This window comes from Balaenoptera ricei, chromosome 13, assembly GCF_028023285.1.
Source record: "Balaenoptera ricei isolate mBalRic1 chromosome 13, mBalRic1.hap2, whole genome shotgun sequence".
Lineage (NCBI taxonomy): Eukaryota > Metazoa > Chordata > Mammalia > Artiodactyla > Balaenopteridae > Balaenoptera > Balaenoptera ricei.
Genome location: NC_082651.1, coordinates 66,995,535 through 67,504,452, shown reverse-complemented (window position 1 = coordinate 67,504,452; position 508,918 = coordinate 66,995,535). Strand labels below are relative to the sequence as shown.

At 44.1% G+C, this 508,918-nt stretch overlaps 2 protein-coding genes, 1 long non-coding RNA gene and 2 pseudogenes across 6 annotated transcripts; 2 read left to right on the top strand and 3 right to left on the bottom strand.

Moving 5' to 3' along the window:
- Nucleotides 1-11,639: 11,639 nt before the first annotated feature.
- LOC132377306 (uncharacterized) lies at nt 11,640-15,875 on the top strand. Its single transcript, XR_009506600.1, has 3 exons — nt 11,640-11,770; nt 12,702-12,923; nt 15,380-15,875. It is a non-coding gene; the product is annotated as an uncharacterized LOC132377306 (long non-coding RNA).
- A 137,475-nt stretch (nt 15,876-153,350) lies between these two features.
- On the bottom strand, nt 153,351-157,638 carry ZFP36L2 (ZFP36 ring finger protein like 2). The gene is made up of 2 exons (XM_059943476.1): nt 157,266-157,638; nt 153,351-156,735 (listed from the first exon to the last, which is right to left on the bottom strand). Exons 1-2 carry the CDS (start codon nt 157,314-157,316, stop codon nt 155,311-155,313), a joined length of 1,476 nt encoding a protein of 491 aa, XP_059799459.1. The 5' UTR covers nt 157,317-157,638; the 3' UTR covers nt 153,351-155,310.
- A 2,397-nt stretch (nt 157,639-160,035) lies between these two features.
- THADA (THADA armadillo repeat containing) lies at nt 160,036-478,168 on the bottom strand. Of its 4 annotated transcripts, XM_059943471.1 has the most exons (39): nt 478,029-478,168; nt 474,821-474,920; nt 474,427-474,521; nt 470,221-470,351; nt 469,539-469,577; nt 465,609-465,760; nt 465,459-465,491; nt 465,159-465,207; nt 461,175-461,356; nt 457,907-458,001; nt 456,250-456,470; nt 454,518-455,215; nt 452,936-453,087; nt 451,846-452,001; nt 451,002-451,124; nt 445,359-445,482; nt 434,843-434,994; nt 431,825-432,035; nt 429,031-429,166; nt 428,254-428,387; nt 424,521-424,679; nt 422,959-423,116; nt 414,887-414,996; nt 399,264-399,396; nt 396,645-396,758; nt 391,700-391,822; nt 379,910-380,001; nt 339,294-339,383; nt 338,039-338,170; nt 306,321-306,489; nt 256,086-256,201; nt 237,301-237,395; nt 217,573-217,952; nt 216,902-217,020; nt 216,420-216,492; nt 212,141-212,294; nt 208,428-208,559; nt 163,215-163,384; nt 160,036-162,137 (listed from the first exon to the last, which is right to left on the bottom strand). In XM_059943471.1, exons 2-39 carry the CDS (start codon nt 474,894-474,896, stop codon nt 161,781-161,783), a joined length of 5,835 nt encoding a protein of 1,944 aa, XP_059799454.1. In that variant the 5' UTR covers nt 474,897-474,920; nt 478,029-478,168; the 3' UTR covers nt 160,036-161,780. The 4 variants fall into 4 exon arrangements, with proteins under 4 accessions (XP_059799454.1, XP_059799456.1, XP_059799457.1 ...); XM_059943473.1 differs by lacking the exon at nt 469,539-469,577 and having other exon boundaries at nt 428,254-428,390; XM_059943474.1 differs by lacking the exon at nt 469,539-469,577.
- Nucleotides 478,169-482,276: 4,108 nt separating this feature from the next.
- On the top strand, nt 482,277-482,508 carry LOC132377226 (SS18-like protein 2; annotated as a pseudogene).
- A 7,212-nt stretch (nt 482,509-489,720) lies between these two features.
- LOC132376754 (dynein light chain 1, cytoplasmic-like) lies at nt 489,721-490,422 on the bottom strand (annotated as a pseudogene).
- Nucleotides 490,423-508,918: the final 18,496 nt, after the last annotated feature.

The following is a 508,918-nucleotide window of genomic DNA, read 5'->3' as shown; positions in this document are numbered from 1 at the left end:
TGTGAATAGTGCTGCTATGAACATAGGGGTGCATGTATCTTCTTAAATTATAGTTTCGTCCGAGTACATGCCCAGGAGTTGTATTGCTGGTTCATATGGTAATTCTATTTTTAGTTTTCTGAGGAACCTCCATACTGTTTTCCATAGTGGCTGCACCAACTTACATTCCCACTAACAGTGTAGGTGGGTCCCCTTTTCTCCACACCCTCTCCAGCTAAATACTATTAGTTTTTTTGATGGAGAAAAATAATTCACTGATTACCTATCACGGCTTCACTGGGGCAGAATGTGGATGGAGTGGTGTTAACAAAGGCTTGGGGATATCAAGCATGCATTTACCCTTTGGGTCTGGAAGTTTCTCGAGTCCCAAGAGTCTTTTGATGCTTGTAAGGTGTATGTCCTCTGCAATGAGTACTGTGGTTTAGTGGTGCCCTGGGATATTTTTATCAGGAGGCTGGACTGAAGTCTAGTGCCCTCTCCCAATATATCATGATGGGTCCCTCCTGAGAAGGGAGGTCATTCTCAAGAGCCAGTACCTGAGGAAGAATGGGTTTTTCAAAGTGGAAAGTGAACCTGGGAAGAAGATGCTAAAGATTAAGATGAGACAGAGGACTGGGTGTGCAGCCTGTCCCCTCATGGATCTTCACAGAGGATGGGCAGGACCTGGGTGCCTCTGGAGGGAGCCTGAACCCTCACTGAAGGAAGCCTGATTAGTTTTATAGTTCTTCTGGGTGCTGTGTTTCTGTTCCTATTGTCTCCCTGTAGGGCTTATTAACTCTACCTAGTATAATCACCACAGGTTTCTTAGCTGTGTTCTGCTTAAAGAAGCCAAAGACTGGGTTTCTAGCTATGCTTGGTTCCGAGAATGGAAAGGACAGTGGCATCCTGAGGGGCAAGCAGGGAGAGGCAGTGGGAATGAAGAAAGTGACCCAAAAGGGAGAGTGAGCAGAGGGAGATAGAGTTAGGGCTATTTGATCCAGCTGGCCCTCCTGCCTGGAAATTCTCCTTCCTGAGCCAAACCTTAGAAGTTCTGGTTTGTAAAATAATAACACTGATAATAATTTTTAAATCATTTTTGTACTCTGTGTATAAATAAATGCATGGCAATTCTAGAAAAAGATGCAAATTCAGATAATCAAAATCAAAACAAGGGAAAAAGAAGAAATCTAAAATTACTCCTTATCTTACAACCTGTCAATGTTTTAGTGTATATCCTTCCAACATTCTTAATGAATTGACAAGTTTTATAAATCAGATTATTTTCTATATTTATCAGCTTTTTATTTTCCTGCTTACTATGCTTTAGGCTTATTTCTATGTTCTTCTACAGCATCATCTTTTAAAGGCTGCATTGTGTTTTATGTTCTGGATGGTTCATAATTTATTAAACAATCCCCTCTTATTGGATATTTAGGTTGTTTTCAATTTTTCAGGCTTACAAATAACAGTAAAGAGCAACCCTATAGCTAAGTCTTTACACATATGTGTACCCCCCAGAACAAATCTCAGGAATAAACTCCCTCAATTAAAGGGTGCTACGTTTTGTCTCCGTCCCTGAGCAGGCCCCAGGGAGGGCTGGGCGTTTCTGAGGTCTTGGCACCGAGCCTTGCGCCAAGCTCCAGGGCCCACCCAGCCCCCAAGTCTGCATGATCCATGTGGTCCAAACCATCCTCCTCCCTTCTCCCAAACTCACCCCCAGGCTGTGGGCTCACCTGAGAGAATGAAGTACACCTCCCAGCCAGACATGGGGCCGTTTGTCTTATGCTCTGGGATCCTGATGAGGTAAAATCTGGGCAGAGCACATTTCTTTATTTAATGTATTTCTGGGTGGGCAAGCCCCCGCCCTTGGAGATCGCCTTTCTCCAGATCGGGGTTAAGAGTTTACGGGGAGGAGGGGCAGGTCATGGCAGCCAGCTCACCCCATGAAGGCCAAAGGGGGTCCCACTTCCCCCTGTCCCAGGCCGACCCTAGCCCCAGTTCCAGCCTCCCAAGTCCTCCCTCCCAACCTGGGGCACAGGAAACATCAAGAGCCACTCATATAGCTGAGCTGGCAGCAAGGATTCTGCTCTTCAGAGACGGAGCTGGGTTCCGAGCGATGTGCCTCAGTCTCTCATGCCGTGAGGAGCAGAGTCTCCCTGACCCCTATTTCGGGCGCTGGATGCTTCTGCGAGGCCTCTCTGGCACTGGCTTCTGGAGCCCTGCTCAGGTTTCTGGCTTGTCTGAGCCCGTACGGCGATCCCCTCTCTGGGGCTTTATCCTTGTTTTAGGCTCAAACTCTGCCAGTTCCCCCTTGAGACCTCTCAAAGATCCAGGGTTCTCTTGTGCTCAGACAACCAGGACACCCCTCCTAATGCCACCTGCCACCTGTCCTGAAGGTCACAGCTTTGACTCTCTGAGTTTGGTGTCTCTCCATGTAGTATGGGGAGCGTGCGGCTCCCGACCCCCATCAGATCACCCGGGGAACTCTGTAAATACGCAGGGTTCAAGGCGTCTCCCCCAGAGACACAGACCTTGCAGGTCTGGAGAGGTGCCCTGGAACCCGTATCTTCACCAAGTGTGGTCCTCCTGGCTCTTTGCACAGAACTGGCTTCCCGTCCCTCATCTCGGCAGATATGGGGGGACAGGGAATTTGGCCCCCAGGTCAAGCAGGCCCAAGGCAGGGGAAGCAATGACAAACAGATGGGCTACAAGTCTGCTTCCTCAGGTAACCTAATTCAGGAGCTTTGGCAGCCAAAAGGGCTTCTGCTGGCCGGGGGACTTGGCCACGGGCAACCGGAGAGCCGCACAAAGCCATCCTCACAGGCTCTCTGGCCGTGAGTCCCCAGGCGCTTGCTTGCCCTGGACGCACAGGCACGCCTCTGTCAGCCGGGCCTGCAGGGGTTTGTGGCCGGGAGAACCAAAGCAGCCATCCTCATCTCCTGTGGACACCTCCTCCAGAAGGCTCTGGAAACAGCACACCGGGTTTGAGGAGAAAGGGCCTCTGTGAGCCAGAGGTGAGTCTCTGCAGACAGAGGCCCGCACACCTCCCTTCCTGTTCTAATACCACCCCCTGCCTGGGCACCGGGTCTCCTGTGTCACCCCGGGGGGACTCAGGGAGGCCAAGCCCCTTCAGGCTGCTGCCCCTCCCCCACCCCGAGGCAGGAAGGTGAACCTCCTTCTTTCTCTACCAGGGCCCCTTGGGACCCCCTAGGGCTGCGGTGGGTGGTTTGATGAGCCAGAGGTCCCTGCGGGCAGTGGGGACCCCACAGATGGCCTGCTTGGCTCCAGCCATTCCTGATTTCTGGATTTTTGACAATTAAAGAAATTGATTAAACGTTCAACAAAACTCATTCTCTATTTGAGTTCATGGCAACTCCATGCCTTCAGTTGCTCGGGCCAAAACCTTGGAATTGTCCTTGAATCTTTTCTCTTAGACTCCATGTTCAGTCCATCAAGAATCCTGTCAGCTGGATTCCAACATATTCCAGACCCCGGCCACCTCTCACCATTTCTGTTCTGGCATTTCTTGCCCAGATAATTTCAACACCCTTCTACGTGGTACCCCTGCTCCACAGAGCAGCCAGGGAACAAAGCTGGGTGGTGATGGGGGCTCTGCCACTGACCCCCATGTGTGTTCAGGACCCTCCTGTCCAGATTTGATTGCATCTTGGCTGGTCTTACCAAGAAAAACTGTTCATTAGTCATGGACAAATGAGATTCCTTTTATATCTTTACAAAATATCACAATGCCCCAAATTTTTCTTCAGATTTTACGTCCTAATTCAGGGTTTATGAAATCTACCATCCTCATCGGGACTTCTCTCTGGCTTGAGGACTTTGAGCCATGAGCCAAAGCAAGAAACTCAGCAATCCAGGGGCCTCTCCAAGATGCTGAGACCAGGGCCGTGGAGCCCCAAGACTGCAGGGCTTGGAATCTGCCGTGGGATGATTCCGCAACAGATGTGATGATGCAACAGCTGTGCATGAATGACATGGGAAAGCTGGGCCCCTTCGCCCTAAGGGACGCTTCCACCACACTGTCAGCAGGAGGGAGCGCCTCCTAGGAGCTTAAATCAGGACTCATCTTTCTGTGGGACCCAAGCCTCCATGTTGGGTGACGTGGGCGGAAACGGGTTTTTCCTGGGACTCTGGGGGGTGTGGCTGTGTTACCTGCACGTGATGACACACCTTGCCCTGCGTACCCTGCGGCTCCTCCAATCTGGAGGTGACAGTGACCAGGCTCAGCCTCTCCCCGCTGTCCTTCCTACCCCCAGCCCCACCTCTCTTCAAGGCCGAGCCCTGCAGCGGGCCTCAGAGGGCAGCTCTCCCAGGCTTGCTTTTGCTCAGCCTTGTTTTCCAAGCCACCGCCATCGGACTGGACTCCCTGGCTGTAGCTGAGTAGCCCCATATCAGGGGGCTCGGAGGAGCCCGGCCATCCTGCCCAAGTGAGGACTTGAGGCTCAGAGACGAGGAGGCCCCCGAGCCCGCGTGGCCCAGCAGGTCCACGGTAGAAGGGGGATCAGAAGCCAGAACCGCTTTTCAGCACAAGCCAGGCCTGCTGGGAAAGGGGTCGGGCAAGGAAGGAAGGAAGAATGGGCAGCTCTCAGGCTGGGGTGCTGGAAGCAGCAGCTCTCCTCACCTCCAACTTAGCCCTGAGGCCTGCTCAGGTCCGCTCCCTGCCAGCCGTGCCCCCTCTGTCTTCGTGAGCCCCCAGGGCCTGCCAGAGGCTTCCTGTTTCTGCTGCCTCGCGTCCATCCCCCTGCAGTTCCCTCCCTCTCTTGGCCGTGGCCTCTCTAGTCTCCAGGCAGGAGAGCGAGCGCTGGAGGGGAGGGGAGGGTCTGTGCTGGACTCGGCCAGCCTCACTTCCAGCCAGTCAGGCTGCTCTCCCCTTGACAGACTTCCTAGAAGGCACCCCCCCTGACCCTCCCCACCTCCACCCCGGCCCTGACTCAGCCCATAAATTACCTGGGGATGGTCGCTGACTCAGCCAGGAAGCCCGGAGCGCCCTCCTCCCCATCCCCAGGCCTCAACCCCACAGCTGGCTCTCATTCCAGAATGCTTGGTCTCCTCCCCTCAGGAAATTCCTGGAAAATATCAGGCTTCTTCGAGGGGAGATCTCCTGACCACAGCCGCAGCAGGGACGGGAGCCACTGCAGCCTCATCCATCATCCTGTGGCCCCGGCCCTCCTCCCCCAGCTCCCCCAGCTTGTGTGTTTGTGTGGGGCTGAGCGTGGAGGTGTCGGTCTCCGTAAAGTGACAGGCACCTGGCCGTGGAGGGACCGCAGAGTGGGGAGGAGAGGCCAGCGTGGGGTGGGGCACTCAGGGCAGGCTGCTGGGAGGTGGGACCAGTCCTGGGCCAGGAAGGATGGTGAAACTGAGAAGTGGAGAGATGGGAAGGGAGCTCCAGGCCCAGGGAATGGCCCGAGCAAAGGCACGGAGGTGGGAAGCAGCCCAGTCTGTACGTGGGATGGGGAGGGGGCTGGAGAGCAAGCAGGCTGAAGGCGTGGCTGGGCAGGGGAGCCTGGGCTGATGAGGCCGGAGGGCCAGGGCCAGGGCCAGGCTGAGGGATTCTCAGTGGCTCTCCAAAGCCAAGGCCTGAGAGTCTCCGGGGCTCCGGAGAGTAGGAAAGGGGATGGGGTAGCCCAGCAATGGGTGAAGAGATGAGTCTGGGAAGAGGTGGATCTTCACCAGCAAGCCCCAAGGAACACTGGTTTCTGCAACATCCAGGGGCCTCCTTGGGCTCCCAGTGCTTGCTCAGACCTGGGGGGTGGGGCAGGGCCTCTGCATCGTCACACATCCAGTCAGATGGCAGAGGCAGGGCTCCTGCCCTCAAGGAACCCAGACGGAGGGACATGGCTGTGGCATCAGAGAGCTGTCAGTCTAAGGGAGGGACAGACATCCCAGGCCCTTGCTCACTCCTCTGGACCCAAGTACACCCTTGAATCCCTTCCTTGGAAATCCCATTAGTTTGTGAGGAAAAGCCAAGTCCAGTCTGTAGGTAAAACACCTCCTAGGGACCTCCCAGGTGGCACAGTGGTTAAGAAGCCGCCTGCCAACGCAGGGGACACGGGTTCGTTGCCTGGTCCGGGAAGATCCCACATGCCGCGGAGCAACTAAGCCTGTGCGCCACAACTACTGAGCCTGCACTCTAGAGCCCGCGAGCCACAACTACTGAAGCCTGTGCTCCACAACTACTGAAGCCTGCGCGCCTAGAGCCCATGCTCTGCAACAAGAGAAGCCACTGCAATGAGAAGCCCATGCACCATAACGAAGAGTAGCCAATGCAGCCAAAAATAAATTTATAAACAAACAAACAAACAAAAAAAACACCTTTTTTTTTTTGGCTACTTCCCCTCAGACAATAACAACTTTTTTTTTTTTTTTTTTTTTTTTTTTTGCTGCGTTAGGTCTTCATTGCTGCGTACGGGCTTTCTCTAGTTACGGAGAGCGGGGGCTACTCTTCGTTGTGGCACACGGGCTTCTCATTGCGGTGGCCTCTCTTGTTGCAAAGCACGGGCTCTAGGCGCGTGGGCTTCAGTAGTTGTGGCTCACGGGCTCTAGAGCGCAGGCTCAGTAGCTGTGGCGCACGGGCTTAGTTGCTCCGCGGTATGTGGAATCTTCCTGGACCAGGACTCGAAAACGTGTCTGCTGCATTGGCAGGCGGATTCTTAACCCCTGCGCCACCAGGGAAGCCCCAATAACAACTTTTTAAAGTACAGAAATTCCTGCCCAGCTTCCCCCCACAGGAAGGATGGCTGGCTGATGTGGGTGTAGCCAGAGTAACAGAGTCACCGAGGAGCGAAACAAAGTAAGCTAGGGGACCCAAGGGGTGCATCAATGGGGAAGATTTTCTGAGCCCCCCAGACCCCGGGGATGGGACGCTAAGCCAGGGAGCTGTGGGAAGGGGGGCTGCTGAATTTCTAGTATTTATTTACCTTTCCTGGGAATACAAGTCCTAGGGCATGGTGGGGAGTCAGGAAGATGTGGGGTTAAAGACAAAGAGAAAGACGGGACAGAGCCAGCCAGGGGAACCAGAAAAAAAAGAGGAAAAGACAGGGAGAGGCAGAGTGACCCAGAGAGGAAATTCCTTGAAAGCAAGGACTGGTTCTCACTCAGTTCGTGTATCCTTAGCCATGAAGCCGGGGAAGCTGTTTAATAGACTGTGCCCCCGCAAAGCCCCACCAGCCCCGGCAGACATTCTTCATCCAGCCTGGACTAAATGCTTCTGCCGTGCGCATGTCTGTCAAAGCCCTAAAACATTATATTAACGTGCTCGAGTTGCCTGTCGGACCACCCCACTCTACTCCGGACCCCCAGCCTTGTTCACTGTTGCATCTCAGCACCTGGGGTAGGAGCAACCACTCCCCTCAGTGTCTGTTCAACGTATGAAGGAAAGAGGGAAAGACTGTGGGTAGGAGGCCCTGCAGACCCACCATGGGGTGTGGCCTCTTGGGAGAGGCTCCAGGACACCTGCCTCTCTTTTCCGGCCTTGCTGCGAGGGCCTGTCCTGTTCTCGGAGCCTGAGTTGGGGAAGGGCAGCCAGGGAGGGGTTGGGCTCAGCTGGCCCTCCCCTGCCTCTGCAGAGGCACCGACAGGCTGCAGAGGGTTACCTCTGTGGGCCCCAGCCCCCGAGAGGCGCTGGGTTCTGCTGGCGGGGTTGGCCTGGTCAAGGCAGGAAGGGGGGGGCATCCTGCCTCATTGTCACTGGCCCAGCCGCATTTCCAGAAATTCTTTCCTCCAGTTAGAAGAGGAAAGAGAAGCCGGGATAGCCTCTTGGGCTGCCGGGAAAGGGATGGGCAAGTGGGAACCAGGGTTCCCAGAGCTCTCACGGGCCAGGCTGGAGCACTGGGGCCTCTTGCCTGGGCCAAAGGGCCGTTTCAGCCCTGAGACAGAGGCTGGGTCCCAGCCAGAGGTGTCAGAAGAACTGACCAATGGAACCTCAGCTCTCCATGGGCATGCCTGCTGGGCTGTGTTTGTGGCTGCAGAACAGAGGCAGGAAAAAAGAAAGCCTGGAAATCACTGGGCTTCCCACAGGCCTTTTTAGATTCTGGGGTTGGGGGAGATCAAAGCTTATATTCAATCCAGAGTAGTTATTGCCTCCCCTCCCATTTCAGTGTCTAGCCCTATACTAGATCTTGATGGGTAGACAAAGGAAAAATTATTATTATTGTTGTTCTTGTTATTATTCTCCAGCATAGCATTTCCCTAGTGTGTTCTGCTTATAGGAGTAATCCTTAGTAAAGCAGGTAGGTTTATAGAACTCGGCACATCAGCTACCCTCTCAAAGACTCCTACTGCACAATGTGAATACTGAAGTCTCAAAAAAATCCTGAAGAGATCCAATTAACTTTGGTTAATTCAGTGTTTCTCCAGCTTATTTGACCATGGAACACTTTTTTTCATGAAACACCATGAAGCAGAGTTCCCAGAAGCACATTCTGGGGAAAGCTTCATTAAAGCTTCTGATGGGGATGGTTTTCGAACTTTGTTCCAGCCAAGGTGCCCCAAGGGTGATCTAAGGCAAAAGGGGGAAATGAGCCAGCAGGACTCTGGGTCTCCATCCAAACCCAATTCAACCAGCAGGTCCTGTATTCTGCTTGAATTGGTTTTCCAACAATACACTTTTATTTGATGAATGGGCTCTGCTGCTAAAACTAAGTTCGAAACCTACTGTTTTACGGTTCTTCATGAATATAAGAAGAAAGAGAAAGAAATAGGCAAAATTGGTCCGGGGGAGAGGGGAGGGAATCTAGAAATAAAAGTAGTCAGTGAAATTTAAAAAGCAATGGATTAAACAGAACTGGAACAGGGTGTCTAGTGTATAATCTCAGAGTGCCCTGACCAGGTATTTCTAATTCCATTTTAGAAGTGGAGAAAATGGGACATGAGGCATTGAGCTACCTGCCCAGGACTCTAGCCAGATCTCTGACCAGGTATCTTGTCATCCTTCCCAGTACCAGGGGCTGGGAGAAGGGCTCCTATCCTCAGGAAGCTCCCAGTTTCACGAAGGAGGCAAAATTTGCTTACCAAAGAATGGCGAATGGAAGCAGTCTAAAGTCCAGGGCACAAGCCAAGGTCCTGTGGTTAGCACTGAGGTGGTCAGAAGAGAAAGATTTTAGGAGCAAGGGGATCCAGAAGCCTTCTCATTGAGGTCTGGAATTGCACCATGATGGCCCAGAACCTGGCATGATTCTGCTATGTGAAAACTTACGTGTCTTCAATTCTAGAGATTTCTTAGCCATTGTCTCTCTGAAGACTGCCTCTCGTTCTTTCCAACCTCTCTTTCTGAAATTCTGCGTGACATAGGTTGGACCATCTCATTCTATTCTTCACACCTCTCACTCTTCCCTATTTTCCACTTATTTACTTCTTTGTGCTGTATTTTGGGTGAATTCTCAGATCTCCTTTTCCAGCTCTGTTTCTCCCACCGAGTTTGAAATTTCAATGATTATTCTTTTTATTTTAGAAGTTCTACAGTCTGGCTTTTGACACTCAAAATCCAAGAATTCTAGCCTATTCTCTGAGCCAACAAATGCTGGAGCAGTCAAGCTCCCGCTTCCCACCTAGCATCCTGGGACTGACGCTTCCAGCCCCCAGCTGCCTCCCTAGGTCCCCTCCAGTTATCCCAGGGGCCACGCGAGCACTCACATTCTCTACGCGTACCTCAAAACAAACTAACTACAGGAAGTGGGCGAAGCTAGGGAGTACAAGAAAATATTGGGGGAAAAGACTGGCTAATATTTTTAAAAATATTATCTCACCATGTATCCCATCCTATGTGGTAGATACTACTATTGCCATAATTACAATGATCATTATTAGTCTACCCCCTTTCCACCTAACCTTGGGAATGTTTCCCTATTCCTCGCTAAACCTTGGTTTCCTCACCTGAGGCTGCGCTAATCAGCTGCATTTGACACTTGATTCCTTTCTTCATCGGTCCCTGAAGCTCCCATTCCCCATAATCTTTCTCCCTCTCCTTTTCCTGGTCCAGTGAAGGGTCTAGGCTGGCAGAGGCCTGGGTCCTGATAACAGTGGAACAATGACAGCAGAAGCCCCTGAGCGAGGGCGTGGGAACCAGCCGAGGTTATGGGGAGAGGGACAGGAAAAGGGGAGGGGAAACCCAACAGCTGGACAGGCAGACACGTCCGCCCCAGCCTTGCCCTGGAAGCTCTGCTTGGCGGTGGGTGGAAACCAGCCTGTTTCTCTTGGATGGTCCCTCCTGGGCTACTCATTCATTCAACGGCTATTTACTGGACACCTACTAAGTGGCAGGCCCCGTGCCAGGAACAATTTTGCCCCTCGGGACTGTCCCTTCGACTTGGCAAAAATATTCACGACTGTGGCTTCTGGGCTCACACCACAGTCCTGAGTAGCAGGAAGGGCTCCGATGGACAACGCTTTTTGACAAGTCAGAGGCCCAAGAAGGTGCCATGAGTTCTGCAAGTGTGCACAGCAGAGCAGCCTTCACTCCACCTTCTGCCCCCTGGCCTGGGAGAATGAAATCCTCTGGACATCTTGCCTGAGGGCAGCTAAAAGAGATTGATTTACCACATTTTGTGGCCTCCTCTATGCTGGGGGAAACAATTCTTACTGTGAACACTTGTGCTGGGAGCTCCAGCTGTCTGGCAACCTTCTTCCCTACCACATGGTCACTTTCTAAAAACATGTGCCCCAAATCCATCATGGAAATTGCTCGACTTTCCAGTAGAAAGCCATCAGGAACCTTTTCCACCTTTGCCAAAGTGGGGAAACGTTCTGAAAAGTTTGATGAACAATTTTTCTTGGAAATGCCAAGCTGCAAGCTTTTTAATCAGCCTTCACGAGCTGGCAGCCGGATTTCCACTGGATCCAGTCTCTTTCTGCTTGCCTGAACTTCACAGGGTGTGGAAAGCAGACCCCAGAAATTCCTGATTTCTTCTTGGAAGAGCAAGCCCCGTAAAAGACTCAGGGCTTTTTGTTCTCAAGCTCTGATGATACTTCACGTCATCTCCAGGCCCTGCTCAAGGCCAGTGAGTCACAGGGCAAGGACGCCACGGGTCTACCCAGAATGAACACGTCGTGGGTCACACAAACATACGTGATGCACACACGTCCTGCACACTCACCACACCTACTTATTCTGATGTCCACTATATACAACAGGCACGCTGCACACACCCCACACACCACTGACAAAGAACACAAACTACTGCTATGCTCTACAGACACACCTGCTGCATAGAACACACTAAATACACACACACGTTCATGCCACACCTACACTACACGAACATGCCTCGTGCATTAACATGCATTATACACATACAACATATTCACATACATACACAACATTCACAAACACCCACAGATACACATGCATTTCCCAAACACATCCTATTTTCTGATTAAAGTTCTCAAGATTCTAGTTTCCATTTAAACCCAATTATATGACTCATCAACTTCCTTTGGCCTGTCCTTTTCTTTCTTGACAATTTTTATGGATTTTTTTCTGTTTCAGCAAAAAACAAACAAAGCAACAACAACAAGAAAATTTTCCTTCTTATTAGCTATAAATAAATGCAGCTGGGCATACATTTTTCAAAATGCCAGGAAAACAAATAGACCAAGAACTCAGATGTGGGAGCGTTCACCCTCCCTTTTCTTCCGTGTGAAACTGTGCCTATGCCTTTGTTTAGACAAGGCCAAGTGGTGGGTGCTTGGAGACACCTGCTTTCCACCTAGATGTTTGGCCCTGGGGAATACACAGAAGATTTGTCACAAGGACTGGGAGAACCTCTCTTCATAGAAGGTTGGTCCACCCCCTGCCCCTCTGCCCACTGTTAGAACGTAGGGTGTTATGAAGACTGGAGGAAGAAGGCATGTGTACCACCGCCCTCTCAGGAGGCCACAGCAGACATCACTAATGGATCACAGCATCTGTCCCTCCCAGCCTGGACTTGGCATCACAATCCTCCACCTAGCCTTACCAGTTAGTCAGGGCTGGCAGGTGACATGGGAACTATTTGAGATCCCACAGAGCCCAACGCCCTGGGTTTAGGGGTGAGGAAACTGAGGCCCAAAGAGGCGGAGTGCCTTGTGTGAGGTCACACAGCACCATTCAATCTGCTCAGCTCTGTGCTCCACAGGTGTGGCCGGTGCGGGGCAGGGACCTTGCTGGGGGCTGAAGGAGAGGGGCCAGAGGGAGGTGAGGCCAGGCTGGGTCTCCTTAGACACACTGAGCCCCTGTTTCCCTGCTCTAAGCCCTGCCCACCCCTCACTGGGACAAGCTGAGGGCCCCTGCTCTTGGATACAGTGCCCCTGGCCCTCCATCCCTGGGCCTCTGACCTTTAAGGTCAAGGCAGGGAGTAGGGAGCCTTTCAGGTGTTCGTGGATGTCATCCCCCCGCAGTGCTCTTCCCTCCTCCCCGAAGCCTTTCTGACCCCACCAGTTCTCACCAAGTGTCTCTCCCCAGAATCGCCGCCCTTCACAAAGAGATGTTTGTCCATACACTGGCGCCTATTGGCCTCTTAGCTGGGCACCAGGTTTGGTCCCTCTGCTAAGCCGGAAGTGCCCCTTCTGAGTGCCACAGCTTTGCCACTGCGGTGCCTCTGCCCTTTCCACCTTCCCCTGCTTCCCACCCACCCTTTAACACCCGTCACAGATGTCACCCTGCCTTCCCCAAAGCACATACGGGCCTCGCTCAAAATCACCAAAACTGTGTTCCTGGGCTTTTCTCACAGCCCTGATCAGGTTGCCTGCTGTTGTCACGAGAGTGAATGAATGGTGTCTGGGTTCCGTCCCCTCGATGCAGTGATTTTGGACCTGCAGTAGCTACAGTACTCCTCTCCAAGGGGCAATCCCCTCCCTCCAGAGACGACTGCCAGGCAACTCAGGACTAGTGTGGGAACTTCTGCTCGTCCTCACTGAAAGCTCCCTGGCCAGGCCCCTGCTCCTGGCGCATGGTAGGTGCTGGGGCGTATCTGCGGACGCGGCGCCATGGGATGCATATGTTACAGGGCCCTGCCCTCCAGGGGTCCCTGGCCAGCCGCACTGCCCCGGACTAGGCTCCAGGCTGGACACAGGAGGGCTCCTGTCGACTGGTTGCCCGGCCTCCAGGCACTTCCTCTCAGGGCAGTCGGTCGCTCTGGGCAACAGCTGCATCGGGCAGCACTAATGGGGGACACTGGAGGGGCAGCTTCTCCTCCTGGGCGGCCCTGTCACAGGGCCAGCTGGACACGGTGCCCCACCTGTGCTGCCATTCCAGCCTGGGGTGGGCCTTGCGGCTGCCAGGGACATTCTTTCCCTGGGGGCAAGATACAGCTGCTTCGAGAGTGGCAGGGGGAGAGTGTGAGCCTCAGCATTTGAGTCACGTCACACCCAGACAGACAGATGCTGACAGAGGCAGATGTGCCATCACATGTGCTCATCACACACCCACACGGATACCCTCACCCAATTACAAACCGCACAGGGCACAGTCACCTCCCCCAGGAGTTTGGGCAAAACCAACACTGAGAGAGGCTAAAATGGTTTCAGACAATGAAGGAAGAAAATAGAGCAACCAAAGGCAGAAGAGGAAAAACTCTGCCTTTACCAGTGGGAAAAGCCTCAGATCCTATTGCATCCAGCCCAGCTCAAAGCCGGGACTTTAAGGACTGTCTCTATTGTCTCTACCCCAGAGCCCAAAGCCCGGAGCTTGGCCTAGCTAGCCTCACCAGCAGCCCTACGAAGCACATGGCGGAAAAATGTTGGAGTGGGACCCAGGAGGTCTGGGTCTCCAGGCTCAGCCTGGACCAGCTGGGCGACCTCGGATGAGTCCCTTGACGTTTCCGCTTCCTGGTCTCTGTGCAAAGGGCAGCTCCGATGTCCTTTCAGCTTGGAAATTTTGTAAAAGGCGGAGGGGGCAGGGTGAGACGAGGGGGCAGTGCGGGGTGAGAACTTAGAAAGGGAAACCCTCTGTCAAGTCTGGGAATATGGAGCACATCCTAGGTTGCCCCTGGAAATCTTCTTAGAGAAAGAAGAGAGCAGGCCCTCCCGCCACTGGGTTGAGAGGCCACTTCCTATGGCAAGCCTTCTCCACCTCCACACTCACAAGCCCATCCTGGGTGAGCCGCCCCATCAGTGCCCTCAGCAGGCATGCCCCCGTCTGAGAACCAGACTCTGTGACAATGATTCGGTGAGATAATATGGAAAAGGGCTTAGGTGTGCACCCGGCACAGTAACGTTGGCACCCTCATAGGTGATTCCTTACACCTATTAGTGAACGGCTCTCTTGTATTTCCAGGGACTTGTCTGTCCCATCCAAGGCTATTTCCTGAGGTGAGGACAGCAGCTGTTTTGTCCATTGCTCTACCTTAAATGCCGCAGTGCTGGGCACACAGTAGGTAGTAGACTGAACTTCCTGTTGGGGGCTGGCCTGGAGACGTGCTTTGGGGGAGGGGTCCTGAGGGAGGCTTCCAGGCTGCTGGGCCTCTTCCTTTGCAAGCCCCTTCTGTGCATGGCTTCTTATCTGGGGTGCCCCCTTCTCACCACTCACCACTCCCTGTTGCATTCCTTGTGGACAAGTCACGGATGATGGGACCACTGCAGATCCCCCCTCTCCTAGACCAGTCTTCCCATGAGCAAGTCAGGGGTGGTGGGACCACTCCAGGCCCCGTCTCCTGGACCAGTCTCCCTGGGGCCCTGAGTATGGTTTAGGCTCGTGCTTAGGTTCCAGAGACCCTTCTGGTATGCTTGGCCCTACAGGGGCCTCGACCTGAGTGAATTACTTGATGGGCACTGTCCTCTCTGTCAGGACCCAACCACATCTGGATGAGGCTCGGCTACACAGGCGGAATCATTGCAGAGCCAGGACCAGTGTGGAGGCAGCAGAGTGGCACCGGTGGCCACCATTCCCACACCAGAGGGGGGAGATGAGCTCCCACCCTCAGGGAGGGTCCAGTTGGCTCCATGTTTCTACCCTGGGGGACTCGATGCTGTAGTGCGGGAAATGATAACAGGATAACGATGATCTAGGAGCAGCTTGTGAACATCTGTTTGCTGTTGCTTTGTTTTCTGAATATTTCCTCTATCCAGGCTCTCCCTATACTACTTATTTTACAAACATGATCTCCTGTATCATCAGAACAACTCTGTGTTAGAGACACTGTCTTCCTCAGTGTTTCAAAGACCAATTCACCAAGGCTCATAAAGCTTAAACCCCATGCCTGAGGCCACACAGTAAGTGATGTACTTGGGACATGAACCCAGGACCACCTGACATGAAAGTCTGTTCTGTGCCTCCTCCACCCCAGCAATGACAATCCTACTTTAGAGGTGTCGGGATTCTTTGGCAATTTATTAACACGTCTTCAATCGTTTGCTCCCTTGATTCTGCCAGCCACCCAGCATGATGTGCATTATTATTCCCATTTTACAGGTGATGTAACTGAGACTCAGAGAGGACAAGTGATCATCCCAAGGTCACCCTTCCAGGAAGTGGCAGCATCAGGACCAGGGCCCCAGCCTGAGTTTAAGTCACACACTTCTTCCTGCTGCCAAGATTCTCATCCACAGAAGAGAGAACAAGAGGTTTCCCTGCTGGGGGCTTCCCCAGTGGCGCCGTGGTTAAGAATCTGCCTGCCAATGCAGGGGACACGGGTTTGAGCCCTGGCCCGGAAGATTCCACATGCCACGGAGCAACTAAGCTCGTGCGCCACAACTACTGAGCCTGCACTCTAGAGCTTGCGAGCCACAACTACTGAAGCCCGTGCGCCCTAGAGCCTGTGTGCTGCAACTACTGAGTCCACGTGCTGCAACTACTGAAGCCCGTGTGCTGCAACTACTGAAGCCCGTGTGTCTAGAGCCTTTGCTCTGCAACAAGAGAAGCCACCGCATTGAGAAGCCCGAGCACTGCAATGAAGAGTGCCTTGTGACCGCCTGGGGGGGTGGGATGGGGAGGGTGGGAGGGAGGGAGATGCGGGAGGGAGGAGATATGGGGACGTGTGTATATGTGTAGCTGATTCACTTTGTTATAAAGCAGAAACTAACATGCCATTGTGAAGCAATTATACTTCAATAAAGATGTTAAAAAAAAAAAAAAAAAAAGAGTATCCCCTGCTCGCCGCAACTAGAGAAAGCCCGCGCACAGACATGGAGACCCAATGCAGCCAAAAAAAAAAAAAAAAAAAGAGGTTTCCCTGCTAGAACTGGCAGGAGGAGGATGAGGAAGAGAAGGAGGAGGAAGAAAGAGAAGGAAAAAAATACTCCAAATTTCTTCATCTGTTTCCATTTTATATAATTTACAGATACTCCTTCTTTATCATGGCCCACTAGACACAGGATATATTTTCAGTCCTTCAAAATGTGGTACTGAGAGCTATAAAATTTGGTTTCCTCATCAATGTAAAATTGAGATGGGCTTCCCTGATGGTCCAGTGGTTAAGACTCTGCTCTTCCACTGCAGGGGGCGCGGGTTCGATCCCTGATCTGGTTGGGGAACTTCCACATGCCACAAGGTGCGGCCAAAAAAAAAAAAAAAATTGAGTTATTTCTTATGTCTATACCATGCTTCCTATGCACTTTGAATCCTTTTCAAAAACTATTATTCAGTAGAACCCCCACGTTTTATGTTCGCTTAAAATGAGATCCACTAGTCTTTCACCAAGGAAGAGTTTATGAGTGAAGCCCCAAAGGTCCACAGAATTTTACAACCTGCTTTTTATATTTAATATATTTTAAACATAATTCCAGATTAATCAACATAGATTTACATTATTTTCTTTCTTTTTTGGTAAAATATTTTTTTAAATTTCAATATAAGTGTACATTAGCTACAGTGAAATGCAAAGTTATTCGGTTTGATAAGATTTTACATATGTATCACTCATTTAACCATGACCCAGATGAAGGTATAGAACATTTCTAACACTCCAGAAGGTTCCCTCAACTCTTTCCTAGTCAATACCTCCCCAGCCCCATAGGCAACTATTCTGACCTCTAACATTTTAGATAGTTTTGCCTGTTTGGGATTTGCATCTAAATGGATTCACACAATATATATATACTCTTCTGTGTTTGGCTTCTTTCACTCAATGTCCTGTTTTTTGAGGTTCATCCATGTAGTTACACGAATAAGTAGTTCATTCTTTTTCATCGCTGTGTAAATTCTCAGCTTATAAATATACCACAATATGTTTATCCATTTTTCTGTTGACATATGTTTAGAAATGAAGATGGAAACCACAAGGCAACACCTTTACACATTTCCTAGAAAAGCCAACATGAAACAGGCTGATGATACTGAGTGTTGGTGAAGATGGGGGCCAAGTGGAGCGCCACCAAGTGGTGGGGGAGGGTTGGTTGGAACAGTCACTGTTTAGCAGCATCAAGTTTCACATACATCTATCCTTTGACCCAGAATTTCCATCTTGGGTACATACCCAAGAGAAGGGCGTGCTTATGCCTGCCAAAAGACATGTACCAGAATGTTCATGGCAGCTTCATTGATAATTCCATCACTGTGTAAATGGCTGCCAAGTTCTCCATAGTGTACATGTACCAATCTCCCATTGCCCAATATCAGTTCTAAACCAGGCTGAGATAAGCGTCCTTATACACACACCTTGTATGAACTTACAACTGTTTCCTTAGGATGGACTCCCAGAAATGGATTGCTGAGTCAGAAGGTATGTACATCTTTAGGGCTGGAGACTCACACGGCTAAGCTGTCCCCAGGGAGGCTGCATCACTTCCCCCTCGCATTGATCACCCGTGCCCATGGCTGTGAGGCTTTCACAAACCCCACAGTCACTCCCTGTTTAAACGTACCCAGCCCCCTCCCTGGAGCTCACAGAGCTGAGGCTTTCCTGGCTCCTGGCAGTGAAAGGAAGGAAGGTTTAGGGTAAACACGCTAGAAGCACAATGGCCACAGCCCTCAGGGCCAGGCGCTGGGGCCACAGGGCCACCACCTTCCTTCCACCTGCTGCGGCCAGAGTGTCCGCTGGTGCCGGTGGCCTCCCACAGGCTGAGCACGGGAAGCGGCGTCTGCAGCACGTAAGGGACCAGCTGCGCTGTCCCAGGAGTGCTGATGCAGGCCTCTCCAACGTGGGAGCGTCAGTGGGTGAGCAAAACACCCGGCACTTCCTCCTCAGCCCTTCATCTGGGCACTGGTCTCCCTCGGAACCTCTTCCAGATTTCCCTTCTCCAAATGCCCGGAGGGTGTCCTGATGTTCAGGCAGGCAGCCGTGTGTACAGGGGCTGGAGGAGGAGGTCAGAATGGCCCGAGTGTCAAAGGCCTTTCCTCTTCTTTGAGATCAGGGCCCGGTCTACCGATGTGATGTGAAGAGCCCCGAGAAGTCCCCAACTTGGCCAATGACAAGACAGTGCCCGAAACGCCCGCATTGTCCTCCTGCCTTTGTGTTCGAAGCTGCCCCACCTGCCCATCCACCCAGGTAGCAGCAGAGTCAGCAGGACGGAGGGAAGTTATGAGACCCCTTCCTCCTAGGGGGAAAGGGGAAGGAAGGTTGCAGGAAGGCTGCTTCCCTGAATTCACAATTCAGCTGCCAGCTGTGTGGGTCAGGCCAGCTGTTCCAGCCATTCCAACCCAGTCAAAGCCCTTTCTCCACGCCACGGGAAGACCCCGTACTCAGTTTCCCCCAGGTTCTTTCCTGCCGAGGGTCTGGCTTCTGCCAATGCGCCTCCTCCCGCCGGGCAGGGACTGGGTGTCTGCAGGAGACCGGGAGCTAGAGTCTGGCGGAGGTTCTCAGTTCCCTGGGACACAGAGGCCTAGAGAAGAACTATGTATTCTCAGTTGCCACATCGAGAAGACAGGACTATGTGTCTCCCAGAGGCCAGGCTCAGGGTGGGGACTGAGGGAAGGCAGGAGACTGGCTGAGCAGCCCTTTCCCTGGCCTTCCTCCTCTGCCCAGACTGGAGTCCCCAGCTCAGGCTCCCAGGCTCCCCCACCCCTTCTGTCTGCTCTGATCCCTGCACCCCAGAACAGCTCGGGCCCTGATCAGCTTCATCCTTGCCCCATAGCCACACGCGTCTGGAGATGGGGGCCCTCAGAGTTCTTGTAGGCCAGGCCTGAGCCTCAGGTTAGGGTCCTAGAAGCAGAGCCTGACACGGCCATCCCTGAGAGAAGGGTTAATTGGGGGAGTGCTCTTGGGGGCGGGGCAGTGAGGGAAGCAGGGTGGGGCAAGGGAGAACCGGAGCAAGGATGTGGCCTCCGGCTCCAGCCTGATCCCGTGGAGCTTGTGGAGACACGGCCTTGGCCCGCCTGTGATGCCCTGGGTCAGTCACTGGCTGCAGGCGGGGCGTCGGTGCCTAGGAGGTGCCAGCCAGGACAATTCTCCAGAGAAGTGGGTGCAGTGAGCCTTCACAGCCAAGTCTCACAGCAGCCGCCCCCACTCACCCCACTCCAGGTGGGGAGCCCCCAGGCAACCAGCAAGGTGCCAGCCCACAAGCTCGCCTCGGCCAATTCTCCGCAGTCTGCCTGGGAAGCGCAAGGGCCCTGTCTCCAGAGGAGCACAAAGGGGCCTGAGGAACAGGTGACGAAAGAGCAGCAGAGCCAGGGCCAGACCCTTGGCCAAGTGCCCTTACTTCTGGAGCAGGGGCTTCTAGCTGGGGGGGATCATAGACTTGCGCCTGCCCCTGGAATCTCATGCTGGCTCTGGTACATGTGTGAGTGGGTGTTTGGGGAGAGGAAATCCACAAGCGCCATGGAGTCTCAAAGGCAAGGAAACTAAATGGGATGGTTTGTCCTCACCTGCCTGTTCCCACAGACACATCACTGACCAGGTGGGTATTACAGGGGCCCTGGGCTCAGGAACCTCAAGGCTGGGTCCACACAGACGTGCACTCTGCCCTCTCCTCCTGGTATGGGTAGGGGGGCCGGGCTGGCCTGGAGTCTGGAGGAGAAGGTGCTTCCTTTCTTCATCGTGGGTGGGGCTGGACCAGAGTTCTAGGGCTGAGCCCTACAAGCTGCCAGAAAGCAGTACCCAAACCAGGCCACCATTTACCCTTACAACACCTCCATGCATATTAGAAAAGGCACCCTCATGGGGAGAGACAAACTACAGAGAGCACCCCCTCGAGGTCAGTGAACTTCAGAAAGGGCCCCTTCTTCAGGGTGGGCCGGCCTGGGCCCTCCCCATGGCTGCACAGCTCTGCACCATCTCTCCCACCTCAACCAGTCGGCACTAGGGGCCAAGCCCACCACCCTCACTGGGCCCCCAGAAACTGAGATCTGTGTCCAGGGTGAGAGAGGGAGCAGGGAAAGCCCGGGGTAGGTGCCTAGGGCTCTGAAATCTGAACTAGGGCAGAGCTGGGGCAGCATCTCAATGAACCTGCCGACAGATTCTTGGCCTCGAGCCAGCTGCACACCAGACCTGTTTAGGGACCCCGGCCATGCCAGGCTGGCAGGGCTGCTGAAGTCAGGGCCAGGGAGCGCACTGCGGCCGCCTAGTCACCATGGCCATGGAGGTGCCCCAAAGGCAGCAGAGGCTGAGGGACACGAGGGTCCTGGGAGGCAGCGGGCCTGAGCCTCCATTCAATGCGGTGACATCCACTGAGCCCTGCCAGGAGCTGGTGGCATCTAGATGTGTGTCTGAGGGAGCGGGCATCTTGTGCCCTCTCTCTAACAACAGCCTGCTTGTGGGGACTGGGAGAGGTGTCCAGGGAGGGGTCCTCCATCAAGTTCAGTTCCCTGGACCTCAATCCCTTGATCCTGCCTGCTCGTGAGAATCACCTTAAAGCAGTACAGCCTCTGGGCCCCACCAGGATTCCATAATTCTGGAGTAAGGTCATGCTTCATTTATTCATTTATTTTTAGACTCTGGGGTTATTCCACTGTGCAGCCAGCCAGAGCAGAGAACTAGTGAATTGATCATTCACTCCAAGAAAGGCTCCTATTTCCAGAAAGGACTCTGAGACCAATTAGGTTTGGGAAACGCCTACAGGACACATTGACATTTCAAAAAACTTCCCAAGAAAAAAGTCTTTGCTCTGGAAACTTGCTGTTGTTCTTCTTGGTGGTGGTAGTGGTGTGTGTGTGTGTGTGTGTGTGTGTGTGCAAAACTGTCCCTATTTTATAAATGGGACTCCAAGAGGTTAAGGAATATGCCCGATGTGGTCCCCATGGCCAGTGGCAGAGTGCTGATTCAGACACAGGGCTCCCTCCACTTTGTACATTGTCCCCTCTCAACACCCCCTAAACACCTCCAGAAATGGGACTCTCAACGACTCCTCCTGGGAGTCAGGTGGCCCCAGGGGGGCTGTGACAAAATGCTCACCCAGCCCCTCTCCCCACTGGACTTCTGTCTCTCCCTGCAGTCAGGCCCCAGTCTGCTTCCTGCCCAGCCCCTCACAAGGCAGATGTGGCAGAGCCCGTGCCCATCCTCCCTGCGGGGGGTGCTAGTGCCTTCCACGTGCCCAGATCCTCTGGGTCCGGTTTGTTGCAGGCTCTCAATCCTCCCAGCTCTCCGTCCCCCCTGAGGGCGGGGAGGAAGTCAGATGGTTTCCAAATTCTGTTCCTGCAGGTCCACATCATCAACATGGCTTTCCCAACACCAAGAAGTGGGTCATACTTCCAGGCATGACGGTGGAGTGTAAGGCACTGGGGAAGGCTCCAGAGAGAGTTGCTGGAGGTTAGGTGATCATCTTTAAGTAGGGCTTTAGGCCCCGCAAGCTCCAAAACGCAGGCTGCTCTCCTGACACCCGCCAGGTCCCCGCTCCCTGCTCCTCAGGCTGGAGCAGGGGTTCCCCCTTCCAAAGGAATTTTAAAGAAATTCCCCTGGGCTCCAGGTCACTGTGTTCCTTCAGCAAAAGGGAGCTCCTCGAGCTGGTGAAACCTGAGTCCTGGGGTGCAGCCTGGACCAGAAGCACGTCTGAGTTCTCCGAACCGGCACGAAGACGTAGGTGGGAAAATCTCTTGGAGCATGTTCATTTTTCTCTGGCTAAATCTAATTAAGACGAAACCTTAGCTTCCTTGGGAGTCTGCTGCATCCGTCAGGCAGGTCCTGAGAAGGACTGTGAAAATTCTCTGGCTTTCCTGCAGCAAGACTCACTCAAAATGTGTTCTGTTCTCTCTGGACTCTTATTTCAGCAACAAATCAATGTCTTCCCACGAGATGTGTGGACGGTAAGCTTCTGTTTCCCAGTTCCCAGTGAATTTTATGAACTAAAGATCCATCCCATCCACGCACCACTCTCCACAGTGGGGGACTCTACATCCACCTAACAACTCTTTCTTATTCCCTAAACAACCCAGCCAAAAGCAAGTAAGACAGGCAGTCACAATCAGAGAGGTGTAGAAGAGACCAGAAGGCCAAGTGCCATGACAGTGAGCAAAGCACAGGCAGAGCGAAAGCTCATCGTCCAGAGAGGCAGGCTGGTGGCCCCTGGGAAGTCGGCTTGGGAACCCAAGTGGCTAAGCAAGGATAGTCTTAGATGACAGGTCCTCCAAGGTGGGCCCAGCTGGCTAGCACCCCAGCACCCTGGGGGGCTGGCACCGTGACTTGACTTAGCGGAGTAATCATGCACATGCAAGTGCTTCTCTATGTGCTTTATTTAATCTTCCCAACAATTCTGCAACATCCCATTTTACAGATGAAGTATCTGAGACACAGGGAGAGTAGTTAACTTGCCTAGAGTCGTACTGTCAGTATGTTGTAGGGTCAGGATTTGAACCCCGGCAGTCTGGCTTCAGAGTCTATGCACTAAACCACTACACCACAGCTCACACACAGGGGAGAGGATCCCGTTACCGGGTGTTCAGGTTCCTATGGCTGCGCAACCCCAAAACTTAGTAGCTTAAAATATCATCACTCATCTATTTAGCTCTACAGTCTGGGAGGGACATGGTGGGAAAGGTTAGGTTCTGCTCTACAAGATGGTAGCTGGGCAGCTCATCCAAGGACAGGAGGACCCACGGGCCAGATGACTCACTCACATGGTTAGCAAGTAAGAACCGGCTGCTGGCTGGGAGCTCAGCCCAGACTGAGAGCCAGGGACCGTGTTCCTCTCCACATGGCCTCTCCACGCGCTGCTCAGGCTTCCTCACAGCATGGTGGCTGGGTTCCAAGAGTGAGAATCCCAAGAGAAAGGAAATGGAAACCGGCAGTTTCTTAAAGCTCAGACCCAGAAACTGGCACGGCATCACTTTTACCATATTCTATTGGTAGAAGCAGTCACCTATCCCAGGTTCAAGGGAAAGGGACCTAAATCTCACCTCCAAATGGAAGGAGTATTAGAATTTTGGGACCATGTTTTAAAACTGCCACATTGGGGCTGGGATGCAGGAAAAGAACTGGATCTCCTGAATGAGGGGGAAGCATCTGACTGTTGGCTCTTGCTCAGGGCTGAGCAGAGGGAAGTAAGTCTCTAGTGTGTGCCAGGTCCTGGCCTCACAGGCATTATCTCAGTTATCTCCTCAATTGGATGCAAGTTTTCTCACCACTTTTTATAGGTGAGCATTGTTTATAGATGAGGCTCAGAGAGGGCGTTAGCCTTATCCGAGGTTGCACAGCTGGTAAGTGGCAGAGCTCTCCTGATTCCAGAGCTGAACCCTGAACTCCTCTGGAGAGCTGCCCACAGATGAGGATCAGGGCTGGCCCCAGATGAGGTTGTTTGGGAAGAGGTAGGAGGGCAAAGAGCCCTCCCTAACCACTCCAGGAGCCCTCCCAGATCAGGGAAGGACTCCCAACACGCTGTCCCAAGGCGTCCTTTCCCTCTTGTGCCTCCTTTCAGGCTGGGGCATGTACAGACCTTCCTCCTTAGCCCTGCCTCCCAAGTTGTGTTTCTCAGCCCTGAGCAGTTCCCGAAATTCTCTCCGTACTTCCTTGAAACCTTCCCAGAGGCATTCCCCCAACTCCACTTGTCTCAACCATAAGCTGTGAATAATTACCAGCATAAGACTTTCCATTCCTTAAATAAAGTTTTGTTTTAATTTATTTAATTATTTTGGCTGTGCCACGTGGCTTGTGGGATCTTAGTTCCCCGACCAGGGATTGAACCCCGGCCCACAGCAGTGAAAGCGCTGAGTCCTAACCACTGGACTGCCGAGGAACTCCCTAAAGTTTTTATTTTTAGAATAGTTTTAGATTTACGGAAAAATTGTGAAGATGTTACAGAGAGCTCCCATATTCTCCACACCCAATTTTCCTTATTATTATCATCTTATATTAGTGTGGTACATTTGTCACAATGAATAAACCAATGTCAATATATTATTATTAGCTTTACGATATGATTAGCATTATTATTAAAGTGTAAGTCCATATCTTCTTCACATTTCCTTAGTTCTTACCTAATATCCTTTTTCTTTTCCGGGTGGTTTCCTCTTGGCTGTGACAGCTTTTCAGACTTTCCTTGTTTTTGATCGTCTTCACAGTTTTGAGGAGTACTGGTGAGGCATTGTGTAGACTACTCCTCAGCTGGGACTTGTCTGATGCTTTTTCTTGTGGTTGGACTGGAATTATGGGTTTGGGGAGGAAGACCACAGAGGTAAAGTGCCATTCTCATCACATCACAGCAGGGGTACATGCTACCAACATGACTTATCACTGTTGATGCTGACCTTGACCACCTGGCTGAAGTTTCTCCACTATCGAGTTACTCTTTTGTCCTCTTTCCACCTGCACTGTTTGGAAGGAAGTCACTATGTGCAGCCCACATTTAAAGAGTGAGGAGCTAGGCTTCTCCTTGAGGGCAAAGTGTCTGCATAAATCACTGGGAATTCTTCTGTCCTAGAGTTCTGTCTCTCCTCCCCCATTTATTTATTTTATTTAATAACTTAATTATTTAATTGTTAAATCATTTGTTCATGTAAGTATAGACTCATGAATATTTATTTTATAATTTGGGTAATAATCCAATACAACTGTATTTATTTTCTTGCTCAAATTGTTCCAGCTTTGGTCACTGGAGCTCTTTCAGTTGGCTCCTGTGTCCCTTTGACATACTCCCATCTATTTTTTTTAGCACTTCTTTGCTTTCTGGCACTACAAGATGCTCCAGCTTCATCTTATGTGTTTCCTGCCTCCTGTCCTAGAAGCAGCCATTTCTCCAAGGAGCTCTGGTTCTTTTTACTGGAGAATGGTATTAGAAACCAAGATCTGGGCACTAAGTGTGCTCCTTGCTACTAGGGCATCACTGCTTCTAGACCCTCTCAGCTGATAGAACAAGGATATATATGTGTGTATACTAACCTGTCTATCAAACTAACCAAAGAGACACAAATCTATAAATATATGTATATTTTCTATATACATATATAGAAAATATACATATATTCTATAAATATATATATATATGTAGCCATCTGTACCTATATTAAGGTAAACCTGAGTTCATACTGACGTCTACAACTTTAATCCATTATCACAAGGGTCATACTAGCCGTCTCCCTTTGCTTGTCTGTAACCTTCCACCTCCCACTCCCACAGTGAGAAACCCGGATCCCACCATCCACCATCCATTTACTTAGTGGTTCAATTCCAATATACATGTATAGGGGTTTCAGAATCGTTAACCCATACCCTACAGGAAAGTGCTTCATCAACTAGTTTACAGTGTTTATGCAGTTCCTTTTGCCTTTCGTCTTATGGACTCTACTCATTTCCAAAGTTATTTAAATCGAAACCTTTCCCCCCACCCACTTCAGTGAGGTTGTTTCATACATTTCTAATACAGATAGATTTGTCATAGTCTGCATTCCATCCTGGGATCTCCTGGCCTCCTAAATGATTTTGTTTAATGTGCATATATTAAGATTCACTCTTTTTTAAAAATTTTTATAAATTTATTTATTTATTTTTATTTTTGGCTGCGTTGAGTCCTCGTTGCTGCACGCAGGCTTTCTCTAGTTGCAGCGAGCGGGGGCGACTCTTTGTTGAGGTGCGTGGGCTTCTCACTGCGGTGGCTTCTCTTGTTGTGGAGCACAGGCTCTAGGCGTGCGTGGGCTTCAGTAGTAGTGGCTCGCGGGCTCTAGAGCGCAGGCTCAGTAGTTGTGGCGCACGGGCTTAGTTGCTCCGAAGCATGTGCGATCTTCCCGGACCAGGGATTGAACCCACTGGCAGGCAGATTCTTAACCACCATGCCACCAGGTAAGTCCTAAGATTCACTCTTTGTGCTGTAAACTTTTATAGGTTTCAACAAACGCAGTGTCATGTATCTATCACTAAAAGGTCATACAGAACAATTTCATTCTCTAAAAAAAAAAACCCTGGGCTTCACCTATTCAACCTTTCCCCCCACCCTCAAGAAGCCTTCAATTTTAAAGCATATTTAAATGTTTTTTCAAAGTTCTTTTTATGCACATTACCCATTTAATCCGCAGAACGGATTGAAAAGAGCAGAAGCATCATTCCCACTTTATGGAGAGGAGACCGAGGATGAGAAGCATTAATAGGCTTGCCTTTGGCCACATGGCTAGTGTGCGCACACCCGAGACAGATCCTGCTGCTTTATTCCTACTCTACTCAGGTCAGGGGTGGTTACCAGACCCCAGAGGTGGAGACAGGAGGGGCTAGATTTTAGACAGGCAGGAGATTGGGCCATAAGTGAAAACCAGCTGTGGGTTGACAGGGACACCTGAGCTCTAGTCTTGGTTCTGCCAATTTACTGGGTGGTCTTGACTAAATTACTTTCAACTTGGCTTGGAAGTTTACAGAAATTCCACTTCTGTAAAGTAGTGAGGGATGTGGTGACCCCTGGGTCCCATTTGAATCTAGCAAGCTATGTCTGGCCTCAGCATGGGGCCAAGTACAGTCAGCAGGGAGGTTTGGGGGCAGTCAAGAGAGATGGCTGAGAAGTAAAGCTCCAGTCAACCATGGAGAAGCAGTGGTGGGCCACGCTGGGGTCAGGGGGGGTGTGCCCAGGGTGGCAGCTCCCACTCTGCTCTCCCCGCAGCAAGCTCTCCAGGCAGTGAAACCACACATGCTTTTGTATCCCATTCCATGGTTTATGGCCCAATGGGTCATGACTTGCAATTTTTAAAAAATAGAATGAAATAGAGTAAGATAGATCAATGCATTCAACATAATAAGGAAAAGTGTAAACTTTTGTTTTGATTATACATGCAGTTAATGGGGCGAAATGTAAAATGTATTGGTCAGAAAAGCCTGAAGTTGCTGGCTGACAGAACACACTCTGCCTCCTTATCTCATTTTATCCTTCCTATAATCCTGCGAGGAGGGATTATTTTTATCATCCTTATTTTCCAGTGAGGAAACAAGCTCAGCGAGGTCCAATGGGGCACTCAAGTTCTCCTAGTTAGTGAGGGGTGGGTTATGAAGAACTCTTCCGTCTCCCAGACCCAGCTGGGCTTTCCTGCATTTGACCCCAAACAGAATTGTGGTACTTGTCTTCTTCACAAAGTCCCAGGCAGCACAGCCCATGGAAAGCAGGTCCAAGTTGGAGGATGTCTGGACCCCTGAACCTGGCCAGTCCCCACTTCAGCTTGGCAGGAAGAAGGCTCGTTTGCCATCCACCCACCATTGCCCTCCCCAGAAGCAGACTCAGTGGGAGTTCAGCCAGGACCAGGCTCCGCCAGGGTGGGCAATTAGGGTAGGGGGAGTGAGCTGGTGGGAGAGGCTGGGAAAGGCCACGTGGGCCTCCTCCCTCCACCCAGATGCCACACACACCACACTTAGCAAACACACTCGTAAAAGCACCCTCTGACTGGGGCTCCAGACTCCCTCAGGGCCCCAAATCCCAGCCGGGAGTAACTGTGGGTGCTACAAGGTATCCATCTGTCCGGCCTCTGTTCCCCAGGTTCTCCTGCTTTGCCTGAGACCAACATGAGCCAACTGGGAGTACATTTTGCCCCTTTTCTTCTTTCTTGTCCCTCCTGATCTGAATACCCACAACAACACTGTGTTGTCTTCTGATTTATGAGTTCACAAAACTCACTAATACTTTTTCCTCAATTACCTCGATGTAAAGAAGCCCTTGGTTTCTCTGCAGACATGAGGGCCCTACTTCTCCCCCCAGACACAGACCACAAGGCCCTAGCTAGGACCCCTCCCCCAGGGCTGTGTGGCTTATTTGTGATCTGTTCATTCAAAGGTCACCATTGTTGGGAAATCTCTGACAGTGGTGAGGAAAAAGCAAGAAACATGAGGGCCAGGAAGAATTTTCCCACAGCGCAGGTCTCCTGGCCAGCCCCTTCCTGGCCTCTTTCCTTGGCGAGCCTAGTGCCACAGTGGGTCTCAGCACCTCCCAGTGACTGGGGTTTGAGGGCACTAGGAAAAGCCTCCTGGTGGGAACTTTCCAGCAAGTCCAGGACCCCCCTGGAGAGAAAGCACTTGACCTCACTTCAGGTCTCTGCTCAGGTGTCACCAACTCAGAGAGGTCTCCTGGGACCGCCACTCCCCTCACCCCCCAGCTCCCAGACCCCCTTCCTGGTTTTGCGTTTTTCCATAGCCCTTCCTACCATCTGACAGCTGCTTTCCTTATTTTCCCAAAGCCTCTCCCACTAGAATGTAACACAGGATCTTTGCTTTGTTCATGGCTTTCTCCCCCGTGGCCTAGGACAGTTACCGGCACATAGTAAACACTCAATAAATATTTGTTGAATGAATAATGAATGAATGAATGAATTTCTTGGGCCTAAAAGTGGCCAAAAGGACCCGTTCCATGGCCTGCCCAGAAATCCTTCAGATATGTACTCCCAATGAATTCTAGAAGAGCAGTCATCCAGACTTGCTGGGGGCTGGTCCAGACCCACACCAAGGGTAACCCAGACCCAGGCCCTCTCCTTGGCCAACCTTGTTGGGGCTGGTGTCTGCCCCTAAGGCTGGGACTGCCTCAGAGTTGCTCTCCTTTCTGGTCTGGCCAAGGAGGCCATTAGGCAAGTGTCCTGGGTCCACTCAGGCCCTGTGCTCACACACTGCTGTAGGAGGCCCACCACACCTTCCCTGGGCCAGCACTATCTCAGAGCTGCCCCTCACCAGAGAGAACCCAGAGCTTCCCCCAAAACGTGCAAGAGACACGGCCTGGGCCCAGAGCATCCTTGGTTTCCTCACACTTAAAAGGAGCTAGGACCCTGGGGTCCCCAGGAAGGAGAGAAGGAAGGGCCTGAGGCTCGCTGAACCCCCAGATGGACCCAGAGGTGAGCAGGCAAGTTGAACCCTGGCCATGGGAGAGATACAGGGAACAGAGAGACAGAGAAAGCAAGCCTCGGAGTGGACAGACACAGAGGGAAGGAGACAGAAGACAGGGAGAGACACACAAGGCAGAGAGAAAAGGAATCAGAGGGAGAGAGAAACAGTCGGGGAGGCAGCCTCGGAGACCGGCAGGCAGAGAGAGACAGAGGACAAGAGAGAAGAAGAGGACGCGGGAAGGGGCGGCCGAGGGGCTCGCGGGGCGGGCGGGCAGGCGCTGCTGAATCGCCGCTCTGTTCTCCACGCCGCACTGAGGGGCTTTCTTCGCGGCCGTGGGAAAGTGGTGGGCGAGCGCGCGCCCCGCCGCCATGTGGACGGTAATTAGCCGGATTAGGGCGGGAGCCGCGCGGGCCGGCTGGGAACAAAAGGCCCCTCTTCGCCCACGCAAACGGCGGGGTCGCGAGGTCACCAGGCAGGGTCCCCCAGGAGCGGGAGAGGGGAAGCTCGGCCGGAGAATGGGGCCTCTGTGCACCTGGCAGGGCCCGGCTTTGGGGTCCAGACTTGGGGGTGCGGGAGGAGAGCCGGGAGCAGGAGGAGAGAAGCCCGACGCGGCAGACACCGGCCAGTCCGGGGATCTGAACTGGAATCTGAGCTGATATTAGTAATAGTATTGGCAACATGGATACCATTTATTGAGCGCTTACGGTGTACCAGCTCCACGCCAAGACATGCATCACCTCGTCTAAGCCTCATGACAAACTTCCCAGGTGGATCGTGTAATGCCCTGATTTTACAGATAAGGGAGGTGGGTGCAGCGATTGTGACTTGCCCGAGGTCTTGCAGTAGGCAATGGTGTCTCACACATTTGCTGGCCCTGAGTAGACACTCACCAATTACATGCGTAATGAATGAATGAATGAATGACAGGGTTGGCCCTGACCTCGCTCTGTGGTCTGGGCGTGACCTGGGAGGTTTAGGAAGTGGAGGCTCTCAGCCTGACCTGCTGGTCCACGGGAAGCTGTTCTGGGAGATCCACGCAGGGGTGTGTCGGTACTAACGCCTCCTCCCACCCAGGGCTGTGCCGGGGAACTCGGGTCACTAGGGTCAGGGGTTCTAGGGGTAGGAAATGCGACCATTTGGTTTCCTTTCCAGCAGCCACAGCAGAACTGTACCTCCCTTGAGGATCTATGCCTGCAGCCCCTGGGGCCTCTCCAAAGCACAGGGCCGCATGAGGAGCTGATGGTGACCCATGGGGGCGGGAAGAGGAGGACCTGGGACTTTCTCCTGCCACCCGGTTCTCACTAGCCACTCCAGAGGGTCCAGAACACTCCAGTTTTAAATGAAGAGCATTCTGTGGGCTGTGGGTGTCACCCTCGTCACAGGTGGTCCAGTCGGAGAGCACACTCTCCTGCCCATAGTAGCAGCCGGTGATGGGAGCGGGAGAGGTGGGCAGGGGAGCCTGGTGTGAGGCTTTGAGGGAGGGGGCGCTGTGGCAAAGTCTGTAGTGAACGTGGCAGTGCCTGCTCTCCCTGGCCCATTAGCGCCTTATGGGGCAAAGTAGCCAGGCCTGAGCTTTTCAAGAGAGAGAGAGAAATTCAGCCTTTTAGATGGGATTTCCCAATTTTAAAAGATGCTGCGGGCTACGCTAACACAGGTAGGGTCCAGATTCAGTCCACAGGTCTGCAGTTCACAACCCCCTTTCCTAGGTGTAGTGTTGGAAGTATTCCTGGTACTCTGAGCTTCAGGAAGAAGAAACACCCCATCCCTTCCCCCAAGCCCCTCTCCCTCCACCTTCTCTAGGGTCAGTGAGTGAGGAAGGGGTTAGGGATGGGGGTTGGAGGATGTCCAGCCCCTGCCCAGGTCCCTGTGCCCTGCATCAGGCTGTCCCCAGGATGCAGAGGGCTCAGGCAGGGAACCTCCAGGCCACTGAAATCTGAGTGACCAGGTGCCTGACCAGAAGTCGGAGGTTGTCACATCCAGTTCGGCCAGGGGAAGCCCAGTGAACCAGTAAATGAGAGTTTTCTCCAACACTAGAGTGTGAAAACTGCTGGCACATGAGAAGGAAATGGCGGCTTCTGCCCAGTTCTTCCTCACGCCCCACCTCCATCACCCTCACAAACTTCTCGTCAAGTGGAAGATTGCTGTAATCCCATTTCTCAGATGAAGAAACTGAGGCCCAGAGGGCTGGAGTATTTTTCTGAAGGGAGTAGAAAGTGAGCATCTAGGGGCATAGCTTGAAGTGGCTCCAAGTATGAAATTTGTTTGAAACGTTTTCTTAACAACTGATGTGAATTTTGCTTCCGACTTCATAACATAGACATGGATATTTCGCTATAAATACAATGGTGGTTTTTCCTCCAATAATCTGGTAAACCTGACCTTGGGAGGATGAGCCACGTTTATCCTGTGGCATCTCAAACCCCTGGCACTTCATTGTGAAGCCACAGCAGTCCACAGACACAAGAGAGAGAAGCCCGGATTGAGGGATCAGACCCCCGAAGTCAGTTCGTGACAAAGTAGACTTGAACCCAGGGTCCCGACTGTTTCAGGGGGCGTGATAGGCATAAAGGAGGTTTGTTGCTGTTCAGGTCTCTCCTCGGTTCCCCATTTCGGCTTCATGGAAAGCTGGGGGGAGGGGCCTGGTGCCTCGCTGGGGCGGGCACAGCCCTGGCTCAGAGCTGAGTCCCGACCTCCACAAAGGCAGGACGCGATCTCCTCTTTCCTCCTCTCTCGGCCACCTCCATGTCCTGTCCCTTTTACAGACAAAGCGCTGCCACAGCAGCTGCCGCCTCCAGCTGCTGAGAGGGGCAGGGCTGTGTAACAATGTGCACCCAGCCCCCGACATGGGCTGAGGTGCAAGGAGGGCCTTATGCCCCTTGCTTGGCGTTGGGGGCGGCTAAGCGGCAGTGGTGGGAGCAAGGGGTCAGGCCACTCTCCCCCCCTTCCAGCCCCTGAAAGAGCACAAATCAGGGCGCCCGACGCCCACAGGGGTGGACAGCCATGGAACCCTCAGGGCGCATGGGACAGTTCCGTGGGGTGAAGGACAGCTCGAACCCAGTGAAGGAGCTTCAGAACCTGAGAAGCAGGAAGAACTTTGTCCTTTCCCAGGAATACCCATCACTGGACCTCGCTGGCTCAGTGGAGTGCTCTGGGGGGTCCTGGGGGGCGCTCCCCACTCTCCTCCAACACTTGCCCACTTCTCCCTTCTGGCAGCTGGTGGTGATTTCAGAAACAACCAGGCAGAATCCCTAAAGCACGGTAAATGCTTGCTTCCTGTCCCCACCCAGCCCTGTTAGAGTGGGAGACATGCTTAAGGGGAAGGATTACTCCAAAGAAACCCAAGTTCTGGCGAGAAAGCCCTCCGAGAAATGTGGGAAACGTCTGGAGCTGTTACAGTCCCCGATCAAATTTCCGAGTCCTGTGTTCCCAGCCGGGCCAGAACATTTAAGTCTCAGAGTCCCTCTCTTCGCCTCTTTCCCCAGTTTGCACGTAACAAGCACAAGGGCTCAAGTTCCAGCTCAGGAAGCACAGGGCGCAGCCCAGCCCCTTTCACCAGGGGGAAAGGAGAAATTTCATTCCAAGGCTTCATGCTAATTACATTGTCCACTTCCTCAAACCTCCATCCTGGAGGAAAACCAAATTCCCGCAAGTGTCTCCCTTCTGTCCAGCTCTGCACCCCAACACAGCTCCTCTTCTGGGTCATAAACATGGACATAGGTCTCCAGTCTGGAGCACTTGAGATGGCCAACTGCAGTGTAGATGCCAAGGCAGGCCTGGGGCTCAGGAGCGGGCGCAGAGAGAAACCGGCTCTACCCATCGGTGAACTTGACATCACGGTTCTGGACATGCACCGTGGAGAGATGGGTTTGTGCATCTAAAATGCAGTAAGCAGTGAGCTCAGGGCCTGATCCAGGCAGCCTTCGTGTCCTGCTGATGCGATGAGGGAAGAAACCCAGATGCACGGCCTTTGTAGCTGGATTCCAGCCAGCCTTTCATAGCATCCTTCGTGATGGAGACCTGGAGGGTGGAGCCGGTTATGTCCAAAGCTTGTGAGTCCTCAGAGGCTGAGCCTTGAGGCCTGTGGCTGCAGGGAGAGAGCTTCCTATACAGCCTTGGACCCTTCAACATCTTTGTCAGGGACTGGGATGGAGCTGTGGGTGGTAGAATCCTCAAATTTGCAGACCATCAAATCTGAGAAGAGTAGGAAATACATTGAGTCATAAAATCCAACAGGTTTGGTCATGCTGGGTGAATAAGCCCCATTTCAGAGATGAGTCTGAAGACAGTTCAATGTCAGGCTCTGCTTATGGGGTCCAAGAAATCAACTGCCTTAGCACATGTAAAAAACTGAAGGATTTGGGGTATTCATCGTAGTGCCAATTAGCTGTGTGACGAAGCTGAACGAAACAGTGATATGATCTTCAAATGCATTGAGGAAATTCTTGTTTTGCGGGATTTCTTTGTCCCGTAAATCCCATTAAGGGATTTCTTGTGGGTTCACTGACCACTCATTTCAAAACCTTTGGGGCTTGTTAAAAATTCAGATTTCTGGGCCCACCCAGATCGCTCACTCAGGCGCTATAAGGATGCAGCCCCAGAATATGTATTTTCAACCACTTCCCAAGTGATTTTTGAGAACATTTTCAACTCTGCCTACCTCTTTAGCCCATGCTGGGCCCTCTTGCCAGGACTGTTCTACCTCTAAGCAAAATAAGAGGACCCCCTGCCCAGCAAAGCTTCCCTCTATGCTAGAAATTCCACTAGTGGAGCTTTGCTCCTTTGGGTTAGGACACTGCCCCTACAAATGGCCTTGTCAGCAAAGATTTTTAAAGATAAAGACAGCTGGCTTATAGCAAAATTGTGGTGGAGGCACTGGGTAGGGACACAGGCTGAACTTCCCAGACAAAGAGTAAGTAAGGCTTAATCATACTGCCAGAGGGCCTCCATCCAGCTCAGCCTGAAGCCGTGGAGAGACTGAGAAATAAGCCATTTGTTCCTCGCTGGCGTGGGAAGCGCTCAGGCTTTGGAGAAGCAGCCTGACCTGAGTGTAAATCCCGACCAGGCCCTCAGCAGCTGTGGGACCCTGAACATTGACTTCAGCTTCTCTGAGGCTCAGATTTCCTCTCTGAGTTCTTGACACATTCTTTACCCAGCTGTTCTGAGGAGTCGATGAATAACGTATGTGAGGAGTTATGTGAGGAGTCTCAGGTAAAGCCCCCTGAGACTTTGACACACAGTAGGTGCTCAGTGTTGCTTGTTGAATGCATGAATGGGTAAATAGTGGATGGATGGATGAACGGATGGACAGATGGCCTCTGTGAATTCTTCTTTTTTACTTGCAGACAATCAGCCTCTGCCTCTGAATTGATTAGCCATAGTTTCCCCACCCCAGTGTCATTCCCTGACATCTCACAGATGTGTTGATTTGGGGTCCAAGTTGTGCCTCCTGGGAAAAGCCCCTCTCCCTTCCCCACCCTTCTCCCCCCAGATGCCCTTCTCCCAGCTTCTGTCCAACTGTCAAGGCATTCCTGTCTGGCATTGGGTCTCAAATTCAGCACAGGGACAAATCTTAAGGTACAGCCTTTCAGAGACTCCCCTGATATAGGCCAGGAGCATGTTTCTGACTCTAACTCAGGTCACCTTTCTGGCCAACTCCTAGAAACAGCCCATCTTCAGGCTGGCTGGGGCTTGCAGAGGAAAATCGGCTGCGTGAGGCACAAATCCTGCCCTCTTGGAACTTGGACTCAAGGAGGAAAAACTAGGAGACAGTTAGAAGGTGGTATCTGCTGAGCGTGAGAAAGCGCTCCCAGCCGGCAGAATCAGAGAAGACGTCTTGAAGCGGGTGACATCTGGATCTTAGAGGATGGATAAGTTGGAACATTCAGAGCTGGGGGAAGAGCATTCCGGAGAGAGGGAACAGAGAGGGTGGAGTAGGAGATTGTTCAGTCTGGCAGGAGCACAGGTGGGGGGCGGCGGACAAGGAGAACAGGTTGTAGGATTGGCTGGGGCAGGCACCGTGCAAAGCTGTGAATGCCAAGCTGAGGCATACGCTTGACTCCCCCGCTGTGAATCCAGGCAGAAACAGGGGCTGTGGTTCCAGTGTGGCCCCCCCTCCCCTCAAGGCTCTTTCTGTACCCCGCTGCCGGCTCCCCCAGCACGCATCTGGCCTGCGTGCCTCTGTTGACCCATGGAAGCCTGGTGGGCCACCCCTTCTGGGGCCATCTGCATTAACAAAGCTGCACCGACTCTGCCCATTCCTGCTCCCAGAGGAATGAGTGGAGGAAGTTCAGGCCTTGTGCGGGCTGTTGGGGGGTCTGCTGATGCCCGTGTAAGGGTGAGAGGCTTCTCAGCCCCAGGCATGTGCAACTGCTCCCTTGGCTGTAGGTCACCCCTTCTTCCCCCGCCACCCCCCTGCAGCCTGCAAGTCGCAGGTCTCACCCCTGCACTTTCCCCAGCTAATCCAAGCCACACAGAGAGCAGCCAGCCCGCCAGCGGGTCTTGTTTCACTGGAATGTTGGCATCAAACTTGAGATCGGAAATGAACTCATTATCTGATTATTTTTATTTATGAAAATGTAACTGCTCTGGGAGAGGTCTTTCTTGAATAGCCTTCTGAGTGGATGAGTAATCCTCTCCCCTTTATACACACACACACACGCTCAGACACATATGTTCAGGCACACACACACACACATACTCAGATATTCCGAACCCCACCTGCTTCAGACACGCACACATACACACATACATCACACATATACACACAGAGGCAGCCATATGTTCCAGCAGATACATACCTTCAGGTACACACACAATCACATAGAGACACATGTTCTGGGTCTAATAAGCTCCTTTGAGGGCAGGGACTTTGTCTCGTTTATTCACTGTAGAATCCCTAGTGGTACATAATGGGCAATCAGTAAATATTCGCAGAATGAATGGCCGAGGAGTAGATGCGCACACACACACACACACACACACACACACACACCTACGTGCATGCACACCTGCCCATCCTCTCTCCCTTCCTGGAGAACAGCAAAGTCAGAGAATCCCTAATCCCGCAGCCTAAAGTCTTCGCACCGTGAACCACACCTAGTATTAGCTGAGAACACATCGTCCAGAACCTTCCAGTGGAGATGTCCATCACCAGTTTCCAGGAGGCCAAGGCAGCTCCTCCCCTGAACTGCTACGGCCTCACCAGATGCTTAAAGCCATCCCATCAGCCTTGCCAATCAGGAACCTATTGTGATGGTCTGGCCAGGAAAGCCTGAGGTGGTTATGCAGGGCAAGCTGTTTTCCAGGAATGTTCTCTGGGGGCTGTCCCCACTCACCCACGCTGGCTCAGTGGCAGGCCCCCGCACAGGGTCCTGAGCAATGCCAGCCCCCAGGCCCTGGCTCTGTCTCTCTCTCTCCTCCAGTCCATGGCTATGACTCAGGCTGTCCAAGGCCTGTGAATGTCTCCTGGAGAGGAGACCTGGCCAGAGGCAAGGCTGGTGGGCCAGCAGGGGTGGAGAAGCCAAGAAAGGGCGGCCTGGAGTCTGATCTCAGGGCAGAGCAATCAGCAGGACCGTGACCCTGACCCCTCACTGTCCTTAAAGACCACCCCCATGGAGAGAGCAGTCTGCTATAATCAAAAGAGCTCTGGGCTGGAGTGAGGCTCATCTGAGCTGACAACCCAGCTGGCCCCATACTGCCCGTGTGACTTTGGGCAGGTCATCAACCCTGGGGCTTAATGTCCACCAGCATCTTGGGCAATCACATCCTTCCTGCCTCGCTGCCCTGGGCCTCACCCTCTCCTGACCTCCCTTCCAGCCCCTGAAGGAGAGCCCACTACTCCTTTTGTAGCCGTTTGGGCCTCTTCAAGTGACTCTTTCAAAGTGCAGAGCCCTCCAGGGTGGGTCGTGCAGTTCCTCACACCAAGCAGTGTGTAAGAGCTGCCTGACCTTCCCAAGAAGTTGCACGCAGGAAGCGGGAGGACATGGAGAGGAAGGGACAACTTGCTTTGCTAACATTGCCTTGTCCCAAAGCCTGGCTGAGAAGGAAGGACTGTGATCTCTTAAAACTGCAAGTCCGCCAGCAATTCCACTCCTAGTTATATACCCAGGTGAATCAAATGCACATGTCTATGAACAAGTATGCTCACGAATGCTTTATTCACAGTACCTCAAACTGAAACAACCCAAATCCCCATTAAAAGGAGAATGGTTAAACACATTGGGGTGTATCCATATAATGGATTCATATATCCATATACACAGCGATAAAGCACAAGCGTTTCTGCTACACACAAAACAGCGTGGATGAATTTCCCAGGCATGATGTTGAGTAACATAAGCCAGATACTATTTGTAGAAGGTCAAAAACATTCAAAATGAATCAATGATGATAGAAGATGGACCACTGGTCACCTCTAGGGGTGGTGTTGACTGGAAAGGGGCACAGGAGACTTTCTGTGGCGCTAAAATGTTTCATCTCCTCATCTGGTGGTCACGTGGGCACAGACACATATGTGAATCCATCCAGCTGTGCACTTCAGCTGTGTTAACGCTATTGTATGTGAGTTTTACTGGGGGAGCGACCCAGGTCACAAATGGTCTAAGCCATGAAGAAAAGAGGAGTTCTAAAGAGTACTCACAGGATTTTAGGGTGGAAGAAAAAGAGTGAAGCCAATAGTGGAAGAGAGAAGGCCCAGAGCTTCCTTCCCAGAGAGGCTGAGTGACATGGCCCAGGAGGGGTTGCTGTGAAGGAGGGGTTAGGGACCTGACCCTCCCAGTGACCCCAAATGTGCCAGATCAGGCTACCCTTCAGTGGGTGTCCCGCACAGGGCTGGGCATTGGGGTTGGGACCCAGCATGAAGGCCAGTCTCAGACCATCTGTCTCCTTCCTTCCTTCCCTGCCCATGGTTTTGGGGCAAAGAATAGGCTGAGCCCCAAACCTCTCTTTTAACCCCAGTTAACAGATAAACTCAATCTGCCCCAATGTGCTTAAATAAAAGGTATAAAGTAGAGAGCTAATTCACTCTGACTTGCTTTATCCTAAACCCCTGGATGGACTCTCTCATAAGAAAGAGCATTCCAGAAAACTGCATGCTGGCCTGCCACCCTCTGGGCCTCTTGATGATGGTCTGTGGGCCTGTGAGTGGGCAGGAATGTATGTCTCAGTGTGTTTCTGCCCCTGTGTATTGTGTTTCCTTATAATGGGGTCCTCTGGTTTTATCTTCATATACCCTAGCCTCCCGCCATTCTGCTCTCTCGCCCCTGTTCAGCACCCCCTGCCCCTCCTCTACAGATACCCAGTTTTCCTGTCCTGACAATGGGATTAGCTTTTCACAATGACATGGAGAGACTAAGTCCTCATCCTTCTTGGACATTGTTTAAGGAACCCAGAGAAGGAACCCAAAACTTAACCTTAAGGCATTGCTTTTGAGGGCCATGACAGGCAACTCAAAATCTCACCCCACTACAGGACTTGAAGGCTAATCACGGGGAGATGGTGGCATTTTGAAGATCTGGGACTCAAAGGCATAGCACCCCCGTGTTCCTGGAGCCCCAGCATCATATGAGTGACCAAGTGGGTTCAGTGAAGAGAGGCTGCCAAGCCTGGGGCAGCTCTGGACACATCTGCCACATCTGCCTCTGGAATGATGGATCCCTTCCCCCACCCGGCCTTGTCCCTTTCTCCTTCCCTGGGCAGTTCCTGCCCCAGTCAGCTTGATCCCCTCACACAGCCCACAGCCCACAGCGGGCCGTCCCTATCCTCCTCCCTCAGTCCCCACCCCCTGGCAGACATGCGGTGCACATTTCCTACAGAGCCCAGCGAGCACTGTGCAGAGGGAGTCAGGTACCCACAAGGCAGGTACTGTTATTACGCTCACTCCACAGGTGGGGAAACCTCAGCTGAGAAATGGAGTGCTTTCCCTGAAACCACACAGCTGGTAGTCATTGGAAGCAGGATTTGAACCCCGGTAGTCAGACTCCAGAGCCCAGCCCAGCTCACCCTTTCACAGGAGGCTGGAAGGGTGGTGGTCGAGGGCACAGGCCGAGGAGCTAGGCTGCCTCATTCACGTCCCGGCTCCTCCTCTTCCTGGGTGGCCCCTGGAGCACGTGACCTACCCCTCTGGACCTCACCCCCCTCACCCCTGTCATCGGATGGGGATTCGACTGAGTGGGACAGTCGCTCCTGCCCGCTCAGAGCTCTCACGTCCAGCCACCTCTCTGGATGCTGTCTCTGGCTCTGGCCACACACTTGGGCCATTCTGTCCAGGCCGGGAGCAGATCAGTGGTACAACACAAGGCAATTGTTTGTAGGGCCTGCTCCAAAGAGGGCCATGGGCCCCAGGGCTGAGCAAGAAAACCCAGCCGTCTGGATGTCACAGGCCCCTCTCCAACACGGTGGCCTGCGTGTACAGAGCCCTTTGCCAGGGACCCGGGAGCTCGCCGCCCGTGCTCCTCCAGCCCCATCTGGGCTCCCACCGCACCCCAGCACTGCCACCGTCTGCATTACTGCACACTTGAGTGTACTCCGTCTAACACTTTTCCCAGGATCCCACCCATGAACCCTAGGTTCCCCTCTAGGCTGTGAAGCCCCAAGAGCGAGGGCTTGATTTTCCCCTTCCTGCATCTCCCTGACAGCCCAGATACAGGCCCATGCAGACACCAGGTCGTCAAAACCCACTTGAAATGTACGAGATTGGGTTGGAGGCTTAGATACCACAATTTTGGAGTTGCTGGTTAAATATTTAGTCTTACTAGAGGTGGAAAAGGGAACAGTAGTGTGGTGTGGATGTGGACTTGGATGCAGATGAATGCAAATCACCGTGCAGTGGTATGCAGATGTGCAGCCTGGATTTATGGGAAGGAGGGCCCTGACTCCAGAATCCTGGTCCCATGGGTTCTGCCCTCCAGGGGGTTCCGTGTCTGCCTGAGATCTTGTGCAGCAATGCTCTGCACGGCTCTCCAGCACCACTGGGATCCAGCTGGGGAGCTGCACCCACCCACAGGCAGCCTGGCCTACAAGAGGTGTATAAATCAGAGGCCTGCCCTGGAGAAGGGCTGGAGGTGGAGCCAGAGCTGTGGACGGCTGGGCTCTGGGGACACAGCTCTGGGGAGGCACAGAACACTGGACCAGGAAGGAACAGATCACCCCTGGTGTCATTGTCAGGTTTTCAGACTCTGTCCCAGTTCTCTGCCATGACCGCCACTGGGAGCTGCTGGCTGCCTTGCCACTCACCACGACCAATCCCAGCCCTACATTGTGCTGCCCACCAGCCCGGACCCTCAGTGGGTGGGCAGGCCATGGTAACTGGAGGAGCTAGGGGCTTCCCAACACTGACAAGCACCCTCTTTGGCTAATGACTGGGACTGTCACAGTCAAGGAAACTGAGGCTCAGAGACGTGAGTGGCCCCAGCCCACACGGTGGGTCAGGGAGGAGCCAGATCAGAACCCAGGTCTCCGGAGTTGGGGGGAGCGCAATGACAGCCTGAACGCGTGAGGCCCCATTGGCGGCCCAGTCCCAGAGGCTCCGTCTCCTTCAGGTAAGTCATGGCAAGGGGGCCGAAGGAGAAGAGAGTGAGGATAGGGCCAGAGACGTGGTGTGAAGAGAGCTGGGCATCTGGGAATTTTCAGGGGGTTTGCAAGGCAGCCCAAAGCTGGGGTTCCCACAGCGGCAGGTGGGCATCCAGCGGGCCAGGCCGAACAGGGCTGGCACCAACTCTAGTGGGGTTGGAGGTGCCAGCTCTCACCCGCCAGCCGGGCTGCCAGCTGGGGAAGCTTAATTAGAATTCCTCAGCCCTCCAACCCATTTCCTTCCTGGTGAACAGGACAGCTAATGGCCCCTGCCGCCTGCTGCTGGGGTGAGGTGGCCGGGCTGGGGGTGAGGGTGACCTAACAAGCTCAGGAAGCATGCCTCTCCCCTGCCTCGGAGTAGGGAGCAACCCCCGCCGTGACTCTAAATTTCCCCAAGTCAGAGACCATCTGCCTGTCTGTCTATCCATCCCCCCAGGGCCCAGGGGGCTGGTGAGTGTGGACAGACAGACACAGGCCGTAGGAAGCTTCGGTGATTAATGGGTGATGAAAACCAGACCCCGTCAGGATGAGGGTGGGAACAGAGAGGCGGAGAGAGGCCGTCTGTCTCATGCTTGGCTCAGCTTTGAGCCCACAGCCTGGGGAGGAGGGAGGAGGCGGCTGAGGGCAGTGCCTGGCCCCAGCCTCGACATCCCAGGCGGGGCAGCAGATCCTGTTCCACCGATGCCCAGCTGGAACCTCCTTCAGCCTCTGCCCCAGAAGGCAACCCTGTGAGGAACCAGGTTTGCTCCCAACACCCAGGGACTTGCAGGGGCCCTGAAATATCCTCGCTCTTGCAATGCCCCGAGGCCTCCACCTCCTCGGCAGGGAAGATCAAACAGTCACCCCGCCTCCTCCTTCCTTCACCTTCCTCCTTGCTGTGGGGCCCATGTCCCGGGGCCCAGACCCTGAAGCTCCTTTCGCCTCCCACCGACCCCCCCACCGAAAAACACGTGACAACCCCATCCTCTGTCCTCAGGACCCCCTCAGCTCAGTCCTCATCATGGAAACTTTGAAAAGGTGAAAGTGAGCTGATTTTCCGCCAGAGCTTCCTTGGCAGCAAAACCTCCATCTGAGGCTTTAAATCAAACCTCCAAACCTGCAGTTGAGAGAACCAAGCAGGAGGGAGACTCGCACAACCACGTGTCACGGTGCCCACCAGACAGACCCTGGAGGGACCTCGCACCCCCTCCCCTGCCCCAAAATACCCTCCCCGCCGGCCTGCCTGCCCTGAGCCTGGGATTCCGACAGTCAGTCCCCAGAGCGAGGCTCTGCCGCCCTCACCAACACCCGACTGTGAGAGGCTTTCAAAGGCTTCCCAGCGTGTCCACCCCCAGGGCCCTGGGATCTGGCCAGGCAGGGCCTGAAATGAGGAAACAGAATAGAGAGAGAGGAAGTGGCTTTGAGAAGGTGGAGCACAAAGGCAAACTCTGCTGACTGAAGACTTTTGCTGCTGGCCAACCAGGCCCGCCTATCACCCACCAGAATTAAACTTCTGGTTGTCAAAAAAAATTTTTGTTTCCAAGATAGCTGTTGTGTTGGGATAAAGCAGGCAATAAGGAAGACAATATTTATTCCTTCCTTCTTGCCCACCAGGCACCTTGTGTGTATTTCTTGGCTCACGTCCTATGGGAAGAAACTGAGGCTCAGGACCATGCCCACCCCGTACCCTCCCCTCAGAGGGTTAAGTGATAGAGCTGAGATCCCAGGTCTGTCACACACAAAACCCTCCTACTTTCTGAAGCCCCGCCCTGCCAGGGGCTGCGGGGAGAGAGCTGGACACCATCTGGGAAGAATCAGAGAAGATTTTGAGAAAAGGCCTCATGTGGGAACGAGAAATCCTTCAACAGGGCTTTTTTCATCAATAAAGCAGAAACATAACCTTCCTCCTTGCAAACATTTCTGGACTCCCAGGGGTACCTGACTCTGTGTCCAACAAATTATTAAGGAAGCAAGTATAAAATTAAAAAATCCCAATCCCAAGCAGTCAGAGAAGGCTTTTTATGGGGGTGGGGAAGGGTGCAGCTGAACTTTATTGCTCCTTGCATCCCAGCTCCTGTGTCTTGCCTTGACAGAGCCCAGACTTGTCATCTGAGAAGAAGGGGGAGGGCGAGGTCACTGCCCTTCTCTGGTTTCCGCCCAGAGCTCTGCTTTTCTGCAGGGAATGCAGGGCCGGGGCAGCTTTGCAGCCTGCAGTCTGTGGCATGGAAGGAGCCGCTGGCTGGTTCTTATAAAGGGGAGTGTAAGATGCAGCCCTCCCCCTCCCTCCTCAGTGGGAAGACAAGACCTCCTTGGCCAAGGCCGAGTGCCTGCTTTTCACGTGCGGCCGTTCAGCTGGGCCGCAGCCTGGACACATGCATCCAGCCTGCCCTGTCTGCAAAGGAGGAGTCATCAGACCCTCCTCAGGACCTTCGCGGGATGAAACAAAAAAGTGGAAGTGTATTCGTTCTCTGTTGCTGCAAAACAAATTACCGCAGCGTTAGCAGCTTAATACAGTACCCGTTAATTATCTCAGTTCTGTAGGTAAGACATTCAGGTGGGCTCAGCTGGACTCTGCTCAGGTCTGGCAAGGCCAAAATCAAGGTGTGAGCTGGCTGGGCTGGTGTCTAGAATTTCTGGGAAAGAATCTGCTCCCAAGTTCATTTTAATTGTAACAGAACTCTGCTCCTGTGGTTGTACGACTGAGGCGCTCTTTTCTTGCTGGTTGTCAACCAGGGGTCTCTCTCAGCTCCTAGAAGATGCTCTCTCTTAGGCCTCTTCCATGTGGTCCCCTCCATCTTCAAGTCATCAAAGGTACATGGAACCACTCCCCCTCCATGCTTCAAATCTGTGACTTCTTTCCTGCCACCAGCCAGAGAAAGCTCTCTGCTTTTAAAGGGCCCAAGTGATTAGATTAGGCGCATCTACCAGATAATCTCCCTTTTGATTAACTCAAAGCTGACTGATTCAAAACCTTAATTGGGTTTTAAAAATCATTTTCCATACAATGTTACAGAATCAGGGGCTTGATATCTCCTCATATGCATGGATTAGGATGAGAAATCTCAGGCGGGAATATTTTGAATCTGCCTACACCCAGGGAGCCAAAACACTTTGGCATTTTCGTCTAAATGCTGGACTAAGCTCGTATCACAGGACTTCCTTCCCTCTGCCCCAGAGGAAAGGGTGGCACTTGACAGGGTGGCTGCCTGGGAACCCCTGGCCCTTCTTTCCTCCTCCTTTTGGGACAGGCTCTTGGGGCTTTTCAAGACTGAGGGGGGAGTCCTGCTTCAGGACCGCTGGGGCTCTGCTCGTATTATCACCTTCCGGCTTCCAGAGCTTCAACCAGCCCATCCCACCCAGGTCTCTGCTGGGCTCTGCCCTGCTTTGCACCGCACCATCTACATGATCTCTGGTGGCCATCCACACTCGCCTCCTCTCCGCCCGCCAGAATCTGGCCTCTACCGGGCCCCACTCCTTTAATCGCTGTCTCCCCCTTATCCCAGTGGACACCTTCCAGGCCATATTTCCCAGGCCTTACTGTGAGGGCAGGGTTGGATTCCATCTTGTACCCTGTTGTATTGCCAACACCCGGCCCAGTGCCAGGAACATAGCAGCCACTTAGCAAGCATTTGTTGTGGTTCCTCTGGGTTCGTGTATCTGTGGGGTCCATTTGCTAAAGTGCTTCTCTCTCTGCCTCAAATCCAAACATATGTCACCACCCACCCCTGCAGCAAGTGAAGCCCCATGTCACGTTCTCCTTGGCCTGAGGGCAGTAACCAAAGCAAGGGGCTGAGTGTGTGGGTCCCTCAGGATGAAATGCTCCACCAACTCAGTTCTGTCTCACACCACACACCACACACACACACACACACACACACACACACACACACACACACGTGGGCCAGAGACTCCAAGTGTCTTGTGGCCCATGGCTGGGGAGGCAAGAGTCGCCACCCTCAGGCTTCCGCCCCTTATCCTACGTGGGCCCCAGGTCAGCCATCTCTCTAGGAGTTTACTTGTGCTGGCCTTAATCTTTTTTTCTTTCCATCCCTGAAGTGGGACCCATGTTCTCATTCCCCAGGGACCCACCCACTTCCTCTTGGGAGTCCAGCCGAGGACAGTGTGGTTTGAAGAACGTTCTAATCCCAGCCCCAAAGCTCTGAGAGAAAAAATGACTAAAAGCCCTGGAATGTGGAGCCTGCTGCTTCCTGCAAAGCATTTTGAATGAAACACGTAACCAACAGCTGCAGCACAGAGAATGGAAACTCTGAGGGACGTCATGGCTCCAGTCCTCAAATAGCAGGCTTGTGAGCAGAACAAGCTCTTTATTTCTGCCCAGTCTGGACGCCCTCGGCGCCCACCCGTCCAGGCTTTCCTTCCAGGAACCGGGCCCACCGTGCCAAGGACGTGCTCCTGTCGCTCACTTATTCCAAACACTCTGCAGCCCTCTCAAAGCCCCCAGCTCTTCGTTGGTGGGTGGTAAGACCCCCTTCCCACTCATGAGCACCCAAGGCCATCTAGGACCCCACAGCTGCTTCCCCAGCGATCTTGAAGCAGGACTCCCCCATCAGGTCTCGTGGAGCCCCAGAGCCTGTCCCAAGAGCACATCTCCCACCTCAATCCCCATCCTGGAATCAGCCCCATGCCAAGCCTGGCAGTGGCAGCCGGCTCATGCCAAGCTCTAGGATAACGTTACTCAAGGCTGTTCTCAGCATGGACTTGGGGCCGAGCAGGGAAGGATAGACAGTCCCATGCCGGGGGCAAAAGGCCTGGGAGTTAGGAAATTCCTAAAGATCACTCCTGAGTGAAGGGATGATACACTAACACTTTTTCAACTTCTTTATTAAGATACAGGCAGCGAAGTGTATTAATTTTAAATGGTATGGCTCGATGAATTTTATATATATGTATATCACCTGGATCCAAATATGGAACATTTCAAATACTCCAGAATTTTCCCTGGAGCCCCTCCACAGTCAATACCCATCCCCTCAGTGGTAACCACTCTCAGAAATTTTTTTCTCTTACCGTCAGTTAATTTTGCCCGTTTGGGGACTTCATTTAACTGAAATGGCAAATAGTATGTGCTCTGGCCATGGGAATATTTTGCTCCACATCATGTCTGAGATTTACCCACGTTTAGACACACTCACAGCTCTATGGTGCCTACTGTGCTCCAGGCACTGTACAGAGAATGGCACGTTGACTCTTAGCACTGAAGCCTTGATCTTGAGCCCATTTCACAGATAAGGAAGTCAGTTAAATCAGCAGTTCACTGCCACATAGGATATGGAGGAGCAGGAAATCAAACCCAGGGTAGATGGACTCCAGAGCTCTTTCTCTCTTCTTTCCTCTTTGCAAATATAGAAGACCTGCTCCTGTTATACCAAGAAGTGGGAAAACATTGCCTTAGAGATCTACAGGCTGGGATTTTCTCACAAAGGAAACTTTCATTTCAGGCTTTTGTGCACCCAAGAGCCCAACAGGAGTCCCCGTTTTACTTCAGCTCCACTAGTCCCTAGGCCATAAGACAAGGCAGAGGCAGAGGGCCGAGCAGTGGGCTGGGAGGCATCTCAGAGCACCAAGCCCAAGGAAAAGAATGAAGAGGTTCATTCAGTCAGCAATATTTACTGAGTACCTACTCTATGCCAGGCACTGTCCTAGGCACTTCCTTTTTGGTTATCTACTGCAATGTAGCAAACCACTCTAAAATGTAGTGGCTTTAAATGAACAACAAACACTTATCATCTCTCAAGATTTTATAAGTTGCCTGGTTAGTTCTTCTATTGATCTCACTGGGGGTCTCTCGTGCTGCTTACAGCCAGATGGCACCTGGGATGGCAGTCTTCTGGGCACTTGACTGGACTGGCTGAGTCAAGATGGCCGATTCTCGTGTCTGGCACCCTGGCCAGGACCCTGGAAGGCTGGGCTCAGCTGGGACTCTAGGATTGCTGGGATTCCCTCTGTCTCCATCTACTCTCAGGGTCTCTCCCTCTCCATGTGGTGTTTCCAGGTTTCCTCTCCACATGGAATTCTCCAGCAGGGTACTAGACTTCTTACATGACAGCACAGCACTCCCAAAAGTGCAAAAGTGGAAGCCCCTACACCTCACTAAAGCTTAGGACCACACTGATGCAGCGCCACTTTGGCCGTATTCTATGGTTAAGGTGAGTTGCGGTCCCACACCAGATTCAGTGTGGGCGGGAACTCTACAAGGCAATGAACATAAGGAAGCGCCATCTTTGGTGACCAGTTACCACCCAAAAAAGTTCCTTTTTTTTTCTTTTCTTCTTTTTCACTTATTGAACAAATATACATTGTCAGGCAAACAGTCAGGCAAACATTTCCTTCTTGAATGGAGGAAACTTAAACTAAATATCACTTTTGTTTGGTTCACTTTTGTTTGATCATTCAGGATAACAGCCCCGAGAAGCTCTGTAAAGGATAAGTAACATTCATGGAGTGTTAGGTTCACACCATACCCCAGCTTAGTGCTTCACAAATGTTAACTATTTACTTCTTACTCATTTACCCTCCTTTGAAGTAGGTATTATCATTAGCCCTATTTATAGATAACGAAAAGGTTACTTAAAAAGGTTATCTATCGTTGAGTTACAAACCACCCTAAAACTTAGTGGCTTAAAAAAAAAAAAAGGTTTATTACCATTCCCAGATTCTGTGGCTCAGGAAACAAGTAACTCAGCTGGGAAGTTCTGGCTTGGGGTCTCATGAGATTGTAATCAGACTGTGACTGAGGCTAGGGTAGGCTTACGGGCTTCTTCACTAATATATCTGGCACCTGGGCTGTGAGGATGCAAACAAGTGGGGGCTGGAACAGTGGGGATCCTGGGGCATCTCTAACTCTCTATGACCTTTCCACATGAGCTCTCCAACGTGGCAGCTTCAGATTAGCTGGACTTCTTCCATGGCAACTCAGAAATCCAAACACATGTGTCCTGAGAGAGCAAGACAGCGGCTGTGACACCTTTCCTAACCTAGCCTTGGAAGCCATGCAATGTCATTTCTGCCATATTCTACTTAAGACAAAGGCTTACCCCAACATGGGGGAGGGGACATCAATTCCATTTCTTGGTAGGAAATGTGTCAACAAATTTGAGCCATGTTTAAAACCACCATAGTCTACCCTCTGCACATCAATTAATTTCATTCCTCCTACATGCAAAATACACTCACTTGCTTCGAGTGATCCCCCCAAAGTCTCAACTACTATGGCCTCAGGTTTAGGCTAGAGGTCTAGATTCTTGTCATCTAAATCACCCAGCTATGGAGGAGGGTCCTCAGAGGCAATTCCTCAGGCACAGCTCCTTGAGTACTATTCCTCTTTACCTAAAGACTTGTGAGCTAAAGAGACAAGTTATCTCACCCATGCACACCCAACACACAATAATGGAAAAGGCATAGGAGAACCACTATAAATGCTCCCATTCAAAATGGACAGGCACTTCCCTGGCAGTCTGGTGGTTAAGACCCCACGCTCCCAACGCAGGGGGCCCGGGTTCGATCCCTGGTCAGGGAACTAGATCCCCCATGCTGCAACTAAAAAAAAAAAAAAAAAGTCCCACATTCCTGGTACAGCCAAATAAACAAACAAAAAAATAAATAAATAAATCTTTGTAAAAAAAAATGTGCAGAGAAGGAGGCACTTAGGGGTCACTAGTCCATAGCAATTTTGAAATTCAGCCAGGCACATATGGCCAATTTCTTGATTAGAGCTCAGTTCTACTGCCTGGGGATATTTCTCTGTGGTTCTTGGATCTATCCTCTGGGTTCTTGGTTCCACTTTCTTAATCTTCCTTTCTTTTCTATTAAAAAAATGGCTTTTTTTTTTTTTGACAGCTGAGCAGTTTTCTCAGCTTTCTTCCTTTCCACAGAATTTGGGAGCCCAAAGTCCAAAAAAAATTGGAAGGGGGTCATTTTGTTCTACTCTGTCCCTTTTAGTCCAAGCTGATTGTGCTTCTGCCTATATAATTCTGTTTAAAACTTCGTGGGTTTCCGATGGATCCTGTTGAGGTTCACTCCATTAGTCAAAAGCTACACACAAATATCATAGAGATCAGCTCTTCTCTACCTAGAAACTTTGTGAGGCTGTCAAGAAGGATAATCCCCTTAAGGTTCTTAGAAACCTTATTGTTTAATGAAGAGAATCTGTGAGGCACACTCTTGAAATATTTAGAGGGCCTTTGTCTATTGGAAATATTTTATGAAGGATTAGGTCTTTCTGAGGTTTCTTAGAGTCCCACTCTGGATTTTATCTTTGTCTTAAAGTCCTTTCATACTTTGAGAATTTTTTGCTATCTGGAAGTCTGAGAATGAGAAACAAGATTTACTTGCAAACCCAACAAATTCCTGGCTTTTTTATATTTCCTATAAATTTTGTTTAAAAATTAAAGTTTCCTTTTTAACTCATCTTTCTCCATCTTTATCATATGCAGCTAAAATAACCCAATTGGCACTTTCAACATTCTGCTTAAAAATCTTCTTAGCCCAAATCGTTGGCTCATTAGGTACATTTTCTACTGCCCACATCACTTCAAGTGACAATGTTGCTAAATTTGCCTCTACTACATAATAAAGATCCCCTTTCCTGTGACTCTAACAACGTTTTCCTCACTTTCCTTTAAGCCTTCACCAGCAGCCTCCTTGAGGGCCATCAGGCTTCCACTAACAATATCTTCAAAACCCTTACAATTTCTGCCCACCCCCCCAATCCTAAGCCACAGATGAGGCAGATTAGGCAGCTCTCCAGGTCTAGGTAACAAAAAGTCTACCTATAGCATTATAACAAAACATCCCAGAACGATGCTCTTAAAGCAATAACAATTATTTATTTAGCTCACAAATTTGGGGGTTGTCTGGGACTAAGCCAGACAGTTCTTCAGAATCTCTCTCATGAGTTTCTAGTCAATTGGATGGCTGGGGCTGGGGTCACCTCCAATGCTTCTTCATTTCCATGCTTGGGACATAGGCTAGGAAGACTCAAATAGCTTGGGCCTGATGTCTGGGGCTCCTCAGGCATCTCTTTCTTTGAACGTGATCTCTCTACAAGGTAGCCTAGAGTGGCTAGATTTCTTTCACAGTGACTGAAGGATTCCAGCATGAGTGTCCCAAAAGGAACCACCAGAAACTTGCATGGTCTTTTCTAACCTAGCCTTGGAAATTATACAGTGTTACTTCCACTGCATTCTATTTGTCTGGGCACTCTTAAATTCACATCCACGTTCGAGGGGAAGGGATGAAAGACTCCAATTCGTAGGGAGGAAAGTTAAAGGATGGTGGGCATGTTTTCAAGTCATCACAAGAAGTTAAGTAACATGTCCAAGGTCACACAGCTGGAAAGTGACAGAGTTGAGATTTGAACCCAGGCATTCTGGTTCTAGACTCACAACCTTAACTGCTTGCTAGTCTTCACTGCCTCCTGTATTTATGGACACAGGGGTAGATGGTACATGATGTAAGGGTAGGTGGGTCCCCTGTCTTGGGAAAGCTCCTGACTTGATTTTCTACACTCAGCTTTCTCTCAGAAAGGTGGTGGGACTCACATTACCTTCAGGAAACTGAATGAGAGAATCAGAATTGGAGTAGCCGCCTCTCGAGACATTTTCTCCTCCCTGAGATCATTTTCTTCCCCTTGGCCATCAGTGCCTTGGTTGTGGTTTCCATGTCACTTTCACCATGGCCTGAGACACCTTGTCGACTCACTCCTATGCACTGGCTTTCATCTTCTCACTAGTGTGTTGACGTGGGGGAAAGAGTCATGTCCTTTGACATTTCAAGAATGTCTGCCAGACCGTTTGATGGAAAGCTTCCTCTAAAGCCTGCAGATTATGCATCAGAAGATGAGGCTTTTTTTACCAGGCTGTGTTTTCCTAAATTTCCTTTAAGGCTTGACTTTCAACAGATTTCAAAGATTACAAATGACATTTTTGTCATGAGCATTACAGTCCTGAATAGGGTTTGCACAATAGACCAACACTTCTAGTAAATCTTGTCTGGAATAATGTTTCATATTCTGAATGACACCTTGACGCAGAGGACAAATCAGCCAGGAAACAAATGTTGGTCAGGCAGGGCTGCCATGAATGTTTATGTGGGCTGTGCACTGCACAAAGGGGTCTGGCCACGGAAATGAGTGGAATGGGGCCTGAAACCCAACCCCACATTCCACTGGCCAAACCGTCCACCCGGGTGAGGGACTGTGTCTGCCTGGAGGGAAAAAGAGCTTTTTCTAATTTGTCCACCCAGAGAGGCACCTTTTTCTAACTCAACAAAAATACCACATATACCAGCGGCAGCACTAGGGGAAGGCTGGAAGATATAATAAAACATTATATTCATCTACTCCTTAGGACAAGTAACAGAAATCAATGCTGGCAAATAACAATAATAAACTTATTAAATTTCAAGAAAGGGATGAACAAATGAGCCTTGAGAAAGGCCAGAGCCAGGGCAATTCCAAGGACTTAAGCAGCTGGAGTCAATGAACCTCCTCCCTCGAACACTTCCATTAAAGCAGCCCCATTCCAACAGCTTCCCCAGAATCAGAATCTTGAGAAAAAGAATCTTTCAATCTTGAGATTGAAAGAATCTGACTGGCCCAGCTTGATTCAGCTATTCCCTCCATACCCATCAGCTATGGTGGGCAAACAAGGTGGAGAAGAGTCACCTAGTATAGAACTTATACCGTAGATTCAACTGCTGAGCCCCTCACCATGAGTATAAGAGTGGTGCCCAGAGCCCAGGCCCTACGTGTGAGCTGTGCAGCCCTCCAAGAGTTGCCTACAGCAGTTCCGTACAATTGTCTAGTATTGGTCATCCCCAGGAAGGCTGATAGCTAATCAATGATCTTCCCATGAAGTCCTGAGAGGCTGATCTGATCCACCAGTCAAAAAAAAATAGATTCTTGTGGCTGTTCAGCCATTTGGTTTCACTCTATATGCAGCAGGCAATGACGTTCTCCATTTACCAAAGATCTTATTTATGAGTGCTTTTAGTGTCAATGGAAAGTCGACTCTTTATATTCTGCTCCTTGTTGGGACTTGTGTCCCTGACAGACTTGAGTCATGTAGCTCCATAAACTACTCAGAGGCCAATCTACAAACAGAAATGAGTTCTGGCAAAAGTCACAAAACTAGTTTGCAGTGTCCTGATGGGCAACCTCTCAAAGTATTTTTTTTAATTATTATACATTAAAAAATAATCTAACAGAACCCCATGTAGCCGCTCCCCAGATTCAACAGATGTCAACAGTTTGCCATATTGCTTCAGATTTCCTTATCTTTTTAAAGAAATAAAACATTTAACAGCTACATCCCTGTCTCGTATCCTTTCTCCCTTCTGCCTACAGATATGAGTGCCATCCTAAAGTCTGTAGTATCTTTAATTTTGTATCTATATGAGATGATGTACGTTCACTAAACTTATTGCGCTAATCATTTCATGATGTATGGAAGTCAAATCATTGTGTTGTACTTACATGTAAGCTTTATGCAAACTTATACAGTGCCATACATCAATTATAGCTCTATAAAATTGGAAGAAAATAAAAAGAAAGAAATGGAGGAATATATCTAAACTCAGGACATCTGTCCTCAGAGATGGTCTGTCACAGACATGGGTTCCCTTCAATCAAACATTTCTGTTGAACTCTTCGTATCAGTTGAATATGAATATGAATATGCTGTTTTGTAAGTAGACAAAAACAAATGTCATACACTTCTGGAAAAAATAAATATAAAAAATTAAAATAATTATTGATAGGGAAAAAAAGTCGGTAGCATCATTTCCAAGAGTGATTTTTTTTTTTTCAAGAGTGATTTTGATTTTGATTTTGATTTTTGTTTGGCCCTCAGGTGCAGTCGAGTCAATTATTCTCCATGGCACTCCCATCACTGTTCCTTCCATGCAAGGCCCTCTCTTGTTTTATTCGTTTATTCCTCTGATCCTTGTTCACCACCCCAGTCCCTCCCTAGGCTGGGTTCCTAGGGGAAGCATCCCCAAAAAAGAGAGAGAGCATGGTGGAAGTTATGTCCTCTATATGACTTAGTATCCAAAATCATCACTTCTGCTAAACTCTATGGGCCAGAGCAGTCACAAGCCCCTGCCCAGATTCAGTGGGAGGGAATGTAGACCCCACCTCTCAGCGGGAGGAGTGTCAGTTACATTGCAAGAACAGGATGGTGGGGGGGATATTTATTTTGGTGAGGCTATCCTTGGACAATACCGTCCCCAATCCTACCTACATTGTTAGGTAGGGTAGAGAGACAACAGTGGATGGACAGGCGTCCATTACTGCTGGAGTACAATACGCAGACAGAGGCAGCCAGATACAAGACTATAAGGATAGGTCACGGCAGGTTCTGGAGAGCCTTAAAAGCTTACTTAGGAGAATGCTTACAGGCAAAGGAGGACTTTGGAAGCCCCAGGACTCCCGCTCCCTCATTCCCATCACGCAGCACCTCCTCTGTGCTTGATGAGAAAATATCTAAGACCCTCCCTCTATGGCTAGCTGAGCAGAGGAACTCTCAGAGTTGGTCTGTGCCCTCTGAGTAAGAGTCAAGGGTAGCCAGCCACCAGCCCCTACCCTTGTCCCTGTGTGTGCGTGTGTCCACACCTACCTGGTCAAGCCCAATCTCTCGACCCCAGAGAGATATGGATGCTGCTGCTTGGATGGCAGGCAGGGACTCTTCAGAAGTGCCCTTCCAGGTCCACTCTGAATGGTCCTGGGCAGAGCAAAACCCACACTTCACACACACACACGAGTTGCAGCAGTATCACATCAAAGATAACAAGGAGACAGCACTTGTCTGATAGTCAGGAGTCCTGTGTTCTCATCCCATCTCTGCCCAACCATCTGTCACCCTTGGGGAGACCATTTACCCTGCTGGACTTTGCAGGCAAATGCAAGAATTACACTAGACAGGCGTTTTCTTCAAGTATAGTCATTGGAGCTCAGCTTTTAAAATCACCTGACACCCACTAGCATGTCTAAAATCAAAAAGATTGACAATATTAAGTGCTGACAAAGAAGAAGAGCAACCGGAACTCTCATACATCGCTGGTGGGGATGCAAGATAGTATACCCACTTTAGAAAAGTTTGGCAGTGTCTGCTCAACTTAATACCTTCCTTATGAGCCAGCAATTCCACTCTTAAAAGATATTGAAACATATGTCTGCAAAAAAGACTTGCGCAAAATGATCATAGCAGCTTTATGTATAACAGTCAAAAATTGGAAGCAGTCCAGGCGTCCATCAACAGGTGAACAGATAAACAAAGCGTTTAATAAAAAGAAACAAACTACTGATACATGGGTGGATCTCAAACACATTATGCTGAATGAGAGAAATCAGAAACAAAAAAGTGGATACTGTATGACTCCATTTATAAGGAAGTCCAAAAACAGATGAAACTGAACAGATGATGATAGAAGTCAGAACAGGGTTGCCTGGGGGCTGGAGGGTGGGGTGGGGAGACTGGAAAGAAGATCCATGGGAATTTCTGGAGTGATAGAATTGTTCTAAATCTTGATGGAATGCAGGTAACACAGATGTATATATTTGTCAAAGTGCATGGAACTGTACACTTAATATCTATGCATGTGCAACACTATCATACTACAATTTTATAGAATAAATTATATTGGATGTCCCTGGTGGCGCAGTGGTTAAGAATCCACCTGCCAATGCAGGGGACACCGGTTCGAACCCTGGTCTAGGAAGATCCCACATGCCGCGGAGCAACTAAGCCCGTGCGCCACAACTACTGAGCCTGCGCTCTAGAGCCTGCGAGCCACAACTACTGAGCCCGTGTGCCACAACTACTGAAGCCCACACGCCTAGAGCCCATGCTCCGCAACAAGAGAAGCCACAGCAATGAGAAGCCTGCGCACTGCAACGAAGAGTAGCCCCCGCTCACTGCAACGAGAGAAAGCCCGTGCGCATCAATGAAGACCCAACGCAGTCAAAAATAAATTAATTAATTTAAAAAAAAGACTTTAGGTTTAAAAAAAAAAGGAAATGATATTGTAAAAAATAATCTGCATGTCACTGTTACACTTTAATTTTTTAAAAATATAATCATCCAGACTGCCTGTTAAAATACAGCTTCCTGAGCAATCCCATCCTCCTGAGTCAACGGGGCCCGGGGATCTGCATTATGTACAGGCTCAGGCTTTGGCAAGAGCGTGAGATTTGAGACCCACGTCCCCGGGGGCGATACCCACACGCTTGTCTCCCGCCCAAAGTCCCCACCGCACACGATCCCACCGGGCACTTGGCGCCTCCCGCTCTCACCAAGCCCCCCCAGCCCTCTGCCCAGTCGCCCCTGGTAACCGAGAAAGGGCTGGAAAACCCTCAAAGTGCAGCCGCCCGGGGAGGGGCCGTCCGCAGTGTCAGCGAAACAAGGGCAAATACAAAATGCGGGGTAATTGGCGGTTTTCTAATTCGCGGCCCTTTGTGCGGCGGCGCGGAGCCGGCGGCCGCGCTCCCAAGCCGGGGCCTTTCAGCCGCCGGGGGGCCGGGCCGCCGAGCTCCCCGCGCTCCGCAGCGCATAATTAATCGGGCTTCACAGGGCCCCGGACAAAGGCGCCCATTCACCCCACCGCTCCTCCCCCCCACCCCGGGGATATTGTTATTTCTAAAAACTGCAGCCAGCTGGGCCGCAGAGAAACGTCAGCTCTGTGGGAGAATGAGCGGCCAGGCCGCCGAGGAGAGAAGGAGCTCTGTGTCCGCGCTCCGAGCGGGATTTAGAGGGCCAGGGAGCCCGGGGTGGGCAGGGGGCCCGGGGTCTTTTCTGAAGTCTGCAAGACTCCTCAGAAAGCCTCGTGATTTCCATGGGGCCCTGGAGGCCAGTGCCATGGAGATGGTAATGGGAGGCATTGAGGCCGTTCTTAGGGAAGGAAAGAGGGGATGCATTCAGGCCGCCAGGACCTCAGCTCAGCTCCCGGGTGGGAGGGGCCGATGGACTGCCAGGTGGGAAGCCCAGGGTGCCCCAACCTGTACCCAGCTCTGCCCGACACCAGGGAAAATACATCAAGGAATAAAGGCCTGAGTCTGGATCCGGGCGGCCTGCGGTTTAATCCGGGGCTGAGGATGCAAAGACCCCATAGTCACCTGGCTTCTGATCCGAGGACCACCTGGGGAGCTTGTTCAAAAGGAAACCTATATAGACCTGGGCCTCACCCCCAGAGAATCGGCTCCCAAAGTCTGGGCTGGGGCCCAGGCATCTGTATTTTCATAAGCTCTCCGAGCTCCTCTGCAACCCACCGACCTCGCTGGATTACCTCTCAGTACTCACTGCCCCAGGGAGACGGCTCAGGTGGCCCACTTCCTATTTCACAGAGGAGGAAACAGGCCCAAGAATGTAAATCGACCTGCCCAAGGTGACCGAACAGAGCTGGAACAGGACCCTGGGTGGTTGTGTGCAACAGCAGAACAGAGGGAGAGGCTGCAGAAAGGAGGCTTCCCTTCCTCCCCAGAGCGTTTCTTGACTGCTCAGGCCTGCTCTGGACTCTCCCTTCCCTTGGCCTTTCTTTGCACGAGATTGATCTGCCTAGTTAAATTCCTCCAGTATGTTCTGTCTCATGGGTTCCCTGGGGTTTCTCCTACCTGCTCCATCAGAGGCACCCCTGAGTACAGCCCGGAGATCACTTTGGGTTTGTGTCCTGGCCAGTGCTGAAAGACCTCCAGGCAAGGCTCCTTGTATGTGGACAGCATCTCATGACTCCAAGGTCCAGTCCTCTAGGCTGTGTTCCCCTTCAAAGCCCAGCACCCTCCCCAGGCCCAGCCGAGGGGTCAGCAGTCCTGGGCTTCACCTTTGCCACTGAACCCAAGGAAACGGGCACCCATTCGTTCCTCCTCCCAAAGCCGGGAGCAGTCATGAACAGCCACCATGGATTTCCAAAACCTCAGCATCCTGAACACCTCCCAGAACAAGCAGGGGCCTTTCCAAAACCCTGCCCATCCCAGCCCATGTCGTGGAGACATTCTGTCCCTCAGCTGTACTCTGGAAAAATGTTCCCTCAGCCTAAGACTGCCAGTGCTGAGCAGGACCACAGGCCTTGGAGCCAGACTGTGCCATAGCACCTCGCTCCTCTTGCGAGGCAGGGAAAGGAAGCCTCCTGTGTTCTCAGAGGAGCCCGGGCCGACCTCCAAGGCCCAGAGAAAGTGTCCAAACAAGCTCACTCTGCTTCCACCAGGCCGTGCTGGACACTGGAAAGTCAACATCATGCGACGTTCGTATCTGTGGGTGGGAGAATGTGCAGAAGAGTCAAGAACGAAGTGGAGGGAAAGAGAGCAGAGAGTTCAGCCAAGGCCTGGCCAGGCCTCTAAGGGGGCATTTGGCTGCCTGGTAGCAAGGCGACTCGGGCACAGCCACTGAGGCCAGCAGAGACTCCCAGGGGAACCCTATGACCCAGCAGCCCCCAGTGGCCCAGCCACCAGCATGGTATCAAGCAGAAGATCAAGCTAGTTGTCTCCCATTAAATAAGCTTTATTTAGGGGACAGAGTGATCCAATACTGTCTGAAAATGAGAGCAAGAAGGCCCAGCTATTAGGAAACCAGACTACGGAAAAAACAATGTCCTTGAAATACACACTGAAGTGTTTAGTGGTAAAAGAGCAAAATGTCTCTAACTTGTTCTCAAATGATTCCATCAAATGTAAACAACTGGTGAATCTTGGGAAAGGGCTTACAGAAATTATCCATTACTGTTCTTATAATTTTTCTGAAGTTTGAGATAAAAACAAACAACAAACAGTAGACAGCATACCTCCCCAACACACACACACACACACACACAAATAACACAGAATCGATATTCCAAATCCTATACCAGGGATGAGACTCAACTTTCCTGTTATTTGCAGTCCCCACATACATCTTTCACTATCTCCTATTATAGCAATTTGTGAACCCAAGCGGGTTGGAAGGTCCTTAAGGATAAGGTCCATGTTGTTTATCTCTATAAACCTATTGCAGCTAGCACTGTGCTTTGTAAACAGAAGGCGTTCAACCAAACCTGCAATCCAGTCATTGGCCATGGAAGGCTTCTGGCTCTGAGTGAGATGGAGGAAGGAGGAGGAGACGGGGGAAATGGGAAGAAGGAACCAAGAAAGATGGTAGGATCTATATAGATTTTTCCAGTCCAATACACTCATGGCAGAAATGATGACTATTTTCAAGGTTGATAGTCAGGCCCACCTAATCAGATCCTTCCAAGAAGCTTGGAGAGTAACCCAGACACAGTAGGGCTGCCCCATCAGGTCCACTCACAGCACTTATAGACCTGCATAGCCTGAACCTTGTCGTGTTCACTTCAACGTGTGGTTACCAGAGGGGATAATGTATTCATTTAAACTTCATCTCGTTCTCTGAGTGTTTCATGTATGTGCATCTTGTCTCCCCAGTGAGACCACAGGAGTAAGGGCTTTGCCTCCTCCCGCCCCGGCACCATGGCCACCCTCATGGGTATAGTGGAGACACAGACGCACAGAGAGCCCTCAAGCGCCTCCATCAGGGACTAAGTCTGGTGTGTTGTCTTCTACATCCCCAGCACTTAACACAGCACTTGGCACATAGTTGGAACTCAGTAAAGACTCACTGAACAACAGAATGAGTGGAAGTCTTGTTGAGTTGAGTTGAGTCAACTTGCTTTCTTTGCCAGGACACACTAAGCAGTCTCTTTTGAGAGGTGTTCTTCTGGCCTCAGATGCTCAGCCACTGAGGCAGAACCAGTGCAGGCCTTCCCTCTCTGCCCATCCTCAGAGTGGATCCCCCTGGATGCCCATTCTACCATGTCCCTGAGAAAGACAGCAGCACCGTCTCTGCGGCCAGGGTGGTATGGTCAGTGTCTGGAGAGAGGGTCTCTGCCTCTTAGAGTCTCTTCTCGTGGTCCTCTGGAGTGGGGCGGCCTTGGGAAGAGAAGCTCTGCTAGGCACATTTCTGGTGGGGACAGGATCTTCTGTGAGAGAGCTCCGGGTCAAGATTATGGTCCCCGCACCTCCACCCCCTCACTCTGCTCCCACATACACGGGCATGGACAAGGCTGGGCTTGGGGGCAGCAGAGTGCAACCCCCTACCGGTGCCAGAGACTCTGGGAGGGCAGTGGGCTAGGCAGGGGCAGGGGGAGTGTGACCACATAGTCATCAGGAGCGCCATTGTCTTTCCTGGTGCTTGGGGCCAGGGCACTTGTTACAGGGCAGTGGGACGGTTCCTCCCGGGTGCCAGCGAGAACAGGAAACTGAGGCGTGGGGATCTTCAACCAGGCCCTCGGAAACCATCCAGGCCTCCGGAGCCTTGTGCAGTATCCTTCCTGCTGCCGCCTTGGAGCCTGGGCCCCAGGTCGGTCCAGGGAGAAGTTGGATGCCTTCCTGGCCCTGAAGGATGGGACATTTCAGGCTGCGCAGAGAAATCTCTGAGGGAAGATTGGGGGAAGGGGAAGTTCCTCCTTTAACATGCCCCTCCTGTGGGCTGCGCCATCTTGACAAAGCTTCTCCCTCTCTCAGCACCTCTCACCATGTCCCTGGGCCCCTCTAGAGGAAACCACTGGCTGGGCCTCTGGGGCAGAACTGGCCATGCTCCCAGCACCCTCCATGTTTGCTTCCAATCCAAGAAAAAGCCAGGCTCCCAGGCTGGGAACTCCTGCCCTCCCCCTTCTCCCTTTCTTTTCTTTTCCTCTCCCCTGCACTTTCCCCCAGCCCCACCTCCCAACCCCAAGAGCTTCCAAAGTGACAACATGTGGTCCCAAATCAAACCCTTGTCCTCAGGCCCCCGCTGGCATCTCTCCCGGATCGCCCAGCTTCTTCCTCCAGCTCCGCGCAACCCGCCACCCTCCCCACCCCTGCCCCCGCCATTCCTCTTTGTGGACAACTTTCTAAATGCAGCCAAACTTCCCTTTTCAGTCCACAGACCTCATAAAACAGCTGCAAAAAGTCAGCGTCTCTGCAAGTTCTCTTGCAAAGTTTGGCTGAGAGCAACGCCCGCTGGTTCTAGCCAGTGCTTCCCCCTCCTCCCCCTCCAGGCTCGGAAGGCCTGTCTCCTCCTCCAGGAAACAGTGGGGAGACCAGACCCCCTCCAGAACTGCTCCCAGAGACACAATCTCCCCAGCAATCTCATCTAGAGAGAACTCCCCGAGAGGGGCCCAGCTGAGAGTAGCCAGGGGGAGGAGACTGCCCCAAGACTGGGCTGGTTTCCTGACCCTGCCCAAGCCCTCTGGGACCCTGGGCACTCCACTTACTCCCTCCGGGCACAGTCCTCTCGTCTGGAGAACAAGGGATGCATGGATTGGTTGACCTTCAGGGCCCCTTCCAAGTCTGAAATTCCACAAATTGGTCAATTTCTCCTTAGGGTGCCAGTGACGGCAGACAGAAGGAGCTTTGCCCAGGGACACATGTCTCGCTGAGGGTGGTCTGACTAAAGCACAGGTTTCCTAAACCGCATTCCGTGTTCTCTCTGTGACACTCGGCCCTCAGTAAAAGAGAGGCTCTCACTCCTCATTCCTGATCGGAATCACCTGGGAACACTACACCCTATCCACCCCAGCCTACGCTTCAGACCAAAGAAACCAGAGCCTCGGCTTGAGGCCTGGTCATCATTCTGTTTGGGAAGTTACGCAGGTGATTCTGAATGAGCAGACAGGGTTCAGAAGCATTGTGGGAAAAGCTTCTAGAAACTAAAGATGAAGCTCTAAGCCAGAGTGCCACATCTGGGTGCCACCTTCTTCGCTGAGAAGGACTTGAGGCCAGTGGGATGGGCTCTGCAATGAGCAAGGCCTGTCTGTCGTGGATGGGTGGGGAGGGGCTTGGCCTGCACCGGGGGCGCCATCAGATGCTGAGGCTCGCCACCTGCCCCCCCGCCACGGGATGCCGGGTGCAGGGCCAGCCTTGGGGTGCTGGGTCATTGGCCTGCCTGCTCCCAACCAGGCCCCCCCCCGAGGCCTCCCCGGGCCCCTCCAGGGCTGACGGCCCCAGGTCTGCAGTCCAGGAACTGGAAACCAACCTCACAAGAGGCAGGAGGCCCCAGGGCAGCTCCAGGCTTCTGTGGGCTTTGTGTGGATTGAGAAAAGGAAAATAGAGAAGGGAAACTGAAGCAGGGCCAAAGGCAGTGAAGGAGAAAAAAGACAAGAGAAAGGGGAAGGACTCTGAGGTCAGAGAGTCATGTGAATGGCATTTAGGGAACAAAGCCCCCACCGCTGTGCCCCCTGCTCCCCCTTCACCAATCATCCCTGGGCCTGATAAGAAGCACTCTTCTGCCAGGGCCCAGGGCACGGAGAGCCTTGCCAACCATACAGAAAGTCCAAATCCAGAAACCTGCAAATTCTGGGTCTGTGAGCCTGGTCCCTCCACCCTCTAAGCCAAGCTAGCAAAGAGCCCTCCCTGCCCGACACTCTCAGATCCCCACCTTCTCTGCTCCCCAGAGCCAGTGTCTCTCATCAGACACTGGCCATCAAACTTGGCCATTCCTAGAGCAAAGTAAAGGTGAAATCCAACTCCCAAGACGCTTGTCATCGTATCAGGGAGAACCAGGTGATGCTGTTGACTAGCTGTGTGACCTTGAGCAAACCACCTGGGTCCCCTCCCCGGGTTTCAGTACCTGATCTTGTCTGCTTTTCTGTGAAGGCATATTTGGAAGGAAGCGATGTCACTGTGCCCCAGGGGGCACGGACCTGGGCTCTGAGGACAGAGACTCGTGTCCTGGCTCCACCACTTACTAGTGTTGTGAGCGCTGTGCCCTTGTGTCCTCACCTGTAAGGTGAGAGTTAACAGATGGATGGCAGAAAAAGAGAAGACAACACAGGTCCAGACCAGCATGGGACCAATAGCTAGAATACACAAGGACTACCCTTTGCAAATCAGAAGAAGATGGCAACCGGGATAGAAAACTGGGCAAAGGCTGTGAGCAGGCAGTCAACAGAGCTGCGAGAACATACACAAATGGGATACCTGTTCATGTGTCAGAGAGGTTCTATCAGAGAGGGAGATAACAAGTGAGGGCTGGGACAAAAGGGATGGTGGTTCCCAGCCTGGGGGTGATTTTGTCCCCTGCAGCCACAGGGGATATTTGGCAATGTCTGGAGACTTTCTGGTTGTCACGGGGTGGGGGGGTGACATTGGCATCTAGTGGGTAGAGGCCAGGGATGCTGCTGGGCATCCTCTAGTGCCCAGAACAGCCTCCACGACAAAGAAGTATCTGGCCCCAAATGTTAGTGGTGTTGAAACTGAGAACCCCGGGACTAGATAGATGGATTAAGGGGCCTGGCTGGGACAGTGAGCTGCTGAGGCATACGGCTCATTACAATAAATCCGATAAAGGAGCGATGGTAATGGTTCCTAAATGTTTGGCAGACAGTAGCAGGTTCAATTAATGTTCGCTGCTCTACTGTTAACTCTTTCCTTGAGGGGTCTGGACTCCTCAGCCCTCTTCTGTTTGCTCCAGCAGCAAACCTGTGGGCTTCAGATCAGAGGGATTCGTGGGTCGCCCAGAGATGGGTGAGCAGTCACAGTGGGCAGCCCAGCCCTCGCCCCTGTGCCCCAGGGCGGAGGGATGGAGGGAAGCGGGAGTTGTAGAAGGGCAGAGAGGAAAAAGGGAAAGGTGGGTGGGAGTGTCTGGGCTGGGGAGCAAAGAGGAAGAGAAAGGAGACGCTGCAAGCTTCGGAGTTTCACAGCATCACAAAAATACCCAGAAAGCTGGGGGACGGAGGGGGGCCACAGGGAGAAGTTCAAGTTGAGCAATGGCTGCGGTTCTCTTCACAAATTCATGGAAAATCCTCTTTTCACGCCCTCTGGTTCAGTTAAACTAGACCCTTGACCCCCTCCACGGTGGCCTAGAAAGGGGCCCATCCCAAAGCCACCACGTCTTGCACCATCTCCTCCCCCTCGCCTCCTCCTCCTCCTTCTCCACTCACCCTGGCCAGTTCTCCATCCCTTGTTTTTCAGGATGGAAACTTCCACTCTGGTCCCACTACAGCACTAAAGTAATTGACAAGATACATATAAGGGACTTCCCTGGTGGTCCAGTGGTAAAGAATCCGCTTTCCAATGCAGGGGACGTGGGTTCGATCCCTGGTCGGGGAACTAAGATCCCACATGCCACAAGGCAACTGAGCCCAAGCGCCACAACTACTGAGCCCACGTGCCTCAACTAGAGAAGAGAAAACCCACACACCACAACTAAAGAGAAGGCCGCACGCCACAACCAGAGAGAAACCCAAGCAGACCCTGCGCTGTAACAAAAAGATCCCGTGTGCCTCAACAAAGATCCCATGTGCCGCAATTAAGACCTGATGCAGCCAAAAAAAATAAGGAAAATAAATTAAATAGGTATATTTTTTTAAACATACAAGCAAAATCATCGTCATCATCATTGACATCATCTTATCTCTCAGAAATCAGCATCTGGGAAGAAATCATCCTCCTTACATAACGGACCAAGAGACCCTCTAGGATTCTTCAAGCTGAGCCCCAAATTTGGCTCTGAGCTTCCTGGTAGCCCAAGTGAAATGAGAATTGGGGCCAGTTTCATGAGTCGTATTGCCCATAATCAGAAACCCTCTGAGGATGCAGAGCTTCGCCAGGAACTGGAGCCCGAAATATATTCGGCTCCCAGGTCTTATAGCCAGTGCTGGCTGAGGCAGTGACCGCTAGCGACAGCAACATCCCCAAATAAATGCAATAGCGGGACTCCTCCGGCCATTTTCCAGAAAGCCCCACCATAAAGGAGGGACATAGTAAAGATTTTGTGGTGGCTAAATAACGTGGTCCAAGAGGCACTCGGCTTCATGAGAGCCCGACTCGGTTCAGGGATAAGTCTCATCTGGAAGAATGGATGGAATGCATGGCCTTTAAATAACCCCCATGAACTTTATTTCTCTCAACTGAGCTTTTGATAAAATTGGGGCAGCGGGAGGCAGTTGGAGGTTGTAACCGCTGACAAGGGTCTGGCAGGCAGCGCTCTGGCACTGGGTGAGGGTGGGGCTGGGCGTCCCTGGCACCTGCCGAGGCATCATTCATGGATTCAGCTGTTCTCAGTCTCCCCAAAGGCCCAGAACATGCAGAGCTTTCTCATTTTGCTCTGGCCTAGAGTGGAACTTGCCTGAGAAGCTGGAGGAAATAGGAAGCAGGGCTCAGAGCCGGCAGGGTCGCTGGCCTGCCCTAAGAGCCCCACCTCTCCTTTGGGTTGTTATTAAGAGTAATAATAACCCTCATTCACTGTGTGTCTATGCATTTTATCACTACCTCAGTTTAATCTTCACAACCAAGCTCTTAGGTCGATACTCGGATTGTCCTCATTTTACAGAGGAATAAACTGAGGCTCAGAGGGCTTTGCTCCTGTAACAGTTAGTAAGGGCAGAAGCTACGACGCCCACTCAAATCTGTCCGATTCCAGAGCTCACACATGTGTAACCGCTGCACCATCATACCCCGCCACATAGTGTGAGAGAGAAAACCTGTGGGAAAAGTGAAATGGCAGTTAATTTGTGGCATGAGAGCACAGGAAACACATGACTCTCAGAATGCAATCCGGGAGAAAGCCGGAAGCCTGCAGCAACGTTTTGAATGGAAGGCCCAGGGGTCTTCAATTCCTCGAAGCCCTCTCAGACATCCAGAGCCTGCTGGGCTGTAAACAGCAGGTGCACCCAAGCGTCTGTGAAAATCAGAGGAGAGGGGTGTTGCAGGGAAGGGGCTGCAGGTCAGTGGGTAAAGGATGCCCTGGGACCAAGCTCAAGAGGCCCCTCAGAGGCTGCTGAGGATCCCTCCACCCAATAATGAGGGAGCAGTGCGAGCCCAACACTCCCAGCTGGAGCGCAGGGCCTGGCTGGTCTGGACCTGGGGTCCCTCCTGGGTGCAGCCATAGGTGCATCCTGTCACTTCCCGAAACCAGCAGGAGGACACATCCAGACGAAATAGCACCTGTGAAGTTGTCTCCCAGCAGGTGTCCCTGTGACTCCCTTGTGACTCCATGCCCCACCTCCTCTGATTGCGTACACTGACCTCCTTTAGAAGGTCTCTTTAGCATGGGAATGGGAGTGTCTAGACGACAGGAAAGCTTTCCAGATCAGTGAGCAACATGCTGACAAGCAGGGCCTGGGCTCAGCCCCAGGAAACTGATGACTCAGGAGGACGTGACTTCTCTCCACAGACGTGTTCGCCAGGCACTGGCCAGGGGCCCTCCCTGTGCCAGGTGTGAGGGTAAGGAAAGGAGTCAGGCCCAGTTCTTGCCTTCATGGGGCAAGAAAAGAGTAAAGAAGTGGACACGCCTCAGTGTGTCTTCATTAGGCCCTTCCAGAAAATTGAGAAAGGAAGGAAGTGAGAAAAGGAGGGATATACCTACAAATTGAGCCAGAATCTAACCACTTCTCCCCTCGTCCCCACACACTACTACCACCTTCATCTCGGGGCTAGATTATTACAATGGGGTCCTGAACACAGCAAGCCCACTCCTACCACAGGGCCTTTGCACTTGCTGTTCCCTTTGCCCTTCCACGAGCGTCTTCATGAGTCAGTGTCTTCATGTCTTTGCTCATATGTCCCTTCTCAATGCGTGGAAGCCACCCAGTTAAAGGTCACAACAACACCCCTCTCTCTGCCAGGCCACAAATGCTTTAGTAGGTATAATACACAGGGGCATTTCTCACTAACTCCTCATAGTACAGTTTCTTAAGGACCTCGGGATAGATTTCCCATTGGCCTTGGCCCATGAGCACGTACCCAGAAGCGTCCTCCCTGCCAACTATCGACCAGTGTACTGGCATCAAGCCCGGCTCTTCCAACCTGCTGACCCCAGGGCTGGTCCTCTCCTGTCCTAGGGAAATTCCAGCAGATCCTGGGCACCCTTGCCCACCACCATCTTACACAAGTTGTAGCTCTGACCTGTTGTAGCAGGACTGGGTAGCTGGTTACCAAATTCATCTTCTCTTCCTGGGTTCTCTCTGGACTCCATTTCCATCTCCTTTGCCGTCAAGCTGGTGGAGCACGAGCAGAGGCACTCCGTCCCTCTTCTGGGCTGAGGATGTTAAGAAGCAGGTGTGTCCCATCTACTTCTATTTTCCCTTCTGCCATGACCTCGTGATTTAGGAGATGGCGGACCCACAGGATGGAAGGAGCCTGGGTGCCTGAATCTCTGCTCAGGGGAAGGCTGCCTGCTAATCAGAGCACCCAGAGTCTTGGACTCTGTGTATAAAAAGTAAACTTTGTGAGGATCCTTTGTTTTGGAAGTTGGCTATTTGGTATTTAACTTCCCGCCTTTCTGAGGACTCGGGGCCTGCCCTCATGGCGACACGCCTCTGTCCCTTCCCCCAGTTGCATTTCCCATCTGAAGTTCGACCCCTCTTCCCCACCCCACCCCAGGCCTGCGATGATGACTGAGGAGCTGCTGAATGAATCATGGCTGCTCTTTGGATCTGCAAGCTGATATTGAAGGCAGCCTGGCAGAGAGGGAAAGCTCTTCCCACTACCTCTCTATAAGCCTGGTTCCAGCAGTGTGGGACTTTGGGTGAGACCTCAACCTTCCAGAGACTCGGCTTCCTCATCCTTAAAATGGGAACAATAGCATCTGCCCATGCCACCGCACAGAGGAAAAGATGGGGGGTGGGGGGGGCGGGGGGGCCTTGACATGCAGGAGCAGCTGCTCTGAGCCCGACTCTATAAACATTATCTCACTTAAAGCACTTAGATAGGGAACCGAGGCATACAGAGGTTTAAAAGTGCCTGCCGAGTTCACCCAGTCAGTAAGTGGCTGCCCCACCCCTGACTTGGTCCTCCCCATCTTCTCTCCCTCACTGGCTGGTGCCAACCCTCACCCAGGTGCTCAACGCAGGGAGTCCTCCCTCACCCTCACCTCCCATACACACTTCAGCACCAAAACCCAGTTGCCTTACCTTAATAAACAGCTCTCCAATCTAGCCCTTCCCTCCACCGCCGCTGCCACCACTCTGGCCCAGCGCCCCCCTTCGGCCCCCGCACGTCTCTCCTGGACCCCGCAAGAGCCTCCGCGCTGGCCTCCACGCAGCTCCTCTTCCACGCAGCGGCCCCGGGCCGGTCAACGCCAGCCCGACCGTGCCAGCTCCCAGGTTAGGACAGCTCCGTGGCTTCCTGCTGCTCGTAAGACAAAGTCTTACCGTGGTCTGCCCAGCATGAGAGAGCCACCTCTTCCTCCGCCCCTCCTCTCTCCACTCTGGAAAGTCAGGGCGGCCTTCGTGCTGTCCCCTGAAGACCCTCCAGCTCTCTCCTTGGTGGGAGTACCTTTTGCACATGCTGTTCCTTCTGTCCCATCCTTCCCTGTTTCACCTGGTTTACTCCTAATCACCCTTTGTATCTCAGGTCTGGTGTTGCCTCTCCAAGAACTTTCCCTGACCTTCTTGACTAGGGGACATCCCCCTATAGCACTCATCACTGTTATTATCTTATGTCTATCTGAGTAATTATTTGATGAAGTTCACCTCCCTCACATGACTTTAAGCTCCCCAAGAACAGGAACTGTGACCATGTTGCTTGCCATTGAAACCCAGTGTCTGGCAGCGTCTGACACATAGTGGGACTTAAATATTGGCTGAGTAATTGAATCAGTGAATGTTAGAAATCCAAGTCTGCATGAACCCCTCACTCATCAGTTGTTGTGGGGAATTGCATCAGTCTGCTCAGGCTGCCATAGTAAAGTATCATAGACAGAGTAGCTTAAACAACAGAAATTTTTTTTTTAAATAAATTTATTTATGTATTCATTTATTTATCTTTGGCTGCGTTGGATCTTCGTTGCAGCGAGTGCGGGCTACTCTTCATTGTGATGCGCGGGCTTATTGCAGTGGCTTCTCTTGTTGTGGATCACGGGCTCTAGGCGTGCGGGCTTCAGTAGTTATGAGCGCGGGCTTCAGTAGTTGTGGCACGTGGGCTCTAGAGCGCAGGCTCAGTAGTTGTGGCGCACAGGCTTAGTTGCTCCACGGCATGTGGGATCTTCCCGGACCAGCGCTCGAACCCGTGTCCCCTGCATTGGCAGGCGGATTCTTAACCACTGCGCCACCAGGGAAGTCCCAACAATAGAAATTTATCTTCTCGCAGTTCTGGAGGCTGGAAGCCCAGGATCAAGGTTCCGGCCAGTTTGGTTTCTGGTGAGACCTCTCTCCTCAGCTTGCAGATGCAGCTTCATGGCCTTTTCTCTGTGTACACGAGGATAGAGAGAGACCTCTGGTGTCTCTTCTTCTTGTAAAGACATCAGTACTATTGGATTAGGGCCCCACGCTTATGACCTCATTGAACTTAATTACATTTTTAAAGGCCCCATTTCCAAATACAGTCACATTGGGGGTTAGGGCTTCAACATGTGAATTTGAGGGACACCTTCAGTCCATAACAGTCTGCCAACTAGTGCCCCGCCCCCGAATTCACATCCTTCTCACATGCAAAATACATTCACCCCATCCCAACAGCCCCCAAAGTCTTCACCCATTCCAGCATCAATTCCAAGTCCAAAGTCTCACTAAATGTCATCTAAGCCAGATATGGATGAGACTCGAGGTATGACTCATTCATTCTGAGGCAAAACTCCTCTCCAGCTGTGAACCTGTGAAACCAGACAAGTTCTGTACTTCCAAGACACAACCGAAACACAATGGTGGGACAGGCATAGAATAGACATTCCCATTCCAAAAGGGGGAAATTGGAAAGAAGAAAAGGGTAACAGGTCCCCAGCCAGCCCAAAATTAGCAAGGCAAATTCCATTTGATCTTAAGGCTCCAGAATGATCCTCTTTAGCTCAATGTCGTACCCTCCATGCCCACTGGGGCAGTAACATCACCCCATGACCCTAGGCAGTGGGCCTGCCCCCTCAGCTCTGTTGGTCAGCCTTGCCCCTGAGGCACTGATTGATGGCATCCTGGTCCTCTGAAACTGAGGAAGTGGCCCCACCCTTTGAAACAGCCGTGTCCCCTGGGGCTGAGGTGGGCGTGGCAGCCCTGATGATCTCTGAATCATCTTCATGGTCATTGTTCCCTTTTCTTGAAGATCTGAAGCTGGATACTCTATTGTCCTGTCCAGTAGATCCCAGAAATCTGACAGCCTTCCTCCACTCCATTTTCTCTCTCCCCTTTAGTCCCCGCTGGCACGATTCTGCCAATATAATCCCATCTCTATTCCTGGCTTCAGCTGAGATGGCTGATTAAATCTGTGGATAATCTCTTTATGGAATGATCATCCAGCTGCACCCTTGGTGTTTTCTGTGGAACGCTGCTTTCTTATTTTTTGAAATATGGATAAGCTGAGAATTTTCCAAATCTTCGAATCTTGGTTCCTTTTTGCTTCATAATTTCTTCAATTTATCTCTCTCCTCTCACATTTTACTATTAGCAGTAATGAGAAGCCAGGCCACATTTTCAACACTTTGCTTAGAAATCTCCTCTGCTAAATATCCAAGGTTGTCACATACAAGTCCTACCTTCCACAAAACACTAGAACACAACTGAGACAAGTTCCTTGCTAATTTATAACGAGGATCACTTTGCCCTCAGCTTCCAATACTGTGTTCCTCCTGAGCTCCCACCAGAAGCAGCATTACTATTCATATTCCAGAAGCATTCTCTTCAAGATGATATACCTATTCTCTACAGCTTTCTCTATAGCTCTCTCCTTTTCTTTCTAAGTCTTCACCAGAATCGCCTTTAATGTTCCACCAACAGTCCCTTCAGGGCAATCTAGGATTTTTCCAGCAAGCACCGAAAGCCTCTACCCGTTACCCAGTTCAGAAGCCACTTCCACGTTTTTAGGTATTTGTTACAGCAGCAACCCTATTCTCGGTACCCTAATCTGTATTACTCAGGGTTCTCCAAAGAAACAGAATGAATAGCATATACCTATAGATCTAGATCTACAGATAAGGAAATTTATTATAAGGAATTGGCTTATGCAATTATGGAGGCTGGTAAGTCCAAAATCTGCAGAGCCGATGTCCCACTTTGAGTCCGGAGGCTGGAAGGCTGCTGTAGAAGCAGGAAAAGTCAACGTCCCAGTTTGAAAGCTGTCAGGCAGGAGAATTCTCTCTTGCTCAGGAGAGGATCAGCCTTTTGTTCTACTCAAGCCTTCAGCTGATCCGATGAGGCCCATTTACATAATGGAGGTCAATTTACTTTATCGGTCTACCAATTTCAATGTTACTCTCATTCAAAAATATATTCACAGAAACACCCAGGATAATGTTTGACCAATTATCTGGGCATTCCATGGCCTAGTCAAGTTGACACATAAAATTAAGCATCACAGGAATCACAGGAGAAAGTATATGTGATCAGGGCTTGATGAGTATCAGGGCCAGTGTAAGCAAGGGATTAACCCCAGAGCTGAAAACATGGTTTGCCATCCACTCATTTCTCACACATTTATTACTCACCTACTATAAGCGTCTCAGTTACCTATTGCTACGTAACAAACTACCCCAAAACTTAGTACCTCAAGACAGCAAGAGTTTATTCTTCTTCATGATTTTGTGGATCAGGAATTTGGGCAGGGCTCAGCTGGGTGGTTCTTCTGCTCCAGGCGACACCAGCTGTGCCACTCATTCAGCTGGGCTAGGCTAGAAAGCCCAAGGAGACCTCAGTAAAATATCTGGCGTCTCAGCTCCTCCTCGCGCATGGTCTCTCAATCTCCAAGTGCTGTCACATCATTCTCTAGTCTACTCACGTTGCTTTACAGCTTGTGGCTGGCTTCCCCAAGAGTGTTCCAAGAGGACAAGCCCCAAGAGGAGAAGCAAGCACTTGTCAGATCAATGCTTGCATCATGCTTCTGATGGCACATTGGTCAGAGCCAGTCACATGTTCGAGCCCACCTGTGGGAGAGGACTATACAAGGGCATGAAGACCAGAACGTGTGTGGTTCCTCGGGGGTCCCCAATGTAACAGTCCATCAACATATGAGGGGACACCAGTCCTGGCTCTTGCCCTCAAGTATTTCACAGTCCAGCATAGCATTTCCAAATGTATTGGGCCACAGCATCTCAACACTGTTTCTGCAATGCACAAGCCCCAGTATGAATTCTCGACATCTTCAGATAGAGCATCTCATTTTGTAAAGGCGGATGATCATAGGATGATAAAGGTATGCACATATTTGTCACTTTCCATACACATATGTTTTCAAAATAAATTTTAAAGGAAAATATTGCTAGTTTTGCGTATTCATGGGAGAATATAGTTGACCCCTGAACAACATGGGTTTGAACTGTGCAGGTCCACTTATACTCTGATTTTTTTCCACAGTAAATGCTACAATACTACATAATTAGCGGTTGGCTGAATTGAGGATGCAGAACCACCTATAAGGAGGGCCGACTATAAGCTATACACAGATTTTCGACTGTGCAGGGGTTGGCACCTCTAACCTCCACATTGTTCAAGGGTCAACTGTACTTTATCACATTTCATGACATGCTCAGAAGACAGTTTGGGAAATGCCGGCCTGGTGACTCCTAGTAGGAACATAAAGTTTGGTGGAAAAGGCTTTTTGACTCTTAGGACCACAGACACGGGTGGCCCACGGTGGATCAGAGACAGCTTATCCCAGCAGGTTGGAAGGCCCAGGATGTCTGTGGGACTCTCTGTTTTGTCTCCATGAGTGATGGGAGGTCAGGAAGCATCATTCTTACACCACTGGAGTAGGGCTGAGACAACACGTGGCAGGTGACCCCAACACGTCATTCTGTGTCACCCTGTGCCCTCTCTGCACCTGGCACATGGTTCACACACTGAACACCACTCATCCCACCACATCTGACTCCGCTTCAGAATGACTGAGAACAACAGAGGGGGGTTCTCAAGGGCTTGAAAGTTCCATCCCAAAGCCCAGGCTCTGAAGCATTGCAGAAAGAGAGGCCCCAGCTCCGAGCAGAGTGCGCAGGACCACTGGCCAGCGGGCCAAGGTTGCTCAGGGTGGCCTTTGTGGATTCTATGCTGCAGAATCCCCAGTAGCAACTAGGAGATTCCAATGCATTAGCCTGGAAGGGGGCCCAGGAATCTGCATTCCTAGCCTCCACCATGGGTCACATGGTGCTAGTCCCTCCCCAAATTTAGGGTTTCCATGTGGTTATTTTTGAAAGGTCCCCATGGGTTGGGGGTAGCAGAGGGACACCAACACTGAGGTGTGGCTCTCAGTGATGTCCAGTGCAGGCAGGACACAGGTGACCAGCAGCCAGAGATGTGAGAAGCTTCACATGCCAAATAGACTTTTTATTTTCAGACTCAATATATATGTATTTCTCTTACAACATAAGAGACAACTTGCCTCTACACGTTCCCTCCACAGAACAATCCCCAGAGATTAAATCTGTTTTGAGTTGTATTTTGAAAAAAGAGGAAATTGGATCCTGGTTCTGGGTGGGAGGAGGGGTGAGGGGAGGGGAAGGGAAGTTAAGAAAGGAGGCAAAATGCACAGATTTCCAGAAACTTCCTTATGGTTTCCTCCCCGCCTGCATCTTATCCTGTGCTCTCCCACCCCACCAAGACAAAACCCAGGCTGGACACACCGTCCCTCCCCCTCACTCCAAAGGTGCCCACAGTCCTCTCAGAACCAGGACCTAGTGAAAGAAGTCAGACAGAGTATGATCTCACTTTTATGCTGAATCTAAAAAAACCCGAGCTCCGATAAATAGAGAAGAGATTGGTGGTTACCCAAGGCAGAGGTGGGGCGGTGGGGAAAATTAGCCAAGGTAGTCAAAAGGTAAAACTTCCAGTTATAGCATTAATACATTCTGGGGATGTAATATACAGCAGGGGGACTACAGTTAACATTAATGGATTGAATATTTGAAAGTCGCTAAGAGAGTAGATCTCAAAAGTTCTCATCGCAAGAAAAACAGTCGTAGTTATGTGAGGTGATAGATGTTAGGTAAACTTATTGTGATAATCATTTCACAACTTATGCATATATCAAATCATTGTTGCTCACCTTAAACTTACACAATGTTATATGTCAATTATATCTCAATAAGCCTGGAAAAAATAAAAATAAAAGGCATTGATCCACAGTGAGTTCAAGATTAATTCCATTGCCAAATATTTGGAATGCAGTTATTCTAGATTGGCTCAGCCTGATGCTTTAACAAGCAGTCAGACTGGGGTTAGAGCTGACATCCTGCAAGAGGGCATTATTTATAAATTCCAAACGTCCTCATGATAATGTCCTGATTCCTGTGACAATACGCTTATCAAGTTGCCTAGGTACTTTCAGGTCTGCATTTGTGTTTGTATTGTGTGAGCCCTTCCGCCACTTAAATGTTTTAAAAAAATACAAAAACCAGGGCCTTCTCACCAGGTTACCAGCCCTGCCTGAGGCCTTCCCCTCAGGGCCTTCTCTTCAGAAGGCCCAGACCCCAGCCCCCAGTGCCTCCGGTCGGACCACACACTCCACACTAGCGGGGGAAGGATGTCAGAGGGCAATGCCTTTTTTTTCAATAGTGAAAAATCTTATATTTAGGGTTAGCCAGCTGGACTCAGTTTAGATGATCTCAATTTTGTTGGCAACATCCAAAGCATCATAGTCAGGAGCCAGGTGAACATACGCTTTCTTCTCTCCATCAGGCCTTAACAGGGTGTTGACCTTGGCCACGTCAATGTCATAGAACTGCTTCACATCCTGTTTGATCTGGTGCTCGTTGGCCTTGACCTCCACAATGAACACAGGTGTGCTGTTGTCTTCTCTCTTATTCAAGGCCGACTCAGTGGTCAGGGGGAACTTGATGATGGCATAGAAGTCAAGCTTGTTTCTCCTTGTGGGCGCTCTTCTGAGGATATTTGGGCTGCCTTCTGAACCGCAGTGTTTTGAGCGTTTGGAAGGTGGGTAACGTTCAGATCTTTTTTTGTGGCTGTGGACACAGAGGGCAATGCTTAACCCAGGGACTACAAGTCTGGCGCAGGCAGTGCAAGTGGGAGCATCCTCGGGGTCTTCCCAGGGGTCCTGTGGGCGGACACAGTCCACCTACACACAGACCCACACCCTCAGGTTGCCCATTATGTTTCTATCTGATTTCTCCTTGTTTCTGAGAATGCGTGACTCTTGCCTGTGCTCTATTCTAAGTCCCTCCTGTGGGCTTTCCCTCTAGAGCAGGTGCCCTTAACCTAAGGACCTCAGATACCACCTTCCCCACCCCAGGAGGTCTGTGGATAGAATTCAGGGATCCATGACTTTGGATGAGAAAAAAATATACATCTTTATTTTCACTAGCATCTAACTGAAATTTAGCATTTCCTTTATTGTAAATGCAGGGAACAATCTACAGTAGTATTTGCAGAAACTGTGACTTTGTCACCAACAGAAATCACAGAGATTTTGAGATCACATTGGAATTGTTGCCCATCTTTTGAAATATCTACCCATCACTGCTTTAAAATGATCACCACCAAAGTGTAAGTAAAGAAGCGTGTGTATTACTCTTTTATAAAGCTGTTTCCTTCATGTTTTGACCTCTGTAGTTTTGCACTACTGGTTTCTTTTGTAGTCCTGTGGATTTAATTTTATACATTTGAAAACATTATTCCAAGAAAAAGTCCATAGGCTTCACCAGATGCCCATTGGGTCCATGGTCCATGAAAGGTCAAGTCCTTGAATCCTCAGACCTAATCGTCCTCAGAATTTTTTCCAGCATGAAAGCCCCAGAAGTATCCCTCTCCCCTAGTAATTACACTTTTGGTATTTTCTTGAGAAAAAGCTTTAAGAGCCAAAAGCTACTATGTAATGCTTGCCTTTAAACAAATGTGCATTTTATTCATCACAATGGTATCTCTTGACTTTTGGAAAACAGTGGCCACATCTGCAGGAGAGCTCCCGTTGACCAGCCTGGTCTCCAGACCCCGTGCAGTAACGCTGCTCCCACACCCAGGCCCACTGAGCTGCAGCATGTGGGTGGATCTGCAGGCAGAGCCGTGGGTCTCAGAGAATGTCACCCCCACTGCTCCTAGCACAAGGCTGGCCCCAGGAAACACTCAGCTGGTACAGCCTGACTTGGGTGGGCCTGAGGCAGCTGTCCTGGGGTGGAACATGGCTGAAACCTCCCTGCTTCTGCACCAGCCCCCAGGCCCCTGGCCCTGAACTAGACTTGCCAGAGTCAGCAAATGAAAATACAGGATGCTCAGGTAAATTTGAATTTCAGACCAATAGCGAGTCATTTTGACTATAAGCACGTCCCGTGCAATAGTTGGGATATACTAATACTAAAAAAATGATTCGTTGTTTACTGGGGGAACCCTACTCCCTCTAGCAGCCTGATCCTAGAAAAGTCCCTACCCAAGTCCAGTTTAAGGCTGTGCGCAAGCGCAGATTCTCGGCTGAGACTCCTACCTCTGCCCAAGGTCTGGTCCCAGAAAGGGACCATTCGGGGAAGGGAGTGCGGCCAGGGAGACGCCAGACAGTGGCCCACCTCTCGGCCACTCCCAGTCACCAGCTAGCCTCAGGACGCGCCCCCTCCCCCAGTCAGTAAAATGAGAGAACTGGTCCAGGGAGGAGCTCTAAGCTCCCTCCCTGCTCAGAGTTAGATTTAGTAAGTACTCACTTTAGGAAAGAATCTTTAACCTCTGCCTGCATGAAAAGTATGTTTCTATGGGACTTCCCTGGTGGCACAGTGGTTAAGAATCCACCTGTCAATGCAGGGGACACGGGTTCGAGCCCTGGTCCAGGAAGATCCCACATGCCGCGGAGCAACTAAGCCCGTGCACCACAACTACTGAGCCTGCGCTCTAGGGCCTGCGAGCCACAACTACTGAGCCTGAGTGCCACAACTACTGAAGCCTGCGTGCCTAGAGCCTGTGCTCTGCAACAAGAGAAGCCACTGCAATGAGAAGCCTGCGCACAGCAACAAAGAGTAGCCCCCACTCAGCGCAACTAGAGACAGCCCACGTGCAGCAACAAAGACCCAACGCAGCCAAAAAAGTAAATAAATAAATAAATAAATAAATAAAAAGAAAAGGATGTTTCCAAACCCAGCCCTCCTTAGGGAAGCAGCCTGTCTCCCTCCATTCACCTCCGCCCCGGAGCCCCTCACTCAACTGCAGCTCCCACAAATCAAGCCTGCAAGGACACTGTTTGAAAGGACCCAACGATCACATGCCCTCAAAAAACACACATGGCAGCAAAAGTGAAAGCACAGTTACACAGACGTGTTCACTTAAGAAACAGTGAGGCACCATCAACAGATGAATTGATAAAGATGTCGCATATATAATGGAATACTACTCAGCCATAAAAAAAGATAAAAATCTTGCCATTTGTGACAATATGGATGGACCGTGAGGGTATAAGTCAGACAGAGAAAGACAAATACCATATGATTTCACTCCTACGTGGAATCTAAAAACAAACAAACAAACATAAAAATAAATGAACAAACCTAACAAAAACTAACACTAAGATGCAGAGAACAGAACAGCAGTTACCAGAGGGGAAGGAGTTGGGGGGTAGAGAGGGTGAAATGGGTAAAGGGGATCAACAGTACGATGACAGATGGAAACTATATTTTTGGTTGTGAGCACAACGTATGGTATATAGAAGTAGAAAAATAATGTTGTGCATATGAAACATATAATGTTATAAACCAATGTTACCTCAATAAAAAATAAATCTAAAGTTTAAAAACGAAAGAAGGAGGAGGGGAAGAGAGGAAGGAAGGAGGGACATTCTGAACCCCAACCAAAGAGGGGGATGCCCTTCACAGCCTCCACCTCTACATTGGGGCCTGGCTAACAGCTGTTCCCAGCTGGAGGCTCTTTCTGCCTCCCCCCGCCCGCCCCCCCCAACCCACCCCGGGTCAGTCCCCAGGGGTCATGGAGGCAGCTTTGATGAAGCCTATCAAAGGGGTCTTGTTCTTACAGCTGTTTCCTGGGAGGGCAATTAAAGCCACAATAACCCCCCACGTCTGTTTAAGGGGCTGGTGGCGAGTACTCCACCCTCCACCCCGTGGGAGGGCTCCTGCCCATCAGCAGAGGGGGAAATGACTGTGCCCATCGGAGAGATACTGTTTAGGACCATTTTGACCATTTGGACTGGAAGGGAATGCCATCCCCATTTTAGAGATGACTAAACTGAGGCAAAAGCACCCCTGGCTCCCAAAGGGTTCCCCACACAGAGCCCACTTCCCCAGGAACTGTCTAGGCAGCACCTGGTTTCTCTTCCTCTGGGTCAGGTCGCCTCCACTTACACAAGACACGACAGGCCCACAGAAGGGTGTAGAAGGCACGTGGGAGTATAAAGCCCACGTGGAGGGGAAGCCGGTGTCTGTTCTGAGACGCCTGCTCTGGCCCTTCCCCCGCCTGAGCCATTGCCCCTTTTTTTGGCCACTATTTTAATCCTCAATCTGTGGATTTATTTAAAGCAGGGTTTCTCAACCTTGCCACTACTGACATTTGGGCCCAGATATTTCTTTGCTGTGGGAGCTGTTCTGCGCATTGTAGGATCGTTAGCAGCATCTCTGGTCTCTACCCACGAGATGCCAGGAGCACCACCTCCCAATTGTGACAACCAAAAAAGTCTCCAGATATTGCCAAATATCCCCTGGGGGCAAAATTGTGTCCAGCTGAGAACCACTGATGTAAGTGGACTTAAAGGATCGTGTATGGATGGCCTCATGTCTTACCAGGGAAGGAGGTGACAGAGGTATTCCCTCCTGAGGCCCAGAGCTTCTGTGGGACAGATAGGATAATAAATGCACCCAGTGCACAGCTGTCTGTGGCAGCAGATCCTGGAAAAGACTGAATTCAGGAAAATCATTGAGGCTGGGATCCACCCAGGAAGACTTCCTAGAAGAGGATCTGGTCCTTATAGAAACAGTCCGGGAAGGACGCAGTTTGAGGGGAAAGTCTCAAGGACAGTGAGCAGAGCCCAGGGTTGGGGGTGGTAAGTGGAGACTTTCCAGGGAGGGGGCAGGAGGGTGGCCACAACTGGCTGCATTTTAATCCGGGGTGTGTTGAGGCTGCCCTGCAGGGCAGGTCCTGGAGCCCTGGGAAGGTACTGGGGATGAGTAGGAAGGGAGAGCAGAGGGGGAATAGTGGTATGTCTGAGCTCCTGGGGGGCTAGTGAGGGGCTTGCTGTTCCCTGAATCCCCAACACCTAACACAGAATCAGGCTAAGGAAATGCAGAGATGATGAAACTGCTGCCAATTTGGAGAAAAGTCCTGACAAGGAGGAAGGTGGGCCTGGGCTCTGGAGGGCTGGGAGGACCATCTCTAGATGGTGAGGGTGCTGATTAGGGGGCCGGGCCCGAAGGCGAGCAAAGAAGCTGAGCAGCCACTCACCCTGATTTCTCAGCGTCTGCCCTCACCTGTCTCCCCCATGGTCCTTATGGGATAGGGGTGGGGGAGGGGGAGGGGGAGGTAGTCCTAATCAAAGGGTAGCTGCTGGGCTTGGAGCAGACCACCGGCCTTCCTGCCAGCCTGCAGACCTTTCTCTCTGGAAGAGATTTCAGCAGGTTCTCGGGAGGAGAATGCTGAACCCCTTGGCCTAGGAAGCTCCCTTCTCAGACAGAAACACCTGCTCCCACCCTCAGACTGGGCTCCCTGAGGGGAGGGGCGACACCTTCCCACTGGTCACCAAAGGGAAATGTGAAGCTTGAGGCAGGTGCTGCCCACAGGGAGCTTCTGACTGACCTGCCAGCAGGGGGCGCTGTGGACTCAGGCACCGGACTTGGGCTGCTGGAAGGGTGGAGACTGGACTGGCCTCGCTCACCTCCTGTTTATCCTCTTATAGTCCTCACCCCAGCCAGGCTCGCCTGCCTTGTACACAGCTCGGTCTCCACTTCCTCCCAGCTTCCCATCCTAACCCTATTCTTCTCCCCTCCTCTGGACGAAGAAGGAGGAGAAGGAATTGTTATGCCCATTGTGCAGATGAGGAGACTGAGTCATACAGATGCAAAAAAGACTGGAAGGGACAGCAGCAGGGCAGAATGGATAGAGTCTTGGCCTTGGGGCCAGAAGACCAGGGTATGTCAGCATGCCAGTTCAGCATCTCACTCCCTGTGTGGTTGGGGCCAAACTTTGGGGTCTTACTGAGCAAGCCACCACAGTTACAGTAAGGAGATGAGCATGGCAGCCCACACTGCCCCCAGGCTGAGAACAATTCTGACACTGGGTGTCACAGCCCCATGTGGACAGCAGTGGGTCCTGGGAGGAAGGACTGGCAAAAGGGGACGAGGTGGCCTTGCCCAAGCCCCTGTCTAGGTGGCAAGAGCAGACAACCAGAAAGGGGGCGAACAGGGGGCTCTGAACAAGGGCAGAGGGGATGAAGGGACTGTACTGCAGAGTCTGGGGAGGGGAGGGAAGGGCTGAGGTGTCAGCCGCCCTGAGTTATCTGCACTTTCTCCCAGGTCCTAGTGATTAATAACAAGAGCAGAAACCATGAGAGCTATTTGCTGCCCTCTCATGATGTGCCAGGCTCTGTGCCAAGCACTTGACTGGCTCAGTTACCCATCCTGGGAAGCAGGTAATGATACTACCCCATCTGACAGATGAGGAAAAGTATGCTCAGAGATAAAGTGACTTGTCTGAGGTCCCCAGTGGGAAACGGGCAAAACTGGATCCCACCCAGATTTGCCTGGTGTGTACCCACCACGCTCTTGGTGGGATCGGGGTCTAGGTAGGGAGAGGATGAAGGCCCCTCTGTGGCCGGCGAGGCACCATAGGGCAGTGCACCCTCAGCCACTCGGCACGGAATGGACAGAGCAGAGTGGGGTACTGAGGAAGGAGTGACCCACACATATATCCAGTTGAGAGGCCTCCTGGAGGAGGGGACGCTCTGCAGGTGACAAGGAAGGAAAGGCTTTCCCAGCAGCCTGAGCAAACATAAGGGAGGAGTCTGGCCCAGCTGTTTCCAGCACGCGCATGGGCTGGGCTGTGCGTGTCCTGCAGTGCTGGGACATGAGGGCAGAGAGGCAGGCAGGAGCCACCAGCAGGGGAAGGTGTCATCACATCGGCTGGGTGGAGGATGGCCCAGGAAGTCTGATTGGTTCCACTAGCCACTCTTAAGAAAAGAGATGAGGATCTAAACTATTACAAAAACTGGGGGGGGGGTGTGGGGAACGGGGAAGAGGGGAGGAAGAGTCAAGATACCAGTGTTAGAATCCACTAGATGAGATGGATAATCAGATGTGGTGGACAGAAGGGTGTGGTCAAGGATGACTCAGCCTCCTGCTTGGGTGGTGGGGAGTCTTACCATGAACTAAGCTCCTAGAACACAAGTGAAGGAAGGGGCTAATGAGAGAAAGATTACAAGTTCGGTCTGGGATAAATGAGTTTGAGGTATGTGTGGGCTATGTGAGTGTAGGTGAGCTTTGGGCTCAGGGTTAAAGGGGATAAAACCTCAAACTGCAGCTGAAATCAGGCTACACTCTCCAACGAGGAAAGCAGTCAGGGTTGACTAGAATTTGAGCTTAGTCTGCAGCCAAGGAGGGAAGTACTACAGCAGAACACCCACTAGACTAAACTGACGACCCTGTGTTCTCAAACTTGAAAAAGGATCCAGGGGTCTGAGTAGACCACAAGCTGAGTTCAGCAATGGTGCCCATCATTCTCAAGGTGTGCATGTCTCTGAGGGCATTAATAAGAACTCAATGCAGGGCCTAAAGGGAACCTGCAAGATTCCAAGAGCGGATGTAGTCAACTGATTTAATGTTCTTAAATCACTGAGGGGTGACGTGACCTCTTCTCGGAAACCCTCCTTAACTCCCTTTTCCCTTCTCTACAGGACCCCAGCCTGCTGGCTGGCTAGTGATCACTGCCAAGCACTTTCACATTCATTATTTCATTGGTTCTTCAGTGGTTTCTCCCATTTGGCAGTTGGGGGAACAGAGACCCAGCAAGACTGGGGTGTGTGGGACTGAGACCAGGCCTGCTCCTCCAGGCATCTCTCTGGGCCCACCCCCTCCTTATTTGGAACAGCATTCTGCAATGTTCCAGGGTGCTGGGGCAGCAGCCAGTGTTTGGGTGCAGAGTGGGCAGGCAGGGAGAATGGGGGCAGGGGAAGGACAGCAGCCCCGGCCCAGGTGTGTTATCTGCTCTCAGGATCTTTTCATCAGCTGCTGGGGTAATAGGAGTGACCTCAGTGGTGGGGCTTTTGGTTTTTTTGTGTGGTTTTTTTCTTTTTCCTGCTAAGAACAATTCATTTTTGTCAAACAACTAGAGTAAAAGTGACTGGTGTTGAGAAACCTCCCCCTCCCCCTTCCCTGGCCCCAGGCAGGGACATTGGAGGAGCTGTCTCCTGGGGGCCACAGAGCATGCTGTCCAGCAGTTCAAAGGGTTGGCTCTTCTCCCTGCCCCCACCCCCTTCCCTCACCGCCCCCTGGCAGGCCAGGCTTGGGCAGCCTCCCGTCACGGACTAGGTCCTGAGCCTCACTTGGTGGCCTCTCAGCCTCACCCCCTTGCTGTCCATCTCTAATGGTGGGGAGGAGACAGAGTAGGACAGTGTGGGGAGAGGATTGAACCCCTGGCTTCTCATCCCCCTTGGCCACAGAGGGGAGACCGGGGAAGGCCGAAATGAAACAGCACATGTCTCTGGTCCCCCCTGTCACCGCTCTACTGACCCCATGGCACCCTCCATGTGCCACTGACCGCACTGGGTCAGCAGGGGGACGGTGACAAGGTGAGAGGAGGAGAGAGGGAACCTTGGGCTATGGATGAAAAGGACTGGCTTAGGCTCCCAGGAGGTTGCTTGGGGTAGGCGGTGGGCAGAGGCAGAGGCAAGAGTTGGGGGAGGCCTCTGAGGGAGCCGGGTCCCCAGACAGGGTGACTGGACGGAGGGGCAGCGGAGCCTGAGCCTGGGAACCCAGAGGCCCAACACGGAGGCCTGGAGGCAGCTGGGTCTGCACAAGTCAGAACTTAGGCGCAAATGGCTGAGGCAGCAGAGGGCTGGGCGCGGGGACTGCGCCCCAAGGATCCAGCTGGACACACTGACGGGCGAGCAGCTTGGCCCACATCTGAACAAGGAGAGAGGGAGTAAGTACGGGGCAGGGGTGGGAAGGTGTCTCTCAGACCTGACTCCAGACAGTATTTCCTGGGAGGTCAACCAAGGCCCATATGCAGCAAGGAGCTAGGCCAAGAGCCTTGAGGCTGAAGACCAAAGAGCTGAGGGTCCTAATTTACCTGCCCTGGTAGCTTCTGGCAAGAGCCCTCCAGCGCCTTCCCTTCCAGGGTACACCAGGCTGCAGGCTGCAGTGCCGAGAAGGAGAGGACGGAGGTGGTGGTGATGTCAGCTAAGGAATTAAGTAAGCAGAGGAGCCGATAAGATCGCCCAGCAAGCTGGCTGTGGGCAAGGTGACTCATCGAAGCCGGGCCTCACCATCCTGGGGCTGGTTGCTGTTGCGCCTGGCCTGCAGGGCCGGGGAGGAGGAGGGGGCTGGGACGGGCTTCTCGCTGAGACGTCTCAGAACACAGCGTCCTCTTCCTGCAGAGCTCACCGCTGGCCCAGGAAACAGCCCCCCAGCCCCCCGGTGCCACCGCTGCGGTGATTATCTTTGTCCGCTGAGTTTGGCGTGTGTCTGTGGGGTGTGTCGGGGTGATTTCCCCACCCACGTCCCGCTGGGCAATCCAGGTACCAGAGTTCGCTAACAGCAGAACAGTTGCTCCCCCTGGTTGGACGACCGTCCGTGGAGACAGAGCCACCGCCACCGGATAGCACCCTGCTAACCACGACCACGTGGCGTCCTCGTGGAGGGAACAGCCCGTTCCTCCAGCCGCTGGCAGTTGTAGAGCTGCCTCCACTCATCGCTGCTGAGGGGGCCAAAACTGTTGGGTTCTCCCCCCTCCTCGGGGGTGCCATGCACTGTTGTACAAGTTGAGAACTGTACAACTGGCAGGGGCACCATTCACTTTACAGTCTCTGTGCCAGACCACATGGCTGTACCTGGCCCCTTCCCTTTTCTAAAATACTTCTCATTCCCCTCCTCCACCTAGATTGGTCTATTTAGCTCGCCCTCAATAAGTCTGTCTTCACAGCAAACTTTCCCCCGTAAGCGTAAACTTCTCCCTTTACCACCTGACTCCTTTCATTCAGTCATTCATTCATTCATTCATTCCACAAAAAATTGTTGAGTCTGTGCCAGGTACTATTCTAGGCAAGGGAACAAGACAGACGTTCCCTGACTCACAGAGCTCACATTCTAGTTGGGGGGTGGGGAGATAATAAATAATTTGATACATAAAACTGCAAGTGACAGTAAGTGCCATGAAGAAAAATAAAGACAGGCCAGAAGATGGAGGGTGATAGAGCTCTCCTTCTGCCAGGACTGTCCAGAAAGGCTTCTCTCTGAGGAGGTAGCCTCTGAGTGGAGACCTGGTGTCAGTAAAGGAAGGAGTTTTCCCAGCAGAGCCCCTCCTGCCAGGCATCCAATGCCAAAAGAAAGTTCTCTAATCCTGCCTGGTTCTTCCAGAAGCCTGTGGCATGGCCTGGGGCACTGGCATCCGGTGCTGGGTATCCATTTCCTCCTTGACAAACAAGAGACCTAGTTGCACTGGCTCTCTGAGGGCTCCTCCAGGGTGAATCCACCCACCCATAGGCATGAGGAACTTCATGACGGGGCCTGCATTGGAAGGCCAGCTCAGCCACCTCCAAGCTGTGTGACCTCAGGCAGGTTACTTAGCCTCTCTGAGCTGGTTTCCTTATCTGTTAAATGCCTTCCGAAGGGTATTGTGAAGGATTAAATGAGCTTGTGGATGTGTCACCACCTGGTATAGAGTAGATGCTTAATAGACTCTAGGGCCACACCTGGGAGAGGTGAGGCGATGGGGTGACGTGAAGAGGTGCCGTTAAACGGTTGCCTTTCATTAAAGGAGCCTGGAGAGGGCAATGCTGACCTAAAGACACAAGGCTTTGCCATCTGCTCACGCGTGCAGGGAACAGCCGAGGGAGCCCCCAGGCTGGGACCCTGCCTCACAGGCTCAGAGCCTGGGGGAGGGGGCTGTGCTGGGGTCCTGCACTCCCCACTGATGTCAGCAGGTAGGGGTGGGGTGCAGCGCCGCCGTGGTGCGGGCCCTTGAACTGTCACACCGCAGCCGGCTTTCAACTTCCTCTGGGGCCCAGGGTGTGCTCGGCTTGCCCTCCCTTCCTTCCTCCCTCATCAGGCTGTTTTGGGTGAGCCCTGGCCACCCTCCAGCTCGAGTCACTGTGCCCTCTCTCAGCTCCTAGGGTTCACCCCAGCCCCCCGGTCAACAGGTCTTTCCCGCATCCCCGCGGGGACCCCAGCACCGAGGCCAGGACCCGCCACACATGGAGTGCAGGCAGTAATGATAGTCAGCCCTCACTGTCTGCCTCGGCTGTGCACTGTTCATCCATGACCTCCCTGGACATGAATTCCACGATGTGGGTGTTTTTATTCCCTTTCTTACTTGAGGAAACTGAGGCTCCAAGAAGTAGGAGCTGTGGGCGCTCAGGCCACAGGGTTGACAGGCATTCTTCCTGCAGGAGGCTGCTGAGAGGAGCCTTGCGAGACAGAGGGGGCTGGGAGAGGCAGGGAGAAGAGGCAGGGCGGACGTGGCGGACTAGTCTAAGGCTGGGATGGGGGCTTGGCGGACTCTTGTCCCACAGATGGCTGTAGGCCCCTCCTGCCACCCACCTGCTGCTTTAGGATCCCCAGGGGGGCCTGATGCCCTGAGTCTCCAACAGGCTCCCAGGTGGCCTGGAAGATGCTGGCTCAGTCTGGAAGGTAAGAGCTGAGCTACAAGCCCTGATGGGACGGAGGCCATATCCCAGGTCCCTCCTGGCTCCTGGAAGGAAACAATAACAGTGACGGTTAACATTTATTGACAACTTTCTTGCACAGCAGGTGCTGTGCTAAGCACTGTGCATATATGAACCTATATAATTCTCACAACAGCTCTGCAAGGGAGAAAATTGGGGCACAGGGAAGTTAAGTGACTTGCCTAAGGTCATACAGAGCCAGCATTCAACCCAGCGTGCCTGGTTCCAGAGGCCACACTCACCTCCCCTCAAAGTGGAGATTCTTGGAGCAGGGAAAGCCTGGGACCAGGGGTTTGGGCTGGACCTGGCAGGCACTGGGGAGCCATGGCAGGGTTCTGAGCAAGGGGCCAGAGTGTTCCCAGGACTGGCCAGTCCGTGTATACACAACGGACTACAAGGGCAGGCAAGCTCAAGCCCACTGAGGGCTGAATGCGGGACCCCTCCCACGGGGATGTGTTTTTGACAGGACAAGGCAGGGCAATGCCTTCCCCAAAGGAAAGAACTGATGAGGAGGTTGGATGGCCCTGTGCTGGGCACGAAACAGTAAAGGTGAGAGCTCAGGCACGGGAAAGGGAGCCCGCAGCTGCTTCCTCTGCCCCTTCTCCCCACCCGCAGGGCCCCTGCTACAGATGGGTGCACAGTTCCCATGCCTGGGGTCTAAGAGCAGCCAGCTTGCTGGGGCCACGTGGCTGTCCATCTGCCTGTATGCATATGCGGGTGCATGTGTATATAAGAAGGGGGGGGGAGAAGGGGGCCTCTGAGTGTGCCTGTTTGCAGGGGAACCTGTCCCCCACCCCCACCTGCTGCTGCAGCCGCAGAGAACATGACGCCCTGACTCCAGTCTGCATCTCTGGGGCCATGAAACCACAGCCACCACGTCAGTGGTGCGTGCACCAGGGCTGGGTGGGGGGAGGCGGGGCCACAGATGCAGGTGTGCCCCAACATGTGTGTGCAGGGCTGGCATGGGGGTGTTGTTCCAGGGAGGTGGGCAGGCGGGGTGGAAGGGAGCTGGAGCCCCCTCTGGGAGGCAGGGCACAGAGTCCATCCCCTCTGACCACAGGTCCAGAGGTCCAGCAGCCGCCCCCTCCCCCAGCCCCTTCGAGGACCAGCCTTGTCTCCCAGGTGCTCTCCTCTGGGCAACTGTCCCAACAACAACCGTGCAAATGTCTGTGGAGCATCTAAAATGGTCCGACATAGTTCCAGGCACTTGGGAAACATCCATGAGCAAAATAAAGATCCCTACCCTGGGGACTTCCCTGGTGGCGCAGTGGTTAAGAATCCGCCTGCCAATGCAGGGGACACGAGTTCGATCCCTGGTCCTGGAAGATCCCACATGCCGCGGAGCAACTAAGCCCATGTGCCACAACTACTGAGCCTGCGCTCTAGAGCCCGCGAGCCACAACTACTGAGCCCGCATGCCACAACTACTGAAGCCCATGCGCTTAGAGCCCATGCTCTGCAACAAGAGAAGCCACCGCAGTGAGAAGCCCATGCACTGTAACGAAAGAGTAGCCCCCGCTCACCGCAACTAGAGAAAGCTGGCGTGCAACAACAAGGACCCAACACAGCCAAAAATAAATAAATAAATAAATTTATTAAAAAAAAAAAAAATCCCTGCCCTCATGGGGCCAACATTCTTGTTGGGGAGACATGGTAGATGGAATAAATAAAATAAGGTATATAAGTAGGTGGCGGGTGCTATGGGGAAAAAGAGGAGATGGAGCAGGGCTGGGAGATGAAGAGTGCTGGGTGCGCGAGAGGGGATGTGTGTGTGAAGAGGGGGTTGTGTGTCCATGTGCACACAGGTCACAGTATTAAACGGGTGGTCCATCTAGGTCCCACTGAGAAGGTGATAGTTCAACAAAAGGTTGGCGAGGAAGGAGCCAAGCAGGGTCTGGGAGAAAACATTCCAGACGGAGGAAATAGCTAGAACAAAAGCCCTGGGGCAGAAGTGTGCCTGGCCAGGACTGAGGGAAAGACAAGCTGACCTGGGGGGGTGGACTGACACGGCCCCACTCCTCCTGGCATCTTCTCACCTCGCTCAAAGCGAGGGCCGGATTTCCAATGGGTTAAAGAGAAAGGACCTTCTGGTACCTACAGGAAAGGCCAAAGGGCTCCCGAAGGAACCAATGTCATGGGAAGTAGGGGACAGAGAGGGAAAAGGGGTTTAGACCAAAAGAAGCCTATGGTCGCTCTGGGGCCTGAGCTCAGGGAGGAGGCCCTAGGCTGGGGGCCTCTAGGGGGAGGGTGGGGGAGGGAGGAAGAAGTCCCGGGGGTCCCAGGACCCCAACAAGCCTGCCTTTAGGAGCTCACTGAGAGAGTGCAGTGTGGAGTTGCATCCTGCTCCCTGGGGGTCAACTGGCCACCTGAAAGTACCCACAGGGCGAAGGGAGCCTGACCCCACCTGTCTCTGCCTGCTGGGGCTGCCAGACCCTTCTAAGGTCAGTGCCTCTCTCCCCATTCAAGCATCCCATAGGGAGCAGGAGGGAGGGGCGGTTGACCCCAGAAGATGGAGGCTGACGGTTGACCAGGGGACGGGGATGTGAGTGAGCTCCACCCTGCACTGCAGCTTGTGGGAGCTGGCATTCTAGAAGACAGATCCCCTGTAAACCACCCAGGCCACCAGCAAAGGAAGGGGGGCTAGCCCAGTGTGTGACTCTGACAGATGGGGCAGTGGGAGGTCAGGAACTAGGAAAAAGGGAGGAGGCAATACCTGGGCCTTTTAGCTCTCTCTCTCTCTTTTTTTTTTTTACAGTTTATTTATTTATTTATGGCTGCGTTGGGTCTTCGTTGCTGCTCACGGGCTTTCTCTAGCTGTGGCGAGCGGGGGCTACTCTTCATTGTGGTGCGTGGGCTTCTCACTGCGGTGGCTTCTCTTGTTGCAGAGCATGGGCTCTAGGCGCATGGGCTTCAGTAGTTGTGGCACGTGGGCTCAGAAGTTGTGGCGCACGGGCTTAGTTGCTCCGTGGCCTGTGGGATCTTCCCAGACCAGGGATCGAACCCGTGTCCCCTGCATTGGCAGGCGGATTCTTAACCACTGCGCCACCAGGGAAGTCCCTTGACCTGGGCCTTTTAGGGTGAGAGCAAATCTGAATGGGTAGAGAGGAGAGAGGACATCTCTGTGCATTCACACACTGGCACACACACGTCACACACATACTCAGTCCCTTAAGCACCCGCCCCCCAACACACATAGGTTCTCACAGCCAGGGACATCCATGTACTCCTCACACACAGCCTAAGTTACGCTCATACACACATGCACTAGGGACACTCACACTTGGTAAGGCATGCCAGCACAAGAGGCACACACATAGTTACACACTCTCAGAGACAGAGATTGGTTCCCCTGGGCATCAGAAGCACCTAGGCCCCTTGGAAACGGGCCTGGGAGAAGATGAAGATGTGACTGCAAAGCATAAGGAGAAAGGAGGATGGAAAGTGGTGGGGGGAACAGAAGGAGATGGGGTGACAGATATGGAGACTCAGAGAAAGGTGCGTCATAGCCACAGCCACATGCAGAAGGCACACCCACCCACGTCCTAGTCAGTCTTCCTGCCTGCGAGAGACACTGTTCAGCCACTATGTGACATTGTGAAGTCACTCAGCCTTTCCAAGGTTTGATTTCTCTCTTCTGATAACACCTGCTTTCCATGCCAAATTGCTTGACTGTGAATCGACAGGTAAATCCTGTCTGCTCTGCCTCCAAAAAACTGTTCAGAGTCCAACCACTTCTCTCACCTCCAGGTGACCACCCTGGCCAGGCCACCACCCACTGGCCTCCCTGCCTCCTCTCCTGCTCCCTGATGCAGCCTGTGGTCCACCTGTAGCCACCGACCCTCCCCTCCAAACCTGCCAGTATGTTTTCATCTCACCCACAGTAAAAGGCAAAGTCCTTACAATGGTCCATGGGGAGCTGCCCTCCCCTCCCTTAACTCCCTTCTTGCTCTCAACTCCAGCTTCCCTGGGCCCTCACTGTTCCACAGACACCCAGACATCCCCTCTCAGAGCCTTTGCTCTGGCCATTCCCCTCTGCCTGGCACGTCCTCAGGACTCTGCCTTCAGGAGTTACTCAAATGACATCCTCTTAGTGAGGCCTTCCTGGCCACACCAGCTAACGCTGCAGCCCCCAGCTCAGCACTCTCTATCCCCCTCTCCTGCTTTTTCTTCTTCTTATCATCTTTCCCCACTGAACATGCCACTTATTTGATCATACTTTTTGTCTGTCTCTCTTATCAAAGTGTAAAATCCAAGGGGCAGAGGCTTCTGTCTGTTTTATTCTCTGCTATGACCCCTATTCCTAGAGCAGTACCTGGATCATAGGACTCAATAACTACTGAGTGAGTGAGTGAGTGAATGAATGAATGAGTGAAATAGCAAATAGGTAAGCATCTATAAAGCAAGATTAAAGAACAAGAGGGGGCTTCCCTGGTGGCGCAGTGGTTGAGCGTCAGCTTGCCAATGCAGGGGACGCGGGTTCGAGCCTTGGTCTGGGAAGATCCCACGTGCCACGGAGCAACTGGGCCCGTGAGCCCCATTACTGAGCTCTGCGCGTCTGGAGCCTGTGCTCCGCAACAACAGAGGCCGCGATAGTGAGAGGCCCACGCACCGCGATGAAGAGTGGCCCCTGCTTGCCGCAACTAGAGAAAGCCCTTGCACAGAAACGAAGACCCAACACAGCTAAAAATAAATAAATAATAAAAATAAAGGAATTCCTTTAAAAAAAAAAAAAGAACAAGAGGGACCAACCCTGAGTGAGCCATCACCATGTTCCAGGAATTATAACCACAATAAATATTCCTTTATTCTCAAACAACCCTGGGAAGTAAATATTAATAGAATTGTTCCCATTTTACAGATTATAACCTGAGGATCAGAAAGGTTAATACCTATGGCCTCAAAGATGGTCACCAATAATTCCTCCCATCTCTGTATCGAATGCTGCCCCTCTCTTCAAGACCTGGAGTCTGTTTCCCTTCCCCCTTGACTCCAGGCTGGTCTTGTGACTTGCTTTGACCAATAGAATGTGGCAAAAGTTCTGCTGTGTCAGTTTTGGTCTAGGCCTTAAGAGAACCGGCCCCTGGACCAGCTACATAATTTGCAGGGCCCAAAGAAGATGAAAATGTGGGTCCCCTTGTTCAAAAAGCAGGACAAAATGTCGTTATTGGTACTAAAATATAAAGCTCTTTTTTCTTCCATAGTTTCCCTCATCATTTTTTGCTGCTTAATGTTGTTCTAAGAAAAAATTTAAAAATTTAAATATTAGCATGAATTTTAGTGTTTAACTTTATGTTACAGTAAGTCCCCTACATACAAACGAACCTTCAAGTTGCAAACTTTCAAAGATGCGAACGTGCGTTCCATCAATGTCAGGCGTGAGTGAAATTGCAGCTTGCCCTCCATTTCCTATTGCGGATGATCCTTCAGCTCTACCATCTCCCACCCCTTCTCCCTCCTCCAGTCAGTAACTCTTCTTGCCTATTCACTCGATGCCAGCCCCTGTATACCTGCTGTTGTACTGTATTACTATACTTTTCAAGGTATTTTACTGTAAGATTTAAAATGTTTTCTTTTTTATTTTTTGTGCTTGTTTTTTATGTATTATTTGTGTGAAAAGTATTATAAACCTATTACCTTACAACACTATATAGCCAATTGTGTTAGTTGGGTACCTAGGCTAACTTTGTTGGACTTAACAAATTGTACTTACGTACGTGCTCTCAGAGTGGAACTCGTTCATGTGTAGGGAACTTACTGTATTCAATGCCAGTTTTATTTTTTATTTTTTAAAATATTTATTTATCTGGTTGCATCGGGTCTTAGTTGCAGCATGCGGGATCTTTCATTGCGACACGTGGGCTCTAGAGTGCGTGGGCTTAGCTGCCTCGCGGCACATGGGATCTTATTTCCCCAATCGAACCGGGTCCCCTGCATTGGAAGGCAGATTCTTAACTACTGGACCACCAGGGAAGTCCCTCAATGCCACTTTTAAATGCAAATATGAGAGTATTTAACTCCCATGTGGAATCGCCAAAATTATGCAATTCCTATTTCATAGCTCATATATGCATATGTAATTCACTCTTACCAGAACAGTGGAAACACTGCACAAAATATTGCACAAAACTGACTCAACTTTTAATTCTCTTTTTTTCTGCTTTTACTTTTATTTGCATTTGTTTTATGCTGAACTTATTCCCAGGCCGTATGTTTTGCTTCTTCAGTTTCGTCCGGTGTATCTTTTTCTTCTGTTCCACCTCCCCTTCTGTTTCAGGAACAATGTGCTCATTTTCAATAACAATCATCTCAATGTGAGCTCATGGGTGAGCTCATGTGGGGTTCATCTAACCAGAAGCTCTGCAAATTCGGCAGGGGCATCTTGGGGCTTTTGTTCACCTAGATGCGCTCAATGACCCAAGAATCTACATCTAAACCCTTCAACAGAGCAGTACTCTGCATTTTCAAGCATGTGCAGCAAAAATTCAGCACTCTCTTTGGGCCACTGACCCTGCATCCAGCCCCGCTGTTTGGCTGGGGCAGACCTACCAACCCCACCACTGTAACGATGGAGTGGCATGCACTGCTTCTGAAGAGTGACATCCTTCAGATCCTTGATGGCCTGGGCAGTTTCATGGATGTTCTTAAAGTGAACAAGAAGATTTGAACCTCTTGATTTACATGATTTTGTGGGGTTTTCTGGGTCAAGTGAATAGTGAACCATTTTCCGAGATGACTTCAGGCCGCTTGTGGGAAGAGCTTCTCTTCTTGATGTGCACACATTCTGCCAATGCTCTCTGCCTTCAGCTTGCTGATGAGGAAGGAAGGACTGAGAGGAAAAGGAACTATCTATGTGGGAATAGGGAAGCAAGCAGCAGGGTGGGCACACAAATCACACCGATCTCCTCTGCTTACACACATGCTCCGTGGTCCTATCGGACTTCACGACACAACATGGAGAATACATGAGCTGTCCCACCAAGCCCTGCCCAAACTTCAGATCCATGAGCAAATAAACAGTTGCTGTTTTTGAGCCACTGAGTTTTGTGGTGGCTTGTTACACAGCAATTGATGACTGATACAATGGTTGAAATCACACAGTTAATATAAGACCAGGCTGTGGTTGAACCCACGTTGCCCTGCTTCTCAAGTCCACATTCCTCTCTGGCCCACCCGGCCTTTCTTACAAATGTTTCATAGTGTTACTCCTATTCTCCTTGGAGAGTTGAGGGTTGAGCTAGAGGGAGCGTAGGTTACTTAGGTGCAACAAATCAAAATTATTATTAGAGCTTGGAAGAAGCCACATCTGGACTCGATGTGGGGAACAAGGGGTTGGTGGGAGGGTCAGGGCTGAGAACAGGCCGGGCCTCTGTCCAGGGTGAGCCTGGGCCCAGCGGGGTGCTTAGACATCTGTTTTCCATCCTGCCTCAGTAAATAAAGTTGCTTTCCTCTGCTGACCCTACAGGAAATGGGAGTCAGAAGTTCGGCTGGCCAGGAGTGGACCTCTCCTCTGATAGGAGGCCTCCCACATGCCTGGACAAGATGCAGAGTGCAGGGCCTCAGGCTGCCACACTCTCTCCCCTCTGAAGGAGCAGAGAAAGGACTTCTCAGCGCCTCACTTGGTCAAGGAAACAGGTTTTCCTCATTTAACCAAAGCTGTTGTCCTAGCTGTCAGCTATTAGCATATCAAATTAGTATGTTGGGTGTTTATTCTTTTGATCCCATGGCTCATACATCAGTAAAGATGTTTTCAGTGGCCAGAAACAGAGAACTTCTATTCAGTTGGCTTAGGCAGTTAAGGAAAGTGTATTATCTCATAGAACAAGAAGTCCGGAGGAATGGTAACTTCAGGAGAGGTTAACCCTGCAGCTCAACATCACCATCAATGACCCAGATTATTTCCTCTTTTCCTTCCCCTCTGCCATTCTCAGCGTGTTGCCTCGTCCTTGGCTAGCTCACCTGACAGTCACAAGATGGTTGCTCCCACCCAGACATCACATTGTCACACAATGTCCACAGCAGCAAAAACAAAAAACAAAAACAAAACAAAACCGCGGGAAACATCTCATTCTTGTGTCCCATTTTAAGATCAAGGAAAATTTTTCTCAGAAGCCCCCAGAAGACTGCTCTTCACTGCGCATTGGCCAGAGTTGAGTCACATCCCATGCCTGAATCTATCACAAGCAAGGGGCATAATGCCTCTATTAATGCCACAGTACTAACTCTGAGCCCACAAGGAGAAGCACCGACACCAAAAACCAACATAGGCTCAGCGGGTGCTGAGGGGAGGGTAGTGGGAGACAGAAGGCCCATCGGGTAGGCAACCATCTGTGTGTACTGGAGCTCATTTGATTGGACCCAGCTTTTTTTACAAGTAGGAGAAGGGGAGGAAAGAACTGGTATTCACAAAGTGAGCTGGGTCCCTAGATTCTATTACTCAATTATATTGCCTCACAAAGTACTTAAGGGAATATACTGCATTTTACTTAAAGCACTCACTGGAAGTATATAAAAACTCAGGGACTGAGGCAGAGACTTTGTTCCCTCATCTGAGCATCTGTTTAGGGTTTGGTTTTTTTTTTCCTTTTTCCCCTGTTTAGGGTCTTAAGAGCATCAGTGTAGGGAATTCCCTGGCGGTTCAGCGGTTAGGACTCCATGCGATCACTGCAGGGGGCCCAGGTTCGATCCCTGGTCCAGGAACTAAGATCCCACAAGCCACGTGGTGTGACCAAATTTAAAAAAAGGCATCAGTGTAGGAGTTAGACCCAGACTTCAATTTTGGCCCAGTCCCTTTCTGCTTTTCTGATCTTGTACAAGCTGTTTCATCTCTCTGTATCACCTTTTATGTGTAAGATGAGGATAACAATACCTATCCCCAGACTGCTTTATTGACCAATACACTGCCTGGTGCATAGAAAAGGGTCAAAAACTATTTGGGGCAGATGGAGCCATGTGACCCAGATTGGCTGTCTCCTCCTACAAAGCCCACCCCCCCACTGCTTCCTTGAGCTCATCTCCCTCCTCCCAGCCTCTTCCTCAGGCTCCAGGATCTCTCCTCTCATATCCCTCCTACCCCTCACCCGCAGCACTTCCTGTCTGGGCTATCCCACGTAGCACCTAGACAAGATGTCTCACCCACATTCCAGATGAGGAAACTAGATGTCTCTGTGGCCGCCCACCCCATGGAATCACTACTCACCAAGTCCTGACATGTCCATGCTTCAGGCCCCAGCCCCTCTCCGTTCCCGTAATACTCACTCCTCTGTATTTATCAGTCAGGGTTCTTGGTTGCAAGCAACAGAACACTGACAGACTCCTTGGGCTGGCTCGGGAACCAAGGAGCACCAGGCCACAGCCAGAACCCCAGCCCAAATCACACCTCAGGGTGAGACCAGGGAAGACAGCAGTGCAACTGGCCCTGAGGCTCCACTGCCCCTGAAAACTCTTCCTGCTGCTGTCGCCAATTCTGTCAGATACATCCCATCTCTGCTCCTTTGTATCACCTGCTTAAGAGTCAGAGTTCCTAGGTGGTTGCATCTGATTGGCTGAGCCAGGTCACATGCCTGCACTGCAACTGCAAAGGAGGCTGGGAAAGTGAGGTCTGGTTTCTAAGAGAGCAGGAGGAGGGCTCTGCCTCCCTGGGAGACTCACAAGGTAGGGGACGCTCCAAACAGATGCTGGAGAGCCATGGAAAGGATAAAGGTGCACTCTGCTGGGTGAGATACCATTTGCTCTCTGTGGCTGCCTGTCCCGTCCTCCACTCCCAGCATTAGGAGAATGCTCTCAAATAGGTTTCAGGAAAGTCTATGGTGGTCTGACTCACCTGGAATCAGAGAGCACTGGCACTGGGGAACCATATCCTGGGAATCCCTGCAAAAGAAGTTTGAAGACTAACATAGGTTCACCCACTTTTTATTTTGCCAAGAATTTCAAAAGCAAATAAATAAACCACGTTCTACTCTCACCATCATTTTATAAAAGCAGGGACATCTTAAACACCAAAAAGACAAACACACAAAGAAAAAGCAGGAGAGGGGAGAGTGCAATTTGAGAATACGGTAAGCACAATCCTTAAAATTAAATATATGTTAGCTTTAAGGAAACCTCAGTATATCATCCAGATTTTTCTGCTTTCACAGGAAGTCTATGTAAAGGTCATGACACAACTGACTTTGAACATAGACTGTAGACTACGTAATGGTACTGTATCAATGATAAGTTTCCTGATTTTGTTAACTGCAGGGGTTTTGTAAGTCTTACATGGTAAGAGAAGGTTCTTGTTCTTAGGAAATATACCCTGAAGCATTTAGAGGTAAAAGGGCACCTGTCTCAACTCATGCTCAAACAGTTTGGGAAGAAATTATACACACATACACACTCACACACATACACGTGTATACAGAGAAAGAGAAATAAAGCAAAAGGGACAATATGTATATAATTGGTAAATCTGAGTAAAAACTATACCAGAGTCTTCGTACTATTCTTGCCACTTTTTTGGTAAATTTGAAATTATATCAGAATTAAAAGTTATGCCCCACCCCACTCCCAAAAAGTTAGCAGTGAGTTAGCAGTGATTCTCAATAAGGATTGGATTTCACTTGGTACATGACTTTTTTGGTACTGTCTGAACTTTCATGAACATATGTGATGTTTGTAATCAGAAGGAGTAAAACAAAAATTATAGAAGTTGGGACTTCCCTGGTGGCACAGTGGTTAAGAATCTGCCTGCCAATGCAGGGAACACGGGTTCGAGCCCTGGTCCAGGAAGATCCCACATGCCGCAGAGCAACTAAGCCCATGAGCCACAACTACCGAGCCCGCGTGCCACAACTACTGAAGCCCACGTGCCTAGAGCCCGTGCTCCGCAACAAGAGAAGCCACTGCAATGAGAAGCCCACGCACTACAACGAAGAGTAGCCCCCGCTCACCACAACTAGAGAAAGCCCGTGTGCAGCAATGAAGACCCAACGCAGCCAAAAATAAATAAATAATAAAGAAATAAATTTATTAAAAAAAAAAATTATAGAAGTTAAAGAGAAAAAGAAAAGGCTCAGTCTAGCATTTGGCACTCGCTGATCTAGCCTGAGTATCCATTCCACAGAGACGTGAACTGAGGCCCAGGCAGGGCTATGGCTGGCTCAGTAGCACACCACAGCGGTTATCATCAAAGTCAGTTTATCATCTGACCAGAGCTCCTTTTCCCCACTCAGCTTCCTTCCATTCCAGGATGCTGCCGCCTGAACTCAGTTGAGGGCCCAAGGGCATGAGGGGCCAGTCAGAACTGGGCAGGATGGGGGGATTTGTCCCCTCCGAGAATGCCACATCCTGTAAGGATGCATTCCTTCAACCTTTTATCCCTATAAGGTCCCATCGAGAATTGTTCCCCGGGCTTCCCTGGTGGTGCAGTGGTTAAGAATCTGCCTGCCAATGCTGGGGACATGGGTTTGAGCCCTGGTCCAGGAAGATCCCACATGCCGCGGAGCAACTAAGCCCGTGCGTCACAACTACTGAGCCTGCGCTCTAGAGCCCACAAGCCACAACTACTGAGTCCACGCGCCGCATTTACTGAAGCCGCCGCGCTCTAGAGCCCGTGCTCCGCAACAAGAGAAGCCACCGCAATGAGAAGCCTGTGCACCGCAATGAAGGGTAGCCCCCACTCGCCACAACTAGAGAAAGCCCACGCACAACAATGAAGATCTGACGCAGCCAAAAATAATTAATAATTAATTAAAAAAAAAAAAGAATTGTTCCCCTACTATACATAAAATAGATAAACAACAGGGATTTACTGTATAGTACAGGGAACTAAATTCTATATCTTATAATAACCTATAATGGAAAAGAATCCGAAAAAAGTATATATATATATATATATATATATATATATATATATACACATATATATATTTTATATATATATATATAACTGAATCACTTTGCTGTACACCTGAAACTAACACAATATTGTAAATTAGCTATACTTCAATAATCTTAAAAAAAGAAAAAAGAATTGCTCCCTACACACTTATTCATTTCTTAGGTGGGGAAACTGAGACCCAAAGAAGTTCTGGGGCTTGCCCAAAATCATACTGCAAGTCCTCAACTCTGTAGTCTAGGAACAGAGTAATTGGTCAGATTTGGCTAAGTCACCTCAAGTCCAAGTTAGAGAGGATCAAAGGAAGGGGCCTTAGGAATCAGAAAGGAACAGGGAGGGGGAGGCCTGCAGTGTCTGGATTGGGAGGGTCCCTTCCCTGACCCCTCTCACTCTCAATGTGGCTTTGGTTCCCCTAAGCTTGAAAGAAGAAGAAACTGCTTCACAGGTGCACCATGTCCCACAACTTCAGGAGGCATCACTTACATGCCAGTCTATGAAAATGGCACCTCTTGGAGCTGTACAGTGCGCTCACTGCACAGCTGTACACAGCAGCGCTGAGAGAGTCATTTGTTGTTGCTGTTCGGCGGTGGGGAGGTGTTTAGAGAGGGGACAGGAGTGACTAACACTGTAGCCCGGATTAACCAGTGACTGATTCCATCCATTCAGTCAACCACTATTTATTGCCACAGATTATATGCCAGGCATCATGCTAGGAGCTGGGACTTTCCAGGCTTGAAATAGAATGTATACTCTAGGGACAGGGATGGAGAAGCAGTCTCCCCACCAACCTTCCCCCACCACTCCTTCCCCCCTGCCCAGCCTTCTGCATCCTTCAGACCCTCCTGGAGGAAGCCTCCAGAATCCTCCCCTCCCCTCCTCCCACAGTCAAATAGGCTGTTGAGCTTTCTGCATTTTCTGTGGGTCTCCTCCATGGGGTGGTGGGAGCCCCTTGCAGCAATTACTTCCTCCATGTGGTACTTAGGACTCATTCATTCATTCACTCATTCATTCATTTTACTTCTTTTATTCCACAGGCATTTGCTGTTTGTTAACTAGATTTTTTTTTCGTGAAAAAAGAGATGTGTACTGATGGTTTAAAAAAATAGCAAAAGCAAGAAGTGATTCTCCTCTACCCCCCAGTCTCCCTCTCAGAGACAACCATTCTTCCCAGTTTCTAAGTCTCCTTCCAATTCTTTCCAGGCAGTTCTTAGTGTATAAATATAAATATAAATACATGTGTGTGCATGTGTATTGTTTTCCTTTTTCACAAAAGCAATAATGCATTACACATTGTGCTGCACCTTGATATTTTTTTTCTTCACTTAACACTGTAGTGAGGTATTTGGTCCATATCAACACACTCTCCCACAGCTGTGTACTATTCCAGTGTGGGGATGTCCGACCATTTAGGTCAGTCCTAACTGGTCGACATCTAGTCTGTTCCCAATTGTCCATGGCCATGAAAGTCTTTCTCCATGGATCTTTGTACATTTATAGAAGCCTAGATTCCTTGAAGAGTAATTTCTGGGGCAAAGGGGATATGTACTTTGCATTTTGATAGATATCATCCAAAAGTCCTCTAAAAAGTTATACCAGATTATACCAAAAGCCACTTTTTGGGTTTTGCCAGTCTGAAAAATAGTACCTCATTTTAATTTACACTTTTAATTACGAAGGATGTTAGCTTGTTTTTTTCTCCTGTTTCCAAATCATTGAATTTCTCTTTCCCTTACCTCTCTACAACAGTGTTTAAGAAGCCACTGTACACCAGGCTTTCATTTTTACAGCCACACAGGTAAATTGTCTGGGACCTGGGGAATTTTCAAGGTCCTACAAAAACGGTTTGAGACCTGGTGGGTGGGGAATGTATTGGCTTGAAAATATTTTTTAAAGACCAGAAAATTGAACCTAAAATGATGTAATTTAATGTTGACCAAATGTAATCTTACAGCAAGTTCATTAACTGGAAAACTGGAACTCATGGACACTTCATTACATTTGAAAGCAATTTGTTGGTTTAGATGTTCTCATTTCAAAGAATTCCCAAGTATGCAGGATGCTTTTCAAGAAATTAGAGTCCATTTTAATTTAAACACATTAACTGTAGTTGAATAATTTCACAATCATAATTAATTGAAAACCCTTTTTAAAAATTTACCACAAAATGACATTCAGTGTGGAATCAGAGAGCATTTTAATATGTTTCATATGATTTGGGTGGGGCCTCCACAAGTAAGTGTGTCAAGGGCCAATGGCGGTTTCATTTAAAAAGCCTGTAAACCTCTGAACCAGACAGACAAGGTCTCAGTCTCATGGAGTTTCTGATCCAAGAACAAGCTGACCTTCTCAGCAAAAGTAGGAGGCAGTGAAGTAGATCGAATCTGAGTCCTGGACTAGCCAAGGACCCCTGGCTTCTCTCCCAACCCCCTGACTGTCACAGAGAAAAATACTGTCTCCTGTGTCACACCCACCCCAGCCTAGTGACTCAGCACTGGACATCAAGATTTTGGAAAGCTCAGTGGGGTAATGGAGCCATGTGGGGAAGGATGGGGTGGAGGTGATGCTATCTGTGGTCTCAGAACCAGCCTGGGGTGGGGGTGGGGAGGGGGGGAAAGAGATAGGGAGGAAAAGAGACAAATTGTCCCCAAATGACATCTTGAGACATCAGAACAAAATGTGTTTTTCTCTTCCCTACTCTCTCCGTCTTTTAAAGGGAGATAGAGCTCAGTCCTTGAAAGGGACCATCTGGGGGTCTAAGTCACAAGTGTGAAGGTTTTAAGACTGGGAGGTGAGCAATTCAGCACCTCCCCCTCCTCCCTGTCTGCCTCCCCTCCTCATCTGAAACCTGGAGGGAAAAGGGCAGAGAGGACCTGCTCCAAGTGGCCCTAGGACCTTGTGCATGCGTCTTGCGTGCATGAGTGCATTCGTGTGCCCACTCCCCTAATACTGTCTCTATCCCCAGGCGCTGGGATGGGATTTGGCGCTGTTACACTCCATAAAGGCCTATCTATCAAATCCAATTGAATTGAATGACACAGTGGAGTCAGATGAGTGGTTTTGAATCCCACTCTTGCTCTCTGCCAGCTGTGTGACCCTCTGCCGGAGGTGCTGCCCACCTCTGAGCTCGTTTTCCTCATTTGCACAAAGGGCACCAGAAAACTTAGTTTGTAGGGACATGATGCAGATGAAAGGAAATGAAATCAGCGAGGCATTTAGCTCCAGTGGGGCTTTTTTTTTATTCTTACCCTTTAGCTGCATTGGAGGAAAAGCAAGCGTTTGCCTGGTTGAGAGTGTGTTGTCAGGGAGGAAGACATGGCGGTAGAGCAGGAAAGGAGAGGACTTTGACCTTGCCCCATAAATGCCTGGAGGGAGCCATGGAAAGTTCTGCAGCAAGGGAGGGGCCAGAACCTGGGAGGTGGCTGGGATCCACAGCCACGACCTGGACCCCAAATGCGTCTGTCACTCTCTCTTCCTTCTGTGCACTCCCTCCCACAGCCCAGGGAGGGGCTCCTGGGCCACAGCTCAGCTCCCTGCCGAGACCATGTCTGGGAGGAAAACAACAAGAGTGAGCCCAATCTTCCCCGGTGGCGCAGTGGTTAAGAATCTGCCTGCCAATGCAGGGGACACGGGTTCGAGCCCTGGTCCAGGAAGATCCCACATGACGCGGAGCAACTAGGCCCCTGAGCCACAACTACTGAGCCTGCGTTCTAGAGCCCGCGAGCCACAACTACTGAGCCCGCGTGCCTAGAGCCCGTGCTCCACAACAAGAGAAGCCACTGCACCACAACAAAGAGTAGCCCCTGCTCACCACAGCTAGAGAAAGCCCACACACAGCAAAGAAGACCCAACATAGCCAAAACTAAATAAAAAAAAAAAAAAAAAAAAAAGAGTGAGCCCAAGGACGAAGCATAACTAAGGACGTGCCTGAGCCCGGGCTTGAACCCCTACTCTGAGCCCTCCTCACCAAATGATTTGGGTCCCTCTAAGCCTCAGCCTTCTCCTTGTAAAGTGGGATGACAGCAGTGACCTCACGGGGTCCTTGTGATGGTTAAATGAGATACTATGTGTAAAGCACTCGGCACCATGCCCGTTGTACAGCTGGAGTTCAGTGCACGGTGTCATTAACTCAGAAAGATGACAAGGGACAGAGAAGGGGAGAGACGGGACACAAAGGGGAGAGAATGAGGAGGGATCAGATGCAGGGAAGAGTGCTGCTTCTGCCTGTCTGGATGATCCACGTGCAGTCAGGAAGGAAGCCCTTTGGAAGGAGTGGGTGACGGAGGGGCCCGACTATTTGGTAAGAGAGGAGGTCATCCCTCCTCTCCTCCCACTTCCAGCCCAGCCTGGTCCACCTCTCAGGGTGACCAGGCTGGGCATGGTGGGTCAGCGGCATCCTGGAGGATTCCAGAGCTGGGCCTCCTGCAAAGGGGGGTGAGGCAAGGCGTTCCCAGGTGATAAGAGGTAGAGCTGCAAGTGTGGGGCATGGGAGCTGGGATTCCCCATCTATCATCCATCCCCAGGCACAGCCCACCTGGCTTAACAGAGGCCAGAGGCTGCTCCGTTTGAAGTGTGGGTCTGCGTGGCAGAGAGCCAGTGGTGCTGGCTGAGACAGGTTCACTCCTACCCGCAGGCCAGCTGGGCCCTCCCCAGTGGCTGGGCACCTGAGCAGGTGCCGGGGGATCTACAGCCTGTCACTTCTAAAAATAGAGCCCCGCAGCCTGGGAGTCAGCCAGGTGTGTCTGCCACACAGGCTCCCAAACTGGCTGATATGCACGTGCCTGCCGGTTCTGGGTCTGCGCAGACATAACATCAACTGCTGAGTACAGACCTCAGGAACCCACGGATACCCCCAAAGACACACACTCAAGTTTGCACGCACATATCCTTGCTTAGACGTGATCCTGTCTATACGCTAGGCCCCTTGTCCACACACACCTTCACCACACTCATACTCCCCAACACACGCTGACACAGACCCGGCAGCTCCAGGGCCTCCCCTGCTAGAACCCCAGCCTCCCGAGGGCAGCGTCCCTGCTGGTCCTGTCCACTGTTGTTTCTTCAACGCCTGTTACAGTGCCCTGCACACACCAGGTGCTCAGGAAACACATACACTCACATACACACACACTCTGTAACTAATTACCCCCATCCCACCTTGGGTTCTGGTTCTACTAGGCCCTGGAGAGGGCAACACCAGGAGGCTTGTCCTTCTCTGGCCTGGCCAATCCCCACACCCAGAGTCTAAGCCAGGATGAGGGCTTGGGTGGGGCTTGGGGAGGGCATCCCAGGGAAGCAGCAGTTTCGAGCCCCTGTTTGGGAATATGTGAGAATCCCTGTTTTCTACAGGAAAAACCTCCCTGGGGAAGCCACAGCACTATGCCAGAGTTCTGGGTTGGGGAGGTCTGTCTGGGCCACATCCCAGGAAATCCCCTGGAGGAGGGGGAACGTGTGACCAGCTCCATGGCCCTCCCCAGTCCCCTCATCTGAGGGAGCTCCCTGTTTTAGGTGACACCTCCCCATCTAGGAGCCCTCGACTCTGCTCCCACGGGGCTTGGGCCGGGCTTCCCTCAGCCTGCACACAGCTGCGACAGAGTAAGGCCTGGGGACACGGAAGCAGAGCAGGGTGGTCAGGGAGTACTCCCTGGAGGAGAGGAGCCTTGTACAGTGAGAGACAGGAGGACCTTCTGGGAAGATGGCTGGAAGGGGCATTTGAGCATCTTTGACTCCAGGAGTGACGAGGGAGCGCCATGTCCATGCTGGGACCTCATGATACCCATAGGGCAAAGTGGAGGCCGATTGGGCAGACTGAGCATCAGGGATGAGGAGGGTATGCTGTAACCCCAGGAGCTACTGAGGGTTAAGGTGAGGCTTGTATTTACAGCCTGCATCAGAGGACTAGAGAAAAAGGTGCCTGAGCAGGGGCATGCTGATGGAGGGGAAGACCAAGGACAGACAGGTGGCCAATGGATGGACAGATGAATAGACTAGAAGATAGACTGGAAGACACAGGAGGATGGACGGACAAATGGAAAGACAGAAATGGGCGGATGGCCACTGGACATCTCCTTAACCACTCTCTGGAGCCCCACAGGGCCAAAGAGCCAGCAACTCCCACCCCAGACCCCCTCCCAAGCCCCATTCCCTGTCTCCTCCCCAGCCCAGGCTCCCAGGGAGGCCAACACCTGCTTGGCCTGATGCCCAGAGATGCATTTCCAGCCAAGTACAAGCCCAGATGTGGATTCACCTCCAGGTGTTCTCACCTGAGCAGGTGTGCATAGGATGGGGTAGGGGTAGGGGCCATATCTGTGGGCTAATACCTCTAAAAATAGCTCCCCAGCAGCTGGGGAGTACCCCAGTCATGGCACACACACACACACACACACACACACACACAAACACACACACACACGCAGAGCCACTGGCTGAATCAGCCCCAAAGATGCTGGCTGACACACGCACAGGTGGGGACCCATTCACTGACACCGGAACACCAGGCCCCCAAATGCCACAGCCACCAAACTGCACAGCAACAGAATGAGCCAGTCGTGTGGTCTACAATGTATGGGGCCACCTGGACCCTCAGATACACCCCAACACTACACTGTCATTAACCTGCAAAACTTCATTGAACAGCTTCTAGACCCAAACTTGTGGGATGGCCAGAGCACCTCCTCACCCTCCGGGTATTTGAAGTCTTGCCTTCAGTGGCTCCTTCCAGAAGAAGCTGGACCCACAGGGCCCTTTATTTATTTATTTATTTTTAATTTATTTATTTTTGGCTGTGTTGGGTCTTTGTTGCTGCGCATGGGCTTTCTCTAGTTGAGGTGAGCGGGGGCTACTCTTCGTTGCGGTGCGCGGGCTTCTCATTGCGGTGGCTTCTCTTGTTGCAGAGCTCAGTAGTTGTGGCGCACGGGCTGAGTTGCTTTGCGGCATGTGGGATCTTCCCGGACCAGGGCTCAAACCCGTGCCCCCTGCATTGGCAGGCGGATTCTTAACCACTGCGCCACCAGGGAAGCCCACTAAGTCTCTTTTTAAACTTTTTTTTTTTTTAAGTAAAATTGAGATTACTTGGTCCAGGCTGCCTTTGGCACTAGGGGCATGGACACATGACATTCCAGGTCATTCCCAGCCCTGTGTCTCACACACGCAAACACACACACACGCACACACAGAGTGCCTCATCCTGGTGCTGCCAGGCACATCTGTGACCTCCTGGTTCCTCCACAGCCAGGCATCAGGCCCATGGGAATACAGTGCTCTCAGCTTTGGATTCAAGTCTACTCTGGAACATAACACCCTACGCCTCTCCCCTCCACTGCCACCCTGGTTCTGCCCCAGGCCAGCATTCCTGCAAAGCTCAAAGGCAGCTTCTTTCAGGGGAGATTTTTCCACGGGGCCTCTTGCGGCCAGAATTGGGATAAGCTGAGAAGTCCCATGGAAGCTGCATCTTGGGGCCAGAAAGCTTGGCGTGGCCCCGGGGCCTCCGGGCTGTTCCCCTTCTCCGTGGCGGAGGCCTTGGCAGATGTGGGACCCACAGGGTGCTCCTCCCCACCCTGCTGTGTCTACTGGGGTTGCCTCTGGCCTCTCAACGGAGTTCAGGCCTCCAGCACTTGTTCTTCACCAGCTTTGCTCGGTCCCACCCCATGACCAGCGAGTGTGCTCCTGTGTGCCCAGCCATGTGCCGGGGGCTGTGAACCTGCCCTTGAGAGCTCATCGTGTCGCATGGACGGACGTGCAGCCCTCCCACGAGCTGTCAGCGACACGGGCCTGCAGCAAATCCCCAAAGACCTTCCTGGCCCTGTGCTCAGGCCCCAGCCTTGGATTCACCTCCAGGACCTCCTCCAGCTGCTCAGGAGAGCACATCCGATCCTGACCCCTGACCCCTGACCCCTGGCCCCGGCCCTGGCTGTTGCTTCAGTGGCAGGAAAGCCCCGGCGACACTGCCCACCCCCCCCCCCCGAAGCTCAGTGTGCTGCCTGCCACTCAGCAGATGACTAACCAGCCCCTCCTTGGCCTGGCACTTCCAGCCCCTCCTCCTGGCTCAGCCTGACTCAGAGGCCCGTCAGCTCCCGCTGGCCCCAAGGCCCAGCAGATTTAGGTGGGAAGCCGCTGTCCCTGTGGCAGGGCCTGAGGAGATGGGCCAGGCCCTCACTCCTCACTGGCCTGACCTTTAGCCAGACCTTCTGAGCATTCTTTGATCTAGAAATGCCACACATGTGTACACACACACCCATTCACACCCAGCCATGCTCTGACCAGAGATGAAACAGGGCAGGTGCTGGGCTGAGCCAGAACAGCCTGTGTGGGGTGCGGCCTCCTGGCCTCTCCTGCGGAGGCCCCGGCACCTCCTGGTACTGGAGAGCCTGGGGCCTGGGAAAGGGGCCTGTGCCTCTGGTTCCCTCCCTAGAATAGGCGCAAATCCTGGCTGCCTAGGGGGCCTGCTCCTTTGCATATACCCCAACCCTACAATCTTCTCTCTCTTTCCTCTCCCTCTCTCTTTCTCTCTCTCACACACACACACACACACACACACACACACCCCTAGATTCCTCTGCAACTCCTCAAGGTCTCCTCCCCACTACTATAGACTCTTGGAAAGAGTATCCAAGTCCCACAAAACTTTGGCCCCTAACTCAACCCTTGGAAGTGGAGATCAGGCCACAGTGATCCAGCCTTGGGGGATTTCCCTGCCCTGGCTCTGCCTTGCTGGGCGCCCCCTTCCCTGGACTGGACTTGGCGACAGCTGCATGGCCAGCCCGACACCTTCACAGAGCCGGCTGCCGCCCCAGGACACAGAGCCACGGGCTGTAGCTCCACACTGCTTCCCAGGACCTGCCGGGGACTGCTTTGGGTTGGGTTGGGGCATTCCATTTTCTTTTGTTTTCACCTCCATGTACATGCCATTGGCTCTGCCTGAAACGCCCTGCCTACTTACCTTCCTGACGTAAAGTCAGCTGTCAACACTTGAGCACTGACTATTAGCTGGGCCCCGTACTAAGAGTTTTACATATTTTCATTCATCTGATCCTCACAAGAAGCCTAGGAAGAAAGTACCATTAATTATACCCATTGTTCAGATGAGGAAACTGCAGCTGAGAGAGGTTAAGGAGTGATGCATTTCTACCCATCTTTCAAGATTCACTTCGGCCACCACCTTCCTGGGACTCTCCCTTCTCCTCCCACTCCCCTGGCAGGAGAAACTGCCCCCAGCCTAGAGCCACTGCCCCCTGGAGTGATTTCTGTCGCGGCTGTTGCTTCAGCCCCGAGGCATTGATGTTTGCCCTTCTCCTGTGTCACATGCCCTGTGAGAGCTGTGGGCGGACCTGGGTCTGAGACACCGCCCTGCCCCCCTGCCCAGCGCTGAGCCTGGCAAGCTGGCAGTGCAGGTAACTCTTTGCTGCCTGGAGAAGTTGGCCAGATGAAGGATGGCCAGGGCCCTCATCCCATTCCCTGGCCAGTTCCCTCCTCCTCTCGTCCTCTCCATATCTATCCCTGCCCAAACCCTGACCACACCTTTCATACCAGCTCCCTGGGGGAAGTGGCAAGCCCCTGCCCTGCTCTCAGGTTGGGCCTTGCTGCTGGGAAGTAGACTCTGGGCTGGGCTGAACCTGGGACAGGAGTGGTGCTGGTCCCCCAAGCAAGTCCCCCAGCTCAAGCGAGCTCAGCACGGACCTGAAGCCTGGGAGCCCCGGCTCAGCACCCTGGGTCACCTCTGGGCGGCCACTTCAGTGTGTGTGTGTGCACGATGGGGGGAGGGGTTGGGGAGTGCAGGAGAGGGAGGGAAATGAACCATCAGCCCAATGCCATGTTTATTTAAGGGGCACCAGTTAAAAATAGCCCCCAAGTGCCCCGAGAGCGGGCAGCAGGCACGCTGACCTCTGGCTCAGATAGAGAGAGGGATTCCAGGAGCCCTGAGAACTGTCCACGCCTCAGAGCCCTCCACAGGGCTCCCTCTCCTGCAGATGGATTTGTGACTCTGTCAAGTGTCACGCACACCCCAACGTTGCTGGGTGGCACCAGCGACATGTTTTGTGCGCTTCACAGATTGCAGTGTTTTGCGGCAGAAGAGCGTGAACTTTAGACCTGGCCGGGACCCCATTTTCACCCCCCGTTGTGCGGGCAGGTGGGTGGCGGCAGGGGTGGCAGAGGGAACTGGAGTTCCAAGAGAAATGACTGGCTCAAGGTTACGCAGAGCAAGACAGAGAGCTGGGTCTCTCGGCTCCCATTTCGGTACTCTTTCCACTGTGTTACATCATGATCATCATGGTTTATTACACGATGTTCGAATATATTTTGTTCTTTCGTCTTAAGTTATGTAATGCCAGGTAGGCAGGGGTGGGTGTTGGGACGGGGGTGGAGAAGTCCTTGGAAGGAGGAGGTGACGAGAAGGCAATGAGGCTGCATACGGCAATGAGCCCATATCTTCCCCCACCCAGATCAAGCCCTGGCTCCCCACCTGAGATTTCTCCCCAGGTCAGGCGTGGTGGGTGTGGCTCAGCACCCAGTGCCCTAATTAGCACCTGTTGACAGTTTCTGGTTTGTGTGTTATCACCTTGGGTCCGCTTATCTTTATCAGAGCCAAAGGTTGATTGGAGCACTCTGGCTGAGGCTCAAAGCAACTTCACTCTGATTCCACGAAGCATTTTATAACTGCTGTGAATAACAGCCCTCTTTCCTCAAGATAGCAGCTGGACTTGTGTGACTTGTCTGAGCGATGCCCCATGGAGTCTTTAGTTTTTCATGCCCACCCTGCCCACCAATACAATAATGCAGCGCTCGCCCCCTCAGCCAGCGGGGGAAAGCGATGCCAGGCCTTCTGACCTGCAGTCTCAGGCACGCTGCAGTGATGCCCCAGGCACCTGAACTGCCAGAACCCCCTACCAGGGGCTGCTGCCCCTGCTCCTCCAGCCTCTCTTGCCAGGACAAAGGTTCCTGGACCTTATCAGCCCAAGAGGTGGAATATTAATCTGGCCACCTCTGCCCCAGCCCTGCCCCCTTATAGCCGGCCTCCCCGCTGCAGGTGGGCGGGGTGCATACCCATCAGGACAGGGTGAGAAGGCCGTGGAAGGGGTCTACGTGAGCACAGCCGGCCCTGCATGTGGCCCACGGGCACTCGAGGGGGTCATTCTTCGTCTCTTCCCAACATTAGCCTCACGGCCAGGCCCTCAGGTCCTTCCCAGCTCCCCTCTGAGCCCCAGGCGAGACGTCTTCTCTGAGAAGTGACCCAAACCTTTCCTGACACCTGACATTCCCACCTGGACCCCCTTGGTCTGGTGATGTCAGAGAGGACCAGAGTCCTACTCCCAGCTCGGCCACTGTCTTCTTCCTCGCGCCCCTGGGCAAGTCGCTGTGCACTCAGATCTCAACTGCATCACTTGTAAAATGGGAATGGACTTTGATTGGTCCTAGAATACCCGCCTTCCCATTGAGACATGGTACCTGAGTTTGGGTGAAAACACTGCCCCCCTGCATAGAACCACCTGGAGCAGGATCCGGGGCCCTGGATGTAGCTCTTTTGTGTCTTGAACCTCACTAGGTCCCACTTACTGCCACCCAAACTCCCTTGGCTCCTAGGCCAAGTCTCCAGGGACCACTCAGAGGAGACAGAGATGCCTTTTGAGGATGTCCTCAGAGAGCTTAGGCGGGGACAGGTCCCTGCCCAGCAGCTCTGTGTGTGTGTGTGTGTGTGTGTGTGCGCACGCGCGCACTCACGTACCCACCCTCCTGAGGCATTGTCTGGAGGGGACATTGTCCAGAGGCCTGGGCCGTTGCCTTTATGGCTAGGCATAAAAGGTAATCATTGACCGCATCAATGCTGCCCTGAGAGTCAGTGCCCGCCCAGCCTCGACCCTGCCAGGCCCTGGATTACTTTACAGTCACATAAAAGGAGACTCCAGACTGGCCCCTGGGGACTTTGGCCCTCAAGGGGGGAACGGGAGGGAGCCGTTCCCTGGAGACGGCCTTTTCTTATAATATTTACTTGACAGAGAAGAGCCCCTGCCTTTTATCAAACACCACTGCGATTGTCTCAGCCCAGCCTGCCCAAGCCACAGAGTCCCCATCAACAAGGGCCACTTCCGCCCCTCCTTCCTCCATGTCGCCCACCAGGACCCACCGGCAGCCCGAACATCCTCAGGCTGAGTCTCAGGACACATCTTGGAGGCCTCATTTCCTTTACAGTTTTATTTCATGGAGCCCGCACTAACCCATAAGGTAGGAACCGAGATAGTCCCCATTTTACAGACAGGAAAACTTGGGTTCAGAGAGGTCGAGTAACTTTCCTACGTCACACAGCCACTAAACGGCAAACCTCTACCGCAGGTGGCAGTCTATATGGCAGTGGTCTCCAGACTTGCTTAAGTGCTGCTATCAGTAAAAAACAACTCTCAGCACACACCTTTAATATATTTATATATATATCCATAAATCCTACACATGCACTACTGAAAATCTGCATATTAAATATTAGCAAATATCTACACCCCAATGGAACCACCTTTTCTCGTCTTATCATTCAAACCAGATCAAATCAACCCCACCAACACTCCCCGAGGCTCAAGTCCAGCAGGGACGCCTGGACCAGAGAGAGAAGGCAGAGACTGGACTGAACTCTGCCGGAAAGGTAGGCCTCAGGCAGGTGAACATATAGGGAAAGGGCATTCCAAACAAATGCTTGAGCAAAACCCAGGAGGCAGAAAATGGCAGGAAATGTTCAGGCACAGACGAGAAGCCTGGGAACGTGAATGGCTGTAGCCACAGACAATGCTGGAAAGTTTCGGGTGGGGCTCAAAGGAGCCCGCCAGACCGCCGGACCTCATGGAGAACGAACACAGTGGGGAGCCGCAGTGAGTTGGTGAGCAGCGGTGTGACTTTCCCAGAGCCGTGTTTTGGAAACGTCTCCCAGGCCACAGAGTGGAGTGTGGATCACATTCTTAGATCGATCTCCCTGGAGTTGTAATGCGGCCCTCTGGAAGGCTCAAGACTGAAGGCTGCTCAGGAGTTGCCACACCTCTGTATCTGTGCACACACACTGCCTGCCATTTACCAGCTGCCCTCGCTGGCCTCAGTTTTCTCATCTATAAAATGGGCATAATGATAGCACACAGCATGGATATCGTCATTGCTCTGACAATTGGGGAGAATTGGCTGGAGTGCCTGATTCAGTGTCTGGCATGTAGCAGATAGTGAATGGCAGCTGCTCTCACAATTAGACCACACCATTCCCTTTGTTCCGTCTGAAGAAATCAAACCAGCCTCTCAAAAATCTAGTTCAGATTTCACTTTTGAGGACCCCGATAGACTTATCACTCCCTCCCCTGGGCTCACCTAGCTCTGGACTCATACTGGTAATGTAGCATCAGTGTATCATGTGACAGTTGCTCGCATATCTATCTGCCCTCCCCCCCATCTTTGTGTTCCTATCCCAGACATTTAGTGGACCTGGGTCAATTTTTGTGACTTGGCTCAAAGTTGCATAAAAAGGGAAATAACATCAGAAGAAGAGGAGGAAGAGAAGGAGGAAGAGGAAGCAGCATATTTAGGGGCACTTAGCTAAGTTCTTCATGTGCATTATATTATGAATCCTCTCATCCACCCTGTAAGATAAGCATATCAGGCAGGATGGGCTAGTTTATGCTGCAGTAACAAACATCCCAACATTTTCTCAAACACCAGTGGTTTAAAACAGTAAAGATGCATTCCTCTCTCATGCCACATGAACATTGTAGATCACCTGGAGGGTTCTGAGCTACGCTGTCCTCACCCAGGGGCCCAGGCTGAAGGAAGCTTCTATCAACATCATTGTTCACAATCACCATGGCAGCCAGAAGGGGATTTGAGGGTTCACACCTTAGCTCTCATTGTTGCTACCCTGAAGCGGCACATACCAATCACATTTCATTGGCCAAAGCAGGTCACTTGGCCACACTCACTTCAAGGTGGTAGTGTGAAGTGCCATCCTGCCAGGCTTGTGTTCCTAACTCTATGTCATGAAGGCCACACAAGGTGGGTGAGGTCCATCCCCAGCTGTGCTAACAGCCACTGCCAGCTGGGCCACCCAAAGCCCCCTTGGCAAAGAATCCACCTCTCCCCCGTCCCAAGGGTGCCCATCTCTCTCCTCTCCTGGAAACTCCTTCTCCTCCACAGCGTCAACACACAAGAATCTGGGTCAGTCTTTATCTTCCAGTGAAACTGCACTCATTGAGGAATCAGCCTTGACTTTGGTTAGACATGAAAATCACAACCATATTTCATATCCGACGCCGAGACACTGTGGGTCCGGCAGGGAGCACGGGAAGGAATGCGATTCCAACCATTGGGGTTGGAGTGTGATTTATGACCAAATAATTACACGCTCTCTGCGGGCTGGGATCACACACTTGAGTTTATACCACAAGGAGAGTCTGCCCTGTGCATTTCCCAGAGCCCATTACCTGTTTTTTCCATCATCGTTTGCAACGGGGCTTGTGCAGGCTCTGAAGGCAAGTCTGCTATGGCACACGTGTGTGTATTTGTGTAAGTGTGTGAAACAGCGAGCCAGAAAGAAGGCTGCAGGCTGATGAGGAGCGTCTAGTGAGCACAGCCCTGTTGGTGCCGAGGAGAAGGAAGGACAGGTCTCCAACTAGCTTCTGACCCAGATTTTTAAAAAGCCTTCCACATCCAAAGGTGTGTGCTAAGCCTGGCTCTGTATAAGAAGGAGCAACTAGAATTGCCCTCAACCACAGGCGGGCTTCATTCTGCTCCACGGGCCACAGTCAGGCAAAGGGGTGAGGCTAGGGGCAGACACAAGCAGAGTTTCAGGCAGACAAAGCAGAGCAAAAGTTCAAAGTCGGAGACCAGTGAGACTCAGCGGGCAAACCGGGGACAAGAGGCAATGCTGCTGAGGGGCAGGATGGTACCATGGGGGGCACACAGGCTCTGGGGCTGTGCCACTTACCAGCTGGGTGACCTGGGCAACTCTCTAGCCTCTCGAAGCCTCAGCTTCCTCAACTGTAAACTGAGGCCAATGAGCAACCCCCGTCATAAGGCTATTGTCGGGTAAGCGAGCTCACGCGCAAAGCCAGCACAGGCCTGGGTCCCAGGTGGTGCGCAGTAGACAAGGCCCTGCCTTGCTTCTGCTCTCCGGCCGTGGTGTGGGTGGGGCCTGGTGAGAAATCCTCCCTCCCTCACTGCCCCAGCCTGTGTGAGCTGCAGGATGGGGAGAATCAGGTCCAGAGGGAAACCAGTTACCTAGTGAGCAGAGGCCCAAGAAGAGCTCCCCTTGCCTTTTCTGTCCTTCTCATCCCTTACTGTTCATCTCTCAAAACGCTGCTGGCCGCTAGCTGGTTTCCAGGGCCCTGATGGGAGGAAGGGGGAGAGGGGTCTGGAGGCAGAAGAAGAAATTCTAGAGCCTGCCCTCTAGAGCAAAGAGTCTAACTGGGCGGGGGGAGGGAGTAGCCACTATCCCCCTGGAGAGTTTTCTGACTATCCAGAAAACAAGGATTAGAAACCATGGTTTGGGTCAGGAAGAGCTCAGGGAAGGAGCTGGAGCCTGAAGGATGGAGAGGAAGAGTGTGGAGGAGCAAGGGACGTGTGCGCAGCGGGCACAGCCGGAAGAAAGGCCTGGAGGGGTTCACGGGGAGCAGTCAGGTGGCAAATGAGGGACCCTAGAGACAGAAGCAGTAGGCTGGGCTGTGAGCGGTGGGGCTGTCCGACCTCAGGAATTATGGTGAGGATAAACAGAGGGCTCTGGAGTTTTGTTTGGTCAGGGATGAGGAGTACAGCCAAAGCACCTAGAGATAGGTGCCTCGCAGACAACACAGGTGTTGGGGAATGTGGGCTGCTGAGTTCACAGCCCCCAGGTGCAGACAGGGGAAGGGCAAGTCTCTCTGGATGGGATCCCCACCTCCTTGACCATCCCACAGCCAGGCTCTGGCTGTGTTGACAAACGTGCCCTTCCCCTGGCCACAGCGGCTGAGATGTGGCATTGTTCAGCTGGAAGTGACTCACAGAGCTTTTCCTTCCTTCTCTTCCTCTCCACTCTGCTTGCCCGACACCTTGCGGATTCTCTCTCTGTTTCTCACACACACGCACACGCACACACGCACGCAACCACACGCACGCACCTTTCCGAATCCATGAACTAGAAGTAAGGGACCTCCATCCAGCTGCTGGCAGGGAGGGGAGGGGCGTGGCTCAGGGTCCTGGGGCATGTGTGCATCTGGGAGTGTGGGTCTGTATGCAACTGCACACGGGCGTTCTAGAGCCTCTAAGGAGCTGAGTCTCTGAATCTGAGCTCATCTGTGTGGTTGAGATCAGGAGGGGGTGTTTGTGAAGGGAGCTGTGGCATATGCGGGTCTCTGAGGTCGTGGTCGGAGCAAAGTTTCCGTGGGCGGGGGCTCTGTGCATTCATCGCTGAGGGGACGGGCACGGGTGTATGTGTTGTGTGTCTGTACCAGAGGGGCAGGGCGTGGGTGCCCAAGGAGTGTCAGCAAGGATATCCGAGTCGTGAAGGATGTGGGTGTCGGGGTGGAGGAAGTGTTTCTGTCTGTGTCTGTGTGGGCGTTGGGGGTGTCTGTACCTGGGCACCCAGCCATGCCCCTGCCTCTGCAGGATGTGAAATAACCTGGGTTTGTGACTAAGGTCAGTGATGTTCCCTCCATTTACATTTCCCTCAGCCTGGACAGAGGGTGGGAGGGAAACCCGAGTCAGCAATGGTGGCCGTGGTCTGAGAGGTGTCACATTCACAGGGGGTCTTCAGGGGGTAGGGAAAGGAGTGAAGACAGGGCCTTGCTCTCTCCCTCCCTCCCTCCCTCCCTCCCCCGGGGGCCACCCATCATGCAGAGCCCAGTAGAGAGAAGGGATGCCAGGAACACAGGGCACCACGACCAGGCAGGGCTCAGTTCAGGCACCGCAGGGAGGGCGCCCCTCCACCAGCACGTGGGTCTGTCCCCCCACTATGAGCCCCCCACCTGACCCTGCTCCCAGCTAGACTGCAAACCCCAGAAGGCTGGGCCTCTTCTCCTCAGTCTCTCCGTATATAAAAGGAGGACGAAGATTTCTACAGAAAGGGGTTACCTGCACCCTGGCTGAGCCTGGAGTCATGGGCACAGGGAGCAGAGCTCAGCAGTCATGCTCCCTTCCTCCCCTCCTCCCCGGCCTCCAGAGAACCGGTTCAATCGGACCCTCCCTTTGGGGGCGGGGGTGCAGGTCCTTGGGCCAACTCTAGGGGGCACCGACAGGCAGGCAGCACCGGGCCTGCACCTGTCAATGGATTAAATGGGCCAAAGGCCTGGGGGAGGGGGAGGGGGGGCTTGAGGATCTGTGTGAATGGAGGACGGAAGTTCAGTGGGGCCTGACGGGAGGGCTTGTCTGTGAGATGCGTGACTTCTGTCGCCCACTGGCCGTAGCAAGAGCACCGGGGGCCCCTCAGAATTCAGTCCCAGGCTCACAATGATTGGGCTCCATGGAGGGGATGCTCAGGTCGTCCCTGGATGCTTGGTTAAGACCCACTCTTCATAGGATGCGGGAGAGAGGGTGATGCGGGATAATTGGGCTCTGCCTGCTTTCCCTCGCCTCCTCAGGTCTCACCAGGGCAATGCCCTCCCCCTAGAACCCCTCAAGGAGAGGAAAGTCCCCCATCTCAGCCCCAGGAGAAGGCAGCAGTCAGGGTGAGGGGACCATCCCCCAGCACAGACCCTGGAAGGAAGGGTCACCTGGGGGACTCTGGTTTTCCAAATCTGGCTGCTTCTCCTGGGATTTACCCCCATGAACGGGGCCCCCCACGCCGGTGGGGGTAAAGCCACGCCCCTCCGCCCCATGTGACCAGGCTCCCTGGGTGCTCGCAACTGCCAGGAGGGAGAAGGCTCCAGGGCCGATTCTGAATTCTGGGGGGTGGTGACTGTCCACGGAGGTGCTGCCTTCCTCCGGCACTGCCCATCCATAAAGGGCATTTGTGCCCGGGCAACACCGCCCACCTGGGCCTGGGGGGCAGGGGCTGCTGCGAACACAGCGCCACAGTGCAAGCGGGACAAACGCGCCTGTGTGCGCCCTGGCCGAGGTGCCGGAGGAAGCGCGGTCGGGCCCAAGTGTTAATGGGCCTCCTTCCTGCCCTGCCCATGCCAGCTCGCCGGTGCTCATCCCCTCTCCCCCGAAATGCCCGCTTCCGCTCAAGTCCCGGCACACTCCCTCCGCGTCCCTGGCCGCAGATCTGTCCTGCTTTGACAAACATCCCTCTCACTCAGCCTTTGAGTTTATGGCTTTCCCGCGTGCCTTCCCTTCATGTGGTTGGGAACCAACGCGCTGGTCCCCAGAGCAGAGGCCGGGCCTGGGGGGAGGAGGCATGGGGGCCTGGCCTGGCCAAGCAACGGGGAGGGGAGCCTGGAATCCGGCGTCAGGGAGATAAGGGCCGGCCAGGGAACAGCGCAGGAGGGGCGCGCTCCGAGTTCTGTCCCGGAGGAAGACAGGTGAGGGGAAGTCCAGACCACCATTCCCGAAGGGGTCAGCACCAGCCCACGTGGTGGCAATAAGCAACTGCAAGAAGGCAAGCAGGGGTACTTGTGGGTTTGTTTTTATTTGTATTTTAAAATGGAACATTTATTAAGCACCGACTGTGTGTGCCTTGTGTCAAGGAAGTCCATGAATTCATGATCTCATTTAATCCTCACGAAACTCACCAGTACCATCACTCCCGTTTTTACAGATGACAAAATTGGGGCCCAGAGAGGTTAAGTACCATGTGCCCAGGTCACAGAGCTGGTCAGTGTCAGAGCGAGGATTCAAGCCCAGGCAGCATCCAAGTGTTGAAGAAAAGCCACCACACTATTTGCATTCTTATCACTATTGGGCTTCTGTAACTGTATCTGAGCCTGAGACTGACCGTTAAGGTGTCCCTGAGTCCCTGGGTCAGCCCCAGGAGGGCCAAGGAAGAACCGTTCAATCCCCGGGCTACCTGTGCCCTCAGAGACTAGGGCACCGTGGGGACCTCAAACTCCCTTAGGTATCAGCACCATCTAGAAGCTGACATCTCCCCATAAGGGGACACATTTTCAGATTTATGTAGAAGCTGTTGAATAAAACCCACACTCATTTAAAAGTGTTACTGAATGCATAGTTGCTTATGGTCATTTGTATTTTTTTCTCAACCATAGGATTTTTAAAGCATGACTGCTATCACGTGAAGCAGGGAGCTGGTCTGCAAAATGTTTCGATTCTATAAAAGAGTGTTTGTATTAAAAAAAAGTTCAGAAACCACTTTACAGACTAAGACACTGATGCCCTGAGAGGTAGCATGACCTGGCCAAGTTTCAGAGCAAGCTGGGGCCCAGGAAGGGTACTAGAAGCAGGGTGGGGCTCCCTTTCTGTCTGGTCAGGGCAGCCCCAAACATCTCATCAAAGAAGGTGAGCCTGCCCAGGGCTGCAGGGGTGGACCCTGGGGCATACAATCCAGTGGGTCATGGAGCTTGAGGGATGAAGGGGCTGGGAGAAATTCAGGGGCTTCACCTCTCTCCCACAGAGTGGGGACAATTCCAGGCAGCAAGAAAGAGCCCCAGCCTTACCTGTTGTTTCTTCTCGGAGCCTCTTCCTAAGGCTGGCACTGCAGGTCCTGCTGCGGCAGAAGCCAGCTTCGTACGGACTAGCAAGAAGATGGGAGGGGGCTTTCAGTGGGGAAGTTCCCTCTACTCCACACAACTGGGCCAAGGGGATAGACCACCCTCTCTTCCCCAAAGGAAGGAAGCAAAGGAAAGACATTTCTGGAGCAGTCACCGTGTTTTTACAGGTTAGCATTTTCTTTTGTTTTTAACCTCAACCATCCTGTAAAGCAGACCTGACAACTCCCACTTTTACAGATGCACCTCAGAGAGGTGAAAAGCTTTTAAAAGGCAGAGCCAGCACCTAAACTTGATCCCACACCATGGGGCCTGATCTATGTTCTGCAGGGTGGGGATGGGGGCCGGAGCTGCTGAAGGGAGGTGGGGGGGAGGGGGAAAGTGAGGCCCACATCCCCCGCCCCAGCGAACATCCTCTCTGCCTGCCTTTGTTCACAAAACCGAAAAAGTGATGATGGTTTTCCTTCCTCTCTTTAAGAAAACAACAGAATCAAAACAAACAGAGAAGGGGAACTCCCTCCTGTAGCTTTTGCCAGAAATAAAAGGAAGAAATAGTTCCAGTCCAGCCCTAGGCCGGCTACCCGGACAGGGTGTGGGAGGGGAAGAGAGAGCACCCCTCTTGAAAATCCAAGCTTCAGCATCCCCCACCTCGTGGTCCTGATCCAACCCTTCCCCCACCCGTCACCTCACACCACACACACACACACACACACACACACACACACACACACACACACACAGCTGAGGCAGCTGAAACTTCCCAGAGGGCTTTAGTAAATCCTAAGGAAGGGCAAAAAGGAAATAAACACACACACCCCACAAAACGCAAACCAACACTGGACACCTCCCATGGTCAGTTCCCACTCAGGGCTCCCAGGCCCTGCCCCATTTCTCTCTTCTGAGCTACCTGCACTGAAGTCTCTAGAGGGCAGTGATACCTCACAGGGTTCCTTTCTTCCCAGAGTCAGGCTTGCCTATACCTTAGCGGCCACAACAGTCAAAGTCTGGAGTAGGCTTCAGTTCATGGTACTGCAGGACACCCACCCATCCTTACCCTGGCCAGAGCCCTCCCATTCATTCCCTAGTTCAGCTTGCAGTTCCAGATGTCTTGTGCTGATAAGCTCATTTGGGATGACTGACAGCTTCAGAGATCTGCCCCCTGCATACAGGGTGGCGGCCTTAAAGGCTCAGCAGTGTCATCCTCACCAAGGGACTTGGTCTCACAGAACTGGCCCGTCGGTCAGCTTCACTCTTTGACAGAGACTTGGGGGCCAAAAGCACCTTTTGAAAACTGCTTGGATAGATTAAGGAATTTGTGATCTGAGTTTAAGGTCAGACTCTAGCTGGAGAATAGTTTTTCCTCATTGACACTAATTAGTCTCAGCAGGTACTAAATGAGTACTTAGTTTTGTACTCAGTACTGTACTTGGTCCTGTGGGAAATGTAAGAAGACAAATGTAAGAGTCGCAGAATCTCCTGGGGAACTGGGAGAGATGGTGGCAGGGAAAGGATTGTGCTTAAACAATTAGAGAAGTGTCTAAATGGAAAGTCGGCTTCTCTTGGAGATGTGGGAGGTTAGAGGGCGAAAGAGCACAGGTGACGCTGCTAACTGAGGATCACTGCACCACAGGATTCTGGGCTCCCTCTTGTTTCCCAGGGCTGACAAGGCCTGCCTTTAGCAGGCCTTCAGTTTGTGTCTGTTGGACAAACAGCCACTGTCTGGGCTTCAGTGGCAGCAGAGGGTCCGAGGAGGTCAAGCAAAGACTACTCTCCTGAGGATGAGGCCAGGGCAGGGCTGAGGCCACACCTTCCACCTCTGTAAGCGATCCCCTTTCCTCAGTACCCCCGGTACCCCTCAGCCTTCATCCTTTCTCACTTGAACATTAAGGCAATATCCTCCTTTGCTTTGTGCCTTAAATACATCATCCAAGTGGCCTCTGGAGCTATTGTGCCAAAACACAGGTCAGATTATGTCATGCCCTCCCCGCCTCCAAAGCCTTTGCCAGCTCCCCATTGCCCACCAAATAAAGTCTATGACAGCTGCCTCTCTCCCTCCAACTGGAGTGAGCACAGTGGTTGGGGGCTCAGGCTCCACAGTCAGGCCCCTGAGTTTAGATTCTGGCTCCACCCCTTACCAGCTGGCAACTCAGGTCCCAAGCCTCTGTTTCCTCTCTGTAAAATGGGGATGCTAAGACTATCCACTTGTAGAAGTTTGGCGAGGGTTAAATGAGATGTATCCCACATAGAGATACACAGTGGAGCCCTCAACACTTGTTGGCATTCCTCAGCATTACCAGGAGGACTGTGTGTCTTCCCACTGGCCCAGGAAGCTTCTTGAAGGCAAGCACCATGTGATAGTTGCCCTGTATCCTCCTCTCCCAGGTCCCAGCTGTGTTGTGCCATTGTGGGAGCTCAGTAATTCTTGTAGACCAGGGAGTAGAGCTTAGAAAGTGGTCCTGGAACTGGTGGATTTGATTTCTCCCTGGCCCAGAACACCCTCCTCTGCCATTCCTGGCCCTGGCACACTCCTGCTCAGTCTTTAAGACCCTGCTCTATGCCTCCTCCAGGAAGTCTTCCCTGGTTCTCAGGTTGGGTCAGCCACCTCCATGTCCCTGCTGCAAGCATGGCAGATAAGTCTTGATCAATGCACTATTACAGAGCAGTTCTTGGTTCAGGCAGCTGGTTCCCAAGACACTGTGCCCTGCCTCACTCCTCTGCCAAGTCTGGCTCAGCCGCAGCCCAAGGTTTTGATGAATAAATTAATGAATTTGTTCTGTGACCTTGAGCCAATTCCCTCTGTCCCATTCTAACAAGGGGAAAGCACTGTCTTTCTTGGATAAGTGGGAGGGAGGGGCCCAGAGGCGGAGGGGGCAGGGCCTGGAGAGGAATGGAGTGGTTTGTGGCCAAATGGGATCCCTCAGGGGCAACCACGTTGGCTCATCCAGTGAGGGCCAGAGTAGAGAATTGCCCCCTGATATGCCCCTGGTGATTGGCTCTCCCCACATAAGGATGGAAGGGCAGGGTCCCTTGGCAAGGCCAACTGAAAAAAAGGAGGTCTCTGTTTCTGGGCTCTTCCCCTCCAGTCACCTGGCCCCCAAGTCCTTCCCACAAGATCTGCCCCACCCTCCTGGACATCAGCACAGCTGTGACCTTGAACTGGTCACCACTCATCCCTGGACTTCCAAGTTCTCTTCTCTCCTGCCCAGGGCTTAAGGTGCCACCGTGGGCCGGTGCCCGGGAAGGAGGCCAGGGATGGACTCCTGGCTCCCTGACCACCTCCCACTGGGGTGTTGGCCTGAGCAGGCGGGTTTCAGCTTTCAGAGTGTTTTCCTGTCTAGGGCACTTTCTATTTTTCAATACTTTTCCTAACTCAGCCAAACAAGAAAAAAGGAAATTGGTGAAACTTCTAAGAGCTGGGAGGGTGGTAGTGGGCAGAACCCACCCTGGAAAAGGCCAGAGGCAGGGCTGGGGGCCCCTCTACCCCCATCCCCCCACCTTCCCACTCCCTTCCCAGCCTGGCTGACTCATTGTTTTGCAACAAACAGCAGGCGGCCAGGCCCTGGCAGTTTCTCGAAGTCCAGCCCCAAAGCAGGCTGGGTTCAATCCCTGCCCTCCCAACAGCCCAGGCAGGCCTGGAATGATTGGGTTATCTCCGCCTGCATCCCCTTTGTTTGGGGCGGCCACTTGCTCACCGAGGTAAACAAACTCTGGGCGCGTAAGAAGAAAAAGGGACCCGTTATCTCCCGAGACCAGAGAGATCCCTCTCCCCCAACAGGTTCCCCTGCAGAGAGGAGGGATTTCAGAGCATAGCATCCAGAGACTGGTGCCTGGCTTCAAATCCCAGCTCTGCCACTTACTGCGGGTGGCCATGGGCAAGTCACCGACCCTGTCTGCTTCGACCCCCCGCAGTCTACAAAATGTTAGGATAATAGTACCTACCTCAGAGTTGTTCTGAGCATTGATGAATTCATATTTATAATGGGCTGTATCTGATGCAAATTTTTTTAAAGAGCTCTCTCTATATAAGTGGTGTTAAATGGCGGTGTGGGAAAGGTTTATAATAATGTTAAAAAATAAACCCAACATCCAAATCCAGGCTCTGAGGGTATTTCCCAGTCCCCCATCCCCCACCAGCCCTCACTCCCCTCAGTGGGCCGGGCTTTCTTCACTTTGCATCCCTGAGCTGAGGGCATTGATGGGTCCCAGCAGGTAGGCACCGGGGCCCCAGGCTCCTTTTCAAATGGAAGTTGTGCAGGGGAAATCCTCGAGGGAGGTAGGCGCCAGCCTGGGAGGGTCCGGCCACCTGAGGGGCTGCATGGAGAGGCTCCCAGGTTTCCTGCAAGAGCTTCTGGAATTTCAAAAAATATCCCCAGGAATGGATAGCCCGCAGGGGTGAAGTGATAGAGGAAGATGTGTCAAGCTCTCCCTGAAGTCCAACAGGGGGACCTGTCCTGCCATTTTCTTTTCTGGACGATTTTCCCAAATAGCTGACTTCTTAGGCTCAAGTACCAGATTCAAATCTTGGTTCTGACCTTACGAGCTGGGAGACTCTGGGCAAGTTACTAACTCTCTCTCTAAAGCTCCATTTCCTTGTCTGTAACAAGAGGTAATAATCCCTCGCCTTGCAGGGCTGGCAGGGGATTAAATGAGGCGATACAGACAAAGCTCTTACTGTAGGGCCGCCGGGGGCAGGATCAGAGCTCCATCAATGGGTGTCCTCTAGCCCCCACCCCCATCCCCTGTCCTCACCCGAGACCTGGGAATCTCCTTACCTCCGGCCTGACTCCATTTGGCAGTAGACTGGTACCCCTCCCCCCCTGCTTCCTGCATCCTTTCTGATGAGCCCAAGGGCCTGAGGCCAGCTTCTCAGCCTCTTCCCTCCTGGTTTCCCCAGTGGTGCCAATATTGCACAGAAGTTAACAGAGTGCACTTCAGAGCCCAGGAGATTGGGGTTGAGGTCCAGTCTCCTCCAACACCAGCAGTGAGTCCTGGGTCACAAGCCTCTGTCACTCAGTCATTCATTCAGCAAATATTTCTGAGCACCTGCTCTGTGCCTGACACTGTAAAGGGTGCTGCAGGTACAATGAAGAAGACAGATCCAATCCCCGCCCTCAGTCATAGTCTAGCAAGGGAGACAAACATTAAATGTATATCCAGTAACATAATTATTGAGTGCTATAGAGAGTGAAGGGTGCTGTAGGATGATATTTCATGGAGGGCTCAAGAGATGGTATTTCTGAGGCTTAAGCCAGGACCTGAAGTATATCGAAGAATGAATAGTAAGAGCTGGGGAGGAAGAGGGAGAGAATACTGTACAGACAGTGGAAATAACATGTGCAAAGGCCCTGAGGTCAGAAGAGTTTGGTACTCATACTGAAGAGAGCCTATAGTGAGTGAACAAAATAGAGACTCAAGATGAGGTTGAAGAATAGAAAGGGCTAGATCTGGTGGGACCACATACACCTTGGGAAAGACTTTGGACTAGAACCACCGAGTAGTTTTAAGGAGTGAGGGATATGGTTAGAGCACTTTCAAAAACGTGTCCAGCAGCTCAATGGATAATGGCTTGGAATGGATGCAGGGAGACCAAGGAGCTGGCTGTCTTCTGAGGGAGAAGGGATTGTGGTTGGACTAGGGAGAGCAGAGCTGCAAAGAAGTGGGCAGAGCCATGACATGCTTGGGAGTGGGTACAATAGGAACTGGTAATAGGGTAGGTATGGAGGTCAAAGGAGATGGTGTCAAATATAGCTCTCAGTTTCTGACCTGGGAAACTGGGTGAAGGGGTAGGGCTAGTTACTGAGAGAGGAAGCCCCAGGGGAGGGGCAGATTTGATGGGAGAGGGGATAGCAGATGTTTAGTTTTAGAGATCTGTGTTTGAAATACCTGTATCAAGTAGGCAGCTGGATATACCAGACTTGAGTTTAAAAGAGAGGTCTAGACTGAGAATTGGAAATTGTAGAAATGGAATTAACACGGGAATGAACAAGATTGCCTGGGAGAGAATAATCTATGCTAGTCAAAGAGGACCAGGCCCAAGGCCTGAGGGGCACCCCATTTAAGGGAAATGGAGCCCCAGTTTTGTCATCTCTAAAGTGGAGATAATAGTACCCATAGCTAACTGAGGATTATATGAAGTAACGGATGTAATGCACTTTACCCGGCGCCTAGCACACAGCCAAAGCACAACAAACGATGGGTAGGAAAGCTGCCAGGATGCATTTGGTTGGTAATTCTCTTCATTTGCAAGTGATAGAAACTCAAACTAGTTCTAGGAAAAGAGTTTTTTCAAAGGATTCAGGATATCTCCTACAATCAGGGGAAGAACTGAATCACTAAGCCACAGCACAAAGGGCAGGACCGAGGTCCTCGGAGGCACTCGCCTCTCCGCTCTGCTTCTGTTGGGATCAGCTTCTTTCCCTGATTCTCTGACTTCTGCTCTGTGACGGGGTGCACAGCTGCTGGCCGGGTCTGCATTTCATGTCTTGATGTTCCCTCTGCCAGAGAGGGACTTACTCATATCCTCTCTGATCCCAAGTTAACAAAATCTCAGGGAAGGACTCTCCATGGTTCCACTTTGTTTGGGAACCTCCCCCTGCCACACTCCATGTGTGGGAACAAAGGGACTGGCATCTACAATAACATGGCATTGCCCTATTGGGGTGGGGGAAGGAGGGCTGCTAGGTCAGCAAAAACAATAGGCGGGCCCCTCCAGTTATTAACCTGGAAATGTGCTTGCAGTCAAGGAAAGGGGCTCATTAGTACCTGCAGGTGATTAAAAACGAAACACAACATGTTACCATCTATTGATCCTGACACTCCCTAGATAACCCCCTACTCCCCCGCTCCCAGCTCCCAATCACCTGGACTCAGCAATAACCCCATCACATGCTCGTGGTGTTTCCTCCACAGGCTTCCTCCTTCCCCTCCCCAGCCCAACCCCATGGCAGATGGGCCTCCCCTTGACCCCATTTTGAAGAATTCCCTTTTCAGAGCCTTCAATGGCCTTCCCAGACCCTAGGATTGATGACAGTTCCTTTTTTTCTTTTTTACATATTCTTTTCCATTATGGTTTACTACAGGATATTGAATATAGTTCCCTGTGCTATATATAAGGACCTTGTTGTTTATTGTATATATAGTACTTTGTATCTGCTAATCCCTAAATGCTAATTTATCCCTCCCCCACTCTCTTTCCCCTTTGGTAACCATAAGTTTGTTTTCTATGTCTGTGAGTCTGTTTCTGTTTTATAAATAAGATTGTGTCATATTTTAGATTCCACATATAAGTGATATCACATGGTATTTGCCTTTCTCTTTCTGATTTACTTCACTTAGTATGATCATCTCTAGGTCCATCCATGTTGCTGCAAATGGCATTATTTCATTCCTTTTTTTATGGCTGCGTAGTATTCTATGGTATATAGGTACCACAGCTGCTTTATCCATTCATCTGTCGATGGACTTTAGGTTGTTTCCCTGTCTTGGCTATTATGAATAGTGCTGCTATGAACATTGGGGTGCATGTATCTTCTCAAATTATACTTTTCTCTGGATATGTGCCCAGGAGTGAGATTGCTGGATCATATGGCAACTCTATGAGTTGAGTTTTTAAAGGAATCTCCATACTGTTTTCCATAGTGGCTGTACCAATTTACATTCTACCAGCAGTGTAGGAGCGTTCCCTTTTCTCCACACCCTCTCCGGCATTTGCTATTTGTAGAATTTTTAATGATGTTGAGGCCAATTTCTTTGGCCTGACCTCTCAACCTTTCCACTCCTCTGTCACTGCACCTCTCAAGTCATTCAAGGCCCAGCTTACCCCAGACCTCCTCCCTCCCTGACCTCTCCAGCCTCAGAGCCCCCTCCCACTGACCTCCAACCGGCCTGCTGCAATGTTCACTGCTCACATGGAGGGTGTGCCTGCCGCGTGTCCGTCACTGAGGCTAGTAGACGCCCTCACATGCTTCATTTTGCCTACTCCCTGCACGACAGACACCGACCACCAACCCCGTTTGACAGGGCGGAAGCAGGCTCAGCAAGGTTCAGTAACTTTTCCCAAATTACACCGTTGGTTAGTGAAATAACCAGGACTTGAATCCAAGACTGACAACTGAGCTCAAAACCTTTGCTTTAAACCAGGAGCCAGCAAACTATTGGCCCTGAAGGCCAAATTCTGCCCACTGTCTGCTTTTGTGCAGCTTGAGAGCTGAGTGATTTTTACATGATTGGGAAAAAAAATCAAAAGAAGCATAACATTTTGGCACATGTGAAAAATCACATGAAATTAACATTTCAGTGTCCATTAATAAAGTTTTATTGGAACACAGGAACACCCATTTGTTTAGATATTGTCAATGGCTATTTTCACATTGCAATGGCAGAGCTGAGTAGTTGTGACAGAGAGCAACCTAAAATTTTTATTATTTGGCCCTTCACATTAGAAGTCTGCCTACCCCTGCTCTAAAAGGCACCACTAGGGACTTCCCTGGTGGCGCAGTGGTTAAGAATCCACCAGCCAATGCAGGGGACATGGGTTCGAGCCCTGGTCCGGGAAGATCCCACATGCCACGGAGCAACTAAGCCCGTGCACCACAACTACTGAGCCTGTGCTCTAGAGCCCACGAGCCACAACTACTGAGCCCACATGCCACAACTACTGAAGCCCGCGTGCCTAGAGCCCGTGCTTCGCAACAAGAGAAGCCACCACAATGAGAAGCCTGCATACCACAATGAAGAGTAGCCCTGGCTCACCGCAACTAGAGAAGCCCGCGCAAAGCAACGAAGACCCAACGCAGCCAAAAATAAATAAATAAAAATAATTTATAAAAAAATAAAAAATAAAAGGCACCACTAGCCTACCTCCTGTTGATGACCCCCAGCCTCATGGAGCTCTAAACACACCGCCTGCCTCTACAGATTGCTGTCTTTCTCTGAGTGCTGAGCCTGCTGTAGAATCTTGGAGGGAAAGCAAGGTGGATTTTAGCCCCCTTTGTACCCCCAGGTACTCAAGACTTGCCCCAGATGGGACTGAAGTTTCAACATCTGAGAATGTCAAAAAAATTCTTGTAAACCCTCCTGGTGTCCCCCAGGCTGAGCCAGGCGGTTCATCCAGGGTGGGCAGTGGGAGACCTTTGTCCCGACAGGATCTGACTCATCTGGAGTGTGTGTGCTCTGGGCTTGTTTGGCTTTCAAGGAACCGACTTCAAGGAAAGAAGCAGAAGAACTGATTCTTAGCCAGGAGAATGAGGCAGAGAGTTGTCCTGGTGACTAAGTGGGATCGTGAAAGAAAGCACTAAGCCTGAAGACTGGCATGTCATAGATGCTTGATGACCTGCAGCTATTCTGAGGAGGAGGAGGAGGAGGAGGAGGAGGGAGACGGGAATTCTGGAAGCTCCAGGCTTTTGCTTGCCTGTATGGGTCTTTTGTGTAACAGAAAAAGTCTCCCCTTTCTCCCGCACAGGGGGCCCTGCCCACACCAGGACACTCTTGGGGAGTGGAGTAGCAACTGGACTTCAGCCTCAACTCCCACCTTCAGGGTCAGGCACATTTGTGCAGTGCACAGAGCTCACAGCTGTCGATGGCAGCCCTACTGGACCTGTGAGCAGGGAGACCCTGAGTGGGGTTTCCTGAGTCCCCCTGCAACTCGGCTACTACCTCAGGCCAGTCCACAAACCTTCCAGGGCTTCAGTTCCCTCTTCTGTATAATGGGGATGCTTGTCATCTCTCCCTCGGGCAGTTCTGGGAATGAAATGAAGAAGCAGGTGTGGAAATCAGGGTGGAGGGTTTTGATGTTAACCGAATGACCAAATGGAAGCCTGCCATTTGGGGTCCTCCAGAAGCTGCTATTTACAGAAAGGGCTTTGTCGTTGACATTTTAGAAATTACATGTTGTAGAGAGTTTGGAAAGCAGGGGACTATATTGTCCATAATTTATCATGGTTAATATCATTTCCACACTTAATCTTGCTTTTTTTTTTTTTTTTTGCTGGGGTGGCATGTGGGTGGGAGAGGAAATGCTGAGAGGGGAAGAGATGCTAGAAATAACTAGAGCAGTATTTCTCAAACTTCACTTGGGGGGTTGTTAAAAAGCAGATGCTGATCTAGTAGGTCTGGAGTAGGGCCTGAGAGTCTGCATTTCCAACAGGGTCCCAGATGACACCCACCTGAGGACTACCCTCTGTCACAAGGGCTAGAAGATCCTAGAGCAGCCGGAGGAGGTGGAGCCAGGGTTTCCTTGTCTGAGGTGGGCAGTGGGAGCAGTGAAAGTTTACACCATCCCAGTGGACCTGCTTCTTGAGGTAAGGGGCAGGCTCCTAAGGCCCCAGGGATCAGCCTGGCCAGACCCAGACCTGGAAACTGGGGGGCTGAAGGCCTCCTTGAAGGCTCCACACTCTCAGTGAGGGGACTGAAGCTGGGGAGACAGGGAAGGGCTGGGTTTCCCCCAGATCAAAGCAGGTTCCCCAGCCTTTGATTCGCAAAGAAGCAGACTCTTTGGAGGCTGGCCTGAGTTTGGGGGCTGGCTGGCCTTGGGGCCTGGGATGAGTGGTCAGAGGCCCCCAGCCTGCTCTCTTTTTGCATAACAGCTTGGCTGTCTGACAAAAGGGCAGTCCTTGAAAGGCTGTATGGGGCTGTTAAAAGCTTCCGGCAATGGTTTAATTGGGGGCGATTAAAGTGTCCACCCCAGGAAGGCCTGCCCTTCAAAGGCCAGCCAGGCCTGGCTCTTCTGCCCTCAGCACCTCTCCCCTCGGCCCCGCCCCCCAGGGTAGCCCTGCCTCCAGCCTCTCCCCTCTGCCCCCTCGGCCCCCTTCCCTGTGGCTCCCTGCAGACCGAGGAAGTCATCGACTCATTGTCGGGAACCCTTTGGCCAGCCTGTCTGGGGGGATTCCGTCCCAGCCCCTGGACCATCGGTACCATTTGTTCACACAGTTTGGTCTCGTGGCTGAGTCAGCGTGGGAGGGCGGGGAGGGCTGAGTTTGAGACACAAAGGGCCCCACAACTGGCCCACCCAGAACACTCTCTCTGTCTCTCCCTCAGGACACCTAGCCTGGTCTCTGCGCCCCTCCTCGAGCCCCTCTCCCCCGGCCCTGGCCTGTCTGGAACTTCATGGTCACCGTTGGGGGGTCCCACGGCCTACCACACAGCAATCTTCCAGATGTCTGCTGAGATACTACCTGGGAAGCACGGGGGCTCAGAGGTGACCAGACAGGGACCACGACTCGGGGAGGTGCTGGATAAGTGAATAGGCCAAAGCAATAGGGCGTGATACAGGTAAAATGAGGTGAGCTATAAGCAGGCCCCTACCTCCGGTGGGGCTGGGGGAGCAGAGGGGCAGGGAAGATGACTTTCTGGAAGCAAGGGAGCCTAGAGTTAGAACACAGTTGGCTCATTTTGGCCCATTTGCCAACCCTGATGTCAAAAACAAGACCATAGCTGGCTTCACTAACAGACTTCACCCACCCAACCAACTCGGGAATCCTCGGAAGGGGACGTGGTGTAGATTTTCCATTAAGTCTAGAAATAGTTGTTCTGTGGTATCTGGTTCAGACACTTCCCCAGAGACCATGAAGTCTCTCAGAATCTTCTTTGGCTGAGCCAACCTACAGGGAGCTGTCTTAGGGGAATCTTTGGGCACCATTTTCCTCTCCCATCCCTTTAGGCCCGTCCCGCAATAGACGGTCCAAGGCCTTTCTTTTCAGGGTGCTCTGTTCTGTCTCCCAGGCCCTGCTCCCATCAACCCCATCAGGCTTTGGCCTCACGTTGACTGGCCAGTGCCGCTCTGAGGACGGAGGTGCTGGGGCCAAGGGTCTCTGGGATTTCCATGTCCCAGGTGAGGAAAGTCTACCCTTTTGCAGGGTGAGTATGGGATAAAACCAAGCCTTGAGGCTGGGAGGCAGGGAGGCCTAGGCCTGAACCGCAGGTGGCAGAGAGCTTCCCTTCTGACTCCCCTGACTCATCCGAGTCCTCTCTAGGGAGGAGCCCCTGACTACCCTCCCACACACCTGACAGCTTTCCTGTCCCGTCCCCAGAACCTGCTCCGGTCCCAGAAGCCCACATGAGACAGGGCCAAGTGAGCAGGGCCCGAGAGGGGGGGTGGGAGCAGGGGCTCTGAGCAGAGCATTGTGACTGGACCCCCAAAGCCAGGCAGGCACCCTAACTTTGATTTTCAGCAATTTCTGATCCCAGAGATCTGGCTGCTGGTTACATCTGTGGTACTGTAGCATCTCACTAACCAGAGCATCAAGCTGTGAGGCACACAACCTATCCCAAGTCCCCTCTCTGTCTCTGAAGGCTCCTGGAGGACAGAGCAGCCAATATCAAAAATTCTCACATGAACTGTCCACCCCTCCCAGCCTCAGCCTGGCAAAGAAGCCCTCTAGTGAAGCAGCTCCAGACTTCCAGATTCGCCCACTAGAGACAGAACCTGAGCCGTTCCCTCACACAGGGCATGCGCTGAGGACAAGTAGGCATGGTTAAGAATTGAGGCTATGGAAAAAAATAACAAGTGTTGATGAGGATAGGGAGTATGTAAATACACTCACATACTGTTGGTGGGAATGTAAATTGGTGCAGCCACTATGGAAAACATTAGGGAGATTCCTCAGAAAATTAAGAATAGAACTATCATATGATCCACCTATCCCACTTCTGGGTATATAACCAAAGAATACGAAAACACTCATTCAAAAAGATATATGCACCCCTGTGTTCATTGCAGCATTATTTACAATAGCCAAGATATAGAAACAACCTAAGTGCCCACTGACAGGTGAATGGATAAAGAAGATGTGGTATATGTATGGAATGGAATACTACTCAGCTATAAAAAAGATGAAATCTTGCCATTTGTGACAACATGGATGGACCTTGAGGGTATTATGCTAAGTGAAATAAGTCATACAGAGAAAGACAAATACCATATGATTCCAATCATATGTGGAATATAAAGAACAACAAACAAAATAAAATAAATGAACAAACCAAAGAGAAATAAACACACAGAGAACAGAGTAGTGGTTACCAGTGGGGGGAGGGGGGAGGGCAAAATGGGTAAAGGGGATCAACTCTATGATGACAGATGGAAACTAAATTTTTGGTGGTGAGCACACTGTAATATATACAGAAGTATATGAAATATAATGTTATAAACCAATGTTACCTCAATAAAAAATAAATTAAAAAAAAAGAATCAGGGCTATGGAAACTCAGAAAAGAGCTGTCTGCTCCCCCATCCTAGTCACCCCGCCCCCCCAGACCTACTTTTTTACTCCTAGGGTGACCAACTGTCTTGGTTTCCCTGGGACTGAGGAGATTTCCGGGATAAGGGACTTTCAGTTTTAAAAGCTGGACAGTCCCAGGCAAACCATCTTGATTTGCTCAGGACTGAGGGGTTTCTGAGGACAGGCTTTCAGTGTTAAAACTGGCAAGGAGGGACTTCCCTGGTGGCCCAGTGGTTAAGACTTCGTGCTCCCAATGCAGGGGCCCGGGTCCGATCCCTGGGCGGGAAACTAGATCCCACATGCCGCAACTAAAGATTCCGCACGCCGCAACTAAGACCCAGTGCAGCCAAACAAATAAATTAAAAAAAAAAAAAAAACTGGAAAGGACGAGTTGGTCACCCTTCCTTTCCCTCATAGTCTGGCCTCTGCCCCCATCAGCCCCCTGAGACAGTGTCCAAAGCCTACCAACAACCTTCAAAGGCCAGTTCCTGTGGCCTCTTTTCTCTCCTCCTGTCCCACGGTGGGAGGGTGGGAGGGTGGAAGGCTGGGGCTGTACCCAGCTGGCCGGGAGGGTTCATGGGGGTCGGCCAAGGGGTCAGGGAAGTGACAGCCTCGCCGTCCCACCCTCTCTAAGTCGGTTTCTGGGCCTGTGCCCTTTATCACCCCCTCACACTATCTGGCCGCCTGAAGGAGTATCTCCTCCTCATCCACCCCAGCCCTGCCCTGACTCAGATAAGCTGAGGGGCCACCCCAGCAAGACAGAGGTGAAGCTGTGGCCTGGGTCCCTCGCTGCCATGAACCTCCCTACCTGACCCTTGGCCTGACCTTGGACAGAAAAGCAGCAGAGCATCTGCTTGGGGCTTCCACATCCCAGAGCAGACAGGAATTCCTGTATTCACTTGACAAATGGGAAAATGGAAGCAGGACAAATGATGTGACCTGCCCAAGGTGGCCGGGCCAGACCCATAGAATGCAGAGGCTGGAAGGACCTCAGAGAGCATGCCCAAAGGCTCCTGTGATGGAGCTTCACGGAGGGTATATTTTGAGTCTAACCAGGGTGAAAGACCCACAGACGAAGAGTCAGCACCTCTACCTCCCCACGGGTCTCAGGCCAGCCTCCCAAATCACCCAAGCCCAGAGCCTTGAGACCCGCCTCCTGCAAGGCTCCTGGCCCCTCGACGACCTTCTGCCTGGGTTTCTCCCCAGCAGCAAAAGCTGATCCTTGCTGCCAGAACTCAGCCCTAGTGTTGTCAGGGTCCCACTCACAAGCCTCCCTGAGTTCCCATTGCTCCAGGATAGCTGGACATTCCAAACCTTCCCCAACCTCTGCGGACCCCAACCACGCCCCACTTCTATCCTCCAGGCACTGGGTGTGGCCACACGAAATTCCTTGTGGTCCCCAAACATGCCATGTCCTTTCTTGCTTCTGCTTACACTGGCCCCTCCTCAGGAAAGGGACATCTTTCCTTCACCTGGATCTGTGGCAACCCCGCTGGTCCCTCAAGGGCCTGCTCACATGTCTCCTCCTCCAGGAAGCTTCCCTGAATATGCGAGTCAGAAACTCATTCTCCTTTTTTAAATGGCTTTAGCACTTACCACGTGCCAGGCACTAGGCTGGACCCTGTGTCTCATTTAACCCTCACAACAACCACAAGCATCAAGTACTTTACTATTATCCCCATGTTATAGACAAGAAACTGAGACACAGAGAGGTCAGGTAACAGGCCCAAGGTCACACAGCTGGAAATGGATGGAGGCAGGATTTAGGCTCTGACGATCTGGATCCAGAGTCTGAGCTCCAAACCACCAATGGCCTGACCCTAGCAGTGTTTGTACCTCTGTTAGGGGCCCCTCCCTGGCTACACGGCACTACAGAAGCTCCTCAGGGCAGGGAACACGGAGCACGACTGGCTTCCTACAGGAGTCTTAGTATTTGCTTAGAGAGCTCAGAGAAGGACCTTTACCCCAGGCTCCTATACAGCCCTAGAGGGAAAGACAGAATTCTATTTCTATTACCCTTCAGGCCAATCTCTGAGGAGTCTCTACCTGGCTTCTTTTTGGCTATGGGGGTCTGGTCCCAGTCTGAGAATGGGATATGGATGGCGCAGCCAGAGGCAGGCTGAGAGCATGGTTCCTGGGGGTCCCAGTAGCCCCCCAGGGACCTCTCTCTGTGCCCCTCCAATCCCTCTTTCCTAAAGGGCACTCCATACCTTCCTCCTCTAAGAAACTGTGCCTGCTGCCCCGAGACCTGCCTCCGTCTAGTCCCTTAACCCCCTTCCTGCTTGTCTCCTGTCCCAGCTGGAAGGTGTGTCTGGATGCCATGCTGACTCTAAGCTTTCTGCTTGCAGCTCCCTCACACCCACATGAGGCTCTAGCTGCACCTCCTTTTTAAAAAAAACTTTATGGGAATTTCCTGGCGGGCCAGTGGTTAAGACTCCGGGCTTCCACTGCAGAGGGCCTGGGTTTGATCCCTGGTTGGGGAACTAAGATCCCACAAGCCGCTCGATGCAGCCAAAAAAAGAAAAAAAAATTTTTTTAATGAAATTGATTCCCAATTTGAAGTGGCAGTGGATACAAAGATAACAGAGCTTGTGATAATTTACAGAAATATTTGCTGCAATATGCATATACATATTAAGTTTCATGCTGAATAAATAATCCCAATTTAATTTTTGTTTTTATATAAAAATATAATATTGCACTCTTAACAAGACCAGTTATTTTACATATTTTCTCTTTAGATAAATGATGAACTTCAGCCTTAAAAATTCAGCTGAAGGAGGGAACAGAGGAAAAGTAACTCTGCTTTGGGGTAGTTTACTCCACGGTGGCTTTTGGATGTACCCTGAAGGCTTCAGTCCTCTGGCGGGTGTCAGCCAGGCTCAGATGTGCTGAATTACCCAGAGGGTCTCAGGGCTGGGGCTGGGAGAGGAGGTGCATACGTGCCCAAGAGGGTGTGGCTGTGTGTGTGTGTGTGTGTGTGTGTGTGTGTGTGTACGCGCATGCACACACACACACACACTCACGGGTGACTGTGAATCAATTTGTGAGTGTGTAAGTGTGATTCGTGTACAGCCTTGCACAGTCTGCCTACGTACTTGAATGCCCCAGGTACATGCGAGCGTATACTCAGGAGTCCTCCCTCCCCTACACACCCAACTCCTACTCATCCCTCAGGGTGCTCCCCCGCCCTGCCTCACCCCTGAAGCCTGTTCTGACCCTCCAGCTCACACTGTTCTCCCCCTGCCCCTCCCTGCTGACCCTGCAGCCCTGACCTGCTGGCTTACATCACAAACACTGTTCATCTTGTTCTCGTTCAGGCTTGGAGCTTGGTCACCCTTGCTCCCTGAGGGTGAGGCTGACTCCTTTCAAATTACCCCAAAGCCCAGCTTAGGACTGGGGACACAGCCTTGCCCAGTACATACTCATGATCTGAATTAAAGCCAACTACATTGAATGGAACTGCATTTAAGTGACTAGAAACCAGAGCACGGTAGCTTTCCTCTCTCAGCTTTGAACTCTTACTCTCTGTATCTTTCCGCCTGTCCTTTCTCTGACTTATTTGCTGTCTCAATCTTCAGCTTACAGAGTACTTCCTTGTACACCCATATCTGACTCAAATCTCATGACCATCCTTTAAGATAAGAATACTTATCCTCATTGAGCAGATGAGGAAACTGAGGCTCAGGGGAGGCCACGTGGTGACTCGCCCAAGGTCACTCGGCCTGGAAGCAGGGCCTGGAATCCTCACGCTTGAATGGACACTGCCCCCCACAGTCCCTCCCCACCAGTAAGTGCCTGGGGTTAGAGGGCAATCCCCGGCTTGGAGGGGGTTCTTCCTGACCTCCTGCACCTTCTCCATGTCCTGAGGTCACTATGGGAAGGAGATGAACCAGGGCCCCCAGGACCGTGGACAACCCCACCCAGCCAGCACTCCCAGCTGCAGGAGGGGCAACGAGCTTGGTGGACATTGTTCCTAGCCTGTGGTTACTGATTTGACAACAATCCCTTTCCTCTCCAGCCAGCCAGGGAGTTAATGATTAAGGAAGGGATTAAATATTAACCACCTGTCGGGTCATGGCGTAATGTCTGTCTGCACCTGAGCCTACCTAAAAATACCTCCCACCTGCTGTGGGCCAGCCTCACACAGGGCCTATAAGCCCCTTGCTCTGGCCATCACCTCCCCATGCAGCCATCCTGGCCCTGGCCCTGGCCCTAACCCACCTTCTTCTCCCCATGCCCACCCCATCAGCCTCTCCCATATCCACAGCACAGATCCAAGAAGCTTTCCTGTAGCTTGGCCGCTGCAAGCCACACTGCTGGACATACTCCTGGTGGGCTTTCTGAAGGAGGAGGATTTGCCTGGAGCTAACTGCTGTGTGTTCCTGGAGATTGGAGGGTCAGTAGGTTGCATTCCTACGTGTGATCTAGTTTATCAGTGTTCTTATCTCCTTGCCCAAGTCCTTCCTCCACCTAGAGACCTCTCTGAATATACACATACCAGGCCCCAACACCCTGGGCTACAAGGATTTATTTCACTAAAGAAATCACAAAAGAGCAGCACCCTCCCCAGTCAAGCTCTTCTTTTCCATTGAGGATCTGGGGGCCGGCTGCCTCCGGGAAGTCTCTGAGACTAACCTAGCCCTAGGCACTTCTGGACCTTGCTCCCCCAGCTTCCCTCAGCCGTGGGTGATTCAAGCTGGTGTGGGCTGTTGCATAGCTGCAGGAAACTGCCTGCTTCTGTTAGAACCATCCTTTTAAGTTCCATCATGCAGCCCATGTGGTCCTCCAAAGGTGGAGGCGGGAGAGGGACAGCTCTATCACACCCAAGCCCGTGGTCAGCCTCCCCACTGCAGGAACCACAGACAGTATGACACAGGGCTCACTCAGTCCTTTTCTAGAAAAACTGAATTCTCTACTCAAGTAATAACTGTACTGAAAAGCTCTGTTTCTGCTCAGGGGGAAGCCCCGAGTTTGCCTGCTGAACACCCACATGGCCTTGTAGTACCCTCCCTATATATCCTGCAGAACTGCATTCCCACTGCAAGCCTGGGGACAGCCATTATCATCCCCATTTTACCAATGGGAAAACTGAGGCTGGGTGAGGTTAAACAGCTAGAAAGTGGCAGAGGCTGGCCTGCCTGACCCAAAAGCCATACAAAATTTAAAAGAACCTAGCACCAAACCTCAAATTCAGCTCTTCAAGCCAGTTACCGTGTCATTCCTCCTTCCTTTTAACTTTCTCTCACCTATATTGATACCTGTACTCTTAATCCCGTAGGGCCTCCCCTAAGTGGGACTCTTCCCAGCAAACGTGCTCCTTGTTTCCTATGATCTGAGGATGTAACCCAAGGAGACTCCACAAGGAGACTCAGGAACTCTGAACAGGGATTTCCAAGTCCCTACTAAAATAGGGCTCATCACTTGAAGACGTTTTGCTAAGGTTCTCGCTGAGACTTCTAGAAGGACCTACCACCCCCCTTCTTTCTGCAGGTTGTAAATCATCTTACCAGACCCAGACTGCTTAGAATCAGCATTGCACAGTGGTTTCCTCACACCGTCGCTTGTGTTTACAAATGAGGAAACCAAGGCCCCCAGAGGTCAAGTACCTCGCTGGCTGGGGGGCTCCCACATGAGTTCCTCAGGGCAGCAGTGGCACGGAGTGTGGGATGGCTTCGGCTTGGCACCAGTGGGGGCTTCCAAGCCTGGGAAGTTTTCTTTTAGGGGTTACAGCCCCTGTCTGAGACTCAGAGCAGAACCCCTCCCCCCAGCTCACCCTGGCAGCCTCCTCCTCTCCCCTCTGCCCCAGCCCCCCTCCCTAGGCCACTGCCCCCCAGCCTCTGCCTTCCCCCACCCTTGACAGTGACCCTGAGGAAGCCCAGGAAACTTCTTAGCCATATACAGTGTTCTCATCTCCCCCCACCCCCCTCATACGGCCTCTGACGCGGGCTTCCCGGTGGGGAGGGAAGTGCCGCACAGGCCCCGCCCCTTCACTCTGGCTCGGAGGCCTGATCACCACCCAGTCCTTGGGCTCTGCATTTCTGCTTCTGACTTTCTCACATACACAGACAGTCACTGACAAGCACTCACAAATTTATGTGAATCCAGCAGAGCAGGAAGGAGGGAAGCCACCACCCAAGGCCGAGACTGGTTTTAAAGGGACGACTCTCAATTTTTTATTTGCATCTCTTTTGCATATATTTGCATGGTAACTTTGCAAGCTCTCCATTTTCCCAAAGAACACAGGGAAGTAACGGATGTGGAGGTCCCAGGGGGCACTGAGGCGTCAGCGAGGTTTCCAAAAGCCTTGAGTGGGTCTCAGGATCCGGGTTTTGGAGTGCAGGAGGGAGTACAGAGGGGGCAGAGCACCAAGTCGAATGGGGGGAGGGGCAAGGTAGAGGGGGAGGGGGAAGCAGCAGATTCTGGGCGGGGCCTGGAGGAACCTCAGGGGGCCTTGGCTGCCTTCCTGTGGCAGAGATTTCTGCTCTGGGCATCTGTTCACTTGCAGGCCATTGCCGGCCTGGGGGTGGGTAGGGGTAGGGGTAGGGGGTTGAGTTTGCAAAAGTTCAGGTCCGTGGCAAGGCACAGCTCTGGGGGGCCAAGTAAGGAAGGTAGTGGAGAAGCATGAGGATGGGCAAAGGGGGAACACAAGAGACACAGAGGCAGGGCTAGAGGAAAAGGACACCCAGGAGAGGATGCCCCAAGACTGAAGGTTCTGGGGGAGGTGGGTCCTGCCCTTTAGGTGTAGCAAACATCAGAGGCCCAACACTACCTGCCCTCCCACACTGCACATCAGTTCTCAATTTATTCCCCACAGAATCTGAGACAAGATTCCAGGCAGCTAGAGCTCTGGCCTGGCTCTGTACCCCTGGCTGGATGACCTTGGCAAGTCTCTGTCCCTCTCTGGGCCTTAGTTTCCTCTTCAGTAAATCATCTAGGGAGCAATTGATTTCCATGGGCCCACTCCTGTTCCACCCTGGCCAAGTCTCTCCTGGTTCCCTGGGGGCTCAGGAAACTTTAGTGTTTACCTCCAGATCAAGTTCAAATTTGAGTGTTCAGGATTCTTCTGGATCTGGTACCATCCAACCTAATCAACCTCATCTTTCCCTGTTTCTAACAGTCCAGGAGACCCAGCTCCTCCCTGTCCCTTGGTCCTTGCTCCAGCCTCCTTTCATCTCTCCACGAAGAGCCCCCATTTCTGGAACACCTGCTCCCTCCAGCAGGCCTGGCTTTATGGATGTGTGATCCATGCAGCTATACAAGTCCCTGCACTTAGAAGGACCCCATGCTTGGTTTAATACTCTGTTGATGCCATCCCGGAATTTAAAAAGTTTGAACAAGGGGCCCCCAATTTTCATTTTGTCCTGGGCTCCCCAAATTATACCCCAGTCCTGCCTTCCTCTCCTCCCATCAGGCCCTCCTCAGCCCCACCTCCCTCTGGAGCCCTCACTGACCCAGGAGAAGATCTGGACTGGGATGGCCAGAACTACCCACCCACCGGGCAGAAGCAGAGATCCTCTGCACATCATAGAGGCCCAGGCCTTATGTCACCTGGGGAGAATGGCTCAGGAACTGCCAGGGGACGTGGAGAACAGAAAGAGGCAGAAACCCTGACTCTGTCTTAGAAGGAAAGCTGACTTCTGTTCCAGAAGTCCCTAGTCTGATGGGGAGGCCAAGCACCTGACCCAGGAAGGTCCTCATCTCATGAGGGCACAGTGGGGCTGGTTGAAAGTGAATACCACTTTCCTCCTCCCTGCCACCCTTGCTGGGAACAGTGAGAGGAGATGCGGGCTGCTTCTGGGGCTGGAGAAGCAGAAGCTGGGGACGCCACCCACCCCCGATCCTCACCCTGCAGAGCTCTCACTCCAAAAGCATGTCCTGGAGCATCTCCAAATAGAAGCCTGTCTACCAACACACCGAGGCCCCAAGGCAATGCCTTTCCTGCTAGCAAATAGCCTCCCTGATGGCAGTGGCCAGGTCCCTCTAGCTGTAGCCCCTGCAGCTCCCTTTCCTTCAGAAGCCTGGATCAGTCATCCTCCCTTCTCCCCACTCCCTGGCCCTAAGGGTATGTGGTCTGGCCTCCCCAGGGCCCCTCACCCACTCTGGAGCCACAAAGGGTGCAGGGCAGTGGCATGAGCTTCTGTTCACCTGGTGGAGCCTGATTGTCATGTATGCAGGGGTGGGGCTGCAGGGGCTGGATCCTGCTGAGACCCCAGGGCAATGACCCCAGGGCCCCAATGATGGACCAGTCCTAGACCCCACCCCAGGACTGGGGGAGGGGAAGTGGGATGAGCTGGCTGGACCGCCCCCAACTCCCTCTGGCTTCCCCTCCCAGCACCTTCTTTAACCACACCGTTGCCCGCATCAGGTACCGGCTGCCTGCCTCTGGGCCTCTGCTGCTAATGGACCCTGTCTCTACCAGGCTAACTCCACTCATCACTGAACATCTGCCTTGAGAATCTCTTTCCCCAGGAAGCCTTCCCTGAACCTCAGGGTCGCTTTAGTGTCTCCCTGGCCTTTCCCATGCTGCTCCCTCAAAAAGTACTTGTCTGTGTATGCCTCTGTCCTGATCAACCGGGGCATCTGCTCTCCATGACCGCTGGCAGGTCTGCAGCTGGGATGAAGCTCTCGGGTGTGGCTGGGGCAGGTGGGAGGGGGAACAAGTCGCGGTTTCTTCCTTCAGACACGCGGGAAGTATGGGTCCCATCTGCCGTAAGAATAAGAGCTGCTACGTACGAACCTATGTTCCTACAGAGCAGGTGGTCACAGGGGATGAAGCTGGGGCTCATCTGGATAAAGTGACCTGCTCAAGTCACCCTGGCCAGGAAGTTCTGCCTGCATGGGCTAAGTGATGTCCGAGACCTCAGCTGCCTGGCCCAGATATGTCCTGCCCTGAGGCAGGGGCTGAACTTGCTGACCCCTCAAGGGCCTCCAGGTCGGGATTTGAGCCTCCAGGTGACCACAAGCTGAGGCGCCAACCGATTCGCAGCCCCCTGACCCGGTCCCCAGCAAGGCAAACGTCCTCCCTCCCACCAGCCCAACTGGCTCCCAGTTCAGCTGCAGAAACGGCTCAACGTCTCTCTGGAGCCCAAACAGGAAGCTGGGGAGAAGGGGGCCAACGGCTGGGGATCTCTGAGGCTCCTCCAGGAAACACGTGGGGAGGTGTCAGGGGCAAAGTCGGGCCTGCTCACTCCACAGCTCCCACCCTGGGAGCCCAGCACAGGCACCGAACACCTCCAACCCACTTCCCTGCGGGCAGGGGCTCAGGACGGCGCTGGGGAAACAGTGTCCTCTTACGGGAGAGAGTCTTCCAGAACCCTCGCTCCTGGGTGACTTTCCTTCGTCTTTTCGTAGATTTTATATTTTAGGACAGTTTTAGATTCACAGCAAAATTGCACAGAAAGTGCAGAGAGTTCCCATACGCCCCTGCCCCCACCCGTGCACAGACTCCCCCATTAGCAACATCCTCCGCCAGAGTGGCATGTTTGTGACAGCTGAGGAACCTGCGTGACACCTCATTATCACTCAGGCCCACAGTTTACATTAGGGTTCACTCTCGATGTTGTATATTCTTTGGGTTTGGCCAAATGTAAAATGCCATGTATCCACTACTCTAGTATCCTACAGAGTAGTTTTACCACCCCCTAAAATCCTCTGTGCTCTGCTTATTCATCCTTCTCTCCTCTTTTTTTTTTTTTTAATTAATTAATTAATTTATTTATTTTTGGCTGTGTTGGGTCTTCGTTTCTGTGTGAGGGCTTTCTCTAGTTGCAGCGAGTGGGGCCCACTCTTCATTGCAGTGCGCGGGCCTCTCACTGTCGCGGCCTCTCTTGTTGCGGAGCACAGGCTCCAGACGCGCAGGCTCAGTAGTTGTGGCTCACGGGCTCAGTTGCTCCGCGGCATGTGGGATCTTCCCAGACAAGGGCTCGAACCCATGTCCCCTGCATTGGCAGGCGGATTCTCAACCACTGCGCCACCAGGGAAGCCCCCTTCTCTCCTCTTTAACCCCTGGCAACCACTGATGTTTTTACTGTCTCCATAGTTTTGCCTCTTCCAGAATGTCATCTAGTTGGAATCATACAGTGCGTAGCCTTTTCAGATTGGCTTCCTTCCCTTAGAAATATGCATTTAAGTTTCCTCCACGTCTTTTATGGCTTATTATTCATTTCCTTTAGTACTGAATAAGATTCCATTGTCTGGGTGTACCAGAGTTTATTTATCCATTCACCTACTGAAGGGCACCTTGGTTACTTCCAAGTTGTGGCAATTATGAACAAAGCTGATATATGTATCTGTGTGCAGATTTTTGTGTGGACATAAGTTTTCAGCTCATTTGGGTAAGTATCAAGGAGCGTGATTGCTAGATCATAAATAGCATATTTAGTTCTGTAAAAAAAATTGCCAAACTGCCTTTCCAAGTGCTGTACCATTTTGCATTCTCACCAGCAATAATGATAGTTCTTGATGTTCCACATCTTCGCCAGCATTTGGTGTTGTCAGTGTTCCAGATTTTGGCTATTCTAACAGGTATGTAGTGGCATTTTGTTGTTGTTTTAATTCATAATGGCATATGCTGTTGAGCTGAGTCAATTTTAAGGCAGGTTTTTCTTCAGATAATCCTGAGATCATATTAACTTCATTTCTTATCAGGCCACCCTTGAGGGTCAAGTACCCAGGATGGAGACCTGCCTGAACCTCAGGCATTGTTCTGTCACTGGCTCACCATTGGCCTTGGCAAGTCACTTACCAACCTGGACCTCAGTTTCTTAGCCTATAAAATGGAGCTCACAGCACTCTTTCCCTTTGGGGGGAGGGGTGCCTCTGTTCACTAGGATGTGGTCATGGCTCGGCATGGTGGTCAGCGGTGAGTGAAGCCAGGGACCACAGGCTGCCTCACGTGGTGCTGGGCCAGCAGTGACTGCAAACTTGCGAGCCCCACAGGCCAGGACTGAGGAGAGAGTCAGGGGGTCACCTCCCTGAAACTGAATCCCCCAGCAGATCCACAGGCCCTCCAGGACTGGCCAGCAAGGTGTGGCACCTGTCCACAAATCTGCCCCAGGGATGTAGGAGGCTCCTGTGAGAGGACAGGAGGGCAGGACTTGGCAGAGAGCACCTGGCCACGGAGGGTGATCCCCCAGCTCCCCCAGGGAAGCCTGGGGCCAGAGGCTCCAAAAGCAGGACAGCCAATGGTGGGTCATGTGAATTGCAGGCAAACCGCAGGCAGACAGACAGACAGAGGTCCTCCTGGTTCTTGTCTTCATTCAAAGGAGCCTGTGCTCTGGAAGGTTTAGCGCAAGCAGGAGAGAGGGCCCCCAAAGCCTTGAGGGCTGACCTGGGCCCCTCAAAGTCCTCCTGAGCCAGTTGCAGGGGAGGAAGAATCAGCAGGCAGGACCCCCTCCCCCATGCCCTTTCTGAGGTCCATGGGCCCTTTAGCCTCTTGTTCCCAGCCAGGCCCTGCTCTCAGCAGCAAGACCCAACAAAACCATACCCACCTCCCACAAACTGTCATTTCATCTTTTTTTTTTTTTTGACACTTCAGAAAAAGAGCAGAATGGCTTTTAATCCCAAGTGCTCAGATAACATCTGTTGTCATTTAAAAAATGAAGGCAGGAACTTCCCTGGTGGTCCAGGGTAAAGAATCTGCCTTCCAATGCAGGCGACACGGGTTCGATCCCTGGTCAGGGAACTAAGATCCCACATGCCACGGGGCAACTAAACCCACATGCCACAACTACTGAGCCCATGCACTCTGGAGCCCGTGCACCATAACTAGAGAGAAGCCCACGCACTGCAACGAAAGATCCCGCATGCTGCAACGAAGATCCCATGTGTCACAACTAAGACCCGACAAAGCCAAAAATAAATAATTAATAAAATAAATAAATATTAAAAATATTAAAAAATAAAATAAAATAAAAAATGAAGGCATACCTTGTTTTATTGTGTTTTGCTTTATTGTGCTTCACCAATATTGCGTTTTTTTTTTTTACAAACTTGAGGGTTGTGTCAACCCTGCATTGTCAGATGACAGTTAGCATTTTTTTTGGCAAATAGTTTTTTTTTTTTAAACTTTTTTTTTTTTTGAGAAAGTTGGAGTTCTGAGAGGTAGGGTATGCATGAGGCATAGAGGTAAATGTGGATTTCAGTGTGTGTGTGTGTGTGTTTTTAAATAAATTTATTTATTTATTTTATTTTTATTTTTGGTTGCGTTGGGTCTTCGTTTCTGTGCGAGGGCTTTCTCTAGTTGCGGCGAGCGGGGGCCACTCTTCATCGCGGTGCGCGGGCCTCTCACTATTGCGGCCTCTCTTGTTGCGGAGCACAGGCTCCAGACGCGCAGGCTCAGTAGTTGTGGCTCACGGGCCCAGTTGCTCCGTGGCATGTGGGATCTTCCCAGACCAGGGCTCGAACCCATGTCCCCTGCATTGGCAGGCGGATTCTCAACCACTGTACCACCAGGGAAGCCCAAATAAAGTATTTTTAAATTAAGGTATGTACATTGCTGTTTTAGACATATGCTACTACACATTGAACACAGCATAGTGTAAACATAACTTTTATATGTGTTGGGAAACCAAAAAAAAAAAAAGTGTGTGACTTGCTTTATTGAGATATTTACTTTATTGCAGTGGTCTGGAACTGAATCCACAATATCTCTGAGGTATGCCTGTAATAATATATGTACGTGGTAGGATAGTCAAACAAAAGAGGAAGGTTTAAAATAAAACTCTCCCCTGCCTTGCCTTCATTCTTTCCCAGTCTCTGTCTGAGGGTAACCAGGTAACAGTTTCTTGTGTAGCCTGCCCGAAAAAAATGTTAGGCCGACACTAGCATATAAGGCATGCATGTGTATCTGTTAAACAGAATGTACAGGAAAAGAAGTTGTATTGTAACACACAGATCTTCCCTTGCTCTTGTAACCTCATAGCTTAGACAGCCCTCTGATCAGCACACGCAGACCCAGCCCATTCTTGGGCCATGTGGAATCTACCATTTCACAGACATGCTGTTGCGGGGCTGGGCCCCTGCAAACAGGCCTCTCTATGATGTCCAGTCTCTTGTTAGAGCATTGTAAATGCTTGTTCACCTCTTTCCTAATCACCCCCCCACCCCCAGTCACCCTTGGGCCAGAATCTCTTGGGCCCATCTCAGAGCCCAGCAATCAGAGTTGCAATTAACCCAATGCAGGCAGAGAGAGCTCCTGAGGGCAGGTTAGCCTGGTGGCCTTGGGCAAGGCATGAACTTTCTCTGAACCTCAATCTCTGCCTCAGCAATATGGGGTCATCGTCTCTGAAAGTGGAGGTAGAGAATTTTAAAAGACAGTGTGGTCTAATTAATGGGCTTCCTTTACCCTTCTGGAACTTGAAGGCCATTTGATGAAATAAAACTTCCCCTTGGGCCTCCAGGGAACAGGGGAATCATAGATGAGGAAACAGAGGCACAGAGAGATTGAGGAACTTGCCCAAGGTCACACAGCTGATAAATGGGAAAATTGGGATGGAACCAGTCAGGCTGGCTCCAGAGTCTGTATTCTGGAAAACCAGATGGATGGCGATGGCTGTGGGAAGGCATGGCGTGCTCAAGTGTCCAGGGCTGGAGGAAGCCGGGCGGAGAAGGGGCAGGAGGTGAATAGGGGCTAAGGGAGGGCAGAGGTACCTTCTAAACTGGACGAGGTGTGCGAGCTCACCCACCGCTCACCCAGGGGAGGGCGAGGAGGGTTCCCAGCACCTCTGCATCCCTCCTCCTCCCTGGAGCCCAGGGCCAGGGAGGCCCTCTGTGGACTTCCAACTTTACTACAAGTGACCAGAGGAAGGTTGGCAGCGATGGTGCTGAGTGGGGAAGAGAGTGGGGCCTTAACACTATCTAGTGTCATTTGTGTGCCACGTGTGGTGCATTTTATGTCATTTAACCCTAGCACAGCAGACAATTTTGCTGCTGGGGGAGGCTAGCCATTCCAGTTCATGGACGAGCCCCTGCTCCCTGAGGGTGGGTGACTGCCATGGGCCCAGTGTGGCAGGGGAAGAGAGGGAAGAAGATGATGTGCTCCCGGGCCCTCAGGACCTCACAGGCCAGGGTGAGCCAGCAGGATGCTTCCTCTGGAGGGGGATGGGGAGCCAGAGAGCCAGCCCTAGGCCACTTCTCCCTTTCCCCGGGCTCCCCCTTCCTTCCTGCTGCCCTGCCCTGTCTCTGACTTTGGCCAGGCTGACAGATGTCTCCTGAGTCATCTTTGCTTTCTAGCTTTCTGGGTTTTACTCACTTGTCTCCCGAGTTTGAGTTGCCACCTTGGTGAGAATTCTCTCTCTCCCTCCCTCCTGTACACTCACAAGAACACACAGCCAGCTCAGTGACAACTCCAAAGGACTCTCGGGGAAGGACCTCAAGGTTAAGGGGACCCTGACCCTCCCAGCCCACTGGAAGCTCCCAGGCCGAGCCTTGGCTGCAGGGTCTCTGGGTCAGAGCCTAGCTTTCCTGGAGCTGAGCGGCCCACCCACGTTCTGTGACGCCTCCGGCTTCAATTGTGTGCTCCCCTGCCACATAATGGCAGTAAGAAAGCCACCTTCTAGGGCTAGTGCGAGGATGACAGGCGATAACAGCTTCAAGGGACTGGGTTTGGTGGAGAATATGCTGCGTAGATGGTGGCCATTATTATTAAAGTGAACAGCTGGGCAAGAAGGGACGGCTGTGCGTGGCCAGATGTCAGGTTGCGTGTCCAGAGGCACCTCAGGAGCTCAGAGCAGGGAGAAAGTACTCTAGCCCCGAGCAGTCGGGGAGGCTTCCTGGAAGAGAGGGCCTCAGGTGCAGTGCTGAAGGGCTGAGCAGCTGGGAGCTGACTGGAAGGCAGGCGTCCGGGCTGGGGATGAGGTGGGGGGGGGGCAGGGAGGAGGTGCACCTTTGTGTGTATGTGAGAAAGGGGCAGAGACAGCTGGCCCTGAGGCCACCCCAAGGATGTAAGCAGGTGAGCGGTGAGTCCATACTGGCTCAGTGCAGGGCGATGGGCTCCATGCCAGGCAGAGGCCTCTGGGACACAGGGACGCCTGTTCCCAAAGGCTTTAAAGAGAGAGCAGCTCTGGGGGTGAGGAAGGTGGCATACCTTGCTTGTGGGGGGGATGCATGGCCTATGGCGGGCCCAGGAGGAGCCCAGGTACACCCTGCTGGGTTCTCCTCTCCGTCCCGTCCTTTGGGCCCAGATGGAGAGCTGGGGATGTCCACTCCCCGCAGAGTTCTTGTGACCCCCTGGCCTTGGCCTCTTTGGCCTCCACTATCACCCCCTCCCAGGCCAGCGCATAGGGCCTGAGGCAGCGGGAATGGAGGACCGGAAGGGCTGCGCTGTCCAGGGCCTGCCTGTGGCGGGTGAGAGACGGGCCCAGCGCGGTGTTTACATTTTCCCTCCTTTCCTTCTGGTGGCCCTGCCAGCCGGCGGTTACACCACTGCGGTTTGTTGGCCCCGGGGAGTGTCTTCCTTACATAACCCCTGACACAACGGCTCCTGAGACACACACACTCACTGGCACACGTACCCGCTCAGACTCACACCCTTGTGCACACGTACGCACTCACCCGTGTGCTCTCACTGAGATGCACCTACACGGTCTCACATCTTCAACGGGCAACACTATTGTCTCGGGAGGGTTTCTGCTGTCCTTGCCCACAGTCACACGGATGGGGGCCTCCCTCCTGGTTTCAGGCGAAGAGTCTCCCCCCCTCCTTGCCCTCAAGCCCCAGGTGCTCTGAGCCAGTGGGACTGACCCAGGCCTGCCCGGGGCTGTCAGGTGACAGCCTCAGTCTTTGGCTCCATCTGGGGGGGGAGGGGAAGTGGCGGGGGGGCAGGGGGGTGGACAGCAGTGAGCTGCCCTCCAGGAGCCTGGGGGTGTGGGGAGCTGGGGCTCAGCAGGGGAGGAACTGAGAAGAGGAAAGGGAGACAGAAAGACCAGACCCCAGGGGGCAGCCCCTGTTACCGGGACCCCAGAAACTCAGCACAGGCACACAGGGAGCGAACAGGGGTGGAAATGGCCTCGGAGGCCCAGAGGTGGGATGGGGGTGGAGGTGGGAGGTATTCAGTGCAAAATTTTGGGGGGTTTTCTATGATGGCCGGTTTCAAGATTTTAAATGCACATTACCCTCTACAGAAACACGTGGGCTGCCTCGCAAATCAGCGATGCTTCCTCCACGGATTCATCTGAGGCAAACACTCACCCAGGGGCCTGTGAATAAGCATGTTCGCGCTGCATTGCTCGTGAAAGTGAAACGTGCAGAGAGGGAAGCCATCAAGGGCACCATGGGTGTGTCCCAGGGCTTGCTTTGGAAAAGGACAACCCTTCAAGGGTTGGCATGATAGAAGCTTCCTTCCTTACAGTTGTTTGCATTTTGCTAGAACACTCCAGAATAGCAGTGTTGTCCAACAGAACTTTCTGCAATGATGGAAACATTCAGTGCAGTAGCCCCCAGCTACAGCTGAGTACCTGCCATGTGGAAGTAAGTTTTAAATTTTAAGTTAAATGTACATAGGCACATGTGGCTAGTGCCTACCATAATGGACAGCGCAGATCTACCTAGAATTTCTAAAGGAAAGCAGTTATTATTCTCATCTTAAGGCCCAAGTGGTTGGGTTGGTTTGGTGGGGGCAGATGAAGGAGACTCCCTGAACCCCTTCGGACTGGGTGTCTATTGATTGGGTGTGGAAAAAAAAACACCAAGAGAGCAGTAACAAACTGTTACAGCATACTTCTTGTATGCTGGGCTCTATCCTTATGACCTGGGTTGAGTGATTCACATGAACTTCATGGTAGCCCTCGGAGATAGGTCCGACGTTTATAGATGGAGACGGCAAGCCACTGGCTCATGGTCTCACAGCTGGCAGTAGCAAGGCTAGGCTTTGAACCTGACGGCCTAGGCTGCTACCCACTCTGCTAGCCTGCACACAGTGTCCTCTGTGGGACCCTGAGCTGGGCCCTCTCCTAGACACTTCGCCCATGATGTCATATCTTGACCCTCCTGGGGGCTTTGCGTAGCAGCAACTGCGTGATCATCCGCATTTCAGAGATGAGGAAAGTGAGGCTCAGAGATTTGCTCAGGATTACACAGGTAGGGAGTGGCTGTGAAGTGGGATTTGAACCCAGGTCTGTGGGAGCCCTGGCCTGTAACCCCTGCAGACCGGGCCCCTCACGGAGTGGTGGTGACACCTGCCCGGAGCCCTCTCATGCCACAGGCCCTGCAGCAGCTCTTGGCTCCCAGGGCTGTGCTTTGTAAGCTCCTGCTGTGTCCACCCTACAGACCCTCCAGGGCCTCCCTGAGAAGCCAGGTGAACATCCAGAGACCTGCTGCTCTGAGCCTCTCGGCCCATGGGGATTTAGGTCCGCTTCAGTGAAAGTCAATATTCAGCATTTTTACCAACAGCCATACCTGGACAGCTCACACCTAGGGAGGACGGTGTCCTGGGTGGTCTCTTCCCAGGGCTCATGTAGAAACCCAGAAATTGGGGGACGTCTCCAGAGGGCTCCTCCCACCCTCTCTGAGCCTTAGTCTTCTCATCTGTGGAATGAAAGGGCAACACTAGGTCATGGTTTTTTAAAACTTTTTTAGCATTAAAATTGGTTTTATAAGGAATCTTTTTTTTTTTTTTTTCCAGTCTACTCTCCACACAGCCGAAATCACTTTAACACGTGAACGTGGCCGTCTTACTCCCCAGCTTAAAATCCTTCAACGGCTCCCCCCTGCTCTGGAGACAATGCCTGCCCTCATGAAGCTAAGCGTCTAAGAAGGAAGGATGATATATACATAAACAAAGGCATTTAAAATATGTCAGAGGGGCTTCCCTGGTGGTGCAGTGGTTGAGAATCTGCCTGCCAATGCAGGGGACGCGGGTTCGAGCCCTGGTCTGGGAAGATCCCACATGCCGCGGAGCAACTGGGCCCGTGAGCCACAACTACTGAGCCTGTGCGCGTCTGGAGCCTGTGCTCCGCAACAAGAGAGGCCGCGATAGTGAAAGGCCCGTGCACCGCGATGAAGAGTGGCCCCCGCTTGCCGCAACTAGAGAAAGCCCTTGCACAGAAACGAAGACCCAACACAGCCATAAATAAGTAAATTAATTAATTAAAAATAAATAAATAAAATAAAATATGTCAGAGGATGACAAATGCTAGGGAAAAAATAAAGCAAGACGAGAGATGCCAGATGGGGCTGTTGTCTTGACAGGGTGGTCTGGATGGCCCCCTGAAGAGGTGACAGCAGGAAATTGAAGGAAATGTGGAAGAGCATGACAGATGGAATAGCAAGTACAAAGGTCCTGAGACAGAGAGTAGGTCCAGCATGATTACGAACCAACAAGGAGGCCTGAGCTGTATAGGAGCAGGATGAGGGAAGGGAGAGTCAAGGTCAGAAGGGAAAGGGATAGTGGGTGGGTGGGGAGGGATAGACAGTGTAGGACCTTGTACACCTAGGTTAAGATTTTAGATTTTATTCTGAGTGAGGATTTTGAGCTGAAGGGTGACTTGAACACATTGTGTTTTAAAAGCACAGGTGAGAGGGGCTTCTCTGGTGGCGCAGTGGTTAAGAATCCGCTGCCAATGCAGGGGACACGGGTTCGAGCCCTGGTCCAGGAAGATCCCACATGCCACAGAGCAACTAAGCCCGTGCGCCACAACTACTGAGCCTGAGCTCTAGAGCCTGCGAGCCACAACTACTGAGCCCGTGTGCCACAACTACTGAATCCCATGCACCTAGAGCCCAAGCTCCTCAACAAGAGAAGCCACCACAATGAGAAGCCTGCGCACCTCAATGAAGAGTAGCCCCCGCTCGCTGCAACTAGAGAAAGCCCGCGTGCAGCAATGAAGACCCAATGCAGCCAAAAATAAAATAAATTAAATAAATTAAAAAAAAAAAAAAAAAAGAGCACGGGTGGCAAGACAGGGTCTACCCTGGAAAGAAATCCTGGAAGGCTTCTTGGAAACCTCCATTTCTAGACAGTGTGGGGAATAAAGCAGGAGTCCGAGAGGCAGCCTAGGGTGATTCGAAGGAGCCACTGCTTAGCTTCCTTTGAATTCTGCTTCAGCCTTTTCCTAGCTGCTTGGCCTCAGGCCTATGACAACTTCTTTGAGCTTAGTTTCATCATCTTTGAAATGGGGATAGTAACAATGTTTTGGTCTTGGCTATTGTGAACAAGTGTACGAGTGTTTTTATGTGGCCATCCCGTGGAGCACATATCATTATGTAGGGGAAACAGACATTAATAAAACAGTTACAAAAACCAATGTATCACTTTGGAAAATAGTACAGCAGTTCCTCAAAAAGTTAAATGGGAGTTACCATATGATCTGGCAATTCTACTTCCAGGTATAAAACCAAAAGAATTGAAAACATATGTTCACACAAAAACTTGTATATTGATGTTCACAGCAGCATGATTCAACAATAGCCAAAAGGTGGAAACAACTCCACCGTCTAACAACAGATGAATGAAAAACAAAATGTGGTACATTCATACAATGGAATACTATCCTGTCATGAAAAAGAATGAAGGCTGATTCACGCTACAACATGAATGAACCTTGAAAATATGTACACTCCGTGAAGGCAGGGATGACATCCGTCAACGCACCTCTGTTCCTGCACTGCTGGCATGTACTAGACAATCAAGAACTATCTGTGGGATGAATGAAAGGTGCCGGACAGCAGCCCAGCATCCCACCCCTTGGACGCCTGGACAGAATCACAGGGCAGTGGAAGGGAGCCTGCCAGCACATCTGAGTCACACCAGCCCTGGCCCTCAGCAATATTTGCCTCCTGCCCTGCAGCACCTCGGATTTCCATCTTCACAACGCATCACCTTGGGAGTCTGGACCTCCTGTAGGTGCTCGAGAAAGTCCGGCCCTGAAGCTTCCACAGTAGCCAGGCCAGGGAGAGACAACCAGAATCACCTGCCACACACCTCAGCCAAGTTCCTCTCCCCTGAAGTGCACCCCTTCTCCACTCAGTGATGCAGGGGAACTAACAGCAGGTCGCCAAGGACTCACAGCCCCTTCTCCAGTGGTGCAGGGCTCAGGGACTGTCCTGCAAGTGGCCTCTCATTCCAGCCACTCCCGGGGTGGGGCGGGGGCGGTGGAACTTGGTAAAACGAGGCCTCGGGCCTGAATTTCAAAGGGTCTCCCTCTGCGTAAAATCGGTACCAGGCCCAGCGGAGGGGTCATAGGCCACCCCACAGCCTGGCCCGGCCTCCTACAGAGGGGTCACTGAGAATTCTGTGTCTCATCAAATATTGCGGGACCATGGAGTTGTATTTGAAAATAATTTTAATTAGCCGGAAACTAGGAGTTTAATAAATGGAAAACAGAGAACTTTCCAAGGCCACAGCTGGGAAACACTCGCTTTTTTAAAAATTCCGCCTGGCTTCCCAGGCCAGCTAAACACCCTGACACGAGGGCCCAACTGCCAGAGGAATCCACAAGGAAAACAAAGCTTATTTTTAGAGAAATATTTTAAACTCGGTTTCAGCACGCTCAGGAGTTTTCTTGTCTGTCTAAAATCCTTAATATCTTTCCTTCTATTTCAGAGCTGCCTCTCACCCCAGAGGGCATAAGAACTGCTATCTGACAAGAGCTATTTCTGCAACAGATGAAAATAAATGGCCCCTCCCCCTTCAACCAGAGAATTAATTGTTTCTAAATATGTCTCTGCACTCAGGCCCAGGAGGCCTGTCCTTGGCAGGTGTGACCAGCAATAAAGTGGGTCTGGGGTCCCTGCAGGCTGAAGGCCTGTCTGCCACCCCCCTACTCAGCCCTGTTCTGCCCACTGCCCTGCAGGAAGCACTGACAGCCTGGCCTCCATTTCCGGGTTTTGAAAACAGTTTTTAACCTGAAAGAGGCCTACTAAAAAGGACCGCTTTTCCTCTGAAGGTGTTGTTAACACTCCACCCCGACAGAGACACACCCCCATCACGTCCAGACCCAAACATACAGCCACACCCACAGATCCTTCCTCCCACCCCACAGACCCACGCACCTACGGACACAGAGCAACAGACACACCCAAACCCACACCCACACCTACACACAGATATACACACACCTACACGTATACACACGCACACAGAGCAACAGACACATTCAAACCCATACCCACACGGACACACACACACACAGATCCATATACACACATACCTATAACCACACACAGAGTAACAGACACACCCAAACACACACCTGCACCCAGATACACACCCTCACACACCTATACACACACACAGACTGAAAGATGCCTTCAAACACACACTCACACATACACAGCAACAGACACACCGAAACCCATAACCACACTCATACACACACCCCCAAACCCACACTCACAGATTTCCATACCCACTCACCGACTCTCATACCCTACAGACATGTACACGCCTCACATATCAACACCCCACAGATGCAGACACACACACCAGTATTCCCCTACAGCAACCCCACACAGACACAGACCCCCGCCACGGAGCAATACCACGCACGTGTGCACACCCACCCAGATAGACAAGGACCCAGATATCCACCCTCCACGTGGATACCGCCCCCGCACACAGACCTCCCCCCATACATATACACCCTTAGACACACACCCACACTTATACACTTTCCAGGTCTAGCAAAAACTGTCAGGAGAAGTTGGGAGAACCCACCTAGGCAGGCGTGGGCCTGGAGGTGCTGTGGCTTCCTGTTCCCCGGGGCCCCCCCCTTCCCACAGGGCTCCTCCTGGCAGGCCTGTCCAGCCGCCAGGCCCTGGCTCCTCCCTGACCCTCCCTCCTTCCCTCCTTCCCTCCTTGGCCTTGCTAGCAGCACAAACTGGAAGTGCCCTGGATGGGCACAAGTCTGCACATCCCCCAGAGAGTGAACAAGAAAAACACAGTTAAATGAGGTAACAACAATGGAGAGTGGTTATGGGCCCTGATGGAAGAAGGTAAGCCTGGCTGCTTACCAGGGGCCGCGTTGTCTCCCATTAACTCAAAGGCTAGGGAAGGTGCAGAGACCCAACTTCCGCTTTCAAGATGTGGCCAGAGCCACATCTGCCCTCACTCTTGTCACCATGAGCACAACTGAAGGAGAGCAAATGCCTTGAGTTGGTTCCCTTCCAGGTTCAAATGCTCTCTTGTGGGCCTCCTCTCTGCATACTTCTAGCCTGGGGGTTTCTGAGACCCTCCCAGGCAGACTTCACCACTGAGCATCCCAGTGCAGGGCCAGACCTGCAGCCAAGAGTTATGCCTGTTTGTCTTTCCTGCATTGGGCCCTCCAGGCCTGGTCCTATCATCGGGGTTCCTGAGCCGCTGCAGGGCTCGCAATCCTCCATCTATTCCCAAGGGCGGGTGCAGAGCTTCCTCCTTCTCAATAGTTTTTTTGTGTCCACACCCCCTCCGCAACCCCATACACTCAGCAGTAGATTCAGGGTGAGGGGTGGAAAATATCAACATGCATGCATCCCTTCTCTGAAATACTTTAGAAGGTGGTGCACACTAATTGGGTTGCTTAAAAAATACCTTAGTTTTCAAATAGCTAGTGGAAATGCCACTATTAAGACATTCTAAACACCATCACATTCTGGGCTCATTTGCACAACTAACTCCAAAAGAATTTTATCTTGAGTATAATTCAGGAGTCAGTTTTAGTTCCGCTCCCCAGCCCGTGATAGGAATCCTGGCTTGTTCTTACTTGCAGTTTTTACTTCTAGTTCCCTTAATTTACAAGAAAACTTTTCTAAGGGTGATCAAGCAATTGTAGAGCGTTTTGTTTGCTGTTAATTCCAGCCGCTGCAGAAAGACAATGACCCACATACCCTCCATTGATCTGCAGCAAGAGGAAATTTCTGAATGATTCCCCCCAGCTTTCCACGCTCCACTGGGTCTAAAATACAAAAACATCAGCTCTTAGCAGTTGGGCTTTCAGACAAACCAATTTTTAAAAATGAATGTGGCTTACCCCAAAAAGAAGTCTAACATTCCAGTTGATCAAAAGCACTTGTTTAGAAAAATGTCTTGGAATGAAGTGGAAACAAGGCATTTGAAATGCAGTTTGGCCTATATAGCACCACATTTTAGACTTTTCCTCGCCATTGCACATTCTTTATGGTGAAGAGGCCTAGGAGCCTGCAGGGTCTTCACCGGTCGAGCCCTCCTTGGCCTCAGGCTTCCCCTCCCCCGCTGCTGAGGCCGCCCACCCCCCCCTCCCCAGCCAGGGGCCCGGCATCTGGGAGAACTTTGAAACTGTTCCCCATCCCCTTTGGCAGCGCGCGCCCAGCACCAAAACGCTCCGGTTAACACCAGCGCAATCATCGTTAACGTGAAACAGCTGCCCGAGGTCTGGAGCGCTCCACCGACGGCGCCCTCCCCACCAGGCTCAGCTGTGAGACCCGGGAGACCCCGGCTAACACAGGCAAACACAGGGTCGAGGGGATGGAAGTATGGGTGATAGAGCCCAGCCGTTGTAGATGAGGAAACAAAACTTTTGCTAAATCTCTTACTTACTTTGGAAAAAAAGAAGTCTGAACTCTGTGTATGTGACGGGGGCGGGATAGAGAAAAAACAGGAATTGATTTATGAACCGCATTTTTAGCTTCTAAAGTGATTGTAGGAAAGAACCATACTAAGGTTCTGTTCAATTGTGTGAGAATCAGCAGACAGACTGATGCTTTTTTTTTCCTTCCTTTTTTTCCAGACCTGGGTTGGATTTGCTTTCTGGCTGCTTACAGTTGTCTCAAGCACAGACACTAATCCTTTTGCATAAATAACGTGTGTGCTCACTCCCAGAGGAAGCCGTCCACATAAACATTACCCAGATATAAGTTTAACCTGTTTCATCTTCCTTCTCTTTCTGTCGTCTGTGGACAAGGACACAGCCAGGCTTTGCGAAGTCCAGGCCAAACCCTGGTTCTCCGGCCCAGGAAAGGCTGGGCCTAAGCCCCCATCCCCAGTTCAGCCAAGGGCTGGCAAGACCCCTCCTCACCCAAGCAGTTTGGTTCCCTGTGCGTCCCAGTGGGGAAAAAAAAAAAAAAAAATCAGACCTTCAGCTGCCACTGCAGACACGTGATCCGCTTGGTGACTCAGAGGCAGGCCACACGCCTCAGGCCTCCCAGCCAGGCCCAGCCACCAGCCAGTCAGCCAACACGGGGATGCATCTTATTACCAAGGGGAACAGCTAACTAATGCCCTTGACAGTCCAAATTACTTTCTTTCAGCTAAAAGAACTTGTATAAAAAATATATAGGGGGACAGGCTCTTCTGAACTCTGGCTCTGCCAGCTCTCTAAACCCTAGCCCCCAATCCCTCTAAGACCTGGGCAATGCATGACAGTGGTGGGAAGCCAGAAACCTAGATACTCCCATTTAAAAGAAGGAAGCTATCTTACACATTAATACCTTTTTTTCCCAAAAGTTTTATTGGGGGAAAACTACAAAACATTTACAGTACAATGTTTACAGTCACAATTTGTAGTGAACTGATTCCCCAAATATATTACAACTCAAGTTGACTTAACCTTGTTACATTCAAATACCTACTTCTGTCAAAGTAGTCCAGAATACATACATACATAGTGCTCCAACTGTACCTACGTACAAACAAACTACGTCTACTGCTCATTCATCCGCTGTCCAGGAAAGCATTCCTGCCTTTCCACACGGAAAAAAAAAAATAGTACAAGTTTTGGAATTTTCTGTAATTAAACAAGGCATATTCATGTACTACATACCATTTTAGCACTAAGAGGTGGCCTCTTCACTTTATAGCTATATAAAAAAAAAGTGGTAAAAATCTTTTCCTTTTGTGCAGTTGAACCCATCCTACATTCAAATTCTCTCAAGCACTAATAGACAAAATACTTATTTGGTTGAGGAAGATTTAAGGCAAGTTCTGGCCCTTCCAAAGGCACTGTGAGATTACCCTCCCCCCCCCCCATTATTGCTACATGTCTTTATATGCAGAGTATGTCACAGTAGAACTGGTGGAATAAGCAAACAAAAAACATTTTCTGATTTATAAAGATGGAATGAGAAAAGCATGCCACATGTAAGCCTGATTGCAAAGTATGTGGTCACTTTTTTTCTTTTAAAGTTGGATGGGCTACAACCATTATACATTCTAAGAAAAACTCATAAGATATTCCTCAAACTACTTCCACAGCATCAAGATAAAGATTTCCGTAAAGAAACCATGCAATCTTTCAAAATTTACGTAAACAAGGAAAGAAATTAATGAAATAAATATTACATACAATCTCTTAAATTAAGATTTTTTTTTACTCATTTACAATAAAATAACCAAGTGAAGTTACAAAAGGCATATATTACTGTGAAAAGAACATACACTCCACATTTTGCCGATTAATAATGGCAATCATAATTTAACATAATAAAAGAATATATATCTATTGCTTTTCATCATACTTGATAAATACAGTATGAACAAAATTTTCAATGTATACTTTTCACAAGATAATAAATAAGTTAAATAGTTTTTTTCATATTGAGTTGTGGTGCAGTGGTGCGAATCAACTCAAAACAGCTAAAAATTCAGCAGTTATTCCCCAACAATTACAAACTAAGCTCTGCCCAAGGCTTCCAGAAAGAGCAGACAAAATGGTTCTAACTTAAACATCCACTAAGTGGTGGCAATGAAACCAGGAACCAGTATGAAACTTTGGAATGCAAGGGTTTTTTTTTTCCAGACATATATAACTTCGTTAAAAAACAAAAAACATCTATGGAGCTGAGGTCTACTATCAAGGCATATTCTTGGCAGAATATTGGATTCTAAAAGCTTAGGTTTAGCAAGGTGTTGGTTGGCTTGTTTGTTTACACTGGTCTGAGACAATTAGGAACCTCTCTCAAGATAAGAGTCCCCACATCTGGACTGTAGCTAATGCTTTGCAAGTGAAGATATGGAATGGTGGTTGGTAGCTGCTGGTGCTGGGTTGATTTTTCCTAAAGTCCCAAACTCATCGGAGACCTAAAAAAGTTTGTGTTTGGTTTTTGTTCTATTCGCATCACAACTGCTCTGTTGTGAATATTTTGTTCAATACAAAAAGTTCGTTGGCTTTTTTTCGCTCAACAAGAATGAAACTTCGTAATAATAATAAAAATAATAATAAAAAACAAAACAAAACAAGAGGAAACCGAAAGGGGAGGGGTGGGGGCCCCTCCCGGCACACAAGTTCGAGTCCAAGTGCTCGGTGCGGCCTGCAGTCTGCTTGTGGCCGAGGTCAGCCCCCTACACTCCCGAGCCTCCCTGCCCCCAGCAGGGGCGCGACTGCAGGGGCGCCCTCCAACACCCCCAGAACGGCCTTCCCTTCCTCCTCCTCACTAGCGCCCTCTTGCCTCAGTCGTCGGAGATGGAGAGGCGGCTGAAGATGGGCAGGCGGCGGCCGGGGTCGAGGCTGGGGGACTCAGAGCCGCTGAGGCTGCCCGAGCTCAGGGAGCCGCTCAAGTAGCTGTCGCGGTCAGACAGTGAGTCCGGGGGACTAGGGGGCGCGTCGAACACGGGCGACTCGGACAGGCGGCGTGGCAGCTGGAAGCTGAAGGGCGGCGAGGGCGGCGCGGCGGCGCTGGCAGGGAGGGGCGCGCTGGGCGGCGCCGGGGGCTGCGCGGGGGGCACCAGGCCCTGCTGCTGCTGGCTGCGATAGTAGGCGGCGGCGGCCACGGCGGCGAAGTTGTGGGTCTGGATGGCGAGAGGTGTGATGAGGCTGCTCAGCTCCGGACCGAAGGCGAAGGCGTTGTTGGCGCACGAGGCCGACGAGCAGGTGGCGCAGGGCGCGCCCGGCGCGAGCAGGTCCTCGGCGCCCCCGGTGCCGTACAGCAGTGCGGCCGCGGCCGCTGCCGCCGCAGAGGCACAGCACGTCGGGGCGCCCGAGGGTGTGGAGGCAGCCGAGGCCGAGGAGCAGGACGAAGCGGACGAGGAGCAAGACGAAGCCGAGGAGCAGGAGGGTGGCGGCGGCGTGCGCGACGTGGGGCTGTCGAGCAGCAGGGGCGACTCCAGGCCCCCCGGGGGCTGGTGGTGGCCTGACGGGAAGCCCGAGAAGCTGAGGCTGTGGTGCAGCTTGGGCCGCGGCTCCCGCGGGAAGCCCAGGTGCAGCGCGTCGCGGGCGCTGAAGGTGCGCAGGTCCCCGGAGGCGCCCCCCGACGGCGCGGGCCGCCGCTCATCGGCGTTGTGGATGAAGTGGCAGCGAGGCCCATAGGGGCAGAAGCCGATGGTGTGGAAGGTGCGGCACAGCTCCGTCTTGTACTTGGGGTGCCGCGTCAGGCTGCGCAGCTCGTGGAAGCCATGCGCGAACTGGCACTTCTCGCCGTACTTGCACGTGCCGCTCTCCTCGAAGGGCCGGCACAGCTCAGTTTTGTAGCGCGTTGAGTTGATCTGGGAGCCGCCGCCCCCCTTCTGCTGCTGCTGCAGGTGCAGGAGGTGCTGGCTGCGCTCACCGTTCTCGCTGAACGAGCGGTCCCGGAATTTGTTCTCCTTGTTCAGCAGGGCCGTGCCGCCGCCCCCCGACGGCTCCTTGAGGGTGCCGTAGGAGGCCGGCCCGCCCGCCGCCGCGCTGCCGCAGGTGCTGCCGTTAGCTGCGCCCGGGAACTTGGGCGAGCAGCTGCCGGGGCTAGGCGCGGGGTGAGCGAGCGCGTGCAGGTTGCTGGCTGAGTGCCGTCGGAGGAAGCCCGGCGTGAAGCCCGAGCTGGGGGCGGCGGCCACGGGTGTCCCCACCGCCTTCTTGTCCAGCATGTTGTTCAAATTGAGGTTGGCCAGGGACTTCTCCGTCTGCCAAAAAGGAGGGTAGCGGGGAAGGGATGAAAAGTGGGAAAAGGAAGAGGAGAGGGATGCGTTGGGGTGCGTTGCAGAAGAACCACTTCCAGCCCTCCAATTCTTTTTTTTTTTCGGATCTCGACTCGGCCCCCAACCTCCACCCTTACACGCGCACAAGAATCAAGTTCGCGTTGGGAGGAGCCGGACTCTCCACCCTAGGCCGCGCTGGGTTGCGACATGTGATCCTCAGCCGTGGGCCGCCGGCCTGGGCGGCGCAAACCCCGTCCGGGAAGCCCCGGGCAAGCGTGGCTGTGGTCGGCTGCGGAGAAACTAAACAGCTACAGCGACTCCCTCCTGCCCTTCCTCCCCGCTCCTTCTCCCCGTCCACAAGGTTCGAGCACACACTGCAAACTCCGGCATTTTCCCCGAGCCCAAAAAGTCAAGGCGGGAAGAGGACCCCCGAAGCCAAGGACAGAAGGCCAAGCCTGAAAACTCGAAGGGCTTCCTGCTTGCCTGTCCTCCTCCCTCCCTGCTTCTCCGCGTACCTTGCACAAGAAGTCGATATCGTAGAAGGCGGACAGAAGTGTGGTCGACATGTTTCTGGATCCTGTAATGGTCGGAGCTGCAGGCTGGGAGGTCCGGAGGAGCCCTCGGGGCGGCGCGGGCGGGCTTGAGCCACGACGAATAACGGCCGAGGGGCGGGGGAGGGACCGAAAGTTTGCTGGGGGCGAGAAAAGAGGCAGCGGGGGCAGCAGCTTGAACTGGTTTGAGGGTGCCCGGGAGTGCAGAGTGGGGGGAAAGGAGAGTGAAGCTAGAGCGCTCCTCCGCGCCCCGGGGTGCCCGGCCCGCCCCCCCCGCGCGGAGCCGACGGCAGCTCGCGGACTGCTGGAACTCAGCCGCCCGAGAGCGCGCGCCCTATATAGAGCCCCGGAGCGCGGCAGCGGCGGGGCGGGCCTGCCGCGGGGTGGGGACAGAAGGCTGACCCCGCCGGGGTCTCCAGGCAACGCCGCCCGCCGGCTTGCGGACGTCAGGCGCCTTCCTGGCCTCCCATTGGCCGCCGCCAATTTTTTTCCTCTGGGGGAGGGGGCGGAGAGGCCTCGGGGCGGGGCTGGCCGCTGGGGCGCCCAGGGCGGCGTGGAGAGCTCGGCCCAAATGGGTGCTGCTGGGTGGCGGCGGGAAGGTACGGCTCCCCTCCTCTGGGGCTGTACTGTTGGAAATCCCCTGCACGTTTAACGTGGCCGGGTTTCTGCAGCCCTGGACGTGTCTTTCCCCGCCCGGTCCTGCTAGGTGAAATTGCGGAGCTTTTATCTCCCACCCTCGGTTTTATATTGGGCGCGGGAATTGCAAAATGCAAGAATATTGCAACCGTCCGCGCAGCCCGGCTGTTTTTGCTAAGGGTGCTCCGGCCGGGGGGCGGGGACTCTGGGCCCGAGTCTGACCGGTAGTGGCTCCATCCCGACTGCACGTGGAGACGCGGTGGGGGTGGGGGCCGGAGCGGCCACGCGGGCGGCTGCCAGGGCAGTCTCGCCCGGAGGAGCCTGGGCCGGTTCCTCCGCCCCTCTTCCCGCCCAGCCTGCAGTAAACAGGGCTTGAGCGCCGAGCCCTGCCGGGCAGGGCTGAGTGTCTGAGGACAAGGCGCTGGCTTTGCTAATCACATCACAAGACCTTGAGCCAGGGCCAAAGGCGCGGAGTGGCGCGGGGCGTCCCGGGCGGGGGAGCCGGCTGGGAGGACGGAAGGAAAGGCCAGGAGAGCCGCGCAGGCATGGAGGCACTTCCCAACGCCTCGTCCGTCTGCTGGTCTGTCCGGCTTTCCCCAGCCCTCCTGGGGGTTGTGGTACAGCTGCCAGCCGAGGCTCCCGCCCGCCGCAGCCTTGGCCTGGCGCGCCCTCCTAGCTCCTTAACTCCCGGGCCGTTGAGGGCGCCGCGCCCCGCCTTAACTCGTTGTGGGCCGAGGGCTCCGGCTTAGGCCGACCCGCAGCCAAGCTGGGCTAGGCACCGAGGATGCGCCTGGTGGGCTCGCCCCGGTTTCCTTCTCTCGCCAGCCCCACACCCCAGAAGCCCGCGTTGGGAAATGCTCTTTGCCAACGGGCGCTCTCCGGGTACGGGGCAGACACCCCCCCTAGCGCCCAGTGCAGCTAAAGCCACTGTCAGCCCCACTGGGGCAGATCTGGAGTCCGATCCAGGACACTTCTCACTCTGCGTCTACGGATATGCTGCCAAAAAAGCTGGAGCGGGGCCCATGATTTCGCACACCTGGCAGCCTAGGCTGTAATTGGGCCTAAGTTGGAAGGTCCAGTACCCGCCAGGGAAAGAAGCTCCCGAGACCCACGCCCCCTTCCTTGCCCAGTTGATCTTGTTTCTGGCTGTTTCCTTGTGCTTACTTCCATTCGGCGGCGCTCATTCCCTCTCTCAGTTACCCTGGGAGGGAATGAGCCAGGCCTGTCACTCAGGAGACCTACTCCTTAGAGTTCAGCTTGCACGCAGAGCCCATTGCTGGACTCCTCACCCACCCAGGGAGCTGGAGTCAGCGTAGGGCTGCAAGGACTTCAGGATCAGAAACATAGGGCTGGAGTTCAGGCCCTGTCCCTTATAAGCCATGTGATTTTAGGCAAATCACAAAATCACTTTGGCACCTGGGTTTCTTTGTAAAACTAAGATAATTCCTGCTTTACTCATCTCTCACCTTTGTCAAGGTGCAAATGAGTTATCTGTTAAGGTTTTTAAAAGATAAGTATACTCCATCTTATTTATTAAAACAAATTGACAAAGCATAAAAATGGAGAAAGCCAGGCCTCTGGAGTATGGCCAGATGGGTGGAGGTCTACAGAATCGTGAATGCAGTGCTGAGGGGTCACCAAATCTTGGACCCTCGAGCTTGGAGCCAAGGGCAGTGACCTCAGAAGAAGTGACTGCTTCACTCTTGCCACCTGGCCTACACTGGCCCGTAGACAAGGCTGGGCAACCATGGCTGACACAGCCTAGAATACCCAAGAACCCTGATGCTGTTTTCTTTGTTGAAATGAACCACAGCACAAGAGTCTGAGGATGGCCCCGACAGTGGGTTATTCTGAGTTTCCCGTGGGAATGCATCAGGAAAGTGTGAAACAGCAATTTCCCTCACCACTGCTATTGGAGGTCAGTGACAAGATTTCAGATACAAAAACCAGTGGAAACATCTGTCTCTCCTGTGCTCTCAGGCTGGCTACAACCAGCCAAAATCAAAATCTGGGGTAATTCTCAACAGCTATGAGAACACCCACTTTGCAGGCTTGGTAGAAGGACTTTGGAGCTAACATGTAAACATGCTATGGTACATGCTTTGGTACAGAGTACCTGCTGGTAGAAAATATTTTTATTATTATGTAACTGCTTTTATTTCATTTTAAATGGAGAAAAAAGGAATGCTGGCCTTTTCCAGTGAGCTGGGCTTTGCTGGAGCCGGTTTCATAATTATTCTACCATGGTTATCACCACATTGTGCCAACAATTCCCTGACTTCTCACCAGCCACGTCTTCTCAGAACAAAAAGAAATGTTCAGTTGGCAACTTTCCATCAAGTGTGGGCTACACAGATGCCTAACCAGGTTATTAATTCAGGATCACAGAAAACACATTTTGAGCTGAGTAGTGCAAAACCACCAGGGAATTTCCTGTCTCTTCAGGGCAAAACTTTGGACACTAAGTTAACTTCTTTCCTTGCTTCTTCCTACACAGACCTTTCTCTATTCTTCTAGTAGGCTCTATTTTTTAGTGTTAGGTGGTTTTCTTTCAAAGAGAAACAAATTACATTTGAAATATAAGTCTTTCTGTAGTAGGAAATGATCATATCAAACCCTCTCCCCTCTAAACTGCCCCTCCAGACCCTCAAACCTCAATAAAATAATTCGGATTGCTCACCTGAGAAGTATTTACAGACCCTAAAAAGCTGGGCCAAGTGTACGTAGGATTACTGAAATGGTTTTTTCAGATAACTAGGATGAAAAATGAACATGGATGAGGCTATGACCCATCCAAGCTATGAATTTCAAGTTAACTGTCTTTGGGTAACACTTACTCTGAAATTATAAATTAAAACTGGTAAGCCAGTGAAAAACAAAACTAGCAGCAAAACGTATGCAAGAGCGACACCTGCTGGGTGTCTGAGGAAGAGGGGAGGGCTGGACTTAGAAAAGCAGAAAACCCTTAAGGTTTCCAGGTTAAATCACTGAAATGGATAAAAGTTTTCTGGCATCTTAAATAAGAATCTTCTTGTTACTGCCACCAAGAAAATGACAGTAAACAGTGTAGGCATCAAATAAGTCATTTATTCTGACTCTCCTTTCCCCAGGTTCCTTCTAACAGCCAAGAGTCTATGATTTCACTGGGTGGTGAATCTGTTTTCCTAACAATAGCACAAATACTTTTTATGGTGGGGAGAGGTGGGTAGGAGCTCTTAATGGCTCTTTTAATAATTAGGATGGCATGTGTAGGTCACTGAAGGCTTAAACATGCAGACAGTAAAAACAAAATTATTTGTATGAAGTCGATCCTTGATTCTCCCAGGATCCAACATTTGGAACATATTTCTGCCTTTGCTAAAATCGAATAAAATTTGGAATTCTGACCAAGTGGGCTGTTTGCCAACTAATCCAGCTCCTACAACTAGCCAGAAAAGGGGGGGAAAATCATGTGTTAAAACCCAACTCTGTGTAGTCAATTCAGAGAAAAATGTAGGCCGGCTCTGGTTGGACACTGGAGGTCCTGGGGGATGAAAAAGGCTAATTCAGGCCTGCAGGTGGCCTGCACCTGGGAACAGAGTCAATATTCAACGTGGTAGCCTCACTTCCTACAGTAGCTGCAATAAACGAGGCTGCCTTGAATGACTGAACTGAAGAAAAAGTCCTCTGTAGGACAGAAGACTAGACTCACAGAAGTGGGGGAGTTGTGAAGGGGAGAAGACGCTTAAGTTTCTGTTCAACATTTTCCTGCGGATTGACTGGGGGAACAATCTACCCTACCCCCAACCCCACAAGTCTTCTTTCTTCAACAAGCCGTTTCTGTTCTTGGAAGAGTTAACTGATTCACTGCTGCAGGGGAGTCCAAAGCCCTGAGAACTGGGTGTCTTCCCCTTCCTTTCCTTCCAGAAACGCCAGTAGCCTCAGGCAAGCCAAAGCCCTTTCCTCCCGAACGCGCAGTCTCGTGAACTCCGCCGTCTTCAAAAACTCAGCAGTTGGTGGCAGCTCTCTGAAGAGCTGGGAAAGGAGGTGGCGTTGCTCTGACGCTGTCCTCTGAAGATGACAGAGCCTCTCGGGGCTGAGGGGACACCAGCTGGACTTGGAGAGGAGGCGGAAGAGGTGCTTGTAGAGGTATTTCATGAAGATCAGGGTCTCAGCCCAAAAGTTGACTTCTGTTTTTTCAAACAGGTAGTCCTCTTCCACCTAAGTCCGATTAAAAAGCCAAAAGTCAACCTTACAGGGGATGCTGACTGGCCCCAGTCCAGAGCAGAGTCCTGGCAGATGCAGAAGCAGTGTGTCCCCTCCCCACCTGACAGAGGGCCCACTCTCGCCTGTCAACACCCCTGTACACACAGCACTTGCAGCCTTGAAGGTCACCTTCTATTTTCACTCGTTGTACTTCTCCACTGGAGAGAAATTTTTTTCCCCCAGACTTAACATGACCTTTGATAAAGATGTGTTTGTGGTTCTCAGCCAAGATATTTTGGGGGCTTGGTGCTGAAAAGGGGACCTCAACACAGGAGGGGGCCCTAGACCTGAAGGTGCATCTAGAAATCAGAGAGGAGGGAGGAAGGGAGATCTGAGCAGCAAAGAGCGAAGAATTGACAAACATGAGACACTAGTCTCTCAGTATGAAACCAAATTTCTATAATGCTGGGGATTTTCAAGGTCATTTTATCACAGACACTTTATCTTGTCTCCTAATTTCCCATAAACAGGCTGCTTTTTGAACTATTGGCCTGCTGGGGATGCCAAGAAGGCCAGCTGAGTCAGACACTGGCAGAGAGGAATTTCAGTTCTCAAGATGCTTTTACTGCTTATCTGGGTCCTCAGTTTCCCTATCTGTTGACTGACCCCCACCTGGAGGGGCTCATAGTTTTCTTCAAGCAGCAGAGACCCTGGAAGGACCCTGATTCTCTGGAAGTGTTTCACCTTCAGACCTAACCATGGGGAGCCCCTGGTCACTCCAATGTTGATGAATAAGCATTCTCCATAATTAAACTCTCAACTTCCAAGGGGCCTCTTTCAAAGACCCCTCCCCACACTGACCGGAAGGCTTACCGTTGGAACTCCACAGCCAGCACGAGAGCTGCCCCAGCAGCACCCTCGGGCTGCTGGGGCCATTTGGAGACTCCCTAATTGCTTACTGCTCTGTAATCTGAGCATCCAGAAGCACACTTTCAGCAGGCACATCAAGCCCATGTAAGCCTGTAAGTGCTGCATCCGGTGCGTGTAGGATCACTCCCACCCACCTCCACTGCCCTGACACCCCAGGATTACCTGATGCACGCTCTCCACACAGGCCATGAGGTCATCACCCTCCCCCAACAGCCATCCTAGCAGGACTGGGAGTCCAGGGGCCAGCTGGTCCCACTGCTGGAGCAGGTCACACAGCACAGCCAGGGCCAGATCCAGTGCGATGGAGGCGTCCACCCGGCAGAAGGCAAATTCTGTGGAAATGAGAGAGGTGAGCCATGAGTGTGCTGCTCAGGGCCAACTGGGGAGGCTGTGCAGGACTCCAGGAACGTTAAAGGCTTCAGGTAAAACCACTGCCAGGGACTTCCCTGGTTGCACAGTGGTTAAGAATCCGCCTGCCAATGCAGCGGGCACGGGTGTTACGGGCTGCTGAGCCCACGTGTTACAACTACTGAAGCCCACGCGCCTAGAGCCTGTGTTGAGCAACAATGAGAAGCCACCACAGCCATGAATGAATGAATGAATGAATGAATGAATGAATCTGCCTTACCAATGCAGGGGACACGGGTTCGAGCCCTGGTCCAGGAAGATCCCACATGCCACGGAGCAACTAAGCCTGTGCGCGACAACTACTGAGCCTGCGCTCTAGAGCCCGCGAGCCACAACTCCTGAGCCCACGTGTTACAACTACTGAAGCCCACGCGCCTAGAGCCTGTGCTGAGCAACAAAGAGAAGCCACCACAGCCATAAATGAATGAATGAATGAATGAATGAATGAATCTGCCTTACCAATGCAGGGGACACGGGCTTGATCCCTGGTCCGGGAAGGTCCCACATGCCACGGAGCAACTAAGCCCGTGCACCACAACTGCTGAGCCTGTGCTCTAGAGCCTGCGAGCCACAACTACTGAGCCCGTGCGCCACAACTACTGAAGCCTGCACGCCCTAGAGCCCGCACGCCGTAACTACTGTGCCCACGCGCTGCAACTACTGAAGCCTGTGCACTCTAGAGCCTGCGAGCCACAACTACCGAGCCCGCGTGCTGCAGCTACTGAAGCCCGCCCACCTAGAGCCCGTGCTCCGCAACAAGAGAAGCCACCGCAACGAGAAGCCCGCGCACCGCAACGAAGAGTAGCCACTGCTCACCGCAACTAGAGAAAGCCCGCGCGCAGCAACGAAGACCCAACGCAGCCAAAAAAAAAAAAAGGAAAATCACTGCCACTAGCCTGGCAGGGGGGAAGCTGGTGGGATACTGGGATACACTCACTAAGAGTTATTAATCCACTCCTGAATCCTGCTGTCTGTGCAGCTAGAATGAGTCATAGGCCTGAATCCCACCATTTCCATACCCCCTATCCCAGTGTGGACAGAAGCAGCCCCACCTACAAGACTAGACATCTATCTCCCCTCAGCCCTTCTAACTGGAAGGATATCACGAAAGCTTCCCACCCAGCGTCTCCTCTGCAGGCCTGCTGACAATGCCTGAACTCCACTGCTTTGTCCCTTCCTCTGAACCAAATCCCACTGAGCACATAACACATTAACTCTCTAACATCTTAGAGCAGGGCATCAGCAAACTTTTTCTTAAAGGGCCAGAAGGTAAATATTTTAGACTTTGGGAGTCTTACGGTCTCTGACTGAAAGCAGCCATAGACAATATGTAAACAAATGGTTGTGGCTAGGTTCCAATAAAACTTTATTTATGTTACAATAAAATTTGACTTTCATGTAATTTTTATTTCACAAAATAATATTCTTGATTTTTTCCAACCATTTAAAAATGTAAAAACCATTTGTAGTTCACAGGCCGTACAATGACAGGTGGGGGGCTGGAATTAGCTCATATTCTGCTGCCCTCTGTGTTAGCGTGAAATCGTTTTCCAGAGACTCATTTTCTTAGCTGGATGGAGGAAGGGTGCTAAAAGAGTCGAATGGGGTGCAGAAAGAGGAAGTGGGTGCCTTGGGGAAACCATTGCTTACTTCACCATTTTGCCTTAGGCAGTCCTAAATATGGGTTTGAAGAGAGGCTCAGGGCGTTGACATTTCTGCTAGCAACCCCGTGTCTCCCACCCCCAACCTGGAGGAGGCCTGAAACGTAGGACTGAAATCCCACCGCACAGACAATAAATCTCTATGGATGCATCCATACACCAATGCTTATCTTTCAATGACACACTTCTACTGAGACCTCATCTTTCTCAAATCCACATCTCCACGCCAGCCCACAGACCTGTCTGTGACCATTTGGCCCCCAAAGAGACTTGCTCAGCACACAGGGAGAAGCCTCAGAGTCTGGAATGGAAAGCTGAGTTCCCCAGGGCGTTGAACCAGGCTTAGTGGACCTATTAGGTGCCGGTCCCTAAGCAAGTCCTTTCTCTCCAGTCCTTCAGCATCCTTTGGGTTGGGTATTACCATCCCTACTTCACAGGTGAGGAATCCAGGCACAGATACGTTAACTCACTTGCGTACAGTCAGAGAGCTTTAAGTGGCCATAAAGAAACCGGAATTGACAACAAGTTTCATGGTGCATGCAGAGCACAGATTTGGAGGATTAGCACCAACATTCCAGAGATGTAGGTCTTCCTGGTGAGATAAACAGAGTTGGTGAACCTCCAGCAGGGCCAGGAGTACATAGAGCCCATGACTCACGGAAGCAGCCAAAGGATCAATGTTACTATCCTCAGAGCCCCAAATCAATCCCTCAGGACACCTGCCCCTTAGGCTCTGCAGCCTGGAATCAGGCTTCAAACTGGGAAACAGAAAAAGTTGGGGGGAGGCGTGAAGGTACATTTTAGCTGTCGGTGTGAGCCATGTGTTGGTCCAGCCTTCACCTATAATACAATCTCTATTTTCATCTCTACTGACTCCCCTGTGTAGTTCTCAACTGGTTTAGAGTCTGTATGGGGAAGAGATACCATTAATTGGCATCTTTCAAACCTCAAAGAACTGAAAAATACACATGAAGATCAGCATACAATTAAACACATAGCAGATGCTCAAAACATTCCAGTTTATGGCTCTAGAGATTATGAAATCTCTTCCTTTACCCCACTTGATTTGGTTTGAATACTAACACAGGGACTGCCACAAAGAAAGCCAGAAAGAAGCTGATAATAACGAACACTTTCCTTCTATTTGAACTCTTGTTGCTCCCACCACCAGGAGGGAGGTATCCTTATTTAACAAACAAGGAAGTTGTGCTCACAGAGGTTGGGTAACAGGTCCAAGTTTGCACAGTTAGCAGTGATGGCACTGAGCTAAGTCTCCCTCAGTCATAGGCCAACCCCGCCCCTGCAGGGAAGCCATGGAGAAACACGCCCAGTGACCCATGGAGATGAATAAGTCAGACTCAGTTTTATCACTTTTATTCATGAAAAGGAGCTCCCAGCTGGGGGCCATATTTTGAAAAAAAGGGTCAAAGCTGTAAGTCCTCAGTATTGTGGCACCAGCAGCAGGTCAGCTTATCTTGAAATCTTCCAGAAAAACCTGCCCTCTGCTGATTCACCCGTTTTCCCCCCGCAACCCTTCTTTTTGTCTCCTTGAGGCAAGGACTGAAAGCCCCATAGAGAAGAAAACAGTTTCATCCACCAGCAAAACCAGTGCCTGCAGCTCAGGCAACATTCCTGCTGGGTCCATGAAGAACACTTGGAGGTGACCAGAGATGCCACCAGGAAGGCCAGACTGATGCACCTGCCCCACCTGACACGACAGACATCCTCCATCCTGCACCATTTTGCTGTGCATCATGCTTAGGAAGTGGCAGGAGAGTGACAGGAATGACAGAAGCACAAGAGGAGAGCTGGTGTGTTGGCTGGAAGTGAAATCTACTAGAATTATAACCATCCAAACACTAACCCTGCAAGGTGAGGAGAGATGGGGAAGGGACACTGGGTTGGGGGTGACGGCAGGATTAGCTGGATTTAGACCTGCTTGAGGGGCCAGATGCACCTCACCAAGTTCCCTCTTTTTCTACCTTGCCCTGGATGAAGATAGCTCAGCCAGAACAGCCCAGATCTCTACTGGCCAAATGCCTTCTGAAGGGGAGGCTGAAGAGTAGGGGGAGGAATTTTTCACCTAACCATACAGGCCAGCCAAGCTCTCACAGGCCTGCAGGTCCATAGAGGAAGCAAGAAAGCAAGTGACCAAGCAACAAGTCTGTCGGAAGAATCTGTTGTGTGTCCAGAACAGCCAAAACAACCTGGAAAAATACAACAAAACTGGAGGACTCATACTTCCCAATTTCAAAACTGGCATAAGGATAGACATAATATAGATCAATGGAATAGAACTGAGTGTCCAGAAATAAACTCTCACAATTACAGTCAATTGATTTTTGACAAGGGTGTTAAAACAACTGGCTGGGGGGAAAGAACAGTTTTTTCAACCAATGGAGCAAAGACAACTGGATATTCACATGCAAAAGAATGAAACTGGACCCCTACCTCACAACATATATAAAAATAAACTCAAAATGTATCAAAGACTGAAGTTTCACAGGTAAAACTATAAAACTCATAGAAAAATATAGGAGTAGGCAATGGTTTCTTAAATGTGACATCAAAAGCACAAGCAAAAAAAGTTAGACTTCATCAAAATTGAAAACTTTTGTACTTCAAAGGACATCATTAAGAATGCAAAAAAACTCACAGAATTGGAGAACATACAAGGGATTTGTATCTAAAGTACATAGAAAACTCTTAAAACCCAATAATAAAGAGACAAATAACCCAGTTAAAACCTGTGCAAAGGGTCTGAATAGACATTTCTCCAGAAAAGATATACAAACGACCAATAAGCACATGAAAAGATACTTAGCATCATTAACCATCAGGGAAAGACAAATCAAAACCACAATGAGAAACCACTTCATACCTACTAGTATAACTTTAATAAAAAAGATAGATACTAAGTTTTGGTGAAGATGTAAAGAAATTAAAACTCTCATATATTGCTGGTAGGAATGTAAAATGGTGCAGCCACTTTGGAAAACAGTCTCAAAGCCTCTCCTGCTCTTAGGCGTATAACTAAGAGAAGTAAAAAAAACATATGTCCACACAGAAATGTGTACATGAATGTTCATAAGAGCATTATTCATAAAAGCCAGTAAGTGGAAACAACCAAAACGTTCATGAACCAATGAATGCATAAATGAAATGTGGTACATCCATGCAATGGAATATTATTCAGCTATAAAAACGAATGAAGTACTGATACATGCTACAACACAGATGAACCTTGAAAACATGCTAAGTGAAAGAAGCCAGACACAGAAGACCACATATTGTATGATTCCACTCATACAAAATGTCCAGAACAGGCAAATCATAGAGACAAAAAGTAGAGTAGTGGTTGCCAGGGATTGGAGAATGAGGAATGACTGCTGATAGATACAGTGTTTCTTTTTGAGTTGATGAAAATGTTCTCGAATTGGATAGCGGTGATGGTTGTACAACCTTATGAATATACTGAAATTTGTACATATGCACACTTTAATTTGATGTATTTTATGCTATATGCATTACATCTGGGCTGGGGGGCATGGAGAGTGTGGAAGGCTGAAAAATGGCCTCCCAAAAGATATCTATGTCAAATCCCCGGACACTGTGAATGTTACTTTACTTGGAAAAAGGGTCTTTGCAGATGTGACTAAGTTGAGCCCGATACTGAGATGAGGAGATAATCTTGGATGATCTGGGTGGCCCCTAGATGCCATCACAGTTGTCCTAATAAGAGAGGGGCAGGGAGAGGTTTGACACTAGATGCACATAGGAAGACACACAGAGGAGAAGGTGATGTGAAGACAGAGGCAGAGGCTGGAGTGATGCAAGCAAGGAAATGGTGACAGCCTCCAGAAGCTGGAAGAGGCAAGGGCCAGATTCTTCCCTAGAGCCTGCAGAGGGAGTGTGGCCCTGCTGACACCTTAATTTCAGACTTCTGGCCTCTAGAACTGTGAGACGATAAATTGGTGTTGTTTTAAACCACCAAGTTTGTGGTCATTTGTTACAGCAGCCACAGGAAACTAATACGGAGGAACCAAGGGTAGGTTGTGGGATTTCTTTTTGGAGTGATGAAAATATTCTAAAACTGTTTGTGCTGACGGTTGCATAAGTCTATGAGTATGATAAAAAACACTGAATCATACTCTTTAAATGGGTGACTTGTATGGTATGTGTATGGTATATCTCAGTAAAACTATTACGTTAAAAAAAAAAACTCTGCTATGTGCCCAAGTTAGTTCCAGTTGCTGGGAGGAAGCCTGGCCACAGGGCCTGCCTGGAAAGGGCTAGTCTACTTGAGGAGCCAAATGTCTAGAGCCCTCAAGCTTGCTTGTGGAGCCCAGGCCTCAGGTGCTGGAGGACTCTGCAGAGGTGAATGGTTGGGTCAGAAGGCGGAGAGAAGGCTCAAGAAGACTTCCGGGAGGAGCTGGGACTCTGCCTGGCCCTTCACCATATAGTCAGGAAACAGGTGCTGATGGTCTGCTCTGGGGCCAGTGCTGTGCTAAGTACTGTGGGAAAGCAAAGCAAGTGGCTGACATGTGCTGTCCTCAGGAAGCTGGTGGTCTAGACTGGAAGGTCAGGCTAACACTCAGGCAACAGTAAGGAATCAGGTGCTCCATGGAGTGGTCTGGATCCCAAGAGCTGCAGGAGTCAGGGGAGGGGAGACGTCAGTGCGGGGGAAAAATCATCTCCTAGACTCTCCCCAACTGGCTACGTAGCTAAGGCAAGCCCCCTCTGGGAGCGCTTCAAGCGGGAAAGGGGTGCTGGCACACACTCATGTCTGTGGGGGACAGTGCAAGGCAGACTGGATTAACAGTCACTTGGAAGCGAGTTGGAAACCAACAAATGAGCGTTTAGAACTGGTTAATCCTGTGCTTTCCATCCTTGAGAATGAATAACTCGCGTGAATTGCAGGGGAGGGCAGCAGACAAGAGGCTGCAGGGCTGCTGCCGCGTAGACTTCCTCTTGCTACTGCTCCGGCCACATCAGGGCTCTCTTGCCAAGGCGGACGCCTGGGCATCAGAAACTCCTACTTGCTCCCCTGCTGTCTTCTTTCCCACCTCCAGGAAGAGGCCCACCTTGGGGCTGGGAGCTGAAGTGCAGGCTTCACGCAGTATGCTGGATCCACTCAAAGTCCCAGGCTGTGTCCCCCGACTAAGAGAAGGGATCATTTCGAGGCAGGTAGACAAGCAAGTCATAGGCTTTGAGGTCATTTTCAACTGTACTGATTAAAATGAAAGTGCGGACATAGATTTTTTCTATGTTGCCAACCTTAAAAACCAATTCAGACCATGGATTAGAAACCTACCGTCTGATTCTAAAGTATCATGGGGGAGATGCCTTCTAGACCAAGGCCATTGGTCAAGCCTCCTTCCCAGTCCTTCCCAAGAGAGGTCAAGTCAGCCCAGGAAATGCTGAGCAAATGGTGATGGGTTGGATTCTCCCTGCCACTAGCTCTGGAGAATCCTGTTTCAGGCATTTGTGGAAAATCCCTCAACCCTGCTACCCAACCAACTCTCTGCTCCCCCCACCCATTTACCCATCAAGTCAAGCTTTTATCTCCCCACAAGTATTTATCGATCACCAGATAGGGGGTTGGGAGGGAGGGGGGACTGTGAGAAACATGGAAAATTCCAGGCCCTTCTCTCAGAGAGCAGATAGTTTAGTCAGAGGCAAGCTGACACATATGAAGTGTTAGGAAATAGTCCAAGATGGTGAATGACAGGGACTAATTGTACCATTACTAGCAGTAATAAAAGGACAGGAGAAAAAAAAAAGTGGGGAGTGGGAGGAGGGAGAGCTACACGGAGGGGAAACTCGGGCAGGCAGAGGCCAAGCATAGCTGGGATGAAAAGGAGGAGCAGAGGGGCTTCCCTGGTGGCGCAGTGGTTGAGAATCCGCCTGCTAATGCAGAGGACACGGGTTCAAGCCCTGGTCTGGGAGGATCCCACATGCCGCGGAGCAACTAGGCCCGTGAGCCACAACTACTGAGCCTGTGCGTCTGGAGCCTGTGCTCCGCAACAAGAGAGGCCGCGACAGTGAGAGGCCCGCACACCGCGATGAAGAGTGGCCCCCGCTTGCCACAACTAGAGAAAGCCCTTGCACAGAAACGAAGACCCAACACAGCCAAAAATAAATTAATTAATTAATAAATTAAAAACCCTTCATTAAAAAAAAAAAAAGGAAGGGCAGGGAGGTTAGACCTGCCTGTTTAAGAGGGGGGTTTGGGGGAGCTGGAGGTGAAGATGGAGGGGCAGACGGCCTAGAGCAGGCTTGGGGGGGCAGAGTTGAGTAAGTACAACTGTGCTTCCTTTTTTGTGAGTGAAAATATTTTAAGGTTTCACTAAGCTGTTTCCAGACAACTTCATCATTTCCAGTCTTCTCCACAGATTTCTTCACATCCTCCTCAGCAGGGCAAGAGCCTGTATTTTAACTAGTCATGAGAAACAAGTGTGGAACCGAAGCTTGGTTCAGCTGCTGACTGCCATTCAACTCTTGCAGAGTCTCCAGGAACCTCGCTGCCCCCTGCCCCTGCTGACCCTCTACCCCTAGAGCCGAGGCTCTCTGCTCTCCAGGGCCCTCGGAGCCAGGGCTCAGCGGTGGGATCTCCAGGCACTGCGGTCAGTGAGAGGACTTCCTAAACCATCAAAGGTCATCATCTCAGACTTTACCATGAAACAGAGCTCCCAGATGACCCCGACCTGAGACAGATGACCCAGAGGAAGGTCTGTCCTAAGGAACGGAGAGAGGTGGCCCCTCCAGCAGCTCTGATGAACCCAGCAGGAAGTCTGGGTCGGGGAACATGGGTATTCGTGGTATTAGTCTCTGTTCTTTAGCTGAATATTTTGAAAATTTCATCAAAGAAGACGCGAATGTGCCAGTCGGTGCTCCCAAGGGCAGCCCAGCAGGCACTGAGACCACTGCCCACGCACTCACGGCTCTGCGTCGTGCCCTGGATGAGTCAGCCCCTCCCCTCACTCCCTCTTGGCCATGGTACTAAGTCTGGCCAGGAACTCAGACTTCAGCTGGCCCAGGTGGACCCTTCTTCCTCCTCCTACTTCTGTTTCTTCTTTTTGTTTTTTAAGCCCTGAAAACCACTGTTTAAAAGACTGTACACGTAGGACTTCCCTGGTGGTGCAGTGGTTAAGAATCTGCCTGCCAATGCAGGGGACACGGGTTCGAGCTCTGGTCCGGGAAGATCCCACATGCCGCGGAGCAACTAAGCCCGTGCGCCACAACTACTGAGCCCGCGCTCTAGAGCCCGTGAGCCACAACTACTGAACCCACGTGCCACAACTACTGAAGCCCGCACACCTGGAGCCCGTGCTCCACAACAAAGAGAAGCCACCGCAATGAGAATCCCACCCACCGCAACGAGAATCCCACGCACCGCAACAAAGAGTAGCCCCCGCTGACCACAACTAGAGAAAGCCTGCACGCAGCAACAAAGACCCAATGCAGCCAAAAATAAATAAATAAATAAATAAATAAATAAATAAATTTATTAACAAAAAACAAAAAGACCGTACACATAGAGGCAACCAAACACACACAGCTCCGGGGTTCCCAGGCCCCACGGGACCCAGCGGAAGCACCAGGCAGCAGTGCAAATGGACTGCTGGGTCCTCACACAAGTTTGGTACAGCTCACATGGTTTTTTAAATATCAGATTTCTCATAAAAATCCAAATGCCTAGCATCTTTGGAAAATTCAGAAAATTAGAACCTGATGTCTCTATGCCTGTGTTTTACTGAGACTTAACAGCTGCTTGGAGCAGAGCAGTGGCCACGCCCTGTAGGAGGCATCTGTGTGCCCTATCTGGCCCTACTGCCTCCCACCTCACCCCTGCAGGCATGCGGGCTTGTGGCGCCTACACTAGGGTACCCAGGAGGGCAGCTGGCCTCCAGCCAGCCCCTTACCTGTACAGACGGGAACACTGAGACCCTCAAACAAAGCTCTCTCCTCACATTCCCTCCACTGCTTGCTGGGCCTTCCCTCTCCCTCCGCCTCTCACGGCTTTGATTTCCTCATCATTCCTTCTGTGTGATGGATCTTCTTCCTCATCTTGACTTAGCCAGGCCTACTCATCCCTCCGGACCCAACTCAAGTCCTGTGGTCTGGGTCTCTCCAGCCCACTGTGACCTGTCTCTGCTCGTACCTGTATTCAATGTGTTCACAGACGGTGAGGAAACGCATTCCGTGGCTGAGCCCCGTGTCTCTCCTCTTCCTGGGATCACCCATGAGATAGCAGTGGGCACACAGCAGATACCATTCACTTGGCACTTGACTAGAGTCTTGTACTAAAGCAACTGACTTAGGGCTTTGTTGAGTTTCCCCAATGGGAAAACCTCAAGATCACAAGAGTCCGGTCACACGTGGAGACAGGATTAATTGTTGCCACTTTACATTTAAGGTTATTGAGGTTTAGAGAACTTACTCTTTCAAGATCACCCAGGTTGTACGTGGTAGGGCCAGACACAAACCCAGATACAGGCTTGTCTGACTCCAGAACCTGTATTCTGGACTATTCTGCTAAGCTACCTATAAATGTTGAATGAACAGATGGATGGATGAATAAACTGATTATTTCCTGTTTGCCGCCCCCCACCTCCCACCCCCAGACCCATTCTTTGTCCTTCTCTATCCCGCTCAGTGCCCCAGGAATTTGATCTCCATGGATCAACCCAAGTTTCCTTGCCACCTGGCTTCTACCTAGATTCTTCTAATAGGGAGGGAACACTGAGATTTTGGAAGGCAGGAAGAGAGAGAAGTTGGGTGTTTCTTTCCTGTATCCTTCCCTGCAAGTTGCCAAGGTTCTGGCGGTGGCTGTAACCCCTGACTCAGCTCCCACTGGGTTCTGTAACCTCAGTCCCCCTGCTCTCAGCTGCAGGGTGTAGGGGCAGTGGTAGTTTCCTACCACTGCTGGTCTCTAAGTGCCTCCCTTCACCTGGCAGTTCTCAACCTCGACATGTTACCCCCCAGGGGACATTTGCCAATGTCTGGAGACATTTTTGGTTGTCACAATTCAGAGGAGGTGGTGCTACTGGCATTGCTGGGTAGAGGCTGGGGATGTAGCATTGCTGCTACAATGCCCAGGACAGTCCCTTCTCCAAAATGTTGACAGTGCAGAGGCTGAGAAACCCTGCTTTAACCCTACCCACAACCTTGCACAACTGCAAAGAGTCCCTTCAGTGAAGTCTTTTGAAGTAAACACGTGGAGGGAGGGATGGAGCTCTTCAGTGTTCATCAGGAACCAGAGGCCTGGGTCTCTATCTGGGGCAGAGGAGGAGGAGCTCACCTCCTCACCCCCTTTTTCTGGAAGGCAATCCCTAGCCTTACCCCACCAGCTCTCTGGGCAGAGAGGTGACAACAGGTGGAAAGCAGCCACGTGAGATGAACAGCCTGCTACAGAGCCCTTTCTGTCCGGAAGTGGAAAAATTTTCCAGTTCTGGAGGGAAAGGATAAAAACACCATGATTTGAAATTCTAAAAATACTTGGGGAAAAAAAATCTTTCAAATATTAGTAATTTGCTTTTTCTTAATTTTCTAGCTATTTTCATATGGAACAAATGATCTGGGTTCCCAAAAGTTCCTGTAGACCCAGCTCCCAAAGACTGAGATCCCCACAGGTATAGTCATGTGCCTGATGCAAACCTTTTTCCTGCTGACCTATCATGAAACCAGAGATACTGCAGCAAATCCTTTGTTTTCATTTTAAAGAAAAGATATTTTTTTTAAAAAACTTTATTTTTAAGGTTAAAAAAACTATAATTTAAAAAATGTGGGCACACCTCAAATCACTGGGTAAATATATATACGTATATTTCCCCTCCCTCCCGGTTTTAAAAATGGATACAGCCTAATGAATGAAAACAAGTAAGCATTTCCTAAGAGTAAAAAGTGTGCATTCTTATTCAGTAGGGCCATACTTCACCAAAAAAGGGTTGATAAATTAAATTACAGCTGGTTAATAGTTCACTTGGCTCAAAGCTTATAAAAATACTTGCATTTGTTCACTTCTAACCACACCAAAGAATAAGAAATGAATTCAAGCAAATATCACCCTCAGGCAACAACACTGTGGAAAAGACCTGGTTCTCCTAGAGGCTTGCAATCTGAGGAGGAGGGAGTGGCACCCACCAGCTCTCCACCTTTCCAAGGGACTGCAGTTTTGTGTGCAACAGTCTGTCCCATTTCTTGTGGTGACCTCCCAAGGTCAGCGGGGAAGAGTAAGGCACACATGGGCTTTGTCCGTGGCTGTTCCAGAGCAGGATAACCAAGGCGTGCCCCTGGGGCCCTGGTGTGTGAAGGGGCCACAGGGTGAGGGATGAGCTGGATCCAGACCAGAGACGCTCTGGATGATAGCGTTGGGCCCACACTTGGCATTCCTCTGTTCAGTGAGGATAAATCACGCCAGCCCTCCCTTCCTGCATGGGGTGCTAAGGCAGCCTCTGGTCCCCAGATGAGCTGGGCCCTCTCCAGCACTTCCCTTGCACTTGGCCTGCTCCTTGGTGATTTCACTCTGTTGAGCCTCCCAAAGCGGGCAATCACCTCCACCTCTTTGTGGAAATTGAGCGCCTTGTGTGCTTTATTCCTCTCTACATGGTCACTCACCCCAAGGTGCTCCTCCTGGAAGGGGCAGTCTGACCCCTCTCTCCCTGCCCCTGCCCAGTGAGCCAGTGAGGGCAGGCAGGAGAGCCTTTGATGCAGGTGGGGTACAATGAGGATGCCTATAGATTGGGAAGCCCTCTTGGGGGTGGGGGGAAGCTGGGCAATCTGACACTGCTTCTTCCATCAGCCTCTTCTTTCTCTGCCTGGGCAGAGTTCAGCAGCTCTGCAGGCACATTCCATATTCCTTATTCACCAGCTTGGATCTTGCAATTTCTCTTTTCCCTTTCCTTGAAGTCACTCTAGATTTCTTTAGTTGATTTCACTATTGGAATTTCTTTCTCTTACAGGGAATTTCTTCTCAGCCTGAGCTCTTAGGACTGACCAGCTCCTTCTGAATTCTTCCTGAGGTTTCTCTGGCCCTCAGCACACCCCCTCATACACCTCCCTGGTTCCCCACTCCCATCCTCAACACTTTCAGCTTATTCAGGACTCGAGGTGGGAGAGAGGAAGAAACCAAATGACTGATTCATTTCAGCACAGCTGTTGTGAGCACAAGGCGCTGTGCCAGGAGCCAGAGCTCCCCTGAAGATGTGTCCAGTCCAGGCCCGGACACAGCACAAAGCTCCAGATGGGGGGCTGCCCAGCTCCCCCAGACACACTGGTGGGATATGGAAGGTAGTGGATGAGGATGGTCCGGAAGTGTATCTGAAGACTAGAAATTTAAAATCAGAAACATCCAGGACGGCAATTTTTCTCTCCTGAGAACCTTCCCACTATCACCTCCCAGCCTTTATCCAGAATCCAGAAAGCTCCCTTATAGGTATCCTCTCCTCATTCCCAGGCTTCTACAGCTCTAAACTGAACCAAGACAGTCCATGGTAATATAATGAGCGAATCAAGGTATACACAACTCCTAAACTCACAAAGTGATTTTTTAAAAAATTTATTTATTTATTAATTTATTTTTATTTTTGGCAGCATTGGGTCTTCGTTGCTGCGTGCGGGCTTTTCTCTAGTTGCGGCGAGCGGGGGCTGCTCTTCGTTGCGGTGCTCAGGCTTCTCATTGCAGTGGCTTCTCTTGTTGTGGAGCATGGGCTCTAGGCGCGTGGGCTTCAGTACTTGTGGCACACGGGCTCAGTAGCTGTGGCTTGAGGGCTCTAGAGCAGAGGCTCAGTAGTTGTGGCGCACGGGCTTAGCTGCTCCACGGCATGTGGGATCTTCCCGGACCAGGGCTCGAACCTGTGTCTCCTGCATTGGCAGGTGTTTTTTTGTTTTTTTTTTTTAATTAATTTTATTTATTTATTTATTTTTGGCTGAGTTGGGTCTTCGTTGCTGCGCATGGGCTTTCTCTAGTTGCAGTGAGCGGGGGCTACTCTTCATTGCAGTGCGCAGGCTTCTCATTGCGGTGGCTTCTCTTTGCTGCGGAGCACGGGCTCTAGGCGTGCGGGCTCAGTAGTTGTGCCGCAAGGCTCAGTAGTTGTGGCACACGGGCTTAGTTGCTCTGTGGCATGTGGAATCTTCCCGGACCAGGGCTTGAACCCGTGTCCCCTGCATTGGCAGGCGGATTCTTAACCACTGCGCCACCAGGGAAGTCCTGGCAGGTGGATTCTTAACCACTGCGCCACGAGGGAAGCCCCTCACAAAGCGATTTTAAGATATATAAACAGTGCTCAAAATGTAAGTGCCTGTGATTTCAAAGTTTCTGGGGAGTTTGTACCTTGAGATTGAGCTCACTCCCAGGTTAGCCAAGGCCTTCCCTATCTGTGGCCAACATTCCCCAGCAGCCTCCCTGCGACTGCGGTTGGCCTCCCAAAGGCATCGGAACCACCTGCTGCCATGACCCGGGGCTGGGGGAGGTGAGGCTGAGGCTGGAGAAGCCTGAAGGGAGGGACGCGAAAGGAAGGGAGAGGCCACAGAAAATCTCTTTTTTAAAGAACAAGCCAAGGAAGCCATGACCATTCAGAGAATACAGAGCAGTGAGGCTCTGGGTTTTTAGCAACTAAAAAGGAGAAAAGATCAAACTGTGGCAGGATGGATGTAAATGAGCTGCTAGGAAGAGCATCTGGGTCTTAAGGGTTTTGAGGCCCTGGAGTTCACTGCCCACAACAGCTCCTTTGCTTTCAGTATCAGCCCTTCGGTGGGGAGGGTGGGAGGAGGGATTAGGAGGAGGAGGAACTCTGGGAAGAAGCCGGTTGTTTTTGACCTTGAGGATGTTTTGATCTTGCCATGAATGTTACTGGTAAAAACAATCAACATAAAACTAAACTGACAATGGCTAAATAGCACAAGATAAAATTCATAATAATCGACCAAAGAAGTCATTCTGTTTGTGACACTGAAAACTGCAAATGATAATAATAATAACTAGGGGGGAAAATGTGACTTGGTGGAAACGAACATACAAACAGAAACAAAAAAAAACTTGACGAAGTCTAAAACCAGGTATGGTAAAACTCTTACTAAAATTTTTGACTTAAAAAGCAAACCTTCACTGCCAAATTTACAGATAAAAGAGTTGATACTTAAGAAAATAAGGGAGAACATTAGAAAATTTTAACTGCTCTATCGAGAAAATCGATCAAGGAATTAAACTGGCTTGATGGAGTTACATTGGAAAATAATTTCTTGATGAAAATTTATTAATGTTGGTATAATTCAGATTAAAAATTTGTACTTACATGGAGTTGCCATGTTCTCCAAGTCAAAATGGTGAGGTCAAAACACAATGAACTCATTTTGAAATTTCGGTTGGCTTGAAGGGACAGAAAGGAAGCAAGTCTCCTCTGAGTTTCGTCCTTGCTCAAGGAGTACTCAGGCCTGCTCCCAGAGCCTTCCCGTCCCTAGACTCATAGCCTCCCACCTCTCATCTGAATCCAGTCTCTGGCAGTGTGAGCAGTGTTTTGGCACTCTCTCCTCAGCTACTTCCTGCCCTTTCTTCCCAGGGGCAGCTCATCCCTGGCCCTCACCTCTGTATCCACAGTTACCTGTCCTGACAATTGTATCTCTCCATCCCCACTGCCCCTCTGAGGTTAACCCTCACCAGTCTTCCTTTTGGAACCATGGCAACCTTCCAACCAGCCTCCTTGCTTCCAGTCTTATCTTTCTTGTCTCTAAGTCATCCTCTACCCTATGGTCTGGGTAATATTTCTAGCACTTCCTTTAAAAGTCTTCAGGGGCTCCTCAAAGCCCAAGTGTCCTAACTCCTTAGCATGAAAGGCTCTTTCTGCCTGGCTCCGCTGCCCCCATAGTTACAGGACTAAGTACGTCCATGGCTCTCTTGTATCACACCCCCATCACTAGTAGATGGGCCATACCAGGCTTTAGATCCACATCTTCCTTCATTCTGTGCTGTTGAGTCCCTCTCTCCCTAAGTTCTTCCCTCGCCTTAGTCCAACCTTTTCAGCATCTCTTTGGTGACCTCTTCATTTCCAGAGAGACTCCTGGTTCCTCAGCCTTATTCCCTCAGTTTCTTTCCAGATCTAGCAGAATGAGGTCAATGTGTCTTAGAGGGTGAGGATGGGGCAGTACACAGCTGCTATTCCTTGTCAGAGCAGACCTAGGAGAATCCATCAAGAAAGGACCTCCAGTTCCTCAAAAAGTTAAACACAGAATTCCCATATAATCCAGCAATTTCACTCCTAGGGATACATCCAAAAGAACCGAAAACAAGTACTCAGACAACAACTTGAACATGAATGTTCACAGCAGCATTATTCACAATAGTCAAAAGGTGGAAACAATCCAAATGTCCATCATTGGATGAACAGATAAACAAAATATGGTATATCCATACAACAGAATATTACTTGGGCATAAAATAAATGAAGTACTGATATAGGCTACAACATGGATGAAGCTGGTAAATATTATGCCTAGTGAAAAAGGGCAGGCAGAAAAGGTCATACATTATATGATTCCATTTATATGAAATATCCAGCATAGGAAAATTGATGGATACAGAAAGCAGACTGGTGGTTGCAAGGAGCTGGAAGGAGAGGTTAGGATAGGGAGTGACTGCTTAATGGATGTGGGATTTTTGGGGGGTGATGACAGTGTTCTGAAACTAGAGGGTGGTGATGGTTGCACAATATTATGAATTACTCAGTGCCACTGAAGAGTATACTTTATAATGGTTAATTGTAGGTTATGTGAATTTCACTTTAATAATAAAAAAAAAATATATAAAAAAGAAAAGACCTCTTTGGGGATGGAGCCAGAGGGTGTGCCGAGAACAGAGGATGCCGGGTAATTCAATTCTGTACCCTTGTGGCTTTAAATAAAAGGGGTGGGTAAGAAAGGGGCTCTTCAATGAGTACTGCTCCCCAGGACATAGTTCCCAAAGACCAGCCCTGAGCAGGTGTGTGAGGGGTGGAAAGAGGAAGGTGTACATAGGGGTAAAAAGTGCAGAGGGAAGAGGGGCCAGCCCTCCCTCCTGCTGCAGGTGTTGCCTCACACAGGGACAGAGGTTTAAGGCTCGGGGAACTAGAAAGGTTGCAAGCCTAGGAGGGTGGTCTGAATGGCCACTGAGGAGGGAAGCCTTGTTTTCCTACACCTCATCACGTTCGGTAATAAAGCAAGACATCTTAGGCCTAGAAGCACCTGCCAGGTAAGACTCGTATGTAAGTGGAGCCCGTGAAATAGAGTTTTATGCACAGAGCAGAGATCAGATCACGAAGCTGTAAGGAGAAATCTTTTTACCCGAATTACACAGACCCACTCGTCTGGTTTCCATTTCATTGCCTGAGTCTGTTTTATAGTTGTGCTTTTTCATGAAAGCTTTTTAGGGAGGCTATTCCCTGATGTCATGCAAAAAAAATGTCTGAATACAATTACGTTACAGAGCAGCGCTCTTGGAAGAGAACTCAGCCACAAAGCTTGCTGGTGTCCTGTTTCCTTCCCTTTAAAAGCCATTTTGTCTGCTCTCTAAAAACAGAAGCCCCCAATCCCAGCTCTTCCGGTCCCTCTATCTGTCAGAGTGCCCAGTGGCACCGAGCTGGGAAATGCATGCAGAACTGGGGACCCCCAGGGATGTGGGCGGGCCGTCAGGGAGTGGTGTCCAGCTCTGGGGACCAGCATACAGTCCTGAACCGCCTTGTCTAAGGTCACACATCTTACAATCAAGATGAGGAACAGAGCTTCCTTCTATAAGCTTTCTCAGGAATCTCCTCTAGAACCTCCTTTCCACTTCCTTTCTATCCCCTTGCCTGATTCAGACTTGCCTCCAGGGCTCGGGGAATGGTTTTTCTTAAAAGTTCTCATGAAAAACAGCTCTTCTCAATCAAAATCTGTTGTACTGTGAGCAAATTCTCCTCATTTTTCATCCTGTCCCTGTTTCTTTCTCCTCCTGCCAGAAGGCTCCATATTCCTGACTTTCCAGGAGAGGCTGTTCCTTCTCTCCCTCAGTCTCTGACTCACACAGGTCAGCCTACGCCTTCTGCCACTTCGAGACAACCCTCGCCCCCTTCGCACTCAACAATCACTCGCTTCTTTTGAAGTCCAAACTAACCACCTCCCTGTTCTTGTTAATCCTTTAACTAGAGACCTGGCCTTTCTCAATGACGCAGAGTCATTGCCACCCAACTGGTGACTTCAACATCCGTAAAGATATGCCTCCCAGTATGTGGTTTTGACGTTCTTCAACCTCTTTAATTCCAATACTCTCCATCTCCAATTTCACTCTACTCCCAATAACCACAAGAGCACCTGAGACCTTGTCATTACTTGGAATTGTTTCGACTTCAAGATCTCAAATTCTGGGGCTTCCCTGGTGGCGCAGTGGTTAGGAATCCGCCTGCCGGTGCAGGGGACACGGGTTCGAGCCCTGGTCTGGGAAGATCCCACATGCCGCGGAGCAACTAGGCCCGTGAGCCACAACTGCTGAGCCTGCGCGTCTGGAGCCTGTGCTCTGCAACAAGAGAGGCCGCGATAGTGAGAGGCCCGTGCACCGCGATGAAGAGTGGCCCCCGCTCGCCGCAACTAGAGAAAGCCCTCGCACAGAAACGAAGACCCAACACAGCCAAAAATAAATAAATAAATTTATATATAAAAAAAAAAAAAAGATCTCAAATTCTAAGTTTTTTCATCACTTTTAAATGAATATCATCATCGCTAACATTTATGGAGCACTCATGTGTAAGCACTATCATAAGTACTCCATATAAATTAATTACATATGTATTCATTACAATGACCTTTTGAAGGTTTTATGAGCCCCATTTTATAAATAAAGTAAGCAGAGACACGTGAGGGTATGGGATTTAAACCCTACAGTCTATCCACTATGGCCTCTATACCATATGGCCTCTCTGATGTCCCTAAAACAACTGTTTAACCTTCTACTTCTTCCACTGGAACTACCCCCTCACCCTAATCCTGACCAGCCTTGACCCTGCCCTTCTCTCAGGCCATCACTTGCCTCTCTCTATATATCCTGGGCTCCCTGGGTCTGGGATGCTCTTCCTTGCCCCCATTTCCCTTGTCAACTTGATCTCGTTCCAGGCTCAACAGTGCTCCGTAACCACCTATCCCCAAACCCATCGACTGAGCCACCCATTTCCACTGAAGGGAGGCAGGATGCGCATTAGGCTCTCTATACCTTGAGGCTCTTTAACTTCAACTGGCCTCTTGCTGCCCCCTGGCTATCCTTTCATTCATTTTTTGGTGACTCCTAACTGAACCTCTGTGTAAACTGTTCCAACCATCTCCCTGTCCCTATATCCTACTCCCTAACCACTCATCCTTACAGATAATCTTGTTTTCTACAAAAGACATTCAACATAAGCTCAAACTTCTGTCCTCCCCAACTTCAAAATTTTTCTACTGATTCTTTTGAAACATTAGCTTGAAGGCAGAGCAGGGTCTAGGAAATGTGGTTTCAGGACAAGGGAGTAATGTCAATATTTATATGAGAGACAGCCTAGAGAGGGAGAAGGGGAGCCTAAAGACACATGGGAGAAAAGGGCACTGTGGCTGAAGAAAGGTCACGGGGCTGGCATAAGGTGCTGCATGAAGAATGTGTGGAGGTGAAGGAGCATTTGTTTTTGCTGAGTTTGAAGGGGGCTGGATAAGAGGATCGATGATGCTATACAGTGTACTTACTTTTAAACTCCTTGAAGCTGGCTTCTGACCTTCCCACTACAGGACCCTCTCTCTCAACTCTCACTTAATGACATTTCCTCAGTCCTTATACTCCTTGACCTGACCTTTCGATGGTGACTGGCATGGCTGACCAACCCTGTCCTCTTGATAGTTTTTCCTTATGTGGTTCCTGATGATGGAACCTCTTGGTTTTCTTGACGGGTTTTCATTATTTCCTTTGCTAACTCCCCTCCCAAACCATTACAATGGTCTCCTACAAATGTTCCCTACCTTTCATTTCTCTCTCTCCCCACCCCCAATCCATCCATTTATCTCTCTTTCAATATATATTTATTGAGCCCCGACCATGTGCCAAGCACATGGGAGCTATTAAACTGTAGCTGAAGTAATCTTAATGTATAGCTCTGATCATGTTACTTATTTGTTCAAAAATTTTTACTGGTTCTCTGGTGCAAATGATATCCAGATTCTTTGCCCTGGCACTCCGGGTTTTAGTGGACATCTGTTGTTTTTGTGACCTAGCTGCCATTCACCTTCTCTGGATAGCTGTACCCCAATCTTCCCCTGGAGAGCCGGCCCCTCCACACCTTTAGTCCATATGGTTTGGGTGTGGCTAGCTGCTCCCTTCCCCCCACTCCAGTCATGGGCACCTGCCCCAGGTCTAAGCCACTCAGGGCATCATGTTCCTTGCCTCAGAGATGAGTTCCAGGATGGGCCAGGAACCCAACTACAGCCATTAAAAAAGCATTTAGGAACTTCCCTGGTGGTCCAGTGGTTAAGACTCCGCACTTCCACTGCAAGGGGCGCGGGTAAGATCCCGCATGCCACACGGTGTGTGCAAAAAAAAAAAAAGCATTTAAAAATAAAGAGGGACTTCCCTGGTGGTGCAGTGGTTAAGAATCCGCCTGCCAATGCAGGGGGCACGGGTTCGAACCCTGGTCCAGGAAGATCCCACATGCCGCGGAGCAACTAAGCCCGTGCGCCACAACTACCGAGCCTGCGCTCTAGAGCCCGCGAGCCACAACTACTGAAGCCCGCGCACCTAGAGCCCATGCTCTGCAACAAGAGAAGCCACTGCAATGAGAAGCCCGCGCACCTCAGTAAAGAGTAGCCCCCGCTCACCACAACTAGAGAAAGCCCGCGCGCAGCAACGAAGACCCAATGCAGCCAAAAATAAATAAGTAAATAAATAAATAAATTTATTTAAAGAAAAGATAAGTAAAATAAAAATAAAAATAAAGAGACTTTACTGACACAGGCCTTGAATAAGTGAAGATGCAAAGGCTAGAGCTGCTGCAGCCATCTTAGAACACCAAGGGAAGTGAGAGCTTATCTGAAAACAGAACCTAACAGCAGAGAAGAAAAATGACGAGAAACCAGGTCCTTGGGACACTGTCTGAGCCCTTGAATCATGCCATGACTGAAGCCAGCCCCCACCCCAGAACTCTCAGTTACACGACCCAATATGCACTCTCTGGGCTGGAGCGGGTTGGATCGGACTTTCTGTCTTTTGCATGTGAAAGAGTCTTGCTTGATCCAAAGGTCCTCCGAATCATCCCAGCTTCATCTCACCACACCCTACTCGCATATGAAGGCTTGTATACTCATTTATTCCTTTCCTCACACTTGGCCATCTCTGTCTTTCTGGAATGCTCCCCATCTTTTCCATCTTCTCTCACTCAAATTATATCTAATCTTTAAGCTTCAGTTCTAATAGACTTTCCTCCAAGAAGCCATTCTCCAATTTCCCCCAATAACAAATGTTTGTCGAATAAATGACTAACTGAACAAACAATGACACAGAGAAACAGGGTCCAAGGAGGGGGTTCGCCAAACTGCTGTACAGACCTGAGTTCCAGAAATCCTGTTCGTCACCCCTCAGGGCTTGGGACTTTTTTTTCCCATCTTCCTACTGGTCTAAATCCCTGCTTCCTACACTCTTTGGTCATCATTTCCCAGAAAATTTCCCTTGGGATGCTGGCTTTTTAGAATGTTAATAGACACTTAAAACAGAAAACTCCGAACTCTAAAATCAACCCAAGGAAAAAGAAAAAAAAAAGATCTGGCTATTAAATATGTTTGGAAAATTCTGGGTTAAACAAAGATTATTGTTTTTAACGAATGGAGGCGGGTTGGGGGCAGGATGTGTAGCCTTTCTCCAATTTACTCATAAAACAAGTACCAGTACAGAGGGAAGTGCCACATTCTTCCCTGCAGACAAACTTTGGTTGAAGGCAGTGTGGATTATTTTATATACACATATAAATATCCTACCCTTTGTTCAAGGTGCCTATTTGCTCTGCACAGAGGCTATTATGAACACAGAAAACGGTTCATTGTTAAACGCTGCATGCTAAGTGGTTTTGCTTTCTGGCAAATCTCCAAACCATAATTATTAAGGGACTCTGAGCTGCTGAGGAATTCTTGGGTTACAGAGGCTTTGATCTGCCCCTGTCTTCTCTCCCCAACATAAATTTCCACAGTGTGGCTGACTTTCATTGTTTGTCCCCAGCAGTGGGGCAGCTTCGAAGGTGAGGACTGAACAGCATGGCAAGGTGAGCAGGTAACTGCTGAGATTGTGCTCTGGCTGAAGCCCTGAGCCCACTGGAGCCCTGCACGGCTGTAACCAAGGGAACGGACAAGCTCTGTCCAAGTATTGGACTCGGAATGCGGTGACCTCAAATCTTCCATTTCCCACATGCTCTGGGAAGCCCAGGTTGTGGGCCTCCCTCAGGATCGGGCTTCCAGCTGGGAGAAGCTTTGTTATTTTATTCCCATCAAAGTTGAGAGATCTGGTCCAAAAGTCTTTGGGTACCTCCAGCTATTTGGCGAGTGTTGACCTCAAACTCAGGCAGCTGTCTTCTAGACAAAGTGAAGATACCTCAACGCGGTCACAAACCGTTAGGTCAAACTTTTGACAGAGCCAAACTCCTTTCTACTGAAACACAGGATGGAATGTCAAGGGGAACATACCTATGCCTTCAGCCTCCTTTAAATTCTCCCCTGCCTGAAAAGAGAGATGGGAAAGAACACCCAGATGTTCATGAAGCTATGATAGAAGGAATTAAAAGATGCCTCTAAAATAAAGTGGTAAGGTTCTCTAATTGGGAAAATGAAAAGGATTCTGTAACAAACAGAAAGCTTCTAGTTTTCTAGCATTTAAGAAATATCATTTAGCATTTGGATTGAGGACAGAATCTTGTTCACTTTTTGACATTTGTTTTTCTTCCTACTTTAATACAGCTGTGAGATATGTGATCACTCCCATTTTATAGATGACAAAACCGAGGCCAAGAGAGTAGAGCCAACTAGTTCAGGATAGAGGAGACTCTCTGATTCCCAGATCACTATTCTCTCTCAAGTTGGCACTGCCCTTCAAAGGTCTCCTTCCCAGATGGGAAAGCACCTCCTCAGTTATGGGCCCTCTGTTGGTGGGTGGAGAATGGGGATGGAGAAACACAGGCAAGGAGAGAATGAGGGAGAAGACAGAAATCAGCGTCCCTCAGGGCAGCAATTAGAAACCAGAGGTTCTAATGCAGAGGAAGCTCAGAGAACTGCCCAGACCTCGCCTGTGTTGGCGGGGTGGGGAGAGGAGCCAGAATAGAGTTTCCTTCAAGTGTCAGCTCCCATTGGGAGAGGCAGAGCATAGAAGCAGAACACCAGGGCGGCCTAGTAATGAGCCCCAGCCATGCTCTTCACTGTCTGTTAGAAGCTGCTGCTCTCTGGGAAGGAGTCAGGTGATCAATCACAAAGAGGAGAGAGGAGCACCCCTCCCTGGGCAGCTGGGCCCAGTTCCGAAAGGCTTGGCTGTGGGGCAGTACACGAGGCTTTTGAGCCTCCTGCCCTGAATGGGTCGACTCAGCAGGACCCCCTTTTGTCCCCTGACTTCAATCTATTCCACTCCCCTCCTTCCCATCGGCATCTGTCTTAGGAAGATGCAGATGAGCTCATTCCGGAAACGGGAGACCTTTCTTCCCACTCACGGTGAAGGTCAATGATTCACGTAGCTAAAAATAAACTTAAGGCCACCTATCAATAAAAGGAAAAGAAACACACACAAAAAATTCAATCCCCCTGCTATTTAAATTACAGCAAGGAACATAAAACCTTATTTAGTAAGTATAACCAACACTCAAATATGTAAACTTTAATTACATGTTCTGGACCAGTGAGAGTAAAATGAGGAGAAAAGGAGGAGGAAAGGTGAGGGTAGGGGAAAGCCGCAAACTAAAGGAGAGAAAGCCCAGGGGTGGGAGGTGAGGCCCCAGCTCAGAAGTAGGGAAGCAAGCAAGAAGCGGGAGGAGGCACAAAAAAGCGGAAGGGGAGGTGACTTGCAGTGCTCTGGGCAATGCTTATTGGTGGGCAACTATTACCTACAACTCCTACTGGTCTTTATCTTTAAACTTTCAGGTGACCCCCCTTGGAATGGGGGAGCCATAAGAGTCCTCTGGAGAAAAACAGTTGAATTAAATAGAGGACCCCCAGCTGAATTAGAATTTTAGGTAAATGATGAATACCTTTTCAGCATACGTTATGTCCCAAATACTGCATGCGGCATACTTACACAAAAAAGTTATTCGTGATTTATCTGAAATTTAAATTCAACTGGGTGTCCTGGGACTTCCCTGGAGGTCCAGTGGTTAAAAATCCGCCTTCCAATGCACGGCACCTGGGTTCGATCCCTGGTCGGGGAAGTAAGATCCCACATGCCACCCGTCAACTAAGCCGCGCACCGCAACTGAGTCCATGCACTCTGGACCTCGCACGCCACAACTAGAGAGAAGCCCATGCGCCTCAACGAAGAGCCCATGCACCGCAACGTAAGATCCCGCATGCCGCAATGAAGATCCTGCGTGCTGCAACTAAGACCCCAACGCACCCAAATAAATAATAAATAAATAAAAGAAAAACAAAAACAAAAACAAATTTAACTGTGTGTCCTGTATTTTTATTTGCTAAATTTGGCAACCCTATACTGGAGGCCAAACCATTCTTTGGACCAGAACTCAAAGACCAGGCCAATATTTATACTGAGGGTTGGGGGGAAAATCAAGTGGAAGGTCACTTTTGGAAATGAATGAAGCAGCACAGAGATTTGCTAGGCAGGATGGTAGTCAGCAATTGAGGGATATCAATCCTCAAGTTTTCTCCTCCTGAGCTGTCTATTTCCTGCTATTCTCTGCTAGTACAGCGGTCGGCAGCCCCTCTCCCAGCCAAGGGTCACAGAGACTAAAAGGAGTAACTGTACACAGAGTTACACTGGGATTGTGGATAACTTGGCCTATCTGGGGCTTCCTGAAGATTCTGAAAGATTCTGGAGGTTCTGAGGTGGAGAGTGACCTTGCAGAACACTAAGGAACACGTAAAGCCAAAACAAAACACAGTCGATAATCTAGGGTGCTAAAAAAAATATTAACCTCAGTTTTAGTCACTGTCACTTTCCTAGTGATGTGACTGAGCCCAGGCCACTGTGCTCAGCGGAGGGGGCATTGAAGCTGCCCTCAACCGGAAGCTCCAGGTTCACCGGGCACTTGTTGAAGAGGACACAGGAGCCATCGTTACTGCCCTTGCTGAGGGGCCAAGAGACCATCTTGGGGCTGAAACAGAAAGAGCTGCCTCTCCCAAGTTCTGATTCACGGGGCTCCGGGGGAAACTGGCAATGCTACAAATTGCCCAACATTGACTACAATTGAGGCAGCACGTGTTCTGTTCACTGTTGTTCCTATTTACTCTGATTGCACACCCAGACAGTTCATGCATCTGAGCTCCTTGCCAGGTCCCTGTAGGTACCAGAGACTGTAATTCATAATATATGGCCTTCTAGACTTTAAAAAATTATGTATTTACATAAAACTATTATTATTTATAAGTGGGATCATTCTACAAATTCTGTTCTGCTATTTGCTTTTTTCAGGTAACGATATATCATGAATACCTTTGCATATCAGTTCATAGAGATTTACTACATTATTTTTAACTGCCCTGTGGTATGGGGATATATCCAAGTTTATTTAATGTCCTTTGATGGACATTTAGGTTGCTCCTTCTTTTCCTGCTGTAAACAAGATTGAAACGAATAACCCTGTACATGTATCTTTGCACTTGTGCACATATTTCTATAGGATAAATTCCTAGAAGTAGAATTACTGGATCAATTGGTATATACATAGATTAAAATTTCTATAGATAACATTAAACTCCCTCTAAAAATGTACCAATTTACAGTCTCACCAGCTATGATCGCGCCTGTTCCTCCACAGCCTTACACATCCTGAGTAAGGGTCATCTTTTTTAAAATTTATTTTATTTGTTTATTATTTTTGGCTGCGTTGCGTCTTCGTTGCTGCGTGCGGGCTTTCTCTAGTTGTGGCGAGCGGGGGCTGCTCTTCGTTGTGGTGCGCGGGCTTCTCATTGCGGTGGCTTCTCTTGTTGCGGAGCACAGGCTCTAGGCGCGTGGGCTTCGGTAGTTGTGGCGTGTGGGCTTCGGTAGCTGTGGCGTATGAGCTCAGTAGTTGTGGCTCGCAGGCTCTAGAGCGCAGGCTCAGTAGCTGTGGCGCACGGGCTTAGTTGCTCCGCGGCATGTGGGATCTTCCTGGACCAGGGCTCAAACCCGTGTCCCCTGCATTGGCAGGTGGATTCTTAACCACTGCACCACTAGGGAAGCCCAAGAACCATCTATTTATCCTTTGTCAGCAAGATACGGGGAAAATGCCCAGGCATTGTTGTTCTAGTTGGCATTTCCTTATGATTAGTCAGGATGAGCATTTTTTCCATATGTGTACTGTTCATGGCTATTTTTTTCTTCCACAAAGTGCTTGGTTTTAATCTTTTGCCTCTTCTATTATCTTCATTTATTGATTTTTAAAGAAGTCTTTGTATGCTATGGATAAAAATTTAATTGTCTAAAATAATGCCAAGTATCTCCCCTGAAGAGAGGTTCATCTTCTTAAATCTTGATGGTGTTTTCATCTGTTTGGGCCCCAAAGGAGTTTTTAATTTTTATTCTGTCATTGGCATAACTTATTTACAAGATGGTGTGTAAATATACAAGTGGCATTTTATTGTTAATATTTTTATTTTAAATTTCTAGTTTGCTTGCAATTTGGTCAGAATGTGGCCTAGAAAGTTTCCTACTTTATGGAATTGAAATTTTCTTGATGACTCAAAATATCAATTTTTATAAATGTTATATAGCTATTTGAAATGGATGCTTATTTTCTGTCTGCAGAATACCAGGTTAAATATATCCAAGCTTTTAAATATGGCATCCAAATCCTTTATAACCTTATTTATGTTTAATCTGCTTGACCTTATAAATTCTGAGGAAGGAAGGTTAAAGTATCCTACTTTGGTTGTAATTTTAACAATTTTTTCCCCTAATATTTCTGATAGTGTGTCTTTTTTGGGGGGAATGTATACTGTGATGCTATTTTGCCTGATATATAAAGGTTTATGCCTGCTACATCTTTTTTTTTTTTAATTTTTAATTTATTTATTTTTTTGGCTGCATTGGGTCTTTGTTGCTGCACGCGGGCTTTCTCTAGTCGCGGTGAGCGGGGGCTACTCTTCGTTGCGGTGCACGGGCTTCTCATTGCGGTGGATTCTCTTGTTGCAGAGCACGGGCTCTAGGTGTGCAGGCTTCAGTAGTTGCAGCACGCAGGCTCAGTAGTTGTGGCTCGCGGGCTCTAGAGCGCAGGATCAGTAGTTGTGGTGCACGGGCTTAGTTGCTCCGTGGCATGTGGGATCTTCCCCGGCCAGGGCTTGAACCCGTGTCCCCTGCATTGGCAGGCGGATTCTTAGCCACTGCGTCACCAGGGAAGTCCTATGCCTGCTACATCTTCTTTGTAGATTACACCTTTTATTATCCAATGTGTCCCTTTCTGTCCATCTTCCTACTTTTTGTCGAAATTTTAGTTTGCCTAGTATTACTATTGCCACCCCTGCTTTCTTTTTGTTGACGTTTGCCTGAATAGTTTTGTTCATCCCTTTATTTTCAACCATTCCATGTCATTTTTGATGTATCTCCTGTATCAAAGTGACACAGCTAGAGGTACTCCCTTCTTCCTTGGTAAAAGAACTCTAGGTGATACGCCCAGGCCAAAAGAACACATTTCTCTGCTCACCTTGCAGCTAAATATGGCCACATTATCAATTTGTGGCCAACAAGAAGGGAAAGAGTACGAGCTCTTACTGCTCTTCTTTCTTTCCTTTCTTCTCATCTGCCGTGAGGATGGGACAGCTGAGGCTTCCAGCAGCCATCTGGGACCAAGAGGTGACCTTGAGGATGGAAGCCACATGCCAGGAGAGGGAAGCAGAAAGACAGAGGCAGCCTGGGGCCTGGGTCCCTCATGACTGAGAGCTGCCAGTCAGCCTCGACAACTCCTCAGGGATCACTTTAACCTGAGAGAGAGAGGAACTTCCACCATGTTCAAACCATGGTTTGGTTTTGGTTTTTCTGTTACATTTAGACATCGGATTTCTAAAAATTACATCAGATGTTGCCTTTCTGGTAGGGGAAAACTCACTCCAAGAGTAACTGCCTTAATTGAAATACAGTAGAAAATGTCAAGGTGCATCCTACGTAAAAACACAAATATTAAAAAAAAAAATAAGAGTAATTGTCTTGGTACTTCCTTGGTGGTCCAGTGGTAAAGAATCTGCCTTTCAATGCAGGGGACGCGGGTTTGATCCCTGGTCGGGGAACAAAGATCCCACATGCCACGGGACAACTAAGCCCTTGCGCCACAACTACAGAGCCCACGCACCCTGGAGCCTGAGCACCACAACTAGAGAGAGAAAATCCACACGCCACAACTAAAGAGAAGCCCACGCACCACAATGAAGAGTCCATGCCACAATGAAAGATCCCACATGCCTCAACAAAGATCCCACAACTAAGACCCAATGCAGCCAAAAAAAAAAGAAAGAAAATTAAAAAAAAAAAAAAAAAAGAAAGAGTAATTGTCTTTTTTCCCCTAATGATTTCCTTTTTTTCAGTTACATTAGCAGTTATGTTAAAAATGCTTAACAAACACATCTGGACATTTCTTTTCAAGAGTAATCCTTTAGAGTCTTGCAGCTCTGAGTATGGTCTCTTGAGCCCCATCAACATCCCCTGGGAGTCTGTGAGAAATGGGGAATCTCATGCCCTCCCTAGACCTACTGAATCAGAAGCTGATTTTCACAAGATCCTCAGGTCATCTGTGTACACAGTGAAGTGTGAAAACCACTGCTTTAGAGGGCACTGGCGCCCCCTCCCCTCTTCTGGGTAATGTTCATGACCATCTCAGTTTCCTACTTAGAACCTGGGGAGGCTCCCATAGAGAGCCAAGTCGTCAGCAGGGCATTCTAGGCCTTTGAAGATCCGGCCCTCACCTCTGCAGTTTCGATTCTTGTTCTTCTCCCATCCCACTCACACTCTCATGCTGGACTGCTTATAGTTCCCTAATATGTCATGGCACTTCCTGGGTACACACTGAGTCCTCACCTAGAGCCCACCCATCAGCCACCCCCCTTCTTCCTTGCTAACAGAAGTCCCATTCTGTTGTGGGAGGTGATGCATCAGCTCCAGGTGACGCGTCTAGCCCCATCTTATTTTCCTTTGCATGATTCTTCCTCTCTCAGCCTACCTTGGTAGCTGAGATGGCCACGTACCCAGAACTAGTCAAGGAGACATGCAGAGATAGCTGCTGGTGTAGAGGGGGCTGGGGACACTTTTTCTTCCTGAATAAAAAGAACCTCTGTGATAAGAAAACTGTATGTTCTTGTTCCTTCCTTCCTACCTAGAATGTTGAGGTGCTCTCTGGAGATGCAAACACCATCTTGTAACCATGGGAACAAGCATGAGGTCAAGTCAATGTGCTGAAGAATACAAAGCAGAAAGACCGAAAGAGCCAGGTCCTTGAGTGGAGTTGGCTTCTCTGCCCCCATGCCCCCTTCCTCCTTTCTCTTCCCATCTGCTCCAACTCTCCCTTCACCTCTCCTTTAGCTGGTATAACATGGAAGTGAAGTATATTCTAGCCCATTAGCTGTATTATACTAGATTCCCTATTTGTAATTTACAGTCACGGCTAAGTTGAGCCTTTCATTATAAATATCACCTGTCTCCCCAAATCCACCACTCTAAAGTGAGGCCAGCGGGTTTTTAATTCTCTGAGAATCTGAAGTTATCTTCCCCCATGGGTTACAGCCAGTCAAATCCCATCCAGGCAAACCCACGCTCGCTCTCCTGTCCCCGGCGCTCCTTCATACCCAGGTGCCTGGCCCTGGTTCTAGCAGGCTATGTCATGGGGCACCTTGCCTATTGGGACTGAGTTTTTAAAAATTTCTGTGGTTTCTGGGGAGTAGATGTAAATTGGAGTGAAAAGAAATTGAAGTTTGAAATTCGGTGAACTTTTCCCTGCCCCTGACATGTGAATAATGACTTGCTGATAGAAGCGGCTTTTTCAAAGATGAAAAGCAATCTAAGATTTATGGACAACTCTGTTCAAAAAGACCCAGCGCCGTGTGGAGTCAAGGTAGAAACAATGTCAGGAGATTCCTACATGTTTTCTGGTCAGAGGAAGGGCAGGGCAGGGAGGAACTTGTGGAAAAAAGAGATGGCAAGAGGATGAAAAGAGGGGTTGGAATTGGGTGGAGTAGAACATGGGAAGGCCAGCACTTGGGAAGATTTCTTGCGCCCAGTCTCTGAGTTCTATAGTGACGTGAACGTGACAACCATTTCTGGCAAACGGCGGTGAACGAAACAAGGCTGCTTTTTGGTATTGTTTTTACCTAAGTGCCCTGCGGCTCACACCTCCTCTGTGGATGGTGAGGAAGACGGGAGCCAGGAGAACTGTCCACATGGAGACGAATGAACCTTCTGTCTGAAACTGGGACTTCTGCTTCCGAGGGTTCTGCCCCTCATTGTGCGTTTGGGGAGCCCCCAGAAAAATATTCCTGCCAATTTCTCAGAGTCACATCTAGAATCCCGGGCCAGAATTCTGCTCCTGGTTGGACTAGTCTGTTACCAGCCACCGCTGTCCCCCCACCAAGCCCCCGCCCCTCCCCGAAAGGCCAGGGGTCGGGGCGGGGGCACTGCTGGGAGCAGCTGTCACTGTGCATCTGGACAGCCTCCCGGGTCTCGTGGGTGCAGAGCCAACATTTCTGATGTATATTTTATAACCACAGCTTCAAAGTATAAAAAGAGAGTGTGAAAAATAAAAACAGGCTCACAATCAGAGCCTGCTGGTTAGAGAGGTTAGAGAAATAATAAAGTTAGAGGCACCAAACTGAAAACTTGAAGAGCACGTGCGTGCCTTGGCAAGGAGAGTTTCAGGGCCAGACTTAGGCATGGCCTTCCCTAAGTGCTTAAGGAAGTTCAGCTCCCACTTAAAGTCTGTTATCACTCCTGTCCCCCCCGGGGAGTTACTTATGAAGGAAGGTTTCCCAGCCAGCCCACCAAGCCAGGCATCTTGAACGGGGACTGGCCAAGGCGGGAGGAGCTGCATGAAAAGCTCGCAAAGGCTGTGGGTCAAGGTGCCGCTCAGTTCTGCTTCTTCAAACGCACCCGAGCTGTAACTCAAAACCTGAAAACAACCTGAATCCTTTTCCAAACACAAACCAAATCTTTTATGTCAGGTTCCATATATTTTCCTAACTCCATTCCCCAGCCCAGCCCCACTCCACAGCAGAAACCAATTTGCTTAACAGAGCAGGTCCTGGGAGTTTTCCTCCTCGAAGCTCTCATTTGGAACGGATTAAGGAGGAGGAAAGGGTAAGAATCTGACTTCTTTTCTTTTGCTTTTGAAAAAAAATTAACACACTGGTGACTCTGAAGCACAACCACTATGTTCTATGACTGGCTTTTAAAAGATGAAGAAAATTTCATTTTCTAGTATAACCAGACAAGATTGCTTGGGGAGCCCCTGCCAACCCATCCCAATCTAAAGGCCCAGCTTTGGATCTTGGGGGACCCTTGGACTTGCCGTGAGGCTGGGCAGGGGACTCTGACCTAGGGAGAGCTGCCCACCTCAAACCTTGTGTCTACGTTTATCTCTCAAATAAAACATGCTTCAGGACAATATGCCAGCCTGACATGAGCTACTTGAGAATTTTACATGCCCAGCTTTGCTCTGATGGAGGCTCCTGCCCTTAAAAAGTTTATGGTGTGGGTGGGATCATAACCAAGAAACAATATATGGGCTTCCCTGGTGGCGCAGTGGTTAAGAATCCGCCTGCCAATGCAGGAGACACGGGTTTGAGCCCTGGTCCGGGAGGATCCCACATGTCGTGGAGCAACTAAGCCCGTGGCCACAACTACTGAGCCTGTGCTCTAGAACCCGCGAGCCGCAACTACTGAGCCTGTGTGCCACAACTACTGAAGTCCGTGCACCTAGAGCCCATTCTCCCAACAAGAGAAGCCACCGCAATGAGAAGCCCGCGCACCGCAACGAAGAGTAGCCCCCGCTCGCCACAACCAGAGAAAAGCCTGCGTGCAGCAACGAAGACCCAACACAACCAAAAATAAAAAAAATAAAATAAATTTATTAAAAAAAAAAAAGAAAGAAAGAAACAATATTTGACCTTAACAGTGTGGGTCTGACAAAAGGAAAGAGAACACAAAGGCCTGGAAGGCTTTGTGGGAAAGGAAGGCCTGGGGCTGGGCCTTGTAGAATCAGTACCGTTTACGTCGGTAGATAAGGGCATACCAGGCACAAGACCAATATGGTCAAAAGCACAGAGGGAACAGGCAAGGTGTATGTAAAGAGATGACCTTGGGACTCTCTACGTTTCCCCATTCTTGGGTCTCTTCCAAGTGTGGTCTCCCCATTAAAGAGATATCTTTCTAGTAAATTCTGGCTATGGGTAATACCATTGCAAGGCTTGCAATCTTGTTTCCTACTAAAGTTTGTTTGCAGTTTGGGTGATGTGTGTCCCTAAGAAATGTAATAGAGATAAGCAACTAAACATATCAAGTCAATGAAAAATTTTAGATTAAAATTCTTAGTGTTGATTATTGATTACCTCCTTTTCTTACAAAATTGGCCATATGAGTTACTAAAAAAAATAATTTGGATGCAAATAAAGGGAATCCTGTTGATTTTAGGTAAAATAACACCTGAGAGGGTAAACTCCCAACAGCTTAAGGCCAGAGGCTCTATCTTAATTATGTCTGAGACCCTAGCTATTAGCAAGCAACCAGAACTTTCCAGGAAGTCAGTAATTAGTACCTGTATGAAAACAAGAAGATGGGAAATGGCAAGACATGAATCTCCCCAAATCAATTTTTCCCTCCTTACATAGAAATAGACCTTCTAGCTGCACACACGTCATATTTCCGAGCTTCCTATGCTGAGCTGTGTGGCACACGACTAAATCCTGGCTGATGAGGCGCCACTGGAAGTGGCATATGTAACTCCCCTCCGTCTCTCCCGCTCACAGGCTTGTGGATATGGCGGTGGGAGCTGGAACTGCCACCTTGGACCATCACAGGGATGGTGCCCATTGAAACCGGCGGCACGCCAAGAAGGGGGCTGTGGGTCCCTGTTGACTGTGGAGCGTCACAGCTGTCCACTGAGCCTTTGTGTGAGGGCGGAGAGACAAGCCACTAACTCAGGCCACTTCTCACTTGGGTCTGTTACAGGTGCCAAATCTATACCCAGGCTAAAACATCAGCTGTCTCATGTCTGAAGCCCCAAGAAAATACTACAGAAAGTCCATTTCAAGATAGGCCCCAAAGTAAGATCCTTAATTGTACTCCTGTAACTTGAGTACTTCAGCTGGAGGTGGGGGGAGGGTGAAGAGGGAAATAGAATGTGAGAGAGAGAAAGAGAGAGAGAGGCAGAGAGAGGGGAAGAGACAGAGGAGGCGAGCCGCTGGCAAGGCCAACCTTTGTCTCTGTTCTCACCTGATGCTCTCTGCCTTTGCTCCTATGGACGAGCCTCACAAGAAATCACTTTGGAGAAGCTGAATTACTGAACTACAGTGAGGAGTTCCTCATTTAGATGTTGCGGGGAACATTTCTTACCTTCCTTAATCCTGAAACATCAGTAAACTGGCCAGAGCATATTCTCCTAAAATCCCACTCTCCTCAGAACACCCCTCTGTACACTCACATCCAAACTGCTTCTGTGTATTCTCCACCCTGAAAGGCGTATGGATTTATAACACACAAACCTACACATTATCTAAATGTACACACACACACACCCCCCACATGCACACGGATAAAAATACTCCCTGCGATGCCGTCACCATCAGAGCACCTCCCCTTCTGTTCTGCCTGTATTAGCTCCTGCTGTGTGGATTCTTGTAGTCAAAAAAGAGCAGTAGGAATGAGGAAGCCCAGGCTATCACTCTGAGAGAACAGGGCTGGAGGGTTTCGTGGGCAAGATGAGGGCCTTACAGGTCTCTGACAGGGTGCTGAAGAATGAGGGGCTAGTGTGGTGGCCAGATGTGATTTCTCAGGCAGTAGCTATGTTGTAAGAGTCCGGGTTTGACGATGCTTTGGTTGCTGGAGCTGGAGGAAGGCGGTCAGTCCTCTGGCAGGTCTGCAGGCGAGTGGACTCGGCGGGGAAGGGCACGGGTCAGTGCCAATGACAGGTGTGGATGGAGGGAGTGGGAGTCAGGCCCGAAGCGGGGGGCCTGGGGCTGCTGCTGACCAGCTGCTGGCCTCAGTCATCCTAACCAGCCCAGGGGTAAATGGGGATGGGGGCCCATCTCTGCTCATCCCTGACAGAGAAGTGACCCCAACTCTTGAAACTGGCTTAGGTTCAAAAGGGAAGACCGCTCACACTAGTGCACAGAGGAATCCTACATCCTGACACAGCCTCTCGGGGGAAAGTGGTGGCTCCTGAGGTCAGGAAGGAAAGCGCAGAAGAGGAGAGTTGAGGCCACGAGCAGGGCAATGAGGATCACCGGGCACTGGGCTCGTCCTGACGAAGCGGGAAGATGAAACCCTGCGGCCACGCCAGCGCCAGATGGCCTGAGCCCCAGACTGTGGGCTCACCGTCACCAGTGGGGCCATCACCTTGGACCCAGGGAGCACGAGCAGCAACAGGGGAGGCAAAATGATGCAAAGATGACCCTCATTTCCTTGAGAGAAGCCTGCTGTTGTCTCTCTGAGGCTTAGTCACCGGGAGGCCATGTAAACAATCCCGTCACCCTAGCAACCAGGCCCAGGCGGGGTACTCTGTGGAGGCGGCAACCTGCTCCCAGATTTAACAGGAGCATTAGTTTGCATCCGCTTCTGCACATCAGGTGGGTCGGCTGCCAGTGCCGCACTCGCTGAGATGCAGGTGAACGTCAGGGGCCCAGGCTTCCTGGGACAGCGACTGATGGGAAGGGCGCTGGGTACATGGTAACTGGGGCTCCGCTGGGTTAGTCAACTGAAGCTGGGGTGGGGAGGCTCCTGCCTTGATCAAGCATCCTAGTTTTGAAGGAATAAATGAGAAAATAGAGAACTAATTCCTACTTAGCTACTTTCCTTCAACAGCCATTCTCCCGTGCTCTCTGCCCAGGCAATGCCAGGGGTCTGCTTGGGAGTTAGGATCACAATTCCTAACTTCTTGTGTTTCCTCCCCTGGAACCCTACTAACAATACAGATGGACATTCAGATGGCCCTGGGAGAAGGCCTGGAAGGGAGCAAGGCCGTGGAATTTCAGGGCTGACTGCAGGGTGTGGTTTTATTGCTGGGAGACGCCTGGTTTCATAGAACACTCTGTTCTTCCCACCCCTGTGATGATGGAGTTCCTCCAAGCCCTCTCTTCCACAGAACCTGCCTTACCCCACAGCACCGATCTCACCCCCGATGGGTTCTTTCCAACCCAGGAGTCTGGATTATTCTCAGTGGGCACCCGACATTTCTGTCACTTCCTTTCTGTAAATCGAGGCTTGGGGAGCAGTGGAGAGAAGTGCTGTTCTGTGTCTCAGGGGGCCTGTGTTTTAGGCCTCATTTCCCCACTAATTATGTGACACTGGGGAAATCATTTACCTTTCCTGGGCTTCAGTTTCCCCATCTATAAAGCAGAGGCTCTAAAACCCCCCGGTCGTGTGATTCTCTTTCTCTAGGAAGGACTCGAAAATGGGGACACACTCAGCCTTCACACAGGACCTCCTGTCACTTCTGGCTGCAACTGCCCCAGCCGTGGCAACTTCTATTCCCTTCTTCAGGACAAGTTCTGTGTATCTGAACTCTTGGGTCTCCAATCCATTTTCATGGGTTATGATTTCAGTGTCTTCTTTTTAAACACAGCAGAGTTTAGAAGACCCTCAATGTCCCCCTTCTATTAACTCTTAGGTTCCAAACGTAGAGGCTGGGTTTGGACTCCTTTTCCCGTCTTAGAAGAGGCGTTGAAAGTGCAAAGCCTTTGTCACCACAGGAACCTGAGCTCCAATTCCAGCTTGACACTCATCTCCCACAAGACCTGGGGTCTGCTACTTCAACTCTCTGAATTTCAGGGGACTTCCCTGGCGGTCCAGGGGTGAAGACTCTGCATTCCCAATGCAGGGGGCACGGGTTCGATCCCTGGTCGGGGAACTAAGATCCCACATACCGCACGGTGCAGCCTAAAACCAAACCAAACCAAACCAAACCAAACAACCAAACAAAAACGACAACAATTCTCTGAATTCCAGGTTATCCATATTTAAAATGGAGAAGACAGTAAAATATCTCATAGAGTGGCTGTGAGGATCAAAAGAGGTAAAATGAAGCAGGAGCCTCCAGAGGGAAATGTTCTCCTTCTCCCTTCCCAGCCCCGGCCTACACAGAGTGGGGAAGAGACAGCAAGGCAAGGGCCCCAGGAGGAAGGGGCCCCCATTCTCAGAGTTGCAGCCACCAACCTTTGCCTTCCAGATGGACTCATTCGGCACTGGTCCCAGCCCCCTGACCAGGGCATGATGAACAACTGAAAGGTTTTCCCCGGCTGGGCACTTCCCAAGGCCAGCCCCACGCTAGACCCAGGGGCCCCCATGGATGAAACCCTTGCTCAAGAAATTCCATCCAGCAGTGACAGGAAGGAACAGAAGGGAGAGGGGGAGTTAGTCTAGGACCCACCATTGCGGCCTCGCCTGAGTAGATGCTCAATCAGCTCCTGGTTGAATTAGGGTCTCTTGGAAGCGGTGGGCCTAAGGGAGCTGATTTAACCTGCCCTAACAAGGATCCACCACCTCTGGGCAATTTCACAGCAGAGAATCCACACAGCTCCACCTCTTCTGCCTTCGGTCGTTTCTAAAAACACTAATCTCTATTGGGTTTAACTACTGTGATTGATACGTTCCCCCATTCCTTCATTCTGTTGATCATCCAGTAGTGATTTCTGTTGAGCATCTATTATGTACCAGGTTCTGGGAATACAGTAACAAGCAAAGCAGACAAAAGTCCTACATTCCTGGAATTTTTATTCCGGTGGAGGGAGACAAACAACGAATTAAATAAACAGTAAAATAATAAGATAGTCAAAGGGCTATGCAGAGAATGAAACCAGCAGGGTGAAGTAATAGTAAACGAGCAGCTACTGTAAACTGGGTGGTCAAGTCGTTTCTGTGGACATGACACTGAAGCTGAGATTTGAAATGACAAGGAGGCAGCTGTGTGGGACCAGGGGAGACCATTCCAAGCAGCAGGCCCAGCTAGTGCAAAGACCCTGAGGCTTGGTGAGCTGGAGGACCCCAAAAAAGGCTGGAGTGCTGGAGCCGAGAGAGAGGGAGAGGGCGTAGCAGGGGCTGAGGCTGGAGAGAGAGGTAGGGGTAAGGTCAGGAGGGCCTTATCTGTTACTTCAGGAGTTGAGTTTTACTCTGAGAAAGAAGGGAAGCCAAGGGAGAGGTCCGAGGAGGAGAGCAACATCGTCAGATCTGTTCCCTAAGAAAGGCCCTTCAACAGCTACAGGGACTGGACTGCAGGCAGACCAGAGCAGAGGCAGGAAGAGCAGGCTGGAGGTGTTCGCAGAAGTCCAGGTGAGAGATGCTGGTGGCCTGAACTAGCACATGAAACAAGCCTTGTGGACAGACACTCTGTAAATACCTGTTGAATGAATGAATGAATGAATATGCGTGATGTCACCACTTTTTGCCTCATACTTAAGTAGTAAAAGAAAAACCTGTGGTTTATCTAGGTAAGAGTAAGAGGAGGAGTGAGAAAACAATTTAGAATTTAAAAATAGGCACAAAGAAATGAGAGAGGCAAGTAAGTTTAGCTTGTCCCCAGGAGCATTTAGGTCAGGCTTGGAGGCAGTTATGATGGGAATTCTAGTGTGGTGGTCACTCTTCTCCAGAAAAAGGTACTTGGTACATGCCCATGAGATTACACTCACGGAGCTTAAAGGCCATCTAAAATGGAGGCTGGGGCCAGGCTCTGGTACCTCGGAACAGAAAAGACACCTTGGAGACAGTGTATCTGAGCAGATTAGGAAAGAAGCTCTTGGAAGGCAGAGGGAGGAGTGAGGCCAGACCTGGAGGACCTGACCGTGTGAACTCGCAGGAACTGGGAAAAGCGCAGTGCCTTCCGCTGGGCACGTGGCTGGTGCAGCAGGAGGACTCGGTGGGCAGCTCTGGAGCTTCCGGGGATGCAACCATCTGCAACTCAGCATGAAGCCCACAGGCCTGGGGCTTTGCTGATGAGGCGGTCACCGCCGGGCCGCTGTGTAATGTCACAGTGACCCGACCTCCCTCCCTGCTTGGGCTGGAGCGTGGGAGCTGTGTTCACACTCTCATGCTGTCCCTCGGGCTCTGTGTGGTGATGACGGGGTGTGTGTCTGTGAGGGGTGGGGGGGTGTGTGGCAGAGGGAGGAATACATCTGGGGGGAAATTGACCAGGCATCTGCTCTCTTCTTCCTCACCTTGCCCCGTTATATGACTGTTTCCACTTAGCCCCACAATGCCACCTGCCTCCTGCCCTGTTCTCTAACCTCTAGTCTGAATTTTGCTACATTTTGCTCCTGCTTCCCCTCTTCCGCCTCCCTGCTAAGCTCCGTCACTATTCCAGAGTCTCTGTGGGTCCTGGTGCAGAGCATGGAGGCTCCTGCAGTGTCTCCTGGTTACCCCAGGGCCGCGGCCCACAGCCCCGGGCTGGCTCTCTGGCCCTGCAGTCTGAGACGCAGACCTGAGTGGTATGAGTGAGGGAGGACCAAATAGTGCGGCAGGGCTACCAACTCTTATCCCACAAGCCCCATACAGTGAGTCGCTCAGAAGGACGGTCTTTCCAGTTTGTCTGAATCAAGGAACACCACGGCCCCCTGGGCCAGTTCTAGCAGGGAGGGTCAGTCTGCCTGTTTTGGAGCTTTGTTGTTTCAAAGGGCACTCTAATCTCCTTGGGGAACTCGGGACTGACAGACTATTACTGACTGTTAAGCGGCCTACAGTGGTGGAAGATCAGCCCATCAATGCCCACTGAGCACCTACTGTGTACCTAATAGAAGACAGTCTCTAAGCTCACAGGATAGTTGGGAAGATAAAACTAAATAAAGTATATGAAGGAGAAAATAATAAAAGAGTAGAAAATCAAGGGCTATTTATAACCAAATGCTGCAGGGGTTCAGAAAAACGAGAGATCCTGGAGGGTGGGGCCATCGTAGAGAAGGTGGGATTTAATGTGTCACCACTGAACATTTATATCTGGCAGAATGAGCAGAAGTTTTATGATTTTTTTGTGGTGGGGTGGGCGTGGTGGGAGGGAGGGATCGGAATTCCCTGGAGCCAGTACTCCAAGGAAAAGAACCACCCATCGCTCACACGTGTGAGGACATGTGCGCTCGCTTCTCTCTCCCCTGCTGTATCTGTCTTTCTTTCTTAAAAGTCTTTTACATTCTCTTCATTAGAAAGTTTCTACCTTTTATGTCAATTATAGCTAAATAAAAAAAGTTTCTACCAAGAAGTCATCCTTCTTGAACCTAAACACTGACAGTGATTTGAGGTCTGGGCCCCCCTTAAAATTCCTTGTTAACTGGCTTCTCTTTCTTATCCTGCAACAACTAAAGTGACTGTTGGGTATTAGAAACTTTCTTTGAATCTCATAAACGGAAACGGGGAAAGGGAGGAGGCCTCCTGAATCAGGCGGCAAATGCTGGATGAAGCTGGAAGAGGAGGGAGGGAGGGAGATCCCGAGCTGGAGAGGGTGCGGTGCCAGAGGAAGGGGCTTCAGAACGCTAACAGCCCCCTGCCTGCCAGCAGCCCCTCCCACCCATCTCCTCCTGCTCAGAGAGCCCCCAGCTCCGAAAGGTGAGCACGCAGGGTTCCGCCCAAGGGCCTCCAGATTGAGCCATCTCTGCGGGACCCCTCATGTCAGAGCCTTCCATCCTCTTACTCTGGAGTCCTCAAGTCTGACACTAGCCTATCGAGTTAGACCCAACAGAGACCCTGTAACAGAGACAAAGGGTTCTACATAAAAGAGAGGCTATGCAGATGCCAACTATTATATATAGGATGGATAAACAACAAGGTCCTACTGTACAGCACAGGGAACGATATTCAGTATCCTGTGATAAACCATAATGGAAAAGAATATATGTATGTATTACTCGATAATCATTTTGCTGTGCAGCAGAAATTAGCACATTATAAATCAACTATACTTGAATACAATTAAAAAAAAAAAAGGCTACAGAATAACCCCAAATTGCTGAATTCTGTCCATCTTCTAGACCTTTGGGTGGGTTGCTTTTTTTAAAGGTGCTTTTTCATCCTCTCCTCCTCCTAAACAGGCTGTTAAAATTCGTACCTTCACAGGGGCCTCTCCTGTTGCTTCCACCCAGAACTCTGTCTGCCTCACTGGAGAATCACACAAAGCTAGTGATTTAAATTTAAATAGTGTCCAGGTTGGTTTTTTCCCTCACACGGAAGCCCTTGTTCAAATGAGCTCTGATGTGAAATCCTGATATATGAGTCTATAAGACAGATGTGAGCGAGCTGCTCAGGCAGAAGTGGGAGAGCCCGGGGAAGTGGGAGCGGCCGAGCTACGGCCTTGAGTGTCTCCTGCTCTTGAAATGAGAGCTCTTTCCAGAGCATTTCAAGGCTTGAAGTCAAGTCACAGCAGGGGCAGGAGAGAGGTGGAGCCCCACCTGGAGTCCTGCCCGTACACCGTCTCTTCCTGGCTGTGAACTTCAATCCCCTCCTCTTGAGCCCTAGATGTGCCATTTCTTCTGTCCCTCTTAGCGTGCTGTGACTGGCACAGAGGGGAGGGCAGGGGCAGGGAGGGTCCTGCTGCTGGGGCTTCCTCCCATCTAAAGCTGAAGGGGCCTCAGGGGTGCTCAGAGGGTTGTTAATAGCCTATGAGTTCCACCTCCCAGGTGACCATGTTGGGTGGCGCACATGCAGGACAGCAGAAGAACTCGGCAGGCAAGAAGGTGAACAACAAATCCATCCTCACAAGGGCGATCTAAACACTGAGTTATTTCCTCTGGACCTTCCAGGATCATTAACTAATTCACATCACAAATCTCCACCTAAGGCCAGCCGTGTGCACAGCGACTGGTTTCATGCTTGCCCCTTCCATGGTTTCTAGCCAGAGCTACCAGCACCAGCAGCTGCCCTGTGACGGCTTGCCGGGGGCTCCCAGGGGCACTGCGCCGTGTGCTGGAGAGGGCAGGACAGAGCCGGACAGCGCACTCTGTTCCTCCAGCAGATAAAGCTCCCCCTTTGCCCTCTCAGTTTCCATTGCTGAGCTCTCCAAGGCCTAAGGAATATTCTGTCCCAGATCACAGTGACTTGTGGCCTCTAAGTGCCTTTCCCAATTCCAGGAAGTTTCACTTCCTGGAACACGATAGCCCAACTGCTATGTCAGTGCCAGAGGCAGGTCGAGGTGTTTCCCCTAGATACCTCACAGGTTTGAAACCTTGAGGTCATCTCTGCTTTCCCTTCTCTCCCACCGCCTACAAGCACAGCCCCCAAATCCTCTTGAGTCTACCCCATGCTCTCTCCACCCCATCACCACTGATGGCGCCTCATGAGGACTCTTGCTACCAGCTCCCAGTTGATCTCCTGACTCACCCCCACTGGCTCACCCCCAGCCCTGATCCATCTCATGCACGGCTGCCAGAAAGAGCTCCTCAAACCCACGTTCCTGGCAACATTACTCCTCTGTCTGAAACCCTCTCCAGCCTCCCTTCACCTATAAGAGGAGGTCCTTGGCTTGGCATTCAAAGCCATCCCAAATGTGGCCACTCCCGCCTTTCTAGCTTTGCCTCCTGCTCCACTCCCCTGGCCTCAGCCTATGTTCTGGCCACACAAGTCCACTTGCTGCTCCCCAATCAGCTCCCAAGTTGCCCCCAACTCCAGGTTTGGCTCCGGCTTTTCCTTCCGTGTTGAAATGCTCTCATTTGTGTGCCACTTATCCCTTCCTTTGGGCCAGCTCCACTCTCAGGAACCTCCCTAGACCCCACAATCAAAATGCACCTCCATCTTCTCCACGTCCCCAGCAGGCTGTCAGTATGAGCACAAAGCTCCTTCTTCCCCGTCCAGCCCTCATTTAAGGATGAGACCTCAGAGGCAAGGACTCCTCATGATTTCTTTCTTTCTTAGGAGGAGAAGTAAGAATTAATTTAACAATATTTAGTCTTCTCAAAGAAGACATTAAGGGCTTCCCTGGTGGTGAAGTGGTTGGGAATCTGCCTGCTAATGCAGGGGACACGGGTTCGCGCCCTGGTCTGGGAAGATCCCACATGCCGTGGAGCAGCTAGGCCCGTGAGCCACAACTACTGAGCCTGCGCATCTGGAGCCTGTGCTCCGCAACAAGAGAGGCCACAATAGTAAGAGGCCCGCGCACCACGATGAAGAGTGGCCCCCGCTTGCTGCAACTACAGAAAGTCCTAGCACAGAAACGAAGACCCAACACAGCAATCAATCAATCAATAAATCTTTAAAAAAAAAAAAAAAGAAGACATTAAATATTAACATAATTTAATATTATTATTTTACTGTGGCACTTTTTAAACCACTGAATTGAGGACAAAATTAATGAAATGACATGTATTTTCAAGGTATTCAAGACTCAGTAGTAATAATGGACTTTGGAACACCAAAGAGCAAACCATTAGCAGGGTATGCTACAAAACGCCTGTGTGCTGAAGGAATGTGAAAACTTAATCAGCTGCTTGGTATCCTTGAGGGATGTCAAAACAAGACAATATTGTTCTAATGAATCAGCTGGCTAAACTTCTGACTAAAGTGAAAAATCAGGGGGTGATACTCAATCCTCAGTTACTTTTCAGTCTAAAGCAGAAAGATGTGCATTTTTTGCCTAAGAAAATCACGCTGCATTACAGAGATTCTGTTTAAGCACTGCTATCAGGCAGAACAGAGAACACACGGGGACATGCTGAATGAGTGTCCTCACACAGCGACGTCATGCTGCTGAGATCTCTGAATGGGAGGTATCCGGCTTGGGTTTGATTTTCTGGATGCAAAAATTCACTCAAAATGAGTTTAAAAAAAAAAAAGGTGGGGGGCGGGCAGGATGTTTTCATATAATTTAGGAGAAAGGAGTCACCCTGGGGGGGTGGAATAGTTGATAAACCAGCCAGATGGTCTATCAATATATACTGTGTTACGTCTTTTCTAGTTGTGGACTTGGGATTTTTAAAAAACATTTTATTTTGAAATAATTTTAAACATGGAAAAGATGCAAGTACAGCAACTACCTATCTGTGTTTACTATTTATATCCACACATAGTGTTATTTTTTTCTGAACCATCTGAGAGTAAGTCACAGGCGTTGTGTCCTTTTCCACCTTAATATTTCAGTTGTGTATTTCCTAAGAATAAAAATATTCTCTTACAAAACCATAGTATGGTTATCAAATTCATGAAATTTAATATTGATTTTAATCTACAGACAATATTTCAATATTGTCAGCTATTCTAATAATTTCCTGTATGGCTTTTCACCCCTCCAGTACAGGATCTGGTCCAGGGTAACATACTACGTTTAGCTGTTACAGAATTCTTGTCTTTTCACACCTCAGATTCTCTTTTATGGACCAAGATAGGAAATACAAAGATAGACAAGTAGGCTTTTACGTTACTTACTCCCTCAGAGGCTTTCACACATGGAATTTCACACGCAAAAGGCACTCAAAATATAATTACTGATTTCTATTTCTTGAGAAAAAATTCAAACCTGAAGGAGGGAGAACACGGTAATATAGTTTTACTATAAATGAACTTGGAAAAATTCTGAAAGAAATAAAAGTAGCAGGGCAAAAACTCTAAAGATTAGGAGGGAAGAAGTCCACTTATGAATTCCACCATGAAATGATCTTTCCCATCTTTGGTGAGAGGGTCCTATAGAAGTCTAGTGAGTGTTACGTTCCACCAGATGCTTACTGAGCACTTGCTCGGTGCTCCGTGTGTCCTTCTAAGGAAAATGCACAATTGGAAAAAGGAATGAATCATTAATGGCAGAATTTTAGGTATGAGGACAGGGATGGGGAGAAGGCTGCTAGTACAGCACTCGCAGCACCGATGTGAATGTTTTCCCACTGAGAGGACAAGCTGATCCTGGCTAAATGTGCCCTGGAGTAGTATCACTGGGAGATTATTAAGACACCAGCTCCTTCCGTACATGTAGAGAAAAGCGCCCAGACCATTACAACGGAGGACTCAGGTAGGGGGATGTTCGCACATTGCAGGAGAAGCTTCCAGGGACCACAACCCTACCCATGGGAATGAGGGGCCCGAATCAGTTACCGACACTGTATGGCTATTTCCCCTCCCATTCTGCTGTCCATTAAGGTAAACTTCTTTGCTCAGCCTGTGACTACCTGTCTCAAAATGGTGTTCTTACTTCTCTTTGGGATGGCTGACCCAGAGATCTTTCCTGACACCTAGCCCCAAGTGCATGGAATCCAAGTCCACCAGAGTGGCCACCCTCCCAGACGGCCATTCGCCCAGAGGTGTGACCTGGCTTCTACTCCACCTAGCCCCATCCCTTCCACCCAGCAGCCCGTTTTCCATCTGCAGCCTGGAGTTCCCTTTTGCTTCCACAGCATTTGCCATTGCATACAGGTAACTAGGGCCCAGGGCTCTAACAGCTCATACTATGAACTGAGTGGCTATGAGCTCAGAACTACCCATCTAGGCTGCTCCTCTTTCCACTCCCCTCCTGCCCCCTGGGTTAACGTCACCACCAAATGAGGAGCCAAGGCACAAAGAGGAGCAACTTGACTTACACTCATCTGTTTCTTTTACGTGTAGAAATGCACAGAGGAGCAAAATCATGGATCTAGATCTCTGGATTATGTAACCACACAGAAAATCCAGACTTGGCCTTATTTAAAAAGGATGTCAATGTAACTAACAAAAGGCACTGTTTACTACATTTCTACCTCTGAAAGCAATTTTTCTCTATGATGTCCTAGAGCAGGGGTCAGCGAACTGTGGTTAGCAGATCAAATCTGGGAAGCCACCTGTTTTTGTAAATAAAGCTTTATTGGAACACAGTCACGTACACTTGTTTTCCTATTGTTTATGGCTACTTTCCCACTAAAATGGCAGAGTTGAGACAGAGACTGAATGGCCAACAAAGCCTAAAATATTCACTCTCTGGCCCTTTACAGAAAGTGCGCCAACCCCTGTCCAAGAGCAATGAGGCATCGAAGAAAGATAAGAATGAGGTACCTGTTGACTGGCAAGTGTTTTCCTGTGACATGGCAGTCATCACGGTTTCTGTGGCTGCATCTCGGATTACTTGCTCCTCACTCTGCAGGAGGGTGAGGACACATTTCCAGAGAGCAAGCGTATCTTGCAGTCCTAAGAAGGCCAAAAAGGATTCAAATTACCTAGGATGCAACTTATAAGCAGGTACAAATACTGCTTCAAATCCAGTATTGAATGAGCAAGTTACTCCTTTTTTGTGGGTACTGCAAGGAAGGGAGACTTGAGAGTCAGATAAATGCCAGAAGAGAGAGGACCCTAAGGGGACAGGTCTGAAAATGCCCTTTTGAATAGGAAACACTTCTGGAGGCAACCAGCCCCAGGCAAGGCTCCCTAGAAGGTACGGCCGTGGCTGGTTAAGGCCCAGCTGTCAACGGGCCTTAGTCAGTGACTCACGCTTCTCAGAATGAAACTTTATGCATCAAGAGTGCTTTGGGGAAACTAGCCCAGTGTTAATTTGAGTGACTGTTTCAGCTTATAAATTCTGAAAGCAAAGTTTCAATCAAGATTATGCTTTGGGGGGCAAGAACTGAAAAAAAGCAAAGAACCATGATAAAGGCACCAGCCTGTGCCACGTCTACGCGGGGCCCACGACCTGACCGCCACTGCCCCTGGACAGGGACCCTATCAAGTCCCTGTGCATCGTGCTGCTGGGGACCAGAGACCAGGAACAGACAGTGTCTGCCCCTGAGCAACCAAAAGGGACATCAAGTGGAGAACACAAGGTAAGGAGAAGGCAGGGCTGGAAACACGTGGCTGTGACTCACCACAGGGAAAGGTCCCAGGGGACTGGTGTAACGGGAGGCGGACTGCGTGAGGGAGGGGAGAGGGGGCAGGGCCTCAAAGGAGGGACACATACTGTCCAGGTGGGGTGGGTCGCCGCGGAAGACCACCACTCATCATCCCTTGACGTTCAGTGGGGAACCAACCCTGCCCTGAGAGCTCTCTTAGCTCACCCTCTCCCTCATCTGTCCACAGAGAGCCCAATATCAGGGCCACCAATGCTCTAGTCATACTGAAAGCAGCAATGGCTCCCTCTGGGGTTTGCGCTCTCCTGTCTGTTATGAATCTGGCTTTAAATTTTACTCAGTCTTTCAGAATCTATCCATTCTAATTGTTCTCTAGGGTTTCAAATTTCCCTTTCTTAACATTTTCTTATACCGCTAAGGTCCTCAATCTTCCCTCTTTAGTCCATTTCAATTTTTCTTTCTCCTTAAATGACTTCGGTCTGCCCTGGACTTGTCCCCATGCACTTTATGTCCTTTGCCTCTCAGTTCTGTGCCTGTTTTTCATGTTCTTGCAGGCTGCCAGCCACTACCGACCTCCTTCCTCATTGCCTGTGATGCCCTGAGCAGCTCCAGCAATTCATGATGAACCAATGGCTTTTGCCCAGGACTCAGTTTCACTCAGAAATTCCACACTATTCCACACACATTTTCCTGCTACGAACCAGGGTTAGAGCAGCCAAAGTCACCCAGAAAATGTTCTGCAAAATGATATTACCCTCCCTGAGAAGTGTCATCAAAGTTTCTAAACTTCTGCTCTTATTCCTCTGGGTCCAACGATTAAAGCAAAATTGTAGCAGGTCCCCTTTCAGTCCCCCTTTGGGTGTAGAAAAAATGCCTAAAAGTCACTTAGAACAGGGGGTCCCCAACCCCCGGGTCTGGGGCCTGTTAGGAATCGGGCTGCACAGCAGGAGGTGAGCAAGCGAAGCTTCATCAGCCGCTCCCCATCCCCGCCCCACTGCTCGCATTACCACCTCAACCCTCTCCCCACCCCGCCCCCGTCCGTGGAAAAACTGTCTTCCACGAAACCAGTCCCTGGTGCCAAAAAGGTTGGGGACCGCTGACTTAGAAGAAAGATTTATGAAGATACCAAAGACAACTGTTTCTCAGAGAGATCCAGAGACATGAGACACTTGATTGGTCTGAACTCCAATAACACTTAAAATTTGAATCTCACCATCTGAAAACGCAGTTCTTTTCTTTATTCTGTAAACCTTTTCTCCACAACTACACTGAAAGCTCCCTGGATGCAGGGACCATGATTTATTCTCCAGGGCTGGGCATGGAAGAGGAGAACAAAAACAGAATTCCCGTAATGGATGGAAGAGAATCCCAGCATGGTTAATACGGGGGTAAGATGGCAGGAGAGGGCAGGGTCAGGACTCAGACGTGGCTTTGGGTCCTGAGTTTTCCTTTTATTAAACCCTATGCTTAAAACAAAACACTACAATTTAAAAAAAAATTTTTAAGTTAAAACAAAAACCCCTATGGTTTTTCAATTCCTTTGGGTTTCCTAAAGCTTGGTTTTCTCAACCACCATTGATACGATGCTCTTTCCTAATTATTACTCTTGAAGGACAGGGGGTGGCAGTGAGGAAAGAGACATGAATGTAAGGAATATGGTTGGAGCTGTACATCTATTTGATTTCAAAATATCTCTACCTTTACTTCCCAAAGATGCCTTAAACTTTTTTATTTTATTTTTTGGCCACGCTGCGCGGCATGCAGGATCTTCCCCGACCAGGGATGGAACCTGCGCCCCCTGCAGTGCAAGCACAGAGTCCTAACCACTGGGCCGCCAGCGAAGTCCAAAGATGCCTTAAACTTACAACTACTTTCAGTGAAAGGAACCAGCAGTCTTCCTAGTCCCTTAAGCCAGAAGCCTGGAAGTCATCCTCGAATGTTCCCTTTATATTAACCTCAACACCAAGTCCTGCTGATTCTACTTCCTAAATGCTTTCGAGGCTGGCCTTTCTTCTTCCTCAAGGCCACACTTCACTCTGTCCCATTTATTTCTCACCAAGGTCACTGCAACAGGCTTCCTGGAAGAGGTGATGGTTAGGCTGAGTCTTGAAAGACAAACAGGAGTCAGTCAAGCAGCAGTTTGTTTAGAGAACTGCTCCCCGCTGATGACGCATGGGGAGTGGTGGCCAGTGAGGAGGGAGAAGCAGGCAGGGCACAGAAGAGGAAGGGCCTTCTGAGCCAGGCTAAAGAGCATTTAGGTTTTATCCTGAAGGCAATGGGCACCCACTCAAAGGCTTTAAGCAGTGGAGGAAAATGATCAGATCTGTATTTCAGAAAGACCACAGAGGCTTTTGGAAGCATAAGGAGAATGGCTTGGGGGACAAGACAGAAGGAAAAGAGGCCAATTAAGAGGCTGTTGGTGGGGCTTCCCTGGTGGCGCAGTGGTTAAGAATCCGCCTGCCAATGCAGGGGACATGGGTTCGAGCCCTGGTCCGGGAAGATCTCACATGCCGCGGAGCAACTAAGCCCGTGTGCCACAACTACTGAGCCCGCGTGCCACAACTACTGAAGCCCGTGAGCCTAGAGCCCTTGCTCTGCAACAAGAGAAGCCACCCAATGAGAAGCCCGCACGCCGCAACTAGAGAAAAGCCTGCGCACAGCAACAAAGACCCAAGGCCACCAAAAATAAAAATAAATAAATAAATTTATATTAAAAAAAAAAGAAGAGGCTGCTGGTGAAAAGTGATTAGAGTAGGAGAGTGAGAGGGTGGGAAGATCTTTGAAAGATGTAAAGGTATGGTGTACGCTGTCATCTTTCATCTTCCCTTCTTTTTTTAACCTAGAGCATCTATTCACGCTTTTAGTGCGTTTGGTACGATGGACACCTCCCCCCCACCCCCCCACCCAACAGCGGCTCAGCGCACTTACCAAGAATGGGATGGGGGTTGGTGAGGAAAAATGGTGCAGTGCTGTTGAGAACTTCAGCAGCGGCCAGCCTGGACTCGGTGGGAAGATGATCTCCGCAAGAAGAGAGGACCAACTGGACCCACTGCTTCAGGTTGGGGGCCACCAAGTCCCTGGTCTAAAAGTACAAAGTGTTCATACAGCAGTTCAGAAGATGCGACATGGGCAGACATGGAATCAGGGATGAGCTACATATGCGTTTCCCAGGCTCCCTTGCATTGGGGAGTAACGTGATTAAGTTCTGACTAATGGGATGCCATTAAAAGTGGTTATCTGTGCAATTTCAGGTCATATGTAAGGAAATACGTGTGACCTTCACTTCTTGGGTTTCTCTGTCCTGCTAGTTGAACAAGGACAAGATGATGGGAGCTGGAGCAACCATCTGGGACCAGAAGATGGAAGCCACGTTAAGGACAGCAGAACAACAAGGTAGAAGGGCCTGGGAGCCCAATAATGTCAAGCTACTATCTGCTTTGGACTGCTTCTCTCTGGTTTAAGCCACTGTATTTTTGAGTTTCTGTCACATTTAAAGCAGCATCCTAACTAACAGTATTGTTTAAACAAAGCCCTATTGTTGTTTCTTTATAGTGACAGCTTTATTGAGATACAATTCACATACCATATAATTTACCCATTTAAATACATAATTCAATGATTTTTAGTATATTCACAGATATGTGTGTACCACCATCACCACAGTCAATTTTAGAACATTTTCATCACCAAAAAGAGAAGCCCTGTATACTTTAGTTGTCACCCCCATCCTGTCAACTCCCCCTCGCCCAGCCCTAAACCGTTAATCTACTTTCTGTCTTTACGGATTTGTCCGTTCTGCACATTTCATATAAACTGAATCATACAGATGGCCAACAGGCACATGAAAAGATGGTCAAAACCACTAATTATTGGAGAAATGCAAATCAAAACTACAATGAGGTATCATTTCATACCAGTAAGAATGGCCGTCATTAAAAAGTCTACAAATAATAAATGCTGGAGCAGGTGTGGAGAAAAGGGAACCCTCCACTACACTGTTGGTGGGAATGTAAATTGGTGCAGCCACTATGGAGAACAGTATGGAGGTTCCTTAAAAAACTAAAAATAGAACTACCATATGATCCTGCAATCCCACTCCTGGGCACATATCCGGAGAAAACTCGAATTCGAAAAGACACATGCTACACCAATGTGCACAGTGGCACTATTTACAATAGCCAAGACATGGAAGCAACCTAAGTATCCATCAACTTTACCCACGGATAAAGAAGATGTGGCATATATACGCAATGGACTATTAGTCAGCCATAAAAAAGAATGAAATAATGCCATTTGCAGCAACATGGACGGACCTAGAGATTATCATACTAAGTGAAGTAAATCAGACAAAGACAAATATCATATGATATCTCTTATATATGGAATCTGAAAAAATAATATAAATGAACTTATCTACAATGCAGAAATAGACTCACAGACATAGAAAACAAACTTACGGTAACCAAAGGGGATGGTGGCTGGGCAAGGGGGCAGATAAATTAGGAGTCTGGGATTAACATATACACACTACTGTATATAAAATAGATAAACAACAAGGACTTACTGTATAGCACAGGGAACTATATTCAGTATCTTGTACTAACCTATAATGGAAAAGAATGTGAAAAAGTATATATATATATATATATATATATATATATATATATATATATATATATATATATATATAACTGAATCAAAATTAATTATACTTTAATAAAAAATGGTTAAAAAATTGAATCATACAGTATGTGGTCTTTTGTGACTGGCTTCTTTCACTCAGCATGTTTTCAGGGCTCATCCATGCTGTAGGATGTATGTATCAGTACGTCATTACTTTTTATGACTGAAAAATATTCCATTATATAGATATACCATATTTTGTTTACCCATTCATGAATCAGTTGATGGACATTTGGGTTGTTTCCATCTTTTAAACTCTGTTTTTTTACTTTTTCTAGAAAGGGGATTATTGTTCCGAATAAATTTTACTTCCCCTATCAATTAAGCCTCTTTAAATGTTCAAAATGAGATTGTTGGCTCCTCTGATCATCTATGAGCATCTACAGAACTAAACTGATCAGTGTCTTAGATGTGAGGAAGCTGCTGACTTGTTAACTTTTCTCTCCCTGAAAAATTTCCAATATTCTTCAACTATCACTTCATTCAAGTACCAAGCAGTGCCTCTGAGATGCACATGACAACTGCTTAAAAACGGCTTTAGATGAGAACGCTGTCTTTTGACAGACTTGTTAGGCTGCCCTGTGACTACTTTCTCAGAACTTGTTCCCCACCCCCGCCCCAGGCTGTAGTTTTTTTTAGCAAATCCTCTCCCTTCCTACAAACTCTCCTCCTATCCTCCCCAAAACACACACATGACTTTTTTTTTTTAGCTTTTTGCATCTCCTAGTGACCCCCTGGCTCTGGCCCCTTGGCCTGCCTCTGAATGACAGACCCAGGGAGGAAACTGTGTATATCTGCTTAGTACTCACCCTCTGGTCTTCTCTCTGTCCAGTCCCAGGCTCTCTGAACTTAACAATCTCCTATGTGAAGTCTTCCTCAGCTCTGCACACACTCCCTCTGGCCTCTGGTTTCCCTCAGCCTCCCTCCTACTAGAGTATCATTTAATATCATGATTTAATGCTCCTTTTCTCTCATTAGACTGCCCTCCAGTCTTCTTCATCCTTGTACCCCCAGTACCTCTCTCAGGGCTGCTGGAGCATAAGGAATAGGAATCCACAATGTTATGGTGCCATGATCACAGTGTGGTGATGTGAAACCAAGATCTTCAGGTAATTTTACTGTGGAATTGACTGCCTTCTACTTACAATAATTCTCTGATGGTGGCATCTTTCTCATATGCCCCTAAGTATGCAAGTATTTGTCCTAAGGCATCATTCCAGGAAGCTGGTTTTTTTTTTTTAAATTGAAGTATGGTTGATTTACTTCAACTATACTTACAGTGGTTTCAGGTGTACAGCAAAGTGATTCAGTTATATATATATATTTTTTTTCAGATTATTTTCCATTATAGGTTATTACAAGATACTGAATATAGTTCCTTGTGCTATATAGTAAATCCTTGCTGCTTATCTATTTTATGTGTAGTAGTTTGTATCTGTTAATCCCATACTCCTAATTTATCCCTTTCCCACCCTCCTTTTCCCCTTTGGTAGCCATAAGTTTGTTTTCTATGTCTGTGAGTCTGTTTCTGTTTTGTATATAGGTTCATTTGTATTATTTTTTAGATTCTACATATAAGTGATATCATATGATATTTGTCTTTGTCTGACTTAACTTCACTTAGCATGATATTCTCTAGGTTCATCCATGTTGCTGCAAATGGCATTATTTCATTCTTTTTTATGGCCGAGTAATATTCCATTGTATGTATATATCACATCTCCTTAAGCCAACTGTCTGTTTATAGGCACTTGGGTTGTTTTCATGTCTTGGCTATTGTAAATAGTGTTGCTATGAACACTGGGGTGCATGTATCTTTTCAAATCAGAGTTTTCATCTTTTCTGGATATATGCCCAGGAGTGGGATTGCTGGATCATATGGTAGCTCTATTTTCAGTTTTTTAAGGAACCTCCATACTGTTTTCCACAGTGGCTGCACCAATTTACATTCCCACCAACAGTGTAGAAGGGTTCCCTTTTCTTCCCCAGGAAGCTGTTTTGATTACTTTAGGTCCACCCCACCCCCAAAGACATGTCCTAAGACAGGTGGGACACATCTGGGCCTCCATGCAAAGCCAGCTGGACCATGTTTGGGGGGGATATTTAAGCCTTAGCGATATATTTTCATATATAGTTGACTAGGATGCAATCCTAGTGACTTGCAATCCTTGGAACTGACTTGCTCATTCCCTCATTAGATAAAGAGTCTAGTGAGAAAAACAGGAAAAAACAAGGAGTTTGCGCATAAATGCACGTATGTCCTGGAGGGAGGAGGTGGTGTTACCCTCATGGACTCAAATCAAATGTGCCCAGAACAAGAGAAAAGAAATGCCAAACACGGTGCTCAGAAAATTCTCCCCAAGTTATACCCAAAGTGAAAAACGAACACGAATGATATTTTTGTAGAAGCTACACACATATGCCACAGAGATTCTGCCTGTGGGACAGTTCACTTTTACTGACACCTTCCAGGGAAATCAGAGGACAGAAATCTAGACCCCAAAACAGGGGAAATCAGCCTCACCTCCTCACACGTCCTCATGTGGTGGGCAATCACTTTGGAGGCGAGTCTCAGAGCTTCACTTTGAATATCAGACCTAGAAAAGTCAGCCAGAAAACACACAAAACATATAATCACCCTGAAACTAATATAATATTGTAAGTCAATTATACTTCAATAAATAAATATGAAAATACATAAATAAATAAAATCAAACATTTTATATACATATGGTTTTTACAGATAGTCTGTAATCCATGTGGCTGTGAATACTACTGGAAATCTCTACCTTGTGGCTATACAGATGCCTCCGGAAGCAATTACCTTTTGGTAACTAATGGGAAACTGACATCATTCTATTGCTTGGGCTTAGAACACAGGCTGAGACTTAGAAAGAAATACAGGACCTGAGTCCTTAGGCCAGGACTATGCTCAAGTTCATTACATGACTGACTGATGGGACCATGTGTTGTACCAAGTTTGCACAGGGAGCACTGGAGGCAAACCTTTCATTGGAAGCAATATCCATTGTCCAGATCAAGAACTCCTTTGGGGTTAGATGGACACAGCGCTCTGTCTGAGGAAGCCACTCACTGGGGTCCATGCAATGGAGAATTTTCAGTATCTGTGTGAGCCAGATCCATGGAAAACAAACAAACAAACAAACACACACACACACCTCAGAAAAGTCTCCAGAATCTAAATAATAATCATTTGTACCAATAAGGGACTCTATCTTTCAAAAAGTGCCCACTGACTTCCTTTTTCCCCCCTTAATAGCTTTGCGAGACCAAGATAGTCTAGAGCAGTGGCATACTGGGATCAGAGGGTAGATGCCATATTCCTAGGTCAGTGCCCTTTCCTTTTGATCATGATTTCCAGGTGACCATCTGCCCCCAAAGAGCCACGTCAGCAAAGACTGCTTACTCTCTCGATCTCTATCTTTGGTTAATCTCTGTCATCAATACCATTATCATTAAACACTTTTCTTAGCACTCTTTTATGCATGAAGCCATGCCAAGCATCGTGCGAGAGAGTCCTTGCCCTTTGGATGCTGAATCTCCTTCCAATCCTGGAGATGCCAAAACTGATCCTGCCTCCTGACCTTATCACTCCAGTGGGCTTGCCAAAGACTGCGGGGAGTGGAAAGGGATGGTCAGTACACCAGAGACTTCACCTTGCAGAGGCATTCTGGGTGATTTTCCTTCATAGCCAACATCAAGAATGTCCCTCCCGTATTCCATAGCAAGGGCGGCAGTCCCTTCTCTCCTAGTCCCGAGGCTGCTGCTGAGAACCTTTCCAACAGGGCTTCCAGCGTCAGCAGGCGCACTTCAGGGAAGGAAGACTCTAACAGCTGAGAGAAGGAGATGGGAACGTCCCTTGCCTGCTCTCCAGCCTGGGCTGCTACTGCCCACACTGCAGCGATGGCCAGTTTGGTGAGGCTCTGGAGGTACTGGGGCAGGCCTGGCACCGTGAAGGTATAGGGGAATCCGGTTATCAACTCTGATCCCAAGATGATCCTTCTGACTTCCTCCCAGAAGCCAAGATGCTCCAGAACTAAAAAACAAAAAAGCAAAGGAAAAGAGGCAATCACTTTATTCAAAGTTCCACAAAAGGACATAGGTGAACACACACGACTCTGGATACCCTGGGTGGGACAACCAGACGTCATTCCTGAGTAGATTTCACACTAACCATGTAATAAGTGACTAGGCCATTAAGATTCAGATTTCTGGCCCAGAAGCACTTTCTATTTAGGTAATTCATGATTTTCCCCCTAGAGTGTCAGAAGGCATTCCTATCAGAAAGTGTGCTCCTGGCACCCCTCCCTAATAGTCAATAAATATAAACTCAGTGACCTCTTGAATCCTCAAGCCTCAAAGCTGAGCAGGATAAAAGAACATCTAGTCCACGCTTCCCTCAGGGGCTCAGATCGCCTCTACAGCACCTCTTCTCAGAGGCTCTTGGCAGAACCCTACAGTGATTTGGAGCTCACGAGACAGACTGTTCCGCTGTTAATAGATCTATTTGCCACAGAGTTCTTTTTGGAGTTTCCACTCAGTGGCCCAATTCTGCATTTTGAGCCCTTTAGGCATTTGAATACAGTTATTATATCCCCTCTGTCTTCTCCAGGTGAAACACTCCTACTTCCTTCAACTAGTCCCCAGATGACGGGGTCCACCCTCTCTCACTGTTCTAAGCCACCTTCCTTTGGATGTGCCTCAGCCCTCTTCAGGCATGGCGCCACAGAAGGGCACATGACTCTCCCTCGTGGTCTGAGCAGCAGGACTGTTGCTTGCCCTGTTCTCACATGAGGTCCCTGGAGTTGTATCACACCGTTGACTCATGTGGAGCATAAAGTCAACTGAACCGCAGGCCTTTCTTTTTCACATGGTCCACTGACAGTGGTGAGTCGTCCATCTCCCACCTTGTACTCAGGACTTAGATCAAGACTTGTTTTCTTTGTTTGTTTTAAACCAAAGCAGATCCTTGTTAAATTTTATGGTCTGCCTTTTAGATTGCCGAGATCTTTTTGTATTCTCAGTTCTGATCACAAATATTTATTGCCTGCTTACTATGTGCTGGGTGCTAAGTGAAATAAGAATAATGCCCTTAGGGAGTTTATATTCTAATTTGAGAAAGAGAAATGAATGACTAGGTGATTCTAATATAGTGGTGGAAGCAATCACCTGAGTCTTAAAGAGGAAGAGAGAGGAGAATGCGTTGGAACCACCAAAGGCAGAGCAAAGGTTCAAAGGCATAAAACAGAATGGACCACGTGAGGAACTATAGGCAGTCTGATCTCAGCACAGAATTCGAGGTGGGGAACAGCGGGAGATGAGGCTAGAGGAGCAGCACGTCCAGGACATGGGGAACCTCCTAGGCCACGCGAAGGAGCTTGGACATTTTTCTGCAGGCAAGGGGATGCCATCGAGGGGTTATTTTAAGCAACAAGGTCAGGTGAACATGTCCACTGAAGTGTTCTTATTGCTGAGAGGCCAATATTAGGGGCAGGGAGCCCAGATGAACGACTACTGCAGTAGTGGAAGAGAGAAACGATGAGGGTGTAAAGTAAGGAACAGACAGGAAGAAGATGCGTTTGAGAAGCATGGAAGGAATAAAACTGGCAGCACTGGGGGACTGGCTGGGGGAGGAGTGTTGGGTGCCTCCCAGAACCCAGATTCTTCATACAGCACATTCATCATCCAATAGAAGCTGGGTAAACCTCAATTTGACAAGCAGGCCGTAAGTAATCACTAAAGATGTGGACTGGACCAGCGTGGAGGACAGAGGGCTTTGGTGAGTAGTATAGTTGGTTCCCTGCCTGCCCCATCCCCCGCCCCACTCCAAGCTCTCATCAATTCATTAACCAGCTCTCTTAGGGTCTAGGTATTCCCCAGTTATGAATCCTCCTAACTCTACCATTCTGCCCACATGTTATCTACAAGAACATCAGGAGAGACTTCATCAAATGCCTTGCTGAAATTTAGATATCTCATAAATCAGTGAACACTACTGACTCCTAGAAAACGATCACAAACAGAATAAAAATGTAAAAGATTAAAGTAACAGTTGGAAAAAACTCACTTGGAATTGAAATATTACACAGGCTTGCAATAATCCAGGAATTATTGCAATAATAAATAATAAAAATATAGACTATTCCTGTTACACATCAAACTGTTTCAAAAAGAAGTTTCTCCAAAGAGGCAAAAGAGGGGCTTGGGCTCCTATATGATGGTGCCCCTAGAGGCCACCACCCCCCACCTGCTAGCTGTGCTTGCAGACACACCGCTGCTCTTAACCCAGACTCTGCTGAGGTCTAAGTTCCAGCAGGAGGGCAGCCTTCTTTGCAAAGCAGCAGGGAAAACCCCAGGTGTCAGGATCCTCAACTTTTGTGTCATCATCTCTATTTTCAATGCCTAAAAACCTAATCCCAGTATAATTTAGAAATGAGAAGACCACACTCCAGTGATCTCCAGGTGTCACTTTCCTAGCCTTCCCACCCACTGCTACCTGAGGACAACACTGTATCAAAAAGGGCTTTCATCTGTTAGGCTAGGAGTCAGAAACATGGCTCAGAGACACGCTCTTTAAAACATAATTAAAAACAGGAAGAACTGTCTTGGTCATTCTGGATAATTTTCAGATGAACCTGCTATAGGTATTCCAGGCGGAGTGTATAGTCCGCTGGACTCAAGAGCTAGGCACCCAGACACACTTGCTTCCTTTAAGACCTTGAGGAATGATGACATGATCAAGAAGCCCAGGACTGAAGGCACAACCCCAAAGACAGGGGACATGGGGCACCTGCTCAGGAAGGGATTCTTTGGGACTTCTTGGCCTCCACTTCCTGTGGACTTCAGTATAATCCTATAAGCATGCATTAAGCGTATAGTAGGTACTTCGGGAGATACAGAGATTCAGAGTTGAGAAAGAAAAATTACCTGCTGTCAAAGAGCTTTAAAACTGATGGGAGGATAAAGACAACCACTAAAATTGCAAAATGCTTAGTACCCTAAAATCATTAGTGAGAAGAGCTGACAACTATTGAGTATTAACGTGCCAGGCACTACAGAATATTATATATCCATTATTTAATGCTATGAATAATAATTACTTTTAGAATTGACACTCGTTGAGTATTAGTCTAAGCACTTCAACAAGTACTAAATCATTTAATGAAGTAGGCGCTGTTATGACTCCCCGGTATTTTACAGATGAGGAAAGGGGTTAAGTTACTTGCCCGAGGTCACACAGGGAATTGTAGGTAAAGGGAATACAAAAGCCATAAGAATGACCAAAATGAAAGCAATGTGCACTTATTTTCTATCGTAAGTAAAAAAAAAAAAGGGGGGGGGGGCTTTCAGAAGGGAACAAAATTTAAGATGGGCAGGGGCTTCCCTGGTGGCGCAGTGGTCAAGAATCCGCCTGCCAATGCAGGAGACATGGCTTCGAGCCCTGGTCCAGGAAGATCCCACATTCGGTTGGTTTGGAGTTGGTCGCAGACATCTGGAGTCTTTTTTCTTTTTTTATTAAATATTTATTTATTTATTTGGGTGCGTCCGATCTTAGCTGCAGGCATCATGCGGGATCTCTCCTTGCGGCACACAGGCTTCTCTCAGTTGTGGTGCATGGGCTCTAGAGCGCGCGTGGGCTTAGTTGCCCTGCGGCATATGGGATCTTAGTTCCCCGACCAGGGATTGAACCCGTGTCCCCTGCACTGGGAGGCGGATTCTTAGCCACTGCGCCACCAGGGAAGTCCCGATATCTGGAGTCTTAAGAAGCCAACAGGTAATTCTGCTCTGTGCCCCAGCTGAGAACCACATTCCTCAGCTACGACTTTCATAGGGGTTCACAGGGTTTTTGGGATGGGCAGTAGGGGCTGCAGTTCCAAAGAGCAGAGCTGATTCCAGCCCAGTACTTCACCATAGTGAAGAACTAGAAAATTCACCGCCCCCCACTTTCTCTTACCAATAAAAACATCAAAGGAGGGGAAACCCCCAAGAATTCAAAAGAATGAATAAACTCTATAAAGGCCCCTTGCAGGCAGGCCTTTGATACTGGCTCATTATATACAGGTTCTGTTCTAGGGCTAGGGTGTAGCAGTGAATTAGAAAGACCAGGCTCTGCTCTCATGGAGTTCCCATTTAGATGGGGACCACAGAACACCCTCTGCCCCTCTGCCAGGGTGAGGGGGTCTCTGGGCAGAACAGGAGGTTGGGATTAGAAATATGAGCAGCAGCAGTGACTAAAAAGGAAGTACTGCGTTCCTCTCTAGCATAGCAGTTTCTCAGCCCGGGAGGTACATTAAATTTATCTGGAGAGTTTTAGAAGAACACTTATGTCAGGGGACACTTGACTGCATCTCTGGGGCGAGCCTGGTTTCAAGGTGACCCAGGTGATTCTATTGTTCAGCTGGGGTCACAGCTACTGTTTTATGGGCTCTGCACCCCACAGCAGGTAGAGCTCACCAAATGGATCTCACAACCAGGATTTCTTCCTAGTGAAGCACAGTTTTGTGTCCTGCCCTACCAAACGCATTTCAAAGTTGAGATCAACACGGAGTGCTTGTTTCCATTTTTGTGAGTGCCTGCTGTCCGCAAGATACAAAAAAACTCAAGTTAGTTCTTTGACGGCACTTAGTTCTTCTTCAGTCTGAGGTCTGGCAACCCTCTTCTCTAGAAGATAACTTTTCTACTTGCAATTTCAATTTTGCTGGCTTTGGGTTGCCTCCTTTCTATCTTTCCTGGAAAGTCAAGTGTTCCAATGAAAGAATCAAGTCCCTCCCCTTTAATGGCCCCATCTTATTTTTCATTAATTAGATGATTTTTGTAAACTCTTGTTAATTGGAGTTTTTCCCCAGCCCTCCTTGTTTGGAATATCTTTGGATTTTCCCAACAGTGTAGTCATTTTAGTCACCCAAGTATGTGTGACTGATTCTAAACATCCAATTTGATTTCACTTTTGAAATTAACTTCTTTTTTTCTTCTTTAGAGGAAGCATATTTCTAGCCTTCAAAGGAATGGCTCATTGGCTGGATTCACTTGGAAAGACAATACCTCCTGCTGTGCTATGTCCCGGTTCAATGGAGAAATAATTCTCAAGTTTGGAATTCAAGAATCAATCAAATATCAAAAACAATGTGACAGGCTGGTATAAGTTGCCAACATTTTATTTTGTAAAGAAAGGATGTTAAAAACCTACCAGCTATTATTTCATGAAAGAAAGGCTATCTGAACACCAAAAAAGTCATAGATTCCTAGTGTCATCATAAATGACAATTCTTTAAAAAAATGTGGTTTAAAGAAAAATTTGCTATAGTTGTCATTTTGCTATAGTTTTATTGTGAAAATATCACCAGGGAGCAGCATTAGGGAACTGCAGCTTTGGAGAAGTTGATCAAGTTTCCTGAGGTTGATGTGTTTGGAGAACATGCCCAGCCTGAACAGAGGTGTCCTAGAGAGGAATGAAGGGACTTTGAAGAGTCCCTCAGGACAGCGAGTAGAGTGTCTGTGAGAAGGAGCAAAGTGGTCCATTCACACAATTCCCTCTGGGAATCTCAGATGTGTTATTTTAGCAGTTTTTGTGTTATTTTGGCGAGTTGCAGATTTCAGTGTTATGTCTGCAACCTGAACAGTGATTGCTAAATTAACTGGATTTCAAAGCTGCCATTCTCTAACCAACCAAGGTAGGGCGCTAACATCAACCCAGGCTGCTGAAAGAGGATTTAAAAAGCAGCACTACCTAGAGCATGGTCAGCTCCTAGTTCCCAAATCCTGTTCTATTATTTAGGGAAGTCAGTCTCCTCCCCAAAGGAGGAACACAGCCCCAAAGGGCAGGCCCATGGGGCATTTATCTTTGATTTTCTGAGCTACAGGTTTGTTAAAAAAAAAAAGAAAAAAAATCAATGTAATCTTAAAAGATTCATGTTAATCTAAATAGCTTTGACGAGAGCATTCTGGAAAACAATGTGGATGATATCATTACCACATAATTATGGATATAGTGGAGTTTCACCATAAGAGCATTTAATTTAGGCGAATTTAACTCTAAGTACTCGGCAAACAGAGAGAAAGAGATTGAAAAATAACAATTAAAAGCGAGAGGGCAGTTTCACCTGACATTCCAATCACCGAGCATATCCCCAGGATGGTGGCTGTGCTGTTACCTTAGACGAGTGGCTCTCAAACTTCGGCACACTCACCTCCAGAGTTCCTGATTCAGTAGGTCTGGGACAGGGCCCCCCAAATCACACTTCTAACAAATCCTGGGCGATGCTGCTGCTGCTGATGCAGGGACCACACTTTCAGAACCGCTTCAGACCATCTGAGATCGTCCCTGCTTCTCACAGTGTAAACATCTTGCCATGCCGAACGTGTATAATTCTAGTGTTTAATGGTATTTGTTTTTGTGCACCATGGCCCCAATCATATGTCAACCCCTTCATCTAGTGCTCAACCAAAGAGCTCCTGAATATTATATAGTTCCTGGCCTTCGCTGTTAATGTCACGAACCAAGATAGCCTGATTGCTTTGTGCTGAGCTGGCCAAAATAAAAGGGGCCAGAGGGAGTAAGCGTACAGGCCCAAATTGACAGTTTTCTTGGCCCCAGCAGAGATGGTTATGGGAGAAGCTAAAACCCCAGTAATCACAGCAAACGTGTTCTACTTGTAAGCAGCAATCAGAATCCATAAAGGGGGAAGGATCCTCCTCAGGACTGAAAAGACCAACAAAACAGAAAAATAAATAGTTTCACTGCTATGGAGTAAGTCACTTACTGTGGGTACCATGTAAATGGCAATGATATTGATTGCGCCACTATGGTGGTCACTTGCCACTGAGCCTCAGAAGAAGGTTCTGTTTTCTGCCTGACCTTGCATATGCTGTTCCCTCTGCCTTGAATGAATAAATGAACAAATGAGCAATATAAATGAACAAATGAACAATATAATTTCGTTATATTGTAACGGTTCTGAATTCTCCGATACCACTTGGTCAAGAAAATTTTGTAGAAATTTCCCCTATCCTCCCCACCTCAGAATCTCTACCCTCCTTAAAGAAGTAGAGAGTGAGGAAACACGAAGCAGATTTTACTTTTAAGGCATAATGAAAGGGCCAACTTTTTCTGTTTCAAAGATCTGTAGCTCTGTTTGGGGACATCTGTAATCAGATCCAACAAAAGTTCTTATCTGGAACATTGATAAACTGGTTCTAAAAATAATCACAGATGATAATTTGTACACTCCGTGAACGTTAATGTCCTGTTATGCTATTTCTCAGTAAAAAAAATTGTATTTGGAGAGAAAAGGAAACCATAGGAACTACAACAACAACAACAAAAAATCAACTGATTTAATAAATCTTGGCTTCTCCTTATCGAAGGGAAATTCCATTCCTCTATTTAATCCTCTGCCCCTCCCAGTAAACTGTAATCCAGACCCAAGGGGCCCTTCCAGTTACAAACATGTAGAATGACCTAGTGGAAGGGTTTGGAGACTAACTTTGTCTAGAGAAGTGCCCTGAACTGGTACTAGTTGTTTATTTCTTGCCTACTTTTGTTTCTAGGTCTCTGGACTCCTAGGTCTCTAGGTCTCATGCCCGGCTTTCATAGCTATGGTGCCCGACACACACCCCTTTGAAAACATTCCCCCCTTCCCTTGTCCCAGCCTATTCTCAAAGTATTTTTTAAGCACAGAATTCCTTATCTGCTGTTGAGGAAGAAGGAAGAGTTTCTGAGAATACTATTTGAAGGACTCTCTAGTCAACCCATAAAATAGGCACAGTCCCAGTGGCTTGGACAACAGGGAGTCAGAAGAGCTCTGAAAGGATTTGGGTAGGCTAAAAATGAGCTCATCAGGCACTGGGTGGGACCAGCAGTTTTTACTTCTCGCCTCCACCCATCATCCCATCCCTGCTTCTGCCCAACACTGGGAGGAAGTCAGGAAATACTTGTGGATAAACACATGACAACCCAAAGACACAAACATAAAATTACTTCTAAGTAATACACTGCTTTGGATTCTTTGTCAGCGAACTGCTCCTAAGGACAAGACTGGGAAATCAGAAACTTCCTTATCATCACACCTTAGACATCCCTGTTTAATTTAACCTTTTCCCCACAAAGGACCTCAGGCTTCTCTTCCACCCTTAGGCAATGAGATACAGTGTGAAATCAACTTGAGAGTCTTGGTAGCTGGCTGGGAAGACTCCTTTAAATAACTGGGGCTTACCTCTGCTGTCGCACCTGTAATGAGAGACTAGGACCACTGATCTCAGCCCCTTGCCAGCATTACAGTTTACAGTTCTGGGAGAAACAGACTCTAAGACTGAAGAGGTTCCTGGCACCACTGGACTACATCAATGTCTCTGGGAATGATGCTACAAGGTACAGTTTAGAGCTGGCAAACCCAAGAGAGTCTGGCTGGACTGCAAATGCTACTTAATGTGAAGTCTGGCCCCAGCCAGGGAGGAATTAAGTAAATTCTGCCAGATGGGCAATGGAGGTGAGTCTGGGAGTAAGCATACCTGGCCATGGGACTAGCAGAAGCTCTGTCTCCTCCTCTGGAGGAGATGACCATTCATTTCTTTGTTCTTGCTATCAATGTTACTTCCTAATAGCTGCTTTTCTTACAGTGTTGGATTTTTCCTTTTGTGTTACTTTTCATGGAGTTTTTACAATTTTTTTCATGTGACCTTCACCTCAATCCTCTGAGGGTATTATCCCCACTTTACAATTGAGGAACTAAGAGGTTTCAAAACAAAGTGATGAAAGTGATTTCTGCTTTAGCCCATGAAAGTTTAACTGCTACAGAAATTGCCCTTTGCCATAAACAACTAGAAAACTAGACAAATGTGTGAAACTATCGTTTTTAAACATCAGACATGAGTAGTATGGTTCCCTGAGAGAAGGAAACAAACAAGGTAGGCCTTATAGTTGCCCTGGACTACTACCTAGAGGCAACTTCCATGCTCCAGCACAGAGAGGGGGAACCCAGAGCCCAGAGATCTTGCTGAGCCAGAACAACTGGATATTCATATATAAAAAAAAAAGAGAACTTTGACCTTATCTCATGACATACACGAAAATTAGCTTAAAGTGGACCATGGATCTAAATGTAAAACCTTAAATAGCAAACTTTAGAAGAAAACCTGGGACTTCTCTGGAGGTCCAGTGGTTAAGATGCTGCGCTTCCAATGCAGGGGGCGGGGGTTCAATCCCTGGCCGGGGAACTAAGATCCCACATGCCGCACGGCGCGGCCAAAAAAAAAGAAAAACAACCAAAACAAACTTCAGAAGAAAACCTGAGAGAACATCGTTGTGACCTTAGGATAGGCAAAGACTTCTTTACTAGGGCACAAAAAGCATAAGACACACAGAAAAAAAATGGATAAATCAGACTTCATCAAAATTAAAAACAGTTGCTCTTCAAAAGACATTGTTAAGAAAAAAGACAAGCAACAGATAGGTAGAAAATCTTTAACAAATGTTTGTATAAAATACTTATATCCAGAACACAGAACTTTCACAACTCAGTAATAAGAAAAACAAAATTTAAAAAAGAAATGTGCGAGAGATTTGAATAGACCCTTTACCAAGAGAGATATATGTATGGCAAATACGGTACACGAAAAGGTGCTCAGCATAACTGGTCATTAGGGAAATGCAAATTAAAATCACAGTGAGACACCACTACACATGTACCAGAATGGCTAAAATTAACAAGAGGGGCAATACCAAGTCTAAATGAGGATGCAGAGTAACTGGACCTCTCATACATTGCTGCTGGGAATGCAAAGTGGTAAGGCCCTTTGGAAAACAGTTTGGCAGTTTCTTATTACCTAAACAATCCTTATCATATGACCTAGCAATTCCTTTCCTAGGTTTTACTTATGAAAGATAAAAACATATGGCCACACAAATACTTCTATGCTAGGAGCTGCATTATTCACAATTTCCAAAAAGTGGAAAAATGCTACCAGAGCTGCATTATCCACAATTTCCAAAAAGTGGAAGTGCCAAAATGTATTTCAACTGGTGAATTAATATAAACAACACATGCATATAATGGAATACTACTCAGCAAGAAAAAGTCATGACTCACATCACATTAATAAAGGACAAAAATTATATGATCATCTCATTAGATGCAGAAAAAGAATTTGACAAAATCCAACACTCTTTTATGATAAAAATACCAACAAGCAAGAAACAGAAGGGACTTCTTCAACCTGATAAAGGGTATCTATGAAAAACCCACAGTTAACACCATATTTAATAGTGAAAGACTAAAAGCTCTCCTCCTAAGATCAGGAACAAGGCACTTCCATTCAACATTGTACTGGAAGTTCTAGCCAGGGTGATTAGGCAAGAAAAATAAATAAAAGGCATCCAGATTGGAGAGGAAGAAGTAAAACCTATCTCTATTGCACAGGACATGATCTCATATACAGAAAGTTCTAAGTCCACAAAAACAGACAAACAAATAAACAAAAGTAAGTTCAATAAGGTCATGGGATAAAAGATTAATATACAAATATCAACTATAGTTCTGTGTAGTAGCAATGAACAATCCAAAATTGAAATTAAGAAAATAATTCCACTTACAACAGCATCAAAAATAATAAAATAGGAATAAATTATTTAACAAAAGATGTTCATGAGGTGTACACTGAAAATTACAAAACATCACTGAAAAAAATTGAAGACCTAAATAAATGGAAGGACACCCTGTGTTCTGATCTGAATATCTGAAGATATAATATTATTATAGTGACAATACTCCTCAAATTGAACTACAGATTTAACATAATACCTATCAAAATCCTAATTGACTTTTCTTTTTCCAGAAGTTGACAAGCTGATCCTAAAATCTGAATGAAAAGGTAAGGACTCAGCCAAAACGATCTTGAAAACAAAGAACAAAGTTGGAGGACTCAACACATCCTGATTTCAAGTTACCATAAAGCAACGATAATCAAGACAGTGTGGTCCTGGTATAATAAGGACAGACATACAGATCAATGAAATAGAACTGAGAGTCCAGAAAATCCATGTATTTATGGTCACTTGATTTTCTGACTGACCAAGGTGCCAAGACAATTCAATGGGGAAAGCTGAAGTCTTTTAAACAAATAGTGCTGGGACAAATGGATAGTCACATGCAAAAGGATGAGGCTGGACCTGTACCTCACACCAAATACAAAAACTAACTCAAAATGGATCAGAAACCGAAAAGTTAAGACATAAAACTATTAAATTCTTAAGGAGAAAATGGATACAAGTCTTTGTGACCTCGGATTAGGCAATAGTTTCTTAGATATGACATTAAAAGCATAAGCAACAAAAGAAAAAGCAGGTTGGACTTCATCAAAAGTAAAAATTTTTGTACATTAAAGGACATTATCACAAAAGTTGAAAGTCGGTGCACAGAATGGGAGAAAGTATTTGCAAATCGTGTATCTGATAAGGAATTAATATCCAGAATATATAAAGAATTCTTACAACTCAAGAATGAAAAGACAAACAACCCAGAGGATCAGAACAGACATTTCTCTAAAGAAGGTGTACAAAATGGCTCATTAGCATTAGAAAAGATTCCCAACATCATTAGCCATTAGGGAAATGCAAATCAAAAGCACAATGAAATACGACTTTATACCCACTAGGATGGCTATAATCAATAGATGGACAAGTGTTGTCAAGGATGTGGAGAAACTGGAAACCTCATACATTGCCAGCGGGAATGTAAAATGGTGCAGTCTCTTTGGGAAAAGTTTGGCAAGTCCTCAAAAAGTTAAACTTAGAGTTGGCACATGGCCCAGCAGTTCTACTCCTAGGTAAATACCCAGGAGAACTGAAAGCCTATATCCCCACAAAAACCTGTCCATGGATCTTCATAGCATTATTATTCATAACAGCCAAAAAGTGTAAACAATCCAAACGTCCATCAACTGATGAAACAAAACATGGTATATCTAACAATGGAATATCACTCAGTCATAAAAAAAGAAAAGATTCATGCTACAAAATGGATGAACCTTGAAAACTTCAAGTGAGAGAATCCAGACACAAAAGGCTATATGTTGTATGATTCCATTTACATGAAATGTCTAGAATAAGCTTTCAAAAACAACTTGCTTAACTAATTTAACTGACATGGGCAACTAGTTTCAGATTATCTGTGAGGACTGGGGTTAGAGTGGGGCAAGACAGGAACACATAGAAAACTGAAATCACGGATGTTCTGAGACCCCAGCTGCCCACTGGAACAGTATTTGACTCCTGGGGTGGAAATGTGAGTACGAAGGTTTCATGACATGGTTCTGTTACAGATCCAGACACTTGGCCCAACTCTCAACACTATTAACTCTGGTCACAGAAACGGGCAGTGGACCAGGAGCCAGGAGAGCTTGACTTTTTCACTAACCAGCTGTGTGACCTTGGGCAAGTCACTTAATTGTTACAGTTTCCCCTCTACTTACTGATGAAATGATCTCTAAACTCTAAAATTCTAAGAATTGTGGGCCAGTGTACTCAGCACCGGGCTTGGAATTAACAAGGGGTCAATACCACATGAACCTGGCAATCTAATAACACATCCTGTATTATTCTTTCTGAATGGTAGCTAGGAATCATCTGCTCATTTTAGGAGCTCACTGTTCCCTGGGAAAGAGACTTTTGGCAAAAGCAACAGTTCAGATGACAGTCCCAGTGTTTTGGAGAAAAGCAACTAATTTATTAATAACAAAGCCTATTTTTTTTTTTTTGAAATTTCATAGCTGCAGACCCATAAATACAAAGTCCCCAGAAGACTCTAAAAATATGTTCTCAATTCCCTTTTATCTCCCACCCAGAGCTGAGAGAATAGCATCAACTGTGTCATATTAAACACATCTGCAATCCAACACCGATAAAAGTGCATGACCGAGGGAACAGATAAGAATTGTTTTCAATTTGTTCAGATGGGATTGGTTAAATTTAACCTAATTAGACCAAATAATCAAAGCAGGTGTTTGTAAGTTGCCAATGTTTTTATTCTCTGTAATTGTTTGGCTATATTTCCCAGGAACTTAGGTAAAGGAAGTTATAATATGTCCAAAAAAATCATTGACCTTATATTTATTCTTGTCACACATATATTATTCATGTCCAAGGCAGTACAAATACAAGGCATCACTGAATACTTCTCACAGATTTTTACCATTTAACCACCATCAACATCTAAGCTGGCCTTTGGGAGGGCTTATGTTACCGAACTTCCATGATACAAACACAAGCAGTAAAAAATGAGAGCCTGTCTTCTAATCTTGTACTGATCTACAAGGCACACTGACTTGGCATTCAGACTATTTAGGGATCCTGACTTCACGCTCACAAGCTGGTCACTTTTAAGGCATTTAGAAGAAAAATAATAACAATAATAAAAGTTACATTCTAGTTAAAACAAAATGTTTATTGCACTTGGCAGAATGATGAGATCCAAACTATAAATGCCAACTAACAAAGAAACCACAAAATGCGGTCACCAGCAGCCTGGTATTAGGAAGTCTTTCATGCAGTGGCTGTAGGTCCACTTTCAAAGGGAAAAAGGGCAGGTAGCTGCCCGGGAGCGTTAAGCTTTCTCTTTCTAGTAACTAGCCCTGGGTACGCTCTCATATTATTCCACACACCCCGGAGACGGGAGATAGCAGTGCAGGCAAGAAAGTCCCCATAAAAGCATGTGATCATGAAGCTACTGGAAAGGGGGATCCCTCTCTGAGGCCTGGGGATTCTGCAGCAGCGGCAGAAGCCCGGGAAGCTGAATCAACATAGGGGGTCTAAGGCACCATCCCCGAGACAAGAAGTGGTTTTCCTGACTCAGGCCTGAGTGTGCTGCGGGACCACGGTGGAGGTGGCTGGAGAGCTTGGGCTCTGCTCTCTGACTGTACAAGTGACGTCGGGCAGTTGCCTCTGTTCCTCAGTTCCCTCACGTCTAAAATGAAGGACCACTAGTACCTCCTTCACTAATGTGTGCAAAATGCTTGGCACAGTGCTTGGCATGAAGTTAAATGCTCAATACACACTGGCCATAATTATTACGATCCCTACAAGGGAGATGATACTGAAAATAATGTTTCCTAAAAATTAGAATATAATGGGCCTCCTATATACATTTCAGGGGTAGGGAAACAGCCTTTTGAGATCACTTACACGATGTGGGTAGGATGGGCAAATCCTTCTCCACCTAAAACACTTTTTGGAAACTGTTATTATGTCTTTTCTTTATTTCTTTGGGAATAACTAATCCTCTTCAAGATTCATATTTTAATATGTAACACATAATTACAAAAGAAAGAACGGGGTTACATAAAATTAGTAAAATGGAGACTAGGAAAGGAAAAATCCACTCATAAACCCACCAAGAGAACTTAAGCTGAAAGCCAGACAGTGCAAATAGGTAAGATATTTGTTTAAACACTTGGTAAAAGAAAATGTTCAATTCAGTAGCTGTGAAAAACACAAATTTAAGGGGTGTGGGCATAAGAGAGAAATAGAAAGTCCACCTCTCAGAAAAAAGGGAGTAAATATTTAGTCAAGTCTCAGATAGTATTTCAGTAAACAGATATTTCAATGGAAAATTTCCAACCTGAGAGCAAATAATTTAAAATGGGTTTAAAATGAGAATGAAAGCGCTCCATTTCCCTGTCCCTGCCCAGACCTGTAACCCAGCCTCTGAGTACTTGGAGCAGTTAGGCTCTTTCTTCCTCATCCCCCCAACTCCAACTGGAGACTATAATTTTCTTTCTAGCAGGAAACTGATATATACTAATGATGACAGCTGGATTCAGAAGAGGAAAAAGAATACAGGGGACAGAGAGTCCTTGTGGGTTTAAATCACTTTAAAACTCAAAACAAAACCCCCAGATTTGGAATTTTTGAAACCTAGTTAATGGCTAAGGAAACCTCAAATGATTGGGAAGTACTAAGATAAAAGTTTGAATTACACAAAACACATCATTATCTTAAGCTGTTCTAATCATCTTCTCTGCCTTCCCCCTTCACTGGTTTTCTCATTGTTTATGCCCCCAGCCCTTCAATGTTCTAAGACATTTTAGAGGTAGAAATAGCCTTCCAAGGTCACTTACAGAATAGTGTTTGAGAGGAGACAGGCAGATCCTCCTCCGTCCAAAAAAGTTTCCCAGAAATTGACATTACTTCTTTTCTTTTGGAACAATTAATCTCCTTTAAGATTCATATTTAGATACAGTTACTGTTGAAATACATGTATATACACACATATGAATAAAACAGAATTATGTTATATAAAATTAGTAAAATGGAAAATAAGAGGAAGAAATCCCCCTAAAATCACACCATGCTAAAGCAACTATTTTCAGCATTGTACTGCCTTTAACTCTAGTCCTCCACTTCGGACCCCCCATCTCCCAAACCCTCAATGATGGTTATGACAATACCCTGACATTCCATGAATGCATTTACAGTCACATTCTTTTTCTGTGGCAAAGGAAGCTGGCTCCATTAAGGATCCTAAGGCTCCTTTAAGGATGGGGGCACAGAAGATGTCACGCTGTCTTAAAAACCACGTGACCCTACTCTCTGTCTTATATCCTCCGATAATCTCTTTTGTCTAAAGGGTCAAGTTCGAGCTCCTTAGACTTCGGACCATGACGCCCTCCTTGACTGAGTTCCCGCCTCCCAGCCTCACTTCTAGCCACACCTCCTGTCCTTGAACCCAACACTGCAATCGCACTGTCCCAGTTCTTTGAAAGCTGTGCTGACGTGAGCCTCTGTGGCTTCAGACATGCTCCTTCCTCTGTCTATAATACCCACCTGTCCTTTGCCCATCTGGTGAATTTCTACTCATCTTCAAAACTCTGCTCAACCACCTCCTCCTCTATGAAGGCTTCCCTGTCCTCCCAAGTAGAAACGACCTTTCATTCTTTAGTGCCTCCAATGTATCCCATACACACTTCCTCTATAGCATCTGTAATCCCTTTTTGGACCTACTTACAAGCCCCAAACGTATCATGTGTCTCTCCAGATGTAGGTGCTTAACTTGTCTGACGTTAGCATGTCATGTCTGATGAACAAAAAAAATTAATGAACAACAACCACAAGATGATCCTTTTCTGGATCAGTCAGAGGGGCAGCAGCATCCCTAATCAAGTGGATTCCAAAGTGGATTCTTGACATTCCATGCCAGGTATGCTTCAGTGTTTTCCTAGGAAAGCAGGCATTTCTTCTTTCTTGAAAACGTTTAAGAACATGAGGAGAGTTGTAAATGTGAGGGACTGACCATAACTCTGCCAGGCTGCAGGAAACTGGATTAGATGCATAGTTTCCAGCCAGTGATAATTATAACGATGATAATAATATTAATGGTAGCTAAAATTTATTGAGCACTTATTCTGTGCAATGCAAAGTACATTCTTTACATAGGACTTTACATGTGTTAGTTGACAACCACTCTAAGGTATAGATCCTATTATATCCCCAGTTACAATTGAGGAAAAGTGTCTCAAAGAGGTTAAATGACTTGCCTAAGGTCACGGAAACTAGTAAATGGCAGACCTGGGATTCAAACCTAGGGATCTAGCTTTAAAGCCTATGTGGTGTACTCCCTACTCTGAGCTCTGTGAGCTTTAGAGGTAGATAGATGTGTATTTACAAACATATACACATAATATATACATTTGATTTGAATTCGGAAAATGAATTTACATGTGATTGATGCATGAGTTTTAGTAAGATTTGTATCTTGATGACACCTGTTACTATTCTAAAAACTGAGGAAAATTCTGCATTTCAATCAATCAGTTAATAACAAATCCATTTAACGCAGGCCTACTACTTGCTTAGTTGGGGGACACAGAACCTAACCATGATCTATTCTTTCAAGACATTTACAAGGTAAAACTGTCACGACAATACTTAGAAATCATACTGATATCTACACATCCAGGTAAGTGATCACCTTGTTTGGTGATACACTTAGCTATTGCTCAAACTGCCTTTGGAAATAATTTATGAAACACACAAGAATCGATTTAATTATTTTAAGCTCACAGTTTACTTTTATCCTAAACAGTGCTATCTACCTTAACTGCCATTTTATTTGACATTTGGTTAGTTCTAAGTATCTAATTCATCCTCAAAGGAGGAAAATTTGCTACCACTATTTGTGTGGATGTAGTATATGAATATATACAGCCATACAGAAGACACATACATATATATATCCTGTGGTTTACGAGGGCAATTCCCAAAGGACTGGAAAAAATCAGTGCTTGTCCAATAGGAATACATGAGCCATATATGTAATTGATTTTCTGATAGCCACATTTTAAAAAGAAACAGATGAAATTAACTTTAATAATACTTTTAATTTAAACAAATATATCAAAAATATTATCATTCCAATGTGTAATCAACGTAAAAATTATTGAGAAATTTAACCTTTTTTTCATACTAAGTCTTCGAAATTTGGTGTGTATTTTATTCTCATAGAACATCTCAACTTCGATCAGCCGCATCTCAGTTGTTCAAGAGCTGCATGTGGTTAGTGACTGCCATACTGGAGAGTGCAGGATTAAATATTTAGAGCTATAGCTGTCATGTCAGAAAAAGAGTAAAAGTGCCCCATCCCTTGCATACCTTACTCTGCAAAGTAATGACTCTAAAAGGTATAATACACTGATGCAAGTGAAATACTGTTGAGTAATAAACAACAGCTTGTGATCACATTTAATTGGGGCACAAACGCTAAATGATGTAAGAGTTTGTGGAAAGGATGATTCCAAAAGGCCGAAGTCATCTTCATGGAGGAACCTAGCTCATCAGTAAAGGACAGGCAATTGGAGAAGAAAGAAGGGTATTTTACAACATTCAAGGGTTAAACCCTTCCAGACAAGGAATAATGGTACGAATACACCAAGAAACAGTTCAGAAAAACCTAATGATTATAGTCAACCACACAACTATGATAGGAACCCAGTGAATGGATTTGTGAAGTAGTGAGCCACTCTTTCACGGACAAGGCTCTTTAGACATTAAGCAGAGAAGTATTACTAAGCTACATGAAATTTGGAACTGAAATACAAAAATGGTAGAAACCCCACATGATTTACTTGGTAACATCTGATTCATAATCTCTTTATATAAAATCTCTGGACCCCAGTTAACTCAAGTGTAAAATAAAGTGGACGCAACCCTGAGGTCCCTTATAGCTAGGGTGACCTGTGATTTATTGTGCAAACCTGGACACTTTCAAGAGTAAAAGGGGTACTATTAATAATTATGCTGGGATAAGAGGTATAAACTAGAAGCGTTTCACAGTCATAAAACTATATGATCCTCTTCTACCAAAAGGATGCAACAGCTACCCCTATGCAGGGACGTGGAGCTGATCAAAGTCCAGGTGTGTTCTTATTACCTCTGCATGGCCACAGGGGCCTTGTGGGCTAATATGCATTGATACGAGCGAGGCAGCTTCGCACCTCCCCCCCAAAGCATTTTAAATTGGCTTGAATTTGGGAACAGGGTTCCATATGGACAGAGCTGGACTCTGACAGCCTGAATATATTTACCGAAGACAACAAATCATTGACAGACTAAATGTAACAGAGGAAAGGCCTGGCCTGCTTGTACTCAGAATCTGACTTTGTAATTGTAGCCTCCTTTAGACAGGCCTAATCAATTAGAAGAGGCTGATTTTAACCAGTTGCAGGCTCATTACCCTGCATTCCAGTTTGTGTTGATGAAAATCAGTTTCAGTCTGTGGCCTGGAACTCATGTACAGCACTTCCTGAGGCCTCTTATATAAACACATCAAAACATTTTTTTATTTGGAGCTGCCCCTCTCCCTTTTAAGAAAACCACTTTGTGAATCATGATGAAAATAGAACAATTGCATGTGGATCTGGGGCCCATATCAGGAAACATACATGACACCAAGGAACACGTATAAAGTCAGAGCTCAAGGTAGCGAGGGGTGGATTTGAGACTGAGTCTCAAATATCCAGGCTCCAGCATCAAATGAGTCCACTCGGTTATCTCCACAAACTGGAACAGAATGAACTCTGAGTTATTAAAAATGACGACCTTTCAAAGAAAATGCATGAAATAGGAAAGAGCCAAGGTCTCAGAAATACAGAGGGTATCTGAGTAGAGTCCAGACTCTTCCCTGAATGACCAAATAGAAAACAAACTTGCAACTAAACAAGGACAAGTTTCCTTGGGAAGCTTCTATGAGGAAACCGTATGACACTATGTTTAATTTTGATATGTGGTTAGTCCTGCAAAAGTAGAAGGTGGGGGAGTGCATGGTAGAGCCGCTCAAAACCCTACCTGCATTTCAAAGACCTGTAATCATTCCAAAATATGATATAAATATGACTCATACCTGGCTGGTTGTCTTTTGAGGGTTTGTCAAAACAGCAAGTCAACAGGAAGAGAATATCAATATACACAGCTCTGGTCACCAAACATGGATTTTGCCTAGAAAGGTAAAGAACAGAAAATAAATTGATATTTTCTCTCTCTGAGGCCTGAGTCACAGAAAAGAGAAAATGGGTATTTTCTACCAGCCACGTCATGAGGCTTAGAGAGTGCTAACGAATGCTAAAAATAATGGACAGTCACCAATGGTGAGAACACAAGAGCAAGTCAAGTGAGACAATGAAATCCTACCGCATATGGTGGAGGTTGGGGCTGTGAGTGTACGAAACAGAGAAAACTCTATGCTCTGGCTCCAAAGAAAATTAACTGAAAACAGACGACAACCAATATCTGATCCCACTTATTTGGAAACAAGGGGGTGGGGGGAATATGACACCATTTTCTGTTATCTTCCTCTGAACTGGACAAATTTAGGGGGAAAATCATTGGTTATGAATATCACTGATTTAACATTTCGGAGAAGGAGAATTGCACTCACATATGATAAACCATATTTACGGACTTAAAATAACCAGCTGAAAAAACAAACACGCGAAAAGCATTAACAAACGCTGCAACAGACATTCCTTTCCCGATAAATGAGATTTTTTTCTTCTTTCAATAAATGGAGCAGCTCTTTTTTACGCTTTGAACCACACGCTGGAAAAAGTAAGTGGGCTCCGATTTAGGGGGTCTAGATAAAAAAGAATGAAGACCTTCTTTTGAGTACAGCACTGAAAGTCCCCGGCTCTGAGCCTCAGTTCATATTGACCATGAAAAGGGCCCAAACCTCCTTGGTGCACTAAGAACTCAGTGCAAGCAGGAGAAACAGTAGGGACAGATCTGGGTTTGAATGCTGGCTTTGCCACTTAGTATCTCTGTAACCTGAATCAGATTCCTGACGTGTACAACTGACACCCTAATCACCTCACGGTGAGTCACTGTGAGCACTGATGTGGTGCATTCCCTGACCTGCTTCCCTGCCTCCCACCTAAGATGAGGGAAGGGCACAAGTTCTGGCTAGTATATTTCCATCTGGCTTGATGCCTGAATCCATCCTTCTCATTCCCTGTAAATTAACAGTTTTACCACTTCCCTAAAGTTTATTCACACTCTGTCCTGAACAGAGTATCCCCATATCCTAGGGATACGCATGATTTGCATGGAAAGCAAATCAGATACTTTTAAGTTAAAACTGTCTTGTTTCAAGTTCTCCCCATTGTTGACCTGCCTCACTTCTGTCTCACTGACTTGCTTCACCTACAGTATCTGCTTGCTCCCCGACATAACTACTAGTTTACGTGGATACCTCACATTTGGCCTAATTTCATACCTACACCTGGCTATTTTTAAAAATTAGTTTTAAAAACCAGGTAACACATGCCCATGGTATAAAAATAATTCAAACAGTACAAAAGGGTATGCAGTAAAAATAAAGTTCCTTTTCCATGCCCCCACCATCTACCCACATGTTCTATCCCCTGAGGCAACCGCTATTACAACTTTGTACAGTATACCCTGCCAGACACATTCTATTCATTTACAAGCATCTATCTATAGCTACCCACTTGTTTATTTTTATATAAGTAGTGGTTTACTACATACTAAGTTCTGAGTATTACTTTTATTCCCACTAATATATTTTAGATATATCATTCTATTAAAAACAGAGATTTGCCTTATTTGTTAAATAGTTGTGAACTGCTCCATTTCATGGATGTATGTTATCGGTCTTTTCCTTATTGATTTGTAGGAGCTCTTTGCATATTAAGGAAATCTGCCCTTTGTCACATGTGTTGCAAATATGTTTTTGTAGTTTATCATCTGTCTTTTAACTTTATTCATAATATTTTTTTGCAATTCAAAAATGTTTAGTTTTATGCAGTCAAATATATTAATATTTTTATCTATGCCTTCTGGATTTTATGTCATGCTAACAGTCTAACCCTTCTCCAAGATAAATATAGATATATATTTTTTAATTTTCCCATATTTTCTTCTAGTACTTTATAGTTCCTTTTTTCGTTCTTGTTAACACTTTGATCTATTTGGAATTCCCCCTCCCCAAATGTTACCCCTATTTTTGTCTCTATCCAATTTTCCCCAGGTCAGTCCATAACTTGACCTGTGAAGTTGAAAAGCCCACAGTCTATGAAAACTTCTGTAATGATATTTCCAGTTCTGGCATTTCCACTGCTTAACAGGTGGGATATCCTCCCTTCCTCCCAAAGAAACGGTCACTCAAGAAAGCAAGCAAGAAAACCTAATGCCAGGGGTTAATGAATTATCAGACATGAAGCACAGGGCTGAATAATAAATGGTCTGCAGATACCAGGTGGAAGGCCTCCTGAGCATCCAGCTTTGAGCTAGGTGCTGGGAAGAGATGCACATGAAATGATTTCTGACCTCGGAGAGTCTTGTCTCATTATGGAGACAGAAATAAAGACAAACTTCGGGACAGGATGTAAGGAGTTAAGGGAAAGAACATATTAGGGTGGACTGGAGACATGGAAATGGGTTTATGAAGATGTAATTCCAACTGGACTGTGAACGATGGGAAGAATTTAGATAGACAAAGTTGACAAGGAAGGGGATTTTGAGAGGGGGCAATAGATGTAGGAAGAAATGAGTTTGGCTTGTCCAGGGACCTGGAGAGACCAGCCTGGGAAGACAGAGAATGTATCGAGAAGGTGGAAACAAGAGTGAGGCAAGCCAGGCTTTCAGGAGATGGGATACTCCGTGCTAACTGGTGCTCCCTGGTGTGCTCCTTGCTCCATTTGGCCTCAGAGAGTCATACCTTCTCACCCTAGATGTTTTTCTGCTGGTGAAGCCATACGGAACCATAAAGGGAAGTTTTTGGGAAACTGGTTTGACTTTCAAGTCTGGAGGAACTCAGGGGCCTCCCTTCCTACCCCTGACCCTACAGGGTTTCAAGCCTACTTTCCATGAGATTTTTAGCTAGGTTAATATATATTTTTAAATTTCTAAATGAATAGGGAGGAAAGGCTGGCAATCTTTAAAGCCCCCGGCCAGGCTGAAGTGTTCTGCGTCTTCTCTTGACCTGGCACAGGCTGCCGACCTTGCAGGCCTCCTGGGACACCGCAGGGACCACTCTGACTGCTCCCATAACTGTGAGGCTCTAGGCCAAGTCTAACGTAGTCTAACGAGATCACGGGAGGCTCCCTCAAAGGCTGCTGCTCTTGATTCCAGGAAACAGAGAGGATCCGGGGCTACAAGGGAGTCCATCCATGGCTTCTCCTTCGAGACTGACTCAGAGAGAAATTCTGGCCTGGAGTCCACTGTTCGAGGCTCCACCCTCGAGGACAGCCTCAGCCTCAGCCTCAGAACACTGCTGTCTGGAATCAGAGTTGGGCTTCACTCTGAACTGGCTTCTAAGTCAGGAAAATAATTTTTTTTTTCTCTTTCTTTTTCTCTCCCTCTTACTTGATGTTTGTTCTGACTTGGAAATGGTACAGTGTGAGTTCAGGGTGAGCCAGAGGTTTGTTCTCGGTCTGTCAAGCCACTTTGATGATGGGAATAAAATCCTGGGAAAGAGCAAGCCAGCTGGACAGGAAACCAAGCCACAGGGTTTTGGTGGGTTTGGGGATTTTTTTCTTCCCCCAAATGGAAAAATCCTGGCATGGGGCATGGTATAATAAAGATTTAGAGTGTTCGAAAAAAGTCAGGAGTGGTCAGGGTCTAACAGATGGGCTGAAAAACAGCCTAACAGTGGTTTTAGAAGGAGTAGCAGGAATCAGGTACTACGAGGACTAAGTTTACATATACAAAATGAAATGAAGGGCTTGTTAAAATTCTTTCTTCCACTCTTTTTATCATTTGTCCCTTGACAAACACCCACCTGAGAACCTGATCTCTGAACTTCATTAAACCTCCTGCCCTCTCTCCTGGAAGTTGGGAGAGGCAGAAGGCAGGGCAGAGACAGAAAGGCTTCCCAGACTCATCCACAATGGTCCTAGTGTCTAGAGGACAGCAGGAGCTCTTGGGAAGTCTGTGATAAATTATTCACTTCTCCAGTCCCTTCCGGAATCCCAGTGGCTGCAGAGCTTTTTAACTGCAGCCCATTCATTCAGAAAACATTTACTAAGAGGAAACTGAGAGCCAGGAATAGTGTCAGGGTATGGAAATATGAAGATGAAATGATTCAGTGACAGTCACTGCCCTCAAGGAACTTAGAGTCCTGAATAGTGTTTTTCAAACTGTAGGTTATGACCCAGTTTGTTAGTTATGAAATAAACTAGTAGGTGGTGACCAGCATAAGAGAAAGAAACGAAGGAAGAGGAAGGGGGGGAGATGGAGGAGGAAGGAGAGAGCTAGCTAGGGAAGGGAAGGAGGGAGAGATGAGGAAAATATAATCCCAGTACACCAAAGTAGTAAGGGTAAGCATCATTCCCTTAAGTTGTTTGTTATACACAGGATTTCTATAAAATCCTTGCCCAGAAAGAATTTTTAATAAATTATCTTTGATATGACATAAATAATTTACAAAATGTAATAATTTTAAGTAAAAATATTGATTGATTTAGCCTAACTCTTTTCTTTTTCTTTTCCAGGTTATAAGTCACCCTCTATTATACTGAATGGTATCAGTGGGGTATGCTTGATATCCAAAATGATGGTGGATATGTTGAACGCTAACATTCCCAAAATTAAATACTCTAATAAATCTTGAGTAAATTCCCTGTCTGTTGCATTTTTTTTTTGCAGACTGTTCATATGTTACATAGACAGTAAAATATCAAACTATACAAGATTTCATAGGTGTATGTGTGTATATATGTATATATATGTGTATATACACACACACACACACACACAGAGTACAAAGTCATCTGTAAAATGTATTTCTTGTTGTGAATGGCTGTCAGAAAACCTTGAAAGCCACTAGTTTAGTGACAGAAACACACAACCAATCATATGGTATGATGGGTGCCCAAAGGAGGAGTTGACAGAGTGAAAATTAAGGATGGGGAAGGGGGAAATGCCTAGGTGAGTCCAGAAGTGCCTTGGCAAAGCTGGAGGATGAGGAGGAGTCTGGGAGACAGACTGTGGACAGAATGACCCCAGCAGAGGAAGCACCATGTCCAAAGATGACAGCATGTGACATGTTTGAAGAATAACAAGAAGTGCAAAGGGGATGTGGAAGGGGAGGGACAGCAGGAAACGACAGCGGATGGGTGACATGCCCCAAATGGGAGTGCTGAGGAGTGACCTTTAAGAGCTCCAAAAGCTCCAAAGGGTTGAACCCTAGTGGGACCCCATCGATCCAAGCCATGCTGGAAGGCTGGGATCCCTGCTCATTAGCATGAAGCCTTGGTGGGTTTCCTGGAAGAAACAGTTCACTTTGGACATACAAAACTCTTCCAGAAGAATTCACTGCCATACTCAGTGGGCTGAAAACAGCTGTTCTGGCTTTAGGCTGCTAGCGTTTGTTAAGGTCTCTAAGTCCCGAGACCATATCTGGACTTCAACAGAGTCAGGGTCTAAGGTCACTCCAGTCTCCAGGGAATTACTCCCGCAGAATCCTGATTAGACTTATGGCTTAACTTTATTAATCTAGAAACCTTTACTAAGCACCATGGGGGATATCCTACTTGGAACAGAAATGGAAGGAGGGGATAAGGTTCTGGCCTTGAAGAGCTTATGGTTGCACGCACGTGCGTGTGTGTGTGTGGTGGTGGTGGGGGTATGTGGAGAAAAACAAAACACACAAAAAAAAAGTTTTAGAGAATGTCATGGAGGAGGGGTCTGGAGACATGGAAGGATTTGGCTAGTGAATGGAAAGAAGGAATTCCAGGCAGGAGAGTTCACTGGAGCAAAGATACAAAGCTGGGAACGTGCTTGCCACATGCCGGGAAGAATGAAGACCAGAAAATCAAATAGGTGCAGCTGGCCAGCTTGATGGCTTAGAATGACTCGGGGTCGTGAGTCCTGGCAGGGCCCCATCACAGCCTATTGTGGGCTCCTCCTCTAATCTGGGCTCCTACGTGGGCTCACTCCTACACAGGTCACTTCTGGTCTCCACCGCAGTGAGTACAAAGCACGAGCAGCCTCTCACCGTGGAGCCAGCAGTGGAGTTAATGAAGCAATATCCCGGGGACCACCACCGGGCCTGAAATAGGCTGGAAAGAAAAAAACCAGAAAAAAGAGAGGGAAAGTAGGTGAGAAGGCAGGTGAGAAGTGGGGCCGGGGGTTGGGGGAGAAGAGAAGAGTAGAGAGAGCGGAAAAGTAGTAGAAGAGGGAGGAGGGAAATAGTCTCTAACATGTTCCCACACCCTGCCACGGTCCCCCACTGGACACGTGTCCAGCCACACCGTGTCCTGTATTTAAAACTCACTTCAAAGCCTGTCCTCTAGGAAACCTTCCCTGACTAGCCATTACAGAACAGCCTCTGAGGACAATCTGAATGGCTGACCTGATGGGATATTTTTTTGACCTTCCTCTGGTCTCCCAGAGATCCCGCTGGCCATCTTTGCAATCCTCGGCAGTTTGAGACTCTGCGACGAGGGTAGCCGTCTGCAGACCAGACGCCGCCTCTCCCTACATTTGGTTTTAAAAGGAAGAGCTGCTGTGGTTAGGAGGCAGGAGGTACTTCTCTGATGCAGGCTACATTAAGTCATATAAATGTGGAAGTGTAAATTCAATAAAAAGAACCCCTCTCTCCCTTCTGACTTCCATTTTCACCACAGCCCCCAGCCAAGCAACCATCATACGGCATTCCTGGAGAAACAATAAGGGATTTGTTTAAACCAAGATGCCAAACGGTCATGAATTGCAGAGTATATATTTTTAAACAAGTTATTTTCCCCCGCTGTAACATCCAGAATTCAGATCTGCATGAGGGGCCAGCTGGCAGCAGCACGCAGGCCCTGACTGGACTGCTCGTTTACCTTGCCCTCCCCTGGGGGAGGGGAGGCGGGTGACGGCAGAGCTGCTTTTTTATGGTTATGTTCCAACTTCCATCCAGCCATTCTTGGTCTGGAGCTTTGCAAGTGTTTATACTCACACCCACATGTATAAGCTGCCCCAGAGCCCTCCTACTTGGATCTTCCTTTTAAAGTGAAGCCATCTTCGTGCCCTGCTCTGGTGGTTGACCAATTCGTAAGGAATTCTTACCAAGTCGTCATGCACAGAGCAAGAGACCATGAGCTGTGAGTCTGTCCAGAAAGGGACCAAATGTCCCACCATGTGCTACAGAGCACATGGGGCCGCCCCTGGAAAGGCTGCTTTTGTCCCTGGGGGATGGAATCTGTGAAAACAGAGGGCCATAACCACTTTACCAAGGTTCTGGGTCGGCACTCCGCAAAGGCCCAGGCAGTCTGCACGAGGCCCTGGGGCACTTCTTAGGTCAAGGTCGAAGCCACAGCCACCTCTGCTTCCCTGGGAGTGCCGCTGCTCAAGAGGAACCCCACAAGCTCAATGCCAAGGCTTTGCCTTTCCCTCCATGAAAGCTCACCTGCCTTTTCAGAGGACCCCCAGGGAGCCTCCCACACCCCCAGAGGCCCTCATATTTTTCCATCTTTCTCTTAGGCATCTTTTTCTCATTAATGTACTAACACTCAAGTTATGTGTACAGAATGAGGAAAAAGAGACCTTGTGTGGGGCTTGGGATTTGTTCAAAGCCTGAAGAAACCGTTTTAGAGGGTGTATGTTTTTTATTCCTTTTATGAGAGATGCATGTTTCCCCCCTTCTGTGACTTGTTTAAAAGTAAAGTTTAATATGCTGCCAGAGAAACTGCTGGTTAATAACTTAATAAGCAATGTGCTAGGAATTATGGGAGAAAAGTATTATCCAAGAAAACTTTTATTGTACAGTTTGGGGCTTGGAGGATATATAGCTTCGGTTATTATATAAAATGCTAACAGAAGTCCCCTTTCTTTCCAACCTTACTTTCTCCCTAGAATTATTAAAAAAGGATATATTAAGTGAGGTGAACGAACACTTCTAGAAGCTGCGTGAGAAGTCTGCATGTAGATCACAGGTGAGAATTTCTAACAGTACAGTCAGAACTCTGCTAATGTGAACTTGGCAAAGCACACACTTGGAAATTAGCCTTGGCAATAATAAGAATATCAACGGCATTTTATTAAAAGTTTTATCTTCGAAAAATATTTTATCTTTAAAAGATTCTTAAGAGAGAAGAAAAATAGGCATTATTATTCCCATTTTTATAAATCAACAAAGTAGCTCATATAGCTCAAGTGACCTATCCAAGATCGGGGCAAAACCCAAGAATAGAACCAAGGTTTTCTAGACAAATTGTACCCGTGTGTCCCACACACAATCAGATGAAAAGTGAGACCCTGTGCCAAACAGTTAGGGTATTTCGGTTTGCAGCCACGCACTCTGGTGCTGTGTCCTGGTCACCAGTGTGGTGAAGAGCAAGGCCCTGAGCACAGCTGTTTCAACATGGCCGATGATGCAGACAAAGACTTCATTATCTGACAATAAATATTCCCTATATTTGCTGAGCTCTTTTGTACCTGCGTACCCATTACTCACCATGTCCTTCCTCACCCTCACCTATTTCACATTTTGGAGCTTCCAACTTTACAGATAAAAACTGAAGCCCAAAGAAGTTCGAGGCCACACACCACTGGTTAGTAGTTGAGCAGGTGTCAGAACCCAGACCTACTACCCGTGAGCGTACCCTGCCTCCCTCAACCTCAGGGAGGTGCGTTCACAGCTAGAGGTTTTTCCACTCACCCAGTGCCTCTCCAAGTGACCCTCCCTGTGGTCACCCAGGAACACAGGGCCTTTGGGCTGGTGAGGGTCCCTTCCGGCTCAAGGGGGAATAAGCTCCTGAGCGTGCGTGGGAAGCTATATCCAGAGGCCTGCAGGCCAGTCCAGTCGCTGAGGAAGCCTGGGCATCCCTGGCAGCTGAGGGGAAGGACGACAATGAGGCTTCGGAGGGTCTCTCTCAAATCCGCTCCCGTGGCCCATTCACGTGAGACCTGCCCACGTGCCCCACAAGCCTTCCTAGGGTCAGCCCAACGCTGGCCGCACAGGACAAACGCACCAAGGCTAAGTCAGCTCAGTATGAGGACAGAGAAGCAGGAAGCCAAGTGAGGCCTCAAGAAGTGCTCCCGCCAGGTTTGTGTGCTGCCTGAAAGCCTGCCCCCAAGTTACTGACTTAAGGCACTGCCTCCAGAAGATCACTACTGAAAAACAGTTGTATTACCCAGGAGAATTAACTTATTTACACATTAGCACTTGGTAACATGTGAGCGTGATTTGTTGGTCATGTCAAGTGGCAGTCAGCCAGCTGAGAGTGGCTTTCTGAGGAAAGGGGATCTAGAATAGCAAAGTTTTGATGGCAATAAGGTCTAGTGCATGGTGCCCTATCCAAGGAGGGCAGCTCAAGGGCCTGGGGTTGTGGTGTTTTCTATGAGGATGATCAGGCTGCAGCAGAGGAAGCAAGAGAATCAAGAGGCAGAAAACAAATTTGCTATTTATTGAACACATCCCTAATTTGGGCTATCTTTGGAGCCAGACACATCTGTCAAGTAGGAAGAAGTCACTTGCCCCCTTGTGTCTATTTTCCTATCTACAGATAGTGGTTTGGATTAGATCCCTGTTTTGAAATAGGGAGTCAGGGTGCTCTTTGGAGTCCCTTTTGGGGCTCCCAAAGGCTGAGAAGCTATGTGGGTGGGCCTCCAGGCCCCCATCTCAACTTGTAACGTATCTGCCATCTCTATTATCTTGAACATCTTGAACTTCCACTTAAGCTTCTGTTTGAAGAAAGGATTCCACTGGATTAGATGATCTCTAAATTCCCTTTCCTGCTATAAACGCTGTGGTTCTACGGTCTTCTTAGCAATGTTGAACAGACAATAGCCATGAAGTCTACAATGCACACAAGCAGCATCTCTATTCCCATCACTAGCTGCCCAGGCAGGCAACAGGGGCTTCCAAGTGCCAGACAGAGCTGGTGGACTGCTACTAGGGAGCTTTTGTTAACCTCCTGGAGGGGCTGGAGATTTTGTCGATCACTGAGAGAGTCTGGAAAGATTTAACACACCCCTCAGTGTATCTCATGAGCATGGAGACAGCAGCCTATTTACCAGTGTAAGCCTGAGCTTACTGACTTCCTCTTAACTCTTGGATCAGATCCAAATTCCTCTGGCTGACATTTAAGGCCTGCCACAACTGGTCTCTTATCAAATCTTGCACTGCTCTCCAAACACACCATGTCTTCTTCAGCTCTAATCCCCCACTGGCCCACATGCAAATGCCTTCTCCAACAGTGTGCCACTGTACATGCTGTCCACCATCTTGATATGCTCTTTTCCCACCACTTTTGGCGTTTCCAAATCACACCCATGCTCTAAGACCCTGCTCAAATACCTAACTCCCCTAGAAAGCCTTCCCTGGCTATCCCAGTCCACATTCTTTTTTGAATTCTTATAATTATTATATGTACTACAGAGTTAGAATTCTACGTGAATGTCATTGTTGGTTGTTTCACATGGATAAGCTCTTTTCAACCAGACTGGATCATAGCTAAACTCTGACAATAATAGAGACTTAATTATATATGCCTAGGTGGTCCCCACGATGCTGAGCACTGTACTAAGATTCCTTCCTTTGTACTTGGGCAATGAGACCTTCACAACTTACTTAGCAACATAGGCTCTATACCAGTATAACTTCACTCATTCTCCAAACTATGAAAATTAACCTTATCTAACAATTAAATCTCACCTAGTCTTTAAAGACTTCTCCCTTCTCCAAGACATCCTTGACATTCCAACCCCCACTAGCTGGCTCCTGTGATACAGTCTGATCTCATTCCAGCATTTACTAAATTCTTACTTGTTTACAGTTACTTAAATCCACACCTGTCTTATTCACTTGGTTTTTGAAATAGGGACAATATCATTCATCTCTATATTCCCCACTGTGCCTATGACACTGCTTTGTACTGTTTGTGAATCTGAATTGGCTTGGATTCATTGGGAATGGCTCAGTGAAGGTAACCAGGGTGTTGATTTACCCAAAAGATGAAGCATGTCACATGCTAAGGAAAAAAAAAATAACCCACTATATTAGAGTTTTACATAATACTGTGAAAATGTGTTGAGGCCATTTAAAGCCTGCATCCCTTGCAAGCCGGGCAATGACAACACTGCCCAAATCTTCCAACAACAATACCCCGGGAAGCCAACAGCTACAAGTGGAGCAAGACAGATATGTCTGAGCCCTTTATCAAACTAATTACTACCTCTAGGTTAGGTCTGCAGATTTCTATATTTAAATGTAGAAAGTTGGGGGTTGAATTCTTGATGTGCAGTTGCATAAACAAACTATCTTTATTTCTCACTGCAATATGAAGAAGCTTTGATCTTGGGTAACTTATTCAAAGGCACAGTTTAATATACTGATCATTTCTGACTGCTTTTACCTGACTAGTTTCCATAAGCTTAGTCTGTCAACAAGAAGTATATCCTATATTCTCAAGCTTCACTTCTTAAACAGCTTATTCTTTTAAGACGTGACATATTTTTAAAAAGGAGTATCTAATGAAGAAACTGTTTGGCACCTTGTCCATTGCTTTGGGTTGAAATGTGCTAACTTAATGTCTCTCTCTGTTTTTAAAAATACAAACAGGATCTCATCCCGAGATATCATGACCTTGAACATTCCTGAGAAGTCTGAAAGGGAAGTGAACAAATGTCAACAAGCTTGGGTCTAAAATACACCAACTTCATTTCTCTCATCATTCAAATATGTGTGAGGCTCAAAGAGACTTTGAATAGGCTGAGCTGGGGGATTAAAGAGGGGTCCTGATGAGACTCTCCCTCCCCAGTAAAATCTGGGGGTTGAAAGAGAAGCAATTAAAAAGGGGGCAGGGGAGTACTGGGGAAACTTTTATTTTGAAAAAAAAAAAAAAAAAAAGAGAGCTTAGAAGAAACAAACCAAAAGCAAACCCAACCCCCAGTAGTGCCTGGAAACTTGCTATGTAAGTAACCATCCCTGTTAAGGCTTGCTTCCCTTAAAGTTTTGGCAGGGACCACAAATGATAGCCTTAAAATGCCACATGATCATCTGAATATTTTAACAACCCATCTCGACTGGATTCATTTCAGCAGCATGGGAATGAAACGCAACCTGCAGCTGTGGCAAAGGGCTGGGGCCCCTCGGAGCAGTTGTGAAAGAAGGACCTCTTGCCTGGGGAGAGGACTGGTCCAGAAGGCACGAGGGATTTGGGAAGGGCTAAGGGACAGTGGGAAAATGGAATCAGACCTAAATCCCAGGATTTCTGCCTGGGAAGTGTAGTCTCTCGTGTGAATAAATCTGGTGGTTAGAAAATAACTGCTGTCTTCAGCTGTAAAGCAAAACAGAACCCTAAACCAGAACTTTTGCAGCTAGCCACAGAACCCCCTGTGGCAGAACTGGGATTGCCACACAAAAGCCAGCCCTAGCTTTGTCTCTATAATCATATTTTCCTTATGTATTTAAATAACAGGCCTTCCAGGTTCACACCACCTCAGCTCAGTGGGGACCAGTAAGAAGTAGAGAAAATGGGGAGAGCACATGAGAGTATGGCTAACGGGGTGGACAGGGAAGGAAGTACTAGGGAGATGGAGGAGCACATGGAGGAGTGACAAGGGGGTGTCAGCAGCACTGATGGGGAAGCTGTATAGGGAAGTGGATGGATCATACAGCTAATACTTTTTGCAAATAAGAATTAACTTGGGGTAACAAATCATTAGGTCCAGCACGAAGAGGAGGTCTTCAACAAACATAAGCTCCCTCCATCATCTCTTCCCTCCATCAGCACTGTTTTATTCAAAAATTTACTTCCCAAGGTTGATTTCCTAGTAACCTTGGGACCTGTTCTTGTATTCTTGAGAGCCTGTTTTTCTCACCAGAATATCAGACTGTTATTTTTCAAAATGATAAATATTCACTGCATGCCAGCAAAGCCTGGGTCCTACCCCAGGCACTGAGTCCACTGGGATGGCTGCCCGGACAAGGGAGTGTGGACTTTCCATAGAGAGCACTGGGGCCATGCGGTTCCCCTTGGTGCAGGTCATCCCAGGTGGATGGAGAAAGAATTCTGGGCTGACCCTTTCAGGAGCCTCACCCTCTCCCGTGGCTCCAAGCTCCAGACACAAGCCCTGAGAATGAGGGTGTGAATGTGGGAGTATTTCAAAGGGCGGGGTGGAGCTGGGTGCTCACAGGGGCCGACTTGCTGACCCTTGGCCCTCAAATACTGTCTCAGAACCAGCAGCATCGGAATCACCTTGAAGCTTGTCAGAAAAGCAGGATCTCAGGCTCCACCCCAGACCTAGTAAAGGAAAGTCTTCATTTTAAGGGGCCCCCCTTAAAATGTGATTCATCAGCAGGTCTGAGAAGCACTGTTCTAGAAAATGCTTCAGTTATCACCATTCAAAGCCCTGACGTAAAAACACTGGATAGACGGAAGCAATGTGGTCCAGTGGAAAGAACCCCATGAGGAGCAGGGAGTTAAGCTCTCCACAAATGTTAGCTGTTGTCAGGTAGTTGTTACACCCTGGTCAGCTGTGTGAAAATAGGCAAATCCCCCGACCTCTCTGGGTTGAACTTTCCCATATGCATGGGGATGGGAGTGGACTACAACAAACTTTATGATTCTTTCCAGTTCTAAAGTTCTAGATCTATGATTCTATTTGACAAGACTCTGTTTTGTCGCCCTCCCTACACTAAAGTGGGGGCTTCAATAAGCAGTTGCTATATTTAATATAGTCTGGCATACAGCAGGGCTTAATAAATATTTGTTGAATGAATGGGAAATAAACTGAGTGGCCAGTAATGTAACAATGGTAAGGTAAACTTAATGCCTGATTATTCAGGTGACAAAAATATGCTACCTTTAACAAATGATGTTTTCAAAGATATTTTTCTTAATACAAAACCAGGCAAAAAGCATTTTACTTTTAGCAATGCGTAGATAGTAAAAGTAGAAAGCAAAGCAAAAAAAAAAAAAAAATTATTATAAGAAGTCAGGACAATAACCTTAGAGGAATGATAGAGTACAAAGAGTTTTTTTTTAATGTTTGTTATTAAAAAAATTTTTTTAATTGTGATAAAATATGCATAATATAAAATTTACCATCTTAACCATTTTAAGTGTGCAGTTTAGGAGTGTCAAGCACATTCACATGGTTGTACCACCAATTTCCAGAACTCTTTTCATCCTGTAAAACTAAAACTCTATTAGTTGAACACTAACTATTTCCCTTCCCCCCAGCCCCTGGTAACCACCATTCTACTTTCTGACTCTTTGAATCTGACTACCCCAGGAACCTCACATAAGTGGAATCATATAGCATTTGTCTTTCTGTCATTAGCTTATTTCACTTTGCATAATGTGCTCAAGGTTCATCCATGTGGTACTGTGTGTTAGAATTTCCCTCATTTTTAAGGCTTAATAATATTCTATTGTCCATATATACCACATTTGTTTATCCATTCATCCATCAATGGACACTTGGGTTACTTCTACTTCTTGGCTATTGTGAATAATGCAACTAGAACATGTACAAATATCTCTTCAAGATTCTGCTTTCAATTAATTTGGGTCTATACCCAGAAGTGGAATTGCTAGATCATATGGTAATTCCATTTTTAATTTTTCTGAGGAAACACCATACTATTTTCCATAGCAGCTACACCATAAAGAGTTTTCAATAAGAGCAAATGATTTCACGATACTGTTAAATGGAAAAAGTAAGCTATAACTTACATATATACAGCATAATCTCAACTACATTAAAAAAAGCATAGGAAGAAAGATGAAGTAAATAACATGAAACTGTTAACCAATAACAGTGGGTTCCACTAGATGTTGGTAAGAGCAGACTTATATTCTCTTCTTTTCCCTAATTTTCTATGATGAGCACAAACTACACTGACAGTCAAGAAAAAAATGTGAAAAAAATTCAGTAGGACACATTTTTCTTCCTGGTCATCACATCATCCATTGCATGGAATCTGATAGTCCATTAAGTTTACCACATTTACTAAAAGGACACACACATACACACACACACACACACACAGAGGTTTTTATTTTTATAACCAAAGGAGACGCTAGATAACCGAATTGATTTCTGAAAAATTTTAAGCCCAAAGTAACAGTAATTCCAACTCTCAATCAAAGTAAATAAATCTTTTCTCCTCTTTCTCTTACTTGACAGGGCTTTTTAAAAGTCCTTCCTATTCAGGCGGGGCCTGTGATCCAGCTGGGACAGAAGAGCTGGAATCTGTACATAGCGAGGGCAGCAGACAGGGCCTCGAGCGGGGCTGCACTGACCTCCTCTTCCATGGCGCCCCCAGTCAGCCTCGCCAGGCCAGCAGCTGACCCCTAGTCTCACTCAGTTTCTGGCCTGGGTCAGCTTAGTTTTCCTTCAGTAGTTGGTAAACTGCCTTTGCACCAGGAGAGAGACAGTAAACTGGATTGAGGAGAGAGGGATGGAGGAAAAAGGGGAAGGAAGGGACTTGAAGGATTAACGAGCTGATTTCCATAAAGGCTTTGACATCTTGGAATGAAAAGCGGCCTGTAAGAGCAGAGGCCCAGTCCCCTACTTAGGCCATGTTGCCAGCTGGCCATTCATCACCAAAAATTCCCCAACAAATCCATGGCTATTGCTTAATCACCTCATATAAATCCCTATTAATCTTGCAAAGTCAAAACACAAATATATGACAAAAGTCTTTATTTTATATGCCCTCAATTTCGGGGTTAAAATTTTAAAAACGGAACTGGTCATCCAATGGCTCCAATGTACTTTTTTTTTTAAACCCCTTCTTGGGGAATAAATAAATGACATCCTCACTAATGGTTTTGTACACACTGGACTGAATAAACTCAAGCTAATGATCAACATAAATTGAAGAAGGAAAAAGGTGTTAGTGCTAAAATTTAAACCGACTTTTTTTTTTTTTTTGCAATAACATTGACATTTCAAGCTATACTCAAAAGATACAGAAAATCCTTAGTAGGCACAAAAGAACATTTATTCCTCTTTCTTTCGTAAATCTCTATGGACATAAAGGAGCCTCTTGAGCAGCCAAATTTGGAATGCTCTGCATTGTAATGCTTTTCAGGGGAAAAGAATGTGAGAATGTAAGTCAGGGGTTGGCTTTGAGAAGGGCCCACTAGGACCCATACGTGGCTCATCTGAGCATGGGGCTCCCAGTGCAGTCAAACACCTTCTGGGACAACACTCTCTGAGGACCTCAAGGGCAGGGCAGGCATGCAACAGGCTGAGGCTTCATCACTTATATCTGATTCTATACCTTCCTATTCAGGAAACTCAAAGTTATCCTGCCAGTGACGTGGACAATCCAGAAGAACTGACACGTGGCTTTGGGATACATTGTATTCTGGCCATGTGTTTTCCTTTCAAACTCTATTCCAGGCTCTGAATACAACCTGCTTAATATGGTAACAGTGTGCTGGGGAGCAAGAGGAAGCCTGGTGTCACAGACCACCCACGAAGTGTAAAGTTCACACTTGGATAATAAAGAGTTGACTGTACTGGAAACATGAAAGTGGCTTTCCTGGACTCTGGGCAAAGAAGGTGGAAACCCAGTGAATTTCAGTGATTCATGCCTTTGTTTTCTAGGGCTGGAAAATCATGGAGGAAAATCAGAGAATGGGGGGGAAGGGTAGATGCCGACAATAATGAAAAGACTGATTAGAAAACTGCAATTTTCTAATTGCAATTAGAAGGCCAGGAGGACTTCTCCAGCTGAAGAGGGGGCTGATGGCAGCTTTGTCATCCATCATAGGGAACTGCACAACATGAAGGTCCATTCAGATGGCTGGCCTATTACTCCATCTCCTCCTTCCCAGCCAACAAGAAGGAATTGACTCAGGAAGCCAACAGATGATGAATTTCTGTAAGACCCATCAAGGGGTAGCAAACTAAGGGGGCAGAAATTCCTTCCTTATAGAACTTTAAGAACAGGAGATTCAGATTCTGTCTTGGGGCAGTCCTGGCTGGAAGCAGGGGTTTCAATAGGATCGTTTCCCTGACTCCCTGATCCCCAGAAATAATAGATAAGAGGACCAGGTCTACTAACTGGTAAACAGATGAGAGCACAAATATGATCACAATTCCTTGTTCTCTCAAAAAAGGCATCTTGGGAAGTTGTCTAAAAGCCACACAGAAGGCAAATGATACTAGGCCCAGGGGAGGAGTTTATGGTCAATGAACTCCTGTTCTCTAAATAAAAGAGAGAAAACAAAATTCGGACTAAAAATGAGAGGCTAACCATTAACCATCACTTTACTGACATTTCAGATACTAGAGAATTTCCCCATCAACATCTCTGGCCAAAGATACAGGTGTTTAGACAAACATGGAGACTCACATCTCTACCCACTGAGAAATTCTTCACTGGGTTGCTTTCCTTTCACCATGCGGCCTCCATGTATCTCCTCAGCCCCATTCTCTGCTACACATACCTTATACTTTAGGTTTCAGAAGAGCTAACTTCTTTCTAGTTCTCCACACTCACCATGACATTTCATATTGCTATGTCTTTGCCCATGACATCACCTGAGCCTGGAACACCCCTCCCTGCCCTGGCCACTTGGCAAAATTCCCAACTCTTGAAGGCATCCGCCCTCCCAACCCCGGGCTACTCCTGTACCTACTACATACATTTGTTATCATACTCACCATATTCGATGAAAATTATTTATTTACACATCTTCTCACCTCCTGGATGGGAGCTCCTTGAAGCCAGGACTAATTCCTTCTATATCTTTGCATCCCTACATCTCCTAACACAGCGGCTATCGTGTAGCCTATGCTCGCTCACAAGACTTTGTTGAATTACACTGATTTGTGGGCCTCACACTAGCCATTGCTTGTCTTGCCATATAAGATGGGAGCCCAACAAAAGTGAACAAAAGCACATTTTTTGAAAAATAAAAAAGAGGCTGTCATGTTAGACAACCAACATACTAATTATTAATCAAAGGCAATATACCACAGCATGGAATGTGGTAGCCTATGGGCCTCTGCTGGACCCCCCCTCTCCTGGAATCACAGAGGATGTAGCAGGGGGTGGGAGGCCTTTGCAGTAACACAGATTTTGAACAGAGTGTTACAGAGAGGACTCCTTGTGTGTTCGAGGGAAATTGAGAAATTCTTTTTGCTCCATCTTTCACACGGTAAACGTTCTAAGTTTCAGAAAAAACTAACGATGGCAAGGATGAAAAAAAGAAAAAAATACGTATCCACTCTCCTTTGCCTTGCTTATTCAAGCTTCTCTACTACCTACCCAAAAAGGCAACTTGCATGTCTTTTTCTTATTCACCCGCTCTGGGCCCCTCTGCACCTGCTCAAGTCTAACATCAATCTCTCATCTCTGAGCTGCAATGGTACCTGATAGTTTGTACCACATGATTTAGTCAATTACTGCCTTTCATTGTTAGGATATCTAACACAGGGCTGGGCACATAGCAGGTATTCATAAAAACAAGCTGATTGGTGGACAGATAAAAAGCCATATTACATGCCCCCCAGCCACACAGCAGTTTTAGAAAAATTGTCAAGAAAATATTTTTCTTTCTTTACCACAACCCAAAGTTCAAAAAAGATAAATACTCCAATAAGTTTAGAAAACTCATGCCAGTGACTTTTAAAACTCCCACAACTAGAAACAGCATTTCTCCAATGTATTCCTAACCCCTGATAACTCCGTGCTCATGTGGGGCTTTAACATACCTCTTGGCCAGCCAGACTTTGGCTTTAGTACAAACAGTGACGTCAGCCAGCTCCTGCTGAAAGTATGTATTCATTCTGTATTTGGAGTCTGAGAAGGCTTGTAACAAATGAAAAACCTAAACCAAAAAAAGAGAAAAAGCAATATCCTGCTGTGAAAATATATTTTTCCTAAATGTCCAGTTCCTCCCTTTTAGGTTTCCTCAAAACATTCCCCTCAAAGAAAACAGACACCTGCAAAATGTGGCTCTGGTCTCTCTGCAGAAAAATCATGTTGGTCTTGGAGGACGCAGCAAGTGGCGAAAAACCAACGTCTTTCATCTGTACCTGTGCTCTGGGTTCCTCGCACAAGTCCAAAAAATGAAGATTACTCTGTGACCAGTCATTAGATGCCAAGAGCTTATTAGTTACAAACAACCTATATATTGATTTTAGCAAAGAAATGCAAATATCTTTCTCTATCTTAGCAGTCTCATATGGAAAAAAAAAAGTACTTTTTAAAGTCAAAATCTTACTACACAGGAAAAATCAAATGTCTGTGAGTCTAATCTGGTTTGGGGTTTATCACAACATGCTTGGCTGAAGAAGCAGGCCGCAATGATGCTTGCCTTCGCAAACAGCAGACAGTGATGTCTGTAAACTATTTAGGTTTTTCAGATCTTCCCTGAGATGTCAGGAGCCGAGCGAGCACTGCGGACACACCCCACTTTCTTATTCTTGCATGACATTATACATCAGAATTAAGCAGAGAAAGACAAATCCTGTTGTATCTCTCCAGCTGCCTATATTTAGAACGAAGGCCACAATTCCAGCAAGCACGTGCCATAGGCCGTGTGTGTGTGCGCACTGGCACGCGCACGTAAGTGTATCTTGGGTTCACTCAGTGATGACATCAACAAGGCCTTTGTGAGAAGTACAAACCTGCAGCAGAGAACAAAAGTGGACAAGGGCGTAAATGGGATCCACTGACCTTAGCCAGTGTCAAGGGAAAAGACATGTCAGAGAAATCCTTCAGTGCCCTTATCAAGGGGAGGAGGAGGGTGGAGCAAAGCAAGCACAGATAAACACATCAAGAACTTGGAAAGTCTATTTTAATAATCAGTTTGTTTTCTTTCCCTACTGTATCCTTTACCAGAGCTGCACATGATTCTTCCTAAGCAACAAGATTCAACTTTTTCTTCTCTCTCTCCTGTCAGTGAGGGACTTGAGAGTTAAATACAGAAGGAAGCAATGAGGAAAACCAAGAGGCCAAGATAAGAGATCCAGAGATCAGACTCTAAATGGGTATGACCTGGCAGGTTTTCCTGGGTCAGAGATCTGCTATATGCTGAGCACCTATGGTTTAGAGAGTCAAAGGAAATTTTGATTACTTTATTTTTTTTAACTGCTATTAAACATTTTTTTTCTTCCTAAATAGAAGTAATTGTACAGGAGAAGGCACACAAGTCCCCATGTGGAGACTGCAAATCTTTCTCTAATAACTGATCTGTTATTTCAGAAGCAACCAATCAACCACCACTACTTCACCGCACCCTCCACAGGGACTCACACCGCCCCCGTCGTGAAGTCTGGAGCAATGGGTCTGGCCGGGGCTTCTGTTCTTATGTGATGAGTGCCAGAGTGAAAAGACTACCTCCCTCTGCCCGAATCCCCAGCATCCTGAAAGAGCTGGCAAAGCCACTGGGCCTTGCTTTATTTTTCTCCACAGCTGCACAAAACCAACCACCAGGGCTTTTCATGGTGTCACAGGATTGTAATTAATCAGCAGACACCAGCAAAATACATGACTTTGGAATTTACTGGTAAAGAAAGCTGTGAGATTTTCAAACGCCTCTCATTTAGAAGCAATCACTTCAAAAATAACTCCTGATGGATGTTTAAACTTAGTCCTATATTTGCTCACCTTACTTGGCAAAAACAAGGCTGTTTTTGAAACGCTTGGTAGCTCTGGTTTATGAAAATCGGCCTACAAGTCCATCAATTCTGTCACCTTGGGCACAAACCAGACAACAATTGTGATCCTGGTCATTCACCAGGAACGGAGAGAGATCTGTTTACATGGGACAAATGGAGGGAGAGGTACGCTTAGAAGAACCTCGGTGGAAATAAGCACGTAGGAGAGACAGAGCAATACAAGTGAAAGACAGGGTCAGAGAAGACAAGAAAAACAGGGGGCAGGGGAGGAGAGGGAGCAGAGAAGCCAGAGGGAGGGGAGAGGAGAAAAAAGGCTTGTAAGCAAATGTCTGAAACAGGTTACTATGTTTGAGATAACTTTTTCCTTCAAGATAATTAATGAAAATATTTGAAAATATGACTACCCTCATATGGCATTAAGAGTGTTGGGTATGGGACTTCCCTGGCAGTCCAGTGGATGAGACTCTGCGCGTCCACTGCAGGGGGCACAGGTTCAATCCCTGGTCGGGGAACTAAGATCCCACAAGGCCCGCGGGGCGGCCAAAAAAAAAAAAGAGTGCTGGGTATAATTCTCTCAAGAAAAATGAGGCCATCCTTTGCATGAAGTCCAGAAGTGAGGCCAGGCCCCTGGAACTCCAGTCCAAGGTCAGATCCGGGAGCTCCAGGCAGCTCCCAGGAAGGATCATTTGTCCATCAGCTCTGAAAGGACAGCAGGGGTGAAGCAGCTCCTCCTCCTTCCCCCCTTCCCTAAAGTTCTGGTCCAGAAGAACTTCTGGGCAAAGAGCACGGTCAAGCCCAGGCCTGGGATAATTTGGAAACAGCCTATAATACAGGACTGTACTAAACCAAACACAGAGAAACTGAAGCTGCCGGACCCGAGGATGATGACTAACTGAGAACAGGAGAACTCTGAGAAGTTTAGTGTCACTTTAGGCGTCTCAAATTTGCAACAGGATTCCAACATTCAGTCCAAAAATATTTATTAAACAACTATTATCACCAGGCACTGTCCTAGGGGCTGCAGCAGAGAACACATAGAATCCTGCTTTCCTGCAGCTTACATTCTAGTTGCGGATAAACAGAAAACCAGTCATTTCCCAGATGCCGCCTGGTCGGGATTTACAACCTGCACGATAGCATCGCCATCACTTTGCTCTTATGCATGGCCTCACCCTTCACCACGTCCAGTGCAGAGCAGGAATCCAACAAGCATTTGCTGAACTGATGTCGATATTTGATGCCCCTTCCTGTATTAACTCTGCCTTTAGGACATGTGCCCATGGGTTTGGTGAGCTGCTGTTGGTGCCAGCCCCATGTTAGGAGTGGAAACACAGAGCTGAATCATGTGCACTCCTCGCTTCAGTGGATTCCTAACCCAGTAGATTCCTAATCCAGTGGGGAAAGCAGGGAGGCTGGATCAGTAGTAAGAATGTAGCCCTGTGGGTGGGGCAGGGAGCACAGCCTTTGGAGCCAGGAGGACTTGGGTGGAAACCCAGTTCCTAGCTGTGGGGCTTTGGGCCACTTGTTCACCGCGGTTTCCTCGCAGTAAAGAGCATAATAATATCTACCTATCTGACAGGACTGTAGAGAGATTTCAAAGAATATATATGTAGGGTACTTGGCACACGCTCGGCACCTGATCAAAATGCTAGTTCTCTTTCTTTTTCTGTCTCCTCCCTCCCTTCCAGCCCCCATTCCAAAAATAAACAGAGACGGCTTTGCAGGAATATCATATTTGCAAATATGAGATTCATATTTGGCCTTGAAAAGAATCTTGCCAGAATTGGGGAAAGAATACGCAAGCAGAGGAAAGTGAATTATTAAAAAGTGTTAAAGAGTATTAAAACATTGGTATTGCCAACAAAAAAAAAAGTGAACCTTAAGGTAAACTATGGACTTTAGTTAATAATAATGTGTCAATATGGGTTCATTAATTGTAACAAACATACCACTCTAATGCATGCTATTAGTAACAGCCAACTGGGGAGGGGGGTGGGGAAGAGAGGAATAACATGGAAACTCTTTGTACTCACTTTTTCTATAAATCCAAAATTGTTCTAAAAAAACCCGTTAAGTAAAAGAAAAGTATTGGGACTGCTCAGGGGACAGCAAATAGTTGCATGTAACAAGAGCACAGCCAGGGTGTGCGTAGGGTAGCAGGAGACACAGCTGGAGAGAGGGGTCAAGTCAGACAAAGAAGGATCTCAAAGGCAGCATCGAGGGATGTGCATTCTGTTCTGGAGACAGCAAAGACCTCCTCAGACAGAGCTCTTATGTGATCAGACCTGTAATGCGGAAAGAAAAGGCCAGGGGCAGTGAGGCGGCTGGACCAGAAGGGGCAGGGTGAGTGAGACTACTGCCAGTCTAGACAAAAGGTGACGTTTGAAACTGGAGCCTGGAAACCAAGAAGAGCCCGTGGTCCAAAAGTGGCTGCAGATGTTTCATCCGGCCTACACAGTATTTTGAAATCGTCATTTATGAATTGGGAGGTTTCACATCAGAATCACCCTGATATCTAAACTCTTCTGAAAAATGAGAAGATCTGACAATTTGATTCTGTGACACCCCCCCTCACTCCTCCCCAATCTAAACGATGGCAGCAGTGGAATGCAAAGGAAAGGGTACATTTGAGAGATGTTTTGGAGGCTGAAGCAGGACTTGGCAGCTGCTCTAGACCTGGAGTTGAGGGTCAGGAAAGAGACCTTCCCTCAGGCAGCTGTGGATCGAGGGCCATGCTTCAAGACAGGGATCACGAGACTATGCGGCAGGATTGGGAATGAGGGAGGGGGATTTAATGAGTTTGGTCAGGAATATCCATGTGAGGCTTGTTAGGGTAATTTATCTTCCAAATCAGGAATTCTTTTGAGAGTGAAAAAGAGCTCTATTAATAATCAGACTGGGACAGACCAAGACTGTTGGTGACCTCCAGCTATAGCAGGCCCCTTGGAGAAAGGTTAGAGTGGACTTAGGGGTGTCTCCAGCAAAAAAAAAAAAGACAACAGGAGAAAGCTTTATTGACTTAAAATAGCTGTGACCCGGTCAGAAAGAGACAAAAAGCACACAGAAAACAACCAAGTGCAAACCAACATTATCACCCATGACTATCACAGGCCTGGGACTGCCCAGAGATGAGGTGGTCACACCTGCCCCGAGGAGGGGGTGGTCAGGAAGCAGCTAGAGTGGACTAAGACTTCTTGCCCCTGAGATGCAAGCCTTAATGAAACTCCGGGAGGATCTAAGAAAAGTCTGGAGAACAGTTAGCCTCTGCCCACCCCCATCCCCACTCTAAACACAGAGAGACTGAGGGGAGCCCCAAGCATCTGTGTAAAGCATGGGGTCCATTTTAGCAGCTCTGAATCTTAAAAGTGACTCCACAGAGCAAATGTAATGCTCTTTGAATAAATGCCACAGGCCCAAAAAGAGTCATGAGGCAGATCCCTGAAAAAACTTGTGCTGCACCAGTAAAATATGTCTGGTTTATGCTGCTGGACTAAAATAGTGACTTGTGTTAGACAAGATCAAGATGATATATGGCTGTTTGGGAATGCAACGCTGAGATGGGTTTTCCTCTTCACCAAGCATGGCTTCCAGGCAATTTTCCCCTTTATAAAATCAACAGCAGCTGAGCTCCAAAAACCAGCAGGATCCAGCAATAACAGGACCAGGTTAGGCAGGCCATGCGAAAGGACACCCCAACAAGAAAAGGGATGCTCATTTCAGAGGTCAGATATAAATGAGGTGAAAGTATCGTAATCAGGAATAATCCCGAACTCCAAAGATCAACAAATTTATCCCCTTTTGCAGCTGTACTTCCTTAAAAACAAAGTCTGGTCTTCTAGTGCAGCATGCAGACTGGGGGCGAACACTTCTGCCCCTATCACATTCAGCCGAGTATAAAATTTCTGTATCTGCTCTTCTGCCTCCTGGCCTTCTCCCCGGGCTGCTGCAACCCCCAAAGCTAAGTCAGAGCCACATTTTTCCAAGCCCAGTGTTTACACAGGATTTTATTTCGGCTGGTAAAACATCTGTATTTTTTCAGGGACTTAAATAAATGATCTATGCCGGGAATGTACAGTATAGGGTGATGTCAGGCCCCCTTTTCTTCTCAACTCACTGGGCAGAACAGGCAAACATTGTTTCAGCCTGTAGCTGGGAATGCGAATATTTATCCTGTCGACTTAATTCATACAAACAGAACTAAAGGCAGGGAGGCAGGCAGAAGTATTTTATGGTTTTAAATCAGACTGAAAGGAGGTGGGGTGAGAAGGGAGACGGCTGAAGGAGGAATCTAAACTTTCTAATTCACAGAAACATGCCTAATCGTATGACTGCCGGGAAACGGATATATCAAAAATTATTTAAAAGGCAGATTGTGTTTCTATGTATGTGTGTGTGTGTTGGGGTGAGGGTGAAGCTGGGAAAGTGAGTGAGAGAAGAGTTCTCTAACTTATATGCCACTTCTAATCATTACAATGTGCCTGAGGATTTGATTTCCTGCTTTAGGCGCACTCATCTTATCCTCAACTAGACCACAGACTTCTGGGCCCCATGGCGCAGAGCATAGCGCTTGCCGGGTACGTGTGCCTGCCTATGTCAGCTGTACAGAGAGCTCCACATACTCCTCTTTGTTACCAGCCTTGGAGGGTCACAGGGTGGACTGCAGGCGTGACCCTTGGATACTGGTCATCCCTACAAGAATGGGCTTAGTGGGCATGTGCCACCCACGGCTACTTACCCATCTAACCTTAGGCTGGAGGGCAGGCCAGGAAGCATTTCAAGTGGTTACTCCCCCCAAACCTCAACCTGTTTATCAGATGAGGACAGATCCTTAGAAAGGTCTGGGAGAATTCCCAAAAGGTGACACTTAGCTGCGTTGTGTTGCTGCTGCCAGGAAAAAGATGCTAATTACAAAGTGTCATTACTTCCTGGCTGACTCTGGCTTGGGAAACAGGCCATGAATATCTTTAAAGACTAAAATGTACAAAAACACAAAGTCTGCAGGGGTCTGGAAATTCACTTTGTGTCTCAAACACATCCCCTCCTTTCTAGTAACACTCCCACTGTTCTAGTTCAGGAACCAAAAGACCTTACACCTAGATGATGAAAACAACTGAAAGGACAGGTCTCTGCCTCCAAAACTTATTTTACACATGGCTGCAGGCAACTCTTCTTAAAGCCAAGCCCTGGTCGTATCACTCCCAAATTCAAAATCCTTCAATGATCTCCAGCACCCTAAAATAATCTGCTGGCCACTGAAGGCTCAACCTACCTTTCTAGTTTTACCTCCTACTTCTTCCACTTCATGGACCTATTCTGTGGCCACGAGGGATGATTTCCCATTCCTGACAATGCTTTTCTGTCCAGGATGTTCCTTCCATTTCTCCCCACACCCCTTCCAGCTCTGCCTATTGAAATTCCATTCATACTGTAAGGCCCAGCTTAAATACCACCTCCTCCATAAGCCTTCCTCAGCTTTCATCAGCCACCTCCTATCCCCACCCTAAGACTTTCCTACTCAGGGCCCAACAGCTCATTTCATTTCATTTCTTTTTTTAACTTTTTAAATCCTGTCATTATGGTTATCAATCCACAATTTCCCTTTCCTGGAGCATAGCTCATTGAAGGAAAGGGCTATGTCTGTTCTTCATAGCTCCTGGACTCCAGGGATATACAGCTTTGTCTGGCAGAAAGAGAGACTCAATAAACAGAGCATGTATTGATTTGGAATTCCACCCTGCCCCCTTGCCAGGGTGGCAGGAGCAGAACCTGTATTTGCAGCAGCAGCTGGGGTGCTAAGAGCCACCTCTCTAAACTCTCCCCACACAGTGGGGTTGGGGGGAAATACACAGAATTAATAAGAGAGTGAGTATACATTTGTCTTGGATCATTTCTGGCCTTGTGCTCCAAATTTGACAATGCAGTGAGCAGTTCCATCACCCAGAAGAAGTGTCAAGGGTCCCGAGTTGTTGGGTAAGGGTGAGGTTTAGAGGTAGTCAGTCTTAACCCAACATACAAACAAAGGCTTGCTTATAAAGAATTAACAATTTACAAAACAGTGATATAATCTATTCTAACTAAAGGGTTTCTAGCTTTAGAATACAGACACATTTCTGAAGAGCTATGTATAACATTTTTCAAATTATAAATTATTCATTTGTAAAATTAATCCCAGTTTAAATTTTTTAGGAGCAGCCTGATTATGCTTGATAATTTATCTTTTCTAATATCTGGATCCTCAAACTATTGAGTTCCCTTAAAGACAATACTGAGATCAATAAGGAACTCTTTGATGTAGCAAAACTCATTAATGAAAAATAAAACTGGTAATTTGTTCAGTCAAGACAGTTAACGCAATACTGAAGGAGGAGAGTTAGCAGTGGTATAAATGAAACAAAATTAGTCATGAATCAATAATTGTTGAAGCTGAGTGATGGGTATATGGGATTTATTATATTATTCTGTCTACATTTGTATATATTTAAAATTTTATAACAGAAGTTTAATAAAAAGATTTAGATAGGGAGAGAAGTCAAAGAGAAAACAGCTATAGGACATAGAGATGAAATCAATATAAAAAGAGCTTATGATCTAGCGCAGGAAATAAGATATATACATAAATAACTAAAATTAAAGGTAGAAAACAGTAAACGCTGTAGGAGAGATAGAGAATAGAAGGTCCAGAAATAACTCCCTGGAAATTCAGAAGATGATAAAAGTGACATTTAAACAGTAGTGAAAAGATTGATTTATTCAATAAATGGTATTAAGACAACCAACTAGTTCTTTGGATCTGTACCCAAATCCTTGCACTGAAATAAATTCAAGATGGAGAAAATTATCAAATGTTAAGAAAAAAGAAACTATAAAAATGGTAGAAGAGAAAATGTTTTACAGTCTTTAGGTAAAAACAGGCTAAGAATGAACACAAAGCCATGAATGTAAAAAAATAAAAAGATGTGTTTATAACATAAACTGAACATAAAAACTGAAATCTTTTGTATAGCAAAAACTACTAGGAATATTCAAAAGTACAGGTAAACCGGGGTAAAATATTTGCCAATTCCACTAAGGAACAAAGCTCTTGCAAATTACTAACAAAAATGAAAGTAATTGAATGAAATACGCCAGGGAGTTACAAACTTCCTCATTCATAGAACCCTTAGCACCTCAATAATCTTTTCATGGTGCCCCAAGGCCAAAAGAAATACCTAACAGTTCCATTTATTAAGTAGTTAGGTCCAAACAACCTAGTAAGTATTTATGCCCTAACAACTTTTTGAAAAAATAATACATATAAGTTGAAAGAAAAAATATTTTTATTTCATTCTTTAATAACCACAATTACTTACTAATGGGATGTGTATGCCTATTGGATACTTTATAACTTCCCAAGCCTTGGAATTGCTGGACTCCACCACCCTCATTCCTATTCCACACGGCTTTTCTCATGGTACTGGCTCTTTCTTTTTTTTTTAAACTTCTGTGCTTTTCATTCATTCATTCATTCATTTTAATTTTTTTAAACATCTTTATTGGAGTGTAAAATTGCTTTACAATGGTGTGTTAGTTTCTGCTGTATAACAAAGTGAATCAGCTATACATATACATATATCCCCATATCTCCTCCCTCTTGCGTCTCCCTCCCACCCTCCCTATCCCACCCCTCTAGGTGGTCACAAAGCACCGAGCTGATCTCCCTGTGCTATGTGGCTGCTTCCCACTAGCTATCTATTTTACATTTGGTAGTGTATATATTTATTTATTTATTTATTTATGGCTGCGTTGGTCTTCTTTGCTGCATGCGGGCTTTCTCTAGTTGCGGAGAGCAGGGGCTACTCTTCGTTGCGGTGCGCGGGCTTCTCATTGCGGTGGCCTCTCTTGTTGTAGAGCACGGGCTCTAGGCGCACAGGCTTCAGTAGTTGTGGCTCGCGGGCTCTAGAGCGCAGGCTCAGCAATTGTGACGCACGGGCTTAGCTGCTCCGCGGCATGTGGGATCTTCCCAGACCAGGGATCGAATCTGTGTCCCCTGCACTGGCAGGTGGACTCTTAAGCACTGCGCTACCAGGGAAGTCCCTCTCATGGTACTAGCTCTTTTTTTTTTTTAATAAATTTATTTATTTATTTTTGGCCGCGTTGGGTCTTCGTTGCTGCGAGCAGGTTTCTCTGTTTGCGGTGAGCAGGGGCTACTCTTCGATGCGGTGCACGGGCTTCTCATTGTGGTGGCTTCTCTTTGTTGCGGAGCACGGGCACTAGGCACACAGGCTTTAGTAATTGTGGCTCGCGGGCTCTAGAGCTCAGGCTCAGTAGTTGTGGCGCACCGGCTTAGTTGCTCAGTGGCATGTGGGATCTTCCCAGACCAGAGCTCGAACCCATGTCCCCTGCATTGGCAGGCGGATTCTTAACCACTGCACCACCAGGGAAGTCCAGTACTAGCTCTTTATTCCAGCAGCTATCAAATACTCAACTTTGCAAAGACATACAGAATCATCAAAAGGAATGCAGTGTGAGCTAATGTTGATAACTGTAAATGACTTCAAGCTAGTAGTTCACATAATATCTCACAGATGGCAAGTGTCAGTGTCCTTCTCCCCCATATTTAAAATATCCCACAGCGCTTTGGCTCACACTTTGGGAACTGCAAATGTTTAGCAAAGAATATAAACAAGCAATTCACAGATGAAATACAAATAGCCAATAAACATATGAAGACATGTTTAATTTCATTAATGTTTAAGGAAGGGCAATTCAAACAATGAATTTTTAAAGAAAAAATATTAATTCACAGAGAATTTTTTTTAAGGGCAGGACGCATTAATATCTGGGTAAAGAAACAGACATTCTCATTCATCACTGGTGGGAGGAGAAATTGTTACAACCTTTCTGGGGGGTAACCAGCAGGGCCATGTTGTTGCACATACAATGTATTCTATACAAATGGTCTCCCTTGTTGTTAGACAAAGCAGCAATTTGGAAGCATAGCAGTTGCTAACAAAATGGAAAACATGTACTTTCTTCAATCTTTTTTTTTAAAATTTATTTATTTATTTTTGGCTGTGTCGGGTCTTCGTTGCTGCGTGCGGGCTTTCTCTAGTTGTGGTGAGCGGGGGCTACTCTTCGTTGCGGTGCGCGGGCGTCTCATTGCGGCGGCTTCTCTTGTTTTGGAGCACCGGCTCTAGGCACGCAGGCTTCAGTAGTTGTGGCACACGGGCTTAGTTGCTCCGCGGCATGTGGGGTCTTCCCGGACCAGGGCTCGAACCCGTGTCTCCTGCATTGGCAGGCGGATTCTTAACCACTGCGCCACCAGGGAAGTCCCACTTTCTTCAATCTTGCAGTACCCACTTCAGGAATTGATCTCACAGAAGCATTTACAGGTATGGGCAAAGAAGCAGATGCCCAAGGATAATCTCAAGCAGCACGTACCATAACAGGAAAATTTAGAAACAATCAATACAAGACCAGTTGAAAAAATTAAAGGACATTCTTACCAAGTATCCCATCATATCTAGCCAAGCTGTACACTCATTAAACGTAACATTGTAAGGACTTCCCTGGTGACGCAGTGGTTAAGAATCTGCCTGCCAATACAGGGAACACGGGTTCGATCCCTGGTCTGGGAAGACCCCACATGCCGCGGAGCAACTAAGCCCGTGCACCACAACTACTGAGCCTGTGCTCTAGAGCCCGTGAGCCGCAACTACTGAAGCCTGTTTCAGTAGTAAATACTACACTACTACACAGTCTGTGGGTTGGTTGAATCCAAGGATGCAGAGGAATCTTGGCTACAGAGGGCTGACTACAATTATACATTGATTAACCCCCGAGCTGTTAAGTGTCAACTGTATAGACTCATATAACAAGTTGCAAAAATAGAGTTGTTGTACCTTTCACTCAGCTCACCCTAATTGTGACATCTTATATAACTGTGGTACTATATCCAGAGCAGAAAACTGACAGTCACGTTACTGTTAATTAGATTATATACCTTATTCAGTTGTCGCCATATTTTATGTGTATTCATTGGTGTGCGTGTTGGGGTAGAGGGAGCCGTTTTAGCCCATGCATGGATTTGTGTAACCACCACTGCAATCAAGATATAAACTTTCTTATTACCGCAAAGGAAGACAGCATTATTTCTGGATCAGAAACAATAAAAACAAAATAATACCCTTTTTATCATGTATCCCCTAACTTTAAACTCACTATGAAAATTAACATACTAATTATTAGGACAGGTGGCTATATGGCATTTTTCACCGAGAGACAGAAATCAAGGAAAAGGAACTTTTCAACGCATCACAGAGAAGATGTTGACTTTTCCAAGGCTCCTTTGGTCTCCCTCCTTTGAACGTTCAGATCTGTGCCCAATGTGGGTGGAAGAGCTGATCGGAGGAGAGACCCACTGAGTGTGGAGAAGGCTGGCCACCAGGGAGGTGGGGAATGGCGAGCTGGAGAGAGAGCTGCAGGAATTATTTCCAGGGTTGTCTTCAGCAAACAAAGCCGAAGGAAATGCAGAGTTATTATACTAATTTGCATTTCCCAGACGTTAGAGCAGCTGTAAAATGTGCCTTACAAAGAGTGTGACCCACAGAAAAGTGTCTGGCTTTCAGCATCTGGGCCTTCAGGCTGGTAATGCACATGACTCCCTGCTGCCCAGTGAGGGGTTTGGGGCAAAAGGCCCCGCAAACCTAGAACTGGGCTGGAGCCAGCCTCAGGAGTGTGCTGGCTTCCAACACACTATGCTAACAGAGACTCCTCTTTCTGAAAAATGGATATGGAAAAAAAGTTTTTTTGACTCTTTGGGTTGCAGCTTATTTCAAAGGTCATCAAAGTAAACAAAAGGAAAAAACTGTGAATCTTTATAAGTCAAAAAGTGACAACTGTTTATAAAGCAACTGTTTATATTTTCACATGGAGGAAGGAAAAAAATGATTCCTCTAAGTCCCCAGGAATGGAGATTTGGGTGCTTCCCCTTTCCCCCAGTTTGTTTGTTCGTTTACCATTCAACACCTCCAGCAGCGAAGTCCAGGAACATCTGTTATATCCATTTTATGTGGAATTATAAAAGTCTACTGGATGGCTGGGATTTGTGAAATAAACCAGGCAGTGTCTTAAGCAAAAGCCTCTGTAGCACTTCTTGCTAACTGTGCCTTCCACCGCCCTGCTGAGAAGGTGTAATGCCCACAGTCACATAGATCGGCTGCAGTAAGGTCTCTCCCATTCTCGAGCCCGGTTTCCTCTGAGCACATTTGTTCAGAGAAGGGTGATCCCGGGAGGTCTAACTGAAGCCAAGGGACAGTGAAACCAATCTTTATGAACCTCCTCTGATCCCTGAGAGAGATCAAAAAACCCTTTTTGCTTATGAGTTTTCTTGGCTGAGCTGACAATGAATTCTGCACAATCACCATGGATGAGCATCTAACTGGATATTATATGTTATTAGACATATTCCAAAATAATGACACTAGATGGTACGACAATCTAAAAGGTGTACTGTTTTTTTACATGGGATGCTGTTCGCATTAATCAAGGTGTGATCCCTTGTTATAAAGATTTCATATTATTTCTACTTAATCCATTAAGGCTCAGCTCATCAACTCCCTCTGTGAAGTTCTTCCTGACAATTTTAGGTTGTGGCCATCTTTCCATCCTCTCATCCTATAGTATTTATTATCTGAACCACTCATCTGGCACCTAAGATATGTTCCCTTGATTGCTATTTATCTTTTTATGTAAACCATGTCTTTTTATCTCCTACAGAGCCTTACCGGAATGCAAAAGTTTGTTGATTTGATTTTAAATTTAAGGCAATTACCATGTGGGCTGAGATAAACAGTACTTCCAAGGCAATAGTTAACTCAGTAGTGAAAGTAAACACCAAGACGGCTTGCGAATGGGTTGGCTTACAAAGTAAGATGACCAGTGAATGCAAGTCCTTGAGACTGGTACATGTTTACGGCCTGGGCCATCAGCCTGCTATTCCGAGCCCACTAACATGTCATGTTATCTACATGAATTCATCATCCCCCAAGCTCATCTTGAGGAAACTCATAATCTACCCTCTAAACCTACTTCAGGTCAAACACTGGCGCGTCTATGAAACCATTCTCCCTGGAACTGTTAGGTTTCTTTGTTGAATAAGTGGCTGAATGAAACAGTGACTCTCTGGGTAACCATCCATAATCCATTTTGGCCTGTCCCCTTTCACTCTACTGCTGGAAGGCTACGAGGATCAGGTTTAGGAAAGTTCTAAGAAAAGTTGTTACAAAATTTTCCCCATAAACAAGCCCTCCCAGTCAAATATTGGGACTGACTGCAACAGGACAACAGGATATTCCTCTCAGTACCCAATAAATTTATACTGGAAACTTCAGTCTTTGGACCAGTGGTTCTAAACCCAGGGTGATTTTACCTCCAGGAGACATTTGGCAATGTCTAAAAACATTTTTGGTTGTCACAAGTGAAAGGAAGAGCTACACAGCATCCAGTAGGTAGAGGCCAGAGATGCTGCTAAACATCCTACAATGCACAGGACAACCCCTCTCGACAGAGAATTATCCAGCCTAGAATGTCAAGAGCGCTGAGTTGGAGAAACCCTGGCCTACTGTAACAGCATGGGCTCTGCAGTCAAGAACTAGCTGGGGACCTTGGGAAAATTATTTAACCTCTCTGAGCCTTAATTAATTTCCTCATCTATCAAATGGAGCTAATAATATAACTCATCTCATGAGGGTATTGTGAACTCTAAAAGATAACTGATGTGAAAATAACTTCGTAATTACTCTTTAAAAATTAATTATCCTTATTAATAGATGCATGCCCATGTGTGACTTTAATATTGCTATGCATTTGAAGCATATCTCAGTATTGGTGTAGAAAGGAGACTAAATATATAACACTAGGAAAGTGAATCCCTTTGATTAAAGACTACTCTCCCGGGGCTTCCCTGGTGGTGTAGTGGTTGGGAGTCCGCCTGCCAATGCAGGGGACACGGGTTCAGGCCCTGGTCCAGGAAGATCCCACATGCCGTGGAGCAGCTGGGCCCGTGCACCACAACTGCTGAGCCTGTGCTCTAGAGCCCGCAAGCCACAACTACTGAGCCCATGCGCCACAACTACTGAGGCCCGCGTGCCTGGAGCCTGTGCTCTGCAACAAGAGAAGCCATGACAGTGAGGAGCCCGCGCACTGCAGCGGGGAGTAGCCCCCGCTCGGCACAGCTAGAGAAAGCCCGTGTGCAGCAATGAAGACCCAACGCAGCCAAAAATAAATAAATAAAATACAAAAAAAAAAAAAAAAAAGACTACTCTCCCATCCTCAGGGATTCTGTTTTATTTCCGTAACACAGATACCCCTCTTCATCCATCTGGGGTATCTATGTTCTCCTGATTCTGCACTATTCGGTTGCTTTCTTTACCCGTCTGTGGTACCTGCTTATGCTCTTTTTTTGGCAGTTGTTTTCGCTTGGCCACTGGACTTCTGCCTTCTGCAGTATTGTTCCTTAGCAATGCTTTTCTTAGTGGTCCCTCATAATTTTCCCAGAAACTGTGCTTTCTGACTAATCATCTTATTACAGCTCATAACAATGACCAAGTGTATGGCAAGGATAAATTAATGATTATCCCTCAGGTGCTTTGAGGAGTATAAGTACAGTACTAGTTATCAAGTTTGCCCTTTTTTGTCAGCACCTGTGATTTACATCTAAGGGTAAGTTGTGCCATTCAGTGTTGTCAAAAGAATAATTTGGTGACCTTTGAAGATATTAGCTCTATTAGTTATGACCCTCAAGAGTGTCATCCTTGATACTCTAACAGACCATGCTCCATAAACTCGCATATCCAGAGGTACAACTTTCCAGCTCCATTTTCCTGCCACAGAGAGGCAAATGCTTTGCTAAGTAAGCACATTCTTATTTTCCTAAGTATTTCCTAAATGACCCAAACCAGGTAACAGTTTAACAAATACTTTAGCTTCCACTCAGGTCATTTCCTGGGTGAATCTGACCATTTTGCTTTCATTATATTTATACTTAAAGGAAGCAAAGCATCTTTTCATGCATATATTAGTCTCACAAAATGGATATCTGTATATTTTATATAGCAAAGCCTTACAGTCTTATGTTGTAGTCTTGTATGAGGTGTGTTAATGTGTGCATGTATTTAAAATTCCATAGATTCTTGATTTTTAAAAACAGGTAATATTGTAGTTAGTTCCAATCTTCTTGAAATCAGTGGTGAACTTCACCATTGATTGAATAGAATGAATCATGTCGCCATAACTGGCAGAATCTTAGCTATCATGAAAAAGGAGTTTACTCAGAAACCTTTGAAGTGGTGGACGAGGAAGAGGGTCTCACCTAGTCCAGAGAGATGCCTTCGACTTTGGAGATTAGTGATCATTTTACCATTGGAAAAACAAATGGAAAGGCAGGGCTCATCTTAGCATTGTGAGGAAGTGAGTAAGATACTCACCAACAGGGGAATCTTGGTTCGTAAGCTTGTGGACTAGGGGCATTTACACTTACGGAAATAACACACAATCCCTGAGGATAGGAGAGTAGTCTTTTTTTTTTTTTTTTTTTTTTAATTTAATTTATTTTTACTTTTGGCTGTGTTGGGTCTTCGTTGCTGCGCGCAGGTTTTCTCTAGTTGTGGCGAGCAGGGGCTACTCTTCGTTGTGGTCCACGGGCTTCTCATTGCGGTGGCTTCTCTTGTTGTGGAGCATGGGCTCTAGGCATGCGGGCTTCAGTAGTTGCAGCACTGGGGCTCAGTAGTTGTGACTCGCGAGCTCTAGAGTGCAGGCTCAGTAGTTCTGGCGCACAGGCTTAGTTGCTCTGTGGCATGTGGGATCTTCCCGGAGCAGGGCTTGAACCCATGTCCCCTGCATTGGCAGGCGGATTCTTAACCACTGTGCCACCAGGGAAGCCCAGGAGAGTAGTCTTTAATCAAGGGGATTCACTTTCCTAGTATTATTTAAATAGGCTTTTTATGTAATGTGATAGACTCAAAGGCCCAGTAGAGCTACTAAAACTGACTTCTCCTAACACAGATGTATTAGTTTAAAGCAAGGTTTTTCAACCTCAGCTCTATTGACATTTGGGGCCAGATAGTTCTTTGTTGTGGATCCTGTCCTGTGCATTATAGGATGTTTATCAGCTTTCCTGGCCTCTACCCACTGGATGTTGATGGCACACCACCAGTTACAACAACCAAAAATATCTTCAGACACTGCCAAATGCCCCCTCTGGGGAAAACTGTCCCCTAGTTGAGAACCACTGCACTAGGCATTCAAATCTATACACTGATACCATGTATTATATATACTTCGAGGAAGTTGATACGTAGTATAGTCTATGTCCTAAAGAAGATCCTGACTCATTCATTCATTCAGCAAATATTATATTGTTGATATGTCTCTTCTAGGCAGAGTGAATAGCACATATCAAGGCCCTGGGGCAGGACAAGGCCTGGGTATTAGAGGGAGGTTCCAGGGGTAAGAGTCGAAGGAAAGGAGGAAAGCAGTATGAGATGAGGTTGGAGAGGCAGGCTGGTCAGATCATTCTGATGCTTATAAACTACTGTAAGAAGTTTGGATTTATTTTAAGACTGAAAATGACTAAACAGCTTTAAGCAGGAAATTAAGTCAATCTCATCTGTGTCTCAAAAAGGTCCTTCTGCCCGATACAGAGAATAGAATGAAGGAGGCAAGAGTACAAGTGGAGAGGTGACTTTAGTTGTCCAAGCAAAAGATGAGGGTGGCTTGGACAAGGATAGTGGTGTAGAGATTGAGAGTAGAGAAGCAGACGATACTGATGGATTAGACACCAAGCTAAAGAAAATCTGATCCCCAGGTTTCTTGAGAAACTGGGTGAATGACAGTGCCATTTACCGAGAACGTGAAGCTCAGTGGAGGGCCATGTTTGCGGCTCAGCCAGGTTGCGGAATAAAGAGTTTATATTTGCTCAGATGGGAAGGCATCATGTCCTGATCCAATGCGGGGTGAGAAGGAAAGATAATCTCTACTTCCTAGGAGCGTATGATTTATTTCAAGAGACAGCATACAAGTACAATACAGTCACATCCCCTGTGGGGGTAGGGTCTAAAGCCAAGACTGGGGTGAACGCTGTATACAGAGAAAATGACCTTGAATCACATTCAGCACAGCGACAGACACTAAAGAGACAGTACATTTCCAACTCACAGCTCACTGTTCACTCGGGCGCACATGTTCACTGACAGAAAAGGCAATACTATTCAACAGGCAATTTGTAAATAGTTTTTCTCTATCTTTTATTCCTTAACTTCGCACAGATTTAGCAAGTTAATGTAATTACATAGCAAGTCTATGTAATTCTACTAATATAAAATAAAATCAATTTTCACTTGAAAAGTGAAATACCAACAAATGAGATTTATTATCTAGCAAACTATATACAAATACATAGAGATTCAGTTAATGAAAGATCTAACTAAGATGGGATAAAGGAAAGGCTCACTTTCTGAAGAATGTGGAGTTTTAGTTAGGAAAAAGTCACAAGTAAAGAGACCAGGGTGGATTTGGAATTGCATACATACAATTGGTAGTTACTCCCCATGACCACCTGGGTCCTCTTATTTCTCAGATCTCTATAAACAACGAAAAACTAGGAGGTTTAACTGTTTCAATAGGAGTGGGGTATGATGGCAGGTAGAGAGGGGAGGTATCCACAACATGGTGGAGGACTACAAATGAGAAAACATAAGTTTATGCACAATACTTCTTCATACTGGAGGAGAATGAGGCCAAGAAACAAACCATTAAGGTTCCCAATGAAGTTACTGTCTAGCTAAAACAAGAAATTAAGATTCCCTACATTTCTATGAAAAAAAAAAGGTACTGCATTTCCTCAAAAAATTAAAAATAGAATTAACATAAGATGCAGCAATTCCACTTCTGAGTATATATTTAAAAGAACTGAAAGGAGGATCACGAAGAGATATTTGTACACCCATTTCATAGCAACATTATTCACAACAGCCAAAAGGTGGAAGCAACCCAGTGTCCAATGACAGATGAATGGATAAACAAATGTGGCAGACACATACAATGGAATATTACTTAGCCATTAAAAACGGACATTCTAACACATAGGTGAACCTTGGGGAGATTATGCAAAGAGAAATAAGCCAGTCACAAAAAGACAAATATTGTATGATTTCACTTACATGAGGTATCAAGAGTAGTCAAAACCAGAAAGCAGAATGGTAGTCTCCAGGGGTTGGGAGGGAAGGGAAAAATAGGGAGTCGTTTAATGGGTATAAAGTTTCATTCTTGCAAAATGAAAGAGTTCTGAAGATTGGTCAACAACATGTGAATATACTTAACACTGTTGAACTGCACACTTAAAAATGGTTAAGATGGAAATTTCACATGCACTTTATAATAATTAAAAGTTTAAAATTTTTTTTAAAGATTCCCTATATTCAAGTCACCAATATTCAATACTGTAATATTGTATTCAGTATCATTTCTGGGACATGTTTTAAAATCTTGGATGACAGAGTTCCTCATCTATTAAAAAGCCTTGTGGGTGAACTACACATTTACTTTAGTGTACCAACTGGTATTGTGAGCCTGCATTAATTCGATGCTCTTAGAACCTCATTTTGATTTCTTTTAATCCTTAAAAAAATTAGCATCAGGTGCTAATTAAAAATAGCAAGTCTATCATTAGAGGCAAGCCATAAGATGGTACCAACTGTAGGGAAAGGAAAAATTCTCAGGTGACACTGAGACACTGGAACATATGAGCAGACAGTAAAGACCTTTTTTGGGTTTTTTTGGTTTGTTTTATTGAAGTATAGTTGATTTACAATGTTTCAGGTGTACAGCAAAGTGATTCAGTTATATATATATATACACACACACATATATTCTTTTATTTTATTTTGTTTTTTTATTTATGGCTGCTTTGGGTCTTTGTTGCTGCACGTGGGCTTTCTCTAGTTGCAGCAAGCAGGCTTCTCATTGTGGTGGCTTCTCTTGTTGCAGAGCCCGTGCTCTAGGCATGTGGGCTTCAGTAGTTGCAGCACACGGGCTCAGTAGTTGCGGCATGCGGGCCCTAGAGCGCACGGGCTTCAGTAGCTGCAGTGCGTGGTCTCAGTAGTTGTGGCTCACGGGCTCTAGTGCACAGGCTCAGCAGTTGTGGCGCACGGGCTTAGTTGCTCTGCAGCATGTGGGATCTTCCCGATTCAGGGATCGAACCCGTGTCCCCTGCATTGGCAGGCGATTCTTAACCACTGCGCCACCAGGGAAGTCCCGACAAAGTTTAATTTTTGAAAACTTTCTCCATTGCAGACTACTTTAAAAAGTATGATGCTCACCAGCGAAGACGTGGTTGAGACTATTATTATGATCAATATGTCATCTAAAAGCCATCTTAAGGAGGTACAAAAGTTTGCTTTGTATCATAAACTTGTGCCGAATCATTAACTCTACTTCCCATACAATATCTACCTTCTCTTTGGTCACAGCTAAAACCTTTCAACATTTTCACACTTTCATTATCCCCGTTCCACACGACCTTTTTAACCTGTTGATAACTTTTTTTTTCATTTACCTATGCTGAAATCTGTTCAAAATTTCACCAGCTCACCAACTCAACATCAAGATAGTCCTTTTCTTTTCCATCATCCCAACACTTATCCAACCCAACACCATAGGTCAGAAAACTTATTGGCGTTCTTACTTCCTTCTCAAGTTCACTATCTGTAGCAAAACACCTCTCCCATTACCTCCTGGTCTCCAGCTGTAAAACAGAAATGATATAACCAACCTCCCCTCTATCGCTCTGGATGAGGACCAAGGGTTTATGTGCACTGCTGACCTCCTTGATCCTTATAAGATGTGTCATGCGCAATTATTATTGTTATCTCTGCCCTGGTTTCCCACAACTCTTACTTCATGCCCCTTGATCTTGACCACAAAACATTGTGTTACTAAACAGCTCACTCAGTCTCCCGCTTCCTCCACTCCTGGCTTTGGGCAGTCTTGCCAGCTGCCCTTTAAACTTGGAAGAGTCTCCCCTTGCATCTGCCAAGCTGCTATTTCAAATGTTTCCTCCTTTCTCATGTCTGCCTGACTGCTCTCCACATGAACAACCAGGAGCACCCTTCCTAGAGTGGAACAAGTTTGGGGAGAAAATAAGTGATGAAATGAAATCCAGAACACCTTTTGCCCATTAAATAGTTTCGCTTAGAAATGTCAAGATTTTCTTATTGCTTTCATGGTCCTTTAAAACCTCAATGGCAAATTACTTAGTGATATACGATATCCATCACTTGGGGGATAAATCTCTGTTATCTCCTGGACATGACACAAGAATCACTTGTCTCGTACATTAACTCGATTTTGTATATTGAATCCCTCTCTTCTACTCTTAACCCACTGTTTTCCAAACTTGTCTGATTATAAGAATCACCTGTGTTGTACATGAAAGAGGCAGATTCTGGAGTCCTACTCCAGATCTACACAATCAAAATCTTCAGGACAGGAATTTGGGAAACTGTATTTTAAACACTGCCCACAGGTAACTCTTGTGTCAAGTAAGTTTGGGAAACATATGACAGCCTATTAAGTCTTCCTGTTTTTGTCAGTGTCCTAACAACCAGAGATCTGAAGACATATAACCAGATGGCCTGAATTACTTAGGCTTTAGTCATGAAGATTCTACCTACTCCATCCATGCTGATAATTTAACTTAAAATTAATACTGTGTGATTCTGCACTCTAGTTTTTCTGTTGCAGTCATCCTGCAAGATTCTGGTGATGAATTTATACTGCTTTATATCAACCCAGTACTTAATTAGCACAACATTGAGCATTCAATTGAAACTCAATTTAAACCTTATTGAACGATCAGCACCACTCAACTCAAAAAAAAAAAAAAATCAAAAAAAAACACACTAAAATTCCATGTCTCAAAGCCTACCTGAGTAGCACTATATCCTTCCCTTACCAACCATCAGGTTAATGAGAATGAGAAAATGAAAATTTAGGGTTTGTCTCTTGGCCTGAAATCAATTATTCAGTGATTTGGCCAGATTTCTACAAACTATTGTTAGGCCTTGTCTGACTGCCTAGATTTCTCATAATAGAGTCAACTTCCTTTCATCCCTCAAGGATTACTGCTTTGACCCTGTGTTCTTTCCACCGTCATGCTGGGGAGAGCTCAGAGTTAATGATTTGCATCTGATAGTGCATGATAAAAATTCAAGTAGCAGGCCTGCTTTCAGGCAAGCACACACAGGAACACTTAGATACAGAGAAGTTTCATGTTGAATACTGTAAATGTTCAAGGATGCTTACTTTAAAACATATTTTCAAAGCACAAAGACTATTCTAGATTAAAATATAAATTATATTAAATAGAAAAGAATGTAAGACCCTTTCTAAAAAGTGAAAGATTATCACTTACATAACATCCAGAAAAACAGAGTTGAGCAAAAAATAGGAAGCCAGGGATTTCCCTCGTGGCACAGTGGTTAAGAATCCACCTGCCAATGGAGGCGACATGGGTTCGATCCCTGGTCCAGGAATATCCCACATGCCGTGGAGCAACTAAGCCAGTGTGCCACAACTACTGAGCCTGCACTCTAGAGCCCGCGAGCCACAACTACTGAGCCTGTGTGCCACAACTAATGAAGCCTGCGTGCCTAGAGCCCGTGCTCCGCAACAAGAGAAGCCACTGCAATGAGAAGTCCGTGCACCACAACGAAGAGTAGCCCCCGCTCGCCGCAATTAGAGAAAAGCCCATGTGCAGCAATGAAGACCCAACCCAGCCAAAAAAAAATCTAAAAAAAAAAAAAAAAATAGGAAGCCAATTTATTCAAGACATTAATATTGAAAACAGACGTTTCACTGGGGGTATACCACAGCTATGCTCAATATTACATGTTTCAAAAGGATGAATCCACTCTCTGCTAAAAAAAAAAAGCTTCAAATGTAAACAATGAATGGTCCATATGATGAGATTCATCTCTGAGCAGATTTCTAAATCAATGCACAGACCAGGCTATTTATAAACCCTAATTCCCATCAACCTTAGCACAATGTCAACTAGCAATAACAAGTTAATGTTTCCCAGTAATCTTCACTGTGTCATTTAATTACCAGCACTCGGGCCAAGGTAAACTCAACAGTAACAAAAGAGCTAACATCACAATCAAAGAACAAGATTAATGAATATTACATTTCTGCTTTGACGTGAATGCTGAAAATCATGTCCATAACATATTCTTTTTCAGCCATTGGACTTCAATTGTACCAAATACTCGATTTGAAGGTAGAGTTTAAAAATATTCTCCCTGTTTTTAATTAACCACAAGCTTCATTCCTTGGAGAACTTAAGATAAAGAACATCCTCTCCATAGCGTTATAAAGTGTCTAACCCCCCAAATTATCAAACATATTTCCTAAACTCTGGCCGCCAATCCCAATTAAAGTTTTTAAAAAACTGAAATACAACTTAAAGTGCCAAATCTAAAGTGTACAGCTTGATGAGGTTTTATATATGCCTAATTATATAGTTTTAAAAATAACTTATAATACTGTAACTCAACAAATGATTCCATTACATAAGATTATTTATAAGATTCTTTATAAATAAATTTATATTTATCTTTATATTTATAAATTCTTATAAATAAATTCTTATTATTTATAACATTCTTTTGCACTGATGGTTAAAGGATAGAATTCTCACCTCCAACATTGACTTAAATGTTAACAGTAGATACCGAGTGTTCATAATATAACAAATAGCAGCCCTCACTTTTTGTTGGGGGGAGGGATGAAACTTCAGGAGTAAATAATTTGCCTCTTCATATTAAAAAATATTCAGTAAGAAAATGCTTTTATAAAAATGAAGACAAAAGAAGAAAGCCAAAATGTGCATCTTTTGCTACAAGGGAAAAGATCATTGACTCTGATTTTCAAACTCCATAGTTCTTTTGTTAACTCACCCCTGAACATATCAACTCCTCAGTAAACAAAATGAATTAAACCTTTATGGTTTCTCCAACTAAAACTGTTTTACTGTCTATGGACCAAATTGCTTCAGTCTGTTTCCCAAACCTCTATAAATAATTTGGCAACTTATTTGCTAAGAAGGTCCACTATCCTTTCCCTTTTCTGGTTCGTTAAGAAATCACTTGTCATTTTAGCAGCTATGTTTATGTGCTAACTTTCCCCATTGTTTAAATATCTACCACCCAAGCCAGTGATGGATTATAAGACCAGGCTGAGGATATACAATTCACCCTGGACTTCTGATGGTTGAGATAACTTGTTGGTAGGTGTTGGGTTTTTGTCACCACTCATCCAAACACATTCTCCCATCTTTTTAACTGCCTGTCATCACGTCCTTATAATATAAACTTCTTCCTTGGTCGGCTACGATGATGATGTGCTCAGCTAAACATATCAGTGGCAAATATCTAAGAAGCAGCAACACTTCCTAGATACAAAATAATTGGGAAAAGACCAATCTGAACGTACAAGGAATTTTTTTAAACAGAAATAATTTTTAAAGAGCTTCTGGTCTATTTTAAAAATATGGTCAGTAACATGAACTACATTAAAACAAATGACTGTCAAGTAGCATTTCTGTTAAGCTGATCCTGAAAAAATTCAGAAGCTTCATTTGCAATGAACATTCATGCAAGAAGGTAAATTTGTGTGTAGTCTTAGAGTTACAAAAACAAAACAAAATTCTAAAATAGTAAAATTCAAAGTAATGAGATTTCCTCTTAATCTAGAAAAATCTCACTTTTTTTAATGAACAAAGTGAAAGTTGAAGTGGCCATTAAACCTGGTGTTCTAAGGTCAGAAGTTTCTAACCACACTGAGAACTTTGTATTGCAGCGTGTGAAGGTCCTCAAATCGCCACCAAATCAATGAAGGGGAGTTTTCTTGTTCTGCTATGCAGCATTCCTGTTTCATGTCACTAAAAGGAAATGGGCCATGGCCATCCAAATTACATCACAAAGTGGCAGAAAGGTCATCCTCCAATGTGCAACAAGTAAAACATTAGTCTAATAAGTATTTAAAATCTCCACTAGATTATGCCAGAAACACTTATTTCTAATGCTACCAATAGGAAAACATAGAGGAAAAGAAGAAAACACTATTGCAGCCTTTCGATTATTAAAGAACAGCATTAATCTAGTTCATTCATTCAACAAACCTTTATTGAGGGTTTAAGGTCAAATGCTATGGGAGTGTATAAAATAATCATGACATGTTCACATTGTTACTTAAAGTACAATATATAGTTTAAATTATAAATGGTGATTCAAAGATTAAAACAAAAAGTCCAACATTTTCAGTATCCCTATGAAAGCTGTGAACTTTACAAAACTAATAGCACCTTTATGATATATTCACTTTCACATATACTAGGATGTGTTTCTGGTTTCTCCATTTTGTCCTCTGATCCCCCTTCCTTCCTTCCTTTTCTTCCTTCCTTCCTTCCTCCCTCCTCCCCCTCTCTCTTTCTCTCTTTCTTTCTTTCCCGTGCTGTGTGGCTTGAGGAATCTTAGTTCCCCGACCAGGAATTGAACCTGGGGCCCCTGGCAGTGAAAGCACTGAGTCCAGTGGTTACTGGACTGTCAGGGAACAGCCTGATCTTTCTTTCCAATGATGAGTTACTACCACACTTTTAAATTAATGTACAATGATTATAAATATCAATGTACCTTTATGTTTCAGGATTCGATATGGCAAGTTCTATAATTATTGATCTTTCTTTTCTAAATTTTTTTTTTACAGACACAAAAGCCATTAATAAAATGTTAGCAAGTTGAATCCAATAATTAATAAAGAGGATAATACATCAAGAAGAAATGGGGTTTATCTTGGCAATGCAAGGTTGGTTCAATATTCAAAAATCAATGTAATTCATCATATGAATACATTAAAAAAAGAAAACCATCTGATTATCTCAACAGATGCAGTAAAAGCACTTGACAAAATTCAACATCTGTTCATGATAAAAATTCTCAAAAAACTAGTAATAGAAGGAAAATTCCTCAACTTGATAAAGTGCATCTAGAAAAAAACCTACAGCTAATATCATATGTATTGATGAGAGGCTGAATGCTTTCCCCTTATGGTTGGGAAACATGAGAATGCCCATTCTCAGTACTCCTATTCCACATTATACTGGAGGTCTTAACCAGTGCAGTAAGACAAGGCAAGGAAATAAAAGCCATGCCGATTGGAAAAAAAAGAAAGAAAACTATCTTATTCATAGATGACATGATTATCTATCTATGCAGGAAAACCCTAAAGAATCTATTTTTAAAAGATACAAGAACGGGACTTCCCTGGTGGCGCAGGGGTTAAGAATCTGCCTGCCAATGCAGGGGACACGGGTTCGAGCCCTGGTCCAGGAAGATCCCACATGCCACGGAGCAACTAAGCCTATGCGCCACAACTACTGAGCCTGTGCTCTAGAGCCCGCGAGCCACAACTACTGAGCCCGCATGCCACAACTACTGAGCCTGTGCTCTAGAGCCCATGAGCCACAACTACTGAGCCCACGAGCCACAACTACTGGAGCCCACACTCCTAGAACCCGTGCTCCACAACAAGAGAAGCCACTGCAATGAGAAGCCTGCGCACCGCAACAAAGAGTAGCCCCCGCTCGCCGCAACTAGAGAAAGCCTGCGCGCAGCAACGAAGACCCAACGCAGCCAAAAATAAATAAATAAATATTAAAAAAGAAAAAGATACAAGAACTAATAAGTTTACTAGCAAGATCTTAGAATATGAAGTCACTTTATGAAAATTAACTATCTTCCCAAAAGACTAGCAGTGAACACTTGGAATTTTTTAACTTAAAAAGCATCATTTCTAATAGTACTAAAACATGAAGTATCTTTGGATAACTCTAACAAAATATGTGTAAGATTCATCATACAAGGACTGTGTAGGCCTGTATTCAGCAATTTTTTTCTGTAAGGGCCAGAGAGTAAATATATTGTAAAAGCAGCCATAGACAATATGTAAACAAATGGGTATGGCTGTGTTCCAATAAAACTTTATTTACAAAATAGGAGGCAGGATGGATTTGGCCTGTAGATGGGCTGGCCAACCCCTGGTCTAGAAGAATAAACTTAGTACATCTCCTTGTTTACTACTGATTACAGGTCCCAGACTTAGTGAAGTTACTTATGAATTTGTAGATTTTTGTTGGGTAGAGACTACTAATTTCTGTCCAGTAGAACAGATACTCTGAAGATTTATGATCTATTGGACATTAAAGTGTCGTATCTAATTCAGTTAAATTGCCTTATAAAAATGCCCTAGTTTTTTCAGATTCTCTTTGAGCTGATCATAACATCTTACTGGTCCCCTTTTATTAATTAATCAGTTAAATAATATCTTTTACACTGTTCATTTTAAATTCGCCTGAAAGTGACTTTACCTTTATGAAAATTATACTTTAACAATGTCAGTTCTCCTCTGAATTGCTCTAAAGAGTCAATGCAATCCCAATCAAAAAATATTTTTTCGGGCTTCCCTGGTGGCGCAGTGGTTAAGAATCCGCCTGCCAATGCAGGGGACACGGGTTCGATCCCTGGCCCGGGAAGATCCCACATGCCACGGAGCAACTAAGCCCGTGCGCCCCAACTACTGAGCCTCTGCGCCACAACTACTGAGCCCACGTGCCAAGAGTCCGTGCTCCACAACAAGAGAAGCCACAGCAATGAGAAGCCCGCGCACCGCAACGAAGAGTAGCCCCCGCTCACCGCAACTAGAGAAAGCCTGCGCACAGCAACAAAGACCCAATGCAGCCAAAAATAAATAAATTAAATAAATAAATAAATTTTTTAAAAAAGATTTTGTCTATTATCTTACTATTTATTCTTTCATATGAATTTAATTGTATTGTCATGTGAAGCTTTTTTTAAAAATTAAAATTTTTATTGTAAATCTATTAAACCCATGTTCAAATCTGGAGAAAACTGATATCTCTATAATATTCAGTCCTATCAAAAATATGCAATATCCTTGGGGAAAACCCAAGAGAATCAATGGAAAACATACTGCAAAGGATCTTTACAGATGATATCATAACAAACGAGAGTTAGGTGACTGAACGTGGTATAGTATATAACTTAGGAGTATAGGCCCTGAAACCCTGGATCTGCCACTTTCTAGCAGTGTGACCTTGGGCAAGTTACTTAATCTCTCCAAGTGTTAGTTTCCTTAGTATAAAACAGTACTCACTTTCTAGGATTGTAACGAGGATTTAATGAATGAATATATTTAAGTGCATAAAATGGTGTTTGACACAGATAACATGTGATGACTAATAGTATAGTTACAAAGTGAATATATATAGAAATCAATCAATTTCAAGAGGAATAAACAGCACAAGTCAAAAGATAAAACATAAGAAAAGTATTCATGACAACAGTAATAAGAAATATAAAGAGAAATATATAATCTACATGAATTGAGGAACATAAAAGACAAATGAATGGAAAGGCATACCATGTTCTTGAGTAGGACAACAGCATAGTGAAGATGTTATGTATGGTTAATAATTTAATGTATAAATTTAATGTGATCCCAATAAAAATAATCAAGAGAATGGAGGATGGAGGAACTAAACAAGTTGATTTAAAGTTCACAGGTACTGAAAAAGAAAAGTAATGAAGGGGAATTAGTCTCCACCCAATTGTAGAACATATTATAAAGCTATCGTGAGCAACTGGTGCATAAACAGACAAACCGCTCAATGGAACAGACTAAAAACCTAGAAAATAGCATCTGAATACTGAAATTTAGTGTATGACAAAAACATACAGTGTTTTTTCTGTTTGTTGGGAGTGATAAGCTGTACTTTTCAATAAATGAATTTGGGACCAAAAAAAATCATGCAATAGCTCTCCATTAATTTATTTTTTAATTCCTCTTGATAATGTTAAATAATTTTCATAATAGCATTTTTAAACTAAATTAAACTAGTATTTTAAACTAAAATAGTATTTTAAATAATAAAAAATATAAATCATAGATATCATGTATTAAGAAACTATACCATGACAGCTACTATACCGGGAATTTGTACGTATAACATCTCTACTCCTTATATCCACCTTTCAAATTATGTGTTATCATTATTTTACAGATGGTTAAGCTTCATTTTAGAATTTAAGTGATGTGCCCCAGGTCAAATACCTACAAAGTGGGGAAAGAGTACGACAAGCCTAGATCTCAAACCTCTTTCCATACAGCATCCTCCATCCACAAAATAATGCAGGTTGTCAAAAAAAACTAAGAATGAAGCAATTAAAACAATGTAAGATTATTCAACATCTTGTAATAAACTATAATGGAAAAGAATCGGAAAAAAATATATATATATGTATCTGTATAACTGAATCACTCTGCTGTACACCTGAAACTAACACAATATTGTAAATCAACTATGCTTCAATAAAAAAAAGAAAGAAAGAAAGAAAACAGTGCAAGATTATAAACTGCATAGCAAGTAGAAATGAAGTAACTACAATAAAACATGGTATCTTCTCTTTATGCTTTTTTAGCTTTAAAATGGTAAATACACTGGGGTCTTATTTCCACTGTATCATGGGAGCCTGGCATTTCAGTCAATGAATGATATCCAAGGTGAATCTACCCTACACCAAATTATTTCCAATAAAGAAGAGAGTTAAAGTGAAGCTAGAGTGAGCTTCAACATAACTTGACACAGAGGAATATTTTGTAACTGTTTTCATTTTCTACGTACAAGGTCCCAATGTGGGAAACTGAAAATCTGTATGCCAGAATAAAATAAAACGCTGGTTATTTTGACTTCCCTCTGCTGGGCAGTAAACCTCTTGAACTTCTATTTTTGGAAATTGAGGTATCCCTTTAATCCTGTTACAGAACTGGTGACAGTGGTAAGACAGCAAAGGAAAATCAGCACAGGGCCTGTACCAGCACAGTCTCCAAGAACAGGAATAAAACAAAGCACAAGCAAGCAAAAGCATTTTGCAGGAGAATTTTGTGAAACTGGTGTCAGTGTTCACAGCCCAACACAAAAAACACCATCCAACTGCAAGCCATCAGACTAAAGGGGGCTCCCGAAGCCAGATCAACATTGAGAAACTCCCAGAGCCAATATTTACAGCACGGTTAACGTTGTACTTGGAGAAAACAGAAGAGCCCTTCTCTATGTCTGCCCTTCCAAGGATTCTACACATAACCAGCAGTACTCTCTTCCACTTTATTTGGTGTACATAAAGATATGGTTCAGAAAGTGCAGGCCTTCTTCTGTTTAGATTGTCGGGTACAAAGACACTGTTGCTATACTCCTGAAGAAAGACCCTTCTTTTTTTTTTTAAAGACCCTTCTGATGATGATTTTTTTCTACCAGCAGCTGAGACAATTGAGCCAACATTTACTTTTAATGAAAATCACCTCTTCTTCAAAAATGGCCTCCATTTGGCTCAATTCATTTTCAAAGTTCTCTTTGATTCTAAAGCTGAAAACAGGCAGAACGAATGTCCCTCTCCCCAAATGAATTTGGTGTTAGGTGTTTACTAGGATGCCCCCAGACAATGATAAAGAGCCATATTCTAAACCGGCAGTCTCAGTTACTGAAGGACACTTGTTGAATGGATGAAGCCTAGTCCTATCCCACTTAGAAGCAAAACAACCAACACCTGCTTGGAGTCAACAGTGAGGACTCTGTTGCTACTTTCCTGTCCGAGGCCCAAATACCGCACTCAGATGAAGTCAGGTGTCAGTAGTTACTGACATTCAGAAGAGCCTTTCAGAGGCTCTGGCAATCTGAGTACACTCATCATGCTTACCTCTACCCATCACTACTCTATGAGAAAGAAAATCTGCTCTAAGTGAGAGGACGAGAAAGTAGGATGTACTAGAGTAAGTTTTAGATGTACCCAAAAGTTGCAAAAATGGTACACAAAGTTTCTGTATATCCCTCACTCAGTTCCCTCATTGCTACCACCTTCCATCACTATGGTTCATCTGTCACAGCTAAGAAAGTATTGGTACATTATGTCAACTAAACTCCACACACTTTATTCAGATTTCACTAGTTTTTACCTAATGTCCTCTTTCTGTTTCAGGATCCCATCCAGGTACCACATTATATTAGTTGGCATGTCTCCTTAGGCTCCTCTGGTCTGTGACAGTTTCTCACACTTCCTCCTTGTTTTTGATGGCCTTATAACAGTTTGAGGAGTACTGGTCAGATATTTTGTAAAAAGTTCCTCGATTTGGGATGTCTGATTTTTTTGTCTGTTAGACTAGGATTATGAGTTTTGGGGAGGACAGGTGACATGCCATTTTCATCATATCACAACAAGGGTACATGCTATCACACGCTATCAACATGTCTTATCACTGTTGATATTAGGCTGGATCACATAACTGAGACGTAGTGTTTGCCAGATTTCTCCACCGTAGAGTTACTCTCCTCTCCTGTCTCTTTCCATACCCTGTAGAAGCAAGTCACTGAATGCAGCCCACACTCCAGGAATGAGGGGAGGGAAGGTGAGCTTCACCTTCTGAAGGAGGCACTGGAGGAGCGGGGGTGGGTAACTACATAAATTATTTGGAATTCTTCTCTGTCTCTTCTCCCCCATTTATTTATTTGTTCAATCATTTGTTTATTTACATCAGTATGGCTATGTAGTGGGTTACAAGCCCACTGCAACATCCTGGAAAAGGCTTATTTGGACTAGTACTTCTTAACTTTAAGGAGCATATGAGTTTAACTGGGATCTTGTGAAAATGCAGATTCTGATTCCGCAGGTATGGGGTGGCCCAGGAGTGTGCATTTCGGACCAGCCCCAGGCAATGCTGATGCTGTTGGCCTGGCTCTACACTCTGAGTAACAAGGTTCTCGAGACTGTGCCTGACCTCTTTTGGGAATGAGTGTTCACTCTGCTCCACAGCAACCCATCCCAGCTCTGAAAGGCCAAGCAGGGAAGAAAAAAGGAAATGTTTTCAATCCTCAGATCTACTCACTTGAATACAAACTCCGAGGCAGACTTTCTCATGTGGCTTTTGCTTTTGATTTGTTTTAAACTACATGGTAGATGTTTTTAGGCCACCACCACCACGCCCAGCCCAACCTGTAACACAGACACAGCCTACCTCTACCTTCTCCGTATGAATTTAGAAATGACTAAACTCGTGATTGAGGTGGTGATATCGAAGATTTAACTTCTGGAATGGAGAGACAGATGGCAATTGTGTACCTCTACTTACTCTGTGCTTTCCTTCTAGAGGGAGAAAAAGTAAAAATTAGAGAAACAACAAAGAAGGAAAAGCTAGGACAAAGGAAGATTAACAAAGTAAATCATACATTTATCCAGAATAGGTGAAATCATGATCTTGAAGACACACTTGCAAAACAATATGGTCCTCCTTCTTTAATGAGGCTGTGAAGGTCCTGGGGAAGAGTAGGCTGCATGAGCAGAAGCTTCACCACTGCTTAGAGATTACAGGCTGAAGGGCACTGGTATTGATCTTCTTCAGAATCTACCACCTTGTTTTGATTTGGTGGGCATGGATTGCACTGCATCTCTAACTCACTATGAGAATATGGACTCAAATTTCCAACACCTTAATTCTAAATGCATATATACACACATGTAAGTGTATGTTCAATCATAAATTTTAATGTAAACTACTGCCCTATAACTCTGTGCTCTAAATAAACACTTGAAAAATCAAACCTAATGACTAAATTTTCTCTCAAACAGACTGATCAATGAATACCACTTTCCAGTATAAAAAGAACAGTTTAATTGGACTAGTAAATGTCTCATATACTTGAAAATATCAATTATAAAAGAGGAAACTGAAACTAAAACTGCATTTTAGAAACAACATGTTAGATATAAAAATTACTATATATCCTGTAATCCAAGAAGGAAAGGCATAATGTCTACTTGCTATAAACTGACTTAAACTTACAAGTAAAACCCGTCTTACCATCTACATGAAATAAAGATACTTTTTAAAGGCTTAAATAATGAATAAGGGGGAAAAAAATGTCAAACAGCACATTTAAGATGTTAATGATACTGATCTCTTTGAAGTTTAACAAAGGTGATGGAATTTTCTGGCACTTATAAACTCTTCAAAGTCACAATTAAAAAAACATATTAAATCCATTTGATATAAAAAAATAACTCCAAACAATTTTAGTCCCCTTTTCGGAAATACAATTCTTAGGAAGTTAATGAAAAACGTCCCCCTCACCAGAAATTTCACTTTGCTGAGTTTAAAAAGGCATCCCCAAGCAGGAGAATGACCAAGATCCTAGTGAAAAGAGAGGCCTACCTATGCGACATGAATAAAACATCTGACACCTGTACATACCTAACAACTGCTCCAGAGTGCCATTAATTCAAGTATATAACACACATTCCCTTTATTAATAAGAAAAGAAAGTGGAGGATGAAGCAGGAAGGCAACAGTCTACCTTCATTTGGCAAAAAAAGTGAACGTCTGGAATCTGGAGATTTAGCCTTGCTAGGAATTCCTGACAGCATGCCACACTCAAGAGTGATCATGAGGGCTTCCCTGGTGGCGCAGTGGTTGGGAATCCGCCTGACAATGCAGGGGACACGGCTTCGTGCCCCGGTCCGGGAAGATCCCACATGCCGCGCAGCGGCTAGGCCTGTGAGCCACAACTACTGAGCCTGCGCGTCTGGAGCCTGTGCTCCGCAACGGGAGAGGCCGCGACAGTGAGAGGCCCGCGCACCGCAATGAAGTGTGGCCCCCATTTGCCACAACTGGAGAAAGCCCTCGCACAGAAACGAAGACCCAACACAGCCAAAAATAAATAAATAAATTAATAAATATATTTAAAAAAAGAGTGATCATGAAACTCACCTGCACACAGAGGCGGTCACAACCAATGAGGCTTTAGAATAGTTTCAAAACAGCCCCCTCCTGCTCTAAAGAACATCCACCCCACCCCCCTGCCCTCTTATGGAGACAGAAGATCAGTAACCATTAGAGGGCTCTGTTTTTCCTAATTTTCACAGCTATCCCCAGAAAATTGTTTCTCTTTTTACAGAGGAAGGAATGAAGGCTAAGAAATCTAAGTGGGCAGTGGAGCTGGCATTTGAACCCAGACAGTCTTACTCCAGAGCCTTCGTTCCCCTCTCAACTACTATTACATTAAGACAGAACTATTAATTGGGAGAAGCAACACAGATGACGCGCAAGGGCAAAGATGAAATCTAATGATCTAAGAGGTTAAAGTAAAGGTTCAAGTATGAGATATGGGGTGGGAGGGGGGTTCCCCGGGTAGCCAGAAAGTCAGAATGGTCAGCACTGCTCTAGGAGTTAGATGCATACATAATTTTGTTGAATAAATGCATTATTATCTAAGGGTCTAATGGAACACAGTAATAAACAAGGCAAAGAAGAAAGGCATTTGTATGAACAACTGTACACCACCAAATTGGCCAACCCAGAAGAAATGGATAAATTCCTAGAAATATGCATAAGAACCTACCAAGACTGAATGAGAAAGAAACAGAAAATCTGAACAGACCACTAATTAATAAGGAGACTGAATAAGTAATAAAAAAACCTCCCAACAAAGAAAATAACAGGACAGATGGATTCACTGGTGAATTCTACTTCAATCAATCCTTCTCAAACTCTTCTCAAAAAACTGAAGAGGAGGGAACACTCCCAAACTCATTTTACGAGACCAGCTTACCCTGATACCAAAGCCAGATAAGAACACTACAAGAAAAACTAAAACAAAAACATAAAACTACAGGCCAATATCCCTGATCAATACAGATGCAAAAATACTCAACAAAATACTATTAAACCAAATTCTACAGCACATTGAAAAATCATACACCATAGGGACTTCCCTGGTGGTCCAGTGGCTAAGACTCCATGCTCCCAATGCAAGGGGCCCGGGTTTGATCCCTGGTCAGGGAACTAGATCCCACATGCTGCAACTAAGAGTTTGCACACCACAACTAAAAGATCCTGCACGCCACATCTAAAGATCCCACGTGCTGCAACTAAAAGATCCCACATCACATGCCACAACTAAGGCCCAGCACAGCCAAATAAATAAATAAATAAATAAATAAATATTTTTAAAAAATCATACACCATAATCAAGTGGAATTCATCTCTGAGATGCAAGGATGGCTCAACTTATATAATATAATAAATGTGATATATCATATTAACAAAATAGAAGATAAAAATCATATGATCATCTTAATAAATATAGACAATGCTTTGACAAAATTCAACATCCATTCACAATAAAAACTCTCAACAAAGTGGGTATAGAAGGAATGTACCTCAACATAATAAAGGCCATCTACGACAAGCCCACAGGTAACATCATACTCAATAATGAAAGGTTGAAAGCTTTTCCTCTAAGATCAGGGCCAAGACAAGGGTGCCTACTCTCACCACTCCTATTCAGCATAGGATGCACTAGAGTGAAGATGAAACCTAATGACCTATATCTTGTACTAGTAGCCCTAGCCAGAGCAATCAGGCAAGAAAAGGAAATAAAAGGCATCTGAATTGGAAAAGAAGAAGTAAAATTATCTCTGTTTGCAGATGACATGATCTTATATATAGAAAAAGAAAACCTGTTAGAACCAATTAAACAAACTCAGTAAAGTTGCAAGATACAAAATCAACACACGAAAATCGGTTGTGCTTATCTGCTAACAATGAATTATCTGAAAAAGAAATAAACAATCCCATTTACAATAGCATTGAAAACAAAATACACAGGAATAAATTTAGCCAAGGAAATGAAAGATCTATACACTGAAAACTCTAAGACATTGGTGAAAAAAAAATTAAAGAAGACACAAATAAATGGAAAGGTATCCTATGTTCATGGATTGGAAGAATTAATATTGTTAAAATGTCCATACTACCCAAAGCTATCTATAGATTCAATGCAATCACTATCAAGATTTCAATGGCATATTTTGTTGTTGTTGCAGAAATAGAAAAAAAAACAAAAAAATAAAATTCATATGGAACCATAAAAGACCCTGAATAGTCAAAGTAATCCCGGTTGGGGGGGGGAATCTGGAGGCATCACAATTCCCAATTTCAAACTATATTACAGAGACAAAGTAATCAAAACAGTATGGTACTGGCATAAAAACAGACACATCGACCAATGAAACAAAATCCAGAGCCCAGATATAAACCTTTGCATATATGGTCAACTAGTATTTGACAAGGGAACCAAGAACACTCAATGGAGAAAAGGTAGTCTAGTCAACAAATTGTGGTAGGAAAACTAGATATTCACATGCAAAAGAATGAAACTGAACTCCTAATCTTACACCACTCACAAAAATTAGCTCAAAATGTATTAAGACTTAAACATAAGACCATAAAACTTCTAGAAGAAAACATAGGGAAAAAGTTTCTTGACAGTGGTCATAGCAATAATCTTAGGGATATGACACCAAAAGCACAAGCAATGGCAGCAAAAATAAACAAGTGGAACTTCATCAAATTAAAAAGCTTCAGGACTTCCCTGGCTGTCCAGTGGTAAAGAATCCTCCTTCCAATGCAAGGGACGCGGGTTTGATCCCTGGTCAGGGACCTAAGATCCCACATGCCGCGGGGCAACTAAGCCGGCACGCCACAACTATTGAGCTTGCGTGCCTCAATGAGAGAGGCTGTGTGCTGCAAACAACAGAGCCCATGCACTCTGGAGCCTGAGTGCCACAACTACAGAGCCCACATGCCCTGGAGCCCATGTACCACAACTAGAGAGAGAAAACCCACACGCCTCAACTAGAGAGAAGCCTAAGCGCTGCAATGAAGAGACCATACACCATAATGAAAGACCCTGCGTGCCTCAGCGAAGATCCCGTGTGCTGCAACTAAGACCTGACGCAGCCAGAAAAATAACAATAATAATAAGGAAAAAAAAAAAGCTTCTGCACAGCAGAAGAAACAATCAACAAAATGAAAAGGCAGTCTAAGGAACGGGAGAAAATATTTGCAAACTGCATATCTGATAAGGGGTTAATTCCAAAATATGTAAGAAATTCACAATTCAGTAGCAAAAAAACAAATAATCCAATTTAAAAATGGGCAAAGGATCTGAATAGACATTTTTTCCAAAGAAGATATTCAAATGGCCAACAGGTACATGAAAAAGAGTTCAACATCAGGGAATGGTTATTATCAAAAAGATGAGATAACAAATGCTGGCGAGGATTTAGAGAAAAGGGAACCCTTATGCACTGTTGATGGGAATGTAAATTGGTATAGCCACCATGGAAAGCAGTATGGAGGTTCCTCAAGAAATTAAAAGTACAACTACAGCAATTTTACTTTCAGGTATATATCTGAAGGAAATGAAATCACTATCTCAAGGAGATATCTGCACCCCCATGTTCACTGTAGCTTTATGATACAATAGCCATGACATGGAAACGACTGAAGTGTCTATCAATGGACAAATGGATAAAGAAAATTTGAGACACACACACACACACACACACACACAATGTAATGCTCTTCAACCATAAAAAAGGAAGGAAATGCTACCACTGGCAAGGTCCACATGGATGGACCTTGAGGGCATTATTCTAAATGAGGCAAGTTAGAGAAAGACAATATTGTATGATCTCATTTATACCTGGAATCTAAAAAAAACCGAACTTGTAGAAACAGCAGATTGGTGGTTGTAGTGGCAGGGGTGGGCATGAGTGAAGGTGATCAAAGGACACAAACTTCCAGGACTTCCCTGGTGGCGCAGTGGTTAAGAATCCACCTGTCAGTGCAGGGGACACGGGTTCAAGCCCTGGTCCGGGAAGATCTCACATGCCATGGAGCAACTAAGCCCGTGTGCCACAACTACTGAGCCTGCATGCCACAACTACTGAGCCCGCACACCACAACTACTGAAGCCCTCGTGCCTAGAGCCCGAGCTCCGCAACAAGAGAAGCCACCATGATGAGAAGCCCACGCACCTCAATGAAGAGTAGCCCCCGCTCGCCGCAACTAGAGAAAGCCCGCGTGCAGCAACGAACACGCAATGCAGCCAAAAATAAATAAAGAAATTTATTTAAAGAAAAGGATAGAAACTTCCAGTTATAACATAAACGAGGTCTGGAAATGTACTGTAGGACATGGTGACTGTAGTTAACAATACAGTATTATATGTTTGAAAGTTGCTAAGAGAGTAGACCTAAAAAGTTCTCATCAAACATAACACAAAACTGTAACTATGGGGGCTTCCCTGGTGGCGCAGTGGTTGGGAATCTGCCTGCCAATGCAGGGGACACGGGTTCAAGCCCTGGTCTGGGAAGATCCCACCTGCTGCGGAGCAACTGGGCCCGTGAGCCACAATTACTGAGCCTGCGCATCTGGAGCCTGTGCTCCGCAACAAGAGAGGCCACGACAGTGAGAGGCCCGCGCACCGCGATGAAGAGTGGCCCCTGCTCGCCACAACTAGAGAAAGCCCTCGCACAGAAACGAAGACCCAATGCAGCCAAAAATAAAATAAATAATTAATTAATTAAAAAAACAAAAAACAAAAAACAAAAAACTGTAACTATGTCAGGTTATGGATATGTTAACTAACCTTAATGTGGTAATCATTTTGCAATATATGCATATATCAAATCATCACATTGTATATCTTAAACTTACACAATGTTATATGTCAATTATATCTTAATAAAGCTGAAAAAAATAAAGAAAGGCAAATGGACTATCTTTTCCTTCTTACCAATTCAGACAGGGAAAACACTGCAGATGACCTTGGTGGAATTCATTATCCAAAGTAGTTTTGCAAAATCATAAGACACTTGGGGAAATGGATGTCAATGAATGTGCATTTCAATAGCAACAGGAATTAAACAGTGGTCTACCTGAATGGGTTTCTTAATGAAAACAGAGAAGAGACTACCACTGCCCATATGTTTGTTCTAAGGACAACATGAGCTTGGTTATGTATTCTTACTAATTCTTTATATTTTAATGTCAAAATCTATAACTAATTTAATTACTGATAATTAGGGTGACTGATAAATTAACTATGCAAAAGTTAGAAGAAAAAAAAATTTATCAAAATATTCACAAGTGCAAATTTTTACCTTAATTATCAACCCTCCAAATCTCCTAGTGTGAAGAGAAGATATAGAAAATGCTTGTTATTGACAGTTACAACAGAAATTCAATTAAGATTTAATTTGCTTATTTTTTCAAATATATGCCTTTAACAAAACCAGAAAGACTCCATTTTAATATCTGTAGTTATCCTTCTAACCAGACTAAGAAAAGCATGCATAAGAATTATATGACACTGTCTAAAAGAGTTATGTTAAGAGTGTGCTTTAAAAACTCTAATTTTTTTTTTTAAATAAATTTATTTATTTTTTGGCTGCGTTGGGTCTTCGTTGCTGTGCACGAGCTTTCTCTAGTTGCAACGAGTGGGGGCTACTCTTTGTTGTGGTGTGCAGGCTTCTCATTGCGGTGGCTTCTCTTTGTTCCAGAGCACAGGCTCCAGGCGCGCGGGCTGCAGTAGTTGTGGCTCGTGGGCTCTAGAGCGCAGGCTCAGTAGTTGTGGCCCACGGGCTTAGCTGCTCCGCGGCATATGGTATCTTCCTGGACCAGGGCTTGAACCCGTGTCCCCTGCATTGGCAGGCGGATTCTTAACCACTGCACCACCAGGGAAGTCCCTCTAATTTTTTTTTATATACTGAAACATTTTTGAGTGTCAAGTCACAAATTTACTACTGGCTTTCTAGACATTTACGTATCTGAGCCATACACAGTATCTGAAAGCCTTTTAACAATAAAATTAATATAATTACTATCTTCACCATATATTTTTAGCACGCTCAGCTAGATTTTTAAAATTAATTAATTTATTTTTATTTTATTTTTTATTTTTTAAATTTTTGGTGGCATTGGGTCTTCGTTGCTGCACGTGGGGTTTCTCTAGTTGTGGTGAGCAGGGGCTACTCTACCTTGTGGTGCGCAGGCTTCTCACTGTGGTGGCTTCTCTTGTTGTGGAGCATGGGCTCTAGGCATGTGGGCTTCGGTAGTTGTGGCACGTGGGCTCAGTAGTTGTGGCGCAGGGGGTTAGTTGCTTCACGGCATGTGGGATCTTCCCAGACCAGGGCTTGAACCTGTGTCCCCTACATTGGCAGGCGGGTTCTTAACCACTGCACCACCAGGGAAGTCCCACCCTCATCTAGATTTATCTTCCAGTTTCCTTTTTGAGGTCTGAATTTGAGGATCTGGATAAAGCTTTATGTTTAACTCAAAGTTAAAATTTTGATGTCCTGGGTTAAGTTTTTAGAGAACCTCTGTTCCCTAGGGAAGGCTTTTCCACACAGCCTCTTGCCCCCTGCCCAAGAGAGACTCAATGAAATAGACAGCAAAGCACTTAAAGTAAAAGTGCGAAAATTCTAATTATGTGTTATTTTCCAAAGCACCCCTAGAATTTTATTGTGCTCCCTGAGTCTGGGGAGGGCAGGAATGAGTTTCAACTACACACTGTGCAAGGGGATCAGAGGCACGTCGAGACAGGGCCATGAAGCAAACTATAAAGAGCTGGGATTCTGAAAGCAAGCTGGCTTAAATGTTCACAGCATCTTCCCAGCAGAGAGAAAGAGAGAAGGGAGAGAAGGAGAGAAAGGGAAGAAAAGTGCTTCCTTTGAGATTTCCAGCCTGAGTTTTATATCCCCCTCCTAATCCTTTATTCCCATGCACAGCTCACTGTAGTTTGTTGAGCCACAATTTGTTCATGGGTCAGGGAAGGTTTCTGTCATGGCCGTCGGTATTTTAAAAGAGCTGCATCACCCCTTGTCCACACAGGATCATGGAGAGAATCCACAGGTACCATGGAACAAACGTTCTCAACCACGGACGACTGTGCCCCTGAGGGACATGTGGAAATGTCTGGAGACATTTTTTGTTGTCACAAAAGCGGGGGTGGGTACTACAGGCATCTGTTGGGGAGATGTTACCAAATATATTACAATGCAAAGTACAGACCCCACAACAAAGAATTACCAGGCCCCAGAGGTCAACAGTGTTGAGGTTGAGAAACCCTGCCATGGAAGGACAGGGAGGAGGGGATGCAGATACACAGTACAGTTGACCCTTGAACAACATGGGTTGGAACTCTGTGGGCCCACTTATATGCAGATTTTTTCAATAAATATACAACAATATACATGTAGAACATGGTGTGTAAGACTTGTACTGAAGTGGATAGCCTATCCTTACATAGGCATAAGGTGAGTGATATTTAACATTAAGAGTGTGTTAGTTTTCTTCCCGTTTTATAACTTTGCTTTCAAAGAATTACATTATCATACCATGGTATACCTTTCTCTCTAGTAATTGGAGAAACTGAGTATCAGCTTATTATCACAGGTAAGTAGTTTTTAAAAATGTAACAAAGTTTCTGATACTGTATTATGAATATGTCTTTAATACTGTAGGTCATAAAGTTTTTATAGTGTATAGGCTAGGCTACCATAAAGCAATCATATTGCTGCTTCTTTGTTATCAATGCATGAATCATTATACCTGAAAATAAATATTTCTTTTTCACATTTATCTTTTCATTTTTAATGTCTAGTGTTAGTAATACATATAACATCTACAGTGTTTCGTATCATGGAAGACAATATTGATGTAGGTACTGACGGAAGATTCATTTGTAAACAGACTAAACTTAATGGTGTTGATAAATACAGTACAGTAATTGTAAATGCATTTTCTCTTCCTTATGATTTCTTAATAATTTTTTCTTTTTTCTAGATTACTCAAGAATAAAGTATATAATACATCTATAAAATATGTGCTACTTGACTGTCCATGTTATCATTAAGGCTTCCAGTCAAGAGCAGGCTATTAAGTAGTTAAGTGGTGGCGAGTCAAAAGTTATGTGTGGATTTCCCACTGCACAGCTGTCGGCACCCCAACCCCACGTTGTTCAAGAGTCAACTGTACAGAGAAATATAAGAATGTGATGAACAATAACATGGTTTAAAATAGAAAGACTTTTATTGTTTATTTCCTTTAGGCCCGGGACTGATTTTCCTTCAGGCCTCTAAGGTGGCTGTCATATTGTCTGGCTATTCACAACCACAGTGCTTTTGAACAGCCAACTGAGTCCTTAGTAACTGAAATACACTGGGTGCTCTAAACGAAACCCAGGGCTATGCAACAAGTACATGTGCTCTGCGAGCTCAAAAATGCTTCCCTCAGGGAAACAATGAGGTGTTCCTTTTGCCTATTAGATTGGCAGAGCCAAAAACAAACGACAAATAATGCTGTCTTCATGGGATGGAGGCCCGCCAAACGAATCGCATCACAGGATGGGACCACACACCATCAGATATTTTATAGGAATTCTGGGAAATGACAGAAGCTTGCTAGTGTGCCCACAGCAATGTTTTGTTTTGTTGTGTTTTTAAGAACATTCAGAATTATCTTCTGTCATAAAAAGTCTCAAACAATAAGGCTGGGAGGGGATGGAAAGTGTGTTTTCCAAGATGAAAGGTGAACTCGGAAAAGTGCTAGATTAATCTACGTAGGAGGATCCTGTATTTCCCTTTCACTTTATGAACTTCAAATTTTCCCCTTCGAAAGGTAAAGGACTCCTTTGTTTGGGACAGTGTGACAGTGTTTCTTTCCTGATTCATCGGGTTTCTGATGGGGTCTGGGGGAGGGGGTGTAATTCAAAACAAAACAGGTGCAAGGAACAACAACCTGATAGGCAGGAACTCAACCCTTAAAAATCAGAACTAATCTCAGTTCTTATAATCTTCAATATGACCTACTGGAAGGTAGAGAGCACTGAGTGATCAGAGGAATGTCTTTGTGAAGCATGCTAACACATAAAGTAAAAATTGCTGAAAATCAACTTATTCCTCTCTTACGCACACACTCACGTATCAGTAGAGATTCTTACATTACTATTTCAACACAACATTAATTTTTCTAAAGCACAGCTTTCTGTAGCTCAAAATCCTTCACTCACCATCTGCATCAGTGGTCCTCACGTTTTTGGATCATAAACCCCTATGAGGGTGGTGGTGATGGTGGCAGCAGCAGCAACACCAAGCAGTAACAACAGCAATTAATGTGCACTGAACACTTACTATATGCCGGAGTCATAATTTATTTATTTATTTTATTTTTGGCTGTGTTGGGTCTTTGTTGCTGCTCACGGGCTTTCTCTAGTTGTGGCGAGCAGGGGCTACTCTTTGCTGTGGTGCACGGGCTTCTCATTGTGGTGGCTTCTCTTGTTGTGGAGCTTAGGCTCTAGGGTGCGCGGACTTCAGTAGTCGTGGCTCGCAGGCTCTAGAGCGCAGGCTCAGTAGTTGTGGCGCATGGGCTTAGTTGCTCAGTGGCATGTGGGATCTTCCTGGGCCAGGGATCGAACCCATGTCCCCTGCGTTGGTAGGCAGACTCCCAGCCACTACGCCACCAGGGAAATCCCTATACATATATTCTTTTCTACTATTACTTCCCCTACTCTAATTCCAAATAGTAACAAAAGCCTGGGGATACATCCATTGACAAATCTCTGGACTCTACACACCCCTGGCTGATACTATGAGTTCAGAGCCTCACAAAACAGCAGTAGGACACTGGTGAGTGATGGTGAAGGTGCACTACAGTCAGTGCTCTGAACCTGGCAGCTGTCTAAAAGCTGTCTCCCACACCCAGGGCAAGCTCCCGAAGTTAACACACACCAAATAAAAGCCTTTCGATATTTATAAGGAAGGGATTAATTCATCTTCAAGAGAAGCACTTTAATTAAAAATGACTTTTCTGGGCTTATATCCAGATAGAAATATATTGCCAGAGAGAAATATATTGCCAAAAGGTAAGATTTAACAAGGTCTACTTTTCTCTTCATTTATTTATTTTTTTATTTAAGGGCCCAGTGCTTCCCAATCCTTTTCACATCAAGGAATACACAGAATATAATCCTCCTTTGGCACTCTGGGATAAAGAGATGCTGCAGGTGATTGCCTGGAGCCTCCAGCCCCTTAAGGCCCCACTCAGACTCCCCGAGAGCTGAAGGATTCAATAAATACTTGACACATCTACAGCCATGCCACGGGAGAAACTCTGCCTTAGCCCTCCTTGGACTGGGGACCTTGCTGACAACTTAGATTTTTCTCCTTTCACGGGAACACAGTCCTCAGAAAGAACGAGTAAATCTGGCCACTAGTGACAAGAGTGAGCCTTTATGACTCATTCCAGAAAAAAAGCACACTGACCAGCCATCCATTTACAATTTACAACATCAGCATAATTTCATGCTTTTGTTTTTTATTTTCCATTCTGAAATTATATTTTCTGAATAGAAAATAAACAACAGAGATAGGCCAAGCTTAGGTCACCAAATGGAATCTGTCAAGGAATGTTCCATTTCTGGACAGCTTGAGCAAATTTTTACTTTATGTTTCACAATTCTATACTTTTAAGAAATATGAAAAAGCTACTAAAATTCTTCAAGCATAAGGTGCTGTTTTATATGGTCACACTTTAAAAAGATGGAATTGATCATTCTTTTAAATTATACTTACAGGTTTTGGCGCAACAATATTAGTAAAAAATATTTTTTCTAAAAACATTCTCTTCCTTATTTAGGAAACTCCAGTAGAATTTATACTTAAGGCTCCCTCCATCACTCATTTTCTATTTGTTTCCACTGCTTCTCTCTACAGCAGACAGTAAAGGGTGGTTGGTCTTAGTCCTGTTTTCAGAACAGTGATTCCTTCAGACAACTAGCTGGCCAAACTGGCCTATCTTTATTTCTTTCCTGGTGTTCTGCTTTTCTTTTCCACAAAGGTAATACCAAGATCTACCTCTATGTTTGTCCTCATGCTGTCCCTCCCAGCCCAGCACCCCTATACCCATCCTCATAAAGACCCTAACGCAAGCCCTAACACAGAGCATATCAGGATGTTACAGACTAAAGCAGAAAGGGCCTTAGCTTCAGTCTCCTCTTATGACTGATGTGTTCATCTTTTGCCTTGTCTTCCTTTCTGTTATTCATATGCTCCCTGGTCCCCAAGGGTTTAAGTGGCTCACTTGGCTTCTAACCCACAGCTCCCCCATACTGGGAGGTAAAAGGCTTAAAGGCAAACTCATGTTTTCACTGAGCCTAGAATAGGGTAGGCATTCCACAGTGTGAACTGAATTCAATCTTGACCACTTTTTCACGGTCCCAGCAGCTCCCAGGCCTAGGACCTACGATTCCTATGGTTGCCCATGTTTGATAGGTTTTGTCACACCCTTAAGGATGACAGAAGGTGTGGCAACTGTAAACTTGGTTATGACCTAGGTCCCAAGAGAGGATTCCATATTTCCAGGTTAGGAGTATTAAATGGGAGACCAAAGAGAAATGACGAGAAAGAGACAAGCAGAGGGAGGGAAGGTACAATAAGTATTTTTAAAGGTCTTTTACCAGTTGTAGCTTTGCAGGGTTTCACCGGCTTCCTCTGTCCCTCTTTATAATATGGATGGACTTCTTTGTTTCCAATGTTGTAGTATCATGTCAAATTAGATTTAAGGAGACTGAGTGACAAGGGATTAAAACAAAGATGGATTCTTGATTTGGTTTCCCTAGGCATAAAAAGTAGTTATTCACATAAACTATTAGGGACGCAACAAGTTCTAAAGAGAAAAGGACTGCAGGCTTTAATGTCTTCTCTCTACCCCTGACTACCTCTGTGACTTTACTCAAGTCACTCTGCCAGGCTCACCTCAATTTCCTCATCAGAAACACAGAGAGAATGTGGTGTGTGTGTGTGTGTGTGTGTGTGTGTGTGAAAAAGAGAGAGAGAGGGAGAGAATAATGCCTATCTTGCTGGGTTGCTGGGAGGATTAATGAAATCGCATGTGCAATTCATGTGGAATACAAGGGGTGCTCAAAATGTTCATTTTACTTCTCTCATGGCAAACTTTCTAAGTGCGTGGGCCTAGGCTATCTGAAGCCCATCCCTGGCTAATATTTCACATCAACCCAAGGACGGATGCAACAATGCTACTCCACTCCACAGCCAGAAAAGTGGAATCTTTTTAACCCAGAATTCTTAAAGTGCAGAAATCAAGGCTCCAAATTTGGGGCCCCGGAATAAAAGAATTAAACAAAGTGTTCGACAGATTCTGCTGGTAAAAAATGGAGAAAATTTAATACCAGGAAAGGGATGTGTAAAACTGTGGTGATTATTTGGATTAACTGAAGGAAAAAAGAATACCTTTGTCTAGAATGTACACATAAATGCAGAAGTGCTTTTTCTGCTTTAATAGCAGCTAACTTTCCTCAACTGCCCACTTAATCTTACCCAAATAAAAGAGCTTAGGGGCTTCCCTGGTGGCGCAGTGGTTGAGAATCTGCCTGCCAGTGCAGGGGACACGGGTTGGATCCCTGGTCTGGGAAGATCCCACATGCCGCAGAGCAACTAGGCCCGTGAGCCACAATTACTGAGCCTGCGCGTCTGGAGCCTGTGCTCCGCAACAGAGAGGCCGCGATAGTGAGAGGCCCGCGCATCGCGATGAAGAGTGGCCCCCCGCTTGCCACAACTAGAGAAAGCCCTCGCACAGAAACGAAGACCCAACACAGCCAAAAATAAATAATAAATAAACTTAAAAAAAAAGAAACACATCTCTACATAGCCATGGATCAAAGAAAAAGTTATATGAGAAAATATTAAAAAAAAAAAAGAGCTTAATTAAGGAAAGAGCAGGGATCAGCTTTTATATGTCTGTACAATAGGAAAAATAACCAAATTGGGCAGGAAATGAAAAAACTGAGAATTCAAACTTTTACTTCAAATGGTATATGTTTCCTTAGGAAACACCAGAAGATGAGTTAAGTACCCAAGAATCAGAATAAATCTTTCCTCATGACTGTTGGCCAAACTCTTCCTCAGTACAAGAGAACTTTTTGAACTCTAACTCGATTTCTTGGGAGTGATAAGTAACCTTGTAATAACATCAAGTCCCCAACATGAAGAATTTTGGCAACAAAAACAGACGTTTAATTCTACTTAAAAGACAGGGAAGCCCTGCCAGTGCTGCTCCCAAATGAGGTACCGTCCGTGTCTCTTATCTAGCCTTTACTGAGGTTTAATGTCATTTACCACTGGCTCTCGTGAACCTGCAGGATAATCTCACCTTTTCTGATGTGCATTACTTCCATCCATTTCAACATGGCAATTATGAGCCTCTGGTTTTTAAAATGATCAAGAAACAAATCCCACATGTTCTTTCCTTTTTTGCATGTCCTATAATTTGAGTCTTTCTTCCATAGTCCCCGAAAATTCAGAGATCAGCACATTTCTCGTTTTCAAGGTATAGTACTACAGAAATACTCCAAGGTTTGATATATTTATGTAAACATTTTTCAAAGAAGTCAAAATGTATAATTCAAGAAAATGTTCTGTGAAAGAATTTGTTTTCTGATTACAAAATGATTTCCTGCTTCTGAAAAAAATAACAACTTTCTATTTACTTAGCTGGCTCTGAAAGTCCCATGGAGATTACTATTCCTTTCAACCCCTAACATCTCTTTTCCAGGTGCAGGTCTTTTACTGATTTCAAAGGTAGCTTTATGCAGAAAAGGAATCTATAAACTACAGAAGGAAAAGAGAAAAAGAGCCCTCCCTGTCTTAACCCCTTATGCTTTCCCCACAAAGAACAACAGGGTGAAACAGAACTATTACAACACAGATGAGACACCCGAATAGACATGACAAAAAGATTTCCACAGGCCTTTGACTTCTTTTTTTCAACCAGGGTATAAGCCAATCTTGGTAAAGACAGGAATCTGTTTGACAAACACAAACACAATACCCAGCACCCAACACCCATATGGTTGTTGTTTTTTCCAACAAGCCCTTCATCTCCCCAACACTCAGGAACAAGAGGAACAGTCACAACCACCCCAGAGTTAGAGGGTTTTTACCTTCCCACAGTGTTTCACATATTATGTAGCAGAAGAAGTAACTTTGAGAATATCAAAGGCAGCCCTGCGAGAAAAAGACCGTATTTTGTGGCTGGGCAGACTGGTGAAACACAAGCCAGACTTTTTAGTGGTGTGTATGGGGAACGAGTCTGGGAGGCCCATTTGTACAATTGGTGAAAGAGCCAAAGAAACAATTCCAACCTCACTACTTCTAAGTTCGGCCAAGAGTGGATCTTCAATAAAGAAAATCTGACGGCTCATGCCGCCCGACAATCCGAGCCTTCCTTCTAACTCAGCTGCATCCCCTATCTCTGAAAAGCCTGTTCTGCATTACTCATTACTGCAGGCCCTTTCCCTTCAAAGAAGCAGTGGAGTCTGACACAATTGTATGGGCCTCAGGGTCCCATCTTTATAACTAAGATAACAACCTCAGCCCCTCTCTTCATCACAGAGATATAGTGAGGACCAAGGGAGATGAGTGCTTAAGAGTTTGTATTAAAGAAACCACCAATGATCCATAATGCATATAACGGAGACCAGACCATCTGGTCTGGGACCCTCGGGGGTTGCACAATCTTTTCAGGAGATCTGCAAGATTAAACTATTTTCAAAATGACACTAGACATTACTTTCCTCTTTTATTCTCAGTCTCTCACAAGTATACAGTGGAGTTTGCCAGAGGCTACAAGGTGTGTGATGATGTCATCTCTCTAATGACTAACGGAATGTGTGCTTGTGAGTTCTTGTGTTTTATTTTCTGTTTTAGTTTCTAATTAAATATTGATAGACAAAAGCCACTTGGGTTCCTCAGAAACTTTTAAGAGGGTAAAGAGGTCCTGAGACCAGTTTGAGACCTGCCACCCTAGAACTTTAGTCCCACCCAACCCTGCAGTTTCCAGATGGGCTGACTCTCACCCAGTCTGAGCCTTTCTATATGCTGTTCCCTCTGCAGGCGGGACTCTTTCTCTCCCTTCCCTTGGCTAACTTCTGCTCTCTTCTTAGATGTCACTTTCTCTGGGAAGCTTTCTCTGACTTCTCCAGGACCAGTCAGGTGACCCTGCTATGCTCCCCTAGCACTTGGCATACTACATTGTAATTGCCCATTTTCCGGCCTTGTTTGTTTTTTTTTTTGTCCTCGACTCCTTCAACGCAAGAACTGACTTGGTCACTATTTTGATTGTGACACAGTAGTGTATACGAACCATTCAACAAATACTTGATAAATATATAAAACAACCAAGGAAGGAAGGCAAAAAATAGGTCTATCTTACATTCTCACCTAGATGGAATTAGTTAAAAAGTATCAGTTTTCATTATAGCACAGACTTATGAAAACTATGATAATAACAATAATGATATATCTTGCTATGTACCAAGTACTATTCTAATCACTTTATATGCATTAATTCATTTAGTCTTCACAAAATCCCTAAGAGGTATACACTACTATTATCCTTGGTTCAAAAATGAAGACACAGATGTACAGGTAGTGAGTGATGAATCTGAAATTGACACCTAGACTAGTCTGGATCCAGAATCACAGGCCTTAACCACTCTACACACTGCCTCTGATGTCAGCAGTGTGGACTTCAAGCTTAGAACATATATTTGGATCTCAAGGCCATCTCTCTAATCTGCTCACAAATCAGAAGCATGACCTGATATTTAAATCCCACCCCAGCCCTGCCCCACTGTGAGTGACTACAGCAGCCACGTGAACAGCAGACCTTCTTACCAGTACCAAGTTTATAGCTAGGGGTCAAAAAGGACAGTTTCAATAAGAAGTGTATTTCTTAATCATTTGTTGTACTTGAGTCTTTTCTAGAAGAAAAGTTAAAAGCAATAAATCAATTTGTATATTTATTCGAAAGAAAAGTCTCTTTTGTATTGATAGCACAGAGAAAATAGGAAAGTAGGGTTTGATATTTCATGTACTGTGGTGTTAAGCTCCCTGATGTGTATCAAGGAATGCTCACAACTTCACCCTGAACACGGAGTGGCCTAGAATGTTCTGCAGGCATACTTGATGGAAAAGACACAACTCCACCTGGTTCAGAGAGGAAGGCTAAATGGAAAAGCATGCTACAGAAAACCTAGGTTTTAATGCAAAAGATAGCCTGACTGAATCACAGTGTGACACCGCATTCATGTTTATGATGAAAAAAGCACACCTAGGAAATACTTGTTCTTTCAGCAGTAGAAAAAAGTTCTACGGATAAAGTGAAAAGCTTGTATAACAAATCTTCACCTGCTAACAGTGTCTGTGTTTGACAGAAGTCAGAAAGAGTGACTGTACTTACCTGGAGAAGTGTCCCATGAATATGATTTTGCCGGAAACACTGGTCAGTGCAGTTGGGGAGTTTGGCCAACAGAGTTCGGATGGTATCAGGGATGTCGTCCGTCATAACAAATGGGACCAAGGCACGAGCTGCCATTTCACGGGAGCGGTAGGCAGGTGAGCAACCACATCTGGGAAAAGATAAAAACACAAGACCATTCAATACTCATTTCCACACCCGTGTCTTTGTATATGCTGATGTTCTATCTAGCTCTGGCTGGGACATCCAAGGGCTGGGGTGGCGGGAGGAGTTGCTCCCTATTCCAAATGATTGGTTTTTTGGTCATTAATTATACAAGCAACTTTGCTTTTCTCATAAACATCATTAACATCTATGATTCCATCACAGAAATAAATGCAGATAGGAATTGGGAGTAAGACAATAAACAGGTAGTTGCTCCTCAACAAACAACTATTTATTGGGCACTCAGAATGAACAAAAGCACCATGATGAGTGCCATAAGAAATAAGACAGTCACTGTTGTCTCTGAGGAGCCTAATATGCTGGTTGGCAAGATAAGGAGTACATCTGAAAGGATAACTGAAAGCGGTACTGGAAAAATGATAGGCAAATGATCTTGACATGATGGCTATAGGAGGATGAAATTGTGGGTTGTGGGTTGTAGTACTGAGAAGGATGGAAGTCAGGAAAGCAAGTGTGATTCAAGTATGCCAAAAGAAACCAGGCAGTTGTCTCAATCAGGGACAGCTGTATAAAGCAAGGGTAGAAATGCTCGAGGTATAGTTAATTGTGTCTGGTTGAAACAGAGGCTCATGAATAGCAGTGGAACTGAAGGCTGAGAAGTGAGTCAGGCCAGACTGGGGAGTGCCATAAATGGCCGAGTACACCCTCTGAACTTAACTGTCATGAGAACAAGAGATGGACCCTCGAGTCACCAAACCCTTGCCTCTTGGACTGACTCACACCCACAGAGCTTGGAAAGAAGCCAGTTCTTAAGTGAAAGTCATGGACAATTGGTATTTTGTGATTCTACAAAGGTCATTGGAAAGGCAGGTCATCTAAGGGCCTCTTGACTTTTTTGTAAACACTTAGAACCTGAGAGTCCACAACCATTTTGTTGAAACTGTACACTTGAGAGCCTTCACAGATACAGTCTTATTTGAAAGGAGAGCCCAATATGGTAAGTCCTAGCTTAACTAAGTTCTTGACTAGAACTCTCAAGACTTGATGATCTTGCATCCCATTAAAAAAATAACTCAACTTATATAAATGTCTTAGATGCCAAGACAAGAATGGGGAAGATCAGAAGATAGCAGACTCTGCAGGGGAAAGAGATGGCCTCTTGTTTTTTTCCAAAATTAATCAATAGTCCAAGAAAAAATTACTGATAAGATCTGGGCCATTAGGCCCATGTGGCCATTTAGGCTTAGCATGTAGAGACAAAGCCCTATGACTGAAATGTTTCTAACACCTCAGAGGTATCACTGACATTTATCTTAATATAACAATAAAGTACAGATATAATTTCTGTACAAATGTAACGATGCAAGCAGAATTTCACCATGGGGAGGAGGGCAGGTAGGAGGAAATAGGGAGACAGAAGGAAGAGGTACAGGGTAAGTCAAAACATTGTGTCGTTTTTTACCCTAAGATAGTAGGTCCGAGGTGGGGCAATCAGCACACACTTTCAGGATGGAGAAGAACTCTCCTTACAACATGTTATGAGAAGACACTGAAGCCTACGGCTACAGTAGGTAGCTAGAGATTTCCCAGTGGTTTTTGACTGGGTTTTGCCAACTCACCCATTTTCTCACTTATCTTTCCTTTAAAATGATTAAATGTTTGATCTGTAACTGGCAAATGCAGTCAAATGTTTGCTTTGGCCCATGGGGGCTCGGGGGCTGGGGGAGTGAGAAACATTCACTTGATGGAGAAAAGAAAATACTCTGAAAAAGCTTTGAGATTTAATTAGCAAATGACCTCACTCAGCACAGTCATTTGTCGGAAGCTTCCTAGGCTGTCTGTCCCCCACCCCTCTGACATACACACTTTGTGTTATAGTGTGTTTTATGTTACCGAAAAGGCTTTTGTGTATAAATGTTTCTTTTCAAATACAAATAATTCTGACATGGTTACAGATGTTTAGTTTCTAATTAGCAGCAACTGTATACTAAAGAATGCCCCTCCTTTTGCTCCTGACCTTTTGCAAATGATGATTTCCCAAAGGAATCTGGCATCCATACCGGAGAAAGAATGGAAAGTGGGAAAAGTGCCAGAATTTTCTGCTTTCAGATACCCTGTACTAGGGTACTTTCCAAATGCACACAATCAGGTTAAAAAGCAAAACAAAACCTCCCCTCAAAAAAGTAATGCAATTACAGAAAAAGAGAAGAAGCCTATTTTTAAAGTAATATTTAATTAAGTACCATTCATTCTAAAGCAATGACTAAATGTAATTTCAAACTCCTCTCTTATTGCAAATTGTTTAAATGGAAGGATAGAGTCTAGTCAACACACACACACACACACACACACAACTATTAAGCAAAAAAAAAAAAAACATTTCCAGGTTACTGTTTTGTCAGTCTTTGGGGACAGGGAGAGGGTCTGATGAGATTTAGCTTTTCTCCAGGTGTATGTGGCCTGTAGTGTGAGGGGATATAAACAGTCTTTTCAGCCCTAAGTGGAATATATTTGAAGTTAAAATCTCTCTTTCCCAAAGATAGAGTCTTCTAGTTTAATTCTGCAAAGTTACCAAAATCAAGCAGAGATGTTCTTCAGGGACATAGATCTGGTGACTAAAAGGACAGATAATCAGAGCGCCTAGATTTTCATCCTGCTTTGGACACCAAGGTTTGTGACTTGGACAAGTTGTAGTAACCTCTGTGGATCTGTCGAGGCCACAGTGGCGGCAATAATCTATCCCCAGTGAGGTGGTGTCTATAAGAACATTCCAAGAAGGAAGGTACTTTGGAAATACAAAGTTTTCATAATGCATTATGCCTGTGTTAGTACAGGATCAGCATCGTCGAGGAATGGCAGGCCTCTCTGTGGCCCCAATGAGAGAATTAAGGCTGTGGTTTGAATGCTATACCATTTAAAAAAGAAAAGACAATAAATTGATGATATGATGGCAAGGAGGATTGTGGTTTTTTTGGCCTCCATTATAAAGTGATGAGGAGGATGCTGGAGCCCTCCTGAAAGAAGTGGGGGCAGCTTCTACTCTTTAAGTGTCAATTTCCTCTGGAAAATAAAGCAAATGGATTTGGAATCTCAAAGGTCATTTCTTCTTTTACCATAGTTTGAAAAGCATTTCCTCTGCATCCTTAGCTGTGCTCTAGGCCTAAAATACTAGATCATTCACAGGATCTGCAAGACATACAGACACTGGTGTCCTTAAACCTGTAGCCCTCTCACTCCAATAAACCCTTTCCACGTCGTTTTAATCATATATTTATCAACTGCCTACTGTGTTCTTGGCACTGTGTAACATGAGAAATGACACATGTGTAATAGTCATACTTGCATCCTACATTGTACAGCCCTTGGCAGTTTATAAAATGCCTGCACATCTGTTATCTCTTGACTATACAGCATTCCTGTAGGACGTGAGGGCATTATAAATGTCAGTTAACAGATGAAAAGTAAAATGCAGTTCAGAAAGGCTAAGTGGACCCTCCACGATGTGTAAGCAGCAGTGTCCAGGCCAGAACTACCATCCATGGCTCCACGTGGAGCTCGTGGGCTATTCCAAGCTGTAGCTCACACCTGGATATCAGGGGAGCATAAAAATATCTCCCAGCTAATGAAAACACAAGCTTGAATTTACAAGAATGTGGAAAAATCTCTAAATTAGTGGGGTTTTTTTTTTTTTTTAACATTTGTAGGATCGTGAAAACATTTCAGAATCTAACATAAACCATGGACTCTCTCACAAGAGCAGCAGATTTATGAACATACACATAAAATTTCCCATACAATTTTAGGAGGTTCGTGATGCACATTCAAAACCCCTGGGGCTGTGTTTCCAGACCCAGGTCAAGAATCTCCAGTTGCTCCTTTGCACACAGTGTGACGGGCAGGTAAGCACTCTGCTTTAGAGATGTGGCAATGGAGAGCAGGATGCTGTCACAGGGAACCATCAGTTTAGAGTGGCAGCCAGCCAGACAACCTCATGATCACAAGTCCACAGTACCCATGGAGACATACAAGGGTGTGCAGGGCACAGCAAAGGAACAGGAGGGAGAGTTGGAATCACTTTCTGGAGGAGATAAAGGACCTTCAAGTGACGGTGATATACACCTTTGGACTTCAGGAACCCTGGTGGACTCTGGAAATTTTAGAATATAGTATTCTGAGCAGGGAAAGACCCCTCTTCTGAGATCATCTTTCACAGCGTGGTGGCTAAGCTTTTTTTCCAGGTGGTTCCCTCTTATATTTACCCTCAGAATCTGTTCCAGTGAAAGATTTCACAGGTAAGTGGCTGGACATCACTCACACCTGTAGGATAGGCATGGAGACACCCACTGAGTGCCCAGCAAAAGCATACACTGAGTTAGGAACCAGAGAGAAATGTCACTGCCCAGGCCACAGGGAATCTATAGTGGGAAATACAGGCCAATCAGCCAATGCTTTTCGGGAACATGAGAAGTAAATGTAGGCTGTTGTAGAAGAACTGAGGTGGGACACCCAGAGAGGAGGGTGGGTGGTCTGGGAGATCATGGTCCAGTTGTGACTAAGTGGGGTCAGGCAGAAGGAACATTTGGGTTTGGCAAGAAAGAGGTGCCCTCCCCTGTGCCTTTCTGTCCATGAACCCACACTGCCCCCCAGGGCATGCAGTCAAAAGCAAGGGAACTGAGGTTTATTAAATGACTACTGTGTCCCAGGACTGGCTATGTACTTCAGACACACTATTTTATTTACTTCACTAAATCCTCATTATAAGGTCTCCAGCATCCCTATTTTAAGATGAGGAAAGTGAGGTTTCCCAGCATACTTTAGGTCATAAAATTAGCAAGTGGCAGATCCTGTATTCTAATAAGGGTTTGTCCACCTGCAAAATTTAGTCTAAGACTTTACAATGCAGTTGCCTCAAAATCCTCAGCCTTGAAAACGCCAAATATTTCCAAAGTAACCTGTTCAACCTAATCATCACATTGAGGTATGAATGATTTATGGAACTAACCAGTCCCTAATTGGTAAAATGTGAAGCAGAATAAAGATGATGCTGATAGTAAGTAACATTTACTAAGCATCTACAGAGGGCCAGACCTAGTGTTAAAAGCTTTGCATGTATTACATCATTTAATCCTCACAACAAGGCAGAATGGCTGAGAGAACATTATTAGGCAATGTGGGAGAGGTAGTTTTGAACTGAGGGGACTCTGTAAAGCCTGGTGGCCTTGAGTGAGCCCCCCATTTTATGAGAACCAGAGCGAGAGTCTTCAGAAAAAAGTCTCAGAATGGCTTCAGGACCCAGCCAATGTCCCCTTCCACTCTCCCTCATTGACATGATGAATGCTTCCCCAGTTCCTCTGCCTTCTCAGACCCAGATCCAGTCCTGATCCTTACTTTCCAGAAATCAAGCTGTACCCTGTACAAAACAGAAGCCCCCAAACTTCTGCTGCTGGTGAAAATACTCAACCACCTTCTCTAGATGCCCCTACTTGACAAAGGAGTTAGCATCTTAGGAGCTGAGCTGAGTTTGAAGAAGCTATGTCTCACCTACCCCCAAGTCCCTCACTAAATTTACTTAAGAATGCCTGCCATTATGATCTGTTTCTCATGCAGCATTGGCCAGCTGCTCTTGGGGAATAGTCATCTACTGACAATCTTAAAAGCTGAGACAACCCTACCCTGCAGGATATCTCTGAAGGCTAGGAAGGAAGGAGTAGGCTGAGGCTACAGGTTATACTATATATACATATATAAAAAACTTTCTATATATGTTTTGTCAAGCCAACTACTGCTTCATCCTTAGTGCCTTTGCACACTGCAGTTCACACTTGTTGGAATGAATGGCCTTTTCACCCTTGTACACTTGGGGAACTCTTCTTCATCCTCTGAATTCTGCTCAGGTATCACTTCTTTTAAAAAATCTTACTGCATTTCCTCTGGTCAGAGTCAATCCTTTTCTCTCCCGGGCCCTGTCACTGCAATGGCATGCTTACAGCTGTCAGGGTTGGGGGTCACATCCCATTTGCATTCCCCACAGGAGCCCTCAGGTATCATGTTGGCCGGATCAAAACAATCTTTTAAAAAACAAATTTTTTTTTTTATTGACGTATAGTTGATTTACAATGTTGTGTTAGTTTCTAGTATACAGCAAATTGATTCAGTTATATATAGATATAATTTATATTTATATGTTTCTTTTTCATATTCTTTTTAAAATTAATTTTTATTGGAGTATAGTTGCTTCACAATGTTGTGTTAGTTTCTACTGTACAGCAAAATGAATCAGCTACACATATACATATATCCCTTCTTTTTTATATTCTTTTCCATTATGTTTATTACAGGATATTGAATATATAGTTCCCTGTGCTATACAGTAGGACCTTGTTGTTTATCCATTTTATATATAGTAGTTTGTATCCGCTAATTCCAAACTCCTAATTTATCCCTCCGCGACCCCCCTTTCCCCTTTGGTAACCATAAGTTTGTTTTCTATTAGACCAAAATGATCTTGAGAACAGAAACAGGGTCTTTATAGTTCTGAATAATATAGCACAAAAGACAGGAGTTAAGAACCTGTTCTGGAATCCAGCAAACCTAAGTTTAAGTCCAAGTCCTAAAGCTTACTAGTGGGTGACCTTGGACAGGTCAGTGAACCTTCTAAGTTTTTATTATCTGTAAAACAGGGAAAAGTAACTACCTCATAGGCTGTTGTGAAGCTTAAATGAGATAATGGATATAAAACACAACACCTGTAAGTTAATGACCAATAAATGGTAGCTATTATTGAACCTAGTAGGTGGAATAACTTTCAAACTGAAAAGCGTGATCCACACGTACAAACTCTCTAGGGTTCTCTATCTCAACAACTGGCTGAGGACACAGAGCCTTGCTGTATCCAACAGGCTTCAGGGCTCACAAAGGCCTGCCTCTCCCCCTCCCCACCAAAGGAGCTGGAAAGGAGAGAAGGACGACTGAGTTTGGGGCCAACTGACTTGTTTATGTGAGGCCCGCTGACTTTATTCCTCAGGTCCAGGGCCCAGGTTTTACTTTCTGTCAATTCTAATGCTGTTTCTAATGCCGTTTCACCAAAGGTTTCTTTTTCCTTTTTATTGTGTGTGGTTCCTGGTTTCAATCTCGCCTTCGGAAACATGTACACGTGTGGTACATGTGTATGCATAAAAGAGAGAAACCACTAAAAAAATACGGTGGTACCAGTGAATTTGAAAAAACAGTTCAGCATGTCCTGTCACTATGAAGTATGTTTTTGTTATAAGTGTTATTCCTTAAGCCGTCCTTACACATTCTCAGGTGAGTTCAGTGTGGCCACGGTTGCCAGATTCTCTACTTGTCCTTCCTTTACCGATTTTCAGTTCATCAAAGGACCTACCACCACCTGAACTACTTGTTCCTTTTCCTGCAACTCAAACCGCTAGCACTTAGAAGTTGCATTTACTGTAATCTTGCCCTCTGCACAGCTCATGGATTTCTTTATTCAAATATATTTCTTGGAAGGGTAATGGGTTCAGGACTTTTGAAGTCTGATTTTAAAAAGAATCCTTGGTTTGGATAGTGAAGGAGAAATAAGAGCAGTAGACAGTAGCTAAGCTAAAAATCGCACATTTCCAGCTTTCACGGCAAAAATATACATATGTATCTGCAGGTAGAACGTTTAGTTTAAGTATCTACTGGCAGCTCAAAGCTGTAATTGCTCTTTACAAATTAACTCTAATCAACATGTTAAGACCTTTAAAAAAAATTTTATGAAGAAATGCTGAAAATAATTAATAAGCCAAAATAGAACATCTGAGAACAGCAATATGTAACCCCCTGGGACATCCCAACCAAAGTCTAAGCTGTAGAAGGTGCATCCTTTTAAGGTCACCTCCACTCTACCTCCAAGTTACCAAGGTTTTCCCCAGGTCAACTAGCCACAGGCTGTTAATCCCAAAGGGGTGAAAATGGCAGCTGCCAGGAGTTGGGAATTGGCCTCCATCACTTTGACATCCCTCCACTTGTCCCCGTAAGAACTGGGCACAGCACTTGGCCACATATGTGGCAAGGACACAGGGTCTTGGATGCAATGGCAATGGCTAGTTGCATTCATACCATTCCTTTAGGTGTTAGGAAATAAAGCTAGGGAATTTTCCTACAGGGACAGGGGGGAAGGTATCCAGTGTGGTGCTTACTTTAAAGAGATCTTTGAATAATGTTCTTTAATTATTTAGAATTATAAACATGTTTTAAATAAATGAAAGGATGCTTTCTGAATGCTAATCCCTGGTTACTTGCTGATATCAAATCATAGAGTTTTGAAAAAACATAAGAGTATGAAAATTATATTTCATCTGAAATTTCATTTCATGCTTTATTTTGTGACTAGACAATAACAGATACAATTTGAAACTGAATTTTTCAGATTCCAACCAAATTGTCCAGACAGCTGGAAAGAAGGTTTTTTTCCTCTGGAGCACTGAAATGAAGTTATACCTTAATAATGATTCTTTCCTGACTCGGAAAAACATGGAAAAGACTTTACAGCAACATAAATACAAAGACATTGGAGGCCCTAGAGATTAAAAGGGAATCATTACTTTCAGTCTTTACCCAAAATAAAATGGAGTAATATAAAGTGGAAAAAAAAATCTAACATAAACGGTATAAAACTCTCCTACATAATGAAAATAACCACTAGACTTAGTTTGAAATTTTGGCATGATCTTCCCTCCCGGTCCATCTGTGGGTTTTCCTCTCTGACCTTGGATCAACAAGCCACATACTACTGGCCTCCTCACAGACAGCTGGAAAAGCAGTTCTGGATCTGCCCTCAGGGCTCTCAAGCTGGGATAAGCTGTGTGCAGGGCAGGAGCTGAGGGCTGCAACTTGTGCAGACCGAGGGAAAGAGCTGCACATTCCTCTCAATAGCAAAACCCTACCGTTGTTTCTGCCCCTGCTCCACTAAAGACCAAGAGATGAACACACACAGACAGCCATTGAGTCTTTAAGGGGGTTGATCGTAACACTTTGGCCTCCACATGTCTTCTCCTTTCCTTGCAGGTAGTGGGTGGGTTGGAGAAAACAGTCCTGAACGTGCTGAGTCTCCTTGTGGTGAAGGTCACTGCTCAAAGGCCAAGTTCTCTAAGTGACTTCATACAGTTGAAACGCACCCCATTAACCTTTAGGGCATGTGGTTCCATATTCACAGTGAGTGGGTTTCAGTTCATAAACCCAGGACTGGGTGGTCAATTTAAGAAACTACACAAAGGTATGGAGAAAATTTACTCTCTTCTTTTTAAGCTATGTATATTTAGGGGGAAGGTTTGAAAAGGAATGTTTTTGGTCCTGTTTTTAAGAGTTTTTTGGGTTTTTTTTTTGTTTGTTCTTTAGCTTTCAAATGTTCCAGAACCTGCGACAACCCTCTATCGCCACACTAAATGCAAATTTCTCATTCTGGCATTCAAAGCACCCTAAACCTAGCCCAATACTGGGTGGACAAATCATAGGTGCTGAGTACATCTTTCTTGGAACAATGGAACTTGACTTTTCAGGTGACTCTTTCTGAAAAGATATTAAAATCTTGTAAAATCTAAGCATCCTGTGAGTCAAGTGAGTGCTTAACATTTTTAAATAAACACTTTTAAATGTGAACAATTTTAGGAACTTCCCTTTTGACAGGAATCTGTTACATTTCTGAGCGATTTCAATACTCATGCTAAAACTCAAGGAGGGGAAAGGGAAAGGAAGGTGGGAACATTTACTGAGTGTCTGCCAGATGTCGGGCAATGTGCTAGGTACTTTCAGATATTTTATCTCACTTTTAGTACTCACATAAACCCTCTGAAATAAGTATATAAAACTGTATACACATATGTCAGTTTTTGCTCTAGATGGTCTCGTGGGAACATGTATAGAATGATGAGTTACCAAATAAAATGTACCCACAATCAAATAAAGTGCACTGTGCCGACTTCTTTCTGTTGTGGTAATGGATGTGCAATTTATCCCATTAATTCCAATGGTTAGAACTCATTTTTGCAGATCCCATACACAATGAACTGGTGGCCTAAATGTATTTCCTACTGCTCCAACTAGTGCTTAATAAAATAAAACCAAAAGCTTTATAATGCACTATCTTTAAGGAAGGCAAATTAGTCACCAGGAAATAGTCGTCCACGAAATTGTAGTCTTTGTAGCTCAGCCAGCAGCCAAAGGTTTCTGAAGAGCCCTGTATTAGACTGGGACAGGCTCGCCAAGGGCTGTGGCAGTGTCCTCTGCTGTCCTCTATCAATAGTGACCACCTCGGGTCAAATCATCTACAGTCTTTTGAAGTATAGTATTTATCTAGAGACAAGTTCAAAATGTCCAAGAATAAGAATCTTTAACATTTTTAAAGACAACAGACACAGGTCAGCACACTGGCAGGATCTTCACGGGCTTAGGAAAAAATAATACACATCGTTATCAGCTTTAAGTGACTATTTTGGTGGAGTGAAACCTGCTGCTAAGCAGAAACTCTTACACGGTCCCTTTGATGCCTCTTTAGCCAGACTACTTTTAAAACATCCTCAAATTAAAATATTAGTATCTAAATGTGGCCATAGGCAAGTTACATAATGTCCTTTCACATCCTCATCTGTAAAAGGAGATTAGAATAAGTGATCTTGAAAGTCCTCTTCAATAACAAAATCCTATAATTCAATGGACATTTAAACATTTCAGGCAGATAGCTATATTTTTTATTTTAAAATATCTTTATGACCTCTCTTGACTTGCTCCATTGCTTAATCTCGTAACAATACTGATGCCTATAATAGAACTTTTACGTTTAATACAAACCACACTCAATCTTTCTATAGTCGGGAGCCAATTTTCTCTAGTTTGAGCCTCTCCAGAGTTGGAGAACAAATGACCAGTGTTTTCTATACACAGGAAAACCCTTCACTGACTATATTGGAATCCTGTCATTAAATCACCCCCTTACTCTTCCCTTCCGTGGGCTAAAACAGCCCCAATTCCTTTAATCATGTAGAACCTCTTCTCTAGAATCTAGTTAATTATTTTGCCTCTACAGAGAGTTGAATGCATCTTGCCAGTACTATCGGCTAAAACAGTGATTTGTGCTACTGCTAGATGAGAGAAATTTGAGCATTTCTTTTAATTTGATTACTCTCCGGACATTGCAATTTACTTTTGCTAAAGTTAATTAATACCCCTGAATGACCCTCCTCAGGTTTCACAGCAACACTTCAAGCTAAAATCAGAAAGAATAAATTTTTTAAACCCATGAAGTACATGGAAAGTTTTGAAAAATTCCAAGAAATTGCACGTTCTTGGCCTGAAAAAATAGCACAAAAGAGCAAAGAACACTGAGGTATTAGTAACAGACCCGCCCCAGGGAAGATTCTTATCTCAAATGAAGACTGCAATTAGGTAGATTAAGTCATACATCAGCATCCCTACAGCATCCAAACAGACCACTGCCTTCAGGGAAAGTTTTACATCCTCCTTTGGTTGCCCCAGGGCCCACATTTGTGTCACAGTCAAAAAGTACTTCCTTAAGTATAATTACACTTTTCTTACTGCAACTTAATTTTGTTTTCGTGGTTCTACATGCCAGGGAAATAAATGAATTTATGCCTAAAAGAATAGTCTTTTGACTTGTGTCCAGAATATATTCTGAATAAGAAGAAAACAAATAACCCAACAAAAAATTGGGTCAAACTTTGAACCAAGACTTCAGCAAAGAAGATATATGGATGGCAAAGAAACACATGTAAAGATGCTCAATCTCCTTAGTCATTAGGGACGTTCAAATTGAAACCACAGTGATATACTGCTACATACTCACTAGAAAGACTAAAATTAAAAAAGACCAAGCACACCAAGTGTTGACTAGCAAACGGAACCACTGGGACTCTCATCCTCTGCTGGTGGAAATGTAAAACGGTACAATCACTTTGGAAAATAATTTGGCAGTTTCTTAAATAGTTAAATGTACACCCTTTTCTACAACCCACCCATTCCACTCCTAGACGTTTATCCTAGAGAAACGAAAGCATATGTCCATACAAAAACTTGTACATGAATATTTCTGGCACCTTTGTTTGTAATAGTCAAAACTAGACACAGCACAAATGTCCATCAACAGGTGAGAGTGTAAGTAAATAGTGGTATATCTGTACAATGGGATACTATTCTGCAATAGAAAGGAACAAACTACTGATATGTGTAATCACATGGATTAATCTCAAGATTATTATGCTGAGTGAAAAAGTCAGGCAAAATAAAATACATAATGTATGATTCCATTTATATGAATTCTAGAAAATGCAAATTAACCTATAGTGATAGAACAGCTGTTGCCAGGTGACGGGGGGCGGGGCTGTTGGAGAAGGTTACAAATGGGCACAAGGAAACTTTTGTGGGTGATAGATATGTTTACTATCTTGACACTGGGGGTGGTTTTATGGGTGTATAAACTTAGCAAATGGTACACCTTAAACATGTGCAGTTTATGTCAATTATACCTCAATAATGCTGTTTTTTAAGAATAACATTTCACATATATTAGAAAAGTGAAGTTATACATCCTGTCTTGTTCTCCCTTCTCAACCTCCAATCGCATCTCCAAAACATCCCAAATCTTCTTTCCTCATATTAAACAAGCCCAGCTATTTCCTTTGAACTTTTATGACCAGAATGAACCTTTCCTTGTGCTCTCTTAAAGAATCAAATCAATAAACACTGAAATCCTAACAAGCGCGTAAGATTTAAAAAACAGAAACTTTTTCAGGACAGTGTTCCAAATCTTCCACATGCTCTTCTAGGACAGGCTCAGAGACAGTAAGTGACTTGACCAAGCTCACAAAAGAAGTGAATGGAGAAGCCGGGATTCAAAGTCAGGTCTGTCTGACTCCAGAGCCCGTGGTAGTTGCAAAACCCTGCATGCCCCAACTGTAAGACATTTTTACCACCACAGGGTGGAACGACAATAACAAATACTAAAAGAAATTCAATTTTATAGCTCTTACCTATACTTGACAACTCACACCATTCAACCAAGCAATGCCAAATCTGTTGGGCCCGCTTTAATAAACTACATTTAGCGGTAGAATTTTTCAAGTGGTTATTAAGGTAAAACAGATTTATCCTCCATCTCGAGTAGATTGAACCTGCTTCCTAATATCTTTTATTTTTGCTTATTTTCATAATTTGCTTATTCCATAGTGAACAGGTAATTTTCAACTCATCCCAGTTTGAATCATGCTGAATTCTGAACAAACAGAAACCAATTAGTGCACTATTATTTAACATAGTCCCAGTGAATGCACAATGGAGACTGCTGTGCAAAGTTTGAAGATGAAACAAAACAGATTACACTCACACATACCCACATACCCTACCACTAATTAAAAAAATTCTAGTGTTACAAGTATACAATTTCAGCTGTGGTATTATCTTTGTTCAGAAGCAAGGTACATTACTATATGGTTGAAGCCTTCCAGCATTTAATTAGGTTACTAATTATAAGGAGAATCACATTACCTTTAAGTCTTTCCTTGGGTTGTGACTAAGGCTTAATACATTAATTTCATGGTAACTGTATTTTAAGATGGGGAACATGTCAATAAAGAATTCTGGTCACATCCTCCAATATGTCCATGTGACTGAAGGTTCTGGCTGTGATACAATTTGATACATTTACTAGGAGGAAAATCACTGCTAATTCCCACTGCTACTGGTAGTGGCCAAGAGATATTTTATATTGCATTTTAAGCATAAGTAACATTAAAGAGAATCTTCACAGAGGGCATATACATGAATATAAAAATAAATAAAATCATTAAGTGACATTCTTTATTCCCATTTAAATTCAATTAATAAATTTAGCATCAATTCAGTATCACATTACTCCCCAATTTCCTTCCTTGCCCATCAATAAAAACAGTGCAAATTGTATGAGTCATTCTTCAATCATGCCAAGGACATAACCTTTAACCTAAGATTAAAAATAAAGTGCCATGGGACTTCCCTGGTGGTCCAGTGGTTAAGACTCCATGCTCCCAATGTAGGGGGCCTAGGTTTGATCCCTGGTCAGGGAACTAGATCTCACATGCCACAATTAAGACCCCGCACAGGCAAATAAATAAAAAAATTTTTTTTTTTTCTGAAGTGCTATGTGTGAAATTCAATACTGTTTAACTTCTGGGTGCTAACATCTAATACAAACAACATTTCAAAGGAAAATGAAACAATCTGGATCACTTCCATTCATTTTTATGATTTCATTGGTAGATTTGTATGGCTTTGGCTTGGATCCTTGATAAACTGGAATGTGGAATCATTTCGTTTATAATCTGTATCACCAGTTCGTACAAGGCACAGAAAAGTTCTCCACTCCCTCACATACTTCAAAGTATTTCATTTATTATTCAAATGATTGTTCTGACAAAACCATTAGTCAAGAAGAAAGCAAAGAAATCTTATTTTAAAGATGCAGTTTTCACAACAGACTGCTTTATCTACTCATGCTATTCTGGCAAAATCTTTATTTCCTAAAAGAAAACTTTTATTTTTTTCAATTAAAAATTTTCTTATATATTAGAAGGTCAGGGAATGTTTTTTACTGATTTCACCCAAAGTGAGTGTTTATATTTTAAATTTACCTTAGCTGCTTCTTCCTAAATTCCTACAGGCTCTCGCCTTTTCTAAGGAAAATACTGAATTTAAATTTAAGAAAGGTATTGCTGAAACCATGGTGAATGTTTCACACTACCTTGAAATGACGGTAGGAATATGCACGCTCATGCACGCTCTCTCACTCTCTCTCTCTCTCTCTCACACACACACACACACACACACACACACACACACACGGGAAAAAAGAAGTACCTTTTAGTCAGAGTTCTGAGTTTAGGGCTTTTGGGGTTAACAAGAAAAAAAGTTTCCTGATTTGCAGTAGAGCTATTTTCATACTTTCTTTTTCTACACCGAAATCACATTGCAGCTGTATCACCAAGTAGCATCTTTGCAAGGTATGAGAAGTTTCTTGGCTTAGCAGAAAAAAAAAAAAAAAAGCAACAGTCTAGTCCTCAAAAAGAACCCCCATGACCAGTGAGGCTGAAAAAGCTGGCTGAATCACTGGTCAAGAGTCAGTCTTATAGCAAAAATCGGTTGGGCTGAGAACAGAACCTAACAGGAAAACATAAGGTCAGACTTGAGTCTGATTTGGTCAAGAAACATGTGCTTGGCCAGTCAAGGGCTGCAGATATACAGATGAGGTTAACTTCCGTGACTACTACTAGTCATGGAGCATTTCAATGCCACTATTTGAGAATCAGAGCAATAGATGCTACTACTATTCCAGCCACCAAGAGACCCCATTCCCCTCTTCTGTTACATTTGTGGAAGGAGAGTGGCTATAGTGGTTTAGAATCAATCATTTTCAAGATACGGCTCTTCTCCAATCCCAGACTTGCCAATATGTCCCTATGAAGGTGGCAAAATTTGTCTCTTTGTCTTGTGTTCATTAAGGTTCTCTGTGCTTTCAGTCTCACAGTTCTTAAAAGGAAGCATGATACCTCACACGCAACAGTGATCAAGTTCAATATAAGGCAGACGATGTAGCCCAACCCTATGGTATTTCCAACTGTGTCCAAAGTACTTGGAGCTGCCAGAAAGCAAGTATCATTCATTCATTCACTCATTTATATTGTAGTAAAATACACATAACATAAACTTTTTTTTTTTTTTAAGGTAAGAAGTGGATTTATTTAGAGATACACATCCTTTGGACAGAATGTGGTCCGTCTCAAAAGGTAAGAACGGCCTTGGGAGAAACACACTCCAGAGTGTGGGCCATCTCAGAAGGTGAGAGGCCCCAAAATATGGGGTGGTTCAAAACTTACACATTCTGAAGTGGCGTTTAGCTCATTCACCAAGCAGTGTTAGAGCATTTTAGACTCTGACCTCAGTGTCTTGATATCCAGGTATTCACTGGTTAATACTCATGGCTTCACAGAGATAAATGTCATTCTATTTTCAGGTAACCTTTCGGATAAGTATACAAAATCAGAGTTCATTCAACACACTAAGGTTTGTATGCTGAAGGTGAGGCAAGAACCACCCAAACCAAGCATTGGTCCATTTCCTTCCAGGTGGAAGGCAGAAACTCTGATATTCTCTTCCTTGCCATTAAGCCTTTCAGAAAATAAGGAACCCACTATTCCCTGACCTTTGGGATTTTTACAAACATCAGCCTGCAGTTCAGAACACAGACAAGAAACTGTCCAGGGAAAACATGCCCCCAAATGAACAGGATATAAACAAAGCTGTAACTAGGTAATTAATGGTAGGGACTGGACTCCCTTCACTCCGCTTCTCTGATAACAATCTGGTATTTTATCAGCAGGTCTTTTATCTGGAAGGATTCACTGTATTCTGCTGCCTGGAACTATTCTGGGAGGGGACAAAGACAAGCTTTCATCTTGGAACGGAAATGGAACCACATCTAGAAGGAGGAAGCGTCAAAGCTGTAAAAAGGCCTCCAAGTCTTTCCCTGCCAGCAGGGAGAGGTAAATGGAAAATAGGATGCCCCGTTTCACTAAATGCACGGGAGCAAATTCTGGTGGGGAAGAAGCCACTGCGGTCCCCATCCAGGCAATGCGCAATCTGTCTCTGTCCCAAATTCTACACTCTATCGCCACCGCTGCCAGCCTTATCCCATCTCTAATACCACACCCAACCAATGTCTCTTCCTGTCAAGATCAAAGAAACTTAAACTGTGGTTTAAATGACCAATAATACCTTAAAATACTATATCTCACCATGGGATTTCCATTTTAGAAAGGATCAAAACCGTATACTTAAAGAATGAAAGTCCAACTGTGAAACTTCAAGATTCAGCTCAAAAGGGAAGAGGCATCTGAGAAAACTGGGTGGGTAAAAGGCACTGCTTAAGACCTCTCAAATCATTCCATACAGATTTCAACTACCCAGGGGGTGAAGCTGGGTTAGAATCTGGCCCTCTGAGTTATTACCGGTGTACATATTAATTAGGAGTAGAACATGTTCCCTAAGCCCCTCCAAACACGGCCACGCCACTCAGACCTCATAACATGTCATGGACTGGTTATGGAAGGACTTGGGAAAAACAGGCCTTTGAATTCCCCCTCCTACTTAGAACCCAGGAATATTTATCCAAGGTTGAGCCAGGGTGGCTGGCCAATTCCAAAACCCACAGCCTGGGGCTTATGAACAAGAGCACAGATTGCCCAGTGAGACCAGTGCCCTTCTGTCAGGCTGTGGAGCAATCCTGTGAAGCTCCATAGGTTCAGATCCCAGGCCCTCATGACACTTCACAGTGGTGCAGACTAGGGGGAGGGCGCTAGGAAACCGCTCTACTGGCCAGTTTTCCATGGGGAATTCTATCAGGACATGGCATTCTAAAGCTGCTACTTTAGGGACGTGTTCAACCATGCAGCAGAATGCAAATCCCTCTCTAGTCTTTTCAAGTTTTTCCTAAGTCCGGTTTTCATTCTGGCTACGAATTAAGTTCTGATATCTTAAATCATGCAGAAAAAAAAGGGGTAAGAAGAGATTGAATTATATTAATTATATGGCATTGAAGCTCAACTAGAAAACAAGAATTACATTTCTTAAGTTTCTCTTCACTAGGCTTCTGCAGGTTATAATTAGTATTAAAAAGAATTTTACTTTTCATTTTATCCAAGCTGAAAAGAAGCTGAGCCTTAAATTCTGGCTTTACAGGAAAGAGAGATTCTTCTGGAAAACAAGAAAAAAAAATGAATAAACAGTCAAGCAAAAAACAAACCAGCACTATTCACCCATCACCCAAAAAGATAGCTTAAGTGACTCACTTTCAGCATTTGAAAATATTTTCTACCCACTGCTTCGTAAATTATTTTCTTGTTGGTGTGACACATCCTTTAGTAACAATCCAGCTTTTCCTTGGCTACCTAGATATATTTCCATAGTTACTACCAAAACAGATGGCCTTTTCCTGTATGATTGCAATAATCAAAAAGGAGCAGGCTTATTTACACAGAAGCATCCTCCATACAAATAGACATTTTGTTAATGCTCTGGACACTGTAGAGACAAAACAGAAAATCTCATTCACGTGGGCCTGCCTAATTTTGATTTTGCAATTATTCAGACTGAGGCCGAGCTAATGTTTACTTTTGGGACTGAGAGTTTCATTTAAAATTGGGAGAAATGTGGCCATCTCTTGGGAACTGGTGGCCAGGACACAAATATCCCAGACCAGGAATTTTCCCTGATGCAAAACGAAACAGAACAAGACAACCCAGGGGGCACATCTCACACATCTCACTCTCAGTGTGCTCTCCAGCAGGTTTGGCTAGTAACCTTTGGTTGGTGAAGGAGGGAGGTGGGACTCTGCACATGAGAAATATAAAACTGAGGAACAAAGGGGGATTTCAACCCACCTCAGAGGCCTCGAGGTGTGGCTTAACAACTAATACGTTAACCAGATGCTACTGTTACCCACCCATTAAAAAGCAGTTCCCTAAATATATTACATACAATTTGGAGTAATGAAACTTTCATTTCATAATATCCAGTAATTTGAACACTTCACTGATTCAGACTTGCCTTTTTAAGGTATCCTTTTAAAGTGTAGGATTACCACATAAGAAAATGTTGGCAATTTTTCAAAATTTCAACATATATTGATATCCTTATGATGCTGTTTTCTAAGACCGTAAAAAGAGGATGATCAAGTAAGCTACTGTTTATGAAAGTACATTGTAAACTTCAACTTCTTTATATAAATGCTTGTTACTATTTTTTTTTCTTTTTCTTTCAACAACCCTGAAGCTTTTCAAAATTATGTTAAGTTTCTACAGTAAAAACCTAAGATGGTAAAGTCAGATGGAAAATATATGTTCTAATAGTTTAAAAATTATGCCTAAGTAGCAGCCCACAAATAATCTCATTAAGATTTTATGCTTCTTAAGCCTCAAGACACATTTTTTCTTTGCTGAGACACTTATAACTGTGCAATGACCCACGATTTCCTATTACAAGGAAAATATCTTTTGTAAGAAATCCTCAGTGTTTCTCAAGAATCTCAGAAATTCAGTTGAACCAGTCTTATTTAGCAACCCGTCACAACCACTTGGGCTTAACTGCAAGTTTTTCTTTCTTTTCTACTGATTTCAGATTAGAAGAAGAGACCACTGCTAGAGCAATGCCCAAGGGGGGCAGGGGAGCGATATCTCAAGAAAGCAAAGTAAGTCCAAGTGTTTGTTATTTAAAACTTCAGGTTAATTTTGGCATATTGAGAACTAGCTTGTCATACCCCACAGATGGAGCATCGTAAACATGAGCAAAAGGGCGAATTGTAGTATTAAGCGCTAGCGTAGCTAAGGGAGTGGCGAAGAGCATGGGTTCTGGAGCCAGATTGCCTGGTTCAAATCCTGGCCTTATCACTTCTTAGCAGTATAACCTAGGGCACATTTCTAAACTTCCCACTGCCCAGCTTTCCCTCTCTGTAGGATGGAGGATGGGGATGATAATGTTAGGGACCTCATAGTGTTGTCATGATGATTAAATGAATTAGTATGCATCAAGTCCTAAAACAGTGTCTGGCCCATAGTAAATATCTGCTAATTATTATCACTTATCACTAATTATATGGAAAAAAATCAGAGCAAAGATGATAGGGACCAAGAAGCAACACAGCACAACAGATATCCCATTATGCCAAAAATCTTATCTGTCTGATGCTCCACTGTATTTCTATCCTGCCGGACACACAATCGATGCTTACAGTAATTATCTGTTGAGTAAATGAATAAACGAATCAACTCCTGACTCCTTAACGAATCACTTTTTGACTGTGGACACATTCTGCTTACTCCTTCTGGACCTTGACTTTTCCATCTCCAAAGAAAGTTACCAACACCTGCCACTTGCTACCTCAAAGTGATGATCATCAGTATAAGGGAAAAAGCAAATCATTTCAAACTTACTGAAGGGATATCCAAAGTCAATGACTTTTAAAACCAATGTTCCTGGGCTTCCCTGGTGGCACGGTGGTTAAGAATCCGCCTGCCAATGCAGAGGACACAGGTCCAAGCCCTGGTGGGGGAAGATCCCACATGCCGCGGAGCAACGAAGCCCGTGCGCCACAACTACTGAGCCTGTGCTCTAGAGCCCGCGAGCCACAACTACTGAAGCCCGCATGCCTAGAGCTCCAGGGTCCGTGCTCTGCAACAGGAGAAGCCACCACAATGAGAAGCCCGCACACCGCAACGAAGAGTAGCCCCCGCTCGCCGCAACTAGAGAAAGCCCGCGCACAGCAACGAAGACCCAATGCAGCCAAAAATAAATAAATAAAATAAATAAATCTATTTAAAAGACCCCAATGTTCTTTTGTTATTGAGTACCTATGAACACAGTCAATAATATTGAAAGGCTCCTCTGTAATACCCTGAGTCCTGTTTCCTTTCAAAGAAGTCCTCTGACTCCAGTTGGCCAGGGGGAATGTGCAGACATTGTGCTAGGCCCTAAGAGATGGCTGTTCAGACCTCAGTGTGCAGAGGCACTACCTGGGGGAAACTGCTGACTTTTAGATGTCTATGGGACATGCAGAAGGAGTTGTCCAACAGAAAGGTGAATCTATGATTCTGTACAAGTTCTAGATCTAGGACTGACTCATCAATGTATGTGAGTTGCCAGCCAGGTGAGGACTGTACATGTAAGGTGAAAAAAGAAAAGAGTGGAGGGCAGGACCAAGAGGTGCACCAACATTTAGGAGGCAGCATGAGGAAGGGGCCCTGAAAGAGGAGGAAGAAGCAATGGCCAAACAAGGCCACACAGGAAGAGCATCCTGAAGATGCCAGTGTGCAAGAGTGTCAAATACCAGAGGAAGATTCAGAAAGATAAAGACTGAAAAGCATCCAGTGGCTTTTGTAATGAAGAGGTCACTACTATTTCCCCTTTGTCAGTGAAGCTTCAGTGAAGTGGTGGAAGAAGCATCCAGACTGCAGTGGTTTAAGGAAGGAATAAGAGAGGAGGAAATGGAGACTGTAAACACAGACGACCTTTTCCAAGAGTCTGGCTATAAAACAAAGGAGAGAACTACGGTGGTAGGTAGAGTGGGTGTCTCCACGGAGAGAGTCCATGCCTGATGGCTTCTATTTTCTCTTGCAAATAAGAGATGATGAGAGTAGGGCCTTGGGTTACGGCAATGACACAAAGTAGGCCCTCAGCAAACACATTTAATGGATGGATGACCTAGTGACGAAGAGTGCTCACAAAATAAAGTGAAAGACAAGAATAAATGGTGAAGAAGAGAGCAGCTGTCGCTGTGTGGAGGGGAGGCAAGACGGGCAGTCAAGAGTCTCAGTGCTCAAGGTGAGTGAGGAAAATAAGGCCCAAAGGGAAAAAGTCGAAGGGTATGAGGGTGAATGATCTGGTGCAGCTAATGTGACTAATGCAGGTTGTTTTAACCAGAAGATGATAAATAGACTGGTAAGGGTCAAGGCCCAGAGGAGAGGGAGGAAAAAAACTGCGCCGATCAGAGAAAAATAATCAAAACATGGTATGTCGTGCATTTTCCTTGTCTCATTTTAAGCCTACTGTAATTCTTCTTTACCTTCATACTCTCTTCCCTAATTCAGATTTTTCTGCCTAAAGAGAAAAACATACAGTTTTGATTCTAAAATGTTCCCTACCAGGTAGGAGAAGATGACTTCATATTAGCTGGCATTTGGGGCTTGGTACTCTCAAATCTTCAATTCAGCATTAAAAATGCCTGCTGAGCATCTTGGCTACATTTTTGAGAAAATAATTAAGATTAAGGAAATAAATGCTCCTTAAGGAAAAATAGTATTAAAATATTTTAAAATTTAAATATTACTACATTTGTAATAATTTTCCCATTACTCTTCATTATTTCCATAAGACTTGGAAATGCAACACTTGGAGTAAATACCGTTCTTAATTAAAGTTACCAAAGATTCACCATGGACGGTTTCTTCTGTTAAGTAGCAAACCATTTATTTTGTGAATTTCCTGGGTCACCCTTGATTCAAGTGGAAGCAAAGCTCTTTATGATAACTTTCAAGTTATGAATCATAAAACTCTGTCACAATCTTCCGCTTGTTAGAGCCCACTGTCTGCAGAATGAACAGTATGACTTTCCTCTCTTAAGAGCTGCTAACCAACAAGGGAGATTTCTTAAAGTCTTCAGGATGGTAAACTGAATTCCCGTGTTCTTTTCCTGCCTTGCTACTAGGGAAAGCCTCCTGCATTTCTCCAACCCACCAGTGCTCCTCCCCTTGTTTACAGGACCTTGGTCCTTAGTGTATCTGCCATATAATTAAGTGGTTCATATACAGTATGTCAGGTTCACAAGCATGCGTTTTATCTCACTAGCTAGATCATAAGTTCTTCAAGGATGAAAAACCTTTTTCCTTCACTTTGCATCTTATCCAAGACCTAATGCTAGCTAGGTATACAATGGATGTTTAACAACTACTTAGTTAATCTATTAACTGATTGGATTCTAAGTTTGAGAGTGAATGGCAGCAATAGGCCATGGATTATCATCATTGTCAGAAATTTCACCTAAGAATGAGGCTGTCTACAGATCAAATCACTTGTTCTAACATGACCTGAACTGGCCTACTGAAGTAACAGATAACATTGCAGAAAAGCTGGTCCTTACAAGTTTTGTTTTTCTAGCTTGCTTTTGTCAATGCATTCCATTAAGAGGTGAACTCCTCATTCCTTTTGCTCAAAAACATATTTAGAAAATGGTCTTAAAGAGATCTGGCACCAGAGATTAAGTTGGCCAGGCCCCTCTCTAGGAACTGAGAGAGAAAAATCAGTGACAGATGTCAGAGTATCTTTTTATGCCAGAACTCTTCGCAAAAAAGCCACGCGATGCAGAAAACATGATTTCATTCCACACACTGAACCTCAGGTACCCCTGGGTAGAATTTGGAAATTCAGAAGGCCATAAGCAAAAAAGCCCTCCAAATAAAGCACTAGCTAGGCAGGGCCATGGTAAAAAGGAGACCAAGTAGATAGCTGCCCAAACTGTGATTTCACCAGTATTGGGAAACACCTTCCGATCTCTGCTTTTAGGTCCTCCCTTATGTAAGGCCTAAAATTCCATCACCTAGATTCCTCACTTTATTTCAAAATGTGTATCTGTGTAACACAACAAACAGCCCCAAGGAAGGTAATGACTAGGGTCATTTACACGTCTGTATGAAAGGAAGGAGTAGGCATGGGTTTGGCTTATAGGCAGAGGAAAACTGAGCACTCAAAAAAGCCCTGAGTGGAACTGAACATCTGCACCTTGACAATCTTGCTCAAGGCCTGGCCTGGTATCAGAGTCATATCACTAAAACCAGAGGTCAGGGTTTCTACACGTTAATGGCATGGCAGGTCCCTTTTTTCACCCAACCATTGTTAGCAGATCAGGATGGTATAGGGAGACTCCTAACCTTTAATCCCATTCTCTAAGGCTCATGGAATTGACCAGTAACCACAGGACAGGTGGAGTTCTGAACCTCTAGGATGGCCAGGCAGGAGGAAGTGCTGTAGTAACAACACCAGGAAAGCCCTATTCTCAAGTATTTTTACTTGTAATGGGCTAGGACTGGCAACTCCTTTATTCTTTCTACAGGCATCTCTGTTTGAAGTTTGGACAACAAAGAGTTATCTATTTTAATCACTCCTCAGAAAAGCATCTCTGACTTTTCTCAAAGACTCAGATGTTCCTTGTACTTGTCAGAAAACAAATGTGGCTTAGGCCAACATCTGAAATGGAGAAAAATATAGCAACCACCAAAAAATGATAATTAAATTAATAAGGAATGCTTTTCAGACATGACATCCCATAGGCCAAAAAAATGTTTTCAGAACTATAGAGAACAAAGTTATAGAAGTTACTTAGAAGCTAAATTTAAGTGGATTAACTGCTGAAGGGTACCATGTAGGAGCAGACCACCGTGATCTGTGGGCCATCTGAAGTATGGCACCCCAACTGGTAGATGGAGGAACCCATGAATAAAAATGTACAAATATGTGTTACAGGTTTAGAGGCAGGTTTATCATTTCACTGCACATTTAGAATCTACAGCCAGGTTGTTCAGCTATTCTAAAATAAGACACCTCAAAAAAGATGCCTTGACGGTCATCCGGCCCCACCTCAGATGCACTGCAGAAATCTTAAAAATATACACAACATGTGATCAGTTTTCCTTGATGACATTCAATGACCAGCAGCTCAGTATTATGGAAATCTGTTCGTTCTCTTGATGCAGAATGTTAACTCTCACAAAATTCTTCCTTAGATTAAAATCTGAAATCTATCTCTTACTTTCCCATTGGGAGCACACGAGAGAAATTATGTGCCTTCTGTCATACGGCGGCCTCTCAAATATGTAAAGACTGTTACCATGTTGTCTCTAACTAGTCTTTTCCAGTCTAACTATTTCCAGATGTTTAGCCTCCTCCTCATCTTGGTCACCTTCTCTGGATAAATATTAGTTTATCAGTGACCCTCCTAAAACGGGAAGCCCACAGCATAATAACATAATAGCAGAATGGTGTGGGTTTAGTCTGACCAGCAGAGTTCAGGGGGACTATAGCCTTCACTACCTAGAAGCAGCAACTGTGTCATACTGCTTCCTCAGGGCTCACCAGGAAATCCCGTTCCTCAAGATTTTTTCATAAAAACTGCTATGAAGCCGACCGCTCTCATTCTATACGTATGTAATTTTGACTTTTCTTTACAAAATCAGAACATGATATATATCTCTATTAAATGTTATCTTGATAGTCTCAGCCCATCAATCCAGTCTTCCAAGGCTACTCTGAAATCATATTTTTCAATTATGGACTATATTAGACATATCAAATAAAAAAGAGTAGAGAGAATAATATAACAGCCATTTGCCCAAAACCCAGCTTAAGAACACATCACAAATAAAACAAGCTCCTAGTATATGCTTCCTTAATTTTATCCCCTCCTTCCCTGCTTCATACAGGTAATGGCTACTAGCCTGAATTTGTGTCTGTCACTCCCATGCTTAAAGACTATTTTGAATGGGAGTCCATAACCAATTATATTTCTCTTATATGCAAACCTAATAAGCACACAATCTAGTCTGTCTTCATTTTAAGTAAGTAATTCAAACGCTGAATAAAGCAGTATTGTCCTCATCTATCAGACTCGTAATCCCATCAGAACAATGAGGTGACTGGCATGACAAATTCTTAGGGAATCCTTACTAGCTCTCAGCAAATAAAGTATGAAGCACTTGCAAGTAATACATTGAATGATCCAGTCTAAAACAATATCGGCACAATTGTTTGGTCACTGATAAAAATATGCCTTTTCCTCTCTCTTTTGAAATCTTTCTGCAAGCTCCGAGGATAACATTCCCATGCCACACACCCCCCAAATTACTGACTTGGTTCTAGGCTAACTTGCACCTGAGGCTGTAAGTTATCTGGGTCCAAGGATTTGCCTTTATCCACAGGAGACAGTGTTCTTTTTCTATCACCTCACCTACATCTGGTTTCAGGGCCTTCCTTTCAGTTTACTGGCAAAGACAAAGCTGAAGCAGGAGTTAAAAAAATCTGCCCTCTATCACCATTATACTATCAACCCCTTCCTCTCTCTAGAATTTTTCTTAACCAACAAACTAAGGGGCGTTTATCTGCTATTTTGTAGTCAGGATTATCCCCATTATACAGATTGACAGCCTGAAGCACTCAGGGGCCCTCCTTTTCGTGCCACATTAATCAGGAGGCTTTCCCCCATGTATTTTGGCTTGTTTATAATTCTATGACCTCCCTCCTCCTCTTATCAATCCAGGCTCCTCTCATTTGGCTCTAAAGCCTGCAGCATGGTAGCTGCAAGGTGGACCTCCAGATCCCTTGACTGGATAGCAGTCAGGGGAGAGGAGGTCCGAGTCCAGGAAGGTCTCAGGTCATAGGCTCATAAGGCCAGAGAGGACCCTGGGTAATGTCCAATACCTTAATTTGATAGAAAAGGAAACCGAGGGTGTGACCTTCAGAGAGGTGAAGTCAAAATAAAAGCAAATGTCAGAGCTCACATTAGAGCATAAGATTCCTCAAAGGGCAGGTAAAACAGAAAACCCAGCTGAGCCTCCTTTCTACATAATCAGTAACCAGTGGGATATGAAATGTGGCTCCGATACTGTAAGACTAGGAGTCCCTTAAGTACTTCATAGATACACAGATCTGCTAAGACACGAAGTGTCTCATTTCACAGTTAGTTTCGTTTTTAGGTTAATAATTCAGCCTCTGTGCCCAAACCTGGGTTACGCAGAGAAAGGTACCAAAAATGAAAAACAAACCGAAAAAATCCATAGCTGCTTCTCCATGGAAAGAGATTAAGATTTATTTGGAGGGAATAAGTATTGAGCATATAAATTACAATATGATACAGTAATGATGACTAGTAAGAAAAGAGATTTAAATTAATGCTATAGCTATTCAGAGAGAGAGAGGATTAAGAGCTGGGGTGGAGAGAAAGGGAGGTGGTATGCCTTCTTTCCCAGCAGTGTCTCAACAGCCCTCTGCCTGATTTCTCTCTGTATAAAGCAAATCCTGCCTTCTACTTATCACAAGGATTCTGGGAAGACAGAACAGATAGAAATGTGCAGCCTTGGAGGAAAGTTCCTGGTATTACAATCACAAATGAAGGTGGAAGCCAACTACTGTCTACTGCAAAAACCCCAGCTCTACACGATGGCAAATAAGATCTTCAACTTCATAACCTGGGTAAGGAGTAAGGTGATAATCCTTGCATTATGTAACTTTCAAGGAAAAGAAAACAAGAGTCAATATTATTTCCCAATATCATAGGCTTCAAAGGCCTAAGTCTTAGTTTTTGTACTCCCTACCCCTCCCTTCTTCTTAAGACTGGTACAATCAAAAGGTTCCATGAAATATTTTAAAAATACATAAAATGCGTATTTTCCAATTTTTGTTTTGATTGTTGACTAGATGTTTCAATATCGCAACTAAAACAGTTTCCATTGCATACATAGGTCGCCATGGGTGATTTCCACTGCCACGTGTTTAATTAAGATTGTATGGTTATCTGTACCTCAAAATTTTTCACAAAACAGAAAGGCAGATTTCACTGAAAATTTACCTAAAGTGAACAATGATTGAAATGGTTTGGAGAAAAACATATCAAAAGTCATTTGCAATGAAAATAAGTCAAAAAGGGGGGAAGGCTGGGGAGATTCTTTTAAAAGCATCCCAGAGTGAGTAAAAGGCAGTAGAGGGATTTAATCCGATGCTGAGACCTCAGTTATCTGCAATAGAAGGCACTTTTTGCCTCACACATACAGGTACCACACTGGTCCAAGGAGGGTACAGAACCTTGCTCAAGCATCACAGCTAGTGAATAAGTGGCAGAGCTTAGAAAGAACCAAGTCTCTTGAGTCCAGGGCCTTTGTTCTGTTCAGGATTGCCGAGGTTTGAGGCATTTTGGGTTTCCTACAGCTCATCAACTCAAACTTGAAGCTTGCTTGTGAAAGGGAATTCCAAGGTGTGTGTCCAGAGATATTCTGGTCTCTAGAAAGCCCCGGACAAGTGGGCACTAGTGAACTGTATTCAGGGAGCTAGTCAGGGTCCCTTTTAAAGCATGCGTCACTCTGCTCTGTGGTGTCTGAACTGAAGGGTGAATGGCCTTAAATTGAAGGCATCATCTCTGCATGGAAGAGGGCTGTGTATCTGGATCCAGCACAGCATTAGGCACATAAAATACACTCGATTTGAAAAAACCTTGTAAACAAAACACTGGGATTAACATGATCATTTCTGTTCCAAGATGATGCAACAAATCATAGCTGTGCACACACATAACTGTGGAAGATCCACATCAGAAGCTTCTAAGATTTAAGTTAACAAAGAAAGGCAACAGAGATATAAGCTTAGATTCCCAAATGTGGAATAAGGGACAAAGGTACAAATAATACTTCCTAACACCTCAGAGAGAGGAAGGAAATGGCAGGTAAGTATATGTAAATCAAAGGGAAATAAAAAGCTGTCATCAGGGCTTTTAATCTTCTCATTGTACAACTGATTCACTTTAGCACAGTCAGAGCAACCTTTGTGCTACTCCCACTAGCTGAAAAATTTTGCTTTAGCTAAACTCAGAGTATCCAAGAGCCTGATTAGAGCTCTTCCAAGTACGTAAATTAATACTAGCAATGCCACAAAAATAAAACACTGCCCATCCACTTGTGCATACATCCGTCTTTTCAGCCATTATCCCAAGTCAACACAGCCCAATCTTTACCATGATTAGAACCACAAATACTGCCTGGATTGGCAGGTTTTTACGATCAATCTTTCACTTTTTTTGTGAATAATTTTCTCAGAAGTAATTTAAATCTAATGTGTATAGTTTTACCAAATTTGCTGTTTTTTTAAAAATCTTTTTATATAGTTCATCTCTCCAGTGTCACTGTGAACATTTTAGGGTAGCACAAGGTTGTCCTGGCAGTAGGTTGATGAAACCCAAAACTGGGTTTTCTAACTCTAAATCTAGGATCTTTCTACTTTCTTTTCAAGAAAAGCCAGGCTTCTTCTATCCCAGGCCACAGACTGGCCCCAATTACCCCAAGCAATGATCCCACAGATGTAAGCCTGAGAGAAAGCCTGCACCCAATCAAGCCACTGCCACCACTGGAAAAGCAAGGTCAGGAGCAGACCCCACTGCAAGTGGGGCATGACTTCTACATCGTGAAAATAGCCTGCACTTGGATCCACTGCCTAGATACAGGCTCCTAATCGCTCCTAGTTGCGTAAATTTCAGGGCCCTTGGGGCTACTCAGTGTAGCTAAAATTCTTAACTACACAAAAGGGAGTTGGATATTTTGGTGTAATAGAAAGAGGATACCCAACACTCTTGACAAGCCCTACAGTCTTGGGTTCATATTCCAACTCTATAACTGAGTCACTTTCTGAACCTCAGTTTCCTCAACAGGTAAAGAGAGGTGTAACACCTCCTCTCAGAGTCATTGTTAAGCAAAACGCCCAGTTCAGTGCCTGGCAAACAGTGGAGACTCAACAAGGTTGGTCTACTTCCTACTGAATTCTCTGCTCAGAATATTTTCTTGCTTGTTCTCTGCATTACTGTGTCAAAAGCTACTTCTAATAAACCTCCTGAATAGCCTAACCAAGTATGATCCTACTACTGTATAGTTTATTAAAATCATCTCTCTGGGGCTTCCCTGGTGGCGCAGTGGTTGAGAATCTGCCTGCTAATGCAGGGGACACGGGTTCGAGCCCTGGTCTGGGAAGATCCCACATGCCACGGAGCAGCTGGGCCCGTGAGCCACAACTACTGAGCCTGCGCGTCTGGAGTCTGTGCCCCGCGACGGGAGGGGCCGCGATAGTGAAAGGCCCGCGCACCGCGATGAAGAGCGGTCCCTGCACCGCAATGAAGAGTGGCCCCCACTTGCCTCAACTAGAGAAAGCCCTCGCATGAACCGAAGACCCAACACAGCCAAAAATAAAATAAAATAAATAAATAAAGTAGCTATAAAAAAAAAAAAAAAAAAAAAAAAAAAAAAAAAAAAAAAAAAAAAAAAAAAAAAAAAAATCATCTCTCTGTATGTGTGTGGTTCTGATAATGTTTGATATCTCAAATTTAATCTTGCTACTCAATGTGTGATCTGCAGACCAGCAGCCTCAGCATTACCTAGAAGTCTGTGTGAAATGCAGAATCTCAGGCCCCACCCCAGACCTACTGAATCAGAATTTATGAGACCCCCAAGTGATATGTTTACATCTTAAAGTTTGAGAAACACTGCCTATAACATACTTTGACATTCAATAAACCAGAGCCTACGGACACTCTAAGGAATCCGCTATGGCACTTTTGCTGCTGGTGATGCTCTATGAATCTTTATTCAAGTAGAAAGCAACCACTGACTAAGGCATTTTCACTGGAAGGACAGGAGAACTGTACATTTCTTTCTTTGTGTTTCTGAGTTAAGAAAAAGAAGATGCACTAAGTACACTAGCCTTAAGGCAATATTTAAATCTCCTATGTTCATGCGATCTTTGTATACGTAATGAGTGCTCTGAGTATAATTAGTAATATGAGCTTTCTGATTATATGTAAACTAATAAATAACAGGAAGGATACTTTCAACGTAGTAACTTCTGGTTTCTAGGATGTAACACATATCAGATTGATTAGAAATAAGCTTCCACAAATTGGATGTTCTCAACACAGGATGATAAAGTTCTAAAGCGTGTCTTTGTTTCTAACGTACACTGTGATTCTGTATATGTGCCTCCCCCAACCATGAACTTTCTGAATTATTTTTTAGTTCTTTCCAGTTATATGTGAAAGTACAATTTTTAAATGTTCCTGAAAGTAAAATTTATGACCCAAATTCCTAAAATGAATCACCAAATGCTGGATATGGGAGGCTGGTAACTCTGTGTATCAGGAAACAAAAACCAATCTGAGTGAGTCATCTCTGTGATCACAGATAACACAGCCACAGCCAGGGCTTGGCGCAAACAAATGGCTACAGCAATCACACACCAGAATCTTGTGTCTAATGGTTTCTCACATTAAAATGCATCAGTCAGCTCTGTGAAACCAGGAAGTGGAACCCAGGACACCACATAAATAACAAGTACACTCTCTTGAGTTGGTTATATTTTATCCTTCTGCTGTATTTCAATTTTTGGTAGATACATAAAAATGAAGGTGCTGCTTTGTCAAGAGGTAAGCAGAAAGGTAAAAGCTAACTAATATCACAGGGTTTCTGAAATATTTCATAAGAAAATTTCAATACTTTTTGGAGGCCTGTTTATTGAGGCCTTTGATCCAAAATGAAAAAGGTGATCAGAAGCTGGCGAATGCCTCAAAGAAATGTAACAAGAAGAAGTGGTAATAGGCTGTAGAAGCAGAAAAGCCTGTTATCATTTGATTCCATGTGTAACCTTTATGCATGGCTTTTTCTCAGGTACTCCAAGCTTGAAAGGGAAGATGAGTGGGAAGTGAACTCGTGCTACACAGCATTGCCATCTAGATGTTGCCCCTTGCAACCACCAGCAAACTCCTCCAGAGTGAAGGGCCAGGTGTCCTCTTGAACCCCTGGACAGGGGATATATGCCAGAACCGAGCCTGCCCCATGCTGGCCAGGCTCAACACAGGGATAATGCAAACACCCAGGCTATGTTTATCAAAAGGGGGTATCTCCTATCAACACCACACACCCATTAGCAGGCAGGACTCCCAGAAAACACTACTTAAACAGTAGATATGAGCTCCTAAACCCACCATCTGAAACACTGGAGACCAGCTGGGGGCAATGGCAATAATCCCAGGCCCCTGCCTTCACAAGAACCCTCCCAGAGTAAAAAAAAAAAAAAAATCTATTATTTCTGAAATAGGAACAGGATTAAATAGCCCCATAAAGCCCCCATGCCCACTCCCATTATTTCCATGAGGCATACACTACCTCATGATGAAGGGAATAAAAGGTGCCATGCTGAGAGCAGAACAGGTGCCATCCATCGGGGAAGGGTAGAGCCTCCCCAACACCAAAAGTAAGAGAAACATGCTGGGATGATGGTTTAGTTCTCCTGTATCACTGAAAAAAAAAAAATTATTGTACATAAAAGGTTTAAAACTTTAGGCAAGGCACTATCTTCCAACGTTTTTCTCATTAAGTAATTATGTATTGATATATAAAGTGAGATTCCACGATCAGCAATAATTTTCCGTTTTGCGTTTTTTCCTCCATTCACTTCATATTTTCTTAGTGTGCAAATGAGGAAGAACTACTGGCAAAGCCATGGATTGGGCTTTTGCACAGGATTCTCTTCTCAAAGCATATTATTTGATAATTCAAGTCTGCTGTTTTGATTTCAGCTGTTCAGACAGTAGAGAGGTGTCTATTCCAGAGTATGAAACGTGAAACTTTCAACATCCAAATGTACTTAAGAAAGCGTGAACAGTCACTTACTAGGGCCAGAAAAGCCTGTCTGCACAAATTACTAATGTGAAGAAATGTATCACAAACAGAAGTAAAATTCATTGATGCGATTTTATTTCCTCATTACAGACAATTGGTATAAATTCATGCCAAGTGCAAAAACTGCTAAAAGAATAAAATGGTCCATGCTCTAAGATGTCGATTCTAAAAATTACACTACCAGCCACAGAATGTGATTGAAAAGACAATGGTGAACTTTTTTATCTGTTCTGATCAGACTGGAAGCCCTCTTAATAGCATTATTTTGTGTTTCCAGGGTCACTGGCCATCTGCAGTCAAGGAGAATAGTACCATTTCTGATCACAAGTGACCAGATTAGTCAGCTGCAACAGGCCAGTGATAAAAAAATGACAGGTGCGTGTTAAAGCAAACTCAATATGTAAACACACAGATTTTGAATATAAGAGGAAGAAAATGATTCTTAGAAGAAATCACCATGTGCTTCTAAAAAGCTAACTCCTATAAAACACTAAAAACTTTAAAAATAGGATTTTTAAAATGTAAAATATAATATAAAACCTGGATTTTATACAACCTTTCAGGCACATATCTACTACAGAGTGTCAGGCAACATGATGTATTTAATAAAGAAGCACTTTAAAAAAATCCATCTATGTTTACAAGGAAGAAGCTGATTAAAAACTGCTGCCTGGAGGGAAAAATCTTGAAGTAATTCACATCCTTGATTTCACTTTGCCCCACCCTATTCTCTTCTTACCTGTCTACGGTATTGGCTACAGTTTCCAACTGTTTGAGAAGAAAGGGATAGAGTTCGGGGAAACGAGAGAAAAATTCACTCCCTGTCATTCTGTGGAGAGAGAAAAAGAGATAAATTACTATCATTTATTTCTTCTGATTTGATAATAAAGCCTTTTTATTTATTTATTTTTCTAAAGAATGACAACGCAGATCATTTGAAGATTTAATGAAATAAAGTTAAGAACAAAACTCACATCTGAAGAATTTAACAATCAATAGAAACAACACATTTAATTTGGATTTTGGAAATGCTCTTAACGCATGGAATTTTATCTCAAAATATAAGATTACATATACTTACAAGTATTTAATACTAACTTCTGACAGCGAAGAAATATGCAATTTGTGAAAATGCCAAGTTTCCACAATTGATTTGGACTATGAGTATAGTCGGCACCTGGCGGACTGAGACTGACTCAGCGTCAGTAGGAGGGGCAGCGTCAGTACTGAGGGCAGTGTCAGTAGTAAGGGCAGCTTCAGTAGTAAGGGCAGCGTCAGTACTAAGGGCAGCGTCAGTACTAAGGGCAGCGTCAGTACTAAGGGCAGCGTCAGTACTAAGGGCAGCGTCAGTAGTAAGGGCAAATGTAAAACAAGGTTTCTCGAAGTCGGCACCAATGGCAGCTTGGATGAGCTTCTCTTTGTTGTGGAGGCCGTCCTGTGCATTGTAGAGGGTTTAGCAGCCTCCACAGCTTCTACCCACTAGATACCAGTAGCTCAACACCCCCTCCTCCCACCAGCTGACAACCAAAAATATCTCTGGATGTTGCCAAATGTACCCTGAGAGGGAAAAAAAGGTTCCCAGCTGAGACCCACTGGTCTGGAGCACGGTTATCAGAAGACATGGCATGTTAAGTTCTGGAGCGCCAATCTGAGAGGGCTACCTTTTCCCTCTTTATAAATACTCCCCCCTGAACTCTGACAAGATTCTGAAAATTGGTCCTCAAACTGTACAACCGACAAAAAAGCTCAAGCTAAACATAGCGTTTGGTGTTAAGTACTGTCTCCAAAACTATTAAAGAATTACTCTGAAGGGGTAACATAAATATTCCCCAACTTGCCCTTCTTAGCAACTCTAGATGCATGCTCCTATTAATGAAGACCCAAAATATCATTGTTTAAAAATTGGGGTATAAAAAAATTGGGGTGTATTTCACACACAGTGAAATGCTCAAACCTTAAGTGTACCATTCAATCAATTTTCACAAATGCATACACTCACGTAATCCAACCCTATGAAGCCTCAGTAAATTTCCATCATCCCAGAAAGTTCCCTTGTGCCCCTTTCCCAGTCAATTCTGAATCCCCAAAGCAACCATGATTTGATTTCTATCACCACAATTTGGTTTTGTCTATTTCAGAATTTCATATAAATGTAATAATGCATTACATAACTTTTTGTGTCTGGCTTTTTTCACTCAGCATAATGTTTATGAGATTCATTCATGTTATTCAACATATCAATAGTTTGATTCTTTTTGAATATACAAGGTTGTTTATCCATTCTTCCCTTGACAGACAGGGACTGTTTCCATTTGTTGGCTTTCATGAATAAGGCTGCTATGAACATTCTTACACAAGGTTTTTTGTGGACACATGTTTTAATTTTTCTTAGATAAATATCTGATAATAAAACTGAACTATGTTTAACATTTTAGAAAACTGTTTTCCAAAATAGTTATAGCATTTTACACTCCCAACAACAAATAAGCATTCTAGTGGCTCTATATCCCTTCCAACATTTGCTGTTGTCTTTTTTTCCATTTTAGCCATCCTGTGGGTATGTAGTGGTATTTCCCCATGATTTTGGAGAGAAGTGATTACTTTTGTTTGTTGCATACTTTTTAAACCTTACCACACTATAAATTTTCTTCTATACCTATTTCATATTCAGTAAGATCAAAATGTTTTAGAAGTCCTTACTCCATCCCAAGTTACAGATTTATTGAACATTTACTGGATATTTTATGTAAAATATGCTCATTTCCTTTTTGTACTTATTAGATATTTTTATGGAAAAAATTAATAAATATTATAAGAAACACACTAGACTGCCCAGTGCCTCTCCTCATAGAAAACTATGCAAAAGTATCTTAGATTTCTCTTTTAAAAAACTCAGTGCATTCAAGTACTTACTTTTTGTTTGACTTTTTTCCCCCAACAAATATGTATATTACACATACTGCTGTGCACCTTGATTTTTTTTCATCTAAACTATATCTACAAAGTCATTCAATATCAGGCACTCTGAACTATTTCTTTCCATTTAATGACTGCAGAGTAAACCACATTATGGTTGAGTGTAACTGATTTAATCCCTAATGGTTAGGGCTTTGGGTTGTTACCAGTCTCTTGCTGTTACAAAGGATAACATGTATAAATTTCGTCGTTAATAAACTGCAAACCTGGGCTTTGCAAGGTCAACGTTTTATTGAGGGGGAAGACAAAACAATTCCGCTACAGGCTATGTTACATTCTTTACCACCTCCAAGCAAAACTGGTCAAGAATATCAGCTTCCATTTTTAGTGGAGTCACTTAAAGATAAAACTGTAAGAGTTCAGTACTGGGATCCCTGAGTACATTTGCTCATACAGAACATCTCCATCTACACAACAAAGCCTGGTGGATATCTCTTCTCAAGGAATCAGTCACTAATTTCCAGGGGAGTAAGTCATTCCTTAATGGCCTGATATCTCTTGGTGGAGTAACAAAGACAAGCATTCTCACTTAAGTAGACCATATGGTTGTTATCACCATCATCTAGAAATTGCCTTGATAAATAACTGGCTCTGCTGACCATGATAATGCCAGAGAAAAGGGCTGAGGACCTACTATTCTAAAATTAAAGCCTTTTTTTTTTTTTTGGCTGCACCGCGCAGCTTGCAGGATCTTAGCTCCCCAACCAGGGATCGAACCCAGGACTTCATGACAAGAGAAAGCAGAAAACATAGGATGACATACGATTTTTTAGAAATCTGAATGCCAGACTAGACAGATTCACCTGTCTTACAGGCATTGAAAGTATCTGAATAGGAGAGAGAGGTGACAAGAGCAGACAGACTAGAGAGAGTAGAAATGTGGTGACCCCATGGACATTCACTAAATGTGTACCTTTTCACCTCAACTACAGCATTAATATTTATAGGCATCTATACTTCCCTGCATCTCTCTTGATACACAGCACAATACTATGTACATGTTGGTTGACTGGTAAATATTTTGGCAATGAATGAATAAGTAATATTAGCCGCAGAGGAAAAAAAATTCTAATATAGTTGACCTCAGACCTATGCCTTATGCCTTTTTTCTTCTCTCAGTGACTGGTACCCACCCAGCTGACACTTAACTACTCACCCAACTTGCCAAGCCTGGAACTCCCAGTGCACCCAGTCAACAGGCAAATCTTGCTGCTTCTACCTCCAGAGTATCTGTTGAGTCTATTTCCCACCATCGCCACTACTTACAAGTCTGACCGCCATTATTTCTTGCCTAGATGCTATGTCAGCCTCTCACTTGATCTCTTTGCCTCAGAGCTTCCCCCTGTGTAACTCTCTGTTGTGATAAGAATCCTCTCTTTAAAATACAAAGCTAATCATGCGACATTATGAGATTAATGGCTCCCTACTGCTTTTTGGAGAGTCTAAACTCTTTAGCCTGATTTTCAAAGTTCTGCTTAATCTGACTCACTTGTAAAGCTATCTCTTGCCTCTCCACCTTCAAACCCAGCCATGCAGAGTTTCTTTTGGTTCTTTCAACATTACATGCTCTTTCTAGTCTCCAGATGTTGGCAAATATACTTTCTACTAGGAACACTTCTGCCCTCGCCCACCCCAGACTGACTCCAAATAATCCTTCAATTTGGGGCTTAGGCCAGCTTCTTCCAGGACACCTTCCCTGATGTCGCAAATGTGGGTTAGGTGCCTGACATTGGTCTTACACTATAACCTACAATCTCCCCATCATAGCACTTATAGCACTTCATACATAGAACTTCCAATTTACTTATTTCTCCCACTGATTACATGTTCTGCACAGGCAGAGACTAACTATATCTATCTTATTTCTCCATATTATCTCAGGTACTAAGTATGACACTCAGTTCACAGCTGGTGCTTAATAAACAGTTGCTGAGTGAATGAAGCTAGACGAAAGAGTCCTTGACAAAGTCAAGGAGAAAAGGAATTATGACTAAGATGGTAACAAATTAGTAATTTCTTAAAGTACATCCTTAGCTATATCTAAGGACATTCAGAATCATCATCTGAATCAATAAACTGAGTATCTTGCCAGGGCTCGAAATGTTCTTAAACACAAATATACAAAGCTCATCTCCCTGGTTTGCAAACAGTTTGATTCTAGCTCCCCCAAATAAGCCAACAGGCTGATATGTTACCTCCCCAGATACAGCAAGCCCTGGGGGTAAATTCACCAGTGACAGGCATTTCAAACCTGTTTATCTATGTGGCCAAAAACTAGCCCAGCAACTTTACAGGAAACAAGAGAAATGATAAAAAGGAAAAACTGAACCTCTGTAAGTTCAAGCTCCTAGGAAGACAAAGGAGACCAGCAAAAACTCTGAATGGGATAGAACAGACAGACACAGGAGAAAACAAACAAGCCAGGACAGAGAGTGAGAATAAGCAGCTTTAACCTTGGAACTGTCAGACTACACAAAAGGTGAGTTATTCCCTCCCCCACCAGGTAAGAATTATGCAGGCACAACCGATGAGAGGCTCTTGGGGGAAACACAGAAGCTGCCTGAAGAAATCCACTTGCCTTGCACCAAGAACAAGGAACACAGAGTGGCTGTGATCTCCACCAAGGTGCTCCTCGGCCTGCCATGTTCAGTGCTGGACTCCCCCAGAGCCCAGCCGGGGCCGAGAACAGAGTAGGCTAGCAAGAGAGGTTTACTGAATGAAAGAAAATGCTTGCCTGGCACCATTTTGTTTTATTTTAAAAGCGATTTTAAATGTATTCTAGCACTTCTTATTTATTGAGAAAAAAATTGGATAATAAAGAACACTGCAAAGAAAAATCTAAAAATCACCACAAACACACTACCCAAAGATAGCTACCAGTCTGTTCTGAGGTCCGTCTATACCTTTCTCCTCCCTTATATACTGCTCTATAATCTGTTTTTTACACTTCACAATATATCAAGAACACTGTTTGTATCAATCTGAACCCATTTTAATGTAGTAGCCTGTGTGTGGTACACTGTCTGTGCCTCTCCTATGCTTGAACATAGGTTTGGGGCACTAATCCAGACACCATCCAGAGCAACTCATCCCGTTTTGGCTAAACTGTGTGGGGGAAAGCAGTCCTAATCCAGCCACATTCGGCGCTGCCCTTTTGTCTGCACATTCCACATCTAATCTTGGTAATGCCAAGAGAGTCTAGTTTTTGAGAGCATCTGAGCTTTGGTCATTTTGGTAGTCTGTGAATCCACCCTGCCATCTAACAGCCTAGAGGAACCTTCAATTGAATCAAGCTTGTATTTCTCTTAGAGATCTGTATCCTAAGATTGGCCACACATATGAAAAGTTGAAATGCCAGAAGCACATGCTTCTGAGTTTCACAAAAGTATCAGGATGAAAACTATCATGCAAAGAAAAGAAGCACTTAGGGAAATGTGTTAAAAGTAAAAATAAGGTATATCCACCCCCAATTCCTACATACATACCCCCTATCATTCTCAATCATCTCAGGAACAGGGATCAACAGAGTAATGTACAGAGGTATAAAAAGAGAAAGCTAGCAAGGGCAAGCAAAAACATGCAGGAGTAAGGAAGTACATAGTAAACAGCAGCAAAGGCAGAGTTTGTGCCTGGTTTTAAAAAAAACAGGACTTATTCAAAGGCCATGGAGAAAACACCATAAAACTGGTCATTAGATGGAAACAAATGATGAAGGCAAAAGCCTGGAGGTTTTCAGTCTGTATTTGAAATGGGAACCCAATAAACTATTAAAACCTAGCTACTCCCCAGATTCTGGCCTATAAAACCACCCCAGAGGAGAGAAATCAGCTAAGGGCCTATGTCTCCTTGCCACGGTGATTGCTGATAAAAACAGCAAGCTCATCTTAAGAAAAACAGTGCTCCCAAATGCAAACAAATCTACAAAGAAGACAAAGCACACACACACACACATTTCAAAGGATGATCAAATGCAAACTCATAAAATAGAAAAAACTAATAAAAAAGAAATCTGGATTTGGACTCCCACCAGGAGAACCATGTCTGACTCCATTTCTAGAATCCTCTCTCTACCTCTGACTGGGGCTGACACCAGAATTTCTCCCTAGAGTACTAATAATTAAGCAAGAATAAGTGACTGGACAAAAGGGATGTCAGGGGTCCCAGGGTCAGAATCTTATACTCAAGAAGCACTTGTAATCACTGTGATGGGTCCACCAGGAAGTCCTGTTACTAAATTTCAGGCAAATGGTATAGGAAGTTAAAGGAAAGGCATCTTTTTCAGGGCCTCCGTTCTAAGGGGACAGACTCTGACCAGGCCTCCTGCCAGTCTCATCTCCCTTCTTAACCTCTGTAGATAGCCATGAAATTCTTGGCCACGTCGAATGTTTTTCTAATCCTTCCCTTCAGGAACTGCTTTTCAGGTGGAGAATCTTCCAAATCACAAAACCAGCCATCACTATACTATACCCAGGGAGGGAAGTTAAAGGTCTTGGTTCTGGAAGTGCCCTGCCCTTCCCCATGTGAAATCACTAGCCAGGAGTGAGCTGGGAAATAGAGTTCCACTCCTTACCCAGCCAGTTGGTCAGTAAGCATGCATCTCTTGAATTCCTCATGTGTGCAAGGTCCCATTCTAGTAGCTTATATTGGATTTTTTTACATCAGAAATTTTTTTCTTAGAAAATGTTTCTTACTGAATCTCCTTACATATAAAATCTCAGAATCAGTCTATCTGGGTTAATTCAATAATCATTTTCTAAACAGTTTGTGGTAGCCTGTTTCCAAAGATGGCCGACAACAGTTCCTACTGCCCTATATGTGCAGGCCTCCTTCCCTTCAGGAGGTAGGGTCTATCTCCTTTCCCCTGGACTCTAGTCTAGCCCTGTGCCTTCTCTGATCAACAGGAGGTAGTGGAAGTGCCTTAGGCTCCACAAAGCAAGGCAGCTTCTGTATTCACTGTCTTGAGGATGTGACTACTCTGCTAGAGAGGCCCCTCTAGCCCCCCGCCCCCCGCCATTTATGCCCCCAGTTGACATCTCAGATGAATGCTTCCACTTGAGTGATCCCAGATGACACCACACAGTAAAGAAGAACCACCCAGCTGAACCCAGCCAACCCACAGAATTGTGAGAAATAAAAAACTATTGTTATTTTAAGCCACTAAATTTGGGGGTGTTTGTTATGCAGCAATAGGTAACTGAAGCACAGTTATAACATTCAAGGCACTGAGTTATACTCTGTGGAAAAGGTAATATGCTAAATAAAAGGGACCCTGATAACAAGGAACCCACAATTTAACTCTCACAGCTCTGGAGGCCAGAAATCTGAAATCAGTATCAACAGTCCAAAATCAAAGAGTCAGTGAGGCACCTCCAGAGACTCTAGGGGAGAATACAATCCTTAACCTCTTCTAGTTTTGGGTGGCTGCTGGCATTCTTTGCCTGTAGCTCCATTACTCCAATCTCGGCCTCTGTGGTCACACTGCTTTCTCTTCTTCTGTCTCTCAAATCTCCCGTCTCCCTCTTATCAGTGATTACATTATCCCAACCAAATAATCCAAGATAATCTCCCCGTCAAAAGATCCTTAATTTAATCACATCTCCAAAGACCCCCTTTGCTTACAAGGTAACATTTACAGGTTCTGGGGGGGCCATTATCTGCCTAGCACAACTGTGAAAACATAAGAGTTAAGTCACTAAGGGCAAGAATGAACATAACTGGTTTATTCCAAGCCAGTTGTTTTCCAAATCTTTAAAGCAATGGACCACTTTTTTCAACTATAATCTAAATATTTAAAACTTAAAAAAAAAAAATCAACAACAAACTAGAACTGTTCTGGTTGAAGCAGGGTTGAGGTGAGGGATCATCAGTTTGGTCTCCATCTTATCCTTTGCAAGCGCAGGCTCTGATACACCTATGTGAGCTCAAGAGTCACAGTTTAGAGAGTGAAGGCTTTGGAAGACAAAGTGAAACTCAGACATCTGTCCACACTCCCTACCTCTTTACTTCCTTTTACTCCCATCTTTTCAAACCTCTCTAGTTAAAAAAGCACACTCCATCTGTCCCTACAATAATGATTTCATCTTCTTCATAACACTAATAGTTACTGCTGTTTATTAAAGCATGTCCCAAGTCTGTCTCCTCTCACTAGGAAGTTAGATCCTTAGACTAAAAATTCTTATTTCATCTCTAACCTCAACACCTAGAATGGTGCTAGTACATGGGACACTCACTAAATATCTGCTGGCTTCTTACTGTTTTCTTAGAACTCCCTGCACAAATCTTGCCCCAGAAAAGGATGGGCTGTCTTCTTTTCAACCATAGGGGTCCATTCCCCAACGGTCTGACTCTAAAAATATGTACAGGATTAAAAAACTCTTATTTGGTAATTCTAAAGAGTATCATACAGGTATTAAAATCCTAGTCAAGCAAATGCACTAAACATGCAAACAGTTCAAACAGTGCTGAACTGGCCTCATTCTCATCCAAAATTCCAGCAAGAAATCACCTAGAAATTTCTTTTTTACTCATTAACAGTTAATAGACTAATTTAGCAAAAGGTCCAATATTTCAGAATAAAAGCTTTTTGGTTTCTGTCCCTGTGTATACTTTCATTCAATTAATTTTTTCAAGATCCTACTCTAAACCTTATAGACATTTTCATTAAGGCTAATATTAATTTGCCAATTCTTATTACTAAAGTGAGGGGAAGGTGCCAACAAGAGTTCCAGACTTCAAGGAAAATATTAGAATGAGAAGGACCCTCAGAGAGGTCTACTACTCTAATCGCTTAATTTTCCAGATGAGGAAACCAGTGCCCAGAAGAATTACGGTTGAGTCTCCCAAGATCAAAATACAAGCTGGGGGGAAAGTGCACAACTAGAACCCAACTGTCTTGTTTCCCAATCTAGCCACTAGACTTTTCAGGGTTTCCTATTACACAGGTAATCCAACCATCCTGTGCCAGGCATCTGCTTAACGAGCAGAGGACACTATGGCCCAGATAGGCCAGTTTTCAAAGGAGTTCATATCCTCATTATTGGATCAGATAGCGATCTCTCCACTGCTGTCAATCAGCCCTGGTCAACTTAGATTAAGATTCCCTACCTGAGCTTCCACTTCCATACACTGAGCCTGGCCCACCCACCGACTTTAAAGGGAATAGATGAGCAGGCAACCCGCCAGCTCAACTAAACTTCAAAAATCTATCCATCTGCTCTTACAAAGCATTTTCAGAGATCACTGGACCACAGACATTCCATTTGATCTAATAGTCTCAAGTCTCTCCTATATTCAAATTAAGAAAATCTTACTAATACACTACAACTCTTAACCATTCTCCCCACCACAACCGCCCCCCCCCCAAAAAAAACACTAAAAACAAAAATACAACGGAAAAAAACCTCTAAATCTCATGCAAATCAAACCAGAAAAGAGAGTGTATATGCTTGTTCTTATTCAGGCTCAAGGCTTCCTTCTCCCTAGTGAATCCATGGTTTTTTGTAAGTTTATACTCAGGCCAAGGCTTATTTACAGGGAAAAAAAAAACCAAAAACAAAAACAGAAAAATCAAGGAGTCACCAGGCAAATGTTACATTCCCAATAAATACACAACGCTGTCCATAATGAGGTATGTCTGATGTCTGATGTACATTTTCCCAAATTCACAGCTAGAAGAAATAAGACTCAGAAATCAAAGTGTGATTTCTTCTGCTGTATGGATAAGAGTCTCCACTTAGTGGATGTCCATCTTAGACTGCAGGATTTAGTCTTCTCTCTGAACAACTGCCTGGAAGTAATCAAAAAAATGGGATAATTTTCAACAGATTGGCTGGATCTCCAGACGAAGAGGAAAAGCCAGCGTTTGGCAGAGTTGTGAAAAGAACATTTTGGACATCTTCGCCATTTATTTTTTGGAGAGCCAGAAAACTAATCTGGAATAAGTATAACTCATTATTGTTATTATTATTTAAAACCCTAACCTCTGGCTCCTGGGTTTGGCAGCTGGAAGCATGTTGGTTTCTGTAGAAATGCAAATGAAATTTATTAAATTAGACATTCCAGGATCAGGGTTCTTGTTTGGTATTCTCACGAATGCTGTTTTTTTAAAGTACTCTCAAGTAAGTAGGCTGCCATCTCTTCACAGACCCTGGAAAGCCATCTGCTTGGCCCTGAGAGCAGCCTGTACATTGAGATCACACAGAGGCAGACTTTCAACACGGCTGGGAGCCATTCCCTTCCATGCGTGTTTCCCCTTAACAGCCAGACCCCAAATCCTTCAAAGGCTGAGGCTGTGTTTGCTACTTCAACTGTATCTCCTACAGCACCTAGGAGAAGAGACAGACATAGCATGCACTGCTTACATTTTCAAAAATAAATTAAGGAATAAATCATGTCTCTTTTCTAACCCTCTTTTTAGTTATATTCTATTAATTATCAATATAATTAATATACACTCATTTAAAAAACCCTAGACGAGTTAGTAGTAAAAGAAATTCCACAGTGGCCCATTCTAGACCTTTTCTATACATGTATAAAAACATTGAAATTAAACATATGATACACACAGTTGTTTTGGAGGAGTAGCAAACATAGGTGTGTGTGTTAAATATTGTTCAGCAACTCGCTTTTTAAAAAGTATTTAGGTGCTTTACTCATTTATGTTCTGTAAGTAGAAAGAGAAAAATCAAGTTTTCCTTGTCCTTAATTTTAAAAAATGTTTTGAATAAAAGTATATTCTTATTATTTTATCTCTGTATTTGATCGATAATCTAGCTGACTACAAAATAAAAGGAAGGAAATCATACTCCATCAGAATGTTGAAGGTATCTCTCATATCTTCTAAGTCTTTTGCCATTTTGATCCTTAATTCTCCACATGTGAACTGTTGTTTGTTTTGTGTTTTTTTTTTAACTCTACAAAATTTTAGAAATTCCATGATGATGTGTCTTGGTGTGGATCATTTTTCATTCATTGTACTAGAATTTGTACCCTTTAGTTCTAGGAAATTTTCCTGTGCTATTTCTTTGACAATTTCCTGCCCTCACTTTGCTCTGCTCTCCCTTTTGAACTCCTTTAAAGTTGGATATTGAACCGCTTGAAATAAACTTCTAATTTTCACATTTTTTTTCTTTCCCACATTCCATCTCTCTTGATCTCTTTAGTTTTTGCCCCTGAAAGGGTTCTTTTACTCTGTCTTCTATCCTATGTTTTGAAATTTTTATTTGAGTTATCATATTTTCTTAATTTCCTACAGCTCCCTCCCTCCCTCCTTCCCTCCCTCCCTTCTTTCCTTCCCTTTTCTTTCTTCCCTTCTTCCTTTTTTTGGCCGCGCCACACAGCATGCCTGATCTTAGTTCCCCTACGAGGGATCGAACTCGTGCCCCCTGCAGTGGAAGCGTGGAGTCCTAACCACTGGACTGCCGGGGGAGGCCCCTTACAAGTGCTTTCTTATTCAGGTGGCTCTTTTAAAAATACCATCCTGTTCTTATTTCATGTAATCAATTTTATCCCATTTCCCTGAGAAGGTTAATTTACCTTTTTTTCATTTTAAGCTTTCTTCTGGTCCCTATACTAGATCTGCTTCTATTCAATTCCTTTTTTGCTTTTTTAAAAATCTCTATTCTTCTTCTAATACTGATTATAAATTTTAGGTGGCAGCTGTTTCTTGGAATGACTGTGGTACTTGTCTCCCTGTTGCACAAACACACACATTCCAATGCAAAGAATAATTCTATCAGTTAAAAACATGAAGTTCCATAATGTGTCAAACAGGGTTTAGAAAACAGGCCAACAAGAAGGCAGCACAATGAAGACCACCCTGAACAAGCAATATAGCAGAAAGGTATTTTATTCAAAGGATGGTTTCTGGTTTTCTTTTCTCTGCAGAAGCTTTTCATCATGTGAATCTAAAGAACACCATTCTAAATGCAAAATGTTCTACATAAAAGATTTTTCCCTTCTTTCCAATTTGGCTGTGACTCTAAAGAAACAGAGACACAATAGTTACTAAGGAGGCAGGAAATCCTTCCAGTTAACCAACTTTTACATACTGTTCCTTATGGTCAAAATGGTGACCACACTGTGGTAACTCTTTTTGACTTTATGACCTTATTACTAAGACCGCCAATTACAGTCATCGTTACTTGAGCAGAGGAACTGCTTGAATGCCAAAAGACTACTCTACAGTACTATTTAACCTTTCCCAACAGAGACTCATTGAAAATGGGAGCTTGGTAAAATGTTTCACCTAACCTTGCAAAGATACTTCCCAGTAAACATTTGAAGGATATAAATACCTCCAAGTAAAGTCTTAAAAATGTGTAAAACTCACAAATGTTAAGCCAAATACCCATCTTAATTATATAATCATATAGAAAGTAAAATAATGCCATGAGTTCAGACAAAGGAAAAAATATGACACATAAACTAAGGCAGTTCAAATATTACTTATCTGCCTATATTAAGCCTATTTCCAAAGGCAAAATATTTTTACATAATATGCACAACATTTTATTTTAGAAAAGGCTTCTACTACATCATGGGTTAAAATTTGAAACCGTGTTCCATAGATTATTTATTCTGTGGTGGAGTGGAAATGAGGAAACACAATGCAGAGAAAGAGCAAAGGTTTGGAATCAGCCAGACCAGAGGAGGATTACTTATTGGCAGTGTAACTAACTTTGGGTGATTTATCCAACCTTGCTGAGTACCTTTCCACTTAGTTTTCTATGAAATGGGAATAATAGTGCCTACTCTGAGGATTTACTGTGAGAAATGAGATAATACATGGACAAATCTAACACTGTACCTTCTCATCCAATTACACATGCATTGTTCTTTGGCCTTGGCTCCTGCTACCCAGCCCTCTTTGTTCCCCTCCCCACTTTAATAAAAGATGAGATGAAAGGAATAGAGAGGAGATTGGTACAAATTACCATTAAGGTCAACACACTCTGAGATTCTAAGATCTAAGAGTACCAGATTACACAAGCCACTTTCAGTCTTGCCATACAAATAGCTTTTAAAAATACATGAAGTGCCGCATTGAAAACATGAGTAAAATGTGGGTTTGGCACAAAAAATTTTACTTAGTATTCTGAATATATTAACACCTATACTTTGCAGTAATCATACACCAAACTATAAATGTAAGAGTCAAAGGCCAGGAAGACAGCTATAAAGTGGGATGGATGGATCCATATTGGTAGAAAAAAACATGGTTAGGGCATCCACACACACACACACACACACACACACACACACACACAGGATGGATATGAGACAATAAAAATGATGGTATACAAGGCTGCTCTCACATTCTTCCACTCACATATGCTAAGAAAACAGTATTTGTTGTTGTATTTTTTTTAAGGCTTTCATAGAGCTTACTTTCTTTTCTTTAAAAAATAAATTTATTTATTTATTTTTGGCTGCGTTGGGTCTTTGTTGCTGCACGTGGGCTTTCTCTAGTTGCTGGGAGCAGGGACTACTCTTCGTTGCAGTGCACAGGCTTCTCATTGCAGTGGCTTCCCTTGTAGCAGAGCACAGGCTGTAGGCACACGGGCTTCAGTAGTTGTGGCACGCAGGCTCAGTAGTTGTGGTGCATGGGCTTAGCTGCTCTGTGGCATGTGGGATCTTCCTGGACCAGGGCTCGAACCCATGTCCCCTGCATTGGCAGGTGGATTCTTAACCACAGCACCATGAGGGAAGTCCCAGTATTTGCTTTTGATGTGCCCATTTTACTAGTTAAAAACACACACTTCCATAACTGAACATACACATAAATAGGTGCAGATGCTTCAATAAAAGTATATTTCATCCTTGGAAGAGGAAAACCATATTTCTCATAATTATTTGTGATTACCATAGACCAGCTAGCCATTGAGTCTGAACAGAAATAATTTAATGTCACTCTAATAGTTTTCCAAAAAGTCTCCAAATTTGCCAGAAAACAAGGAGCTTACAAAAATGGTTGATATAAAGACTAAATAAAAATAACTAATTGAAGGAACAGTCACTAATCGTTTTCATATGTAAATTTTGGCATTCCATCTTATTTTTAATTAATTCCATTAAATTGGTGTTTCATAGGTCAGGGGATTTTATGACTACAGACCAAAAATGTTGTTTATAAAGCCATTTACAGGGAACTGCCCACAAATATTTTCTAATACATTTTTTCCTTTTGTCCGATTCAAATTGTTATTGCTTCATTTTCCCCTCCTTTAAGTCCAATTTTGTTCTTTGTATTTACTTCCACTTCCTTTCTTTGCCCTTTAACAAGGGGTAGTCCATTATAAAGTCTACACCATTCTTTTAAAAATTCATATAGCACCAAATAACTCTAATCTGCAAGCACACTAAGGAAGAAAAGGGAAAAAAACAACAAACCAGGTGATAGGAGATAAATATTCTTACACACAAAGCCTCACTCCCCCAACAAAAACGCATAAATAGGGTGGCCAAGGCTTATTTATAGAAAGGACAAAGGGTAACACAGGATAAAAATGAAAATATAGCCAAAGAAGCCTCTTAGTCTCCTCTGGCCTAATTGAAATAGGGTTACTCAAGTTCATGGATTGGTAATGGATGATGTTGCAAAATAATGATGAATCAGAGTCATCACTAAAATATTGTTTTATTCTAAGGTTGGACAATATCATATGTTTCGCCCTAAAAGACATGACTCACAGGGAGCCCACAATTCCTTTTCCTTTCTTCCCTGAAATTTGAAAAAAACCAAAAAGGGGTAGGGTGAGGGAGCCACATATCCAGAGTTCCACACCATTTTAATGGTGATTCAATTCTGCTATTACTCAGATATGTGACTCAGGTAAGTCACCTAACTTCCAAGTCTCAGTTTCCTCATCTGTTAAATGGGGATAATTATGCCTAACGTACCTATGTTACCTGGTTACCATCAAATGAGGTAAGAGATCTGAAAGTACTTTGAAATCATCAATTTCCGCTGATTCTACCTCCTATTTCTCAATTCTGTTCACTTCTTTCAATTTCCGTTGTCACTATTCTCATTCAGATCACCAATATTTCTTCCTTAGGCTGGATCACCTTTACAAATATCAGACCACATAGGTGCCCATTCATGAGGAAAATGAGAAAAACCAGGGCAATATACATATAGCTAAACGTATTCCATTTAAATATCTAACATTTATTTGAGATTCTCCTGTGAGTGTGGTGTATGTGTATTTGTAGGCATGTATGTTAAAACGTTCTTTCTTTATTATTTTTTTTAAATAAATAAATAAATAAATTTATTTATTTATTTGTTTATTTATTTATGGCTGCGTTGGGTCTTCGTTGCTGCACATGGGCTTTCTCTGGTTGCGGCGAGCCGGGGCCACTCTTTGTTGCGGTGCGCGGGCTTCTCACTGCGGTGGCTTCTCTTGTTGTGGAGCATGGGCTCTAGGTGCGCGGGCTTCAGTAGTTGCAGCACACAGGCTCAGCAGTTGTGGCTCATGGGCTCTAGAGCGCAGGCTCAGTAGTTGTGGCGCACAGGCTTAGTTGCTCCACAGCATGTGGGATCTTCCCGGACCAGGGCTTAAACCCATGTCCTCTGCATTGGCAGGCAGATTCTTTTTTTTTTTTTTTTTTTTTTTTTTAATAGGGAAAAGATCAGTAATCTTTTTTTTTTAAATTTATTTATTCATTTATTTAATTTTTTTTTTTTTTGGCTGCATTGGGTCATCACTGCTGCACGCGGGCTTTCTCTAGTTGCAGTGAGCAGGGCCTACTTTTTGTTGCGGGGCGCAGGCTTCTCATTGTGGTGGCTTCTCTTGTTGCAGAGCACAGGCTCTAGGTGCGCGGGCTTCAGTAGTTGTGGCACACGGGCTTCAGTAGTTGTGGCTCGTGGGCTCTAGAGCGCAGGCTCAGTAGTTGTGGCGCACGGGCTTAGTTGCTCCGCGGCATGTGGGATCTTCCCGGACCAGGGCTTGAACCCGTGTCCCCTGCATTGGCAGGCAGATTCTTAACCACTGCACCACCAGGGAAGTCCCAAAACGTTCTTTATTTTATGAAATGAGCCTGAGAAGTGGGATGTTTTGTTTTTGAATTTTATTTTATTTATTTTTTAATACAGCAGGTTCTTATTAGTTATCTATTTTATACATACTGGTGTATATATGTCAATCCCAATCTCCCAGTTCAAGTGGGATGTTTTTTAATGTCCTTTTTTTTTTTTTTTTTTTTTTGGTTGGTTCATGAAGTCCAAACGTCTGGGTACCATTAATCTATATTATCCTAACAAACAAAACTATTCAAACAAACTGATCTCCCAATCTTCAGCGTTTACTCCCAATCCAGCTTCAGTGTGTTCTCTACACTGTGGCCAAAATGATCAAACTAAAACAAATTTAATCCTATTACACCTGTGCTTAAAATACTCTCCTTGCTCCTGTGTCCTCAAGTTGGCAGACAAGGTCCTCACCTCATCTCACGCCACGCCTCCTTGCACACAGCACAGCAATCGTGTGTTGTGATGACTCACTGTCACCCCCAGACTTCTGCACAGGAGTGGTCACCCTCTACCTCACCTGCCCTTTCCCAAGTAAATATTGCATATCCTTTTGTTCAGCCATTATCTTTCTTGCTCTAGGGTGTCTTTCTGGATTCCCTCAAGCCCAGATGACATGTATCTCCCACGTGCCATTAGAGCAGCAACCCTTCCTTTCCTCACTGTAGAACTTGACTTGTAAACTGATAAATATTTACTGGGCTTCTGCTATGTGTCAGGCACTGCTCTAGGTGCTGGAGATAGAGCAGTGAATGAGACAAAGATCCACCTCCAAGGAGCTAATATTCTAGTTAGAGGAAACAGATTAGAAATCAAAATTCAAAATAACAGAGAAGTGAAATATTTGGTGATAGCTCATAATTGTATCCCATGAACCTGGAACAATGCCTGGCTCCTAGCTGGTGCTCAAAAATTATTTGTTGAATGAATAAACACAGGAGTGTCAAAAAGCAGTATACAAATGTGAAGGATTGACTACTGTGTGCACTGGGTTCAGACTGGCCTATTAAAATCTCTTCTTAGAGTGTGGCCCAAGCTTTCAGAAGCCTTAAAGCATGCTGTGTCAGTCACATCAGGGCATTTGCTATTCTGAGAGTTGGTTTTATACTTCGCAAAAGTAATAATTTTGCCAGTAATTTTTAGATCAAATGAGTTAAGCACTGAAGTCTCAAAAGTCCCAAATTGGCACAGCTTGCCTCTTCCTCAAACTCAAAACACAAAATTAAAAGAAAGCCAGTTCCTTATATGGTTCAGACACCAGGATGCTGGCTTCCTGCTACATCGAAAAGGTTCATAGTGGAAAAGTCAATAACTACCATGAACAAGGACCTTGTCAGATCACTGTCAAGGCATAATCCCCACCTGAGTTATAACCCGCTGAAGTGAATTAAAGTCAAGAAAGTAAACATTTAATGAATAATCAGTTGCCTTTGGTTCAAGAAAGGTCTTAGAAATAAGCTTTCCTTTAATTAAGAATAAAAGTACCCCAGAAAGCTGAAATGAGATCTGAGGAACACTCCACATGGGTCAGCTAGTCAGCATAAGAAAGAGTTGGCAGTACCCAGGTGAAACTGCTCCAGAGTGTGACTGTAACACCATTCTGTTCATGCAAAGATTTGGAAAACAGATTTTCTGGACAGAACTGGGCCTGACATCTCCACTACCAAGCTGACAAGCCAAAAAAATAAACCTGGTAAAAAGGTACCCAGTGGTTTTGAAAATAGCTCGCTGTCTCTACTGACTGCTAATGATCAAGCCCTGGGCCTAGGCATGCACCAATCAATCAACCAAGGGACAAACATGTGCTTAAAAGTAAGCTAAGTGCTCTGGAGGACACTAGCACATAGAAGATAAAATTCTAAGCCTCAAGGGTTTAAAATCAAGTTTAAAAAATTAGACAGAAATTAAAACAAAGCATGATTGAAGGACTGGTGTGGTAAGAGCCAACAGAGTGGCATAACCTGGCTCTGGAGACCAAAGCAGAGGGGAGAGCCTCCAAAGGGATGCTCAGGGAAGGCTAGTTTCACAGGAGGGAAGGCAACCAGGAGGCTGACAGATTTGGAAATGCAGAGGAAGAGAGGTCCTGAACTAGTCTAGGTGACTCCTGGCCTTGAAGGACAGCTAGGAGTTCCCTTTCCCAGGGGCGTGGGGAGCTTGAAGGAGGAGGAAGTATGTGCAGGAGATGGGGCTGCACGAGGACACCATGGAGGTAGAGATTGTAAGGCCTGCCTGAGGACAAAGGAAAAGGCTACAGCAAAAAGCTCCTCCAGTAGAGAGCAGGTTGGAAGGCCCTGAATGCCAAGCTAATGAATTTCAACCAGATTTCTCAAATACTGGAAAGCTACTTGAAGTTTTGGCCAACGAGTAACACGATGAATTGTGTTTAAGTCTGTCCTAAATAAACATTTTTACATAAGTCTACACTGCCCACACAATAGAATTAAAAGGGAGAATTTTTCTCAACAATGTTCCAAAAGTTTAAAGACCAGCATGTTTTCATAGATATTTAAATAAAATCATATCACTGTGACTAAGTTTTAGATCACTCAGTAAATCACATATACTTGAGTAAATGCAGCAACCACTGAAAGGTTCATTTTCAACAGCACTGAAAATGACTTTTTAAAGACAAACCCAGTCCTAACTACACCTTACTTCACCCTCCCCCCAAACCTGACTAGGGTCTTTATTTTTGCATAAAGCATTACAGATTTTCTTATGGACCTGGAAGGAAGAGCTGTTGGTCATCAATCTGGATGGTGCGTATTAATAAGGTCTTTGTTCAGAAAATTTAATTATAGGTTTGATCCTTGGACGAATGCAAAATGAAAATATTGGAGGGGACTTTCCTTCTGCTAATCTGCCAACTAAGCAGTACCATGGACTTTCAAAACTGTCCCTGTGCACATCATTTGGAGAGGCGGTCTCCTCCCTGGTGTCTGGGGCATGGCTGACCCCAGTTTACTCCTGATGGCTTCCCTGGCCTGATCTTGGGCTGCCCTGTGCCGCTCAACTTCCAACAGAGGTTCTGCAATCAAAGGCCCGAGGATGCGCAAATGTAATTTGGGCCGTTTCATACCTTTTAGAGGCTTGTGCCTCAACAAAGGCGACATGACTGCACTCTCACTGGCTCCAGACGACCCCAGGACTTTCCCACCTTTGACCCCATAAGCTGTGTAGACGGAGCCCAGAGTTTAAAGCCAAGCTTTAATCTACCCTCAAGTTTACAAAATGATTTTACTCTGACAAGTGATTATCTGGGGAAGGCTGCTGAATATGCTGAAAATGCAGTGTTCGAGGCTGCATTTTATACTTTGATTATCATATAGATGCTAGCACTTAAAACCTGTATGGTGACAGAGCATAACTAGACTTATCATGGTGATCATTTTGAAATGTTTAGAAATACTGAATCACTATGTTGTGTAACAGGAACTAACATAGTGCTGTAGGTCAATTATACTTCAAAGACAGGCAAACAGAAAAACTCATAGAAAAAGAGATCAGATTTGTGGTTACCAGAGGTGGGAGTAGTTAGAATTGGAGGAAGGTGGTCAAAAGGTACAAACTTCTAGTTGTAAGATAAATAAACACTAGGGATGTAATGTACAACATGATAAATACAATGAACACTGCTCTATGTTAAACATGAAAGTTGTTAACAGAGGAAATCCTAAGAGTTCTCAACACATGGAAAAAAATTTTTTTCTATTTCTTTAAGTTTGGATCTCTATGAGATGATGGATTTACTGAACTTACTGTGGTAAGCATTTCCTGATGTATGTAAGTCAAATCATTGTGCTGTACACCTTAAACTTATACAGTGCTATATGTCAATTATATCTCAATAAAACTGGAAGAAAAAGCAAAACATAAAAAGATAAAAATAAAAACTATAAACAAGGAACCAAATAAATAGCAATCATATCAGTTAAAGACACTGGATTTTGAAAGTTTTCTGAGCAACTATGAAAGCAAGGAGAAAACCTGGTTAATAAAAGACCTGCTTTCTAAATCTTAGGACATGTTCAGGCACTCTTCCACAGAAAGTCTAAGATTCCTGCCAGTGTCACAACAGGAAAAGTTGCCAACCAAAAACTGTCAATACGAATGAAAAAGTATAAAGAGAATTTCCCAAAGTAGTAGGGGGGAACAACAACTGCCTGGAAATCTCTAAATCAGTCCCTCCAAAAGCACTGTAGAGTGAGGGGAAATTCTCTAGTTTAAAAAGTAGGGGAAGCTTTCCAATTTAAAGTAAAGTTAAATAAAAAAGTAAAATAGAAGTTAACAATCTCTCCAATGTATTAAAACATTCAGATTCCTAGAGAAAAGCAATATGTAAATATAACGTAGAGGAATTATTAGGGCAACATTTAATTGAAAGATGAAAGAAACCAAATGATCAACAGATCATTTTGGAAACAAGACCGAAGGACTTGGGTTTCTCTTAATTTCTGCCATTCTTTCATTACTGAGCCCTTATGCTTTTAGAGGCACTATGCTTGGCATTGTGGGAGAATACAAAGATGAATTTGGCTTTCAGGTCCCCTCAGTACAGGGACGGGGGAGGGGGTACCCCAAATCAAAATCATAAAACACACAACAAAAAGCCATCCCTTTCTGAAACCTGCCCTAAATGTTAAAAGCCATTTTCAGTTCAAAATGCAAAGGTAACTCTTCCCACAGAGAGCTGATTATTTGGATAGAGACATGTGGTAAACATTTCCTAGGGAAGGAGAGAATGAACAAAGGTCACAGGTCAAAGTCAACTGAGAAGAGCTGCAACATCTCAGCAATTTACAAATTTAAAGGAGAGCAACAGTTTGAAGGGTGGGGATAAACACACCACCTCCATTCATTATAAACTGAGAGTTAAGAGAATCTTTTCCTTCTCTGGGGTGAATACCACAACATCTGTTCTCTTGTCATAACAGCAGCTAAGTTGATTTAAGAAAATATTCTCTCTCTCTCTTTTTAAAGCTGTTGGTGCATAATTACACGATTTCTCTTGAGCCTTGGTTTCCTTAAGACGTGTTTATTCTGCACATCTGCTCTCCCCATACCTGATTACACAAAGGTATCATAAATAGCAAACCAACAGGTATAAAGAGACCAGCCCTCAAAACAGATCAAAGCAAACAGCCCGTGGAGTCCTTTGGAAATCTTGGCTGGCGGCTCTTGTAAATAAAAGTGCTTCTAAAGCAGAAAGCATTCAACTACCGTATTTATATAGGACGTGATTGACAGGTCAGTTATTAACTTCATAAAAACACAGGCAGTGTTAACTAGCAAGAATGTTTGTTCTAGCTGTTCTATCTGAAGGAAAATGAAATCCAAGATAGAATGGCTTGCTCTCTGTTTCTTTTAAGTATTTATTTTAGAACCGTGCAGTATAAAAGAATGTTTTTTCAAGTCAGTGAACTTAAGCTATTTTGCTTACTGTTCTGGAATTTAAGTATGTTGTTATAATTCTTTAGAAAACAAATGTTACATTTACTGAAGGCAAATTCCAATGGTGCACCATGATCTTTTCAACCCCTTTTTTCAAGAAAAAAAAATTATTCTTTTGAATTACTAAAATTTTTTTTAAAGTACATTAATTAATGTTTCTTCCAGTAACTAAAGTATATCAAATCACAGAATCAAAGAGCAGGGTTTCCTCCCACTGCTCTAGAAGAAGGCATGTATGTGTTTCCTGAATTGCCTATGGTAGCAAGTCTAAAATTTGCCAAAAGGAGATAAGAATAAACCGGTCTGTATTTCATTAATAATATTCTGAGGGCTTCTCTTTATTATGAATACATTCTGTTCGATCATTCACTTCAATATTACAATGCAGTACCTTTTATTTTTTTAATTCTTTCAAAAAATAACATCAGTTATATGCAGATATATGGTCAGGAAATCTTCAAAACCCACTTCTGTGTGCAAGGACTTTCATCCTTGAGGCTTAATAAAGTTAATCCCAACCCTATCCCAGCGGAAAGTAACACAAATGTCAGCCTATGTTTCTCCAACTTGAAGAGCAACTTTATAATAGATTTAAGCAACTCTATGGCAAAGAAATTCAAAACCTTGCATCTATCCAATCTATATAATCATTCTTCTATGAAATGATTTTCTTTTAAAGTAACAAGGAAGAAATACAAGGAAAAGTTGGGAAGAAAAAAAAACACCAAATTTTGCTTTTTTGAATCAATCGGCCAGTACTTTTAAGACTGAAATTATATAAAGTTGGCATTTCCCAGCCAAATAAATGCTTATGAAGTGGACTGTGTGTTTATGTGCATGTTTGTTTATACATGTTTAATATTCTCAGGACTGAGAGTTCTTCCATGTAAACATAAGTTTTGTTAAATGCCTCTTCAATTAAATTTAAAGGCTATTTGTTATCAAAATGTTTCACTCTTAGCGGAGGCTGTCATTATGAGAGCTAAATACCAAACACAAGAGCAAACCAAAAATCCCCAGAAAGTCCATCCTTGCTCATCAGTACGTTTAATGCACCACAATCCTGTTTTCTTCAGCACTCCTACCAGCAACAATCTTTCAGAACACAGAATTCTTACGAAATAAATACTCAGCCTTAGAACATGCCCTGGCCTCCTCCACTATCCACCCCTCCCCCTTTCCCCCCGCAGGACTATATTTTCAAACTAGAATATTTGTTTTGACAGACTTCTGCTTGCTTAATTCTCTGGCAAAGGATTGCTTGTTGCGCCCCTAGCCAGTAATGAACATTTTGCCAGAAATATGCAACTTTTCGCACAACAAGAAGAGGGAATTAAAACAAAACAAAACAAAACAAAAAACTGCCAGCAGAGACTTCCAGAATTGAAGATAAAAGCAGGCACGCTGGATGAACAGAATCCTTTCCCTTAACATATCATAATTTCCTCTTGTTTTCCCTGCTTCTCGCTATCAGGAGGAAAACCTTCATTTGGCATTTTCACATACCTTCTCTACACTATATAAAGCAATGAGAAACTATTCCCTAAATCTTGGTTTCTAATTAAAGAATCACTTATCCAAATGAAAAATGTAGGTTAGCTAATCCTACTCAGAGAGTAAATCTCCAAAACAATTTCTTAATAATAGTTTATCAGGAAAATTAAAATCCATTGAACTTGTTTAATCCAGTGGAATACTTCTCTTTCACGATTTTTCCAGTTACACTGAAGGACCTCACACTCAAAAACTTAACAGTGCAACATGGCTCCACCTTCCCCCTCTGGGCTCAGAAGGGTTGGGCGGGATATCTCACTCACGGCAGAGAGCTTAGGGTGTGGGTGAAGTGCCTCTTTCTACAACTACCCAGATTCTTGGGAGGAGTGGCCCACAGAGTAGATTTCCTGCATGGGTGGAGTCAGACACTTTCCAAAAAAACAAAACAAAACAAAATACTCATGGACCTTGAAAGGGGGGCACAGGGGAACTGACAAACATGTCCCAAAGAATATCAGACTGTCGAAATAATCTCTGCTGAGAGATCCTCTTTCTCCACACATCATTTAAACAGTGATGCCCCCAGGAGCCTATCCTCACCCGTCTGGGTTCTCTCATTCACTTTCTGGCATAAAATACCATCTCTCACGGACAACTCCTTTGTCCAGCCCAGAGCTCATTCATATGCTCCAGACCTAGGATATTGGACTACTTGATGAGTATGTTCCATTGGATGTCCCTCAGGCATCTCAAAACAGATACAGTAACTGAACTCAGTATCTCCCCCATCCATCACCAATCTGTTTTTCCTCCTAAATCTTCACCTCTGTAAATGGCACCATCAGCCCCAGACACTGTCCCAAGCCCCAAATCTGCCATCATCTCATTATCTTTCCTCTTCTGTGGTCTCCTCATTTTTCATTAAATACTGTTAAACTGACTGTCTTAATATCTCTAATCAACATGCCCTTCTCCACTGTCCTTGCCCACCCTCTTTCTGACCTGCACTCACCTCTCACCACCCAGTTTATCCAGAGTTTCCCAAAGTGTGTTCCTTAAAACATAGTTCTTCGTAAACTACTCCATAAAAAGGATTCCATAATTCAACATTTTAAGCGAGTAACTATACTGTGACTGGAAAGTCACAATACCTATCAGCATATTAGAGTCTTCAAGAAATCCTGCATTGAACAAACGTGTTCACACCAACCTTTTACCACTGTCATCTGTCCTCCTGGTTCCCTTTTCTTCCTCTACTGTTTTCTTGGCTAACTTCTTATCCTTCAAGCTCAGGCCCTGATTCTTATAGGAAGCCTCCTCTGACAGCAGGTACCCATTCCTACTCTGCGCTTCCAAATCTCTCCTTGCATGCCTCTATACAGAACATTCATGCCAACGGTGTGTACTTTCCTGTATGTCTCCTTCCCTTGACTGTGAGACCCTTAAAGGAAAAGACTTTGACTCATTTATATTTCAACGCCTAGCACATTACCTGGCGTGTAGCAACGGGTGAATAAACACTGCTGAGTAAATGAATGGCAATAATAGCAAAATGTATTATTTACTCTATGCCAGGCACTCAGTCCCCTTGCATGTATTAATTCACTTACTCCACCCCAAAGCCCTGTGAGGTGAGTGCTAGTTGTTTCCCCCATTCGATACATGTGGCAACTGAGGCAGAAAGAATGAATAAGTTTTATTATTTCTCCAATATGATCTTACTTTCTTATCTCCAGCAGGGTAAATACCAGTAATTTTAATCTACTTCTTAGGAAAGAGGATGTGATAAAACCAGTGGAAAGCTGTTTGGCAGGACATTGTTACTTTTAGAAATATTGTATATTACAGAACAAAAAGCTTTAATGTAATGGAAAAATAACTGGATTAGGAGTCATATCTGAATTTGACCACCAGCTCTGCTTCATACTAGATATGAGACATGTAGCAAATTAATAATATAAATTCCAAGTGCGTTATTTAGAATGAGGACAATAATACTTACTGAGTATTCCAAACAAGGATTACATGACATAAGTATATGAAAGTCCTTTGCAGCTTTTATGTTATAAAGTTGGGTATACTGATGCTATTACCTTCACAAACAATACAATGGAATGATATCTGACTCCCCATATACCAAGTGTTTATAATTGATTACTGTATATTTTTAATTTTTATTTCCCTTGTGGATAAACTGGTCCAAATAAGTGGAAAAGTTTTCAATCTACATAGAGATTTCTACTGAAAGTTTAAAAACTTTCTACTAAATTGAACCAATCAAACTACATCTGTTTTGAGGCTCACAGTATAAACTGGGAAATAACGAAAATCACTGAGAATTAATAAAAAAAAATCTTGACAAAAGTCTTAAAAATTTCAACAAAACCATGACCAGCACAACTGACTAAATTATCTACACTGTAGAGACTGTCTACACTCTACTGTCACTAATGGAATCTTATATAATATAACCAGTGCTCTCAGCCCTACAAACTATGAACAGCTCAATAGATAAATCTCAATAAGCCTCCACATCAAACAGACTGGAAGAAATCAAAAGACCGCTGAGCTAAGCCAGACCAGGCTGATATTTTGGTTTATTGGTTAACTGTTATGTTTGGAAAGGCATAAAGCTTAATTGCGAGGCTTGAGGTGTATGTCAAAAATGCCTGACTTAAGTAGAAATTCTGATCATAGCATCTGTCACTAGTTAAAAATACATGGAGCTCTTTATCCAGGATGTTTTTTGTTGTTTATATTTTCAATAAATGAAAATAACCCAGTCACATGGTGACTAAATATGAGTCATTGTTTCAGCATTTTGAGAAGGGTTTTTAAATCCCAGGTGTAAATTAGGGAGTAACACTGTTGTTAATCCAAGCCATGTGAAAGTTAAAAAGGGGGGAAATCTGGTTTAGTTTATGACTTCTTGTGGTATTAACCATAGGTTTCTCACAAATATTAATGAATACAACACTTTGAAACACTATATGGAAAAGTGAAATCCAGTGGTGTTATTTGGATATTTTTACCATTTTCTACTGAATAACTAACTCCATTTGGCTGAACAAGCAACAAAAGTAAACATTTCTTAAAGGCCCTAGGAGAAATAATTTCTTCTAGCAAAGGTCCAGTAAAAAAACAGAAAATGAGGTCTTCATCACTGCCTTGCCCTCGTTTTCACTGCTACCAAAGCTACTCAGCTATACCTAACCAATCTGTATTTACACAGTGTGCTTTAGGATATACATCAAACTTAAAACACAATCCCTCCCCTTAAGAACTTGGAATTGATTTGAGAGTACCTAACTAATTCATAAGAAGCAGTACCAACACAAGAAAGAGACGGCACACATCATTTGGGGTACAGCAGGAAGAGGCCTAAGGAAATGGAGACCAGTGAGTGCTGGGATGACCAGTTTATTCGTTCAGTTAATTTAAAAACAATTCTCACTGAAAGAGAGCCTCCTATACACCAAGCATCACTACACCAGGCCCTTTATGAGCATTACCATGCTTACTCCTCACAGCAACTTGGGAGGCAGATCCTAGTATCATCCCCAGTATACGATGATGCTGAGATAAAGAAAGTGAGGCTCAAGGGACTAAACTTGCCCAAAGTTAGAGCCAGAAGTTAAATCTAGAGCTGCCTAACTCAACATGCATTTTCTTAGCAACATCAATAGATCATTTCTTTGCCTCCTATGTAAGGCAGACCCTTTACAAGGTACTGGGGCCAAAACGGGCACCAGACACAGGCCCTGCTCTCAAGGAAGCCATAGTCAGGTCAGGGAAAACTTCCTAGAGGAAAAAAGATAACAGGTTGAATCTCAAAGGATGGGAAAAATCAGCATACGGTAAGTAGATGAGAAGGGACAAGCATTTTAGGAGCAGAAAAAGCATGAATAAAAGCAACAAAAAGGAAAATCTCAAAGGAATGGTAGGAAGATTAGCTTGATTAGAGTATATGTATTTGTTGGTAGAAGTTTAATAAATATTTGTGGGTTTGACTAACAGGAGATAAGGTGAAAAGGGCAGGTTCAAATTATATAGGGCCCTGAAAGCTAAGCTGAAGAAAATACAATTAACCAACAAATAATGTGGGCAAATGTTCAACCTTATTAGTAAGAAAAGCAATATAAATTGAAACAACATGGTAATTCCCCCCCCAAACACATTCTTTTAAATTTGCATTAAAAAAAGAATAATACCCACTACTAGAAAGATTATATGTGCTGGCAAATTTGTAAATTGATATCTTATTTAAAAGAAGTCTGGCTATCAGTTTCATGGAATGTTTATATTCCTTAACTCTGCTTCCATTTCTGATCATTTATCCCAAAGAAATAATCCGAAAAACATGGGCAAAGCTAAAATGTATGAGGTTATTCCCTGTACCACTTTGCATAGTGTGGAAAAATAAGATGGACTGTAAATGCTCAATGGTAGAGAGTTGGTTAAAACAAAACAAAAGAAGGTTTAACAAAAAGCACAAAGGCTGGGGCTTCCCTGGTGGCGCGGTGGTTGAGAGTCCGCCTGCCAATGCAGGGCACACGGGTTCGAGCCCTGGTCTGGGAAGATCCCACATGCCGCAGAGCAACTGGGCCCGTGAGCCACGGCTGCTGAGCCTGCGCGTCTGGAGCCTGTGCTCCGCAACAAGAGAGGCCGCGACAGTGAGAGGCCCGCGTACCGCGATGAAGAGTGGTCCCCGCTTGCCCCAACTAGAGAAAGCCCTCGCACAGACACGAAGACCCAACACAAACAAAAATAAAATAAATAAATAAATAAAATTAAAAAAAAAAAAAATTAAAAAAAAAAAAAAAAGCTGGAGGAGTAAAAAAGGACTTGCTCTTTCCTGTTAAAAAAAAAAAAAAAAAAAAAAAAAAAGCACAAAGGCTAATCAAAGGGGCAGAGACCTTAGACCATGGGCAACAGAGAACAAATGAAAATTCCTGAGTAAGAAGGTGACAAGGGGAAACTTTTTCAAGATTAATTTATCAAGAAATCTGACAATATATAAAAAGAATCTGAAGACTAGCTATATTACTTTGTTGCCAAGAAATCACACCAAGGAGAATCTATCCATAAGAAATAACCCTACATGTTAAAACACTTCCTAAAATAAAGATACTCACCAAGCCATTATTAAAAATATTTTAAAAACTAGGAGAAAATTAAATATTTAATAGTAAGAGAATTATTAAGTTAACCATGATTTGTCCATCATAAGGAACGTTACTTAAAAATGCTAGAGGGACTTCCCTGGTGGCGCAGTGGTTAAGAATCCGTCTGCCAATGCAGGAGACACGGGTTCGAGCCCTGGTCTGGGAAGATCTCACATGCCGCAGAGCAACTAAGCCCGTGCGCCACAGCTACTGAGCCCGCGTGCCACAACTACTGAAGCCCGTGCACCTAGAGCCTGTGCTATGCAATAAGAGAAGCCACTGCAATGAGAAGCCCACCACAATGAAGAGAAGTCCCCGCTCGCTGCAACTAGAGAAAGCCCACGCACAGCAAGGAAGACCCAACACAGCCAAAAAAATAAATAAATAAAAATAAATAAATTTTAAAAAATGCTAGAAAGAGTGGTACACAAAACCAAGAAAAATCATTACATTTCAATTTAATTAGGGGTGGGGGCAAGAAGAGATTTCCAGAGAAAGAAACCTCCATAGAAAATGCCATGAATCCCCTGGAATTCAACTTTCATGGGTGAACCAACCAGTTTGGCAGTGCATGGCAGCACAATGTTGAAGGCAGTCAGGGCTGAAAACATGAAGAAAAAGAACAAGCAAGTATTTGAGAATGATATGCCCATCTGTAGAAAGGGCTACAACTTATAAATGATCATTTGGCAATTGAAATACGTTTTCCAAAGACATAAATATTATAAATGGTGGCACTGCAGATAACCCACAGAAAATATATTTACTTCCCCTTTGAAACACTATACTTTTACAATGATAAAATGTTAAAGCCTATGTTATTGCAGTATTAGTAACTAATCGAAGCAAGAGAACACCATTGAAAGAGAAGTTCTCTTTCACTTCCCTAAAATGTTGACGCTTAAGGAAAATTAAGTTGGCTTAATTAAAAGCAGAAAGGAGACAGAGATGATGACTTGTGGTGTGTTTCTGGGAAAAAGGGGGCGTTCACCACCGTCAGAGGCCAGTGACACTGTTCTATTAGTACAGAGAATTTCATTTCCAAATACAGATAGGGGAGGCATATCACTAATACTGCCCTCTTGTTTACTGGTCATGATCTGAATCATTGCTTGTCCCACAGATAGAACAAAGGCAAGATAAAGAAATGGTCGCATGAGTCTTTCCTGCCTAAATGGTAGAAGAACTGGGATGGGAAGGAGGAAGGGTCTAGAAAGGATGAGTGTGTGAAAAGTGTGAGCTCTGCAGAGGCGCACTTACGCAGTGGCAGGGAAGAGAGGAAATGGGAGGAGTGGCACATGCAGGCTCTCCCCCCAAGAGAGAGGAAAGGAGCTAACAGAGTACTCATGGCTTTCCACCTTGCATTACAGTTGAGTTGAAGTCTTAGCTCACTTCTTCCACTATTCTTCAAATACATAGACCATATTTTATAAATGTCTATACTCCTCTCAGTGCTCAGTCTTGAACGTAGTAAGCATGTTTGTTGAATAAATGATGAAGAAAAAAAAATGTTGGACCATCTAAACAGACCACCAACTATAAAAATGAAACCAGTGGCCTAGAAGGAGGGCTTGGATTGTAGGGCGTGAAAATGGGGATCAAGTGAATTAAAGGGAGGAAGTGTGTAACTGACCATTTATATGTATCTAAATCAGTTGTTCACAAGAGTCATCATAGAGATAAACAGAAGAAAGACAAAGATGTATTAGGAGCAATGGATGGCTCTAGGAATGTGTTTATAGAGTAGAAAATTCTAGGGCTTCCCTGGTGGCGCAGTGGTTGAGGGTCTGCCTGCCAATGCAGGGGACACGGGTTCGAGCCCTGGTCTGGGAAGATCCCACATGCCGCGGAGCAACTGGAGCCGTGAGCCACAACTACTGAGCCCGCGCGTCTGGAGCCTGTGCTCCGCAACAAGAGAGGCCGCAACAGTGAGAGGCCCGCGCACCGCGATGAAGAGTGGCCCCCGCTCGCCGCAACTAGAGAAAGCCCTCGCACAGAAACGAAGACCCAACACAGCCAAAAATAAATAAATAAATAAATAAATAAATAAATTTATTTAAAAAAAAAAAAAAAAAGAAAATTCTAGACCTCCAAGATTTAGCACCTGGATCAGACTTATTGATCCTTGTCAAATGTAGCCAGTCTGACCCCATCTTCTGCTGAGCCGGGCTGGTCTGCCCTGACCTAGACAGACTCTTGTTCCACTTCTATAAAGGCAGTTTGTACAGAATAAAACGCTAACAGTTTGGAAAGACAGAAAAGAAAAAAACCTGGCAGATAGAGAAAGAGAGATTGTTCAAGACAGTTGGCCTAATTTGAATTCAGAGGCCCCGACATTAAAATACTATGCTCAATTTAAATAGAATAGGGATTTTGGGTTAATTAATTAAGTACCAATTCCAATAAACTTAGAAAAATCATTTGACTTCACACCATTTGGCCCTACAATAACAAAATCAATGTTGTAATATACATTGGTCAAATTCCAAAGTGAATTAGAGTTTATAATAAAAAACAATGTTAACATTCTGTTAGCTTGTTAGAGATTAGCTATGAATCAGGGAGATATTTCATATTGCAGAGCAGCATTTTCTGACTTAGAAAGTCATTGTATTTTATTCAGCATCTCTATTTTAAAGCTCTACAAAACTTTTTTCATGTGTGAAGACAAAACTTTGTTCCTGAGCGAGAATTTTATAATGAAGGCTTGCCTTCAGAAGCGAATTATACAGAACAACATATCCAGACACTTTTATTACGTCATATCTTTTAAAAATTATATGGAGGAATTGCACAAATAAAGGAAAAAAATACACTTTCCTATTAGGTTAAATACTACATATATTATTATTTATCTTCCTAACATTTTCACAGCTTTTGAGATAGCCTAGAAGAATGTAGCAGCAGACATCATTAGTCACCTAACAAAAATCCATTCCCTCATCCCATCCTTCCTTTAACAGTATTTGACTTTGGTTGGGTATTCACCCTTCTCTGAGTAGTCATATGTTTCAGGGAGGGCTGACACCAACCCCAGATCCAACTGGAGAATCCTAATTAGTCTAAGCTAATTATGGTGGATCCATTTCCCTTGTCAGGGATAAGCTGGGGCATACTAAGATGTTAACTCTGCCAAAAAGATGTTAAGGAAAGTCTGTAGAGTGTGGAGTTGACAGCATGGGAACACATACAAGAGGTGGTGCTGTCATTCTTAAAAACAAATAGGGATGCCACAAGGCCACTGAATATTGCATCTACTACATCTAGATGTGATGGCTGGAACTGTGGCCATCTTGAAACCATGAAGGACACTTGCCTGAGGCCAATGCCTTCACATCCAGGATTGCACAGCAAAAAACTGAAAGAACCTGGGTCTCTGATGACATCATCAACCTGGAACGAATCAATCCCCCTTAAAACTTCTTGGTTATATGTGAGATAATAACTTTTCCTTATTCTTTAAATTTTGATTTGGGTTTTCTGCTACTTGCAGCCAAAAGCATTCTAACTGCTTCAAGTCTGAATTATTTCAAGCCTCTGTTTAAATATTAACAAATGAAGCTGTTATTTGGGAGATGAAGGACAACAACAGGGTATGCTGCTAGCAAGACATACAGACCAAAGGTACAGAACTCAGCCGTCCTAGTAGATCCTAAGGCCTTACCTATTATATTTCAGAGCTGGCTACTGTTCTGTTCCCCTCTCCCTACCTGCCTTTCCAACACACACACACACACACACACACACACACACACACATACATCACACCCTGATGGGCTTGGTACTGACCTTGCTGATCAGTTCATCAACCAGGGTGTAGGCCCTATTTCCCCCATTATCAATGATCAAGGCTTTGGGAAAATGGACGTTATCTTCTTCTGACAAAATGGTAGAAGAAACTGATTTAGGATATAAAGTTCATTCTCCCAAAGAGGCACTTTATTTATGTATTTTAAATTTTTAAAATAAATTTATTTATTTATCTTTGTCCGCGTTGGGTCTTCGTTGCTGCACATGGGCTTTCTCTAGTTGTGGCGAGCGGGGGCTACTCTTTGTTGTGGTGCGCAGGCTTTTCATTGAGGTAGCTTCTCTTGTTGCGGAGCATGGGCTCTAGGCGTGTGGGCTTCAGTAGTTGTGATGCGCGGGCTCAGTAGTTGTGGCTCGCGGGCTCTAGGGCGCAGGCTCAGTAGTTGTGGTGCACGGGCTTAGTTGCTCTAAGGCATGTGGGATCTTCCTGGACCAGGGCTTGAACGTGTGTCCCCCTGCATTGGCAGGCAGATTCTCAACCACTGTGCCACCAGGGAAGTCCCCAAAGAGGCACTTTAAATATAAGATTTTAAAAGGTCTAAAATTATGAAATTTTCATTGATTCATATTTATTTACCACCTACTACATGCCAGGATACCATTTTAAATTTATATCTGGTGGACCTCCCCAGATAAAAATTCCCCAGATATAAGTTCTTTAACTTGGGGAAATACTGCATGTTATATCCCACTCTTGAAGAGACACAAAAACCACTGTAGCATATTAAATGTTCTGAGAAGTCCTGTCATAAAGAAATTTTTATTTAATCCAGCATTTCCAAAACTTACTTGACTTTACAATTTACTTTTCACTAAATATCTTTTTAATATCTTAAGGAAGCTAGTAATCCTTAAAACATAAGGCATATTCCCCTCTAATATAGCCACTACTCAATTTAGAAGTAACAAAAAGAATAAATGCTGAAAAAAAACCATACCAAGCTGGAACCGAGCTTTAATAATCTACAGAGAGTATCAGTTATTCCTAAGTAACTTTCTTCCAGGGTCTTGCATCATATTCTCCAATACTACCAGCGGGGGACACAGAATGCAATCACTTCTCAACTGATTCCTAAAACAATGCCTTTATCATGGAATACTCCAATACTAAAACTTATAAATGATTCATAATGTTGTGTAAAATTCAAACCAGTCTCCTTGGCTTGTTTTACTCATTGATATAGCCCCAGAACATGGTTCAGTGCTTACACAGAATAGATGGTCAGTGAATCCTTGGCTCTAGGAATAAATGACTAAATGGATGAACGGATGAATATTTCCATCATGTGCTTTCAGTCCTGGTCTGGTTTATCTTCTAACTTTCTCAGACATATACAACATGTGTTCTAATCTCGATATCTTTGTTCATGCCTATATAACCTTATATGCAACATCCTCGTCTTTACCCATTCAAATCCTACCCATTTTTTCAAATCCAGATTAAGCCTGACTCCTGCACAAAGCCCAACCTCATCCTCCTCTGACCCCCTCATCCCCTGACAATATCAGAGTTTGATACTCATTTTTCCTAAGCTAGCTCACATGTTGGTCTTCTCTCTCAGTAAATGATAAAATCCTTGAAATCCAAGACCATGTCATAAACTACTTTTGTACATATTAGAGTGGCAAGGCACATAGCAAATATTCAATGAAAAAATTTTATTGATTGTATTTTATTAAAAGTTTGGTGTGTAACAAGAATAGTTCAAAATTCCTGGAATTTCTAAACTATCCATTACTAAAATCAATAGTTATAAGGACCAAGTTCTGAATAAAGAAGAAATATTATCCAAGTTCTAAAGAAACTGTTCCCTCTGGTTTTAACCTCTTTGACTCCATTTTCTCATTTGGAAAAGAGCTCTGTGGTATTTCTCTACAGGTATTGAATGAGCAACAAATACTGCTTGTAAAACCACTGATAAATGAAGACTTTATCTCAGAGTCCTGGAAGAAATCCTGACGTCCTAAATTATGTAATCCTGGTATTACATTATATTAGTCTGGTTCTTATAAAATGTAAGCTACAAAAATACCAAAGCTAAGAAAAAATATTTACTCATGCTTTTACTGAGATGCAGAAAGAGGATGCACGCATTGCCAAAATTCCATAGAACATGCTCAAACTAAAGCAACAATGCCTTAGTTATTAAAGAAGGCAATGGCCTGAAGCAGTACTTAGGAACAAAGATTACTTCGTCCCCACAAGAGTCAATATTTAAGAACACAATGACTAATTCCCACTTCAAGTTCATGAACATATTTCTTTTTAAGAGCTTCTTTTTGGTTAAAATTTTTATTTGTGGTTTTCCTACCTGTGATCCATGAACCTAAGAATGAACAAAAACTTGAAACATGAAACTCTCCAGTAGGCCAAAGTGTCAGAATAGACTTAATTCTGATTTTAAGAACTTCTCAACAAGGGTTACACAAGACTTGTACTTAACTTCTCAGTCTCCAAGAATACACATTTACCTACTCTGCCTAAAGAACCAGATCGAATGTTCTGTAAACAACTGTGGAAGACGCATGAATGATACCTCCAGACCGTATCAAAACACTGGGGCTCTTAGCTTAATTTCAAATTATTTGAATCCAAACTAGTATTATTGTTGCTAATAGAAACTCCATTTATAAATAATCAGCTAAAATTTTTAAATGTTCTAGTTGAGCTTACTGTAAGCTAAAAGTAACCATTAACTTTATTTCCAGCACTAGCTGTGTGACCTTGAGCACCTCAATTTTCACATCTGCAAAATGAGAATGGGACTGGATGGCTACTTATGTCCTCTCAAATATAAAAACTAATATAATAATGGTTATTATTATAATCCTTATTAAATATATGAATGAAAATTATAAGCAGAGATTTGGAAAAACATTAGGTTAAGCCTAGAAGACATCATACAATAGACAAAGATGATCACAAAACCCCCAAATCCTCTCCCCATAGCACCAAACTATCATCAAATACCAGAGTTTTATAGAGGTAAATAAATGGCTTACTGGCCACACTGATATCCTATTGGGGGTAATAAAAAGGTCTTAAAATCAACTTGCCACATGGAACATGTGAGAGTCCTGGCTCCACACTGAGACTTTGGTGAAGTGCCTCATTTCCCACAGTCTCAGGATGTAAAATCTAAAGCCACACTCTCAAAAGTGACTCACTGCTCATAAGGGGCTGTGTGTGCTGGTGGGTAAATCCGCATGTGCTCTGCAGATGTAGCTGGATTTGGGTTCTAGTTCTACCACTTTCTGGCTGTATGACCTCGGGCAAATAACTCAATCTCACCAACCCTAGTTTATTCCTGTGTGAAATTAGAATGACTCTATCCACTCTGCAGGGCTGTGATGAAGGCTAAAATAGACACTTATAAAGAATTTGGCACATGCCAAGCACGCAAATAGGCGCTAAGGATATGCCATCTCCCTTCACAACTTCTCCATTCCTTTTACACGAGTGGAACAGAGACTCTAGCGCCGCAGGTAACTGCCATATTCTTCTTTAGACTGTCCGTTTCCCTAGGGCCAAGAGTATGTCTGATTCATCTTTGGATCCCAGTGCCCAGCAGAGAGGGCCCAGAGTGAAAATGCAATATAAATGCTTGTTAAATGGAGAAGACGAGAACCCATTGGGTCTGAGGATGTTAAGGTTATCCTGGCCACAGTCAAAAGAAAATTCTGATCTTCAGTTTGGCCAAATAGGCACTTGCTACAAACTACTATGTAGTTCAAAGCAAATAAGCTATTCTGAATTCTAATAATTACATTCTCTAAAATTTAAAAACCTAGTTGTCCTACAGCTCCCAATTTCAGTTTTGAGAATCCAATTCTTTCCTAAACAATGGAGTGGGTAACCACAAAAACTTGTGGAATCTCTTTTCCTAGAAAACATGAAGAACAGGAGAGAAGCCAATCTGTCTGGAAACTGCTTCAAAATCTGTCTCTAAGCAGGGGCTAGACTAGACTAGATGTCGCTCAGAGGATCCTTCCAGACTCACACCACTAAGACGTTAAGGGAAATAACTAAAGCAATTCTCTGTTATTTGTACCCTGGAAAATAAAACAAATACAATTTAACATCTCCTAACATAGTCATTAGAAATAATTTTACTTGGACCTGGTGATCCTTTTACAAACATTTTCCTCTTAAACTGTATTAAATCATCCTAAGCTATTAATTTGAATATGAGCTCTCTCTAACAAGACAGAATTGAGATTGTACATAACACTGAAAACAAGATTATTATTCTTTTGTTCCTCTTTTTCAACCTACCTGTTTCCATGTACCCCAAATCTACTCATCCCCAAAGCTTTATAAGAAACACAGTCCCCCCAAGTGCTCCACTCAACTCTCCCACTAGTGAATTTCTAACGCAGCCATTATTCAGACCACATTGTGCAGCTGATTACTGTATGTTGTCTTCTATTTGTATCTGCTTCACAACAGATGACAATTCTCGTTTCCCTAGCTGAAACGTAAGCTCCTTGAACAAGGTCCACCTTTTATATTTCTCATGGACTCCTCCACCGTGTCAATATTGAGTTCATGACAAATGCTTACGAATTCTTATTGGCTGACTGATTTAAAATGAAGAGAGAACAAGAGCTATAGAACACTCTGTACACTGAGCACCTGTATGAAGCTTTGGCAAAGTCTAAAATAAAGCTTTTCAGACTACTACATGTATATTGATATTTGTCCTTTACCTGGGAATAGAACAGTTGAAGGTTAAAACAAAAAGGGGCTAAAGGGAAAGACCTAGAGTTAAAGATCACACTGGTTTAGCTCCTGCCCTGTAAGGAATGAGGAACTACCAAGGTGAGCCCACTCACAGTGCAGATGGAGGCTATTTTGGAATGCCCAGCACACTCCCCACATCACAGAGCTGAGTAGCTTCTGATTCTATCAATACAAAGGATCAATTACTCATTCTGTCGGGCCAAGCCAGTCCGGGGGTAATAGATAGAAAGGAAAGGAGCTTTAGAAAATTTAAATGTAATACCATTATTTAAAACAAACAAGTGAAACATGTTTTCTCATTCTTCATAATCCAAAAGACACATCTAGAACAAGGATAGTGAGCTCTAGAGTCCAATCATTTCAAGCATACTCGATATACTTATAAATGGGGAGGAGGCAGAACCTCTGCTCCTTTCTTTATACATGAAACGGGAACTTCTTGTCCCTACTACCAAGCAGGTACTGTTCTAGGCACTGGGAACATAGCAGTTTACCAAACTCATAATTCTAGTAACAATTACGTAAAGCCCAGCTTAGTATTTGATAGAAATAAAGAGACTTCAAGGATAGTCCAAATCGCTTATCTTAGAGGAGAAAACCAAGGCCCAGAGAGGTTAACTAATTTGTTTCAGTTGGTTATGGCGGGTCTATGGCAACAAAGCCAGGAGTAGAAACCAGATTTCTCATCTCTCATCTAGTAACAAAATTTGCTTATTCAGTAAGCAAGTATTTCTGGCCATTACATGCCAGACACTATGCTAGGCACCAGGCATACAAAAATAAGGATAAGATACTGACCCTGTACTCCAAAAGCACAGGGGAACTGTAAGACAATGAGATGAGTACAATAATAGAAGTGGTAACAGAGAAAAAGCAAACTACATCTCTAATTGCATAGGACTTCCAATATTTTAAAAGAAAATGAACTGTTACTAGTTTGTTTTATTCTCCCTATAGCCCTATGAGTACAGAACACAGATCTTATTATTCCTGGTCTATAGATGGAGAAATTGAAGTGCAAAGCAGGTAAGGGAGTCTATTAAGGTCATCTCCAGTGGTAGCAAAATGCTTAGAAACCAAGTCTGTTTACTCCAGGATAGACTATTTTTCCACTAGATGGGAAAGGCAGATGTTCTTTTTCTGTCCAGTTCCCTTCTGATCAAGAGCGCACATTTGCAAGACTGTGCGCAGAACAATCTGTGGCTGTGAAAGTAGACTTCACTGGCCTATGAGGTCTCATTGGCTGAGTTTAGTTATTCAATGGTTGAGTAACCAACCAATAAGACATCATTATTACTAGCATTCTTACAGTGCCCATGATACATACACAGAATAGAAGCAAAAGGCTCTGCCCACGGGGAGTTAATATTGTAGCGGACAGGTATATAAACATTTCACCCAAAAGTGACATAATTAAACAAACTACAGCTAGAAGAATCATTACAAATAATGGCAAGTTTAAGACATTAAAGGTTTTGCAGAGCAAATCTAGTGGGTGCTGCCGAGAAATATACTCTTTAAGGGTTAAACAAAGAACAGAAGCCTTGTATATATAATGATATATACTAACCTTCAGGTTATTGAAATAAAAACTCTTACCAAAAATGCTTATCACATTAAAAATAATTAACTTTTTAATACCTTCATTTCACTTTTCAGCTTTATTCAAGACAATTATTATGAATATTCTATTTCCCTCTTTCTAGGAAAGTTATATATTTTGTAACCTTTTCTATTTAAGAGGAATGAATTTATAATGGAGGTTCACATCAGCAAGCTGTGGCAAAGAGATTACAACAGTGTGGTTTCATTGTGCCATTCTTCCACCCTCCTTCAGATGCAACCTACATAAAATGAATCTGATCATTTTCTCCTGTATAAAGTAAAATTTGTATACACATCCAAGAATCACTCACTTCATAAAAAGTAAAAGGGAAAAAAAGCATTTCTTCATTTTCGAGTTCAGTTTTAAACATTAATTTCACTTGTTTGATAACCTCATATTTTATTTATGCACTATTTATCATGGCCTTATAATATGACCAAACTGTTTTAAACCTCAGCACTTTATTGAATTATTAACAAAGTAAGCAAAGCTAAAAAGAAACAAATATTAGTGATTTCAAACTAGTGACAGGAAGAATTTATTTAGGAACCAGCTAAATAGTAAAAATTACAATCAGCCTTTCAAAGGAATAATGTTACCATTATCAGAAATACAACTCAGCTAAAAAAAAAACTCTCTAGTATTTCCTTAGTATACTCAAGGAATTCACACTTACAGCCAACTGCTTTCCATTTAAATATTTATTGAATTTTATAGGGTGATAAATAGCAATTTAAATAACAATTCAGAACTACCAGTAGATTTCATTAGATTTACCAACAGTGCATCATAAAATTATTTCATGATATTTTCTCATTCCTAAGACTTAGTTCCATCACAAGAAAATATATTTTAATAAACAAGAGCTTAAAACCTGACTTAAAAGTGTGATCATCAGGGCCTTCCCTGGTGGCGCAGTGGTTGAGAATCTGCCTGCCAATGCAGGCGACATGGGTTCGAGCCCTGGTCTGGGAAGATCCCACATGCCGCAGAGCAGCTAGGCCCGTGAGCCACAACTACTGAGCCTGCGCATCTGGAGCCTGTGCCCCGCAATGGGAGAGGCCGCGACAGTGAGAGGCCCGCGCACCGCGATGAAGAGTGGCCCCCGCTCTCCGGAACTGGAGAAAGCCCTCACACAGAAACGAAGACCCAACACAGCCAAAAATAAATAAATAAATAAATTTATTAAAAAAAAAAAAGTGTGATCATCAACTTTTTTAGGCAGGAGAGGAATAGGGCCTGATTTATCTCTAGAGCATCAAGAGAAAGACCACTGGGCCAAATCAGATATAGTAAATGAAGTTAAGAAATGATTAAGCATGCAGCGACAGTGACATCTAGTGTTAACAACTGCAAGCCACTAGACTAACACTAAACCCTCCTAAGTGCTAAAGAAACAGCTATTCAAAGCTTCTCTTCTTTAAAAAACAAACAGAACTTGTTCATTGTATCTAAAAATTACTCATAATCAAAATATTTCAGTAAGTTTTTTTCCCAGACGTTAAAAAAAACCTTAAGAGGAAAATGTCTTAGAGAGTAAACATAACACCGAAGACCTAAAAGTAAAAAGCATTGTTTATTCTGTGTGACCAACATCCGTAACTGCTCCCCTTGGTTAGAGGTTAATGTAAAAGTAATCTGGGACATGTCCCGATGAGTGTACTATAAACATTTAAACTTCCAGTTACTATAAAAACAAAGATATTGCACAAGCTAGCAAGTGATGACACATCAAGAAAAAGCAATATAGGACATTTCAGGAATACGTGAAGAAGATGTAAATCAAAAACAAAACAAAACAAAAAAACGAACTTTAGCTGTTGCACTGAGAAACAAGCTCTACATTTCAGCCCTTGCTACTCTGATATATATATTTTTGCTGCTTTGAAAGGTCCACTTATTAAACAGTAGATATTTTTGCCCAAGGGCTTAGAATTTGGCAGCATAGGTTAATTTACCATAGTATTTTTATAGTTTTATGCTCTAGATGAATCTATAAAAGTAAGCAAAATTCCAAAAATTATTTTTGGCCAGGACAATATTTTGTAAAAAAGTAAAGTTAGCATTAGATGAAGCTTACCTATTTTTTTTGGAAAGTTCATCCTTTCCCCTTTTAACTCCAAATATTCTTGTGATCAATGTACTGAAGAGAAGTGTGGATGAATTTCTCACCTAATGTAAAAATAGATACACAATAAAGGTTAAGAAATATTCATGGTGTGAAACCAACATTTACAATGTTCAAACTAGACATTCAAAATCATTACCCGATTGCCTAGTGTGGGGCTAAAGAAGATGTGGTTTATGTCCATAAAGGAAGACAATTTTCAATAACTTTATAGTAATTACCTCAATGACTTCCTCTTAAACTGAGCTCTACAATCCAACCACATGCACACAACACAGCTTTTTCCTATACTTCTAATATTACCAGCAACTGTTTTCATTATCTCTTTGTACTTGTATCATTAAATAACACTTAAAAAGAAACAATAAATTCATTTTCCCACATCATTTCTGATGATGAATATCCCAAGAAAGAGCTCAGCTCTTCCCTTTTATTTTCTGTAATCATTTACCTATGAGAAAATACTTATCAGACCTAACTCAAAGGATCCACATTATTAATATCGCCAAGAAAATATTTAATATCATATACAAAATGTTATTAACCACACAACTGCAGTAACCTAACAAAGTAATTTTAACCCTAAGATTATCTGAGGCAACTGGTTCACAGAAATAAGAAGAAAAAACTATAAACATGAATCACTTCTTCAAATGGTAATAATAAAGCAGATCTATTTCCAAACCAATGTGTCAAGACGCTTTCCTACATCATAAAAATGTCTTGAAAGCCATGGGATATTGGGCTTCCTCAATTACCTTGCCAAATCAGAGTAGAGATGTATAAATATATACTGACTTCCCTATAGTGTGTAAGGCCCTATACCAACCCCATGGAGAATGTCCAGAAATAGAACACACACACTTACTGCTAACACAGAGCTTATATTCTAATTAGATAGGAGTCATATGGTGTGTTAAATAGCAATATAAGAAAAAAGGTAGTTAAAAGTAACAATGTAGGATTTAGAAGATAGCTTCCTGAAACTACTGCAGTAAGGATCACAACTCAAACGCCCATAAGGGCAGTGAGTGACAGAGGCAGCAGAGGATTGGGTCTAATGCAGTCACTATTCAGCTTCAGTTGAAGTTGCTGCCTTGATGGGAATGTAAGCCCAGTGTTGCCAGATCTTCTGCTTTCTCAAGAGAAGCCAGAAACCCCAACTTTTATGTGAAATCTATTTTGAAAAGTTGGCAACAAATTAAAGGAAAAAAAAAAAAACTATTGTGGAAGCCAAATAAAACACAGTTGTGGGCCAGATTTGACCTATCAGCCACCAGTTTGCAACCTCTCCTCTAGAAGCACATGACTGACTCAATTTATGTGTGGTAACTCTTGAAATGGACCACAGATACTCAATTTATGTGTGGTAACTCTTGAAATGGACCACAGATACACTGGCACAATTCATACCATAATTGCAATAAAACCCTAAAATTGGACAAACTCACTTATGTCCATTCAACAGTTAACAAACATTAATGAAGTCCCTACTGTGTGCCTTGCCTAATATCCCCAAACACATCACTCTGTCCTGTTACTCTATCAACATCACCTCTGTCCTAGCTCAGGTCTTGATTATCTCTCACCTAGGCCATTGACTTGGTTCTCAAAGACTCCTTAGGTTCAAGATGACTTGGTAACGTCATCCAGGACCCTATCGCCTCTCAAGAATCATACAAAAACATAAAAAGAAAAGAAAAATCAAAACACAAACTCCATCTTGCCCTAAACCAAACTTTCTGACAAAGACTGCCAGAAGCAGTAAACTTAAAACAGAGGAGTGTCTGGAGATGAAAGAGGATGCCTGCTGAGGCATACCTTATCAAAAATGTAGAGGACTGTTTTACAAAGTGAATGGGCACCCATCCCCCACCCCAACCAAGAAAGAAATCTCCCTTGTTTGATTTGATAGGCTGAAGGCAGGAGACACATAATGTCTTTTAGTAATGTTAAGATGGATCAAACAGATTACCAGCCTGATCCATTCATCAAGTTCCCTCATTAGTAGCCAGTGATTATCATTACTTATTCCAGTAGGTATAGCAAATTAGTGATATTCTACCATTAATTAGTTACAATTTTCAGAAAAACTACCATTAAAAAAAAAAGCTTTCCTTCATGAGCTATTTGGTCATTCTGTTATCAGTTAGTACAGAATTATTTCCATAAATTTACCAGTGTGCAGAATGAGTTCATGTCATAGCAACCTCCAAAGGTGACCAAATGATAAACTTTTAAGACATTTCTAAAAATTAATTTTCCTGTTATTGAGATATAATTCACATACCATAAAATTTGCCATCTTAAAGGTACTCTTCAGTGGTTTTTACTATGTTCACAAAGTAGGAAACTATCACCACTACCTAATTCCAGAATATTTTCATGACTCCAAAATGAAACGCTATACACATTAACAGTAATTTCCTATTCTCCCTCACTAGGCAAGTACTAATCTACTTCCTGTCTCTAGGGATTTGCCTATTCTGGATGTTTCATATTCATGAGATCATGTGACATGCAGCCTTTTATGTCTGGCTTCTTCCATTTGGCTTTCATTCTCAAGGTTCACCCATGTTGTAGCATGTATCAGTATGCCATTCCTTTTTATGGCTGAATAATATTCCATTGAATGGATATACCACATTAAAAAAATCTACTCATCATTTGATGAACACTGGGTTGTTTCCACTTTTTGGCTATTATGGATAATGGTGCTATGAACACTCACATACAAGTGTTGTTTTTTTTTTTTAATTTTTATTTATTTATTTATTTATTTTTGGCTGTGTTGGGTCTTCGTTTCTGTGCGAGGGCTTTCTCTAGTTGCTGCAAGCGGGGGCCACTCTTCATCGCAGTGTGCGGGCCTCTCACTATCGCAGCCTCTCTTGCTGCCGAGCACAGGCTCCAGACGCGCAGGCTCAGTAATTGTGGCTCACGGGCCCAGTTGCTCCGCGGCATGTGGGATCTTCCCAGACCAGGGCTCGAACCCGCGTCCCCTGCATTGGCAGGCAGATTCTCAACCACTGCGCCACCAGGGAAGCCCCATACAAGTTTTTGTGTAAACATGTTTTCACTTTTCTTGGGTATATACCAAGAAGTGAATCTGCTGGGTCACATGGTAACTCTATGCTAACCTTTTGAGAAACTGCCAAAGTGGCGGTACCATTTACATCCTTACCAGCAGTGTACGAGAGTTCCATTTTCACCAGTTCTCCAAATCCTCCCCAGTAATTGTAATGGTCCACCTTTTAAATTATAGCTATCCCACTGGGTATGAAATGGTTATATCATTGTGGTTTTGATTTGTGTTTTCCTGATAATGAATGATGTTAAGCATCTTTTCATGTACTTACTGGCCACCTGTGTATCTTTCTTTTGGAGAAATATATTCAAATTCATTGTCCATTTTTAAATTGGGTTCTTTTTATCATTGATTTGTAAGAGTTTTTTATATATCCTGGATACCAGTCAAATATACAATTATCAGATATATGATTTGCAAATAATTTCTCCCATTCTGTCAGATGTCTTTTCATTTTCTTAGTGGTATGCTTTGAAACACAGACATTTTAAATTTTGATCAATCTAATCTACCATTTTTCTTTTGTTGCTTGTGCTTTAGGTGTCATATCTAAGAAGCCATTACCTAATCCAAGGTCACAAAGATTTATACTTATGTTTTCTTCTAAAGGTTTTATCATTTTGGCTCTTACATTTAGGACTTTGATCCATTTTGAGTTAATTTCTAAATATAGTATAAGATAAGAAGCAAAAGCATTCTTTTGCATGTGGATATTCAGTTGTCCCAGAACCATTTGTTGAACAGACTATTCTTTCCCCCACTGAATTGTTTTGGCACCTTTTTTATTAAAAGTTAGGTTTTATTTCTGGACTCTTAATTCTGTTCCATTGATTTATATAAGTCTATCCTTAAGGCATTACCACACTGTCTTGATTACTGTTGCTTTGTGTAAGTCTTGAAATTTGGATATGTGAGTCTTCCAATTCTGTTCTTTTTCAAGATTGTTCTGGCTATTCTGAGTCTCTTGCATTCTCTCTCAATTTTAGAATAAACTGGTCAATTTCTGCAAAACTGTCAAAATGGAATTTTAACAGAGATTATAGTGAATCTGTAGATTGGGGAGTATTGCCTTCTTAAGAATACTGTCTTCCAGTCCATGAATATGGAATAGCTTCCCACTTATTTAGGCCTTCTTTAATTTCTTTCAACAATGGTTTCTAAGTTTCATTGCACAAATCTTAAACTTCTTTTGTTACATTTATTCTTAAATATTTTATTCTTTTTGATTCTATTATAAATGGAAATGTTTTCTTAATTTCATTTTTTGATTATTCATTGGTAGTGTATAGAAATACAACTGATTTTTGTACATTGATCTTGTGTCCTGCAACCTTGCTGAACTTGTTTATCAGCCCTAATTTGTGTGTGCGTGTGCGTGTGTGTGTGGGTGGGTGAACGCCTTAGGATTTTCTATATGTAACTGCAATTGAAAAACAGAAATATTTACAGACAGTTCTGTGTGTACTCTGATGCTATTGCGAATATGTTCCTATAAAAGGGTTTCATCTTTAAGAAATTCATGGAAAAGACTCTGACAAGTACAGGTTTCTGGTAACTGACTGTACTGCTGAACTGAATGAATAAGCAGAACTGAATTTTCAGAACTCTAATGAAAAACTGATGAACTCATAAAAGTGCTAACAAAAGATCAAGATAAAAAAAAAATTAATTACATGGGACTGAGTGAACTGATGAGGATGAGTATAATTTTTGTGACTTTCTGTCTGAATTAAAAAAAAAAAAAAATCCAACAAGGACTCAGAGGCAAAGAATATACAAATCAATTTTCACTGCAAAGTAAAGGAGCTGTTACAGTGGAGGATTACTGGACCGAATGTCAATATTATGACATAGTATGAGTGTGTTTCATGTTTGGTAATTGCAATCATTGTTGCTTTTGTTGTGGTCATCCATGTACAATGGTTGGTGTCAGTCTATTTATCTCTTGTAAAAATAAAATACAGTGTGTGTGTGTGGAAAAAAAAAAAAAAAGAAAAACAGAAATAGTTTTGCATCTTTCTTTCCAATCTGGCTGATATTATTTCTTATTCTTGCCTAACTGCCCTACCTAAAACCTCCAGTACAATGTTGAATAGATGTGACAAGTGTGGATATCCTTGTCCTGTTCCTGATCTTAGGGGAAAAGCTTTCAGTCTTTTACCATTAAGTACATTGTTAGCTATGGATTTTTCATTAACACCCTTCATCAGATTGAGAAAGTTCCCTTCCATTTCTAGTTTATTGAGTGTTTTTAACATGAAATGGTGTCAGATTGTGTCAACTGTTTTTTTGCCTCTGCTTAAATGATCATGTGGTTTTTGGTTCTTTAGTCTATTTGTACGGGTTATTAAATTAATTGATTTCCATATGTTGAAATATATATACTCTGTTTTAAAAGTGTAGAAGTTATACAGCATAACATTTTTAAAAGTTACTGTAAATGTAGAGCAAAATAACTATCATGAAGACTACTTGTTACTTAAGCTAGAAGAGTGTCCTTGTTTCTGTGTGACAGTATTAATAGTTCAAGGACATCTGTTTCAGTTACCCCTTTTTATTTTCTAATATTTCATCCATATTTTCTGTCCCTGTTCACTATAAAGCTAATGAGGAGGGAACTAAGTAGAAGTACAATTGAGAAAAAGGTTGTGACTAACTGACAAACTACATTATCAACTCCTAAAACATGGATAGTAAATGCTAACGTGATTCACTGATGTTAAATCTTAACGTGGGTAATGAAAAAGTTCATATACAGTGCTAGTATATTTTGAAAAACTCATAGTAGTAATGGCAATGAAAACAGTCCTGTTTATTAGGAAGGAAGGACCAAGGAGAGTGCAAGTAAAAAGGAAAGTAACAATAGAAAAGAGCAAGTGGTAATAAAGTTAGAAATGGAGAGAACAGAATGGCTGCCAAATAACTCCAACTATAATCAATCCTCATCACAAGGAAAACACCAGAAAACCTCTTCTCTTACTACCTTCCCCATCAAGCCCCCAACATACAGTTGATAGAGACCTGGTATTCAGCTACAAACTGACAACTGCTGCCAAAGTTTTCCCCTTCTATTAGCTGATTACATATGCTTTTTCTTTCCTTTGTAGTACAAAAGAGTTTCCAAACAGATTTCTGTAAGATACAGAAGAGTTAGGTAAATGAAAATTATGTTTCACAAAGCAGTGTGTGTGTGTATGTGTGTATATATGTATATGTCTACTTATGTATACTACATACTTTGCTTATACATTTATTTCTTTTCTTATATAACATAAATGCTGCCTTAACAAATATTTAAAAAATATGAATGGAGAACCTATCATGTGCAATCACTATGTGGTACAATTATTGTGGTGTGGTGTGGTACACACCATATACCTTCACCCTTTATGGACAGTCACATCCTTGAAGATGGGATCTGCATATAATATTATGAAATATTTTGTCTAGTGTACATAGTGCCAGTTTATAGTAGAAAGAAATACTTTCTGAAAAAATTAAATGGGATTTCGATTCTAATTTGCCTTCCATCACCTCTTAGCCATGGACCTTGAAAAAGACACTTAAAACTTCAGGTCACAAGTCCCTCATCTGCAATCCAGGAAAACTGTACTATGATTTCTGGTCCTATGATTAAGGGGAGGGCCAGCCCTGTCTGGAATTCAGGGTAACTTTCCTCCAAAGTAGCAAGACACTTATCCCATGAGAAAAGAAGAGACGGAGCTTCTAGTAGCCCACGCACCACCTACAGGTGAATTAAGGAAAAAGTACTCTTCCTGTGAGTGAATAAAGCTCCACGCAAAGGCATGCAGTGTAATAAGCAGAGCATGGCTGAGTTTCAGCACCGCACAGCCCTCAGCCTGGCACCCTTGTGGCAACCTCACAACCACCAGTGGGCCTGTCAACGGTGCCGAAAGAGGAATAGAGTGCACATGGCAGCACTAATGGGAAGATTTGAAAGGCTCTTTTTCTTCCTCAAACCCATTGCATACTGTAAACCAGAGCTGGCCTGAGGGAAGCAAAGTAAGATGTACCAGATAGAAATATAAACCTGGTGTGGGTCTGAGAAGGACCCTAAGGTGGCATACTCAATGGAGCTTCTGGGCAAGCTGGAAAGATGAGTTACCTACCCTGCAATGAGGATGCAGGGAAAGAAGATCAGGTAGTTGAACATAAAAAAGGAAATGCCCAGAAATGTCTCAGTTTTCAAAACTTGCCCAGAAAATTCTGTTTCCATAGATATATGTATCTACAAATCACGGTTTGTTACCTAATTTTTAACTAAACTAGCTTCATCTCTAAAATATATGTTGAAGATTATCACTTGTCACCATCTTTACTAATATTTCTCTATTCTGAGCCACTATCATCACTTGGCAGAACTATTACAATAGCTTCCTGATTGGTCTTCCGCCTTCCCTCCTGCCACCTCACAATTGAGCCTCCACTTTTCACCACATCAGTCAAAGCCCATCATCCCCCTACTGTGAAACTCTCTCATGCAGGGTTTTTCAACAGCAGTGGAAGCCAAGTGTCAAACCCCAGACACCAATGGTGACTGTGGCTCATCCAGCCATTTCCAGACTCAGATGAGATGCTACATCACAGGGCATGGGATCTGGCTTCTCTAGCAGCTGCCCAAGGGTTGTGTCAACACCTGCGCAGGTTGTGTTAATGCCCTAAGGGGTGAATTTTGACCAACAAGAGAGAGAAGGTGGGACTGTTCCCAGAGTCGGTAGTTTCACATGGCCCGACTAGAAGATACACCACATGACCAGACAAGCAGCTCAGTTTTCCTGCAAGTTAAACTACAACGCCTGCTTGATAATGTCTCTTCTCTTTTCTTGCCTCACTTCCCTTTTCCCTTCATTCCTGCTGCTGTAGGTTTGTACCATTCAATAAAACCTTAGCACCCAGGCTATATCTCCAGCTCTGTTTTCTAAGGACAGGGTCAAAACCCTAAAAGGTAAGTAAGATACACCTTCGCCGTATTCCTATAATACCCAAAACTTTCCCCGATAATAGCACAGATTCTAGAATCACACAAAAAATACTTGTACGGCCTTGGACAAAGTTATTTCTCCTCTCCCCTCTCTTTATCTGTAAAATGGGGATTCTAATAACAGAATCTACCTAGCAGGATTGCTCTAAGCATGAACTGAGATAATCAATGTAAATGATACCAAGCACATGGAAAATAGTCAATAAGACAGTCACTATTATGATTATGTCTTACTTATCCTTGTATTTCTAGTGTTTAATATTGTCTGTAACCAGTAGGTATGCCTAATGTCTTATATATATTTACAACAATACATTTCCCCTGGCTTTTAAAAATGCCTAATAGGTGGCAAAGACTGAGAGATTTGTGTGGTCTCAATACAAAGATTGAGGACTCTGTACAAACAATTAATATACACATGAATGCTTCCTGGAAAATGTTCCTTCACTGCAAAATTAAAATTAAGCTTATTTTACTTTTTTTTTTTCCTCTAACTTACCAGGAAAAACAATTAAGCCAAAAGTACAGATGGAGTCACCTTTAGGTACAAGATATATTCCTGAGAAGATGTGTACAAATCAGATTTCTGTAAATCAAACCATATTTCACACACAGTCAGGAAAAACCACTCTTTAAACAACTTCACACAGAATGCTACGGTTAATTGTTTTGTAAAATGAAGACTTCTTCACATTCATTGAGTATGTTGCCATGGTTCTGGCGTATCTTAGATTAGGTTTTTTATAAGGAAGGAAACAGAACAATTGATATATTTAAGTCAGAGTATGGACCATTATAGCTGTGATGTTTATTTTCTCTGGTAAAGCAAACAAACTGAATAGAAACAAAAAAGATTCCTTTAAAACACGTGTTAGGGCTTCCCTGGTGGCGCAGTGGTTGAGAATCCGCCTGCCAATGCAGGGGACACGGGTTCGAGTCCTGGTCTGGGAAGATCCCACATGCCGCGGAGCGGCTGGGCCCGTGAGCCACAATTGCTGAGCCTGCGCTCCGCAACAAGAGAGGCCGCGATAGCGAGAGGCCCGCGCACCGCGATGAAGAGTGGCCCCCGCTTGCCACAACTGGAGAAAGCCCTCGCACAGAAACGAAGACCCAACACAGCCATAAATAAAATAAATTAAAAAAAAAAAAAAAGAAAGAAAAAGAAAAAAAAGATGGCTAGCAGGACATCAGAGCCGTTTAAAAAAAAAGCTTTGCAGGGGTGGGGTGGTGGTTTAAAAAAAAAAAAAAACAAAAACAAAAAACACGTGTTAAAAGGGAAGATTCCCCCCAAATAAAACTATACATAAGCACTTATATATATTTGTGCAGGCTTTTATAGATTATGTGTGCATATGAGTACTACACACACATAAAAGCCACATAGAAAAAAGAGAAAGAAAACACATTCGAATGCTAAAGATTATTATATCTGTATGGTAGTTAAACCGGTGACTTTTCCTTTTCCTTTTATGCTTGTATTTTCAGACTTTCTGCAGTGCCCATGTGTTACTGTTTAAAAGGTCTCCAAAAAAGACTTTTAAAAAAAGATCCATTCATTTCTGATACTTTCAGTTTTCCTAAAGTTGGAAAAGTCACCAGGTTTCACTCTCTGAAAGCCCTTTCATACAGAACATTTCTCTGTTCATCTGGAATGAATGGCTTAAAGAAAACAATACTGACATTTCTGGCAATCAGCTTTATGATCTCTACTCTTCCTGATGGTCAAGCCACATTCCTATCTACCTCTCCTGACAGTATACAGGTATTGCTTCGTTTTCCTGTAAATGCAAAAGGTAAACACCATGTCCTCAGGAGTAGTTAGGCAATGCTCCTAGACAGAATTTCAGACATTTATCTTTCTTACAGGAAGATGTACGATTTTCCTGGCAACAGTTGGCAATCTTGAAGATTCCTCTTTACATTGGGAGTCTGTGCCTTGGGCTAAGCTGCAATATACTGACTCTCAATTAGAGGCTCATCAGAGAGTTATGAATTGGTTTGTGCAGCTCACTAATTGGAAAGCCTGCCTTTCTAGTAAATTCTCCATTCTGCAGGTAATATATTAAGGTCTACCTTCTTTTCTCCTCTCCCTTTGCCAGTCTTTTTTTTTTTTTAACGCTACAGTCAAGTGCCTACAAACCATAGGTTAGTCTCCTTTATTCTAGAAGGCACAATGATGTAGGAAAAATAATAAAATCATGGTGTTTCTCCCAGGAATTATAAAAAAAAAAAGTGGAAGTTTACTTTCTTTAATGTGAAAACTGTACTGGGTATTGCCCACAATCTTAGAGTTCTGAATCAGAAAGTTTCTGGACGGTAATCATATTGCAAAAAAACAAAAGAAAACAAAAAAAGTGACTCAGCATTTAACCTCCCCCATTTTCATGTTTTGCATCTGTTTTTTTCACCTTTTGATAGAGTATATTTCCAGCATTCACTCAACACACTGACACCCAGAGCCCACAACAGACACATTCAGATACTCAGAGTCATTCTGCTCCCAGCTCAACATCAAGTGCAATCAAAATATCAAACGAGATACCACTTCACACCTGTTAGGATGGCTGTTACCAAAAAAATAGAAAATAACAAGTGCTGGCGAGGATGTGAAGAAAATGGAACTCTAATGGGAGTATAAAATGGTGCTGCCACTGTGGAACACAGTTTGACAGTTCCTCAAAAAATTAAATACAGAATTACTATATGATATACACAAATGAATCGAAAGCAGGGACTCAAACAGATACTTGTACACCAATGTTCACTGCAGCATTATTCACCCTAGCCAAAAAGAAACAGCTTAAGTGTCCATCAACACAAGATGAAAGAATAAACAAAATGTCATATATCCATACGATGGAATTTCATTCAGCCTTAAAAAGGAATGAAATTATGATACATGCTACAACATGGATGAACCCTGAAAACACTATGCTAAATGAAACAATCCAGACATGAAAGGACAAATATTATATGATTCCACTTATATGAGGTACCTAGAATAGGCAAATTCATAGAGACAAAAAGAAGAAGAGAGGTTACCAGGGGCTGGGGGAAGGGGGATGTGGGGAGTTACTATTTAATGGGTACAGTTTCTGTTTGGGAAGATGAAAAAGTTCTGAAAATGGAGAGTGGTGATGACTGCACAACACTGTGAATGTTTTTAATGCCACTGAATTGTATACTTAAAAACAGTTAAAATGGTCAGTTTTTAAATAAAGATAATTGACAGTTTAAACAAAAATAATAACAATGTAGTGTGGGTTTACAATATACATAAAAGTAAAATGTATAATAAAAGCACAAAGATTGGGAGGAGAGAAATGGGAGTACATATTGCTAGGTTCTTATACTTTAAGATGGTAAAATATTACTTGAGGGTAGACTGTGATGTTAAAGATATATACTATAAACTTTAAAGCAAATACTAAAATAAGAAAACAAAGAGTTATGGCTAATAAGCCAACAAAGGAGACAGAATGTAACCATAAAATACCAAGGGTCAAAATGTAGCTTGATCCAAGAATTTATCCCTTGGAGTAACTCCTTAATAAAATGCAGTACATATTTTTTATCATCCAGTGAAAGGTTAGTTTATTAAAACCTACTCAGAGGTATAATTAAGTCAATGAAAATAAATAGCAAATGCACTTACTGCCCAGACTGGTGATGTAAAGCCCAGAATTGCAGCCTTAGCTCCATCAGCAACGTAAGGGATGATAATTTCTCCCAGACGTGTATCTCTGAACAAGGCTCTAAGGATATTTAAAGCATGAACCTAGAATAAAAAGTTCAAAATCAGTTGTAGGTTGAAGACTGTGGTAATTCCAAATCTGTACATATCCAGTAGCATAGCCTCCAAACAAAAAAATTACCAAATTATAAGAAGAAATGGATAATTCACAAATAAAATAGATTATAATAAAACATGCCTAATGATTGATAAATCAATTTTCTTAAGTAAGCAAGATTTGAACAATGCAATACAAAAGTTTGATCCAATGGACCTATGTAGAATCCTGCACCTAGCAAACAGAGACAATACAGTCTTTCCAAGCACACATGAAACATTTATTTTTTAAAATGACCTCAAACCTAGCCATAAAGCCTCAACAAATACCAAAAAATTAATTTCTTACAGATTATGCTCTGATCATAGTGGAATTAGGTTAGGAATCAGTTTCTTTGCATACTTTTAAAACTGACACATTTTAAAACACTGGTCAAAGAAAAAAATTTTTAATATTTACAGCTGAACAATAACGAAGATGCTACACACTGACGCTTGTGCGATGCATTTAAGTGGAACATAAAAGAAATGTACACCTTAAATGGCGTCTATTAAAAAAAAAAAAGGCAAACCATTATATACCAAATGGATAAAAACAAGGTCCTACTGTATAGCACAGGGGACTATATTCAATATCCTGTGATAAACCATAATAGAAAAGAAAATAAAAAAGAATGTATATATATGTATAACTGAATCACTGCTGTAGAGCTGAAATTAACACAACACTGTAAATCAACTCTACTTTAATAAAAAAATGAATTGGAAAAAACGTCCAATTAAGATGACAGAAAAAAAACAATAAACTCAAAATAGAGAAATAAAATTTAAAAGAGTAGAAAATTTTAAAACATCAATGACATAACTATGAGCATTAACAAAACCAAAAGGTGATTCTTTGAAATAGAAACAAACCTCTGATGAGACTAACCAAGAGAGAGAAGAAAATATGCAATAACATGAATACCAAAGAGAACATGACTAAAGGTACATCAGAGAATAAAACAAAAATATTTCCACCCTAGTCAATTAGAAAAATTAAGGCAAAATGAACAATTTCCTAGAAAACAGAACTAATCAAAACAAATTCAAGGAGAAATGGAAAAGCTATATAGATATTACCATTATATAAAGAAAATCAATAGTTAAAAATCCCACTCACAGACCAAAAAGAAAGCAAGACACCAAACCCACCAAAATAACACACACACAGACACACACAAAGACCCACATGATTTTATGGACGAATTCTACCAAATATTCAAAGAATAGATAATCCCAATCTTATTTAAACTGTTAAGAGAAGATGCCCAAGTTTATTTTATCAGTCCAGTACCACCTGGCTATCAAAATAAGGTAGGGACAACTACTTTGAGAAATGGTAGTATCTATTAAAGCTCAACATACACATACTCAATAACCACTCCTAAGTATCTACTCAAAAGAAATGTACATATTTGTTCACCATTAGGCTTGTCAAAGAATGTTCTTAAATGTACTGTTCTTAATAACCCCAAATTTAAAACCACCCAAATGTTCATCAACAGAAGAATGGATAAATAAACTGTATACTATTACATAGCAATGAAAATGAATAATTCACAACATTGATGGATGTTGTAAACTTAATGTTCATCAAAAGAAATCATATCCAAAGAGTATCTAATGTATGGTTACATTCATGTGAAATTTTAAAAAAACAGGTAAAGCTATGGTGTTAAAACTAAGCTAGTGGTTACATTTGGGGAAAAGGTGCAATTAGAAGGGAGTATGAGTGGGCTTTCAGGTGCTAAAATGTTCTGTTTCTTGCTGGTTATAGAAATGTGTTCACTTTGTGGAGGCAAACATATTATTTGTACACATCTTTGTATGTTTGTTATAATTCAATAAAAAACTTTTACATAAAAATGAGGACAGGTACAGCATGAAAAAGGAAAACCACAGGTTAATCTCACTTATGAATCCAGTGAAAATATGTGAAGAAAAATTTTTTTTCAAATTTTTAGGTGAATCTAGCAATGTGTAAAAAAATCTATCATTTCAAAGTTGGGAGTTCATTCTCTGTAGGCAAAGATCGTATTATATTAAAAAGTCAATATAATTCATGATGTTTGCAAATTCTAGAAGAAAACATTTATCTCAAAAATGCTTGAAAGCATTCAATAAAATTTGGTTTCCTTGATAAGAGACGTTAAAACCTACAGCAAATATCAGAAACAACATAAGGATGTCTGCTATCTCTATTTCTATACAAAACTGTACTACAAGTGCCAGCCAGAAGAACAAGAAAATTTTTTTAAAGAATTAGAAGAGTAAAGCAAATTTAGCATTACTAAGGATATGATTACCTATAAAGTAAATTCGAAGAATTTACAGACAAGTCATCAGTTGAATTACAGCAATTTACGTAGGTTGCTGAACATTTCACAAAAGATCTGTAAGACTTTTATGGGAAATTATTTTTAAATGTAATGAAAAACATTAAGGAAGATCTGAATAAGTGGAAAAATAAAGCCATGAACATGGACTGGAAGATTCAGTATCAAAAAAACAAGTCATTTTCCCCAAATAAATCAATAAATTTAAATTCCACCCAAAATTTAAAAAGGGCTTTCTGGTTGAACTTAACAAGCTGATTCTAAAACTTATATGGAAGAGCAATGGGACAAATATTGCCAAGGTAATTCTGAAGGAAAAAAAAAAGGAGATTCACCCTACCAGATATCAAAACTTATTTAAAAAAATACAGTAATTAAAATAGTGATTTGGGCCCAGGGACAGACTAATAGACTAACAGAATAGAGCACAGAAACAGACATGCGTATCGACAGAAATAGTACATGAGAGAAGTAGTGTCAGTACGATAGTACAAGAGGAAAGGATGTATTATATAAAGAAAACATAAAATATCTTTCTGACCCTGGGGTATGGAAGGCTTTCTTAAATGAGATCCAAATGCACAAACCATAAAAGAAAAGGCTGACATATTCCATTTTATTAAAATTTAAAACTTCCAGGCAATAACAGAATAATAAGCAAAGTGAAAAGAAGTGATAGACTAGGAGAAGATACGTGTAATTCAAAGAACCAAAAAGGAAGAAAAATCAGGAAAATAATTTTAAAACAACAAAAAACCCAACTCCTGCAAAACAAAGACAAATAACCAAATTAAAGGTAGCCAAAGTCTTTAAATAGGCAATTCACAGAAGTCATACTAAAGCCTAATAAATACATGGAAAGATGTTAAAGCTAGCCAGTTATCAGAGAAATGCAAAAGAAAACCGGGAAACACAAATTTCACACCAGGCAGAAAGGGAAACATTTGTATACAATGAAACTCTGCTTGGAAATTAAAATGAACTTGGAGCTCACTAATTTTAAAAAATGTTGACTGAAAAAAACCCAAACTATAAAACAATGTGTAGATAACACAATTCATGTAAAAAAAAACAAAAAAGCTCTTAAAAGAATGAAAAAAATGCACGAAATGATTTGGTTTAATGATTACAGATGAGGAGGACCAAAGGGAAACAGAATATGGAGGAATCTACAGTGTATGCAACTGTATCTGTAACGTTTTACTTCTTAAACTTGGAACTGATTTCATAGATGTTGGTTATTCACTGTACATTTTTACATGCTGAAATATTTCACAGATAATAAAAAAATAATACAGAAGTAAACCATGGGAGGGGAGAAGGAAAGCAAATCATCATCCAACACCTAGAAGACTGGTCAGAGATAAAATATTAAATTTTTACCAATTTAATAAAAATGATCACTAGTGGTAATTAATGACCTTGAAGCAGAGTAAGGTAATAATTTAAAGTACTCTTTAAAACCAAATTTCACTATTTTCAGATGTTCTTATTAAACAATGGTATTTTTTTTAAAGTGATAGTCTAAGAAAATGGAGCCAATTATATTTTTCACACTTTTTTGGGGAAAATAAAATGATCATTTCTGAAAAGTGATCAGTAACTTTTTATTTAAAATTTTTAAAGAAATTTCACATCGTATAGTCACAGGCCACTATGTGACATGTGTTAATAAACCCTATCCTTTCCCACCGGTCCACATTCTGGCCCATGGGCTTCCCTTTAATACCTCCCACAGGCTCTGACATAAAACCATATGTACTTACTGTACTTGACTGTAAACTTCAGCTCTCAGTCTGTTCTCTGACCTAGCATGGGCCTCCCACAGGTGGGTAGGAACATCCCACTATGAAGCATTTGCTGAGAAAGCCTAGACAAGAAGTATCTGACAGGTATGCACTACCATGGAGTGGACTGAAGCTGTGAGGAACACTTAACCCAAATTCATACACACACATAAGTACATACTTAACTCAACGTTAGCAGTGACAAAAAAAGGAGTAAGTATTAGCTAAAATTAAAATATGAATATACCCAAAGCCAGACACTACATTTTAGGGAAAGATCCAACTGCCAAATCATAAAATATACATCGACTCAAGGAAGCACACATGAAATTTGAAGGTGATAGCACATTCGTTTTTAAATTTTTAGATACAGTTGTAATATTACAAAATATCTTGTCTAAATTGAATGTTTTCACCACAGTTTAAAAACAGATCATCTTGGTCAATCTATATCAACTAAAGCAATGGTTTATTTTGTGGACTGGAAAAACCAAACCAAACCAAAACCCCTCTGAATAAGCTTCAAATGTCTGTCTTATCCTCAAGAGTTCTGTACCTTCAGCAAATTTTTTTTTTTCTTTTTAAGTACAGCAAAGATTTAAAACCACTGCCTTCCTAGCAGGGTTTGTATATTTCCATTATTACCTTAGGGACTGTGCTCTGTGAGTCATCTGTAGGTCCAGCCAAAGAGATTAACTCTTTCATTGTTATTTTCAACAAATCCATTTTGCCTTTCTTAGGTTCAGATGCCAACAGTGCCTATGGAAAAACAAGACAGAAATTATCAGGACTATTATTTTATATACACCTGTTTGCTACTTCCCAGAATTGATTCCCCAATGCAAAATCTCCTTTATAAAAACATGTGGTGTTGAGCTAGTTAAGCCACGTGGCCTTGGGCAAGCAGCTTAACCTCTCCATCCCTCAGATTCTTCGTCTGTAAAATTAGGTGGTGATATCACAGCATCTCTAAGGTCACCTCCAGTTTGCTTATTAACTATTAACTATGTAATTCTAAGAGGTTGAAAATGGCTCTTGTTGACAACTCTTCTAAGACCATAATTGGGTAGCAGGTCTCAGACACAATAAGCACGTCAGTTTTAATAACAAATTTATCCAACAAGAAACTTCTCTTTACTTGAAAAACAAAAAACCTCTGGATTAAATTTCTTGTAAGGATTTGGAAACTCCCTGGAGATTGATCAGTTATTTAATTCTTCACAAGAGTCTACCTGGAGGACTATCAAACTGTAGCACTGGAAACTCCATGGGACAAAAGGAAATACTACAAACTTCAAAGGGGGTCCTATATTTGAATATTCAAGAGGTGCTTATTTATTTTGTGTCTAACATTTTGCCAGTATTCCATAAACATAAAAATAGGAACATCAAACCACTTGAGGCAATAGAAAGGAATGAAGTACTGATACATGTTACAATATGGATGAGCCTTGAAACATGATGCTAAGTGAAAGAGGACACAAAGACAACATATTATATGATTCCATTTATATAGAGACAGAAAATAGATTAGTGGCTGTATAGGACTGGGAGTAATGGGGAGTTTTTCTCCATAGCTAACACCAAGCAGAGGTTTCCACCAGAACAAGAACATTACTTTATTGGTAAGTTATGCTAGGGAAAATGGGGCCTCTCTGAGCAGATTTTTCTGATAATTTAGATTTTATTCAACTAAAACAAATAAGAAAGCTATATATGATTACTAATGTGTCTCCTGGGAACAATAGTTCTTTTTCCCCAAGAGCTGTGCATAGTTATGACATTCTTCCCAAGGCTGGGCTAAGAAGGTGCAGTCCTGACCCCTCTATCACTATGACCAATATGTAGTACTAGTTGGGAACCAGAGATGGAGGCACACAGCACAAAGATGCAACCAAACCTTGCTGTTGCATTAACACATGTCCTCAGACAGACATATGAGGCAAAAACACACTAGGTCAGAATAACTCAGAGGCAGGAGAATGACCCACACTGGTCCAGAATGGGTCAGATCAGAGAGGAGTCGATTTCTGAAGGTCACCAAAATCTACCCAGCAGAACCACCTCGGTGATCTCTATGCCAGATCAACCTCCACGACTGGTGCCCGTTGTCATAAAAATCATGACTCTGGGAATTTGAGGGAGGCATAAGAAAGGGAAGGAAAAAATGTTGGGGCACTAAAAAACAGACTTCATTTCACTTATTTTCATCGCTTTTTTTTACACCACCCCATTCCTAGATTTTATCTTCCTGAATATTAAACAAAGATCATTCAGGTCGGGTCTGATTTAGTATCATGAGGACTTGGTTTTCATTCTTTGGATTCACAATGGTGACAGCCTCTTAATTTCAACACTGTGGAAATAAAATATTTTCTTATCAAGTAGCAATATCTGAGTATGCTGATATGAAGCAATCTTTAAGCAATCTTCATATCTTTATGCTGATATGAAGCAATCTAAATTAAGTGGAAAAAAAGCAAGAGACAAAACAGTGTGTGGAGTATGCTTTCATCTGTGTTAAAAAAGAAAACACGTACACACACACACACACACACACACACACACACACACACACACCCAGCAGAGGGTGCCTGGGCTCAAGTCTTAGTGCTGCTCTTACTATCCCTGTGGCCATTAGCAAATCACTTACCTAACCTCTCTAAGGTCCAGTTTCTTCATCCACAATATACGGATGATCATAGGACCTACCTCGTAGGCCTTGAGGAAGGATTAAATGAGATAATATATGTGAAATAACCACTTATAAAAGTTAGCTACTATTAGGATTAGGATTATTTTATGCATGGATATTTTATAGAAGGATTCAAAAGAAATTGTTAACACTGGTTGCCTACAGAGTCTTAAGGGTCTTTGACATGAAAGGAAGAATATTTTTTCTAACTGAGAAAAAAAAAAAAGGGCAGCATGCGCACTTCCTGGAAGTGAGCAATGAATGCACCACAGCGATGTCTTCCTACTTCACACACAGACGGAAATCTCTACCACCCTCTGTTCATATTACAAGACTGACCTCTTAGAGGGTTTGTTCCAAGAAGAGATCTGTCACAGGAACACACTGTCCACACATTAAAACAAAATCACAAATGCTATAGTACTTGTGAAATGTACTATAGAGAATCAGAAATGTCCCTTATGCAATATGCTCACATGTCAGGGGGGTTAGAATACACTACTATCAACAGACCAAAAACAAACAAACAAACAAAGCCCTCAGCTATGATCCTATAGATAAGTACCTACCTGTATGTAGAAAGGAATTCCAGCACTGCGTCTTGTAGCACAGAGTTTAGATGAAGGATCACTGCATCTAATTTCCTCTAAAACATTCCATAACCACTCTTCCGGTAGCTTCTGCAGACTCAAATTAGGGCACCTAAAAGGCATATATAAAGCAAACATTTGGAATTATCCGGTACCAAAAAGTAAAAGCATAAACTATTGATATACATTAACACCGTTAGGAAAGAATAAACATCCTTACATTCGGAGGGAGGGAAACTAAAAAATGTCTCACTTTCCACTTTTCACTTACTTTCTTCTTTATGATGGGTCTTAGCATTTGTAGCTATTATAGATTCCATTTCTTACAAAAGCATGAAGAGCATGTGTCTTGTCTGCAAATGAGCTTTAATACCTAGGCCTGCACCCACGCCCAAAATGTTCTGAAGGTTAATCAAACTCTCACCAATGTTCTATATTGCAAAATTCAAGATTTCCAACAAGCAGAACATAACCTTATAGTTTACTGTAGTTTATATTCTACAGTTATAGAGATTATACATATTCATATACACATTTTTGAAAGTGTATTTTAGTAATCATTTTAGCTTTCTCAAGTGTGGCCTATCACAAATAAAATTTTCATCCACATCCCATGGAGAATTAATAAAGCAAGTTATTTGGAAAGAACCTTAAACATTTTAAAGTTATTTGGACATTACTGTCAGTGAGATTCTGCTGTACTATGTTAATTGTTATTCTAGAGTGCTTAAAAACATGTGACTTTAAAAAAAATTTTCATCTTACGCCCTAATATACAGTTATATAACATTATCCTAAGAAATAGCGTATTTAATGTTAGATAGGCACAATTATTTTAGAAGGATCATAATTGGATTTAACTAAAATTAATACGAAAATAAAGAGGTAAAGTCCAAAGGAAAAATACTCTCTCTTTTTTAAATTGAAGAAGACAGTCTGCAGACAGATAACTGATTTCTAATTTGTAGAGAGAATTAGAGCTCTTAGAAACATGTGGGTTTGTTTTTTTTTAATTGAAGTATCATTGATTTACAATGTTATGTTAGTTTCTGATGGGGACTTTTTTTTCTTTATTTTAGTTTGGTGTTAAGATAGACAACTTCAGTTTCTGACTAACATTCCAAATAGCAACTCAAATTTAGTTGTTTATGTCTTGTATAGAACAAAATATACATAAATAATACTACTTTGAAGGAGGCATTTTTTTAAGTTTGACATGGGCCTAAAAAACATTATTTCAGCCCCAAATGTTACAACCAAATCTCCCTACTCCCAGCAGGCCCTGTAATTTTAAAGGTTTCCTTTTAGCCTGGCTTAAAGTCTATCACCTTGTTCCTGCTTCTTCCCCCTCAGCTCCCTCAGCCATAAAAACCAGCCATCAACAGACTGAACCACAAAATTAAAAGAGATTCAAAGGCAGAACAACCAAATGCAAAGTGTGAACCTTGTTTAGATTCCAACTTGAAAAAAACAAATTTAAAAAAAGATACTTTGAAATAATACAGATAGTTATGTATATATTAGATATTATATGACACCAAGGAATTATTTATAGGATGTGCCAATGGCATTGCGGACATAGAAGAAAGTGTATTTTTTAGAGAGGCACGCTGAGGTGCATAGGGGTAAAAATAACATTTCAGGGATGTACTTTGTAATACTTCAGCAAAGGACAATGAAAGGGATAGATGAAGCAAGTGTGGCAAGGCAACTGCTGAATCTGGGTGATGGATAAAGGTGGTTCATCACATTATTCTCTCTCTCTCTCTACATATATATATACATACACACACACACACATACATACACATATACGTGTGTGTGTGTATATATATATATGTTTGAAATTTTAATACACTTTATATGTTTGTAATTTATGTTTGAAAATTTTCATAATAAAAAATCCATTTCTATGTTTGAATTTTTTATAATAAAAATAATCCTCCCACACTTACGTTACTTACATTACTGAAGTTACTTCCCAATCACTGGGTTTGTATCTTTTAAAAATTATGATAAATGCATCTGTTTCACAGAATAATTTCTCTAGTATACTACTAACATTGCCAATGTGGTATAATCCTCACACAGTTGCCCAGTCAAAAGCTGAAATCTAAATCCCTAGGAGTTGTTATTTAAGTGCTAATGATACAGTTATGGATTACTGCCTTTTTTTGCTCATTTTTCATTGTCTTTTAAGTATATTTGGGTTAATTTACACCACAATGGGTGAGCAGAGAAAAAAACAAAGAGAGAATTAAAGCAAAGTCACCTTTCTGTGATCTAACCATGCAAGAAAAAGCTGGAGTCACAGAGGTGAAAAAAGGAAAGACTACTTGATCTAAGGTTATCTGTGGGTTTCATTTACTAATATTTTCTTCCCCACCACAGGACCACTGGCAGTGAAGGACTGGCTTACAGATAATGCTTCAGATGAAGGTTAAGTATTCCTGTAGGAATTCACTATGTAAGAAAAACGAAAGGGGAAAAGGAACTGCAGGAGATGAGGGACACTTTCCTATTTCCTTATTTTTCTATCAAGTGCACTGAAATACTAGTACAACAAATACTAGTTCAATAATGCTCCTCCTCCACAACGCTGTCCCGGGCCTCCCTGAGCTGGCACACAGAGCTTCTAGCAAAATCAACCAATCCGAGAAGGCAGGCAGGTCTGGGATCAGAGTGGGCCACCTCGCCAGGCATCACCCTTCCTTGCCTGAACTTACAATGGCTCTTGACTATTAAGAAATCTTGAGCTAACTCATTTTCCATCTTGATCAAATCTTCCAGTTGGAAAGGTCCCCTACGTCCTGGCTCCAGCCCTCCTACTTGAATCTAACCTTAAAAATTCTTCCAAATTCCTATGCAGACCTTCTGTTCTAGTAAGGTTGTTCACTTTGCAAATTGCAGTTCTTTGTTGATCTGGAATAAACCCATTTTTGCTGGAGAAATAATTGGCAGTCTATTTGTTTTAAGTCAATAGCTGATACCGGAGATCTGCTGGGTTCTAGCTCTAGAAGCAGAAGTAATGGCCAGGAAGTCAGTTCCTGTAGGGTAACTTGCCTACCTCCCAGGAAACAGGGAATTTCAGTGGCTTCCTCTCCCATGAAAGGTTGTAAAGGCTACTGCCAGAGCTGCTTGGGGCTAAAGCAGTAGGAAAAGCCATGGGTCCAAGGGAGACTCTATCAACCAGGCTGATTACTAACTAGGTGACCAGATCTGTGATATCCCCAGTATCACTGTGGATGGAAGATCCAAAATGCCACTATTTAATCTAGTTTCTCTGCTAGAAAGGAATGAGCCTAGAGAGAGAGAAATAAATAAACTAACTAAAAAGCCTCCCAATCATAGCCAACAAACCAAAATTCAGAACAGAAATAAGGTTTTTATTAAAAAAGATGATCTAAAAAAATCAGTAATTAGAACATAAATTCACTCTACATGAAGCTTAATTTTATGGAGCAGTCTGACAAAAACATTAAAATAACTGCTTAGATACTCAAGAGCTAAATGAAGGAATAACTTTCACACTATTTTTAATCTAGCAAAAAGAGATGGCAGGGAGAGAAATTAAATAATTTACCCAAGGTTATATACAACTTAACAAGTGACAGAGAGAGAACAAAAATGTAGATTGACACCAAAGCTCTTGCTTAATAAATTAAAGGCATTATTTCAAGGTGCCTGTCCTAAATGCTCAGACATACATTTGGTTTGATCTGGTTCATGATAGAGGTATTATCAACTCTCTTACTATTTGCTTCAGTAGGTTTCATTCAGTCATTTGGAAAAAAGATCTATTAAGTACCTAGTAGTTGCTTGGCACTATGCTGTGCCCTAGGAAAGGAGCAGTAGAATAAAAATTCCAAATTACACGTAATTCAGGAAGCAGGTTCCTATGGATCTAGAATGCATTACCAGAGTATATTGTTTTTAAGAACTGCCTTCCTAATCACGTTTTAGTCAGGTTACCGTTCAAATTGATTTCAGTCCCTGAATATCCACCATCAGAGGAGGGGTTAAAATAGTTTTGAAACAAACTGGTGATATGGATAGAAAGCTAGCTGGAGAATCAAAATATCCTATAGAAAATCCACTCAGCGGACAACCTACTTGTGACTGACTTGAGGTAAACTGTGTCACACTCAACTCCCTTAGACGACTGGGGACATTTATTACTGTTAATTAACTGTTTTCTTACATTAACTGAATGACTCATCGCTGGCCTCAAGAAATTATGTCACCTTCAAACACAAAGCAACTAATTTCACATTTTAAATGTGAAATACATTTAAAACCAATATATGAAGCAAAATTCCCAGAAAATTATCAAAACTCAATTGCCAGGAAATTAATTATGTGTAACCTCAACTGAGTAAAGGTTAAGCCTCTACCAATATCTTCATTTCCCAAATAATAATTTACTTACCAAGCTGTTATCACTAAGGGTTTTTTGTTTGTTTGTTTTTTGTTTTAGCACAAGAAGGAAGTAAATTCTTTCCCTTTCCCCTAAACACACTTTTACTTTGTCAGGTTTAAGAGCAACTCCAAATGAAAATTCATTCAAATAAATAAGTTATTGGGTACAAAAGTAAATGTCAATAAAAACAAAGCTACTTATTTACTGATTGTTAATAAACTTTTACCTTACCATGGTTCCTTATTTTTCATTTGCTAATTATTTAAATAATTCTAGATAATGCGAAGGAAAAAAATGAGTGCTTTTGGAACAAAACCAGGATTTGTCCCTAACCTTGATACAGAGTAAATGATGTGTATTTACTCAGGCTCAATATCATCAGTCATCACCATCATCATCTGAATGAAAACAGCTGTAAACAATAATTTCAAAAATAACAAACACTTAGCCTGGCTATTCAGAACAACACACTTAGATACCTAAAACACTGCATATCACATATCAGAGTGGATGATACACCGGCAACCAAGGGGGTAATGATTAGTACTGGTCTGATATACACTACAAAGACCTAAGAGTATTCCTTCCTTCATATGGATGAAAACAGGAAACTGAAAAACATGTACCTTTCTACATTAAAAAAAAAAAAAAAGTGAGGTTTCAGGGAAAGTAGAAGAAAGATAATCTGATCATTTGAGATATCACTTCTAAACCTCTACCATATTAGTGTTATGAGGAATTCGAGTTTTCTCACTCACCCAAGTCCAAAGTTTTGCAAAGCAAAGCTTTAGCTGCCTATAACATAAAAAGCAGGTCAGACTATTGATTTTAAACTAGAGTCGGGAGGGGGGGCTATACCCGTATACTTGGAGCAGTCATATCTTTTAGATTTAAAAGAGAAAATTATCCACAATGTAAAAAAAAGGTGTTTGCTTTCACAAGTTACATGCTTTAAACATTCCAGGCACTAATCTGAAACCATCATCCACTGATGATACTGAACAAGCTGATCTAAGGTTCCAGGTACAAGTAGAAAAAGAGTCAGGAGGAGGATAAAGGCAGCTTGGAAAGATACAGCACACTTTCTGGGAACAGAAACTTTATTTATTTTATATTCATGTCGCTTCTTGTTGGTCCCATCCAGCCCTTCTCCCCTCTTCTATGCAACTTCATAACACACACATATACACTTTATTTGTTGATCATCATAAAGCTACTTACTAGAGTCCATACATATTAATGTCTGTTCAATTCCCAAGATACCTTTCATTTTTATATCCATTTGGTTGGAGGCTCTCAGGAAAAAAAAAAAAAAAAAAAAAAAATTTCCAGGAAGCGCAAGATCCTGGCTCACAAAGCCCGACATATTTGAACAACCTCATTCAACTATCTTGTATCATTCTGTTGTTTAAATACACCAAAGGCTTTTTGCATTAACTGTTCCCATTGCCTGGAAAGCTCTTCCCTTAGAAAGCTGCTGCTTCTTGTCATCCAAGCCTTGGCTTACTTTAGTGTAGGAGGAAAGAAAGACTTTTCCTTACCACCAAACTTTATCACATCAAAATACATATCGTTATCTGACAGTTTATTATTTTGCAGATGGCCTTTAACATATAAACTCTATGACATCAGAGACACACTCTGCCCTGTCCACTTCTTCATTTCCCAGCACCCAGAACGGGGCCCGGCATCCCAATAGGGAGCTCAATAAATATCTGTTGAATAAATGAACAACTTATGACTTCCCAGCTCCGTTAAGTGTACCATTCTAAACACCAGGCTGACAAACCAAGAGGATATAGTAACTGGAAAAGAAAGTATAAACAAAAGTGCTTTCCAATGACAAGAGGGGCCACCATTAGAGCCAGCAGATGATTCAACTCCTTAGCTTCCTCAAACAGGTATGAACACATTCAGAATCTCCACATACCAAGGTCATAGCACTGATATGAAGATATTTTCTACTGAAATCCCCAATCAAAATCAACTCTGTTAGCCTAAATACTAACCCAAGAGATCATTTTTTTCCCAATATTCAAGAAAAAAAACCAAGGATGGGGTTCAAAACCCAGTAGAGGGTTCCAGTTTGTATATTGTTTAACCGAGGTTTGTATGGTTGTGAACATGGGGTAGAAAGATGTTTCAAAGAACAAATGTTTCTGAGTTCTAACAAATACAACATTTAATCCCAGATTATAATCATTTCCCTTCTCTCTTAAGGCTCTTTAGGAGACCAGGCCTGTGCCTTCAACTATTTCCTCTGTATGGGTGACTCTCAAATATATGCCTCTAGTAAGAGTGACCAGTGTCCCTGTCAGCCTGGGACAGAAACGTTTCCCAGAATGCTGGACTTCCAGTGCTAAAAAATTGGAGGAGTCCCAGATCACCCTATCTCCAACTCTGACCCCTCTCCCCATCTCTTGACCTGTATTTCCAACTGTCTGCTATCCCTCTAGGCAGCCTCCCAACACCACCGCAAACCTGACATGTCTGAATTATTATCCTGCCTCCGATCAGGCCCTTCTTCCTGCCTTGCTTATTTTGTTAATGCATTAATCATCCTTCCCATAAATCGGGACAGACAGCTCAGTAAGTGGACTTTTTTCTTGGTCTTCCATTTCTGCCCTGTAAATAATCTAACTGATTTCTCTAATACCAAAGATTAAAAGGCTAGGCTAGAAATTCCTCTAAGAACAAGAACCACGTTTTACCAATATTTTACCCTCTATAATGCCTACCTATCACAATTTCTTACATAAAGCAGGCGATGGATATACCTGTGTTGAACTGCTAACTCTGAAACAGAATGAAGTTCAAAAAAACCATGTGGATTCTAGTGCTGGCTCTGTTACCAACTAGTTGTGTGGCTATGGACAAATCAGTTGATTTCTCAATGCCCAAGAATGAAAATAAAATCATTGTAAAAATGCTTTGAAATTCAATGAGATTTTATTACCTGGGTTACTGTTTCAAAGAGAGAAGGCAATGACCCTAAATTATATAAGTACCCAAAGCTCCTGATGTGACTGTCCCCAAAACACCTCAACGTGGCCTCACACAAGCTACAGTCCCTTGTTCAGGTCTTCACATGCCTCTCTTAGTTCTACGGAGTTAAACGTTTCAAATTTAGATCCTAACATATGTCTCTAGGTTCATAGCAACTCTGGCTTACCACATTGGACTCTCAATGGTCAAACAGAGTGTTTCTAACACAGGCACATAGAAGATGTTCAAGAAATTGCTTGTTGAATAAATAAATAAGGACCCACTAGTGCTGGCGCCAGCTGCTGCATATTAGCTGTCCTTCCGTTAGGCACATGATTGAAAAACTAGGTGTAGAAAAGAAGGGCTAAAAACTGTAAGGCTCCTCAATGGTGAAGTCACTGTGCCTAGAAAAACACAATAATAGCCTAACCTAGAGTTCTGACTATTCAATGAACCTTCTGTCTACTCCCCAGCAAGGAAAGATTACTTCACAAGGAAGTGATTTCAAAACTCCAGAGTTGCTGGTGTTTATGATAATGAAGGAATTGGAAGGTAAAAATGGAACCATGCACAGCTCCCAAGAACAATGCAACAAACTCTAGCTGTTTGTTTTGGTTCCTCATCACACAATCCAGGGGGCAGCAAGGAAAAGGGCAAGGTCCCTGAGTGAAACAGACCATGATTGGCTGTGCCAGCTCCATGCACTCAACAGCCCCAGCCGTGGGGAATTCCAAGCCTGCTTGGGTTAGCGAGTGCCTCTCCACTAGAAGAGCAGACATCCTCTTTGTCTGAAGGCTCTTTTGTTTTATTTCACTCCCATGTCAAATTAATACAAAATATACAGTGTCTTTAGTCTCTGAGTACCTCATAAAAATTGGAACTTTCTTAGGAGGGATTCAAAGTTCTTCATAAGCAAGCCTCACTAAATGTTATTAATCCACAAAAGTCTCCCAAGAGATCAGTTTACCAGTTCTAAAGGAAGTTTACTAAAAATGTATCCAAGTTCCCTGATCTTTCATACCCGAAATCCCCAGACTTTCCCAATCAGAAACTAGAAAGCAGTATTGTACCATGAGTAGAATGCTCAGAATTTAAAAAGGCCTTAGAAAGCTGGATTCTCTTATTTTATCAAAGAGGACACAGCAGCCCAGAGAGATTTACATGGTTTTCCTAGTATCAACAGAGCTGGTAGGTAGAACTCACTTCTAACTGGTACCTCAATATTCTTTCCTCTACACTCCGAGGGAGGCAGTGGTTAAGGATGGGGGTGTGGGAGGATCAGACCACGCTGATGTTCCTGTTCTTCACAGTCAAGAAACAGTAGACATTAGGGGCTTCCCTGGTGGCACAGTGGTTAAGAATCCACCTGCTACTGCAGGGGACACGGGTTCGAGCCCTGGTCTGGGAAGATCCCACATGCTGCGGAGCAACTAAGCCCATGCGCCACAACTACTGAAGCCCACGTGCTTAGAGCCCGTGCTCCGCAACAAAAGAAGCCACCGCAATGAGAAGCCCACGCACCGCAATTAAGAGCAGCCCCCGCTCGCCGCAATTAGAAAAAGCCCACATGCAGCAACGAAGACCCAACACAGCCAAAAATAAATAAATAAATAAAATTTATTTAAAAAAAAAAAAAAAACGAAAGAAAGAAATAGTAGACATTAAAAAAAGGGGAGGCTGACAGGAAAGAGGCGGGAGGTGTTGTTTTTGGGTTTTTTGTATTTGTTTGTTTGGTTTGGTTTTTCTATGCTAAGTGCTATAGCTTGAGTCCCTACCAAAAGTAACAGAAATGAACAGGCCAGTCCATGGCTGGTGTGTCTTTGTGTTGTCTTGAGAAGATCACTGAAGCAAATTATTGTTCTATAAACAGATTAGTCCAATTTCTATCCACAAAGCTATCTCACTGGTAGTGGGTAAGTATTCTAAGATAAGCATAAAACCCAGACTGAAATCAAATTACATATGCTGTATACCCAACTAATTGGTCATTAGACTATTTTGTGCCAATAAATCAGGTTCCCTGACTACAGAGTGGCTCTCCAATGGCTTCATCCATCCACCTAAGGATGGTAACATAGAGCTACATTTTGTTGAGTTCTGATTAGTTATATTATGATTGTTAATTGAGAAATGTTACCTTCATTTCCTCAGACTCTTTCAGTATTGTTATTTTTCCTAACTTAGAGATTTTTTTCCAAGCTCCTATTATTTCATAAGCTAAATTCTCCACTCCACTCATTCTTTGGTCAAGTATTGTGTTTATTATTTCAAGGTTCGTGTTTATTATTTCAATTAAACTAAACAGTGACAGATGTGCAGGAAGGTTGTGTGCATGTACATGCACATTTTAAAAACAGGGAACATAGCCCTGAAGCATGGAGATATTTTAAGCCTGAAAAACGATGTGCCCAAATGAGATCCAGTGAGAAAGCTATGTATCAACAGAAGCCATCTTAACCTCCCTCACCACCATCAAATATTGCTGAAGTTTACTGCAGGCTAAAACATCAGGGGGCTATTTTGAAGGCTCAGCTGCAGGCACAGGCAATAATAACGATGACCAAATATAAATTGAATTACCAATCAGAAAGCCATGGGGGGAAGGGCAAGATACAGTGGATTAAAAGAAGTGGTTAGAAGGATGTAACAAATTGTTGGTTCTCTTAATATTTAATACAACCATTGCCTGAGATCAAGGAGGAAAAAATTAATATTAAAAACTCTGGGACTTTACTAACAAAGCTGAGATAGAAGTTACTCACTAAGAACAAGATTCCTTCATTATTGAGTCTAAAAAGACTCAGTATTATTATGAGAACTTTAAAAATGGTTATTCAAAGTTCCAGAAAGAAGGTAATATCTTAACTATGGAGTGGGCTTAAAAATAAAAATCCAAGGGTCACAAACCAAAGACACAAAGTTTTAGATTTTAAACATTAAGACATTCTAAAAAATAAATTAAAAAGAAAAAAAATCATTAAGACATTCTAGTTTTCCCCAAATCCTTTTTTTTTTTTTTTTTAAAAAAAGCAAGATAGATCCGAACCACTGGACCAAATAACATGTAAGTTGGAAGGGGTGGGGAGAATTGGAGTTAAGACCTAATTTTTTTCTTTAATTTGTTTAATTTATTTATCCCCAAATCCTTTTAATACACTATAGAAATGGGAAAATTAAAGGATTTTTTTCTCTATGTAAAGTATTAATATGGCTTCCAGAGTGGATGATCACTTAGTTATTCTTTATTTAATTATTAATATTTCAAATAAAAATCACAGGATACTCAAAAAGTGTCCTAGACACATCTGCCAAAGGAGATGAAAATAAAGGCTTAAACAAGATTATATATTTTTTATTTATAGAGTTGAATGACTTTTTCCCCAAACCTCATACATTACATTCTACATTTATTTCTTGCTCAACTGCATATTCTTTAGAGACTTGGTCTTTCATTCTCCAGTAGAGTGAAATTATTTTTTCATTATTATATTTCAAAGGTTCATAAGAAGTCTTCTGTTGAATTTGAATTGTAGTAGCTATAATTAACTGATGAAAGTTGAAATACATATTTAAATTACTTCTGTCCACCATAATTGTTGACGTCCATGGGTCAGTAGTAGCATTTTATGACAAAAATTGCTAAATGTCAGCAGTTCATTTTTTCGGGCCAACAATGTGAGAATGATTGTAATCAGTGCAGTAAATATTCATAGGTTAAGCTACATTTCAATAAGCAGAGCAATTCAAACAAATGAAGAGTAAGACAATATCAGGTACTCATGAACCTCCCTTCTAGATTTAGAATTGTAGACAACAACTTAATCCCCTTAGAGTTAAGTTTTTTTTGTTTTTTTTTTTTAATTATTTATTTGTTTATTTTTGGCTGTGTTGGGTCTTCGTTTCTGTGCGAGGGCCTTCTCCAGTTGCGGTGAGCCAGGGCCACTCTTCATCGCGGTGCGCGGGCCTCTCACCGTCGCAGCCTCTCTTGTTGCGGAGCACAGGCTTCCAGAAGCGCAGGCTCAGCAGTTGTGACTCACGGGCCCAGTTGCTCCGCGGCAGGTGGGATCCTCCCAGACCAGGGCTCGAACCCGTGTCCCCCGCACTGGCAGGCAGACTCTCAACCACTGCGCCACCAGGGAAGCCCTAAGCTTTTAATTTATGGCTGAACAAATGAAAACTAGATTCCCTGCTTGGCCCCCTAGTTTAGAATTCTGTTTATTTTCACTGAAAGAATAACTTAAAATACTAAGATTATAGAGCGTAAATAAGCAAATATGAATTTCATCAGAAACCTGAATTTACAGTGATAACTTTAATGCATTTAACCACTCTAATCAAATGCTTAAGCAGGTAATTATGCATGGGCAGGTGATTATGTTTTTTAAAGAGTGCATGAATATTTCATCAAATTCTAAATAGAAAGGACCATATAAGAAATCAGATTCTAGAAAATTAACTCAACATATTGTGTGTGTGTGCGCAAGTGTTGCTTTCAAAAAATTCCCAGAAAAAAGAATAGTGCCTCCCATTCCTATTTATTCTTAGATGATTGTTTAATAGTGAAGTCAATTTACATTTGGAGACATTCTGAATAATCCTGTTAAACATCAATTCAAACAATGTGGCTCATGTTTAACTCTTCTTCAGTTATTTACCCATTAATCTCTTTAAGTGCTTGCTTCCTTAACACAGCTGTAGTTCAAGGGGTGGCCAGCAGTTGGCCTCCATTTCAGTGGATTTTCCTGAAAGCCCAGATTTCTTTCTGCAAACTTTAAAACACTGTATGCCTAAATAAATTTTTCATAACTTAAAAGCTTTCAGAAGGATCCAAAAGAAATACATTTGCTTTTAAAAATAAAAACCAAACAAAAGGAAGCCACACATACTGCAAAGATGTTCTCCGTAAAACATTCTGTTCAGCAGATCTGAAATGTCTCCAAAGGGATCAAGAACCACTTGGTTTGGAAGCAACAGTTGGGAACTCATAACAGGTTAGTTAAAAACCAATAGTGACAGCCATGAGAAGATCTTTACAGCAGATTAGGAGTGGCTGAGATACCAGGCACTGGGCCTTGCCTCACCTCCCCACTCCATTTATTTGGAATGCCTTCAACTGTACTTTCAACTACAAAGTACAGTTGTTCAGAAGCCTCTGTCCTTGGTCCTCTGTTCTTTTCTCCTTTTAAGCTCTTTCCTAAAGACTGCAATCCTACTAGCTACGATATTTATGAAGACGGCATAAATCTACATCTCTGTTTCTGCAATAGCACCCAAACTAATCCCCTATCTCCCAGTTCTGACTTAAATATTTCCACCAGGATATGCCACCATCATGTCACACTCAACACATACAAAGCAAATGTATTCACCATTATCAAAGTAATCTCCTCTTTCAGTCTCCTTGCCTTTGGTAACATCAATCCCACTTTTCTGGTCACCAAAAATTAAACCACAGGAACAGTTGTGGACTCCCTGGGGACCTCTATCACACACATTCAGTTTACTTCACATGGCAGATTGCATTCTTCAAAGATGGCCACCACTATATCTCCCATCCCACACGTATTTCTACAATACGATCTTGCCACTTTACCATCAAATGGTGATGTTTAATTCCTCTCCCCTTGAATCCAACTGGCCTTAAGACTCATTTAGAACCAAAACAATGTGACTGAAGCAATGCCATGAGACTTCCAAGGCTAGGTCAGAAAAGACCATGAAGCTTCTGCCTGGTTCTCTTGGAATAGTCTCTCTGAAGGAAGCCAGCTGCCATATAAGAATTTCAGCTACCCCAAGACTGCCATGCTGAGGGGCCACATGCAGTCCCAACTAGGCCCTATCTTCTAGCCATCCCACCAAGGTGCCATAATGTGAATAAAGCTGTCTTGGACCCTCCTGACCAGTTCATCTGTCAGCTGAACACCACCAACTGAATTCGATAAATACCCCGAGGAGAAGAACCACCCAGCTATGCATTGCCCTAATTCTTGACACATCAAACCATGAAATAAGAGATGTCCACAGCTTCTCTTCTAAGCATTCAAAACATCATGTGTATAGTTGTTACTATGTGGGGATAAATATTAACTGAGATGCCACTTCTTTCCCTCCATTCCCAGAGCCATCGACTCAGAGGAAGCTCTCATCACCTCAGCTCTAGATTGTTAGAGCCAATGCCAGTCTCGTCTCACTACCATCTGTCACTACAATCTATCTAACCTAACACTTCCAACTGAAAAACTACATTGATGCACCAACACCATAACCAACATCAATCTCATAATGTTTTACATTTGTAGAAAGTTTAATAATGCAAAAGGGTCTTCATAAATAGGTATTTTACTTGATCCATATAACAAAAGCCAGAGAGATCTGTCAACAGGGCAAATATTCTTTTCCTTACTTTACAGATAAAGAAATCAGAGGCTGAGGAGAGTAACTTTTGTACAATCTCATTGCCAATAAACAGAATGGATGTAAGTAGAACTAAGACCTCGTGTCACAGATTATTGCTATTTCTCCATTCTACATGCCTCCTATGATCTATTTCAGGTCGAAAATGTTCAGTGCCTCTCTCCATCCCTACTACAGCAAATCTGCTTTCTAGGTATCCATAATTTGACCTCCATCTATCCAAATGTATGATATTGCCTAGTAACTCTACCACCAGCACCACCACCACAACAATCAGGCTGGCTCATTTACTCAGCTAACAATATGCCATGCTGGTTCTAGCCTCTGAACATTTACTCATAAAGTCTCCTCCTTTCTCCTCCTATCTACTTAAACCTTACTCATGCATTAGCACAAATTCCACCTCCTCCAGTAAGCCCTCCCAGCCTTTCCTTGTTGCTTTCTCTCTGCTATTCCTACAGAATTTGTAAATTTCACCCAAATTTTGACAATTACATTGGCTCATCTTGTTCAAGTGTCTTGGTCTCACTTTCCAGGCTGGTATTCAGCTAACACACATCCATACAGACAGCAATCTTGGGTGCTTACAGCCAGTGTCTGTTCTGACCAGTCAGTGCCCATGACGTACCATTTGTTAAATATTTTGAATTTCATCCCTGCTTATTTCCCCAACTAAACCATAAGCTCTTTGAGAACAGGAACCTGTCTCATAAAGAAGTATTATATCCTCCAAGCCAAGCACAGTACTAAGCACACAGTTAGTGTTCAATATATATATTTGTTAATTGATCTGAAGGGAGGGAAGTGTGTTGTGTTGTGAGAAAAAAATATTCTTAAGTCATGTCTACACTGGAAAGAAAGAGCTGCAAAGACAACAAAATATTTTCAAGATCAGCAGTTTAATGTCAAGGACATTTTTTAATGTATCATTTAAAGATATTCTGTGCAGCCCATAACTGCCAAAATGTTTTATAAATGTTTTACCAGGAGTGTGAAAAAAATGCTTCAAAAATATTCAAGGAGTAGATGTCTTAACGGCCCAAAATAAAATGTTTGCTGAGGCTACAAGGCTGGCAGAACTCTGCTTCATTTCAAAAAGTTTCCAGGCAATGGAAATGTTTTCCTGGAAAATACTACCTTTTATTTAGAGAACACTTGCCATGAACACTTAGTCATTAAGTAATTTAAGGTTTCCTCACAAGCTCTTTGGAGGAAATCTATTATATGAATGAATGAAATTATCAGCACCTATAATGTCAAAAAAAAAAAAATTTGGCTAAATGTACGAAATCTACTTAAGTATTTTTCCAAGTAAGGGGGAAAAGTCCTTTATATTTTTTGGTCTATTTACTGTTCTTTTAAATTTTTCTATAAGATAAAATTACGAAGAAAAACACAAAATCCTTAAGTGTTTCTCTATAACATACACAAATCCAAAAAACTGGAGGGCTTATTTTATTCCACAAGCCAAGTAATTTTCAAACAGACAAAACAGTCATTTCATTCAATGAAAATAAATGGTAACTTCAAATCTATTTTTAGCAAAATCTGAGTTTGTGTCAAATCACCTTTCAATGAGAGAGTGACTCGGTTTGGACATTTCACTCCATCATCTTCAGTAAATCATACAATGAAACCCAAGAAAACAATTTCTTCCAAGAGTTTTGAAGCCAACTAAGTCTTGTTCTTTTAAACATCAAAAGACACAACTAAATTCTACTTCGAGCACATGGTTTGTACATTTAATCTTTTTAAAATTAAAGGGATATTTGCTTTGTTTTACCTGTTTAGGATTTCGGTGAGTTTCACAAAGCCAGTGTAAGCCAGTTCAAATGCTCCTCTATGCCTGGACTGTAAAAGGTGCTGTTTAAAGTAATCTCCTATTTCTTTTACCTTCAAAACAAAATCAAAAATAAATATGCCATTTATGTTTACATTGACAGATGTATTTATGTCAGTAACATCATTTAGAACTCAGGTCTTGATGCCCAGCCATTTAGCACCTATTATGCAACAGGTAATATTTTAAGCGTTTTATACTATCACAATTAATTCTCACAATAATTCCATGAAAAAAGCACTATTATTATCTCCACTCTACAACTGGGAAAAATGAGGCCCAGAAAGGGCAAGTAACTTATTCAAGGTCACACAGCAAGTAGATGGTAGAACTAGTAGTAAATCCAGGCAATCTGGCTCCAGAGTTGGCCATCTTTAACTGCTAGGCTAGAACTGCCTCCCTATGCCAGCTTCACAAATCTTGCTGTGTTCTCCTTGTTAGTTCATATCATTCAACACCAACAGCAAATCACACAAGGTGACAACCCTCACACACCTAGGCCTAGGTGAAATAATTACCTTTTAGTCCCCTCTTCGAAAAAAATTTTTTTCTATTATGGTTAAAATATACATAACATAAAATTTACCATTTTAACCATTTTTAAGTGTACAGTTCAGTGGCATTCAGTGTATTCACTTTACTGTGCAACCACCATCCATCTACAGAATTTTTTTCATCTTCCCAAACTGAAACTCCAACCCCTTAAACAATACTTCCCAATAATTACCTTTTAGAGATATACAAATATTAATGGCCACACAAGATTTAGTGCAAAGGGCCTCCTGAAAAGTGACAGGCTTCACTTTGAGTCAGAACAATGGAGTTTTCCAGAATGCTACCCAATCGCTTTCCTACATGCTGCTTTTCTCCGTACAAGTTTAAACAAATAACAAATATGACAATCTACTTTTAAGAAGACATGACTGACAATTAGTTGCTGATGAAGTTTTGTACAGCATTAACTGTTAAAGTGGTTGGGTTGATTCTACATTTATACCATAAGATTTGGTAGCTGATAAGCTTTAGAGAATCCAGATTTTGTATAAAACTCAGGACCAAAGCTACAACTGGCTCTCACTTGATCCAGGTCTCTCCAGCAGGTCACAGAATGGTGAAAAAGCAAGCTAACCCAAGATAGCTCACATAGGCTTATCTAGAAACAACTTCTACCTCAGCACAGTGACTGGTATTCTGCACACATTAGAGATGATAAACAGTAGAAAGAGTAGTTAAACATGTAACCATGGGCAACTGCCTCAGTCTCATCTATAAACTGGGAATAATAATAGCACTTGCCTCATAGATTGTGTATTAAAATGAGTTAATAAATCTAAAAGCTCAGCACAGGCCCTTAACTTATAAACCAGTTCAGTTCAATGTGACCTCTGTCTGGATTTCCAAATAGAAGAAAGCTAAAGACATACTCTAAACTCAAAATATATATGATGATACAAAGACGGGTGATACATTTAGAGAAATAAGAATCAGATATGAGATCAAGAAAGAACCAGAAAAGCAGGATATAACAGAAGTTTTAAAATTTTAACAATTTAATATCCCCAAAGAGTGCCATGTCATGGTCTTCAGCTAAAGTTTTCAGGTGAAGATCTGATGATATCCCTAATTTTTAATATTTTTTTACAAGCTACGTACTACTAGTCGTCAAAAGTCAAGAGTCAGGGTGAGCCTTATCATTTTACCTTCAATACGTAATTTCAGAGTATATTTTGAACAGAATTATCAAGCACAAAATCTGAATTTAACCCCCAAGACATACCTGAAGCTCAAGAACCCTACAAAACAGGACCAGAAGAAACATCAGTTAACTAACTTGTTATGACCATCATTTCTATTATTAGAGAAACAAAAGAAGATTTCTAAAAAGGTGTTTTAAGGCACAAAAAATAAAAACAGGAAGTCATAGAGATGGGGTCTAACATCCTTAATCTTTTTTTAATGTTACAGATATTAAAACATACTTCAGGAAAACAGAAATGTTATTGGTAAAGTGCTTCTCTGTGGACTTACAATCTAGTTCTTAAACAAAGATCAGATTTTCATTGCTTCCTTTACCTTAACTCCCTTCAAAGGGGCTTAAACCAAAAAGCATATAATAATATCAAAGACCTCAGAGGTGAATGAGACCAGTGGATGGTCTCTCTTCTGAAGGGTAGACCTCAACCCTAGGTAATCCTGGCCTCAGAAAACAGAATGAGATTCTAAAGACACAAGTGAGAGGTAGACCATTTTTTCTCATGTCATTTTGCACTTAATTTCCCAACAAACCCACCTAGGTAACACCCAGGCTTAATATGAATTTTTCCCTTTGAAGAGAGTATATTTCTATTAATCAGACAGTAAGTACTTTTTTAGCACCCTATCAAATGCTTAGCAGCTTAGTGCTGGGTAGACAAAGAACAAAACAAGATGTTTGTCCTCTGAAAGCTTTCAGAGAAAACCAATATGCTGGATGGTACCCATCAGAAGCTTAACAGCACTAAGAAATGACAGCTCTTTTTGCATTGAAATGAATAACTAGAAAAAGCTTCATGGCCAGACCTTAAACAGGATATACATGAGTGAACCAATACAGAAAAGGATAATTAACATGAGAAGAAGCTGGCATACTAGAATAAGTGAACAAACATTTATTAAGTATCTGCTACCTGTCAGACACTTCACCGGGTCTTTCTACATGAATAAACACAGACTACACAGGAGAGTGATAGCAGACCTGGCTGAATGGCCTCAAGGTTTCGTGCTAGAAAATAGTGGAAGAAGACAGGGTTGCAAGGTAGGGATGTACCCTATCACAGTGGGTGGGAGGAGTCAACAGGGCAATGTGGTCCATGAGCAGCTGGACAGGGAAAAGGGGCCATGCTGACACTCTCCCCTTGGATGATCAGACTATAGGGAACATATTTAACCCTGTAGAAACTTATGACAATAGTAGAATCAGAAAAAGAATTTCAAAATTTTATTTAAAAAATGAAAAACTCCTCTGAAAATTCAACTCAATTGCCTTTCAATCTATCTATTAGATACTAAGCTCCTATTTAAAGTTCATAAAAACTTTTCTTTTAACATGGATGATGTCTTTACAAAATATTTTCTTAATAAATAATATATATCTCAGAATTTCTGAAAGGCAATTAAATATGAAAAAAAAAGGGCACTGATTTCTATTCTTAAAATGAAATTCTAATCACTATCTTTTTAAGTTTAGTGTATCCTGGTTCTAACTTTCCATAAAACCTACTTCTATAGGCAAATTAACATGCTTTATGGATTTACAGGGTATAAATTTCCACAGGGGAGGACAGCTACGTGCCATGTCTCTAGGCATCTATAATTCACCAACAGACTAAACAGGGGAGCTAAATGCTCACCGAGAGCATAAAACCCACAAAGGGCAAATGTAAATACATTTTTTGTTTGTCCTTTATCTAGATCGTAGAGAGAAATACAGGAGAAAAGTCAAAGCTAATTCCCCTCATTATAAGTTAGTAAGTCCAAAAAGATTCAAGTATACAGGTGGGACATTTCTACAAAGAGCATGTGCAGTGGTTAAGATCTGGGATCCTGGAGCCAAGAGGGCTGAGTTCAGGAACCCTACTCAGCCTCCTTCTCAATACAAGCTAATTACATAAGTAACAGAGTTCTCTCATCTGTGAAATGGGGATAAAACTAGAACCTACTTCACAGGATTATTCTGAGAAATAAATGAGATTATGCAAATAAGCATTTAGCAGAGTACCTGGCAGAGAGTAGCAATCAATATTGCTAAATGTCAATTTTTGTTTTCATTTTGTTTCATCAAGTAGTGAGACTTAATCCCTAAACCTTAATTTAAATTTTACTTTAAGACACAGCCACAACCTTAGGAATGTCAACAGGAGTTTCTAATTCCACTTTGGTTAAATGCAATAGTTTATAAAAGTTTACACTACAGTAAGATAATTAACATTTTAAACTGGACATTCTATACTACAGTGATTTCTTACTAACACTTGGGATTTCATGAAAGCCCAAACACTGTCCTCCTACATAATAACAAAGATGATGGTTTCTTGGTACTCAGACATCTTCCCACCAGAACGTTTATTCTTTGTTTTCTGGCAAATCCTTAACCATGTGCCATTTTAACATTTGCCCTTTAGTCTGACTTTTTGAAATGAATTTGTCTTGTATCCCCTATTACATTTCTAAGCCCTTTGAGGTCAGAGAACCACATATTCTATTTCTTAATATTCCCACAATGCCCTTGTAGTAAGGCAGTCAATAAATAGTTGACTAAATGATGTAATTACATGCTCAACTTCACTTCACAGCTTAAAAATGGTAACCTGCAACAGCCTAAACACAGTAACCTGCATTCAGCACAGTTCAATGAATACTTACTCATAATTTCTAAAAAATAAACTTTGTTAAAAGAAAATACAAAAGGTAATTTCTTTAAGACTGACAAATGCTTATAAACATACATCCCACTTACAGTTCACTGACAGAAATCTAAAACAGTAACAAAAGGTACTGAGGGAACATATAAACCCAGTTAGCCATGTACATCATGAAAATTACAGTAGAATCTAAAGTAGGAGTTTTTAAAATTGCTTATTTCTAATAGTTGGTAATTATTTTTAATCATGTGATTTCTGTGGCAATAATTCCTAGGAAGCGGAAAGCAGATACATTAAAAAAAAAAAAAAAACTACCCAAAAGTTTCTTTTTAGGAATATTAGGGGAAATATATAAACATATGAACTGATAGTCCAGGTAGAGGAAGTTTAAAAAAATCAGTAGGTACTGGGTATCTGATATCCCATGGAAAGAGGACCAACAATGTATCAAGCAAAAGCTCTGCATCAGCAAAGCATCCAGCTTGAAACCCAGACACACACGAGTCAGGAAGTTTGTGAGATAAGGTTGCATGCACTGCTCACTCTTTAAGGGTCTCGACTTACATCCCTCAAAGCTGGTTTTATCTCTGCCTCTCGGACAGGGACATTATGAAAGAACCTTTCATAATGTGATTACAGCGCAGGAGAAGGGTCAGACATGCCTCTGAATGAACCCATTTTCTTCTTGATGAAGTTGCAGAGGACACACTCCTTCACAAGCAATCATCTAAGGGAATGGATCATTTGCTATAAAGTTCAGTAGCAAGTTGCCTTACTGTCCTGTTGCTTGCAAAAATCTGGTTGGCTATGGGAAGCTGGGAAAATTAAATTTAAAGAAAAATTAACTGAGCCATTCAGAACAAAGGCAGCACTGTGTCATGGCGGAATACAGGCTGGGAAGCAGAAGAATCAGGTTCCTGTCCCAGAGCTGCCACAAACCAGCTTTGTGATCTTGGGCAAACCAGGTAACATCCAAGGGCTTCAGACTCCCCTTGTGCAAGAGAGCTGGATAATATCATCTCTGTGATCCTTCCAGCTTGAACAGTATGTGAATACAGCACTGAATACTCAGAATTATAAGCGAGCACCAGCTCCTCTCCTCGTATAGCAGCAAAAATCCCCAAATTGGAGTCTCACTACCTGCTGGCCTAGTATAAACTATAGTCATGTATGGGGGATTGAAGTTGTCACCCCTTTAACAAAGGGCTGTAAAATCAGGATGGGCTTAAAGGAGCTGAGTTCCATGAGAAATCCTCTCCGTCGTCTAAATGTGAGACCTCAAATATAAAATGGCAGTAGAATCCTATTCCTTTTTCAGTAGTGAAGGGTGAGTGGAGAGCAAGAAAAGCAACAGGCTGAACACCAGTATTTCAGGTTCTGTAGAACAGAGAGAAAAGGAGAATCCACGGTTTTTCCATCCATCCACTGAGAGAAAAGGAGATCACGGTTTTTATGATTCTTGGGAGTAAGAAATCCAAGTTCCCAATTCTCCCCAACAATGCGGAGCGTTCTGCCCGCAAGTCACTTCACTGCCTCTGCAGGTCTCTTGTGGTCACATTCACCTACACTGTTGACGCTTACATTTGTAGCTTTGCCACTAGGTGCACAGAAGAACTAGTGATGCCAGGGCGGCTATGCCCTTGGAAGGAAGGTAGACCCTAGGCGTGGCCCCAGCACTCCAATGCAGACTGCATTCTTCTCTGTCATTTATATTTTTAACTCTTAAAAGTACTAAGTACAAAGGAGTATGTTTAAAGGAATTTCACGGAACAAAATTATATGTTTAAAAGCAGGAATCCTCTAGTAATATAAGTAACACTAATTTCTTGATAACTTTGGATTTCATTGACTAAATGCCCCCATTTTAAAATATAAAAAAATTTAAAAAATTTTTTAGGAGCATTTTAATTTTTTTAGTAAAATTTAGCATGATCAAGACTAAAGTTTTCCACAGAGGGCAGGGTGTCAATGTCAGAACAGTGCTATCACATACATTCTTGTTCACTCACTCAGTCATTAATTTCTTCTCAAACATATATATGTGGCGTCACCACATGAATGGCGACATGGAGAAATGACTGGACCTGATTAGAATGGAAACGGATATTTTACAGAAAAACAGGATTCTATTTCTTATTCAAGAAAACAGTCATCAGAAGAGCTCTTTGGTTTATAAGAGCCTCTCTTTGTTATTGTTGTTGTTTTACAAACATCTCTTCTATTTTATATTAGTTCCCAATTTTTAAAAATTAATTCCCAATTTTAACCTGGATATCCCACATAACTTCATAAGATTTGGGTGCTCTGTAAAAGGTGTCAGGGTGAAATGATTTTCACAGGACGCTTTCAGGTCTTTCTCAGTTATAGTAAAAGTAAAATATGTTTCCCTTAATTTTGTTTTTAAACACTGGCCAACAAACCCAAAACACTAGATGTTTTAACTTGTCCTTGAAAAGCTGAGAAGTCAAGGGGCTCTAGCCCATATTTACTTCTTAGTGAGATGGTGAACATCAGTGAAGTAATCATTAATCATAGCTGGATTCCTCAGCAAAGATGTTGGCATTGGCACTCCAGCCAGTCACCAGTAAGGACTGCAAGTAACTCTAGGACACTAACGCCTGTTTGATTTGGAAGAGAATAAGGAACATAATGAAGCCGGCAGTGTTCTGTTCCCCTTTGCCGTTCTCTGTCTCAGAGCCTTGCAACATCACAAGCCCAGCTGTTAACCAGATGCAAACAACATCAGCCACAGAGAGTGTGAGAATAAAAATATTAGCGTTATTTCCATGGAACTGGTCACATGGTTATTACAGAAATAATCAGCATTAGCATACTACAATATTTGTTTTGTTCTTAAATGTCATAACACCCTATGGGAGAAATTATCTTTATTTGAAAAAGGTTAAAAATGAAAGTACATGTTATGTATCTTTGCTGGAAAATGGTGGGAAACGGATTTGTTGAAACCATATGGAAAGGAAGAGGGAATCAATTAAAAACAGAAATCTAATAAATCTAAAATATTTCCAAATGAAATGCTTGTGGTAAGCTAATTTCTTATAAACACTGCACTCAAGTCACTTGAACAGTCCCAGATGGAACTAACTTTGTGGTCTTAAAATAAAAGTCAGCCAAAAAAACCAAAGTAACTATAACTTTATCATCAATGTAGAGGGAAACATGAGATCCATGATCAACTAATATATAAAGAAAAAAATATATATATATATATTTTTTTTTTCTTTGCAATATTTAAGAGGTTTGCGGAGTTTTACTAAATAGACAATTTCATTTACATTTGAATTTTAAGTTTGTGTGTGTTAAATGGAGAAATAAAAATTCAAATGTTAATATTGAAGTTAAAAGTGAGGTAAAAGCTATCATTATTTATATAACTTAGAAAAATAAAAACATTTCTAAAAATGCCAAAGTTTGGAAATGGATTGCAAGATCCAATTCCTATACTTTAATGAACTTTCTTCAGTTGACATCTGTAAGATTTTATTCAAGAAAAATGTTTAAAAAATTTTTTTAAGTTATTTAACTTTTAAATAAAAGTTTGTGATTTATGCTTTGACCAGAAATTATACCAGGTGGAATAAACATCTACCCTACCTGTTCCACTGTCAATAATCCATCAGGAGATTCTGGCACAGACCGCATGGGTAGAAGCTGGCACAGTGAGCCTAAGAGTAAAGCGACTTCCTTCATGCTTCTCCAACAACATACCAGCACCATCTGAGCAGTTACATCACATGTTTTTCCTTCTTTACCTTAAAAAAAAACAACAAAAACTACTGCAACACTAGACACTTGATTACTCACATCCCAGGTTTCCTAGAACAAGCTTATTCATAATTTCCCCAAGAATAATCTGCTTGAACAAACCAATTTGTCATATGCTATATTTATTCAGGAGAAAATAACTAACATTTGTTTGGCATGTGCTATGGGTAGGAATCACAGTATTTTATTTAATATACTATATTCAAAATAAATTTAAAAATAAAACACAATATTATTCTAAAACCAAAGTCTAACCTTTGGAAGTTAATGAAACAAACTCTTCCTGCCTCTCAGTCATCCATAAAATATGACTATAATAAATATATTTTATTATTTGTTTTGGTGAGGGTGGCTGCTATGTCAGTAAAAGAATAGGATACGACTTTCCTTTCAAAGGAAAATACAAATTCTCTTTCAAAATATATTTAAATTTCATGGTCAATTAGCTATAAGAATCCTTACTCTCTTTTTCTAGCTTTAGGAATATTTTAGTACTGACATTAAAAAAAAAAAATCCAAAACAAACTATTAAATTTAAAATGTAAGTTAACAAAATAACCTTTTTAACGCAATCCCATTTGTCTTTTAAAAGGCCACTAAACTCAAAGGATAAATGTACATACACTGAAATACATAAAATGGGTCTGAAATGATGTGCACTAAAGAGGGATGAAATAGGATTGAGGAAGGAATAAGGAAATGAAAGAAAACAAAACTAATTTGTTTTTAATTCATATTTATCTCTGTATTATTTGAAACTATTACAAGCATACATTTGTTATTTTCTGTAATAAAAAAAAAAAATCATAAAGAGAAATTTTTACAAGACAATATCCCCATCTAGTGGAGAATGTAGAATATGTTATAAATCAATAAGATATTACTGCTTCTGATGACTTTTTACAGCATTATAGAAAATTATAAAAGAACTAATGAGAAAACAAACAGTAAGAATTTGAATTCTGGAGGCCTGGTACCACAGAGCAGCTCACATTTCTCTGAGTCATAAATTTGTTTCCTTTAAAAGGCTGTTTGACTGACTATGAGGACTCTCACAACATCGAACCATAGTGCTGGGAGAAGCAGACTGCTCCCCAAACCCAAGTTCACTGTGCTTCACTGTTCCTACATCACCTGGCTGTCAAGACAGGTGTCAGCACTCAAAGGCTTTTTGCTGAAGCACCTCATACACTGCACTGGTGAACACCATTTTCTGGTAAAGTCTTATAAACTCATTCCCCAAAATAAATCATTTATAAGCTCAAAAAAGACTTTATTTTCTAGAAGTGTACTACACACATTCGCAGCCTCTGATTTACTATAGAAAAAGAGCATTTGGCACATTTTATTTGTCGCTTAAAAACTGACTATAATACTGATTTTATATATACCTTTGATTTCTGCAGAAGTATCAATATTCGGTACACTGGCACTCAAGTCCTCCAAATCAAAGCTATCACATTCTTTCAAAATTTTAGCTCGATTGAAATAATCATTAGTATCTCGGGGCTGAATCTCATTCAGAATCGTCTGCAAGCGGCTTGCTGACTCTGAGGGAGAGAGATGAGATTATGTAAAACCCCAGTTCCACATCACATGAAGACTTCCCTTGGGGGTATTTGCCCTCAAAAATTTTGTAATTTTCAGTACTTGATAATTAGCACTATAAGAAGGGACTTGGGCTTCCCTGGTGGCGCAGTGGTTGAGAATCTGCCTGCTAATGCAGGGGACACGGGTTCGAGCCCTGGTCTGGGAGGATCCCACATGCCACGGAGCGACTAGGCCCGTGAGCCACAACTACTGAGCCTGCGTGTCTGGAGCCTGTGCTCCGCAACAAGAGAGGCCGCGATAGTGAGAGGCCCGCGCACCGCGATGAAGAGTGGCCCCCGCTTGCCACAACTGGAGAAAGCCTTCGCACAGAAACGAAGACCCAACACAGCCAAAAATAAATAAATTAATTAATCAATTAAAAAAAAAAAAAAAGAAGGGACTCACAGGATGGATAATGTGAAAATTATTTATATAAGGTCTTTATGACACTTGAGTGTACTTTCAAAATATGGTGAATATTTTAAATAGGGTGAAGATTGGACAAAAAAGCACAACAGAAACTGTCCATAGACAAAGGCTGCCATCTCCCTTACATTGCTTTTCTCAGTGTTGTCTAAGAATTTCAAATACAGTGCTCAAACAGATGAAGGAAGAGCAATAAACTTCAATGAATTTTGTTTTAAGAGGTAAGAATCCCCACCACCAACAAAAATAATCTTTTATGGCCCAGGAATATCATGAAAACTCCATATTTGGCTTTGAAATGCATAAGTAATATACTGCTTTCTAAGTTAGATTTCCAGTCCTAGTATTATATTAAACTTCATTTTTATTTCTTAGTAAGCACTCACTGTATTAGGAAATGTAAACTTCACGAATGCAAGACTTTGTTTACTGCTCAACTGCTAGTGCCTAGAACAGAAACTGGCTCATGGCAGAGGTTCAGTAACATGGGCTGAAGGAATTGATGGATGACTAGGTAATAAAGAGCTAGGCAGGCTCAGATTTTGAAAGAAAATAACAACAGGTAATCATCTGAAACCAATTAACAAATCAAAGAATGGGTTATTTACTGTATACCTATTATACACACGTATATTTTAGGTATTATGGGAAATACAAAGACCCAAACTGCTATCATAATGGTTCAGCCAACATCTTATGTTCAACTTGTGGCTTCCATGAAATTTTGCCAAAAACAAATTTTAACCGCCATGAGAAAGTAACACTGGCCCAAAAAGAAACCATAGAAAGACTAAGAAAAAAGAGAGGGGTGACCAGAATAAAACTTTAAGAACCATTTTTGTGGCTTTCAGGGGAGACTTTTTTCAAAGAATTCAGAATGCATGGCAGATAACATGGGAAAGACATAAGAAAAATGGAGACAACCAGAGGAAAGAAGAAAAGGCAAAATTACGGAAAAGTTAGTGGACCATAGACAGTTTTTGAGACTGACAGATATTTTAAAACTTTAATGACAAACAAAATTTTAGCATACTCTGAAGGCCCTACCCACAACTGGTGACAAACATTCAAGATTTCTCATCCAAAATATACTGGTATTGCCTGATCCAAATATTAGCTATCAGACTGGATGTTCTCTATTCCTATGCACTGTTTAAGTAGGAAAACTAAACCAACAAATTTTAGTATTTAGACTATCAGCCAAAATTAATCTATAACTGTATGTTAGTATCAGGAACCACCACCAACCTTCCAACTCATTTTTAGTAAAGAACAAAACATAACATTTTCTATGCAACCACACAACTCTAGATTAGTTTAATTATCGGCCCGAAGTATTGTATTGTATGATGCAGTGTGTGTTTATGATTTACTCAGTGTGTTTTTAATATAAACCTCTCATTTGCACTCCAAAATGCATTCACCAACTTTATTTCAACACCAAAATATAAATTTACTTCATGATTTTCTAGGTGTTCAAAGGAACGTTCATGTTAGTATATACCTTTAACGGCCAATCCCTCTGGCCTGTTGTAGTACAGATCCAGTAATCCCCTCACACTGTCCCTCTCCATCCCACCTGGGATCCCCAGCCATCAACATCGTCTGCAGCTGACACCCAACCATCAACATCGTCAGGGCTCCTCCTTCTGATGTATCGCCAGGAGGTCAAGAGTAGCCTAACACTACGTCATAATGCCTACGTCATTCACCTCACCTCACCTCATCACACAGGCATTTTATCATCTCACATCAACACAAGAAGAAGGGTGAGCACAATATAGTAAGATCTTTTGAGAGAAACAGAGAGAGACCACATTCACGTAACTTTTATTACAGTATACTGTTATAAATGTTCTATGTTATTATTGGTTATCATTGTTAATCTCTTACTGTGCCTAATCTATAAATGAAATTTTAACATAAGTACGTATGTATAGGAAAAAACATAGTATGTATATAGGGTTTGGTGCTATCTGCACTGTCAGGCGTCCACTGGGGGTCCTGGATCATACAGCCCTCAGATTAAGAGGGAACTGCTGTATGCACATACCACCAAGGGCATCCCAGGCACTGAATTTAGTTCCTATACTTTCAGGAATTGTTCATTCATTCTAACAACTATTGATAGTGTGCCTCCTTCTGCCAGGCACTGTGCTAAGCACAAGGGAGGAAAACAGACAAGATTCCTGTTAAACTGCAACAACTCCATGAAGGAGAAATCTATGGGAAGGGGAGAATGCTAAGAGACAAGACTGGCAAGGTAGCAGGAGCAAAACTATTACAGGACCTGGTCACTAACGTATTTTAAATAAAAAGGAAGAGGGGGTGGGCAGAGCACAGGGTTAAGTAAAGATTATGTGTAACATGATAGATTATATGACTAGAAAAGCTTACTTTGGACGTGGTAAAAAGGAAATGGAAGGAGATAAGAGTAGATGTGGGGAAACAAGAGAGGATAAAAGCCTACAGTAAGGTAAGAAGATGCAGATAAAAGAAAAAGAGATTTGAAAGCTATTTAAGGGGCACCATTGAAAAAACGTGGAGACAGGCTAGATATAAGGAGCAAAGGGGAGATGTCAAGCAGCCCTAGGCTCCTGACTTGCATGAACAGGTCTCTGGTAGGGCCATTTGCAAAGATACAAGGGTTGGGAAGGAAAAGACAGATGAAAGTTCATGAGTTCAATTTTGGGCATTTTGACTATCTCCTCCAATTTTTTTTTTTAATTAAATGGTCTTTGTATGTCCAATGGTCTTTGCCTATTCAGATTTCTAACAAGTTGCCTTCTCTGACTGAACCCCATCAATTGCTAATTTATACTGCCTGCTCCCCCAGTTCCTGCCAGAATACAACCCTGGTAGGTTGTATTCCAAAATGACACATTATAAAACCCAATTTACCCCAGACGAGGAAGTACCTTGCTGATCACCTGGCTATTTATTTATTTATTTTGGTTATTTTTTCATAGTTAAAAATATTACTAAAAAGGCAGAAATATCACTAGTCATAATAATAATTTCTTTCCCCCCTATTTAGCCTCTATATCTCTCTGAAGAAATGATTAGGGGAAAAAAACATAGTCATTCTAGCTTTCTTCGTTTACTGACCTGCATCAGTGTCCATGGGGATGAGGCCTTCTGGGGAGGAGCTCTGAATAACTGGAGACACCACGGCGGAAAGCCTGTAGGACGTCACAAGGAGCTTCTCCACCACGGGTCTCCACTCACTCACCAACTGCAGGCTGCTGCAACAAAGACATTAGGGTAATTTATACTAAGCAAAAATCACATTTTCAAGATGAAATTAATAGACAAAAGGGGTCAAAAGAATTTGGGTTTAAAAACCATGCAATCTATGAAATATTTAAGACATAAAAATACACGTATATATGTACTTTTTTTAAAAAATAAATTTATTTATTTATTTATTTTTGGCTGTGTTGGGTATTCGTTGCTGTGTGCGGGCTTTCTCTAGTTGCGGTGAGCGGGGGCTACTCTTCATTGCAGTGCGCGGGCTTCTCATTGCAGTGGCTTCTCTTGTTGCAGAGCACGGGCTCTAGGCACACGGGCTTCAGTAGTTGTGGCTCATGGGCTTCAGTAGTTGTGGCTCGCGGGCTCTAGAGCACAGGCTCAGTAGTTGTGGCGCACAAGCTTAGTTGCTCTGCAGCATGTGGGATCTTCCCGGACCAGGGCTCGAACCCGTGTCCCCTGCATTGGCAGGCGGACTCTTAACCAGTGCACCAGCAGGGAAGCCCTATATGTACATTTTTAAATCTAATTTTTAATTACCTTTAAGGCAATATGTTCCTTTCCCAGGACACATTCCAATAAGAGTTTAAAGCTCAGAAGTGAGTACTGAGGAAAGAGCGGGGGGGATATACTTACTTTAGAGCTAGCTTCCGCAAAGCTCCTGTTATACAGTGGACCCGCCCGTACATTGGAAACGATGCTGCTGCCTGAAGCAGAGAATTTTCAGCCCGAGATACTTCTTCCTCAAGATTTTCCAACAAGCATTTGATAACTAGAAAAAGCAAAAACAACAAAAAAAACAAAACCCACCAAAATAACGCCAGTTTAAAAACACATTTACAAATTTGTGCACAGCAAAACAGTTCCCACGAAAGCACCCAACTCAGCTGAACTTTATACTAGAGGTTTTTGAATGAAAAAAAGAGATCTTTCAAGGTTATCCAGCTTGTTCTCCATTTCCAGTTAAGGTAGTACTGTGTCTTTACCCTGACTTCCTGGATCCATTTACAGCATTCATTCTGGATCATTTCTCCTAGACATCCTCTATCTGGGTTATCAGACCCCAGGCCCATGTGCCATATGCTATTTGGACAGATTTTAAAAAACAATGGCTTTATTGATACATTACTCATATACCATACAATTTATACACTTAAAGTGTACAAGTCAATGGTTTTTAGGATATTCACAGCTATGTGCAACCACCACCACAGTCAATTTTAGAACATTCTCATCCTCCCCCCCCTCAAAAAAGCCTCACCCATTATCAGTCACTCCCCTCCCTGCACCTCTCACTGTCCCCAGTCCTAGGCAACCACTTAAGCATTTTCTGCCTATTCTGGACATACCATATAAATGGAATCATATAATAAGTGGCTTCTTTCAGAGTTCATCCATGTTGTAGCATGTATTAATATTTCATTACTTTTAACAACTCAGTAACAGTCCATTGTATGGATATACCACATTTTATTTATCCATTTATCAGATGATGGACATGTGAGTTGTTTCCACTTTTTGGCTATTATGAATCATGCTACTATGAACATTCATGTACAAGTTTTTGTCTGGACATAGTTTTCATTTTTCTTAAGTATATGCCCATTATGGACTGAATGTTTGTGTGTCCCTGCCTGTCCCCCCGCAAATTCATGCTGAAATCCTCACCCTCAATGCAAGGAAATTTAGAGGTGGAATCTTTAGGAAGTAATCAAGTTTAGCTGAGGTCATGAGGGTGGGACCCACATGATGGGATTAGTGTCTTTATAAGAAGAGGAAGACAGACCAGAGCTTGCTCTCTGCTGCATGTGAGCACAGACTGAGAAGGCTGCTGTTACAAACTAGGAAAAGGGTTCTCACCAGGAACAAAATCTGTTGGTACCTTAATCTTAACCTTCCCAGCCTCCAGAACTGTGAGAAATAAATGCCTGTTGTTTAAGCCACCCACTTTATGGTATCTTGTTATAGCAGCCTGAGCTGATTAAGACAATGCCCAAGAGAGGAACTGTGGAGTCATATGGTAATTATATGTTTAACCTTTCAAGAAACTACCAGATTGTTTTCCAAAGGGGCCAGACCATTTTACATTCCCATCAACAGTGTATAGGAGGGACTTCCCTAGTGGTCCAGTGGGTAAGAATCTGCACTCCCAATGCAGGGGGCCCGGGTTCGATCCCTAGTCGGGGAACTAGATCCCACATGCATGCAGCGTATGGCATGCAACTAAGAGTTCACATGCCGCAACTAAGAAGCCTGCATGCTGCAACTAAGACCTGGCGCAGCGGGAGGGAGGGAGGGAGGGAGGGAAGAAGGAAGGAAGGAAAACATAGGGCAGTAATAACATGGCAGGAGGAGGGAGCTAGGATAAAGAAGAGGCTTCAAAGTTATGGATGCTGTTGTATCAATACTTCTTAAGCTGAGTGTTATTACCTAGCTTGGGGACAAAACTTGTGAAAGCTTTATATTATTACTGTTTAAATCCTATATATATATATATTTAAATATTCTTTGTATGTTTGAAATATTTCAAAAAGTTTAAAAATGTCTTAAATTTGAAAGCCTTTACATGAGTATGAACTCCCCAGTTCACCCCAATTACAGACCTCTTCTTATCATCTTATCGGGGTCTCCTCTGGAATCCAGCCCTGAAGCAATTAGAGTTCGGCACGTGTCATGTTCCATGGCACTGTCATCTCTCTATCCCCAGCTCTATGGCCACATTTCCATCAGAACTATCCATGGCCTCCTAATTTTCTCCCATTATTAGTTCTCTTTTTCACGGCTTTCTACTGTCTTGGAGAGAATAATCGTCAACTCTCTTTCAACATCTGACCTCTGTTTTGTTTAATAAAAATCTCTATCCTTATTTCTAGTACAATTCCAAAATGAAGATTTACTAGGGTAAAATTAAGTACATGAACCCCCAAAAAATATTTGTTTAAAATCATTAGATCTAAACCAACTCAGACCCTAGGTTTTGGAACTGGTTATATGGGAAGAGTAAAAGGCAAGGGTATGACAGCCAGTTAAAACATAAACCCCAACAGACAAAGGAACTCTGCTCTATATAGAATTAACAAAGATGATTTGGCTATAGTCATAGTAAAATTTCTGTAGAAAAAAAGTACATTTTTGGTAGAGGAAGAGGTCTTATTTAAATAAAAGCTCTATTAATGTACATTTGCATATGTACTTATTTAATGTGAATCCTCTGTTTAGAAGCAATATAGTTGAGTAAACTATTTATTTGCAAAGGAGAAATTCATGATATACTTATATGACGGTAAACTACAAAGCTGGTAAACTCTTGAATAAAAAAAAACACAAAGTAAGTGTTTAACCATCAGATAGCCTAACCATATGAATAGTGGAGAAAGTAAGATACTGGTTTTGATAAATAAGAGCAAAAGGTCATTTACTCAATACGAACCTATTAATGTGTTACTTTCCACCAGAGCAGCAGACTTATCTCCATCGCCACATGCAACCCGCCGAGTTTTTAAGTAAGACAGAGATGATGGCAGAGCGTTCTGCCAGATTAAGAAGTTCAGTAGGTAGGAAGCTGTTACACAGTCATATGGTTTGGTGCTTGTGCTGAGCTCCAGTGCTGCCTGGAATAAGCCTTGCAGTTTCTCTGAATCCTAGGATAAAGCAGAGACTCAGTCATTATCACTGAAACATTTCTTTAATTCGAAGGAATAACACATATTTAAAGACAGAGCTTGCCACACAACTGCAACTCGATACGAACATTAATTCTCTGAATATAGGTTGGAGTTTTTTTTTAGGCTGCGCCATGTGGCATGCGGGATCTTAGTTCCCCTGCATTGGGAGTGCAGAGTCTTAACCACTGGACCGCCAGGGAAGTCCCGATAAAGCTTTTTTTATAAAGTACCTCTTTCTTCAGCAAAAGCATACTTTTTCCTGTAGAAATTCTGCTATGACTATAACCAGATCATCTTCGTTATTTCTATATAGCCCAGAGTTCTTCTGTATGTCAAGGTTTGTTTTACTGGGAGTCATGCTCCTGCCTTTCTCCCCACCCCCTTCCCATACAGCTAGTTCAATGGAGAAAAATACACATACATATGAAAATACAAATTCACCAGGCTGTTCCTGGCAAAGCTCCATGTATATGTGTGAAAAATAAAGTGATAAGATCAACCTCAGAAATTCTGCATTAGAGCTCCCACACCTATATCTCATCTAAACATGCACTCACACAGCCTGTCCTCAAGAAGACAGAACAAAGGGCAGTTCACTGTAATATGCATGGAAAGGCACGGGGCTGAGGACAAGAGACATGGATCCTAGTCCCAACTCCACGGTTGACAAGTTGCATGTTCACCACGCTGGAACCTAGGGTTTCATTGCTCAACAATATTGATTCTACTAGGATTATCTCATAACTGTCTAATATAAGGGAAAAAATCATTATCTAGGTATACCAATATTTAATAATGTCTTCTAATATCAAATAATAGACTCAAATATCAGCCTATTTCTATTTAAATTCTTTGCCGTTTGCTGTTTAATTTTCTATGACCTAAAAAACTGAAAGACAGTGGCTAAAACTCAAATCTAAATAAATATTAGAAAGAATCAATTAAGCATCTCAACCATTTTTTGTAACTGACAGTTAAGTCCCTAAACTAACTAACCAATTAGTAAGAAACAAAATAAATAGCCTTTGGAATCTAAAAGAGCATCTTTGTTCTATCATCTCAGGTCAATCAAAATATAAAGACCTTGGATATGTAGCTCCACAAGAAAGAAGGGCAAGAGACTAGGTGAGTAGTAAAGTCATATATTAGAAAGATGTATCATCAAAATATGAATATACAGATCCTTAGAGAGATTAGGCTAGCATTCAAAAAATGTTTTCAAGTTAGCTATATTAAAAAGCTAATTACATATTACATAGGGTATACCCAAAGAAAGACTTTGAAAATATAATACATAACAAATATTTTAAAATCTTGAATTTAAAATCTTGAATCTGGGACCATTTACTAACATACAAGCCAGACCAGATATATAACTACCAGAATCCTATAGCAAGCCTTATGTGCTACTAAGTTTCCTGAATTCTATAAGTTGTGTCTATATACCAAGCATGTGTTTATCAAATTAGATACACAGAGCCCCCCTGAGGGGCCTTCATAGTTCATGTAAGGACCAGGTCTTTCATATAGGTGCTATAATATATACCTTTCCCCACTCCAGATACTCTCAAAATACTAGCCAGGAATGAGGCATAGTTATACATATGATACGAAGCTACAGTGTGATGAATGGTAAGCGGCAAGGGTTGGTGGAAGGGGAGATAGAGAAAGAGAAAGCATCTTCTTTAAAAACACTTATAAAGTACAAAAGTTAGCAGCCTAAGCACCAAAGAAGTTTCTGCTCATCAGGGCACCTGAAAGACCACCAGGACAGGTGAACACTAGGGAGCAACTCTCAATGTGAACCCAAGTCAGAAGAGATGTCTGAGATTTTGCAATGCCGTCCAGAAGCAGTGGAAACAGACACCTTAGGCTCTCTGACATGTGCTCCTACAGAATCCCACTGCATCTACAAGCTGCCATACCTAAACAGAGCCTAACAGCTAGAGCCCAGACCATGGCTCAGCTACCACCCCTAAAGGCTCCCGTGGCCTGTATACAGCTCCAACAGGGAGCCATAGCAAAGCTCTAGAGCCAGTGACCCGACAGCTGCTGGTGACCTCACTGCCCTAGAATAAGCCTCAAGGGTAGAGCCAAGTACCTGGGCTATGGGGTCTCCTGAAGACCCATTCCCCAAGCTTTGCCTTCACCCCTGAGCCCATCTTTGATTCTCACCCCACGGTGGGAAGTGCAAGGCATCAGGAAGAGCATGGGGGCTGGGGATGGGGTAGAACACCCAGGGAGAGAAATGCTGTTAACCTCAAGTACTCTGAGTTTCAGTCTCAGTTTAGCTATTGCTTGTTGGAAGATCAGAAACATGTTCTCTACCTCATTTACACTAAGCTTCCCAGTCTACTATGCAGGGAGATTATCTCAAAAAAAATCAAGTTACTGTAAGTGATGTGTTTTGATCGAATATTAACATGTCCAAGGGAACTGGGGAGACCACAGTTAACTGAAATCTACCAATAATCTTGTAAACAATAAAACCTACTGCCTCCTACACCTCCCTTTATATCAAAACAATTTTTTTTTAAAAAGCAAAGCTCACTGATTTGGATTTTGTTTCTCTTACAGTAATTTCCTCCTTCCCCACTACCCATCCCTACCTTCTCCATTCCACTACGTGCAACAGGAGAGGTATTAATGATAACTGAAACAGAAGATGTAAGAAGGCAGATGCAAAGAGCCTGGACAATCCACAGATTGCTTTAACTGCTGCTAAGATAGAAAGTTTTCATGCATATGCCACATTTACACTTACAGAAGAAAAGCCCAAATACCTGAAATTGTACAAATGTTTTTGGTAACTTCATTAGAAGATCAAATGCTAAAATTTTCACTTCTTCAAAAGTGCCAGTTAAACATTCCATTAGCGTTTGGAAACGACCAACATCAATATCATGACTCAGCTGATATACTGTTTGGACTCTACCTAAAAATTAAAAAAAAAAATTTTTTTTAAGTGAACAGCAGGAAAAGGAAATCAACATTTTGAAGTTATTTGGCCAAATTTATAGAAAGTTAGTATAAGAACTCACACCTTATATTTTACCCACAATAGCATAAAAAATATTTCTAATAATTTATTTACTAAAATGATAAAATAATAAGTATTACAATTCTACAAATAGGAAATAAATATTTTTCAATAACCATTTTTAAAAACTGAAGAACAGTTCATTTATAATGCTGTGTTAGTTTCAGGTGTACAACAAAGTGATTCAGATATATATATTTACACACACACACACACACACACACACACACTCCTTTTCAGATTCTTTTCCATTATAGGTTATTACAAGATACTGAATATAGTTCCCTGTGTTATACAGTAGGTCCCTGTTGTTTATCTATTTGATACGTAGTAGTATGTATACATTAATCCCAAACTACTAACTTACGTCCCCCCTGCACCCCACTAGCCCCTTTGCTAACCATAAGTTTGTCTGTGAGTCTCTTTCTGTTTTGTAAATAAGTTCATTTGTATCATTTTTTTAAGATTCCACATATAATTGACATCATATTTGTCTTTCTCTGACTTCACTTAATATGATAATATCTAGGTTCATCCATGTTGCTGCAAATGGCATTATTTCTTTCTTTTTTATGGCTGAGTAGTATTCCATTGTGTGTGTGTGTGTGTGTGTGTGTGTGTGTCTACGTGCACACACACCACATCTTCTTTATTCATTCATTAATGGGCATTTAGGTTGTTTCCATGTCTTGTTATTGTAAACAGTACTGCTGTGAACACTGAGGTACATGTATCTTTTTGAATTAGAGTTTTTGTCATTTCCCGATATATGCCCAGGAGTGGGATTGCAGGATCATATGGTAGGTCTATTTTTAGTTTTTAAAGGAATCTCCATACTGTTCTCCATAGTGGCTGCACCAATTTATATTCCCACCAACAGTATAGGAGGGTACCTTTTTCTCCACACTCTCTCCAGAATTCATTATCTGTAGACTTTTTAATGATGGACATTCTGACTGGTGTCAGGTGATACCTCATTGTAGTATATATATATATTTTTTGTCACACCACACAGCTTGCGCTTGCAGGATCTCAGTTCCCTGAGCAGGGATCGAACCCAGGCCCCCTGCAGTGGAAGCACAGAGTCTTAACCACTGGACTGCCAGGGAATTCCCGCTCATTGTAGTTTTGATTTGCATTTCTCTAATAATTAGCGACACTGAGAATCTTTTCATGTGTCAGTTGGCCATCTGTATGTCTTCTTTGAAGAAATGTCTATTTAGGTCTTCTGCCCATTTTTTGATTGAGTTGTTTGTTTTGTTGATATTAAGCTATATGAGCTGTTTGTATATTTTGGAAATTAATCCCTTGTCAGTAGCATCGTCTGCAAATATTTTCTCCCAGTCTATAGGTTGTCTTTTCATTTTGTTTGTGGTTTCCTTTGTTGTGCAAAAGCTTTTAAGTTTAATTAGGTCCCATTTGTTTATTTGTTTTTATTTCCATTACTCTAGGAGATGGACCCATAAAATATCGCTGCAATTTATGTCAAAGAGTGTTCTGCCAATGTTTTCCTCTAAGAGTTTTATAGTATCCAGTCTTATATTTAGGTCTTTAATCCATTTTGAGTTTATTTTTGTATATGGTGTTAGAGAATGTTCTAATTTCATTCTTTTACATGTAGCTGTCCAGTTTTCCCAGCACCACTTATTGAAGAGAATGTCTTTTCTCCATTGTATATTCTTGCCTCCTTTGTTGCAGATTAACTGACCAGAAGTGCATGGGTTTATTTCTGGGCTTTTTATCCTGTTCCATTGATCTATTTGTCTGTTTTTGTGCCAGTACCATACTTTTTTGATGACTGTAGCTTTGTAGTATAGTCTGAAGTCAGGAAAAGTGATTCCTCCAGCTCTGTTCTTCTTTCTCAAGATTGTTTTGGCTATTTGGGGGTCTTTCGTGTTTTCATACAAACTTAAAAATTTTTTATTCTAGTACTGTGAAAAATGCCATTGGTAATTTGATAGGGATTGCACTGAATCTGTAGATTGCCTTGGGTAGCATGGTCATTTCAACATTATTGATTCTTCCAATCCAAGAACATGGTGCACCTTTCCATCAGTTTGTGTCATCTTCAATTTCTTTTATCAGTGTCTTACAGTTTTGGGGGGTATAGGTCTTTTGCCTACTTAGGTAGGTTTATTCCTAGGTATTTTATTCTTTTTGATGCAATGATAAATGGGATTGTTTCCTTAATTTCTCTTTCTGATATTTCGTTGTTTGTGTATAGCAAATACAACAGATTTCTGTATATTAATTTTGTATCCTGTGACTTTACCAAATTCATTGATGAGCTCTAGTAGTTTTCAGGTAGCATCTTTAGGAATTTCTATGTATAGCAACATGTCATCTGCAAACAGTAACAGTCTTACTTCTTTTCCAATTTGGATTCCTTTTATTTCTTTTTCTTTTTCTGACTGCTGTGGCTAGGACTTCCAAAACTATGTTGAATAAAAGTGGCGAGAGTGGGCACCCTTGTCTTGTTCCTGATCTTAGAGGAAATGCTTTTTGCATTTCACCATTGAGTATGATGTTAGCTGTGGGTCCGTCATATATGGCCTTTATTATGTTGAAGTATGTTCTCTCTATGCCTACTTTCTGAAGAGTTTTTATCATAAAAGTTTTACCATAAAAACAAAAGGGGGGAAAATAAGACCTACAAAAACAAATCCAAAACAATTAACAAAATGGCAATAAGAACGTAACATATCAATAATTACCTTAAATGTAAATGGACTAAATGCTCCAACCAAAAGACATAGACTGGCTGAATGGATACAAAAACAGGACCCATATATATGCTGCCTATGAGAAATTCATACAGATCTAGAGACACATACAGATTGAAAGTGAGGGGATAGAAAAAGGTATTCCACACGAATGGAAATCAAAAGAAAGCCAAAGTAGCATTACTAGCATCAGACAAAATAAACTTTAAAATAAAGACTGTCACAAGAGACAAAGAAGGACACTACATAATGATCAAAGGATCAATCCAAGAAGGAGATATAACAACTGTAAATATATATGCACCCAATATTGGAGCACCTCAATATATAAGGCAAATGTTAACAGACATAAAAGGAGAAATTGACAGTAACACAATAATAGTGGGGGACTTTAACACCTCACTTACATCAATGGACAGATTATCCAGACAGAAAATCAATAAGGAAACACAGGACTTAAATGACACATTAGATCAGATGGACTTAATTGGTATTTAAAGAGCATTCCATCTGAAAGAAGCAGAGTCCACATTCTTTTCAAGAGCACATGGAACATTCTCCAGGATAAATTACGTGCTAGGCCACAAAGCAAGCCTTGGTAAATTTAAGAAAACTGAAATCATATCAAGCATCTTTTCTGACCACAACGTTATAAGGCTAGAAATCAACTACAAGAAAAAAACTGCAAAATTCTAACACACAGAGGCTAAACAATATGCTACTGAACAACCAATGGATCACTGAAGAAATCAAAGAGGAAATCAAAAAATACCTAGAGACAAACGAAAGGAAATAAATAGTTTTTAAAAATTTGTTTACAACTATTTCATTCTCTTTCAAAAAGTTATATATTATACACAAGACACCTAAGTAATTTTTCAAATAAACAAGTACAAACAAATAAATTCAGGAATACATCTTTTTAAAAAACCTTCATAAACTTTCTTGTCCTAGAATCCAAAGTCCTACCATGTCTTAGGTGAACTGACATAGAATAATCAATACAATGACATATCCTTTAAATAATTTAAAAATCTGCCTGTTTGATTTGAATCTTATTCAAATATGTAGTTTTCCCTAGGCACCCATTCAACTACATGTATTACTTGCACTTAGGTTTGGCTGACTGAAAGAATCAGAGTGGAGGATGGAAGAAGCAGTGATGTAAACAAAACAGAATGTTAGGTCTCCCTCAAATAAATATCTGAGTAGGTGGATTACTCTGTGACTTTCCTATTATAACACAGATAATCATAATTGATGGATAAGTTAAGGTATCTGCATTGCCCACAGTCTATTATAAGAATATTATCCCCAGTTGTTTTTTTTTAATAAAGATTGATTGTTACTTACAAAAAAAAAAAAGGTTAAAATTACTATCAATATGTAACAATCATTCCAGTGTTTAATATACAAATGTGTGAACAGGTTGATTTTTTTAAAGTAACATTTAAATTATCAACCATTGAAATAAGCGATTATATTTATTGAAAAAAAAAAAAAAAGACATATCCTAATACCATTCCTGGGCATCAACAGTAAAGAAGGAATCTTTTTGCCATTCAGGCAAAAAGTTCAATTCATCTACAACGTGGAAAAAATCAGGCTGGCTTCACTCTTTGCCACAGCAGTGTGTAGTGCTAGAAGATAGTGGAGCGATGCTTACCAAATCCTTAGGGAGAAAAGGGGTGATGAAAATCTACATATCAAAATCCCATTTCAGTATCAAGTATAACAGCAATATAAACATGTTTGAATGTTCAAGAAATGAAGAGCTACATTTTCCCAAAAACTCTTCTCAAAAAAAGATGAATTTCAACCAACAAAGAAATTAACAGAAAAACTATCACTAAAGAATGATGATAGGGCTTCCCTGGTGGCGCAGTGGTTGAGAATCTGCCTGCTAATGCAGGGGACACGGGCTCGAGCCCTGGTCTGGGAAGATCCCACATGCCCGGAGCAACTAGGCCCGTGAGCCACAACTACTGAGCCTGCGCGTCTGGAGCCTGTGCTCCGCAACAAGAGAGGCCACGATAGTGAGAGGCCTGCGCACCGCGATGAAGAGTGGCCCCCGCTTGCCACAACTAGAGAAAGCCCTCGCACAGAAACGAAGACCCAACATAGCAATCAATCAATCAATCAATCAATCAATAAATCCTAAAAAAAAAAAAGAATGATGACAGTCACCAAATCTATTTAATTCTTAAGGCTAAGACTAAACCTATGGGAATAATGGATTTCATAGCAGGATGTGAAGAACCTTTAACATTTAACGAATTAACCCCTCGTAATACCTGAAAACATTTCTATGCTTAATTAGAGGAATGTTGCTCAATATAAATCAGCATGTGAGTTCATTTAATCTTAACTCGCAAGTTAGTCCAACCCTGTGAAATTCATAGGGCAAGCAAATGAAGTTTTCGTCACTTCAATCACACCTCTGCTCAAATCTGCCTCTTCTTTTCCCATTCCAACACCTTTCATTTCTTTATCTTGCCTAATTCCTCTGGCTAAAACTTCTGGTACAATGGTGAATAGCAGCAGTGAAAGTGAGCATCTGTGTCTTGTTCCTGATCATAGGGAAGGGGCTTTCGGTCTTTCACCATTGAATACAGTGTTGTCTATGGGCTTTTCATGAATGTCCTTTATCATACTGAGGAAGTTCTCTTCTATTCCTAGTTTGCTAAGTGTTTATTTGTCTGAAAGGGTGTGGATTTTGTCAATACTTTTTCTCCATTGAGATTATCATGTTTTTTTTGTTGTTGTTGTTCTAATGTGGTGCATTACATTTACTATCTTTTCTTATGCTGAAACACCCTTGTGTTCCTGGGATAACTTCCATTTACTTAGTCATGGTATATAATTCTTTTAATATGCTGTTGGATTTGGTTTTCTAGCATTTTCTTGAGAACTTTTGCACCTATATTCATAAAAGATACAGCTGTAGTTTTCTTTTCTTGTGGTATCAGAGTGATGCTGGCTTCATAGAATGAGTTAGGAAATGTTCCTTTCTCTCCAATTTTTTTGAAGTTTGAGAAGGAATGGCATTAATTCTTCTTTAAATGTTTGGCAGAATATACCAATGAAGCCACTCCCCTTGGACTTTTCTTTGCTGAGAGCTTTTCTTTTGAGAGGCTTTTGACTCCATCTCTTTATTTGTCATAGGTCTGTTCAAATTTTCTACTTCTTGAGTCAGCAATTTGTGTATTACTAGGAATTTGTCCATTTCATGTAGGTTACCTAATTTATTATAAATACAATATAACTGTTCACAGTACTGTCTTATAATCTTTTTTATTTCCTGTAAGGTCAGTAGAAATGTCTCTACTTTTATTTCTGATTTTAGTGATTTACATCTTTTTTTTATTCTTAGTATAGCTAAAACTGTCAATTTTGTTGATCTTAAAAAAAAAAACTTCTGTTTTTGCTGATTCTCTGTGTCGTTTTTCTATTCTCTATTTCATTTATCTCCATTCTAATCTTTATTACTTCCTTCTTTCTGTAGCTGTGGGGTAAGTGTGCTCTTCTTTTTCTAATTCCATGAGGTGTAAAGTTAGGTTATTGATTTGAGATCTTTTTTCTTACTTAATGTAGGCATTTACAGTTCTATAAATCTCTCTATTAGCACTGCTTTTGCTTCATCCTATAAGTTTTGATAAGTTGTGTTTTTGTTTTCTTTCCTCTCAAAGTATTTTCTAATTTCCCCTTTGACCCATTGGTTATTTAAGAGCTCTGCTCAAATTAGAAGCCTTCTCTGACACCATTGTATGAAAGAGCTATTACTCCCAACCTCCCAGGCACTCTATACTTCCCTGCACTTTTCTTCTTGAAATACTTTTTCATACTACTTATCTTCATCTGAAATTCTACATATCACTTGTTGACTTACTGTCTAGCTTCACTAAAGTCTAAGCTCTAAAATGGGAAGCACTCTGTTTTGTACACTGTATATCCTTGGCACTACATAAATTATTTGTTGAACAAACCCTTTTAATCTAATTGTGGAATCCAATTTTTCACCATGAATACTGTGACATTTTATTCCAAATGAGAAAGATGCATGTGGCTTATCTTCTTGAACTAGGACATACTTGAGGAAAGGCAAAAGCCATTTTAACTAATCCCAAATCACAGTCTTTCTATAGAATAATATAAAAACCTACATTAGTATTCTTGAGATAAAGATGAAGAATGAGTTTACATTTCCTATCCTGTATTTTTCAGTCATGCTTCTTTAGCCTCCTTTACAGTTAATGGGTACAGTATGGTTTGCTCTATTTACATTACTTCCCAGTTGTTTAATTAACATCATTACTGTGCCATCAGTCACTGCCCAATTATACATGGCTCATTCATTAGGAAGATGACACAGGTTTTTCACTTTTAAAGTATATTTAAATATATTAAACTATTCTCTCAATTGAAAAATTACCAGTATAATTCAGCCTATATATTTCCCTCACACCTAGGTATAACTATAAATATAGGAATGCACAGAAAACTTTTTGTTAAATGGATAATCAATCACTCTCAGGTAAAACCTTACTTTCTAAATTCAGTTGTAGTACCACTGAAATTCCCTAAACTGATGGGTACTCCTGTATTCATTTTCTGTGGATGCTGTAACAAATTACCATGACCTTGGTGGCTTAAAACCACAGAAATCTATTTTCTCACAGTTCTGGAAGCCAGAAGTCTGAAATCAAGGTGTCTGTAGGGCCATGCTCTCTCTCGAGTCTCTAAGGGAGAATTCATTCCTCGTCTCTTTCAGCTTCTGGTGGCTGCCAGCATTCCCTGGCTTATAGCCACAGCATGCCAATCTCTACCACCACTGTCACAATGACTCCTCCTTTTCTTTTTGTCACATTTCCCTCTGCCTCCCTCTTACAATGCCACTTGCAATGGCATTAAGGCCCATCCAGATAATCCAAGATTATCTCATTTTAAGATCTTTAACTTAATCATATCTACAAAAACCCCTAAATAAGTAAGGTTTAAATAAGTAAGGTTCACATTCACGAGTTCTAAGAATTTGGTATGGGTTTCTTTTGGAGATCATTTTTTGTTCTACTATACTTACGTTAATCAGGTGATCCAATTTATCAAGAATAATGGGACAAACTAACATCATGCATCTCCTGTTATCATGCCCTGAGAAAGAAACTACATCACCTATGCAGTATTCTTGCCAAAAATGCATAACCTGAATCAAGTCATAAGAAAACAATCAGACAAACCCAAACTGAGATACATTCTTCCAAAATGTTAATGTCACGAAATAAGAAAATTTCCAAATTGAAAGAGGCTCAAGACGCATAACAATTAAATGCAATGTGTGATCTTAGGCTGGTTCCTGGATTGTGGGGAAAAAATTTTTTTCTATAAAAAGCCACTTATTAGGACAACTGGTACAATTTGAATATGGATTGCATATTAGATAAAAGCAATATATCAATATTAATTCCTGAATTTGATCATTGTGTTATGGTTAGAAAATTAATGAGAGGGCTTTCCTGGTGGCGCAGTGGTTAAGAATCCGCCTGCCAATGCAGGGGACACGGGTTCGAGCCCTGGTTCAGGAAGATCCCACATGCCGCGGAGCAACTAAGCCCGCGTGCCACAACTACTGAGCCTGCGCTCAAGAGCCTGTGAGCCACAATTACTGAACCCGAGTGCCACAACTACTGAAGCCCATGCACCTAGAGCCCATGCTCTGCAACAAGAGAAGCCACCGCAAGGAGAAGCCCACGCACCACCACGAAGAGTAGTCCCCTCTCTCCGCAACTAGAGAAAAGCCCGTGCACAGCAATGAAGACTCAACGCAGCCAAAAATAAAATAAATAATAAAATAAACAAATTTTTTAAAAAAAGAAAATTAATGAGAGAGAAACAGTGAGGTAAAGCAAATATCACAACAGAATAACTTATGAATCTAAGTAGAGGGTTCATGGCTGAACTACTCTTGAAACTTTGTTGTTAGTTTATTCACTGAACTATTCTTGAAACTTTGCTGTTAGTTTCAACTTTTTCAAAACAAAAACTTGAAAAAAATGGTTTTCTTCAAATGAAGCAAGTCTGTATTAACAGCAAATAACTGCCAAAAAATTATACTTTGCCTAAAAATTTAAACTAAAAAAAAAAAATCCAACTATAGTGTAAAGCTTCCTGGTCCTTTGGCCATTCCCTCCAAAAGAGCAGTACATTTTCCTGTTTGTCCACCGTCAAGGAAGACTGAGCACAAACAAGAAATCATCATTAAAATACACATACATTCATGTATGGAGATAAAAAGAATCATTTCTTGTCAAAAAGGAAAATAAGGGCTTCCCTGGTGGCACAGTGGTTGGGAATCCACATGCCAATGCAGGGGACACAGGTTCGAGCCCTGGTCCGGGAAGATTCCACATGCTGCCGAGCAGCTGAGCCCTGTGCGCCACAACTACTGAGCCTGCGCTCTAGAGCCCGCGAGCCACAATTGCTGAAGCCCGTGCATCTGGAGCCCGTGCTCTGCGGCGGGAGAGACCACTGCAATGAGGGGCCCGTGCAGCGCAGCAAACAGTAGCCCTCGCTCGCGGCAACTAGGGAAAGCCCATGTGCATTAATGAAGACCCAACACAGCCAAAAATAAATTAATTAATCTTTTAAAAAACTTAGGGCTTCCCTGGTGGCGCAGTGGTTGAGAATCTGCCTGCCAATGCAGGGGACACGGGTTCGAGCCCTGGTCTGGGAAGATCCCACATGCCACGGAGCAACTAGGCCCGTGAGCCACAACTACTGAGCCTGCGCGTCTGGAGCCTGTGCTCCGCAACAAGAGAAGCCACCGCAATGAGAAGCCCGCGCACCGCAACGAAGAGTAGCCCCCGCTCGCCGCAACTAGAGAAAGCCCTTGCACCGAAACGAAGACCCAACACAGCCATAAATAAAATAAATAAATAATTAAAAAAAAAAAACAACTTAAAAAAGAAAAAAAGGAAAATAAAACAACGCAAAGAAGGAAGTTAAATATTCATCCTGTTGAGTACCCCACAGAGGAGATACAAAGGGTATGATTAAACCAGAATGCCTGGAAATGACATCCTTATATTGTCTTTCCAAAACCAGATTCAGACTTATGAAACAGACAGCATATAAGGGAAACCACATTTTAACCACAGAGACTCACTGAGGAATGTTATACATAAGAGAAACTATTATTATTTTAATTTTTTAAACTTAGAGAACAGATTGGGCACTATCCTAAAATAGCAACATACAAATTAGGGGAGTGAGGGCAGCAACTCATCTCATAATAAGCATAATCCATGAAAACTCTAGTTTTGGGTCAGCAAATAACAATCACTGAAAAGTTTCTCTCCTTTATGCCCCTTACTGGCAAACTGAATTATGTCCAAATAAGAATTATATAATGAGACTAACACCTCCGATAAGAATCTAAACAAAAGACAACAAACCTGAAACTTCAAGTAAAAGAAAATACTGAAAAAGTATGTTTTGCAAGAAAACAAATACTTTCCCCAAACATGATTGTAAACTTACCTTCTGGCACAGGAAATACTTCAGCTATTGAGCCTAAAATGGTTAAAGCTGAAAATCTAGTTGGGTAGGAAGAGCCAGGAAATAATGCTTCAAAAAGACTGTTGCAAATGGATGACATGAAATTCTAAAAAAAAAAAATTACAGTAAGTATAATTGAGCTAACTCACAATAGGTTATCTTGAAAGTATCACTACTATTACTCTGAAGAGTGAAGTTTTTTCTAATTTAGAGAGAAAAGATTTTTTAAAACAATACTAGTTGTTCACTTTGCTTGACAATGCAGATTGGCACCCTTGACCATGAGCTCATGACTTCAGTGAACCCTATCTTTGTAGAGTCAACAAGAAGTACGGAAGAAAATGAAAACACTAATTTAAAAAGATATGTGTGCCCCCATGTTCACTGCAGCATTATTTACAACAGTCAAGATATAGAAACAACATAAGTGTCCAAGGATGGACAAACAGATAAATAAATCAGACAGAAAAAGACAAAGACTGCATGATCTCTCTTTTATATAGAATAAAAAAATTAAAAACAAAAACAAAAACCAACCTCATAAATACAGAGAACAGACTGGTGGTTGCCCGGGGTCGGGTGGGGGAGGATTTGGAAAAATGAGTGAATAGAGTCAAAAGATACAAACTTCCAGGTATAAAATAAAATAAATAGGCCATGGGATGTAATATACAGTAGAGTAGAGTGACTATAGTTAATGCTACTACATTGTATATTTGAAAGTTGTTAAGAAAAAAAACTTTTTCTAACTTTGTATGGTGACAAATGTTAACTAGACTTAATGTGGTAATCATGTCCCAATATATACAAATGTCTAACCACTGTGTTGTACACCTGAAACTATTATGTCAATTATACCTGATTTAAGTTTAAAAAAACAAAACAAAACCAACAACAAAAAGTACAATTCTAAATGTAGTCCAGACCAGAAAAAACATTTTTCTGGTGAAAACATGATCCATTCTGCCCTGACTTGTGTTAAAGTTGAATGAATGTTGATTTTCTTCACCAGAAGCATTCAGGCATCAAAGGTATATATACATTTTTTTTAAGTTTTAAAATGACCAAAGACATATCCAATATATAATACTTGATACATTTGATAAATACGTGGTATTTAGCTATAATGACATATTTCATGACAAAGATCTAGCTATTCCACTGTCTTCTATCTGCCTCTCTGAGACTCCTATTCTACCTTTCTGTTTATACAAATGATTAGAAATGAAAACTTTTAGTAAAATGCAATTAAAAAAAGCAATGTGGGAAATAGTTTATCCAGGATAAAGTCTTCTTCCTCTAATTAAAAAAAATAATAATTTCTCCATAAGACCAAAGGAAAAATATATAAGGAAAAGCTGTGATTCTCAAGCCTCTCATACACTGCTATGCCCTGACAACATATATTTGTAACTAAGCAGCATATAAGCAGCCCTAGTCCCAACCGTCTTTAGATAGGATTCCTGCATTCATTTCCTTGGTCAAGGACATACAATCTTGGGGATTTATCCTGTAGGCCTTTACAAGCCCTAAATAAGAGTTTACTAGTTTATTAATTCTATTGGGTTTCAAAGGAATAGGGTAGTTATTGAAAATATCCTAAACTAGTGTTAATTATAAATGAGTAGTATAATATTCACATTAAATGGCAACAAGTTCATCCTTTAGGATTTATCTTATCCTAACTGCAGTGTCAACTATATTTTCAGATATAGTTGTTCTTTCCCTCAACTAGACTGTAACCACAATGGAGGCAGGAACCACAATTTAGACATTTATGTCCTGAACACAGTGTACTACACACATAGTAAGGGCTCAATATATGCTTAGTCTCTTTTAATGGCTCTTGGTGAGGATTCCAGATACCATGGCCTAGCATTCAAAACTCTCGGCTACCCATCCCCAAATTGATTTTCTAACTCATTTCCCATTATTCAATTCCTCTGTCCGGGGACTTCCCTGGTGGTCCAGTGATTAAGAATCTGTCTTCCAATGCAGGGGACACGAGTTCGATCTCTCGTTGGGGAACTAAGATCCCACATGCCGTGGAACTCGCGTGCTGCAACTACTGAGCCCGAGTGCTCTGGAGCCCACGTGCCACAACTAGAGAGACCGTGTACTCTAGAGCCCACACACCACAATGAGAGAAGCCTGCACGCCGCAACAAAGAGCCTGCACACTGCAACGAAAGATCCTGCATGCCGCAACTAAGACCCGACACAGCCAAATAAATAAAATATTTTTTAAAAAAACAAAGAGTTAAAATAAAAAAAGGACTCTGTGCTTCCAATGCAAGGGGCATGTGTTTGATCCCCAGTCGGGGAACTAAGATCCCACATACTGTGGGGCGTGGCCAAAAAAAAAAAAATCCTCTGTCCTGCAAGTATCTTATATGTCATTCATACTAGTGAATTCACCATTCTCCAAATTTTCCCTGTACTCTCTTACCTCCAAGCCTTCCCTCAAGCTGGCAGTAGGGAAGAAACTATTCCGATTTGGTTGTCCAGAGCAGATCTGGATTGTAGTCAGGCTCTACCACTTCCTGGCTGAGGACCCTTGGATAGTTTGCTCATTCAACTTTTCCAAGCTCACTTATCTCACTTGTTAAGTGAGGATAATAATGCCTATCTCACAGTTTCATCATTAAAGATTAAAGGAGAACACGGATATAAAGCATTTTATACTTGAAAGTACTCTAGCTAACGTATTTTTAAGTACTCTAGCTATTATTTAGGTATGAAATAACCTCCTTCACTAGACTAGAAGACACCTTCTCCCACTCATAGCCTTCTCTTCTCCCCAGCACTTAGTCTGTTGACTGGCACTGAGTCCACCACACACCGCACGCGACACCCACTATTCTAATGACGATGATACAACAGTTCCAAAGTTGCAACCTCCAAAAGCCACAAGAGCCTACAAGTGGGAGAAAATATCAGAACTATGAGACTGACTCAGATCAAGACTCTAAAGGACTAGTTTTCAAAAAATATATATTCATAAGCAAAACGAAGAAACCACGCATACACGAAAATTCAGAATGTCAAACCACAAAATCAGTTTTGTGTTTCTAAGTACCTAATTGAGATTTCACAAATGTCATTTTATCCCCTGCAAAAAGAAGCAAGGTGTTTCTGAGATCTAGCAATGATCTAAAAAGGGCTAAAATATAACTGTTACACACACACAGTAGATGCTCAATATATACTCTAGTTACTTTTAATGATGCCCAGGAAGGCTTTTTAGAGTGATTCAGAGTTTGCAAAGAACATTTCTTGTTTAATCCTCAAAACCAACCTTTTCAGAGAGGTTACTCATCCCACTTATAGCTAAGTAGACTCATGAAAGTAAGCCAAGTAGTCAGTGGCAGAATTGTTTACTAATCATGTCAAGTTTAGGTTGTGACTTTCTCATCTTTTGTTGTTGAGATTTTACGAAGATGAAGCTGATTTCAGCCTTTGTATAGGAATGTTCTTCTTTAGATGATTTTTAACCTTTAGTAGGTAGTAAGTATAGCATGGTTCCAATATATCATTTATTATACTTGTTTCCCTAAATGAAATAAAATAGATGAGCTCTGTCCTCTATCTGGGTCTTAGGAGAAAATAAGCATCTGCTTCTGAGAGGAAAGATTCGGAGTAAGAAACCAGTGAAAAGCTCATTCTGTTCTGATGGACAGAAATTGAAGGTTGTCAAGTTGAGCCCTGGCCCAGACTGGAGCTGCTATATCTGGGGATCCATCCATGACATTAACCTGGTGCCCTGAAATCCAGTCCTATTCTTCAAGTTCTCTCCAAAACAGGATAGAGAGGAAGCTCTGTAACTGGACCATGGGCCAGGAGTCACAAACATCAAGCCACTGTTAAGTCATGTTAGACGAAAGGGGAAACGGGCTCCGATGCAGCAGTCATCTACCCCGGGGAGGGGTGGAGGAATCAGGGCTGCCAATTACTTTTTTTTTTTTTTTTTTTTTTTTTACCTTTTTTTAAAGTACTAAATTCATCTGGCTCACATAAGCTGTAAAACATCGAGGTTAGCTCATTAATGTAATTCTTTTTTTTTTTTAACATCTTTATTGGAGTATAATTGCTTTACAATAGTGTGTTAGTTTCTGCTTTATAACAAAGTGAATCACCTATACGTATACATATATCCCCGTTATCTCCTTGCTCTTGTGTCTCCCTCCCACCCTCCCTATCCCAACCCTCTAGGTGGTCACAAAGCACCAAGCTGATCTCCCTGTGCTATGCGGCTGCTTTCCACTAGCTATCTATTTTACGTTTGGTAGTGTATATATGTCCATGCCACTCTCACTTCGTCCCAGCTTACCCTTCTCCCTCCCCGTGTCCTCAAGTCCATTCTCCACGTCTGAGTCTTTATTCTTGTCCAGTCCCTAGGTTCTTCAGAACAATTTTTTATTTTTTTAGATTCCATATATATGTGTTAGCATACGATATTTGTCTCTTTCTGACTTACTTCACTCTGTATGACAGTCTCTAGGTCCATCCACCTCACTACAAATAACTCAATTTCGTTTCTTTTTATGGCTGAGTAATATTCCATGTCCCATTCATCTGTCGATGGACACTTAGGTTGCTTCCATGTCCTGGCTATTGTAAATAGAGCTGTAATGAACATTGTGGTACATGACTCTTTTTGAATTAGGGTTTTCTCAGGGTATATGCCCAGTAGTGGGATTGCTGGGTCATATGGTAGTTCTATTTTTAGTTTGTTAAAGGAAGCTCCATACTGTTCTCCATAGTGGCTATATCAATTTACATTCCCACCAACAGTGCAAAAGGGTTCTCTTTTCTCCACACCTCCTGCAGAATTTATTGTTTGTAGATTTTTTGATGATGGCCATTCTGACTGGTGTGATGTGGTACCTCATTGTAGTTTTGATTTACATTTCTCTAATGATTAGTGATGTTGAGCATCCTTTCATGTGTTTGTTGGCAATCTGTATATCTTCTTTGGAGAAATGTCTATTTAGGTTGTCTGCCCATTTTTGGATTGGGTTGTTTGTTTTTTTGATATTGAGCTGAATGAGCTGCTTGTAAATTTTGGAGATTAATCCTTTGTCAGTTGCTTCATTTGCAAATATTTTCTCCCATTCTGAGGGTTGTCCTTTCGTCTTGTTTATGGTTTCCTTTGCTGTGCAAAAGCTTTTAAGTTTCATTAGGTCCCATTTGTTTATTTTTGTTTTTATTTCCATTTCTCTACGAGGTGGGTCAAAAAGGATCTTGCTGTGATTTACGTCATAGAGCGTTATACGTTTTCCTCTAAGAGTTTTACAGTGTCTGGCCTTACATTTAGGTCTTTAATCCATTTTGAGTTTATTTTTGTGTATGGTGTTAGGGAGTGTTCTAATTTCATTCTTTTACATGTAGCTGTCCAGTTTTCCCAGAATGTTATTCTATAACAGACTTCAAGTCCAGCACTGGTTCCGCAACTCAGGCTACCTTAAGAGAAGTTCCAAAGCACTAGAAGGAATATGTAAAACCCAGCTTGAAGGAAAAAAGCACAGAAATACTATTCACCGAGAGTATTTACTTCTCTTTAATGTTTATTCAAAATTGTTTTAGGTTTCTTAAAAATCTGTATATCTAGAAATCTATCACCTACCTTGTATTGCTGTAAAGATACAGAAGGGTGCTGTCTGGTTAACTGATTCTCTGGTTCATGTTTGGATTTACTTTGTTCCAGTTTATAAAGTACCTGAGAACTTTCCTGTATCCTACAAAACAACTTTGAGAAGAAGAAAAATGAAGCATACGTGAGCCACAATAACCTTAAACGTCAGCTTGAAAGGCAAAGGAAGAACTTTCTAAATTCTTTAGACTAAAACTTCAGGAAAGGGGAGTACTGGTTTTTAAACTCAGTATTTAAACAGTGTTTCTTTTTGACAGAAAATTAACCTTTACATTTTAAAAACCAAAAACCAAACATTACTGCAAATCAGAATCCAGTCATAAAGCCACAGTTCTATTTCCCTTAGGTTGGCATGAACCTAAAGATGACATACTCACTTCTACTCTCTACCAACTCTTCACCCCAGAAGTGTGTCAGGTGATTAATTCAAGCTGAATTATTCAATAATGACCATTTCTTGAGGCACTTACAGGAACGATAAAAATACAAAGACATCCTTCCTCCTCTTACTAAAGTTTTCTTAAAGTACCTTATACCCTGAAAACTCCAGTGCTAGATTTTTTTTTTTCTTTCAAAAAAAGAGTTCAAGGCTGATTTATTACACCAGAGTGAAAGGACTTTTCACTCTGGATTTTAACCTCAAATATAAACTTTATGGAATCCCAGAACAAAGCATTCGCAGAAGGGCCACGAAGAGCTGTGGTAGTCCAATCCCATGACCCTTATTCCCACACTCTCCTCAGATCTGGGTTCTTTTTAAAAATAATTCCAGAGCAAAGTTCACCACTTTCCTACACTTTCTGAAGAGAAATTTTACCTTTTTAAGAAGAGAACAAATCTGTTGCCGCACTCCTGGAGACTGACTGTTAAGATTGTATGTGATAAAGAACTGAATGCACTCCATTTCTTCTGTGGAAACAATTTCTGTGCTTCGATTACTTTCACAAAGCAAGCCTAATGTATCGATCCGTACCTAAAATACACCAAGCAATAAAATGTTAATTTTTCAATGAAATAAGCAAAGCCTAAACCACTTGACAGGTTTAATTATTTACACAGGCTACCAAAGGTGGGGGGGGGAGGGAAGGTAAACCTCAGTTTACCCATGTGTACTTCAGAAAGGTTCCATAATCCCAAAGTTCCTGTGGTTATTTCCTATAAAATTATTTTATTAAATGTGTAAATTGGGTATTTTATAAAAGTCAAAAATCTTAGAGATTCTTATTCCACAGTAATGCTCAACTTCATTCTTTTTTCTCAGTGACCACTCTGCCCCAGGACCACATCATCTCACTCTCCAATTACTGTCTTGAACATCTCACTGGTTTCTTTTTGCTCCCACTCTGGAAACTCATCTCTGTTTCCATTCATGCCACTTCCTGGCTGAAGGCAGAGTGGCTCTGCTTCCCAGTTACCAACTGGATAAAATCTGAAGTCTTCAACCAAGCACTGGAGCCTTCCATAAAATGGACAAAATACTCCACTCCAGCCAAACGATGTCTTTAGTCACCCTTCAGCCCTTGTTTACTGTGTCCTTCCATTTTGAGTAGGCGCCAGTGCTTCCCCTCCTCAGATCACATTTATCACTTTCCTACTCAACCACCATCTATACTCACATCAATCTCTTCTTGTAAGCTTCCCCAGTCTTTATGCATAAAGGTACACTTGTATCTGCATTGTCTTCTAAGGGTTTCCAGTTGTCTTATGCAGGTTTCCTTATTCTCTCAACTAAACTTTAAGTAGCCTGAGTGCAATGTTTATACTCTTCCCTTTCTATTCATCCTTCTTATGGAGCCCTTAAAACAGTGTTGGGCATAATGTAGGAGCTTCTATATCGCACTTTTAAATGAATAAATGAATCAGGGATCTACCGCATGTATGAATTCCCAGTTATTTTGTTTACTTACTTGGCAGTGCTGATGAATTAAGCCTTGCTTTATTCTTGCACTGGACACAAGGTCCCTCCAGGCATCAGTTGCAGACTGAAGATGTCCATGAGCTCTAGCTGTTCGTAGACAAGCCATCAAAGCTCCCAGAGCCCCTCTGCTGTCATAAGACCCTAAGGATGGAAAAGATTACTCTTGGCTCAAAACACAGTAACAAAGACCACCACTGTGCTATTTAAAAACTACAAAATTCAATGTTTCCAATTAACATTTCAAGAAACAAGCTAAATTCTAACATGAATTAGTGTTTCTATTATAAAATCATTATTTAAAAGGATTTAATAGTTCTTAAATCAATAATTTCAGTAAGCATAATCCACTTTTTGTTAACTTAAAAAAATCATAATTTTTGGCTGATATTTTTACCTTTTCCTTGACAGTTAGAAAATAGACCATCAAGTCAATCAGGAAAAAAATCAAGTGAAGAAATATTTAAAACAATAAAAATAACTAAAATGACTTTCAGCCGAAAATAGGAAAAAACACTTCAGTGGCTAACAACCATTATTCCTCTAAAAACAAAACTGAACCTCTCTGTATATTTTGGAGTTACTGTTTCTTCTTAGCAAAGGAGATAAAAGGGGTATCACAAAGAACCTGATGCTTTCAGAGGCCAGGACATCAGCCATTACTAAGGGGACAGGGAGCTCTGGCTCACAGGACACCTTGATTTAAAATAAAGACTGCCTAGCTTCAGAACAGATTCACAGGTCCTCAGCTTTAGATGGCTTCTCAAAAATGCAAGGACAATTATTGTTAAAAATTATAAATAAGGCTCATTTTTGTGTATAGGAATCAAATTTTCCAGCTATCTCATGGTTATTCTTTGAAGGATTGAAAGATTTTAACTTAAATTTTAGTCAGAAATACTCCTAAAATGTGGTGTAGGGTACCATATTCCTGCTTTGTTAAACAGAATATGATAATTTTAAGATTTACATGAGGAGTCAGGATCAACGTTTTATATATTAATTACTAAATTATGCTTCAATGCAGTGATTCTTTCAAGGTTACTGAGTTTCAATGGGATGTTTATGCTTATTCTAAATGAACAGAGAGAGCTGTTTCCTGAGGTCATGCTTCTAAATTTTTTCTCTCTTTCCCAGAGACAAATACTTGCTACTGCCAATTTACCTGTCTTTAACTTTGCCTAAAACAATTTTTAATTACTATTTCAATCACTTGAATAAGCAAATTATATAAAACACACAAACGTTTACTCCAGTCTGACAACCAAATAATAAAAACTTGGTAAAATGAATTAAAACCTAGTAATAAAAAAAAAAAAACCTAGTAATAAAGGAAACCTCATAATCATAACTGGGATCAATCCTTAGCCTGTAGAAATGACTCCAGCCAAAAACTCTATTCAGCTAGGTACAGGAACATTCATTTCAATCCAAAATTTCTATCTTTAATATCCTCCTTTACTATTAAAGGAAATGGTAATATTTAAATTTGCATATGGGCAACATCTGCCTAGGTACCTAAACTTAAGCATCCTAACTAGAAATTACTAAAACAAAAAAATTCATTTTCTTACCAGTTTTAGCATCAGCAGAAGTCTGAAGAATCTTTACCATGTAGTTTAAGCTTTCAGGGTTGCAATTCAATAATTTTGGCAAGTAATAATCAATCACGTAAGATTTTTGATCCAGATTTCCTTCACACAGTATAAACAGCAGAGGAGAAATCCAAGTCTCATGCCACTTGTCAATCCAAGTGCTGTCAACAGCCTGGGATTTCAAACGACTCTTATGATTTTTAAACATGGTTTCCAAGAGGTCACTTGCATAAGGCACCAAGGACTGGTCCCCCATCACCTCTAAGATTTGCGATGGAATAGTTTTAGCTAATGCCAAAATATGTTCAATTCCTATGTAATCTACTAAACAACCAAGGCATGTGTACTTTCCTTTACTATGCCATTCCAATCGCAGAAGACTCTCAGTCAGTTGAAAAATGAAACCATCAGCAGCCAAATCTGAACCTGACTCTTCCAGGGCAAGCTGGTGCATTTGGAGAATATTTCTGAATATGATTTTGGTTTGGTGTCTCAAAGCATCCAATGGATGTTCCCAGTGGGTATAGACATATTCCAAAAGTCTCCTAACCACATCTGAATTCCCATTCAGACAGTCCTTTAGCCTTGGGGAACTTGATTCAAGGACTTGTATAGCTGAATTAGTCCAAGATGCCAAAATTCTAGACAGAAACATTTCCAGAGTTGACTCCTTGATCCTGAAGAAAAATGAGTCATATTATTTTATACTGACTAGTAAAAGGAATTTCATTTTATAATCACTCAGACTTTAAAAATATCAATACAAAATATAAAGAATGATCAGAAAATTGAATCATTATTAAATTTACAACAAAAAATTACAAAGCCAAAACAGATCTCAAATTTGCATATGAATCTTTCCATTTCATAAAAACTAATCCATAAAAGGACACAGGGAAACTTTTGCAGGTGATGGAAATGTTCATTACTTTGATTGAGATGCATCTTTCACAGGTGTTTTAAAATATACTGAGGGGCTAGGGAATATTAGTGGGAATGGGGCTTCTTTCTGGGGTAATGAAAATATTCTAAAGTTGACTGTGGTGATAGCTGCACAACCCTGTAAATATACATACTAAAAAAAAAATTGAACTACATGCTTTAAATAGGTGAATTATATGGTATGTAAATTATATCTCAATAAACTTATAAAATAAACAATGAAGAATAATTTTTAAATTACTTTAAAATATGCACAACTTACGTCAAAAAAACACAAAATACAATCCAGTGAAGTCAGAAGACCTCATTACATTTCTGGCTTAGGTGCTTAAAAGCAATATGCTATTAGGTAAGCATTTACTTTTCTAAGCTTCACTTTACCCATTCAACAGATTAGATTTCCTATCCTATCTATCAGACATGTGAGGATCACACTGAACTACCTATGCTGAAGTTATTCGTAAACTCTAAAGCATTATACTTATAGAAGTGTTTATAATTTTTTTAAATGCTTGCATTAGAGACTGAATGTTAAAATTAATTTTACAAGTGTTCATTACAGGTTAACCTGCACCAATAATTTCTCTCTCTCTCTCCCATCATCCCATCTTCTCCTGTTCTACTTTCATACCCACTTCATTCCCTACACATATCTCCCTTCTAATTTAAGATTATCCTGACCACTTTTCATTGAATTACTAAGTAAGCCAGCTCAGCTGCCATCTTTTAAATGTCTGACAAGCAAAGCAAAATATGAGACAAAACTCACTGTGAACTCAAGGTGAACAGAACACGCACAGTATCCAAGAGCAGGGCCTCCCCACTGGGGCCCATCCTCCCATCCTGCCAATCCAACATGGTGAGTGTCCCCTGACACAGGAATAAGAGAGCTGACTGGGAGACATCAGAACAACAAAGGCTCCTGCAGCAGTTCAAAAGCCACTCGGGGATGCTGGTGTGGTCCACTGAACGGAGAAGCAAACTACTAATCTGAAAAATATGACAGAGCTGATACATATAAAGCCTCTAAAACTTTCCAGATATCCCAAATTATAAATCCAAAATTCTCTTTCCCCTGAAATGTCCTAGGAAAAACACTGAATCTAAAGGTGAAAAACCCACAAGTGTTAAAATTATTATATCAAGAGGAAAAAAATTGAATCTAAATACATGAACCGTTTTGCTGGTTTGAATGTACTGGGAGAGCACAACACATTGCCACCTGCAGGTGGATGAGATTATTAACTAATGCTTTTTTAGAGGTGATTTGAGAAATTAAAATTTTTAACTTTATCCAATGATAATTACTTCATGTGAGCTCATAAAACAGTATCCATCTATTTTGTATAAAGTCATTTTGCTCCTAATAAAGAACTAAAATAAGTTCCTAGATAAAACAGTAAGGAAAAAAAAAACTGCTAGTTCTAAATACAAGAATTGTATTATCAACTTACACCTTCCATACAATCAAATTCCCTGAACAATTGATTCTAGTACAATATTTGGGTTATTCTTAATAAAAATAACACTTACCAAAAAGTTATTACTGTATATATCTATACATTAATCTCTAATTTTAATAACACAAATATCTTTTATGATACTGAGAGATGGAACTGAACAAACAACACTAGAAAAAAACAAGGATATACACCCAAAAATGTTGATAATGATTATCTTTGTGAGACAGATTTATAGGTGACTATTATTGTCTTCTTTCTGCTTTATCCAAATTTTTGGAAGTCACTTATTATAAGGGACAAAGGTCATCAGAAAGATTCTGACTATGCAAAAAAAATTTTTTTAATTCACTTCTTTAAAAAAATATTTTTTAATTAATTGATTTATTTTTGGCTGCGTTGGGTCTTCGTTGCTGTGTGCAGGCTTTCTCTAGTTGCGGCGAGCTGGGGCTACTCTTCGTTGTGGTACACGGTCTTCTCATTACGGTGGCTTCTCTTGTTGCACAGCATGGGCTCTAGGCGCATGGCCTTCAGTAGTTGTGGCATGAGGGTTCAGTAATTGTGGCTTGCAGGCTCTGGCGCACAGGCTTAGTTGCTCCACGGCACGTGGGATCTTCCCGGACCAGGGATCGAACCCGTGTCCCCTGCATTGGCAGGCGGATTCTTAACCACTGTGCCACCAGGGAAGTCCCTAAAAATATTTTTTAAAACATGTGTCGGGACTTCCCTGGTGGTCCAGTGGTTGAGACGTTGCCTTCCAATGCAGGGGGTGCGGGTTCGATCCCTGGTTGGGGAGCTGGGATCTGCATGTCTCGGGGACAAAAAACCAAAAAAACATAGAACAGAAGCAGTACTGTGGCAAATTCAATAAAGACTTTTAAAAATGGTCCACATCAAAAAAATCCTAGAAAAAAAAAAGTGTCTAACTATCAATAAAGTACAATTCTAAAAAGGAGATGGACTTACCAAATCAGGAATCTTTTCAGGTGGATGAAACATAGCTTTAATAAAAAGAATAACAGCTAATCCAGATGTACTCTGAATTGTCTGTAAGAGGTCATCTATTTGACAAAAAAGTAGAAAGCATGTATTAAATGATGATGGATACTGTGGTACAGTAGAAAGAGCAGATGCCGTGGGGTCAGACAGTCCTGGGTGCAATTTCTAGCTTGACCACTTCCTAGGTGGATAGGCCTTGATTAAGTTATTTAACTTCCCAGGGATTCAGCTTTCTCTTCTATAAAATGGGAAAAATGTAACTCCTACCTGACACAGTTGTTGTAAGGTTGAAATAAATAATGAACATAAAGGCTTTTATGCCCAGCACACAAATAATCAATGTGATTCCTTCCTTTCTCCTCTAACATCCACTCTCTCTTCCTCTCCATCTACTCCCTCCCAGCACATCTAGCAGCAATACCTCCTATTCCCTCCCTTCCACTGAGGCCTCTGCATCCCAGTCCCCATGGTACATTACTTTTTCTTAAAGGGATTTCAGGGCTTGTGTAAAGAGCCCACATCAGTGCTAATTACAAACTTTGCTCTCACTGGCACTGTACCCAATGTAACCAAACAATCCTTGCTTACTATCTTCTTTTTGTTTTCTATGAGCCTCTGGTTTGTGAGAAAGTAAACAAAATAATACAGTGAATTATTCACCTTGGGGTAAGAATTATGAATGCCTACTATAAGCTATCTTCCAAAAATCTATTCTGCCCTTTATCCCTGTTAACGAACTGTGACTCTGGGAGATCCACGTGCCCAGCCAAAGACAGGATACCTGTTTCCTCAATCTTCCTTGCAACTAAAGGTACTATATGAGGATTCAGGCCAATGGGATGTAAGCAGAAATCTTTTGGCTATTTTTGTTCTTCCAGATTAAAGGTGAAGATGCAACTGGTCCTCCTTCCTGCCCTCAACACAGACAAGGGGTCTGGAGACAGAGCAGTCATATAGTAACCACGAAACAACAGACATATGGATGAAAGCCAACAAGCTGAAGACGGCAAAGCAGAAAAGCAGAAAAGCAGAAATGTTTGGGTCCCAGACTGCCTACAGTAGTTCTGGATCACCTGCTTCTGAATTTATCCTTATGTGGGGAGGCACATTTAATTAAATCCCTGAAGTTCAGTTTTCTGTTACTCACAGCTAAGCACTTTACTGATACATGAAGCTTTAAAATCCCAGGGAAGAACAGCATTGATTAGGGGCCATCAACTTTTCAGAAATGAGGTTGCCTCACATTAAATTCATGTCTTCTCTGCATTTCACTTAAGTCTTTTTTTTTAGATTTATAAATTCCTCTTTTAAAATGTAAATATCCTCTGAAAACATGTCTGTAAATTATGCCTTAATAAAAGGAACTTTATTTTCCTTTTAATACTTATCTGAGATCCTAGGCAAAGGAAGGAAGGCAGGAAGGAAGGAAGGAAGAGAGGGGGAGACAGAGAGAGAGAGAAAGGAAAGAAGGCAGGAAGGAAAGAAGGAAGGAAAAGAGAGGAAAGAAAAGAAATACTAATGAGACAATATAGTTAGGACTCTCACTAGTTACCAGGGTTAAGAACATATAAACAATGAGATACTATTTTTTTTGAATCAGCCTAGCAAAATCAGAGTCAGTTACTGTTTTTTTACAAGCAAGAGCTCTGAACAGATCCCATTAATGTTTTTCTAATTAAGTTAATATTCATACATACATTACCATATAGAATAGGAGGTAAAGGGTGAAAAGGTAATACAGCTTTTTATGTAGATACTTATATGTTTAGTATAACATTTTTGCTAATCTTATTGTAATATAAAACACAGACACAGAAAACATCCAAAGCAAATGTATAGCTTAATGAATTATTAGAAGGTTAACACCCTTGTACCCACCATCCAAGGCAAGAAATAGAACTTGGCCACCCAGCCCAGAGGGCTCATCCACATGCCTCACCACAATCACAAGCTCCTCTCTCTCACCCTGAGTAAGCATTATCCTGATTTTCACAGTAATGACTGCCTTATTATTTTTAAATAGTTTCATTAATCAAATGTGCATCCCTAGACACTATAGTCTCGCCCATTTAAAATTTTTTTGATATGTCCTTTAATCTACAGGTGTCCCTTCCGTCCTTTTTATTATAATTTCTGTTGAAGAACTCTGTCCTTTTAACCTGCAGAGTTTCCCATAATCTGGATGTTTACTCCTAGTGTGGTTCAACACTTTCTTCTGTCCTCTGTAATTCCTGCAAAATGGCAGGTGACCTAGAGACGGGGTCAGTCTCAAGTCCAATTCCTTTGGGAAGACTACACGCGGTAAAAGCAAGACTCAAAAGCAAGAGGCACATGTTGTCTGGTTGTCTGTTTCTGTAATGTTAGCAGTTGTTGACGCCTAATGCCTACCTCAAGTCACTGGGGGTAACAAAATGGTGATATTCTAATTCTATCATTTCATTTTAACTCCTTAGTTGAAACACTTTTATAAAAAGACACTCCTTCTCCTTGATAAGCCTGTAGATTGCCTCACATTTGTCTGTTTACAAAGTAAACCTTACATCCAGGGAACAAAGAGCAACCACCAGCAGAAGACTTTGCAGAACCCTCTAATTTGGTGCATTGTTAAGTTTTTCAATGCATGTATGAAATGTAGAAAGATGTAAAAGAAATAAATTAGGATACACTACTTGGTGTTGTACTGCCATTCCTACTGTATTTTTATACTTTTTGGCAGCATTAAACATTTTTACTAAATAGACAAAAAAAAAAAAATAGACACTTCCTCTCATTACCTACTTGGTTTCCTGGTGGTACAGTTCATATGGACAGAAGCAACATGAGATATAAGGAGGAATAATGACCAGCCCTACAATGACCGCTGTCATTATCTGAAGGTAACACCTGCTGCTAAGGAGAAATGCATGGGTTACACTAATCTTTCCAGATCGTACCTCCAAATTTGGAAATTTCTCAAGAATTTTCTTTTGCTTTTTATAGTCTGTGGCTTTCCAACACTAAGATTGTTGGGTTTTCTTCTTTGTATACAATACACACATGCATACACGCATACACACATTTAGAAAAGTCCTTCAATGTTATCCCTTGTTGAACTGTAATCCAGAACCTTTTGCCACTTTGAGGGGCTGGGGGAGAGGAAGTTCTATATCTCAGTTAAGTATCAAATATTTCATACCATTAGTAGCAAAGTGATTGATACTCAATTGTAATCATCATTTGTATGTTTTATACTTACCATCGCTTAAAAACTTGGTAAAAATACTCAGCAATCCACACATACTTTGCCATGTAGGAGAACTCTTCAAATGAAGTCTCTGGAAACCTTGTACTTTCTGTACTAACATCACTGAAACTCTAATGCCTACCAACAAGTCATTCATCAACTGAGTTTGAACAATATGATTTCCAGCCAATTTTCTACAACAAAGAAAAGAAATTATTACAAAAGAAAAGTCAAATTAAAATGTCACCTTTTCTATCTCTCCAAAATAATCCCTCAATCAAAGGGCCAAAATCAATTTTAGATTATAATCAATATTTGCGCCTCTCTCTTCCATTCCCATAAATATTCCAGTTATGTAGACATTTATTGCAAACTTCCAACACTCTTAACTTACCTCAAAATTTTCCCATTTTCTCAGCTAATGACTAACCTCACTTCTTCTTTTTCAAGTAAAAATAACAAATCAGGAATAAATGGTACAGTCACTGTGGAAAACAGTATGGAGTTTCCCAAGAAAACTAAACATAGAATTACCATATGATCCAGCAATCCCACTCCTGGGCATTTATCCAGACAAAACTATAATTCAAAAAGATACATGCACCCATATGTTCATTGCAGCACTACCCACAATAGCCAAGACATGAAAACATCCTAAATGTCCATCGACAGATGAATGGATAAAGAACATGTGGTACATATATATATAATGGACTACTACTCAGCCATAAAAAAAGAACAAAATGCCATTTGCAGCAACATGGATGCAACTAGAGATTATCATACTAAGTGAAGGAAGTCAGAAAGAGAAAGACAAATACATATGCTATCCCTTACATGTAGAATCTAAAATATGACACAAATGAACGTATCCATGAAACAGAAACAGAATCACGGACATAGAGAAAAGATTGGTGGTTGCCAAGGGGGGACGGGGAGTGGAGGAGGGATGGATTGGGAGTTTGGGATTAGCAGATACAAACTGGTATATATAGAAGGGATAAACAACAGGTCCTACTGTATAGCACAGGGAACTATATTCGATATCCTATGATAAACCATAATAGAAAAGAATATGAAAAAGAATGTATATGTATATGTATAACTGAGTCACTTTGCTGTGCAGCAGTAATTAACACAACGTTGTAAATCAACTATACTTCAATTAAAAAAAAAAAAAAGAATAAATGACATAATTTCTAAATCCGAACACTCCCTAACCTTGTAACTTCCTTGATCTGGCTTCCAAAATGCCAGGTGCCCTTAGATTTTTCTCCTACTTCACTATTGTTGAGCCTTCTCAGACACCTTGGCTAGTTCTTCTCCCTGATGCCTTTATGCTCGAGCTCACCACAACCCAGTCTTTACTTCTTCTGTCCATCTAATTCATTCCCTTGATGCTGAGCTCATCTAGCTCATAAGCTTTAAATTATAGTCTATATGCTGACAATTCCCCAATTTTCATCTCCAGCCCAAACCTCTTTTTCCAATTCCAGGCTTGTGTGTGCAACTTCCTACTCAACATCTTCACCTGGATGTCTGACAGACATCTCAAACTACATGAACTTATCCACAACTCCACACCAGCTCCACCTGCTAGGATCTCTATCCTACAAGAACTTGGCAGTCATCCTTGACTTCTCTCCCCCTCATCCCATCTGTAAGAAAATCCTGTTGGTTCTACCTTCAAAATATATCTAGAATCAGACCACCTCCACTGCTACTCCTGGCCTGAGCCACTCTCATCTCTCCCTTGCATTACTATTACTGCAATAGCCTCCTAACTGGTCTCCCAGCTTCTATCCTTGCTCTTCTCAGTCTATTCTCAACATAGCAGAACACAAGAGCAATGATGATATTAAAACAAAAGTCAGGGAAAACAGTTTGGGGGCTCGCTCCTCAAAAAGTTAAACATAAAAAAAAAAAAAAAAAAAGTTAAACATAGAATTACTATATGATCCAGCCAATTCTACTCCTAAGTATATACCCAAAGGAACTGACAGTAGAGACTCAAGCAGATACTGGTATACCAATGTTTATAGCAGCATTATTCACATTAGCCAAAAGGTAGAAACAACCCAAATGTCCATCAACAGATGAATGGATAAACAGAATGTGGCCTATATATACAATGGAATATTCTGCCATTAAAAGGAGTGAAATTGATACATGCTACAACATAGATTAACCTTTAAAACATTATAAGTAAAATAAGCCAGACACAAAAGGACAAATATTGTATTCTACTTATTTGAGTTTATCTAGAATATACAAATTCAAAGAGGCATAAAGTAGAATAGAGGTTACCAGGGGTTGTGGGTAAAACAACAATATATAAAAGGACAGTGAATTTTCTTTTGGATGCATTGAATTTGAGGCACCCTGTAAAACAACCAGGAGACAACCAGGAGACAACCGCTATATGAGTTGAGCTGGCTGTCTTCCCAGGAGACAACCGCTATATGAGTCTACCACTCAAGGAAAAGATCTAACTTGGAGTGATGCCTGGGAATCCTAAGTATAGAGATGGTAGCTGACACCAAAGAAGTGGATGATATTAAGCAGTCAGAACAAACAGAATGAAAAGGACAGAACTCATATTTAAGAGATGAGCAGAGGAAGAAGAGCCTAGAAGGAAACAGGGAAGGAGCTCCTGGTAAGGTAAAAGGAGACTTGGGTTAAAGATGGCACAAAGATATTACTTCTACTCTCCCACAGAACATCCCTAAACCAACAACCAAGGGATTTAAAACATAAAAAGACATAAATACACAAGGGCAACAAAAGACAACTACTAAAATTTTAGGAGCAGATGGATGAGTGATAACTGACTTCGCAGAATCAAGAAAGGTGAATCCTGAGTCAGAGAACAAGCCCAGAGCAACCCGATTAGCAACCCCAAAGGCTAAGAAATTGTTGGCACCAGTTGCTCCTTGATGTGGAGCTAAATGTAGGTATGAAAACAGGAAGAGTGGCTACGCTCTGAGAATGACAACTCTGGATCATACCCCCAAGCTAGTAAACAACTGGTTTACCTCCAGAGAAGGTAAAACAGTTAAGTGTCTGGACAGGAAGACAACACACACACCTAAAGCAATGATACCATATTGCAAACAGGAGAATTAGGAAAATATATGCACAATAAATGCTAACTGCCAAGATCTCAGCTTTCTTCCCTCACTCAGCAACCAGAATATTAAGCCAATGGTTTGAAAGATTCTTCCATGGCAAATCCACTACCCATGCAAAAAGACCTAAAGATACTGGCATCAAGTGTTCCCCCAAAGAAACAGCCCAGCTAGACTAGCCTACAATAAAGCCTGCAATCAACCCCAACCATACGTACAGAGATCCAAATCAACTCTCAGTGCCCCAATCTTAAATGAGTGCTCGGCCAAGGATCACCAGACTTCCAAGGAAAGCTTCTAGCAACAAATACAGTGACCAAAACCAGCAAACAGAAAAAAAGTAGGTTGGAAGAAATAGAGACCCATGTAAAGACAAGAAAACTTAAAAAAAAAAAAACCTTATTATTAATATCCTCAGAGAGATAACAGAGCATATTTCATCCACAAAATAAAAACAGGCTGCTATGAAAAAGGAACACTCTAGTAAAAAAAAAGCTCTTCCCTTTCTCATTTATTCTCATAATAATTTATTTGATCTTTTAAAATTAAATATCAAACCTCAAAAAAATAAATTTAAATAATTACATCTAATATTAATGGAGAGGGATGTAAAGGAGCACATTCTGGACCCTTCTTTAAAATTTCCTTTGTGGGGACTTCCCTGGCAGTCCAGTGGTTAAGACTGTGCTTCCACTGCAGGGGCCATGGGTTCAATCCCTGGTTGGGGAACTAAGATCCCGCAAGGTGCATGGCACAGCCAAATAAAAGCAAGCAAGCAATACAATACAATTTCCTTTGTACAAACACAATGCACAACTGCAAATGTACACACACACATACACAAGCATGGAAACATGTTAACACTTGCCTGTTTTCTTCTGAGATTTCAATTAAACTCTTCTGTAGATAATGAAGCACTGAAACAAAAAGAATATAATGAAAAATCAGAAATTTAAAACTGTGAACTTTGACTTCAGCACAAGAAAATATTTTAAATCACTGCTACCCAAAATGATATCACAGAAGTAGAAATTTAAAGGGAAGGCACACCACATATGTTAGTCATCTGCAGTACTCCACCCATTGCCAAGAAACTTAAAAGAACCAGTTCCAAAATGACTTACACAAGCAGTCACCTCTCAGAATAAAATAAAATAATAGGACTTACCATTTTCAAGAAGATTATTAACACTTGATCTACCTGTGGGGGAAAAATTAACACTGGTAAGCAGTTTCAGAACCAAAATTAACATCATTTAAAACACTGATGCAATGACAAGTGTTAGCCAGAAAAAGTACTAGAAAAGAGATGGCTTACCCAAGTCAAAGTTCTCCATACAGGAAGATATATTGTCAATAACTTTCCTATAAGAGTATAGATCAGTAGTAGTATTCAATTCTTCCTGAAGACGAGAAGTAAAACTCTGTGTAGCCTCAGTTAGAAAAAATGCAGGTAGGTCATTTAGTGAGCTAGAAAAAGAACCAAATATTAAAAATCTGACAACCTTAGAGTATGTACAAGGATATGTAGGGAGGGAGGGGAATATTATAAATGAAGAAATATTGAACGACACCTTCAAAAATACAGCCAGGAAATTATAACATCACACCACTAGAAGACAGATCAGGAACTCCCTCTCACCTGGTCTCCCTGCTTCCATATTACCTCCCTCCCATTCTGCGGACTATCCTCAACAGAGCAGCCAGAGTGATATTACTAAAATAACATGTTATTCCTCTGCGTAAAACCATCCAACAATGTCCTTCTCAGTCAAAGCAGTAGCCAAAGTGCTTATATTGACTTATGAGACCCTACAGGATCTGGGCCCAGCATTATCTCTCTGGCTCATCTTGATCCTTGTTCACTTCACTCTAGCTACACAGCCTTCCTCCATTCCAACAACATGCCAAAGTCTTTGTACTTGTTATTTCCTCTACCTGGAACTCTCTTCCCTCAAATATACCCAATAATCATTTCCTCGCCCCTTTTGGGTCAATCTCAAACATCACCCTATCAATGACACTAAACAAAGATGTCTGAAGTCACTACTGTATTTTAAACTGTAACCCTCACCCCATCCTTGGTACTCCCTTTCCCACTTCTCTGCTTTATTTTTTTTTCTCCATAGCACTCATGCCCTCTAATTCCTATATATTTTGCTTATTTATCTATCTTCTGTCTTCCTCTTAGAAGTAACCTCCGTTCTGGACTGTTTTATTCACTGTATTCCCAATGCCTAGAAGAATACTTGACACATAGTAGATAATCAATAAAAATTTACTGAATGGATAAATTAAATTTAATGCCAATTTACCACAGTTAATCTAAATTAACATTTCTTTAAAAATTTGACTCAACAGTTCTAAAGCTTTTCTGGAAGGAAAAAAAAATTCGAGAATAGAATATTCTGAAAAACAAGAGTCACTACAGAGATGACTTGTTCTAGTATATAATTAAACCATAGTATCAAACTATAGTGAATAAAAGTGTGATGTTGGTGGGTAAACAAATAGACTCAAGTCTAAAATCAAACCTTTGCTTATACAAGAACATAGAACATAATAATACGGCATTTCAAATATGTGGCGAATAATGGACTATTGAACAGTTTGGGGATAAGTAGCTCCCCACACAGAAAAGAAAACTAAGTTGGATGTCTATCTCACACTACACTCAAAACTTAATTCCAGATAGATTTAAAAGTTAAACAAACAAAAAGTATTTTCAGATAAGACAAGTAATTTTATATGATCTTGTATTAGAGAAAGCATATACAAGCTGAAACTCAGAAATCTATACAAAGGAAAATATTTGCAGGTTTGAGTATGAAAAAATTTTTTTTTAATTTTTATAAAGCAAACACCAGGAAGAAAGTTTAAAGACAAGTAACAAAATAAAGGAATATATTTGGCACATAATCTGTATAGATCTCTTATAAATAAAGACATTCTACAGTTGGCTGCCTTCCTGCAGGCATTCCCCACACCCTTCTTTGCTGGCAAAGCTCACCTTCCACTAAGGGGCTAAAGGTGTGACACCTTTGCTTCCTAACCATTTTTTACAACGAGGGAGAGAGAAAGTATATGACCCAATCTTGACAATGAATATCGACAGACCCTTCAATGAAAAGTCTACTGGGACCTTCCACAAAATGTTTTTTCTCTCCAATAAAAAGAAATGTGAAGGAGGAAATTTCCTTTTTTTTTTCTTTTTGCCAATTGCAGTAAAGTCTATATCAGGTGCTTGTAACTGCTTTAACCCCTTGCAACTCTGAGGGAAGACAGGGCCAACACAGTGAGAGAAAGATGGAAAACATCAGGATGTTCAATGACATTTGTTGACTACTTCACCAAAACCCGAGAACTGGCCAGTATTTGATCATTTGCTTTATGACACAATAAATACACTTGCTTAAAGAAAAAAAAAATGATATTCTAACAAGAAAACATACAAAGATATGTAATCACCAAAAAAAAGTAAAATAGTCAAAATCCACACATTAAAAAATATTGACTCTTGGGGACTTCCCTGGTGGCGCAGTGGTTAAGAATCCGCCTGCCAATGCAGGGGACATGGGTTCAAGCCCTGGTCCAGGAAGATCCCACATGCCACAGAGCAACTAAGCCCATGTGCCACAACTACTGAGCCTGCGCTCTAGAGCCTGCGAGCCACAACTACTGAGCCCGCATGCCACAACTACTGAAGCCTGAATGCCTAGAGTCCATGCTCCACAACAAGAGAAGCCACCAAAATGAGAAGCCCACACACTGCAACGAAGAGTAGCTCTCACTCGCCACAACTAGAGAAAGCCCGCGGGCAGCAACGAAGACCCAATGCAGTCAAAAATAAATTAATTAATTAATTAAAAAAAAATAAAAAATATTCACTCTCACTAGTAATCTGGAAAATGCAAATTATAACATAATACCATTTTTCACCTACCAAATTTTAAAAGATTTATAGATTGATTTTATTCAGTGTTGGAAAGATATGAAGAAAAAGGCATTCTTATTCACTTGTTAGAAGGAGTATAACATGGTATCGTGTCGAGGATTACGATTTAGCAATATCTATCAAAAATTTTGATAGGCATTAAGTTTGGTCAAGAAATTCCTCTTCTAGGAATTCATTTCAGAGAAATACACATATAAAATTATATACATAATTAAGAATATCACTGTAGCATTGCTGGAATAATGAAAACTTGAAAACAAACTATCAACGGAGAAGTGATTAATATGTAATATGGCACATATAAATTTCGGTACATCTGTATTACGTAATATCTAGCTGTTAGAAAGAATGAGGACTTTCGGTGGAAATGTAAAACAGTGTAGCCATATGGAAAACTGTTCAGAAGTTCCTCAGAAAATTAAAAATAGAATTACCATATGATCCAGCAATCCCACTTCCGGGTATATACCCTAAAGAACTGAAATCAGGATCTCAAAGAGATATTTGCACAACCATGTCCATTATTCACAATAGTCAAAAAGAGGAAGCAGGGCTTCCCTGGTGGTGCAGTGGTTGAGAATCTGCCTGCCAATACAGGGGACATGGGTTCAAGCCCTGGTCTGGGAAGATCCCACATGCCGTGAAGCGACTAGGCCCGTGAGCCACAATTGCTGAGCCTGCGCGTCTGGAGCCTGTGCTCTGCAACAAGAGAGGCCCCAATAGTGAGAGGCCCGTGCACCGTGATGAAGAGTGGCCCCCACTTGCCGCAACTAGAGAAAGCCCTCGCACAGAAACAAAGACCCAACACAGCCATAAATAAATAAATAAATAAATAAATAAAAAAGAGGAAGCAATCCAAATGTCTATCAACAGACTAATGGATGAACACAATGTGCTATATACATACAATAGAGTATTAATCAGCCTTAAAAAGGAAGGAAATCCTATCACATGCTACAACATGGATGAATCTTGAGGACATAAGTCAGTCACAGAAAGATAAATACAAATGTTCTACTTATACAAGGTATCTAAAGTAATCAAAATCATAGAAGAAGAAAGTAGAATGGTGGTTGCCAAGGGCTAGGGGGAGGAGGAAATAGGGAGTAGTTGTTTAATGGGTATAGAGTTTCAGTTTTGTAAGATGGAGAAGTTCTAGAGATCCACAGCACAACAATGTGAATACACTTAACACTACTGAACTGTACACTCAAAAATGGTTAAGATAGTAAATTTTATATTATGTGGGGTTTTTTTAACCACAATTAAAAAAAAAAGAAGGACTATACTGACCTGAAAATATCTCTAAGACATTCCTTAGTGAAAAACAACCTACAGAGAAATATATAGAGTATAACCCCATTTACATAAAAAATAAAAACTAAAGTGTAACACACACACACACACTAAACCCAAAGGAAAGGCCTAGAAACACCAAAATGTCAAGTGATAACCTTTACTACGAAAAGATCAGCCAGAAATAGTGAAAAGGAAGGCTCACTTTTTATTTTGTGTACTTCTATATTGCTTAAACTTTTTACACTAAGCATATATTCCTGTATTACCTGTGTAATATAGGTAATATGGTAATATATTCCTAACATATGCTTAGGAATATATGCTTTAAACATCTGTTTAAACCAAGAACAGATGGGACACAGAAAAAACAGCAGGATGACAGACTTAAACTTAACCAATAATTGCACTACATGCAAATGGACTAAACCAGGAGTCTGCAAAATACAGCCTACAGCCTACTTTTTTAAGGTCTGTGACCTAAGGAGCCTTTTTACATTTTTAAAGAGTTATGATAAATAAATAAGTAAATAAACAAAACAAAGACGAAATGTATGAATGAAATTGCTAAGTGATATATTTCACTTCAGTTTTACCAAACCATAGAGGGAACCATAAATACTGGTACTTTTGGTCAAATTAAACATTTACAACGTCTAACTTTTCTTTTTTTCCTTACCTTGCCAAGACTTTCTTCAAGGGATTCTTTAGATTCAAAGAAAGATAAATGCCTGCTAAAATATCCAAACAACTTCGAATAGTGGGATCACACTTGCCATTTTTATTTGCCTTCTCCAGTAAGGGCACAATCTATAATCCAAAGAATTCAAAGCCATAGTAATGTTTTTCTAATATCAAGAATAGTAAAGTAACATAGATTCAAATACTTTTTTAAGTCTCAATTTTAATGTGTAATATTTTCCACTCTACACTGTTAAGGGTACTAATTTAAACATTATTTAATTTAACTTAAAACTATTTCAGTATTTATTAAATTTTTAAACCATGTCCCCAACTCCCACTTTACCCTCCAGACCCACCTTCAATGAGAAGTAGACTTGTTAATGGTTTAAGGTACAGGAATTCTGTAGCACTACTGAAAACCAATAATACATTTAATTGCTTCCCAAAAAAATATTATGCAACTTCAAATGATAAATCCTAATACTGAAATGCTCGTAAGGACAGTCTTTACATTTTAAGTTAACTTTTTAATGTGCCTGCTAAAAAGTTTTGAAGATTAAAATTAATATAAATTTTTTTTAAATTTATCTCCACAAAAATGGTATGCACAGAGAGGGTAGACAGCAGAAGCAAGAAGAACTACAATCCTGCAGTCTGTGGAACAAAAACCACATTCACAGAAATATAGACAAGATGAAAAGGCAGAGGGCTATATACCAGATGAAGGAACAAGAAAAAACCCCAGAAAAACAACTAAATGAAGTGGAGATAGGCAACCTTCCAGAAAAAGAATTCAGAATAATGAGAGTGAAGATGATCCAGGACCTCGGAAAAAGAATGGAGGCAAAGATCGAGAAGATGCAAGAAATGTATAACAAAGACCTAGAAGAATTAAAGAACAAACAGAGATGAACAATACAATTATTGAAATGAAAAATACACTAGAAGGAATCAATAGCAGAATAACCGAGGCAGAAGAATGGATAAGTGACCTGGAAGACAGAATGGTGGAATTCACTGCTGCAGAACAGACTAAAGAAAAAAGAATGAAAAGAAATGAAGACAGCCTAAGAGACCTCTGGGACAACATTAAACGCAACAACATTCGCATTATAGGGGTCCCAGAAGGAAAAGAGAGAGAGAAAGGACCAGAGAAAATATTTTAAGAGATTATAGTCGAAAACTTCCCTAACATGGGAAAGGAAATAGCCACCCAAGTCCAGGAGTGCAGAGTCCAATACAGGATAAACCCAAGGAGAAACATGCCGAGACACATAGTAATCAAATTGGCAAAAATTAAAGACAAAGAAAAATTATTGAAAGCAACAAGAGAAAAACGACAAATAACATACAAGGGAACTCCCATAAGGTTAACAGCTGATTTCTCAGCAGAAACTCTACAAGCCAGAAGGGAGTGGCATGATATACTTAAAGTGATGAAAGGGAAAAACCTACACCCAAGATTACTCTACCCGGCAAGGATCTCATTCAGATTCGATGGAGAAATCAAAAGCTTTACAGACAAGCAAAAGCTAGGAGAATTCAGCACCACCAAACCAGCTCTACAACAAATGCTAAAGGAACTTCTCTAAGCGGGAAACACAAGAGAAGAAAAAGACCAACAAAAACAAACCCAAAACAATTAAGAAAATGGTCATAGGAACATACATATCGATAATTACCTTAAACGTGAATGGATTAAATGCTCCAACCAAAAGAAAGAGGCTTGCTGAATGGATACAAAAACAAGACCCATATATATGCTGTCTACAAGAGACCCACTTCAGACCTAGGGACACATACAGACTGAAAGTGAGGGGATGGAAAAAGATATTCCATGCAAATGGAAATCAAAAGAAAGCTGGAGTAGCAATACTCATATCAGATAAAATAGACTTTAAAATAAAGAATGCTACAAGAGACAAGGAAGGACACTACATAATGATCAAGGGATCAATCCAAGAAGAAGATATAACAATTATAAATATATATGCACCCAACACAGGAGCACCTCAATACATAAGGCAACTGCTAACAGCTATAAAAGAGGAAATCGACAGTGACACAATAATAATGGGGGACTTTAACACCTCACTTACACCAATGGACAGATCATCCAAACAGAAAATTAATAAGGAAACACAAGCTTTAAATGACACAATAGACCAGATAGATTTAATTGATATTTATAGGACATTCCTAGGTTTAGGACAAACCTAGGGAGACAAAAGACCTGTATGCAGAAAACTATAAGACACTGATGAAAGAAATTAAAGATGATACCAACAGATGGAGAGATATACCATGTTCTTAGATTGGAAGAATCAATATTGTGAAAATGACTATACTATCCAAAGCGATCTACAGATTCAATGCAATCCCATTAAAATTACCAATGGCATTTCTTATGGAACTAGAACAAAAAATCTTAAAATTTGTATGGAGACACAAAAGACCCCGAATAGCCAAAGCGGTCTTAAGGGGAAAAAAACGGAGCTGGAGGAATCAGACTCCCTGACTTCAGACTATACTACAAAGCTACAGTAATCAAGACAATACGGTACTGACACAAAAACAGAAATATAGATCAAGAGAATAAGATAGAAAGCCCAGAGATAAACCCACACACCTATGGTCAACTAATCTATGACAAAGGAGGCAAGGATATACAATGGAGAAAAGACAGTCTCTTCAATAAGTGGCACTGGGAAAACTGGACAGCTACGTGTAAAAGAATGAAATTAGAACACTCCCTAACACCATATACAAAAATAAGCTCAAAATGGATTACAGACCTAAATGTAAGACTGGATACTATAAAACTCTCAGAGGAAAACATAGGAAGAACACTCTTTGACATAAATCACAGCAAGATCTTTTTTGATCCACCTCCTAGAGTAATGGAAATAAAAACAAAAATAAACAAATGGGACCTAATGAAACTTAAAAGCTTTTGCACAGCAAAGGAAACCATAAATAAGACTAAAAGACAACCCTCAAAATGGGAGAAAATATTTGCAAACTAATCAACGGACAAAGGATTAATCTCCAAAATATATAAACAGCTCATGCAGCCGAATGTTAAAGAAACAAACAACCCAATCCAAAAATGGGCAGAAGACCTAAATAGACATTTCTCCAAAGAAGACATACAGATGGCCAAGAAGCACATGAAAACCTGCTCAACATCACTAATTATTAGAGAAATGCAAATCAAAACTACAATGAGGTATCACCTCACATCAGTTAGAATGGGCATCATCAGAAAATCTACAAACAACAAATGCTGGAGAGGGTGTGGAGAAAAGGGAACCCTCTTGCACTGTTAGTGGGAATGTAAATTGATACAGCCACTATGGAGAACAGTATGGAGGTTCCTTAAAAATCGAAAAATAGAATTACCATATGACCCAGCAATCCCACTACTGGGTATATACCCAGAGAAAACCATAATTCAAAAACACACATGCACCCCAGGGTTCATTGCAGCACTATTTACAATAGCCAGGTCATGGAAGCAACCTAAATGCCCATCGACAGATGAATGGATAAAGAAGATGTGGTACATATATACAATGGAATATTACTCAGCCATAAAAAGGAACGAAATTGGTTCATTTGTAGAGACGTGGATGAATCTAGAGAGTGTCATACAGAGTGAAGTAAGTCAGAAAGAGAGAAACAAATATCGTATATTAACACATATATGTGGAACATAGAAAAATGGTACAGATGAACCAGTTTGCAGGGCAGAAACTGAGACACAGATGTAGAGAACAAACATATGGACGCCAACGGGGGAAAGTGGCGGGGGGTGGTGGTGGTGGTTTGATGAACTGGGAGATTGGGATTGACATGTATACACTGATGTGTATAAAATGGATGACTAATAAGAACCTGCTGTATAAAAGAATAAATAAAATAAAATTCAAAAAACAAACAAACAAAAAGGTATGCACAATTATTTCATTATCCTACCTATATACAGCTCCAATAGTGGTGGAAGCCTAAGTATGGCTTCCTTTGCCACTCTGAATAAAAAGATATCATACAATGAATAGAAAAAACAAAACAATCCCTTATTCTTTAATGATACATTTATATTAAATAATTGGGAGCCAAAAATTATCAGTTAATTTTAAAAGTCCATAATAGCATGGTAACCTTCAAGATGCACTCATGAATATCAAATCAGCCTTACCTGTTTAACATAATGGATCTGTGACACTCCATCAGTGAGTTGTACACAATGTAACAGCAAAGAAGCTAGATTCTTCCCTTCTACATCAGCCAAAGCTACATAACACACACAAAAAAATTTCTTCAGTGATTTAACAACATATGGATATGAGTTTGCGTTTGTCATGTGTTCTATAAAATTTAAATATTTATAAACAAACAAAAAAAAAACCTGGCAGAACTTAGTTTGAAGATAGAAGTTTAAGAAAACCATTTTACAACCAGAACTGAATGTAAAGAACATGGAATAATTAAATACCAAGAGTTTGAACATTATGTGATATGGAGTCCCAGAGATAAATATACTGTTTGCAACCTAAAAAAGAGATCAACAAATGAAGTCAGAAATCACTTACATCTCAAAGTTTCAAGGTCCTGATGACAAACGGTCAATGAAGTAACTTGCATTTCTTTCTTCTTCTTTACACCCATTTTAAATAGAATTAACAGTAGTCACTACAAGAAAGAAGAGTTTTAAGACACTAATGCACTAAAGACCTCAGTACCACTGACATTTTGGGCCGGACTTTCTTTGCTATAGAGTGTTGTCCTGGGCACTGTAGGATATTTAACACATCCTTGGCCTCTACCCACTAGATGCCAGTAGCATCCTCCTTCCTCTAAGTTGTGACAACCAAAAAATGTCTCTAGTCATTGCCAAATGTCCCCTGGGGAGCAAAGTTGCCACAGGCTGAGAACTACTGATCTAAGGATTTCTGCTTTGAAAAACTTTTTTAGACTCAAGAAGAGTTTATTAACGTCTAAAGTTACTTTTACCTACCCAGTCTTTATATTTTAAAATACAGCAAACCTTCATTTTAGTAATAACAAAGAAACCAGCATGGTTTTTCAAAAATAAACTACGCATACCTAACCTCCGTTACTTCTTAGACTGACAGATCAGGAGGTATCATGAGATGCTATATCTTGATTTCTGCAAAATATTTGATAAAGGAAACTTTCACATACTATCCTTGTGAGTTTGCTTTTAGTTAACGAACAGAGTTTGTTTCAGCTAACAGGGTTCATAATGGGCTGAACAAATGTACTCAAAGGATACACACTAATAGTACCATGCGGTCTGAAGACAAGCCACTAGGGAAATGCCACACAGGGCTCTTTTCTTGGTGCAGTTAGCATTTTTAGCAGTGTTTATAATGTAGACATTAGAGGACATAACATAGTGAATTTATAAAAGACACAAAGGTGGGAGCACATGTTGGATGATGGAATTAGGATTAAAAAATAACGACCAATAAACTGGAATAAATTTACCAAGATGAAACAGAAATAAATATAAAATGCTGCATTTGGATTAGAAAAATATAATCTAGAAATACAGGATGGGGAGGTGGGGGAGAAAATATGTGATTTGAAACAGCTCAATATGTGGTTTGAATATTATGTGAGCCAATAGCACAACATGACTGTTAAAAACCACATTAGAAGTCAACTAGACCAAGGGAATGCCTGATCCCTTGGTCATCTTCACAGGTCAGGTGACATGTGGAGCATTAGGTGCTATGCTGGTGGCCATATCTTAAGGAGCCACAGCAAATGATGGAGCTTCCAAGGAACAGCCAGATTTCTGAAGGGCCAAGAGAGCACCTCCCTTCAGAGAACAGTTCAGTTAACCAAAGGTGTTTGGCCTAGAGAAAAGAGGACTGGACGAGTGCCTTAAAAGAGCTGCTGTTGTTGGAGGACTGCTTTGGAGAAAAAGGAATAGATGTCTTCTGTCTTTTTTTTTTTTGGCTGCACTGCGTGGCTTGCGGGATCTTTTCCCTGACCAGGGATTGAACCCGGGGCCACGGAGTGAAAGCACCAAGTCCTAACCACTGGACCACCAAGGAAGTCCCAGATGTCTTCTATCTGAGATGGCTACAGAATTTGTAGATGTCTATAGAATTAGGAAATGTCAGTGCAAGCTTCAGGGAGGCCAGTTCCAGCTCAATACAAAGGAAGAACGCTATGGTTCAACTATAAAATGTGCTGCCTTTCAAAAGAGAATTTCCCAACACTGGGAATATCCAAACAGAAATTGAATTAACCTTTCCACCTGTACTCCTGCAATAACCTCCCAAGTGGTCTCCAAACTTCCATCCTGCTTCTGAAGAGTCCATTCTTTTCACAGTCATCAAAGCAATTTTTTTCAAATCTAATTACTCTCTTTCTTAAAACTTTCCAAGGGCTTTCATTTTCACTTAGAATAAAATCCAAATTTGAGACTTGGCCTTCAAGGCCCTAAATAATCTGGCCATGCTTTCCCCTGCAGTTCATCTCAAATTAATCTTCTCTTCACCATCTAGGGGACTTTGCACTTCCTGATACCTCTGTCTGTTAGGTTTATTCCACCAAATCTTTGCAAGGCCAACTCTTCTTCATTCAGGTCTCTTCTCAAATATTACCTCCTCCAAGAAGCCTTCCATGACCACTCTATTTGCCACCACTCCTACACACATACAGACCATTTCTATTGCTTTATTTTCTTCATAGTACTTACTACTACCTGAAGTTACAGGAACTTGTTTATTTGCATATTATCTGTCTCCCCTAGTAATAAATTCCATGAAGGCAGCAACTTTAATCTGTTTTGTCCACTGTTTTAACTCTCAATCCCCAAAACAGTACCTGGCACATATTAGGTGCTTAATAAATATTTGATGAATAAACAAATGAGTTAATTAACAAACATTTGTCAGCGATGTTCTAAAAGGTATGTATACTTTTAACAGCAGCAAGTGGACTACCTGTCATCTTAAGTAAATTCTATATCCAAATGACAAGCTAGTCCTGACACTGAAGAACCTTTGGTCCCTTTGCTAAGTAAGAAATCAATACAGCAATGAAATGTGAAAATCCACTTAACAGAAAATGGTAATAAAAATGGACACAGTTAGAAAAGCATTGACAAGGTAAGAATCTGAAAAGTGACATGATTAGATCAAGGGGAATATCACTGGGGATCACTTCCTAGGTAAGTCACCAATATACAAAGCTTAGAAGGAATAGAGACAGACAACTGGGAAGGCTATTCTCTGGTGAACGGTGAGCAAATCTGCAGCGGGATTTGATCCTGGAACCCTCAAGACTGCACAAAGAGGTCTGGTGCTTATGCGTGCTCAATGGATGTCTAAACGTTTGTCCTGAAGAACTGGGCCTCCCAATAGCGGGAAATCCCTGCCCACCTTAAGGTACTGCTTAAGTGGCCAGAAGATGCTCAGTAAATTATACTCCTCCTGGGTCCCACTGGCTGCTTCCCTTCTGAATGCTGCTTCACTCCCATCTACAACTTTCTGGCTGACTCCCACAAACATTATCTGGGCAATTTCCCAACCACGTGGAGGCCGGGGAATGACAGGTTAAAAAAAAAAAAAGTGGTAAAAGTGCTATCTCCATGGAGACCTAAGCGACCGGAAATCAGTTTCAAGACGGCCAAATTCTCGCGTAACTGAAGGACGGGAATTGGTGAATATCGCCTGGCGGCCCTAGCAAAGTAGCCGAGCCGAGCGGTGGAGAGTCGAGCGCTACCGCGGATGGGGCAAGCAGGACGCCTGGGAGCCAAACCTCGTTCCCGTGAGAGTCTGAGAAGAGTAGCAGCCGTCAGGACGAGTCCCGGAAGCTGGTCTAGTTCTACGGTGTCTCCGTGGCTCACAGCGTGGTCTGTAGTCGCCTACCGGGTCGTAGGCGAGGGGAGGGAAGCAAGAGGACCTGGAGGGAGAATCATCGCGAGAATTGAGCCAATGAACTCCTCCAATCAGGAGTCCAGAGGGGTGGTGATGTCACCGGAGAACCGGTGTTAGTGAGTTTGGTCAGACCCTACTTTAAAGAGTGCGCGCGGTACCTCACTTGAACCGCTAGGGCGAGCCCTGCCCACCTCCTTGGCCTTAGGGCAGCTTTGACAGTGACCTCCACACCCCTGAGTCCCTGGGAAGCACTTTTGCCTTAACCCAGACGTTCCACCCTTCTCCCTCTCAGCTTCCTCAGCGCAGAGACAGGGAGAAAACTGCCTCCGGGCCTCTAGAACCAGGAACCTGACGACTTTAGAGCCTGTGAGAGGGGGTAGGGGATGGGACGGGCAGTCAACTGAAGCCACAGTAAGAGTTTTGACGAAGATGCGAAGTACTGAAATGAACTAACGTATGCCACAGTGCAGGTATTCATTCAGCAAACAGTTAGTGCTGTTGTCGGAGCCGTTACCAGGGGCTAGCCTTGAAAGTTTTCCTATTTAGGATATATATATTTTGCAGAAAACCAAATTATCAGATGGTTCGGCCCTTTAAAAATACATAAATAAAATAAGTAGGTGCCAACCTCTACGCTAGGAGCTGGGACGGGGGTAAGATCAAGAAATAGACACGGAGGTTATGTTCAAGTGCAATTAATTTGGGAAATACTGAGAAACATTCCAGTTCCCCAAACCTTTAGTCAGATTGATGATTTTAAGTTTTTAATCATTACTTTTCTGAATTTTATCTCACCTTCGTTTGTTTTTCTTTGTAGTTTTATCACCTGTGTATGTATCACTAAACAGATCTTATTTTGTTTGATATTGAGCTTTGTATGTGGAATCGTTTGTTTTCTCCAGGACTTTGCTTCTCTCAGCATTGCTTTTGGCATCCACAGAAAAGCGGATCCGTGTAGTTCTTTCATTCACTGTTGTATAGTATTCCATTGTTTAATATACCGCATTTATCCATTCTAGTCCTCTGGAGATTTGGATCGTTTCCATCTTTTGCACTAACAATGCTGCTGTGAAGTGTCTTTTACATGTCAGCTGATGAGTGTGTGTAGAACTTTCTCTACAGCAATTTTTTTCTAATTTTGACTGGGACTGATAGTAAGAAATACATTGTACCTTAAACCAAGTACACCTAAGTACTCACACATATATAACTGAAACAAAAATTTCGTGAAATATTTGTTATTCTACAAGTGCTGTGTGCTCTGATTTTTTTTTTTTTAAGTTGTGGTAAAATACACATAACAAAATTTACCATCTTAACCATCGTTTTTTTAAAAAAAGGAGAAGAAAGAAACAACAGGCTCAAGGTGGAGCCACTATCCCCCAGGATAGCAAACGACTTAATGGCAGTTTCAGCCTGTCTCAAGAACAGAATATCTGGAATTGCTTATCAGCACTAGAGAGGTAATCTCACCTGAAACAATCCTTTCTTTTCCTTTACTCATAACTTCCTTGTCCCACCCCATTTCTATAAAAGCTTTCCATTTTGTACCACTGAAGGAGTGCCTTCCTATTTACTAGATGGGATGCTGCCTGGTTCATAAATCATTGAATAAAGCCAATTAGATCTGCACATTTAGTTGGTTGAATTTTGTTTTTTAACACCATTTTTAAGTGTTTTCCTTTTTTAAATATATGTTTCAGTCTCACTGAAGGAACTTCGTAACGATCAATGGATTACAACCCTTTTTAAATTTTGGCCCAACCATTTGAAAGTAAGGGGCATTTGAGAATAAGACGTTGTGAGTCTTCCCCCAACAAAATTAGAGCATGAGCTAGGAGGCAAACAAACACAATTAACATGTATGTGCAAAGGTGGTAACTGCCATAGAAAAAACAGGGGGAATAGAAGATGAGAGTGAGGGGGAGATCTGTTGCCATTTTAAATAGAGTGGTCAGGGTAGGCTTCCTGGAGTAAGGATTTGCAAGAGATGTGGATACCCTGAGGAAAAGCATTCCATGTGGAGGGAACAGCCACTGCAGAGGTGTCAGGGCAGGAGCTTGGTGTGGAAGAACAGCAAGGCGGCCAGTGTGGCTAGAGCCAAGCCAGCAAAGGTATAGGTTATAGGGAATGAAACAAGGGAGTTTCAATTATGTAAAGCCTTACAAGGACTTTTACTCTAAGTGAAATGGGGAGTCATTTTGAGCAGAAGAGTGATAGGATTCATCTGCATTTCAAAAGAGTCCCTGGAGCTACTTTGTTGAGACTAGACTTTAGTGGAAGTGGGAGGACTTCCCACTTCAATGAGTGAAGAGGCTATTGCTATAAACTAAGCAGGCAAGATGCTGGTGGCTCAGACCAGGAAGGTAGCAGTGGAAAGTGTGAAGAGTGGACAAATTCAGGATATGATTTGGAAGTAAGCCAACAGGATTTTCTGAAGGATGGGATATGGGGTATGAGGAAAAGAGTCAAAGATGATTCCAAGGTTTCTGACCTGAGCAACTGGAAGGATGAAGTTGCCTTTCATAGAGTGATCAGGGCAAAAGTTTGCTTGGAGTGGATTTGAATGGGTTTAAAAGAGACTGGGGGGAAAGGAATTGACAGTGACAAGATCAAGCAGAGACAATGGCGGTATAGTACACAGTGGCAAATAAATGGAGTGGTAACTCCTAGAGGAAATAGAGGCAAGAGAAGGTTCAGGTTTTAAAGACTGAAAGAGTAACGTGTTTGGAAAAGCGCTTTTTTTTTGGAGTCAACTCGCACCACCAACTTGAGACCACTTTAAATTCTCCGCTTGAGTCTTTTCAGAACACAGCATGAATTTGGGCCATGAACCTTTTTTTAAGTAGCTATATATTTTATTTGTAAAAATGTAGTCCAAGGGAATTTTTAAAGAATCAGTAATCCTTGATATATGAAAGTATAAAAGAAAACACTTAAATGGCATCTTATGGTAAAAGTGGACTACATAAAATCATGAAAAGTAATCAGTATATCTGTGTTTTGTTAAGTGTAGTTTTACTTTAAATATGTACCTGTTAAAGCAGCATTTTCCCTTCAAGTAGGGAAGGGAATATTTTTATAGTTATTTAATGACACATTTTCACACATAATGATTTTTTTAAGTTCTTTTACATTTGAAAGGATGTTTGAATAATTAAAATTTCACCTTTTAAAACCACAAAAAAGGGATTTAATTGCCTACTCATTTAATACTTGTTCATAAACTTCACTCCAATCAAAGTTATCTACTATAATAGGTATTGTTTTCCATAACTGAAAATCTCAATGGAGTCTGTCAGTCTCAGAGTCACCCTTACATTCTAAAAAACACACTTTATGATAATAATCTGCCAGTAGTGTATGGTGATTTACATAATTAAGGAATCCCTCCTAATAAGCCCTATTTAATAGCTTCATGTCTAAAATGAAATCCAAAAGCATATACTAGAGTATGAATATTTTATTGTTTGTTAATATAAGATGATATTTTCTGGCCAGGAGTCTCTCATGAGGTTGCAGTCATCCAAAGGCTTAACTAAGGGTGGAAGTTCCATTTCCAAGATGACTTAACTCAGTGGCGCTTGTTGTTTACAAAAGGCCTCAGTTCCTCCCCATGTGTGCCTCTCCCCCAGGCTGCTTGAGCTTTCTCACAACATGGTAGCTGGCCTTCCCCAGAAAGAGCAAGGTAGAAGCTTCAATGGCTTTTATGGCCTAGCCACAGAAGTCCCATCTCAACAATATCGCATTGATTACAAAGTTCAGTCCTATTCATTGTGAGAGGGGACTACACCAACCCGTAAATGCCAGGAGGCCAGTATAATTGGGGGGCCACTTGGGAGGCTGGCTACCACAGTCTATAACACATCTACAAATTCCTCTTGATACTTAAAATGTACTGACTAATGGATCACAACTAAGGAATGATTTAGTTACGAGTTGTTTGATTATAATTTCCACAGTGTATCTTAAGGAAACACTAATGCTCATGTGTTCTTACAAACTTATTTGCCTTTAATGACATACATGTTCATAGAAGACAGCCACAGAATTTAAACATAAAACTAGGTTTACTAGATGCACGAGGATCCGTGGGGCCTGAGACTGGGTTTCAACCTGGCTTCCCAGGATGTTGGTAGCCTTCATACCAGACTGGCTGAGAGGCAGGGCAGAAGTCAATCAAAATGATCCAGTGGGTCCTAGAGGAGAATGACCAGCTGATCTGCTGTATCGTGGAGTATCAGAACAAAGGCCAGGCAAATGAGTGCACCCAGTACCAGCATGTGTTACACAGAAATTTCATTTATTTGGCTACTATCACAGATGCCAGCCCAACCACTGCTTCAAAAGCAATGGAATAATCTTCCAGTTGGCTGTTGTGAGGTGTCATTGAATGTAATTCATTTCCTATGAAGTAGAATCTTTACCATCTCAACTGCTTGAAACATGAATGAAACTTCTGTGACTCTCAGAAATGTGAAGAAAGCTACTAAATTAACTGTATTCTCAATGTAAATATTTATTTTAAAAATTAAGCAGATTCCCTAAAAAAAAAAATCAAAAAAAGGTTTGTTAGGTTTGTTATGAGTGAGGCACATTTTAGATGTTCTTCAAACTTTTTCTTTCTTTTTTTATTTTATTTTGATTTTTAAAATTTTTATTTTTGGCTGCGTTGGGTCTTCGTTGCTGCGTGCGGGCTTTCTCTAGTTGCGGCGAGCAGGGGGCTACTCTTTGTTGCGGAGCACAGGCTTCTCATTGCGGTGGCTTCTCTTGTTGTGGAGCACGGGCTCTAGGCGTGCGGGCTTCAGTAGTTGTGGATCGTGGGCTTAGTTGCTCCGTGGCCTGTGGGATCTTTCAGGACCAGGGATCAAACCTGTGTCCCCTGCATTGGCAGGCGGATTCTTAACCACTGGGCCACCAGGGAAGTCCCAAACTTTTCCTTTCTAAAGAACTCTGATCTTATCCCTTCCCTACTTAAAAGCACATGATGGCGCTCTTTTATGTATTCTTTCTTTCCTTCCCCATACACTAGCCTCCAACTTGTGGGACCTTCTCAGTATTCCCTGAAAGCACTGATCTTTCATGCACTGTGCTCTCTGCTTGGAAGGTTTTTCTTGCTTTTTATTTTTTTCTTTAAGATTTTTTTTTTTGATGTGGACCATTTTTTAAAGTCTGTATTGAATTTGTTACAATATTGCTTCTGTTTTATGTTTTGGTTTTTTGGCTGGGAGGCATGTGGGATCTTAGCTCCTGACCAGGGGTAGAACCCGCACCCCCTGCACTGGAAGGTGAAGTCTTAACCACTAGACCGCCAGGGAAGTCCCTCGGAAGGTCTTTCTGAGTCCCACCCGCAAAACTTCCTCACACTTGAAGATACATCTCACATGTCACCTCCTCAGTGAAACCTGACAAGAAATTCTTGTTTTTACTGCCAGTAGTTTTGTCTCAGCATTGTCACTTTGTCGGGACATGCTAGTTATTTGTATGCTTGTCAGTCTTCCTATTAATTTCTGAACCTTTCCAAGACAGGAGCCATCTTTAGGTCCTTATTGACTAGTACAGTGCCTAGCGTGAGTAACTCAGCAAATATACTTGTTGGGTTAGGATAATAGACCATCAAGTTCTTTTCCAGTGTTAATGTGCAATGATGCTTACCTTACCACTATGTGGCAGCAAACTACAGAATTATTTCCACCTTTCAATAAGGAGTTCAGCCAGGATGAACGTTCACCAGACAATGGTTTTTCTGGGAGTAGAATTACGGAGGCCCTCACTTTCCATGTTGTTTATTTCTGCACCATTTGAATGATAGCATATTTTTTCATGTGGAATATAGAATTCATCCAGAAAAATACATAAAACAAATATTTACAAATAGATTTTAGCTTATTAACTTCTACCCAAAGTGTGTTAGAATAGCTTGTCAGCTCAGTTTAAATGCTATATTTATTTTGAAACATACATTCAAATAGAAAATTACTTTTTTTATGAAAATTGCTCAATATTGTGTTTTTAAAATTCATAGTGCTGCTTATACTTTTTACCAAAAAATCAAATATTTAAACTTTAAAAGAAAATTTCAGTGAGTAACTTAAAAATTAAGTCATAAGGAAAATAGTTATAAAATAATATGACCCAGAAATATTAGAATAGCAAATCATATATACATTATGTTTACAACTTGATAAAAAAAATGTGGATACTGTGAATAAGAGTTGGAAAATAATGTGTTTTGAAAAGCAGTTAATCAGGCTGGTAACATTATGAGTGATCTTTTTTTCTTCTTAAACTTTAGTGTAACGCTAGTTTAATAGAGTTTTCTTTTAAGGCTTGTTTTTGTAGGCTGTAGAGTTGCTAATTGGAACACCCTCAAATTACCAAAAAGTTAATATTTTTTACCAACTGAATTTTATTATTGTCATTTTGAAGAAAGGCAGCAATTGTGTTGGGCACAGATGGAAAAACACAAAAATTTTAAATACATAGCATCATCTTTGATTAAAATGCTTTTGAAAAGAAAATATTTTTTTTTATTCTTGTTGCAAAAAGCAGTCTTATTTCCCCCACATTATTCTGCCATCCCAAAACATCTATCATTTGGGAGCCCATGTATGGACTATATCTGAGAAAGACCAATGAGGAAGATTTGCATCACCCAGTCCATATGGCAATCCCAATTCTCAGTCCTCTCCAGAGGAGGGGACTTGTAGATACCTACCACTGTTTCTTTGGGACATCTGGAGAAGAAATCTCTAGCACAGGAAGAGATGGAAAGTTTAATATAAATTTTAGAGAGTAGGACTCTGCTGGGTCCTGCAAGGGAAGAAAACAAAGTTTGTAAAATATAGAATCTCTTGGAAAAGGTAAAGATTGTGTTAAGTTTGTTTTCCTTTTTTAAGTATAGTTGATTTACAATATTGTGTTAGTTTCAAGAGTAAAGCAAAGTGATTGATTCAGTTATATATATTCTTTTCCATTATAGGTTATTACAAGATATTGAATATAGTTCCCTGTGCTATACAGTAAGTCCTTGTTGTTTATTTTATATATAGTGGTGTGCATCTGTTAATCCCACACTCCTAATTTATCCCTCCCCCCCTTTCCCCTTTGGTAACCATAAGTTTGTTTTCTTTGTGAGTCTGTTTCTGTTTTGTAAATAAGTTCATTTGTATTATTTTTTAGATTCCACATATAAGTGATATCATATAATATTTGTCTTAGTCTGACTTACTTCACTTAGTTTGATATTCTCTAGGTCCATCCATGTTGCTGCAAATGGCAATATTTCATTTTTTATGGCTGAGTAATATGTTCCATTGTGTGTGTATCCTGAGTAATATTCTATTCCCCCTACACACACACATACACCACATCTTCTTTATCCATTCATCTGTCAATAGACACTTAGGTTGCTTTCATGTCTTGGCTATTGTAAATAGTGCTGCCACGAACATTGAGGTGCATGTATCTTTTCAAATTAGAGTTTTCGTCTTTTCTGGATATATGCCCACGAGTGGGAATTATGGATCATATGGTAGCTCTATCTTTAGGTTTTTAAGGAACCTCCATAGTGGCTGCACCAGTTTATTATTTGCACACTTTTTGATGATGGCCATTCTGACTGGTATGAGGTGATACCTCATTGTTGTTTTTGATTTGCATTTCTCTAATAATTAGCGATGTTGAGCATCTTTTTTTTTTTTTAAAGCTTTACATTTTTATTATTTTTGGCTCTGTTGGGTCTTCGTTCCTGTGCGCGGGCTTTCTCCAGTTGTGGTGAGTGGGGGCTACTCTTCATTGCGGTGCGTGGGCTTCTCATTGCGGTGGATTCTCTTGTTGCGGAGCACGGGCTCTAGGCACGCAGGCTTCAGTAGTTGTGGCTCGTGGGCTCAGTAGTTGTGGCTCACGGGCTCAGTAGTTGTGGCGCACGGGCTTAGTTGCTCCCCGACATGTGGGATCTTCCCGGACCGGGGCTTGAACCCATGTCCCCTGCGTTAGCAGGCGGACTCTTAACCAGTGCACCACCAGGGAAGCCCTGCAATGTTGAGCATCTTTTCATGTGCCTGTTGGCCATCTGTATATCTTTGGAGAAATCTCTATGTAGGTCTTCTGCCCATTTTTTGATTGGGTTGTTTATGTTTTTGATATTGAGTTGTATGAGCTGTTTGTATATTTTGGAAATTAACCCCTTGTCAGTTGCATCGTTTGCAAATATTTTCTCCCAATCCATTGGTTGTCCTTTCATTTCGTTTATGATATCCTTTGCTGTACAAAAGCTTGATTTGGACTTTTTGTTTATTTTTGCTTTTATTTCTTTTGCCTTGGGAGACTGATCTAAGTAAATATTGCTACGGTTTATGTCAGAGAATGTTTTGCCTATGTTCTCTTCTAGGAGTTTTATGGTGTCATGTCTTATATTTAAATCTTTAAGTCATTTTGAGTTTATTTTTGTGTATGATGTGAGGGAGTGTTCTAACTTAACTGATTTACATGAGGCTATGTTAAGTTTTTAATATCTACATTTATTAATAGTATCCTGACTGCAAGATTAAAGGCTTCTGGAGCAGAGCAGATTACTATTATATCCTTACAGCAGATAACAGCCATATGGTTCCCCAGTGCCCAAATTCTTATCCCTGGGATGACATGATGAGAACTGGTTGAATAAAGGTCTATGTAGAAGTAATATGTATTATAGGCAAGAAACCCCAAAAGATGAACCTGGGCATTTATATAGAAGGGAAGGCAGCTGTATCTCTCCCCTATTCTATTCTATTCTGTTCTATTTATTTATTTACTTATGGCTGCACTGTGTGGCTTGCAGGATCTTAGTTCCCCAGCCCGGGATGAAACCCAGGCCATGGCAGTGAAAGCGCCCAGTCCTAACCACTGGACCTCCAGGGAATTCCCTCTCCCCTCTTCTGAGAGCATATCCTTGGAAATGCAATGGGAAGGGTCCTGGGTTCTTACTCTAACCCTTTGGAAAATAAATTTTTCCAGGAAGAAGATAAAGCTGATGTCTCTAGCTTTACTATCCAGGGATGTCTCTACAGCATGTCTCATTCCCCCCTGGAAATGTAAACACTAACACAAATCTCTGTAAATTACAGAGGTTTACCTCCTGTATGTGTTACAGAGTAAATGTCTCCCGTATGTACATGCTAAGTAATAGTTTTATGGATATTAAAAACTTAACACAATCTTCAGGTCAGGAATCCAGGCTCATAGAGCAGTAAGTCAACAGGGAAGTGGAGACTGTGCTTCTTCAGTAAGCAGGCAGGGGAACCCGAACTCACTCCTAACTGCCAAGTACTCTATCTCAAGATCCAAATGTGGGCCAACCATCAAGCGAATGAAGTAGATCTAAACTTCCCAAATGTGCTAAGCAGACTGGTGGTGTTGCAAATGGGCAATGAAACGCCAAGATAATGATTCCTCAGACTTAAGAGCAGCCAGGTTAGGGCTGGGGACCCATACATATGCTGCCTTATCCATTTACCTGTTTACTATTCCATATTCACATTTTCTGTGTCTAATGAGAACCCCTGGACAAGTTCTTTCAGCCATGAGGACAGGAACTGACTAGTTTGGGGTAACGTTTTCGAGCTATATTGTTCAGTACCCCCAAATACTCTTTTTCAACTGCTCTGCTTGTGAGGCATAGTCATGAAAGGTACTTAAATGGATTTAAAAGATGACTAGGAGGCCCAATGGACAGAACTCAGTGACTAATTGAGTATAGTAATAAGTGAAAGACAGGAATCAGGGATGATTTCTAGGATTTTGTTTGGAGTGAAGACACTCCTAGTGGTCCTAGGCCTCTGGCAGGACTGAGTCGAGATCCAGCAGAGTAGCTGCTTGGAGCATTTTGGGGTGTGAGTAAACATAGTTAACACTCTTGCCCCTTTCAGGAAAAGCCCAATTCACTTCTGTAGGCACTTCTGTTAGAAAGACTACAAAAAGGGCCATTCAACTTTATTTTAAATATCACACAAAAATAGTATCTTCTTTCAACTGAATGCTCCACCCTAGTGTCTCATGGTACCAGCTCTCCAGCAGCACACTAATTTCAGAGCTTACAGCCTACTTTGCCTGGGGTTACTTTGCCAGAGCTTCTGCCTACTTTGGTCAGAATTGGCTTAGAACTGGGTGAGGCTTTGCCTGCCTGAGAGAGGAGGGACTTGAGCCAGGAGGGACCAGGGAAGGTTAGGTCTGGCAGATGGTAACAATAAAGGCCAGTGTTAATGGGGCACTCACCATGAGTCACACCTCTTCTCAGCCCTTCACAGAGGTCAGCTCACTTAATCCTCACACAAATGTATGAGCTAATTACTGTCTCCATTTTGCAAATGAGAAAACTGATTTTTCTAGAGGTTAAGAGAAAGGATTGAGTCAGAGACCCAAGTGTGAAGCTTTACCACTGACTAGTAAACTAAGCTCTTTCAGCCTCAGTTTTCTCATCTTTTAAAAATGTAATAATAGCTACTTTGCTACATTTTTGTGAGAATTAAATGAGATAGCACATGGGAAGTGCCTATCAGGGTTTCTGGAACAGAATACGTGCTCAATAAATGGTCTATTATTTTTCCCATTCATACTTGACTGTCAACCACAAGCTCTCTTGGGCTCACTGCCCCTCACTTAATTTTCAGTACTTCCTATGATAGGCTGAATAAAGGCTCCCCAAATATGCCCATGTGGTAATCCTTGGACCTGTGAATGTGTTATCTTACATGGTAAAAGGGACTTTGCAGATGTGATTAAACACATTTTGAGATGAGATTATCCTGTATTATCCAGATGAGCCCTGTCACAAGGGTCTTCATGAGAGGGAGGAGGATTGAAGTCAGAAAAAGATATGATAACAGAAGCAGGGTTTAGCATGATCTGTTCTGAAGATGGAGGAAAGAGCCACAAGCCAAGGAATGCAGGCAGCTCTAGAAACTGGAAAAGACAGGAACACAGCCCTGCTGACACCTTGAATTTTAACTCCATAAGACCGATTTCAGGCTTCTGACGTCCAGAGCTAATAAAATTTTTAAGTGTGTGTTGTTTTAAGCTATCAAGCGTGTAGTGTTTGTTACAGCAGCAATAAGAAACTAATACACTCCCTAACTGAAAAAGAAGAGTGTGGACACCAAGCTGCACACCTCCATTGACCTCAGTGTCAAAGCCAGACCAGCCCCAGGGTACTCACCTGGTGGGCTGCCCTCAGCCCCTTAGCTCAGACAGCCTTAGGGCTGGTGAAACTAAACCCTGTGTAGCTGGGATTTTTGTGTGGTGCTTTTTTTCTATTCTTTTTTTAATTTAAAGAATAGATTTTGAGGAGAGAAAAAACATGGGGCGGAGAAGTATGGAATAGAAAACGAATACAAATGCAAGCTGTTTTGCTAGTTGCTTTTTAACCACAACAAACTAGTACCGACAGCACCAGTACAAAAGATCGCAGTAAAGGTTCAAAGATCAAGGTGTTCTCTTAGCAAGGCTGAAAGATTCAGTCTCTGGTCTTTGGAATTTAGGCTGCAGTCCCTATTTGTGGGTAGATCCCTGGGTGCCCAGCACAATCCACGTTTTCAGTCGGATTTGAACAGAAGAATGGCCACTTGGCCCAGTGGTAGAAGTGGATGCGGTGTTGGGTATCCTGTGTCACGTGAGTACCGAAGTTCCTCCCCCTCCACGCAGCGCTAGGTGGGGTTTACTTCTTAGCAGACTCCTTGCGGTTTTGGGCAGCAGTGCCCTCCTCTAGGTCGTATTTCTCCAGCCCCCGGTACCGCACTCCACTGAGTCCTGCGGCATCTCCTCGGCACCTCTGCATTTTTCATCACGGCCTTCCGGTCGCAGGTGGTTCCTATAGGGCCGGGTCTGGCCGACAGCTGCGGTCTCCTACGGGAGACCTAGCGGGCACATCTAAGCCTGAACCAAACTCTCCTGGCTTGGCTGGCGCTAGCCTCTGCCTATGCCTGGACTTTGGTGTGGGAATGGGTAAATTCGGGCAGTGAGGGTCCATCCCATAGCACTGTGAAAAATTTGTGCAAACCCGGCTACCTCTTCCTGGTCTGGTAGCCCGCACAAGCAAGAAGGGCAGGAGTTGATTCCTGGAAGAAATAAACCATGCACCCCAGCATGCAGGAAACATTTGTGCTGTTCTAGGAAGGGAGCATACCTCAGAGGACGCTACAAGAGGAGGAGTAACTGTCCAGCCCAGGAGTCTGGCTTAGACTAGCCCCTCACCCTAGATGCCAGGCAAAGTCTCTCCACCTCCTACAGGACGCCATCCTGGCCCCCCATACTCAGAGCTCTCCTGGACTAGGTAGGAACACATGTGGTCCCTTCAACCAGACCCCTTCCCTCAACCCCAATCATTTTCATTTGTTCCTTAACCACAGACCTTTAAAGCAGGCAGGGCTGGGATTCTCATTTTACTGATGGAGAAACATATTCAAATGGAACAAATGGCCAATGTGCAGTGGTTCAGATGCTTAGTCCAGGGCTCTTTCCATTATATTTCAAACCCTCCTTTTTCTATGCAAATGAGGCCAAGTGTGTCGGTGACACTTTCCTACAAAATGAAACAATGCCATAATAACAAGGTCTTGGGGAATTAATGGTACTAAATGGGTAATTTGGGTTTAATGTTAAATCCTGGAGTGGGTGACCCAGGGCCAGAAAGAGTGGCTTTCTGCGTGTCACCTCTGCCATCTGGTGACCAAATGACAATATAACTAAAGCAACTGTGTATTGATACTGTCATCATAGAAAAGTCACGCATGACCCAGAAGCTGAGTGAATGATTTGAGTGTGAGCTCTGACTTTTAGGGCCTGAGATGATAAAAATAAAATGTTAAGTCTACAAATAAAGGTCAGAGTTTTTCCACAATTATTTCTGCTCAGGGTGAGGAACCTCATAGTTTACAATGGAAGAACCCCTTCATCCATTTAGTCAACGAATATTTATTAAACATTATCTTAAGTCAGTTCCCAAGGAAACAGATTCTAGGCAGAGATTTGCATAATGGAGAGTTACTGGGGAGTACTCTTGAGAACAACTTTTGTAAGGACTTGAGGGAAACAGAACTGGTCAGAAAGGGTTGAAAGGGGATGAATTTGCTACAGAGGCCTTAGCCAATCCTACTGGGAGCTCTGGCGTTGGCTTGGCAAGGGACAGAGCCTCTGTCCTGCATGAACCAGTTATTGGATCAGGTAATGAGCTGTCGCAGCTGAGACTAGCCGCATCTGAGGGAATGAATGCCTTGGTCCTAAAGTGGAGATCTGGGCAGCACGTCGCAGCATCCACTACAGACGCCCCTACTATGTTGTGTGCACTGTGCCATGGTCTAGTGGTATGATATTGAACCAAGACAACATCTCTGCCTTCAGAGGTACCCACAGGTGCATAGTTAAAGAATAAACAAACAAATGTTTTTTAAAAAGCCTCAGGAAATAGAAAATTATCTTGTAGCTAGAAAATGTATCCCATAAACTTAACAAAGAAAAATCCTTGCCTTTTATTGATGGCAATAAAAAGTTTGAAAATATTTAGGGTGTAAAGTGAATTCACTCTCTGCTGATATAAAAATTGAAGAAGAAAAAAAAGTCATCCAGGAACAGTTCTAGAGAAACTTGCCTAGAAACTTGCCTAGTAAACGTAACTGAAGCAGCTGGAGATTACTTTGGCGTTCGTCTGTAATGGACTGTGGATCCCTTCAGCTCTACCCAAGAATAGGTGATGGGGCTTTATTTCTATCCTGGGGCCTTCAAGTGGTCTTAGCTATTGGAAAAGAGGGCTGCCTTTGCAAGTGGGGATGTGCTGGCTGCTGATACTGATTCTGCTCTGTCCACTTGGTGCCCCTGACCCAATCCCATTGTCCCAGCCATCCTCTCCCCTACATCCCCTTTGTCCCTCCCCTTCTCCCACCTGAGGAATCTTTATTTCATCTCAGAGAAAAGTACTTGGACTTGCCTGTTATCCCAGCCTGTTACTTATAGCATGACAATGAACTCTATACCTTGCGCTCTTTAGGGCTTAAAAATTTGAAATGCACAAAACTGTTTCTCTGCCATGGGTTTCAGAAAAATCATGTGGGACTTAAAAAGCCAAAAATTGCCTTCCTTCTCCTCTGGTTGAGCTGTGGTGTCCATTCCCTGAAGCAGGAGGGGTGGAATTGTCCTAGAGGTTTGGGTAGGGCAGAGGACCATAATAGAGGTACCTGTTGACCATTCTAAACTCTCTCTATTCAGAGCTTCAGATGCTGGCCTTCAAATGAACATCTCTATTTGGATGCCCTGCCTCAAACTCCTATCTGTTTTTGCTTTACTTCTAACTAACTAGCTCCGTCTTCTGAATTCTCCATATAATTTGTGCCCTAAACAAGCAAAAACTCTGAGAATCTTTCTTTCCCTTGAATTCCACTCCCTCCCAGCTGACTAATCACCAAGTTCTAGATAGTTCCATATTTGCTATCATTGTCCCAATTCAAGACACTGCTAACAACCTCCTTACCCTGGCACCATTGACATTTTGGACCAAATAATTTCTTGTGAAGCTGTCCTGTGCATTGTAGGATGTTTAGAAGCATCCCTGGTCACTACCCACTAGATGTCAGTAGCACACCTTTGTCATGAGAAAAATGTCTCTGGACTAGTACTGTGTTGGGCCATGTTGGAGCCTGAGGCAAAAGGAAAAATCTGTGCCCTATATACACTTATCAAAATGTCCTCTTATATTTTGAACCACGTGGAAAAAGTTAATGAAAGTCCTACAGCAGCAAGAAGACTGAATTTACTTTTTGCTAGTGTAAAATTTGAAGGAAAAAAAAAAGACATCCAGAAACCATTCCAGAGAAACTTTGCAGGGCCCAGTACAAACTAAAAATACAGGGCCCCTTCTTCAAAAATTATGAAGAATTTCAAGACAGTGACAGCAGAGCAGTAAACCAATTGGGGGGCCCCTCTAAGTGTGGGGTCCTTCTGCCTGTGGGGCCGTGTTCAACTGCACAAGTCTCACACCCTTGAAGCCAGGCCTGAACACCACATTACCCAATTCACCTGCTGGGAAATGTGACAGTTATGTGGGCCCTGGGAACCCCAAGCAGATTGGAAACAACTGTTCCCATTGCACAATAACACAGGGCCCTAAAACACAACATTGTGAATTTTTGGCATTCATTTTGATTTTTTCAAAATGTTACATTAACATATTATCTTGTTTACTGAGAATTTTGGCACCCTCTTAAATTTTGCACCCAAGGTGAGTTCCTTCTTAATCTGAGCCCTGCTCCAGACTTTGTCAAATGTTCCTGCTGATTTAGAGCAGTGATTCTCAAACTTTGGCCTGGATCAAAATCACCTGGAGGACTTGTTGAAACACAGACTGGTGGGCCCCAATCCCAGAGTTTCTGATTCAGTAGGTCTGGAGTAGGGCCTGAGAATGTGCATTTCTGAGTCCACAGGTAATGCTGAAGCTGCTGGTCCAGGGCACACTGAGAACCACTGCTTTAGAGCCATCCTTCATGTCATGCCAGTGAGAATGATATTTCAAAACTACAAGGCACTTCTCTGCTTAAAAAGTGGTCCCCATGTCCCATAGAATACAATAGATGCTACTTGGCATGGCATATATTACTCCTATGGACCCCCCTATTGTGCCCCCCGCATGATGCTCTAGTAATAGGGGACTGGATAACTCTTATTAAACATCCCTTAACACTCAGATCAGCAGTCATCATCTTTAGAAACCTTTTTTTAGGCCTCTAGATTGAGTTAGGTGTCTTTTCTTTGTCTTCTCATTGAACACTGAGTATAGCTCTCTATTAACATTGAACTTGGTACAAAAGTCTACCCCATCAGAGAGCAGAATCCTGGAGGACTGGGATTATCTTTATTCCTCTAGTCCGTGCTATAGTCTGTTGCAAACAAGTGCTCCAGCAGCGTCTAAAGAACTGAGCTGGACTTACCCAAATGCCATTCTGTTACAGCGAAGTAAAACAAAGAGAAAAAGACTATGACCTCATGTGACAGCTAGAGATTTAAGTGCACAAGGGGAGCACAGCAGAGTCTCAAGAGTCTTGAGGTTTAAGAGTCTGGCAGACAGTTTTCCAAATGTCTATAAGAGTCGAATGCTTTTTTAATGGAAAATTAACCCTTAATGTGTAACTGGTGACCTTTAGATCCTACTGATAGTAATATCCATATAAGCTATGAAAGACAACAGCTAGGGAAGAAAAACTTGAAGCATTGGTTAGAACCAGTAAGAAATGCAGTCAGAAAGAAAGAGCAACAGTAGAATAGAATAATGTAGGATAACGTGGATAGGAAAAAAAGAGCACAAGAGAAAAAATTCTTAGATTCAAAGGAAAAGTATTTTTTTTCACTAAAAGGTAATTTTTATAATGTTAAAATTCTTCAATAATATCTATTACACTGAAAATATTTCAAGAAATCATTTGGCTTCATTGCTTTAAAATAAGTTTGAAGAATCGTTTTATGGTTCTTTTATGATCAACACTAAACTTCAAAGTACAGAGCTACCATATGAATCAGTTTAAATGAAGTTTGTTTGGATAGTTGGCTCCTGAGGTCATGGAAAAAGGATGGGAAAATGAAATTCACAGCACCTCAAAGGAAAGAGTGCTCTGCAATCTGCCATGGAAAATGTTAGATGTCTTTTGGGACAAAGTAAACCAAAATTCTGACTTAAAGGTATTACCATCAAACTTAAAGAAAGGAAGCCACATGGCAGTGCTTCAAATCCAGTAATACCTCTGAGAAAAATGTATTTGTAGTATAATTCCAATATACTGATTTCCATCATACACCTTTGGTGTTTTCCACACGTTTTTAAATACAGATATTTTTGTTAGGGAAATTTGAATATAACCTACCTTATTTGAAATCATGACTGTACGTTTATGGAATAAGACTGTGGTGAATGCAGAGGTCCTGCTTCAAGGAAGGACTTGCTACACAGGCTGCTCGGAATTCAGTGACCAGACAGCTTCCAGCTGTCACTCCCATAAGGGTTTCCTTAAACCATTTGCCATATCCAAGCTCACACACCTTTCTGAGTATTGATCAACTGATGGCATTCTTAATATACTTGTGGTCACTGTGGGACAACTCTGACTGGGGTCGTATGTGCTCTCAAACTCTCCATGGCGTTTCCTGAGCCTTAGGGGAGCCTACATTGCAGTTCTTGCTCCAATCCTACATCCTCCCCTTCCAACCAGAAGTTGGTCCCTAGTAAATATCGTGCACATCAAGCCCCATCTCAGCTTCTGCTTTCATAAAACTAATTGGAGACAAATATTAATAAATTTATGGAATAAGACACATTTGTGGTTCTTCACCTCCTTTACTACTCAAGCAAGAGCTAGAAGATAGATAGAATAGATAAAATCTATCTATGTCTATATTTATATTAGTTTTTACTTGCAGTCATTATTTTCTTGATGTAGGAAAGTCCTGGGATTTTCTAGTCAATGTCTTCTCCAAGTACTACTAGAATCAAGAAATTACATACAGAATCAGTACTAATCATTCATTAATTCAACAAACATTTAGCAAGTGCCTACTCTATGCCAGCCTCTTGGAGTTCCTAGTGCCTAAGGATACAAAGTATATAAGACATATTTTCTGTTCCCTAGGGAATTCCATCTAGTGTTGAAGAAAAACATTGGTAAGGGCTAGAATGGAGGAAACACTGATTATAGGGATGGGACAAAGAAGCAAGTGACTACATCAGCTTTTGCGAGGCAGGAGAAGCCACATAGCAAAAGGTTTTTCAGGATGTAAAGGTGATTAAGCTATAAACAGGGTGGCATTCCAGCCTTTCCCAGCACAGGGAACAACATGATGTAAGACATGACACAAATCGGTGCCTTTGGGGAGGGTAAATCTTTACTCTGGCAACAGCGTCTCTCACTGTTCAACCTTCCTGTAGACCAATTTCTGCGTGAAACACTCTTGACTCTACTAATATTTCACTTGGATTGACTCCTTGTCCTTCACGTCTGTGTTAGGACATTACTTCCACCAGGAATTCTTCCTTGATTCCCTTAAGATTGGCTAGATGAGTCTGCTGTACAGTTCAGTGTCTAGTACTTCCACTATTGCAGCATTTATTACACCATGCTCTAATTGCCAATTTACTTGTCAGTTTGCCTCTGAGTGGACCATAACCTCCTCGAAGGCTGTCACTCGAGGTTAGTCACTTCGAAGTTTAGTCACTGTTCATCACCAAATCTCAACATACTGCCTGAAAGATAAAAGGTACTGTTTGTTTGATGAATAAATGAGAGCAGCTAAGTGCAATGGACTTAGGAAGGCATACTTTCTTTATTGAATAAACACTTATCTGTGCCCATCATGTGCCTACATCTCTAGGCACTGAAAATAACAAGAATGAAAAGAACAAAGAACCTCATGGAGTTTACATTCTAGCGGGGAAAGACAGACAATAGACAAACTGCTATAAATATAAAGCAGGATGGGGAAGGAGAAGTTTCTTATTTCGTATAGGGTGGTCAGGGAAGACCTCGTTCTTAAGGTTATATTTGAGAAAAGTCCCAAAGAGATGAGGGAATGAACTATAAATGTTTAGCAAATAAGATATGCATTGGAAACATCATCAGCAATACTTCTTAAAATTACCCCATGAATGTTGGTTCTACATCATGGCTAATTTCTCTCAGCTATTTTGGGTAATGTCATGAAGGCTTTTTGTTAAATTCTGACTTTTATTGTGGCTATCTCTTTAGGTACTAGCAAAACGTCTCAAGGTTCTTTATTTCACAGTCCATTTTGCAAGGATTCCTGTAATGGTCAGGAAACTTCTTTGTTTCTAAAGCCTTTTGAAATCATAGACTAACCCAAACAATACCCACTATTAGTACAAATATTTTATCTTTTGTTACCTGGCACTGGGCAAGAGCAATTAATATGGCCATCGGAACTGATTTAATTTCTGTGAGAAGCTTAAATTTCAAGGGTAAATTCAAGACTGTGATAAACTAGCCTGCTTGGCAATTTTTAGTTTTTCTTTTTAAAGATGAGCCACCACAATTAAATCAGGGATACTCAGGAGAGTCTCTGTAAGGTCCATAAGGGATGTGGAGAGTTCCCTGATAGGGGTTAAGTAATTACAGGGTTCTCCTTTTTTCAGGTAAAGGAAGGAAGTGGCTGTGTTAGTGTTGTAGTGATATGGGAGGAGAAATACAGCAATATTTTATAAAGATTAGGTGACTAGCTGAAAAGGGATGAGCATTTTCTATCAATAGCAGAGTCTATATAGCACAGGAACCATTAAGGTTAGTGAAAACCTTAAAACAAAATCAACTAAAGTTTTCACACATTTTATTATTGCCGTCATACTTTCGGACAAGGTAGCTATGTTTTGGCTACTCAGAGAAATGCTGAAATGAGCAATAGGCCTCGAAAGATTACCATGTATTTGCATTAATACCACTAGTATTTATTCAGATTCTGTATGAATAAAAAGGGAAATAGGAATTGTGGATCTAGAATCCTGGAAGACATATTTTGATAGGCAGTTATTGTACCAGTCTTTGTGCTTGTACATGAGCATGTCATTGGTTTTTTTTTCTTAAACTTGAAAAGTATCCAATCATAGAAAGTATTTTTATTTAAGAAAGATATTTTACTTAAGTATAATTTACATTAGAAGATAAACTCTCTTTTTATTGTCAGTTTTTTTTTAATTCTAAATTTGTTAAACAAAAGAACTCATACAGGTTGTTTTTTTAAAAAATAAATTTATTTATTTATTTGTTTATTTATGGCTGCGTTGGGTCTTTGTTGCTGTGCGCAGGCTTTCCCTAGTTGCCGCGAACGGGGGCTACTCTGTTGCGGTGTGCGGGCTTATTGTGGTGGCTTCTCTTTGTTACGGAGCACAGGCTCTAGGCACATGGGCTGCAGTAGTTGCGGCACGCGGGCTCAGTAGTTGTGGCTTGCAGGCCACATGATCTTCCCGGACCATGATCTTCCCGGACCAGGGCTTGAACCCGTGTCTCCTGCATTGGCAGGCGGATTCTTAACCACTGCACCACCAGGGAAGTCCCCAGGTTTTTAATTAACTAAAATTTGGAGAATTTTAGACAAACCTAATTATTCCTATTTTCCTTTCTTTTATTGAGGGATGGAGCAAATCTTTGTGCTACCTATAAGTCATTTTAGGGAACTGAAAGATAGCTCAGGCGTAAAAGGCATTTTAACAGTTTTATTATTCTGAATTTGAGGCCTGAATTTAGGAAAGGCAACATCGAGAGTGATTAAGGAGGCAGATTCATAAATATCTAAAGACAAAACAACTTGCAGCAAAGTTCTAAAAACATAGCAATAAGCAACAATGGTTGATAGGAATTCAACCTTTTTTCAAAAGTAAAGACTCTTGAAAAATGATTTAAAACTGTGTCAAGAAGTACCAAAAGTTAGCAAAATAATTTTCTGATCTCTACTGATCTGTACATAAAATAACTTATTAATTTTATAGAAAAAAGATCCAAATTCTATTTTTACTCCCTGTGTGTATTATTCATGTAACAATTTGCAGTAAAGGACTTATTTTTTCTTTCTAAGATTTTTTTTTTGATGTGAACCATTTTTAAAGTCTTTATTGAATTTGTTACAATATTGCTTCTGCTTTTTTATGTTTTGGTTTTTTTTTTTTTTTGGTCCCAAGGCATGTGGGATCTTAGCTCCCCAACCAGGGATTGAACCTGCACCTCCTGCATTGGAAGGTGAAGTCTCAACCACTGGACCACCAGGGAAGCCCCTAAAGGACTTATTGATATGCATTAATATGTACTCAATCCCACATACTTAAACAGATATATAAATATTAAAATAGATATTAATTTGAAGTCTTTAACTATAGTTTTAAAATATAATTAACTTAGTAGTAGAGTAGATAAAACAATGTATATAGCATAGTAAATTTGCCATCTGAACAAACTATAACTTTCTTAATAAAAAACAAAAAATCATATGTATTATCATTGTATATATTTGTATTTTAAAAATATTATTGTATAAAAAAAATTATTGTATGTAGTGTAATTAAACAGTTATATTAATTGCCATATTTAACCAAAGTAACCAACTTTACTTTCCTCAGACACAAAAGAAAACTAGAAAATTGAAAACTAAAATCTGTTTTTATCCTTTAGCATTTATTTCATATAATTCTAACAAATCTGAGGAGGCAAAAATAACTAAGTTGTGGGTGTGTGAGTAATATTTAAATGTATTTGCAAATTTTGTTAATCTATTGTCAATTTAAGTAATAAGGTAACTTAAAATTTTGTTTAGTGACCAATTTTTGTGTTTCTTTTTTTAGAAACTGTCTCTGCATCCAAAGATTTTTTATTAATTAACTTAGTCATTTGTCTAAGGTTTTAAAGTTAAAGATCTGGAAATCATAATTTAGCTAACACATTAAATCTTTATGATTTGTAACATTGTACGAACATCATAAAACTAAACCCTTTGAACAGACATTGATCATCATTCCAATTAGCTGAATACGATTTTACATGTATAATTTTTTACTTAAAACAAGTTATGGAAACAGTGGCAATTTATTCAATTCATAAAACCACTGTGGGAATTTTAAGATGTTTGAATCACAAGAAATGTGATTAAATGGTCTTAAATGAACCAAACTGTTACACTGACTTTATTTTTATAGGGTAAACTAATTTTTAAAGACTCAATCATGACAAAAATTCTTCTTTTAACTTAAAGTTGAAGGCTTTTCTTCCTATATTATAGATGTTATGCAGGCTAGTATGTAAATATACTTTTTAGTGTCAATAGAAAGAAACATGGTTTAATAACTTTATTTTTCTTTCAGATCTTTTTGACCGCTTATCTGGACTATACTCCTAGAGTGAGCACATAACAACTGATGCGTCTTTTAAATTAATTCATCTTTAAGGTTTCCCAAGAGAAGGAAAAAGAGAGGAAAAGAAACAGAAAAAATGTGAGGGAGCTGTCGTCAGATAAATACAAAAAAACATTTTTTAAAAAAGTGAATTATGTTCCCTCAGTAAGGAGGGGAAGAAAGGTTAGATATAGAAAAATAAATGTGATGTATATACACACAAAAGAGAGTGATGTGCGGTTCATTTTGACAGAACTTGAATCCTTGAAAATTTTTATCCAGCCATAAATGAGAACATCAGATATCATTAATCTGTAAATTACAAAAAAAAAAGGGGGGATATTTCTTAAGCTAGACAAACTTTTCTCTCTTTTAGACAAACAAGACAATCTTCTTAAGAAAGTTTCTTCTTTTCTTTTTGTTCTGAGGCACTTCTCAAATGAACAACCTTGTTCATGTCAAAAGTTCCCTTGAATGGCCACCGCGTTCCAAACTGTCCCTCGTGAAACTGTGCCCGTTAGAAAGTCAAGTGTACAAGTTTGTATATAAGGAGAAAACAGGAAGGCAGCAGGTGTTTAGTCTGGAAGAGGTGCAGTTTTATACTGAGAAAACCCCCGAGAATGGAATGCTCCGTAAGGACGGTGCTTGGCTAACTTTGTGTCTCCGGAGCTTGGCCAAAGGCCAACTGTAGCTAATCCAGAGCTGAAGAGAGTCTCCTGATTCACTGCAGGTGAAATTAAACACAGCGGTTCTCAGGGAAACAAAGACAAGACTGAGGAAGAAGTCCTGATAAGGTCTGTAAAGGTGACCCATGGAAAAGTTCATTTAAACTTTTTAAGCTGGTCTGTGGAGAACTTTGAACTCCCTAGCCCTCGAGGCTTGCTCAGGATGAACTTATAGATTTCTTCTCCCTACAAATATGAAATTGTTCTTTTAAAAAGCTAATTCTGTTCTCTCTGCAAGGAGAGGGAAGAAAGTTTAGATCCTCTCCCTGTAGAGTTTTCCTTTTACAAACAACATTCAAAATGCTTGTCAAGCAGAAGCAGGTGTTGGCTAGAAAATAATTTTGCCAAAGAGCAACACAAAACTGGTTACGTTTTTTAAAAAAATCTTAAGGGATCTTATTCCTATGAAAACAAAATAAACCCAACACTGAAGGGCTTCAGTGAAATAATGGAGCTCAATTTAGTACGTGCAGGTAGAGACACAGGGCTCTCAGATACGCTCAGGATTACTGGGCTGAGGGTCCTGTGCATGGTGCTGAGGGCTTCCACTGAATCTTGGTGGAACATCTACTTCTGTCAACTCCCTACAGCCAGAGACCACCAGGAACACTTGTAGTTAAACAAGTTGGGTTTATTACTTATTGCAGCTAAGATGGACACATACTATGGGGAACCATGGTGTCTCAGCAAGTGGGTGTAAAGAGGTAAAAGTAGGTGGGTATAAAACAAATGAGGCAAAATATATAAGTAAAGTGATAATAGGTAAAATCCATATGAGTTTTCTCTGTACTATTTTTATTCCTGCAACTCTTCTTTATGTCTGGAATTATTTCTAAAGTAAAAACTTAAAGAAAATAATAAATCTACTTAGGCTTCAATCACGTGTGTGTATACATATATACTGAAAGCTAAATTTAACTAGATGTCAGCTAGGCCCTCTCAGTCTGTATCGATTTGACCCAGTCTCCTCTCCTTGAAGCCCAATCCCCCACTTCACCCAATTCCATAGCTGTGGAAGAATTAAGGCACACTGAAGATTTTTGTGATTTCTCTGAGGCTGATATCCTTATGGTCACTTTGCCTCTGGGCTCCTGTTTTGTTTCTGCCCTCAGTGTCAGATGTGAGATTTGGTCCCATCCTCTTACTTTTGCAAAGCATTTATGAGCTTTGCAGGCATTGCAAAAGATTTGGGGCTCCTGAGAGAAGCCACATCATGCATCATAGAGCAAATAACCTAAAATCACACAGTAGACTTACTGTTCTTAAAAAGCCTTTGGCCACACCATCCCTTGGGATTTCTCATTGCCCCTTTACCCTATGCCGTGCCAGCTCTCTGCCATTGTGCCATCTGCCTTCTTGGTCCCTCTCTTTTCTTTTCTCTCTCAGGAGCAAAACCAAATTCCTCTCATTTTCATATTACTACTTTCCTAGACCTGACACTTTTGCCTTTGTAGGCTCCTTCCTCAGTAAAAGCACATTAAAAGTGATATTTTACCACTGTGTTGGTATGAAAATGAATATATTAATACTGTGTGTTAAAACATTTCTTTGACCACAAAGTTCATTTTTTTCTTTGGATTTTAAAGTTAGAATCCATATTTTCATGGGCCATTAAAGGTACTGTGGACCCTGAGCATTGTGTTTATTCTGCCTAATGGATAAGTTGGCCTGAAGGAAACTAGAAAAAATAGACACTGTGTTAATGATACAAATTATAAATATTATGATATCACCAAAGTCTGACATTGTGGTGCTCTTGATATGAAATTTATGAATGTGAATAGCAAATATATATTTTAATTTTCAGTGCTATCATACGTGTAGGTCATAGGGCAGAGACTGTCCATGCCCTACCCATATGCCTAAGTGTAAACAACAAAAGAAAAAACTGATAAACTGGACTTTGTCTAAATTAAAATTTTTTTTCTTCAAAGGACATCTTCCAGAAAGTAAGACAACCCACAGAATTGGAGAAAATATTTGCAAATCCTATATCTGGTAAGGGACTTGTATCTAGAATATAAACCTTACAATTCAATAATAAAAAGACAAATAACTCAATTGAAAAATGGGCAAAAGACTTGAATAGATATTTCTCCAAAGAAGATATACAAATGACCAAAAAGCACATGAAAAGATGTTCGACATCATTAGTCATTAGAGAAATGCAAATCAAAAAGGCAATGAGATACTACTTCAGCCACTAGGATGGCTATAATCAAAAAGATAAATAATAACAAGTGTTGGTGATGATGTAGAGAGAGTGGGACCCTCAGTCACTGCTGGTGGGAATGTAAAATTGTGCAGCCACTTTGCAAAACAGTCTGGCAGTTCCTTAAAAGGTTAAACATAAAGTTACCATATGACCCAGCAACTCCAATGCCAAGAGTTGCTGCAATTCTTCCAATAGAATTGAATACCTAAGTCCACACTAAAACTTGTACACAAATGCTCATAGCAGCATTATTCCTAATAGCCAAAAAGTGGAAACAACCCAAATGTCCATCACCAGGTGAATGGATAAACAAAAGGTAATATATCCAACTCAATGGAATAGTATTTATCCATAAAAAGGAAAGAATTGCTGATACATTCTATAACATAGATAAATCTTAAAAACATTATGGTAAGTGAAAAAGGCCAGTCACAAAAGATAACATATTGTATGGTTCCATTTATATGAAATGCCCAGAATAGGCAAATCTATAGGAGCAGAGAGTGGATTAGTAGTTGCCTAGGTCTGGTGCGGAGGAGGGGTTGGAAGGTGATGGCTAAAGTATATTGAGGTTCTTTTTGGATTGATGAAAATGTTCTAGAACTGATTATGGTGATGGTTACACAAATCTGTGAATATACCTGAAACCACTGAATTGTATATTTTCAATAGGTAAATTGTACAGTATGTGAATTGTATCTCAATAAAGCTGTTATTAAAAAGTCTTCCAGGGACTTCCCTGGTGGTCCAGTGGTAAAGAGTCCGCCTTACAATGCAGGGGACGCGGGTTCCATCCCTGGTCAGGGAACTAAGATCCCACATGCCACAGGGCAACTAAGTCCACGTGCCACAACTACTGAGCTCGTGCCTCAACTAGAGAACGCATGTGCCGCAAACTACAGAGCCCACACACTCTGGAACCCTCGCGCCACAACTACAGAGCCCACATGCCCTGGAGCCTGCTCGCCACAACTAGAGAAGAGAAACCCGCACGCCACAACTAGAGAGAAGCCCGTGCACCACAACGAAAGATCTCGCATGTCTCAACGAAGATCCCTTGTGCCGCAACTAAGACCTGACGCAGCCAAAAATAAATAAAATAAATAAAAATTTTAAAAATAAAAATAAAAAATAAAGTCTTCCAAAAGATTATTATATTAGGAAAACATGAAAATATTGAAACAGTTATGTTGTTTTTTATACTAGTGAAAAATTGGAAATAAGCTAATTGTATAATAATAAGAGAATGGTTAAATAAATTAGGGTAAAATCTTATGGTAGAGTATTAACCAGTCCTTAAAAATGTTTTCAAATAATACATAATGACAAAGAAAATGCTCACAAAAGAATAGATATATGTATATGTACAACTGAATCACTTTGCTGTATACCTGAAACTAACACAACATTTTAAATCAACTATACTCCAATATAAAATAAAAATTTTAAAAAAGAGAAAATGCTCACAATAAAATCTTAAGTGTAAAAGATTAAAAAGTATAAATTCAGCATAATCTTATAAGGGACTATCATTACAGGAAAAGTTTGATGATGAGAGAAAAAGAGAAAAAGACTGATGATGGATGGTGGGTAATTTTAGTTTTCTTTGTTATATCTTTCTATATTTTCCAAAGAAAATTAATTTATATTGCTTTCATAATCAGGAAACAGTATAAGACAAAAGTGACTACGGGGAACTTTTTAAAAAAGTTTTTGTATTGATTTGCATAAGTAACAGGGTAACAGCACTAAAGTTCAAAGCCCCGGGCCACCATATGAATTTGGTTAAGAAAAGGAAAAGGCTTATTGAAAACAAGAATGCAGGTAATTACTTTGATTCAATTGTTGGTTCAAAATGCTGTTGCCAAGCCATCTCACATTATTTCAGCTAGGCTCAAAGCGAACCCACTTCTTGAATTCAGTGAGACACTGCCTCTCTTCCGTTTCTACATATAGCCCTCTCTCATTTTTACATTTCCCTTACTCCATCTGCCCAGTCCTTCTCACCTCAACTCTTAGGATTTTCCTGCTATGTATCTGCTATCCTTCAAATAAATGCTCCATGCAAGCTTCCAATACCCATCAAACACATTAGGCTGTACTTCATTCAGTGGCAATCAAATACCTGTTCAGTCACCCTGCCAGGTTTTCTGAAACATCCATACTATATTCCATAGGCAATAATTTTACAGTTATCCCAAGGCACATAATAATGTCCTTATAATGTGTCTTTTCTCTAATTGTCATTGTCAGGGGATGTTGTGGTCAGTTTTGCTGTGTTTTCTGTTCCTTTACTTCTGGCTTAAGCTGTCCCTTTATGCACTGTAAAAAGAGAGAGGGAAAAGTTTTAGTTATTAGCTGTAGTGAGGATCTGGACCAGAATAGCTGCCTCTGCCTGGTAAGTAATGACCCCAAGTACAGTAAATCCTCTGTTCACATTTAATGTTTTTTTATATGGTTTGGGTCACTGTTTTCCTGTGTGACTCTCATGTGTAGTGTCTTTTTCTTTTTTTTTTTTTTTTTAACTTCATGGGTCCTGACCAAGTCATTGCTATCTCCCTCAATCTGCTTCAATGGTCTGCTTCTCCTTTCACTTACCTTAAAATAAGTGATCCGGGGGCTTCCCTGGTGACGCAGTGGTTAAGAATCCGCCTGCTAATGCAGGGGACACGGGTTCGAGCCCTGCTCTGGGAGGATCCCACATGCCGCAGAGCAACTAAGCCCCATGTGCCACAACTGCTGAGCCTGTGCTCTAGAGCCTGTGAGCCACAACTACTGAGCCCGCATGCCACAACTACTGAGCCCACGTGCCACAACTACTGAAGCCCAAGCGCCTAGAGCCCGTGCTCCACAACAAGAGAAGCCACCGCAGTGAGAAGTCCGCGCACCGCAACGAAGAGTGGCCCCCGCTCGCCGCAACTAGAGAAAGCCAGTGAGCAGCAACAAGACCCAACTCAGCCAAAAATAAATAAATAAATAGATAAATAAATAAAATTAAAAAAAAAAAAAGTGATCTGGGGCTTCCCTGGTGGCGCAGTGGTTGAGAATCTGCCTGCCAATGCAGGGAACATGGGTTCGAGCCCTGGTCTGGGAAGATCCCACATGCCACGGAGCAGCTAGACCCGTGAGCCACAACTACTGAGCCTGTGCATCTGGAGCCTGTGCTCCGCAACAAGAGAGGCCGCGATAGTGAGAGGCCCGCGCACCGCAATGAAGAGTGGCCCCCACTCGCCGCAACTAGAGAAAGCCCTCGCACAGAAACAAAGACCCAACACAGCCAAAAATAATAAATAAATAAATAAATAAGTGATCCACAAAGCTCTGCCCTAGCTCTTTTCTTTTTCCTCTGTGCACCCGTGTTCTCTCTGTGGCTTTACCAGTGCCCATTAAACTCTCACCTCCAGGCCTTGGCCTGGCCTCACCTACAACCTGCTGCCCACACCAGTCTGTGATAGAGGCGGCCCAGCTCACCTGGTGAGGCTGCCTTCATTCAGCCCCAAAGGACTGAACAGGCCGTTATGCCCTGGGCACTGGGGACACACCAGGCAGGCCATCTTCCTGTCCACCCCTCTAGGAGGGCCAGGTTGTTTGTCTGTCTCCCTGGTTCTAGGGACACTTTGGTGCCCAGAATTTGCTGGTCTCCTGAGTTGCAGGTAAACAGGTTGGGGTGCCTGGGCCTATACCCCACTTTGTACCCTAGTCAGCCAGTAAGAGCTTGATCCTACAAGCCCTATTTCATTTTCCCAATCTTCTTCTCCCTGTCTTTGTTATATTTCCCCAAGTGCTGGGACATCTACTTTCTGAACTGGGGTTTCCAATATCTCTGTTCCAGAAGCCATATGTTCATTCTAGTGGGGTCAGTGTCTCCTTTCCCCTTGTTTCTTTTTGGATTTTATGTGCAGTTGGATTAAAGAGCCAGACTCTTCTTTCCTAGTATTTACCCAGCTCCCTTATCCCTGCTTCCTTCAACCTCTCTGCTCTTGTTCCTAGTATGCCAAGTGGCTATATGGTCAGCAATCATTCTGCAATTTACAAAAATCTCCCCTCTGTGCAGATTACCTTGAAATGTATACTCAAACCCAAGCCTTTGTCCTCAACTCAGTCTAATTTCCTGCTGGCTTTCTCCTCCTGGATATTTCAAAGGCACTTCAGGTTGCACTCAGCTCATCCAAGCCAGATCTCATTCTTCTTCCCCTAAACTAATTCCTTCTTCTCCTTGCTTCTCTACTTTGGTTAGTGGGACCATCATTTACCAGTTACTCAGAGCCTCCCAGAGCCTCACGTCCCTATGCTCCAATAAGTTTTCAGAACTTGAAGATTCAATTTCTTGAAAGAAATTGAGGTGCAGTAGAGATGACTGTGAAGCCAGAATTCCCAGTCCTGCTACTTAATGTCTGTACAACCTTGTGACAGTTATTTAAACTGTGTACCTCGATTGCCCCATCTGTCAGATGGGAATAACAATTGTACCTATATCATAGGACTCTCCTTAGATTATATATGCTAAAGCACTGGGAACAGCTCCCTATGCATTGTAAGTGCCGCAAATTTGTTTACTATTTTTATTTGTTCTACCCAGAATCTAATTCCCACCATGGCCTCCATTTCATTCTCACCATGAGCACCCTACTTCAGATCTTCATTGAGCTGTTCTCTTAGCCTCCTAATTGTTCCTCCCTCTAGCTATTCTCTCCAGCACACTAGATAGAGCTTCCTAAAGCACAGCTTTGGTCGCCCATTGCTTTTTTCCATTACCACCACTCCCCAGCTGCCACCACTTGGCCATCACTCCTATCCTCCCCAGCCCCTCATAACCACTAATCTACTTTCTGTCCCTATAAATTTGCCTATTCTGCACATTTCATGTAAATGGGATCACACAAAACGTGGTCTTTTGTGACTGGCTTCTTTCACTTGGCATAATGTTTTCAAGGTTTATCCATGTTGTGGCATTTAAACGTAATTTTCTTTTTATTGCTAAATAATATTCCACTGTTCATGTATTTTTCTTAGCACAGCCAGAAACAGGATACCGTTCCACTGTGTTCTCCACAGCCAAATTCAGTTTGTCATGTTTCTAGAAAAAGGTGACAGTAAGCAAATGTTGGCAGAGCCTTACAAGAGTGGCAGCCGTGTTTAGAAAGCTTCTTTTCATGAGTGACTTTATTCACTCAGCTCTCTTAGTCTATTTAGTATTCTGACTCACAAACGGAAGCGATTCTATTTTGGCATTCCTTCTCTTTCTCCTGAACTTAGCTCTTTGGTCTCTACTGACTTGCTGTGTTAAATTTTGCAAGTTATTTAAACTTTGCTTATTTAACTCCTGTGTGCTCTATAAAATAAACCCAGTCCAGCCTGCTTGTTTGCCAAAGCTGTTTGGAGACAGTTTTTCATATGCTATGCATCATCAGCTCCCACAGAAGGCAAAAGGAATTTGATGTGTGGGGGTAGTCTGGGATCCAGTCCAAAACTAGCGCTCATCTGGAAGAAACATGGAAGCCTGATACTCACTTGCTGGCCTTTTAGTCTTATTCGTTTATTGCCTTCCCTCTGTGGAACTTTGTAAATCTTTATCTGTTTTGTGCTTTTTCTATATAAGGTGAGATAAGCTTAAGGAAAAAAAAAAAAAAAAGATTGTACTGAAAAAAGCCTCCTGCACTTTCTATTGGCCAACTGTGAACCAATGGGAGTAATTTGTCTGACCTAGCTTTGTGACCTGGGGTAGGATTACCCATAACATTCAGAATTCTCTCTCTTTTTTTTAACCCTGGGATTGGCCTCTCCAGACCCCATCTTGGGATGTAAAATCCAATTATGTTAAAATAATCACTTACTTACTCATGCGATTTGCGCTGTGCTAAGTGCTGAGGAGGATACAAAGAGAAAGAAAACAAATCCCTGGTTTCAAAGAGCTCACAGTCTAATGGGGAGAT

Bases quoted from the DNA above. Each gene is read 5' to 3' on its own strand.
- THADA (XM_059943471.1), bottom strand. From the start codon at position 474,896: ATGGGTGTAAAGAAGAAGAAAGAAATGCAAGTTACTTCATTGACCGTT. The intron at 474,522-474,820 runs GTAAGTGATTTC...TGTGTTATGTAG, and splicing joins GGACCTTGAAACTTTGAGAT to CTTTGGCTGATGTAGAAGGG. The intron at 163,385-208,427 runs GTACCTCATTCT...TCATTTCCACAG, and splicing joins AAACACTTGCCAGTCAACAG to AATTTGCCTTCTGCCGGGTG.
- ZFP36L2 (XM_059943476.1), bottom strand. From the start codon at position 157,316: ATGTCGACCACACTTCTGTCCGCCTTCTACGATATCGACTTCTTGTGC. The intron at 156,736-157,265 runs GTACGCGGAGAA...CCTTTTTGGCAG, and splicing joins ATATCGACTTCTTGTGCAAG to ACGGAGAAGTCCCTGGCCAA.